The sequence below is a fragment of the Hyla sarda genome, chromosome 9, assembly GCF_029499605.1.
Source record: "Hyla sarda isolate aHylSar1 chromosome 9, aHylSar1.hap1, whole genome shotgun sequence".
NCBI classification, from domain to species: Eukaryota; Metazoa; Chordata; class Amphibia; order Anura; family Hylidae; genus Hyla; species Hyla sarda.
Window position 1 is genome coordinate 128,176,675 of NC_079197.1, and position 523,752 is coordinate 128,700,426.

Sequence of the window (523,752 nt, forward strand, 5' to 3'; positions counted from 1 at the left end):
CTTGGATGTGTTCAGCACTCCAGTATCTGTCTCATCTGTCTCATATCTCTCTCTCTCTCTCTCTCTCTCTCTCTCTCTCTCCTCTCTCTCTCTCTCTCTCTCTCTCTCTCTCTCTCTCTCTCCTCTCTCTCTCTCTTCTCTCTCTCTCTCTCTCTCTCTCTCTCTCTCTCTCTCTCTCTCTCTCTCTCTCTCTCTCTCTCTCTCTTCTCTCTCTCTCTCTCTCTCTCTCTCTCTCTCTCTCTCTCTCTCTCATCTGGTCCTTGCCTCTCTCGGGCTGAGCAGACAGTGGGCTGGGGCTCCATGTTGAGGGGGCAGTCTGCTGGTTGTGGGGAGGGTCTTGCCATAGAGGAGCAGTGAGGAGGAGGCAGTACATGGAGAGGTGTGAGGCAGAGGGCTGTGCACTTGGCTGCTTCTCTCCACTCCTCTTTATTACTGTAGAATAGACTGAACGCTTGGATTGCTGGGAAGAAAGGATAAAGGGATTGTGTCAGTGTGTATGGAGCCATGAAGCAGACCCCCCTCACCTCTTCACAGCCCCCCATGTACACCAAGCTTCTGGCGTAATGATCTTGGATCTTCCCCGGCACCGAGAACATGGATGACAAGTCCAACAAGCTGCTGGTGGCCCTGGTCATAGTCTTTCTGTTCGCTGTGATCGTCCTGCAGTATGTGTGCCCGGGCACTGAATGCCAACAGCTCAGGCTACAAGCCTTCAGCTCTTCATTGGTGGACCCCTACTGGGCTGAAGATGACAGCCCTGCCAAATTTATGCCCAAATTCAATTTCACCGTGGACGACCTGCTGAGGAAGGTGGACTTCAACATCAATGGGGACGATCTGATTGTGTTCCTCCACATCCAGAAGACTGGGGGCACCACGTTTGGTCGCCACCTGGTCAGGAACATCCGTCTGGAGCAGCCTTGTGAGTGTAAGGCTGGGCAGAAGAAGTGCACCTGCCATAGACCGGGCAAGAAGGAGACATGGTTGTTCTCAAGGTTCTCTACTGGATGGAGCTGTGGGCTGCATGCGGACTGGACAGAACTCACCAACTGTGTCCCTGCAGTGGTGGACAACAAGAAGGAGGTCAAGATGAGACCCCTGAGGTGAGTGACCTCCAACCTGGGAGGAATCCATCCCAAACCAGGAACACATCTGTAGGAAACTTTACTATACATCACTACTATATACCATGCTGCTGATGGAGGAATTTCTCACTTCACTTCCTCCAGAGCAAGCAGGTTAACCGTGTCATGTCCTGCCCAACTTCTAGTCACTGCTGGGTGTATGCAGGTATGCCAGGTTGTGCAATTGTGTTAAGCCAGTCTTTTTCCAACCAGGGTGCCTCCAGCTGTTGCGGAACTACAACTCCCAGCATGCCCGGACAGCCGTTGGCTGTCCGGGCCATGCTGGGAGTTGTAGTTCCGCAACAGCTGGAGGCACCCTGATTGGAAAAAGACTGGTTTAAGCAGTGCAGGACCTACAATGTAATGTGGATCTGTCTCATTCCTATTTTTTTTTTTGCTATTGTTACGTTGTGTTATTGTAACAGATCTTGTAGCTATTTACAAATAACAAAGTTGGTTGGAAACAACAGATTCAGGACAAGGACAGGAGCGACCAATCTCCAGAGACAATTCATACGAGTTTGGGGGAATTTTACTAGGTAGAAGAAAACTGATTTTTTTTTTTCAAAATATTTTTTTTCTCTATTAACATAATAACACATTGTGTGTACAACACTTATCTATTTATCTTTCAAACTCAAATCTATGTATCTATCTATCTATGTAATCTATTTCATATATATCCATTCAATATCTATCGATCTATTGAGCTATCTATCTATCTTATATCTATGCAATCTATTTCATATCTATCCATCCATCCCATATCTTTCCAATAGCGATCTTTCTATTAATCATGTATCTATCTATCTATCTATCATCTACCTATCTATCATCTATCCATCTATCATCTATCTATCTCATATTTATCTATCTCATATCTATCTACCCATCCAATATCTATCTTTCTATCTATCTATCTATCATTTATCTATCTATTATCTATCTATATCTATCTATCTATATATCTATCATCTACCTATCTATCATTTATCTATCTATTATCTATCTATCTATCATCCACCTATATATCTGTTATTTATCTATCTATCTATCTATCTATCTATCTATCATCCACCTATCTATCTATCTATCTATCTATCTATCTATCATCCACCTATCTATCTATCATTTATCTATCTATCTATTATCTATCTATCGATCTATCATCCACCTATCTATCTATCTATCTATCTATCTATCATCCACCTATCAATCTATCTCTCTATCATCTATCTATCTATCATCCACCTATCTATCTATCTATCTATTATCTATCTATATCTATCTATCTATCATCCACCTATCTATCTATCATTTATCTATCTATTATCTATCTATCTATAATCTATCTATCTATAATCTATCTATCTATCTATCATCCACCTATCTAGATATCTATCATTTACGTATCTATCTATTATCTATCTATCTATAATCTATCTATCTATGATCTATCTATCTATCTATCTATCTATCTATCATCCACCTATCTAGATATCTATAATTTATCTATCTATCTATCTATCTATCTATTATCTATCTATGTATCTATCTATAATCTATCTATCTATGTATCTTGCCATATCTCTCTGAATATCTGTCTGTCCTTCTATCTATCTATCCTCTATATGTAATGTATAATCTTCCAGCTCTTCATGCCTTTGCAGGACTCATAACCAGAGAATAGTGTAAAATGACAGTAAAATAAAAGGTGGTTGTGTTCACTATTGACTATAATGCTGTATACACCATCCATATGGTTCAGATATTTTAACAAGGCAGGTTTTCTATTCTTAAATCACTTTATTCCTCATCTGTCCGTCCATCTGTCTCAACGTCCTTTTTTTTTTTTTCTCCACTTGAAATATCTTTTCGGTCACAGATTTTTCCGGCATCCCTTTTGTCCGCTCCAGCAGGGCCTATAAGGGTTAAACTCAAGTTTCATTCCTTTTATTGATTTTTCTCGTCCGCACAAATCTACTTTCTTATTTTATTGAACATCCGCAGTCTTTATACACCGGGCTCCTCCAAATAATAATCCGGTCCCTTGGTGTGTAACACACAGGTGCAGAGATTCCATGCATGTAAATGAGAATGAATGTACATTGGTAAATCCGGGAAGTAACCTGTGTGGCGCTTTGTGTACCGCTATAGGATCTGGAGGGGAGCTAATTAACACCAATGATAATAAACATTTCATCTCCCGCCATAAATGGATTTGTCTGTGCGCGGAATATTAAATTTGGCTGGAACGTGCTTTGCAGATTAAGGACAAGTTGGTTGTCAGGAGTGTATGCAGACGTGCAGGTGAGCTACAAGTCTGCCTGCATTCTCACCCTGAGCCCTGGCTAGCTACAACTTATTATGGCTATCTAGGGTAGTGAGGGGCCCGTATAAGGAATATTCTTATTATACCTACAGGTATCATATGTATACCGTATTTGTCGCTGTAGAAGACGCACTTTTTGTTCCCCAAAACTGGAGGGGGAAAGTTGGTGCGTCTTATACGGCGAATACACATTAAAACCCTGTCCTATCGCGGCGGTCCCTGCCGCCATCAATGGCCAGGACCTGCGGCTAATACAGGACATCACCGATCGCGGTGATGCCCTGTATTAACCCTTCAGACGTGGCAATCAAAGCTGACCGCCGCGTCTGAAGCGAAAGTGACACTAACCCGGCTGCTCAGTCGGGCTGTTCTGGACCGCCGCGGTGAAATCACGGCGTCCCGAACAGCTTACAGGACACCGGGAGGGACCTTACCTGCCTCCTCGGTGTCTTCTCCGTGCTGGGATCCCCTGCATGGCTGGCGCTCTCCTTCGTCGTCATTACGATGTCGCACACACTCTGTCCCGTCATCCAATAGGAGCGGCGTGCATAGCGACGTGATGGCGGCGACAGAGAGCGAGGATACCGGACAGCAGAGATGTTCCGGAGCGAAGGGGACACCACGGGGACGCGGCGACAGCGATGGAGGGCGACATCCAGGGCAGCGGTGATGGGTCCGGAGCGGCGCGGACATATGAGTATTACCTCTTATACCAGTGTTCTTCAACCTGCAGACCTCCAGATGTTGCAAAACTACAACTCCCAGCATGCCCGGACAGCCAACGGCTGTCCGGGCATGCTAGGAGTTGTAGTTTTGCAACATCTGGAGGTCTGCAGGTTGAAGGTTCAGAATGGTTTTTTTTTCTAGATTTTCAGCTTTTAAAATTGGGTGCGTCTTATATGCCGAAAAATACGGTAATACGTGCAGTTATACGTATAGAAGACAGCAAGGCTGAGTATTCCAATTCGAATACTTATTCTACTATCGCAATCTATTGTCTTACGTAGGACTGCATGTGAAACCTGCTGCATTATCAAAGCACCGTCATGGACCTTCACAGCGTGATGAATAATTCTGATCCATTTGGAGATGTTCCTCGTGCACAAAGAACATCCGCAGCCTAAATGAAAGCATAGCCCTACGTCTCGGTATTGTGATATTCCATGGAACAGCGTAATGTGGACAATAGAATCCTGTGTGTTCTTTTCTGTTCACTTGCAGTCTGAATTGGGAATACAGAGTGAGAATGACCGTAGGTAGGTGGTCATTCTCATACGGCAAACCCCATAGGTGGGACTTTACTGAACCGAAATTTTTCATTTTCCCCAATTTTAAAAACGGTACAAAGGTGTTTCGTTTTGTTGCGAACCTTGAGGTTCGTAAATCAATTCCCTCGTGTCTAGTATTCTATAATATTACATCGTACAGTTTACTTGCTGTTTTCATGACAGTTCTGCTGCTTTCAGGTTATCCATTTTGACAGCACCGGGCTGGGGGCGTGGGTTACTCACAAACCACTTTCTATGGATATGTAGAGTAGAGTTTCTGCCGGTGCTACACGGAATAGCCAAAAAGTGTCTTTAAATAGATTTAATAGGATAATATGGCCACACTAATATATTTATATCATGTATATAGGTATGGGTACCCATTTGTGTTATTGAGTCATCTTTTTTTCCCCGATTCATAGAGTTTGTCTTTATGTTGTTTTTTTTAGTATAGTTTTAAAGGGGTATTCCAGGCAAAAACTTTTTTATATATATCAACTGGCTCCGGAAAGTTAAACAGATTTGTAAATTACTTCTAATAGGATAATATGGCCACACTAATATATTTATATCATGTATATAGGTATGGGTACCCATTTGCGTTATTGAGTCACTTTTTTTTCCGATTCATAGAGTTTGTCTTTATATTGTTTCTTTTAGTATACTTTTTTTTATATATCAACTGGCTCCGGAAAGTTAAACAGATTTGTAAATTACTTCTATTAAAAAATCTTAATCCTTCCAATAGTTATTAGCTTCTGAAGTCTTCTGTCTAACTGCTCAATGATGATGTCACGTCCCGGGAGCTGTGCATGATGGGAAAATATCCCCATAGGAACTGCACAGCTCCCGGGACGCGAGTCATCAGAAAGCAGTTAGACAGAAAACAGCAACTCAACTTCAGAAGCTAATAACTATTGGAAGGATTAAGATTTTTTTAATAGAAGTAATTTACAAATCTGTTTAACTTTCCGGAGCCAGTTAATGTATAAAAAAAAAAAAACGTTTTTGCCTGGAATACCCCTTTAACAAAAAAAAAAAAAAGACTACACCTGAGAAGAGTTTCTGCAGGTGCCACGTGGAATAGCCAAAAAGTGACTTAATATTATGGTATGATCCCTAACATGGCTATACTAGATTATTAATATTATGTATATACGTCTGGGTATTCATTTGCATTATTGGGCCACGTTTTTTTATTTATTTATTTATTTTGTTCCCGTCGTAGTGTTTGCCTTTTTATTGTTTTTAAAGTATGATCTTAACAAAAAATAAAAATAAAAAGACCCCTTGATGGATCCTATCACCCCCCCAAAAAAAATAAAAATAGATAAATATATATATATATATATATATATATATATATATATATATATAAGCAAAAAATGCCAGCAGCACACCCGTCAATAAAGTGCAAAAGTGGGATTTTATTGACCCATATCAAGTGCGACGTTTCGACGGCATGCTCGAAAAAGATGGCGGGATGCCGTCGAAACGTTGCACTTGATATGGGTCAGTAAAATCCCACTTTTGCACTTTATTGACGGGTGTGCTGCTGGCATTTTTTGCTTCTGGATTATCTACACAGTCTGCGATTGGGACTGTGTTTTACTGCCTGCACCCCAGGACTTATCATTACAGTGGAAGTGCTGCCTATCCTTGGATATATATATACATATAGTAAAAATTGGTTAACTCTTCAATGCAAAGATGCTCATTTAGCAATCAGTTTTTGATTCAGTATGAATACATTGACAATAAATAATGCCCCCCCCCCCCCCAAACACATGACAAAAAAGTTAACAATAACCCGTTTTTTGACCCCAGTAAAAGACCAAAACTGATTGATGGAATCAGGTATAATTCATTTGAGTAATTTCTTTAAAAATAATATATAATTATTATTCTAAATATATTATGTGATTTATAATGTAATTGTTTGAAGGACCCCACAAGGAAGGACACTACGCTGCTGATGATAGTTGCAATGAACTGCGACTCTATACATCAGTCGTCTTTAAACTGTTGACCTCCAGATGTTGCATATCTACAACTCTTGGCATGCTGGGAGTTGTGGTTTTGCTAGAACTGTAGGTCCACAGATTGAAGGCCACTGATATACATCATTCAAAACAACAGGACAGTATTTCAATGGAACTCCATTGCTTTTATGTCAATGAACTGCTTAGATGCCCATCCTCCTCTTTCTTCTATGGATGTGTTTTATAGGAGTCAATAAGTTTCCAGTGCCTTGTAGTAAACTTTTCAAAGCATAGTGTGTGTAAATATATATATATATATATATATATATATATATATATAGAAGTTGTAGGAAAACAGCACATCCAAACAAGATTATATTAAATGTATTATGGTGCTCGCAGGTCCAGACCCGGGTCAGGGATCCATTTTAAATAAAAAGAGAATATCCACAGCACACATCCAATGGGTGAAAAATCAAAGGTGGTTTATTCCATCAAACAGAGTGTCCAGAACAACGTTTCAACCAGCTCTCCTGGTCTTTTTCAGCTTAAAAAGACCAGGAGAGCTGGTTGAAACGTTGTTCTGGACACTCTGTTTGATGGAATAAACCACCTTTGATTTTTCACCCATTGGATGTGTGCTGTGGATATTCTCTTTTTATATATATATATATATATATATATATATATATATATATACCGGTATATATATATATATATACAGTGGTCCCTCAACATACGATGGTAATCCGTTCCAAATGAACCATCGTTTGTTGAAACCATCGTATGTTGAGGGATCCGTGCAATGTAAAGTATAGGACAGTGGTCTACAACCCGCGGACCTACAGATATTGCAAAACTACAACACCCAGCATGCCCGGACAGCCAACGGCTGTCCGGGCATGCTGGGAGTTGTAGTTTTGCAACCTCTGGAGGTCCGCAGGTTGAAGACCACTGGTATTGGAGGTTATACTCACGTGTCCCTGCCGCTCCTGACCGCTCGTCACCGCTGCCCGGGATGTCGCCCTCCATCGCTGTCGCTGCGTCCTCGGGGTGTCCTCTACGCTCCGGCAAGGCCTCTGCTTCCCCGGCATCCTCGCTCTCACGTCGCCGCCATCACATCGCTACGCACGCCGCTCCTATTAAATGACGGGACGGCGTGCGCAGCGACGTGATGACAACGATGGAGAGCGCTGGCCATGCAGGGGATCCCGAAGAGGACACGCCGGAGCCCCAAGGACAGGTAAGTGATCGTCACCGGACCGTAAACGGCTATCTGGTGGCAGCTGAAGCAGTCTGTACTGCCGGATAGCCGTTTATGCGATGGCCCCGACTAGAGATGAGCGAACTTACAGTAAATTCGATTCGTCACGAACTTTTCGGCTCGGCAGTTGATGACTTATCCTACTTAAATTAGTTCAGCTTTCAGGAGTTCCAGTGGGCTGGAAAAGATGGATACAGTCCTAGGAAAGAGTCTCCTAGGACTGTATCCACCTTTTCCAGCCCACGGGAGCACCTAAAAGCTGAACTAATTTATGCAGGATAAGGCATCAACTGCTGAGCCGAGAAGTTCGTGACGAATCGAATTTACTGTAAGTTCGCTCATCTCTAGCCCCGACATTGTAGGTCGGGAGGTCACTGTATATATATATATATATATATATATATATATATATATATATATATCTTTAAAACTTGAATATGTTATAATTTGTCTATCTATATATATATATATATATATATATATATATATATATTCATTCATTCCCTCTCGCTCTTAGCTATCTTTCCTTATATATATCTACCAGTAATCGCAGTATCACTGTGTATAACCCTGCACGACACGCTAAGCTCTGCTTCATCTGTGGTGTTATGACTTCTGTCTTCAGCGGAGCCATGCCAGCTATGACAGACTATTTTCTGAACAGATCTCGTCAAATCCTGAAGGACCCCATCGACTTATAATGGGTTCCTTCAGGTTTCCCTTAATGCTCCATTATTTTTCACAGTAAGTCTAGACCCACACAATACACTTTACTTAATATCAGAAATCATGGCACCTCTATGGGAACCTTGACGACAGCCCATAATGCCTGTGTGAACAGAGCCTAATATATACGAAATTTTAAAATATTAAACCTGTGTAGCATTTTGTTTGAGAGTTAAATTTCACTATGCCTGTTGCTTTATTATTTACTGTATTGTCTTAGTGATAAAGCGAGTAAAGTTTGTTTACTGTGTGTATTATAACTCCGTATATAGTTTCATTGCAGTGTACAGTGCCATAGTACCATATAGAAACAAAGCAATTTCAACCCATGTATATCGATTTTTTTTACAGACAGAATAATAGAATGTAAACCCAGGGTGGCAATGTGGTGCAGTAAAATGATAGTTGTGGGTAATAAAATTTACATTAGCTGGTTTATACTTAATTCTTTGTTGTTAAATATTCAATGGTTTTAGGCTGAGTTTATTTTGGAACATCTGATTTAAAGTAATGGTTCACTTACATATGTATTCTCAGACGTCATTCAGACAGGGTCACTCATAAGTTACTAGAATAATGGGGCCCACTGTGGTTCTTGAACTCTTTGGAACCAGCCAAGCCCTCTCTTTTGGCTTTAAGGTATAAAATACTCCAAAATTAATATATTTTAAATGCTCATTGTTACTGCATCTATTTTATTTTAAATGGGCACTGTCAAATCCAAAAACTTTTTATATGTTGTTACTGATGAAAATTAAAGACTTTTTGTAATATGGTTGTTTACATTTTTTTTAATATTTAATAAAGCCCCTGAAAAAATCCCACCACTAGGGGTCCCCATGCCTACTGGGATATTAACCAGTCGTGCAGCAGCATCAGCTTGTCTATGAGTCATGGACAAGAGATCACTGATGGACAAGGCTGCATGAGCAGACCCACCAATCACCTCCCTCCACCACAAGGGAGGGACACGCCCCCTTCCCCTGAGAGGATTTCTAACACTGATGAAAAGAGGTATTTTTTATAATAAATATAGGTGATAGGGGCATAAAAATTAGATGTACATGGTCAGGACTGTGGGATCTGACAGGTACACTTTAAAATTTAGCTTTCACCTTGCAAAAAAGTTAGAGTAAATCGGTTTGCATTGAAGAGTCTTATCTTAGCTGTGAAAGACGTATCTGTCCGCAACCTGTCAACAAGGTTTAAATAGAATTGTGAATACAGCTCTGGACTACAATAGTTACATAATTACATAGTTAGTACAAGTGATATCAACCAAGTTCAACCAAGGAGGTAAAAGGAAGGGGTATGGGTGGATAAAGGGGAGGGAGTGTGTTTCTATATTTCTGCATATACATGCTGTATTGCATTGATCTGTAGCACAACTGGGGGACATACCAAAATTGCTTGTCCATTCTTCTTAATGGGGCACTGTCAGATACAAAAACTTTTGATATGTTGTAAAGCATGTATAACCAATAGGCTTTGCAATTGCTTTCATTAGAAAATTTTCAGTATTTCATACTGAAAAAGCAAGTCAAAGAACTGCCCCCCTGCCTGCTTGGACACATACTAGTCCAGCTGTGTCCATGCGTCATCCCCTATGTCATGGACACACTGCCTTGATTGACAGATGTGAGTGCAGGGCTCAGAGCTGGAGGAAAAATCCTCCCACTGTCAGCTTGTGTCCCGCTACTGTCAGTAAGGAGTTTTGCTAATGCCAGGGGAGATGTGAGCAGACAGCATACTAAGGGAGGGGGCGGAGACCTGTACAGTGAGGCCACGCCCCCTCCCTTTGAGAGGAATTCAGACTAGTGAGCTAAATCAAAAGTGTAATAAAAAAATAAATAAAGGTGCTAGACACATAAAAATTAGATGTACATGGTCAGGATTAGGTACTGAGTGATATATTAAAAAAAAAATTTTTGTTGGATCTGACGGGTACACTTTAACAAATAATATCAGCGACCTGATTGGTTTGCAAAGGAAACTATTTTAGCTTTTCCTTAGTACCTTATTCTTTATACATCTCCCCCAATGTTTGCAGAGAGTTATTTTATTTTCTATATGGGTTATAGATAAGATTTACCCTTTTCCCAGACACAAGGTTGTGTAATATTCTCTTTATTCCAAGGTGTATTGTTTAGTAACAGCTCAGCAGAAGACATTTGTTATGCAGGATACCGGCCTATAGTCCTGTCATATACAACACCAAGCATCTGGGTCTTTAAAGATCACCTGCGAATTTGGCTCAAGCACGAACGATGACATTTTAACAAATGTGTTGCTTGTGTGGGCATGCTGTACCAGGCACATCGAGGAAGGCAGCGCTGAAAGAACTGTCCAGCTCCAATTCTATCAATTCTAGGGACAAATCAAATCAGAGTAAAAAAGATTTTTTATAAACAAAGAGCCCCTTAGTTTATAGTTATTTTATTATAGAAATGTATAGTCAGCAAAAGGACGGGTTTTATAAGGATAGGAAAAAAGGGACAGTTGAAGTTTTGCAACAGCTGGAGGCGTCCTGTATGGGAAACGCTATTGGTGAAAGTTTTCTTTGACAAATGTAATAGAATTCTGGTGCACATCCTTCGCACCACAATCATGATTTGTTTTACACACCTTGTGCGCCTATCTGAACAAGTGGGTGAGGCTTAGTGTTAAAGTGGGTATGATTTAAAGCGTACCTGTCATATCTCAGAAAAAGTGCTCAGGGAGGGGCGTGTCCTAGGCAAGCACTGAGCCCGCTCTCACTCACCATGCATTCACTTCCTCCCTGAGCCTGCTGTGCTTTACCCAATCACTGCAGGCTGCTCTGTAACCCCCTTCTCTCTATTTTCAGACAGGAGCCTGATAGACAAGACAGGAGTGAGCACAGAGGAGTGCTAGTCCCTCCCTCCTTTACTGGACTTTGTCCAGACTGTGCTTCAGCTGGGACAGAGATGATACTGCAGCTGAACAGGATTATGTTCTGGATGGTATGGGGACCCCTAGTGGTTATTTGTATGAAAAGGAAAAAAGAAATGTTATTAAGTATATTAGCTGCATATTTAATGCATACCTAAGTCTACGGGAGTAATAATAAACACCAATAGATTTTGCTAGCACTGAAGTAAGCATGCATCAAATATGCAGGGATACTCTATGTGTGATCCTACCCTTAAAGGGGTACTCCACTGGCCAGCGTTTGGAAATAAATGTTCCGCTGTTTTCGCTGCGGGGGTTGGCCACGCCCTTCGTGATGTCATGGCCATGCCCCCCTCAATGCAAGTCAATGGGAGGGGGCGTGACGGCAGTCTTCCGCATCGCAAAAAACAGCGTTCGGAACATTTACTTCCGATTGCTGGCCAGCGGCGTACCCCTTTAAGGGTAAGGTCTATGGCTTGACATTTAACACAATTTGTCAAAACTGCTCCAAAGATTTTGGTGCAAATTTAGGGGAGAGGGCCTGGTGTGGTACTGGGGTGAGCCTTCTCATCGTTATAAACATGTGATCACTTTTATTTTGCATTTGCAATTTCTGATTTGGCAATTGTAATCTTTTGGCTATTGCCTTTTTTGCACTTTATATACAATAACACTTTATTTCTGAGGGGGGGGGGGGGGGCTGGTTTATACTGGTTTATATTGCTTCCATACTTTCGTATATCTGTTCTCACTTTTATCTCATGTGTATGGCGGACATATGTTTATGCTGTCTATAGTTTACCATACACTTTAGTGTACAGTTAGCCAACCCATTAGGATTTCATTAGGACTGGCCAACTCTCTTAGAAGGGTCAGGCATGTTGGATTTCCAGGAAAAAAGTGACTAAACCAAATGTTCATGTAAACAGGATAAAAGGGAGAGAGAACCATCAGCTGAAGGAACGTTTGACCGACAACTGTTGAAGGTATATGGGCCCCCTTAGTAGAAGACAGGATTAGTGAATCTAATTCATAGTGTTGTAAATATTCCCTACTTTCCAAATGGGTCTATGACTAGATTAACTGTAGGTACCTTGTTGCCTTACACATCATGTATAGACCTACTTTCCCTGTGCAGAATTTTGTTCTGGTTCATTTAAGGTTGAGCAATTCTTCAGTGTGACTTATGAAATTGTCTTGGTTTTGTTAACATTGTGGATGTAATTTGTATGTTTTTATATGCAATTAAGTAGTTTGATTTTCTTGCACTTAGCAAAGACTTTCCAAGAGAATCAGTCCTGTGCAGTAAGTGCGGTACGTGCCTGGCATACTCCGGAAGGACGCGTAGAATGACACGGTGGCCTAATTACACAAACATCACTGGTGAAGAAAATGGGACTGTTGTAGAGAGGTGCCAGGTGATGCGTGGAGAACATACACAGCCATTCTATGGGGTGCTGTCTGTCTGTCATTAACCATATTCAGTGGGTTGTCTATTTAAGCTGAGTTTTCTAGTATCTCTATGCAGTGTACTCGGAAGCTCTGAAATATCAGCACTTTTAGCTACAGGAGTCCAGGACTTTTTCATTGTATAGATTGTTTTTTTTCTGCAAACTGGGGAATATAACTTCATTATAATTGCAATTTATACTACTGACATGTTCCACAGCTCTGTCCAATTAGAGAAGCTCATTCTGGTGTGTGCCCCAGAGGAGCTTACAATCTAATCTAATCGCACCGGCAGGTACACTAAGGCTGGTTTACAAGCTAATTAAGCCCACATGAGCTCCGAAGCCGGCAAACTCCTTCACTAGCTTTTATGAGAGTTGTCCTTGTAACTCCCATGATGCAATGCAGGCAGCAGATGGAGTGTAGCCTGTTGGCTTAAACCAACCCATGTGATGTTGGGTGGTTTAGATGGATAGATGGGAACACTTTAGAGGAGATGTTTATCTGTTATGATGCATGTATAGGTAACCTGGGAGAGCAGCATGGAGAGTTGTTATTTTCCAGACTTGTATCTCTTCTGCATGAAAACAGTGTTAAGTGCTAATATAAAAATCTCTTAAAGGGCATCTGCCATCTCTGTTGGAGAGGTGCACACCAAAACAGTTGGGGCTTAAAAAGATGGGAAAGATGGTACCATTACATACTGTGGCCACAGTTTGTAGGTCTTATATCACGGCTGTTTTCTAATCCAGCTGAACAGTCACAGAGGCAGGTCAAGTCTCAGCGGTATACCTCCTCCCTGACCAAACCCTCATGATTGACCTACAGGGCACCATTATAGGAGCAGATCAGAGCGGGAAGGAGGTGTGGTACTGCAACTCAACCGGCTTCTCTGACTGTTCGGTTGAATTAGAAAATAGCAGAGCAGGAGATAACCAGTTAATTTACAAAAAAAAAGTTGTCCATCAGAGTACCCCTTTAAGCATCATTTAGAGTGCCATGGATTATTATTAGTTTTTTTTATAGTGGTATCTCCTTATGTGGAAGAAGGGCCTTTGTGCCACCTCAAACAAAAAGAGTTTAGTTGTTACTGCTACCACTGTACCCCCTAGAGCTTCGGTACATCCCTGGTTTCTGATAAATGGCTGCCTATGTGAAACAGGGCCAACATGAGTCATACAGCAAGAGCGAAAGTATTTAACCCCTTAAGGACCCGGGGTTTTTCCGTTTTTGCATTTTCGTTTTTTCCTCCTTACCTTTAAAAAATCATAACTCTTTCAATCTTTCACCTAAAAATCCATATGATTTGCTCATTTTTTGTGCCACCAATTCTACTTTGTAATGATGTCAGTCCTTTTACCCAAAAATCTACGCGAAACGGAAAAAAAATCAATGAGAGACAAAATTGAAAAAAACAAAAAACACCATTTTGTAATTTTTGCGGGCTTCCGTTTCTGCACAGTAAATTTTTCGATAAAAATGACACCTTATCTTTATTCTGTAGGTCCATACGATTAAAATGATACCCTACTTATATAGGTTTGATTTTGTCGTACTTCTGGAAAAAATCATAACTACATGCAGGAAAATTAATACGTTTAAAATTGTCATCTTCTGACCCCTATAACTTTTTTATTTTTACGGGGCGGTATGAGGGCTCATTTTTTGCGCCATGATCTGAAGTTTTTAGTGGTACCATTACTCCATTGATAGGACTTATTAATCGCTTTTATTCATTTTTTCATAATATAAAAAGTGACCAAAATGGCACTATTTTGGACTTTGGAATTTGTTTGCGCGCACGCCATTGACTGTGCGGTTTAATTAAAGATATATTTTTATAATTCAGACATTTCCGCATGCGGCGATACCACATATGTATATTTTTATTTACAAAGTTTTTTTTTAATGGGAAAAGAGGGGTGATTCAAACTTTTAATAGGGGAGGGGTTAAATGATCTTTATTCACTTTTTTTTTGCAGTGTTATAGCTCCCATAGGGACCTATAACACTGCACACACTGATCTTCATCATTGATCACTGGTTTCTCATAGGAAACCAGTGATCGATTATTATGCCGCTTGACTGCTCATGCCTGGATCTCAGGCACTGAGCAGTCATTCGGCGATCGGACAGCGAGGAGGCAGGTAGGGGCCCTCCTGCTGTCCTGTAAGCTGTTCGGGATGCCGCGATTTCACCGCAGCTATCCCGAACAGCCCACTGAGCTAACCGGCATGCTTTCACTTTGAACACCGCGTCTAAAGGGTTAATAGCGTGCGGCAGCGCGATCAATGCCGCGCGTCATTAGCCACGGGTCCCGGCCGTTGTTAGAGGCCGGGCCCGACCTGCTATGAGACGGGGCCACGCCGTGGCCCCACGTTATAGATCGGGAGCAGACTCAGGACGTACAGGTACGCCCTGGGCCCTTAACAGGTTAAAAAAAGTATATATATATATATATATATATATATATATATATATATATATATATAGATATAGATATATATATGTTACATACATCTCAGTAAGTGACATGGATAACTAAAAAATAGGCCAAAACTTTTAAAAATTCCATTATAAAAATATAATTTAAATTCAAGAGAATCTTTTCAAAGGAGTTTTTTTTGTGTTTTATTTTAATGGACAAACTTGCTTTAGAAAAATAAACTTTACTCCTCCCCTTTCGATTCCCTACTGCTGCCATCTGATGAATTCCAAGTCCATGATCTCCCCTTGCTGATCCCCTCCCGTCACACAGGATGTGCCCTACAGCTGCAGGTATTTTCTGTATGTCGCGAGGGGACAAGGAATTTAAGATTTTCAAGGACATAGAGACCATCAGAATGAAAAATCATGGATTTTTTTGTAATTATTATGCCTTTTTTTTAACAGGACAGCAGGACAGCCCCTTTAAGTAGTGGCCACACGCTAAAGGTATAAAAGGTAGAATTAAACTCTTGTCGCTGTAAAATAGGCTTTTGTAGTTAACAGTGCAATAATGGAGATTGAATAAATTATAGTAACCTTGCTTTAAAGATTAAAATGTTTTATTTCAGGAAGAAACTTCTTCATATATGAGTGGGATTGGCACTTTATTCATTAAGCATATGATTTTATAAGCAAACGCTGTAGAGCAAACAGCAGTCTTGTGCCCGCCAGATGCCCTATTCAACAGTTATTGATTGGCACCGCCATGTAATCACTATCATTTTCAGATATTAGTCTGGACACTGTGGGCACTGCTGCACTGAAGTCTATTGAAATGCAAATAGATCAAGAAATACATTTCTCTGTATAGAGCAACGTATGTGTCTTAGATTTGTATAGAAAAATACCCAAACAATCTTCCTTCTACCATTAGGGAGTATTATGCTTTTAAAGACTTGTCAAGCTGTATGTGACATATTCTTTTAAAGGATAAATGGCTTCATTAAAACATTAATTTACCAAAATGAATGTTATAAACTAACTCCTGGCACCACACATTCAATTGCAATTTGACAAAAAATTTTTTAATTTATGCACAAATATAACTCTTACAAAAGACTGGGAGATAAAAAAAAATATGTTGTAGGTACACTCATGTGTCCTGACCAGGGGCACAGCTAACCCCCCCCCCCCCCCCCCATACACACATACACACCTTAAAGGAGTTGTCCACCATAAGGGTGATTTTAGTACTCATCTGCCAGACTGGAATTGATCATGCTTAATAAGGATCCATTCTTGTCTTGGTGTAATACTGTTGTGAGTCCACCATAATGCTGCCAATTTCTTTTTGTGAAATAGCAATTTCCTGTTGGAGTTCCCTCTCTCCAACTTCAAGTCCCAGGATCCCTTGTTTGTAAGTGTGAGGTCATTTTTCTCCCTCCCACACATCATCCCACCCATTGAAGCTCAACTGGGTCAATTTTCTGCTGCTCTGTGAAGAATTACCCCCCCCCCCCCACACACACACACACACGCACCCTGTGGTCACTCCACTCATTGAAGCAGACAGGCTCCCTTCCACACCTGAGACCTGAGGTGACACTCATTTTATATGCTGTTAAAAATAAGCATCGGGGCAAAGAATTGCGAGACCAGCCATCAAACATAGGTACAGACACTATATTATGTGCTATCCCTGTAGAATAGTCAAATAAAAAAAAAACATGGAATACCCCTTTAAAAAGTAAAAATATCCCTACATTTTTTTTTAAAGCCACGCTCCTTTAAAACTTTAAAATACCCAATCTCCACCCAAGCGCACAAGGCCTCCTTCTTAAAGGGGAACTCTGGAATAGAATATCCAGTGATCAGATCCCCGCGATCAGACACTTATCAGCTATCGTGTGGATAGGGGATAAAATGTTCTGTACTGAAGTTTCCATTTAACTGGTGTGGTCAATTTTCTGAATAAAATTAAGCACTGTGTATTTTTTCAAATTGACATGTATTTCAGAGCACCATATTGACCATATGTATTTTAACCCCTTAAGGACATGCACCGTAAATGCTGCTGTCAGCAGCCGCGGACCCGCCAGTAATGGCGGACATCAGCGATCGCGCTGATGTCTGCCATTAACCCCTCAGGTGCCGTGATCAATACAGATCACGGCATCTGCGGCAGTGTGGCACTTATTATAATGGCTGACCTGATCACCCGCGGCACTGCCACGGGGATCAGATCAGCCAAGATGGCGAACGGAGGTCCCCTCACCTGCCTCCGTCCATCTCCGGGGTCTTCTGCACTGATCTGCCTTCCAGCAGACCAGAGCAGAAGATCGCAGATAATACTGATCAGTTCTATGCCCAATGCATAGCACTGAACAGTATTAGCAATCTAATAATTGCTATAAATAGTCACATATGGGGACTAAAAAAGTGTAAAATACATGTAAAAAAAAAGTGATTTTTTTTAAAAAGCCCGTCCCCAGTAAAGTTTTAAATCACTTTTCCCCATATTAATACAAAAAAGCCTAAAAAAAAGGATAAATAATAAACATATTTGCTAGTTTTGCGTGTCTAAATGTCCGAACTATAAAAATATAATGTTAATGATCCCCTATGGCGAACGGCGTAAAAAAAAAAAAAAAATTCTGCTTTTTGTCACATGAAACTGCTAAAAAAAAAAAATTCAAAGCAGTACAGTAATAGAAATGTATGTAACCATGGGTATCATTTTAATCGTATTGACCCAGAGAATAAATAAAACATGTAATTTTTACCGTAAATTGTACAGCACGAAAATGAAACCCCCAAATTTGCTAAATAATTATTTTCGTTTAAATTTCCTTACACAAAAAAAATAATTTGGGGGGGCTTACCATACATTTTGGGTATGTCATTGCAAAGTACAACTGGTCACACAAAAAACAAGCCCTCATATGGGTCTGGGAATGGAAATATAAGAGTTATGAATTTTAGAAGGCGAGAAGGGAAAAACTAAAATGCAAAAATAAGATTGGCTGTGTCCTTAAGGTGAAAATGGACTGAGTCCTTAAGGGGATAAGCAGCAGAGCGAGGTGCTGTCCTCCTCTCCATGTATCACTATTCATATGAGACTGATCATCAAGCTGGGTCTCGCACTAGAGACATTTGATATGGGGAAGGAGCAAGATGCAGCAGAAAGAGGTGAGAATGTCACTTTTTTCTGGCGTTTAAGTACCAAATTTGAAATACATGTCTATTTGAAGAGTGACTATTTAACATCAAGGTAAATGGTTCTGTCTCCCAGCAGATATTGGCCCAGATTTATCAGACTTTGTAAGAGAAAAAGGGGCGAGATTTTCCCACAGCAACCAATTACTGCTTAGATTGAAAGCTGAGGGTATAGCATTGCATTGATCAGTATAAGAATATCTAATGATTGCTTATACAAATCCTTTAGAGGGATTTTAAAAGTGTAAAAAACAAAACAAAGTCTTACAAAGAAAAAATTTAAATCAACGCCCCTTTTATTGTTTTTCATATTGACCAGTCTGAACTCCAAAAATTTAAGCATATTCGGGATCACTGAATGCATAAATATTTGAACTATTAAAATACAAGTAATTGAGCCTGCACGGTAAATGGCGTAAATGGAAAAAGCAAAAACAAAACAAATGAAAGAATTACAAATTTTTGGCCACACTATATTAGTACAATAATGAAGAAGAAAAAACAATGAAATAGTCACATCTACCCTTAACTGATACCGATAAAAACTACAGATCATGACACAAAAATAAGCCATCATACATCTCTGTGGCCATAAGAAAAAAAAATATAGGGATTAGAATATGGCAATTTGAAACAAACTTATTTTATTTTTTTGTTTTCAATTTTTTAAATAAGTTAAACATAACAAATGTTATATAAATTGGGTATCGCTGTAATTGTGCTGACCTGCAGTCCGCAGTAAAATTTAATTGCAAAATACAGGCTGTCTGTAAAAAGTACAACTGGTCCAACAAAAAACAATCCCTCATGTGACTCTTTAACCCCTTAAGGACTCAGCCCATCTTGGCCTTAAGGACAATTAAATTTTTACGTTTTTGTTTTTTCCTCCTCGCCTTCTAAAAATCATAACTCTTTTATATTTTCATCGCCAGACTAGTATGAGGGCTTGTTTTTTGCGCGACCAGTTGTCCTTTGTAATGACATCACTCATTATATCATAAAATGTATGGCGCAACCAAAAAACACTATTTTTGTGGGGAAATTAAAAAGAAAAACGCAATTTTGCTAATTTTGGAAGGTTTCGTTTTCACGCCGTACAATTTACGGTAAAAATGACATGTGTTCTTTATTCTGAGGGTCAATACGATTAAAATGATACCCATTATTACATACTTTTATATTATTGTTGTGCTTAAAAAAAATCACAAACTTTTTAACCAAATTAGTACGTTTATAATCCCTTTATTTTGATGACCTATAACTTTTTCATTTTTCCGTATAAGCGGCGGTATGAGGGATAATTTTTTGCGCCATAATCTGTAATTTTTTTAACCACATTTGCATATAAAAAACGTTTAATACATTTTTTATAATTTTTTTTAATAAAATGTATTAAAAAAGTAGCAATTTTGGAATTTTTTTTTTCGTTCACGCCGTTCACCGTACGGGATCATTAACATTTTATTTTAATAGTTCGGAAATTTACGCACGCGGCGATACCAAATATGTCTATTAAATTAATTTTTTACGTTTTTTGGGGGTAAAATAGGAAAAAACGGACGTTTTACTTTTTTATCGGTGGAGGGGATTTTTAACTTTTTTTTACTTTTAATTTTACATTTTTTTACATTTTTTTTTTACAATCGAATAGTCCCCATAGGGGACTATTCATAGCAATACCATGATTGCTAATACTAATCTGTTCTATGTATGGGACATAAAACAGATCAGTGTTATCGGCGATCTTCTGCTCTGGTCTGCTCGATCTCAGACCAGAGCAGGAGACGCCGGGAGCTGGACAGAGGCAGGTGAGGGGACCTCCGTGCGGTGTTCTGAATGATCGGATCCCCGCAGCAGAGCTTCGGGCAATCAGATCATTCATTGAAATCGTGTACTGCCGCAGATCTGTATTGATCCCGGCATCTGAGAGGTTAATGGCGGACGCCCACGAGATCGCAGGCGTCGGCCATTGCCGGCGGGTCCCTGGCTCCGATCAGTAGCCGGGATCAGCCGCGCATGACACATGCATCGCTCAGATGCCCGCGGTTATGCACAGGACATAAATCTACGTCCTGGTGCGTTAAGTACCACCGCACCAGGACGTACATTTACGTCCTGCGTCCTTAAGGGGTTAAAGGCAAGGAGTTAAGAAAGTACCAAAAATTGCTCATGGGGATAGGGGTTAAGATCCAGAATACCTGCAGGAAAAGGAGTTCAATCATATACACTCTCTACATATGGATACGATATCTGTCTGTCTATTTATCCATCTATCTGTCTACGGTATTTTTTGCATCCAAGAATCTCAGTATCATTTTATAAAGGAGGTGAATGCTTAGGTATGTCTCTCTCTCTCTCTCTCTCTCTCTCTCTCTCTCTCTCTCTCTCTCTCTTTCTCTCTCTCTTTCATATCCATCTATCTGTCTATCTATCTAGGCAAAATAAAGAACGTAGTCGCAGCACTCCAAATAGGTGTAAAAATATAAGATGGCTTTATTCCATGCAAAGACAGGAGCAACGTTTCCTCTTCCTATGCAGCCTTTTTCAAGCATGTGAAGTGACCAAAGTAGATGGTTTAAATACAACATCCAAAATAATCAATCGTGTGTACAGTAAACAAATCAATAAATACAAAATACAGCATATTAACATGAAATAAAGTGCGAGTGCATTAAAGTGTATTAAATATGGGACGGGTATATCCGTCCGGATACATGTGCAAAGGTGTTACTGTGCAAGTGTACAGATCGCATGAAAAAGATAAATAAACAGCTCAATTACCAATATGAATAAAATTAATAGTTAAAAAGGGGGCTGGGATCACGACAGGACACTCTGCGGATATACATGGGGTAATGGAGTCAGCACGCCGTGCCGGCGTGTCTATGGTTGCGGTTATGCAAAGTGTACAAAAGGAAGTGAAGGGCTTCAGCCAATTGGCTAGCAAGACGCTCGGTCACATGATGCGCAGCGATGCGAAATTTGCGATGCATGCGCACCACCACCCGGGCGCCGACGGGAGCCACATGTAAAATGGGAACGTAGCCCAATAGATGTATATAGAGAGCATAGAGAGGGGAGAGAATCAAAGAGAAGTCATAGATTCAGAATATAGAAGGGGAATATATCCGAGAATAAGAAACAGAGAAAAATGGGGGAAAACCAGACATAAGAAAGAATAAAAAAGTTAAAATCAGGATAAAAAGATAAAAAATCTAAATAGAAATTAAAATTTGAAAAAATGAAAAATTACATAATTAATTTATGTAAAAATTACATAATAATTACAATAAAAAATAAAATAAAAAAGCTAAATAAATACTTGAAATAACATGGATAATATAAATACTGGTTATTATTAAATAATGTTGAACCTCCCATGTTGTAAAGACATATTATTAAGGTGTCCATGCAAGGAGTTAAGAATGTACCAAAATTGCTGATGGGGATAGGGGCTAAGATCCAGAATACCTGCAGGAAAAGGAGTTCAATCATATACACTCTCTACATATGGATACGATATCTATCTGTCTATTTATTCATCTATCTATCTGTCTATTTATCCATCTATCTATCTGTCTATTTTTTGCATCCAAGAATCAGTGTCATTTTATAAAGGAGGTGAATGCTTAGGTATGTCTATCTATCTATCTATCTATCTATCTCTCTCTTTCATACATATACATCTATCTATCTATCTCATATCTATCTACCTATCATCTATCTCTCCTTCTCTCTCTTTCATATCCATCTATCTATCTAAAAAAATGGGATAAATCCGCAGCACACAAGGCCATTGAAGGTGAAAGTAAGTGAAAATGTATTCCATAACCAGGTGAATGTTACAGCGACGTTTCAACCAGCTCTGGTTGAAATGTCGCTGTAACATTCACCTGGTTGAGGAAAACATTTTCACTTATTTTCACCTTCAATGGACTTGTGTGCTGCGGATTTATCCAAATTTTTTATCTACATTTGGACCCCTCACCAAGGTCTGGTTCTGCGTGCACCAACTTTACTGTGTTTCCTGCGTGCTGCTTCCCTCTTTTGATATCTATCTATATCTCTCATATCTATCTCGTATATATCTATCTATATCTCTCATATCTATCTTGTATCTATCTATCTATATCTCTCATATCTATCTCGTATATATCTATCTATATCTCTCATATCTATCTCGTATATATCTATCTATATCTCTCATATCTATCTTGTATCTATCTATCTATATCTCTCATATCTATCTCGTATATATCTATCTATATCTCTCATATCTATCTCGTATCTATCTATCTATATCTCTCATATCTATCTCGTATATATCTATCTATATCTCTCATATCTATCTCGTATATATCTATCTATCTAGCCATCTCCTATCAATCTGTGTATCTCATATCTATCTATTTATCTATCTGTGTATCTACTATCTTTCTATTTTTCTATCTTTGTATCTATCTATCTGTGTATCTGCTATCTATCTATTTTTCTATCTTTGTATCTACTATCTATCTATTTATCTATTTGTGTATCTACTATGTATCTATCTAAAATGGCAAGCAATTTCACAGACTTCAGAATGTATCTAAAATATTGTTCTCCTTTAAGAACTTGAATAGTTTTAGCACTCTCAGCACATAAGACAAATTCTATTCCTGCCATAATATTTGCTCTGAATAAAATCCATATTAGAATTTCTGAAAGTCACATTGTTCCAGATTTTATTCTGTGCCAGTGATTTAATATGTCTGAGTGAAACACCTTTACTCTTCGGAGGGTAGATCCTCATCAGATACTTACTAAGTGCTTCTCTAATAGGTCAGAGCAATGGCAGAGGTTTATCTCCCATCTCATGCATTACTTCTAGAGTATCTTACCCCAGAAGAATTTGACCCTCATTAATTTAATCGGAATTGTCAAGAATCATGTTCTGCGTTGATGTAAATGCCAGCAAAAAGGACTTATTAGTAGATGTGATTGCTGTTTAAATTTGTCTAGCGGAGATGCAGTGGTGCGCCTTGGAGAATTGGTCTATTTCTCGTGAGCAGTTCAGTGGCTAATGAATCACTTCAATATACTTTTCTGAAGGAAAGCAGAGCAATTTAAATGTGCAATGCATTGATTTACATCAAATGGATTAGACCTCGGTGTGCAATCCCTTGCATTAATTTACTTTCTGCTGCAACTGTAATAATGAAGATGGCACTTCTGCCCAAATTAACTCTTGTGGATCATTGCGGCATCTCTAAAATAATTGGATATTTTCTTTTTTCACAAGAAGGGAATCAGATCCAGCCTAAGCACCTAATGTTCTTGGAACAAGTAAGTGGAGATGTGGGAGGATGCGAGCAATGATTGGGGTGTCCTTTGTGCCTGTTATCCGCAGATGCATCTTCACTCAGCCACTTTGCTTATATTAAAAGCTCTGGTGTTGATGCTCTGCGGGACGACTACTAACTCCCTCTACTCTTGCTTCCTCACATCTCTTCTCGCTCCCTACAGGGTCTTCTGCTTACAGCCTATGACTTTGTGTTCATTATTACACCCGGGCTGTGTTCAGACAATGTTGCAGATTAATGTCGAGTTTACTGTTATCTAATTATCTTTTCAACAACAGCAAAAATAAATTAATTGAAAAAAGCACAACTTTTAGATTGCGCTCCCTGTGTACTCATTTTATACTATAGGACTTTATCAGAAATTGTAAATTACATCTAGCAAAGAACCAAACGGTCATGTGCACTCACCGTTCAGCTTCAGTATTCGTACTCCTCTATACTTCTGTGGTGCCTTGGAGGGGGGGGGTATGGCAGTTGGGGTGTTGCTGTGAGGTATATCACGGGTATAATTAACTCTTGTCAGTCTTGACGCTAGGGTGTGGGTTAATACTGTGATGCTTGGCCTATCGCCACCTTCCCAAAAGCGATAGGGAGATGTAGAATAAATGCAATGTCCACAACCAGAGCTTTGCTGAAAACTTTCGGAAACTTTACTGAAGATTTTCTGTAACATGGGATAACAGGAACAGTCCTTATAACAGAGTCTATGTACAGCATAGATCCGCTGGATTTAGGGTTATGTTTAGGTCCAGAGGTCTCACTAGCATAAGCGGGGAAGTTGTAAGAACTCACTGTTTCGTTTCAGGCTTAGGCTGGCAGGCTGTGGCCTAGTAGCAGTCGTTGTAAGTTGCGGAGATCCTACCTCATGAAGTGTCAGCAACCCAAGAGAGCGTCTTTTGGCTGAAGCTCCCTTATATGGGCAGGGGCTGGCCGGTTTAGGATTGGTCCAGACCATCTGTCAATAAGCTTTGCAAAGCATTATGGGTAGTCACATGACCCATGAACCTCCAAAGGTCCTTTTATCTACCATAGAGTACTAACCCGAATGACCTAAGGGGGTGACTAGGAGATGACTAAAGAAGTGGACCCCCACAGTTACTAGGAATTCTGACTTTGGGGACCCCTAACCAAGGTACGGTATGCAATACGGTACCGGGACACCACACCTCCATCAATGGACCCTGTTCCAGACTTCTTGCAGTGCGCCTCTGGGCAAGAAGTCTGGAACCGGGTCCATTGATGGAAGTATAGCAGAGTACTAAAACTGAAGCTGAATGGTGAGTGCATGTAACCGTTTGGTTCTTTGCTAGATGTGATTAGTGATTCTGATATTTCTGGTTCCTAGCACCTCCTGACTCACTGAATGAGGACTGGAGTCTCCCGCAGTGATATGTAGTCCTGTCCTTTATATAACAGTAGTGCCACTTGATCTGTTGGGAGTTCTAGAAATTGTAAATTGTCAACCTCCTTCTTTTCATAGACCAGCAGAATTATGTGCATACTGTGCTCATTACTCTCTCAGCCAAGCAGCAGATCACTGTTGCCTACAAGACTGCTAGAGAGCAGATATAGAGAGGCGCACATGGCTGCTGAAGCTTTAAAGCTCATCTGTCGCTTGAACACTCGCTACTAAACTGGCCACATATTCTACAGGCTGATAGCATCTTGATTCACGTCATACCATTCTTGTAGTATTTAGTGAAAGAACAGTCAGAGAGGCATGACCCGCTATGTCCTGGAACAAGCACCCGCCCCCTCCCATCTTGGAACAGTATACTTCTAAGATGACCAGGGAGAAGAAGTTAGGCACCCTGGGCAGAAGAACAGGTAGGACCTTTACTGCTCCCTGGACAGCCCCTTGACAAATTATCCTTAAATATTTCCACAAGACCATATATTACTCTGCTCAGCACATTCTGTTCTATAACATAATGGCTGTAGATTGGCCCATGTGTTCAACATCATGTTTAAAGGGGTTATCCACCATAAGGTGATTTTAGTACGTACCTGGCAGACAGTAATGGACATGCTTAGTAAGGATCTGTTTGTGAACTGGTATTTCCTGTTTGACTTTTCTTTTTTTTACTACAAATCCCACAATTCGATCTTCCCCCTCCCACACATCAGCCACCCCACCCATTGAAACATAAATAACTATATTATGAACTAGGGACCGACCGATATAAATTTTTTAGGGCCGATACCGATAATCTGCAACCTTTCAGGCCGATAGCGGATAACTTATACCGATATTCCGGTATAAGTTTTCAGCTATTTCACACACACCCCTCCCCCCCGGCCCCACAGATCAATGATTTAAAGCAGGTGCTTCAAATTCATGAACTGCAGCGGTTTTTGCGGGGCCAGAGACCACTGCCGCCGGCCGCTTCTCTCCCCCTGCCTGTCCTGGTGTCCTCCCTAGTCCAACCACCACCGCTGCCCCATTGCCTCCACCATCCCCGGTTTTATAATTACCTGTTCCCGGGGCCCAGGGTCCACGCTACTTCTGGCTCCTGCGGCGTCCTGAGCTGTCACTGTGTGCACTGACGTTGACGTCGCGTTGAGGATGTCACTCATCATTGCTCTGCGCAGTGCGCAGGACGCCGCAGGAGCCATAAGTAGCGCCGACCCCGGGCCCTGGGAACAGGTAATTATAAAACCAGGGATGGCGGAGGCAATGGGGCACCGGCGGCGGTAGTGGCGGCGGTGGTCTCGGCCGGGGAGGGGCATTATCGGCAAGGTAATTGCCGATACCGATAATGTCCAAAATTGTGAATATCGGCCTTTTTGTTTGGCCTTTTTTTTGTGAGAGAACCATTCCTCTAGAATGGCATTATTCACTGCACTTTTGGGTGGCTATTTTGGGAGGTTTCACTGTTTTAGAAATTGGATACAGAATGTTACATATAAGGTTCATAGGAGGTTTTTCTTTGACAGAACCTGACAGTAAGTGTTGAATGCTTCTGCAGCACCACCACAGGTGAAATGAAGAATTACACAATATTCTATTTTTCTGGGTAATATAAACAGAAATCCAAAGAAGTAGATGCTTTTTGTAGCCACACTCTTTGTGACAAACCCTACCCCTGTTCATTTATAATATTTTTATTGGGTAATTGATCCTGTATTAAATCCCCAATAGCTGACATACAACTATAGTGGCCAAATGATCAGGCATTGATATGACCCTTCTGCAGTCACCTGTATCATATCAGAGTTAAATCCTCTATATTGTCTATCATTTCTGCTTCTATTCTAACATTAAGAGACAGTCTTTGTTTCTATATGCATTGATCTATATTTCATTCTGTAGACAGCATCTGTTCACCAATACATTTCTTACTAACAAACACCTGATCTATTAATATCTTTGTAGGAGGTGGGAATAGTAATGACCTCCTACTGAGTACAGAAAGTCATAGAATCAGATGACATCTGCTACATCATAAGGGTTTAGGCTTATTATAAATGATGCATATATGTCAAGGGTTTTCTTTACTTCTGTCTGCACCCTTTCCGCTCATTCCTCATTCTCCCGTGCTATTGTTGCCGCCAGGTTGCTATGTTTTTTCCCAGTGCAGCAATAAAACCTTCCCACTGCTTCTGGAAGAGTGTGTGTCATGCAGATGTGGAAGTGTCAGTAGATCCCAGCTAGCAATTATTTATTCTCCTGAGATTTTCAGGCACATGTCTCATTTCCCTTTGGAAAGCCAGGATTACACTGTGAATGTCAGTCACCTAAGGGCTTAAAGGGAATGGATCTAGATTTTTTTTTTTACTGATTAGATCCAGAAACTAAAACATATTCTTTTTTTAAATATGTTTTTATTTTGGTTTCATTGATTGTAATTTCTTTATTTCGTTTTTTTGTACATTATTGTGGGGCTGCCATCTTGCCTGACCTGTTTGTAACATTTAGAGATATGGTGATAGAGAGCACTTGCCTCAGCTCTAGGGTTGTGTCTGAGGAACCCACCTGAGGACTGTTGACTGGGGGTGGCAAGTGTCACTTTTGATGAAGTGGATGACCATGTTCACCAATTGATGATGGCAGATGGGTTGCTGGTCGAGACACGACCACTAGCTGATACCGGGAGCTCAGGCCATTCGCCCCTAGTCTGCTACAACCTCTGCCTGATGAATTTAGGCCTCTGCCACTCCTCTGTGCATGTCCTGGCACTTCTCTGCCTGACATACTTAGTGCGTATATGAGGGGAGTACAATACGCTCCATTATGCTTAAAACAGTATTTGTCTACAACACCAGCAGGTGTGTACTTTTGGCTGGCCTTTCACAGTATCTAGGCCCTTAAAATTTTAACAGGAACAAAATGGTACACCACTTAGATGTAGGTATATGGTATGCATTTTTAAGGGGAGGACAATGCACTCCTGTACACTTAAAACAGTATCTGTCTACAACACCAGCAGGTGTGTACTTTTGCCTGGCCTTTCACAGTATCTAGGCCCTTAAAACTTTAACAGGAACAAAATGGTACACCACTTAGATGTACACACAGGTTACACTTAATAGAGGGCAATATGCTTTTAGTGCTCTGCTCCCCCTAACTGGCTGGCTACTATTAGCTTTTCAGTTGTTGTACACACTAGTGCTGCAGCACATAGTCACTGTGTACTACACCCAAATTGCATTTTCTCTCTCAATCTCACTCCCTTCCTTGGGCTTGAGGTGAATTGCTGCTGTAAAAAAGCTTTTCTGTGCAACATACTGCTCTCTGTCCCTCTCTGTAATAGAACGCTGATGTGACTGGGTGGTGAATCGCTGCTGTAAAAATGCTTTTCTGTGCAACACACACTACTGTCTGTCCCTCTTTCTCTCTCTCTGCAATAAAAGGCTGAAGTGACTGGACGCAAGATGTCTGCTGATTATATAGGGCTATGACATCACAGGGGTGGCTGACTGCTGATAGGCTGCATGCTGCATGTGATTAAGGGTCATCCCGCCTACCCGCCTTCCCAGGATTCCTTGCCCTCTGTCCTCACTAGTGTTGAGCGGCATAGGCCATATTCGAATTCGCGAATATTCGCGAATATATGGACGAATATTCGTCATATATTCGCGAATATTCGCATATTCGTTATATTCTCGTTTTATTTTCGCATATGCGATAATTCGCGTATGTGAAAATTTAGATATGTGAATATTAGCATATACAAAATTAGCATACGCAAAAATGCGCATATGCGAAAATGCGCATATGCTAATTTTCGCATATGCGAATTTTAGCACACCAGTCTCACACAGTAGTATTACAGCCTTCTTTACACCACACAAGCTGGAAGCAGAGAGGGGTGATCACTGTGATGTGTACTGTGAAAAAAAAAAAAAAAAAAAAACAACGAATATTCGTAATTACGAATATATAGCGCTATATTCGCGAAATTCGCGAATTCGCGAATATGCGATATTCGCGAATAATATTCGAATTGCGAATATTCGTGAGCAACACTAGTCCTCACATGTGGGTGTGCCATTTTAGATGCCATGGAGCCTGGACTGCACTAAATGGAGTTTAATTAAGCAATTCACGCGATCATATCGTGGTGATATTCGCATTCGTTGTGAATCAAATTTTTCTTGAAATTTGTAACGAATTTGGAATTATCAGGTTCGATTCGCTCATCCGTAAATGCCATCCTAATAATATTTTAAGAGAGGATTTAATGTGAGAAGCACATTGAAGAGAGTGATGGGTAACTTTAAAAGCTTGTATCCATTCCTTGTATCCATTCCAGTTCTTGTTCCCAAGTAAGCATCGGGTAACATTTAGTAAACAAATCGGTCTCTGTAAAGCTAAATAAATAGGTTCAAGGCCTTTTGTATTACTGTTTAGAAATTTAAAAACAAAGGAATCCATTTTTAGAGAAGAGGATTTAAGAGAATATAGAAAATGTTGAACTTTGAGGTATCTATAGAATTCTGTGTTAGGGAGAGAAAATTTCTCAATTTCTCTATTCATATTCTATGGGACTAATAAACAAAGCCATATATGACACAATAGAAAATGGAGGTTATGGTGGTTATGCATGAGTAGGGCTGCTTGTCTTAGTGGTTAGACCCCCACTGATTAGCCGTTATCCCTTATCCTACAGTAACTAACACTCAGTAACCACATGTTACACTTTTGTATATGTGATGGTGCTTTGTTTTTGTAGACAGGTTTAGAGGCAATTTTCACAATGTGGCAGCACTGTTCTCATGCGTGCTAACAGTGCCGACTCTTTACGCTGCATTATTTAACTCTAGTCAATTCAGAACAATTAAATACAATTAAGGATGTCTTTTTGTTTAGTAGAAATGTGCTGTATGTGTAGAAGGTTTACGAATTGGTATCTATAGTATATTAGGCTTTTTGAAGATTTATAAATTCTTTAACAAATTTTTTGTTGCCTAATGTTATTTGGCCTGATACATTTTATATAAAAAGTTTTGACATGTCCAAGCAGTGGTTTGTGTCACGATGCCGGCTGGCAGGTAGTGGACCCTCTGTGCCAGAGAGGGATTGGCGTGGACCGTGCTAGTGGACCGGTTCTAAGCCACTACTGGTTTTCACCAGAGCCCGCCGCAAAGCGGGATGGTCTTGCTGCGGCGGTAGTGACCAGGTCGTATCCACTAGCAACGGCTCACCTCTCTGGCTGCTGAAGATAGGCGCGGTACAAGGGAGTAGGCAGAAGCAAGGTCGGACGTAGCAGAAGGTCGGGGCAGGCAGCAAGGATCGTAGTCAGGGGCAACGGCAGAAGGTCTGGAAACACAGGCAAGGAACACACAAGGAACGCTTTCACTGGCACTAAGGCAACAAGATCCGGCAAGGGAGTGCAAGGGAAGTGAGGTAATATAGGGAAGTGCACAGGTGAAAACCCTAATTGGAACCACTGCGCCAATCAGCGGCGCAGTGGCCCTTTAAATCGCAGAGACCCGGCGCGCGCGCGCCCTAGGGAGCGGGGCCGCGCGCGCCGGGACAGAACAGACGGGGAGCGAGTCAGGTAGGGGAGCCGGGGTGCGCATCGCGAGCGGGCGCTACCCGCATCGCGAATCGCATCCCGGCTGGCAGCAGGATCGCAGCGCCCCGGGTCAGAGGACGTGACCGGAGCGCTGCAGCGGAGGGAGTGAAGCGAGCGCTCCGGGGAGGAGCGGGGACCCGGAGCGCTCGGCGTAACAGTACCCCCCCCCTTGGGTCTCCCCCTCTTCTTGGAGCCTGAGAACCTGAGGAGCAGACTTTTGTCAAGGATGTTGTCCTCAGGTTCCCAGGATCTCTCTTCAGGACCACAACCCTCCCAGTCTACTAAAAAAAAATTTTTCCCTCTGACCTTTTTGGCAGCCAAAATTTCCTTGACCGAGAAGACGTCCGAGGAGCCGGAAACAGGAGTGGGAGGAACAGATTTGGGAGAAAAACGGTTGAGGATGAGTGGTTTGAGAAGAGAGACGTGAAAGGCATTAGGGATACGAAGAGAAGGAGGAAGAAGAAGTTTATAAGAGACAGGATTAATTTGAGACAAAATTTTGAAAGGACCAAGATAGCGTGGTCCCAACTTGTAGCTAGGGACACGGAAGCGGACATATTTAGCGGAGAGCCATACCTTGTCTCCAGGGGAAAAAACGGGGGGAGCTCTTCTTTTCTTATCCGCGAACCTCTTCATGCGTGAAGAAGCCTGTAAGAGAGAATTTTGGGTCTCTCTCCATATAATGGAAAGGTCACGAGAAATTTCATCCACAGCGGGCAGACCAGAGGGCAAGGGGGTAGGGAGGGGGGGAAGAGGGTGACGGCCGTACACCACGAAAAATGGGGATTTGGAGGAAGATTCAGAGACCCTGAAGTTATACGAAAATTCGGCCCATGGAAGGAGATCTGCCCAGTCATCCTGGCGGGAGGAAACAAAATGTCGCAAATAATCACCCAGGATCTGGTTAATTCTTTCTACTTGTCCATTGGACTGGGGATGATATGCAGAGGAAAAATTTAATTTAATCTTGAGTTGTTTACAGAGAGCCCTCCAGAATTTAGACACGAATTGGACCCCTCTATCCGAGACAATCTGCGTAGGCAACCCGTGAAGACGAAAAATGTGTACAAAAAATTGTTTAGCCAACTGAGGCGCAGAAGGAAGACCAGGAAGAGGGATGAAATGTGCCATTTTGGAGAATCGATCAACGACCACCCAAATAACGGTGTTGCCACGGGAAGGGGGTAAATCAGTAATAAAATCCATACCAATCAGAGACCAAGGCTGTTCGGGGACAGGCAGAGGATGAAGAAAACCAGCGGGCTTCTGGCGAGGAGTCTTATCCCGGGCACAGATAGTGCAGGCTCGCACAAAGTCCCCAACATCCGTCTCCAGAGTCGGCCACCAATAGAAGCGGGAGATGAGTTGCACAGATTTCTTGATGCCCGCATGACCTGCGAGATGGGAGGAGTGACCCCATTTGAGGATTCCGAGGCGTTGGCGTGGAGAAACAAAGGTCTTTCCTGGAGGAGTCTGCCTGATGGAGGCAGGAGAAGTGGAGATCAGGCAGTCAGGTGGAATGATGTGTTGCGGAGGGAGATCAACTTCTGAGGCATCCGAGGAACGAGAGAGAGCATCGGCCCTAATGTTCTTATCGGCAGGACGAAAGTGAATCTCAAAATTAAATCGGGCAAAGAACAGAGACCACCGGGCCTGGCGAGGATTCAGCCGTTGGGCCGACTGGAGGTAGGAGAGGTTCTTGTGGTCGGTGTAGATAATAACAGGAAATCTTGATCCCTCCAGCAGATGCCTCCATTCCTCAAGTGCTAATTTAATGGCTAGAAGCTCTCGATCCCCGATGGAGTAGTTCCTCTCCGCTGGAGAGAAGGTCCTAGAGAAAAAACCACAAGTGACAGCATGCCCGGAAGGATTTTTTTGTAGAAGAACAGCTCCAGCTCCTACTGAGGAGGCATCAACCTCCAATAGGAAGGGTTTGGAAGGGTCAGGTCTGGAGAGCACGGGAGCCGAAGAAAAGGCAGACTTGAGTCGTTTAAAGGAGTCTTCTGCTTGAGGAGGCCAGGACTTGGGATCAGCATTTTTCTTGGTTAAAGCCACGATAGGAGCCACAATGGTAGAAAAATGTGGAATAAATTGCCTGTAATAATTGGCGAACCCCAAAAAGCGTTGGATAGCACGGAGTCCGGAGGGGCGTGGCCAATTTAAGACGGCAGAGAGTTTGTCTGGATCCATCTGTAGTCCCTGGCCAGAGACCAAATATCCTAGAAAAGGAAGAGATTGGCATTCAAACAGACATTTCTCAATTTTGGCATAGAGTTGGTTGTCACGAAGTCTCTGAAGAACCATACGGACATGCTGGCGGTGTTCTTCTAGATTGGCAGAAAAAATTAGGATATCGTCCAGATATACCACAACACAGGAGTATAACAGATCACGAAAAATTTCATTGACAAAGTCTTGGAAGACGGCAGGGGCATTGCACAGTCCAAAGGGCATGACCAGATACTCAAAGTGTCCATCTCTGGTGTTAAATGCCGTTTTCCACTCGTCCCCCTCTCTGATGCGGATGAGGTTATAGGCGCCTCTTAAGTCCAATTTAGTGAAGATGTGGGCACCTTGGAGGCGATCAAAGAGTTCAGAGATGAGGGGTAAGGGGTAGCGGTTCTTAACCGTGATTTTATTAAGACCGCGGTAGTCAATGCAAGGACGTAGGGAGCCATCTTTTTTGGACACAAAGAAAAATCCGGCTCCGGCAGGAGAGGAGGATTTACGGATAAAGCCCTTTTTTAGATTCTCCTGGACGTATTCGGACATGGCAAGAGTCTCTGGGGCAGAGAGAGGATAAATTCTGCCCCGGGGTGGAGTAGTACCCGGGAGGAGGTCGATAGGGCAATCATAAGGCCTGTGAGGAGGTAGAGTCTCAGCTTGTTTTTTGCAGAAAACATCCGCGAAGTCCATATAGGCCTTAGGGAGACCGGTTACTGGAGGAACCACAGAGTTACGGCAAGGGTTACTGGGAACCGGTTTTAGACAGTTCTTGGAACAAGAGGACCCCCAACTCTTGATCTCCCCAGTGGACCAATCCAGGGTTGGGGAATGAAGTTGAAGCCAGGGAAGTCCAAGGAGAATCTCCGAGGTGCAATTGGGGAGGACCAAAAGTTCAATCCTCTCATGATGAGATCCGATGCTCATAAGAAGGGGCTCCGTGCGGAAACGTATGGTACAGTCCAATCTTTCATTATTTACACAATTGATGTAGAGGGGTCTGGCGAGACTGGTCACTGGGATGTTGAACCTGTTGACGAGAGAGGCCAAAATAAAATTTCCTGCAGATCCAGAGTCCAAGAAGGCCACTGTAGAGAAGGAGAAGGCAGAGGCAGACATCCGCACAGGCACAGTAAGACGTGGAGAAGCAGAGTAGACATCAAGGACTGTCTCACCTTTGTGCGGAGTCAGCGTACGTCTTTCCAGGCGGGGAGGACGGATAGGACAATCCCTCAGGAAGTGTTCGGTACTAGCACAGTACAGGCAGAGGTTCTCCATACGGCGTCGTGTCCTCTCTTGAGGTGTCAGGCGAGACCGGTCGACCTGCATAGCCTCCACGGCGGGAGGCACAGGAACAGATTGCAGGGGACCAGAGGAGAGAGGAGCCGAGGAGACGAAACGCCTCGTGCGAACAGAGTCCATATCTTGGCGGAGTTCCTGACGCCTTTCAGAAAAACGCATGTCAATGCGAGTGGCTAGGTGAATAAGTTCATGTAGATTAGCAGGAATTTCTCGTGCGGCCAGAACATCTTTAATGTTGCTGGATAGGCCTTTTTTGAAGGTCGCGCAGAGGGCCTCATTATTCCAGGACAATTCTGAAGCAAGTGTACGGAATTGTACGGCATACTCGCCAACGGAAGAATTACCCTGGACCAGGTTCAACAGGGCAGTCTCAGCAGAAGAGGCTCGGGCAGGTTCCTCAAAGACACTTCGGATTTCCGAGAAGAAGGAGTGTACAGAGGCAGTGACGGGGTCATTGCGGTCCCAGAGCGGTGTGGCCCATGACAGGGCTTTTCCGGACAGAAGACTGACTACGAAAGCCACCTTAGACCTTTCAGTGGGAAACAGGTCCGACATCATCTCCAGATGCAGGGAACATTGGGAAAGAAAGCCACGGCAAAACTTAGAGTCCCCATCAAATTTATCCGGCAAGGATAAGCGTATCCCAGGAGCGGCCACTCGCTGCGGAGGAGGTGCAGGAGCTGGCGGAGGAGATGACTGCTGAAGCTGTGGTAGCAACTGTTGTAGCATAACGGTCAGTTGAGACAGCTGTTGGCCTTGTTGCGCTATCTGTTGTGACTGCTGGGCGACCACCGTGGTGAGGTCAGCGACAACTGGCAGAGGAACTTCAGCGGGATCCATGGCCGGATCTACTGTCACGATGCCGGCTGGCAGGTAGTGGACCCTCTGTGCCAGAGAGGGATTGGCGTGGACCGTGCTAGTGGACCGGTTCTAAGCCACTACTGGTTTTCACCAGAGCCCGCCGCAAAGCGGGATGGTCTTGCTGCGGCGGTAGTGACCAGGTCGTATCCACTAGCAACGGCTCACCTCTCTGGCTGCTGAAGATAGGCGCGGTACAAGGGAGTAGGCAGAAGCAAGGTCGGACGTAGCAGAAGGTCGGGGCAGGCAGCAAGGATCGTAGTCAGGGGCAACGGCAGAAGGTCTGGAAACACAGGCAAGGAACACACAAGGAACGCTTTCACTGGCACTAAGGCAACAAGATCCGGCAAGGGAGTGCAAGGGAAGTGAGGTAATATAGGGAAGTGCACAGGTGAAAACCCTAATTGGAACCACTGCGCCAATCAGCGGCGCAGTGGCCCTTTAAATCGCAGAGACCCGGCGCGCGCGCGCCCTAGGGAGCGGGGCCGCGCGCGCCGGGACAGAACAGACGGGGAGCGAGTCAGGTAGGGGAGCCGGGGTGCGCATCGCGAGCGGGCGCTACCCGCATCGCGAATCGCATCCCGGCTGGCAGCAGGATCGCAGCGCCCCGGGTCAGAGGACGTGACCGGAGCGCTGCAGCGGAGGGAGTGAAGCGAGCGCTCCGGGGAGGAGCGGGGACCCGGAGCGCTCGGCGTAACAGTTTGCTGTGGGAAATTTTTGGCATCATAAAGCACCATCAATGTTATTAAAGCAATGTAATTATTAAGCCAATTATACAGAGGTAGAATCCTCCTATTAAAAGGGGGGGGGGGGGGGGGTTTGACCACTGTGATCCCCATCAAGAATGGTGGTCCTGCGTCCCCCTTTATTAATCTGGTGGTGATAGAGCATGCACGCTGACACTCCATTAACTTTTTAAGATATGGTTCTGCGCTCAGCTATCTTTCACAGTTCCAGCACATGCTTGACCACCACACCATTCAAACATGGACTCTCATGGCCACTATTCTCATGATTATTGGGGGCCCCAGTGCTCAGACCCCCACCTATTATCGGGATAGATCCTTTTAAGGGGTACTCCACTACTTTAAAACATTTTCTATCCTGCGGATAGGAGATAAGTGTCTGACCTCCGAGACCCCTAAAGACCTGCTTGTGTACTAAGCGGCATGTCGACACACGTACCCTGCATTTAGAGAACTATATGAAAAGGCCAAAAAACTGAAAATGTCATCTGTAAAAAAAAAAAAATATATAGTCATGGTTGTAAATGTTGGCACCCCTTACATTTTTCGAGAAAATGAAGTATTTCTCACAGAAAAGGATTGCAGTAACACATGTTTACTCCCTTTGTGTGTATTGTAACTAAACCAAAAAAGGGAGGAAAAAAAGCAAATTGGACATAATGTCACCAAACTCCAAAAATGGGCTGGATATTTGGTTGCATACCCTTTGGTAAAAATAACTGAAATCAGTCGCTTCCTATAACCATCAATAAGCTTCTTACACCTCTCAGCCGGAATGTTGGACCACTCTTCCTTTGCAAACTGCTCCAAGTCTCACTTATTGAAAGGCGGCTTTTCCCAACAGCAATTTTAAGATCTCTCCACAGGTGTTCAATGGGATTTAGATCTGGACTCATTGCTGCCACTTCAGAACTCTCCAACGCTTTGTTGCCATCCATTTCTGCGTGCTTTTTGACCTATGTTTGGGGTCATTGTCCTGCTGGAAGACCCAAGATCTCGGACGCAAACCCAGCTTTCTGAGACTTGGGTGTACAGTGCAACCCAAAATCCATTGGTAATCCTCAGATTTCATGATGCCTTGCACACATTCAAGACACCCAGTGCCAGAGGCAGCTAAACAACCCCAAAACATCATTGAACCTCCACCATATTTCACTGTGGGTACTGTGTTCTTTTCTTTGTAGGCCTCATTCCATGTTCAGTAAACAGTATAATGATGTGCTTTACCAAAAAGCTCTATCTTGGTCTCATCTGTCCACAAGAGGTTTTCCCAGAAGGATTTTGGCTTATTCAAGTTCATTTAGGCAAAATGTAGTCTTTCTTTTTTATCTCTTTGTGTCAGCAGTGGGGTCCTCCTGGGTCTCCTGCCATAGCGTTTCATTTCATTTAAATGTCGATGGATAGTTCGCGCTGACCCTGATGCTCCCTGAGCCTGCAGGACGGCTTGAATATCTTTGGAACTTATTTGGGGCTGCTTATCCACCATCCAAACTATCCTGAGTTGACACCTTTCATCAATTTTTCTCTTCCGTCCATGCCCAGGGAGTTTAGCTACAGTGCCATGGGTTGCAAATTTCTTGATAATGTTGCACACTGTGGACAAAGGCAAATCTAGGTCTCTGGAGATGGACTTGTAACCTTGAGATTGTTGATATTTTCCACAATTATGGTTCTCAAGTCCTCAGACAGTTCTCTTCTCCTCCCTTCTGTTGTCCATGCTTAGTGTGGCACACACAGACACACAAAGCAAAGACTAAGTGAACTTCTCTCCTTTTTATCTGCTTTCAGGTGTGATTTTTATATTGCCCACACCTGTTACTTGCCCCAGGTGAGTTTACAGGAGCATCACATGCTTGAAACAATCTTATTTTTCCACAATTTTGAAAGGGTGCCAATTATATTGTCCAGCCCATTTTTGGAGTTTGGTGACATTATGTCCAATTAGCTTTTTTTCCTCCCTTTTTAGGTTTAGTTCCAATACACAGAAATGGAATAAACATGTGTTACTGCAATCCTTTTCTGTGAGAAATACTTCCTTTTCTAGAAAAAATTCAGAGGTACCAACATTTACGGCCATGACTGCATGTGTATATATATATATATATATATATATATATATATATATGCTGTATGTGAACCCTGTGAACAGCACTAGTCATTCCCTTGCAACAAAGCACTGCTCAGTAATGACTTTATATTAAACATCTTTGTAAATTACATGTAACAGACACTTTCTCCATATTAGATTAGAAAAGGTGCATTTGGATATATGGCCCTAGGCTTCAATGAGGATGTTGTATTATTTTACCTGTTCTTTTGATCAATGCCTAAATCAATATGGCTAACAGGTTTTACTTGGACAGTAACTTAATCCCCAGTTTTTCAGTAAAATTTATGATCTCCTAATTTATGATCTTGCGCGGAGTGTGGACGCCTGTTACATCAAAGAAATAAATTGTACTGTGCGTTGTCTTTTATCATCTCCAAATCAACGATATTTGGCATTCGGGGAAGATAATTGCAATTATTGAGCGACTGTAGTCTTCTTTGCTTGGAGATTTTTTTTTTATACCTGATTCATTAAGATTAAAAATGCTCATTGCTTAGATGCCGGGAGAAACATGATTTAAAAATAACATTTGGAAATGTAACAATTTATGTTGTAATATAACTTTATAGCCTGAGAATACTTAAGTAAATGGCTCCTGCTGAAAACAAAGACGTACAAAGAAGAAGATTATCTAATGTGAAAAAGACAGGGAGGGTATTATTAGATTTTTCCTTATTCTTTTATATATGTTATTTAATATAGTGTGCATATACAATGCACTTTTACTTCATGCTGTAATGTTGCGGCCTTTTGCTAAAAAAAATAAGTTTTTCCCGATCATTCTGTGCTCATTATCCCATACTGAGTATATGAAAACATAATACATTTTTAATACATAACATAAAGACCTTTTTGCTAAATTATTAGAAACATAAAATTATTAAAACATAAGAAATAAATTTCACATTGACATAAGTTTTCAGACCCTTTTCTGTGACAGTTGAAATTGGGGGCCTCCTATTTCTCTTTGAGATGTTTCTTCATCTTGATTGGAGTCACCTTTAGTAAATTCAGTTAAAGGGGTATTCCGGCCATAGACACCTTATCCCTTTGTAAAGGATAGAGGATAGATCGCGGAGGGCCTGCCACCCGGAACCCCACGCGATCTCTGTGCAGCACCCGCATTCTATGCGTTGCTGCTGCTCCTTCCTCGGAAACCTCTCTGTAAGGGCCATCACGCCCCCTCCTATAGACATGAATGGAGGGAGTGTCATGTGACATCATGAGGGGGCACGGAGTGACGTTACATCTCCAATCACGGAAACACAGATGTTTCCGAGGCTGGAGCAGCAGCCTCACATAGAATGTGGGTGCTGCACGGAGATTGCAGGGGGGGGGGTCCCAGCGGCACCCTCCCACCCCAGTGATCAGACATCTTATCCCCTATCCTTCGGCCAAGATGTCTATGGCCGGAATACCCCTTTAAATGGAGAAGATTAGGAAAGACACAGTCCTGTCTATACAAGGTCTCATAGCTGACAATGCATATCAAAGCAAAAACCAAGCCATGAGGGGGAAATAACTGTCTGTAGAGCTCATTGGCAGGATTCTGTTCGGGCACAGATCTGTAGAAGGTTAAAAGTGAAATTCTGCTGCACTGAAAATTCCAAAGAGCACAGCAGCTTACATAACTCTTACATAGAAGCTGGCTTTCCCAGAAAATTAGGGAAAAGGGCATTGGTAAGAGAGGTCATACATAATCCAATGGTCACTTTGGCTGAGCTCCAAAGATCCTGTGTGTAGAAGGGAATAACTTCTACTGCAGCACTCGACCAATCTAGACATTATGGCAGAGTGGCCAGAAAGTAGTCAAATGAAAACCCACCTGAAGTTTGCCAAAAACAAAAAAAAAGCATATACAGAACTCTCAAAACAGAATTCTCTGGCCAGACAAAACCAAAATTGATTTTTTGTGTCCTCAGTTATATGCGTCATGATTGGCAGAATACCATCCCTATAGTGAAGCGTGATACTGGCAGCATCATTTGGGGTTGTTTTTTAGCATTTGGGACAAGGAGGCTGGTCAGGGTTGAAGGAAAGCTGGATGCAAAGGTGTCATAGGTTGAAAACGTGATCCAGTGTGGTCATGACCTCAGACTTGACCAAAGGTTCACCTTCCAACAAGACAGTGACCCTAAGCACACAGCCAAGACAACACAGGAATGGCGTAGGAACAACTCTGTGAATGTCCTTGACTGGCCCAGCCAGAGTCCTGACTTGAATCCAATCGAATGTCTCTGGAGATATCTGAAAATGGCTTCCACTGATGGTGGAGGGGGTGGGATACATTAGGAAACAGCCAAAGTCAATTTTGGAAGTTTATGTGTTAGGGGCAGGGATAATAGAACAGCATTGTTATGACAAGACATTTCATAATTGATCTTGTGAGATGTTCTCAGTAAGCAGTGGTTAGTACCACTGATAAGCCTCAACCTGATTTTTATTTATATCAAGGGGTGCAAGTGTGTTGCTAACCTAGTGAAGAGATGGTTGCATAATGGGAAGAAGCCCCTGAGCAATACTGTTCATGTCACTCCAGTAGTTACATAAACAGGCTGAAGGGGTCTGCCGAGAAGCTGCAGATTCGACATTGAAATACCACTTTACTCAAAGTTCCCAAATAGGGTATATGGAAATGGGTTTATAAGCTGGATAACCCTTTTATAGTGATTGGTGCTGTCTTGATCTTGTTTTGGTTATCAAGAGATGAGAATGTAAAAAAGATTAATTCATCGATATTTGAATTATATATACTTTAAAGTACTGCTAGATAGAAACCTCCAATACAGTATTTTATAAATCCCAAACTGAAAATTCTTAGCGCCAAACACCACTTTGTTATAGTACACGAAAAGAAGGTTGCAGTAGCCCTCTTGGTCCAAAAAATTTGACTCTTAGCACACTTTTTGATCAAAACGTGTCCCCCATCTACCACACGGAGGTGGCCTCACTTTAAATGGGACCCTAACACGCTCACTCTACTTACCTCTGCTGGACATATGGCCACTGACTGGGTGATATACAGGATCCACTATCAGTTTCACCTTGTTATAGTAGATGACTTTCCAGCCCACCGCTGAATAAGCCGGATGTTTGATCATTTTGCTCTCACATTCTTACAACTTAACTTAAAAAAAGTGCGTCCTCCAGTTCCTGACTCCCTCTTTCTTGTCTCCAGTTACTAATCACAGCTCTGGAGAACATGATCTATGACTTAACGCTGATGAGCCGTAATTGGCACATGGGTGAAGTTCTGTCATCTTCCACAAGCAACAAGCACCAGCCTCACTTATTGAAACTGTCTCTGTTATTAAGTTGCTTGTACTTCTTGGTAGAAGAGGGTCAGAATACTTAAAGGTATTGTAACATCTCCTCTTATCAGTAATGCTGAGTCTGGGCTGACTGTGCCATAGGTTAGAAAGTAAAGTTGAATGACCTTGAGGAGCATAAGCAATATGTGGATGTAATATTGTAGCCTAGGCAAATTGAACTGATGGAATTGATTGTTTGCATCAGTGTCCTCATACAAAATACATGGATGAAAAGAAGAATAAATATTTATATCAATGAGAAAGGAGGGGGGGGGGGTCAAACTTCATCCCTGCTCACTGGATGGCCTTTTCTCCAGCTTTTTTGTCCTCCAGGAACATAATTCTGTCCGGCTGCAGAATTGTCTTTGTCCCAGCTGAAGCACAGGCAGGGACAAAGTCCAGTAAGAGAGGATGGGACTAGCACTCCTGTGCACACTCCTGTTTTTTCAGTCTGCAGCATGAAAACAGAGAAACAGAGAGGAAGAGGAGGTTTCAGGGCAGCCTGCAGAGATTGGATGAAGAGATCCAGCATAACCCAGTAGACTCTAAGAGGGAGAGGAGTCATGCAAAGTGAGGACACGCCCCTTCCAAAGCAGAGAATGACAAACCAAGTGAGCAAGAGAAATATGGTATTTGTGAGAGAAATATAGGTGCTAAACACATAAATATTATATATGCATGATCAGGATTAGGTACTGAGAAACATAGAACTTATATGACAGTTACTACTAAATGCTCCAAAGATATATATATATATATATATATATATGTATATAAAACTCTTTGCATAAAGGCCATGGCAGGGTCCCTGCCCTTTATGGTGGACACAGAGTGTCCACAGGTCATAGTAAAGGTCACTGAAGTATCATGCATACTGAGTCAAATTGATCTTTATCTGATTTCTTCTTGACTTGCAAATGTTAAGACCAGTGGTCTCCACACTGTGGACCTCCAGCTGTTGCAAAACTTCAACTTCAGAGATGTCTGGACAGCCATTGTAGCTTTGCAACAACTAAAGACCACTTGTCTAAAGTATATGATGGCCTCCTTATTCTCTTTTGAAAGATGATGTTGGTAAAGAGAAGAGTTGGGCATGTTGGATTTCTGCTGGCAGACCCTTTTTGTTTTTGGAGAGATAAACGTCTGTCAAAGTTGTCTGGAGATGGCGTATGCCTCTTCTCTTTATAGAGAGCACATGAATCTTCATGAAAGTTCATGAATATGGGGGGAATCGGGAGAGATTGCTGTCAGCCATTGAAAGTGTATGTTGATCTTGAGGGGGGTGTCAAAGATTAAACCCCACCCAATCATCCATCCATATATCCATCTATGTCCAGTCCAGTCAGTTATCCAGTCATCTATCTATGGTACTGTAAAAACAATATTTAAAAAAAAAATCAGCTATGGTTTTGTGCTTCGTATTTTAATATCAAAAAGTGAAATTCAAATGAATGTAACACATTTCTAATTTTCTCTCAGGTCATAAAAGATTACAGATCGGATATTACACCTTAAGCCGCAGTTACTGTTTCAGCAGACAGTGTTTGCCTAGGATGAATATTTCTGCTTTATTCACTTGTAATCCTGAGTATTATGAAACAGATTTATTGAAGCCGCAATTGTGGGTAAATATAAGTAAATAAGCCGGGTCTGACAATTACATGAAGATGTATTACTTTAAGAGAACAGCAGAAAAGATTTCGGAATCTTGCAGTAATTCTCAGAACTGACCCAGACGGCTCTACTCTTTTGCCCTTTTCATTTTAGGTAAGCTGTAAAAGTCGTTATAGCCTTTGGCACCAGAATGCTGTTACCTGCAGGTCACAGGGTACCGAGCAGATGCTGCACCAAACAACAAGAGCAAAGTGGTAACTTAATTGGTCGCCACATATTCCAGGAAAACCGGGGACCTGGTGTAGTATTGTGATTCATATGTTTAAATGGTTTTCACATTTCAGCCCTTAATAGTTACGTTTAAAGAAGAGTGAACTTTCCAAAAGTTCGGATGTGCCGGTTTACCCAAAAATTCTGGTTCTGACCGAACTAGTTCAGTCCGAACTTGCACCTTACCAATATCCCAAAAACAGATGTATAACACTGTCTAACTGCTCTAAATGCCTAGTTAAACAGTGTTGAGTCACCTAGGAGTGTATCTATGTACTTTTGAGCTGTTTTTCAGACTAAGTTAATTTAAAAGTTACAGCAACATGTATGGCTATGAGTAAATTGATGGTACCCAGTGGTAACTAACAGATTAAATAAGAGCACACTGCACTAGCGGATTAATGTCCAATATTATCCCTTTCTGGGAATAGCAGCAGGTTCTGTGTCTGGAAAGTAAAGAAGCATTGAGTTTTTATAAGCTATGAAATATTAATTCCCTTTTGGGCCATAGCAATTAGATTAGCATCATGCAACGTGCACAAAAGTGATACAACACCCTTTATGCGGCAATTAATGTAATAAAAGAAAACTGTCACACTTAACTTTCTATTAAAACCGATTTTACACTGACAGAACCTATGTAGAACGTTCTCTTCTGCTTTACTACAACTATTCTATATGTGTGGGCCTACTCCTATCTGTGTTGTTCACTAGTTAGTGTCCCTCACAGAGATCTTCACCTAACACTTGCTATCTCTAAAATCGCTGCTGAAGCTAGGTGCATAGGCTTTTATAGTGGCTTTGAAATCACTCCATATTGCCTCTTGATTGGCTGAGAGAGCAGTTTGAAAAGCATTATGAGATTCCCCGAGGTTATGTAATCCTTCCTTCTCCTCTTTTCTGCTGTGTGGCTCATGTTATTTTAGCAGGTTCTGCTGAACCACCCAAAGTTAGAATTCTAGATGGTCTGACATTTTTGCAAAAGTTTAACCAAATTCATGTTCTACGGCTTTGGTTCACTCTTCTCTACCTATGTTCATTCTAACTTATGGCCATTGCTATAGTATTTGAAGAGTCTGTTTATTTAATAAAAATCAAATACCCTATTAGTTATTTTATGTTGTTAGAGGAGTCTCTTATGCTTAAGAGCAGAAAGTTGCTATAGAGTGCATCTCTGGAGGACCAAACGTGCCTGTAGATTACATAGACAGCCCATTGACTTTAATGGTAACTGCGGAACGCTTCATTTCATCTCTTATGACACTGCAGGGGAATTGAACACTTGCTGTGGTGTTCCCCCTTTGATTGCTTCTGAAAACTGGAACTTCAATTGTCAGGGCACTCTATGATCAGGGGACACTCCAGCTATAAAACATAAAACTTCTTTTGGAAACAATTTTGTAACTTTGTTATAGTGTCACTCTTTGTCAGACTTCTGCTTTCTGCCGATGAATAGAAGCAGAGAAATCCAAAAGGCAAAACCTGTCCTAATAATGTCCATTTGACAGGTGTCCATGTCAAATTACAAAAAGGGATAAACTGAAGGGGATTTCGGGCATTTATGGCATTTTCACAAGGTGAAGCTGGTCTGTTTCTGTAATTCTCTTATACAGAACATTAAAAGAGGGTGTCAATCTCTACATTAAAGCAATTGTCCAAGTCTACAATAAACATGACTATTAAAAAAAAAACAGCACTTGGTTGTGCTTGGTATTGCAGTGCATTATGAACTTATATACTGATGGACGTATGTCTTTTTTCAACTATACTAACTATGCAACTATGTAACTATGCAACCTCATGAACTTTAATGGACCTGAGCTGCAATATGAAATGCAACCCATAGAAATTTGTATCTTATTTAGAAGAAAGCTAACATGTTTCTTTTCTATTCCTGAACAATACTTTCATTGCCATGGTTTGCAGAGCAATTGTCAGGGGATCCCCATTCTTTTATTTGATAGGAATACCAGAAGTGAGACCTCCTTGTATCTAACATTAATGGCATACATAATACAGATATGATTTGTAAAAGTCTCTATAACTAGTCATAGATGTGTGTCAGCTGAAAATGATCCGAATAGATTATAGAGATGTAAAAGGACATTGTACCAGGTACATTGCTTGATGACAAAGTCTCTTACCACAAGGCTAGGGCATTGGACCATGAGACATGTACATGGCCAAAAATTGCAGTACTAAGCTGATTGCATCACTGGGCTCCTCAGCCAAAGTAATAGGATGTGGTCCCATTGTGAAAAATTATCAAATTCAGCTCAAGTCGGATTGAGACTAAATTTCACAAAAAATTCACATTCTTACTTTTTTGTGATTCATTTCAGATTTGTTTCTTCCCCGCTCTATGCATCGCAGCTATCTCTCGCTATATGATCAGTACAGTACATGCTGAACTGGGTGCTCAGTGCATTGTTTAGGAGCAGTGACTCTTGTCCTTTGACAGGAGTCCCTGATTCTCTACATACTTTACGTAATCAATTTATACAGCACTTCCAAATTCAAATTTTGAGCTGAAAATGAAACAAATCCTACAGTCTGAGCCTCAAAGGGGTACTCCGCCCCTAGACATGCAAAGGATAGGGGATAAGATGTCTGATCGTGGGGGTCCTGCCACTGGGACGCCACTGGGACGCCCCCCCCCCCCCCCCCCCCCCCCCCCCCACAAGCTCTATGCAGCACTCGGCATTCTAAAAAGTATGTTTAGAATGCTGGGTTCCTGTGGATGGAGATGTGACATTCCGCCACATCCCCACCAGTCATGTCTACGGGAGGAGGTGTAACTGCTGTCATGCCCCCTCCCATAGACATGACATCACATCTCCAGCCCACATACTATTTAGAATGCCGGGTGCTGCACGGAGATAGGGGATAAGATGTCTAGGGACAGAGTACCCCTTTAAATGAATCTCAGAAGATTTGCCCATCTCTGCTGTGACATAAAAGTTGTTGTGCCCAACGGTCACCAGAAATCTAGCAGATTTGGATTTTTTTTTATGACTTATAAGTTATGATTACTGAAAAGTGTGTTGTGCAACCACGATTACTTTTATTACCTACAATGCAGGCAACGGAAACTGATATCTTTGGCTGTGTAAGGTTTATAGTCCAAGCCTTCACGAACATTTAGCATGTATTATGCTTATTTTCTGTTTGAGAATAGAAGGGAGGGACAATCAGCATGCTCTTCCCTAGCTCATGCATAGCTCAGCCAAACTGGTTTACAAAAAAATTTGAAATACCCCTCTGTGCTATTTGTTGCCATCATTATTGAAAGCCAACCCTTAAGCTGATTATAATTGAATAAACTCTCCAGTTTACATTGTGTACAGTTACTACAAAACTGGTCGTCTCTAGGAAAGGATTGAAAAAGAAAAACCCAGAATCATTATTTTTATGTTTCTTGCCTGCTATTGATACTGTGGCGCATAAAATGTAATTTAGCTTAATGATGCAATCCAATTACTGTTTACCCTTTAGAGAGGTATTGTATAATTCTTCAAAACTGGTTTACTGCAGGTACAGCCATTATAACGGAAGTTTACAAATGATTGTCGCAGATTAAAGCGATAACCATAACATTCAGATAAAAACACCCTCATACTATAGATTGGCATTTCATCAGGGATGGCAAATAAAGCTTTGTCTGAACAATCAAACTACATTTTCACGGATTCGGTGCCAGTGAAAATTGATTCACAGCCCAAGTTGCTTACATAAATTACGGCTGTAACATAACTTATTTACACCTTTTGTCTAACTTCATTGCAAGTTTAATTAGCAGTAAATGTTCAGAGGTTTTTTGTACATCAACATCTTGAAGTGTTTTGTACAGTGAATTGGCATCCACACAGTTATCCATAAAAGCTGAAGAACCCAGTAGCCTGGCAGTACATCTATTTCTTTAAAGCAGGACTGGAAAGACATAAATTGACTCGTCTCGTTTGACTTATGAAAATTGTTGTTTTACAGAATATTTAACTGCAGATTTTAAGAGAACTTGTTTCTAGATCATAAAGGGATTGTTTGGTTTAGATATTGTTATATCCTATAAGTGAATTTTGAATTAAAAAAGAGGGGAGTCCTTTAATCCATTATTTAGCCAGAGAAGAAAGCAGCTTCATGGAGCATCTCTTTCTCCGGAGGACTCAACTCATAAGTGCATTAGATCATTGGAATTAGTGGGCAGTATGTAATGCTTCCTTTCCCCTGAGGGGGCACTGCAGGAAAGATGAACACATTCTACCTTATTTCACTGCAGATTACAGCTGATTTCTGGGGGTCACAGCAGAAGGACATCCTGCACTCAGGGGACCCTTTTGATAAATAGGTATTTTCAGAAGCAGACCACCCAGTAAAGTACTCAAAAGTACTGTTCCCTTTTGAGCTCCTGACACAATTTAGTCAAAAATAATAAACCTTGAAATGTGGTAACTTAATCATATATAGCAAAATTTTTCCCCGTAATTTATTTATATCTTTAATTAATTAATTAATTAATTAATTTATTTTTTAGGAACATTATTGACAACCCCATTAATCTAATATGAATTTACATGTGATAGCATTTGGGCACTGGGCAAAAATGGTCATAGGCTCCTTACCAACTATCAGTAACCTTGAGTAAGGTTAATGCAATTTTTTCAGTATTTATCTTGTACAATTTGGCCATTTGCTCTTTAGTACTACCCTAATGCCCAATTGACCAGCCTATAATGGCCATATATTAGGGTTGAACGATAAATGATTGAATGACTGAATAAAATGAATGCTTTATCCTATTCAAGTATTTTTTATTTATGACTACATTTTGCTAAATTGTTCCAATTTTTTTCTCAAACAGTGTTAATTTGAGTACTACTTCATCTTTGTTTGTATTGATAGACCTGTTGTGACATAGACATCCAGCATTTGCCTGTTCTATAGTTTAGCTACCCACGTTGTAGATGGCTGCGTACATAAAAGACATTACCTATCTGCTAGGCGTCCAGCAGTTTCCATTTCACGTCGGGATAAATGGACAGTTTCCATCTCTACCTGCCCAGTATGTGACAGGCTCAGTACGTTATCCTTTGGATGACATTTCTAACAGATGCTCTCTTCTCCCTTGTAAAACTTAATGCTATTTTCAACATTTGATTTCCCTACGGTGGTGCGGAGGTTTGCACGTGTGCACTGCTAGCATTCATCCTGAGAACTTGGCTGTTCTCTGATATTACAACCTTATTCATTGATGTTCTTGAAGAACATGTTAATCTTTTATTGACTTGGTGCTGAGCAACAGGAGACTCCTGTTGTTGTTTATTGTTAGCAGACATCAGTGTGGTAAGTGGTAAGCTCTGCAAAGCCCTCTGCTCATCACTTCTGCTATTTGTTCAGAAAGTTACAGATGTCGGTAGGAACCACTGTACTGAGCCAGGGCCGTCCCCAGCTTCATTTTGAATTCCGTAGGATTTGGTTACATTCTGGTTTTCTCTTCCTTTTTAAATTAGTATTCCACATGTGATTGTCTAGTTGTAACAGAAGTTTTAATGCGTATAAGAAAAATCTAATATTTAAAAGGGTACTCCGGTGGAAAACAATTTTTTTTCAAATCAACTGGTGCCAGAAAGTTAAACAGATTTGGAAATCTCTTCTATTTAAAAATCTTAATGCTGACAGTACTTATCAGCTGCTGTGTGTTCCAAAGGAAGTTGTATTTCTTTCTGGAGTTCTTTTCTGTCTGACCACAGTGCTTTCTACTGGCACCTCGGTCAGTATCAGGAACTGTCTGGGGCAGGGGAGATTTGCTGTGGGGATTTGCTTGTACTCTGGACAGTTCCTGACATGGACAGAGGTGTCAGCAGAGAGCACTGGGGTCAGACAGAAAAGATCTCCAGAAAAAAATACAACTTCCTGTGGAGCATACAGTAGCTGATAAGTACTGGAAGAATTAAGATTTTTAAATAAAAGTAATTTATACATCTGTTTAGCTTTCTGGCACCAGTTGATTTGGAAAAAAATAGATTTTAACTGTAGTACCCCTTTAAATAAAAACCATGATGATCATGTCTTCCACTCTCTCTCTGTTTTCCTTCCTTTCTTTTTTCTTCCACCTTTTTATTGGTGCTTCTCTCTCTCTCCCTCTCTCTCTCTCTCCCTTTCTCTCTGCCCTCCTTCCTGCCTTTATACCTGTCCTTCTTTCTTCCAACCATTCTCCTGTTTTTCCTTTTATCCTTGCTTTCTTCATCCCCCCCCCCTTTTTTTTACCCTTGCATTCTTCAGCCTTTTCTTCTGTTCTTCTTCCTCTCTTCCTTTTTTCTTTCCTCCCTTTTCCCTTTTTACACCCTTCCTTCTGTTCTTTCTTTCTAACATTTCCTCCCTCCCTTTTCCTTCCTCCTCTCTACTGTGTTTCCTACAGTCCTTCCTTTCTTCTTTCCTTCCTTCCTTTCTTTTTTTCTCTCTTACTTCCTTACTCCCTTCTTTCTTACCTGTTTTTGACCCTGCTGAAAGCCATTTATGAATGCACCAATAACACATCATCAACATTGATATGAGGTGAACTGGGCAAAGGGTCAATCCTCAATTCATGATTTAGTATTGAGAAATAGAATAAACAAGCGAATATTTAAAGGGTACCTCTCATCAAATAAACTTTTGATATATTTTAGATTAATGAATGTTGAATAACTTTCCAATAGCATGTTAATGAAAAATATGCTGCTTTCTATTGTATTTTTCACGATCAGTCCTGTCAGCAAGCATTTCTGACTCATGCTGGAGTCCTAAACGCTCAGAGCTGCCAGCCTGCTTTGTTCACAGCCAAACAGGCTGTGAACAAAGCAGGCTGGCAGCTCTGAGTGTTCTCCTTTGTGAACAAAGCAGACTGGCAGCTCGTAGTGTTTAGGACTCCAGCATGAGTCTGAAATGCTTGCTGCCAGGACTGGTAGGGAGACCCCTAGTGGTCATTTTGGAAAATTAAATAGAAAGAAGCATATTTTGTAATAACATGCAATTGTAAAGTTATTCTGCATACATTAATCTATAATATATCAAAAGTTTTTTTGATGAGAGGTACCCTTTAATGTACATTGCTGTTCCCTGTAGTCCCCAGGGTCTCTGATCCTCTAGTTTTCTGTTCTTATGATACAGTAAGGTGTTTTTTTTTAGTTTACTTAGAGCAATATATAATGCCATGGTGACTGTGAAAGATTTCACAGTTTAGCATTATGAGCAGTTAAAGGGGTTAACTAGAATACTAGTATTGCATTTTTAGATCTAAACTATTTAAGCAAATTAGCAAAAAAAAAAGTTAGAGAATTATAGGTCATTTTTATGAAAGTCCCAGTGTTATATTTAATCACACATTGTAAATGTGGCAGGTTTCTTAAAGTTTTCTCAGCTTACAAAAATACAGAAACCTAATCCTTCCCCAATAGCAGAGCTGCAGGTTACGGTGTTTCGGTTAAACATGGTCGCTGATATGATCATAATTTAACTAATTTTCTATTTATTCATTTTTTAATACTAATTAGAAGAGGCACTTTGGCTGAACAAACAAGGGCTCATTTTCTGGGTTTTCAGCCTACATAGGTCAATAATTATTCTAGCGAAATTAACAGGGCTAATTCTGCAGCTGCTCTCAAGGTGCATTAGATACCAGACAATGACTGGAAATGTAATTCTGCAGCTGGATGTTGTCCATGTTTATTACTGAGGTAGATGTTCTGAGAAATAAAAGATGCACTTTGGAAATATATAGCCCCGATGTAGCTTCCATGTATTATACATGACATGACAGTCCTTATAAATGGAGCTGAATTCCTTGTGTGTGGAATTTTTTCCCCACATTATCAGGCATGGCATCCTTTTCACCATAGGAAATAAAGACTCTCTGAAAAAATATTTGGTTCCTTTATGAACAAATGCTCCAGGCCCCTTGAGTACCATTATTCCAGGACCTGTCTATAGTGCATTTGTTCCAGATTAAAAATTAAAGTCAGACTTTACCTATCTGTCCTTTGCATCTGTTAAAGTCTTCTAGCAGGCATAACTTGCATTCCCCTAATAAGTTTTACCTGTTTGGAGTAACCTTTAATACAAAAAGGGGCTTTTCCGGAATATACAACAGTGGCCTCTCTATATGATAATACATAATTGTGAACTTTAAATTTTAAGAGCCATTGGAACTATTATTTTGGACTTAGACTGTCAATAAATCCCTAGTTTGGGCTTCTTTATCATTACTTTTGAAATCTGAGCCAGTTTCTTATAGTACTGGAACACCTTGTTTGAGTAACATTTTTCTGAGACCTCCTAGGTTCAACATCAATATTCCTATTACTATGATCCTTAAATGGGCACTCTCATGAAAACAAATTTTTGCTATTGAACTCCTTAGTGTAAATAAATAAAAAAATCTTTCTAATATACTTTGTTTAAAAAAAATTTAGTTTTCTATGTTTTATTTGTGTTTAAAAAAGTTGCCACTAGGTGTCTTCCTACTTGTCCAGAGCACATTTCTCCTAGCGATTGCACAGACTTTGGACTCCTTCTGGCTTGGCAGAAGTCAAAACACCGTAAATGCAGTCTGGAGTGCTGGGGAGGGGGTGCAGCCTTAGCCAATCATGGCTCATCTCACACTTAACTGCCGTTTGCTGTTACAGAGTAAGGGAGGAAGTTCTCCCCTGTATGGCTTCAGATGATGTCACACGGTAACGCCCTTTCCCAGTCTGTGAACCTGCTCTTTTTTTTTTTTTTTTGTCTCTTCAAATGGTAATAACTTTAGAACACTTTTTGTTTTGTTTTTTTCGTGACATATTGTACTTTATATAAGTGGTGCATTTTTGTTGACACATGCAGCATTTTTTGTGAAAAACACAAAAATATTGTGAAAAACTGGCAAATTTCTGCCATATTTTTTTATGGTATTCACTGTGCGGTAAAAGTGATGCTATATTTATTCTGTGGCGATACCCATTTTATATAGCTTTTTATGTTCTTTTTCCTTTTCTGAACAGAATTCTTTTTTTTCCCCTTTTTTGTTTATCATTTTCCAAAAGCCGTAAAGCACCCTCCCCCTGTCAACTACATAGATGCCGTGATCAGGATTGTTCACCACATCTATGGGGTTAATGCTGCCCGGGACCATCGTGATCGCAGCCCCAGCAGCTGCAAGGGGACCCCGGCTGTGATTGACAGCCAGTCCCTGCCGCCAATCTCCTGAGCTGCGCGCGTCAGAGCAGGAGATCAGCAGGATGTATGCATATGTCCCAGCGCACGAGCATGTCAGGTGCTGGGACGTATGCATACGTCCTGTAGCGGGAAGTTAATTCCTCTGCCCATCATATTTATTTTCTTGATGCAGTGAAGCAGGAGACGACTTGAGTCGGATGCCGGACATAGGAAATGCTGATTAAGAATGCTAAGCATGTAATTCTGCTCTTATCATTCTGACTTATAATTACATTTGCCAGCCATTCAGGGGACATGTACGTATATTACAGCCTACTGCAAAGTCCAGCCTATTTATTAATGTAGAGTATATTATCAATTTACTGCATGGCCTGTGTTACCGATGTCAGCCGTAAATTAGAATGCAACACTGGCTTCATTTTCCAAGGTGTCGCTGCCTTACTGTGGTCATATAATTAAGTGCTCTAATTTTCCAAAATGGTCAATAAGTAATAAACAGGGTACTAAGGACAAGGTCATTGCTGGCAAAGGTGCGATGTCAATTGCTGACTTGCCATTAACTTAATTCACATCAGAAAGCTTAGGCTTGAGGGTGGATGAAACCTTTCAGCAAAGACAAGGTTAACTAGATTTGTGGCCTTAGGGCAAAGTAGTTTTAATTGCTGACTAGGTTTTAAATGGCATTAGGGAAAATGCAATACATGTAATCTGTGCATTAGTTTCATGGGTTTCATTGAGCTAAAACAATAGATTAGAAAAAAAATTGCAGATCAGTTTTGTTCGTAGCGTCAGACCAATTCATGACAAAGCAGTCTGAATATTGACATAAATAGGTAAGTGGTGTACCTTATGCCAATAACATTAAAATAAAACAAAAGTTTAAATTATGAGAGGTATATGACCTTAAGGTTTATATTCAAGACGGCAACAGAACTGAAGTGTAATTACAAATGGCTTCTTCATCTATCTATCTATCTATCTATCTATCTATCTATCAGCAAGGGCTTTGTAACATTGAGGTCTATAGGGGCTGTCTCAGGTTAATGTCATCCATCTTTTATATAGTAAGTGTGAATCAACACAAGTCTCCTCTCCTCAACAAAACTGTGCAAACAAGTTAGGAGGAACCAGCCTGAAGGTCACCTTCAGTAGATGGGGGGTGTAGGGGACGAGCATCAGCTTTATTTTCTTATGTACAATTTTACCTACCAGATGCCATTTTCTCTATTCACTTCCTTCACAAACCAACCTTCAAATGTATGTATAACCCACCATATCCATCATTTTTGTATTTATAAATAATACTGTACTAATTACATGTAGTCTATTTTATCCAGTGGGGAACAGTTCTACAGGTCTTCGACATATCATAGTAACGTCAAACTTTTTCATCTATGGGGGTCCATGTGCCAACTGTATGGCCTCCTCCCATGATCGCTAAAGTGAATAGGCATAAAGGGTTAGCTGAGTGCTGTGTCTGTTTATTTCTACTTGCCACTTTCTAGCTTTACAGTACGGATTTATATAAAAAATAAAAGGCCATAGAAAGTCTGAGCTCTTTGAAAAACTTGGTGGGGGTCCCAGTGCTGAGACCTCCACCAATTGTAAAAGTGAGCTGAGCTCAGCTGGGCACTGTTTCATTTGTTTATGTTCAACACTGTGAGCAGCACAAGTGAAATATTAGTTGGTGACTGATTCACCCTCCTGTACGTAAAAGCAATTAAAGTGAATGGCCACCCTTAGACACCATTATCATTTTTTTAGTTGAAAAAAATCCACAATTTTGTACAAATATATATTTATAGAGATTACTGACATAATTTATAGAGATTACTGCATTCATATTTCCATATCCCCTGCATAGGCTGTATATATTAAGCTCCTTAGCTCCCTCCAGTGGTATCTGTAGGCAGCAAGAATGTTATCATTAAAATCAAGTCCTTGATACTCTAAAGAAAATAAAGAAAAATATTATCACCGAATTCTGCTCCTAAAAACAACATTCACTTTATAGCCATTTCCAACATATTGTTTGTTTAGCTTTTTTTTGTTTTGTTTTTTACTTTAGCGTTAAAAAGTACTGTAAATAGTTTAAGATTACTAAATAGTTATGGCTGATTCTGAATGAACAAGTTTTAGGACGGTTAGGGCGGCTCCTTACGGATTTTATTGCTTATACCTTTATAATGTATCACATTTTAGTTAAGCATTCTATTGAAAAAAATTTAAATTACCTGGATTAAGGATTTGATCGCTATTTTAAATAAGTCTTAATAATAGACAAACAGACACTAATATCATAAAAGCAGTTGTACTCTTTATGTTTTTTAATAAGCGCATTGAGTAAACATCCATAGTGCAAGGGAGAAAAAGTAAGTAAACGACTTCTCTAAGAACTAATTAGCAAAAGGTGATTCATTTAAGGAGATGACATTGGAAGTATAGGGTTTCATAAATGTTCTTTCCCTAGGTGTGGGTATCATGCATAGACCATTCTACAAGAGCACAATGGTTAATGGTGAAAGGTCAACAGCAAAAGACATAATAGACATACAAATTACCCTGTAAACTGAAAGAACCTTGGTTCATGTTTTCACTGTCAGAAAACCACTGAACAAGAATGGTATTTGAAAGGACACCATGAAAGACAGTGTTTTCTAAGAAAAACATTGCGGACATCTAAAGTTTGCTCAAGACCACCAGAATGTTCCACAGTGTTTGTGGAAAACATTTTTATGGACAAATGAGACAAAAGTGAAAAATGTTAGCACGACATTTTATAGGAGAATGAACTGTAAGGGTGACAGTCTATGACCTCAAGCTGAAATTATTTTGAGTGATGCAACCGGACAGTGATCTAACACACAATCTAAAATCAACTAAAGAATAGGGGTGAGATTTATCAAAACCTGTCCAGAGGAAAAGTTGCTGGGTTGCCCATAGAAAACAATCAGATCGCTTTTTTCGTTTTTGAAAAGTCTTCTGAAAAATGAAAGAAGCAATCTGATTGGTTGTTATGGGCAACTCAGCAACTTTTCCTCTGGACAGGTTTTGATAAATCTCCCCCTAAGTGTTTTGGAGAAGCCAAGTGACGAAGTCCTAACTCTATAGAAATGCTGCAACATAACCTTAAAAAAGCTGTTTACAGTAGGCACCCAAAAGGAATGGTACTAAAATTTGGTGCAAATCCTATTTGTAGCTACTAATATAATTTGTTAAGGATTATTGTTGCTAATGTGAAATCTACTTTTTCTCCCTGCTCAGTGGTTGTTTATTCAATGTACTAAATACAAGATATTAACAGTATACCTTTTAGTGAATAATCAGTTTAAAGGGGTTTGCCATTGAATACAAATTATTTCCTATCCTCGGGATAAGGGATAAGTATCTGATCATGGGGGTGGTTGGGAGTCTGACTGCTGTAACTACCTTGGATTTCCAGAATGGTCCCCCCTGAGAATACAGCAGCAAAGATAAGAGTAACATCTCCGTTCTCAGAGGAAACTTGGTTTTCTATTCTTAAAGGGTACCTCTCATCAAAAAAACTTTTGATATATTATAGATTAATGTATGCAGAATAACTTTACAATTGCATGTTATTAAAAAATATGATTCTTTCTATTTAATTTTCCACTTTGAAGAAAGGACCACTAGGGGTCTCCCTACCAGTCCTGGCAGCAAGCATTTCAGACTCATGCTGGAGTCCTAAACACTACGAGCTGCCAGTCTGCTTTGTTCACAAAGGAGAACACTCAGAGCTGCCAGCCTGCTTTGTTCACAGCCTGTTTGGCTGTGAACAAAGCAGGCGGGCAGCTCTGAGTGTTTAGGACTCCAGCATGAGTCAGAAATGCTTGCTGATAGGACTGATCGGGAAAAATACAATAGAAAGAAGCATATTTTTCATTAACATGCTATTGGAAAATTATTCAACATTCATTAATCTAAAATATATCAAAAGTTTATTTGATGAGAGGTACCCTTTAAAGGAGACTCTTAAGCCCCCATCTCCCACTATCAGATAGTTATTCCCTATCCTGAAGAAAGAGGATAACTTGCACTCATGTGCAAACCCCTTTAATTAGATTATGTGTCTATCATTGTGACTGCATAACAATCGGGCCACATTTTTTTAGTAAGTTTTGCAGAAATCCAGACGATTTCAAAGGGTTCTCTTACTTTAATAATGCCAACCTTTCATATTCTACTTAGGTGTCATACTCATATACTTACAATACTTACAATAGGTCTAGCAGATGATATAGACAGGAACCAACATTTCACGATCAGAAGAATTCAGGAGGTACAAAGCGGTGGTTGTGTACAGTGGACCTGCCACTCGTGAGTACAAAGCGCACAAAAGACAAGATATACACAGCGCGGTTGGAAAATTGTCAGCGATTGAACCGTCTGGATATAAGAGCGGCCAGCAATTATTCTTTAGATGTTCTCCATTTGCCAGTATTGCTATCCAGACACTTGCAAATCATTGTAACTGTAGAAAAAATGCAACATAACATAAATTCATTCATGTTGCACTTGGATTCTCTCAGAGAAGAGCTTTTGTAGTAAAAATTCTTTGTTTTCTTTGTAAGCAGGATTTCTATAATGTCCTTTCATTGCTAATGCATTTAGAGAAGGACTGATACGCTTCTGTGCCTAAGGGAATGGAATTCAAATCTTTTTCCCCTTCTTTTTTTTTCTTTGCAATCATAAATCTTTATAAGAAATGTACTACACATTATGGGTTGAAAAGAATGTATGTAGAGGAGATTTCTCTGAGTTCCTTTTGTTTCCTCTTTTAATGTGACGCCTTGCTGTGTCTTAGCAGCAGGTTTTTAATGAAAAAGAAAGCGAAAAAATGAAAATGGAAAATAACTTATCACAATCAATTTGTTTTGCTGTTATCCAACCTTAATCTCATCTTAACTTTCTTATCAGGGTAAAAATTTTTTTAAAATACATACACTTTTCTCATAAAAAAGTATTCATTATATAAGTTCATGTCGATAGTTTTGGGGGTTTAGGATAAAATAGGAGCCAGAACAAAGTGAAAAAGTCCCAGAAGTTAAAGGGTTGTCCGGAAGTTAAAGGGTTGTCCGGGGCTACACTTTTAGCTCAGTCTTGTCTCATAAGTACCTTGTCTATTTTAGACCATTGTCAGTCATCAGCCGTAACTTCGTCCCACGTCAGGTGAAACAGCGCCCTGGCTCCTCCCTCGAACCAATCTCTGTCAGGCGTCAGCCGCAACTCCCTCCTCCGTCATCCTAAACTCCCTCAGCCGAAACTCTGTCATCCCTCAGACGAAAAAACTTCCTGCCGTGTAGCAGAGCCGAGTCAGTGTCGGCTCTCTGCTCTACGGGTTCTGCTGTACATGTTATTTAGTGTCGGCTCTGCTATACAGACTCTGTAGCACATGTAGTGTTTGTAGTACACGTGCAAGTTTCACGTGAGGGAGAAGGCAGGACACTGTTTCGCCTGACGGGGGACAGAGTTGCGGCTGATGACTGACAGCAGTTGGTCTGAGGGAGGAGGTGGGACGCAGTGACGACTAAAATGGACGCCATACATAAGGATGCCATCAGCAACACTGTGTGGCTTTTGGCCACTGTATGCAGGCATGTTTTTTTCATGTGCGTATACTTCTGAGACAAGACAGTTCTGAGACAGTCCGCCAATTACAGGATCCCGGTAGGTGCGCAAACCCGCAATGGCGGGGAGCTATGGGAAAAACCAGACAATTAGGGGTTCAGGCTAATTGATAAATATAAGCCAAATATCTTTATTGTGGTTGAAGCTCCAAATAGTCTGCATAGATGTAGAAAAATTAGGACATTTCTGAATACCAGCAGCCACCTCTAGAGGGAGTAGAGGAGCCTACTGTATGCTATGTAATTAGTGAGTTTTAAGGAGATATCTATCCTTTTGGAAAAGTCTTAAATCACAGGGGGTCAGACTGCTGGTACCCCCTGCGATCTTCTACATGGGACCCCGGCTCTCCCCGGGAACAAGCCGTGACGTTCGCCATTTGTTTGGCTGTCTTTGGCTCTCTCATAGAGCATACATGAAAGGGGCATGTCGGCTGCCGCTTCATGCAGGGGTCCACGGTTCCCGGGGTGGGGATCAGGGTCCCGTGCAGGAGATCATAGTAACATATTTCATAGGGTTGAAAAAAGACCATAGTCCATCGAGTTCAACCTATATCCTTAATAAGTTCCTACTGAGTTGATCCAGTGGAGGCAAAAAAAACTCTTATTAGAGGTAAAAATACCTTCCCAACTCCAAGTATGGTAGTCAGAATAAATCACTGGATCAACGTTCTGTCCCTATAAATCTAGTATACATAATGTAATGTTATTACGCGGTCAAAATTTTGGATAGGGGATACATATAGAAAATGAATGAGGGTTACCTATAGAGAGGGTCGGTGCTGGCCCTAACATGGGACCCGTTCGGACTATGGTCCCAGGTGGCACTTTTTCAGGGGAGGCACTTTGCTGCCCCTTTTTTTTTTTCTGTTCCACCGGGGTCCATGGCCCTGCCACTGCGCTGCCGCCACTCCCTATTCTAAGGTGGCCGCTGTGCTTAATAGCCAGCGGGCACTTGACTGGCCGGTCCGGGTCTGACAAGGGACGTCGCGCAGTCAGGCAGCCGCCGGAGAGGAGAAGCGCTGTGCAGGCCAGGTGAGTGTGTCTATGTGTCTGTGTGTGTGTCTGTATGCTACCTAATGTGGGAAAACTGCTACCTAATGTGGGGAAACTGCTACCTAAGGGTGGAAAACTGCTACCTAATGTGAGGAAACTGCTACCTAATGTGGGGAATCTATGCCACTTAATGTGGGAAATCTATGATACCTAATGTGGGTAATCGTTGCTACCTAATGTGGGGAAACTATGCTACCTAATGTGGGGAAACTATGCTACCTAATGTGGGGAAACTGCTACCTACCTAATGTGGGGGAACTGCTGCCTAACTAATGCTTTTTCTTTTCTTTTTTTTGGGGGGGTGGGGCAGCATTTCACTCTTGGACCCACAAAGCACAATGTCTTGGGCCGGCCCTGGAGGGGGGTTAGCCAACAGGAGTACACACATTTTTAAACATTTTGAACCACAACAATAGGTGCAATTCCATACCTGCTCGCACAAGGAATTGATTTTATTTTCTGACTTATAGTCAAAGATTATTGCAGAGAGCCCACTCTGAACCAGCATTTCTCCTGTTGTTGCAAAACTACAACTCCCAGCATGCCCGGACAGCCAAAGCTTGTCCAAGCATGCTGGGACTTGTAGTTTTGCAATAGTTAGAGGAACCCCGGTTGGGAAACACTAGTCTACCTTGAGGGCAGCAAAAACTGGCAATAGAGACCCTGATTCCAGTGATTTTTTATGTACAACTTTTCAGCAGCAGATGTCATAAAACCAGCATTTCCCTCGAGGACACTAAGCACAGCCGACTAGTCCTGCCAATGATGTGCACGCCTTCATAGTCATGAATATTTATGAGCAGCCATTCCTCCGCCCACCGTGCTGACTGGTAGCTTTCTGCCTATACTGCGTAGGCAGAAAGCTGTCAAAAACTGGTGGGTAGAAGGTAGGAGCAGCTCCCTGTAGAGAAATAATGAATTTATAAGCTTGGATACATGAAAAGATAAAAGTAGTTGAATACCATGCCTATCAGATAGAGCGGCATAAACCTAGTTACCGGCTCCTTTAAGAGGCATGTGCGTTTTATAAATTTGGTGTATTTTACTCCGATGTATGTTGGGTTAAGACTGGCCAATGAAACGAAAGTCTTTACACTTTTACCCAGTTTTAATACAGTTTTTATGGCTGGCATCAGACAGTTCTCCGATACAAGTCATTGATGGTGGGTGTCAGCTGCACCCAGCTCCTGAGCCAGTTACATTCTCCTGATGGCTTATACACTGAAATCTTCTAATCCCAACCAAATGATGTGACTGTATGTCAAGGGTCTGGAAGGGGTAATTTAATCTGCCCCTATTTGGAAGATAGATCAAAACCTGTGCAGAGGCAAAGTTGCTGAGTTGCCCATAGCAACCAATCAGATCGCTTCTTTTATTTTTCAGAGGCATTTTCAAAAATGAAAGAAGTGATCTGATTGGTTGTTATGGGCAACTCAGCAACATTTTCTCTGGACAGGTTTTGATAAATCTCCCCCTATATGTTTACAGAATTTATAAAGTTACATGACAGATAAACAAAGCTCTGTATAATATAAAGATATAGTAAAAAATGTATCAGCAAAAGAAACAAGGTATTAAAAGATGGTAAATGAATTCTGAAACCTGTGTATAAAACAGGCTAGATAGTAGTATGTTCTATAATTTGTTATGGATGTGAAAAATGGTCAGTAAAAAGGCAGGAAAAATATGAATAGCTTTCAAAGACGTGTTGCCAAAAAGATGGATGCTAAATATTGGTACAAATACCATATAATATTCATAGGCAACCAGCATATACGAGGGCAGCACAGTGGCTCAGTGGTTAGCACTGGTGTCTTGCACTGGGATCCCGGATCTTAATCCAACCAAAGACATTAGCATGGAGTCTGTATTTTTTCCTGATGGGTTTCATCTGGGCACTGTGGTTCTCTGGGACCTTTGGTTTTTAGATACATAATGAAACCTACAGAAGGAGGCCAGATCAGTAAGGCAATATATAAAGAAAAACATGAAGAATAGACCCTCATGGAAAGAAGTATTCAGCAACATCAGCTTCCATTAATTCTACATACAACCTCTTATAACAATGCCCGCTTCTCCGCAGGCTCCTCAAAACGTATACATTTAAACCATCTTTTATGTTTCGAGAGTTCTATTTGCTCGTGAACTTTAATCCTTCTCCATGTTATCTGCTGGCACCATCATATTATTCTAATTTATGATTGATGTTTTTGTATGATCTTCTGAAGACCCCCTTCCCCTTGTCCAGCTCCGTCACTCACTGTTCTATCTACTAGAGGACATATCGGCTTTTTGTCATGTTCTGTTGTTGAAGTAGAATTGAAGTAGAAAGAGTATTAAATGCATTGTTATAAGGAATACATGAAGGTGTCAGTTCTCTCACAGATTCCTGGAAAAAATTTCATCTGCAACCTTATAAATGTTCAGATAGCCCTGCTTTCCTTCTAGTGATTGGTGAAAGAGTATTTGAGATATGAATCTGGCTGGTTAGGAATGTCGACGTACAGAGCCATAGCTAGGCTTACTTTCACATGGGGTTAGGGTTCCATTTGCTGCCCTAGACCTGTAATAAATGGCAAAGCAAAAAGCTTGGCACCTGCCGAGGCACTGAGCATTGAGGGCACATGCCACAGTTGTCTCCATATAGCTACACCCCTGCCAAAGTGGCATCCAGCAATTGAAAGGCTTAAGGTGCCAGTCTGACAATAGTTGGATGGTACTAAGGAATATTTGTTAGAAAAACAGAGAATTCAGTAAAACATAGAGAATTAAACCATAAGATATATATATGGTATAAGTGCATATGGTATAAGCCCACGTTTTGCACTTCAACTGAGTGGCATGATAGTTTTTCAAGTTGCTTACATGCTTGAAGGGTGTTGGCAGTGAGGAGAGAATGAGTTTGTTGGTGTGTTATATTCTCTATAAGGTGTCAGTAAGTATCATGGGATATATGCCAGTAGTTGTCTGTCCGTATATCATGTGAAAATGTAAGTTCCAGGAAAATTTTCTTTTAACTAGCGGAGCAGCCAGTGTTGCTCAGTCCCCCTACCTAAACATTGTGGGAGAGGAAAAGCAGCAATGGCGCTCTTGTCCTCATATCCTGTCCTGTCCTCATATCCTGTCCTTATATCTCATCCTTATATCCTGTCCTCATATCTCTTCCTTATATCCTGTCCTTATATTATATTACATTTTGGGGGCTTCCGTTTCTACGCAGGGCACTTTTTGGTTAAAATGACACCTTATCTTTATTCTGTAGGTCCATATGATTAAAATGATCCCCTACTTATATATGTTTGATTTTGTTTTACTTCTGGTGAAAATATAACTGTTTGCCCAAAAATTAGTAAGTTTAAAAATGTCCTCTTCTGACCCCTATAACTTTTTACTTTTACACAAACAGGGCGGTATGAGGACACATTTTTTGTGCCATGATCTGAAGTTTTTATTGTTACCATTTTTGATTTGATGGGACTTTTTGAACGCTTTTTATACATTTTTTTTTATAGTATACAAAGTGACCAAAAATTTCAATTTTGGACTTTGGAATTTTTTTTTTTTTACGATGACGCCTTTGACCGTGCGGTTTAATTAACATTATATTTTTATGCAAAGCAACAGCCTTTGGAACAGCTCTCCCACTTGCCTCTCCTGCGTCTTGGACAAGACCGGACCCAGGTCTCTTGTAATATAGCAAACAAACAAAGATGTCCAGCGCAGTCTCGATGCAATACGAATATTTTATTCAGCAATCAGCAAACATGATGAACAGGTGACACGTTTCAGCCACAGTGTGTGGCCTTAGTCATACAAAATACAAATGCTTGTGAATCCTTTTTATAGAGGAAATCCCTCTATATGGGAATTAACCTCTTAGAGTTAACCTGTACCTCTAAGCTATATTGACAAAGATTAAAAGAGGCATGAACCATGTGAACATGCATTAAAATAACACCAAATTCAAACACATATTTTCATACTTTATTCTACCTCATGTCTGTATATACCAATATACCATAAATGCATGAGCCTCATATCCGATACATAATAATAAGCGACGGTAAAAGTATTTCTACCTGTAAATTGTTCTAGCCTAAACTATGGGAAGGACTATATAACGAACTGTATATGGTAATATACTAGGGACTGTATTGGGGGCTAGTATAATCATATTATTCTCTACATAGTAGTTCTATATAATATGAAAGGTATAAAGCTAAGCTTAATAATTGTAATGATAATTCCCCCTGTGAAAACTACTACGTCTGAGATAGATCACCCACTCTCCTTAAATTACAAAATATTAACATATCATGGAGGATTGTTTATAAAATTATGTTACACTATTTTAAAATGATTCAAAAATGATTCATTGTGGAATTAAGAAATTAATAGTGCAAGATTACATCCTGTCTTTGATTGAGTCCGTGAGGATACCGGGTTGTAATTTTATTATCTAATACACTTCCATGTCCAACAGTTTTTGCTTGGAACTTCCTCAGAGTAGAAAAGTCATCTCCATGGACTTCCACACAATGCTTTGTGGGCATGGATACGTGTCTTGAATGGAAATGGGGGATGTCTGACAAGTGCTTTCTAATCCTCACCTTCAAGGGGTTTGTGGTACATCCCACGTACCATAACGGGCACATTTCACAAGTCAAAAGGAAAATTACGTTGGCTGTATTACAGTTAATGTATTCTTTCATATTGTATTTTAGTTTTGTTGTAGAGGATGTAAATGTTTTCATGTTTTTCATAATTTTACAACATGTGCCTTTTAAAAGTCCACATTTCTAGTTGCCCTTAACTTCAGTTGTACTGTATTCATTGTATTCAGTAATCCCCCACAAGGAAGCATTAGTTGCCCTTAGATGGTTCCTTTCCACCTATGCTCCCTACTCTGGTGATTTGCAGGAATGTATTATTTTGGTGGTGGAATATTTCTTAAAACACAATTTTTTTTATGTTTGATTAAAAGTGTTTCCGGCAGATCACCGGAGCTTCAATGGGTACAAAGTTTTCACCGTCATTAGCGAATATCTTTATGAGTTGGTGGGAGAAGGATTTTTGTTTTCTAACAATAAAATGTACATGGAGGATATTGTTTGGTATGGTCGGTACATAGACAACCTCCTGTTTATCGGGGTGTCGTCTATGCCGACCATACAGCAATTTGGCGGGTATCTAAACCAGAAATCATTCAAGTTGAATTTTACATTACAGAGCCACCATTGTTAAATACATTTTTTGGGACCTAAAACTAGCACTAGAGATAGGAAAGAATTGATGTACGGGAATGCACGCAAAAGTAAAAAAAGAAAATGCCATGAAGCCATTAATTTTTTCCACTAACTACCGTCAAAACTTTAGGGACATTTCCAATAATTGAGAAATACATTCCAATGGTAGCTAAAGGCCATAAAGCATTTGAACATGGATACAAATGTATTTCTAAAAGGGCTAAAACTGTAGGACAATATATCTCTCCCAGCCTTTTCTGCTCTGAAACAGAAAAGAAGTCAACTTGGCTTAGCGTTAAAGGGTTACTACACTACCCAACGTCCAGAACATTAAGTTTCGAACGCTGTGTGTGGGCTTCCGTGTTCACGGCTGCCCCCTTGTGACATCACGCCCCGTCATGTGATGTCACGTCCCGCCCCCTCAATGCAAGTCTATGGGAGGGGGCGTGACGGCCATTGTGCCCCCTTCCCATAGACTTTCATTGAGGGGGCAGGCCGCGACGTCACGAGGGGGTGAGCATGAACACAGAAGCTCGCACACAGCGTTCGGAACTCAATGTTCTGGACGCTGGGGAGTGGAGTAACCCTTTAAGGGCAACTATAAATGTGGACATTTAAAATGCACACGTTGCAAAATTATGAAAAACATGAAAACATTTACATCCTCTAAAACAAAACAAAAATACAATATAAAAGAATACATTAACTGTAATACAGCCAATGTAATTTACCTTTTGACTTGTGAAATGTGCCCGTTACTGTACGTGGGATGTACCACAATCCCCTTGAAGGTGGGGGTTAGAAAGCACTTGTCAGACATCCCCCATTTCCATTCAAGACATGTATCCATTGTCACATAGCATTGTGTAGAAGTCCATGGAGGTGACTTTTCTACTCTGAGCCTTCAGGGGATTGAAAAAATGGTAGCTCCTATAAGAGGAGGAAGTTCCAAACAAAAATTGTTGGACAGGGAAGTCTATTGGATAATAAAATTACAACCCGGTGTCCTCACAGACTCAATCAAAGACAGGATGTAATCTTGCACTATTAATTCCACAATGAATCTCATTTAAAATAGCGTAACATAATTTTATAAACAATCCTCCATGATATGTTAATATTTAGTAATTTAAGGAGAGTGGGTGATCTATCTCAGACGTAGTAGTTTTCCGGGGGTGAATTATCATTACAATTATTAAGCTTAGTCTTATACCTTTCATATTATATAGAACTTCTATGTAGAGAATAATATGATTATACTAGCCCCCAATACAGTCACTCCCTAGTATATTACCATATACAGTTCGTTATATAGTCCTTCCCATAGTTTAGGCTAGAATGATTTACAGGTAGAAATACTTTTACCGCTGCTTATTACTATGTATCGGATATGAGGCTCATGCATTTATGGTATATTGGTATATACAGACATGAGGTAGAATTAAGTATGAAAATATGTTTTTAAATTTGGTGTTATGTTAGTGCATGTTCACATGGTTCATGCGTCTTTTACTCTTTGTCAATATAGTGGAGAGGAACGGGTTAACTCCCAGAGGTTAATTCTCAGGTAGAGGGATCCCGCCCTTTACTCTATAAGAAGGATTCACAAGCATTTGTATTTTCTATGAATAAGGCCACACACTATGGCCGAAACGCATCACCTGTTCATCATGTTTGCTGATTGCGGAATAAAATATTCGTATTGCATCGAGACTGCGCTGGACATCTTTGTTTGCTATTATATTTTTATAGTTCAGACATTTACGCATGTGGCGACACCACATATATTTATTTTTGTTTATACATTTTTTTTTTAAATGAGAAATGGGGGGTGATTCAAACTTTTATTAGGGAAGGGGTTAAATCACATTTATTAACTTTTGTTTCACTTTTTTTTCACTTGTATAGCACCCATAGGGGACTATACCATGCAATCTTCTGATTGCATATACTGATCAATGCTGTGCCATAACATAGCACTGGTCAGTATTATCGGCACTCTACTGCTCCAGCCTGGATCTCAGGCATGGAGCAGTAGATCACCGATCGGATGCTGAGGAGGAAGGTAGGGATCCTCCTTGCGTCTTCTCAGCTGATTGGGACACTGCAGTTTTACTGCGGTGGTCCCGTTCAGCTCCGCTGAGCTGCTGGGAAGCATTGTTTTACATTTTAGAGGCAGCGATCAACTTTAATCGCCGTGACTAAGGGGTTAATACTGGGCATCCCTGCGATCGGTGATGTACGGTATTAACCACGGGTCCCGGCTGTTGCTAGGTGCCAGGATCGACACGCTATGACGCGGAGGTCAGCGTGTGACCCCATGTTAGAGCACGGGAGCGGGCACAGGATGTACAGGTACGCCCTTCATCCTTAAAAGGTTGAAGGAGTTTTCTGGGACTTTTCTTACTGATGGACTCTCCTCAGTACAGACCATTCAACACCTGGCACCCCCTCTGATCAGCTATTTGTGGTGCCATGCCTGCATATAGAGAACAGTGCCAGAAGAAAACAGCTCTATACACCGTGTAGGGGTCATGCTGGGCTACAGAATCTCAGTTCCCATGGACGTAAGCGGAAGCTGTACCACAGTAAGGCTAGGTTCACACTACTTTTTGTAACTATGGTTCCCGTATACGGCTGGGAGGAGGGGGTGGGGCTTAATCGAGGCACCCGCAATCAGCCGTATAGGGGAACAGTATTTAATGCATGTCTATAAGCCGACCGGAGTGAACCTCAGGCTCCGATCGGCTGCTTTTTCGGCTGTATGCGGTTTCCCGACCGCAGGCAAAAACGTGGTCAACAGCGTTTTTGCCTATGGTCGGTAAACAGCATATGGCCGAAAAAGCAGCTGACCGGAGGCTGCGGTTCACTCCGGTCATCTCAAAGACATGCATTAAATACGGTGCCCCTATACGGCTGAGTGCGGGCGCCGTGATTAAGCCCCGCACCCTCCTCCCAGCCGTATACAGGAACCGTAGTTACAAAACGTAGTGTGAACCCAGCCTAACCCAGCATGGCCATTACACAATGCATGGCGCTGTCTGTTTCCAGCACCTATATTGTATATGCTGGCATTGTGGCTCTGGTGAATAGCTGATCGGCAGGAGTTCCAGGTATTGGCATCCCACCAATCAGATATTGGTGACCCATTCATCCTCTATATAAAAAATGTCATAGAAAACTCCTTTAGGGTTCACACATACAGTATCCTGCGCAGATTTGATGCTGTATTTTGTCATTTAGTTTATATTGAAATCTGCAGCAGAAAATCCTGCACATCTAATCCTGTGCAGGATACTGTACTCGTGAATACACCATTAAGAATAAATAAATAAATAGCACTGAATTTTGGACCTATTTATAAACGTAAAATAAGGTGAAGGGGTTGGACATTTATTATCGTCTAAGTATCAATAGAGATTCTGTTACACAACAGGGTTCACAGTGTTTTGTGGTAAAATGCATTATGCCCGTGTTGAACAGCATTCGGCTCCTGTTTTAAAGAAAAAAGAATAGTAGCTGCTTTACATTTCTAAGTATAGATTTTGCAGTTTGCATTGTTGAGTGCATGGAAATGTGATTAATCTACAAATTGTCAAACAACATTAATCACAGTAGGTTTCCTATTGATTTCTATGTGCCGAGAACCTACTGTTTACTTTGTAACTAAACCAAAACGTAAGGCAGGGTAAACTGAGAACAACATTTGCATGTGAAAAATCTTCTTAAATGACTTTACCGAAAGTAATAATTATTGTTATTCTTATCATTGATTTATAAAAAGCCAATATCTTCCACAACGTTGTCAATGACGGGCACAGAACATTGAAGCCAAAAGAATAAAGACAAAGGAGTGTTAAGAGCTTATATTCTGAATAAGAGCAAATTACAATATTGTGTAGGTAATGGGAGTTATTATGTGAGTCATGAAGACTCAATGAGCTCTTTTTTCCTTGAGCAATGAGTGAATAAAGTACCCAGCTTTTTGGGGTATTCCATGGTTAGAAAAACCTGGCTGTTTTCATCCATAAACCCTGTCACTGTGGGTTGTATATCTCCTTTTGCAACTCAACTCCATTGACCTTAATATGACTGATTCTAATACTACTCTCAACCTACATACAGGTGGGGCACTGAATATGGCAGAAGCCATGTTTTCCTAATCCTGGACAACCCTTTTAGGTAAGTCTGCTCAATAACCCTGGAGCAATGGTAACAGCACTACAAGATTATTGGTAGTCAGTGATTCTGACCACCAGTACTTCACACTACAGCACTAACCATGCCAACCTAGTGGTCAGTGTGTAACAGCGTCATGTGGCCAGTGCACATTCCCCTCCTTGCTTGGTTTGAGCTGGATGGAAGCGAAGGAGGGGTTCAGGTTGCAAGGAGAGAAAGGAGTGGTCTTCCTGTGATATAACTAGTCCTTCTCACTCCATTGGCCCCAGAACAGTGATCGGTGTTGACAGTGGAGGAACCACACCTCTGATTACCAGAGCAGCCATGCCAATGTTAGATACTTTAACATTATATTTATTTGAACAAATATATAATTAATATTTTTTTTTTTATGTGGGAAAATATAATAGGTCTCCTATCAATGAACAAATCGTGGAGGCTTCTGCTGCCAGAACCCAACACAATTGGCTGTTGACATCAGGGACAGCGGCTAGTAAGTTCTATGTGGTACCTATTGGGATCAATTTTCCATCAATCTTCATATCCTATGATTCTTAGATCTAGATAATCTGCACCCTAGGGCCTGACACTGTTTGCACTGGATAAACACATGATGTGAGCTGATATTGGATCTCTACATGGGTGGTGGCACTTAACTCTGGATTGAACACATCCTATAACCCTGATATGATTATAATGTGTAAAGTTAGTCCATGAAATCCTCTGATGAATCTAGGCTTTGACCCAGTGATGGACACCAAAGGTCCAGCAGGCCTATTTGGAGCTGTCTTGTAGGTCAACCACATGACCTTAGCATCTATTTTATATGTGGTTTGTTCACACAGCATATTAGATCTTATGAAGGATATGTCCTGTGTGTGATGGCAACTAGAAAGATTATAATACAGTTAAAAATAGATGTGCGTATGAATAGAGGGTGAACCTTACTAATAGTTTCTTCTGATGTGCTCAAGGAAACCCAGTCTGACACTTCTTTGCACTTTCAGGTCATATGAAAGACACAGCAGGTGTATCTTACTCAGAAACCCCTTCTATTAACCAGGGTGGAAAAGACGCAGCCCTGGCTTTGTTGGTGAGCTCATCCTGAGCAAGCTGTTATACCATACACAGCTAGCAACAAGGGAACATCCTGAGGTTCATTTTGGACCAAATTCAGATTAGTTTCAGATTCAGAACCCAATTCAGACATTGAAGTGCCCTAATTGCCTTGGGATTGCCCTTGCATAATATCTACACGAGAAGGGACTCCTGTTAAAGACAGGAGTCCCTACCCATTACACTGAGTGGCAGTACACATTGGCTAAATAACACATGCATGTTGTTTAGCTTCTTTTACTGATAAAAAGTTGAAGGTTTCACGTGGTCCAGCTGTAAGGCATGGCCATACTACTAGACTATCTTGAGTTGGCAGGGAGCCCTGTAGTGACAGACAGGTGGGAGGTGCTATAGGGCACAGTATACCTGTAGACCTTAAACTTAGACAACCCCTTTAACTGGTCTGCATTTTATTGGTTTAAAGCACTGGTTGCACGTCACTGATTCTTGGAACTATATAGCTATGTGTGCCGCTGCAATTTTTACATTTTTTTTTTACTTAGCACTTCTAGCCAACACGACCTATATATGTCCTGTATGATATCCACACTTTGTTTCTTTTAATAAAGAGCTCTGGTGTAAGTATGACATTGAGATAATACTTCCCAAACTCTTGACCCATAAACACTATGATTAAACAAGGGCTTTTTGTGCTATATGTTTTTAACCAGAGTGACCTTTGTAAGACACAAATTATAGGAGGTGAACAAACTGCTTATTAAAGCAAGACAAAGAAGGGCAAATTTTCTTCAACTATTTTTTTTAAAGGTTAAGCTGTAGTGGGAAAACTCGGTGCATCCTAAAAGATATTAACACCGCTCTGGATTTCACCAAGTGTGGTATTTTTAAAGGCCATAGTAACCTTTTCAAACCTTGAGAATGTTATAGTGAATGTATTACCGCTACAACCTGTAAAGAAAATAGATCAATACCTGTTTAAGTCCGCTTTAAATATTTAATTTATAATCTGGTATCCATGGTAATGGAACTGTCACGTTAACTGTTTGAAATCTGGTTCAAGGGTCAGAAAATATAAAACAAGGAGATATGAGGAGTTTTCTATTTGAAATAACTTCTTATTCGCCTGCCTATTTTTAGGCCTCATACACGTAAGTTTTCTATAGCTCTTTGTAACCTTTGGTTTGTATGGAGCTGTAACACGCAGCCCATAGACATAGACAAGGGGTCCTATTGTATGCTGATTAGATTATTTTACTTGTAAAAAGTGGAAGGTTTTGCATGGTGTAGCTGTAAGGCATGGCGGCGAGGACATTTGCCCTCATGTGCCATACTACAAGACTATCTTGGGTTGGCAGGGAGCCCTGTAGTGACAAGTGGGAGGTGCTATGGGGCGCTGCATGCATGTAGACTGGAGAAGACGTTGCAGTAGGGCCAGTGCTAAGCATAAGCAAAGGAGGGGGAGAGAGAGACAAAAGTGGCACATAAGATGATGAATGAGTGTCCATAAGTTTTCCTGACTGCATTAAAATTTATTGCGATTGTCATGCGGAGTGTAGACCAGGTTGTCACATGGAATTAGGCATATATAGCATACTATATATGACAGTGGAATATGACTCTTAAAGGGGGTTTCCTGCTATTAAAACTTGGTAAAATGAGAAACAGAATAAACATAATGTAAAAGAGTATGAAAGTGTGTATAACTTACATTACTGTACTGTTCTGTACTGTCAATTTTATCACTTTCGAGTTTCCATTCCTAAATGTTACAAGCTGCACAAGAAATGCAGTGCTATGTGCAAACAACTTAACCCTTTGCATGCTGTAGAACTCAGTGTATGCATGTTATGACAGAAAAATCTACAATTGACAACAATGCAAAATACACACTTTACTGCCCAGTAAACCTCTTAAAGTGGTACTCCACTGGCCAGCATGGAACTAAAGGTTCCAAATGCTGCTTTCGCGCTGCGGGGGTCAGCCATGCCCCATCGTGATGTCACGACCACGCCCCTCAATGCAAGTCTATGGGAGGGGGCATGACAGCCGGGACTTGCACGTGACCGTGACGTCATTAGGGGGCATGGCCGCCCCCAGCAGCACGGAAACATTTAGTTCCACCCTGGCCAGTGGAGTACCCCTTTAATCTCTGTGTCACCCAAAATAGTCTTGGTGTAGCAGCTGGCACAGCTTGTGCTGGGCCACCACACGTGCACTAACTGCCAATAACTCTAGGACCGAGACCAGGAGAAATCAGCAGAACTGAGGATGTGCGAACACTTTAGGTGATTCCATATGGTAGACACAATCTTAGGTAAAGTGTTGTCAAATCAGAGCAGGCACATGAGGGATTGGTAAGTATTTATCTTTACCTAAATGGTTTTGCATTTATTTCTCATTATCAATTGTCCATTTTCATGTCCGACCCTAAATGAGTCCTCTTCATAGAACGCACTGCAGCTGTAGAGTCTTTATGCGCTGACTAGAAAACACTATTTCATAGTAAAAATACAATATAAGATTTGATAAGTCTTTGCTAGCGCCACTTATAGCCTCCGATGATCCCAAAAGCTTCTTGTCTAAATAAATGAAAAGGTTACGCACACAGGACAATAGGTTGAGCTAAGACGGACTTTGTTAATTGAGATAATAAATCACAATTACAGGGCACGCGTAATAGGCACAACAGACGGCGAGGTGTCCAGTAGTTTGGCTAACATCGGCGCGGTTAATCCTTTTAATATGACAGCTCCAGCTTTGACTCTCTAATTGGACGTTTATGGGAAATAAGTGATTTTCTAATGCGGTGCTGTATCTGAGTTTGCATGGAAACAGTGATCTCACATAGGAGAGCAGTTTACTGTATTATTTGTAGTGTCCTCTTGTGGCCATTTCAGGCTGTATTTACTGTCAGCATAAAAAGTCGTACTCAAGTGCAGGTTTATCCCAAGCATTAAAATTTTCAGTATCTATTACAGGTGAGGGAATTCTGTTTTTCTGCAAGAAAAGGGCATTTTTATACTTTGTAGTAATATAAGATAATGGAGTATGTCGGTGATGATGCTTTACTATCTTATTATTTACACTTATATTCATACTTTTATACTTTGATTTTGTCAGTACAACAGAAAACTTTGAATACTTGGAACACCCCTTGTGGGATATTTTTGAATATTTTTGAAAATGTAATTCTCCATGTTTCCTCTGTGCCAGTTTTGATAAAACAACCTCTAATATTATAGCTTGTTACCATCCATAGTCTTGAAAAGCATTGTCATAAGTAATGTTATGGCAAAAAAAAACGGAAAATCCAAAGGTTGTCCCAGCAGTGTGGTAGCATCACCTTCTACCAATACTTCTATAGGGCTGTAAGTAGAGCTTGGAGGTATGACCAAATGTGTGTATCACGGTATTTTTGTAACTTTTGGCGCTCCCACGGTATATAATGGTATTTCCTCCTCCTCCCCCCCCCCTTCCCCCCCAAAATTAACTATTAGCCCAGTACTGCGCTGTCCCCATCCGAGTACTACTCACATGTCACCCGCAAACGCTGCCATCCTCATCCTCCTGTTTGTTGCGGCCGCCGGCGCTGACACTCTATACTGTGCGGTTTCCCTATGCCCGGGCTGCAAAAGGTAAGCAAAATAAATGCATGTTCCGACGTCGGCCTTACACTGGGGACGGGAATGTCAGACAGCCGTCAGCCTATCACCGGCCGCAGCGATGTTCCGCCTCGGCCGGTAATAGGCTGAGCCCACTGTCATGTAAGAAGCCGGCTTAATTCAGTTGATTTAATCATTAAATCATTAAATCAACTGGTGCCAGAAAGTTGAACAGATTTGTAAATTACTTCTATTACAAAATATCTTAATCCTTCCGGTACTTATCAGCTGCTGTATACTACAGAGGAAATTTTTGTCTGACCACAGTGCTCTCTGCTGACACCTCTGTCATGTCAGGAACTTTCTAGAGCAGGATATGCTTGCTATGGGGATTTGCTCCTGCTCTGGACAGTTCCTGACATGGACAGAGGTGTCAGCAGAGAGCACTGTGGTAATACTGAAAATAAATTCAAAAAGAAAAGAACTTCCTGTGGAGCATGCAGCAGCTGATAAGTACTGGAAGGATTAATATTTTTTAATAGAAGTAATTTACAAATCTGTTTAACTTTCTGGCACCAGTTGATTTAAAAAAAAAAGATCATTTCCAGTGGAGTACCTCTTTAACCATGGATCTAATCCAGTATTAAAACTTAGCACCATGTATTACAGCTTAAGTTGTACTTTTTAGTGGCACCCTTATTTTCAGGGGTCAAGTCCTGGGGAAAAAAAGTGCAGGAACTCAAGATTTCCAGATTTCCACTCAAGAGCTGGTCCTGCAGGACTCCTGCTAATGGGAACGGTGTTCCAGCTGTGGAAAAAGTGCAGAAACTCAGTTCCCACACATTCCTGCAGGACTTAAAGGGGTTATCCAGGAAAAAAAACTTTTTTTTATATATATATCAACTGGCTCCAGAAAGTTAAACAGATATGTAAATTACTTCTATAAAAAAAATCTTAATCCTTTCAGTACTTATGAGCTTCTGAAGTTGAGTTGTTCTTTTCTGTCTAAGTACTCTCTGATGACACCTTTCTCGGGAACCGCCCAGTTTAGAAACAAATCCCCATAGCAAACCTCTTCTAAACTTGGCGGTTCCCGAGACACGTATCATCAGAGAGCACTTAGACAGAAAAGAACAACTCAACTTCAGAATCTCATAAGTACTGAAAAGATTAAGATTTTTTAATAGAAGTAATTTACAAATCTGTTTAACTTTCTGGAGCCAGTTGATATATAGAAAAAAGTTTTTCCTGGATAACCCCTTTAAGCCCTGCTTATTTTTAATTTTTAAATGTATTCAAAAGCCAACAAATTGGGTTTTCTGTATGCAGTGTGAACTGAAGTTTATATTGATACCATTTTGATATGTGCAACTTCTTAATAACTTTTTTTTACAGTAGTGTGGAGTAGCCACATTAGTCTAGTGATGCAGATGCGTCGATTATTTATATTTTTTTATGTTTTTTCATATCTTTGGGTAGTGAGGCTGAAAAAAAAACAGCAACTCTGGCATTTGTTTTTTTTTTTGTTTTTTTTTTATTTTACAACATTTACATTGTGGGATAATTAATGTTATAGTTTAAAACTGTGGACATCTCTGGATCTTTTTAATACATTTATTTAATTTATTTTTTTTATTTGAAAAATTGGAAAAGGTGTGTTTTTGAAATTCTACATGTGTACTTTATGCTGGGTTTGCCCAACATAACATTTTCAGTGCATATTGTAATTTACATGCTGATTTGTATAGAAAATACAGCCGCAATTTACATACATAAGAAAGGAATAGCGCGGAACCGCAGAATCCTCTGTAATCAGTGATGTCAGGAGGAGAGCAAAACGAGGGTGGACCGTGGACACCCAAACAAAATGAGACCTGCGGCGGTGCTAGGAGATATCAATAGCTCAAATCAGGTACTCATAAACAATATAGATAGAGTAGCACTCCTGCACTCACCGCGATAATGCTGTCTCTAGGCTTCTATCAGAGACTTCCCATGGACGGGATGGCAGATACAGCTGGGGGCGCTGAGCGCCCCCAGCTGTATCTGCCTTCCCGTCCATGGGAAGTCTCTGACAGAAGCCTAGAGACAGCATTATCGCGGTGAGTGCAGGAGTGCTACTCTATCTATATTGTTTAACAGCCTCAATTTAGTTTGCGGCCACATTTCCAACAATTACAACCGCATTTTCTGGGATAATAATTTTTTTTTAACTTTTCGCCCTCCTAGGGGATTTAAAGGGGTTATCCAGGAAAAAAACTTTTTTTTTATATATCAACTGGCTCCAGAAAGTTAAACAGATTTGTAAATTACTTCTATTAAAACAAATCTTAATCCTTTCAATAATTATCAGCTGTTGAAGTTGAGTTGTTGTTTTCTGTCTGGCAGCAGTGCTCTCTGCTGACATCTCTGCTTGTCTCGGGAACTGCACAGAGTAGAAGAGGTTTGCTATGGGGATTTGCTTCTAAACTGGACAGTTCCCGAGACAGGTGTCATCAGAGAGCACTTAGACAGAAAAGAACAACTCAACGTGTCTCGGGAACCGCCCAGTTTAGAAGCAAATCCCCATAGCAAACCTTTTCTAAACTGGACAGTTCCCGAGACAGGTGTCATCAGAGAGCACTTAGACAGAAAAGAACAACTCAACGTGTCTCGGGAACCGCCCAGTTTAGAAGCAAATCCCCATAGCAAACCTTTTCTAAACTGGACAGTTCCCGAGACAGGTGTCATCAGAGAGCACTTAGAAAAGAACAACTCAACATGTCTCCGGAACCGTCCAGTTTAGAAGCAAATCCCCATAGCAAACCTCTTCTAAACTGGGCGGTTCCCGAAACACGTGTCATCAGATAGCACTTAGACAGAAAAGAACAACCTTAACTTCAGAAGCTCATAAGTATTGAAAGGATTAAGATTTTTTAATAGAAGTAATTTACAAATCTGTTTAACTTTCTGGAGCCAGTTGATATATAAAAAAAAGTTTTTTTCCTGGATAACCCATTTAAACTTGCAGTCACGTGTGTATTACACTGCAACACTAAGGTAATGCAGTGTACTGTAATTTTGCCGATCTGCTATAACTCCCTGCCCAACAACACTCTCCGATCACATCATAGGATGGGCATAAGTGACAGAGAGACCTTCCGTATGTCTAATCGTCTCAATGTTACGATCGTTACGATTTATCCAAGGAGGTAAATGGCCCAAATCAGATTTATCAGTGGATGTTGCTAAAGGGTTAAAGGGGTACTCCGGTGGAAAACTTTTTTTTTAATCAACTGGTGCCAGAAAGTTAAACAGGTTTGTAAATTACTTCTATTAAAAAATCTTAATCCTTCCAGTACTTATTAGCTGCTGAATACTACAGAGGAAATTCTTTTCTTTTTGGAACACAGAGCTCTCTGCTGAATCAATAGCACAGTGCTCTCTGCTTACATCTCTGTCCATTTTAAGAACTGTCCAGAGTAGGAGAAAATCCCCATAGCAAACATATGCTGCTCTGGCCAGTTCCTAAAATGGACAGAGATGGCAGCAGAGAGCACTGTGCTTGTGATGTCAACAGAGAGCACTGTGTTCCAAAAAGAAAATAATTTTCCTCTGTAGTATTCAGCAGCTAATAAGTACAGGAAGGATTAAGATTTTTTAATAGAAGTCATTTACAAATCTGTTTAACTTTCTGGCACCAGTTGATTTAAATAAATAAAAAAAGTTTTCCACCAGAGTACCCCTTTAAAGAATCATAATACTAAATACAAGAGTGACACTGGCTCTGGTAAAAACAGACCATATTCATCTCTAGCCAACCCCTTTAGGTGCCATATTTAGCTACATATTTTCCCACCCATTGAAGTCAATGGGTAGCTAAATCAACTGCATATTTTACTCCCTGTAGACTTCATGGGGTAGCAAAATAGGCAGCAAAATACGGCACGTGCGGCCCTACCCTGAGATGTCCACATATGTCAGATGTTAACAATTAGAATCCCTGGTTTAGGAATGATCTTTTTGGTATCTGCTGTTTGGAGTGTATGGGCCTATATCACAGCCATTTTTAATTAATACCGTACATAATAGATATACAAATAATAGCATTGTAAACCCCCATTAAACATTGACTATTTCAGGACAATTGTACAGTATTTAAAAAATCAATAGCAAGAAATGGTTGTATGGATCGATGTGTTTATGATCAAATCCTATGTTCTGATTTTGATGAGATTGGTTTATTTTCCATTGCAAATGAGTTTTGGATCAATGTATTTTTATGATTGCTTATATTGGAGGACTGTCAATGTAATGATGGCTGTACTATGAAATATATTAGAACGACCAGACTCAGCTAATGACAGACACATCCTTTATAAAGTCACATTCTATTTCTTTCTTAATATAAAGTCGACTGCCTATTCTTTAGTCCATTTGAATGTCTGTAAATGATGACATTTGTCATACCAAGTGGTAATAGGCTTTATTGGTTTATTCCTGTAGTAGAGTTCACCTGCTGTTTTAGCGTATATATTTGCAAGTATAACTATATTATATTAGGAAATTACATATATTATTTTGATCCTGTATTCTACAGGCTGCAAAGGTGAGACTTCCCAGTATTATTTTTTTCTGTATCACTACTTATTAGTGTTGGAGCTTATTATAAACTCTGTTGTGCCTCCTGCTGACCTAAGTAGTAATAATACTCCTACACCTGGCATACATGTATGTCATGAAGGTGTTAAAGGGGTGCTACTGTGCTGACAACTTATCCCCTATCTAAAGAATCACGCACGCAGCACCTCACTCTCATCAGGCCCCGGTGCGAACATCCACTCCGGGTCTGATGATGGGGCCGGTGATTGTGACGTCACAGCTTCGCCCCCGTGTGACGTCATGCTCCGCCCCTCAATGCAAGTTTATAAGACTTAAATTGAGGGGCGGAGCGTGAAGTCACATGGGGGCGGAGCCGTGACGTCACGATACTCTGGCCCCGGGATCGGCAGTCATCAGACCCGGAGCAATGTTCGCTCCGGGGCCTGATGAGAGCGGGGTGCTGCGTGCGAGATCGCGGGGGTCCCTTGCCACGGGACCCCGCGCAATCAGGCAACTTATCCCTTATCCTTGAGATAGGGGATAAGTTGTCATCACGGTAGTACCCCTTTAAGGAATTATGGAACGGATTCATGAGTGAAGCCCTTCCCATACTCAGCGAGTGCCAGCTATTAACTGCAGACAGTCAGTGGCCAGGATCGGTGGTAACTTAGATGCTGACTGTTAAACCACTAAGGTGCTGAGGTCAATAATGACTATGGCATCTAGGCAGTTAGATTACGAGTTCTGCTCCCCTCTGGCCTCCAAATAAAAAATGACAGCAAAATGACAGTAGACAGCAATACATTAGTAACAGGGGCTGTAAAGTTCATGTAGTTGATAATATAGTGTCTGTTCCTGTGTGTGACGGTTTTCTTCTGTGATTTTCACCCCCAATATTTATTTTTAACAGTATACAAAATGACTGTTGTCTCAGATTTTTCCCAGGTTGCAATGCAGCCGAGACCTGACTCACCAGTCAGCTGATGACAGAGAGCCTGTCTGCTTCAATGGGTGGAGCGATCGCTTGGTGGGAGAGAGATCAATCTGTAACTAATGCAACGACTGTATGCACCCTGATTGAAAACCACAGGTCTTTTGAATGAATGCAGCTCATTTATGTTTCAATGGGTGGGGTGACTGATGTGTGGGAGGGAGGAAAATGGAATTATGGGATTTGTAGGCAAAAAAGAAAACTCAAAAAGGAAATACCAGTTCACAAAAAGCTAGCCACAGTGTTATGGTAATCTCATGACATAGCCATTTAGCCCCAAGACAAACCACGGTTTTAGGTCTGGTTGTAAAAGCGCATGCGGGGCAAAAATGAGTCGACCGGACCGAACGTTTCACTGCGGTCGGCTCATTGAAATGAATTACATACGGGAGCGCATAGAAAGGCATACGGGAGCACGAGTTTTTAGCTCTCCCCTGCCGTATGCGCTCCCGAATGGGGGAAAACATCATGGGAACCCAGCCTCATATATGTTGCATATTAGGTAGGGGGCTTTTATAGATTTTGCATTGGTGTCCAGAAGCTTCATGTTACGCCTCTGACATTGTTTAATACCCACTTGCCCATAACTAATGGGATATATTAGCAAATCCGAATATGACTTGTGTATTACTCAGCCTGCTATGGCAACTCTATTAGCCTCTCCAGACCTGTGAACAAGCATAGCTTAATCTCTAATTTACATGGAGCACACACTGTGATACCTTTGCCCTCTTACAAACATTTACATACTAGTATACTTTTAATTACCGTATTTTTCGTCCTATAGGACGCACCGGCGTATAAGACGCATCCAATTTATAAGTGCAAAAACTAAAAAAGTTAAGATTTTGAACCCAATAGTGGTCTTCAATCTGCGGACCTCCAGATGTTGCAAAACTACAACTCCCAGCATGCCCGGACAGCCAACGGCTGTCCGGGCATGCTGGAAGTTGTAGTTTTGCAACATCTGGAGGTCCGCAGATTGAAGACCACTGCATAGGAGGTAATACTCACGTGTCCCCGCCGCACCAGACCCCTCACCGTTGCCCTGGATGTCGCTCCATCGCTGTCGCCGTGTCCCCGTCGCTCCGGAACGTCTCTGCTGCCGGCCGGGTATCCTCGCTCTCCATCGCCGCCATCACGTCGTTACGCACGCCGACGCACGTACGCGATGACGTGATGACAAGGAAGGAGAGCGCCGGCCATACAGGGGATCCCTGAACGGAGAAGACACCGAGGAGGCAGGTAAGGTCCCCCCCGGTGTCCTGTAAGCACTAACCCGGTGAAATCGCGGTCCCGAACAGCCCGACTGAACAGCCGGGTTAGTGTCACTTTCCCTTCAGACGCGGCGGTCAGCTTTGATCGCCACGTCTGAAGGGTTAATACAGGGCATCACCGCGATCGGTGATGTCCTGTATTAGCCGCGAGTCCCGGCCGTTGATGGCCACAGGGACCGCCGTGATAGGGGTGTATTCGCCGTATTAGACGCACCGACTTTTTCCCCCCAGTTTTGGGGAAGAAAAAGTGCGTCTTATACAGCGAAAAATACGGTATATAGTAATGTAAGTAAGTGTAATTCCAAGTGCTGTTCTTGGCTTCCTGTTTATATTTGGATGGTATTAAAACAAAAACACTTATAGGGTCGGCAGCATTTTCGCAAGTATATTATCGCCATTCTAAGTCTAATAAAAGGAGGTGCAAATTTGTAACTTGGTTTATTTCTGTACTGCAGACAAGGAACTGCAAAACTTTCCACCTTCTGTTAGGTAAAGGTTTTCAGCTGTTTTATTAGTGATACAAAACAAGCAGCATGTTGTGGCACCCGCTTTCTATATGTTGTACTCCTAATGTGTATTATATTATATAAAATCTTATCGCCAACCACAATGTTAACCCTTTAAGGACAAGGCCCATTTTGGCCTTAAGGACCAGACCAATTTTATTTTTGCATTTTTGTTTTTTCTTCCTCGCCTTCTAAAATCATAACTCTCTTATATTTCCATCCACAGACCCGTATGAGGGCTTGTTTTTTTGCATCACCAATTGTACTTTGTAATGACATCACTTTTTTTACCATAAAATGTACGGCGCAACCAAACAAATATTATTTATGTGGGAAAATTGAAAAGAAAACCGCAATTTAGCAAATTTTGGAAGGTTTTGTTTTCACGCTGTACATTTTCCCGTAAAAATGACATGTTTTCTTTATTCTGTGGGTCAATACGATTATGATACCCATGTTATATGCTTTTCTATAACTGTACCGCTTTAAAAAAATCTCAAACCAATTTAACAAAATTAGTATGTTTGAAATTGCCCTATTTTGACCACCTATAACTCTCTCATTTTTTCGTATATGGGGTGGTATGAGGGCTCATTTATTGCGCCATGATCTGTAGTTTTTATGAGTATCACTTTTGCTTAGGTTTAACTTTTTATAAATTTTTAATAAAGTATTTTTTGGAATAAAACAGGACAAAAAAGCAGCAATTTTGGACTTTTTAAATTTTTTTTACGTTTACGCCGTCCACCGTACGGGATAATTTACAAAATATTTTAATAGTTCAGACTTTTATGCATGTGGTAATACCAAATATGTGTATTAATTATTTTTTTTTTAACTCTTTTTGGGGGGTAAAATGGGAAAAACGGACGTTTTACCTTTTTATTGGGGGAGGGGATTTTTCAAATTTTTCAAATTTTTTATTTTTTTACTTTTTTTTTTTACACATTAATAGCCCCATAGGGGACTATTTATAGCAATCATTTAATTGCTAATACTGTCCAGTGCTATGCATAGGGCATAGCACTGATCAGTGTTATCTGTGATCTTCTGTTCTGGTCATCTCAGACCAGAGCAGAAGACCCCGGAAGACAGCCTGAGTCAGGTGAGAGGACCTCCGGCTGCCATGCTGGATGATCGGATCCCCACGGCAGCACTGCAGGCGATTCGATCATCCATTCAAAGTACCGCACTGCCGCAGATGCCGTGATCTGTACTGATCACGGCAACTGAGGGGTTAATGGCGGACATCCGCGTGATCACGGATGTCCGCCATTACCGTAGGGTCCCTGACTGCTGACAGCAGCCGGGGACCTGCCGCGCCTGATGTGAGCACCGGTGCCCGCGGTCATGACGGCGCGTAAATGTACGTCATGGTGTGTTAAGTACCACTGCACCGTGACGTACATTTAAGTCCATTGTCGTTAAGGGGTTAAAGATGGATTGATTGTCGAAATTGTTGGCAACACATTACTTATTTCCACTCCCAAAAGTAGTGACAGTAATTAGCAGAATAATAGAATATTATACTTAAAGTGTACATCCAACAATGATCCTGAGCCCAGGATTTGCTCAAGACTAACACGATCTGGAGACGGGTTTACTTTAAATCCCATAGACTTGCATAGGATTTCAGCAAATATGTCTATAGATCACAATATTCTCGGGCAAGTCTTGGATGTACACTTCCGTGACTTTTTCTTCTTGAAGTTGTATCACCATCTAGACATTTATGGCATATCTACAGGGCACCAATGGGGAAAAGCAGCTGCGACCACATTGTGATATGCGGATATGGGACTTCTGCCTTCAATAACTCTAGGTTAGTGGGATCGGGGTATATATTTAAATATATCTAATGATACTACACTTTGAGCGCCTTGCTGGTCTCCTCTCAAATAGTTTTCACAATGTTGAAATCTGTGACTTTTTGAAAGACATATTGTAAAAAATAAACTAAAAATAGTAGAACAAATTTTATATATATATTAGGGATCGACTGATATCGATTTTTTAGGGCCGATACCAATAATCTGTGGACTTTAAGGCCGATAGCCGATAACTTATACCGATATTCCGGTATAAGTTATCGACTATTTCAGCAATGAACTGCATCAGCTTTTGCTGGGCCAGAGATCTCTGCCACCACCCGCTTCTCTCTCCCTGCCTGTCCTGGGGTCCTTCTGAGTCCACCGCCACTGCCCCCCTGCCTATCCTCTGGCCAGAGACCGCCGCCCGCTTCTCTCCCCCTGCCGGTCCTTAGTCCAACCACCGCTGCTGCCCCATTGCCTCCCCCATCCCCGGTTTTATAATTACCTGTTCCCAAGGTCCGCACTACTTCTGGCTCTGGCTGCATCCTGAGCTTTCACTGTGCGCACTGACGGTGATGTCGCGTTGAGGACGTCACTCGTCATTGCGCAGCGCACAGCGTAACGCAGGACCCAGGAACAGGTAATTATAAAATGGCAGCGGCGGTCCCTAGCAGGGGCGGTGCGTGATGGTGCGGTGCAGGGGCATTATCGGATTATCGGCAAGGTAATTGCCGATACCGATAACGTCCAAAATCGTGAATATCAGCCGATATCAGCCAATCCCTAATATATATATATATATATATATATATATATATATATATATACACACATATTTCACAAAACACCCATATCTTTTATCCTAATCCCAACAATACATCTTATTCCAAAGAGCATGTAACCAGCTTTCATAGAAATAATGTATAACTGCATTACAGCACCATCATATAGACTTTTCAGTGTGAAATGGACACTTTCCACATGTCTGTGGTGTCTAAGCATTCATTTGATAGCATTTTATCTGAAATAATGTATTGTTTTTACGATTTGTAATTTTTTGTATTACAAAAAAAAAATCATCTCTATTATTCCACACTATGGGAATATAACATTAAATTAAACAGCAAGTAGAGATAGACTAATAATGTGGAGGAGAAGTAAATGTCAGAAAGGGTCTCTATACATATCGAATAGTATAGGGAACGGGTCGGCACTGTATTGCGTGGTGCTCACGGAGAGCAAAGTCCATAAAAGTTAGAAAAAGTTCCTGGCACTCACGTCTTTCTTGGAGAACATTTTCGTGTTTATTCACACCATGTGTTCACAATCGCGACTCACAATGCGAGTCGCGATTGTGAATACATGGTGTGAATAAACACGAAAATGTTCCCCAAGAAAGATGTGAGTGCCGGGAATTTTTCTACCCTCTATGCATATTAATACTTGGACTACCATAAATTCTTTATAATTCTGGTACCTTTGGGCCCCCTCAGGCTTTTGGGCTGGGTTACAATTGCTACCTCGGCAGCCCCTATGGCTACACCTCACTATATGTATAGAGAGAGAGAGAAAAATAAATACTGAGAAAATGTCTTTGTTCCTAGTTTTTTCACATAAATATGTATTTTTGCTGCCATTGTTTTATATCTTGAGTCTTCACGACATGATCATTATATCTAAATGTCAAAGGAAATTGCCGGAGGGGTTAAGATGAGAATTCTAGAAGAAAGAGAACAAGCCGCTTGGCATTACAAATAAATTTCTATCTCTTTTGGCTGAGGTTAGTCAGCGTCCAGTTACCGTCCTGTGTGGAGAAACAGAGGTTTAGTGTTTGATAGTAATCAGATGAGAGAAAGGCTAAGCACCCGGCATCCGACAGCACGTCAAAACTATCACTTTCCTGTATTCTTTTTCCTGTGACAAGGTTACCCGGTGACTGACAAGGATACCGGCAACAATGCAGGAACATTCAGGCTCAAGAGTTAAATCTGTTCTTTGTACAGAGCAGCCGCCCTCTCTCCTTCTCTCCAGAGAAACAGACAAGTCCGGGAACTATGGGGTCATTCTTTTTTAAATATCACAGATTGCATTTGATGACATTTGGCGTCTGGCATCTTGACTTTTTGTGGGTCACCTTTCAAGAGGGATTTTCTAGTATGTGGATTTTTTTTTTTTACATCTCTGGCCTTAAATGAGTTGTCACGGTTTATTTAAAGGTTGGTGGTGTCTCTTTGGCAGCAAGGACCATATAACCCATACACAAGCATACCTGTCAGCCTTATTGCAAGATGCTTTTCGTCGTTTTGTTCTTGGGTGTATAGAGCCTTACAAGATTTTTGAGTTCCAGTAGGTACTTGTCTTTGACAACTGATGTGTGGCAAAGTCATATTCTTGTCCTACTACTTGACAAACAAAGGGAATTTGGAAGTTAAGTTCACCGGAGAGGCCTATCTCAACGCAATAGAATATTTGACTCCCTGTATGAGTAACCAGCTTCTTTACTTTATCTCCAGTACCTGGTAAGTAGACATTTGACATAGGTGGCAGACTCTCTTTTTATTTAAAATTTCTACACAGATTGACTCAGGCAGGTTGACACACATTACCATGCAGTGGATGACGGTGGTAGAGTAGGTGCTGTCTGTCATAATTGTTTGAACTCATTTTATATGAGCATTAAAGTTTACCTGCCATCTCAAAAGATTCTTATAAACCTGCACGGTTCTACTAGATCAACGCTTTAGAGTGGTAACACTGCTTACTGTATAAGTCCCACATGAATCTAGCAACACCCAGCAAACCTCCAGATGTCTGCAAAACTGGATACCGGTGCTCTCAGCCAAATTTAGGACAGACTTCCATGAAGTGAGCGAAGATGAGAAAGCACTGGGCACACTGGATCCGATAAAGCAGTTTATTGCAGGTGGAAATGCTCAGCAACAATTGTTTCGCTACTCGCAGGTAGCTTTTTTTAAATTTAACACAGCCCTGACTTCAGTATCTGAGGAAAGGGATTTAGGAGTAATTATTTCAGAAGACTTAAAGGTAGGAAGACAATGTAATAGAGCAGCAGTAAACGCTAGCAGAATGCTTGGATGTATAGGGAGAGGTATAAGCAGTAGAAAGAGAGAAGTGCTCATGCCGCTGTACAGAACACTGGTGAAACTTCACTTGGAGTATTGTGCGCAGTACTGGAGGCTGTATCTCCAAAAGGATATAGATACTCTAGAGAGAGTTCAAAGAAGAGCTACTAAACTAGTATATGGATTGCAGGAGAAAACTTACCAGGAAAGAATTAAGGACCTTAACATGTATAGAAGAAAGAAGAGACAGAGGGGATATGATAGGGACTTTTCAATACATAAAGGGAATCAACCCGGTAAAGGAGGAGAGCATATTTAAAATAAGAAAAACTACCACAAGAGGACATAGTTTTACATTAGAGGGGCAAAGGTTTTATGCAGTAATATCAGGAAGTATTACTTTACTGAGAGAGTAGTGGATGCATGGAATAGCCTTCCTGCAGAAGTTATCGCTGCAAATACAGTGAAGGAGTTGAGTCATGCATGGGATAAGCATAAGGCTATCCTTCATATAAGATAGGGCCAGGGACTATTGATAGGATTCAGATTATTGGGCAGACTAGATGGGCCAAATGGTTCTTATCTGCCGACACATTCTATGTTTCTATGTTTTCACAGCTGTGAAAAAGCTACTTGCGAGTAGCGAAACGATTGTTGCTGAGCATTTCCACCTGCAATAAACTGCTTGACCGGATCCAGTGTGTCCAGTGCTTTTTCGTCTTTGCTCACTTCATGGAAAATTATTTTAATGCTTTCACAGCTGTTATTGAGCCCCTGAGAACCCTCTGAATGGTGCTTAGTTATTTCTCATTCTCTACATTTCAGGAAGTGGGACCAGAGCTGGACTGTTTGCCAGTTGCACCCATAGTTACATAGTTACATAGTTAGTATGGTTGAAAAAAGACATATGTCCATCAAGTTCAACCAGGGAATTGAAGGGAAGGGTGTAAGGGGATAAGGGGAAGGGATGTTATTTTATAATTCTGCATAAGCATTAATGTTATTTTGTTCCAGGAATGTATCTAACCCTGTTTTAATGCTATTCATTGTTCCTGCTGTGACCAGTTCCTGAGGTAGACCGTTCCATAAATTCACAGTTCTTATGGTAAAGAAGGTGTGTCGCCCCTTTAGACTAAACCTTTTCTTCTCCAGATGGAGGGAGTGCCCCCTCGTCCTTTGGGGGGGTTTAACCTGGAACAGTTTTTCTCCATATTTTTTGTATGGGCCATTTATATACTTATATACATTTATCATATCCCCCCTTAAACGTCTCTTCTCAAGACTAAACAATTGTAACTCCTTTAATCGTTCCTCGTAGCTAAAATGTTCCATGCCCCATATTAGTTTAGTCGCACGTCTCTGCAACCTTTCCAGCTCCGCAGTGTCCCTTTTATGGACTGGTGCCCAAAACTGAACAGCATATTCCAGGTGAGGCCGTACCAATGCTTTATAAAGGGGGAGTATTATGTCCCTGTCCCTCGAGTCCATGCCTCTTTTGATACATGACAATATCCTGCTGGCTTTGGAAGCAGCAGCCTGACATTGCATGCTATTCTGAAGTCTGTGATCTACAAGTACACCCTTCCTTCCCCTTACTTCCTTACCTTTACTTCTCTGGCCAATCAATGTCATTACATGGTGCTGGAGAAAAAGCACTGGGTTGAATAAGTGGGCACTCTGCTAGGCTGATGATTTACAAAGTACAGAAAAAAAACATATGGGGGAGAAGGGGTTACTGGTGCACTGGGTGTGATGTAAGCAAAAAGAAAAGAAACAGCATCAACAGGATCACAGCAAGGAATGGGTTACACTAAGCACTGAGCTGATAAAGTTGCTGCTGCTAAAAACTAAAGGCAGGGAAAGTTTACATTGTTGTACTGGGAACATACAGCAGTGGGCCCTTTATATCTATGTTGGCAGTTTATTAACCATGTAAAAAAATTGACAATGTACACTTAGTATGCTGCATATTTTTTTTCCTTCCATGTTCAGGAACTTGAAAAGTAATACAATTGCAGAAATCCACTTAAATATTGTAATATCTTATGCTTGTGCTGACATTTCTTATGCATGCCACCTACCCAAAGAGCTAAGTGACATGAACGATTATAAATGTAAGCTTATGAATTATACATTATCATGCTTGTATATTAATATATAATAAAAGGACATACATACAGTATGTATTTCTTCTGCATTTAAGGTACGTTCACACGTACGTAGATTTGATGCACAGGATTTTCTGCTGCAGATTTCAATGTAAACTAAATGACTGAGCGCAGCTTCTAATCTGCAGTTACAAATCCTGTGCCTCAAATCTGCACAGGACCCTGTATGTGTGAACGTACCCTTATAAAACCTTCTTCAGATGGTATACATTGTGACTTTTATATTATGCGAGCCTGAAGAATTATAGGCTTTTGCTACCATAGTATTGTCAGGTTAGGTCACTCATCTTTGCAGTTGGCAAGAAGTCAGGAATAATAAGTAAGGCTTGCATTAAGTTTTGGACCTTTTAGAGTTATGTTCTAGAACTATAACAGTGATTGAGTAAAGTGTAAGGAGGTTCCAGAACAAAAAAAAGGCCTTATTAGAGTTATCCATGAAAAATCTATTTTGTTTTTGAGCTTTTTATGTGAGATGTTTGCCGGCTCTTATAGATAATAGCAAGTTTCTTGCAATAAATTGGTGCACTCATACTGTTTGTCCTGCATAGAGGCTGAAAATTGCTCAAAACTTTGCACTAACCATTCACTAACAGTAGAAATCTTGGAAAGGGGGAGAAATAGAAATGGAAAAGTATATAGAAAAGTTAGAGATATACAGTTACAAAGCTTTGTACATGTAAGTACTGAAATGCCTTTAACCCTATATATTGCACTGAACTGTAATTTCGGTGAAGTAGCTGGCTAACATGATAGCTGGTTGGTTCCCTACATCGTAATTGCAAGGGGATCACCAGACCATGGATGTTACCAATACACAGCTTTTAACTGCCTAGATGCCACTATACCATTAACAGCGGCATCTAAGTGGAAAATAACCAGCATTAGAGCTAGCTCTGATGTATGTTACTGGAAGCAGGCACTGCTATTGTTTCCATGTGATTAGACATGAGGACTAGGCTCTGACCCTTTAGAGGAGGGTCACGAGTATATGATGCATATATGACGCTGAATATTTTTGTCCTACCAAAGTCTATGGGAGTAATAATAAACACCCATAGACTTTGCTACCACTGGAATAGCACATCAAATATCCTGTGTATATGCTACATGGGACCCTACACTTAAACACCACACTATAGATTGTAGTAACCAATGTAAGAGACTGAAGGGGGAACAGCATTGATCATGTCAAAGGACAGTCCTGCAACACAACCAGAACCCACTCATATGAAAAGACCGAACAGGCCCTTTGAAGTACTTAAGGCATATATGCTAGAAGATATTAATGATAAAATAAAAATCACATTAATAATAGCCTTATGGGGTTTAAAAAAAAGGCAAACTAATAAAAAAAGTCTTGTTAAAAACTGTCAAAAAAAACAGCACATGGTTATGTTTTAAGTCCACATATCCACATGTTTGGTATGATCATAATGTTAGTCAATTGTACCACAAATTTACAGAATTATTTGTAATGATCAGTGTAAATGGTATGGACGAAGTAAATAGAAACTACAGCAGAGTTTTGCAGCATTTTTGGCAGAAGAAAAAATATATCTTAAACACTGATGTAATCATGGTATAAAAATGCACTGATATAAAGTTTACCTTGTGCAAAAAGAAAAGAAAGAAAAAAACTATTGCATTGATATAAGCTGTAAGGCTGGGTTCACATATATATCAGTTGTCTGGCACAATTTCCCTCCAGCGTGCCTCAGAGGGAAACTGATGCTAGAACTGATCCCATTCATTTGAATGGGACAGTTCACAATCATCCAGTGTCCTAATTTTGACGCAGGATGGTTGGACACGCAACTGCGTTCCCCTGTCTGCCGTCCAGAAACAATGGACGCCGGATGCCATACAACTGATGACAACTTGTCATCAGTTGCGTCCAGCTCTGAGTTCACCTATACTGCCGTTAAACCATTAAACAGTCTTATTAATAATAATAATAATGAGCTCCTGAAAGCAAAGGGGAAAAGTTAAATAAACAAACAAATAAACAAATAAATAAATAAATAATGATCTATGGAAAGCAAAGTGGAAAAGTTAAATAAATTAAGTAAATAAACAATAAATAAATAAATGTATACTCTGGTCCTCAAGGCAAAATTGGTTGGTCTTTAAGGGGTTAAAAGACAATGAATTGGTTAAACTTTACAATCCCTGGAGCCAGACTTCAATGCTTTACACCACATCTTCAGTCCTTCTGTAAAAAACATGGAAGGAGAGCATGTGGAGGAGAGGTTTGTCAATCAGCATCTCTCCCCAGATTTGCATTACCTGAGAGTGCTCAATCTCCTACATAACAACTCCAGCACTACAAGCCTGACTCTCAGCACAGAATGATACATCATTTAAACCCCTCGTTCCCTCTTGTATATGTTAAACTTAAAGCTGCAAGTTTTTTTTTCTTTGCGTAATGAATGTGAGTTCTGAATCAAACCTGTATGGGATAGCAAGGTAGCCTAGTGTAAAGCAGATATACTTTTCTCCAATTCAGTATATATAACTACATCAAATACGCACACAGTGGGGCAAAAATGTATTTAGTCAGCCACCAATTGTGCAAGTTCTCCCACTTAAAAAGATGAGAGAGGCCTGTAATTTTCATCATAGGTATACCTCAACTATGAGAGACATAATGGGGGGGGGGGAAAACAAAGTCACATTGTCTAAATTTTTAAAGAATTTATTTGCAAATTATGGTGGATAAGTATTTGGTCACCTACAAACAAGCAAGATTTCTGGCTCTCACAGACCTGTAACTTCTTCTTTAAGAGTCTCCTCTGTCCTCCACTCGTTACCTGTATTAATGGCTCCTGTTTGAACTTGTTATCAGTATAAAAGACACCTGTCCACAACTCCAAACTCCACTATGGCCAAGACCAAGGAGCTGTCGAAGGACACCAGAAACAAAATTGTGGACCTGCACCAGTCGGGGAAGACTGAATCTGCAATAGGCAAGCAGCTTGGTGTGAAGAAATCAACTGTGGGAGCAATTATTAGAAAATGGAAGACATACAAGACCACTGATAATCTCCTTCGATCTGGGGCTCCACACAAGATCTCACCCTGTGGTGTCAAAATTATCACAAGAACGGTGAACAAAAATCCCAGAACCACACGGGGGGGCCTAGTGAATGACCTGTAGAGGGCTGCGACCAAATAACAAAGGCTACCATCAGTAACACACTACACCACCAGGGACTCAAATCATGCAGTGCCAGACGTGTCCCCCTGCTTAAGCCAGTACATGTCCAGGCCCCTCTGAAGTTTGCTAGAGAGCATTTGGATTATCCAGAGGTGGATTGGGAGAATGTCATGTGGTCAGATGAAACCAAAGTAGAACTTTTTGGTAAAAACTCAACTCATCGTGTTTGGAGGAGAAAGAATGCTGAGTTACATCCAAAGAACACCATACCTACTGTGAAGCATGGGGGTGGAAACATCATGTTTTGGTGCTGTTTTACTGCTAAGGGACCAGGACGACTGAACCATGTAAAGGAAAAAATTAATGGGGCTTTACGGGCATGCTGGGAGTTGTAGTTTTGCAACAGCTGGAAACACAGTTTGTGAAAACACTGTAATATGGGATAACTAGCTGATTGCTAGAGTTCCCCCCAAAATTACTATAATGGTGGTCAAATGTCCCCCATGTGAGAGAAGCAACAGAACACATTCTTGGCACTGCACCATTCACTGTCCATGGGACTAGGGCAGTGTTTCCCAACCAGTGTGCCTCCAGCTGTTGCAAAACTACAACTCCCACCATGCTCGGACAGCCAAAGTCTTAAGGATGAGTGTATATAGACACGCAGCAGGGATGATTATATCATACTGCTCCCTTATGTGTACCATAACATTATGATATAACTATCTGGCACACTGAGCTCTGCTACATCTGTCTGTATGTAAGTGCACATGATTTTTCTCAGCTATATTTTATTATGTCCCTTATTTGAATTCTCCATCTTCTTCAGAAGGGGCTACCATCCCATTAAGGACTTTACGATTATTCTCCTCCATTATGGTGTGATTGCGTTTTCAGGTATTTATTGTCCCACGGATCCTTCTCTGTAGGCGGCTCTAAGTCTGCCAGCAGCTGGCCTAGTTTTCTTTGGTGCCTGTTGTGGATGTTTCATATTCATTAGGTTTCTGTAGGCGCTGCATGGCAGGTGGGTTATCGCATTGTGAGGAGACACGTCCCTTTAAGTCTACCTCAGCTTAAGGCTTGCTTTTATGTCATTGACAGTTTAGCTTTCAGCAATAGACGCTGTATAATGTGTTATATTACATTGACAGGCGTTCATGACAAGAATCAATACAAATGGAGGAGACTGTTAAATACTCTGTTACCACGAAGACTTACGTATTTATGTACGCAAAAGAAAGAACTGTTATAAACAGCAAAGGAGAGGAAATCAATTAAATTGGAAGGTGACGGTTAAATATATATATATATATATATATATATATATATATATATATAGTAGATTTGAGTAGCCATATTAGTCCAGTGATGCAGATGCAAAATTATAAAATGTTGCAGTATCTTGTAATACCTTTTTTATTGGACTAACAGAATTTTGTAGAGAAGCTTTCAGGATTCCTCTCTATATCAAGTCCAAAGCGAATCTAAGCTCACAAGCAGAAACCTGCACCAAACCTCGCTGTAAACTCTGCCAACACATCTGCACCAAGATGGAAGCCACCCACAAGAACAAGACATATAACATTAGGGGACTATACTTCTGCACATCCCCAAAAGTGGTCTATATGATACAATGCACCAAGTGTGACATGTGATGCTACATTGGTGAAACCAGACGGAAACTCAACGAAAGGATGAATCTACAGACATTCCATCAACCGCCATAAAGAAAATGACTACTGCACCCCAGTTGGACATCATTTTACTCAAACAGGCCCCTCCATACATGACCTTACAATCAAGATACTGAGAGGGAACTTCAAAAACACACAATAGAGAAAGACATTTGAAGCCAAAATGATACTGTTTTTTTTATTCCAAAAACAAGGGACTCAATGTGGATTTGAGCTTCTTATCGCATTATCAAAATTTCTTATAAACTGTACTGTACTGTATTCTCTTATAACCTGTTCTGTACTGTATTCTCTTTTACATCTCACTTTGTCTTGCTTAATCACCAGTCTCTCCCCTGCTCCCCCTCCCTCCCTCCCCCTTTTTCTCATCCTTATCTATTTAGTCTGTGTTCCTATAGCTGGACAATTTATGGCCCATCTTAGTGTGAATCCTCATCATCTATTGTCTTAACCCCTGCATATTTGTGAGATGTAACCTGTGTCTTCTACTTGTGAGCTTAAATTTGCTTTGGACTTGATAAAGGGAGGAATCCCGAAAGCTTCTCTACAAAGTTCTGGTAGTCCAATAAAAAAGGTATTACAAGATACTGCAACATTTTTTTGATTTTGCATCTATCTTTATCTATATCTATATATATATATATATATATATATATATTTAGGGGAATATGCAAAGCAGCTCATTACATCACCTTTTCAGGTAATGTTCCCTGGTATCAGCTTAGCTCCTGTTATATATATATATATATATATATATATATATATATATATATATAAAAGCAAAGGGCAGGCAGCACAACCTCCAATAGATACTTTAAAGTTAGGGGTGCAGGCAAAAGAAAGCAGGGTCCCAGTCGCAGACCACGTCCATACATGCAATACGAATAAAGGCAGCAGCACACCCAGGCAGTATTCAGTGAAGTTCTTAGAGCTTTATTAGCCCATGTTCAGTGCAACGTTTCAACGGTATCACACCGTCTTTATCAAGCATGCTTGATAAAGACAGTGTGATACTTTTGAAACATTGCACTGAACATGGGCTAATAAAGCTCTAAGAATTTCACTGAATACTGCCTGGGTGTGCTGCTGCCTTTATTCATATTGTATATATATATATATATATATATATATATAAGTTGGCCAGCACATATTGGTACTGATAAACAACTATTGCGTGGACACGGCATTCTTCAGGTGCACGCTGCTGGGCTAAATATATACAAGCAGGAGAATACAGCAGCACACTGCTAGCACATAGATATATATGAAATATGAAATGCTATTTTGCTATAATGAAGAATGAAAATTGAGGTGCTTAGCTTACCATTTGGCCAAATAGTGTGTACCATCCCACCACGATAAGGTGACCTCATTGGGATGGACCATACACTGTGAATGTGCCCCTGAGCAGACAGTTACCAGGCTTGTAAGGTCTGGGACATCCAGCACCTTATAAAATGGGTGGGGTGCACGAATGCCCCCATATGTGCAATGAGATAGCCTCTCCCCTCATATGTGCAATACAAAAAAAGGATAAGTTGGCCAGCACATACTGATACACAAATATTGCATGGACCCCGCATACAGGTGCACGCTGCTAGGCTAAATATACACAAGCAGGAGAATCCTGCAGCACACACTGCTAGCACAAAGATATATATGAAATATGAAACACTATATTGCTATAATGAAGAATGAAAATTGAGGTGCTTAGCTTACCATTTGGCCAAATAGTGTGTTCCATCCCACCATGATAAGGTGACCTCATTGGGACGGACCCTGTGAATGTTCCCCTGAGCACTATATATATATTAGTTTGGAAAAGCCGTATTAGTCTAGTAATGCATACGCAAAATCATAGAATGTTGCAGAATCTTATAATACCTTTTTTATTGGACTAACAACACTCCCAAAAGCTTATCTCTAAAAATTTCTGGTAGTCCAATAAGTCCTATAGTTTGGCTGAGTAACTCACTATTTGTATTGGTCTCATGTTAAGCAGCTTTCTATTTCTCTCTTGGTACACAGCCATTCTGTTCTGCCTTGCGCTGTCCTATTTTACTGAGCACAACTTTCTTCTCTCTAGATAGCTAGCAGCAATAGTTCTCCAAAGGCAACAGATGGGAGGCGTGCCGGTGCACACACTGGACAAGCTATCCCTGAATCCTCATCCATGTAGAGACACTGCAGTGCCCTAAAAGGGTTTGTCAGTGGAATTTGTTTTACACTTAAATGCATAGGCTGGGGCACAAACAATGAAAAAAGTGTACTTAAACGCTCCAATCCCTTGTCGCTATTGTTTCTTTGGTGCTTCATCCCACTGGGCAACACGTTCAGCTATCTTCGGCTCTCCTGTAGAGATATATGGAGGGGTTGTGGCGACCCCCGCTTCAGGCAGGGGTTGTGACGCGCTACTCCACCGTAGAGCCAGGGCTCCATACAGGAGAGATCGTGGGGGGCCTTGCAATCTGCAAGTATCCCCAGGATAGGGGATAAGTTTTATTCCATGAAATACCTCCTTAAGTTATCTTTCTATCTATTTCAGATCTGTCTATTTTAATTTACCACATTATGGGAACATCTATGTGAACTCTGCATTGGTTTCTTTACTAACAAAACACTGTTGTTCTTTTACCCCAATTGTATTGTGAGAACTATGTTTGGACTGTAAAAACTTTTATGTGCAGTAGGTTGGAGAATGTTTGGATCCAACTGCCCATATATTCTACACTTCTTTACACTTCACTACATTGACTCTATTGCTTGTGTTGGTTGATTAGTTATTCCCTCTACAAGTAGAGAATGTCGCGTGCCTAGACAGTGAATTATTTACCAATCTATATTGCATTGTAAATAAAAGATCTCCTGAATTATGAATTAACCCGACTGCCAGAGAAGTAATTTTTAGTCAACAAAATTCTGCATTTGCTTATCGGATATAGGATTTTTCTGTCCTTATTTCGAGCAGAACAGTGAACTATTCACAAATTCATCAAAACTAATTTTTCTTGGCACCAATTAAAAATTGCAAATGACATGAATAAGAATTTAGAATTCCGAATGTTGATTAATAAATCATAATATAGGAGGAATCAGACGCAAATGTTATATCGCTCTCTCCTGCTGCACTATAGAGGCATTAAATATTTATCATTATTTGTGCAATGCAACTTTTATTATAAATTCTAATGTTTCCGGATGGCTGCTGTGAAATGTAAATATTCGCCAATTTTTGACAGCCAAATTATTATTTTTTCCCGTTTTAATAAAATACATAGTCATAATCGATGGATACAAATTATATGTGTGTTTTGCTATTTGTTGTAAGTGTCCTTTTTTGCACAATTTATCTTCATACACATCATAGAGGAGATCATATTGTCAGAAGATGTAACTGTTGAGAGACTAACCTAATGTCACCTAATGGCAAAAATAAAGGGGGAAGGGGGGCTGTTTGAAAAATAAGAAGGTCATGATATAAGCCATGTAGGATTGGACATTTGACACGTATGGCAACTGCTTTCCATGGCCTTGCCATATGTGTAGTATTTTGGTGACGTGTATTGTAAATGTGGAGTCTTCATATTCTCAGTCTCTTGCTGGTTTGAGTCAAATACATTTCTATTTGTAAATAGTTGTAAACTAGCAATCAATTCTTAGAAATTAAAAGTGTAACTACATTTTGGACATTTCTAGACCTTTATATGCTATGTTATTGACAGAGCAATAAAAGGTACATAGCAGTCTCATCCAGGCCTTGGGTCCTGAGTGGGCCCAGCGGCCTCTCTTTTGCATAAAACAGTATTACCATGAATAGGATGTGGTAGGTTAGGAACTATGTTACAGATTTTACTTTAAGTTATTCTGCACTGTATAAAGGTCATGACCATCAAGTGACCATAGAGTCAAATATTGTTTAGTTTTGGCCAAACTGTGAGAATAAATTCCTAAAGGGAACCTATCACCACTTTCTTGCCGCTCAGTCCACGTGTCATGAGTGTGTTCTCCAGTGGCTTCTCCCCACCTCACCAGCCTTGGTTCATCATCATCATCCAAGAAAATTAAACGAAAAAAGTGTCACTCACCAAATCTTTTCAGACTTTATTTAGTCAAACAAGTGGGTGTACAGCAGGTGCGATCCAGAAACAGGAGCGAAGGCCGTCTTGCGCCAAGCGATTTTCCGGCTGTACACCGGAGATTAAGGTAAGCTGTGTTGGCACAAAAAACAGTGGGGACCACCCAGATGACTCGTGGTTCATGCAACATAAGAATTATGACAAGTTCCCTTTAAAGAAATAGTGAAGTGTAAAAAATGTATCCCCTATCCAAAGAAAAAGTTATAGATCATGGGGGGGGGCAACCGCTGGGACCCTCCCCCACGACTTCTTGCATGGGGTCCCAGCAGTCCGCGGGAAGGGGGCGTACCGCTTCCTTCAGACTGCCAGGGCCCCGTGCTGGAGTTTGTGAGGGGTCCCTATGAAGTTTTTTTTTACTACACTACTCCTTTAAAGGGAACTTGTCATATTTCTCATGTTGAATGAACCACCCGAAACCCCCCCCCCCCCCCCCCCCTTTGATCTACAATATCCCCTTTGGATAGGGGATATGTTTTTTTCACTGCACAACCCCTTTAACTGTCCTTCTTAAGAATCTATTACCTGCCCAGCATATAGGTCTATAATGGAGAATCAAACAAACTACCCATATCAAACCTAGCAGGGACCATGAATTGCAGTTCTCTTTATTTCTAACGTTCCTCAGCTGATAGTAGTGTAACATTCCTAGGAAAGTTTGCAGCCAGGTATCTTCTACACAGTGTTTGTGTAGTAAAGAGGGGGTCTTCATAGTAAACCCTACATTAATCCAATTGATATATTATATTGCCCTGTTTGTCAACCAGGACAGAAGGATCTGGTTTTTGCTTCCTCAACACCCATATATTTATGAATCATTGACCATTCCAACATACCCGATGTTTACTAACAACTCCGTTTTACTGCAGAAGGTAATCCTTTATGGTTCTAACAAGCAAGTAGCCGAGGGTTTGTGGCTCCTTCTCTCTAAAGGCCCATAGCATCTGCATGATCTACTTGCATGGTACTGTATGTATGCCCTTACACTGCAGGTAAAGGTTACTGTCTTATTAAGGAAACAAAGGGCATTTCATTGTGCTCCATCCCAACAGTCAACAAAGTAGAGAGTTGTTATGACTTGGAGGTATGAAGATGCTGTAAAAATAATGAAAGACTTTATGAAAAAAATAAAAAAAAAACACTCTTAAGCGTTTCTTAAGCTCCAGTCAATAAATAATGCATTTTGCTTTTCTTTTAAGACTCTTCTTGACATTCTTATTCACAGAGTGTTGCAGGGCAGGGACTTTGAGTCGCAGCCTGCAAGTAAAAGGAGGAGTTACCCCCTGCTGATGCTTCCTTCTGTGGCCCGGGGTTGGAAGGCTCTTTCTAGCTTAATTACTTTTGGTGAGACGGCTTTGTCAGAGAGGGAGATGCATAATGGAGTTTTATAACTAAAAAAACCTTTCCCATTGGGGACGTAAATAAATAAAACAAAAAAGCTGTTGCTTAGGAACAAAATAAATGACAAAAATCCTCTGATCCAACGAAAGATTCTATGAAGGCATCATACATTAAGGCATTCTTCGGAAAACGACAAGAAGTGCTTGGTTCTGTGTCACGGAAAAATAGTTTCCCTGGAAAAGAAATGTTTCTGGAGGCTCTATGGAGCACAATCCTTCTGAAATATTTATATCTATGATTTATGGCTGCTAGGCCTCTTTCAGTTACCGTTAACACCTTGAGGATCAGGATAGGGAATTCTTTTTTCCTCCGCTCGAGCTAGAGCAGCCCAAGAACAAGTGATCCATTCTTCAAAGTCATATTTGTGGACGCGGATCATTTTTGGACATGCTTTGCTTGCAGTTATTGTTGCATGTACTAAGTCAGTTTGTTTTTACCCATATGGCATTAAAGAATCGTTCAGCGGCAGCCATGGCGTCAGCAGATTCATTGGAATTGTACTTGACAAAATTGCATAATTATGTGCTTTATCTTATCTGATTACCGAGCACTGAGACTCAGGGAAACACCTTATGGAGTATTTCTATGGGAAATAGCTTTATACATGAATGGCGCTAGTATCCCGGTAGAATACAACATTGGAGATGAGTTTAAAATCATGCCTAAATGCTTAAAATCAGTAAACTGTGTAATTCAAAGGTTCCTTATCCGATTTATAAGAGTTCTGCTTCCCCATAAATTAGTTTTTGCAGAAATCATTTTAGGATTACATAGCGCCTTTTCAAAAGGGATGGACAACAGTGTCGTACATGACCATGCCAAGTCCACCCATGAGGGAGTTGCTTTTAGCAGTGGCCTTCTACTCTACTCTATTTGGCCATTTGTTAAAATCATCTCCATCTGGGCACATTCAACAGGACCATAAAGTTTCATGTGATCATCCATTTTTATAAAAAAAAAAATTAAATAATTGCCCTGTAATACTATTTTATCCTTGGCTTCTTACAGTACAAGGAATGCCCAATACGGCAGAATTTTAAGATGGTAGCATTACATTTTTGGGGACTTTCTTTCTTTACTGTTTCCTTACATATGAAACACCCTGTATATTGGCTACTCGCCAAAGTGTTACTAGTGCTTCCAATTGTTGGAACCTGGGCACTGCTAGGAATCTGCATACCTATAGACTGAGCTGTCAACGTCAATAATTCTCACCTAATTCTCTTTGGGTACATATTGCCCATTGATATCATATGGATGTCTGGCATACATTGTTAAGCAGAAATTACCTTTTTCTTTAAAATGGTACTTCACTTGAAAGAAAACATTTTATAAATCAACAGGTGCCAGAAAGTTAAACAGATTTGTGAATTGCTTCTATTTAAAAATCTTAATCCTTCCAGTACTTATCAGCTGCTGTATGCTGCAGAGGAAGTTCTTTTCTTTTTGAATTTATTTTCTGTCTGACCACAGTGCTCTCTGCTGACACCTCTGTCCATGTCAGGAACTGTCCAGAGCAGGAGCAAATCCCCACAGCAAGCTCTCCTGCTCTGGACAGTTCCTGACATGAACAGAGGTGTCAGCAGAGAGTAGTGTTGCTCGCGAATATTCGCAATGCGAATTTTAGTCACGAATATCGCATATTCGCGAATATAGCACTATACGCAATTGCGAATATTCGTTTTTTTTTTTTCACAGTACACATCACAGTGATCATCCCTCTCTGCTTCCAGCTTGTGTGGTGTAAAGAAGGCTCTAATACTACTGTGTGAGACTGGCGTACGAATTTTCTGCTTATGCAAATTTTAGCATATGCGAAAATAAACGCGAATATTACGAATATGTGAATTTACCGAATATATGACGAATATTCGTCGATATATTCGCGAAATATTGCGAATTCAAATATGGCCTATGCCGCTCAACAACAGCAGAGAGCACTGTGGTCAGAGAGAAAAGAACTATACAACTTTCTCTAGTGTACAGCAGCAGATAAGTACTGGTAGGATTAAGATTTTTAAATAAGTAATTATAGGTACTAAGTAATTTGCAAATCGGTTTAACTTTCTGGCACCAGTTGATTTGAAAAAATATTTTTCCAACTGAGTACCCCTTTAAGCAAACCCCAAGATGAGTATGATAGGGCCTATGTCCATGAACAGTATATGGCCCCTTTTTTTATCCATCATAAATTTGTAATCATAAAACACCCCCTTATATTTCTCTAACAAGTGTGAACTATGAAATGTATTTTCTCAGACTCTTACATGAACTCTGACATGCAGTAGAAGATGTATGTTGCTTTAAAGATGGCAGCTGCCCCACTGGTTTGCCCGCCCCTGTAAGCACCCAGTTAACCACCATTTTATGCAGAAAATGAATATGTGAAGTTAAGGATCATCACTAAAGCCTGACTGCTCTGTGTCTCATACCTTATATTATATCATTTAAACATTAAACTTTATATTGTTTGGTCTACGTAAAGTCTAAGTGGCAAATTCATATTTTAGTTCTACCATATATACTCGAGTATAAGCCAAGTTTTTCAGCACGATTTTTCGTGCTGAAAACGTCCCCCCTCGGCTTATACTCGAGTGAACTCTCTGCTGGTCAATCCCATCATCAGTAGTCTTCAACCTGCGGACCTCTAGATGTTGCAAAACTACAACCCCCAGCATGCCCGGACAGCCATTGGCTGTCCGGGCATGCTGGGTGTTGTAGTTTTGAAACCTCTGGAGGTCCGCAGGTTGAAGAAGACCACTGCGGTTTTCGTCATCATCCAGCCCCCCCCCCCTCCTTTTGTTTTGTACTCACCTCCCCTTGGCGGGAAGTTAGGGTGAGCTGGTCCGGGCCATCTATGCTGCAGGGACCGTTCGGTGGGGAGGGTTAGTCGTTCCGCGCTGTCCATTTTCACTGGGGGGGGGGCCTCTTCTCCGCGCTTCGGGCTCGGCCCCGGACTAGTGACGTTGCCTTGACGACGACGCACAGGGACTTTCATGCGCAACGTCCCTGTGCGTCGTCGTCAAGGCAACGTCACTAGTCCGAGCCCGAAGCACGGAGAAGAGGCCCCCCCCCCCAGTGAAAATGGACAGCCCGCAACGACGGTCCCCGCCGAGGAATGGTTAGTACAAAACAAAAGGGGGGAGGGCTGGATGATGAAGGCCGCAGTGGTCTTCAATCTGCAGACCTCCAGAGGTTTCAAAACTACAATACCCAGCATGCCTGGACAGCCGATGGCTGTCCGGGCATGCTGGGAGTTGTAGTTTTGCATCATCTGGAGGTCCGCAGGTTGAAGACCACTGATGAAGGGATTGACAGGCGGTGATGATGCAGGGGGGGGGGGGATGATGACACGGTCCTGATGATGACATGGAGGTCCTGATGATGACATGGGGGGGATGATGTATTTTCCATCCTAGGCTTATAGTCGAGTCAATAACTTTTTTTCCTGGGTTTTTGGGGTAAAATTAGGGGCCTGCCTATATTCGGGTCGGCTAATACTCGAGTATATACGGTATGTATTAAATACGCCTCTATAGATCTGTGAGCTCCGATGATTTTTACCTGCCTGGTCCCACATCTGTAGTCATCTTATTCATGATCTATAAAAAAAAAACATACATTTCTGGGGCTGTGTAGATATGTTACTCGCTTGTTTCCTTTATCACATTGAGTCCAGCGTGCCGCCTTGAGTGCTTCAAATGTAGTTGTTCACAGTTGTCAGTTTCTGACAGCTGAATGATGGAAACACTCTGTAAAATGCTATGTTATAAATGCCATGTCTATTTTATATATTTTTAAAATGTCTCGGCCACCTGGGAGGAATTTTACTTTGAGATTCAATGAGAACAACTTTGAAATGAGAAAGAAAAAAAATTCCCGTTTCACATTTTCCTGTCAATCAAGATCCCTCCTCCTGGGCAGCGTGTATTAAATTAAGTGATTTATCAGTTCAGTGTTGTGTGCACAGTCGGGCTGTACTCCTACCGCCTGGTACTCAGGTGACTAGAAGGCACAAGCAAAACACATCTAGTTTAATCTGTACATATATACATTCGAAATCAAGCTTTGCCAAAACTTGTAAAAATGGGGCTTCTAACTTGCATACAGTGGGGCAAAAAAGTATTTAGTCAGCCACCAATTGTGCAAGTTCTCCCACTTAAAAAGATGAGTGAGGCCTGTAATTTTCCATCATAGATATACCTCAACTATGAGAGACATAATGAGAAAAAAAAATCCATAAAATCACATTGTCCAATTTTTTAAAAATTATGGTGGAAAATTAGTATTTGGTCAATAACAAAAGTTCACCTCAGTACTTTGTTATATACCCTTTGTTGGCAATGACAGAGGTCAAATGTTTTCTGTAAGTCTTCACAAGGTTTTCACACACTGTTGCTGGTATTTTGGCCCATTCCTCCATGTAGATCTCCTCTAGAGCAGTGATGTTTTTGGGCTGTAGCTGTGCAACACGGACTTTCAACTCCCTCCAAAGGTTTTCTATGGGGTTGAGATCTGGAGACTGGCTAGGCCACTCCAGAACCTTGAAATGCTTCTTACAAAGCCACTCCTTCATTGCCCAGGCGGTGTGTTTGGGATCATTGTCATGCTGAAAGACCCAGCCATATTTCATCTTCAATGCCCTTGCTGATGGAAGGAGGTTTTCACTCAAAATCTCACGATACATGGCCCCATTCATTATTTCCTTTACATGGATCAGTCGTTCTGGTCCCTTAGCAGAAAAACAGCCCCGACGCATGATGTTTCCACCCCCATGCTTCACAATAGGTATGGTGTTCTTTGGATGCAACTCAGCATTCTTTCTCCTCCAAACACGACGAGTTGAGGTTTTTAACAAAAAGTTCTACTTTGGTTCCATCTGACCATATGACATTCTCCCAATCCTCTTCTGGATCATCCAAATACTCTCTAGCAAACTTCAGAGGGGCATGTACTGGCTTAAGCAGGGGGACATGTCTGGCACTGCATGATTTGAGTCTCTGGCGGCGTAGTGTGTTACTGATGGTAGCCTTTGTTAATTTGGTCCCAGCTCTCTGCTGGTCATTCACTAGATCCCCCCGTGTGGTTCTGGGATTTCTGCTCACCGTTCTTGTGATCATTTTGACACCACGGGTTGAGATCTTGCGTGCAGCCCCAGATCGAGGGAGATTATCAGTGGTCTTATATGTCTTCCATTTTCTAATAATTGCTCCCACAGTTGATTTCTTCACACCAGGCTGCTTGCCTATTGTAGATTCAGTCTTCCCCGCCTGCTGCAGATCTACAATTTTGTTTCTGGTGTCCTTCGAAAGCTCTTTGTTCTTGGCCATAGTGGAGTTTGGAGTGTGACTGTTTGAGGTTGTGGACAGGTGTCTTTTATACTGATAACAAGTTCAAACAGGTGCCATTAATACAGGTAACGAGTGGAGGACAGAGGAGACTCTTAAAAAGAAGTTACAGGTCTGTGAGAGCCATAAATCTTGCTTGTTTATAGGACACCAAATACTTATTTTTCACCATAATTTGCAGATAAATTCTTTAAAAATCCGACAATGTGATTTTATGGATTTTTGCCAGAAAGTTAAACAGATTTTTTAATTATTTCTATTAAAAAATCGTGATCCTTCCAATACCTATTATCTGTTGTATGCTCCAGATGAAGCTGAGTTGTTCTTTTCTGTCTGACCACAGTGCTCTCTGCTGACACCTCTGTCCATGTTAGGAACTGCCTGAAGCGGGAGAGGTTTGCTATGCAAATTTGCTCCTTCTCTGGACAGTTCCTGACATGGACAGAGGTGTCAGCAGAGAGCACTGTGGACAGAAAAGAACAACTCAACTTCCTCTGGAGCATACAGCAGTTCATAAGTACTGGAAGGATTAAGATTTTTTAATAGAATTTATAAATCTGTTTAACTTTCTGGAGCCAATTTTTTTTCCCACCAGAGTACCCCTTTAAGGTCTGTGGAGACCGTCAGCCCACTGAAGCCCCTTCACTTTTGAGGTAGATTAGTTTGAAACATTAGCCAGATAACTGTGTTCAGCATCAGAGACTAATGTTAAGACCCATCTGTGAATCATTCTGAAGAGGGTAGTGGAGGTCCATCATGGTAGGGACTTCAGGTCATGTAGACCTTTTTTATCCTCCCTGTAATCCATGCAACTTTTGGAACATGGTGCACAATGTCTGGCTCTTGTTAGGCTGAGTTGACATAACCGTCATGCTCCAACCCATTAAAGGTCTGTTAGTAACCAAACAAAGGAGCTAAACAGATCCTTTGTACTAGGACACTTCTATGTCTTGACAGGTCCCATTGACATGAATGGGGAGTTAAGCTAAAAATAAAAAATATCAGACAGGAAGTGTTTTTTTCTCCACTCAACTCCTGTCCTTTCGCAACAGGGCTCCCTTTAGCAGAGCTCAACGGTAATGTGAACGTAGCCTTACTTGGTGCCGCATTTATGAAATTTTAGGTGTAAGACCTTTTATGTTTTAGGGTAGCTTTTGGTCCACACACAGTGTTGTACCCCACAAAAGTTACACTCATCTGCAACCCTTGACTGTCCTCAGTTGTACAACAGTTACTAATGCAAATTGTGTGCCTTTCCTGGATAACAGGGAATGGTCTAGCAAACAAAAATGTGGCCAACATTTTGGAACAGGAAGAGAACTGGCATAGAGTAAGGCAACAAAATGGTGGTTTAAAGTTAGACAAGAGACTCCAAATAGTTTACACTTAGGCTAGATTCACACTACAGAATCTCTGGGCAGAATTTCTGCCGGAGATTGAACCGGCGGCACTAGGACCGCACGGACTGCATTGCCGTACCCATAGATGGCAATGCATTTCTGGGTGGATCTTTTGGGAGATCTGCTCAGAAATACATTGACATCTATGGGGACGGCAATGTATTGCGTGCGGTCCTAGTGCCGCCGGCTCTATCTCCGGCAGAAATTGTGCCCAGAGATTCCACAGTGGGAACCCAACCTAAAAGTCTATTCACACGGCAGAATTTCCGCTCGCGTGATTCCGCTTCTATGGGATTCCGCACTCCCATTCACACTTCTGAATTTCCGCAAGCGGAAATTCAGAAGTGTGAATGGGAGTGCAGAATCCTATAGAAGTTTATGGGCCTTAATTTGAGACGGAATTATGCAAGTGGAAATTCTGCCGTGTGAATAGACCCTAAGTTTTAGTTAATGCTTTGTGCTACCCAATGCCTTCCAAGGGAATTGAGCACTTGCACTTTGACTTTTGTCGTGTATCATCATACCAGCTCACAACAGAAAAAACTATCTGGTTGCGCAGTTTTCACTAGCCTTATATGTCGAAAAGTAAGATTATACTTCAAAAACAGAATATATCCAAGTTGTGGAGAAGGGACCTGCTGTATTTTCCTCTTTGGGGCTTCACCATAGAATAATCCATTTGGTCAGCTCTTCTACATTTGAGCATCTTCTGATCCGTTTTCATCATGCCTATAATCATGTATCTACTATAGGAGAAGTTTTTTATTTATTCCTGCGTGCTTTCAATTAGCTCAAATAATAATCTGATATTGTTCATAGGAAGCGCATAACTTTACATGGATAGATGGGGAAGCAGCTGTTTTTTGTAATGTAGTGCAGACTCATCCGGAGATCACAAAGATGTGACCTTGGGCGAGACAGCTGGTCCCTTTGTGCCTCGGTTATTAAATATAAGATTGTGAGCTCACGTCCCAAAGACACGGCGTGTCTGCTTTGTACAGTGAACTGCAGCCCTGTGTCAGTTTCCGAGGACCTGAATTGGTGATAATTGCCAGTTACCAACCACAAAATAGCTTTGTAATGGAAAAGTACAGCTCTTAACAAGAGACGTTCAAAATTTGAGGTCTGCAAAAATCTGTGAGGGCTGACACTTTGTTTGTCTGTACCTGCTGTTAAGGGAGAGAGGACAGGATTGTGGGAATCTTTCCAGCAGGTGAAGGAGATAAAGGGCACAGTGGTTTGGCAGAGTAGGTGTAGAGTCATTTTTTGTTTTTATTCTTCAATAGGAAATTGTGGTACAGTTTATCCACTGCCCGCTGAATTGGGCATGGCTTATAGCAGAATGATGCTTTCTCTACACATGCAGTAGCTGATGTAGTGCTAATGATTTTTACACAAAGCTGACTATGTGCTAAATGTCAGAGGTGTCTGTGGTTAGTGGAGACCTCTGCTGGTCACAATACATAATGATCAAAAGAGGGTGGAGTCAGAATCATATCTGGGTTCCTCATGGGTGTTACCCTTTAAACCAGGAGCTGCACATATAGGGGGAGATTTATCAAAACCTGTCCAGAGGATCGGTTCTTTTATTTTTTAAAAGGCCTCTGAAAAATGAAAGAAGAGATCTGATTGGTTGCTATGGGCAGCTCATCAACTTTTCCTCCGCACAGGTTTTGATAAATCTCCCCCTTAGTGAATAACTGTAATGTTTACTAAACTACAGTAGGATGTTATAAAAATAAAATTGTAAAAAGTTTATGCACCCTTCCAGATTAAAGTGTTATAAGTATATAGAATTACTGGCTACGATGGTGTAATGACTTAGGATGCATTCACACCACGTCTTTGCAATACATTTCCCGTAACAGGTTTTTGATGAAAAATGGATTCCTCAAAACCTGACTAAACTGTATCAAAACGTGTGTACAAATTTCAACCCGTACACAGTTAAAAACCGTATACGGCTTGAAAAATGATGTCCGGTTGCATCCGTTTTATAAGAAAAAAACGTATACGATTTTAACTTTTCACTCCATTTTGAATAAAGTTTCACTTGTTTGATTGAAATTCCAAGAAAAAAAACTGTGCAAAGTCTAAAACCGTATGGTGAAAACTGGATGGAACCGTATGCACGTACGGTTTTGGACGGTTCCCATTGACTCCCATGTTAAAAGAAAACCGTATACGGTTTAATACAGTTTTTCACCCGGACCAAAAACCGTGGTAGGCTATGGTTTTGGGTATCGGAAAAAAAACAGACAAAACCGTACAGGATGCAAAACGGACACAACCTGATGCATCTTTTGATATACAGTTTTCAATGGAGAGTCAATGCATACGGTTTTCAATACGGTTCCGTACGGTTTTCACATTGAAAACGTATACGGGAACTGTATTGCAAAAACGTGGTGTGAATGCAGCCTTATTAATATTGCATTCAAAATATTAGTGTTGGATGTCTTACTTTCCTTCATGATAGAACCTGTATTGATGCTGTCACATTTTTTAATCTGGGGTTATGTTTCAGGTGCATCCCTGAACATTTTGACTCTTGCTTTCCCCTGTGACCCGGATATAGGGGGAGATTTATCAATGTCGGTGTGAGGTAGAAATCATTTAAACCATCTCAGTGCTTTCTATGTTTTGCTTGTCTGTGCAAAATTTACCAACCGTTCTTAAGCTTGTTGATAAACTTTTCTCAAACATAGACATTCCTTCATATTACCGTCTGACACATTGGTACGTGCACTCCTCGTGTTCTATATTTGCGCAAAATCTGTTGCCTTTGCTCAAAGTTTTAATATCTAAACAAAAAATGCGCAATAGTAAATTAGTGTGTAAAGCATTTTCCCTTCTACAGTACACGAGCACGTAGAGAACATCAGAAAATATTCTATGAAAAAAGACGCACAAAAAGACGCAAATAAAGCCACTGTGCAAATTTTTGCGCAAAAAAATACACAGGAAAAAGGGGTAAACTAAATGATAAATTTCCCCCATTGAGTTTTGTAAAGTGTGCTGCAAAGCTTTTCTTTTTTCAGTATTGTCGGATTTTGCACTCCCACGTACTGATCTCCTATTTCTTACAAACCTACTGAACGCATGTGAGAGGAAGAGCGCAAATAGAAGGGAACATATTTGCAGGAACAAACAACACAAAAGGGCGAATAAATAAAATATGTGATTCTTAGCTTGGAGTAGACGTTCTACAAATGTACGAGATTTTTAAAGTGGGGCAGGCTCTATAAAAATCCAATGTATCTCTAGAAAGTGTCATTTTTTCATTTGCATTGTCTTTAATTTGGCTTTGTTTGTGGAAAAATTTTGGTGCATTTAAGCGACACCCTTTTCATACAAAATCATGCCCACTCTTGAAAAGCTCTGTCGATGTGTCAGACAGAGGGCAAAACATTGTTCAAAATCCTGGTGCACACACTTTTATATGTTCTCCCCAGAATTTGTTTGTAGACTGTAACCAGGGGCGTAGCTATAGGGGGTGCATGGTGGCTAATGGGGCCCCAAAGCACATCTGTCCCATAAGTCCAGTATTATAAATGGCACATGGGGCCCTGTTGCAGATTTAGCTTCTGGACCCAGAATTTACAAGTTATGTCTCTGACTGTAACTATAAAGACACATAGGTCTGCTGAGGAGCTGTATGCAAAGACTTTGTTAAGATACTTTGAGTTTTTATTTGGTCATTGGCCATTCCTGTTGTAGCACTAATACCCCCATTTGTCTACAAGTGGCATAAAAGGCTCAAAGTGCTTGTTCCACAATTACAAGTTATCCTCTATGCTCAAGGTAGGGGATAATCTTATGATTGTGGGGAATCAGACTGCTGTGAGCCTCGTTCATGCACTTTCCGTCACTCCATTCAGATGGGGGACTTGGGTCCCCATTCTCAAGATGACAGAGGTCCCAGCAGTCGGATAGTTATCCTCTATCCTAAGAACCCCTTTAAGAGATGACTGTAAAAGTAACATGCTCAAAAGAGAGAGTCTCTGGGGGAGATTTTTTTTTTTTTGCCCATGGCAACCAATCAGATCGCTTCTTTCATTTTTTAAAAGGCCTTTGAGAAATGAAAGAAGTGATCTGATTGATTGCTATGGTCAACTGGTCAAAACTCTGCACCGGTTTTGATAAATCTCCCTCTCTGTGTATACTTATTTATTGGTTGTGTGAAAGACAGTGGGGGGGGGGGGGGGGGGGTATGTATGTAGCTTTTTACCCTGTTTTTTTGTCTGTGATTTGTCGCAATTTTTCCTTTATGTCATTTTGTGCGACAAATGTTTTAGAACAAAATCACTAATTTCACTTTATTAGTCGTGATTTCAGTTACAATCATGCCCTGGTATGAAATTCACCCTTTGCGACTTTTGTTTTGGCGCATTTTCGGGCGCAATCATGCCCGTTAGGTCGCAAACTTGCACCAAGAAAAAAGTGACACAGAAAGTAGCTAAACAACATTACAAGGTAGAACTCAGGCCAAACAAAGTGGCTTACCAATGTCTTAGTACGTGGCTGTTTTCAAGTTCACAAACAAAACAAAAACCTTAACCCATGTAAAGGGAAAAAAAAAGAGCTTGTTTAAAAGGACCACAAAGCAAAAAAAAAAATGATGTTTAGCTGAGGTAAAATGAAACATTTATCCCAGTCAAACATTTATCAACCCTAGGAACAGATTTTTAAGTTGGAAAAAGGAACTAACTGGGTTACATTTAAGTTTGTGAAGCAGGGCAAAATCCAAGTTTCAGCTGCTACAACACAGCCAGAAAATGTTGCCTGGAATTCTGGGGCAGGATTCTGCGCATTTTATAGCCGCATCAATTGCGCCAAATTTAACAGGTGGTTTACGACAAATGATAAATCTGGTGCAAAAACGCACCATTTGTCGCCAAAAAACATACATAAAATCACACATTGCTACACCATTATTGATGCATGCCCCTCAGTGGTCCTCAATAGCCTACAAAATGGCTGACAATGATTTTTCTGTTTCCAATAGAAGTGCAGCTTAGGAGCTCCTACAAGTAAACATTTGAGGAACATTTATGAGTAAATGCGTTGTACGATTTGAGCTTTAAATCAGTTTTATATTCTATTCACTACATTCATACATGATTGAGGTGTTTTTGGTTTTGTTAACTGTCGGAGTTGTAGTATGTTCTGCTCCCATTGTTTATTCTTGAAGCTCTAACGTGATTATTGAGGAATTATTTTAGATTTCATTCTCTTCTCTAATCACTAAAGTGAAGGTGTGCAGCACATGGTGGCTTTGCATTACTGAATTATATGATCAATTTGCACTGTAGCCTTGAAATCCATGTTTACCCAATTTATTTTTCACACCAGTCATATGAATATCTAATACTCTGGAGCTTTATTTGCGGGAGGTATTACGAGGTTGTTTACCTGGACTGTCTTAGTTTTGAAAGTCAATTGTTTTGTTGGCTGTAAGTAGAAGAGCAATCAGTTTAAAGGAAGAGTCACCTAAATATATTTTTCATTTCATTAATTAATTAGATTAGATTCGTTTATAGACGAGAAGTAATAACCTACATTCACTAAAACTTTCTATTCCTAAGGCTATGTTCACACATCATTCTTTGGGAGGTTTATTTAACCATAAAATGTCTCGTGAAAATACTGGCAAAAAACATTGTATTGTCTACTAATGAGTTCAACAGCTTGTTTGTGCAGATATCACATTTTACTTCATAATTTGTTTGGACGGAGCGCAGGCACTGCTGCCTCACTACACCTGGCAGGCTAGTGAAGACATTTGCATATTGTAATAATCAGCACTCCGGCCGGACATACCGGCTGTGAGTGCATCTCTCCCCGTATGTCGGCTCCTGGCGGGGCTGGGATTCGCATCGCGGCACGCGTCCCGCGATGCGAATCCCAGCCCCGCCGGGAGCCGACATACCCCCGTAGAGATGTGCTCACGGCCTGTATGTCCGGCCAGAGCGCTGATTATTACACATATTCATAACGGGGACCGAACCGAACAGGCAGGGGAGCTTGGCAAGCAGGCTCCCTGCCTCCATTGCACACAGCATCAGCAATAGAAATGGGGAAAAATAAATAGCCATAACTCTGCAACTACTACACCTAATAAAGTAAGGCACCAATGTTTTTAATGTTGTTCACCTGCACTATAACACAGTATAATGGGTTTGTATATTGGGTTAAGTGCGGCTACACAGATTGTCCCTTCAAATGAGATATATCACAAGAAACGTATCCTCTATTTGAAGGATAGGAAGGATAGGGGAAGAGTTTTAGATTGCTGGGGGTCCGTTCGGCTATCTCTGGCTCTCCCTTTAACATTATTTTTATTAATATTATATAGATAATGCTACATCACATCTAAGTAACAGGTTTTCAATTTTACATAACAATAAATATAAACAAAAAACAATAACAAAGGTAGAGGATCAATTATAGACGTTGAGTTGAGACAATTCTTCAGATTGAAGTTCCAGTCAATAGAGATACATAGAGAGGGCATGTTGGGGGATAGGGAGATAGGGGGATACGTTTTTCTGCATGATAATTCTTCTTTAAAGGGGTACTCCACCCCTAGACATCTTATCCCCTATCCAAAGGATAGGGGATAAGATGCCTGATCGCGGGGGTCCCCATAGACTTGCATTGAGGGGACAGGGCGTGACGTCACACGGGGGCGGAGTCGTGATGTCACGGACTTCCGTTCCGGTGGTCGGGACAGAAACAGGTGGGTGCCGCATGCTATATTGCGGGGGTCCCCAGCGGCGGATCAGACATCTTATCCCCTGTCCTTTGGATAGGGGATAATATGTCTAGGGGTGGAGAATCCCTTTAAGGAAAATCTTAATATGCTTCTCCTTTAGTGAAAATCGTATTGTGCACCAATCATACAATATTGCAATCTGCAAAAATTGTTCGGAAGCTTTTTTCTTTCCCCTTTATCTTGTGATGATTTACGTTTGGGCCTCTGCTGCTTTGCTGTCAGTTTTGTGTCAGTGACTTTGTGTTGCAGGTTTTATCAGACATGAAGCATTTACACAATTTGGCATCTCTGACATACAAAGCTATTCAATAAATGTTCCATCAAGTATGACAGGTGTATATTAATACTCCTGCCAGATATTCTTGTCAGAGCAAAATAAAGCAAATACTCCTTTTGGCATGTGATAAAATGTCATAAAATTGAAAAAAAAATAAACATTTTTAAATGATATAGTTTGTTGCAGCACAGGTAATTTGATATTCAGTGTATTCAGAAAGTCTTCAGACCCTTTTAGTTTTTTTTTTTCATTTTGTTACGTTGCGACCTTGTACTAAAATCAACTTAATTCAAGTTTTTTTCATCAATCTACACTCAGTACCCCATATTGAGAACATAAAAACAGTATTTTTAGAGTTTTTTATTTTTATTTCTTGCAAATATAAAACTAACATTTCCCATGGACATAAGTATTCAGGCCCTTTACTCAGTATTTAGTTGAAGCACCTTTGGCAGTGAATCCATGTCTCCAGTCTTCTTGAGGATAAGGCCACAAGGTTTTTTATACCTGGATTTGGGGATCTTCTGGTATTCTTGTCTGCAGAGGATAAGGCCACAAGGGGTACTCCGCCCCTAGACATCTTATCCCCTATCCAAAGGATAGGGGATAAGATGTCTGATCGCGGCACCCCAGACATTGGTTGCACAGATCAAGCGTTGCTCCGTGCTGGATGACTGGGGATGCGGGGCGAAGGCTCGTGACATCACAGTCACGCCCTGCTTGTGACATCATGACCACACACCCTCTATGTTAGGGGGCCATGCCCCCCTCCCATAGTCTTGCATTGAGGGGCGTGGCCGTGATGTCACAAGCCTCCGGCGCTGCACCTGACGCTCTAAACAAATGCCGGGTGCAGCCGGGAGATTGTGGGGGTCCCCAGTGGCGGGACCCCCAGGATAAGATGTCTAGGGGTGGAGTACCACTTTAAGGTCTGTCATCTTCCATTCTTCTCTGCAGATCCTCTCAAGCTCTGTGAGATTGGATAGGGACTGCAGTAAAAAGACATTTTCCAGTTTCTCAGAAATGGATTCTAGTCAGGGCCGTGGCTGGGCCACTCAAGGACATTCGCAGTGTTGTCCCTAAGCCTCCTGTGCTGTGTGCTTAGGGTCATTTGGGAAGATTTATCAAAACCTGTGCAGAGAAAATTTGTCCAGTTGCCCATAGCAACCAATCAGGTCACTTCTTTTATTTTTCAGAGGACTTTTTAAAAATGTAAATGTGATTGGTTCCTATGGGCAATTGCTCAGCTTTTCCTCTGCACAGGTTGTGATAAATCTTCGCTACTGTCTTGTTGGAAGGTGAACCTTCGGCCCAGTCTAAGGTCCAGAGCATTCCCAGTCAGGTTTTCAAGAATATTTCTGCACTTTGTTCCAGTTAGCTTTCTCTCCTGACCAGTCTACCTGTCCCAGCAGCTGAAAAACACCCCCACAACATGATGCTGCCACCACCATGCTTCCTGTAGGGATGGTATTGGGCAGGTGATGAGCAGTGCCTGGTATGACACTTAAAATTGAGTCCAGAAAGTTCAGTTTTGTTTTTGGCAAACCAGAGAATCTTGTTTTTCACAGTCTAAGTGTTCTTCAGGTGATTTTTATGTCTTTTATTGAGGATATAAACAGGAGCATGAACCAACTTCACAATAAATGCAGGAAGCCTTCAGCGCTGAACTGAACTAACACATCAAGAAAGTCTGAACTTAAATTTTTTGTCATACAACGCGTTTCACTGCGCATGGACAGCTTCCTGCATTTGTTGTTAAGTTTGTTTGTGCTCCTGTATCTGCCCTGGGCAGGAAAGCTGCATATAGGACCCAAACATACCTCCACATATAAGTACCATTGTTGTGTATGATTTTTACACATCCATCTTTGGTAAGTGGCTTTAATATATATTTGCTCACCTACTTGGAAGTTGTTCCAAACTACTTACATTTAAGAATTATGGAGCCCATTTGGCTTTTGAGAATTTTCAGTGAAGCAGAAATTTTTTTGTACCATTCTCCAGTTCTATGATTCCATACAATCGTGTCTCCGAGCTATACATGCAGTTCTACCCCCTCCCCCCCCCCCCCTCAATGGCTTGGTTTCTGCACTCATATGCATTGTCAGCTGTAAGACCTTATATAGGCAGGGCTGTGGCTTTCCAAATTCTGTCCAATCATCCGAATTTACCACAGGTGACTCCAGTCAAGGTGTAGCAACATTTTGGAGATGATCAAGAGAAATGGGAGGCTCCATAACTAAACGTAAAGTGTCATAGAAAAATGTTAGTTTTTCTTTTTTTTATTTATTTAGCCATAATGTCTGGAATTCTGTTTTTACTCTGTCTTTATTTGATGAGATGATGGGCGCAGTAGTCCCTCTGCTTCAGGGGCACCTTTATCTGCTTCAGGGGAAATTTATCAAAACCTGTCCAGAGGAAAAGTTGCCCAGTTGCCCATAGCAACCAATCAGATCGCTTCTTTAATTTTTAACAAGGCCTCTGCAAAATGAAAGATGCAATCTGATTGGTTGCTATAGGCAACTGGGCAACTTTTCCTTTTCACAGGTTTTGATAAATCTCCCCCATTGAGTTCAGAATGATGGGAAAACTATATATATACTATATTAGTACAAGGTCTTAACATTCTCAACTTTTAATATGACCACATCTAAAAATGTAAGAAAGTTTTGGGGATAACACTAGCATTTTGCGGCATATTTTATCCCATTTATTTCTAAGCCAAAGCCATAAGTGAGTTTAAAAGAAAGGAAGAACGTACACATTCTCTTCCTGCTGGATCAATTTCAGCCTCCAAAAAAGTGCCTCGGTTTTTTTTTGGTTGTTTTTTTTAATGCTGTACGTGAAACAGCGCCAACACTAGCAGCTCCATATAGAGTTCACCATTTTTTAATATATATATTTTTTTCTCATTTTTTTTTCTCCTTTCCTTTCTAAATCTAAATGAAGAGTTCTGCAAAGCACTGTGATAATAGCCCCTTTTTAGTATCTCTACATCCATCAATAACTTTTGAAGGATACATCTTGATGCATCAGTGATTCTTCCCCCATTTACTCGGCAATATGAGTCCTATCTATTGTTTTACATATCCCTTTTATTGTACCTCTTACTGTCTCCATGTGGTTAAGACAACGTCTCCTTTTTTTCCCCTTCCTTTCTCTCCTGACCGTCCGGATCGGTATTGAAACCAGAAAAATGAAACCTCTATTACTGAGGTTGATGGATCATTATAAAGATGTTTTACTTAGTTAATATAAGTTTTAAGTGCTTGCCTCTTTCCCCCACACTTTGGTAAGACGATAGTCCACTGATGGCGCAAGGTTAGCACGCTGATTTAGTATCTAGATTCCGGGTGGAATAGTTAATGTATAAAGTTTGAAGGAAGCTAAGAACATTTTATGACATCTGGCAACCTTGTCGGGGCTTGCTGAAGACACGTGAGTGAGTAATTGCCCTCCTCAAGATATAAATTTCTACCCCAAGACTACCGCTACCTATTTGAATTTTGTAATGAGATTTTCTTTTATTACTGTCTAACTTGTATTTTATCTAAATTGCTAATACGTATTATTATTCTTAAAAGGAGGACATATTATATGCTGGCTCTGGAGCTGTCTGTGGTGATATAGGTCCATCCGTGAGAGCTGGCTTAATCTCTCTCAATGAATCATTCCATGCCTTTCAATATTTATGCAGAGTGAAGGATGTCTTTCTACCACCTGCGCAGCCGAGCATTAGAGCCTGTATTTTAATAGAGCTGTTCCTTCATTTCCACACTCTGCGGTGCATGCACGGCCTGCTCACTGGTGTTTTAACAGTCAATTATACCTATTTCTCATTAATTGAACTTCTGTCGCTGCCCAGCAAAATACTTTATACGCTGCAGCAGGTAGTCATTTACACCTTGAACGCAATTGTTGGAATGGAAATCAAAGTCCGTGTAGCATTGCAATAAACAGAGTCAGGGGAAGCAAAGCAAGAGAAAGTATTTCTTCAAGAAGATTCTTAAAGAGTAGCTCCCACCATCTGTATTTTTTTTTCTGTCCCTACCTATTGCTAATTTTACCATAACCCCCTCCCTGCCTTTTAAAAAAAATGTTCTACCTTACAAATGGCTCATCTTCTGCTCATATATTTACCTCTGCCGGAAGCCGACTTCCCAAGCAGGTGCGACATCACTGACTCCTGCTGGGTGCCGACTTCTGCCCTCACCTCATCTATGCTGCGTTCCTGTCGGGAGTGCGCATAGATGAGCGGCCAATAGCACGACAGGCTGCTCTGGGGTCTCCTACTCCATGTTTAGCAGTGTAGTGTTATCCAGGGAGGAGGAGTATAGGAGCATCGCCCACCTGCCGTGCTCACCGCCGAGACCCGGGACCGAAACAAAGTACAGGTAAGCGAAATAAGACCTCACTTACCCGTACAGGACATACACAGTCCTGGAGCATCAGCGCATCACTGAGATTCAGTGCCTCGCTGCCTCCAGACTGTACTTGCCGGGGGCATACAGCCAATGAGCGCAGACCCGGTGTTCACAGCGCTTGCTCCCGCCTGTCTGATTGACAGGCAGGGAGCGAGCGCAGGCTGACTGAATTAGGACCAATTGCCCGGCTGGCATCGGCCCTAATTCAGTCGTGACGTCACGGCAGGCTGCAGCCGGCCACTAGGAGGGAGACCCCTAGTGGCCGTTTTTCAAATGTAAAGTACACTATTTTAATTTAAAAAAAAATAATGAAACTATATTAGAGATATGTTGTACTACAACATATTTAAAAAAAAAGGTTGGTGACAGTGCCCATTTAAAGAAGAGCTTCAGCAAAGAAAAATAAGTGGAGAATTTGAGTTAACCCTTTCATACAGTGAAGCCATCAGCTACAGGCAGAATGTTGCATGACACAAAGCCAGCACAAATACCTACTTTTGTTTAGTTTTGGAGCATCAGAGCAGTCCCAAGCAGGGATTTTACCATAAAGGTCCATATGACTTTGATTATAGAAGATCATAAAAAAGGGGTTGTCCAAATGGGGCAACCACGTTCGAGAGTATTTCAACTAACTATAAGATGTGATGAGTTTAATTTTAAGCTTCAAATTCACCAGTAACTAATAAATAATATCGGGCCTGACAAAAAATGTCGGCCCAAGGTAAGTGAGGTGACTACTTTAAGTCCATATCATGCCAAGAAGAAAAATAGTATTTATTTTACACATTGATTGACCAACTTAATAACTACACAGTGCTTAAAGGGGTACCCCAGCATTTAAACACTTATCCTCTATCCACAGTATAGGACATAAGTATCTGATTGCAGAATGTCCAAACTCTTGGACCTTCTCAGTCTCCAGAATGGTGCCCCACATCTTACCACTGTATGGAGTGCAGGTTAGCACTTACTCCATGCATTCTTTTTGGGAGACCTGGAGATACACAATTGCTGTGGTTTGGTATCTCCGATGCTTTGATAAATAATATATGGAGCACATGATGACCCTGAGCTCCATGCAGCGAGGATATTTGGAACCCAGGTCTGTAGAATGCTAAGGGTCCTAGTCACTTATTCCCTACACTTATCCAGGCACTTATCCCCTACACTGTGGATAGGGGATATGTTTTTATATGCTGCAGTACCCCTTTAATGTATACCTTCATACTAAGGCAATGTTCACAGCATTTTTTGAGCCATAAAATGGCCGTCCTATAGCCCAAAAATGTTTGAAGCAAAATGGATAAAAATAGGAGCATAGCCTGGTCCCATCCAAAAAAAAAATATATAACTGAAAATACTGTGTATGACTCCAGCGAGACTTCCACATTATGGAAAAGTGCCTGGAAATGCATGATAGCAATGTATAAGCCCTACCCCATTGGTGCCTCATTTCTGGTGACAGTCCCATGAAAAATATTAGTGTGTCAATGGTAATTTCCATTTCTACCCTTTCTCTTGCTTATGGTTGGATAGTAAATATGCCCATGTGAAATACCAGAATAGTTTTTTTTTTTTTTTGCCTTGCTCTGGATCAAGACATCAGGTTATAGGTTGGGCTTAAAGGGGTTATCCAGAAATCGAAAAACAGGGCTTTTTTTTTTTCCACAAACCGCTCCCTGCCTGTCTGTCTCCGGATTGGGTGTGGTTCTGCAGCTCAGTTCCATTGAAATGAATGGAGCCAAGTTGTAATACCACCTTCCTGGGACTAAATTCCCAAAACTTGGGAACCCTACAAAATAAAATTTTACTTTTATTTTCCTTATAAAAAATTATGAATTGGTGAGAAATCAAAAATTAGTGGATTAAAACCACAGACATTGGGTCAGGTTGGGGTTATTGTAAGTCATTCCCCTTTATGATTTTCAGTTAGTTTGATATATGTTTCGCATTAGCCACCTTTATTCTTATTGGATAGATTTCCTATTAGTCCCAACTCTGGTAATTATATTATATGCTCTGTCCCAAAGCTGCTGTTAAAATTATATACACAACATCGCCCAACCCCCCCCCCCCCCCCCGACGTTTCACCATAACCGGCTTTATCAAGGGTCGGGGTGCTAATGGATCTGTAAGTTGCAATACCACACCCAACCTGGAGACAGACAGGGAGCAATTTTTTTTTTATTAATTAGCTATGTTTTTTTTATTTCTGGATAACTCCTTTAAAGACTCGATAGTTGGTTTGATTAACAAATATATATAATAATATTAACTTCAGTTCCAAACCCTTCATCCCTCCCCCACCCTCGCCTTTCCCTCTTCATTGTGACACTGCTCGAGGCCGGTTAATTAACTACTCCTGTGATCCATTATTAAATCCATACCTTACTGTCTACTGCCACAGTCCATTAACTTCTATGGGTGCCTTCTTAATCTCACTTTGCAATTATGATCTCTGTGTTAACCCAGGAATATTCTAAATTATAGATTCTATTAAAACTCTTTTCATAGATAGAACATACATGGCGCTTTAATGTCAGCTAATTGTAATTCAGTGTGAAAACTTGTGTGTGAACGAGGGTGATTACGCCTCATTGTTAATCAGTCGCTTCTCATGAACCCTGCAAAAAGTCGTCATATAAAATAAATCCGAATAATTTATAAAATGAGTTGTGCTTCCAAAGACGTCTTTTAGATGTGGATTCTTCTTCTCGGATTTGACATGTATGAAATTGAAATGAATTTGTTTCATCGAATATTTTATGTCAAACATATCTCTGATGAAATGATGGCATAGCTGTAAGAAATTGAATAACATTTCAGTGTTTTAGCCTCATTAACTTTACATAGATAACTTTATATTTTAGTGAATATTATACTTGCATTGTCTTGTGGTAGGCGGTACTTATTTGCCCAATTTAACATCTTAGAGGAGGGCCTCTCACTCTTGGGGACTTGGCACCACCATGTATAACAAGGTTGCTCATTCATTTGAATTGGGCGCTATAACATGTCACATGACCTCTGCAGTGGCAGCAATTTCAAGTGATTACTGGGGGGGTTTTAGCTGCCAAACTTGTGGTCCCCTACTAATTGACAGTAGGTCCTCTATAGAGAAGGACCGAATGTGAATAGGGAAGAAGGGAATCATGATTATACACTGCTCAAAAAAATAAAGGGAACACTAAGATAACACATCCTAGTTCTAAACTTTTCATAGTTGAATATGCTGACAACAAAATCACACAAAAATTATCAATGGAAATCAAATTTATCAACCCATGGAGGTCTGGATATGGAGTCACACTGAAAATCAAAGTGGAAAACCACACTACAGAATGATCAGACTTTGATGTAATGTCCTCAAAACAAGTCAAAATGAGGCTCAGTCGTGTGTGTGGCCTCCACGTGCCCATATGATGGATGGTCTCCTGAGGGATGTCCTCCCAGACCTGGACTAAAGCATCCGACAACCCTGGAAAGTCTGTGGTGCAATGTGGTGTTGGTGGATGGAGCGAGACATGATGTCTCAGATGTGCTCAATTGGATTCAGGTCTGGGGAACTGGCGGGCCAGTCCATAGCATCAATGCCTTCCTCTTGCAGGAACTGCTGACACACTCCAGCCATATGAGGTCTAGCATTGTTTTGCATTAGGAGGAACCCACGGCCAACCGCACCAGCATATGGTCTCACAAGGGGTCTGAGGATCTCATCTCGGTGCCTAATGGCAGTCAGGCTACCTCTGGCAAGCACATGGAGGAGTGTGCTGTCCCCCCAAAAAATGCCACCCCACACCATTACTGACCCACCACCTAACTGTATATGTAAAAGAAAAGAAAAAAGAGGTGCGCTCCTAGTGTGGATTGTTTATACAGGTAAGCCCCCAAGGAAAAAATCTATGAGCTTACCAGAAGTAGTTGTGCTGAGGGCACAACACCTATACAGGCATGTAGTCTCGCTTGGTAGACGTGAGGTCAGCAGCTCCGGGGTCCTCTCTGGGTGAAATGGTCACTCAATGCTTGTAGTACGTTTCAATGTGTGTGGACCATGGCATGGAACACACAAAAATGAGGACTTGATCCAGGGCGCTTCCCCTCTTGATATAAATGGCACGTCCAGGCAGAAAGGTTATTAGGATGAAAGAGGTTTATTTCGCAACACTTAGTTTCGAGTCCTGTGCCGGACTCTTCTTCAGGCATATGAGAATCCTTACAAACACACATGGTTAAAAAGACCCGGGAATGAAATGGATCCGGGTAAAAGGTCATAAAATTACAATCCAATATAAAACAATAAAAATTGTAAAAACAAATAAAAATTACATACTTATCCTAATAAAACATAATACATAACTAACATAAAATCTGCGCGGTGATTCTATGCATGGTTCAAATTTCGGCAGCGCTGGAGGCTCATAAATCCGCTGCATCCATTGAAGGATCACAGCGGAGCTGACATTTCTAGGGCGCATGCGCTACTGTGTAGCAGCCCACACACACAGAAAGTGTGTATAGATCGCTACTGAGCAGCGGTGCGCTACGGTGTAACTGCCGACACACACAAAAGGTGAATGGGAAGTGGGTATAGATCGCTGGTATGCAGCGAATAAAGACTAAAGATTACTCCTCAGCGGACACGGCCGAAGGTACCTTCGGCTCATGCGCTGTTACGATGTGTAAACATGAAAGGGAGGTTGGTCTTCTGCACATGTACTGTTAGTAAACAAAGTAGCGTAGTGACGTGTGCCTGATTCATTTAGCTCATGAATGAAACCAAAGGACGAGTCGGGGATGTGATTATAGAGGGTAACAGAGACTTGAGATGGTAAATAAAGCTGACTGTATCAAGATGAATCCTCGTATCATAATCTTCATATTGTTCCTATTAGAATATTAGGTATAAACGCTTAGTTTTGTTCAGATACACTGATTTTGATCCTGTGCTGTGGTGAGTGTTTGATGTAGCATTCGTAATATATTATTATTAGTGCACATGAATGAAATGAAAATGAAAAATATGAAAAATGTAGAGGTGGACATTAGGATCAGGAAAAAAAGAAGAGGGGGGAGGGTAAAAGGGAGAAAAAAGTCAGGGTTCATAACACTGTTTCGACCATTTCATTGAGACCCTTCGGTGTCACTGTAGACAATTTATACATCCAGTATATTTCTTTTTTCTTTAGTGTATCAAACCGGTTGGAGGATTCGACTGGAATATGATCAATTAGGGTAACTGTATAGATATCCTGTTCATCTGGGTGGACCACCGCACAATATCTTGATACCCCATGAAGTAGGAACTTGTTCTTCACATTTTGCCTGTGTTTGTTTAAACGATTTCGGAGGGGTTGTATAGTCCGACCCACATATTGCATTTTACATTGGCACTCTGACATAAGAGGAACTACATGTTAATCGGTGCTTGATTGTAAATTTTTCACTAGTGGTGTTGGATATAAATTCAGTCTGTTTGTTCCGAATTTCTTTACAACACAAACAGCTTGATGTTACACCTGTATGATCCCATTGGTAGATGGGTTTTTTTGGACACAGATTTATGCTGCTTGAGAATGCTGGGTGCCAGAATATTTTTTAAAGTGGGTGCCCTCCGTTACGTTATTGGTGGTTTGTTGGGCAGAATGTTATTCAATATGGAATCATTCTGCAGAATATGCCAATGTTTATTTAAGGTTTTCTTGATGTCACTGGCAAAGTTACAGAATGTGGTGACAAAATTAAGTTTTTGCACCTCACCTGTGTTGGTCTTCTCTTTAGGCTTAAGACAATCTTTTTGAGTCTGGTCTTTCACTTTATTGTAGGCATCACGGACAATGGATATGGGATATTTATTTTCCTTGAACCCGTTAGATAGGATTTTGGCTTGTACAACAAAGGTGTCATTATCTGTACAGTTTTTCATGATTCTCTTATATTGCCCATATGGGAAATTTTTCAACCATTGATTGTAGTGGGCGCTGTCATACTCCAGATAACTGTTTACGTCCACTGTTTTAAAATATGTGGACGTTATGTAACTAGAACAGTTATGTGAAATGTTCAGGTCTAGAAAATGTATATTGTTTTCACTGTATTCAATTTTTGAACTTGATTCCCCAATCATTGGAGGTAAGATGTACCAGAGATGACTCTATAGATGTTGATGGTAAAGGTTGTCGATGTAAAGGGAAAAGTTGTATATGGGTAGAATATTGCGTAGCCCCCATGATGTATTTCTTCTCAAATACCCCCATAAATAAGTTGGCATACGAGGGGGCGACCTTTGACCCCATGGCCGTACCGTTGTTGTACACAAAGTAGTTATTATCCAATATGAATTTCAAGCCTTTTATAATGAAATTCTTATGTTCTTTCATAATATTTGGGTCAGTGGCTAGATATTCTTCAACACATTGTACGCCAATCCTATAGCCAATATTAGTGTACAGTGATATGACGTCGCAAGTTATCAAATATGTTCCTGGTTCCCATCTGATTGTAAGCAGTTGTTCTATGAGCTGGGTGGAGTCGCGGAGATAACTGGGTAATGATATGACATGTTCCTGTAAATATAAGTCAATATAATGTGATAAATTACTTGTCAGGCAGTTGGTGTTGGATATAATCGGGCGCCCTGGGGGTCTGGTGAGGGACTTGTGAATCTTTGGCAAAAAGTAAAAGTATGGCCTATTATTGTATTGTAGAAATTTGTATTCTTGTTTGTTCAAAGTGCCCTCAGACAGACCATCATTGATAAGTATGTTATACTCTGCAAGGACCCCTTTGTATGGATCCTTGGAGATGCTCTTATAGAATTTGTCATCCGATAGTATATGAAGGGATTCCTCATAATATTCCAGACTCATAACCACTACACCGCCTCCCTTGTCCGCTGGGCGGATTACCAGATTGTTGTTCTACTTTAAACTGGCCATTGCTTCTCTTTCTTTTCCAGTCAAGTTGTTGTTGTTTTTATTCTTAATCCTGTTCTTCCCCATTCTTTTAAATTCCTCAAATACCAAGTCTGAAAAGACTTGGATGTGAGACCCTTGGGCATGTATCGGGTAGAAAGTGGAGGGAGCTTTCACATCCTGATGTTTGACACCATCACTGGACATTGTGTCAGAGGGTTCTTTGGATTCTGTTTTAAGAGCAAAGAACCGTTGGAGTGTTAATTTTCTTATGAAGCGATTGAAATCCAGAAAAAGCTGGAAATCATCGCCACCTGATGATGGGCAGAATGACAGACCTTTTTGTAATAAAGTTATTTCATGTAAATTTAGTGTCTGATCCGATATATTAAATATTTTTGTAGTGGCGATTTTATTGGTCAGTTTGTCATCGGTGGCGCACCGCTGCTCAGTAGCGATCTATACACACTTTCTGTGTGTGTGGGCTGCTACACAGTAGCGCATGCACCCTAGAAATGTCAGCTCCGCTGTGATCCTTCAATGGATGCAGCGGATTTATGAGCCTCCAGCGCTGCCGAAATTTGAACCATGCATAGAATCACAGCGCAGATTTTATGTTAGTTATGTATTATGTTTTATTAGGATAAGTATGTAATTTTTATTTGTTTTTACAATTTTTATTGTTTTATATTGGATTTTATTTTCATGACCTTTCACCAGTATCCATTTCATTCCCGGCTCTTTTTAACGGCTCTCCATGGTGTCTCCAGACTCTGTCACTTCTGTCACATGTGCTCAGTATGAACCTGCTTTCATCTGTGAAGAGCACAGGGTGCCAGTGGCGAATTTGCCAATCTTGGTGTTCTCTGGCAAATGCCAAATGTCCTGTGGGGGCTGTAAGCACAACCCCCACCTGTGGATGTCGGGCTCTCATACCACCCTCTTGGAGTCTGTTTCTGACCGTTTGAGTGGACACATGCACATTTGTGGCCTGCTGGAGCTCATTTTTCAGGGCTCTGGCAGTGCTCCTCCTACTCCTCCTCGCACAAAGGCGGAGGTAGCGATCCTGCTGCTGGGTTGTTGCCCTTCTATGGCCTCCTTCACGTCTCCTGATGTACTGGCCTGTCTCCTGGTAGCGCCTCCATGCTCTGAACACTATGCTGACAGACACAGCAAACCTTCTTGCCACAGCTCGCATTGATGTGCCATCCTGGATAAGCTGCACTACCTGAGCCACTTGTGTGGGTTGTAGACTCCATCTAATGCTACCACTCGAGTGAAAGCACCACCAGCATTCAAAAGTGACCAAAACATCAGCCAGGTAGCAAAGGAACTGAGAAGTGGTCTGTGGTCACCACCTGCAGAACCACTCCTTTATTGGAGGTGTCTTACTAGTTGCCTATAATTTCCACCTGTTGTCTGTTCCATTTGCACAACAGCATGTGAAATTGATTGCCAATCAGTGTTGCTTCCTGAGTGGACAGTGTGATGTCACAGAAGTGTCATTGACTTGGAGTTACATTGTGTTGTTTAAGTGTTCCCCTTATTTTTTTGAGCAGTGTTTGTAGTATGTTATATGTCAGGGACTATGTTACCTGAATATCTATACAAATATTCATTTTTTTTCTTCTTGCTACCATGATCTGAAGTATAGTGGTCAATTGATAGATGAACAAACAGGTGACCCCACTCAATAAAAATGCACATAGTATCTTTTTTATGATCAATGTTCTAGGTTTATATACTTTAGCCCTTAGGTAATGACCTATTGATTTGGATATGTCCCGTACAATGGTCCCTATCTCAGACTATTTATTAATAAATAACACAAATGCAATAATATTTTACTACAAATGGGATTTACATCCCATGACGGTCCAGATCATTCCAATTTCAAATCTCTGTTTTTCATCAAAAATATGCTGGAGCCATTTGCTGGAATCAATTACCTTGCCATCATAAATCCCCTGATTGTGGCCCATTGTTGCCATTAAGATTGGGTGATTTATAGCCACAAGGTCACCTATGGCGTCATGAACTGTTGCCCTTTTGTATTTTGTAAAAGAAATGGAGGAAAAGTTATATATTGTAGTTCCTCACTGATCTCCCAGCATTTCCTTTTCATGCATTTAAAAAGATACCTGGGGACCCTATAGGCTTAATTTGATGTGAAGGCTTTGACCTGTTTGACAAATCCCTGATGGGAAATAAACATTTTATCATATAAATCTGTTTAGGTTTCATACCTTACAGGCATAAATAAAACAAAGAAAATCTATAAATTCACTAAAAGATATTGGAAGAAGCAAAGGCCTTTTTCCAACCAGTCCAAAAAAGACTCCTTTTTGCGAGTAGCAACAGGTTTTGTACCTGGAATGTGAAGAAGCAATAGCTTTTTAGAAGACGTTTAACCCCTTCCCTCTTTGGCGATTTTTCATTTTTGCACTTATGATTTTTAGAAGGTGAGGCGGAAAAAACAAAACACTTTAAATTTTCCACCTAAAAATCCATATGAGGGCTTATTGTTTGCGCCAACAATTTTACTTTGTAATACCATTAATAATTTCACCACAAAATCTAGTGCGAAACCAGAAAAAAAAAGATGACAGAAAGAGACAGAAAGATGGGGTGAATGGGCAGGAGAACCCAGTGAGCTCCCGAATGAGCTCAACAACCCTTCTACAAAAACAGGGTCTATATGACAACTCCACCAAATGTGGTGCATATTCCCTATTTGGGAGCATCCTCAAATATGCACTGCTTTTTACGACACTTGGTATACCTAAAAAAAAATGACACATTTAACATGCAGTGAAATATATTTTGCATTGACAGGACTGATACTGATCATTTTCTGCAGTGCTGCTTTAGCTAAACTATTATGTCTGTGTTGTTTACTGATAAGTGTCCCTCGCAGCGATCTTCCCCTAACACCTGCTATCTCTAAATCAGCCTCTGAAGCAAAGGCTTATATAGTAGCTCTAACATTAGCCTTTTACTGTCTACTGATTGGCTGGGAGATCTGTTTGCAAGGCATGGGCTACCCTGAGGTCATGTAATCCTTCCTCCTTCTTGCAAGGCATTATGGTCTAGCGTTAGGTCGGGTGAAACAAACTGCCTAAGGTTCAAGTTTGTACAGCGTTTGAACTAAACCCAAGTTTGGCAGGTTCTCTCTACCGTTCTCCTGTGTGTTGTATGAAGTTCCGCAGAACAGCATGACATAACTCCTTTCACTATTTGTTTTCTGTGCCTTCTCTAAATGGTCTTCACCAAATGTCACATTGATAAAAATCTACTGCCCCCACAGCATATCACATCTTAAGTCAGAACATAACACAACCAGGTTTATTGTGTCAATTACACCTACACATACCTAATTAAAGTGTTTGTATATATAGCACTGAGAAAATAGACTCATTTAATGGCATTTAATAGCAGGCTGATGAAAGGTAACAAGGCAACCATACAAATATATTTCAATCCTGCATGGAGCAGCCAGGCAGAAATTCTGCTTTTCTTTTGTGCCTACCTCCGGAGGGCGATCAATGTGAAAGCTAAACTAAAATAAGAATTAACAAAAGGAACACATGCTGTACTGCCAAGGAAAACAAATATGCAGATCTTGGCAAAAAAAAAAAAAAGATTTTCCCTCATAAAGTTAAAAAAGGAAGGAAAAATTTTGTACTTTTTAAAATCTTTTTTTTTTTTAGCTCTTTGACATCCCAGTAAAATGTGGTAATAACTATATTGGTATCTCTACATATAAGGTAAAAGCATGGATCTTGTCACTTCTTTGTCTCCAAACACAAAATGGTTTAAATGGGTACTCCGCCCCTAGCATCTTATCCCCTATCCAAAAGATAGGGGATAAGATGTCAGATCGCTGGGGTCCCGCCACTGGGGACCCCCGGGATCTTGGCTGCAGCACCCCGCTATCATTACTGCACAGAGCAAACTCGCTCTGTGCGTAATGACCGGCGTTACAAGTGCCGGAGCATTGTGACGTCACGGCTCCGCCAGCCTCGTGACGTCACGGCCCGTCCCCTCAATACATGTCTATGGGAGGGGGCGTGGTGGCTATCACCCCCCTCCCATAGACTTGCATTAAGGGGGCGGGCCGTGGCGTCACGAGGGGGCAGAGCCGTGACTTCACGAGGGGACAGAGCCGTGACGTCACAGTGCTCTGGCCCATGTATCGCCGGTTATTACGCACAGAGCAAGTTTGCTCTGTGCAGTAATGATAGCGGGGTGCTGCAGGCGAGATCCCGGGGGTCCCCAGTGGCGGGACCCCCGCAATCTGACACCTTGTCCCCTATCATTTGGATAGGGGATAAGATGCTAGGGGCGAAGTACCCCTTCAACTGAACAGCATTGTCAGTACTATTGTCAGTATGGAGAATAAATATAATCTCTAAAGGCATAAAGCATTTCCCCTTGAAGCAGATGGGCTACAACAGCAGAAAACGAAACAATGTGCCACTCCTGTCCGCTAAGAACAGGAAACTGAGGCTACAATTCACAGGCTCGCCAAAATGGGACAATGGAAGACTGGAAGAACATTGACTGGTCTGATGAGTCTCACTTCTACCTGTGACATTCAGAAACAACATGAAAGCATATATTAATCCTGCCTTGTAACCACAGCTCAGCCGATGGTGGTGTAATGTTGTGGGGCCATTTTCTTGGCAAACTTTGGGTCACTTAGTACCAAGTGAGCATCAATTAAATATAACAGCCCACCTGAGTATTGTTGCTGACCATGTCAATCCCTTTATGGCCACAGTGGACCCATCTTCTGATGGCTACTTCCAGCAGGATAATGCACCATATCACAAAGCTCACATCATCTCATACTGTCACTGTACTCTAATGGCCTCCACACTTACCAGATCTCAATCCAGTAGATCACTGCTGGGGTGTGGTGGAAAGGGAGATTCGTATCATGGATGTGCCGCCAACAAATCTGCAGCAGCTACATGATGCCATTATGTCTATATGGACCAAAATCCATATTTCCAGCAGGAAGAATGAAAGCAGAAGCCTAACCCAATTCTAAAAAGGTGTACCTAATAAAGTGGCCAGTGAGTGTACATCTAAGAAGTTAAAGGGGTTATCCAGGAAAAACTTTTTTTTATGTATATATAGACTGGCTCCAGAAAGTTAAACAGATTTGTAATTACTTCTATATTTTTTTTTAATCCTTTCAGTACTTATGAGCTGCTGAAGTTGAGTTGTTCAAACCTCTTCTACTCTGTGCAGTTCCCGAGACAAATAGAGGTGTCAGCAGAGAGCACTGTTGCGAGACAGAAAAGAACAACTCAACTTTAACCTCTGTTAATTTTTGGAAGGATTAAGATTTTTTTAATAGAAGTAATTTACAAATCTAGCCAAAAATGTGTATAGGTAGCTGCTACCTGACAATAGGGACAATAGTATTACTGCCAGATGAGTACTAATGTGAAAATGGTTGTGTATCCCATACAACCTGCCGACAATATATAAAGTGAGGGTACACTTTCCTCAAGTCTGGGCTTGATTGTCACCAATAAATGGGTGTATATAAAATATATGTAAAAAATGATGTAGATCCAGTGAATTAATTAAAAAAAATTATTATTACAATGATAGTGCTTGTGGTGTCCTTTGTAGGGCCCTTACATCGGACTCACCACGATAAACAAGGTAGTGAATGTATAAAATATTCATACAATGAAATAAAATAAAATAGACTTATAATATACAGGGTAAAAAAAAATGCTGATATCCCTGTGTGGCAAATAGTCTGTAGCGTTTATAGATGTATACACGGAGATCGGGCCTTGTATGGTTGATTACAAATAGTCTGTGTCGCTTATAGATGTATACACAGAGATCACACCTTGTATGGTTGATTACAAATAGTCTGTAGCGTTTATAGATGTATACACGGAGATCGGGCCTTGTATGGTTGATTATAAACAGTCTGTAGTGCTTATAGATGTATGCACGGAGATCGGGCCTTGTATGGTTGATTACAAATAGTCTGTAGCGCTTATAGATGTATACACGGAGATCGGGCCTTGTATGGTTGATTACAAATAGTCTGTAGCGTTTATAGATGTGTGCACGGAGATCGGGCCTTGTATGGTTGATTACAAATAGTCTGTAGCGTTTATAGATGTATACACGGAGATCGGGCCTTGTATGGTTGATTATAAATAGTCTGTAGTGCTTATAGATGTATGCACGGAGATCGGGCCTTGTATGGTTGATTACAAATAGTCTGTAGCGCTTATAGATGTATACACGGAGATCGGGCCTTGTATGGTTGATTACAAATAGTCTGTAGCGTTTATAGATGTATGCACGGAGATCGGGCCTTGTATGGTTGATTACAAATAGTCTGTAGCGTTTATAGATGTATGCACGGAGATCGGGCCTTGTATGGTTGATTACAAATAGTCTGTAGCGCTTATAGATGTATACACGGAGATCGGGCCTTGTATGGTTGATTACAAATAGTCTGTAGCGTTTATAGATGTATACACGGAGATCGGGCCTTGTATGGTTGATTACAAATAGTCTGTAGCGTTTATAGATGTATACACGGAGATCGGGCCTTGTATGGTTGATTACAAATAGTCTGTAGCGTTTATAGATGTATACACGGAGATCGGGCCTTGTATGGTTGATTACAAATAGTCTGTAGCGTTTATAGATGTATACACGGAGATCGGGCCTTGTATGGTTGATTACAAATAGTCTGTATCGCTTATAGATGTATGCACGGAGATCGGGCCTTGTATGGTTGATTACAAATAGTCTGTAGCGTTTATAGATGTATACACGGAGATCGGGCCTTGTATGGTTGATTACAAATAGTCTGTAGCGTTTATAGATGTATACACGGAGATCGGGCCTTGTATGGTTGATTATAAATAGTCTGTAGCGTTTATAGATGTATACACGGAGATCGGGCCTTGTATGGTTGATTACAAATAGTCTGTAGCGTTTATAGATGTATACACAGAGATCGGGCCTTGTATGGTTGATTACAAATAGTCTGTAGCGTTTATAGATGTATGCACGGAGATCGGGCCTTGTTTGGTTGATTACAAATAGTCTGTAGCGTTTATAGATGTGTGCACGGAGATCGGGCCTTGTATGGTTGATTACAAATAGTCTGTAGCGTTTATAAATGTATGCACGGAGATCGGGCCTTGTATGGTTGATTACAAATAGTCTGTAGCGCTTATAGATGTATGCACGGAGATCGGGCCTTGTATGGTTGATTACAAATAGTCTGTAGCGCTTATAGATGTATGCACAGAGATCGGGCCTTGTATGGTTGATTACAAATAGTCTGTAGCGTTTATAGGTGTATACACGGAGATCGGGCCTTGTATGGTTGATTATAAATAGTCTGTAGCGCTTATAGATGTATGCACGGAGATCGGGCCTTGTATGGTTGATTACAAATAGTCTGTAGCGCTTATAGATGTATGCACGGAGATCGGGCCTTGTATGGTTGATTATAAATAGTCTGTAGCGTTTATAGATGTGTGCACGGAGATCGGGCCTTGTATGGTTGATTACAAATAGTCTGTAGCGTTTATAGATGTATACACGGAGATCGGGCCTTGTATGGTTGATTACAAATAGTCTGTAGCGCTTATAGATGTATACACGGAGATCGGGCCTTGTATGGTTGATTATAAATAGTCTGTAGCGTTTATAGATGTATACACGGAGATCGGGCCTTGTATGGTTGATTACAAATAGTCTGTAGCGTTTATAGGTGTATGCACGGAAATCGGGCCTTGTATGGTTGATTACAAATAGTCTGTAGCGTTTATAGATGTGTGCACGAAGATCGGGCCTTGTATGGTTGATTACAAATAGTCTGTAGCGTTTATAGATGTATGCACAGAGATCGGGCCTTGTATGGTTGACTACAAATAGTCTGTATATCTTATAGATGTCTGCACAGAGATCGGGCCTTGTATGGTTGATTACAAATAGTCTGTAGCATTTATAGATGTATGCACGGAGATCAGGCCTTGTATGGTTGATTACAAATAGTCTGTAGCGTTTATAGATGTATACACAGAGATCGGGCCTTGTATCGTTGATTACAAATAGTCTGTAGCGTTTATAGATGTGTGCACGAAGATCGGGCCTTGTATGGTTGATTACAAATAGTCTGTAGCGTTTATAGATGTATGCACAGAGATCGGGCCTTGTATGGTTGACTACAAATAGTCTGTAGCATTTATAGATGTATACACGGAGATCGGGCCTTGTATGGCTGATTACAAATAGTCTGAGTAGCGATGTCTCTGTATAGTATGTATCTGGTCAGGATAGTGCATGCGGCAGCGAGTGAGTGGGATATAGTCTCTTAATTGTAATCCTGTGGGTGCATGAGGTAGATGAGTACCTCGAAACGCGTCTAGCCTCTATCACCTGTACCCCAGTATTGGCAAACCCGACGATCCTTACCATCATTCACCAGATCGCAAGAAATTTACCGGAGCACGCTACCGGGGTTATACACATCCCGCCTGCCAGTGGACATCTCCCCGGCAAAAACCTTTTCCTGGCAACCAGGCTCCAGGACATTGCTGGTAAGAGGCACAGTGTGCCAAATCCCCAAATCCACTCAAAACATTCCCTGTGCCGCTGGGGTAGAGTGGTCCACATTTGAGGGGCCTCCAGCGCTGCAGAACGCAGCCTCATGCACCCACAGGATTTCAATTAAGAGACTATCTATATCCCACTCACCAATCTCTATCCCTGTGCCGCCAGGGTAGAGTGAGATGCTCACAAGAAACCCCAGCGCCGCAGAGCGCATTGATTTTAACCCCTTACCAACACACTGCCGCGTGCAGTATCCTGACCAGATACGAGCTAAACAGACACATCGCTACTCAGACTATTTGTAATCAACCATACAAGGCACGATCTCCGTGTATACATCTATAAGCGCTACAGACTATTTGCCACACAGGGATACCAGCACTTTTTTTACCCTGTATATTATATGTCTATTTTATTTTTATTTCATTGTATGAATATTTTATACATTCACTACCTTGCTTATCGTGGTGAGTCCGATGTAAGGGCCCTACAAAGGACACCACAAGCACTATCATTGTAATAATACATTTTTTACATATATTTTATATACACCCATTTATTGGTGACAATCAAGCCCTGACTTGAGGAACGTGTACCCCACTTTATACAATTTACTAATCTGTTTAACTTTCTGGAGCCGGTTGATATAAAAAAAAAGTTTTTACCTGGAATACCCCTTTAAGATAAGTATAGTGTCATGAAGCTCTCCTGAAAAAGACTTGAGGCTAATTTTCACCATTTGTACTCATGTTAGCTTTGCCATTCCTCACCCTTATGCACATGGCTACATTACAGATGTGTGTTAGGGTGGGTTCACACCACGATTTTCTATACCGTTTTTGGATACGTTTTTTTTTTTTTTTAAACCGTAGGCAACCGTACAGCAAACCGTGGCCATAGACTTTCCATTCAAAACCGTATGCACCATATTGCATACGGTTGTCTCCGTTTTTCACACCACACTTTTTTTTCTGGACAGAAAACCATGGCCTACCACCTTATTGACCCGTATACGTTTTTTTTTTTTTTTTTTACATGGGAGTCAACGGGAACCGTACAGACCTGTATGTGCGTACGGTTCCGTACGGTTTTCACCATCCGGTTTTTTACTTTGCACAGTCACAGTTTTTTCTTGGAATTTCAGTCAAACAAGTGAAACTTTATTCATAATGGAATGAAAAGTTAAAAACGTATACGTTTTTTTCTTAAAAAACTGATGCAACCGGACATCATTTTTCAAACCGTATACAGATACAACTTTGTACACACGTTTTGATACAGTTTAGTCAGGTTTTGAGGAATCCGTTTTTTTTTATCAAAAACCTGATAAAAAACTGTACTGCAAAAATGTGGTGTGAACCCAGCCTTATACAGACCTGGAGTACAGCACCCATAGCCTGTTATAGGCCCATACTTTGTGATGTTGGTTTTATTTGTAGGGACACAGAGATTTGTTTCTGTAGTGTAACAGAATGAAAGCGTGTTCCATCGCATGCTTAATCCCATTGGTGTTGTATTCTAGAGGCATTGCTTCTACATAGAAATCCTGATCCTCTTGGCAGTGCTATATGGCAGCTATATAAGGAAATGCTCTAGGACAGTGGTCTTCAACCTGCGGACCTCCAGATGTTTCAAAACTACAACTCCCAGCATGCCCGGACAGCCATCGGCTGTCCGGGCATGCTGGGAGTTGTAGTTTTGAAACATCTGGAGGTCCGCAGGTTGAAGACCACTGCCCTAGGAGTTAATGCAGTGCTTCCCAACCAGGCTGCATCCAGCTATTACAAAACTACAGCTCATAGCCAACCAGGCATGCTGGGAGATGTCATTTTGTAACAGCTGGAGGCACACTGGTTGGGAAACACTGAGTTGGAGCTCGTGTTCCCCACTACTAGTTGAAAAGGGGCCACGCTCTCCACTGGAATCTCCACTGTGGAAAATTCCTCATTGAAGTCAATAGGGTCTGTGGCGGATTTTCAACAGCAGTAACCTGCTACCAAAAAATCTGCAGCGTACAGACCGTGGAGATCCTGCCTCCTTTCAAAGCTCTTAAAGGGGTACTCCGGTGAAAAACTTTTTTTTTTTTTTAATCAACTGGTGCCAGAAAGTTAAACAGATTTGTAAATTACTTCTATAAAAAAAAATCTTAAGCCTTCCTGTACTTATTAGCTGCTGAATACTACAGTGGAAATTATTTGCCGTTTGAAACACAGAGCTGTCTGCTGACATCACGAGCACAGTGCTCTCTGCTGACATCTCTGTCCATTTTAGGAAGTGTCAAGACTGGGAGAAAATCCCCATAGTAAACATATGCTGCTCTGGACAGTTCCTAAAATGGACAGAGATGTCAGCAGAGAGCACTGTGCTCATGATGTCAGCAGACAGCTCTGTGTTTCAAAAAGAAAAGAATTTCCACTGTAGTATTCAGCAGCTAATAAGTACAGGAAGGTTTAAGATTTTTTTAATAGAAGTAATTTACAAATCTGTTTAACTTTCTGGCACCAGTTGATTTAAAAAAAAAAAAAAGTTTTTCACCGGAGTAGCCCTTTAATGTAACAAATAGCAATACAAAAAATGCAACCAAATAATTGTTTACCGGCACTTTACGTCAAGCTTATAACGTACATTTTGCTATTCGATGTGCATGTCAGACTAATTGTACATGTTTGTACTTGATACATCATTTAGAAGTAAATATTTTCATGTTTTGCTCTATTATACTCTTAGGACATATTGTAACTAGTAGAGTTTTAATGCTATGATGAATATCATGGGATTCATGTCAGGGATCTGTAGATGTGTTAATGAAATTTACAGTATACACATTTACAGTATAAATAGGAAAGTCTGAGTTTAGATTAATAAGATGATTGCAAAACCAATAGACTTTAATATGACAGTATACCGCTTCAGGCTGCGTACTAGGAGCTTCTTAATTAGTTTCTCTTGACATAGCAATTAATTAAAAAGTCCTATTTTTTTCCTTATCGTCTTCAGCCTTTTGATATGTTTTTTTTTGTGTGTTTTTTTTTCATTAAACAAAATATAAATATTAACTAGATCTAAATTAATTACTCACAGCCTTGTTTTACGTGACTAAATATCTTCCGAGATGGTGTACTTTGTACGGCAGTAGTATGTGTTTGCCCTTCAGGTTAGTAGATAATAAAGTAGTAGCTAGTAGATAATAGTAGTAATATAAATGTTCTGATGCACTTGATTATAGTATAGAGTTCACTAATAGTGAGATAAATACTAGGTACAATAAACGTTGTATTCCTATATTTTCCTAAAGGCATTTATTTTCTCTCGCACTCATTCTCCCTTTTTTGAGTTTAGACTATTAGAACAGTAGTTGCCACCTTCTTCTGACACACTAGACAAAATGTAGACACTTTTCTGCTGATTCCGACAAAGGAGCATGGCATTCGTAAAAGGGTGTAGCTACGGTGTGAAGTTGAGTTTGCACCAAAATTTTGGCACACTATGCTGGTGGGAAATAAGTCAACTAACAGCTGGTTGAAACCTAGACTATACAGACTTCAGATTGTGAGAGCCTGGGGGATGTGGAAGATGTGTAGCTGTGCGGTTACTAAAGGGTGCTTGTTAACCCTTGCTATTCGTGATGCCAGGGTGAGGGCTCCTCTGTAATGCTAGTCCTACCGCCACCCTTCCTTAAGAGCGATAGGGAGGTATAGAATAACGAAATGTCCACAACCGGAGAGTTTGCTGAAAACAGTTGGAACTTTTATTGTAGATTTAATGCAACTTCACAACAGGAACAGTCTCTACATATACAACTTCTCCTGGAGATTGACAAAGGTTGGGACCTTAAGCAGTTTAGAGTCTTTAGAATTTTTATGCGCTGTTACTCTGGATTTAGGGGAATTAGTTGCGGTCCAGTAGTCACGCTAGCTTTAGCGGGGATTTAGTTGTTAACTTACGGCTTTGTTTCGGCTGAGGCCGGTAGGTTTTAGGCCTAGCTTGTCTTTGAAAGTTGTGCAGATCCGTCCTGCTAGTCCAGCATCCATGAGAGCAGCAACCCAAGAGAGCGATAATTGGCTACAGCTCCCTTAAATGGGCAGGGGCTGGACTAGTGCTAATTGGTCCAATACTGATGTCAATCACTTTCACATAGGATTATGGGTAACACGTGAACCAAGGATCTCATAAGGTCCTCTAACATACCATAGAGGATTTAACATGGTCACATGACCGAAGGTCATTAGAATTAGAGTAAAGGTGAGGCGACTAGGGGCTGTCCCACCTGGGGGACCCTACCTGAGCGTAGTTACTCTGACTTTTGGGACTTATACACAAGGTACGGTATGTAATACGGTACCAGGACACCACAGGATACAGCACATTTATCAATTAACTTGATACACTTAGATAAATCTGGCAGATTGGAAGACAGTCCAACTTTGTACTGAGAAATAGACACTTTAGGTAAATCTGGGTCTTTGACTTCTAAAATTACTCCATGACTGTTAGTTTCAGGAATAAAAAAAAAAGTCTCTGCAGTCTTTTATATAGAATAATAATTGTATTATGTGTATGATTATGATTGGTACTGTTGTTGTTGTTATGATTATTATGATTACTCCACTTATCAAGCTTACTTTTTTTTTCCATGCACCTAATTTGTCATATGATGTATGATAAATGATAATACCTTTTTATGCACTATTTAGCCTTCCATGCCACCCTTCAAGTAATGAGAGATTTCTTAAAACATTTTAATTTTTAAAAAGTCACAAAGAATAAATACATCTAAAACCTTACTTTATTTAAACTCCCCCCTTTTAATTAAATCTATGCCCCTTTATCAGACAAGATGGCTTAAGTTTCTAAAATACATTTACCTAATAAATGAGGTGTATGATAAGTAAAATAGTTTTTTTTGTGTGTTCAAATTGTACAGGAATTCTCACCCATTTACTACAGTAATTCTGCCGAAATTTATTTAATTCAGCAGCTATCCATCCTAAAATTTCAGTCGAAAATAAAGTCTAGAATCTGATGTGAAAAATGGTACTAAGAACCAATTGCTAAATAATGCCATAGCAGATTGTTATCTATAAATAGAGAATCAATGGAAACAAAATGGGCCAGGTTTTACCTTCCAAAAAGGTGTGGTGAGTGCCGTCCAGTTTTTAGTAATTATTCTGGTTGTTGTAATATTAAAGGGTATTCCGGGCAAAAATATTTTGGATAGGGGATAAGATGTCCTTTGGATAGGGGATAAGATGTCTGAATGCAGGGGGCCCGCTGCTGAGACCCCCTGCGATCTCCCTGCAGCACCTGCATTCTATGCAGGTGCTGAATCTCCAGTTTCGGAAACCTCCAGGTTTTCGGGACTGGGGACATGATGTCAAGCCACGCCTCCTCCATTCATGTCTATGGGAGGGGGCGTCACGCCCCCTCCCATAGACATGAATGGAGGGGGCGTGATGTCACGTCACGAGTCCCAAAAACCAGGAGATTTCCGAAACTAGAGAGGCAGTCCCTGCATAGATTGCGGGTGCTGCAGGGAGATCGCGGGGGGTCTCGGCAGCGGGCCCCCTGCAATCAGACATCTTATGCCCTATCCTTTATAAACCTATAAACCTTATAAAAGGTTTTTGCTCGGAATACCCCTTTAAGCCTGGTCATTTAGGATTGAGCACCACGATTAACACTCCACCTGCTGCTTCTCTGCACCATATCATTACCCATGCGGTAAACTGTAGTGCCGATAGAGCTTCTATTCTTCGTCTATGACCATAGTTGTAGTGGAGAGCATCAGATTGTCACCACGTAAAGCATCTATACATAAGCCATCACACAACATAGTGGTTATAGTAAGAGGATGCTTTCGTACTGATATGTGTAGATGGAGGTGTTATGCCTCTTGTATTCTCTATGATGTTCAGGATCATGGTTCCCATTCAAGGCTGTGCATGTCTTTAGAAGTGGTCAAGTATATTCTGTGTGTTTATGCATTTTTGATTATTCCTGCCTTGGATTACTCAGAACTATTCTGCTCCTCTGCTCCTGGCAGTGTGAGAATAGTTACCAATGCGTACATCAGTGTGCTTATTACCATGTGTGAGCGTCAGTGTCAGTATAACAAGAATAGGGGTGTACATCCCGGCTGTTAAATAGTGTAACGCGAGGTAACATTCCAAATACAATACTATCAGTTTTTGTCGGCATTTTATAGACCTGCTGTCAGTGTTTTTGAATAGATTCAATCTTGCAAAAAAGCAGATCTTCACTTTATCATGTCCAACCAATTTCATGCCTCACCGCCTCTTTCCAGTTTCATCATCTAAACACCAGAGGTCCAGTGAGGGCCCATAATAATAACTCGTGTTTATAAAACACCTCTCAGTCCCTTGGTGTGTTACAACTATACTTCAGAGGCATTTGCACGGCCAGAGCCTGTGACATTATTATTGTCTAGGAAGCTTCAGCCAAGATTTGAAATTGAAGCACAGAGGGAAATGTGGGGATTTCACATGGCGCTAAGACAGGAATATGAAGTACAATACAAATACATTACGTTCCCTTAGTTTGTATGTAAGGATGGTTCTGAGGAACATCCAGTGATATTTTCAATCTGTATATTTGTATGTATACTGTATGTTTTTACTCGTTATGTTTATTGTTTATAAAGAGTTAATCAAGATTCCAAAGATTTTGAGAGATATTGATCATACTTTGCTAGCTAAAGCCATATATTAACCTCTAAGGCAGTTTTCCTTTTTGCTTTTTATCCTCGATTTCCGAGAGCCATAATATTATATTTTTCCATCCATAGCAGTAAGCAGCATGAGGGCTTGTTGTCCCATAGAAGTTTTTTCTTTCCCCTTTTATTTCCAACATTTAATCTATCTTTTAACCACTTAGGTACCCAGGGCATACAGGTATGCCCTGACGCCCTGGTACTTAAGGACTTAGGGCGTACCTGTACACCCGTGGTGATTTCGGTCCCCGCTGCACACCCCGTGCAAACCCCTGGGGGGGGGGGTCCTGAGACCAATTCAGACCAGCGATTTGCGGCGATTCCGGGTCAATCGGGTCTCTGGTAACCCAGAAAAAAAGGGTGAACGGGGCTGTCAGCCCCATTCACCCTTACCCAGCAGGAGTGAGGTGGCCCGGGTGCCACCTCACAATCACGTGATTGACTGGTTGGAATGACTAATCACTGTCCTGCTGGGCGGTAATCGGGGTAGCGATCGGGGCCGGCGGGGTCTCTTACCTCTCCCTGGTCCGGCGGGGTCCCCTCAGGAGCGGCGGTCCCGGTGGCAGGAGCGGTGGAAGCAGTATTGGCGGTCCCGGTGGCAGGGTACAGCAGGAGGTGAGGCCTGTTCACCTCCTGCTGTTGCTTAGCAACAACTCTCAGCATGCTCAGCCAAAGGGCATGCTGGGAGTTGTAGTTTTGCAACAGATGGAGTTCCAACTACAACTCCCAGCATGCCCTTTGGTAGTCTGTGCATGCTGAGGGGTGTAGTTATGCAACAGCTGGAGGGACATTTTTATATGAAAAAGTGTGCATCCAGCTGTTGCATAACTACAACTGCCAGCATGCACAGACTACCAAATGGCATGCTGGGAGTTGTAGCAGTGTTGCAGTGTTGCAAAACTACAACTCTCAGCATGCCCTTTGACTGTGAGTGCATGCAACAGCTGGAGACACATTGGTTGTGAAACAGAGTTTGTGTCTTAACTCATTGTTTCGCAACCAGTGTGCCTCCAGCTGTGTCAAAAAATACAACTCCCAGCATGCACTGAGAGACTGCACATGCTGGGAGTTCTAGTTGTTCAACAGCTGGAGCCACACTGGTTGCGAAACACTGAGTTAAGTAACAAACTCTCAGTGTTGCGCAACCAATGTGCCACCAGCTGTTGCATAACTACAACTCCCAGCATGTATGATCTGTTAGTGCATGCTAGGAGTTGTAGTTTTGCAACAGCTGGAGGTTTGCCCCCCCCCCCCCCATGTGAATGTACAGGGTGCAAATTTTCCGCCGCAGCTCAAACTCCCAGCAAGAAACTCACTGTAAACCCCCACCTGTGTGAATGTACCCTAAAAACACTACACTACACTTCACCTACACAAAATAAAAAGTAAAACACTACATATGTATATTCCCCTATACAGCCCCCCCTAATAAAAAAAAAAAGTTTTGTACGGCACTGTTGTACGGAACGGTTCCTCCAGCTGTTGAAAAACAGCAACTCCCAGTATTGCCGGACAGCCACTGACTGTCGAGGCATGCTGGGAGTTTTGTAACAGCTGGAGATACCCTTTTTGGGAAAACATTTTAGTGGTGGATGCAAATCCCCAAAATAGGCCTCAAATGCGCATGGCGCTCTCTCTCTTTGGAGCCCTGTCGTATTTCAAGGAAATAGTTTAGGGCAACATATGGGGTATTTCCATACTCGGGAGAAATTATGTTACAAATTTTTTTTTCTCCTTTTACCCCTTATCAAAAGGTAAAGTTGGGGTCTACACCAGCATGTTATTGTAAATATTTTTACACTAATTATACTTTTAATTTTCACAAGCGGTAAAAGGATAAAAAGACCCCCAAAATTTGTAACGCAATTTCTGGAAATACCCCATATGTGGGTGTAAAGTCCTCTGCGGGCGCACAACGTGGCTCAGAAGTGAGAGGGCACCATGTAAATTTGAGGTCTAAATTGGTGATTTGCCCCCAAATCATTATTTTTTTTATTTATTTATATATTGTTGAGTAATGTGATTACAAAGGATCAATTGGTCCTGCATAAGACAAGCCATCATATGGCACTGTAGGTGACAAATTGAAAGAGTTATGGTTATATAAATTTTGAGGGGAAAAAAATTTAAAAAATGATATGAAAAATCGCTGTGTCATTTAAGCGGTATTCCAGGAAAAAAAAAAATGTATATGTCAACTGACTCCAAAGTGACGTTAAACAGATTTGCTAAACAGATTTGTAAATTACTTCTATTAAAAAAAAATCTTAATCCTTCCAGTACTTATCAGGTGCTGAAGTTGAGTTGTTCTTTTCTGTCTAATTGCTCTGTGATGACACCTGTCTCGGGAGCTGTCCAGAGTAGGAGCGAATCCCCATAGCAAACCTCTTATGCATCGGACAGTTCCTGAGACAGACAGAGGTGTCAGCAGAGAGCACTGTTGTAAGACAGAAAAGAACAACTCAACTTCAGCAACTGATAAGTATTGGAAGGTTTAAGATTTTTAAATAGAAGTCATTTACAGATCTGTTTAGCTTTCTGGAGCTATTTATATTATATTGAACCTGTTCTGTAAGGCTGTTTAGACAATTGCTCAGTCAAATTGATCCCTATGTCCAAAAATATTTTCTATTTAAAGGGGTACTCCGGTGGAAAACATTTTTTTTTTCTGGTTCCAGAAAGTTAAACAGATTTGTAAATTACTTCTATTAAAAAATCTTAATTCTTCCAGTACTTATCAGCTGGTGTATGCTCTAGAACAGTGGTCTCCAACCTGCGGACCTCCAGACCACTTCTCTAGAAGAAGTTGTATAGTTCTTTTCTGTCTGACCACAGTGCTCTCTGCTGATACCTCTGTCCATGGTAGGAACTGTCCAGAGCAGGAGAGGTTTGCTATGGGGATTTGTTCCTACTCTGCACAGTTCCTAAAATGGACAGAAGTGACAGCAGAGAGCACTGTGGTCAGACAGAAAGGAAATTCAAAAAGAAAAGAATTTCCTTTGGATCACAAAGCAGCTGAAAAGTACTGGAAGGATTAAGATTTTTTAGTAGAAGTAATTTACAAATCTGTTTAACTTCCTGGCACCAGTTGATTATTATTATTTTTTTCCAGTAAAGGACCCCTTTAATGAGAAAACCCCATTGAATTCATTCATAATCCCTAAAACTTTTTTAGGTAGTAAGAGTAGGATATTTACAAAATGTTCCCACTTTCTAATTCCAGATTCCCGATTTCTTAGCGTGCAAAGTATTAAGTTAATAAAGTTTTGAGTCATTCAAATCCCAAAGAGAGATTAGGGGCCTCATCTTGAGTTAGAGACTTAATGAGTGCTTATAATGGTGTATGACCAAGGTGTTACCCCAAAGGGTTATCACCACTACCAGCTGTTTTGGCCCATAGAATGTTTGTATCAAATTGCACATTTCAGTCTTTCAGTCCCTGGAGGTTTTGTCACTGCGGATGTTTACAGGATGTTTTCTGAGTCCGTATAGCTGTGTGCAGTATCCCTGTAGAAAACACACCATAAGTTCCACAGGGACCTAATTAGCCGGTAGCACAATACAATTGTTTTCAAAGTGAAGGTTATCACACCATGAGCATCAGACCATGTATATCGACTGGAGAGAGGCGTGTGATGCAATTTCCTTGTCTCCATGTAAAGTTATATTCTTACACAGTAGATTGATGGATGTATATTTTTTTATTAACTAGCAATGTATTGTTCATTTTAGATTAATTTGTGGATATGTTCCTAAAATGAATCACTAAAAATATACTTTAACCTCTTGGAGACGCGAACCTGTACGCCCTGCACCCGCTCCTGCGATAGAACACGGGGTCACACGGGGACCCCACGTCATTTCAAGTCTAATCCCGTGGCTAATACCGGACATCACCGATCGTGATGTCCGGTATTAACTCTTTAGACGCGGCAATCAAAGTTGATCGCCACATCTTAAGTAAAAAAAAGCATTCCCGGCAGCTCAGTTGGGCCGATCAGCTGAGGACACATGAGAAAGGTACTTACCTTCCTCCGCGGCGTACGATCAGCGATTGATTGCTTTAAGCCTGAGATACAGGCAGGAGCAATGGACCGCTGATAACCCTGATCAATGCAATGCTATGGCATAGCATTTATCAGTGCCTGCAATCAATGTACTGTATGTTATAGTCCCCTATGGGGGCTTTAACATTGCAAAAAAACAAACAAAAAAAAGTGGAAAAAAAAGTTAATAAAGATCCTTTAACCCCTTCCCTAATAAAAGTTTGAATTCCCCCTTTTCACGTAAAAAAAAAAAATGTAAATAAAAATAAATATAAACATATGTGGTATTGCCACAAGCGTAAATGTCTGAACTATAAAAAATATATTGTTAATTAGACCACATGGCGTACACGTAAAAAAATTCCAAAGTCCAAAATAGCGTATTTTTGGTCACTCGTTTTTTCCCCCTCGCCTTCTAAAAATCATAACTCTCTTATATTTCCATCCACAGACCCATATGAGGGCTTGTTTTTTGCGTCACCAATTGTACTTTGTAATTTCATCACTTATTCTACCATAAAATGTACGGCTCAACCCAAAAAATATTATTTATGTGGGAAAATTAAAAAGAAAACCGCAATTTAGCAAATTTTGGAATGTTTTGTTTTCCTGCTTTACACTTTCCGGTAAAAATGACATGTTTTCTTTATTCTGTGGGTCACTACGATTAAAATGATACCCATGTTATATGCTTTTCTATAAATGTACCGCTTAAAAAAAATCTCAAACCATTTTAACAAAATTAGTATGTTTGATATCGCCCTATTTTGACCACCTATAACTTTCTCATTTTTCCATATATAGGGCGGTTTGAGGGTTCATTTTTTGTGCCATGACCTGTAGTTTTTATCTGTACCACTTTTGCTTAGGTTTTACTTTTTATACATTTTTTATTAAAAAAAATTGGAATAAAATGGGACAAAAAAGCAGCAATTTAGACTTTTTAAAGTTTTTTTTACCTTTACGCCGTTCACCGTACGGGATAATTAACAATATATTTTAATAGTTCAGACTTTTACGCACGCGGCAATACCTAATATGTATTTATTTTTTTTACGCCTTTTTGGGGGTAAAATTTATTTTACATTTTTTACTTTTTTATTTAACACTTTAATAGTCCCCATAGGGGACTATTTATAGCAATCATTTGATTGCTAATACTGTTCAGTGCTATGCATAGAGCATAGCACTGATCAGTGTTATCGGTGATCTTCTGCTCTATTCTGCTCGATCTCAGACCAGAGCAGAAGACCCCGGGACACAGCCAGAGCCAGGTGAGGGGACCTCCGGCTGCCATGCTGGATGATCGGATCCCCGCGGCAGCGTTGCGGGCAATCCGATCATCCATTCAAAGTACCGCACTGCCACAGAAGCCGTGATCTGTATTGATCACGGCATCTGAGGGGTTAATGGCAGACATCCGGGCGATCGCCATTATCCGGGCGATCGCCATTACCAGCAGGTCCCTGGCTGCTAATAGCAGCTGGGACCTGCTGTGCATGCCTCAAGCACCGGTCCGGTGCTCGCGGTCATGGTGGCGCGTAAATGTACGTCATGGTGCATGACACCCTGACGTACATTTATGTCCATTGTTGTTTAGGGGTTAACAAAATGAATAAAAAGCAATCAAAAAGTCCAATCAAAACATAAATGGTACTGAAAAAAACTTCAGAACACGGCGCAAAAAATGAGCCTTCATACATGCAGAAACATTTTTTGGTTCCGCCGTAGATTTTTGGTTAAAATTACTGAAAAAAAGCTCTCATATGAGTCTGTAGGTGCAAAATTGAAAGGGTTATGATTTTTAAAAGGTGGGGAGGAAAAAACAAAAGTGCAAAAACGGAAAAACCCTGAGTCCCCAAAGGGTTAATGGCATTTTAATGTATGACATCTCATCATCTATGAATAAGATAGGCCTGTTGGTAGAAGTGTCTTTTTATTAGAGATACAACTGCTGTCATTCTTAAAGGAGAACTCCAGAATATAAAAATTGTCCCCCATACTGCCGACAGTAAAAAAATAAAGATGTTCATACCTTCCTTCGCTCCCCCGGGGCCTCCGGAAACCGTCTCCGGTCTCCACCGTGATCCTCTTCCTCGTTGCCGGTGGTTAGATGAACCATACTGCGCTCAGCCAATCACCAGCCGCAGTGAAGTCCCGACTCGGCCGGCGATAGGCTGAGCGGCAGTGTGAAAACGCTTCAGGACACAAAATCCTTCACTACATCGGCACCTGCTGCCGGGGCCAAAAACGTCACACTGCCGCTCAGCCTATCGCCGGCCGAGTCGGGACTTCACTGCGGCTGGTGATTGGCTGAGCGCAGTATGACTCTCCGACCACCGGCAACCAGGAAGAGGATAGCAGCGGAGACCGGAGCCGGTTACCGGAGGCCCTGGGGGAGCGGAGGAAGGTATTTATATCTTTATTTTTTACTGCCGACAGAATGTGGAAAATTTTTATATTCTGGAGTTCTCCTTTAACTTGCACAAGAACATGTGTCCCTCTGTTGGAACTGACAGCAATAGAGTATGAACATTGCTCTTCCAAAATTCTATGAGACTGCTGAAGATGGCTGAACTCTATACTATTACTGAATCTTCAACAGTCCCGAAAATTTTTCATTGAAGCATACGGTTCCATGCTCAACCGTCATTCCATTCAACCATGGTATAAATCTCCTATTCATGTGGTCAGTGAGGATCCCAGTGGCAAGACCCCAAAAATAGATATAAAGTAACTGTATCCCCTAGATTGTGTATTTACTGATTTGAAACAAATACTGAAACACGTTCTTTTTGGTATTCTGTTTCCATTTTCGTTTTTGTGAATTTTTATTTCGTTTTTGTGGATTGTTTACATGTTTACATGTTTGTACGTTTTTATCGGGGTAGCCTTCATGCTTAGTTGCTTTTAACAGCATTAAGAAATAAACTTTATAGCAGGTCTTGTGGACTTAGAAACAAAAGACCAGAAGGGACCCTATTGACTTCTATGTAAGAGTTTTTTGGCAAGCTCTGTGACCTATAAAGAGGCCATTGAACAGGGAGATGGAGGAGAGGAGCTATGACCATTGCCTGCTATGAATGCCTATTATTATTAGGCATAATGGCCAGAATAAAAACAGTGAGATTTCAGGATAATTTTATAATATAGATAGTAAAATGTAAAATTGAAAAAATAAAATAAGCTAAATTAATTAGTTTCTGAGTTGCAATATTGTGTTGTTACCCTCTTACAGCTCAATGGCCCACATTTACTATTGCAAACACGACATGTTTTGTCGGGTTGTGTGCCAGATTTGCATTGCGTCAGAAATTCTGTCTGTGTCAGAATTTGCTCCAGAATTGAAAAAAAAAAAAACAAAGTGGCGTGGCCAAAAGGGGAGTGGGGGTCACAAAAACCCAACATATTTACTAAGGTTTCCACAGAAAATGTGGTGGATTTCAGTTGAGGAAAACCCTACAGATCTGAACATGTGTAAAAAAAAGAAAAATGTTGGGAAAGTGGAAAATGTAGGGAAACCTTAGTAAATACCATAAGAAAATAAAAATCTAGGGAACTAAAACCCAGAAAGAAACCTTCACTCCACTCTTAGTAAATCAGGGCCACTATGTACTTGCACATGATTGTAGCCAGCACATTGTGCAATTCAACATTCCATGAGTACTGGACAGCAACTAGTGCGGAAGCTACAATTCCTCAAACAACCTTACAGACTCAAGGTTGTATGTTTGATGATATTTTAATTTAAGTTAATGTTCATTCTGGATGTACAATACAGTCTACTCTGTTTGTAAACTATTCCACTAATGCTTTGACTGTAAACCCTTTTTGTACATTGAAGAAAGAACCATCTTTGTCATGTCCTCAAGGACATCTTCCAGTACATTGTGTGCCCAAATACTTGTAGCCAGTAATTCCATTAAACAAGGGTCTACAGCAGTTTTTCACAATAAAGGTTCATCCCCTTATGTTTATTGAAGAGGAAACACTTGTTCTTTGTCTTTGTCCAATGACTCAAGGTCATCTCATTTGTTTCTATGTATCCACAAGTTAAGTGTCCACAGCTGGTTGGCTCTTATGATGGGGTTGCCAAAGATCAGCAAAAATGGTCTGCCCTTTTTCAGAAAAAGCACCGCTTGTGGATATAGAGTGTGATTGTGTAGGGATGAGCTGCCATACTACACAGAGCCCTTGGAAAAGAGTGGTACTGGAAAGACAGTGGTAGATTTACACATATTTGATGCACACAATTTGAATCTTTGTTCAGTCAATTAGCTATATATTTAAATCTGCAGCTTCAAATTCTACGCATCAACTATGTACAGAATAATGAAGTGTGAATACACCCTTATAGGGGTTGTCACTAAGTCTTCCAGACAATTTTTCAGTTTTGTGTTTACTCTATCCCGTGTAGGAAACAAATCTTCTGTGTCCATCATTAAGCTACCGTTAACAGATCTGTTACTCTATTTCAATTCTGTGTTTAGAGCAGTGGTTCTTACCCTTGTTGGAGGTACTGAACCCCACCAGTTTCATATGCGCATTCACCGAACCCCTCTTAATTGGAAAAATAAAATATGATTTTTTTTCAAATTCCAAATATAGGAGGTATATATTTAAGTATATATTTATACATAGATGCACAAAAAGAACAAAACCATGAAAACATGATTTTCACACAAAAACATAATGAATATTTACTGCAAATCAGTGACTTCTGCTGTTGTCTTTCAGAGACCAGTTCAGAAATGTGCGGCTTTACCTTGGCAATGTCATTTTCGCAACAATGGCAGTGTTCCCCCCACATTGGGCAGGCAGTGTTTGCCCACATTAGGCAGGCAGTGTTCCCCCCACATTAGGCAGGCAGTGTTCCCCCACATTAGGCAGGCAGTGTTCCCCCCACATTAGGCAGACAGTGTTCCCCCACATTAGGTAGACAGAGTTCTCCCACATTAGGCAGGCAGTGTTCCCCCACATTAGGCAGGCAGTGTTCCCCCACATTAGGCAGACAGTTCCCCCACATTAGGCAGGCAGTTCCCCCACATTAGGCAGACAGTGTTCCCCCACATTAGGCAGGCAGTGTTCCCCCACATTAGGCAGGCAGTGTTTCCCCACATTAGGCAGACAGAGTTCTACCACATTAGGCAGGCAGTGTTCCCCCACATTAGGCAGGCAGTGTTCCCCCACATTAGGCAGGCAGTGTTTCCCCACATTATGTAGGCCAGTTGTCTTCAACCTGCAGACCTCCAGATGTTGCAAAACTACAACTCCCAGCATGCCCGGACAGCTGTTGGCTGTCCGGGCATGCTGGGAGTTGTAGTTTTGCAACATCTGGAGGTCCGCAGGTTGAAGAGCACTGATGTAGGCAGTGTTTCCCCACAGACAAACAGCCTCCAGCCATATACAGTGTATGGCTGGAGTCTGGATGCCTGTGTACTGCCCACTTCAGTGCTCCAACCACTGCTCCGGCTATAGCACTAGTTCTCGGGACCGGTGGTCAGAGCACCGAAGATGACGTGCCGCTGGTCACTTACCAAGCTGGCCAGGACGCGTCTTCCTCCTTCTCTATCCTCCGGTCGTCGGCGCCTTCGTTTCCTGGGCGCATGCACGGGATGTCAGTGACGTCCCGGCATGCGCTATGTCCCAGCGGCCCTGCGTTTTTAAACTTAACGCGGGGCCTCAGGGAGTTAATAGTGATGGGGGGAATTGCCCCGTCACTACAGGACGGACAAACACCGGCTCTGCTCAGGGCCCCAAGCAATTGCTTGGTTTGCCTGTCCTGTTGCGACCTCCCCCGCCGAACCCCGGGACTGACTCACCGAACCCCTGGGGATCGATCGAACCCAGGTTAAGAACCACTGGTTTAGTATTTTCAAAATAGTCATGTTGATGGGTTCCATGTAGCAACTGATAAAATGTATTCAATCTATATTAGATTTAACATTAAATAAGAACATAATGAATGTTTGTCAAAGGATGAATTTCACTTTAATGCACTGCTGTAAAATACTCAGGATACAGTTTCGTATTTGTCCAAGCTGGGACAGGAGAGAGAAGATCAGGCTCCTATCTGACAAGGACAATATTTGCCGAGTTTCAGTGTGCAAAATAATATCTTCTTTGCTCGAAAAGCAAGACCTTTGTTGAATGAGTTTATGCTTTTGTCTGTGAACATCATATATGGCAAACAACTAAAGTTCATGAGGTTTTTGTTTGGTTGAAGTGGTGGTATACCTCTGCCGGATGATAGACCGATTCTGTTCATCGTACCCTTACCTGCTCACATAAATGGTTGATGCAGATCTGGAGCATTTATAAGATGTGGACCTTTTATAGCTATTACACCTGCATTGTATGTCAACATTGATGCATCTGGATTTCATACTCCCAGGTCGAATAAAATTTTATGAGAACAACAGAGCTTGGGATTTATCTGTGGTGATTTATATGGTTGTGAAACAAGATAAAAGAGAGACAAGGGTAGCTCACATTTTTGCCGATGAGTTTTTTAATTGTAGCTCCAGTCCAGTAATTTTGGATGTTTTATAGCTAGCCTTAGACCAGTATAAAGTGTGAAAAACAAAGGCGAAGAAAATGAAACATAATAATGGACACACAGTAGGGCTCCATAAAGACCTATAGCCCACATGTTGTTGTTTCATTTTTTTTGTGTGCAACTGCATAAATCATCCACTACCTCAATGCTTGAGGTCCTGAACATGCTTTACTTCTATTACTTCTAGACATGGGACTGTTAAAAAATGAACCGCGTCTTTAACAGAACAAGTGCACATAGTGGCGGCAGCACACAGAGATTTCCAACTTGGTGCAAAATGTCCATATGTTATGGAATGTCTACTTTTTGTGTATTCACTAAACCACATGATGAGCAATCATTTTGAATAAACACTTATGGGTCGGCAGCCATATTGAGTCTACACCGACCACATGGATTTCTGTTGACCATCTTGGTGACCTACACATGGTCTACAGACATTGACTAAGCAGTTACTGTATAATCTTTTGCACCAAATCTAATTCTGCCCCAAAACATGAACCACAGCACAATATAAATGTACGATGTAACCTCACCCTCCTCCATTTACAGGTCAGTTCTTTTATAGAATTACATTTTAATAGAATATATCTATGATGTGACATGGAACCAGTCTTTACACTTTCTCCTTGAAGCCAGCTTACTTGCTGTGTAGACCCTTCAGGGTTAGTATGTCAGGCTGATAAACTGCCTATGTGACATAGCTCTAATGAGTCCAGAGCTCAGACCATTGAGAGACTTATTAGGGGAGATTTATCAAAACCTGACCAGAGGAAAAGTTGCTGAGTTGCCCATAGCAACCAATCAGATCACTTCTTTCATTTTTGAAAGAAGCGATCTGATTGGTTGTTATGGGCAACTCAGCAACTTTTCCTCTTGACAGGTTTTGATAAAACTCCCCCATTGTTACAATTAAGCATATATCTACTACATTACTTTACGCCAGTGTTTTCCAAACAATGTGCCTCTAGTTGTTGCAAAGCTACAACTACCAGCATGCCTGGACCGCCTTTGGCTATCTGGGCACGCTGTTAGTTGTAGCTTTGCAACAGCTGGATACACAGTGTTTAGAAAACAGCTTTACGCTTTCTATTTATCATTATAAGTTTGCTTAACATGATGAATTCCTAATCTAGATAGGTTCCTTTTCTATGTTTGACTCCAAAGATGAAGAGCCAGATATATGCTTCCCCTCCAAGGGTTTTCATTGACCTAGGTCAACCTAGGTCAACTCCCGCACCCTAGGTCAATTTCTGCAGTTCTTCTGAAGTCCTGTTTAGGGACCAATCTTAGCTGAGCCCCAATCCATAAATTACAGTTGCACAGGCTGCCTATTTTAAAGGGGTTATCCACCATAAGGTAACTTTAGTACTTACCTGCCAGACAGTAATGGACATGCTTAGGAAGGATCCATGTTTGTCTTGGGGCTAAATGCATGTGTCCTGTGTCCACCATAACGCTGCTTCTTTCTTTTTGTGAAATGGCTATTTCCTGTGGGAGTTCCTTCCCTCCAACTAGAAGTGCCAGGATTCCTTGTTTGTAAGTGTGAGGCCACTTTTCCGCCTCCCACACATCAGTCACCCCACCCATTTCAGCACAGCTAGGCTACCCTCCATATGTACTGTGCTTGAAACTTCAATGAGATAGCACTCATTTCGTATGTTTATTTTTTGCACCATGAACTGTACTTTTTAACGGTACCACTTTTGCGTATATATGATTTTTTGATCCCCTTTTTTTGTTTTTTTCTGGCATTTTTTAAATTAAACTCTCTATGTTCTTAAGTAATTTCTGAAGGAGTCATGCATGAAGTATCTGTCAGCTAGTATTTTTGTATATCAATAATAACTTTATTGCATGATACAACATGGAAGCTATTAGCCTTGTATTGTGTTCCTTGAAGACGTTAACATTGATTTTATAAGTTTTGGACTCTTGAATAATAGAACTAGAACAAACACAGCACTAGTATGTGTTCCCCAACATCAGAAAACTATCAGAAAGAAAGATTACCCCCTCAGTTCCACAACAATGTCCTCTCTTCTATATATATCCAGCACCCTGTTCTGTAATGATAAGGGGCAAGAACCTCAAAACAGCTACAGATTGGTAACTTTTTTTTAAGGAGGATTCTGGCTTTGATAATAATCCCTGATCATGTTTCAAGGCTTTCCAATTGACCAAGCATGATGAGAGAGCAAGTTATCTTCCTTTTAGACAAGAGCTACTTTGCATAAATATAGAATTGATAAATAAATATAGAATTCATGTTGATTTTCAATGTATAACTTTAGTAAAGATTAGTAAAAACCTCTTAAAAGCACCACTATAGTAGATGACCAGATTTTTCTGATACATTTAATATTTTTTTATACCTTTTTTGTATTGAGTCTCTTCAATAAAAGAAACACATCTAGAAAACTAACTTTAAATGTTTGTTCCATAAAAGGTTTCAATCTATACGAAGAAATAAAATAAAACATACAGTATTAGATTTATTATTTCATTGATTAAACAACCTTACTTCATAGCAGGGGCATACTGCCATAAGCAAAAGCATGACTAGTACTACAGTATATAAAGATCACACAAACAGATCTTTCGAAGAATGAAAAAATCCCATTGGGCTTAGTATGAAGCAGTAATAGATCAAAAGAAATGTATAGGGCAGGCCTTCATTTTCTTATTAGACATAAAAGTTCTTTTAGGTTCACTACTGCTGTTGGCGTTTATGTTCCTGAAGCAATTAAATAAGTAATATTCCAATGGGGGGGGGGGGTGTCGATATTAAGATGTAAATCTAAACCTTTGTTACAGTAGTGCTTCTTGATTTCATTTTCTGTTTATTCACCTCTTAATCCCTGAGTTACGTGCCGGTGACGTGCATAAGGTCTTAAGGGGATCGGATGGAGTTTCAGGTGCACCTGTTCATGTCTTCTGTGTAAATGATTCCCATTTATTAACTCAGTCAATACCACATGCTCCCTCTGAAGCGAAATGTCAGCTAATAAATTCTTAATCTGAATCGTACCCATTGTCAATTTACCAAATTGGTAAATATATCTATTATCTTAAATTTATTTTTTACAGATTCATCTTGTAAAATGTTGTAAAATAAAAGCACAAATTATAATACATTAAGTACATTGTCTGTACCTGTCACCTTCATCAGCTTGTTATTACCTGTGGACCTAAGAGACTGCCATGGGGAGTGTACAGTTCTGTGGTGTTTCCCAGATTTCTGCAGCAGCAACATAGTAGCTCTTCTATTTTATGTTTATTAATGGGGTTTTTTTTTAAACAAAATATTTTTATTTCATTTTAAATAAAACTTTTTCTAATTTTTTTGTGATTCATAAAAATTTAGGATTAACCCCTTAAGGACCAAGTGATCTTCTGTTTTTGCACTTTCCTTTTTTCCTTCTTAAATTAAAAAAATCCTAACCCTTTCAATTTTGCACCTAAAAATCCATATGATGGCTTATTTTTTGTGCCACCAATTCTACTTTGTAATGACATCAGTAATTTTACCCAAAAACCTACAGTGAAACGGGGAAAAAAATCATTGTGCGACAAAATTGAAGAAAAAACTAAATGTTGTAATTTTTGGGGCTTCTGTTTCTACGCAGTAAATTTTTCGGTAAAAATGACACTTTATCTTTATTATGTAGGACTATACGATTAAAATGATACCCTACTTATATAGGTTTGATTTTGTCGGACTTTTGGAAAAAATCCCAACTACTTGCATGAAAATTAATACATTTAAAATTGTCATCTTCTGACCCCTATAACTTTTTTATTTTTCTGCGCATGGGGCTATATCAGGGCTCATATTTTGTGCCATGATCTGAAGTTTTAATCAGTACCATTTTTGTTTTGGTATAAAAAGTGACCAAAAAACCCTATTTTGGACTTTGGATTTTTTTTGCGCCTACGCCATTAATTGTGCGGTTTAATTAACAATATATTTTTATAGTTTGGACATTTACACACACAGCAATACCACATATGTTTATTTTTATAATGTTTTTATATTTTTTATATGGCATTTGGGAAAGGGGGTTGTTTTAAACTTTTAATAAGAAAGGGTTTAATGTGTTTTTTTTTTACTTTTATTAAGCTTTTTTTTTACACTTTATTAATCCCCTTAGGGGACTTTTCGTGGGATTCATTAGATTCCTCATACAGATCAATGTGGTTCCATAGAACCACATTGATCTGTGTGATCTGCACTCGATTGATAAAGCCTGGTCCTGCCAGGCTTTATCAATGCGAGAGCCGGGACCTGCACAGAAGGAGAGGTAAGCCCTCCAGCTACCTCCACAGTGCATGGCACCCCGTGATCATGCTGCGGGGGGGTGATCCACTCCACTGGACAACCAGGGAGCATTTACAGGGTTCTTTAGATGCTGCCGTCAACTTTGACAGCGGCAATCTAAAGGGTTAATAGCCGGCCGTGGCGATCGCCACATGTCGGCTAATAACGCCAGCCCTCAGCTACAAGAGTTAGCTAAAGGCCGGCCGGTATGGCGCGGGCCCGAGTCGGGAGCCCGCGTCATACCTGGTTAACGGCACATGGACGAGTATACACACCCATGGTCGTTAACCAGTTAAACACCAAATAATAATTGCAATAATTATTTTTTTATTGTTATAATTTATAATGTATAATAATAATATAATATGTATGTGTGTATATATATATATATATATATATATATATATATATATATAAATTCATTAAAACAATTATTTCTAGAAAAACAATTAATTTATATGACCCTAGTAAGGATTCAGTATTCAGAATATAAAATATTTTTCTTTAGTACATATCTTTAACAATTCCTGAATAAGCTACTTACCACTTTTTTTTTAATGAGACAGGTGACCTTTTCTTGCTCTTATGAGTGTCAATTAAATATATATATATTTTTTATTTGTATGTAAAGTTAATAGGAATAAAACCTTGAAGGTGTTTAACAGGTTTATGCCACATTATTATACCACTGCTGAGTTGCTAATTTTTTTTTTACTCATTTGGCTAATAGCAAATGTAATGTAATATAATGTAATTAGTATTAAATGGTGATCAATTGAATGTGCATTATTAATTTAGAAGGTACTGTACAGAAATCTATTGTTAATATTAATATACTTTTTTTTCTTGTACATTTTTATAAATTATTTTTATTAAATGTGTAGGATTTCACTTTTACTGTACTAAAGATCCAAAATACTAATGTTCTTAAAATGGTATAGCAGATGAATTTAATTAAAATAAGTCTGTACTGAAACAAAATAAATGACTTTATTCTAAATTGAAATACATATTCCCATTGTTATGTAAATGATGATGTCTTTATAGATTAACAAAAGTTATATCTAAAATTTCATCTGAAGTAGCTTGACTTTAAAATTATTATATGCTTGGAAAAAAAGTTATACTTTTTTTAATTGGAATTATAAAAAAAAAAAAAAAAATTCTATTAAATACCCCAAAAAATTTTTAGATTTTTTTTCTCATGGTGCTGGGGATTGGGACCATTCTTTACTTGGGTGGAATGAAGCTCAAAGACCACATGGCTTGTGTTACCTTAAACGTCACCTTCCTGCTTTCTGGTGCTTTACCCATGCTTATTAAATATTATAGCAAAACGTGAAAGTAATTTAATTTTGTGTACAATATAGATGGCTTTAATAGGTTTTTATCTGTGGATTTAATTTTTTCTCTGCAAAATCCAATTTGACGTTTGAGATAACACAAGGCCTCTCTTAAGATTCGCGTTGCATATAAACACAATACTGCAGTGTACATCCTGATTAAGACCTGTTTGGGAGAAAATGTATCTGCTGCTATTAAAGTGAATAGATATTGATTTGAATCCTTTGGGTGAGCTCTCTTTCTTGTTTCTGATGGATGACAATTTGCAGTGTAACATAATCTCCCATTTCTGTGGAAATTACACTCAGGTGCTGCAGCTTTCTCTACCAAGCCCACTCTCCTCTCCTCTCCTCTTTTCTTCCTAGCAATTAGCAGTAACAGGCGGATAGTTATCCTTTCAGCTAGTTTGGTGTAAAACAGCGTGCGATGCATCACTGATATCTCCATCAACGACTCAACGAAAAGAACCCAGAAGAACATGCACATAGGACCTGTGTGACGACCAGCTGGATTAGTCAGTCAATGAATATTTAGCTTTTTGATATGGAAACCTAGGAACTCTGTATGTCATAATTTACCGTATTTTTCGCTGTATAGGTCGCACCGGCATATAAGACACACCCTATTTTAAAGGTCCAAAATCTAGAAAAAAAAGATTCTGAACCCAACAGTGATCATCAACCTGCGGACCTCCAGATGTTGCAAAACTACAACTCCCAGCATGCTGGGAGTTGTAGTTTTGCAACATCTGGAGGTCCGCAGGTTGAAGACCACTGGTATAGGAGGTAATACTCCCGTGTCCCCGCCACTCCGGACCCGTCACCGCTGCCCTGGATGTCGCTCCATCGCTGTCACCGCATCCCCATGGTGTCCCCGATGCTACGGACGTCTTCTTCCCCGGTATCCTTGCTCTCCGTTGCCGTCAACATGTCGTTACGCACGCCGCTCCTATTGGATGATGGGACTGCGTGCGCGACGACGTGATGACGTCGAAGGAGAGCGCCGGCCATGCAGGGGATCCCGGCATGGAGCAGACACCGAGGAGGCAGGTAAGGTCCCTCCCGGTGTCCTGTAAGCTGTTCGGGACGCCGCGATTTCACCGCGGCGGTCCCGAACAGCCCGACTGAGCAGCCGGGTTAGTGATATTTTTGCTTCAGACGCGGCGGTCAGCTTTGATCGCCGCGTCTGAAGGGTTAATACAGGGCATCACCGCGATCGGTGATGTCCTGTATTAGCCGCGGGTCTCGGACGTTGATGGCCGCAGCTATTCGCCGTATAAGACGAAACAACTTTTTGGGGGAAAAAAAGTGCGTCTTATACGGCGAAAAATACGGTAGACTCTGCGGGGATCATTGTCTTCAAAGCATACTTTATGCTTCTAATCAGTGCATGAAATGTTGTGTGTGTGCCAAAGCACATTTTTTTGCGACTCCACAGCCAGAGAGGTCAGCACGCAAAAAGCTACAAATTGCAGTGATAACAGATTTATCAAGTGCAGATTTATCAATGTGGCACAAAAAGTTGCAAACCCCTCAAAAACACCAGCCCAGACCTGGCTTACAAAACTACCTTTGGAGAGATTTTTTAATAAGCCGACACATTTTTGACACAACAGGGTTTGCAGAAAATTTTGTTTATTGTTAAGTTATTGTTTTTTGCTTACATGTGCCAAATTTATCAACCTCCCTTCCATAGCATGATAAATATGTTGCATGTAAGCAAAAAAAAAAGACTTCAAAACACACTTTCTAAAAACACACAATGATAAATGTCCTTTTATGTATTTGGCTTTGAGTCGCACATTTTAGTCATATGATATGACCCAGGAATAGTCTTTAAAACAACACAACATGCAATAAAATAAATTAATGAAATAGAAAAAAAAATGTTGTTTATCGTTATCTGGATAAACTTTTAAATAATACAATTTATTTTGAATTGTCATTTAATTGTCATTTATTTTATTTCTATTTTTTTTTTCTTTTTTCTTTGTGGTGTTATCACCCGTCTGTATTACATGCTATAAAGCAACACAAAAGCTAAACAGCAATAAAGAAGCTAAACAGTCAGTGCCATATTTATCTTTCATCAAGTGAATTCTATGGACTCTTTTCTAACTACTAAGAACCACTCTGTTTGCGAATGTGTGGTTTCCAATCCTTTCCTGGTGTAGTGACAATCAATACTTCTTCTGAACTGTTTGCACTTAAATGAACTAAGGCAATTGTAAAATTTGCTCTTAGATTTTTAATACATAAATTTGTATCAAAGAACAAGCAAAATTGCTATTCCTTTTCTGTGCCATGACTAAGGACTAGACAGTCCGAAACGCGTCGGCGTGGGGGTTTTTAACCACACAGGGTGTTTTTTCTTTTTGATTTTAATATGGACTGAATAAATTTTGGACTTTTAGAATTTACAATTTTTTTCGGGAGCTGGAACCCTTTCTTCTATGATAGTCCCCTAACAGCAGATCTGCAAGTAATAATTCCTGAAACCAGTAACATTTGTTTAAAAATAAGATATATTTGCCTAGAAATCCTTCAACACCTAATTTTGCTTTAGTTTTTACTTTTCCAATTTACTATTGTTTTTCCTTCTTAAGTTTTAACATTAAAGCTCATTTTAATATTTAAATAATTTTAAATATTCAAAGTCAATTTAAATGTTGATTCATTGATAAATAATGAATTTACAATTGCAAGTGTAGACCCAATGTAATGCAAGATAAAGGGAAAAGTTTAAAGCTACTAAAAATTCCATGTTCATGTATGGAAGAGTGAACCTGGATATCCTGTTACGCTGTTCTCGGATTCACTCCCGGTTCCCAGCAGTGCCGCCACCCCTTAGTTACACAGCATTGTAACCTTTTGTTATACACTTCTTATCTAAAGAGGACATTGATTAATAGTATCATGTATTTCAGAGGACAGCGTGCTCCACTGTATTGTGTAAAAGCGTGAACTCAACTTGACGCAGGGCTATATATTTTTTGTCCTTCTTGGTTTTGAACAAATTGTCGTTGGATATAATTGGGGTGGTCATATTTTTTCATATCTTACCTCACACCTGGTTGAGCCAGGATTATTCTTTTAGAGCATCACAAGCTTCTCCAGCCATGAATACGAAAAGAAGGCTATGTGTTATACAGGTGAACTCCTGCCAATAGGTATCATTCTGTGCTTGCTATTATACCTGAGATAACCTTGTTTAAAAGGTAGTGTCTTGGCATCAAACCAGTTCGAGTCTTGCCGTCCCTGAGCTGCATTCTTAGTGCTTTAGAAAACAGAGCTGTTAGACCGAGGACCTGGGCGAAGCACCAAGCCAGTTTTCCACCTCTTGCTGTTCTGGGTTTTATAGCACATTTTGATGTTATGTAGAGGGAGACAGGTGGTGTCCAATTATAGTTATTAACACTAGGTCAGGTTAACTAGCTTATGTAAATGATGTTTTCCAGTGAGTGATTGTGATTTCATGTGTGATTTTTTTCCAGTATGGATTCCTTCCATCCATTGGAACCATTAATGTTCCAGTTTTGTGTTCTTTAATGCCTGTCATTGCTGCATTCCCTGGCAAAGACCTTGATGAGATCAAGTAATTAATAAGATTGAGGTTTAGGTCGTCTCCAACAAAAACAAATATTTTCCTTATTACATTCTGTTATCCCAGAATTATCTCTACAGTCATTTTACATTTGGATGTACCTTCCTTGATCTCCACCATTCTTTTTAATAATATATACTCTTGTTTTATTTTGTTGACATGATTATGGGGCAACTTGCTTTGAATTTTAAAGAGAAGCTCCAGATATTTGCTTTACAGCAGGCGCCTTGACAGAGAACACTAAGTCAGAAAATGCCTTTTCAACTTACATGAGATTGGGATGTGAGTATAGATGAAAGATTCATTTAAAGGGGCACTCTGTTGCTTGACACCTTATGTCTGATCACGGGGGTCCGACTGCTGGGACCTCCCGGATCTCTGGCCCGGCACCCCAGCATTCTGGACATTTGTGTTCAGAGCGGTCGTGGTCGTCATGCCTCCTTTTTTCAAGTCTATGGGAGAGATGGAGATACAGCGTTCGCATATCTCTGTATCTCCCATAGAGATATACAGCTTCGGGCTGTGGTTGTTAGTAATCCATCAAGGAGTGGAGATCGTTCCTTGAATGCGGATTACTGGGCTGCTGTGCAGGAGATTGCGGAGGTCCCAGCGGCCAAACCCCCTGCGATCAGACACTTATCACCTATCCTGATCCTCTTTAAGGATTAATTCTGTTATTCTGTCATAGTTCAGTTCCAGAAGAACCCTGATTGCCTTGCAGTTGTCATCAAAAAGTTTGTGTAGAAGCAGGGACTTCTATCAACAGCAGCAGTCTGTGCAGTACACTGTACACAGCCCAACAAATGTAGTGAATAGAACCTAAGATGCATGCATCATCACCACCTACCTCTGGGGCACTCAGTGTACTAAAGAATGGATGACATTAATCTGTAATAAATCACAAAAAGTTCCTATGTAAATGATTTTATTTATCGCGAAAATTGGACCAATTCCGATTTGTGCCAAATCAAATCATTCATATCATTGCCTTGTTAGTGCATTTATAGTGCCTATTACTTGTGAATATAGAAGAGTTTCACAGACTCTGACTTCAAAATTGTATGGGTGTTTTTTTTATAACTTTTTAAATGGATGTGAATTTATCCTCTGTTGTGAACTTTAAAGAGGATGTGTCAGGAACCCCTAACATTTAGATAGAATAGCTCAGGGTGCCCTGATCACACACCTTTTTACAGTATTTTGATACGCCCTTCCGTTTCTGAGATATGAGGGCTCATAGTTTGTCTGTTAATTCAGGGAATCAGTCAGATCGACATGAACTTAATTTAAATAATGGGAGTGACTATCAGGTGATGAGCGGGATTATACAGTCAGGTGGTGTAAATGTTGTACATTGAGGGCTGTGTAAACCTAAAATACCCCCCTTACTGTATAATCCCCCATCACCTAAAAGTCACCCCATTATAATTAAGTTCACACCCATCTGACTGTAAATTGTCAGACAACCTCTAAACCCTGATATATCAGTGTCAGTACTGGAAGGGCGTTAATAGAAACCGTAAAAAAGGTGCATGATCAGGCACCCTAAGCTATTCAATGCAATCTTTTTTTTTTTTTTTTTTGGGGGGGGGGGGGGGGGGGTGTCTACAGGTCCCCTTTAATACCAACCTGCTGATACTCCTCTTGTTCTTCCATATCCATAGCCCTGATCCATGTTTTGTGGCATATTGCTGTGCTGTAAATGTCACTTTTTAGCCTAAAGACCACTAGCCATGAGTAAGGGTCTTTTTAGGGTCATAAACGCGTATCCTTTATTTCACTATTTTTTAACGCATTTAATAAAAATGAATTGTTCATATTCTTCACCATTTTAAGAAAAAGTTTGGTGCTGGAATGCCACCTTTCCCAGATCATACTACAAATGATAAACAACATAGTCTAAGTCTTTGTTGAGCTGAAAAGTTTTCCATACTACAGTGATCCCTCAACTTACAATGGTCTCAACATACAATGGTTTCAACATACAATGGTCTTTTCTGGACCATTGTAAGTTGAAACCAGACTCAACATACAATGTACAGACAGTCCAGATCTGTTATACCTGTCAATGGCCAGAAGAACTGACCAATCAGAATGGGCATTCACTGGTAAAACCCCTGTATTACTGAAGCGTATGCACTGACTGGTGTCTGGTAGCGCCCCCTACAGTACAGGGAGGTACAACATGTTCTGTACACTTTACCTTTACCAGGGTTAGCTGCTCCTTTGGACACCAGGTGAGGGCGACTCCATTACTTTTTAGGACACTGTGTACTGTACAGGACCCTGAAGAAGCTCCTTTCCTCTACATAGACCAGTGTTTCCCAAGCAGGGTGGCCTCAGCTGTTGCAAAACTACAACAGCTGGGGGCTCCGTGCTTGGGAAACACTAACATAGACAATGATTTACAGCTCCCAGCAGATCTTTCTTACTTTTATATATAAGGATTTGCTTTATCTATATTAGTTATCTACTTATTTTTCTTTAATCCTCACTTTTTCCTATTTTTGGATGACATTTTGGTGGCTTCAGAACCAATTACCAGGTTTCCATAGAGTTCTTGGTCCTGGAACCAATTAATATTGTAACTTGAGGGACCACTGTTTTTGAAGTCCATTTTTGCTTTTTAGGTATAACCCGGCTAGTGAAGTTATTGTAGGATAAGAATTTTCTATTCATAGATTGTGGCCATGGATATAATTTATCATTATGTAGTGCAGGTAATGCTGAGAAAGATTAAAGAAGCCCTTTCCTTTAACTAGCATTGCTATTATCACTGGTAGTGTATAAATGAGAATGTCAATGTGAAGGTCAATAATTATCTAATTACAACATTTAACCACAAAAAGCTTCCTGATTGCTCTATTCTTCAAAGTTCACTTTCTTCTCCTTTTTTTTTTTTTTTTAAATCTCAAAAACTGTCCAGTTAGAACAAATGGCTGAGGGAAGGTTCTAGAAATAAATGAACATCAATAATAGACTTGAGGACATGAAAGGCTTGCTGATGAGAGACAAGAGTGATAATGGCTCTGTGGGTTCCTCAGGTGTCAAAAGGGCTTGTGCCGGAGAGTTCCTCTCATATCTGTCGGAACAGACAATTTGATCTCTGCAGTAGATTTTCTTTAGTCTTTAATGGTATATGAAATCCAGCCAGGAATCCATCTTAATATTCTCCTATGAATATCGGCAGAGGCAACATGGATTTCTCGATTTATCTCAACATTAAGAGTTGACAGGTGTTTTGTTGTGTTATTTATTTATTTTGCACCATATGCTGCGAGTGGGAAAAATGATAAATGGTGCATTTGTGCTGGTAATTTTACATTATCTTTTACTTCATTTTGCACATGTTTAGCTAGAATTATATCTTTGAAGTAGGACACATTGAGAATAGTCATGTTTGTTAGTTTCTTCTATTTAAAGCTTCTATCCTGGAACTTTTTTTGTGTTTTTTGATTTGGCTTAAAGCAGGTATAGGCAACCTTAGGCACTGCAGATGTTTTGGACTACATCTCCCATGATGTTGTTCTTACAGCCAAAATTCTGACAAAGTCTCATGGTAGATGTAGTCCAAAACATCTGCAGTGCCTAAGGTTGCCTATGCCTGGCTTAAAGGACATGTCCGGTGCTCACTTTTCTTATTATATCCGTTCCGGGCTGCAAAAAAAATAAAATAAGCTTTCTCTTGCCTGCCTAGGCTCCCCCGGTGCACCGGTACAGGTGTTCGGTCCCCAGGCTGTATTCTTCTTACTTCCTGTTAGACCGGCACGTCACACGGAGCTTCAGCCTATCACTGGCCGAGGCGGGACATCACTGCGGCCGGTGATAGGTTGAAGCTCTGTGTGACGTGCCGGGCTAACAGGAAATAAGAAGAATACAGCCCGGGGACCGAACACCTGTACCGGAGCACCGGGGGAGCCTAGGCAGGTAAGAGAAAACATTTTTCTTTTATTTTTCAGCCCGGAACGGATAAAATAAGAAAAGTGAGCACCAGATATCTCCTTTAAAGTAGACACCTGTTGTTTTTAGGTCTAAACTTCTTATTTCTTAATTCATCCAAATGGAAATTTGAGCTCTATTTTTTGCTCCAAATGCAAATTACCAGTTGTTTAAAACAAGGTTTTGTATTGAACTTATTATTGCAAATTTTGGTGATGTTTTCATGCTTTAATATAGATTTAAATATAATTGGGAAATATTGTAGTTTTCTCTCTGGCCACTGACCTCCGCAATAGGCTAACACTTCTTGTTCTGTCGAAATCACTTCTCAGCAGTCATCTCAATATCATCACAAGGCAGAATTACTAAACAAAGGTAACACCTTTAAAGTTGGATTTAGATAACACAGGATCCACCAGTGATAATAGGTGATAGACATAGTTAATCTCTTCCCCTCTCTGCACAATGACTCTGTGAAGGTCAAAGTAAAAACATAATCTCCATATTCCAGTTTTCTATGGTTTATTTGGCTGCTCTAAGGCTGTTTTTCCATTTGGCATCTTTTTGGAAAAATGTAACCGCAGAAGTGAAATCAAAGACAACATATTAAAGGGGTACTCCGCCCCAGGGTGCTGCAGCCGAGATCATGGGGGTCCCCAGTAGTGGGACCCCCACGATCACACATCTTATCCCCTATCCTTTGGGGATAGAGTACCCCTTTAAGGGTGCGTTCACACTGAGTAATTCAAGAGGAATTTACTAGAGTAATTCCTCTTGAATTCTCCTCTCCAAATGAATGCACATCTCCTCTTCCCATTGACTTTAATGTTTTTTCTGCTGTCCTGTTCACACTGCGGAAATTCTGCTAGAAGAATTCTGACGCTGAATTCCTTTCCACTTGAAGAAAGAGCATGTTCATTCCTCAAGCGGAATCCTCGAGCAGAATCCAATAGAAGTCAATGGAAAAAAAAAATTCTGCCCGCCTTCTATTACAAGCGGAATTTGAGCGGAATTCAAGCGGAATTCAGAAAAGTAGATTAAATAGCCTCCTCCTTCATTCCTCTTAATTTCCGCATGGAAATTCAGCTTGAATTCCGCTCGAATTCCCCTTGATGGATAAAATGACAGAAGACAACAATTTCCTGAACAAAATTATTCCTTGTGAATTCCTCTTGAATTCCTCAGTGTGAACGCACACTAAGGAGGAATTCTACTTCTTCCCAGTTGATCCACTTCTGGCATTGGCTCAAAAACTGCAGTGACAGTTTCCAAAAGACTGACAAGTAGAATCCTAGCCTTGAAACATATGTGTGAACTAATGTTACAACTGATATTTTCTAAATCATCCTAAAATCTTTCCATTTTTACAATGACCACTAAGGTTCATAAGGCTTCAAAGGAACCCGGCTCAATCGGCGCTGAACGACCACAACAGGAGAACAGTTAAAAGGAATTTATTTGACTAGAATGCAACGCGTTTCGCTGCGCATGCGCAGCGAAACGCGTTGCATTCTGGTCAAATAAATTCCTTTTAACCGTTCACCTGTTGTGGTCATTCAGCGCCGATTGAGCCGGGTTCCTTTGAATCCTTATCCTACACTGCAAATATCTACCGGAGGGAAGCAGTCGACCTACTATTATCCTACGCTTACATCATTGTTGTGTATGAATTTGCACAACCACCCAGGGTGAGCAAGTAATTTGTATAACAATTATTTCACCACTGGTTCTTACGTAACTACTCTATGGAGCGCCTGTTTTTCTCATCACTAAGGTTCATGACAGACTGATACTGTACTGTAGAGGTCACTTCCCATTAGTCATTTCCATATCATCACAGGCAGGATTACAAGGAAAGGTAACACCTCATTACAAAGTTGAGTGCAGATAACACAGGATCAACCATGGGCAATAGGTGATGGCCACAACTTACTCCTCCCCTTCAATGCACAATGACCTCTACATTGGTCACAGAGCATGCTACACAAAACTCTCCCCTAGGAGTCAAAAGTTATGACCAAAAAAAGCCTACGTATAAATGTATAAATATACAAATTATAATTGGATTGATGAGTTCTACGAGGCAATAGCTATGAATTGAATATCCTATACAGTCTTTAAATGGCAGATCCTCTGTTTAAACTACATTTGACATCAAACTAAAAACTGCTGAAACCCAAAGACTGCGGTGCTTGAATTTTAATGTTAGCCAAAAAAGAGAGAGAGCGGGTCATCAATTTTTACGTTTCTGCATGTGAGACAAGATAACAATTGCCTTCATAAAAACCTGAACCTCTTCCACTTATGCGAGTTTTCCAAGATGCACTGGAGAAGAAGGACAGATCTCTCCTGGAGATATTATTGAAAGCAGTATGTGTGCTACTTTTCCCCCTACATGTGAGTGTTTAAATTTAATGTGGAGAAGCTTAACAATTTAATAACGTGCTTTACTCAAAGAAGTATTCACCGCCTGAACAAAGCGCCTCACTTTAAGAACTAAAAATCATTTCAGTTCCAGATGCTGTAAAAGTGCTTACAATTGACTTTAGAAAGCAATCAACTTGTCGAAAAAAAATAAAAAATCAAAGAACACTTTAACCACAATGAGGTATATGTATGTAAGTATAGGTTTTCCACTTGATTTCTTTTTGCTGATTGGAATCCCTTAACCCTCCTGGAAGTGCGGTAAAAGAAATCCAGACTAACACGTTGGCTACAGTATTAGTTTCATGGTGCAAAGGGTTAAAGGTGTTACGGCACTGGAAAAAGAAACGGGTCAAATTTAATCATTGCAATTACCATGCAATTACATTGAGTACTTAGGGGAAGAAGCAAGTAATGAAGAAAGTGGTGCAAGCATGATACCCAATACATTAATGTATATATATATATATATATATATATATATATAGGACTTTGTGTGTATGGGTTAACTAGAGGCCAACGTCAGCCAAAGTCGATAAGACTTGTGCCCTAAAAGCACCGGTTTAGATTGGAGAAGCATTTATCATGCTGAAAAAGGGATATTACCAGTTAGTAAGTGCAGCTAAACCAAGTTCTCATAGTGAAATGAAACTAGGAAAGCTAAAGCTGGACCCCATAACACATTTTTGGATAGGCCCCTTCTGCATGTTATACTGCTCACACGCAGTCATAGACTGCTGAACTATTACACCTTGTGACGTCTTCTCAGAATATAGATGTTCTCTTTACTATGCTAAGACATCCTTGGTCCCTCACTTCTGCAGCCATCCCTATCAATTTACAGCAACACAACCCCCATCCTTTACACTGCCATCTTGTTGCCACTACCAATACTGTGCCTCCTGCTGTCCCTTGTGCCCTCAACATTACACATATGGTACTGCCCAATAACCTTAAATACTCTGGATATAATAGTGCCTAAGGATGGGGATAAAGGTCATAGCAGGGGAATAACTACAAAAGAATTTCTCCCCAACCAGGCCTCAAAATAATTCAGAGCCCAGATTACACAAAAGACAACCTCACACATAGATTGTCACTCATGGCCCCCATTTCACATGACTGTTGCTCATGCCCCCCTTCTGTCACTTATACTGTTGTTCATGGCCCCTCTCTTACAATGACTGCCACTCATGGCCTCATTTCTTTAAGAGTACCTGTCATCAAACCATATTTTCGAAACTAACTCAGATTATATTCCCTAACTACTCCTAACACCCCTCCTGCCCTGATTGACTTGCGCAGGGAACAGAACAAAGCCACCTAGTGGCCGTTTTTTTAATCACATTAAAAACATATAAAGGTTGAGAATTTTTACAGCAAGAAAAAATAACTTTAATCCGCCCCCAATCTGCTATTAATTGGTTGCTTCTGACCGACCAATAGCAGGGATAGGAGGGGTAGCACCCCTTCCACCTCACTCCTATCCCTTCAGGGGGATCGGGCATGTCTTGGACATCCCCGATCCCCCTTATTTTCCGGGTCATCGAAGTCTCGTATGACCCAGAATTGCCGCAGATCACCGGTCTGAATTGCCGACATGGGGGTGTCTCAGGACCCCCCCAGGGGCTTGCACAGGGTGCCTGCTGAATGATTTCAGCAGGCATCCCGGTCCGATCCCGCCCAGCGAGCGAATTCCCACGGGCGTACAGGTATGCCCTGGGTCCTTAAGTGGTTAAAGAGCTTCATGTTCATGGCTTCCCTCATACATTTCCTTTTGCTCATGGCCCCTCTCTCTGTGACATGTCAAAAGTTTTTTTTAATAACAGGTACACTGGAACATATTGTTGTGTTACAGTGATTTTTCCTAATCACCGTGACCTTGTGTGCAGTGCTGGTGAGTGGGACTGTATGAAGTTACCATTCACAGGTCTCCACTTTCCGAGTATAATTAATTTTTTCCATTTTATTGGTCTGGGTGTGAATATTTATTGGAAAAATTGTAACATAAAAAGATCCATTAACAGCAGCTGCAGTGAATGAGAGTTAATGGCCAGAGAACATTTATAGAATTATATATGGGAAGATTTATCAAAACCTGTGTGGAGGAAGAGCGGTGCAGGAAAAGTTAACCAGTTGCCCACAGCAACCAATCAGATCGCTTCTTTCAGTTTTAAAACAGCCTTGGAGAAATGAAAGAAGCGATCTGATTGGTTGCTGTGGGCAACTGGTTAACTTTTCCTCCACACAGGTTTTGTTGAATTCCCCTCATAGGGGAAGATTTATCAACATCTGTGCAAAGGAAAAGTTGCCCGGTTGCCTATAGCAACCAATCAGATTGCTTCTTTCATTTTGCAGAGACCTTGTTAAAAATGAAAGAAGTGCACTGATTGGTTGCTAGGGGCAACTAGGCAACTTTTCCTCTGGACGGGTTTTGATAAATCTCCCCCATAGTATCTAGGAGGAGATGGAGTGTGGTCCCCTCCCTCAGGTGACAGGGGAGCTGCATACAAATCCTTACCTGTATGTGTATTGTAAGGGCCCTTTTAGATTGCCCGATTTGATCACTGATTTACTAGAATTTAAAGGGGTACTCCACTGGCCAGTGTTCGGAAGTAAATGTTCCAAGCACTGTTTTTGGGCTGCGGGGGTCGGCCACACCCCTCGTGACATCACGGCCATGCCCCCTCAATGCAAGTCTATAGGAAGGGGTGTGACTGCCGTCACGCCCCTTCCCATAGACTTGCATTGAGGGGGCATGGCCGTGATGTCACAAGGGGCGTGGCCAACCCCAGCAGCGTGAAAACAGGCTGTCACGCCCCTACCCATAGACTTATATTGAGGGGGCATGGCCGTGATGTCACGAGGGGCGAGGCCGACCCCCCGCAGCGTGAAAACAGCGTTCGGAACATTTAATTCCGAACACTGGCCAGTGAAGTACCCCTTTAAGGAGTCTAAGGAGGCTTTTCTAAGGATGTGTGAATGATCGCTTCCTTCATTTCATCCACTTTCCTCATTGCCAGCTGGAGCGGTGCTGTGCGGCACGGTTCTTATGGTTTACATAGTGTACAATGAACATACTGTACCGGCCTCTGTTGTTAGGCTTGTTCTGTTATACTATCAGTAGTGATAAGTATGCCGGTATAAACCAGGTCTATAGACCTCGGTGTAAATGGACTTATTTATGACAGTGAGGAGAGGCTGTCGAGATATGCATTGTGATGTTCTGCTAAGCCGCTATTAAAGCAAGGAGAACATGAATCAAACATTATGGTCAATCTGAAATCCACAGCAGCTTTCTTTAGGGACGCCGTAATCTCAGGCCATTTCTGAGTGTATGTTTTATACTGCTCAGGAAAGGCTCAAAGCTTCCTGTTCTCAGTGCTGTTTATTGAGCCCGGTGAATTACTGCAACCTCGGTCGTCATTTTTATTGGACATGTGTATTTGACAAATCAGGATCACATTGTGGAACATGCTGAATCAAGCCTCAGTGCCGAGTTTTATATGTACAAGATGTACAGTGGTGAAAATTGCTTCAAAAAAAATCAACCTCCGCATGAAAGAACAGAAAAAAATGGGATTTCATATTGTCAGCCACTTTGGCTACTACTCTGTGGCTCTGCTCACACAGGCATCATGACTTCCAATTAGCCATGACAGCTAAGCCATATCCATGTGTGGATCCCATTGACTTTAATGAGGAGCATTCATCGGGTTTCCGTCAGGGTTCTGGAATTTTGACAGCAAGGAGAGCACTACATACACTGCTATCCTCGCCACCAAAAATATCCAACACCTTGAAAGACACCAATATTACTGATATTTACAGAACCTGCTATTTTCAGCATTTCAAATATATCTGTATGTCTTATTATAAAGGACAGCTCTTCTGCTCTCTGGCATGCACCAAAGTAATATATTTATTAATAAATGTTTTTTAGACACTTTTTGCACAATAGCTTTGTAAATAGTGAAAAAATGGTGTAGGGGCTATTAAAAATGTGTGATTTTTACAGTCGTTGACATGTGAAACATATTTATATCAGATGTCTAAAACAATATATTGGCCCTCATTTACTATTGCAAATCTGACATGTTTTGTCGGGTTGTGCGCCATAAATTCTCTGTGCCAGAATTTGCGCCAGAAATTGCACCAGAATTGAAAAAAACCCAACTAACTCTCCATTTTACTAAGAAAACCCGAAAAAGGGGCATGGCCATCGGGAAAAGGGGGTATGGCCACCGAAACAGGGCGTGTCACCGACATTTTCACAGTAACCCAACATATTTACTAAGGTTTCCACATAAAATGGGGTGGATTTGAGCTGAGGAAAACCAGACAGATCAGAGCAGGTGTAAAAAAAGCAAAGTGTAGGGAAAGTGGAAAATGTAGGGAAACCTTAGTAAATACCGTGGAAAATAAATTGTAGGGAATTAAAAGGCTTAAGGCTGTCTGGGCATACTGGGAGTTGTAGTTTTGCAACATCTGGAGGGCCACAGTTTGGAGACCACTGTGTAGTGGTCACCAAACTGTGGCCCTCCAGATTTTGCAAAACTACTACTTTCAGCATGCACTTACTGTCTGGGATGCTGGGCAGTGTAGTTCTGCAATATCTAGCCCTTCAGATGTTGCAGAACTACAACTCCTAGCATGTCTGAACAGTCTGGGCATGCTTGGAGTTGTAGTTTTGCAACATCTGGAGGGCTACAGTTTGGAGACCACTACTTAGCGGTCTCCAAACTGTTCTTCCCCAGTTGTTGCATAACTACAACTCCTAGCATGCCTTTCGGCTGTCAGTGCATGCTGGCAGTTGTAGTTTTGCAACAGCTGTAGGCACACTGGTTGGTTTCCTAACTCAGTGATTCCAACTCATGCGCCATCAGCTGTTGCAAAACTACAACTCCCAAAATGCACTGACAGACCGTACATGCTGGAAGTTGTAGTTTTGCAGCTGCTGGAGGCACACGGGTTGGAATCAGTGAGCTAGAGTCTGTTTCCTAACTCAGTGGCTCCCCACCAGTGTGCCTACAGCTCTTGCAAAACAACAACTCCCAGTATTGCCGGACAGCCATTGACTGTCATGGCAGGCTGTGAGTTTTGCAACAGCTGTAGGCACCATAGGGTTTTGGTGGAGACAAGCACCATCCTAGTATCCAGATCTGCCCCTAATGCAAATTCCAAATTGAGGCCTCAAATGCGCATGGCGCTCTCTCACTTCAGAGCCCTGTCGTATTTCAAGGCAACAGTTTAGTGCCACATATGGGATATTTCCGTACTCGGAAGAAATTGCGTTACATATTTTGGGGGGCTTTTTCTCCTTTTACCCCTTATTAAAAGGTAAAGTTAGGGGCTACACCAGCATATTAGTGTAGAAAAAAAAAACATTTACACTAACATGCTGCTGAGAAAAAGACCCCCAAAATTTGTAACGCAATTTCTTCCAAGTACGAAAATACCCCACATGTGGATGTAAAATGCTCTGCGGACGCACAACAAGGCTCAGAAGTGAGAGCGCCATGTACATTTGAGGCCTAAATTGGTCATTTGAACAATGGTTGATAGTTCTGACATGAACGCAAAAAAAAAAATACCCACATGTGACCCCATTTTGGAAACTACACCCCTCATGGAACATAACAAGGGGTATAGTGAAAATTAACACCCCACAGGTCTTTGTCGAATTTCCGTTAAAGTTGGACATAAAAATTTAAAATTAGTTTTTTTCCCCCTGAAATGCTGGTGTTACCCCAAATTTTTCAATAGGTAAAAAGCCTCCCAAAATTTGTAACCCCTTTCCTTCTGAGTAAGGAAATACCCCATATGTGGATGTAAAGTGCTCTGTGGGAGAACTACAATGCTCAGAAGAGAAGGAGCGCCATTGGGCTTTTGGAGAGAGTATGTGTCCGAAATTGAAGGCCATGTGTGTTTACAAAGCCCCCATGGTGCCAAAACAGTAGACCCCCCACATGTGACCCCATTTTGGAAACTACACCCCTCACAGAATGTAACAAGGGGTACAGTGAGCATTTACACCCCACAGGTGTCTGACAGATTTTTTTAACAGTCATCCTTAAAAATGAAAAATTTTCATTTGCATAGCCCACTGTTCCAAAGATCTGTCAAACGCCAGTGGGGTGTAAATGCTCACTGCACCCCTTATTACATTCCGTGAGAGGTGTAGTTTCCAAAATGGGGTCACATGTGGGGGGGGGGGGGGGGTCCACTGTTTTGGCACCATGGGGACTTTGTTAATGCACATGGCCCCCGACTTCCATTCCAACCAATTTCTCTATCCAAAAGCCCAATGGCGCTCCTTCTCTTCTGAGCATTGTAGTTTGCCAACAGAGCCCTTTACATCCACATATGGGGTATTTCCTTACTCATGAGAAATGGTGTTTCAAATTTTGGGGGGCTTTTTCTCCTATTACCCCTTTTGAAAATGAAAAATTTGGGGTAACACAGCATTTTATTGAAAAAAATAAAAAGATTAATTTTTACGTCCCACTTTAACAAAAGTTCGTCAATCACCTGTGGGGTGTTAAGGCTTACCTTACCCCTTGTTACGTTCCTTGAGGGGTGGAGTTTACAAAATAGCGTGCCATGTGTTTTTTCTTTTTTAATGTTCTGGCATCATGGGGCTTCCTAAATGAGACATGCCCCCCAAAAACCATTTCAGCAAAATTCGCTCTCCAAAAGCCCAATGTCGCTCCTTTCCTTCTGAGCCCTCTACTGCACCCACAGAGCACTTTACATCCACACATGAGGTATTTCATTACTCAAGAGAAAAGGGGTTATACATTTTAGGGGGCATTTTCTCCTATTACTCCTTGTTAAAATGAAAAGTTTGGGTTAACACCAGCATTTTAGTGTTAAAAATCTAATTTTTAATTTTCATGTCCCGCTTTAATGAAAGTTCGTCAATCAACTGGGCGGTATAAAGACTCAATTTACCCCTTGTTACGTTCCTGGAGGGGTGTATTTTCCAAAAAAGTGTGCCAGCTAATGCGCTTAGCGCCGACCTCTCTGAGGTCGACGGTACGCCCCCTCTACGCCCCCTCCTCATACAGATCTATGGGAGAAGTGGAAAGGCACGAATGCTGCCTCTCTGCCTCTCCCATAGAGCTATATCGGGAGGGGCCATACCGTCGACCTCAGAGAGGTTGACGCTATGCGCATTAGCCGGCGTACAGCATGGCAATGCGGAGGCCCCGTTTGGGGGATCGCGGGGGTCCCAGTGGTTGGACCCCCGCAATCAAACTCTTATCCCCTATCCTGTGGACAGGGGATAGGTTTTTTCACTGCAGATGTCCTTTCAGGGCGATTTGATCACAATGTACAACCACTTGAATGGACAATACAGAGATCTTTCTAGTGATCTTTTTACACCTATCTTGTAACTATGACGAGGGGACATCCTCTACGTCTAGAGGAAAGAAGGTTTCACTATTATCATAGATGAGAATTCTTTACTGTAAGAGCAGTGAGACTATGAAATTCTTCTGCCACATAATGTTGTGATGGCTAATCTAGAGTCTGGATGCCTTTGTTGGAAAAGATACTATTAAAAGTTATGGTTACTAGATTACTGGAGATAGGAAACTGATCCAGGGATATTTTTTCTGCCATATTTGGAATCAGGAAGGAATTTTTCCCCTGGTATGGGGCAATCGACATCCGCCCTAAAGGGTTTTTAGGACTCCCTATCAACACAGAAGAGTTAAAGGTTGGACTTAATGGATCCTTTTATTTTTTACAACAAAATAAAGGCATACAGAGGTACAGTATTACACACTGGAATTTTATGGGCACTGTATTTGTGATCTGTATTATACAAGCCAGGAACATAGTCACTGGGGCCTTAGGTTATGTTCACACTGCATAAAAAATATGGTCCTATTTGTAACACTTTTTCACGGTCGATTGTTTTTTTTCACGGCAGTGTGAATATAGCCTTAGGACAATTTCCAAGCAGCAGCAAATGGGTCACAGCTTTTTTAAGCATGCTTGGAAATTCCTTAGATAGGGCAAATAGGAAAGAGACCAACAGGAGCAAATATACATTAAAGGGGTTGCATGTTTAAAAAACACTTTCATATACTCTTTTTGGGAATTCTGAGTTAATAGTGACAGATGTCCTGTCTAAGATCCCTGTCTATTGACCAGAAAGAAGTGCAGTGGAAGTACCCATTCTGTACTATATTACGTGGGCAACCCATGTATTTGAAAGAGAACTATGCAATGCTTAAGTTTACCTGTAGAGGCGCTGCAGAGAAATGAGACAATTACTGGCAGTATTTAAAGGTAACACCTTATTAGCAGGGAACACCTTAAAAATAGTAAAAAGTGAATTCAATTGACTTGTATTTTTGTTAGCTCAGTAATTACATTTCTTTTAGGCCTGTGCTATAACTAGCACTCTCAATAATGTGTTAAAGTGGAAGCAGTGTCAAAACATACATTCTAATTATGTTATGTAAGTCTCTAATGTGATTTTAATGTATTTTATAAGGAAAACATCACTTAGATTCATTGCTTTGTAACATTTCCATTCAAATTCGGTATTTTCTCTATTTAGGTTGAGCATAGCTTCCGTAAAAAAATAAATTCTACGAACTAGAAACCCCAGAGCACCAACTAGAGGATTTTAGAACAAAATGAATTACTTCTTTGTATCTCTGTCGCTCTGTGGGGTTTTAACCATCAATGCATCCAGCTAAAATATAGCATAGCCAAAGTCATATATTCCCAGTTGCCCTCCAGTCTATTAAAATAAGGTTAATAACTGCTGTCTTCTTACCAAGAGGGGGCATACTATTTGCTGGGCATGAATAAACATAAATTTGTGGCCCCTTGGTAGGTTTCACAGTTAAGGTGTTAATGATTATTTTGAATTAGTATTTTAGCCAGTTGTTCTATATACAGTTCGGCTTATTCCCTAGAGATCTGAACATCAAGCTGATTAAAGCACATATTCATTATTTACCAATGCTCTCTATTGCAAATATTAGGTTATAATTACACCAGAAATCCAACTTCTGTCATCAAAATAAAGTTGAATGTGTTTGCACATATCGCTTATAAATTTTGCACTACATAAATTAATTTTTTTCGCCTGAATTGTATCAATGTTATTAAAAATGGCTTTCATATGACTATTTGTTAGGGCCCCACCTCTGCTCAGCTTCTGCTCACCTTCTCTCACCTGCTGATCGCTGATGACATAGCTCAGCTATAGCTCGGCTATCCACAGCGGCTCCATAGACGTTAAACAGAGTGGGTGCACACATGCTGACCTGACGCTGATTTCAAAACATAAGGAGTCAGGCACCATTTAGGAGATTAAAGGGGGGCCCAGCAATATCCCTTCCCCCCTATCTTTTTTTGATCCCTTGTCCTGTGGATAGGGAATAAGATAAATCGGCCCTTGTCACACTATGGAATTTTTGCACAGAATTTTCACAAGGAAATTTTGTGCCAATTCTGTATGCAGCAGACTCCCATTGGACATGTTCAATCTTTCATTGGAATGGGCTAGTGCTTACTGTCTGAGGCAGATTTTGTGGACAGAAAGCTCCGGTGCCAGAGAAGGCTGATGTAAGCAAAAACTGTTACAGAAACTGAAATACTGTATTGTGAACAGGACCTAAGTAACATAGTAATATAGTTCATAAGGTTGAAAAAAGACCAGAGTCCATCAAGTTCAACCTATATCCCTAATGAGTCCCTACTGAGTTGATCTAGAGGAAGGCAAAAAAAAAACTCATACTAGAGGTGAAAATTCCTTCCCGACTCCAAATATGGCATCAGAATAAATCCCTGGATCAACGTTCTGTCCTTATAAATCTAGAATACATAACCAGCGATGTTATTATTCTCCAAAAATGTACCCAGACCCCTTTTGAATTCTTTTACAGAGTCTACCATGACCACCTCCTCTGGGAGAGAATTCCACAGTCTCACTGCTCTTACTGTAAAGAACCCCAGTCTGTGGTGGTGTAGAAACCTTCTTTCCTCAAGATGTAGAGGATGTCCCCTTGTTATAGATACAGTCCTGGGTATAAATAGATCATGGGAGAGATCTCTGTAATGTACTGTCCCCTGATATATTTATACATAGTTATTATGTCTCCCCTAAGCCTTCTTTTTTCTAAACTAAATAACCCCAACTCTGATAATCTTTCTGGTTACTGTAGTCCTCCCATTCCCCGTATTACCCTGGTTCCCCGTCTTTGAACCCTCTCCAGCTCCACTATATCTTTCTTGTACACTGGTGCCCAGTACGTAACACAGTATTCTATGTGTGGTCTGACTAGTGATTTGTACAGCGGTAGAATTATTTCCTTGTCGTGGGAATCTATGCCCCTATTGATGCACCCCATTATTTTATTTGCTTTGGCAGCAGCTGCTGACACTGGTCACTACAGCTAAATTTACTGTTAACTAAGACTCCTAAGTCCTTTTCCATGTCAGTCATCCCAAGTGTTCTCCCATTTAATACATAATCCCCGCCCAGATTTTTCTTCCCCATGTGACTTACCTTACATTTATCAGTGTTGAACCTCATCGGCCACTTCTCAGCCCAAAGCTCCAACCTATCCAGATCCATTTGTAACAGTGCACAGTCCTCTATTGTGTTTACCGCTTTACAGAATTTAGTTCCTGCAAAGATTGCTACTTTACTATTCAACCCCTCTACAAGGTCATTAATGAATATATTAAATAGAACAGGACCAAAGACCGACCCCTGTGTTCCCCCCTAGTAACAGTCACCCAATCAGAATAAGTACCATTAATAACCACCCTCTGTTTCCTATCACTGAGCCAGTTACTTATTCCAATAGACGCCATATTATGAGCTTCATACAATTCAGAGGATGCATGTAAATCATAACATGCTTGTGAATGAGGTCTTAATTATTAGGCTGCCTAAAATAGATATCAGAACCACTTAATCCAGCATGTATCTTGCTCTGCAGGTGCCTGAGTAATGCGTTTGTACCATCATGCATTCATTATATATGAAAAACCAGGTTGAATATAAATAAAAGTGAATGTGAAATCTCTCAGCATCACGACCATTTAGTATACAGTCTGAACAGCCAGTGCCACTAGATCCCTGGGCTGCAGATACACGGATAACACAACACTATCTTGATTTTGCCATGGCACGTGTATTTAATTTAATTTACTTTAATGCACTTTTAATTGAATTACAGCTGCTGTATCTGAGATGACCTGGAGGTGCTTTGTGCAAAAATAAAGATAAATAGCACTTCAAGAGGACAGCTAAGAAATTAAACTGATTAGATAACTAAAGTAGAACATATTGACATCAATGAAAGAGAGAATGTCTCCCATTGGCCGGCTGGGAGAGGACAATAATCTACCAGGAGTGATAGAGGAACAGGATTTTGCTCTTGCTGCAAAATTTCATCTCACATCTGTCATAAATATCAACGTGTACAGTAAAAACATGTCACTTATTTTTATGGACACAAAAAACATGGCCTTTTTTATATATACTGTGTGCACAGACAACAATGTCCCCATAGACTTACATAGAGGACATTCATTTTGCAAATATGGATGCAAATTTTCCTAATTTTTACCAATGCATTTTTCAAAATAAAATATGCCTGGAAATATGCTGTGTCAAGAAAGCCTTATGTTGGTATAGGTTTTGTATTAATATTTCAATAATGCATTAATTTGGTTTCATACATTTTTTGTATATCCTTGTTTTTTTTACTTTTCCTTTTTGCTCCCTTTATTTTTCAATGCCCCTTCTGACCTAAATTCTTCTCTTTTCTATTGCCTGTATATGTGGAGCATTACTTCCATTACTTCTTCAGCATTACTTCCATTAAAGGGATATTGCAGCTGAAATTAACTTATCCCCTATCCTTAACTTGAAAAAAAAAAAAAAAAAAAAAAAACCTGCCCTGGCTGCCAGCATTAAAACAAATAAAAACTGAATTTACCTCCTGACTCTCCCCCCATTTCCTCCGGTATCGCTGTCCAGTCCTCTGTTCCCGGGGGTCATTTCGTAAGACTGCTGCTCAGCTAATCGCTATATATATGTGATGTTGTGGTTCATCTCAATTGCAATATTTATAGCCTTTGCATTTTAAAGGGGTATTCAAGGAATTTTTTTTATGTGACTATGCTACTGGGACTGTAAAGTTAGTGTAGTTCATAATATAGTGTCTGTACCTGTGTGTGACGGTTTTCTCACAATTCTTCTGTGATTTTCACCCCACTATTTTTAACAGCATACAAAATGACTGTTGTCTCAGATTTTTCCCAGGTTGCAATGCAGCCGAGCTCTGACTCACTAGTCAGCTGATGACAGGGAGCCTGTCTGCTTCAATGGGTGGAGCGTTCGCTTGGTGGGAGAGAGATCAATCTGCAACTAATGCAACAGCTGTAGGCACCCTGATTGAAAACCACATGTTTCAATGGGTGGGGTGGCAGATGTGAGGGAGGGAGGAACATGGAATTATGGGATTTGTAGGCAAATTAAGAAAACTCAGACAGGAAATACCAGTTCACAAAAAGCTATTCACAGTGTTATGGTAATCTCACAACATAGCCATTTAGCCCCAAGACAAGTGCAGATCCTTCCTAAGCATGTCCATTACTGTCTGCCAGGTACGTACTAAAATCGCCTTAAGGTGGAGAACCCCTTTAAGATATTTCCATTGAACCCCAATTTTACATGTGAATGAAACAGGGGAGGGATTCCACATGGAAGAAAGTTATACTGGCCCATGATATGTATTGGATATAGTAAACCAGCAACATTTTTGAAACTACAAGTATACTGTCGTTTATCACATTCTACAATATGATTATGACGTATGCGAGTGAAGTGCCTGCCATATATAAATATAGCTACATTTAGAAAATTGATAGACCAGAATGCAAACTATGTGACAATAGCAAAAGTCTGTGATACGTTTTACCGCAGAGACATATTCAAATTAAAAGATAAATGTTATACCTAGAAAATGGAGCATTTTAATATCTAGGATATTTACATTTTGATTGTCTTTGTGTCAGTATAATGTGGTGACAATTTATCGAAGAGAAGCTTAATTTCCCCTATCTTATGTTTCTTTTTTCTCCATACTTCATCTTTTCCAGCACTAATCATATTATGTCCCTCAGAGACCAGGGTAAATTTGCAGAAGCTGGCTAGTATTCCCACCAAATAAGGCACATCTTCCATTAAAAAGCCCATTAATCTTCTTAAATTGTGCTTGTCACTATTAAAGGCATAGTGCCAAACAGGCACAAACTGGACTAGCTGCAATAACCTAATGAAGCCATTTAAGCTCAGGTGATTGATGCCTTTAAAGAAGACTTTGACATCACTTTGTCCTCAGATTCTTTGTTATATTGTGCATTGTGGGAATTCCTGACATAAAGGATTCGTACTGTCTATGACAACATATACCAAAGTTATTTATAATAAGTAGAATGGATTGGCAGTACAAAACTGCTGACAATTTATAAGGATGGTTCTCCGGTGCTGCGATCCCCTGGTGATCTTCTCCTCTGCTATCTGTAAATGGCAATGTGCTGGTTTAGAAGACAAGTTGTATAAATCTTTTTCTTGGTTAAGATAAATGAAATTGTCTGTAGTTAACCAATCATATTCCTAACCAACCAGGGCAGGAAGACTTTGTGCCACATGTCCTTTTGAGGATCCTCGGGTTAATTCCCCCCTACCCTTATTGGTCTATAGAGAGAGGATCCCTGTAGAGCTTCTCACAAACCTTCATAATCAGGCATATAGTCAACCTGGTCTGGTCCCTCTCTTCAAGCCTTTAGTATCCTCATGGGCTGTTCTTATGGTATGTGCATCCTTGTCTGAATTTAAAGATTGAAGTAAATAATTTCATGTAAGTTACATTAATGGTGGCAGCAATAAAATCAGTCCTTTTCCTCTTTCCTCTTTAAAGACAGCACATATTTAGTTTAAAATTACTAAAGGGAATTTCCAGTTACACATATGGATGGTATATCCTCAGGATAGGCCATAAATATCTGATCGGGGGTGCCAGCACCTTGCACCCTGCCAATCAGCGGTTTGGTAGAGCTGCGGCTGGTAGATCTACACAGTGAATGGAGCGGAAGCAGATGACTCTGTTTACTGTTTAGTGGATGTGCTGGTTTATTGCCGATCAGGTTCCATAGATGTAAACAGTGTTGATTCCGTCACCCTGGTGACTGGATCTACACTGTGATTGTGATTGGGTGGGGGTCTCCATTTAATTAGCTGCATGCAGATCCTGCTAAATATTCGGACACCAGACCAAAATCAGACAGATCCCATTTAAGTCTATGGGATCGGTCATTATCCGTCTCTATGGAGTTTGTGACAGAGGCCCCAAACAAAGATGGGAATGAGGCCATTTGCTCCTACACAAGACAAGATATGTAAGTGATTTCTTTATGGGGTATAACTTTAGGGAAAACGACCTGATAGAATAAAGTCAAGTCAAAAGTCAATATCAGAATAATATAGAATATATTCAAAGGAGGAACATTAAACCCTAAAACTAACGAGAGAGAGAGAGAGAAAAAAAAACATAAAAGCAAATACTTGACTTTATCTGCATGTCTTCCCTTAAAGGGGTACTCCGACGCTAAGACATCTCATCCCCTATCCAAAGGATAGGAGATAAAATGCCTGATCACGGGGGTCCCGCCGCTGGTGACCCCCGTGATATTCCACGCCGCACCCCGTTAGAATCAGCCCCGGGAGCGTGCTCGCTCCAGGTCTGATTACTGGTGATCACGGGGACGGAGCATAGTGACATCACGGCCCCGCCCCCTGTGTGATGTCATGCTCCGCCCCCTCAATGCAAGCCTATGGAAGGGGGCGTGACAGCTGCCGCGCCGCCTCCATAGGCTTGCATTGAGGCTCTGAATTTCTAAGGCCCCACAAAATACATGACAGGTATCCAACAGTGTATAGATCTCTGAGATCTCCTGATTTTCTTAATTATAGGCCCTGTACAGATATTACCACTATATGCTCTGTCATTTGTATAAATAAATACACAAATTCAGCAAATTGTCATTTTTTCATTTATTGTTTGGGATGGATGGTGAAACCAATCTATGTAGAACTTCTGGTGGCCTCCTGTTTCAAGTCCCCAAAATTGGACTGGGAGATCTCCTGACCTGAAAGGTCAGGAGATCTCCCAATCCAATTTTGGGGGCTTGAAACAGGAAGCCACCTTGGTGTTACTCTTTATGGATCGAATGCAGAAGGTTTTTAGGCTTACGTTATATATTATAACTATGCACAAGCAATTAAGTCGAAGAAGCCAAATCAGAGACTTTGCCTTAAAGGGGTACTCCAGCCCTAATACATCTTATCCCCTATCCAAAGGATAGGGGTTGAGATTTCTGGTCGCTGGGGACCCCTCAATATGTCAATGCACACCCACTTTTGTGAGCTCTCCGGGGGCGGGGTGTGATGCCACACGGGGGGGGGGGGGGAGTCGTGACATCACAATACTCTGGCCCCGTGGTCTTCACGCTACACATTTGGAGCCTCCAGCGCTGTGGAGAGATCACAAAGGTGGGTGCGCAATGACAGATTGTGGGGGTGCCCAGCGGCGGGACCCCCGCGATCAGACATCTTATTCCCTATCCTTTGGAAAGGGGGATACGATGTATTATGGCCGGAGTACCCCTTTAAACACAATGTCATTTTCATAAATAACCCACCAAGTGCTTTCCTATCTACTGTGATGTGACAGATGTTTGCACCTGCCTGAAATGCTAATTCTCTTCCTCTACAATTTATACCAGATTGCATCCTCGAAAACTGTTCTCCTCCCTTTCTCTCTCCTTTTCTGCCTTGTATATAAACTATTAGCCTACACTTAGTCTCCTCAAGCCTTAGATTTACGCTTAAGGTATCTGTTACTTACAGCATCATTTATTAATGCTGATATATGTTGCTCTGCCTTATGCCTTGTTGTAATATTAGTAGCTTGCAATTATAGTAATTCTTTCCCAAAGCAATGCATAGAGACAAGCGTGCAATAAACATATCCGTACGCAGGGTTTTAATAGGCCTATAAGAAGCGTGCACAAATTATGCAGTTATCCAAGACATAGCGCAATCCTCTGAGCATATTTAAGGCTTGCAGGGCTTCGCAATGACAAAACCGTGGCTTGTGTTTTGTCTTCGTAATTATACAAGAGACAGATTCCTGTGCTGAGTGTTAGCAGAGGGAGCCATAGAAAGTGTGCCCGTATTATGGATGAGGGGGTGTGTGCACGCTTTAATTGCTGTGCTTGCAAAGAAAATATGCGCTATATAGCATTATTTGTCTATTAGAGAATATTCTGAGAGCAAAGCATTGTTAAATATTCCATTATTTTTCCCAAAATACGCTGTTTTAGCCCGGAGCTAGTATGGTATCATTGTACAGTGCTCATTACAAGTAATAGCTTGCGACATTTGTTCATAGCCAAACGTCTTCAGCATCTGTCATACTCACAAGGAAGTTAAATACAGGAATGTGCACATGTGCATGTATATATACACATACAGAATATATTTTTATTTATATATATATATATATATATATATTATATCTTTACAAAGGTCTAAGAACCCATTTTTAGAATCAAATATTATGTATTTCATAATGGGCTGATGAATTATAGAAAATTCAAAAAAAATGTTTTCAAAGTTTGCCCATCTAGTTAGTCAATAATACTTAATAATACTTAGCTACACATATTTGGCAAAACTGTTTGCCATACTTTTGCAGTCACAGCATATTTGGGATCTACTAACAGCTTTTTAACAATATTCAAAGCCACTCTAAAACCTTTCCTGGTATAAAACACTCACCGAAAGCGGGATACAAGACAAGTAGCCCCAGTGGCAGACCCTGCAATCCTGAGGGGCCTGTCTCTCTTCCTATACACACATGGGAAGAGATTAGTCCCTCAGGGCTGGTGTTGTGGAGAGCGACCTTTGAGAAATTCCCCAATGACTAATTGCCCCATTACCAGTGTTTGTTTTTTTTGAGTGATGATTTCTTGAAAGGCCATAGTGTTTCATGCTGCCTGAATGAAACCGCTGACATGTTTCCTTTAAGGGTGGCTTCACACATGGAAGAATGCCAGAAAAGAAAACCCACAATTAAAACATATTTAAAATGTGCCGCTCCGTGCCAGATGAGGGGGCAACTACAGCTGTCACGCCCAATTCATTCATGTCTATGGGAGGAGTCATGATAGCTGTGTACTAGCCGTCACGCCCCCCTCCCGTAGACATGAATGGAGGGGACATGGCGTCACAAACATGAAAGCTCCAAGCTTCTGTCTTCTGAATGCCACCCATCTTAATAGATGACAAGTTGTCCTTTCCTTAAAAACTTCTTTTTGAAAACCAATGTTTCATCAGACCAAGGCATGCTTAAAGGGGTACTCCGCTGGAATTTTTAAAAATTTTTAAATCATCTGGTGCCAGAAAGTTAAAAAGATTTGTAAATTACTTCTATTTAAAAATTAACTTAATCCTTCCAGTAGTTATCAGCAGCTGTATGATCCACAGGAAGTTATTTTCTTTTTGAATTTCTTTTCTGTCTGACCACAGTGCTCTCTGCTGACACCTCTGTCCATTTTAGGAACTGTCCAGAGTAGGAGAAAATACCCATAGCAAACCTATCCTGGTCTGAACAGTTCCTAAAATAGACAGAGGTGTCAGCAGAGAGCACTGTGGTCAGACAGAAAATAAATTCAAAAAGAAAAGAACTTCATCTGCAGCATACAGCAGCTGATAAGTACTGGAAGGATTAAGATTTTTAAATAGAAATAATTTACAAATCTGTTTAACTTTCTGGCACCAATTTATTTAAAGAAAAATGTACCCCTTTAAGATTGTGAGCTATAGCTACCGTATATACTCGAGTATAAGCCGACCCGAGTATAAGCCGAGACCCCTAATTTCAACCCAAAATCCCAGGAAAAGTTATTGACTCGAGTATAAGCCTAGGGTGGGAAATACATCATCCCCCCTGTCATCATCCAGACCCCCGTCATTAACATCCTCATCATCATCACCGCCTGTCATCATCCAGACCCTCATCATCATCACCTGTCATCAACCCACACCCCCCTTCATCATCCCCTTGTCATCATCCCCACCCCCCTTCATCATCATCCCACACACCCCCCTTCATCATCCCCACCCCCCTTCATCATCCCCTTGTCATCATCCCCACCCCCTTCATCATCCCCTTGTAATCATCCCACACCCCCCCCTTCATCATCCCCTTGTCATCATCCCACACACCCCCCTTCATCATCCCACACACCCCCCTTCATCATCCCATACCCCCCCCTTCATCATCCTCTTGTCATCATCTGCCCGCAGTGGTCTTCAACCTGCGGACCTCTTGAGGTTTCAAAACTACAACTCCCAGCAAGCCCGGGCAGCCATCGGCTGTCCGGGCTTGCTGGGAGTTGTAGTTTTGAAACCTCCGGAGGTCCGCAGGTTGAAGACCACTGCGGCCTTCGACATCATCCAGCCCCCTCTCGCCCCCCTTTAGTTCTGTACAGTACTCACCTCCGCTCGGCGCTGGTCCGGTCCTGCAGGACTGTCCGGTGAGGAGGTGGTCCGGTGGGATAGTGGTTCCGGGCTGCTATCTTCACTGGGGGCGCCTCTTCTCCGCGCTTCCGGCCCGGAATAGAGGCGTTGCCTTGACAATGACGCAGAAGTACGTTGGCAATGAACGTACCTCTGCGTCGTTGTCAAGGCAACGTGACTATTCTGGGGCCGGGCCCGAAGCGCTTAGCAGAGGCCTCCCCGGTGAAGATAGCAGCCCGGAACCACTATCCCACCGGACCACCTCCTCTCCGGACAGTCCTGCGGCACCGGACCAGCGCCGAGCGGAGGTGAGTACTGTACAGAACTAAAGGGGGGTGAGAGGGGGCTGGATGATGTCGAAGGCCGCAGTGGTCTTCAACCTGCGGACCTCCGGAGGTTTCAAAACTACAACTCCCAGCAAGCCCGGACAGCCGATGGCTGCCCGGGCTTGCTGGGAGTTGTAGTTTTGAAACCTCTGGAGGTCCGCAGGTTGAAGACCACTGCGGGTGGAGAGTTCACTCGAGTATAAGCCGAGGGGGGTGTTTTCAGCACGAAAAATCGTGCTGAAAAACTCGGCTTATACTCGAGTATATATGGTAGTTTCTTTTATCTCAGAGGGTTATCTTTGGCTTTACACTGTGCTAAATAAAGCCTACTGGGGGACTTCATAGGCTTACAGTGTTTACTCTAAACCTGCCTCACTCTATTAGATGGTTTGGTTTAAGCTAAAAAAATTGGGCGCATGTTTAGACACATTCAAGCCACACCCTCTTTTTTCCAAAGCTACATTTAAAAAAAATGGCGAGCATGGCATGAAGGGAAATTTGTGCATAATTCATTGACAATCTGGCGCAAATGGCATGCACCACTTTTAATAAAATGGGTCCATAATATACAAAAAAGAGCCAAAAATTATTTGGAACATACGGCTTATACACACCATTGTCTTATTTTCTTTTAGGGTACGTTCACACATACAGGATCCAGCGCAGATTTGATGCGCAGGATTTGTAACTGCCGATTAGAAGTTGTGCTCATTCATTTAGTTTAACGTATTTTTCGCCGTATAAGACGCACTTTTTCTTCCCCAAAACTGGGGGGGAAAGTTTGTGCGTCTTATAAGGCGAATACACACCATCGCGGTGGTCCCTGTGACCATCAACGGCCGGGACCCGCGGCTAATACAGGACATCACCGATCGCGGTGATGCCCTGTATTAACCCTTCAGACGCGGCGATCAAAGCTGACCGCCGCGTCTGAAGGGAAAGTGACACTAACCCGGCTGCTCAGTCGGGCTGTTCGGGACCGCCGCGGTGAAATCGCCGCATCCCGAACAGGTTACAGGACACCGGGAGGGACCTTATCTGCCTCCTCGGTGTCTGCTCTGTGCCGGGATCCCCTTCATGGCTGGCGCTCTCCTTCGATGTCATCACGTCGTCGCGCACGCCGTCCCGTCATCCAATAGGAGCGACGTGCATAGCGACGTGATGGCGGCGACGGAGAGCGTGGATCCCGGGGAAGAAGACGTACGGAGCGTCGAGGACACCACGAGGACGCGGCGACAGCGATGGAGCGACTTCCAGAGCAGCGGTCACGAGCGGTGAAGGGTCCGGAGCGGCGGGGACACGTGAATATTACCTCCTATCCAGTGGTCTTCAACCTGCGGACCTCCAGATGTTGCAAAACTACAACTCCCAGCATGCCCGGACAGCCAACGGCTGTCCGGGCATGCTGGGAGTTGTAGTTTTGAAACATCTGGAGGTCCACAGGTTCAAGATCACTGTTGGGTTCAGAATCTTTTTTTCTAGATTTTGCACCTTTAAAATTGGGTGCGTCTTATATGACGGTGCGTCCTATAGGGCGGAAAATACGGTACATTGAAATCTGCAGCAGAAAATCCTGTGCATCAATCCTACACATCAAATCTGGGTATGTACCCTTAGGTTCACACGGGCAGATTTTTTTGCGGGTTTTCCGCTGCGCATTTGAAAGTGGGCAGGCTCTTCTCGGCTGTCCGCAGCAGATTTTCCGCAATGGAATTTATGCTGCGGAAAATCTGCTGCAAACCTCATTGAAGTTAGTAGGGACTGCGGCGGATTTTCTGCTGCGCAAATTCCGCTGCGGAAAATCTGCTGCGGTCAAATACGCAGCGGAAAACCCGCAAAAAAATCCGCCCGTTACTCAGAATTCTGGTGATCACACAATGCAGCCCAAACAAGTGAAATGATACATTCAGCTCAGCTTCTGTAAACTGGTGTATACCCCCTGAATTTAATCTAATGACAGATTGGAGTTGTTTAATCTCTACAGGTTTGTTTTAACAAACTTTCATGGAAATATTTGATATGAACAGGAGGATAACGCAGTCTATTTATTTCTCGTTTTATTAGAACAAGTAGAACAATTCCAGCTTTTAACTAATATAACTGCAGGATGTTATTCGTGTCAGGAGAGTGTGAAAGTATCACTGAGGGATAAAAAAGTAAACATAAGCAAAATACCAAAACATGCAAATCAATACAGTATATGAAATATTAGGCACCAATGCTTCCTTTTTTGCAATGTATTTTCAAAAAAGTTGTCTTTTGCCTAGCTGGAAGGTAGCTTGCTGCAACAGAAAGCACTCCCATTAATTTAATGGTTTTAAGAGTCCAATAATACTATATAACAAAAATAATAACAATAATAATAATAATATGTTATTAATACCTAATCCTGATCATGTACATCTAATTTTTATGCCTCTACCACCTATATTTATTGTAAAAAATCCCTCTTTTCATTAGCTCACAGTGTTAGAAATCCTCTCAGGGGAAGGGGCGTGTCCCTCCTTGTGGTGGTGGGAGGTGATTGGTGTGTCTGCTCATGCAGCCTTGTCCATGAGTCATCTATTGCCCATGACTCATAGACAAGCTGATGCTGCTGCAGGACTGGTTAGTATCCTAGTAGGTATGGGGACAGACCGTCTTTAATTTTGATTGGACCCTGGGCAACCAATCTTTTTTCACCTTAAGGACTCAGCCCTTTTTTGCAATTCTGTCACTTTATGCATTAATAACTCTGGAATGCTTTTACGTTTTATTCTGATTCCGAGATTGTTTCTTCGTGACATATTCTACTTTAACATAGTGCTAAACTTTGTCGTTACTTGCATCCTTTCTTGGTGAAAAATCCCAAAATTCCATGAAAATGTAAAAAAAAAAAAATTGCATTCTTCTAACTTGTAAGGAAAATGGACATTTCAAATAAATTATATATTGATTCACAAATACAATGGGCCTGATTTACTAAGCTGAAACCGAGCAGTTATTTTGGCGCAGAGTGTCTGAGACATGTCTGCGCCAGTCTGCACCAGTTTGCGACAATGTGCGCCTGAAAAATTCAACAAACCCAACATTGCACTGTGAAAAGCTGAAAAGGGGGCATGGCTGCCGCAAAGGGGGCATGGCTGCCCCGAAAAGGGGCATGGTTTAACAACCCGACCGATTTACTATTGAATTCACAGAAAATCCTGTGGATAAATGGCTAGAGATATCCACCTAGAAAAAGCTGGTCAGAAAATGTTCCAGACTTTTCCCAATAGTAAATAGAGAGGAATCCTGCAAGTCTGAGACAACATTTCCCACTAGTAAAAACCCAACACTCTTAATAAATGAGGTCCAATATGTCTACTTTATGTTGGCATCATAAAGTTGACATGTTTTTACTTTTTGAAGACATTAGAAGCTTCAAAGTTTAGCAGCAATTTTCCAATTTTTCAAGTATATTTCAAAATCTGAATTTTTCATGGACCAGCTAAATTTGAGGGGCCTTTCTGTGAGAAATACCCCATAAATGACCCCATTATAGAAACTGCACCCCTTAAAGTATTCAAAATGACATTCAGAAAGCCTGTTAACCCTTTAGGTGTTTCAGAGGAATAACAGCAAAGTGAAGGTGAAATTTCAAAATCTTAATTTTTAGAGCCATTTTTTGAATTTTTACAAGGGGTAAAAGGAGAGAAATCCACCCAAAATTGTAACCCAATTTCTCTTGAGTAAGGAAATACCTCATATGTGGATGTAAAGTGTTTTGCGGACGCAGTAGAGGGCTCAGAAGGGAAGGAGTGACAATGGGATTTTGGAGAGTAAATTTTGCTGAAATGTTTTTTGGGGGGCATGTCACATTTAGGAAGCCCCTATGGTGCCAGAACAGCAAAAAAATAAAATAAATACATGGATACTATTCTTGAAACTACATCCCTCAAGGAATGTAACAAGGGGTACAGTGAGCCTTAACACCCCACAAGTGTTTGACTACTTTTCATTAAAGTCGGATGAGTAAATAAAATTTTTTTTAATTCACTAAAATGCTGGTTTTTCCCCAAATTTTACATTTTTACAAGGGGTAATAGGAGAAAATGCCCCCCAAAATTTGTAACCCCATTTCTTCTGAGTATGGAAATACCACATGTGTGGACGTCAAGTGCTCTGCAGGTGCACTGCAATGCTCAGAAGAGAGGGAGTCACATTTGGCTTTTGGAAAGCAAATATTGCTGAATATTGGGGGGCATGTCGCATTTAGGAAGCCCCTATGATGCCAGAACAGCAAAAAGAAAAAAAAAACACATAGCATACTATTTTGGAAACTACACCATTCAAGGAACGTAACAAGGGGTACAGTGACCCTTAACACCGCACAGGTGTTTGATGACTTTTCATTAAAGTCGGATGTGTAAATGGGAAAAAAAAAATTACTAAAATGCTGGGTTTTCCCCAAATTTAACATTTTTACAAGGAGTAATAGGAGAAAATGCCCCCCCACCCCAAAATTGTAACACCATTTCTTCTGAGTATGGAAATACCCCATGTGTGGATGTAAAGTGCTCTGCTGGCGCACTACAATGCTCAGAAGGAGTACCATTGAGCTTTTGGAGAGGGAATTTGTTTGGAATGGAAGTCAGGGGCCATGTGCATTTCCAAAGCCCCCATGGTGCCAGAACAGTGAACCCCCCCCCCCCCCCCACCACACGTGACCCCATTTTGGAAACTACACCCCTCACATAATTTAATAAGGGGTGCAGTAAGCATTTACACCCCACTGGTGTTTGACAAATCTTTGGAACAGTGGGCTGCGCAAATGAATTTTTTTTTTTTTTTTACCACTGTTTCAAAAATCTGTCAGACACCTGTTGGGCTTAAATGCTCACTGTACCCCTATTACAATACATGAGGGGTGTAGTTTCCAAAATGGGGTCACATGTGGGGGGGTCCATTGTTCTGGCACTATGGGGGCTTTGTAAACACACGTGGTCTTCAATTCTTTCTCTTCTGAGCATTGTAGTGTGCCTGCAGAGCACTTTACATCCACATATGGGGTATGTTCTTACTCAGAAGAAATGGGGTTACACATTTTGGGGGCTTATTTCCTATTTTCCCTTGTGAAAATAAAAAATTTCGGGTAACACCAGCATTTTAGTGAAAAATAAATCATTTTTCATTTTCCCATCCAAAAATTTGTCAAACACCTGTGGGGTGTTAAGGCTCACTACACCTTGTTATGTTCCGTGAGGGGTGTAGTTTCCAAAATGGGGTCACATGTGGTATTTATTTTTTTGCGTTTATGTCAGAACCACTGTAAAATCAGCCACCCCTGTGTAAATCACCAATTTAGGCCTCAAATGTGCATAGTGCGCTTTCACTTCTGAGCCCTATTGTGTGCCCGCAGAGCATTTTACGCCCATATAATGGGCATTTTTGTACCCATTTGGAGGTATGGGGCAACACCAGCATGTTAGTGTAAAAAAATTTTTACAATAACATGCTGGTGTAGACCCCAACTTTACCTTTTCATAAGGGGTAAAACGAGAAAAAGCCCACCAAAATTTGTTAGGCAATTTCTCGCCATATGTGGCACTAAACTGTTGCCTCGAAATTCGACAGGGCTCCGAAGTGAGAGAGCACCATGCACATTTGAGGCCTAAATTAGGGATTTGCATAGGGACGGACCCGGATGCAAGAATTACACTTGCATCCAATACCAAATTACCCTACGGCAATGTTTCCCAAACAGGGTGCCTCCAGCTGTTGCAAAACTCCCAGCATGCCTGGACAGTCAATGGCTGTTTGGCAATACTGTGAGTTGTTTTGCAGCAGCCGTAGGCTCCGCTTTGGAAACAGTGCCGTACCAGAAGTTTTTCTGTGTTTTTCTGTTTTTTTTGTGTAGTGTAGCCTTTTTAGGGTACATTCACATGGCGGGGGTTTACAGTGAGTTTACCGCTGGGAGTTCGAGCTGCAGCAGAAAATTTGCTGTATCTGAAACTTGCAGCGAGAAACTCACTGTAAACCCGCCCGTGTGAATGTACCCTGTACCCTGTGATAGGTCTCAGGATCCCCCCGGGGCATTGTCACGGGATGCCTGCTGAATGATTTCAGCAGACATCCCAGTCCGGTCCCTGCCCGGCTAGCGGTGGGGACCTGAATTCCCACGGGCGACCAGGTACACCCTGGTACCTTAAGGATCTAGGATGCAGGGTGTATACTTACACTCTGCATCCCCAAGAGGTTAATTATGTAAACACAAGCAGCTGGTTGACAAACAGTTCTTTAGCTTAAAGAGGTTTTTTTTTTTTTTTTTTTTTTAAATCAACTGGTGCAAGAAAGTTAAACAGATTTGTAAATTACTTCTATTAAAAAATCTTAATCCTTCCTGTACTTATTAGCTGCTGAAAACTACAGCTTAAATTATTTTCTTTTTGGAACACAGAGCTCTCTGCTGACATCACGAGCACAGTGCTCTCTGCTGACATCTCTGTCAATTTTAGGAACTGTCCAGAGCAGCATATGTTTGCTATGGGAATTTTCTCCTACTCTGGACAGTTCCTAAAATGGACAGAGATGTCAGCAGAGAGCACTGTGCTCATGATGTCAGCAGAGAGCTCTGTGTTTCAAATGGAAAAGAATTTCCACTGTAGTATTCAGCAGCTAATAAGTACTGGAAAGATTAAGATTTTTAAATGTAAGTAATTTACAAATCTGTTTAACTTTCTGGCACCAGTTGATTTAAAAAAAAAAAAAAAAAGTTTTTTACCGGAGTACCCCTTTAACCTGTAATAGTACCTAGTGGTGGGATTTTCAGAAGCCATTTTCTTTATTAAATATTCAAAAAATGTAAACAACCATATCACAAAAGGTCTTTCATTTTCATCAATAACAACATATAAAAAGTTTTTGGATCAGACGCTGCCCATTTAATATTTCTCAGTAAGTGTACTTAAAAACTGTGGATAACCAAAGCAAACATAGGTAACTTTTAGGTTATTATCCCTTTCTGTTATCTGGGTAGTCATCTTATATGTGACCAGTTCATTATATTGGGATTACCCATGAAGGTATAAACGGAATTCTATATTTGATGGACTTGCGTATTATAACCTAAGGCACAAAACTGCAGTATCCAGGGCAAATATAGATTTTCTGCTGGGATTATTTGTCTTCTTTCCTCTAAACAACCAGGATTTCGGAGTCATATTCACAAACGGAATTAATAATCAAAACACCTGTTTATCGCGAGTGTTCCTCATCTTCCTAATGCAATGAATAGTAATGAAATTAATTTCCAGGAATGGATCCCAAATAGAACATAAATGACTCTTTCTCTAGCGGTGAAATAACACGGCAGATAATGTAGCACAGCTAATTATTAAAGATTTCCACTTTCATGCTCTTCGCGGCTTGTTTTGTGCTCGCACGCACCACGTTCATCGCTGTGTATGAGGTGTGAAATGGATGAGATATCTCTGCATCTCAGTGTTCCGTCCTTACATTTGCTAATTATCTATGTCCAAAGGTTTTTACTCGTATCAGAAGGGATATTTGGTTCTTCATTTAGTACGTTTTATCAGATTGTCCATACTGTTAGATTTACAGGTGAAGTCACCTAATAGAAATAATAACACTGGACGGCCATTTTTTAGACCAGCCCTAACATTATCTACTAAATGTTAACCCTGCTGCAAACATATTGATTCTGAAGACCCATTTGTGAGATGTGCCTCACAGATTATTGCACTAGTTTATCTATAACAATCACTATGTGCTTGAATATATGTTCTGATTTTGTTCACACTCCATTTATGTAACAGTACAGTGTGAACAAAGGATAATTTAATCTCTGGATCTTAAATACATATGCAGCACCTTTACGTGGCCGTTCACTTTCAATTGCTGTCAGCGAAACGTCTATTTCTCCTGACCTCCTCATACTGATAATTATCCTGTATGGCCAAATGTTCACGTTTCTGCTTTGAGGATGGTAGGGGTAAGCCACATCCACACAGATTTGGGGGCAGTTTATCTTTTCAAGAGAAATAAGGTCAGAAAGGCAATCACTTGTTGGGACAGAGTTGCGAGGCCACCATGCGCCTTAGACAGTTGGCCAAACCCACTGAAGTACACTTTAGTCTAAGGTAAATGGGCACCTTTAGTTTCTCAAAATGTTCACTGTATTAGTGCAGCAATCATTCAACAAGATGACTGCTTGGTAGAAAATAATAGAATTCTCTTTTAGAGCTATTCTCCTTACCCCTACCCAAACCCAAAGGGACCTGCTGTTACACCTTGCGCTCTGGCCACTTCCCCTGGCCGTGAGTGCAATGTCCCCCTCTCCCCTGCTGTCGCTGGGATTTGCATCGCGGGACGCGCCAGATGGGAATCCCAGCCCGTCACTTACCACGCTCCTCTGCTGCTTCTTTTTCTGGCTCTCAGCTCCGGCGCGCACGTCCCCGTTTCCTAGGGCGTGCGCGCGTTGGAGCTCTGAAATTTAAAGGGCCAGTATGCCCATAATCATGTGAAACACCTCACACTATTCTATAAGTCCCTACACCTCCCACTCTTCCCTGCCGGATCTTCAGTGTCATTTTCCTGAGATTAAACGTTCTATACTGTCTGTTTGCTTTGCCCTGACCCTTCCGCTACGTTATTTGACTATGCACCTTTGCCGCCTGCCTTGACCTTCTGGTAAGTCCGACTATGCCTCTGCCTCATCCTACTGTACTTCGCCTCGCCCAGCTACCTGTGTGGTCGAGTCGTATCGGGGGTAGCGACCTGGGTGTCGCCTGCCGCAGTAAATCCATCCTGCCTTTCGGCGGGCTCTGGTGAAGACCAGTGGCACCTTAGACTCCGCTCCCCATTACGGCCTGTGTCATCTGCCACTCAGGTCAGTGGATCCACATCCAGCATCGTTACACCTGCTGCACAAGAGTGGGCAAGCTGTCTTCCTGCCCAAGTCCATGGGCTTTAGAAAAGCTTCCACCACTCTTAGTCCCATAAGTTCCCCAAGTAACCACTATCTGATGGACTTTTGCTGCATCTCCTTGTCAATATATACATTTTTATTTTTTTACAAGACATACTCCCCATTTCCCTTGAAGCTATTTTCTGCACATGCCATCTTAAATGCACCCTACTACTTATTATTTACATTAAGCATGGCAGCTCTTTTTCTGGCTCAATCTTTTGCATACAGTATATATACTTTATATACAGTATGGTACATCTAATATGTGATCCTCTCTTCAGCTAGGCTTTGACTCATGGGCATACATACCATATTGGCAGACCATGTGGCTGCTATGGGCCCATGGAGAGAGGGCCCCACCATGATTGGCCCCATTTCTTTCTCTATTGGTAAGAAACTGTGCATTTTCAGCACATTAATGATGGGGGATATTGGCCAATGTGTGCAAAATGATATACCATAATCGGAGGCCAATTTCTGTATTTGTTCTATGTATGCCATCTTTCATCTATGTATGCCACTACTTTGAATGGTTATAGTGGGTGCCTATCACACAGTGGAAGTCTATTCCCAAATCTGTTTCTGTACCAGTGTACTTCATAGAAGCGCACATTATCATTGCTTGGTAAAGGACTTAGACGTGTAATGGTTTGTACAATAAACATCTATAAATTTCCACCTACCACTGTCACCTTTCATCACAGTTTTGCTCTTATAGATGTTCCTGGATTTCTGCTAAACTATTATTTTTTTTTTTTTTACTGTAAGAATCCTTCTCCGAACAGGACTAAATTTAGCTTCTTATAGAGCGAAATCCATTTCCATAGATAGATAAATAACCCCAAAGTATGAAATCAATTACAATTTTGAACAGTATCCATTGTGCTCGGACGAAACCCTCTCTGCTGCTCAGTTTTCGTACATTACCATAAACGTGCCAGGTGATATATTACAGACAACTTCTTGAGAAAAATCACAGCGTAGTAATTCTGTCACTTTTCTCAACATTGTGCTTACAATATATCACCTCATCTAGCTATGTCACTGTGTCAAGCTTGAGAAATATATATAGCTGCATATGTGGAATGATGTAGTCACTCACGGAGGGTAATTGAATGTTTTGTATATGTGTGTACATGAATGTAAATGTAGCAATTGGAGTTGTCGCTGTAATTCGAAGGGGTGATATAGAAGAACTGCAAAAATTGTTCATTTTAATATGAGTAGAGTGAAGCTTTATATCACAGTATAGTTATACTATCGTCTATACAGGCCATTCCACACATGGCTAAATCTATAGTCATATACTCTATCTATAAGCAATTTCATAGAGGTGATGAAAGATCACGTTTTACTGAAAATATATTCAAAAGTTTTTTGTTTAAAATCTCTTTGGGTATGTTGACATGTTACACATATTTTGTTGACATTTCTGTGACTGTCCCAGTTGTCTAAACCATGCACAAAATAAAAATAAAAAATAAAACACATTTTGACATATAGAACAGAGTTTTAGTCTCAAAAATGTCTGCCACGTGCTATGTACCCTAGACTAGGTACATTCTATATAGTATTTTAGCATACAGGTGTATAGGATTGCTTAGTCAATTACATAACGGATGCCTTTTTTTTTTTTTACCTTAAAATGAGTGTGTTATCAAAAAAATGACCTACTGTTTAAATATCCCATAATACAGTGGGACAAGAAAGTATTTAATCAGCCATCAATTGTGCAAGTTCTCCCACTTAAAAAGATGAGAGAGACTTGTAATTTTCATCATAGGTATACCTCAACTATGAGAGACATAATGAGAAAAAAATCCATAAAATCACATTGTCTGATTTTTAAAGATTCTGCAAATTATGGTGGAAAATAAATATTTGGTCAATAACAAAAGTTCATCTCAATACTTTGTTATATACCCTTTGTTGGCAATGACAGAGGTCAAACCTTTTCTGTAAGTCTTCACAAGGTTTTCACACACTGTTACTGGTATATTGGCCCATTCCTCCATGCAGATCTCCTCTAGAGCAGTGATGTTTTGGGGCTGTCGCTGGACAACACTGACTTTCTACTCCCTCCAAAGGTTTTCTATGGGGTTGAGATCTGGAGACTGGCTAGGCCACTCCAGGACCTTGAAATGCTACTTACAAAGCCACTCCTTCTTTTCCCGGGCGGTGTGTTTGGGATTATTGTCATGCTGATGATTCATCTTTTATGCCCTTGCTGATGGAAGGAGGTTTGCACTCAAAATCTCACGATACATGGCCCCATTCATTCTTTTCTTCACACAGATCAATCGTCCTGGTCCCTTAGCAGAAAAACAGCCCCAAAGCATGATGTTTCCACCCCCATGCTTCACAGTAGGTATGGTGTTCTTTTGATGCAACTCAGCATTCTTTCTCCTCCAAACATGACAAGTTGAGTTTTTACCAAAAAGTTCTACTTTGGTTTATTCTGACCACATGACATTCTCCCAATACTCTTCTGGATCATCCAAATGCTCTCTAGCAAACTTCAGATGGGCCCGGATATGTACTGGATTAAGCAGGGGGACACATCTGGTACTACATTATTTGAGTCCCTGGCGGCGCAGTGTGTTACTGATGGTAGCCTTTGTTACTTTGGTCCCAGCTCTCTGCAGGTCATTCACTAGGTCCCCCCATGTGGTTCTAGGATTTTTGCTCACTTTTCTTGTGATCATTTTGACACCATGGGGTGAGATCTTGCGTGGATCCCCAGGTGGAGGGAGATTATCAGTGGTCTTGTTTGTCTTCCATTTTCTAATAATTTCTCCCACAGTTGATTTCTTCTCACCAAGCTGCTTGCCTATTGCAGATTGAGTCTTCCCTGCTTGGTGCAGCTCTACAATTTTGTTTCTGGTGTCCTTTGACAGCTCTTTGGTCTTGGCCATAGTGGAGTTTGGAGTATGACTGTTTGAGGATGTGGACAGGTGTCTTTTATACTGATAAGTTCAAACAGGTGCCATTAATACAGGTAATGAGTGGAGGACAGAGGAGACTCTTAAAGAAGAAGTTACAGGTCTGTAAGAGCCAGAAATCCTGCTTGTTTGTAGGTGAACAAATACTTATCTTCCACCACAATTTGCAAATAAATTCTTTAAAAATCAGAAAATGTGAAATTATGGATTTTTTTTTCTCATTATGTCTCTCATAGTTGAGGTATACCTATGATGGAAATTACAGACCTCTCTCATCTTTTTAAGTGGGAGAACTTGCACAATTGGTGGCTGACTAAATTCTTTTTGCCCCACTGTAAGTGTGTATCAATATGTATTTTTAGTGCTGGGCAACAATGTACGAGCAGCTCATAATGTAAAATGCATAGTTCAAATATTTCTAATTTGGTGACTAATGTTTTGTTTTCTTTATTCTTTTTTGGTCCTTATCCTGGTGGTTGTCAACTAACCTTATCCTTCCTTCTTCTACTGAAAACAACTTTGACTATAAAGGTAAGTGATTTACACTGATTAATTTTTTTAGGTATATATTGTTATTATGTGACAGCTAAAGGGGATGTGGTCCTCTACAGCAGTCTAGCCCCCTGGGATTCTCTGCTGCAGTTTTATTATAATAAAAAAAAGTATGCAAATGACGTCTTCCTGTGTAAATGCCATAATGATTACAAACTCTGCAGTTTGCACTAGTAAATAACACTTGACTATGCAATATCAATACAGAGTCTACCCAAACAGAAGTTGTATCCTTTTAAGTTTTCTTTAAAGGGGTACTCCAATGCCCCAGCATTCGGAACATCTTGGCTGCTGGGGTTATGACGACATGGCCACGCCTCTCGTGGCATCACGTCACGCCCCCCCAATGCAAGTCTATGGGAGGGGGCATGGTATTTGCCACGCCCCCTCCCATAGACTTGCATTGAGGGGCTGTGACGTGACATCACACGACGCGTGGCTGTGACGTCCTGACCCCCGCAGCCAACACCCAGCATTCGAAGCAAAATATTCCAAACACTGGGGCAGTGGAGTACCCCTTTAAGTCACTCTTTAGCTATTTCATAAAAGAGAAACAAAAAGAATAAAAACAATTTTTTGGGTTAGACTGTTGGGGCTCATTCTGATATGTAGGGTGCTGGCAAAACAAGTCGGTGCTAGGGTCTCTCGGAAATGCACCATATCTATAGGAGCCAATGCATTTCCAAGCACTTTCCGCCAAAAAAAGAATAAACATGTTAATTCTTTCGGCTGAGTCTGGGGTACAAAAGTTCCTTAGTGTAAATGGTGCAGCAGAATCCTTTCGAAAACAATGAAAGGCTGCTGCACCATATTTTCTGCAGCAAAACTCCAGAGCAGAGTTCCTTGTGGACAACACATAGTGTGAATGGGCCATTTCCGAGATGTCAAGACACCAGGAAGTGGAGATAAATGTTGACCTTTTGAGTATCAGAAAAGCAGCTGTGGGAGATTGAAGAGGTGAGTAATTATTATTTTTTTTTCTTGTAACATAGTCAGACCCCTATAAAAGATAAATAAAAAATGCCAGACAACCATTTAAATAATCCTTGGAGACCACGAAGGCTGTAAATATTCAAGTATACGTTACTTTTCTTGTACTGATCCTGAGGTGAGATGGCCATACACCTTCCTTAGCTGTCGGCCAAATGTTCATCTTTTCAGTTCACCCCATATACGTCAATGTTCAGCTCAAGTGATCATTCATGTGTTATAAATGAGAGGATGACATTATTAAAATTGTCAGTTAGTGGAATTTTTATTAAGCTGTATAGGGACCTGTACATTCTGTATTACATTCACAATTCTTTAGATTGCTGCTGGAAACAGTAGAAAACTTATAGGCTACACTACCCACAAAGCAAGCAAAATGCAAACAATCAAGATACCTTCAGAACTGGGAATGCAGCTCTGGAGAATAATACATATATAGTGATCCCTCAACTTACAATGGCCTCAACATACAATAGTTTAAACATACAATGGTATTTTCTGGACCATTGTAACTTGAAACCAGACTCAACATACAATGTACAGACAGTCCAGATCTGCAAAACGTGTAGATAGCTGGAGAACTGACCAATCAGAATGGACATTTACTGGTAAAACACCTGTATTACTGAAGCGTATGATCTGAATTCCTGTCTGGTGGCGCCCCCTACAGTACAGGGAGGTATTATATATTATGTACTCTTTACCTGTGCCACAGATAGCTGCTCCTTTGGACACCAGGTAAGGGCGGCTCCATTTAACTTTTTTGGGACAGTGTGTACAATACAGGACCCTGAAGAAGCTCCTGTCCTCTACATAGACAGTGATTACAGCTCCCAGCAGATCTTTATTATTTTTATATATAAGGACTTGCTTTATCCGTATTAGTTATCTACTTATTTTTGTTCAGTCATCACTTTTTTCTAATTTTGGATGACATTTTTGGGGCTTCAGAGCCAATTACCAGGTTTCCATAGAGTTATGGTCCCAACATACAATGGTTTCAATTAATATTGTAACTTCAGGGACCACTGTACACAGTAAATAATACATATACAAAGAGGCTCCTGGGTCCCTACCTTCCATGTGCCATTCATAAGACAAGAGTCATCTTATGTGGTAGAGGGGTCTTTGTCGCCCCACAGGCATCTGGGCCTAGATGTGATTGCTACCTCTGCACCCCCTCTAGTTATGCCTCTGCATATATCAAATTTTAGAGCTCATTCACACTATGGAATCTCTGCCCTGATATATTCCTGACGGAGACTCCATTTGAAGCTGGAGGAGACTGCTCTGAGTTGTGACGACTCTATAGATGGCAATGCATTTCTGAAAGCATTCTGCTGAAAGAATGAACATGTTCAATCTTTCACTATAGTCTGAGTTTTGCAATTTCTGCAGCGGAATGTCTGCTGTGGAAATTCTGTAATGTGAATAGTAATGCAGAATCCCATTAAAACAATGCATGGAATTTCTGTCAGAAAATACGTAGTGTGAATGGGCCCTTACTACTGTTCTACCAGTGCATAATACTGCAGAAAACATGGAAGGCTGGCTCCTGAAATTTATACTCTTTTCTTCGACCTATATACATAAAAAGTAACATTTACAATGTTGCAAAATAGAGGGGTATCTCAGCCATTAAAGAGTACCTGTCATGAAACTATATTTTCTAAACTAACTCAGATTATATTCCCTAACTACTCCTAACACCCCTCCTGCCCCTAAATTTTTTTCCAAGTTTTAAAATGCTCTGTATCATACCTTTCCCCTTGCTCACATTGTATGAGCTCCCGGCAGGAGAAAGTGGGTGTTTCCCAGCAGGCACGATGTCACTGAAGCCTGTGAGAGCTGTGCCTCGCCATGCCCTGCACTCACTTCCTGAGTTTGGTCTCCTGCCAGGCCGGGAGGAGACTAAACTAACTATTTGACTTGTGCAGGGAACAGAACAGAGCCACCTAGTGCCCGTTTTTTCAATCACATTAAAAACATATAAAGGTTGAGAAATTTAGCAGCAAGTAAAAGCAAAGAGTCCTATAATTACATAAGGAACAATATATTAAAAGTTTAGTTTGGAGACAGGTACTTTTTAATATATATTCTCCTAATTGCTTCTCCTAAATGCTCCTAAATAATCGATATATATATATATATATATATATATAACTCAACGTGTGTGTGTGTGTATGTGTGTTCGTGTGTTTGTATGTTCCAGGATCACTTCCAAACCGCTAAAGATATTAACATGAAAATTAGCACACATGTTACTTATATGTTAACAATAAAAATAGGATAGGTGATTTAACCCTTACTCACCCCCATTTGCCAAGGGCGGGGTTTTTGTTTAAAGTCCCATACAAGTCTATGGAAAATATATGTTACTGCATAACTTCCAAACAGATATTTCGATAATACTTGGTCACATGTTACTTATATGTCAAATAAAAATATATACTAGTTAAATTAACCCCTAACCTGCCCCCATATGTAAAGAATGGTGTTTTTGCTTCAAGTTCCATGCAAGTATATAGGACTTCTGGTGCCTTAATCCACAAGCTCCGCTCTGCTTCTCCTGGTGAATGCGTCAGTCCGGCTGGTAAGTCACACCCTCCCTGCATGCCATGTTCTATCTCATAAAGACATGCCCACCCTTTAAGCCACACCCTCCCTGCTTCCCATGCCCCATCTTGCAAAGACACGCCCACCCTTAAGCCACACCCCCTTTATTTTCAGCTTACAATATCTTTACCACAATGCAGCCCCACTTGAGGACGGGATATGAGGATTAGCTATGGGGACGGGATATGAGGTAGAGATATGAGAACAAAATCTGAGGACAGGATATGAGGTCAGAATATAAGGAGGGGATTTGGGGTCGGGATATGAGGAGGGAATATGGGGTCAGGATTTAGGGACGGGATATGAGGACAAAAGCTTCCTCCTTTGTTGCTTTTCCTCCCCCACAAGGATAAGGTAGGAAAATCCGGGCAGCGCCGGGTACTCAGCTAGTTGAATATAAAATATTTTTTTTTCCTGAGTAGCAATCTATATACCATATAGCTATTGAAGGACAACTATAAGCATATGGTTCCCCGTGCCATAACCTAGACTGTATATTTACATTATCATAATACCGCAAGAGCAATAATCGCTCTTGGCATCACCTTGCCATTATTAGAAGTAGCTGCTTCTGCATAGTTCTTTCACCCCAGTTCTGCAGACATTTCTATGCATCCCTCTTTCTTCTTTCAATCAGCTTTTTACTATTTCCATGATCCAGCATTTTTTACCCTGAACACAGATTGTCATCCCTCTTGTGAAAGGAGATTTAATTACAGTTGGAGTGAGCAGCATCCATCATTTCCAGTCCGTGGCCCATCTAGAACCCTTCCCATTACTTAGAAGACAGTGTCACATTACATTTGAAGTCCTCTCGTATTGGACTTTCTTCACAGGCTGTAACAGTATTTAGAGATAAGAAGAATATTGCAGTGAATATGGTTGTTTTGTTTTTTTAGAGCCATGGCAGAGGTTATATTAGGAAACTGCATTTATAGCAATTTCCTAATGTGCTATTATTATGTGGAATGCTTGCATTAGCTGAGGGAACATTGCCATAATAACCAATAAATTCTGTATGATTTACACTGCAGACCCCTCAGCAGACACAGGCTATTTTACAACTGCAGTTACTTTTCAACATAATGCAGAATGTTTTTTTTTTACCTAAAAAGTCATAAAAACAGAAAAAATCACATTATCAAGACAACCAATTGGAGAGGGAGACATTTCAGAGACCTTATGACCTATCACCTACCTTTATTTGCCTCCTTCATGACACATCTTCCTAAGCATACAGAAGTATGGACTTGGGAGGTGTTGATCAGAATATTCCCGGTACCACTTTGTGATCTTTCTTGCAGTCAGTGAGAGACCCAGTAATCATACTGGACTGTTTATGAGACTGTTAAAGGGAATCTGTCAGGTCTATTTGCTCCTACGAGCTATATTCACCTTCGGATAACTGTTAGGGTGTAAAAGCAAATTATACTACTCCTGGAGCAGATGGTGGGCGCCAAACTTATAAAATAGCCTTTTTATTTTCAGAGACAAGTGTCAAGGAGGTGGTGCCAAACTGTCTCCTCATTAACCCTCACCTCTCAGCCCCTTCTTAAATTAATGTACAGGACTTGATTTACAATCAAGGTGGGGCTGGGAGGGAAGGTGAGCCAGGAGGCATGCCAGGCAGTGGCACTTAACAGTTTGGCTCTGCCTCCTTGGCACTGGACTGAGGGGAAAAAAATGAGATTTTACAAGCTTGGCAGACACTATAAGCTCCAGCAAAGTTCTGTTTGCTTTTATACTCTAATAGCTCTTAGCAGCAAATAGAACGGAAAAATTCACTTTAAGTGCAAAATTTCATCTGATTTCAAAACTTTAGAAGTCTGTTTTTCCATCATGGTTGTGTAATATAAACTGCATCTCACTGACAACTACCTTCATTTAAGACCTTTTTACACTGCCCGATCTGCTCCTGTGAATGAGTACTGATCTAGCAAGGCAATGTCCACCTGTAACATAACAGGAAATGGAAATAGAAATGTCCACCTAGCAGTAGATGATAAAAATATCCGCCTATGTGAAAGGGGTAAGTCCACCTATGGAGTAAATTCCACCTGAATGGATAACAAGGTGGACAGTCCTGTATATATCACAAGATGCAGTGCCAACCGAACAAACAAGCAATCTCCACAGTAGCTGTTATATGTTGCAATGTCCGCAATTTCACTTGCCAGTGGTTGACATAATACAAGTCTGAAAAAGAACTGACCGGCAATAAGTGCCACTCACCGCTCTATGCCGGGGCTGCGGTCCTCCTCCGGAGCTCTAGCCAGCGGCAGATGGTAGTCACGAGCAGCCGCGCGCCTGCCGGCATCTGAGTTGTTGCTCGTGGCTGCACGCTAGCGAGCTTCCGGTCTCGGCTGTCAGCTGATTGCAGGTCAGCTGACCAGGACTTGCCGTTTCAGCAGATGGTCAGATGGTTCGTGACCTCAACCTCAACCACCTGTACCACCAGTGCCACCTGGGTCAACACAAGCACTCCCCGCAACCAAAATACATCAGACAACTACTACCATCCACGAACGTGACCATCTGCTGAAACGGCAAGTCCCGATCAGCTGACCTGCAATCAGCTGACCGCCGAGACTGGAATCTCGCTAGCGTGCCGCCGTGAGCAACGACACAGATGCCGGCAGGTGCGCGGCTGCTCGTGACTACCATCTGCCGCTGGCTAGAGCTCCGGAGGAGGACCGCAGCCCCGGCATAGAGCGGTGAGTGGCACTTAGTGCCGGTCAGTTCTTTTTCAGACTTGTATTATGTCAACCACTGGCAAGTGAAATTGCGGACATTGCAACATATAACAGCTACTGTGGAGATTGCTTGTTTGTTTGGTTGGCACTGCATCTTGTGATATATACAGGACTGTCCACCTTGTTATCCATTCAGGTGGAATTTACTCCATAGGTGGACTTACCCCTTTCACATAGGCGGATATTTTTATCATCTACATTTCTATTTCCATTTCCTGTTATGTTACAGGTGGACTTTGTTTTTGTTACAGGTGGACACCATTTTTTTCCCATTCATCCTAATTCATGCAATACTATTGATGCTTACTGGGGTTCCTTTTTATTATCCTATTTTTAGATTGGTCATTTTTTATCACCGCAAGGGCCCTGCGGACAGTTTTTTATGTGCAATTGTATGTGTTATTATTTTAGGTTAATAAATACAACTTTCACCACCATTTAGGCTGGTATCAATTCCATCATACACCTCTTGTAGGTGTTACACTGAGGACTGTGATTATTTCATATTTGATCAACTACCTAGTGCTGTCAACTGTTGACATAGTCCCTTTAATAGAATGGTTAAAGAATACCTAATGTTTTTGGATTTGGAGATGACTAGTCACTGGGTGGAGGAGCAATAGAGGACATTGTCACAAGTGAAAGGACATCTTAATGAATTTGTGACACTTACACAATAAGATACTGACACATTTGGACACTGAACAGCCGTCCTTATTAGGATTCCCCACTGCTGCAGCCTACAGTAACCACAACATCTCTTAATACTCCAGCTCTTCAACTAGTCCCCGGGGCACCATTAATCGGTAAGTTAATTTGATGCAGTCACTCTGATTGACTCTCCTGTGTTACAGAGAGAGATTTCTGTAAGTCCTACCCATGATTGGTTTCAAAGGCAATGTTCTCACCAACTTCTATTAGTTTTCTTCAACTACAGCGGCATTCGGTATCAACAAGCAGCTTTTCCTTTCCCTTCTGGCGCTGTGTTCAGAAGACACTTCAGAGAATGATCATTTAAGCTGCTCTGTAAGATGGCTGCTAGCCAAGATAACACAAGGAAAAAGTATTACCGCCACCGATTCTTCTGAAAAATATTAAATAACAGGTCAACAGTTTAGGTTCACGTCAAGACCTTTCCAGAGCAGGTTCAAGCTAGGATTGATCCATCGACTTGCAATGAAAGTGTTTAATGAACCATGAGTGCCTGCAATGTTTTATTCCGCTCACTACTTTGACAACACAATGATCTTTAAATGACCCACTTTCATATTCTCATTTCAACACCGCAAAAGGTTACTGGACAATTTGCTGCTTTTGTCGAGCAAGTGAGAAAATTTTGCCCGGAGGCGGCTAAAAATAGTTTGATCATCTTAAGGTCTGACAGTAAAAAGAAAAAAGTGCAGTGAGTGACATGACTCTACACAAATAGCAGTGTTTTTTGTTTGCGCATTACAGCGTGTTTGGCCATGTTGTACTAGTTATTATCGAACACTAGATATGAAAGACGTCGGAGCTTTTATCTTTTTTGCAGAGTTCTTATCTGATTAGAGTCGCCGAAGTCTCAATAGAAAGAAGGGCAACTTTAGAAAAGCAGAGAATGTCAGCGCAACAAACTCGGCACCTGTTGCTGTAACCTTGCCAACAAGGACAGTAATTCAGTAATGGTGCTGGATGTGCCGACTTCAAGCAGTGTGCGTTTTTTTGTGTCAGGTGATGATGTAAAGGGTTATTGTGAATGTTTGCTTTCCAGATATAAATGGATAATCTATTATGTGATATGTTAAAGGCCTTTCATTGTAGCATTCGCTCCTCATTGTTGGCTGTCACTTCATCACTTCTTAGCAACACCAATTAATTTTTGGTTCTGGAGGAAATTCATCATTTTAATCTACTACCAGAAATGTGGTTACTTTGTCATGGAAAACGTTCTTAGCTAAGCTGTTCTTTATATCAGTATATGCCATTGCTGGAGAACACATTCCTTCAGACCTGACCTGCTTTGCTATATATATTTAATGAGAAAAAAACAAAACAATAAGCAAATAATGGTGCAGGGGGAGGTGACTAAAACGTAACTTTTATTTATCTATCACAATAAAATGAACATCACCTAATCCAGTAAAGTAATCAATCAGTTCAAAAGCTTCCCCCTCACCTTAAAGCGTACCTTTCAGATCCCACAATTTTTTAAAAATATTTTACTTAGTACCTAATTCTGACCATGTGCATCTCATTTTTAATGCCTCTATCATCAATATTTATTATTAAAATACCTCTTTTCATTAGCTCACAGTGTTAGAAATCCTCTCAGGGGAAGGGAGCGTGTCCGTCCCTTGTGCTGGTGGGAGGTGATTGGTGTGTCTGCTCATGCAGCCTTGACCATGGGTGGTCTCTTGTCCGTGAGTCATGGACAAGCCTGATGCTGCTGTCAGACTGGTCAGTGTCCCAGTGGATATGGGGCCTCCTCATGGTAGAATTTGCAGGAGCTGTTCTCTTAAACAACCATATTACATAACATATACATATACAACATATAAAAAGTTTTTGGATCTGACAGTGCCCATTTAAGGACCAGTGTGTTCGGCAGCATCTTCAGCGTACTTCCGCAAGAATCCACATAAAGGAAATTGGATGCAGTAAAAGGAGTGCTTTTATTACATAAAAATTCTAGCATATGGTGCACAAATGTCGTCGTGTTTTGGATCCATTGCACTTAAACATGGCAAAATTTACATGATTAAGGGTCCAACAAATCCAAAACACATCAGTTTGTGTGTCATATTCTGGATTTTTTACATAATAAAGTACTAATTTTTATTGCATCCAACATGCTGGACACCCTTCTTTTTTGTGTAATCCCCAAAAAATGGTTTGTAAATTGTGACCAATGAAATGAGACCATTTATATGCATATTTATAAGTCCATTAGAAAAAGATGTGTGAAGTTAGGTGTTGGTCGCTTAAAAAATTCTGCTATAGCTTTTGACAATATTCCAATCTCTAACACTTATCCCCTATCTACAGGGTAGGGAATACATGTCCGATTGTGGTGGGGGAGGAGAATCGACCTTGGTAATCTGAGTCTCCCTAGTAGGAATGGATTGGCAGGTCGTGCATGTGTTAGGCCACCTCATTCACCTCATTTCTAAGAGCGCACCAGAGGTAGCAAAGTACACCACTCAGCTTACTCTGACACTCCAAAAGACAATGAAGGGAGCAGCCTCTAACCGCTTCTCAATACCAATGAGAGATTTAGGTCCCTGTTCTCGAAATTGCCGGGTGGGGGTCTCAGCAATCGAACCCCCGCGATCATCCACAGGATAGGGGACAAGTTGTAGAGGCTGAAAATCCCTTTAATAGTAAGTGTCGTGGGCCACAGAAAGTCCCCACTTATTCAGACTCATTTTTTTAAAAAGTGGCATAGAAATGCTGAAAAGTCGCACATTTTTGCACTCGAGACTCGTGAGACATTTCTGACTCTTATGTGCCAGAAAACTGACACTGAAGAGTTGAAGTTTCTCCTTTAGGTGCATGCCAATGTGTGTCTTACAGGTCATGCATTGGCCCATTTAGGAATAACTAGACAAACGAACCCTCCATCAAAAGAAAGGGCACTTGCTTCATGTTGTCACCTTTTGAAGGTAGCGTCCTTGAAAGTCATTGCCCGGCCCTACTCTGTACTAATGAAGGACAAGTACCTAGAAACAGCTGTCTACACATAGAGTAACTCTTTCTGTTGAGAAAAATCCTGGCTTGTTGGGAAGCCTTTCCAATAGGTGGCACTAGAGAGCAAGCTCCTATCCCTCTGGAGAAAGATAACTTCGCAAAAAACTGATGTACATGGATTAATAGATTCCCTCATGGTGTGCTACAATTGTTCTATCATTTTCCAGAAAAAGTACAGTGACCCCCCGACTTATGATGGCCCCGACATACGATCATTTCAGTGTACGATGACCTCTCAGAGGCCATCGCATGTTGAAGGCAGCATCAACATGCGATGCTTTTGTATGTCGGGGCCATCGCATAAACGGCTATCCGGCAGCGCAGACTGCTTCAGCTGACACCGGATAGCCGTTTACGGTGCCCCGTGTGGTCCGCTGACGATCACTTACCTGTCCTCTGGGCTCCGGTTCGTCCTCTTCGGGATCCCCTGCATCGTCGGCGCTCTCCATCATCGTCATCACATCGCTGCGCACGCTGTCCCATCATCCAATAGGAGCGGCGTGCGTATCGACCTGATGGTGGCGACGGAGAGCGAGGATGCCGGGGAAGCAGAGGCCTTGCCGGAGCTTCGGGGACACCCCGGGGACGTGGCGATAGCAATGGAGGGCGACATCCAGGGCAGCGGTGACAAGCGGTGACGGTCCGGAGCGGCGGGGACACGTGAGTATAACCTCCAATACCAGTGGTCTTCAACCTGCGGACCTCCAGATGTTGCAAAACTACAACTCCCAGCATGCCCGGACAGCCGTTGGCTGTCCGGGCATGCTGGGTGTTGTAGTTTTGCAACATCTGGAGGTCCGCAGGTTGTAGACCACTGTCCTATACTTTACATTGCACGGATCCCTCAACATACGATGATTTCAACAAACGATGGTCCATTTGGAACGGATTACCATCGTATGTTGAGGGACCACTGTATTTAAAGGAGCACTCCAAGCTAACTGTATACATATAATGCAGGGCTTCAAGAGGTTGTGCATGATGTCTATGTTTGGTGTTTTTGAGTCTTGGTGTCATACACAACATTTTTATTATTATTTTCATTGTATTAACCAATACCAAACCACATGGCTTCTATACGTACCCCTCATATATATTTTTTTTTTAAATAACTTTAAAAAGAAACATTATAAAATCCATATATATGTGTACTGGATTTAAAAAAATTAAAAAATTATTTTGTATATGGATGCTTTAAGAGATGGCCAGCCATTTTTTATTTTTAACGTTTCCTAAGTTTTAGTTATGGATTCCGGGAATGTTTTTCTAGGTAATACAGGGAAATTTCCATATAATCTTTCATGTGACGACTAGTCCTCATCCTTCAAAGTGGTAAATTTAATAAACACCCAATCTTCTTCAAATATCATTTGATCCTATAGGATTGCCAGCATATTGATGTCACGTCTGAATAATTTCACTCTATCCTAGTATATTGATAGATCATGTTCGCCTGAGTGTTTGTTCGTCCCACAAAATATCTGCTTCCTCTGTGGTTAGATGATAAGTGCATTTTGATACCTTCAAGTAAGTAAACTGATATATTGAGTACCTTTTGGTCTCGTACCTGCAGATATCCTAATAAAGTAACAGTACGTCATTGACCTATTGAAAAGTTGGAATGCTATCGGCTGAAGTGAATAATTACAGTGGCTAAGCCTAATTGACTTCTTCAAATGGCCATTAACACAGTCAAACAGCGGGAGAGAAATAAGAGCGATTCCTTGAGGTTAATATTGATCGCACCTAATACAGACAGCCCTGCATTCCTTGCTCCCTGCACCAGGGCTGCCATTATTTTCCTAGTAGATTGACGCTTACTCAAAATACAGCTGCCCATACCTAAAGAGTAGCATATTTGGTAAGTTTGGAATGCACAGTAATTACCGTATTTTTCGCCATAAAAGACACACTTGCGTCTTATACGGCAAATACACATTAAAACCATGTCATATCGCGGCGGTCCCTGCGGCCATCAACGGCCGGGACTTGCGGCTAATACAGGACATCACCGATCGCGGTGATGCCCTGTATTAACCCTTCAGACGCGGCGATCAAAGCTGACCGCCGCGTCTGAAGCAAAAGTGACACTAACCCGGCTGCTCAGTCGGGCTGTTCGGGACCGCAGCTGTGGAATCGCGGCGTCCCGAGCAGTTTACAGGACACCGGGAGGGACCTTACCTGCCTCCTCGGTGTCCGAACGGCGAATGACTGCTCCGTGCCTGGATCCCCTGCATGGCCGGCGCTCTCCATCGTCGCCATCGCGCACGCCCTCCCGTCATCCAATAGAAGCGGCGTGCGTAGCGACGTGATGGCAGCGACGGAGAGCGAGGATACCGGGCAGCAGAGACGTTCCGGAGTGACGGGGACACCCCAGGGACGCGGCGACAGCAATGGAGGGCGACATCCAAGGCAGCGGTGACGAGCGGTCACGGTCTGGAGTGGCGGGGACACGTGAGTATTACCTCCTATACCAGTGGTCTTCAACCTGTGGACCTCCAGATGTTGCAAAACTACAACTCCTGGCATGCTGGGAGTTGTAGTTTTGCAACATATGAAGGTCCGCAGGTTGAAGATCATTGCCCTATACTTTACATTGTATTTGGTTCAGAATCTGTTTTTCTAGATTTTAATCCTTTAAAATTGGGTGCGTCTTATATGCCGGAGCGTCTTATATGGCGAAAAATACGGTAATAGCTAGTCAACCCGGACAACCCTATGTTCTAGATAAGCTTTATGCACCGTTGTATGACTTACGTTTTTCCCTTTTTAATAATTGAATGCACTTTTTTGCTATTAGATGAGATCATTCTCCTTTAACAGCATTTAAAGTAAGGACATTCATATCCATTCTTACAGATTGGCAGATTTAAATGGTTTTCTGTCTTATTCAGATACGTTAAATTAAATATTTATGGAGAAAAAAAGGAACATAAAATTATTTGATTTCAGTGGGATATCTGGTAATATGAGATCATTTTAAAAAATATGGAAAACATTTATTATGTTTTACCTTTTACATTTTTCAGTTAGGATAAAAAAAAAAGAGGTTAAAGGTATTTTATAAAATAAAAAAACAAAAAAGGTCCATCTGTTTTGCCCACAATGGCACCAACCTTGTCCATGTGTGGTATTGCTGCTTATTTACTAGAATGAGATGAAACCATCAATCCAGGCTCAGCCAGTAGACATGTATGGTGCTGTTTATGACTCTTGGCAAACATGAATCTAGTATCTCTAGTGAACCTCAGTTTTTATAGTGCCATGTTCATAATGACAGTGTCCATCCATAATATTGTTCATGGTTGCCCTTTTTTGCTCCTTGAATGTTAATTTACTTTCCTAACAAAATAACATGGTGAATTAGGTGTTAAATGGAACAGTAGACTTGTAATGGTAAAGGATTCACTTGTTTGTGGATGCTGAGCCACAGTCACCCATACTTGTTCTAGAACACCCTCTTAATACTCAAGGCGGTAGGACACTCTTTCAATACTCAGGGCTGTACGACATTCTTCTGATGCTCTGGGAAACTATTTTGATGCTCTCGGCTCTGGGATACTCTACTGATGTTCTATTCTTGGGGATGCTTTTCTGACACTCTAGGATGCTCTCCTGGTGTTCTAGGCTCTAGAACATTCTAGCCTATATTATAGGAAACTCTCTAAAGTTTAGGAGAATCTTCTGATGCTCTATGATGCTCTTCTAAAACTCAAGTTTTAAGGACACTCTTCTGATGTTATAGGCTCTAGGACACTTCTGATACTATAGGCTGATGCTCTAGGTTCTTGGGCAGTATTATGATTTCCCATGCTTTAGTACACTTTCCGGATGCTCTAGACTCTAGAAATCTATTTGGATGCATTAGCATCTAGGGCACTTTTCTGATGTTTTAGGCTCTAGGAAACTCTTCTTATGTTACAGGCTCTAGAACACTGTTTTAATATTGTAGTCTGTAGCACACTCTTCTGATGTTTTTCTCATACTGGACTATATATGTGCAAACAGTAAAATCTTCTTTGAACAATAGCTCTCCATGCTCCCAGCCCATATTATGACCCTGTAGGCCTCCAATTACACCTGTGATATGTCCCATTGGATACCATATCATGGAGGTATTCCCCTCCGAAAGTAATGAGAATACTGTGTAGGGAACCATTTGTTTTATGACATGTAAAATTTAGTGCATGGAGCCAACGGTTAAACATAATTTTACTGACTTTTATCAAGTTCTTACATGAATTTGAAGAGCTTAGGTCCAATAGGGTCACATTTTAAATGTTATTAGTTATGGATGAGTGAATCGAATCTGACAAATCCAAATTCGTTACGAATTTCAGTAAAAATTTGATTCGTACCGAATTTGAATATCGCGCAAATCGCTTAATTGAACTCCATTTAGTGCGGTCCAGGCTCCAAGGGCCTGGCATCTAAAATGGTGGATCCACATGTGAGGACATGGGGCAAGGAATCCTAGGAAGGCAGGAACAAGGGTTGGTGAGATTACCCTAAATCACATGTAACCTATCAGCAGCCAGCCACCCCTGTGATGTCACAGCCCTATATAATCGGCAGCCATCTTACGGCCAATCACGTCAGCATTTCATTACATAGAGAGGGACAGACAACAGTGTGTGTTGCACAGAAAAGCATTTTTACAGCAGCAATTCACCTCCCAGTCACATCAGCTTTCTATTACACAGAGAGAGGGACAGGCAGCAGTGTGTGTTGCACAGAAAAGCATTTTTACAGCAGCGATTCACCTTCCAGTCACATCAGTATTTTATTGCAGAGAGGGACAGAGAGCAGTGTGTTGCACAAAAAAGCTTTTTTACAGCAGTGATTCACCTCACCAAATCCAGCCTAGAAGCATTGATAGGGAAGGGAGTGAGATTGAGAGAGAGAGTGCAATTTTGGGTGTAGTACACAGCAACTGTCTGCTGCAGCACTGGTGTGTACAACAACTGAAAAGCTAATAGTAACCAGCCAGTTAGGGTGATCAGAGCACTAACAGCATATTGTCCTCTATTAAGTGTAACCTGTACGTACATCTAAGTGGTGTACCATTTTGTTCCTGTTAAAGTCTTAAGGGCCTAGATACTGTGAAAGGCAAGCCAAAAGTACACACCTACTGGTGTTGTAGACAAATACTGTTTTAAGTGTACTGGAGCGCATTGTTCTCCCCTCATAAGTGCATACCACATATGAACATCTAAGAGGTGTACCATTTTGTTCCTGTTAAAGTCTTAAAGGCCTAGATACTGTGAAAGGCCAGGCAAAAGTACAGGCCTGCTGGTGTTGTAGACAAATATTGTTTTAAGCATAGTGGAGCGTATTGTACTCTCCTCATATACGCACTAGGCAAATAAGTGCCAGGACATGCACAAAGGAATGGAAGAGGCCGAAATTCATCATGCAGAGGTAGCAGCAGACTAGGGGCAAGTGGCAGCAGGAGTCGCAGTGAGAGGCCTGACCTCCTGGTATCAGCTAGCGGTTGTGTCTCAACCAGCAACCCATCTGCCATCATCGATTGGTTAACACGGTCATCTACTTCATCAGAAGTGACATCTGACAACCCCAGTTAACAGTCAGTGGGTTCCTCGGACAAAACCCTCAGTTGGCATGGCCCAGGAGCAGTTCCTGTCCTCCCATTGCCTCTGTTCTATGCTGTTCCCTCCCACTATTTAGTAAGGCCAATCTAGAGGACAGTCAGCAGCTACTGCCCAGCCAAGAAATGGAGGAGACATCCGCCACTTCCTCCGCTAGGCGGCCAAGTAGTGATGAGGAGAGTGGCGTGGGAGGTGGTGTTGCAAGCGTTCAGGCTCCTGAAGCAGACACTGTTGAGGAACCTAAGGAGGACATCAGTGATGTGCAGACACAACTCGATGATGATGAAGCCGATCGCACTTGGGAGCCTTGTGCAGAAGGGGCTTTACCATCATTAGGAGAAGAGAGTTGCAGGTTGCCCGTGAGGCAGCAGCTGAGCCAGCAAGGGGGTAGCATGGTTGGCAGTCATGGAAAGTCTGGAGCCAAACGTGCCATGGGTAGACCACCTGCTTCGCGGCAGCCTACCTTCCTGGGAGGTAGTGGAACAGGAATCGTCAGTGTGCCAGTTTTTCATCAAGCATCTGGAGGATGTTAACCTGGCCACATGCAAGATGTGTCGGCAGAAGGTGAAGCGTGGCCAGGGTCCCAATGTTGGCACCACGGCCCTGCGTCATGGGGCACCATGGTTCACAAATATGGAGAGTGCAAAACATATTTAAGGTGCTGCTCCCCAGTTACAGACATTCTTCGGCATCAGACCACAAGTAAGTATTGAGGATATGCATTAGCTAAAACTTAACTTTTCTTAGGATAAAATATATGTACCCAAAATGTTTTTTGAAATCAAACAAAAGGTGTGCAAAAAACACCATGTGCCACCTACACCACCAAATATTGATGTGATGCAAAGACTTCTAAAAGGTGGAAGGGGACAATGTATGGTCCATTGCAAAAAGGGGGGGGGGTAAAAACTTCCCCTGTAAGGACCTACTCTCGCAATATTAATTCCCTTCTTGGCAAGTGTTACTCGCCCTAAAAAGGGCAGCCCCATACAGGAACCTCTCCCTATTTCCACCTACAAACACTGCCATTTCACAGGGTTTTTAGGTGGAAATAGGGAATTAATAGAGTGAGAGTAGTGCCTTACAGGTAATTTTTTACCTCACCTGCTACAATGGACAATAAGTTGTCCACCTTTTCGAGGAAAGTGTTACTCGTCTTAAAAAGGGCGGCCCCAGACAAGAACCTTTCCCTATTTCCACCTAAAAACCCTGGGAAATGGCAGTGTTTGTAGGTGGAAATAGAGAGAGGTTCCTGTGTGGGGCTGCCCTTTTTGGGCAAGTATCACTTGCCAAGAAGGGAATTAATAATGCGAGAGTAGGGCCTTACAGGGGAAGTTTTTACCCCCACCGGTTGCAATGGACCTTATGTTGTTCCCTTTCCTTTTGTTTGATTTAAAAAAAAATTTGAGTAAATAAGTTTTATCCTAAGAATATTATTAAAAGTTAAGTTTTACGTAATGCATATACTCAATACTTACTTGTGCACACTAACACACTAACACAGCTACTATTCTGATCCTGCCACCCGCCTGATGCCAGATTCTTCCTTTTTTTCTCCCACCTTCATCACTGAGTACTGGTATTGCCACCCACTGCCCCACTATGTCACCGGGTCACTTTCAGGACTCCTGAAGCTGCTGATGCTACCTCCAGACTGTCTCATACTGCCACCATATGTTCTCCTCATGCTGATGCCAGCTCCAGGCTGTCTCATTCTGCCACCATATGTTCTCCTCATGCTTATGCCACCTCCAGACTGTCTCATTCTGCAACTATATGGTCTCCTCATGCTTCTGCCACCTCCAGGCTGTGTAATTCAGCCACTATATGGGCTCCTCATGCTGCCGCCAACTCAAGGCTATCATTCAGCCACTATATGTTCTCCTCTTGCTGCCGCCAACTCCAGGCTGTGTCATTCAGCCACTATATGGTCTCCTCATGCTTCCGCCACCTCCAAGCTTATTCACTGTACCGCCATTTGTTCTCCTTATGCTGCTGGCACATTAAATAAAACTTTTTAGGTTCATCTATTTGAAATCTTAAATTTAAATGTTAAAAAATATATTTAATCTTTTCAATTGTGAGGCCCTATGGTCTCGTCAGGCTGTTGCCACCTCCAGGCTGAGTCATTCAGCCACAATATTGCCTCCTCATACTGATGCCACCTCTAGGCTCTGTCATTGTGCCACTCTGCAACACTGATTCTAATAACGATGCCTCTAATCTGCATGTTATTCTGAATAACAGCATTATTTCACTAACCCATCACACACCCTATGCATGTAACACCAAGGCAAAGTGTTCTACACCCCTATTGAGGCTCTCTGTAGGTCAGAAATGGCTCTTTTTAATACAGATTCGTTGCGAATAAATTCAGACCAAACCCATTTTTTTTCGAAAATTCGGTGAATCGGCCAAATCGAATTTAAAAAAAAATTGCTCATCTCTATTATTAGTATTCGTTGTAATCTATTTGTAGAAATAAAGTCTTTGTATTTCACATTTACTTGTATTTTTACAGCAACTTGTAGAACAATCCATAAATCAGTGAAGGCCGATCGCTGTATATAAATGGCAGATGCCATTTAGAACTGGATATATAGGGCCTAAACAAGAAGCATGTGTCTGCAGACAGGAGAGCTCCGGGGGCTACAAAGACTTGCAACAGCTGGTGTTCTAATATATAAAAATGTGCACTATTTACTATTTACAGAAAAATATACTTAGTTATCATGGTTGTCTCCCAAGATCCATCCTACTTTGTGGGTTCCATTAAAAATTACAAATCATTTATTGTCAAGAAATATCCGGATTGCTATTATAAAATTAATATTTGTTTTAACATTATGCATTCTAAGTGCAAGAATAATCAATTTTTACATGTATAATGCTATACAGTATGGGATGTGCATGAGGCCTTCTCAGTCTTGTAGGGTACATTCTTACAAGGAATGGTCACTGTCTGAATGTGATCTGAAGAATTTCTCTGACAAATCTTCTATGTGTGAATGTACACGTAGTGGGAGGAGTAAGAGAAATGTGTAAGAGGTTTCCTGTAGTGTCTACATGTTACCTGAAAAGTGTGAAGGAAAGGTATTTGCAGAAGTTTTCAGACCCTTTTCATATGTTTTCATGTTACAGCCTTGTGCTAAAATGAAAAAGATAAGTTTCCTTGATCATTCTGCACACAATAACCCCAAAATGAGAATGTGGAAATAGAATGTTAGAAATCTTCATTTATTTATTGAAAAGGAAAATCTAACATTAGGGCTCAAGTCCTGCAGGAATGCATGGGAATGGAATTCCTGCACTTTTTCCACAGCAGGAACACTGCTCCCATTAGCAGAAGTCCTGCAGGACCAGCCCTTGAATGGAAATCTTGGGTGAGTTCTCACCCATTCTTCCGAGGACTTGCTCCTAGCTAAAATATTTGATATAAGTATTCATAGAAGACATAAGTGTTAAGGCTCTTTACTCTGTACTTGGTTGAAGCCCCTTTTGGCAGTCATTACAGCCCCCAGTCTTCTTGGGGATGATGCGACAAGGTTTGCACACCTAAATTTGACTGGTGTCACTTGAGGATATTCACAGACTTGTCGCTAAGCCACACCTGTGTTCCCCTGTGTTAGGGTCATTGTCCTGTTGGAGGGCGAACCTCTATATCAGTCTAAAATCCAGAGCACTCTGGATCAGGTTTTTATTAAGAATATATCTAACTCTCCACCTTGCTCCATTAAAGGGGTTATCTAGGAAAAAAACTTTTTTTATATATCAACTGGCTCCAGCAAGTTAAAAAGATTTGTAAAGGACTTCTATTAAAAAATCTTAACCCTTTCAGTACTTATGAGCTGCTGAAGTTGAGCTGTTCTTTTCTGTCTAAGTGCTCTCTGATGACACTTGTCTCGGGAACTGTCCAGAGTCGAAGCAAATCCCCATAGCAAACCTCTTCTACTCTGTGCAGTTCCCGAGACAAGCAGAGATGTCAGCAGAGAGCACTGTTGCCAGACAGAAAAGAACAACTCAACTTCAGCAGCTCATAATTATTTAAATTTTTTAATACAAGTAATTTTACACATCTGTTTAACTTTCTGGAGCCAGTTGATATATAAAAGAAAGCTTGTTTCTGGAATACCCCTTTACCCTAACCCTGACCTGTCTCCCTGTCCCAGCTTGTAAAAATGATGCCTAAAATTGAGGTCAAGAGGTTCAATTTTGGTTTCATCAGACCAGAGAAACTTGTGTAGTCTGAGAGTCCATTAGATGCTTTTTTCAGATTCCAGGTGGCCTTCATGTGTCTTTTACTGGGGAGAGGCTACTTGCTGGCTACCCTACTATAAAGCCAAGATTGATGGAGGGCTGCAGTGATTGTTGAGTGATGGAAGTGTCTCCTATCTGCACACAGGATCTTTGGAGCTCAGCTAGTGGTCATTGGGTTTTTGGTCACCTCTTACCAAGGCCCTCTCCCCTGTTTACTTAGTTTGGTGGGGTGTCCAGCTATAATAGGTGTCTTGGTTGTTTCAGACTTATTTCATTTAAAAATTATGGAGGCCACCGTGCTCTTAGGAAGTTTTTGTGTAGAAAAAATACTTTGTACCCTTTTCCAGATCTGTGCACTCACACAATCCGGTCTCTAAGGTCTACAGGCAGTTCTTTCCATCTCATAGCTTGGTTTTGGCTCTGATATACAGCTGTAAGACCTTACATAGACGGGGCTGTGTCTTTCCAAATTCTGTCCAATCATCTGAATTTACCACAGGTGACTCTGATCAAGGTGTAGAAACATCTCAGAGATGATCATAGAGAAATGGGGAGGAACAAGAACTAAATTTCAAATGTTGTAACAAAGGGTCTGGATACTTATGTCCGTGCAAAATTTAAGTTTTTTGCTTTCTAATGAATTAGCAAAATTCTGGTTGGGTATTAAGTGCAGAATGATGGCTGCGATATAACAAAATGTGATAACATTGGTCTTGAGACTTTCTAAAGGCCTTGTACACCCAATTTTGCATCCAAAATTGTTACAGATTAGTGGCCATTTTTCTACAAGGTGCTTTTCAATAGAATCTGCCTGCAGCAGTAAAGGAAAAATATATGATTTTTTTTTTTATAGCAGAAGGATTTTCTGTGAGTGCACATTTTACAAGCCTTCCCTGCAATGACTTACACCCAGCATCCCATCGACTAGGACAATTTATCGTTTGCACTCAACTTGTAATAAATGGGAATTGGATTTTAAAAAAGCCTTAATAGTTCATGTTTTATAAGGACTGTAGCAATGTCTTTTTAATGCTCCCATAAAATACGTAAATTATGTTTATGCAGCTCTGGTTTCTGACCATTAAAACTAAGATTTTGTGTTTGCTAAAATTTAAAATGTTCTTATCCATTTGGGCTAGATTTTTTTATTTTAAAGTATGCTTGACTAATAGGAAAAATCTGATGTCTTGGACTGTAATGTGGCTCCAACAGGTGCTTTTATGCAGTAAATGTATATATGTTACTGGCATTGTGTAAAATGAAAGGTGTTCTAAAGAATTCATAGCAATATTTGGGTTTACCTAGAATGCTTAGTTGTTCTATGGAATGTTTAGCTTTTTGTTTAGCTTTTTGACATGTCATGCAGAGACCTCAAAAGCTTTGATCAGTTGGGGTCCCAGTGCTGAGCCCTACACAGATCTCTGGATATAGTCGAGTAAAGCGTAATACGCCAAGCAATGCATCAATTTATTAAAGGGGTCTTCCTACAAAGCAAAGTTAGTAACATAATATGAGTAGCACAAACATACAATGTGTTCATAAAGTCTTCAGGCGCTTTTACTATTTTTTAACATTTTATGTTGCAGCCTTGTGCTAAAATAAATTAAACAAAGATCATTATTTTTCTATCATAATAAGAATGTGAAAATAGAGTTTTAGAAATGTTTGCAAATTTAAAAATAAAAAATAAAAAATAAAATTTCCAATGGACACAAGTTTTCAGCCTTTGCTATGACACTTGAAATTGTGCTCTGGCTCCTCTTATTCTCTTAATCCCCTTATGAGATGTTTCTACACCTTGATTAGAGTCACCTGTGGTAAATTCTTCTGATTGGACAGGGTTGAGAAAGACACACCCCTGTCTATATAAGATCTCAAAGCAGATCTCAAATGCATATCAGAGCAAAAACCAAGCCATGAGGTGGAAAGAACTGCCTGTAGAGCTCAGAGATAAGATTGTGTGGAGGCACAGATGGCATTGACGTTCCACTTCCAACCTGACAGTGCTTGAGAGGATCTGCAAAGAAGAAATTGCAGAAAATCCCAAATTCCAGGTCTGTAAACCTTGTGGCATCATACCCAAGAAGACTGGAGGCTGTAATCGCTGCTAAAGGGGCTTCAAATATATATTGGATAAAGGGTCTGAATACTTATATTGATGCAATATTTTTGTTTCTTCAGCTCAGGTTTGTATTCTCTTTTCCGTTTCCATTGTCATTGTGGGGTATTAATGCTGTACTCCGGTGCTCCAGGGTTCTGAACATTTTGTTCAGAATGCTGGAAGCCAGGGGGTGTGATTGTGACATCACGACCATTCCCATTGTGATGTCATGCCACACCCCCTCCATTCATGTCTATGGGAGGGGGGTGGCATCTGACACGCCCCCTCCCATAGACATGAATGGAGGGGGTGTGACCGTGACATCACAACCACTGCCACAGGAACCCCGCGCTTGTTTAGAATGCCGGGTGCTATCTTGTGGATAGGGGATAACATGTCTAGCAGTGGAGTACCTCTTTAAGTGCAGAATGGTAAAGGAGAACCATATTCAGCACAAGGCCGCAACATAACAGGAATAAAAGTGAAAGGGTCTGAAGATTTTCTGAATGCATTGTACATCAAAGTGTTTGTGTCTGATAAGCTCTGTTGCCGCAGTCCCCATTCAGGAGGAATAAGCTGGTGCATTATTTAGTGCCTCTCTTTCTTCCCTTTCCTTCTCACTCAGGTTGGTTGTAGCCACAGGAGGTGCGTGTTGTTGAGATTCTTCTCTCCTGCCTCTCTTGTTTAGCGGCTTTAATTAGCAATGAATAAACATTTCATTGTGAAAACATAATTATTTTTCCGTTGAAAAAATAATGTACTGAAAGTATCCAGAATGTTTTAAATAGGTTTCAGTACGAGGATCCTGGGTGTGAAAGAAGAAGAATGTTAATTGAAATTATAAAAAAAAATCTCATGGTGTAACAACATCAAGGGTCCATTGTTATTAATGAACTCCATTAGTGGGGAAAGTAGGAGTAGTGGAGCTGTTTATAGAAAAAATTCTGTTTACTTTGTTGCGCTACCGATAATTTTTTTTTATTTTTTTTTTATATTGAGCTACAGTGGCACTGCAGACTGCATTGAGCTGTGTAGAATATTGGGGTCTGCTGTTGTTATTCAATAGTTAAGGTAAATGTTTGGCTTGTTTGGTTCTTAACCTGGGTTCAATCGAACACCAGGGGTTCGGTGTCAGTCTCGCGGGTTCGGCAGAGTTCAAGACACACACCCGACTCATATGATTCCTGATGACACGCCCCTATCATATTTTATTTTTCCAATTGAGAAGGGTTCGGTGAATGCGCATATGAAACTGGTGGGGTTCAGGACCTCCAACAAGGTTAAGAACCACTGCTCTAGAAGGTGCATATCTCCCCAAAAACTAAGTTTAAATGCAACGTGCCCGACCTTTCTTTTCCGCAACATCATCTGTTAAGGAAAGTCAGGAGGCCACCATACACATCTTTAGTCCCTCAAAAAGTCTCTGGGTAGCCAAGTCCTTTCTGAGATGTAAGAATGTCATACAGAATGCTAACGGGCTGACACATTTTATATAGTCATCAAACAAATAATTAAAGGAGATATGCACCGCACAACAATTGCTTTTCCCATACAGCAGAAACTAAAGTTATATAACTTTCCAATATACTTACGTTTTCTGTCTTTCACCATTCATCTGTAGATCTTTTATTTAAAAATATAAAACATCACAACAATTATAAACGACAACATAAAAATAATACAAGCAACATACAATATATACAAGTAATGAGTCCATATAAGTCCTTAAATGTCCATCAAAGTATTTCCTGGTCCAGCCACATACTCACCAAACACACCACTATAATAAAAACCCCACAAATGTAAACTACTTAAGACTACATAATAATAATAATTATAATCTTAATACTAATAATTAAACCATTCACCGTTCATCTGTAATTCCTTCCTGAGCTTTGTACAGGAAGCTCAGTAGTTCTCCCAGCTGGTGGGACTTTCGAGTCCATAGAGCTGTATTAGGCAGCCATATTAGGCTCGGAAGGTATCTACTCCCACAATGCACCAGGAGGGTTTTTTCTCCTTCCCATCCCTCTCCTGCTCCAGCCCCTTATGAATATTCATTAGCCCATCCCTGATAGGCTGAGCTCTGCAGCCTCCTGTATGCAGATTGTAACCACCCCCCAGACAATGGAGAAACATGATCCTTACCGGCATTCTATGTGATATTATAGCAAGTACAGTGGGCTGCTATCCATGTGTCTCCAGAAGTGGCCAAACTACTAATCCCAGCATGCCTGGACAACCAAATGCTGGGATTAGTAGTATGGCCACCGCTGGAGACACATGGATAGCAGCCCACTCATAAAGAATGCCAGCAGGGATCGGGATATTCATAGCAAATCCCGATCCCCTCCGCCGGCATTCTTTATAGCAGTATAGCAAGTGATTGGTGCCAGTATGATCAGCACCACATCCCCCGCCTGATCCCCGTCCCCGCCGGCATTATATATGAAATTGTCTGCTATCTATGTGTCTCCAGCGGTAGCCAAACTCATGAGAGGGAACTCATTAGGATGGGAGGGGATATGCATATGGGAGGGAGTGGGGCAATACTTTATTATAATTTCCTCAGTGTGGAGAGAAGAGGGCAGGGAAGCAGTTTACAGGAAGTAGGAGAGGAGGATTGTGGGAAATGTAGTCTTTTATGAGTCTGCTTCTCCCTCCATGCTACAAACAGAGGTATCTTTGAAAGGCTATATCCGGAGATCTGCTGAGCCGATTTTGACAAAACATGTCTTGCTGGATAGTTCTTTACAAGAGCTATAAGATAAAATATTTTTTTAAATATCACTGCTATATATCTCCTTTAAATAGTTTCCTTGATATCAAGCAGCCTTATCTTATAGCCCAAGATATGCCCTGAGATGGCACGCTTAGGAGACGTATGTCCGGAATTGACATGCAAGTCTATGGGAATTTTTGGACGCAAAAAAACTTGAACTTAGGGCGGTTTGGTAGAGCCTGCTAAAATACCATCAGCCACATGTCAGAAAGGATAAGGAAGAAGAACGACATGAACTCAGGGAAGCCCATTATGCATTTCAAACTGCTCTCCCAGCCAATCAGGAGGCAGTATAGAGGTGATGTCAAAGCCATTAGAAAATCCTCTGCACATAACTTCAGCAGCCATTTTATAGATAGCAGGTGTTAGGTGAAGATCTCTGTGAGGAACTTTAAGGAATAAACACCACAGATAGGAGTAGGAGCACACACATATATAATACATGCAGTAAAGTAGCAGAGAACGTTCTGCTTCTGTTCTGTCAGTGCAAAGTCTTTAATTGGAAGTTAAATGTGACAGTTTTTTTTTTGTTTTACACTAATTGTGGAAAAAGCCATGAATAGAGGGTTTGTGTCACTTTTGTGAACTTTTCAGGACACCTATCCTGTTGCTACGGCCCAACAATCATTTTTTCACATCTAGGAAAAAGCCATTGCTTCTTCACTTTCCAGGAAAAAAAACCTGTTACTTCTCCCAAAAATTTAGAATTTTTGGATCACTTGGAAAAAGTAATTCCTTCTTTGATATGTCTGTGTGTATATGAACACCACAAAGATCATTTTTGGACAGTAATTTTAAAAAGCATAAAAAAATCCACTAGTGCAGTGTGTTCAACCTGTTAGTTGCCGCCTGGTGCCATCTGTTTACTCATAGCCATAAATGTTGCCGTAACTTTGAAATTGTATTTGCCTGAAGAAAAGCTCAGGGCTCTTAGACTGTGTTATACATACATTTTTTGGTCTATTGGTAAAGTACAGGTTTGGCAAACCGGCAGAACCGAACTTTTGAAAAGTTCTCTCATTTTCTGCTTTCTGTATCCAGACCCATAAAGTCTAGTAGGGCTGCATCAAAATCAATGGGTACCACATTTTGGCTCAATACAAGTGATTATTTAATATGAATGAATGTTGATCAGATTCAGTGTATTATGTGTTTTTTTTTCTTTGCTATAATGGTTATTTTTGCTTTATTATTATTATATATTTTTTTGATATAATGGTCCATTAGACAACATAACACACCCCTGTAAGATAGTGAGGAATTATGGAGAAATATCTATGCAGACTTTGGTCCATTTCATATTTCAGGGTGATCTATCACTAAGATTGTGTTTTTTATGAAAGGATTTAAATCCATTTTAAGGACAGTTAAAGGGATACTCCACTGGAAACCATATTTTTATTTATCTACTGGTGCCAGAAAGTTAAACAGATTTGTAAGTTACTTCTATTTAAAAAATCTTAATCCTTCTAGTACTTATCAGCTGCTGTATGTCCCAGAGGAAATTCTTTTCTTTTTGAATTTCTTTTCTGTCTGACCACAGTGCTCTCTACTGACACCTCTGTTCATTTTAGAAACTGTCCAGAGTAGGAGCAAATCCCCATAACAAACCTATCCTGCTCCAGACAGTTCCTAAAATGGACTGAGGTGTCAGCAGAGAGCACTGTGGTCAGACAAAAAAGAAATTCAAAAAGAAAAGAAATTCTTCTGTAGTATACAGCAGCTTATAAGTACTGAAAGGATTAAGACTCTTAAGTTATTTACAAATCTGGGAGTACCCCTTTAAAGAAAGATAAACCATTATCACACCATTGGCATAGAGTCCAATAGTTTTACAACTGTCTCAGTAAAAATCTCATTGCTGTGCTGGTGGAGCAACATTAATTTCTCCATAGGTAATGGATACCTCCTTGTTATATTTAAAGTCATAGCTATAAAAAGATTGTTAAAGCAGATGTATGTAATTTGGTCTATTACATGTATATATATTGTGATGACTCGCTGTTGCATACAGGTGCGGTTGCAGTATAGAGGCACGGAAACAGGGCTTTCAAATCAAAGTTCAGTGTTTTATTCACATTTGGCAAACAGCAAACAGTCTTGAATGCCGAACAAAGGAAAAAGTAACAGAAATTCCACCTGCGTTCCTTAGGTGTTTGTCCACACCTGAGTTCATGTCATGTGACATCAAGCAAGTCTTTTCCAGGCCTCCAGGCAGTCTGCTCACCGGCTTCCAAACTCTCAGGGACGAACTCCTCTCTCGGCTCTCTCTGGCAGTGTGTGCTGCAACTAGCAGATCCCCCTCAGCTGGTGAGGCAGCCTATCTTTAAGGCCAACAAAAGACGGCCTGGATTGTGGGGAATGGCCCCTACCCTACATTTGACCATTTCCAGTAAGAGCCGTGCCGGATTGGCCTTCCAGCCATACTACGGCCACAGTGTCAGTCTGCATCGCAGCACAGACACTGAATAAATACCGGCTCTTACTTCACCAAGGCCAGGAACCTTGGTGACACATATCGCCCATCAACCACCATACCTTTCACCTTCTCACAATACAGTGACCCCTCGACCTACGATGGCCCCGAAATACGATAATTTCAACATGCGATGGCCTCTCAGAGGCCATCGCATGTTGAAGGCAGCATCAACATACGATGCTTTTGTATGTCGGGGCCATCACATAAACGGCTATCCGGCAGCGCAGACTGCTTCAGCTGCCACCGGATAGCCGTTTACGGTGCCCCGTGTGGTCCGCTGATGATCACTTACCTGTCCTCGGGGCTCCGGCGCGTCCTCTTCGGGATTCCCTGCATCGTCGGCGCTCTCCATCGACGTCATCACGTCACTGCGCACGCCGTCCCTTCATCCAATAGGAGCGGCGTGCGTAGCGACGTGATGGCAGCGATGGAGAGCGCGGATGCCGGGGAAGCAGAGGCCTTGCCGGAGCGTCAGGGACACCTTGGGGACGCGGCAACAGTGATGGACGGCGACATCCAGGGCAGCAGTGACGAGCAGTGACGGTCCGGAGCGGCAGGGACACGTGAGTACAACTTCCTCTAACAGTGGTCTACAACCTGCGGACCTCCAGATGTTTCAAAATTACAACACCCAGCCGTTGGCTGTCCGGGCATGCTGGGTGTTGTAGTTTTGCAACATCTGGAGGTCCGCAGGTTGTAGACCACTGTCCTATACTTTACATTGCACGGATCCCTCAACATGCGATGGTTTCAACAAACGATGGCCGTTTGGAACGGATTACCATCGTATGTTGAGGGACCACTGTGTGTATATATATATATATATATATATATATATATATAATCATACTCATGGAGGTGCTAAGTAAAAAAAATGCATACACTTACCTTACTCACTCGCTCACCATTGCCACTATCCTGGAGCTATCCTGCTTTGCAATGCTTTCTGGTTCATGGACATGATGGCTGAGGCCTGTAATATCACTGCTTTGAACCTGGACGTTCTGCGCACCAGGGACCTCGGCTCCAGGATACCAGTGGTGCTTTGTTTTTTTATTTACCACTTCTGTGAGTATGATTGAAAAAAAAAAAAAAAGGATATCCAGACAACCCCTTTAAGACAAGTGTACAGATTAATCATACAGAATGAGCGGCTGGGGAAAGATGTGGAGCATTCTTACCCCTGGTAGTCTAAGGTTACACTACGTATTGCATTAGATTAGTTAATCTGCCCCTGCGTTATTGTCATATGCACCTATTTCCCTTGAGGTAACTCATGATATTGGCAGCAGCTGCCAGACAGTAGAGAATCAATCTAATTGTAAGATAATGACTACATTAACAGTATTATAGGATTGACTGGTTTACGAAATCTTCATCTACCAGCTAAAGTGGAGGGAGGCTGTAAAGCACATTTGTCATTTGTAGGATCTCACCGGTCTCTGCATTGCAAGAATGCCAAAGAATACCACTTAGAGTAGAAACTGTGAAGCTTAAAGGGGTTTTCTGGGATTCAAACTTTTTTTTTAATGTCATTGGGGGCTGTTAAACAAGAAAAATAAATACTTGCAGGAATAGCGACTTCTGGTCCCCAGCTGGTTTCTGCTTATTCCTACTTCCAAGGCAAGCAGTGTCATCAGGACCTGCCCACTGGGATACTGCTGTGGTCAATAAGTGGCTGAGCAGGCATGTCCTGCTGACAATGCTCATTTTGGAAATAAGAACAAGCAGTAACCAGCGGGGAAACGGAAGTCACCAGGCCGGGTGCTCCAAGGAATCTCTCTTAGCAGCATTTAAAGGGGTACTCCGGTAGAAAACTTTTTCTTTTTAAATCAACTAGTGCCAGAAAGTTAAACAGATTTGTAAATTACTTCTATAAAAAAAATCTTAATCCTTCCAGTACTTATTAGCTGTTGAATACTACAGAGGAAATGGTTTTCTTTTTGGAACACAGTGCTCTCTGCTGACATCATGACCACAGTGCTCTCTGCTGACATCTCTGTCCATTTTAGGAACTGTCCAGAGCAGCATATGTTTGCTAGGGGGATTTTCTCCTACTCTGGACAGTTCTTAAAATGGACAGAGATGTCAGCAGAGAGCACTGTGGTCATGATGTTAGCAGAGAGCTCTGTGTTCATAAAAGAAAATAATTTCCTCTGTAGCATTCAGCAGCTAATAAGTACTGGAAGGATTAAGATTTTTTTTATTAAAAGTAATTTACAAATCTGTTTAACTTTCTTGCACCAGTTGATTTAAAAAAAATAAAAAAAGTTTTCCACCGGAGTACCCCTTTAAATTTAGAATTTCAGAATACCCCTTTAATTTCTCCTGTGGTAGCACTGTGGATAAACTGAGCATGAACTTATGCACAGATTACAGTGGATCACTAGGGGTCTCAGCAGCGGGACACCATGTGATCATTCATCAGGAGGTCAAAGACGTTGTCTAAAAACAGACCACCCATTTAACATAGATATATACAGTATGAGTAGACTTCAGCCAAAAACGGTAGAACTCGTTAGAATGCAGGAATTTTGCCGAAGATTCTCAGGATAACAGCTCTTTGTTTTCCATTCATCCATTCATGTGAGATGTGGGCCTAGGTAATAGAGCTCTTTGTTAGTGCTTGCTAATGTAGCGATTATATTTACGATTACTTAAAAAAAAAGGTTAGAATTATCTTTTGTGACTTTTCTTTCTTTTCATTTTTACACAGTAATTGCCATAATTTCCGACCTTTTACATTTATGGTGATATTAGGCTGTGTATACCTCAGGGATGCGGCCATCTGTTGATAAACAGATTGTGGTGTTTTTTATCTCGTCCGTTTTTTTTTTTTTAACTAACACAAATTATTTAAATCAAGCGCTTACATTTCTTGTTTTCCGTGTCTTTAGATTAATAATATGTCTTGGCTGCTGTGTCAGATGGTGAACTGTAGACGAGGAAGCTAATGTGCTGACCCATTTAATGTGTGAGCACTAGAATTCGCCTATAAGTTAAAATGCCAAGAGCTATGTTTTTGCAGATACCTGTGAAAGCTCAGCTATGTTCCCCAGCTCTTAAAAGAAAATATTATATTAGAATAATGCAATGCAAACAGACTGTACAACAAAATTCAACCTTACTGAGCCTTGACGTAAATACCATAGAGTGAGACCATATGGTTACTATGGGGCATTTAGCAAGCCCCAAGCAAACTCCCTTCTTTGCTATTTAGAAATGGAACCAACCAGGAACTGGGTTGATAAATTGTCCCATGTGTTTTAAAGAGGTACTCCACCCCTAGACATCTTATCCCCTATCCAAAGGATAGGGGATAAGATGTCTGATCGCTGGGGTCCCGCCGCTGGGGACCTCCGCAATATAGCATGCTGCACCCACCTGTTTCTGCTCCGGAAGCGCTGGCGGGTCTGGGTCCCGACCACCGGAACGGAAGTCTGTGATGTCACGACTCCGCCCCCGTGTGACGTCACGCCCCGTCCCCTCAATGCAAGTCTATGGAAGGGGGCGTGACGGCCGTCACGCCCCCTCCCATAGACTTGCATTGAGGCGACGGGGCGTGACGTCACACGGGGCGGAGTCGTGACGTCACGGAAACATAAAGCAATTCTGTCCTAGATGACAAATCAGTATACAATAGTAGATTTGGAAGACCATACAAACAAGCTATTGGAAGGGTCATCGATATAGCTCATGGGGACTAGTGATTTACATTGGTGTTGTATGGCCTATACTTATACAATTTGTCCCTTTGATATGAAATCAGGAAACACTTTCAATACCTAACAATTCTAAAGTATGAAATGCATGTTATGTCATGATGGTATAGTCTTTTGCATGATAAAGAACATGCAAAGACTATTCATGATCGTATGAACCTAAAGAGGTTCCTTTGTTTAAAAAGTGAATACTTAAAGTGTACCTGTCAGATCCCCCCCCCCCAAAAAAAAAACTGTTATATGTTGATCAGCATCTCATCCTGATCATATACAGTACGTCTAATTTTTATGTGTCTATGACCTATATTTCTATCAGAATTACCTTTATTTACGTGCCATCATTGCTCAGTGAGGTTTCTGTCTATGCAAAGACATGGGGCGTGCCCCTCTCTTCTCCTCACTGTGATGACTCCTCCCCCTTCCTCACTCTGTTCTGACTCTCAGGGGGCCCTGGACCTGCCTGCCGCCCAGTCAATTACTTATGGTGTCCATGACATGTCAATGACCACTGGACACTGCAGGACTGGTATGAGTCCCAGGAGGCAGGGGGACCCCTAGTGGGCAGTTTTTTTACTGGCTTTTTCAGTATGAAATACTGAAAAATTTCTGATGAAAGCAATTGCAAAACATTTTGTTTTTGCATCCTTTATAACATATAAAAAGTTATTGTATCTGACAATGCCCATTTAACAGAGATATTAGGGAATAGAGATTTGTGAACCTCCTGAAATTAGTCGTATTCCAGGGACTGGTATGAGCCCCAGGAGGCAGGGGGACCCCTAGTGGGCAGTTTTTTGACTGGCTTTTTCAGTATGAAATACTGAAAAATTTCTGATGAAAGCAATTGCAAAACATTTTGTTTTTGCATCCTTTATAACATATAAAAAGTTATTGTATCTGACAATGCCCATTTAACAGAGATATTAGGGAATAGAGATTTGTGAACCTCCTGAAATTAGTCGTATTCCATTTGGACTAAAAATATATAAGCAATGACTTCTATCTAAAGGAAAGAGTGCCTGCTCTTGTATACTCAAAGGGAAGGTATACAGTGTTTGTGGGTGACTATGCATACAGCATTTGCCAGGCCAGCCACTCTGCGCCCTACACAGAGAATGTGAACTGAGTGGCTGCTCAATGTGCAGAAGCAGGGACTCCTGCCTTTGAGACCAAATTCGATTGAGACCAAGTCGATTCCAAACTGTCTTTTAGGGAATTCTAAGTTAATAGATGAAGACCCTGTCGTTGCTCCTGTCGTTACTATTGATTGCTAGGAATCCTAGAAACAAGACACACCAAGATCAGCCCATTGTTGAAGGACATTTCTGACAAAAAAAAAGGATTGTCCAAAGTGGACAATACCTTTAAATTTAAATATATGGTATAATTTCCTTTTATCATGTACCGCTCGCTTCCTTCCTAACTTTACTCCTTTCATAAGTAGGATCTATTAATTGTGTCTTTTTGGGGATTTGACATGCTGGTAAACTGATCTGAGGAATGTTTTTGCTGTAAGAGGTTTATTCACATCATTAGATCAAGCAACCCATCTCTTTGCCCTATATGTCGTCCGCCGGCTTTCGGGGCTGTTTGTAGTTGATACTCTTAGTTCTCACTAATGAGACATTACAAGCCTATAGTCTGAGCTTCCAGCTACTTCTTTAGTCTTGGTCTGTAAGCTTCCAAACTGGGGAAAAGTTGCAGATAAGATTGGCCTTCCCCTGAGTTGTTTCATTACACCGTTGACGGGAGCTGTAAATCCTGCATTTCTTTTACAGCACGCTGAAGGTCACTACTGCAGTCTGATCATAATGAGCCTCATAAGCTAGTGTCTCATCTCAGCATGACGTTCAACAGATTGCCAAAAAAATACCATTCATTTCTTAACCTTATTAGTTTACAAGAGCTGAATGCTTCTTTGGGGCTTAGAAGCTGTTATCTAAAAGGGACTACTGGGCTACTTTTCCAAACATAATAAGCAGACAGACAAAATTTCTAATAGACTTTGGGAAAACCGGACACCTTAGGAGATGAGATGCTGAGATAATTGGTAGGACTCTTATTAGCAAAATCAAATGGGAAGCCAATATTATCATATACGTCTTTATGTGTCCGTATGGTATTGCTTGAGGTCACCAGTGACCCTTTTTAATTCTCATGCACTTCTTCCATGGGAGAACATCTTCATGAGATGGTGTCTGGACTTTTATGTGTGTCCATTAAAAAGAAATACATTTTTTATTATACATATACATGTTATTGGACTTAAATTAGCTGCTTAAGGGGTGACGTGAAGCTCTTATGACAAACTGATATTTCTAATATTGAAACATTTTACATACTCTGTATATTCTCCAAAAAACAACCAAACCAACACAATAATACGTGTGGTGCCTATTAACGGACAAGTAACCCCAATTAGGGATACCACAAAGAATGGCAGGAAATACAACAATGTCAGCCTTACCCAGGTATGAGCGGACTCAAACGTACGTTTCACTCAACTGAGCTTCGTCAGGGGGCGGACGCCCCCCTGACGAAGCTCAGTTGAGCGAAACATACATTTGGGTCCACTCATATCTTGGTAAGGCTGACATCCATGACATATGTTGTTGTATTTTTCTGCCATTCTTGTCCCACTTACTTTGCCTTTTGACTGTAAGTGTCTTTTTCTAAATAGTGATTCTCTTTTTACTTTTTGATGACTATTTTACAACTGTCTCTTGTATACAGTTTGGTGCCATCAATTTATTTATTTGTAGTTTAATATGGATACTCTATGTATTAATAATCATTCATTTTGTCACACCCCAACAGGTGTAAATAACTGTGTTACCTTACCAGGTTTGACTTAGGGCCAAATACAGGAGAAATTATAGATTTGGACTTGCAGGAAGAGTGAACATCTACCCACTTAGGATTGCACAATGGTACTAACAAACAGATTCAGACAAGAACAATATATGATGCCACTACAAACATACAGAAAAACAAAGGGGGGAATGTATAATTGCTTTTTGTAGGCTTTGGTGAAAGATTGTCGCAAATCATTTATTTACACACACACAAATAGTGAATTTTCTAGAGTTTTGCATAAAAATTTTGAGTGTTGCACAAAAAAGAAATTAAGAAATTCCCCCTTTAAGCTGAAAAGACAGAGACAAGAGCAAGCTAGCTCCCGGCCAAGGGTAACAAACTACATGATGGCTACACCAACCAAACAGGAGGGCACAGATACACTAAATGGCAAAACCAGTAGCACCAGCACCTACACAAAAATGGTACAGGAAAATGGTTTCTTAAATAACGTTGGGGAGGCCCAAGCCACACCAACAGCCAGATACAACTAAAATCTGGCATGCATCTGTTTCTCTTGCCAGAAACTACTGAAATAAAAAACAGGAGACAATTAAATTGCAGGTGTTGATTCACCATGCATGAAATAAATATGGATTTGTCACCCAAAAAAGAAATGTCATGCTACAGCTGGGAAAAGATTATTGGTAATCAATTATAGTATAAAGGAAATATAACACTAAAGCCTTGCAGACCTACCCAGTATGGCAACATTCTACTCGTATGTATGTAGATTTTTCTCAATGTTATATTTTAGGGTCTAAATGATGTGTGCGGCAGTAAATGTGTAAACATATTTTAATGCATTCATTATTAGAAGTAATTTAAGTATGTCTTTTACAGAATGAGATTCTAATAAAGGCAAGGTCATTGGAACCTATAAAACCAAGAAGAAGAAAAAAGATGATTATTTAAAGTAATTGTGGGTTATCTTTCAAGGACTTTCTGAGAACAGCGAGGCAAACAACAGCCTACAAATCCTTTTTCACCCATTTGTTTGTGCATGAACTCCTGTACATTCACAACCCATTAAAATAATAATTTCAAGCTTGAGCGGCTATGCTCATGTGTTGCATTTCTGCCCTGATGTCATGGGAATCCCAGACAATATGCTTGTTTGATGTCTGTCTAAAAGTGATTTGACATCTAGGAGAAGCTGTATCGCAAACATTCATTATCTTGTAATTTAAGCACATGCTGTATAATTAATTAACACAACCAAGAAATTACAAAATAGGAAGAATCCTACGTCTTCATTGCAGAGTATAACATTGGTTAGTAGGACAGTGGAGATAGGAAGATGATAGAATCGAAGGTTATAGCTAGTTGTGACATATTTCTGCTTTTTACAGTTACAATTAAGATATCATTGTTATAGAGGCAGCGTAGGGCCTACAGAAGGGCAATTACGAGTAGTTCTTATTCTCCAAAGAGAGGGTTAGGAAAAAGAAAGGAGAAACATCCTAAAAGGTACACCACACTTTCCGCCTATGCTATGGGCCAACAAGCATTTCTTTTTTTGTTCTACAACGATTTGCACCATAAGTGATATGGGTCCTCTCTGCTATCTTAAAGGACAACTATAGTGGAACACTTTTATATATGCCCGTGCCTCAAAAATAGACAAAATAAACTCATACATACCTTCCTACGAGCCCCCGTATGTCCGGCACAGGACTCACGGTTCGGCAGTGCTGACCTCATTCCATTTCCTGAAAAATTCCAAAGTCCAAAATAGCGCATTTTGGATCACTTTTTATACCACAAAAAAGTGAATAAAAAGTGATCAAAAAGTCTGATCAGAACAAAAATAGCACCCTGAAAACAGAAAAATAAAAAAGTTATAGGGGTCAGATGACCATTTTAAACTTATACATTTTCCTGCATGTATTCATGATTTTTTTCTGAAGTGATACAATATCAAACCTATACAAATAGGGTATCATTTTAACCGTATGGACCTACAGAATAAAGATAAGGTATCATTTTTGCCGAAAAATTACTGCGTGAAAACGGAAGCCCCCAAAACTTACAAGATAGTGTTTTTTCATCAATTTTGTCGCACATTGTTTTTTTTCCTGTTTCACCGTAGATTTTTGGGTAAAATGACTAATGTCATTACAAAGTAGAATTAGTGACGCAAAAAATAAGCCATCATATAGAATTTTAGGTGAAAATTTTAAAGAGTCATGATTTTTTAAAGTTAGGGAGGAAAAATAGAAAATGAAAAAACGGAAAAAGCCCGGGTCCTTAAAGGGTACCTCTAATCAAAAAAACATTTGATATATTATAGATTAATGTATGCAGAATAACTTTACAATTGCATGTTATTAAAAAATATGCTTCTTTCTATTTAATTTTCAACTTTGAAGAAATGACCACTAGAGGTCTCCCTACCAGTTCTGGCAGCAAGCATTTCAGACTCATGCTGGAGTCCTAAACACTATGAGCTGCCAGTCAGCTTTGTTCACAAAGGAGAACACTCAGAGCTGCCAGCCTGCTTTGTTCACAGCCTGTTTGGCTGTGAACAAAGCAGGCTGGCAGCTCTGAGTGTTTAGGACTCCAGCATGAGTCAGAAATGCTTGCTGACAGGACTGATCGGGAAAAATACAATAGAAAGAAGCATATTTTTCATTAACATGCTATTGGAAAGTTATTCAATATTCATTAATCTAAAATATATCAAAAGTTTATTTGATGAGAGGTACCCTTTAAGGGGTTAATAGTGCAGGTAGATCATGACCATTGACTTGAATTGATTTTCCGTTTTATTATAGACTCCTTTGGAGACCGAAGAGTAGACATCCAAAGTACCTGCTCAGATGTCCAGCACAAAAGGTTGAATTAATGCATAGGAGTCTTTAATCCATAGGAGTCTTTAATCCATCGGAGGACAGTCTACACTGTTCTTATTTATTAATTTTTTTTGTGTATAAATAAAGGGTTTATTTTGTCCATTATTAGAAAGGCTTATGCTTTAGATCTCTTGGTTTCACCGCCTTTGCAAATTTCTTTCTCATTCCTGATGTCCAAGTTGCTTTTTTTTTTTGGCCTTCATGACTTTTTAGCAAAGTTTTTCATTTTTGCTTTCCTCTGTTTGGCATCAATTCTATGGCCCAGTTAGTTTTAACAACATTTTCTCATTAACTTTTGCCTTCTCCTAAGGAGCATGGATGGATTTTTGTCGAGTGTTGTACGGAAACTTGAGGACAAAGTCTGTACGTTGCATGTATTTGAAGGGCATGGCTTTACTCCTCACACCAGTGCACGGTCCATCAAAAAGAGCCATGTTTCGATCAATGACATCTACAATTGCCACTAGTTTGACAGCATGGGGACCAAAGGAGATCTAGGCAACATGGCCAATCTGAATGTGTTGCTTGAACACCATGATGGTGTCAATGAGCAGAAAGGCTACTGGTCATGGGTTTTGTAGTCCTCCCTTGTAAATGTAATGGAGCAGCTCCGCTTTTTGATCTCCATAGGCGCTTAGAAATGATTAAAAGAAGTATTCACTGGTCAGATTTTATGTTGCGTAGTCCACCCATGAATATGCAATAGCTATTACTAGACATATATATATATATATATATGTAATCAACCTAAATCCCTTATACATGAGTTCACCCTAACCACACATATTGTAAAAATACCATTAAAAAAGTCCAGTAATGTAAACTTAAATGCTACTCTGGCTCATAACCATCTTCTAGTTTTCTGGACTATTGGTATACAATTTCAAAACTTAGTGTTTGCCTCTCAAGTCGCATTCACATTATGGTGATATGTGTAAATAGTTTTGTGTTGTATTTTTTTTCGCAATGGATGGACTAAAAAACACACTGCCTATAGACTTCAAACAGTCATTAGAAAACTATTTTTTACTTGCCAGTAAAAAATTGCATCGATCTGAAGCTAGACTGATTTTCTCCCTAGAGACATTTGGTTTCTAAGTTTGTTTAATGTTGTTGAACATTCAATAAATCAGGTTTTACGGGGACAACATGAAAAAAAAATCTCCAAGCAGTAAAGAGTAGCATAAAACTTCATTTTTAACACATTTATAACTCTGGGTGACTGCTGCAACACTGCAGCAGAATTAAGATGATTAATACAAATGAATTAAAGGTATGAGCTCATTCTTTATGGCAGACTCAAGTCAAAAACTGACAGTAACATTATCTATTTTAATACTTCACTCAGTGAATAATTGTTGGCAATTATAATGTCTCAATGCTATGAGCCATTTATAAACCAATCTCCATTTATATGAATATAGAGGCATTTATCCGAGGTGTAGCTATGTTTCCTGCACTTGGGGCAAAGATTTGATTTTACACCCCATCACATCTAAAGCTTAATGTCGTTTGCAGCACTCCCCCACCAATTGTTTTTTTTCATACTTAAACGTGAAGTACAAAATTGTAGATGATCATCCCAAAGTTACTGTATGATATAGACATATCCTTGAAAAAAATTTGCAACGCTTTACAGTTGACTTATATTTCCTTAACAAATTTCAGCCATACATAGTAACATAGTTCATAAGGTTGAAAAAAGACCAGAGTCCATCAAGTTCAACCTCTAACCCTAATGAGTCCCTACTGAGTTGATCCAGAGGAAGGCAAAAAACACTCATCTTGGAGGTAAAAATTCCTTCCCGACTCCAAATATGGCATCAGAATAAATCCCTGGATCAATGTTCTGTCCCTATAAATCTAGTATACATAACCAGCGATGTTATTATTCTCCAAAAATGCATCCAGGCCCCTTTTGAACTCTTTTACAGAGTTCATCATGACCACCTAATCTGGCAGAGTTCCATAGTCTCACTGCTCTTACAGTAAAGAATCCCTGTCTGTGCTGGTGTAGAAACCTTCTTTCCTCTAGACATAGAGGATGTCCCCTTGTTATAGATACAGTCCTGGGTATAAATAGATAATGGGAGAGATCTCTGTACTGTCCCCTGATATATTTATACATAGTTATCAGGTCGTTCGTAAGCCTCCTTTTTTCTGAACTAAATAACCCTAATTCTGATAATCTTTCTGGGTACTGTAGTCCTCCCAACTAAGACTCCTAAGTCCTTTTCCACGTCAGTCCTCCCAAGTGTTCTCCCATTTAATACATAATCCCAGCCCTGATTTTTCCTCCCCATGTGCATTACCTTACATTAAACCTCATCTGCCACTTCCCAGCCCAAACCTCCAACCTATCCATATCCATTTGTAACAGTGCACTGTCCTCTATTGTGTTAACCCCTTTACAGAGTTTAGTATCATCTGCAAAGAATGCTACATTACTATTCAACCCCTCTACAAGGTCATTAATAAATATATTAAATAGAAGAGGACCCAAGACTGACCCCTGTGGTACCCCACTATTAACAGTCACCCAATCAGAATAAGTACCATTAATAACCACTCTCTGTTTCCTATCATTGAGCCAGTTACTTACCCACTTACACACATTCTCCCCCAGCCCAATCCCTCTCATTTTATGTACCAATCTTTTATGCGGCACCATATCAAATGCTTTGGAAAAATTCAGATATACAACATCCAGCGATTGCCCCTGGTCCAGTCTGGAGCTCACCTCATCATAAAAGCTGATCAGGTTAGTTTGATAGGACCGATCCCTCATAAAGCCATGCTGATATGGAGGTTACATACAACGGAGGTTAAACTAACAGGCCTATAATTCCCGGGGTCACCTTTTGACCCCTTTTTTTAAATATTGGCACCACATTTGCTATGCACCAGTCCTGGGGAACAGTCCCTGTTACTATAGAGTCCCTGAATAATAAAAATACATTACTCGGGGGGTGAATGCCATCTGGACCTGATGATTTGTCTATTTAAATTTTTTGTAGGCAGCACGTTAGGGTAATTTCTTAGCCTTAAAATGTATTTTATAAAAAGCCCTAATATGGTGCTGGAACATTGCTGTGGAAATATGATCAATAAAATCAAATCTTTTGCACGCTGGCTAGCCATAAATGATGGCAAATTCGGCATGCACGTAGTCAGGCCCCCTTTACATGGAACCCGACCTAAATGGCGAGTGCTGTGCAGATAGGTAAACATTTGCAACTATCCGCAGGTTTGCATAAAAATTTGCTTCTTCTGATCAATCCATGCCAGGCACAGACCTTAAAAGGAAAGTGACATACGGTTTACCCACACTAAACCAAATACATCAGGTAAAAGTGTGGGTGAACCTGAGTAAAATAATGTATTACTCATTCTGATCCATAGTCCTCTTTTAGACTTAGAGCCTCCATTGGTAATATACAAATTCATTTTAAGAAGTCTTCAATAAAACTGGATATGTTTTAATATTATCTTTGAGTGCTGGAGTTCCCTTCTCTCAATGACTACCACAGAGCGGCTGTGTGCTTTCCGTGCACCTCGGATAAGACTCCAAGCAAGCTTAAAGGGGTTATCCACCATAAGGTGATTTTAGTACGTACCTGGCATACAGTAATGGACATGATTAGGAAGGATCTGTGCTTGTCTTGGGGCTAAACAGCTATGTTGTGAGATTAACATAATACTGTGGCTAGCTTTTTGTGAACTGGTATTTCCTGTTTTAGTTTTCTTTTTTTGACTACAAATCCCATAATTCCATTTTCCTCCCTCCCACACATCAGCCACCCCACCCATTGAAACATAAATGAGCAAAGGAAACAGAGGAAGGGAAGCTCAGTGAGCCGGCTTCCACCTCCACTGCACAAAGAAGCGTATTTGCATATTAACAACTAAGGCTCTAAGTCTACATAGGGACCATGGATCGTAGTTAGTAATACATCATTGTACTCAGGTTTCCCGGCATTATAAACTTATGTATTGGGTTTAGTGCAAGTGACCCTGCTGTCAGTTTCCCTTTAAAAATTAGTGGGACAACTAGGCAGGACAGTATGTCCAGTAAAACAGATCCAGGGAGAAGAGGAGGCAACAGCTGCTAAACCAGCCTCAGCCATACAAGGTGACCTCTACCTCCATCATCATGTCTCAGAGGTTGTTAGGGGCAGATATGGGATCTGGATTGGACCTTAAAGGGGTACTTCAATGAAAAGCTTTTTTTTTATTTTTTATCAACTGGTGCCAGAAAATTAAACAGATTTGTAAATTATGAATACAAAAAGAGAGGGATGTGCAGCTCACAATTAACTAGTTGAGGTAAGGAGGTTGAACACCTACACCTGGTGTTGGGTAATTTAGTAAGAAGTAAACAAAAAACAAAATGCCTACTGAAAGGGACGTTTTGAGTTGACAAACAAGTGCCCTGAAACGCGTCTAGGTATTTAAAAAAAAAAGTATATTTTATCACCGATATCTATTGAGCACGAATTTACCTGAGGATTTTCAGACCAGTCCTGAATGCAGCCAAAGATCTTCATCCAGCCAGCTGTATTATCCTGATCTAGTATCCAGGCAATCTTGCCGATTGCCTGTGACGTCACACGCCATAGGACAATACGAGGTCTGCATCCAGAAGCCGCTTGTTACCATCCATCAGCGAGCACCTTGGGAGCGGCACAACTCCAATTTCATCCTGGTCTGTGGCAGGCAGACCGCCGCGGTAACGCATGCCAGCGTTGTATACCACCCAAGTATTGCGGACCTCACCATTTGTCCTAAGGAGATCACGGCTGAGTAATCTACCAGGCTGGTAATTATATTTATAATCTGTCATCTCTTATTATCTCAGGACTTGACTCAAAATACGGGACATTCCATTATTGTCTGGATTTCCATCATTGTCTGGACTATCAGATACCGGATTATCGGAAAATTTCATCTTTTCTATAAAAATAGTGCTAGATATCTGTGTATATTAACTAATGTTACATTATATGGTAATACAATCTTTATAACCTCTGCACAAGGGCCCTGTGCTATGAGGTTCATTTTGCATATATTATTTTCATAAAATTTTATGTCATTTTGTATCATATAATTGAAGCACGGTCTTAATTTATATTTAACCAGATTTAATCTATGTATCAGTTTTTCTGATACTAGTTTTGAGGGGTTGGTTTTTGTTTACTTCTTACTAGATTTGTAAATTACTTCTGCTAAAAAATCTTAATCCTGCCAGTACTTTTTAGGGGCTGTATACTACAGAGGAAATGCTTTTCTTTTTGCATTTCTCTTCTTACACGACCACAGTGCTCTCTGCTGACCTCTGCTGTCCATTTTTGGAACTGTCCAGAGCAGGAGAAAATCCCCATAGCAAACATATGCTGCTCTGGACAGTTCCTAAAATGAACAGCAGAGATCACTGTGGTCATGACAGAAGAGAAATCCAAAAAGAAAAGCATTTCCTCTGTAGTATACAGCCCCTAAAATGTACTGGATTAAGGATTAAGATTTTTTTAATAGAAATAATTTACAAATCTGTTTAACTTTCTGGCACCAGTTGATTGAATTTTTTTTTTCCACACGGGAGTACCCTTTTAAACATCTTCATCTTATTTCAAGTATGCCAGTGAAGTGTGACCACCAGACCAATTCCCAGTTTCCTCAGCTAATGCAGCACACTAAAGAATCACTGAATATTTAGTGTGCCGGTTGGGCTAGAATGACTATAAATCATTGAACTCTGCTGGGAGGCTGTTGCAGGTTTCTTAGCTACCTGTGATACTGTGAGTGATCTGCCACACCGCTACAATGACCTGCTGGACAGGCCACGGTAAAAAACTGTGAAAAGTCCAAACTCAAACTAATAAGGAACAGTAAAGTTACCCCATTACAACCTGACAGAAGTGCTATGGTGCCACTGCCAGTTGAATAAAATCGCTGGTTGTTGCAGTAGCATCTGTTTTAATCAACAGATGCAAAGAAGATTTCTTTAAAGGGGTAATCTTGCGCTAGACAGTTTATCATTTATCCAAAGCATAGGGGACAAGATGTCTGATCGCGGGGGTCCTGCCATTGGGACCCCCCGCAATCTCTCCCGCAGCACCCCCTGTCATCAGCCTCATGGAGCAAAGATTTGGGGATCCCCAGCGGCGGAACCCCGCGATCAGGCATCTTATCCCCTATCCTTTAAGTGAAGACGGTGGAGCCATGGTTGATTATGCTTATGCTCTTCCAGCTCTTCTGTATGCCAGGCAGGTGCTCTGTGTACAATGCACTGGGCTGGCTGAACACCATTGTTCCTTTTCCTTCCCACCTACCATCCCAACTAGGGCACATACCATGCCTGCTCTCATTTATGTAACTATGCACCTGCATTTATGTCACCCATTTTTTTAGCAATTTTTTTTAGGAATGTATGCATCGTAACCACTGTCATGGCATTGGTCTCCCCTGCGCTGCACTTCTTTTTGTCAGTACCGGCACAATGACCTGCCCACTCAGCCAATCAGTGGCTGTAGCGATGTCCCATCTTAATTTTGATATATCTTAAACTAGAGCAATAAAATGATATCCTTGTTAACTAGAGGCAAATATAAACTAAAGGATGTGTGGGCCCCTTGTTACTCAAAAGCACAATTTCTTATTCACGTGGCTCCGTAGTTTTATAGAACAGTGCCAAAACTTGCCCAAGCTTTTGACCCTATAAATAATAAAATTCTTGGTGACTGCAGTCGCGGTTGGCGCTGACAGCATACAGATATATAAAAGCCATTTTAATTCAGTGAGATCAATAGAAGCATGTAGGAAGGAACAGGGCAGATACTGACCTATATAAAATATATTATGTATATTTTTTATTACCTGTTCATATTTGATAATATTTTTTATTTTACTCTATTTTTATTCTACTTTCTGTACATGCTTGCGGGGCAGCCACAATCTGCTCTGCCTCAAGACAAGATGAAGACATCATTTAGACTTCTTACTTTACCTTCTCTTGTCTTGAGGCCGAACTGACTGTAGATCCTCAAATTACCTTCTGTGAAAATAACTTAGTTACACGTTGATGCGATAGGCAATAGAAGCAGGGGTTTAAAGGGGTACTCTGCTGCCCCATTGTTCGGAACATTTTGTTCCGAATGATTGGAGCAGGCGGCGGGGGTCGTTACATCACGGCCATGCCCCTCGTGACTTCACACCATGCCCCCTCAATGCAAGTATATGGGAGGGGGCAAGGAGATGGGGTAGCGGAGTACCCTTTTAAACCCCTCCATAGACTTTCATTGAGGGAGCGTGGTGTGACATCATGAGAGGTGTGGTTGTGATGTCATGACCCCCGCCGGTTGCTGCACAGAGATTGCAGGGGTCCCAGCTGCGCGACCCCACGATCAGACTTTGGATAGGGGATAAGATGTCTAAGGACAGAGTACCCCTTTAACTACATCAGATTGTGCTGAGATTGTAGTTGAGTCTAGGCACCTGAGGGGGCTGACAACCCCTTTGCTACATAGGAGGATATATATACCGTAGTTATATTAAAGGAATGGGACATTATTAGTGGGCTCAGGTACAGATCTGCATAGGGGACCTCGCATTTCAAGTTTTACCTCTGAATAGGAATTTTAAAGATCTTTAAATGTGGGACCATGATTTTGTAGTGACAAGGCAAAGACCAGCTCAGCCTACGGCATCTCCATTTCCCTTTGCTGTTTCTATTGGGTACGAAACAGACAAAGACAAGCATCAGTAATACAGAGCTCTATAGAGAGATGCTCCGGAGATGTGGTGGGCCTTTATAGTGTCTGTAAGGTTTTGTGGTCCTTTATAGTGAAACACTCTGAAGAACTTGCCTTGAGTTTTATCCTTACTCGGTGAAGTTAGGCTTTTTTCATCTCGGATCCTTTTTTTCGTTCTGCTTTTTTGCCTCTCTGCTGTAGAGCCTGCTGGGAAAGAGATCGGTACAAAAATGAGTCAGAACTCACCTGCACCAAGACACATATCTGCTGTCTCAGCTCTCATAGCGCAGTCGAGCATGCAAAGAAGCAGCAGGATTATAAATCTTCCTCTGATAGCCATCACTGAAAGCTTTAAATAAATGATTCTTACAGAACAGCCCATGTTAGCATTCTAATGTAATGCAATCCTTTACCGAGAAGCACGGCTGAAGAACTTCATTATCATTGCATAGCGAGAATACAGATCCTTATGTAAGCCATGTTCACGGCTGCTCTTGTTACAGAGAGCTACACATACTGTACATTTTCATTATGTGATCTGGCTGATGATTTATAGGATAATGCAGCACTTAGGAAAAAGAGGTGCCAGGGTGTAAATAAGGTGTTTGCAAAAGGCAGATTGTGAGTTTAGAATAGGTGGATAGTAAAGCGATATTGCTCATTATTAATCTATACTTTATCTCTAAGGGTAAACAATTATTAATATATATCAAAGGGTAAACAATTACTTATTTACATATGTATATATATAGTATATATATATATATATATATATATATATATATATATATCAGAGGCTGAAAGATTATTGATATAAATTACCAGGGCTGGTCTAACTTTGGATTAAGCCCCGTGCAGTACCTTTTGTTTGTGCCCCCTCCATGCTGTGCTGTAATACAGTGTACACATCCTAATTATAAATGCCATACGGTATAATGTCCAAATAGTAGAATAGTAGTGCCATCAAATGGCCATATAACACTTCTAAACAGTTATCTAAATAACAATGCAATCCACTAGTGTATATTGCAAAAATAATACACTGTACCATGCCAAGGTAACAGTGCCACACAATCCAAACACTACTGTACAGTGCTTTAAAGGAAAACTGTCATATGTTTTCTGCCGCACTATCCACAGGTACCGATGGATAGTGCGGGAGACGCTGAACATTTTGAGTCCGACCTTGCCCCGATGAATATTCATATAATGTCTTACACTCTCCTTCTCATCCCGGCCGATACTGCACATGTGCGGGATTTTCTACTATACCCGGAAGCGGTCTTCCATCTATTAGAAATATAATGAAGCAGCGCTGAAGACCGCTTCCGGGTATAGTAGGAAATCCCGCACATGCGCAGTATCGGCCGGGATGAGAAGGAGAGTGTAAGACATTATATGAATATTCATTAGCCTGGTGATGCTGCGGGCCGGGTGGCGCAGTGCATCGGGGCAAGGTAGGACTCAAAATGTTCAGCGTCTCCCGCACTATCCATCGGTACCTGTGGATAGTGCGGGAGAAAACATATAACAGTTTTCCTTTAATAATACTAACAAACTGTGACCGGAAACAACTTTATATGTGCCTGAGGTGCCAAGAAATGTGCCAGGAAATGCCTGCTCAACCAAACACTGGCTGCAGCTGTGACCTGCATTTTTATGTGTTGAGATGGGGACCAGTGGGAACCTATTAAATTTCAATATGGCAAGTATTGAGAGTTAGCGGCAATAGTTTATTTATTTTTTTTTGTTTTTTAATCGCCTGCCCCATAAATAAAAAAAAAAGAAAGAAACAAAAATTTTTTACAAAACGACTCCGCATATAGAACATATAATACATCTCTACACATAATATCCACTTTCATTTACAAAATCATTGTGAGTCTCACTTGTGGTAATGGATTGTAAAACCAGGATAATCCTGCGGGTTCGCAATGGTGTGTAGCATTCACCATGCATTATCTCGGTATGAGGCAGTCATCAGCCAGTCTTATTTTCAGATATAACACTATAGATTGAAATGTAATTAGGTGCAAGATTCAATTATGTGCCCTTTGGTGTGACCTGGAGTACACCCAGGCTCCAGTAAGGGAACAAGCAATTTTCGCTTTGCATGCTGTTTAATAACCCAGTTGGTATTGATTTGCTGAAGGCAAAGTCTTTATGAATTAGTTAGCATTCTAGTAAAAAAAAAAAAATATGTTCAACATATTAACAAATTAAGTTTCCAGGCTGGTCAAAAGTTCACATCGTAATTACTGATAAATAATCCGTTTTCAATTGGATTTCTATGTAATAATGATCTTACTGATGGAAATATGATCTGTATGACTTAACACAATAGGTAGATTACTTTATGGGTAACATAAAACACAGACAGGTGACGAATTAAAAAATATACAAAAAGAACTAGAGCTATGAAGTCACTTCCTTTATTTTAAATATTTCAGTATCAAGATAGGTGTATTGTAATATCATAAGACATATCCGATCTGTTCTCAGTATTGGCCTCACTTAACTGATAACAGGCAGGCATCCTAAAGCAGAGCATCTTCAGATGGGTCTGCCACTGTGCGTCTTCTTCTTGCCATGGTGGAGGAAGCAGGTCTGTCCTCCGTACTCAGATGGTGAAGCCTTACAACCTCCGAAGATCTTGGCTGCCTAGCTAGATTCCTGCCAGGCTTGGGACCTGAGGCCCAAAGATTGACTGGAGGCCTTGTAAGTGTGTTGCTGAGGAAGAAAAGAGATAGGTGCTGATAGAGCTGCTCCACCTTATATCCTCTCCTGCCATTCCTGTAGCCATTCAAGACCATGGGAGCTGGCAGTAGAATTAAGTTGTTCCAGGAGGGAGTCAACAGAAGTCATCCTAAATTGGATCAGAGCTGAAATGCCGGAGCAGAAAAGAGGCAGGTGGCACAGTAAACTTTCCTCTCTTCAATCCTTACACTTCACTAAACCCACCTACCACTATCCCCTCTATAAGCCCCAGTCATGTGGTCATTCACCCATGGCCTTCAGCCAGAGTTCCAGCCTTTCTCACTGTGCAATACAACTAAGTGAATTACTTTTGCTAAATGCTTTAGCTGTGGCTTCACCTAGATACTCAGTGGGGTCATTCAAAGATTGTCTCAGTCTGTGGACAAAAGGCTACATCAGAGGCCTGGCTAAAAGATAAGATTCTGCAATAGAACATGACTTTTTAGAGATCAGCACTGGTGTATTTTCAGACATCTATATGTATCGATATGTATTTTTAAAGGAGTATTCCAGGAATTTCTTTTTTATTTGACTGTGCTACAGATGCTGTAAAAATTAGTGTAGTACATAATATAGTGTCTGTACCTGTGTTTGATGGCTGGTCTCGCAATTCTTATGTGATCTTTGCCCCGATGTTAATTTTTAACAGAATACAAAATGAGTGTTGTCTCAGGTTTTCCCAGGTTGCAGTGCGGCCTGACATATTATATCAATAGTCAGGTGTTGAAAGGAAGCCTGTCTGCTTCGATGGGTGGAGCAACTGCTGGGTGGGAGGGTGATTATTCTCCACAGGGCTGCAGGGAATTGCAGCTCAGGTGTGCTGCAAAAGTCAGGGTAATGACGTGTGGGAGGGAGAAAAGTAACCTCACACTTACAAACAAGGGATCCTGGGACTTTTAGTTAGAGGGGGGAACTCCAACAGAAAATAGTTGTTTCAAAAAAAGAAAGCAGCAATGTTATGGTGGACTCACAATGCATCCATTTAGCCCCAAGTAATTACTAAAGTCACCTTATGGTCGATAACCCCTTTTAGTTACTTTTTCAACCTTTGAATGAATGGGACTTGTGCAGTAGCACCAAAGCAGCTGTTATGTTAGACTTTTATAACCCTTTGTTTACTGCACTATAAGGTGAAGAGCTGTCCTTCATAAAATGTAACTTTTTTTTAACAATTTCCTATGAAGAATGCAAGCAGACGCCCACACTCCGATATTTTTAGTCTTAATTATTTTCCACCGGAGTTGATACAAGTTCTTGATTAAGCCTGTCTTTTACCGTATAATTGCACACTAGGAAAAAACAGATTTATGAACTGTGCTTGAGAAAAGCTTTTGTTAGGAGAACTCTCTACATCATGATTGAAGGGACATTCACAGTAACCGGAAAAATGATCAGATGCCGCATTCTTGATTGTAATTTTAATGGTGCGGCGGCTTTTGTAATTATAGCGGCCTTGTAGTATCTGAAAGTTTTCAGGATATGCAATTACACTTTTTATCTTTACAATGTATGTGTGTATAGAGGTGGGTGCTACATATCACGTAGAGTGCAGATTTGTACAATAACAAGATAACAAATTATGTAAAAACCTTGCATACGCTATAGTCCGCACAGTAACATTTACATAATGTATACTGAGTTTTTACATAGCATTTAAGCTTATCAGTATAAACATATATACATATAATTGACATGAGGTTTCATGGATATGTGGACCCTCTGAGTTGCTGCAGATCTCGCTTTCGACTAAACTAGGGAAAATAGTCTGAGGGATTATTAGTTCTTCATCCTTAAAGGAGAACTCCAGAATAGAAAAATTGTCCTCCATACTGCCAGGATAAAAAAAAATAAAGAGGTACATACCTTCCTTCGCTCCCCCGGTACAACAGGTTCCGGGACCAAAAATGTCACACTGCCCCTCAGCCTATCGCCGGCCGGTGATTGGCTGAGCGCAGTATGACTCGCTGACCGGAGACCGGAGTGGGTTACTGGAGGCACCAGGGGAGTAAAGGAAGGTATGTACCTGTTTATTCTTTTACTGCCGGCAGTATGGAGGACAATTTTTCTATTCTGGAGTCTCCTTTAAACCCCAGAGAGATGTGGACTTTCAAACAGGGAATCTCCAGGCCACTACCCATAGAGTAGTTTCCATTAGCATCAGCCGATGTGTAGATGGACAGGCTAAGGTAAGGGAAGGCAGAGGTTTTGTGACATGGTAGGCACCAAGTCAGGGGAGGTGAGGTTCTTTTAGTGTGGTATACAGGCAGATGGTCAGGGAGGATGGCAGACAAAAGGTGGTGGTGAGAAAACAAGAAGAGTAAACACAAAATAATAGTGAGATAAGCACCTCTGCACCATACAGAACCCTGTACTTATCTATTAGAATATAGACGATGGGGTGGATGGTCCTTAAGTAGCCTGAGTGGACTGCTGCTTAAGAATTATGGCGCCAGCATATGCATGAGATAAGCATTAGCATAGGGCCCAGCACTGCAGATATTTAGATCTGGAATGTAAGTACAGTTACAAGGATGATAATGGCCCTGAAGGACCAAGCACGGAGAGTGGTATGCAGGGCAGAGGTAGAATTGGGGCAGCAAGAGTATACATATTCCTGTATATAGGGCATGCCTGCATCAAGGCAGCTGATGTGGTTGCTGTGGGGTCCCTGGGGAGAGAGTAATGAGAACCTGTGCAGTGATTTATCTCCCTAGGCCCTTCAGCATTAGTGAACAGATGTGTGGTCAGAGGCATACATATAAGAAAGAAAGTCCCATAGCAAATCAAAATGGCCTCCCATTATAGTGTTGGGATAGAAGGTCCTTCTTTCTTTTTTTCTCTTTCTGACCTTTAGGTCAATTTCCCATTGCTTACGAACAATATGCAGTTCATCCAGAGAGGGGACTGCTGCGCATTTCCCACTCTTAAAGTCGTGCATACTATACTGTAAAGCCAAACCATGCAGCTTCCAAGGGTGTCCTTGGTGAAGGGAGGCCCATCCTTCCTCTTTCTAATTCTTCTGTGTGGGGGTAACGTGTGGTGGTAACGTGGGGGTAATTTGCTTTGGACTTGATAAAGGGAGGAATCCCGAAAGCGTGTCTCTACAAAATGCTGTTAGTCCAATAAAAAAGGTATTACAAGATACTGCAACATTTTATGATTTGCATCTTTTTCATGTGGTCAAAGTTATAGTAGTGCAAAGCAACACTACAAGTAGGCCTCATTGTATCCTTTGCATCACCTCAGCACTGTCATGCTTAAAGGGCGTTTACACCTAATATAATAAAATCAGTACTGAATGTAACTCCTTGATCTTGACACTACACACAAATAAAATTAACAAATGCATGAATATTGCCCTAAATGATCCTAAATATCTCTCTGTTGTTTCCCTTTGTTTTTCAAAAATCCTGTCATTTTCTACCATCTGGGGCTAATATTCAGATCTTTCGTATTTGTAAACTAGGTATGCCGGATACACACAAAAGGCAAAATGAGAAGTATGTGATGTTAGAGATCTGATGTGGAATCTTGGGGGGGGGGGGGGGGGGGGCAGGAAAGCTTTGCCTATTAATTATGCTAATTATTAATTGGAATTTTATCAAGTAGAGGCATATGAACACAATTACACTATTTTGAGGGAAAAAATTGTTTTGGAAGAGAAACAGATTCGCTAATGCTTAGATAAAAAAAAAAAATCTGCATTGCATCCTAGAGATAACAATCATCAAAAATAGGAATGATTAAAGAGATGCGAGTCCTATCTGTATGGCCCAGGCTGTACAAGCTCTTTATTAAGTCAGGGGTGCACTGCCGTGATAACGATTCCTACAGATTAAGATTGCAGAAGCTGCATATTTAAATCATGAAGCTTCGCCAACGTCATGGGCGCTAACATGGGAAATAGTTAGACCCCTGCTGTATATATTCTAGATAACCGGCTGGATTATGCCACAAGGTGATCCTGGAGATTATCTTGTCTACATGGTCATGTTGGCCTTCTTTGTGTTATAGTGAATAGATGCATCAGAATGTCAATATACATCTATTTCAGTTTATGTGGGGGGGGTTACAATGTCAACCTTGGTTAACATTGAGAAATAAGAAAAAGAGCAGGTGCATGCTCATGTAGTATGTAAAGATATCAGGTAAATAGACAGCCTAAAGAGTGCGCGTAGTATCCAAATCGTGATCATCAGCGGTCTGGTCTACCCGTGTATCCAATGAAGTCGGGTATATAAACTAGAATAGTTGAGCACATAAAAAATGTTCCTGAGAGGACCAGTCTGCAGCGCCTTCTCCCGTGGATACAAGTAATGTCCAAAATCGTGTCAGACTATTTATGCCAATGTTTCAACAGACAAACTCTGCTTTTCTGATGTGAACAAAAGAGCAGCCCCAACTTTTGGTTTGTACATTCATAGGTCCTGTGCACACTATGGAGGAGAGTTATCAAAATCTGTCCAGAGGAAAAGTTGCCCAGTTGCCCATAGCAACCAATCAGATCGCTTCTTTCAGTTTTGAAAAGGCCTCTGAAAAATGAATGAAGCGATCTGATTGGTTGCTATGGGCAACTCAGCAACTTTTCCTCTAGACAGGTTTTGATAAATCTCCCCTATATAGATTTTTCTGTTGGAAATATCTGTTGCTTATCATACCCTTGGATTTTGATGTGGGTTCTCTTTCTGAATGCTGTGAACCTTGCCATGGGTTTTAGATGTGCATTATTCCCATAAAACACTTCAAGTGACATGTCACTTATTACATTTTTCACACACCAAATTAAAAGGGGTACTCAGGGTAAATAAAACATATCCCCTATCCACAGAATGGTGGATAAGTGTCTGATTGTGCAGGACCCGAACAATGGGGGACCTGTGATCAGACACATCCCTTATCCTGTAAATAGGGGATACCTTTTTGGTTACCCGGAGCGCCCCTTTAAAGGGGTACTCCACCCCTAGACATCTTATCCCCTATCCATAGGATAGGGGAGAAGATGTCTGATCACTGGGGTCCCGCAGCTGGGACCCCCACAATCTCTGTGCAGCACCCAGCGTTCATTTAGAATGCTGGGTGCAGGCAGCGGTTGACGTGATGTCACAGCCACGCCCCTCCTGACTTCACGCCATACCCCCTTATCCTGTAAATAGGGGATACGTTTTGGTAACCCGGAGTGCCACTTTAAAGGGGTACTCTGCCCCCAGACATCTAATCCCCTAACCAAAGGATGGGGAGAAGATGTCTGATCGCTGGGGTCCCGCAGCTGGGACCCCCACAATCTCTGTGCAGCACCCAGCGTTCATTTAGAATGCTGGGTGCAGGCGGCGGTTGTCGTGACGTCACACCCCCTCAATGCAAGTTTATGGGAGGCCACCACACCCTCTCCCATAGACTTGCATTGAGGGGGCGTGGCAAGACATCACGAGGGGCATGGTTATGACATCACGACCCCAGCTGCCCGCATCTGGCGTTCGGAACAAAATGTTCCCGAATGCTGGGGCAGCGGAGTACCTCTTTAAACTACAGTGCCAAATGCTATAGAAGATAATGGGAAGTGATCTGTGAGTTGATTTTGATGCTCAATAGATGAGGATTTTGTACCATATCCCCCCTGTAATATTCCAGAGTGTGAACATGTCCATTTTCCAATAGGGGAAATGTGTGACCGGCCACATGTGAAGAATTTCTGGAACTGGGTTATCTGACCAATGATTTTTTTTACAAAATGACCAAGATGTATATGATGTCTTTTATAAACACAAGACCATTTTCTGATCTAATCTGTATAAATCCTCCATTTGAATTGTCAAATCAAAACAATATAAAAAAAATGAATGAAAGACAAAAATATTTATCAAACATTGCAAATATGTATAACAAATATCACTGCATATTCACACTCAGTAATATCCACACGTTGCGTATACACTACAATTTTTCTGCAGATGTAAATGAGGCCTAAGAACACAATGATCAGCAACACAACAGGTCATTGTTGAACGTATTAAACAAAAATAAGTACTGATAGGATATTGATTTTATTGTTCCATCTTGATGACTTTGTGGCACAGAATACCTATAGAATATATTTCTCGAAGACATTAGTTATAATAAGACATTTGTTGCCTTTTTCAAAAATGTCAAGATATCTGCATTGTGTTGGGAAGGTCAAGAAATAACAATGGTTGGGAATAGTAAGCGTATGATTATTATCTTTCTCTAGCGGTATGGCATATTGTCCAATAAGACATTGTCATTCAAGCTTTGGAACAGTGCACGGATGGAAATATCCTAACTAGCACACTGGGGGACCATTACTTGGTGGTGTGTGACTTCAGTGAAGACGAGTGTGAGGGGCAGGCTCTTTGAGGGTTAATGTCATCACTATGATCTCCACCTAACAAAGCTATAGAGTTGCTAATGAGAACATTTCTTTCCCTCCTCACACTGGGCTCCCCTTACATTACAGCAAATGTAGATGTCCAACCAGAATCAGATGAAAAGGTTTAAAAATAGATATTTCCAAGAAATAAAAGTGGATACAACCTTCCTTATTTTTCTAAGAAACATTGGTGAAGTGCCATAATTATTTGCTCTTCTGTAGCTAAGAAATTGAGCTTTTAGAAACACTGCTGTCAGTGCTTGATATTTTAGTTGAAAGGATTACAGATCCTCATTCATTTCCATACCCAGTTTTCTTTCAGTAGAGTGACTATCCCTGCCATCACTGGCACTAATGAAATTATACACGAATATCAATAGACCAAAGTTTTTTTTTTTCATATGACCTCTGCAAAAACTATACACAGATCCTATAATTCCTGTCGAAGATTATGGCCCAGATTTATCAAAGAATGTCTACGGTGGAGCTATTTTCCCACGTTTATTTGGGTGGTGGGTTTGACTAGCGTGCATCTTATTTATCAAGTAGCTGCAGCAGGATGATGAATTTTGCGCAGCTCTGCTGTGGTGGGAAAAGCTCTACCACATACACTTTTTCTAGACCCTTGTGAGGGAGGGAAGTAGACACTTTCCCGGGTCCTGAATTTGGAAGGTTTGATGTGTTAACTTATTTTCACAGAGCTGCCGGGACATTTTTACTTGCATTTTAGCTGCTACAATCAAATTTGATTGCGGTGTCTAAGGGGTTAAAGCTGGGCATCACCGTTATCGGTGATGTCTGGCATTAAAGATGGGTCCTGGGGCAGATAGCCGCCAGGACCACCCAGCTATGACCCGTGTTCAGCTTCTGAGCACGTATCATGGAAGGGGAGTGGGATGCTGTCGTCCACACGAGGTTAAAGGTTGAATTGTGGAAGGTAGAAGTGATTCTCACGCCTACTGGTAGGTGGTGTAGCTTTGCGCCTAAAAAAGTACCTTTGCGGACAAAATAGCGACTTTTGACAAAAGTCGTAAATGATAAATACGTGATCACTGCATGGTGAAAAAGAAGAAGTTCTACGGAAAGGCAAAAAGAGAACGCTTAAAAGTTGCTAAATAGACAAAAAAAATGCTCTAAAAGTAATGATAAATCTCCCTCTATGTACTTGGACTGATGCCTACAAATACATACTATTCTTTTGAAATGTATGTTCAGATTTGAATTCTCCTAAAGCTGACAGCAAAACACTGGAGTTAAAACATTCTTCAGGGGTCAGCTTCAGGGTTTTCTCATCTTTAAGGGTACGGTTCCACGTGCCGCTTATGTACCGCTTACGTAGCGTGTTTCACGCTGCGCAATATCTGCTGCTGCAGTGAGAAATACGCTGCATAATCCCAGATCACCATACATACAGGGCTATCCGGCTGCAGCCCTATGCATGCGGTGAATTTTGGAGGCGGGGCCGCGTGTCACAGTCACACTGGTGCGTGGCCCCACCTATAAAACTCACTGCACACACAGGGCTGCCACCAGAAAGCCCTGCGTGTATGATGATCGGGGATTATGCAGCATATTTCTCACTGCATTAGCAGATATTGCGCAGCGGGAAATACGCTACATAAGCGGTACATAAGCGGCACGTGGAACCGTACCCTTAAAGATGAGAAAACCCTGACGCTGACCCCTGAAGAATGTTTTAACTCCAGTGTTTAGCTGTCAGCTTTAGGAGAATTCAAATCTGAACATACATTTCAAAAGAATAGTATGTATTTGTAGGCATCAGTCCAAGTACATAGAGGGAGATTTATCATTGCTTTTAGAGTCAAGTACGTGGGACTGTGTCCTTAAAGTGATGGTATATCACTAGAATGTGCCATCACGTGATGATCGTAGTAGTCTGACCTCATCATGAGAATAAAAGGCTCCACCAGTGCCATACCCAGTGGTGTAGGGAACTGCAACTGGCCCATTCACTTAAATGCAGTGTTGAAGACATACTATAAAAGCATTGTGTCCCTTTTTGTAACATACGTATCTTGCCCAGCTCCAGCCCAGCATCCATCTTCTTCCTAGCGCGCATACAGCTTCCTTGATCATACTGTCAACAGCCTTGCATATCACAGTGCTATTCATCAGTGAGTAAAGCACGGCCGGTAAATTAGAAGTTGTGAGCATCGGACTGATCAGCTGCGGTTCTGGCGCTAACACCTCCCAGTGATGCAACATTTGAACTTACTCTTTGTATTCACCTGTGCCCATGATAGAGGTTCTTTTCATCACTTATATTCCTTATTCCCTGTGCCTGCATATCTTTGCTGACCTCCTGTTATTTGACCTTTGCCTGTTGATATTGTACTGCCCCACTGTCTAGATTGGACCCATTGCCTATTTCCTAATGTTGCATTTGCCTTCTGATTTTGTACCACACTGCTCTCTAGGTTTGACCCATAGCTTGTGCTGACTCTGCCTTTGTCTTTGTTATTTTGTACCCTATCTACCCATGTGTTACCAAACTGATATGGTTTGACTATTCTGACTATTGTTACGCAGTCCAGCGTAGGGACCATCGACCTTTTGGGGGCAGCCATTTAGGGTGGATCGACCATATAGGAAGGGTGTCACATTTGGGCAGGGAAGGAGTGCACACTATTCTCGCCCACTCCCCTATCCCTGCCTACTTACGTAACCGCCCTAGCTAGCGGGTCTGTAACCACGGTGATGGTCCCTACTTACAATAAGTGAGGGCAGTCCAGTCAAAATAATAAACTTTAAAGGGGTACTCCGGTGAAAAACTTCTTTTTTTAAATCAACTGGTGCCAGAAAGTTAAACAGATTTGTAAATTACTTCTATTAAAAAATCTTAATCCTTCCTGTACTTATTAGCTGCTGAATACTACAGTGGAAATTATTTTCCATTTGAAACACAGAGCTGTCTGCTGACATCACAAGCTCAGTGCTCTCTGCTGACATCTCTGTCCATTTTTAGGAACTGTCCAGAGTAAAAGGAAATCCCCATAGCAAACATATGCTGTTCTAGACAGTTCCTAAAATGGACAGATATGTCAGCAGAGAGCACTGTGCTCGTGATGTCAGCAGAGAGCTCTGTGTTTCAAAAAGAAAAGATTTTCCGCTGTAGTATTCAGCAGCTAATAAGTACAGGAATGATTAAGATTTTTTAATAGAAGTCATTTACAAATCTGTTTAACTTTCTGGTTGATTTAAAAAAAAAAAAAATAGTTTTTCACCGGAGTACCCCTTTAATGCAGACGGAGGTCGGGACACAGAATGAAATCTCTCAGACTAACAGAAAAATAGCTAAACATACACACAATAAGTGGCTGTCCACAGTCCGAGTTGATACCAAGAGGTCACAGATAAGCCAATGCACAAAGCCAGAAGAAGAGTCAGAGAGCAGAGCCAAAGGGTCAAAATGCCAGATATCACAGGTACAATATAAATGCTAGCTAAGAGTACACAGAGCTTTTTTTTAGCAGGCAAGGACTTGGAGTAGACTGCCAGCATACATAGGACTTGGATTAGACTGCCAGCTTACATAGGCCCAGACCAGGTGCTCACATCAAGGTCAGCTGACCAGTCCAGACTGCTGGGTGTAGCCCAAAAGAAAACAGAGAGAGCTGTCAGAACAGTTTAACCCCACAGGTTCTCGCAAACCTCTATCCTAACGCACAGCTGAAGTAATGGCTTGGTCAAGGGCGTCAGGAGAGGGTTAAGTAACAAGCATGTCCTTTAAGGGGTCAGATAACCCTAGTCTGAACTTACATATCAAGGCTGGAGTATTCCACACACCACTTTCTAAAATCCACACAGTACTCATCTACTGGTCTGTGACCTTGCTTTAATGTACCCAGTTTACTCTCAGCGTACGCAGGACGGTCCGGTTCAGTGTACAAGAGACCCAATCCCGCAAATAAGGCATCCACTGAGGACAACTCCGGAGCATCAGAACCAAGTGAAAATACCCATTCCTGGGGACCCCCTTGTAAAAGAGACACAATGATACCCACTCTATGGGCCTCAGTACCAGATGGACTTAACCTGAAGTACAATTTGCAGCTCTCACAAAAGGTTTTGAACATTTTGTGGTTACCAGAAAATCAGTCAGGGAGACTAACTTGTGGCTCCACAGGAGCTGGAGCAAAAACAGATGACATCCGAGTTGGGGCCGACTCCAGCTCCTGAATTCTGGCTAGCAAGCTCTGAACTAACTGCTCCTGATCTTGCAACCTCTGAGTCAAGGTCTGGACTAATACTGACTGAGACTGAGAAGACTCATATTGCTGAAGTCTTTCTGCTAAATCATGGACGGGCTGAGTCAAGCTCTGCATTTGCTCCACCAAAGCAGACATAGCTTCCATGATGCAGGAATAAGGCAAATGCAGGTATGTGGGCCTGCTATAATGTCACGCCTGGGCATGGAAGGAGTGCACACTATTCTCGCCCACTCACCCTATCCCTGCCTACTTACATACCCGCCCTAGGTAGCAGGTCCGTAACTACGGTGATAGTCCCTACTTTCAATAAGTGAGGTCAGTCTAGTCAAAATAATAAACTATAATGCAGATGGAGGTCAGGACACAGAATGGAATCGCTCAGACTAACAGAAAAATAGCTAAACATACACACAATAAGTTTCTGTCCATAGTCTGAGTCGATACCATGAGGTTACAGATGAGCTAATACACAAAGCAAGAAGAAGAGTCAGAGAGCGGAGCCAAAGGGTCAAAATGCCAGATATCACAGCTACAATATAAATGCTACCTAGGAGTACACAGAGCTCTTTAGCAGGCAAGTACTGGGAGTAGACTGCCAGCATACATAGACTCAGACCAGGTGCTCACATCAAGGTCAGCTGACCAGTCCAAACTGCTGGACGTAGCCCAAAACAAAACAGGAAGAGCTGTCAGAACTGTTTAACCCCAAGGATTCTGACAAAGGGAAAGCGGTTTGGGGCAAGTGGTAGATTTCATTCTATCCTACCCTGGATGTGACACTTTTATTCTCATGATGGTGGGGGTCCCAGCAATTTGTTACCCCTTAATGAGATGGGATATTTCTTTTAAATATGGAGGGGCAGTCCACCTAATCATCATATGAGGTTTATGTCCTATCATTATGTCATTATGTGAATTTTAATTTAATTTTTTTCTGCACAAAATGATACAACTGGAATCTTTCCCTGTATCAGCTCCCAGTACTAAAAGTCTAACTGTAGATATATATATATATATATATATATATATATATATATATATATATATATACTGCTAGATTGTTAATACTGGGAGATAGCCAGCTAAAAATTATTATGTACTTGATCAATTTGGAAGTTGTATTTACAAAACAAAAGGAAAATCATATGCAATAAAACATTTACCATTTGATTTTTGAATCTAAATTGGCCCAGAAGTCATTGCTGATAAAAGGGAGTTTTTCAGCTCATTTCATTTTAGCAAGTTAAACTACAGGCAGTATGGGATAGGTGCAGAAAAATATATTTGCAATATACCCCTGTCACTTTAGATGGGCATTGGATGACTTATCCAGTCATATTTAATTTAAAGCCTGAAGAGTCCTGGAGGTGTGGCAGAACCACTCTAGTGTTGCAGCATCACCTGTTTAGGCTTGATTCTGGTGGCAAACTCAGTCTGAGCTGGATGCGAGAAGACAAGACCAGGACATCAATCAAGCTGGATAGGGGAGGATGGGGGAGCAAGGAGGAAAGCAATGCTGCTGAACTTTAGTTATGCCTCCTTGCAGGTGTAGTTTATAATGCTAGAAAGAGCTGATAGATTCTCTTTAATTTATAGATATTTTTCCTGATACAGACCTCCAAAGGTCCTGTACTGTATAGACAGAATGTTACGTTATACAACCTACGCATTGAGCTCAATAATTATATAGTATACAGTAAGCTCCTTAGCTTCTCCTAGTCCTGGTTACAGACATCCCAACATACATTATCTAACTTTATGCCTATACTGGGAATTTGAAGTACTGCATAAGATATGATTTCAATAAAGATCTGCTCATAATGATAAATCCTTTGTATCATATGATGTTAAAAGAAAAACATTCACTTAAAAATATAACTACTGTAACAAATGAGCATGTAAATGTTTTCTTTAAAGGGAAACTCATCAGTATCACCCGCACTTACCTGTTGGTACAGGCTTGATGATTACGATAATAACCTACCACTGATCCATGGTCCCTTTCTTCTGTTATGCTACTTATTCAGGCATCAGGCTTGGGGAATGGGTGGCGCTGCAGGAGCAGGGTTTAGTGTGGAGAGTTGGGAGGGCATACAAGGATGGTAGCTCACACATGCTGTCGATCAGGAGGAGGTTAAGTATACGCAGTTTGCAGGAGACAATTAAATGGTCTATGTACAAGTGAAGAGAAAATGCAGAGCTCCCATATCAAATTCTTAACTCATGAACTCACAGACTTCATCTCTTTAGCATCCATCACTAATTTTCAGTTGCCCCTGAGCTAGCAGGTGGAGACTAGCTGCTATGATGTCTCCTATAAGCTGAATACACAGAAGAGGAGATCCTGCTTCCTTATATTTCTATAGCACACCCACTGAAGCAGCAGCAGCATGTGTGTAAACTGTGCGCCTAGGAAACCACGTCAAAACTATGTCCACTGCATTTGCCAGAGCCTAAATCCATATATGCCAGCAAAAGTCGCATTATAAATGCGGCCCACACTGTACTTTGTGACTTCACATTATAGAGCAATAGTAAGAAGTGTTCACTATGAATCAAGCCCTGGGGTGAGAGCTAACATTCACTATAAACTCCTGGTCTGTGTGTGTATGTGTGTGTCTCCCTCTTCCCCCTTCCCTTTCTCTAGACTTGGATAGGTAGCTGTAACCTGATCTCTCAGTGAGCTGATTTGTCTCAAGGTGGACTGTTTTGGCACAGGTGGAGCAGGATATATAATTGATAAGTGAAAAACATTTTTCTCAGGCAAGATAAATTATGAAGTTTCTTATCAAATTGTCAAATTGCATTATGCAAAGTTTGATTTAGATTATACTTCTGTGTAAGGTGATTATATTTATAAAATGCTGGTATAAACTGTGATAGAAAGTGCTTATCTGTTTTACGCAACAAGTGCCATATGCATCATCTCTACCTATTTACAAGTCCTTGTTTTGGTGTTCCACCTGACTGTGCAGCAGATGTGTGTCTACCACTGGGTATCCGTTCCGCATGTATCTTGCCATCCATCATCTACCATACAGAAAATAAGTATGAGACCCCTATTGCTGCATGCAGCCAGCTACAATGACTGGTCACCTTTCTTGTCCCTTGTGTTGATGTGAGAGTTAAGCTTGGATCTCCTGTTGGTTTGAAGTTTGGCAGGCAATTTTACCTTCATATTTCATCTTTAGAACTCATTAGCTGTTATCCCTGGTGTTGTTATTCGCAAAGCTTTTATCCTGTGCCTCTGATAAATCGTTAATTAACACAAAAAAGTCTAGGAAAATGTTGGGAGATAGCCAGCTGAAGAGTTATTATGTACTTGATCAATTTGGAAGTTCTACTCACGGCACGAAAGGGAAATTCTTTGCATCTGATAACTGGAGTGATTCATTTTTTGCATATGTACACACTTGTACAGCAATAAAGATGTTGCTTTTTGCTAATTTTAGGCTATTAACCCTGGAGAACGATGCGCAAGTTTCCCCTTATTTTCACAATTACCGAGGACACTGCTGCTTTTCTTCAGCGCCTGTATTGTTTGTATTAGTTATTACTGAATATATACATGTGGTGAAGAGGTTAACATTGCAAAACAAGTGTTTGTGCTGATGTGTTTGCAGCTATTCATTGCCGGCTGCGTATAGATTAAATTATTATTTGCAACTGAATAAATAACCTCATCTGTGAGTGCAAAGGGGTTACGAACACTCACGGAGGAAAAACGGTTAAGAGCATGACTGATTCAGCTTTCATACAATTTTCTAGATTCAGGGATTTATCTAAGCCAATAAAGTTATGGAAAATATTTAGATTTTTTTTTTTGGTGTAATTGACACCATTAGCGTGTAGTCACTAAAATGGGTTAGAATGCTGAAGCAAATAACACTTTTGGGATTATTTATCAAGACCCAAATTGGCCTATATTTTTGTGAAGTCACAAAGTACAGTGTGGGCCGCATTTATAATGCGACTTTTGCTGGCATATATGGATTTAGGCTCTGGCAAATCCAGTGGACGTAGTTTTGACATGGTTTCCTAGGCGCACAGTTTACACACAGATTGACGACATGCAACTTTTTTGTGCGAAGATCACTTCAGCCGGGACCATGCGCAAGCAGTCATGCTGGGCTGACTGACAGGTGCGCTCCACATTAGCTCCAAATCGCTCGTAAACATCAGCTGACATTTATCAAAAGGTGTAGACATCTTGTCCTTCTTTCTTTTGTTTTTTGTTTTTTTTCTATAACAAAAGCTAACAAGACAATAGAGCTTTTGTATTTGTTATAGTGCTATAAAATTGTGTGTACAATGTATGCTGCACAGGCACAAAAACACCCAAAAGTTGGACATGTTAATAAAATGATCACTGAGAAAGGTAAAGTGCTCGGCACAGCTTCTGCCAACCCAAAACATTAATGCTCATAGACACCTACCGTGGGGGAGTGGTCTGAAGAAGTGCACCTGGTGAACGAAATAGCTATAACGCTTCTGGCATCCCTCCTCCCTATGCTGTAATCTGCCGGTCACTGAATAAAGTACAGCCATTACCTCCCATGTGGTGAGTGCCATCTTCATTCTTTTTTCGTTGATTGTGCACTGAATTCTGGATTGAGCACCCCGCTAGAGGGTACACAGACTAGGTGTCTAAGAGCATTAACGTTTTGGGTTAGCAGAAGCTGTGCCGATCGCTTTACCTTTCTCAGTGATCATTTTATTAACATGTCCAACTTTTGGGTGTTTTTGTGCCTGTGCAGCATACATTGTACACCACTATTTTATAGCACTATAACAAATACAAAAGCTCTATTGTCTTGTTAGTTTTTGTTATAGAAAAAAAAAAAAAAAAAAAAGAAAGAAGGACAAGATGTAGTGACGGTAGTGGGTGAGTGGTCTGAAGAAGTGCACCTGGTCTACGAAATAGATATAACGCTCCATGCGTCCCTCCTCCCTATGCTGTAATCTGCTGGTCACCGAATAAAGTACAGCCGTTACCTCCCATGTGGTGAGTGCCATCTTCATTCTTTCTTCGTTAATAAAATGATCTCCTTTGTTGGTAAAGGACCTCCTAAGGCACACTTGGCCACTTTTTTGCATATGGTGCTTAAGTTATTAAAACTTTCTTCTGTCTCTCTCTGATGGGTGTTATTCTTTGTTTTCCCAGAATTGTAAAAATAGGAGCAACAACCAAGGTACAGAATACAAAGAGATAGTGATAAAAGAAACCAAATCCCTTCTCAGAAATCTGCCCCCAGCAGAGCCAAGTGTCTTGGAACAAGTTCTATGATTATGTTAAGTCATCTGGGCCCAGATCTATAAAAGCTTAAGAGTAGAACGCTTGAATGCCTGCACTGCAGAGTATGGTTCCTGTGAACAGACTTAGAAGCATTTCACTGCATGTCTGTAGCATCAACACTAGACCGCAGAATGTGTCGCTTGCGGCATTTATCTATGAAACCACATCTTAGTTGTTCTAAGTGCCTCACTTGTCTCATCCGCACATATCGAGTGCATTGATTCAATGGGCAGACCAGAATCAGACCAGAATCTTATCTTTCCTCCTCAAAGTCTGTGTTGTATGTGAACTGGAACATGGCAGACCGCTCAATGTCGATGGTGCATTAAATCGCCAGAACGCTAACTCGGCAGAGCTGCAGAGCAGAGCATCATCCTTCAGATGAGAATTATAGCTCCGACACGCATGAAAACAACTCGGCCCAGTAAATCTGCCACTATGCAAAAGCTGAATCTTTCCAATATAGAAACAGCACAAAGCTTCCTGAACAGATCAAAGACAGAATTCCAATTTCTTTTTAACCTTTTGTTTCCAGTGCACATACGAATATTTACCTTCACATTTTTATCCTTCTAAACTTAGCTTGTCTGGCAGATGTTATAGTTGTACACCTTATTTCATGTATATGTACAGTATTGCACTAGGCATTATCGTTATCATTTAAACTAGTCCTATCCTCCCACCTATTTTATAATGTACACTGCTCAAAAAAATAAAGGGAACACTTAAACAACACAATGTAACTCTAAGTCAATCACACTTGTGTGAAATCACACTGTCCACTCAGGATGCAACACTGATTGACAATCAATTTCATTTTCCACAGGTGGAAACTATAGGCAATTAGCAAGACATCCCCAATAAATGGGTGAATCTGCAGGTGATGACCACAGACCACTTCTCAGTTCCTATGCTTCCTGGCTGATGTTTTGGTCACTATTGAATACTGGCAGTGCTTTCACTCTAGTGGTAGCATGATACAGAGTCTACAACCCACACAAGTGGCTCAGGTAGTGCAGATCATCCAGGATGGCACATCAATGCGAGCTGTGGCAAGAAGGTTTGCTGTGACTGTCAGCGTAGTGGCCAGAGCATGGAGGCGCTACCAGGAGACGTAGAGGAGGCCGTAGGAGGGCAACAATCCAGCAGCAGGACCGCTAACTCCACCTTTGTGCAAGGAGGAGCACTGCCAGAGCCCTGCAAAATGACCTCCAACAGGCCACAAATGTGCTTGTGTCCACTCAAATGGTCAGAAATAGACTCCATGAGGGGGTATGAGGGCCAGACGTCCACAGGTGGGGGTTGTGCTTACAGCCCAACACTGTGTAGGACATTTGGCATTTGCCAGAGAACACCAAGATTGGCAAATTCGCCACTGGCGCCCTCTGTCTCCACAGATGAAAGCAGGTTCACACTGAGCACATGTGACAGATGTGACAGAGTCTGGAGACGCCGTGGAGAATGTTCTGCTGCCTGCAACATCCTCCAGCATGACCGGTCTCGCGGTGGGTCAGTAATGGTGTGGGGCGGCATTTCTTTGGGGGGCCGCACAGCCCTCCATGTGCTTGCCAGAGGTAGCCTGACTGCCATTAGGTACCAAGATGAAATCCTCAGACCCCTTGTGAGACCATATGCTGGTGCTGTTGGCCTTGGGTTACTCCTAATGCAAGACAATATTAGACCTCATTTGGCTGGAGTGTGTCAGCAGTTCCTTCAAGAGGAAGGCATTAATGCTATGGACTGGCCCGCCCGTTCCCCAGACCTGAATCCGATTGAGCACATCTGGGACATCGTGTCTCGCTCCATCCTCCTACGCCATTTTGCACCACAGACTCTCCAGGAGCTGGCGGATGCTTTAGTCCAGGTCTGGGAGGACATCCCTCAGGAGTCCATCCGCCACCTCATCAGGAGCATGCCCAGGCGTTGTAGGGAGGTCATACGGGCACATGGAGGCCACACACACTACTGAGCCTCATTTTGTCTTGTTTTAAGGACATTACATAAAAGTCTGATCAGCCTGTGGTGTGGTTTTCCACTTTGATTTTGAGTGTGACTCCATATCCAGACCTCCATGGGTTGATAAATTTGATTTCCATTGATCATTTTTGTGTGATTTTGTTGTTAAAACATTCAACTACAGTATGTAAAAACCAAAGTATTTCAATTTCATATGATTAGTTCATTCATTCAGATCTAGGATGTGTTATTTTAGTGTTCCCTTTATTTTTTTGAGCAGTGTATAATCTTCATACTTATAGAGAAGATTGCTCAATGTCATTCAAGGTTTTCATGAAATATTGCTTGGAGTTATTGAAGTTTTAAGCAAGAACAGGATTGATGCTGGGTCGGTTGAGTACGACTAGAGTACTAGAGGATCATTTACTTAGCCCAGGTTCAATACTGGATTTCAGAGGTCCTGCCAAAGACAACCTGTTTAGAGCTGTATGGGTCTATTTTTTACAGGCCATAAATTTAGTTGTAAATATAAGTTCTTCAGAGACAAAGAATATTGTACACCTAAAGGTATTTGTCCATAGCTGGAGGTGGTGGCCCTTAGATTAATTCCTTCCCTTGATCCCAAGAAACTTCTGTGTAGTCTTAAGTTCAGGAAAGCTCTTGGTCCCTTTCATGGTGGACATTGAGGGATCATTAATCTGACCTAATCAAATACCCCTTTAAGACATTGTAAGAATCCTTTAAATGTGGACATCATTCTTACCTAAAAAGAGTCACCAAACACAGGCAAGGGTTTGACATTAAAATTTAGGACCATATTGGTATCATATAGTGATTTTATATAAACTCTTTTTCCCCTACATAAAAATTTTACCCCAGATTCCCATCTTCAACCTTCCTGCCTTACACAATTTGATTTTGTCCTTCATTTTCAAGGTCATAGAAGATCAGTAAGTTAATTAGGTTTGTAGAGGTAACCCCATGGTGCCAGTATTAGTCAACTAGCTGCCATGTACCGGTTTCTTCCTTGTTCCGTTAGGGTAGGGTAAAAAATGCCATATTTTGCTATCTATTCCCTGCTGTGTATGTTGAAGTAAATGGGTAGCAAATGCAGCTGCAGAAAATATGCAGCAAAGTACGACACATGGGACCCTACCCTTTAAAATATATCCTCACATACTATTTTGCTTAGTATTTGGTAGTATAGCCAAAAGCAGGAAAGATTTGCACCTTTATCTGTGTTTTGGACATATGCCTGGATTTGTCTAAAAATACAGAACAAACAGTAGCCAAAATACTATTTGAGAACAAAACCCAATTGCAATTTAGCTACACAAAGGTTCACTCCAAAGTATCAAAAATGGACCACCTTAGATTGAAATGCTGTGTGTCATGGGCTAAACTACTACGGGTCACCTTACATCTATTTGAAGGACAAAAGGTCTAATTGTTGTAGACACTGCGTGTTTTAAAATAGAATAGACGTATTTAGTTATTGAAATGGCGTAAAAGTCAATACGAGCTGGAGAAGAGCTTCTCAGCCTGGATGACTAAAAGAGGAGTCAGGCTGTCATTCAAGAGCGAGATGTTTTGTCTGCAAGCCTGGAATTCAGAAAGTCTCTTGCCGGAGTATTTCAGGGAACCCATAACGTATAGTGTTCACCACAACTAGTCCCCAGTTGTGAATTTTTAATTATGCCAGATCATTTTCAGTAAATGGGACTCTGGGCTCAATTAGTGCTGTCAGATCCAATTTTTCACTCACCTGCTATTGAGCTCCATCCTGTGTTGTTTGCAGTAATTGCCAAATCCACAGGATGATGAGTCTTGCGAAAGATGAATGGCTGCCACATTTCCCATTCTCCTGGCCTGTCTCTTGCAGAGTAATAGGGATACTTAATCCTTCTGAAATTAGAGGGGAAAAAAAGAAACATTCTACTGTCCAAAAATATTTTTACAAATTAATTGTACGGCTGAATGTCTGCGGGGATCGAGAGGAGCTGAAGACATTTCAGGCATTCGCCAAATTGTTTATTGGTTGTTCGGTAGTTTCTAATTCTACAAATTTTATTTAAATTCATCATTGTGGTCAACCAAGTAAATCACATTTTCCCACAAAAAAGTTTTTCCAAAAGAAAAAAAAAATATTATAAACTTTGTGACCACAAACATTACATTTTACATTTTAGTGTTGTGCACCATCATCATTATAATAATAATCTTTATTGTTATTATCAAATATGTGCTGTGTCCAATCCTCTCATCGTTGTTATTTATTATTATTTTGGTAACAATCACATATGTACTTTTGTGCCCCACTAGGCATCATCATTACATGATTACATGTCTTTTAACTCCTTGTTAGTTTTGTTCATAATGATGCAGAGATTTTGTTGGTTCCTTTTTCTTTACATCATTACCTTCTGAGAACAATTCTTTTAATTTTTTGTCAATTTTTTTTAACCTTTTCATTTTTGCACTGTTCAACATGTGACATTAAAGAGGTACTCCACTGGGCAGCATTCAACATTTAGTTCCGAACGCCCCTCCCATAGGCTTGCATTGAGGGGCGTGGCCTGATGCCAAGGGGGCGCACAGGCTGCGTTCGGAACTAAATGTTCTGAACGCAGCCGGAATGCTGGCCAGTGGATTACCCTTTTAGGTATTAACATATTTTGTGAGTCTATAACTGGAACTGTTCAATGGCTTGGATTTTTTTCCAGGCAAGCGGACATTATCCAATTTATACAGTTTTATTATTATGTTTTTCCAGTAAGTGTCATTAAATCATGTAGTTGTGAAAAACTAAATCTTATGCCATACATTTCAGGATATATTGATTTTACAGATTAGTTTAAAAAGAGGACATATCTGTAGGTGCAGTGCATCCACAACATGATTGAGACAATCAGAAAAGTCATTTAAACTGTTGGGATCTCATACATTTCAGGGTACATGAACTCTCTTTTTTGTCCATCAGTCTTTTTTTTTTGCCCTTTCATGTGCATTTTTCTCAGGCCACATCACCCACTGTTTTTGAAAGGCAGGGGAACAATATTATCTATGTACAGCCTCTTAATCTCATACTATATTTTGGAGTGATGGAGCTCATTGGAGTGAGGGAGCTCAACACTAATAAGGTCCTTTACATTTATGTAAAGCGAAGGGCACCTTGTTGGGAACCAGATTTGCCCATTATTACCTATAAGTAGGACTCCTTTATTCTACAGTGTTGGATTGGTGGCTGTCCAACTGTAGTACCCTCTTGGTTGCCCTGGATGCAGACTGGAAACTTTTTACCTTGCTGTAATATTGAGGCTGAGGCAAGATTAATCTTCTGTTCTAGATAAGTTTTTTTATTTCAATAACTAAGAGATTTTTTTAAACATCTATAAACTCAATATAGGCATAAGTATATAAAGCCATTTATGTGTTTTGAGAACATGGTGTGGCGTTTTGTTGAATTGGTTTCATGAAAAAAAGAGTCCTTAACTTAAATGGGCACTTTGAAATACAAAAACTTTTGATATGTTGTAAAGCATGCAAAACCAATAGGTTTTGCAATTGCTTTCATTAGAAAATGTTCAGTATTTCATACTGAAAAAGCCAGTCAAACAACTGCCCCCCCCCCGCCTGCTTGGACATATACTAGTCCTGCTGTGTCCATGCGTCATCACCTATGTCATGGACACACTTCCTTGATTGACAGCTGTGAGTGCAGGGCTCATAGCTGGAGGAAAAATCCTCCCACTGTCAGCTTGTGTCCCGCTACTGTCAGTGAGGACAAGCTGGGAGTTGCTAGGGGAGATGTGAGCAGACAGCATACTGAGGGAGGGGGCGGAGACTTGTACAGTGAGGCCACGCCCCCTCCATTTGAGAGGAATTCAGACTAGTGAAATAAATTAAAAGTGTAATAAAAAAAAAATAAAAGTGCTAGACACATCAAAATTACATGTACATGGTCAGGATTAGCTACTAAGTGATATATTTTAAAAACCTTTTTTTTGTTGGATCTGACATGTACGCTTTAACTAGTGGATGAAAAGGGAAGGTTTGACACACCTGGATCCTGTTTTGTTTAGTTTTTTTAGATTATTTTGCAGTTATTGCTGGTAACAACTGTTAAATTATCAGAATTGCTGGATTGGTTTCTTCTGTACATTAGCACTCCTGTTGATGTGGTGTTTTACCATACCATCTTAGGAATTATAACCGAAAATTCAGGATCCTAGCATTGACCTATCACTTGACAGTGCAAAACTGTGTACTTCAGAAGGCTTTATAGAACTAGAGAACCCTTCTGATAGCTAAGGATTGTATCAATATTACCGATAAACTGTGGATTAAGGTCACAATTTTAGTGTAAAAAATAAAAAAGTTTAAAAAAAAAAAATCTCCGGCCAGGTATATATTTGACCAAAAGAGCAGCACAAGCATTATACTTTAATTGCAATTCCTGTCGGTGCTGCACATCTGAAAGGACATCTGCAAGATCAAATGGAACAGTCTCCCATACCTGCCTTGTCCTTCTAGTGATATCATTCACCTACTGTAAATAGCACAGGGCTCAGGCTTATTTTCCAATTCTTTGTGGATCTCCTATAACAAATGCTTAAAAAAAAAAGTCTTAAGCCTCTGAGATCCAGTTCCCTATAGTGTTTGCCAGGACTGCAAGGAGTTAAAAATGAAAGCAATTTCGGAGCTTGAAATGAATTCATTGGCTATTGGCACTGAATTCCGCACTCGGTACCCGTGTCCCCATATTCTCTTGTTTACAGAGCTTGAACAGGAATTCATGCAAGTTGAAAGGTTGTAAATGGCTCGCCAATTTGTAGCCATCCTGAGGGAACACCCATGCTCCTAACTGATCAAATAGCCACCTTCACAGAGGCTTTGATAAGTGACCTTGAAATGGGAATATAAAGGTAGAAAAAGGCAGCTTTAAAAGGAATGAGAATTTCACAGTAGGGTTTTCCTTCATCGCAAACCAGGACCAGGAATGAAAAGAAAGTGTCTATTCGGTTCACAGTGAAGGCAAACACTGCATGACCTGTATAATACTTTACAGAATACTTGCATAGCTTTAGAAACCCACTCCTGTGTTTGATGGGGGCATTGCCTTTTTGGAATGATTATAATAAAGTCTCATTTATAGAGGGAAAAATTCACAGGCTCTGCATAGTATTAAAATGTACATAAGCCTAGATGTTCCTTATTTTTTAGTCTGCATAGTAATTAATGGGGTACTCCAAAGGATAGGGGATAAGATGCCTGATCTCGGGGGGTCGCCAGCGGCGGGACCCCCGTGATCGTGCACGCAGCACCCCCGTTAAAATCAGTCCCCGGAGCATGTTCGCTCAGGGTCAGATTACCGGCGACCACAGGGCCGGCGGCGTGTGACGTCACGCCTCCGCCCCCGTGTGACGTCACGCTCCGCCCCTCAATGCAAGCCTATCGGAGGGGGCTTGCATTGAGATTTAAATTCCGGCCTCCGCAAAAAGAATTGGCATGTCAATTCTTTCTGCGGAATCCATTCGTAAATACATTGCCATCTATGGAGAAGGCGGGCTTCCGAAAGGTCCTAGTGCCGGACCAAAATTCCTCTTGAAATACGCTGTGAGAACATACCCTAAAAAAGATTAGAATAATTCACAGAAGCACCACTTACTGGCATAGCAGTGTAAAATGGTTCTATACTACATGCCTATATTGCACTTCATTCACCGCCATTTCCCTCTAAACACATGGATTTGCTGCGTCTATGAGGCAAGTAGACAAGTTTTAGTAGTTGTTGGTCAAACACTATAATTATAGAGATTCTAAACCATTATAAGAAACAATAAATTTGCATATTTTCCACAATCAGAATCATTTCTTCCCATTTTGTAAAATTACAATTATTTACAAAATTAGGATCTCTCATTTACAGCTACAAATATATTTCTGCAGCCGGCTAGAAAATATATCATAGTTTTCTGCACAGTCGCTGACAGCTGAAAGATGAACAATTGTTATGCTTTGCGGTAATTGCAATTAATGAATCAAAAGCTCCATCTGTCAAAGTTACTGACAGGAATCAGACATTCCGAACCTGGTGGGAAGTAGGATTTTCATTTATGAGGTACATGATTTAGGGTGCGTTCCCACATGGTGTATACGCAGCGTATTTGACGCTGCGCAAAATTTACGGCAGCAGCGGGAAATATGCTGCGTATTCCTTGTTCACTATACACACAGGGTTTTCTGGCAGCAGCCCTATGTGTGCAGTGAGTTTTGGAGGCGGAGCTGCGTGTCACAGTCACGCCGGCACACGGCCCCGCCTCCAAACCTCACTACACATGTAGGGCTGCCGCCGGAAAACCCTGTGTGTATAGTGAGCAAGTATTACGCAGCGAATTTCCTGCTGCTGCCATAAATTTTGCGCAGCTTTAAATACGCTGCGTATATGCCCTGTGGGAATGCACCCATACTATTTTCAAAGATACAGATGTGGAAGTTGGGAATCCCGGCAGGGGTTCCCTGGTTCTTCCAGCAGGCAAACAATTTTGGCACTCTGAGCGCTACACCGGTGGCCGGATGGCACGGGAGTCGGGTGAATCTTGGTGTGTAACTTTGTATTAAAAACTATGCAAAGGTAGAAAAAGGTTTTTGCACTCACCATAGATGCTTCTGTTCAAATATCACCGGCTCCCAGCATAGCAGAGAAAAATAAACCGCACAGCAAAAGCTGAGCTGAGTGACGGCAACAAGCCCTGTTTCGCGGTCTTCTCGCTTCCTCTGGCCGCGAAACAGGGCTTGTTGCCGTCACTCCGCTCAGCTTTTGCTGCGCGGTTCATTTTTCTCTTCTATGCCGGGAGCCGGTGATATCTGAACAAACGCATCTATGGTGAGTGCAAAAACCTTTTTCTACCTTTGCATAGTTTTGGATATAGTTTTTTTTATAGTTATAGGTTAAAGGGGTACTCCGGTGGAAAACCTTTTTTTTTTTTTGCCAGAAAGTTAAACAGATTTGTAAATGACTTCTATAAAAAAAAATCTTTATCCTTCCAGTACTTATTAGCTGCTGAATACTACAGAGGAAATTATTTTCTTTTTGGAACACAGAGCTCAATGCTGACATCACGAAAATCCCCATAGCAAACATATGCTGTTCTGGACAGTTCCTAAAATGGACAGAGATGTCAGCAGAGAGCACTGTGCTTGTGATGTCAGCAGAAAACACTGAGTTCCAAAAAGAAAATAATTTCTTCTGTAGTATTCAGCAGGAAAAAATATATGTTGTCCCTACCAGGGACTGAGGTGCCTTCTAAAATGTAACTTTTAATAATGTAGTTTAAAAATACCGATCCACAAACAAAAAATAATAATAAATCTTCAAGAAGTGATATTATCACACTGTTGCGACTATTGAGACCAATGACGCGGTAGGTATAGCACCAGTGGTTAGGTACACACCATGCTATAATTATATAATCCTAGATGTGATGTTGACACTATCATGTATAGTAATCAAACAATATTTATCAATATATTTTCCCTTCTCCCAACGCGTTTCCATGTAGGGGTTAGAGTATATAGTTATCCCCCACACTTCTTCAGGGGATTAGGTCTATGGTTAAGGCAAACTCTGGAGTCAAGTATCACGCTAATATGTCACTGTATATGTCTCTTTAAATGGGCAGATTTATCAACCAATGACACCCAGAGGATAACCACCATGAAGCAAGCTGCGTCAATAGAGCTCCGGCTCTATGATTAGCTATCGCGTCCAGAGACCAGGCAGGGCGTTTCTCACCATCCCGGTTAGTGCTGTCTACTGGATCAAATAAAATGAGAGAGCCGGGCAATACAGCTGTTCAAGACAAAGTGCGCATGAATCGCTGCTGTGGCAGCGAGTACCGGAGCGGTGTCCGGGCTGTCTGCGTGTCAGGTGAACACGCCCGGACACCGCTCTCTCATTTTATTTGATCCAGTAGACAGCACTAACCGGGATGGTGAGAAACGCCCTGCCTGGTCTCTGGACACGATAACTAATCATAGAGCCGGAGCTCTATTGACGCAGTTTGCTTCATGGTGGTTATCCTCTGGGTGTCATTGGTTGATAAATCTGCCCATTTAAAGAGACATATACAGTGACAGATTAGCGTGATACTTGACTCCAGAGTTTGCCTTAACCATAGACCTAATCCCCTGAAGAAGTGTGGGGGATAACTATATACTCTAACCCCTACATGGAAACGCGTTGGGAGAAGGGAAAATATATTGATAAATATTGTTTGATTACTATACATGATAGTGTCAACATCACATCTAGGATTATATAATTATAGCATGGTGTGTACCTAACCACTGGTGCTATACCTACCGCGTCATTGGTCTCAATAGTCGCAACAGTGTGATAATATCACTTCTTGAAGATTTATTATTATTTTTTGTTTGTGGATCGGTATTTTTAAACTACATTATTAAAAGTTACTTTAAAGTTATTTTAGAAGGCACCTCAGTCCCTGGTAGGGACAACATATATTTTTTCTTAATCTATTGCCGAGAGGTATTATGTATTAAACCTGGGTATATGTATGGCCAAACTTTTCATACACTAATATTTCCATTTGTAGTATTCAGCAGCTAATAAATACTGGAAGGATTAAGATTTTTTAATAGAAGTAATTTACAAATCTGTTTAAGTTTATGACACCAGTTAATTTAAAAAAAAAAAAAAGTTTTCCACCGGAGTACCCCTTTAAAGGAGATCTAAAGGATAAAAAAAAATGTTTCCCATATCCCCTATCGGTCGGATCCCCCACGATCTGACACTTATCTTGGTATAAGTGTCAGATCACAGGAGGTCCGAGCGATAGGGGATATGGGATAAGTTGTTTTCTTTATACCGGAGAAGATCTCCGTTAAAGGGGTACTCAAGTTGAAAAGAAGGGAAAAAGAAAATGTTTTCAAATCAACTGGTGCCAGGAAGTTATCATTTGTATGGTGTATAAGTTGTGGGAGTTGTGCTACTCTTTTTGACTAGAATTCTAGCAATATGCCAATAACTAGTATAGGGCAAAGTAATATATGCAGGGTGGAACTTTTTATGTTAACCCCTTATTGCAGGTAGCTTTCCCTTCAAGCCAGTTGTTTGTGCTGCTTTAAAGGGGTAGTCCAGTGGTGAAAAACGTATCCCCCATCCTAAGGATAGGGGATAAGTTTGAGATCGCAGGGGGTCCGACCGCTTGGGCCCCCTGCGATCTCTCTGTACGGGGGTCAGGCTCTCCGGCCAGATAGCGGGTGTCGACCTCCGCACTAAGCGGCGGCCGACACGCCCCCTTCCCGCGGGCTGTCGGGGCTCCGTACAGGAGATCGCAGGAGGCCCCAGCGGTCGGACCCCCCGCGATCTCAAACGTATCCCCTATCCTTAGGATAGGGGATAAGTTGTTCACCACTGGACTACTCCTTTAAGAAGCCTGAGTACTTGACTGGGGATTTATTAGACTAAGTCTGAAAACTTCCCCAGAAGGATAAGTGACCCATCTGTGAACAGCAGTTTTAGGGTTATCCTTTTTCCTGAAAGTAAATTTGTCATATTAAATATACTGTATAGCTTCTAGTTAGCATGTGACATGACGTTATGATGTTGCACTGCTTGGTCATGTTATGTTATCCTTGTGAGATATTTTGAAACACCCCTAAGTAATTTCCTATCATTGTAATGTCCCACAGCGGGTATGGGGTTTAGTGTTGGTTGATTTCTGCCACTGAAAGTGAAAAAAAAAATAGTTTTATGTGCATTACACTCAGGGCCGGTGTGAGGTGGTTTTTTGCGCCCCCGTAGATCCATGCGTCTGCTCCTCCCCCAGCTCTCCGAACATTTCCGAAGCTAGAACTGAGGGAGAGCAGAGCAAGGGGAGAGAGGAGGTTCACGCCCCCTCCCTCATCTCCCCTCCCTGAGCTCGGCTGCTCGGCTGGACGCAGATCTCTACGGCACGCCCCCTCACTGAGGACATAGATTTCTACGGCAGGTCCCTCCCTCATCTCCCCTCCCTGAGGACGTAAATCTCTACGGCAGGACCCCTCCCTCATCTCCCCTCCCTGAGGACATAGATCTCTACGGCAGGTCCCCTCCCTCATCTCCCCTCCCTGAGAACGTAAATCTCCACGGCAGGTCCCCTCCCTCATCTCCCCTCCCTGAGGACATAGATCTCCACGGCAGGTCCCCTCCCTCATCTCCCCGAGCTGAGGACGTAAATCTCCACGGCAGGTCCCCTCCCTCATCTCCCCGAGCTGAGGACGTAGAGCAGTGCTCCCAATGAGCTCTATGTGTAAAGGGGGGACATACTGCAGGAGCTAAAGGGGGACATACTGCACGGGCTAAGGGGGACATACTGTACGGGCTAAAGGGGGACATACTGCACGGGCTAAAGGGGGACATACTGCACGGGCTAAAGGGGGACATACTGTACGGGCTAAAGGGGGACATACTGCACGGGCTAAAGGGGGACATACTGCGCGAGCTAAAGGGGGACATACTGCACGGGCTAAAGGGGGACATACTGTACGAGCTAAAGGGGGACATACTGCACGGGCTAAAGGGGGACAACAATTATTTACCCTGGAATGGGTTAGGGTCAATTAAACGTAACACCATTGACCAAGGGACAAAACCCTGGGTCACTAATACCCTTCTTAATCCCACCCCCTAAAACTTAACTTTTATTAAAGTCACAATAATAATAGTGATATGGTGATCAACTGAATTAAAATAAACCTCCTTGTATGTATATAACTGTATAGTTGGTGAACTATGAGCTGGTTGCTTCCTAGTAATTGGTCATAGCCAGTGGTCTGCAGTCTCACTGGTTAATAAGACACAAGGGAGGTTTTATTAAAAACTGAATATGCCCCCTCTACATATTTTGTTGCAGCAGCAACGTCTTCAGGAGGGAAATGGATGCCCATTTCCCTCCTGAAGACGTTGCTGCTGCAACGAAATATGTAGAGAGGGCATATTCAGTTTTTAATAAAACCTCCCTTGTGTCTTATTAACCAGTGAGACTGCAGACCACTGGCTATGACCAATTACTAGGAAGCAACCAGCTCATAGTTCACCAACTATACAGTTATATACACACAAGGAGGTTTATTTTAATTCAGTTGATCACCATATCACTATTATTATTGTGACTTTAATAAAAGTTAAGTTTTAGGGGGTGGGATTAAGAAGGGTATTAGTGACCCAGGGTTTTGTCCCTTGGTCAATGGTGTTACGGCTAAAGGGGGACATACTGTACGGGCTAAAGGGGAACATTTAGCCCCTGCAGTATGTCCCCCTTTAGCTCCTGCAGTATGTCCCCCTTTACACATAGAGCTCATTGGGAGCACTGCTCTATGTCCTCAGCTCGGGGAGATGAGGGAGGGGACCTGCCGTGGAGATCTATGTCCTCAGGGAGGGGGCGTGCCGTAGAGATCTGCGTCCAGCCGAGATGAGGGAGGGGGCGTGAACCTCCTCCCTCCCCTTGCTCTGCCCTCCCCGAGCTCTAGCTTCAGAAATGTTCGCAGAGCTGGGGGAGGAGCGGACGCATTGGATCTACGGGGGCGCAAAAAACCACCTCACACCGGGCTGTCGACACATCTCTCTCCCCTGCTGTGGCTTATTTTGACATGCAAACTTATGTCCTCCCAAGACAGAGAAGGGGGATGTGAAGGAGCTGTGCACCTACGTCCCCTCCCCCCGCTCTGTGTTTTCCTTTCCCCGTGCAAATGTGCAAACTTGAAACCTCCCGTGGTAGATGATGTCCTCTGGAGACACAGGAGGGGGGAGGGGAGGGAGCTGTGTCTGCTTGTGTAATGCAGAGCTGCGTCCTCCATGGTGTGATGTGATATTTCCTCCCCCGTGCAATGACAGGAGTAGATGCAGCCTCACGCCGCTGCACCGCTCGCCGGCAGGGTAAGTGAACTTGCAGGGGGGGTTGTGGAGGTGATAAGAGGTGCAGGGGGGGTGTTATGGGGGTGATGAGAGGTGCAGGGGGGTGTTATGGGGGTGATGAGAGGTGCAGGGAGGTGTTATGGAGGTGATAAGAGGTGCAGGGGGGTGTTATGGGGGCGATGAGAGGTGCAGGGGGTGTTATGGGGGTGATAAGAGATGCAGGGGGGGTGTTATGGAGGTGATGAGAGGTGCAGGGGGGTGTTATGGGGGTGATGAGATGTGCAGGGGGGTGTTATGGGGGTGTTGAGAGGTGCAGGGGGCGTGTTATGGGGGTGATGAGAGGTGCAGGGGGGGTATTATGGGGGTGATGAGAGGTGCAGGGGGGTGTTATGGGGGTGATTAGAGGTGCAGGGTGGTGTTATGGGGGTGTTGAGAGGTGCAGGGGGGTGTTATGGGGGTGATGAGAGGTGCAGGGGGGTGTTATGGGGGTGATGAGAGGTGCAGGGGGTGTTATGGGGTGATGAGAGGTGCAGGAGGGGTGTTATGGGGGTGATGAGAGGTGCAGGGGGGGTGTTATGGGGTGATGAGAGGTGCAGGGGGGGTGTTATGGGGGTGATGAGAGGTGCAGGGGGGGTGTTATGGGGGTGATGAGAGGTGCAGGGGGGTGTTATGGGGGTGATGAGAGGTGCAGGGGGGTGTTATGGGGGTGATGAGAGGTGCAGGGGGAGTGTTATGGGGGTGATGAGAGGTGCAGGGGGGGTTGTGGAGGTGATAAGAGGTGCAGGGGGGTGTTATGGGGGTGATGAGAGGTGCAGGGGGTGTTATGGGGGTGATGAGAGGTGCAAGGGGGTTATGGGGGTGATGATAGGTGCAGGGGGGTTATGGGGGTGATGAGGTGCAGGGGGGGTGATGAGGTGCAGGGGGGTAATGAAAGGTTCAGGGGGGGTTATGGGGGTGAGAAGAGGTGCAGGGGGGTTCTGGGGGTGATGAGAGGTGCCGGGGTGTTATGGGGGTGATGAAGAGAGGGGGGTTATAGTAGTAATGAGGAGGGGTTTGGTGGGGGTTTTGGGGGTGATGAGGACACAGAGGATAAGAGGGGGTGTATATGTATATATGATGTGTATGCATGTATGTCAGAATTATATTCAGGGTACAGTGTGTGGCAGTATTATATTCAGGGGGAACAAGGTGTGGCAGGATTATATTCAGGGTACAGCGTGGGGCAGTATTATATTCAGGGTACAGTGTGTGGCAGTATTATATTCAGGGGTACAGTGTGTGGCAGTATTATATTCAGGGTACAGTGTGTGGCAGTATTATATTCAGGGTACAGTGTGTGGCAGTATTATATTCAGGGTACAGTGTGTGGCAGTATTATATTCAGGGTACAGTGTGTGGTAGTATTATATTCAGGGTACAGTGTGTGGCAGTATTATATTCAGGGTACAGTGTGTGGCAGGATTATATTCAGGGTACAGTGTGTGGCAGGATTATATTCTGGGTACAGTGTGTGGCAGGATTATATTCAGGGGTACAGTGCGTGGTAGTTTGCTTGCACAGGGGACCTGAACACCTAAGGCCGGCCCTGATTACACTGATTGGCACACACAAGTTAGCAACACTGCCATCTAGGGGGCATTTTCCAAACCTATGCTCTTCTTAGAGAGCAATGATAGAAGGAGATCAAAAGGCCTAGAAAGTTCCAGGCATATGTTGTGCCATATGAGCCAGAGTCCCTCAGCTAAATATAAGTTCAAGAGACCAAGACAGAGACAAAGCTGCATTTTTTTGCCTAAGCCAAGACCCGCTGTTAGAATACAAGAAGGTAGTAGCATTACAGGAAAATTCTTATGGACTCTATTGCAAAAAAAAGACTAGACATGTGAACTACAGTCATGGTTCAATCATCTACCTGTGAAAGGGACTTCTTACCTGGAGGCACCAAGCAGATGTGTCACAGTTGGGCCAAGTAAGTTGGTGTGGGACCCCTATGCGGTTTACCCTGGAACACGCCTGGAAAGATCCTACAACAGGCCTTGAGCTAGAGAACCTCAATAGGCCTTGAGCTAGAGAACCTCAATGGGCCTTGAGCTAGAGAACCTCAATAGGCCTTTAGCTAGAGAACCTCAATAGGCCTTGAGCTAGAGAACCTCAATAGGCCTTGAGCAAGAGAACCTCAACAAGCCTTGAGCTAGAGAACCTCAATATCTACAATGTAGTCAGCAGTACAAGGAACAAGCCAAGTTATTCCCAAAATGGACCATATAATGCCCACAGATAGACCCAACCTCTGCGTCTGCAGTACTAGGAAACAAGAAACCATATTCCCGAGCAAAGTACTTATAGTGACACACAGAAATAGCACCGCTTCTCTGCAAGCCTTGGGGATATCTCCTTCCGAACTGTCAGTGGCAGCATTTACGAACTGTTTGATAGTATGAGGATTTGCTATACCTTCAGTTAAAAGGGTACTCCACTGGTCAGCGTTCGAACTAAATGTTCTGAATGCTGTGTTCACTCTGTGGGGGTTGGCCATGCCCCTCGGGACGTACTGACCATGCCCCCTCCATGCAAGTCCATGGGAGGGGGCGTGACGGCCGTCACGCCCCCTCCCATAGACTTGCATGGAGGGGGCTTGGTCATGACATCACGAGAGGTGTGCTCAACCCCCGCAGCACGAACATGGCGTTTAGAACATTTAGCTCCGTACGCTGACCAGTGGAGTACCCCTTTAAGACTCCTTGCACCTCCCTCTCATCACCCTGTGTCTGGTATCCTGTACCTACATCACCAAGGACACCCCATTTTCCAGTACACAGTATAGGGGCAATCCCCCGAGGGTCCTGCTTTAAAAATACTTACTGCCCCAATCTCCTGGCACTGCCTTACATATATTATATAAATATCCCACACTAGCTATTGCCCACGGCTTCGCTCACGTTAAATTTGGGGTAACATAGATGTACTTTTTACGATCCTATAGTAATGAGGCCGCTCTGCGTGGAGTCTACGGGCATCCACACAACCCGAATTCTTTCAACTTTGATCACTGCGTCTAAAAAGTTAATGCTGGACATCTGCCGGAACGGCGATGTCCAGCATTAGCCACGGGTCCTGGCTGCTGAAAGCAGCCGGCACCATGCGGGTGTGATGCGAGCTCAGCTCCTTAGCTCGCTTCATAACCCTCCCGTGCCGCAGCGTCGGGTATACCCGGCGTTCTGCGGCAAGGGGTTAATTCATACAAATTTTGAACCCCCGTTTCACCCTTTCAGGGGTGGAATTTTAGAAATCGTTGAAACATGTTGTTAGGCCGAGCGCTCCGGGTCCCTGCTCCTCCCCGGAGCGCTCGCGGTGTTCCTCTCTCTGCAGCGCCCCGGTCAGACCCGCTGACCGGGAGCGCTGCACTGACTCTGCCGGCGGGGATACGATTCGCATAGCGGGACGCGCCCGCTCGCGAATCGCATTCCAAGTCACTCACCTGTCCCGGTCCCCGGCTGTGATGTTCTGGCGCGCGTGGCTCCGCTCTCTAGGGCGCGCACGCGCCAGCTCTCTGAGATTTAAAGGGCCAGTGCACCAATGATTGGTGCCTGGCCCAATCAGCCTAATTAGCTTCCACCTGCTCCCTGGCTATATTACCTCACTTCCCCTGCACTTCCTTGCCGGATCTTGTTGCCCTTGTGCCAGTGAAAGCCTTTCCTTGTGTGTTCCTAGCTTGTGTTCCAGACCTCCTGCCGTTGCCCCTGACTACGATCCTTGCTGCCTGCCCTGACCTTCTGCTACGTCTGACCTTGCTCTTGCCTTATCCTTTGTACCATGCCTATCTCAGCAGTCAGAGAGGTTGAGCCGTTGCCGGTGGATACGACCTGGTTTCTACCGCCGCTGCAAGACCATCCCGCTTTGCGGCAGCTCTGGTGAATACCAGTAGCAACTTAGAACCGGTCCACCGACATGGTCCACGCCAATCCCTCTCTGACACAGAGGATCCACCTCCAGCCTGCCGAATCCTAACACATGTGTTTCCTTATCTCTAATTGTTAGCCTAAAAACAAAGTTTCATGCTTCTAGCTTAAAAAATGACGGACTTCCATACAAACTTTCAACCCCTTTTTCACCCTCTGAAGGGATGAATTTAGAAAAATCCTTTCTTATTCCTCGTCTACGTCTATAAAACAACACCTGTGAAAAAAAATTCAGCTTTCTAGGTCCAAGGGTTTAGGCTGGGCGCTGATGAGTCGGTGAGTCAGGCCTTCTATGTATATAAAACTCAACGGGGGAGATTTATCAAAACCTGTCTAGAGGAAAAGTTGCCCATAGTAACCAATCAGATCACTTCTTTCATTTTTAACAAGGCCTCTGCAAAATGAAAGATCTGATTGGTTGCTATGGGCAACTCAGCAACTTTTCCTCTGCACAGGTTTTGATAAATCTCCTCCAACGGTGTGTGTGTGTGTGTGTGTGTATGTATGTGTGTATGTATATATGTGTGTATGTATGTGTGTAGTATGTGTGTATGTATGTGTGTGTATATATGTATGTATGTGTGTGTATGTATGTGTGTATGTGTTTATGTTCCAGCATCACGTCCAAACGGCTAAAGATATTAACATGAAACTTATATGTCAACTTATATGTCAACAACAAACATAGGATAGGTGATTTAACCCTTTCTCACCCCCATTTGCCAGGGGCGGGGTTTATGTTTAAAGTCCCATACAAGTCTATGGGAAATATATGTTACTGCATAACTTCCAAACAGCTGGAGATATTTTGATAATACTTGGTCACATGTTACTTATATGTCCACTTAAAATATAGGATAGTTAATTTAACCCTTAACTACCCCCCATTTGTGAGTGTCTGGGTTTTTGTTTAAAGTCCCATGCAAATCAATGGGAAATGTTTGTTCCCACTTAACTTCCGTACGGCTGGAGATATTTCAATACATGGTACACATATTACAGGTCGGGATAGGAGGTCAGGATAGGAGGTCGAGATAGGAGGTCTGGATAGGAGGACGGGATAGGAGGTCGGGATAGGAGGACAGGATAGGAGGTCGGGATAGGAGGACAGGATAGGAGATCAGGATAGGAGGTCGGGATAGGAGGACCAGGATAGGAGGATGGGATAAGAGGTCGGGATAGGAGTTTGAGATAGGAGGACGGGATATGTGGACGGATAGGAGGACAGGATAGGAGGTCGAGATAGGAGGTTGGGATAGATGGACTGGATAGGAGGACGAGATAGGAGGTCAAGATAGGAGGACGAGATAGGAGGACGAGATAGGAGCTTGGGATAGGAGGGCAGGATAGGAGGTCGGGATAGGAGGTCGGGATAGGAAGACGGGGTATGAGGACAGGATAGGAGGACGGGGTATGAGGATGGGATATGGGGTTGGGATATAACAGCAATATATGGGGATGGGATATGACATCAAAAGCTTCCTCCTTTGTTGATTTTCATCCCCAACAAGGGTTAGGAAGGGGAAAAATGGGCAACGCCAGGTACTCAGCTAGTATATATATATATAGATGTATTCTCATTCAGATAGATATTTATATTGAGCTGAAAAGTTGTAAATGAGGCGCAGACATGATCTGTAAGAAAATAAAATGCAAAATGTTAACCAGAAGGAAGGGAAATATATTGACATTTGATGTTTAGGAGTCTGTGATGATATATTGCCTTACACTCATCACTAAGGGACAATATTCCGGGTAGAAAGAAAACCTTACATGAAATACAGCCCGAAGATTGTCTCTTATGTCTCTTGCTTTTCAAAACAGTCTGAAGTTTGATCATCAAACCTGCATTCATCTGTCCATGTTTTCTCTGGTATTCTATTGAGGTTCTACTGCTATACGGTAGCACGGGGCAGAGAAGAGGTATGCTTCTGGGGTCCAAAACTGTATTTAGAACCTCTGGGAGATCACAACCAGCCTCGGGAGGACTAACAACAAGGTTTATGGAACCTGAAGGTCAGCCGCAACATTTACTATTAACCAATAACTGGGAATTCTAAGATGCCCTAAAGGAGCAGGGACCTGTGGGTCTACACTTAAACACTACTAAGCAGACGCTGGGGTTGGGTGGGAATGATCCCTCAATGAAATTGCATCAAATTTAGAATTCACAATACTCCCTAGCTCAGTGGTCTCCAACCTGCGTACCTCCAGATGTTGCAAAACTACAATTCCCAGCATGCCCGAACAGCCAACGGACAGCCATCTGGAGGTCCACAGGTTGGAGACCACTGCCCTGGCTCATACATTTATGGGAGATAACATGTCAAATACGAAAAACGACACTATTTTACTATTTTTACAAGCTACTGCTAATCTAGATTGGGCTGGCGTAAGCGTATGATACGCTCCAGATGTTGCAAAACTTCAACTCCCAATCGCTTCTCGGCCTTTTGGCTAAGATCAAGTGTAGTATCTGTTCTTATCAGTTTTCATGCCGGTGGCAAAGTACGCCGGTATGGGGCTGGTGGGGATGGGTGCTGCATGGAGGATGCAGGTGTACCAGGGCTTTCCGGGGCTGGTTCTGAGGAATCAGCTCGACGGCTGCCCTGATGTGATCTGTTCCCTCCGGGTCTCGCCATGAGGCTGAGAGGGTCTAGAGCCGAGGTACTTTTGTGCCTCGGGGAGTGGTGACCCTGAGGTGCCGAAACTCACTGGGAGGATTGGCTCACTGAGTTGAAGCACGGGCACCATAATCTCTTCACCTTGTGGCACTCACCTCTTGATTCCCGGCCTTCTGGCTAGGATCAGAGAAATTTTTATAGATCCGTCCAGGCAGTATATCTGCACACATTCACTTATTTATTTATTTTTGTCTCACTGTGTCACTTTTTCGTGTTGTGTGTTCACAGGATTTGTCAGGATGCGGTAGCCCTTCTGGGTGTCCCTCCTGGCGGTCTAGGGGAGGTGTGTGTGGCCATTAGGTTCTGCACCTCCCTGCAAACACCCCGGGTACTCCTGCTTTGGCAGTGTACCTACCGTTATCGGCTCTGCGGGCAGATACCTTGGCTAACGCCAAGGGGGATGCCGGGAGCATTTGTGGTCCCCTAGTAGCTTCGGCGAAAAGGGACATCGAACCTGGAACCTCGCAGGTACCTTTTGGTCCGGAGGTGAAGGGTAAGGTTTGTTCGGGGGCCTCTCTCCTATCGGAGAAGGGCTTGCGATAGACCGCATCCTTTGCACACGTTTTTTTTGTGTAACACGTTTGCACTTTTTCTTGCACTTTGGGTGAATCGAGAACACGTTCCTCGGCTTTAAAAAAAATAATAAAAAAATGTGTGATGTCACCGCAGCTTACATAAGTGATACATACATTACAGACCAAAAGTTTGGACACACCTTCTCATTCTGAGTTTTCTTTATTTTCATGACTATGAAAATTGTAGATTCACACTTAAGGCATCAAAACTATGAATTAACACATGTGGAATTATATACATAACAAAAAAGTGTGAAAATATGTCATATTCCAGGTTTTCAAAGTAGCCACCATTTGCTTTGATTACTGCTTTGCACACTCATTCTCTTGATGAGCTTCAAGAGGTAGTCACCTGAAATGGTCTTCCAACAGTCTTGAAGGAGTTCCCAGAGATGCTTAGCACTTGTTGGCCCTTTTGCCTTCATTGGGTTCAGGTCTGGTGACTGTGGAGGCCAGGTCATCTGGCGCAGCACCCCATCACTCTCCTTCTTGGTCAAATAGCCCTTACACAGCCTGGAGGTGTGTTTGGGGTCATTTTCCTGTTGAAAATAAATGTTGGTCCAACTAAACGCAAACCGAATGGAATAGCATGCCGCTGCAAGATGCTGTGGTAGCCATGCTGGTTCAGTATGCCTTCAATTTTGAATAAATCCCCAACAGTGTCACCAGCAAAGCACCCCCACACCATCACACCTCCTCCTCCACACCAGCACACCTGTGAAGTGAAAACCATTTCAGGTGACTACCTCTTGAAGCTCAACAAGAGAATGGCAAGAGTGTGCAAAGCAGTAATCAAAGCAAAAGGTGGCTACTTTGAAGAACCTAGAATATGACATATTTTCACACTTTTTTGTTATGTCTATAATTCCACATGTGTTAATTCATAGTTCTGATGCCTTCAGTGTGAATCTACAATTTTCATAGTCATGAAAATAAAGAAAACTCTGAATGAGAAGGTGTGTCCAGACTTTTGGTCTGTACTGTATGTGATGTCACAGGAGCTGATGTGTCAACCTGATTGAAACAGTTGTGTCACAGAAATTACCTAAGTAATTCCCCCTCCTAATGCCATAGCATCCACGTTATTTCCGATGTCATAGCAGATTACCTGAGTAAAACTCATCTGTGATGTCACCTGAGGGAAACACATTTGCAATGTCACAGCTACGTACCTAGGTGCCACCATCTACAACAGAGTACCAAAACCTTATAGGGATGACAGTGGGGAGTTAACCAGAAATTCTGCCGTGCAAACATTCCCTTACATAGAACATACTGAGTGGCTGCCAATCTGCAGGTAAATTTTGCAGCAGTTTTGCCCCATGATATTTTGTTTGCTCCAGGTCACAGCATGGCAGCAGCTACATCAAAAGTATTTATCCTTTTTTTAAATACTGAAGTGCTGCCCCCCCTAGGCTCAGGCCGACTGGTGCCTAATACAAATACAGCCCGGACCATCATCATTGTAGCTAGCTATCACATCTATTTAATGAAATGTTGGCGATGACCATTGGAGTGACATGCCAGGTATATCTAAGTGCTGGAATAGTCTTCTCCAGTTAAAGGCGGTGGAGATGACATTCTAGCAGACAGCACTTGCCGGGCATTGTGAATGGAGATGTCGCTGGCTCGCTGACTTTCACAGAGATGACATTAAATTACATAAGGAGCTTTTGTGCTGTCACAGAAGTCTCTTCTGAAAGCGTGGCCTTCCCGTGCTAATCGTATGCGTACAAAACAATAATAATGCTGATGATATCTCCCAAAGGCTTTTAAAGGTCACTTGGCATTGTCACTATTCAGGAAAAGTCAGCTGTCGCTGTAATTGAAAGGGGCAGATAGATGGAGGACAGTGGATTTCAGGAGAAATGCCAGTGACCTGGAGATAGGGGAGCCGCATCTCCAATACTATAAATTAGCATTATTTTCTAGTAAAAAAACAATGACATTGTGCACCATGTACTTTAAGACAATGTTTATACCCAAGGGTCCTTTTTGTCCATTTATGACAAAGAACACCCTGATGTATTCAGCTAGGAAGCCAAACAAGACAAAATAAATGAAGATATATTTACCTATCAGCTATAATGACAGGAGAATAACATTGGATATCTTGTTACCATGGTGCCTGTCAAGATGGGGATATCTTAGGCAGCAAGTAAACAGGTCCCGAAGTCTATGTGATACATGCAGGAAAAATGGGCAACTGCACGGATGGGACGTGACAAGAGCCAAAGTGTGATGGCTAGATGACTGGGTTGGAGCATTTGCAAAACTGCAGGTTTTATGGGGGATTCCCTATATGAGGTGGTCTGTATCTACCAACAGGTTCATGGGCACCATTAATGGGGTACTCTGCTGCCCCATCGTTCGAAACATTTTTTTCTGAACACTTGGAGCGGACGGGGGTCGTGACGTCATGACCACGCCCCTTGTGACATCACACCACACCCCCTCAATGCAAGTCTATGGGAGGGGCTTGGCGGCCACAACGATCCCTTTCATAGACTTGCATTGTGGGGCGTGGTCGTGATGTCACAACCCCCACCGCCGGCACCCAGCGTTCTAAATGAATGCTGGGTGCTGCACAGAGATTGCGGGGGTTCCAGCTGCGGGACCCCCACGATCAGACATCTTATCTACTATCCTTTGGATAGGGGATAAGATGTCTAGGGATGGAGTACCCCTTTAAGGGGTTATCTAGCTATTAAAATTGTATCCCTATCAGGGTCCGACTTCCCCTGCTGAACCTTCTGGCCCCCACCTGTCCTGTGGACAGGTGATGAGTTTTTAATAGCTGAAGAACCCTTTTAAACTCATTGGTGCTAGATCATCTGGTCCAATCCCACAGGAGACCTACTGTAGCACAAGTGGCTAAAATAGTTAAGTGCATGAAAAGATTAGCTGCTCATGGCTTTTTGTAGGTGGTGAGGGCTTGAGGGGTGCAGTTGTTGATCAGCTGATCAATGACTTGACTCCAATATTAAAACAGATTTCTGCAGATAGGCATCCCCTTTTAAAAAGTGTCCCTGTCATTATAAAACACTTTTGAAAAGTCATGTCAAAAATTTTGATTGGTCAGGGTCTGAGTGTTCAGACCCCCATTGATCTCTAACTATAGCCAGGAGTCTTTGAAGCTTGTTTCGTGTAGTGAGATGAAGATCGCAGGGCGCCAGGGAGAGTAGCACAAAGCCGTATGCTATATTTAGGGATCTGTGGGTGTCTTAACACTAAGACCCTTGCTGATCAAAACTTTTGACATGTATTTTTTTAAAGTGACAGAACACTTTAAATATGAGTCATTCTGTCAAGTTAAAATTTCTATTTTGCTGTTTCTATAGAAGTTGAACTTACCATTGATCAGAATAACCTGGTCCAGATAATAGGGACATCCGGTCCGGCTTTAGAGTCAACCAGAGCGTTCAGCGTCACCGTGATTGTCAGCTTTATGTGAAGTGACCTGATGCTTTTCATGTCAGAGACTCTCAGCGAGACCCACATGTGTCTCCTAGTGAGCACCAAGCACTTTGTCCATCTAGCACAGTATTTTCTTCCTCTATTGGATAAAGCTCTAATACGTCTCTATTGTTCTTCTCATAGACCGACTCATTACAGCTTGACAGGATTTTTAGTTCATATTTTCCACATCAATGAACTGTCCGCACCATAGTGCTGTAGAAATGAGCAGTAGTGTTCAATTCTGACTTCACATCCATGGGTCTGCAGGAATGATATTGTTTTAGCTGATACTGTGTTGTTGTTTTTGGTTTTTTTTACAATACAAAAATATCTACATCCTATTCTACCAACATCTTATTATGTGAGTATATTACACTACGCTGCATTAAAGGGGTATTCCAGGAAAAAAACTTTATATATATATATATATATATATATATATATATATATATATATATATATCAACTGGCTCCAGAAAGCTAAACAGATTTGTAAATTACTTCTATTAAAAAATCTTAATCCTTTCAGTACTTATGAGCTTCTGAAGTTAAGGTTGTTCTTTTCTGTCTAAGTGCTCTCTGATGACACGTGTCTTGGGAACCGCCCAGTTTAGAAGAGGTTTGCTATGAGGATTTGCTTCTAAACTGGGCTTTTCCCGAGACAGGTGTCATCAGAGAGGATTTAGACAGAAAAGAACAACCTTAAAGGGGTATTCCAGGCCAAAAATGTTTTTCATATATCAACTGGCTCCGAAAAGTTAAACAGATTTGTAAATTACTTCTATTAGAAAATCTTAATCCTTCCAATAGTTATTAGCTTCTGAAGTTTTCTGTCTAACTGCTCAATGATGTCACGTCCCAGGAGCTGTGCATGATGGGAGAATATCTCCATAGGAACTGCACAGCTCCCGAGACGTGAGTCATCAGACAGCAGTTAGACAGAAAACAACAACTCAACTTCAGAAGCTAATAACTATTGGAAGGATTAAGATTTTTTAATAGAAGTAATTTACAAATCTGTTTAACTTTCCGGAGCCAGTTGATATATAAAAAAAAGTTTTGGCCTGGAATACCCCTTTAAGGTTGTTCTTTTCTGTCTAAATCCTCTCTGATGACACCGCCCAGTTTAGAAGCAAATCCCCATAGCAAACCTCTTCTAAACTGGCCGTTTCCCGAGACAGGTGAACTAATTTACAAATCTGTTTAACTTTCTGGAGCCAGTTGATATATATAAAAAAGTTTTTTCCTGGATAACCCCTTTAATTGGAAGCGGAATTCCGTAAGCGGAAATTCTGCCGTGTGAATAGACCCTTATACTGGTACTATTCACTTTTCTATGAGAAAACCCTGTATTTTTAAGCGACATTCTGCTCGAGATGAATAAGTCAAATATCTTCAGCATTATCTTTAATATTCCAGGGTGTGCTGTGAACTGTAGCGCGGCTTGTTGGCTTGTAATATAAATTCATGTGAACATTATCGACTTGCTTTCAGCACCATATAGATTACGTCTTCAGTTCCGTATCTTCCCGAGCCTTCAATAGTTTCAAGTACAATTCCACAATGTTACCAGTGAATGTAAAATTTTACCCGGCAACTGCAATGATCAGTAAGAGAACGACGTGCCCATCTCGGAGGTCACTTACAAGGCCGGTTCCTTGTTTACCATTGATAACATATTTGATATTCTGTTCGTTTTGACTCCATGGCACATGACAAGTGAATCCAATTTGTTCAGATTTAGATGACATACCTGCTATTATGTAATTCCATTAGGAGGTGTTGGCAGCAGTGACCATGTAGCCAATCTCCGAAGACAAAACCGTAATAGAACATGTGGCAGTATTACTGTGCGGTTGCACAATGCTGATAGAGAGCATGACCTGTCTCGAAACTGTGTTTCTGCAAGCCGCAACGGAATGGAATTGGTTGGTTTCATCTCCTGCGGAGGCCACATCGGGTTTCATACACACCCGTAGAATGGCATAGTAGGGATTTCTCTTTTTTTATTACAATACAAATGATAGCTATTGTCTGAATATGTTACTGAACAACTGGCATGAAGAAGAGGTTTTACAATATACCCGATTTTTCGTCATATAAGACGTACCCAATTTTAAAGGATAAAAATCCAGAAAATAAAGATTCTGAACCAAATACAATGTAAGGTATAGGACAGTGATCTTCAACCTGCGGACCTTCAGATGTTGCAAAACTACAACTCCCAGCATGCCCGGACAGCCGTTGGCTGTCCGGGCATGCTAGGAGTTGTAGTTTTGCAACATCTGGAGGTCTGCAGGTTGAAGACTACTGGTATAGGCACCGCTCGTCACTGCTGCCCTGGATGTCGATCTCCATCGCTGTTGCCGCGTCCCCGGGGGGTCCCCGTCGCTCCGGAATGTCTCTGCTACCCGGTATCCTCGCTCTCCGTCGCCGCCATCACGTCACTAAGCACGCTGCTCCTATTGGATGATGGGACGGCGTGCGCGACGACGTGATGACGACGAAGGAGAGCGCCGGCCATGCAGGGGATCCCGGCACGGAGCAGACACCAAGGAGGCAGGTAAGGTCCCTCCCGGTGTCCTGTAAGCTGTTCGGGATGCTGCAATTTCACCGCGGCGGTCCCAAACAGCCTGACTGAGAAGCTGGGTTAGTGTCACTTTCGCTTCAGACGCAGTGGTCTGCTTTGATCGCCGCGTCTGAAGGGTTAATACAGGGAATCACCGCGATCGGTGATGTCCTGTATTAGCCGCGGGTCCCGGCCGTTGATGGCCGCAGGGACCACCGCGATAGGACAGGGTTTTAAAGGGGTTCTCCCTTGTTTATACTGTTTTTTGTTATCATGTTTGTGTGTTATGTGTGTATAAGTATGTGTTTTTTTATGTGTGTTGTGATTATGTATATATGTATTTTCTTACCTTTTGTGAAGATCCGGAAGCTGGCCCCTTTTTCTTCCAGCGGCTTGCTGTGTACCTTGGCCTCCGCCATGTTGTGTTCGGTAAGTGGGATGTCGGGGGGTGTGTTCTTGCTTCTGTCCTTCCTATCTTCTGACGTCCGAGGCAAATCTTTTCTTCCTGTTTCTTCCGTGGCTCAGCGATGAATCTGCGGCCTCTTCCGGCGCATGCGCAGGTAGTTTTTTTTTTTTTACCAATAAAGTTTTTTTTATCTAATTGACAAACTGTCTGCGCTTGCGCAAAGCTACGCTATTAGCGTAGACTTAACGTACGCTACGCTGTTAGCGTAGCACTTGCGTACTCGCGCATGCGCAGACAGTTTGTCAATTAGACAAAAAAAACTTTATTGGTAAAAAAAAAAAAACTACCTGCGCATGCGCTGGAAGAGGCCGCAGATTCGTCGATGAGCCATGGAAGAAACAGGAAGAAAAGATTCGCCTCGGACGTCAGAAGATAGGAAGGACAGAAGCAAGAACACACCCCCCGACATCCCACTTACCGAACACAACATGGCGGAGGCCGAGGTACACAGCAAGCCGCTGGAAGAAAAAGGGGACAGCTTCCGGATCTTCACAAAAGGTAAGAAAATACATATATACATAATCACAACACACATAAAAAAACACATACTTATACACACATAACACACAAACATAATAACAAAAAACAGTATAAACAAGGGAGAACCCCTTTAATGTATATTTGCCGTATAAGACGCACCAACTTCCCCCCCCCCACACACAGTTTTGGGGAAGAAAAAGTGCGTCTTATATGGCGAAAAATACGGTATTGCCTGAATTTGTTTTACTAATAGAAAACACCAAGGGGGTTGTACATCAGGATATTTCAGTCTTTGCAGCCTTTTAGGCATATTACATGATATATTCCACTTAGTCCTTGAGGTGAAGAAGAGTTTTGCATCTTGACATGTTGTCATATATGGCAGATTAGTCCTTTTCACAAAAGCATTATGACTTCTTTTTGTTCTATTTTCATATGGAATCCAATGAATCATAACAGATAACACTAAGTTATAATGGGACCAGGATCCTATTTGCCTCTAGGCCTCCAAGGGCCTGTGCCTGAGGCAGCAGTATTGAGCAGGCGGCATTTAAGTGAGTTAAAAAATATAAATACTTTTGATTTTGCTGCTGCCATGTTATGGCCTGGAGAAAGAAGAAATACATTTTTGACTTTTTGGTAAATTCATCTGCAGAATCACAGCCGCAGCATGCTTTTGTTTAGACATGAACGAACTTTTCAAAAGTTCACTACTGCCGTTTCGCCAAACTCATTCTGTCCAAATCAGTCTTCACCAATAGCCCAAAAGCGTGTGTCTAAGAGCCTTAAAAGTCTTGTATAACACTGATGAGTTAGCTAGTAGTGTATCTATGTACTTCTAAGGCTTCTTTCTGTCATTGGGACCCAGCAGTCAGCGTTACTCCCGCTAAAAAAACAACGGTGCCCAATGGACCCTTTTACAGTAAGTGGGATCCATTGGGACTAGTTGTTGCCCATTGTGCCCCGTCCCAATAACATCCGTTTAAGTAAAAAAAAAGCCTTACAGCCGTTTTCGTTTGGGACACAATGGCAGTGTGCAAGAAGCCTAAGCAGTTTTTAAAGGGATACTCCGGTACCACAGTTTTATGGTTATCTAGCGTGTTTGTAGTGAGTTTAGCACTTTTGTAATTCACATGTTGTATATATGTTTTCTACAGACCTCTTTTCTGTGAAGGAAGTTCAGTAGTTTTTCTGGTTGCTTTTGTCCACACCTGCGGCCATGTTTGGTCACTGTTGTGGACAAGACGTCAGTGCTGCAGGCATTGCTGTTTTTTCTTCTCTTGCAATGGTTTTGCCCCCTTTCCACACCCCTGTAATGAATATTCATTGAATTGTTGAGGGAGGATGGATGTCTTCTCCCACTGTCAGACAGCCCTGCGCCCAGCTTGAATACCCTGTATCAGCGCTGCGGCTGACATGTAACCCCTTCCCCGCCATGGGGACCGTGCGCCCATGGGAGGAATCGGCTATCATGATTCCCCCCGCGGGGGCACGATCCCCATGGCAGGGGAATTAGTAACATGTCAGCTGTAGCGCTATCATGTTTCCCCCGCAGCAGCCCCCACATCAGGGAATGAATTGTCAGCCGCAGCGTTGTCCCCACATCAAGGAGCTAGTCATATGTGACCCGAGGGCGCTGCTCTGCTTTCTGATAACCCCCCTCCCCAAGATATGTCCCCGCAAGGGTTAACTGTGTGAGCTGCAGCAGCGCTGTACATTCTCGCCAAGTCGGGGAATGAATGAATGAATTGTGAGCGCAGGCGCAGGACTTCTGATCAGCTTCTGTTCTCTGTCACAGTTAAGGGACATCTGTAATAATGAATGTGACATATTCCTGTACCCGGGGCTGCAAAAATAAACAAAATAAACGTTGACTTACCTTCCTACGTTCCCCCGTTGCAACAGGTAATGGCTTTGCGGTCCTCTGCTGCGATCCTCATGCTGTCACCGGCCTCAGCGATGTCCCGCCTCCGCTGGTGATAGGCTGAGCGCATTGTCATGTAACCCTTGTGGGGACTTCGTTTGGGGGGGGGGGGCAGGAAGCAGAGCAGTGCACACGTGTCACATTGTGGGGACAGCACAGAAATTCATTAATTCCCTGATGTGGGGACTGTGGGGTAAGAAGCTGACAGTGAGGGTGGGAGGACTATACTAATGAGCAGGGCGGGGAAAGGGAGCGCTAAAGGGGAAAGAAAAAAAAACGCCCGCAAACAGGGCTGGGCAGCAACGCAAAAGAAGTTGGGCAGGCTACAAGGTATGCTGGGAGCTGTAGTTTCTGAATCAAAGGCAAAACGGAAATAGATGCTACACTACATGGACACACTTGTGCAAAGAAAGGAAAAGAAAGACAAACAAAGAGCAAGCACGAGACCAGAGATAACAAGAAAACTCCTGCAAGGGTAAGTAGAAACTGAAAAAACACATTGGCCACCGGAGTACCCCTTTAAGGCAAAGTTAAAGGGGTTGTCAGGTTATGCAATACATATCTATTATCCTCCGGAAAGAAGCAATTTCTTTTTTCACAGTTGTCCAAAAATGATCCCTTTTTGGAAGTAGCAACAGGTTGTGTGCCTGGAAAGTGTAGAAGCAATGGCTTTTTGCAAGCTGTAAAGGCACAGCAACAGGATTGCTATCCTAGAAATTGCACAACAGTGATACAAACCCCTCTATGTGGCTTTTCCCCAATTAGTGTATAGCTGTCACACTTAACTTTCAATTGTAACAGATTTTACACTGACAGAACATATGCAAAACACTATTTGTGTTGTTCCCTGTATGGTGTCCTCACAGAGATCTTTACCTAACACCTACTATCTCTAAAATGGTTGCTGAAGGTATGTACATATATGTGTATATAATGGCTTTGACATCACCCCTTTACTACATCCTAATTGGCTTAGAAAGCTGTTTAAAAGGCATTATGGGATACCCTGAGGTCATGTGATCTTTCCTCCTTCTCCTTTTTGCCATGTGGCTGGTGTTATATTAGCAGCTTCTAGCTGCAAAGTTCTGAACAAACTCAGATTCTACAGGTTCTGTTCAATCATCTTTACTCTTGTGGTGGATTTTGCCACTTTTTGTGTATAGGGATGAGATCCTCTACAACTTCAGCAACAAAATGCAAATGTAACACATGCTGTTTTTGCTCTGTATTTGTGACAGATGTGCATGAATAATGTCTGGGGTGTTTTCAGTCCAAATGCCTAGGGCATTAAAAGCTGCAAAACGGTCCTGAATGGTACCTGACAAGTTTCCATCAGTTTTCCCAGTATTTTTTATCACAAGGATAGTACTCAACACAATCCTTCTTCTCAAAAATGCCCCTTTGGAAAGTAAACAATGTGAGTGTGAACAAAGATTTAAAAGGGCTTTTCCAGGATTTTGTAGCTGATGGCCGGTCCTCAGGATAGGCCATCAATACTTGATTGGTGGGGTCCGATTCCTGGCACTGCTGCCGATCAGCTGTACGGCAGAGCCACTTTGTCCTAATGTACACAGTCAACAGAGACACACCGAAGAGAATAGGAACTAAGTTACAGTACCCCAGAACAGCCATTACACTACACAAAGGGACTGTCTGCTTCAGGCTCCATTCACTATTTACATCCAGGTGCAGCAACTCTGCCGAATGTTGGCACCTTACTGACCAGATATTGATGGCTTATTCTAAAAACTAGGCCATCAATCACTAACTCCTGGAAAACCCCTTCAAATGTGCCAAGATACAGTCAATAGAAGTCTAATCATGAGATGATGAGCCAAGAGCAAAAAGATTTCTTGCCTCTTAAACTTGTGGAACTCCCATTGTGCCCTGACAACCTATGGCCTGTAAGGTAGGGGTCTCCACAAGTTGGAGAACACTGATTAAAGTCATCATTGGTGGTCATCAATGGAAAATGTTCTCTGAGGTGATAAGAAGTGTTGGCTATTCTGGCAGTCATATGACTAAAGCTTCACACAATGGAGACCAAGTACCCTGAGTTTGCCTCAGGATATAGCAGAGATTTGTAGAACGCCTATCATTTGCTGTGGATGAACTCCCATACTAGGATTTTCTGCAGCATTCAGCAACCGCAATAAGCTGAATGGAAGCCAAGTTGGACACTGACTTTGCAGTCTGGCATTCTAACTCAACCAACTATGCATGTTTATAGTCAATCGCTTGCTTTCCATTTACCCCCAGATTGCTTATAAAGCTTATTGCTATAGTATATCCTTTCTAAAGCTCAGGGATAATTTACATCATGGCTTTCATAATGCCCATTTGAGTTCATCAACTCCTGCTAAGATTTCTTAAGTATATCTATCCATGGCATCTACTCACTTCTCATCTGTTATTATATTTCAGTCCTTTTATGTTATGTTTCTTTTGCTGAATCCTTTTCCATTGTTAAAGTTCCATCACTCTTTCTAAGGTGAGATTAGATGGTAAGCTCAAGAGGAGCTGTTCTGCATAAGCTCCGTGTGTATGGATTGTCTGGGCACTTTAGAAATAATGGGAAAATAAAAGAAAATCATCTTGCAGTTTTTCCATTATTTTAAAACCTGTTCTGAGACAAGACAATAGCTAGCAGCATCTTAATGGTGACCATGTCATGCTGAAAACCTGCAGATGCTGAAAACCTGGGCGTGTTGTGATCTGGGCTGCCTTGCTAGATTTAGTTGCTGGTGGTGCAGCTGGAGGACAGTTTTGTCTCTTATTGGGAGCCTTTTTGTCAGCATATCCATAAGCATTTTCCTTATGATATGCCTAAGACTGCTCCCAGGCTATAAGCCTTAGGTGGGTGTAGTATCCAAGGAAAATGAAAGTGTCATGAGAAGTTTACTGAGGAGAAAGAATGATACTTGCCCTCACATCTCATGTGAGAACTTCCTACCTATCTCCTTAGAGCTGGCAAGTGGCTGCTCTGTGCACTGAGGCTCTTTGATTCCCCTCCCCTACTCACACAGCAGGCTGATTGACAAGCCTAAAGCCCGCACAGAGCCCTGCTTGTTCCGCCCACACTTCCTGTATTTTGCCTCTGCACAGAGACACATACGCAGTATTTGCAGGAACAAGACCATATTCTGGACAGTGGAGCGACAGTGGTGGTGAGAAGTATAGAAAAAAAATGTTTTAACCATTTTATATTACAAATATACATATAATGTGGTGACAGTGCCCATTTAACACTATAGGCTGAAATTTTTCTCAACCACATATTAAACAGAGCATAGATTTCTCCTGCAATGGAAGTACAACATGGAAACCGTGCAAGGGAATGGGCAACCATGAAGCGTATGGCTAGGCTGGATTGGCCAAATAGGGTAAATAAATAGGGATTGTAATTGTGAGACTGCAACTTTATGCCCAGAGTGGAGGCACCCTAGCCCTTAATTCTGACTTAAGAGATCTTTACCATAGGATCCATTGGTGTCTTCAGGCAAACTTCTGACTCACTACGAGCCATTCCTTATAGAGGTTCTCGTGCAAGTGTTCAGGCAAGCTATTAGAAGACACCCCTGGATCATTCAATATTATGAAGGGAAGAATTTGGGAGTGAAGTGGGCAACTCCATACAATGCATAGGATAAGTTATCAAATTTTGCCCAAAGTGTCACTTTAACCTCTTTAGGACTGAGCCCTTTTTCACCTTAAGGACTCAGCCATTTTTTGCAATTCTGACCACTGTCACTTTAAACATTAATAACTCTGGAATGCTTTTAGTTATCAATCTGATTCCGATATTGTTTTTTTCGTGACATATTCTACTTTAACATAGTGGTAAAATTTTGTGGTAACTTGCATCCTTTCTTGGTGAAAAATCCCCAAATTTGATGAAAAATTTGAAAATTTAGCATTTTTTTTAATTCACATATACAATATGTCTACTTTATGTTTGCATCATAAAATTGACGAGTTTTTACTTTTGGAAGACACCAGAGGGCTTCAAAGTTCAGCAGTAATTTTCCAATTTTTCACAAAATTTTGAAACTCGCTTTTTTTCAGGGACCAGTTCAGGTTTGAAGTGGATTTGAAGGCTCTTCATATTAGAAATACCCCAGAAAAGACCCCATTATAAAAACTGCACCCCCTAAAGTATTCAAAATGACATTCAGTCAGCGTTTTAACCCTTTAGGTGTTTCACAGGAATAGCAGCAAAGTGAAGGAGAAAATTCACAATCTTCATTTTTTACACTCGCATGTTTTTGTAGATCCAATTTTTGCATTTTTGCAAGGGGTAAAAAGGAGAAAATTTTTACTTGTATTTGAAACCCAATTTTTCTCGAGTAAGGACATACCTCATATGTCTATGTTAATTGTTCGGCGGGCGCAGTAGAGGGCTCAGAAGGGAAGGAGCGACAAATGGTTTTTGGGGGGCATGTCACATTTAGGAAGCCCCTATGGTGCCAGAACAGCAAAAAAAAAAAAAACACATGGCATATCATTTTGGAAACTAGACCCCTCGGGGAACATAACAAGTGGTAAAGTAAACCTTAATACCCCACAGGTGATTCACGACTTTTGCATATGTAAAAAAAAAAAAAAAAATGCTTGGTTTCCCCAAAAATTTACATTTTTACAAAGGGTTAAAGCAGAAAATACCCCCCAAAATTTGAAACCCAATTTCTCCCGATTCAGAAAACACCCCATATGGGGGTGAAAAGTGCTCTGCTGGCGCACTACAGGTCTCAGAAGAGAAGGAGTCACATTTGGCTTTTTTGAAGGAAACTTTGCTCTGGGGGCATGCCGCATTTAGGAAGCCCCTATGGTGCCAGGATAGCAAAAAAAAAAAAACACATGGAATACCATTTTGGAAACTAGACTCCTTGTGGAACGTAACAAGGGGTAAAGTGAACCTTAATACCCCACAGGGGTTTCACAACTTTTGCATATGTAAAAAAAAAAATTACCTAAAATGCTTGGTTTCCCCAAAAATTTACATTTTTACAAAGGGTTAAAGCAGAAAATACCCCCCAAAATTTGAAGCCCAATTTCTCCCGATTCAGAAAACACCCCATTTGGGGGTGAAAAGTGCTCTGCTGGCGCACTACAGGTCTCAGAAGAGAAGGAGTCACATTTGGCTTTTTGAAAGCAAATTTTGCTCTGGGGGCATGCCGCATTTAGGAAGCCCCTATGGTGCCAGAACAGCAAAAAAAAACACATGGCATACCATTTTGGAAACTAGACCCCTCGGAACGTAACAAGGGGTTAAGTGAACCTTAATACCCCACAGGTGTTTCACGACTTTTGCATTTGTAAAAAAAAAAATTTTTTTTACCTAAAATGCCTCTTTTCCCAAAAATTTTTCATTTTTATAAAGGGTAAGAGCAGAAAATACCCCCCAAAATTTGTAACACAATTTCTCCCGAGTACGACGATACCCCATATGTGGCCCTAAACTGTTGCCTTGAAATACGACAGGGCTCCAAAGTGAGAGCGCCATGCGCATTTGAGGCCTAAATTAGGGACTTGCATAGGGGTGGACATAGGGGTATTCTACGCCAGTGATTCCCAAACAGGGTGCCTCCAGCTGTTGTAAAACTCCCAGCATGCCTAGACAGTCAGTGGCTATCTGGCAATACTGGGAGTAGTTGTTTTGCAACAGCTGGAGGCTCCGTTTTGGAAACAGTGGCGTACCAGACGTTTTTCATTTTTATTGGGGAGGGGGGCTGTGTAGGGGTATGTGTATATGTAGTGTTTTTTACTTTTTATTTTATTGTGTGTTAGTGTAGTGTTTTTAGGGTACAGTCACACGGGCGGGGGTTCACAGTAGTTTCTCGCTGGCAGTTTGAGCTGCGGCAGAAAATTTGCCGCAGCTCAAACCTGCAGCCGGATACTTACTGTAATCCTCCGCCCATGTGAGTGTACCCTGTACGTTCACATTGGGGGGGGGGGGGGGGCATCCAGCTGTTGCAAAACTACAACTCCCAGCATGTACGGTCTATCAGTGCATGCTGGGAGTTGTAGTTTTGCAACCGCTGGAGGCTCCGTTTGGAAAAAGTGGCGTACCAGACGTTTTTCATTTTTATTGGGGAGGGGAGGGGGGTTGTATAGGGGTATGTGTAATTAAACACTGAGATAAGAATATTAAGGTTAGGTCTCCCAATATTACAAAAAAACTGAATTGACTAAAAGGGATCCTCTAAAACATAGCTTTTAATATGCACATCTAAAAATGTACAAAAGTAGTATCAAAAAGTAGAAAATTAGACGCATAGGGGTATGTGTATACGTAGTGTTTTTTACTTTTTATTGTGTGTTAGTGTAGTGTTTTTAGGGTACAGTCGCACGGGCGGGGGGTTCACAGTAGTTTGAGCTGGCAGTTTGAGCTGCGGCAGAAAATTTGCCGCAGCTCAAACTTGCAGCCGGATACTTACTGTAATCCTCCGCCCATCTGAGTGTACCCTGTACGTTCACATTGGGGGGGGGGGGGGGAACATCCAGCTGTTGCAAAACTACAACTCCCAGCATGTATGGTCTATCAGTTGTAGTTTTGTGTAGCTCAAACTTGCAGCCGGATACTTACTGTAATCCTCCGCCCATGTGAGTGTACCCAGCTGTTGCAAAACTACAACTCCCAGCATGTACGGTCTATCAGTGCATGCTGGGAGTTGTAGTTTTGCAACAGCTGGAGGCACACTGGTTGTGATACACCGAGTTTGGTAACAAACTCAGTGTTTTGCAACCAGTGTGCCTTCAGCTGTTGCAAAAGCTACAACCCCCAGCATGTACGGACAGCGGAAGGGCATGCTGGGTCTTGTAGTTATGCAACAGCTGGAGGCATACTACTTTGGCTGGGGATGCTGGGGACTGTAGTTATGCAACAGCTGGAGACACACTGGTTTGCTACATAACTCAGTGTGCCTTCAGCTGTTGCAAAACTACAACTCCCAGCATGCACTTTAGCTGTTTGTGCAAGCTGGGAGTTGTAGTTACACAACAGCTGAAGGTACACTTTTCCATAGAAAAAATGTGCCTCCAGCTGTTGCAAAACTACAGCTCCCAGCATGCCCTTTTTGCATGCTGGGAGCTGTTGCTAAGCAACAGCAGGAGGCTGTCACTCACCTCCAACGATCCAGCCGCATCACATCAGTCCCTCGTCGTCGTCGCCGCGGTCGTCGCTCCTGGGGCCCCGATCCTAACATTGACGCCGGGGATCGGGGTCCCCAGCACCTGGGGTGCACGTCCCGCACCCGCTCACGTCCTCCGGAAGAGGGGCGGAGCGGGTTGCGGGAGTGACACCCGCAGCAGGCGCCCTGATTGGTCGGCCGGGAAACCGGCCGACCAATCAGGGCGATCGTGAGGTGGCACCAGTGCCACCTCACCCCTGCAGGCTCTGGCTGTTCGGGGCAGTCTCCGACGGCCCCGAACAGCCTGTAATTCCGGGTCACCGGAGACCCGATTGACCCGGAATCTGCCGCAGATCGCTGGACTGAATTGTCCAGCGATCTGCGGCCATCGCCGACATGGGGGGGCATAATGTCCCCCCTGGGCGATATGCCCCGATGCCTGCTGAACGATTTCAGCAGGCATCGGGCACCGGCTCCCCTCCAGCTAGCGGCGGGGGTCCGGGATTTGACAGGACGTACTCAAACGTCCTGAGTCCTTAAGGACTCGGAAAAGGGGCCGTTTGAGTACGTCCTGCGTCCTTAAGGGATTAAGGAATTGCCATTGATATTCTTCTTTAACTTACTGTAGCACCATCGGTAAAGTTTTACTTCACTGGCCCTCATTTACTATTGCAAACCCGACTTGTTTTATCGGGTTGTGCGCCAGATTCTGTCTGAGCCAGAATTTGCGCCAGAATTAAAGAAATCCTGAATAACTCTCCATTTTGCTAAGAAAACCCGAAAAAGGGGCATGGCCACCGGGAAAAGGGGGCGTGATCTCGGTAAAGGGGCGTGTTCCCGACATTTTTGCAAAAAAAACAACATATTTACTAAGGTTTACACATAAGGGCCCTCATTTACTAAGAGTGTTGTGTAGTTTTCTTTGTCGGTTTTAATTCGCTACAATTTATTCTCCGTGGTATTTACTAAGGTTTCCCTACATTTTCCACTTTCCCTACACTTTGCTTTTTTTACACATGCTCTTATCTGTCTGGTTTTCCTCAGCTCAAATCCACCACATTTTATGTAGAAACCTCAGTAAATATGTTGGATTTTTGTGAAAATGTCGGGAACACGCCCCCTTTTCCCGATGACCACGACCCGTTTTTGGGTTTTCTTAGCAAAATGGAGAGTTAGTCGTTTTTTTTTTTTCATTTCTGGCGCAAAATATGGCGCAGACAGAATTTCTGGCGCAATGCGACAGATTCTGGCGCACAACCCGACAAAACATGGGTTTGCAATAGTAAATGAGGGCCAAAATGTGGTGGATTTGAGCTGAGGAAAACCCTACAGATCAGAGCATGTGTGAAAAAAGCAAAGTGTAGGGAAAGTGGAAAATGTAGGGAAACCTTAGTAAATACCGTGGAAAATAAATTGTAGGGAATTAAAACCCACAAAGAAACCTACACAGCACTCTTAGTAAATGAGGTCCAATATCTTCTTTTATTCGCTACATATATTATATTACCACTCGAACACGTGCAAACCTAACAATGAAACGTACAGTATATGCAACATTACTCCATAGTGTTATTTGCCTGTATTTTTTCATCCTTTTTTATGTGCTTGGAATATGGCTGGAAATGTAGCCATTAAAGTATGTTCCTTTATATATTTCCATAAATGACATGTATATGCTTTTCTCAAGCACTGTTATCAGCCTTCATTTAGTGCGTGGTTGCAGATATTTATGGCAATATAAAACTGTGATGAACACTGCAGATTGTGGCTTATCGCTGATTGTAACTGGTTTAGATGGTTAAACTTTTACATCCACTCTAATAATTCACATTCTAGTGGTAGGGGGAGGGGATGTGGTGGATTTGCAAAATACTGAAATGCAAAACTAAGATACATATAGAGAAAAAAAAAGACAAGATTCTAATGATGCTCACTGTTTTAGTATTGTTAAACAATTTGTGTAAGGTGGGATGTACAACACATTGTGATAATTATATTGGATGTTCTACACCACATATGCCATCTTAATTCTCTTATCTTAATGTAATTCAATTACATTTGTATACCATACATTTATTTGTCATATAGGTGGGAATGGGTCCACAAGGACTACAGAAAGCCCTAGAGTGCAGAACCAAATACACATTCAGACCATAAAGACCATGCAAAGACCCCAACTGTGGCATGCAATAACCTTCTGAAAAGCAGGGTTTTGAGGCTGTCTTTGTCTACCTTAGTAGTAGTAGTACTATTTAGAACACTTTGGGCAAAATTGATACAGTAAGTTTTAGCCTGAGGATTCAGAGAATGGCACAAGAATTCTTTATTTGTATGTTATGTTTTAATGCTATTTGCTCTCTAAGAAGCTGGTGCAACGTTTCATGCTAATTTAGGTAGCTCACTGCCGGCTCACCAAACTAGGTAAAAGTTGTTGTAACGCTGAGCTCTCCGGTACCTGCTCCTGGACCGGAGCGCTCGCAGCGTCTGTCCCAGCGGGGTGCCCGGTCGGACTCTCTGACCGGGGACGCGGTCCGCGCTGCGGGATGTCCCTGCGCGCGTCCCCCGTCCGAGCGCCACTTACCCGTGCCCGCTCCGGCCCTCTCCTCTGCTCCCCGCTCACGTGACTCCCGTTGCACGCGTCCCTGCTTTATAGGGTGCGCGCGCCGGCAGTTTAAGATTTAAAGGGCCACTGCACCATTGATTGGTGCCTGGCCCAATCTGTTTATTGTCACTCCTATAAAGGTGTCCTGCCCCTTCCTGCCCTTGCCGGATCTTTGTTGCCTCAGTGCCCTAGAGAAAGTGTTTTTGTGTATATCCTTGCCTGCTGCCGATCCCGTTGCTAACGACTACCGCCTGAGAACCCATGCTGCCTGCCCTGACCTTTTCTACGTCTGACTACGCCTCTGCCTGCCCCTTCTGTACTTCGCCTGTCTCAGCTGCCAGTGAGGTTGAACTGCTATCGGAGGATACGACCTGGTAGTTACCGCCGCAGTAAGTCCATCCCGCTTTGCGGCGGGCTCTGGTGAAAACCAGTAACTGCTTAGAACCGATCCTCCGGTACGGTCCACGCCAATACCTCTCTGGCATAGAGGATCCACCACCTGTACCGCTTCCCGCTACTAGTCCGGATCCTGACAGTTGTGACCCTACACCGCTGTTGCCAGCAGAGAAGTTTCAGTGTTTCCCCACTACTCACCCCCAATGCTGCTTAATCGCTGCTAATTTTACAAGGAGAGGTGACAATATAGTGATGTCACTCACTGTCTTTTCCTTTTCATAGTTACTACTGTGGCCATTGGCCCCTGTCAGCAGACCAGGGAATTGGTTGCCGAAAAATGGGACTTCCACTTCCTGGTTAAAGGGAAGCTGTCATCTCTTTCAGGCTGCCCAATCATGAGTGATTGGGGAGATCCCACCGAGCTTCTCCGCGATCCACCAGCCTGGATTGTAAAATCTCCCACTGGTTAAGTATTGGTAGAGATCTATCTATCAAGGTCGGCAGGGTGGGTAAAAGCCACAGGAGACCACCCCAACGACTCATAATACAGGCAGCAACAAAAGTGATGACAGATTCCCTTTAAAGAAGTTGGGTTAAGTTTTGTTTATACACCCTATTAGGACATTTGGATGTGATAGAGAAGTGTCTTTTTTAGGGTCCCTAAGTTCCATGACCCATGTGTGACTGCTGACTGTGACACCCCATACCTCTACTTCCTGGGCTTTGGCAGACCTCACCTGCTCATGTAGTCAATGGTACATCGCCCATTTGAATGGCTTCTAGTTAAGTGAAAATTGTATGGCCAGGCAAGACCTACATTGAGCATCTGGTTGCGGGTTGCAGTTCTAAGGTGGAGTTTGAGCTAGATTGCCAATTAAAGCTTAGAATGCATAGATTTTATATGTTTTTAATACAAGCTGGAGTATTGTAACATAGAATGGGAAAAGAAGGAATAATTATTCCTATGTAGATATAATATCTAAAGGGTTTTTCCACCCTAATTTAATGCCGTAAATCTTTCTGCTATCCTTGACAGTCAGTCACTGTAAATCTATGCCTGATGAATGTGACTTATTCTTCATGAGTGACCAAATCCTGAATCTATAAGTCATAATAAATGGGTTATTCTATAGCTTGACCAAACATGGTAATAAGCTTGGCTTACATCTGGTAAAGAAAAGGTTAACAGCTTCATTAGGTTTTGTTTCACTGTAAATCAACCTCTTGCAATCAGGAAGTCTTTTATTTTCATGCACAATACCTTTTGAAGGCCATTCGTATCCCTGCGAAATCTTTCCAAGAGAGTGAAGGACAGGTTTTCATATAGTTCAATGTTCTCCGCATTTTTTCCGGTGTGCCATGCATCTGTACACATGTTTTCCCACCCACATTACACAGTGCCCATTATCACTTATAATGCCATCCTTGAAACATTGGTGCTGCATAATTAAATAAAAGCCACATCCCTGACCTACATAGATGGTTTTATAGACACACATGTAATGAATCAAGCCGATCAATATGAGATATTGTAATGTCACAACATGACAATACTGCCTTAACTACTACACTTACTCGACGCTTAATTGTTGCACTGAAATTTGCATAAGCATCTATTTAGCGGAGACGCTTTGCAGCAGTATTAGCAGTATAATTGGTACAGATGTACTGAGAGAGTTAACTGAATTTCCTGCTATGTTCTGTAATTTAGCACTACCTGCCTATTACTTTTTTATTAGCTCTTCCATGTCTGCGCCGCTGCATTGCAGTTATCCCAGTTGTATTGCATTAAAACAAGCTGCACAGAAAATGTACATTTGTTAGACGTGATTTTGAGCTTACATTGCTTTCTTCATGCATGTAAACCAATAATAGGGAACTTATAGCCAGTTTAACAAGAGTTATGACAAGACCCTGTGTGACAAGGCAATGCTTGTGAATTGTGATACAATTGTAATGATTGGACAAGATTTATACTGTGGTTTATGAGACTGGTCACAAAACTCCAGCAACTTTATTGTAGGTTATAGGTGAGAACTTGTGCCCTTTTCTACAGTTGGTCTGGTTGATTTAAAGGGTAAGTTTGTAAAGCTGGAAATTAATTGTTGGCACCTTAGACTTAGTATCATTCACATGAGAGCCTACGATTGCATTGTTAAGGCTGTATTGGATGAGTGATGTATTGGTCACTTGACATGCTCCGCAGCCTGCTTCTATGCAGAAGTTTCCAGAAGGAGTGTGGAAAGGCCCTAGTCCTCTCCCCAGAGGGCTGGACCCAATCCAGTCTGATCAGTCTAGTCTGGCCAGTAAGTCCAGTAAAAGTCAGGCCTATCCTGTCCTGTATCCTTTTCAAGTCAAAGCTTGGTACAATCAACTCACTTGCTCTGTACCAGTAACAAGTACCATCCTACCTAAGGGTGGTTTCACACCACGTTTTGTACTTACGGTTGCCGTATACGGCTGGGAGGAGGGGGCGGGGCTTAATCGCGGTGCCCGCACTCAGCCGTATAGGGGAACCGTATTTAATGCATGTCTATGAGCCAACCGGAGTGAACCGCAGCCTCTGGTCGGCTGCGTTTTCGGCCGTATGCGGTTTCCCGACCGCAGGCAAAAACGTGGTCGACCGCGTTTTTGCCTACGGTCGGGAAACCGCATATGGCCGAAAAACGCAGCCGACCAGAGGCTGCGGTTCACTCCGGTCGGCTCATAGACATGCATTAAATACGGTTCCCCTATACGGCTGAGTGCGGGCGCCGCGATTAAGCCCCGCCCCCCTCCTCCCAGCCGTATACGGGAACCGTAAGTACAAAACGTGGTGTGAAACCACCCTTAGACAGACAACGTGGGTCATGTGTGAAGTGATCACTGCACTGTACAGAGTATGAAGGTTTTACCCGAAAAGTAGTCTTCAGTCCATACTGTGCAGAAATCATTTTCTTACATCCTCTTTTCAGCTCCAAGAAGGAGAATCTACTAGCCAGAGGAGGAGAAAACTGAACAAGGACCTCTGTGCATAAACTAATCTCTTCAGTGACCTATGGTTGGAGTTGGTGCCATGTGGCACAGAGGTTTAGGCTTAGTGGTCAGACTAACCTAAAAACTGCCAGATTTCAGGATTATTTCAGAATTTAGATAGTAAATAGGAAAATTGGATAAAACATTACCAAAACATAAAAACTTGATTTAAACAAGAAGTTGTTCTCAGATGACACGTTCCCTTTAAAGAAAAAAGACTAAGACTTGCACCAAGACTAAGGAAACCAAGTATACAGAAGAACTCTTGAAGAAGTAATTACAATGGGAAGCTGTGGGTGGTCTACATGCTACAAATATGTACCAGAATGTTGATGCAAGATTCTGGTTTGAAGTAAGCCAGCTAATAGGCTAATAGTTGGTCTAAACTTAGATTAGACAGTCTATAGATATGTCATATATATTAGACATCCCAATACACTTTGATAAATCTGCCACATTGGAAGATGGTCCATTTGTGTTGTCTAAGAATTGGGAAGTTTTAGTTATTCTGGGACATAGTTTTTTCCCTATTAGATTACAGTGTCTGGTGTAGAGACTGTTCTTCACAGAACGCAATCTGCCAGACCGAGCTTTGGCCATGAGCCAGCAAGGAACGCTTGGGGGATTTCAGTTCTAAAGACGCAGAACTGTGAAAGCAGCACTGAACTATGATATAGTCTGTAACTCCAGATAACACAAACGTAATGCGTCTATAAACTCAATCCACTTTCTAGGCAACTTAATTCTATATGTAAAAGGACAACTTATATCTGGCAACGTATTTTCACTGGGCTGAAAAACAAAAATGCTGATCACTACCTTCTGCTTCCTATCTTGACCTTAAAGGGGTTGTCCAGGCTCAGAAAAATGCTGCTTCTTTCTTGCAAAAAACAGCAGCCCCCCTGTCCACAGGTTGTGTCTGGTATTGCAGCTTGGCTCCATTGAAGTTAATTCGACAGGTGACGACTTCCATAGGGCGTTAGGGGATGTCGGCGCTGACCAAGATCGGACACGTCAGTAAGTATAACGTTTTATTCAAACTTTTTACTTACCAAACGTGTCCGATCTTGGTCAGCGCTGACATCCCTTACCGCCCTGTGGAAGTCTTCACCTGTCGACTTTCTGTCCAGGTCGGGGAGGCTGCAGACCAGGCTTATATACTCATCCGCGCAGACCGTTGTTGTGTGTGAGTTCACACAACCCCCTTCGGTAAGGGTTTCATACTACTTTAACCTGAACCCTGCAGTGGCGGTTTTACGCTATGGAGCGCTCTTCTATTTTGTTTTAGCTATTGAAGTTAATGGGACTGAGCTGCAGTACTACACCTGACCTGTGGACAAGAGTGGTGCTGTTTTTGAAAAAAAAAGAAGCAGTGTTTTTGTAATCCTGGACAACACCTTTAAGAAGTATAGAAAGTGCCTACTCAAGAAATCATTGGCTGCAGAGATATCTCTGATCACTTTCTGGTCTCAAACTTGAGACCAGGAAGTGTTGAGATGAACGATCAGGCACTGTTGGAATGGCATACCGGTAGGTGAGTAAACTTTTTTTTTGTCTACAGCCTAGCCTGGCCACTTGTGGAAAAAAAATAGGAAGAAAACCCTTTAAAGGTGTACTCCACTGGCCAGCGTTCGGAAGTAAATGTTACAAACGCTGTTTTTGCACTGCATGTGTCGGCCACGCCCCTCATGACATTACAGCCATGCCCCCTCAATGCAAGTCTATGGGAGGGGGCGTGCATGCGTGCACGCCCCCTCCCATAGACTTGCATTGAGGGGGCATGGCCGTGATTTGATGAGGGGCGTGGCCGACCCACGCAGCCCAAAAACAACGTTCAAAACATTTTTCTTCCGAACGCTGGCCACAACACTCCCTTTCATGCCTCTGTTTCTTGCTAAATACAGGTTAGAATGTAGAAAATTTTTACCGACTGTCTGTATCTTTACAATTTCATTAAATATGTCACTTGCTAGATATGCAACCTAGAGAACGTTATCGTGGCGAGGTTTAGATTGAGCAGCCATGTAGCAAAAACTCCATTCCCAGTGATATGAGCCATGGTGCAGATGACTTAAATCTTAACGCTGTCACATTTTATATCATGTCATTTAGCGCATCAAGATGTATACTTCACGCTTCCTGCTGAATCAAATGCTTTCCGGCAGAACATAAGTAATAGACTTTAATAGATCTGGTCTTATATCAGAGGTGAATATCTGTATATGTGCCGGCTACAATCAGTCTTGTGGTGGGGGGGGGGGGGGGGGGGGAGAGGAATTAAAAAGTGAGACCTGAAAGCTTACTGATGAGTAAACCGTAAATTTAGCCTGGGAAATGCTGGCAAGGCTATAAAATTCAGGACACCATCTGTCTCGGCGCTTGCAGCAAGACTTCTATGTGATAATTAAAATGTCATGCACATTTTTAACCGGAATAATCCTTACTAGTAAAGATTGGATCAGAGTTGTTTACATTCTAAAGATAATCAGACATGAGCATATTATGTCGCTTCCTTTATTGCCCTCATGTACTGGAGATGCACTTATTAGTTTTTATGCCGGGACCTCAGTGTCTGTGAGATATTGCTTATATCCCCATAGAGCTTACAGTCAGCATTGTATTATATTGTGAAAATCCCATTCAAGGTCACAGGAGAGGGCGAGAGATTTTTTAATTTAGCTTAACGGCAAAGGCCAGTGGTAAATCTGTTTCCCAGTGCAGAATTAGAAAGTGCGTGGACTACACGTCCCAGGCTGTCCACCCAATTGCAACTGCTTGTGTTTCTACAATATATTAGGTTTACAAGTAGTCCAAAATCACAGCACCAAACAGGTCATGGATCTTTAAAAAGCTGGGTTGTCTTTATTGTTCCCCAAAACAAGAGCAACGTTTCGGCAGTAGTAGCCTTTATCAAGGCTACTACTGCCGAAACGTTGCTCTTGTTTTGGGGACAATAAAGACAACCCAGCTTTTTAAAGATCGATGAAGACAGGGAGAAGAAAGGAAACGGAAACTGGATTGCGTTTTCACAGACGAAGGTAGGATAAATCCAAATTATTAATACAAGCTGGTTTATTTAGATACAAAGTGCACGCAACGCGTTTCAAAACCTATCTGTTTTTTTCATCAGGCCTACGCCTGATGAAAAAACCAGATAGGTTTTGAAACGTGTTGCGTGCACTTTACATCTAAATAAACCAGCTTGTATTAATAATTTGGATTTATCCTACCTTCCTCTGTGACAGCGCGATCCAGCTTCCGTTTCCTTTCTTCTCTCTGTCTTCATTGTTTGCACGCTCGGTGCGAGTGTGGGAAGCCGCTGAAGTCTCCTGGATACATATATCTTTTTTGAGTGTTGTGCCTCTCCAGCACAACGGAATCAGGTGAGCGAGTTGTCTAACCGATCACCCCCACGTTGAATCCACCATTGATTCCACACAGGGAGCCCTCCGTGTTCTTTTGATTTTTGTTTTAAAGATCCATGACCTGTTTGGTGCTGTGACTACTTGTACAATTATCCTGGACTGGCTGCCTGGGCAACCACGGGCACAAAGGATGAACCCCGGTGCTGTCTCACACATTCTATATATTAGGTTTACATAGCACTAACATATTATACAGTGATGTCACTTTTGCCCCCAATGGGGTCTGTAATGTAATTCCCCTATCTCAGACACATGCAAACGAAAGATACTTCTATGGAAAGACAGTTCATCTATCCAGGGACCTAATGATGATGATATCAGGTAATGTGACCATGTCTGGAGGATTAGGACAAAAAAAAAAGACAGACAGCGCTCCGTAGTGTGATACCATTTTCAACAGGAATAGATGTAGTAAAAGTGATGCTTACCACATCAAGTTACACTCCACCAAGTGTAACTATGGAAAAGAGCAAAGGTTTTAGGTGCCTGCAGCCACTCCATGTCCAACTTCAATGTAAAAGCAAAGGTTTCCTCCAACATATAGACGGGATTCAGAGGCGCTGGACACACAAACTGAAGGGATCTGAAGTTCATTCACCCATGATGCAACGCGTTTCACAGTAAGACTGCTTCATCAGGCATACTCAGGTGAGTACAAACGTGCAATATATTAAGCTTGCTTGAAGGATTAATCCATGGCCCCTATATATTGCACGTTTGTACTCACCTGAGTATGCCTGATGAAGCAGTCTTACTGTGAAACGCGTAGCATCATGGGTGAATAAACTTCCGATCCCTTCAGTTTGTGTGTCCAGCGCCTCTGAATCCCGTCGATACGTTGGAGGGAACCTTTGGTTTTACATGGAGGATTAGGAGGCTCACAGTGAACACCTTATAATTAACCAAGCCCAGCACAATGTTATCCATTTTGACCTCTGACACATCTTCAAGCATCAAGCATCCATATGCTGAAAACACTTTTACTAGATTTCTGCTTTTCAGGTTTGTCTCTAATTTTCCGTTGTCCCTAAGGTAGTAGGTGGATCCTAGCCATTATGAATGAGTTCCATATATTTGTCCTGTTCTCCTACACACCCTAAGAAACAGCGGCAGCATTAATGGCATTATAAAACAGACGTGAACAATCTAATACAAACAAGGAGAGCGCTCCTAGTGTGATAACGTATTGTAAAGAGGAGATGGAAAACAAGCAGAAATGCTCACCGAGTATAGTTGTACTGCGACCAAGTACAACTATGGTGAAAGCGTGGAATAACCCTTCAACGGGCGAAGAACGGCAGCCGCTCCTGGCAACACAGGTGAAGCACTCAGACGGATCCCTCCAAGGAACAGCCCAGGATAAAAGCAGCGCACAAGACTTCAAAGGTAAAATGATTTATTTACCCAGCATGCAACGCGTTTCGCTGGACGCGTTTCGCATGCCTGATGAAGCTGGTCGTCCAGCAAAACGTGTTGCATGCTGGGTAAATAAATCATTTTACCTTTGGAGTCTTGTGCGCTGCTTTTATCCTGGGCTGTTCCTTGGAGGGATCCGTCTGAGTGAACAATCTAAGGCCTTATTCAAGTCAGCATTGGAGTTCTGTTCAATTCATCTGTCAAAATAACGAGACTTGAGAAAAGAAAAAATGTGGCAGATCAGTTTTGTTCAACCCATTTAAGTCAAAGGGATCTGTAATGATCCGTCAGTGTCCATTGTTCAACCAATTATCCAGTTCAGTTTCTTCGGCCAGGAATGGCACTTTCTTCTGCCAGAGCTCCTGCACAGAGCTCCAAAGCCTAAATAGGGAATCAAGTCCTGGGGTAAGATTTAACAGTAGTCTCTGGGCAGTCTCTGTGTCTCTCTCTATCTCTCTGCTCTCTTAAAGGGGTACTCTTGTGCTTAGACATCTTATCCCCTATCCAAAGGAGGGCGTGATAGACATCACACGGGGGCGGGGGCGTAGTCGCCGGTAATCAGTCCCGGAGCGAACACGCTCCGGGGACTGATTACAAACGGGGTGCCACGTGTATGATCCCGGGGGTCCCCAGTGGCAGGACTCCCGCGATCAGGCATCTTATCCCCTATCCTTTGGATAGGGGATAAGATGTCTAAGCACAGGAGTACCCCTTTAACTCACTTTGCCACCCACCTTCCCCTTACCCTCCCTTCTTCATAGACTTGTATTGGCAGCATGTAATCTCACTGATCTGCTTGTCAGTCTTGTAAACACAGGACTGAATTTAGATGTTTTTTTTTTATTATTTTTTTATAAAATGTTAGCAGGAGGAGGAAAAAAGCTTATTAAGAGGAGAAAGAAGCATTATCCTCTTAAAAAGACATAATATAATTTTTCTTATATTAAGCTGTACTATTGATGTCTGCAAAGTTTGTTCAAATTAAATTTTATCCTTCAGGATTTGCAGCTGAAGTGTGTGGCCTCTGTGACTGCAAGATGGCCATTGGCTCTGTGCTTCGATTTCAAGGTATTATTGTGGTTGTTTATGCTAGAGGGAACAGTCATGTTTTTGTCTCAAAAATGATTTAGGTACGAATAGTATTGTACTGTAGTGGAGAGTCATACAACAGTCTGTCATGTAGAGCTGAAACTTGACTTATTTATGCCTAGGGCAAAGGTCCAATTCATCGCCCTAGTCCTTATATCTACATATCCTTGCCAAAGCAGAGTGGCTTGTAGAGGCCTGTTCTACCACCCAGAACCAGATTAACATGCCCTGTTACCTTTCTGTCTGAAACATAAGAATAACCCTTTAAAGGGGTTATCCTGAAATAGAAAAACAGAGCAAATTTTTTGCAAAAAATGCTCCCCGTCTGTCTCCAGATTGGATGTGGTTCTGCAGCTCAGTTCCATTGAAGTGAAGGAGGTAAGCTGTAATACCATACCCAACCTGGAGACAGATGGGGAGGGGTTTCTGAAAGAAATTAGCTCTGTTTTTCTTATCCTGAATAACCCCCTTTAAGACTGTTCACATGATAATATTTTTATAGCTTAGTGGCACAGTACAGTAACAATCCAAGACTAAACTCGAAAAACAGACTCTATAAAGCAATGGAAAGGTTGAATAGGATCATGGGAGGTGACACGGTGTGAATAAAACCTGTAAAATATCAACACTACTTTGTTATTTAAATCAAAAGAATATTCAGAGACTCAGAAAGTGGGAACGGAGAACATATCACTCAGAACTTGGTTAGTCATTGTATTTTTGACACAATCATGAATAGGCCACAAATCGTTTTATTGAGAAGATACAATGATGGTTGGCTGGTGATGTTTTTTTATTGCATTGACTGTTCTTTGAATAAATGAGCACATTTGCAGTGTTTTTGTTCGACTTCAGTTCCAAAAGAATAATGTATAATGTATGGCTGTGGAGGAATAAATGCTACATATTGGTACAGAACTGAATTTCTTTGGAGGCCAGTTAAAATATTAAAGAGCACTTACCTAGGTATTATCCAGATAGCTAACTATTGCAGTGAATGGAATTGTGGGAAGACACAGAAGAAGATTTAAATAGTCACTAACCTTTCAACCACGTTTGCATAAATCAATACAAGAAACTTTGCAATATATCATATAAATGAAAAATGAAATTTTCTGCTTATTAGGCTCCTTTGCTCCTTTCCCTTCTAAACTCATCTTTCACTCTGAAAAACTGTGAAAAATGTATCCCCAGAGGAAAGAGTTTACTGACAGATCAGATTACATGCTGCCCCTAATGATCTATAAAACTCACTAGTAATTGTTATATCTCCCCTAAAACGTGCTTAGCCTGCTCAATACTGCTCTATAATGTGCTTCATAGTGCTGTTGCTTTGCAGAGTATACTATAGAGATGTAGGGGAGCAGGATTTCTTTTTTTGTTGTTGTATGTACAGTAAATGGGAGACATCATAGAAGAGAGTCTCTACTCACTAGCTCAAAGACAACAAAAAATTTAAGATGGGGCCTGCAGGGAAAAAGTAATGAAAAATATCAGATACAAGTGATATAATGTTGAGAAATAGTGCTACTCCTCATGCACACATACATGACAGCTTACACTTTAAAGGGATTTTCTCACCTGGCTGATTACCTCTCTCTCTCTCTCTCTCTGCTTCTCCTGTCAACTCAAACTCCCTCCCTGGAGGGGGCTGGGGTTAGAGGCAGGTCATCTGCTTCTGTGTCTGACAGTATCTAAGCCCACACTTAAGCTCTGGCCAGGGAGTGACATCCCCACTGCTTTTTTAAGCAAAGCTGGTGGATGGGAACCATGGCTACCAGCTGCCCACATGAGGGAAGATAAGAAGGCATATCTACAGAACCAAGCAAGTTTGCTAAATGAAGCCAACTTCAACTTCTTGTTATGGTGCCATGCTCTACACATATAAATATGATTAAGTAGATAGGAATACCGCTAGTAAAAAAAAATAAAAAATAAAAAAAGGAATATTTTTGTAAATATAGCATGTTATTATTATTAGGTTATGGGGCCTTCCAAAAAAGTTATTCAGAGCCAGCAGTATATTCTAGCAATCAGATCCCCAGCTATCAGACCATAGGGAAAAATCTCCTCAATATGTCACAAGTGTCTGTGCTGAGACGTCTCCATTACCTTGCACTGAACCTAGTTATGCTCACCATCAAAATACTGTATCTAATTCTTTATTCACATTATTATTTATGAGTATATAAAAGCAGTGGATGACATCACCTTATTCAAAGTCTCTCTGGGCCCTATTTTTATGACTCAAAATGTATTTGTACATAAAATGTGTTTATACAGGGACGCAATCAATACACCATTAAAGTCCCCCTCAAAAAACGGCTCATCCTAGACAATCTGCTTGTCCATAAACCTCTATATTGTTGAAACATTAAAGGTATGTACTATTTTGTGGCATTTACGCACTGTAGAGAGTACAGACATTGTGATGGCTTCAGGAGTAACGGAGTAACTAGGGTGAAATCCTTCTGTAATGAATATGTTAATAAACCTTGAATTACATATGATGATACCTGACTAGACTAGACCTATTTTCATATCATGCTTTTTCACCATTAGCTACTTTTAGTTTGGTAACAGTGCTTCTATTATTAACCCCTTAACGACATAGGATGTCTTAATGTACCAGGATGTACAATTACGTCCTGTTCATGACTGCGAGCACCAAAGTGTTTTTCGTGTCATGCACGGAAGGTCCTGGCTGCTATCAGCAGCCAGGGACCCACCGGTAATGGCGCACATCAGCGATCGCACTGTATGCCATTAACCCCTCAGATGCCGGGATCAATACAGATCACGGAATCTGCGGTAGTGCGGTCACTAAAATAGATGATCGGATCGACCACAGCGGACGGAGGTCCCCTCACCTGCCTCTGTCCATCTCCTCGGTTCTTCTGCTCTGGTCTGAGATCAAACAGACCAGAGCAGAAGATAGTCGATAATACTGATCAGTACTATGCCCTATGCATAGCACTGAACAGTATTAGCAATCAAGGGATTGCTATAAATAGTCCCCTATGGGGACATTAAAGTGTAAAACAAAACAAAAATTTGAAAAATCCCCATCCCCAATAAAAATGTAAATCATCACTTTTTCCCATTTTATCCCCAGAAAGTGTAAAAAAATAATAAATTAATAAACATATTTGGCATCGCCACGTGCGTAAATTTCCAAACTATCAAAATATAATGTTAATGATCCCGTACGGTGAAAGGCGTACACGTTAAAAAAAAAGTCCACAATTGCTGCCTTTTTGTCACATAATATTAAAAAAATAAAAAATGTATTTATTAAAAGTTTCATATATGCAAATGGGGTATAAAAAAAAGGGCTGATCACGGTGCAAAAAATGAGCCCTCATACCGCCACTTATACAGAAAAATGGAAAAGTTATAGGTCGTCAAAATAGAGGGATTTTAAACACTTTAATTTGGTTAAAAGGTTTGAGGTTTTTTAAAGCGGTACAATAAAAGTATGCAATCATGGGTATCCTTTTAATCATACTGACCCAAAGAATAAAGAAAACAAGTCATTTTCACCATAAATTGTACAACCGGTTTTCTTTTCAATTGATAAGATGTCAGATCATGGGGGTCCGGCTGCTGAGACCCTTCCGCGATCTCTAGGCGGGCACTGTGGCGTTCTGAACATGGAAGCCTGGGGCTTCCGTGTTCGCGACGTCACACCACACCCCCTCCATTCATGTCTATGGGTGTGGGGGTGACGGCTGTCATAGCTTTGGACGCCAGTGGTGGCTGTGGACGCCAGTCATCTGGCACAGACCTGAGTTCACTCCATGCATCGGAAGACTGGGGTGTCGTACCAGATATTGCAGGAGGTCTCAGCAGCCGGACCGCCCGCGATCTCACATCTTATCCCCTATTGTCTAGGGCTGGAGTACCCCTTTAACTACAAACGGTAAATAGGTGAAGCACCCTTCTACCATGGGTTGCATATCAGAAAAGTGCCCTGCTATGATAAGTATAGGTTTTCTTCTGCTGATTGTAAAGTGAACCCAATCTAATCTAATGGAATTTTCGTTGTCCTGTATGGGTTCTTTTTCGAGCGATCTGCCAGACTACCTAAATTATGCAGAGACAAATAAAACAGTAATTTAAAAGTTTTGCCTGCAACGACCACTAGGGAGAGCTTAGGAGCTCACTTCACTGTGTATTATTATTCAGTGCATTGTATAAATGCTCAAGAATTTCATCATTTTCCTCTATAGCTATGAAGGGAATTTAAAGCTCTCGGATGCGGAGAACAGAGCACTTCTATATAAACATATTTAGCAAATTATTCAGCGAAGAACGTTGGACCTATTTAGATTTCCAAATGGTGTACAAGCTGGGATTTTTAAGTCAAGTTGCTTCATTTGGGGACCCCTAAACCACCACCATGGTGTTATAGTACTGGAGATAAGCTTCTTACAAATGTAGCCATTTGTCTTAATGTACCAGGATGTACAATTACGTCCTGTTCATGACTGCGAGCACCAAAGTGTTTTTCGTGTCATGCACGGAAGGTCCTGGCTGCTATCAGCAGCCAGGGACCCACCGGTAATGGCGCACATCAGCGATCGCACTGTATGCCATTAACCCCTCAGATGCCGGGATCAATACAGATCACGGAATCTGCGGTAGTGCGGTCACTAAAATAGATGATCGGATCGACCACAGCGGACGGAGGTCCCCTCACCTGCCTCTGTCCATCTCCTCGGTTCTTCTGCTCTGGTCTGAGATCAAACAGACCAGAGCAGAAGATAGTCGATAATACTGATCAGTACTATGCCCTATGCATAGCACTGAACAGTATTAGCAATCAAGGGATTGCTATAAATAGTCCCCTATGGGGACATTAAAGTGTAAAACAAAACAAAAATTTGAAAAATCCCCATCCCCAATAAAAATGTAAATCATCACTTTTTCCCATTTTATCCCCAGAAAGTGTAAAAAAATAATAAATTAATAAACATATTTGGCATCGCCACGTGCGTAAATTTCCAAACTATCAAAATATAATGTTAATGATCCCGTACGGTGAAAGGCGTACACGTTAAAAAAAAAGTCCACAATTGCTGCCTTTTTGTCACATAATATTAAAAAAATAAAAAATGTATTTATTAAAAGTTTCATATATGCAAATGGGGTATAAAAAAAAGGGCTGATCACGGTGCAAAAAATGAGCCCTCATACCGCCACTTATACAGAAAAATGGAAAAGTTATAGGTCGTCAAAATAGAGGGATTTTAAACACTTTAATTTGGTTAAAAGGTTTGAGGTTTTTTAAAGCGGTACAATAAAAGTATGCAATCATGGGTATCCTTTTAATCATACTGACCCAAAGAATAAAGAAAACAAGTCATTTTCACCATAAATTGTACAACCGGTTTTCTTTTCAATTGATAAGATGTCAGATCATGGGGGTCCGGCTGCTGAGACCCTTCCGCGATCTCTAGGCGGGCACTGTGGCGTTCTGAACATGGAAGCCTGGGGCTTCCGTGTTCGCGACGTCACACCACACCCCCTCCATTCATGTCTATGGGTGTGGGGGTGACGGCTGTCATAGCTTTGGACGCCAGTGGTGGCTGTGGACGCCAGTCATCTGGCACAGACCTGAGTTCACTCCATGCATCGGAAGACTGGGGTGTCGTACCAGATATTGCAGGAGGTCTCAGCAGCCGGACCGCCCGCGATCTCACATCTTATCCCCTATTGTCTAGGGCTGGAGTACCCCTTTAACTACAAACGGTAAATAGGTGAAGCACCCTTCTACCATGGGTTGCATATCAGAAAAGTGCCCTGCTATGATAAGTATAGGTTTTCTTCTGCTGATTGTAAAGTGAACCCAATCTAATCTAATGGAATTTTCGTTGTCCTGTATGGGTTCTTTTTCGAGCGATCTGCCAGACTACCTAAATTATGCAGAGACAAATAAAACAGTAATTTAAAAGTTTTGCCTGCAACGACCACTAGGGAGAGCTTAGGAGCTCACTTCACTGTGTATTATTATTCAGTGCATTGTATAAATGCTCAAGAATTTCATCATTTTCCTCTATAGCTATGAAGGGAATTTAAAGCTCTCGGATGCGGAGAACAGAGCACTTCTATATAAACATATTTAGCAAATTATTCAGCGAAGAACGTTGGACCTATTTAGATTTCCAAATGGTGTACAAGCTGGGATTTTTAAGTCAAGTTGCTTCATTTGGGGACCCCTAAACCACCACCATGGTGTTATAGTACTGGAGATAAGCTTCTTACAAATGTAGCCAGTGCCAACACAATTGGCAGGACATCACTCTTGCTATATGTGAAGCATGGCATAGAGGGTACATACAGAAGCAAAGGGTGGACTCCCTGCCGCTCTATACTGAGTGGCAATACATACAGTACTGTTTGAATTGCCAATAACTAATTTTGCTGGGCTGCTTGCAAGAGCACCAACCCCAGCAAATTTATGCTCCACCTAGTGAGCAGCAATATATACACCATTACCACCACCTCCTAAATGCCATTCACATTTACTGAGCTGGTGTGAGAGCACCCGGCTTACCAAAGTAATGAGCGGAAATACACGCAGTACTGTGTGCATTACTGCTTTCTGAATGATACATATGTCTGGATCATGTGTCTAACATACATGTGTCTGGATCATCCAGTGGTACCATGATGTCGAGCCATGAGTCATGTTGACAGTGGCTACATCTGTATTAACTCTCCATTCCTATACATTATGTATAAAATGAGTTCATACTAGAGCCTTGTGCATGACTGTTTTCTTAATCTCGCCATTACTGTGCGCTCCCGCAAGGTATGTGTTCTACTCCCATCTGCTCCCGCAAAATGTGTATGTTATCCCGCCTGCTCCCACAGACATTTTGTCCCAGCTTTTAGAGATAGTACCCTTTGTGCCATTTCATTAGCCACTTATGTTATGTCATCAGCCCCCTGCGGAATTTCAGAGGTTTGCAGGAAAGCTCAGGAGTTTGCCCAACCCGCTGTATGTTCTGTGACCACCCACCCGCAACAACCTCTATACCACCCACACCTACAAGTTTCTTATTAGGTCCTGCCGGACCTGCAGGATCCCAATTGAGAAGCAGGGTGTTACCCTCTGTGCTCCGGCTGCAAGCTCTGGCCGTGAGGGCAGTGTCCCCGTCTGCCGGCGGGACTGGGATGCGCATCGTGGTCCCATGCGGATCCCAGCCCGTCACTCACCTCGCTCCAACCCTTATAGTCTGTTAGCCTTACCTATGTTTCCAGACCTTCCGCTACTTACTAGACTCCGCACCTTTGCCGCCTGCCTTGACCTTCTGCTACATTTGACTATGGTACTGCCTTATCCTTCAGTACCTCGCCTTGCCCAGCTACCTGTGTGGTCGAGCCGTGTCGGGGGTAGCGACCTGGGTGTCACCTGCCGCAGCAAGCCCTTCCTGCCTTGCAGCGGGCTCTGGTGAAGAGCAGCGGCACCTTAGACTCTGCTCCCAGATACAGTCCGAGTCATCAGCCACACAGGTTAGAGGATCCACATCCAGCTCCGTTACACAGGGCTCTAGTTTATACTGTAACACATCTTCTACTACATCTAGGCATCATTTTCTGGGCATGCGCAGTTGAGCATCGATAAAGCATGGCAGAGTACACATTATTGCACTGCTCGTGTCTGTGGAGTACAAGGCAACAGCACAAAGGTTAGTAGTGACATAGAGCACCGGGGGGAAATGTCAATCAAGCCTGGAGATGCAGATTTGCAGACAGACACTCTTTAGCATAGCGGCACCTCTTCATGACTCTTCAATGGTAGTTTTATACTACGTGCACCACATTATAAGTTCTTTTTATACATGATGCTGAAATGGACAATTTGTCCATGAACATCTTCATAAAGTGAATCCCCAGTGGTATAACTGCATGGCGGTGGTTTTAGAGGCCTCAAATCAAATGACAGGTTCTCTCTACAAAGCCGCATATATCTATTTGTCTACGATGGCTTGTGCGCGTTATGGATCCCATGGGTATATGATCTCTTAATGACTTGTACTTTAGTCATCGCACATTGGTTCTACCCATAAAGTGGCAGCTAACTGTACGCCTAGGTGAGAGGTGCACTTGAAGTAAGCCTCTAAATCTTCTGACAATTATTAAATACTTTCATGTGTCTAAATTAATTTGATATGTCAAAGTGCTCCATTTCAATTTTATTGTCCTGATTAACTTTCTTTTGCTAATATATGTTGCATATCCAGTTCAATTAAATTGGAATCCCCTTTTCATTATTTAGTTAGGATCTGTGTGCTCCACTGAGCAAGACGTGCAGTACAATGTTCATTGGAGACCGCTTCTGTGATTATATTATCCTACCAAATTAAATACAATAAGCCTGAGCCGAAATTATTATTCTGCCTAAGGTAAGAGAATGTGATTTCCATACTCTCTATTCCTAATGAATCACAAGCATGTTTTCAATGGCTAAAAGTACACAGAGGCCCAAATAACAAGAAGAGAATGATGCTATTACTGAATACTACAACTCCAACATGTGCAAACTCCATCAATATTTAAAACCACAGACCTTGAATTTTCCAGAGATACTTAAAGGGATAGTCTGCCCCCAGACATCTTATCCCCTATCCAAAGGAAAGGGCATAAGATGTCTGATTGCAGGGGTCCCGCCACTAGGTACCCCCACAATCTCCCTGCTGCACCTGTCATTTGTTTAGAGTGTCGGGTGCAGCACCGGAGACTCGTGACGTCACGGCCATGCCCCCTCAATGCAAGTCTATGGATAGGGGATAAGATGTCTAGAGGAGGAGTACCCCTTTAACATGGAAAAAAAATATCTCCCAGTCCTTCGCTATATGTACCCCTTTACTTTTATTGTATGTTTTCTCATTTTACAGTGAAAACTACATATTATATAAAGAAATCTATTTGTTTCTATTTGTGTCCCAAAAGGGCAGCCATGGCTTCTCTCCTCATTGTCCTATGTCTGTATGACAACTGTCTGCAGCAGGAGCCTCCTCCCTCTGTCTGCAGTGGTACAAAATATTGCTCAACACACCCCCTTGTTCAGGCTCCACCCTCACAGCTATTCCAGCCAAACATATCTCATTGTGTGATGCAGCTGGCAGGATTTTTATGATTATTCCTGTTTATTTCAGGAAAAGGCAGTACATCCTACTCACTTAGATGGGTTCACACCTGCTCTGTTTAATCCATTGTTCTGCTCCATCATTGGGACAAGAAAATATAAGAAAGGTACCAGCAGATCCAGTGTATGTCTAACACCAATTGGTTTGTTGGCATGCTAAGCTATTTTGTCCAGTATTTTTAACAGAACCTGTGATGCGTGAACCTAGCCTAGCAAATAGTGGGAACAAGATTATGATCTGTTAACTAGTGTCACTCATTTCTATGTTTATTGCTGCCTCATCATATGGTCAACTACTTCAGTGTTCCTGTGGACAAGTTGTGATCATGATTACTCCATTGTAACCTGTCAAGGAAATGATCATTGATGATGTAGAGTATTTTTGGAAGTCTTTGATGGTAACTCATTTTTTAACTCGTTTTTTGAACTCGTTCTTTGATGGTAACTCGTTTTTTGAATCCAAAGTACATTCAACCGGAGATCATGGTATACATGGCCCCTTTACAAAAATGTCAGGGAAATCATGAAAAAGAGGGAATGACCCCTTTAAGAATAGGCTTTTCTTCAGCATGACCCTGAATTTATTTATGATTCACTGATATCAGCAGGGGTTGCATTTGTCCTTCCTGTATGCACAGAATAGTGTTTGCACACACAATGCATTTACATAAGGGTGGAACCACATGATCAAGTTGCATTGTGGTCCCTTTGTGTTTTGTTTTTTCTTCATACAATAACTACATTGGAAACACTGCTGCTAGTGTTACCTAGTGTTTAATTATTTTTTATATACCCTCTTACTAATTTGGGGAAAGTGCATTTATTTATTTATGTTAAAACAATGGTTGACACCTCCCAAACAAGGAGTCAAGACCCACGTGTTAGCCAATAACCAAGTACTTGCGGCTGATCAAAGAAATAATAGTGACGCACCACTATGATGGCTCATACAATTTCCCATTGAAGAGCATGGAAACTAGAAATAGTGCAAAAAATGTAACAGAGTCCTCCATGCAGAATGGCACTTATAGATACTGGTGTCTTCATGTGTTGCTGAAGGTCCTTTTGGCCTCAGGTATCAGGGCCCAGATGGGATTTCTTTCTCTACACCTTTTATAACTATATGTGGTTATCTTAATTCAAAACCTCAATATTATTTGCTGGATAAAATAACAAAGAAAAAAAAAATTAGTATGCGAATACCTATTTACAACTACATAAACACTTGGACAGCACCAGGGATGCCAACTCATCTAGCTCATAAAAAATGAAGACATTATAGGCTTGTGTACAGTTTCCACAGAAGGTATCCTAATGACTTCATTTTTCATAGCCCACCCATGATACGATGGATGGGACAACAACACCTGGGTGAAAAATTAGTATACGAACAACCAGTTGGAGAACATATTGTAGCTTTTAGGGGCCTCCTGTTATTACAAGCTTATACATAAGAAGTTTAGCTGCTGTAATGTGGTGAAGTCATAGCATTCATTATTAGACCAGATGCCCATCTTCTGTGTAATAAACAATGAATGTAAAGTCAGCTGCCTAGGCTGGCTAATTTTTCAACTACCTCTGCTGTTAATGGGCCTCTAATAGTCTCCTCTTTATTGCCTCCATTTTAGGAGGATCGGAAAAGAACTGAGCTGTTTGCCAGTAGTACACATCCAGTTACTTCCTTTCCCTTGCTGGTGAAAATACACTGGACCGAACAGCTCTGTTCAAAATGGGATTATTTATTATACACATACTGATACACTATTTATTATACACATACTGATACACTATTTATTATACACATACTGATACACTATTTATTATACACATACTGATACACTATTATACACATACTGATACACTATTTATTATACACATACTGATACACTATTTATTATACACATACTGATACACTATTTATTATACACATACTGATACACTATTATACACATACTGATACACTATTTATTATACACATACTGATACACTATTTATTATACACATACTGATACACTATTTATTATACACATACTGATACACTATTTATTATACACATACTGATACACTAGCTTAGCTAGGTGCTGTGTAAGCAAAAATGAATTAAACAGTAGCAGCACAACAAGGATGGGGTTATAATAAGCACTGATCTGTAGCTGTTGCTGATGAGATGAGAGAGAAACCTTAATTTAACTTTCCAAAGCCAATGTAGATTCTATAGAGGATGGAGACAGAAACTGCAGGTACACAGCCCAGGATCTCTCTAGCTATGACCCCCCCCCCCCCCCCACTTCCTGTGTTCAGTCTTGGTCTTTCTGTTTCTAGAGACAGAATGAGCCTAACAACAGGCAGCGAATAGGAAATTGCAGAGACGTGTGATACCTTTTGGCTACAAGCTTAAAGCTTTTTCTCTTGGAGCATTTTTAATAAATTAAGTGATTTACAGATATGTTACAGATCACATGGGGGGACATTGTTTGAAATGTCAGTGACTATTTAAAAAATTAAATGTATCTTTCTATTTATCATTTTATCCATACCATATTGATCTCTCTATCTAAACGTATTGTCTAACCATACCTCCTGAAAACTAAGATTTTGACTTTGGGGGATGGAGTAGTGATATATGATATTTTGTAATAAATTCAGGTCCGAAAGTCAAAACATTCATTCTTAGAACAGATGTTCATCTTGTATACATTATTCCTAATGAATAAGCAGGAATGTAAATAAGACAAGTCAACCGCCTAGGCCTGAACATACGCAGAACATATATTTTCCTGTAACAGGCCTTTCAAATAGATCTGATTTCTGCTGCACATTGTTATGGAAATTTCTTCATTAAATAACATTTGTTTTCACAAAAATAATTATTTCTAGTTGTTACGGAGATGAGAGCTACCACAGCAACCTGAGTGACGATTTAGTTTTGGCAGGAAAGCGGGGAATGAGACGAATATTTCTCTTTTTTTTTCCCCGCTTCTCCATTTACATGAGGTGCAGGTCTCTGTTATTCCGCATAGATGATTATCTTTTTTTTTTCCTTTCACTGAGTCAATTGAGAGTAGAAAGTCAACATTTTAGAATTTCTATTACTAAACTTTATTGCCATTCATTAAATTGTACATTGTGCTTCCAGTAACTGTGTTTGCTCGAGAGAAGTGTACATTTGTCATGGGTACACATGAAAAGAGATGTGAGATTAGGAAGGCTATGTACTGCACATTATTATTTCCTCTACAGAAAACCCAAAAGGCAAATATCCAATTTTATAATAGTGATCTCCAGTATGATAAAGGTAGATAGATATGAGATGATAGATAGACAGACAGACAGATAGATAGTTGAACCATCTCTCTATGGACCCCTGGAGGGAAAATAAATTCTAAAAATGTATCTTATCTATCTTATCTATCTATTCTCCAAACTCCTAGATTTTTATTGATATACGATTGCAAGTGATAGTCTCGATATTCTAGGCTAAAACGTGCAAAAAGAAGAATTTTTCGATTTTACAAGGTTAGGATAAAATAACGAAAATTATTTTTACATAGTCAAGTAGAACTTTTGTGAGACACCGGAAAACACTGGTAGCGCTCCATTTTTTGTCACTATAGATAAGCTTAATTACTTTTGCTGTCCTTAAATATGTTTGTTTTTAGGGGTGTGATATGTCAGACATGCAGAGTTCCAAAGTTCCTGGTAGGGCCATCTACAAGTTGCTGTGTTGATGTCTGTGTCGGGCAGTGGGCAAAGACCTGCAGACAGAAGTAGCTTGGGTCGAAAGTCAAAGCTTGACACAAGAGACAGAAGAGCACTTTGTTGAAATGTAGCCAGAAAACACATTATTGTAAAGTGCACTCATCATGGTTTTCAGATACTGGTGCCCTTAAACTTACTTTCAACCCAACAGTCATTTGAGGGGCTGTAGTTTTGTGTTTTTAGCTACAATTGTACAAATAACTCCTGTTCCTCCCATAAAGTTTTGACTTTTGACCTCGGTTCTGTCTGCGGAGGTTTTGCCGGTCTTAGTAAACTGAGATGTAATCAGCTTGACTATGTAAAAATAGTGTTCTAGAGTGTTCTAGTTATTATGTCCTACCCTTGTATAAAAGGTGATATTCTAGTCCAAGAAGTGCACAAAGGAAGAGGAATTATGGGATTTTACTTTACTATTAGACTCTTTCTTCACTATATAAGTGTGTTGAATACTTTCTCTATTATAATATTTATTCTCCTCATTTTGCAATGTGTAAAAAAAAAAAAATTGGTCAAAAGGTTGCGTTCATGAGTGATCCGTCTGGCTTTTTCCTGTATTTTTTTAAAGAAAAGTCATCAAACCAAGTTGTTTCTCTTTTTAAGTGGCGCTAAAGTGTCTGCTTTCATTTATTATTAAAATCTAATTGACTAACCGCTAGTTTAGGAACAAGTGGTCTTTCTTGATAAATTATTTTCCAAACCATTATCATAGACTTCTCTGGAGCCGGTCCCGTGGAGCACCAATATATCGCCTTGTGATAGATTAATTCCGCACAGGACATGTCTGACTAATGTTAATCATTACAGACTGGGACACGGACCTGAGGGAGGGGAAAGATCAATGGAGTATTGTGCGAGCAGAACAAGAAATATTCTGAGGTCATCAAGAGATGTCTGGAATATATACCATATATTATGATAGGAGAGACAGACAGAAGACAATGAGAAGGTTTATTAGGAGAACATCGGATGGAAACGTATTTCATTCATGTTCCAGTTTTATGAGATATGAAAGAGAAAAAATTCATTAAAAGGAAATGAAAATTTTGGAGTTGTCAGAATTTGGCTGTGGCTTGTTCAGTATTGAGAACCATGGCCCAGAAACACGTCTGTTTTATTTTGATGCATCTAAGGGTTTGAGGTTTGAAACCTCTAAACAAAGGCCAGAACCCGCAAATATGAATAGTTATAGCTTTTATACAGCATCATTCGGAATTACACTCTAGACACATACATCATCGTACCCATTCACACTCCATTTAACTTACCTTATTTTTCGCCGTATAAGACGCACTTTTTCTTCCCCAAAACTGGGGGGGGGGGGGCAAGTTGGTGCGTCTTATAAGGCGAATACACGCCTATCGCGGCGGTCCCTGCGGCCATCAACGGCCGGGACCCGAGGCTAATACAGGACATCACCGATCGCGGTGATGCCCTGTATTAACCCTTCAGACGCGGCGATCAAAGCTGACCGCCACGTCTGAATGAAAATAACACTAACCTGGCTGTTCAGTCGGGCTGTTCGGGACCGCTGCGGTGAAATCGCGGCGTCCCGAACAGCTTACAGGACACCGGGAGGGACCTTACCTGCCTCCTCGGTGTCTGCTCCATGCTGGGATCCCATGCATGGTCGGCGCTCTCCTTCGTCGTCATCACGTCGTCGCGCACGCCATCCCGTCATCACGTGCATAGCGGCGTGCGTAGCGACGCCATGGCGGCGACGGAGAGCAAGGATACCGGGTAGCAGAGACATTCCGGAGCGACGGGGACACCACAGGGACGCGGTGACAGCGATGGTGGGCGACATCCAGGGCAGCGGGGACGAGCGGTGACGGGTCCGGTGCGGCGGGGACACGTGAGTACTACCTCCTATACCAGTGGTCTTCAACCTGCGGACCTCCAGATGTTGCAAAACTACAACTCACAGCATGCCCGGACAGCCAACGGCTGTCCGGGCATGCTGGGAGTTGTAGTTTTGCAACATTTGGCGGTCCGCAGGTTGAAGATGACTGTCCTATACTTTACATTGTATTTGGTTCAGAATCTTTATTTTCTAGATTTTTATCCTATAAAATTAGGTGAGTGAGTCCTGTTCTTGATTACCATAAAAATTACCCAATAGTCCTACACAGTCCTCTGTTTCCTTTTCTATGTGGGATGTAGGACTGATCTTACTAATGCCAGGACAGATGCATTGTATAATTATATAATAAAATAGTTCAAATTGGGGCCTGGATGCATTTTGGTAGGGTGATAATATTACAAGTTATGGATACTAGATTTCTTGAGACAGGGCATTGATCCAGGGATTTATTCGGATTGTCATATTGGAGCCAGGAAGGAATTATTTCCCTAGTATGGGACAATAGGCATAGTCTCATAAGAGTCCTTTGCCTTCCTCTGGATCAACTCAGTAGGGTCAGAGATATAGGTATGAACTATGTTGCCATATTATCAACTTAATTTTTATTGGACATCAAAATGTATAAGTGATGCAGCAATCATGACAAGGTATCTATTCCTAAGTGCTGGAGTTGATTTAAAGGGGTACTCCGCCCCTAGACATCTTATCCCCTATCCAAAGGATAGGGGATAAGATGTCAGATCGCTGGGGTCCCGCTGCTGGGAACCCCCAGGATCTCGGCTGCGGCACCCCGCTATCATTACTACACAGAGCAGACTCGCTCCGTGCGTAATGACCAGCGATACAGAGGCCGGAGCATCGTGACATCACGGCTCCGCCCCTCGTGACATCATGGTCCGCCCCCTTAATGGAAGTCTATGGGAGGGGGTGTGATGCACATGCCCCCTCCCATAGACTTGTATTGAGGGGGCAGGCCGTTACATCACAAGGGGGCGGAGCCGTGACGATGCTCCGGCCCCTGCATTGCCCATCATTACGCATGGAGCGAGTCTGCTCTGTGCAGTAATGATAGTGGGGTGCCGCAGCTGAGATCACGGGGGTCCCCAGCAGCGGGGCCCCGCAATCTGACATCTTATCCCCTATGCTTTGGATAGGGGATAAGATGTCTAGGGGCAGAGTACCCCTTTAACATTCTTACCTGACTTTGGAGAATTTTAGAGCCCTGGCATGAATATATTGGCTCTGGCCCTGGATAAAACATGCAGAAATTAGGCTTTGGAAAACACTGGGCGTTACCCTTGCCCACTGTAGCCCAGAAAAATTTGGCCTCTTCATAATTTTTTCTTCACCTAATTTGCATATCTTTTAAAACTCTAATATCCTGGCGCTGAATGAGTCAATTAACTAATGAGCGGTATGTATGGATTCAGGGTCAAAAGCCCTAAAACGCCATGTCCTTGCTTTATATCCTTAAAGGGGTACTCCGCTGTTCAGCGCTTGGAACAAACTGTTCCGAACGTAGGAGCCGGGAGCTCGTGACGTCATAGCCTCGTCCCCTCAATGCAAGTCTATGGGAGGGGGCGTGACTGCGTCACGCCCCCTCCCATAGACTTGCATTGAGGGGGTGGGGCTATGACGTCCCAACCTCCTGGCGCCGGCGTTCAGAACAGTTTGTTCCAAACGCTGAGCAGCGGAGTACCCCTTTAAATCATGCTGACGTCTCCACTTTAAATTTAAGAAAAACTAAAGCTATATTGATGCCCTGAGCAGGTGTTGAGGGGGTCATGTACGGTCGTAGGGGAACCTTCAAAGTCTCCAAGACTGCAGGCTGGACCCCACCTTCCTATGGTTTGGGGGAGAAGGGTCTACAAATATTTGTAACTAAATGTACTGTATCTTGTGTTATATACATTTCCAAGATTGTTTGCATTTTTCTTATATTTAGCAGCACAAATATACAAGCAGGAATCGGTCAGTATCTTATGTTTTTCATACACCGTTCATCTGCCAAATCCTGCTCAGAGAATTTATTTAAAAGAAACATATATATTGCTGTAGCCTGCGCTAGTAAGAAAACTGTGCTCTTTCTTGGGAAACACTTGTTCCTTGGACATAAACCTGGAGCTATAACGTAAAAATGTTTGTCTTGGCGTATTCCATACTCCGTACAGATGGCTATAATTCTCCAAATGTCAGAACGACGAGACTTTTATTTATTTATTTTGCCTGGCAAACTTTTTTTTTTTTTTTTCCTTCTTTCGGTGACAAAATGCATTGTCCGCATAATCTATCACTGTGTGCGGAAAAATGAAATCTCATATACTGTATTATGAGTCAATGAGGCATTAAGATTTCTGGAACAGGGTGAGTGGACTTTAGAAAATGAAAAACTGCCACAGTTCCACCTCTGTAGACCCTTATAGAGGACGCTCCGTGAACGCTCGGCTTGTTTGTGACATGGAGGCGCCAAGCTGGCTCTTACATGCTGCAGTGATAGAAGTATCTACATAAATCAGCCGGGGACGTCACTGCTGTTCACCGTCTTGATCATAGTAACTGAAAGATGTTTATTGAAATGAATAATGCAGATGTTTCTTACTGCATTACACTAGAAGCTGAAATACAGTTATTTAGAGAATTGGTTTAGTGGCTGTGACAATGATGAGAGAGAGTGCCTGCATTTTGCATTCATTTACATCTCGTCCCGTTTCTTTAATCACTGCCTACGCTGTCCTTGCCAACATACTGCCGAAATTTTACATGCTTTTCAAGGAGCAATAAACTTATAGCAGAAGCTTATAAAAAGGACATGTAATACAAAGGAATCAGGAGGTGCGCCTCCCGAAACGCGTCATCCCCCCTTTTTTTTAATTTTATGTTCTTGATTTAATAAAAGTGGATCCACTGCGGACCTTTTATAAATATACATCCAGTCCATCTCCTTTATTTCTAAGGAAGCCGCAGCGCCATCTCCTAAGGTTTTTTTTTCACAAGCTTCTCCTCTATGTAATACAAAGAGTCTTCATTACCATTGCATGTATATTAGGGATCGACCGATATAGATTTTTTAGAGCCGATACCGATAACCTGTGAACTTTCAGGCCGATAGCCGATAACTTATACCGATATTCCGTGCATTTTAATTAATTACCCCCCCCCCCCTCCCAAATATCCTTGGTAAAATGAGGGTGCATGTGTGTGTGTGTGCGGGTATACCCTGATAAACTGTTTCTGGCCCGCAGAAGCCACTGCAGATCAATGATTTAAAGCAGGCGCTTTAAATCAATGAACTGCAGCAGCTTTTGTGGGGCTAGAGACCGCCGCTGCCGCCCGCTTCTCTCCCCCTGCCTGTCCTGGGGTCCTGAGTCTAGCCACCGACGCTGCCTGATTGCCTCCTCCTGCCTATCCTCTGGCCAGAGCCCGCGGCCGCCGCTGCCCCATTGCCTCCCCCATCCCCGGTTTCATAATTACCTGTTCCCGGGGTCCGCGCTAAATCTGTCTCCGGCGGCGTCCTGTGCTGTCACTGTGCGCCGGGCCACTGACGGTGATATCGCGTTGAGGACGTCACTCGTCATTGCAAAGCAACAGCCCAGGACGCCGCAGGAGATAGAAGTATCGCGGACCCCAAGAACAGGTAATTATAAAACCAGGATGGGGGAGGCAATGAGGTGGCGGCGGTCTCTGGCCAGAGGATAGGCAGGGGGAGACAATTGGGCAGCGGCGGTGGTTGGACTCAGGACCCCAGGACATGCAGGGGGAGAGAAGCGTGCGGCAGCGGTCTCTGGCCCTGCAAAAGCCGATACCGATAACTTACAAAATTGTGAATATTGGCCGATAATATCAGCCAAACCGATAATCGGTTGATCCCTAATGTATATATATTCAGACACTTCATAGTGCTGGAGATACTAGAGGTAGAGTAGTCATCGTGATGGCACATTTTTATCATATAATACTGTGTATTAGACTAAACGGGAGACTTATCTTTTTTAGCCTTCCAAACTATCCTGTATATTGGTAATCCTATTAAAAGGCAGGGCATAGTTATAGAGGTTGAGCTCTGATGCCTGAGGGCACATTAAAAACCCCATGCATGGTGGGACCCTTGCGGTAAGCCCAAGTTCTTCAAGCTGCGAGTCTGGTAAAGGACACTACAGCAACTCTGTGGCCTAAACTGGCTGCACACAGTGAACAATAGACTATACATAATGGCCCTGATTTACTATGAGTGTTGTGTAGTTTTCTTTGTGGGTTTTATTTCCCTACAATTTTTTTCCACGGTATTTACTAAGGTTTCCCTACATTTAGCTTTTTTTTTTACACATGCTATGATCTGTAGGGTTTTCCTCAGCTCAAATCCACCCCATTTTATGTGGAAACCTTAGTAAATGGGCCTCATTTACTAAGCTGAAACCGACCAGTTTTTGTCTGGTTATTTTGGCGCAGAATTTCTGAGATATGTCTGCGCCAGTGTGCGCCAGGAAAATCCGACAAGCCCGACATTGCACTGTGAAAAGCCGAAAAGGGGCGCTCTGTCGCAGAGGGGCGTGGTCGGTCCGAAAAGGGGCGTGGTTTCACAACCCCACCGATTTACTATTGAATTCACAGAAAATTCTGTGGATAAATAGCTGGAAATTTCCACCTAGACAAAGCTGGTCAGAAAATGTTCCCGACTTTTCCCTATAGTAAATAGAGAGGAATCCTGCAAGTCTGTAACAACTTTTCCCACTAGTAAAAACCCAACACTCTTAGTAAATGAGGCCCAATGTGTTGGATTATTGTGAAAATGTCAGGGACACGCCCTTTTCAGCGGCCACGCCCATATTTCCCGGCGACCACACCCTTTTTTCAGTTTTTTTCCAGGAAAATGGAGAGTTAGTCAGGTTTTTTTCAATTCTGGCACAAATTCTGGCACAAGACAGAATCTGGCACACAATCCGACAAAATATGTCAGGTTTACAATAGTAAATCAGGGCCATAAAATCAGGGCCGTACTATGAAATCTAAGGTTAGGATTACATATGTCCGGTGTCCGCCCCAGCTTACATTCATCCGGCATCTCAGTTTGGACACACTGATGATGATTGGACTCACTGGACCGGCACAGGAAGGGGAAACGTATCTTGTTGTATTTCCCTGGCCGGCATTTAGAAACAATGAACGCCAGATGATACACAACTGATGACAACTGATGCATGTTGTCAGTGTGGCATCTTTTGCGTCGAGATTTAGGCTGGGTTCATTCTAGAATTATACTTTACTATAAGGTAGCTCTAGAGGAGGATTGTTTTTCCTTGTGGAGAGCACCAGTTGGTGGAGGGAGTCTTATAGGACAGTCAATGCTTTCTCAGAAAAGGGTATGTAAACTATCCCAACTCTAGAAGGTCTCTCTTTGTCTCTCTTGTGCCATCTATTGAAGGTAGCAATAATGCTAACCAATCCTAGTAATGAGTCAGACATTGACTAACCAGGATGCTCCCCCAATAGGTGGCACTACAGACACAGATTTCCTATATACAGTATCAGGGAATGGTTGGATCTTAATTGTAAATACTGTACAACTTACTTACTGAACTATTACGGTGCTGTAGTTCACCCATAACTATTTGTTAAATCTCCTAAAAACAGACTCTACTCCCTGCGTGGCCTCATATGTCTCTGAGTTGGGTAGGTACTCTGAAGGAATGTATAAATAGCCTGGCAAATGCAGTTTAGTCATTTTTGTGCACATCTCGTGCCTGCAATAATGGCTGCTTGACCTTGCAACAACAGTCGTGGAGTGATGAAGATCATCCTGACACTGAAAATTTCCTCTGGGCATATTAACAAATGGCATTATTAGGCAGGACTGTATTAATTATGAGATACTGGAGCTCAGAAGAGAACCGCCTTAGCTGATGTTTCCGGATCTGTTTCTTCATGTATTCTCTGTAGATTCACATTAAGCTCCAAACTGTTTAAGCTGGACAGAGTCATTTTACTAAGCTGAAAATTAATGCAACAGTAAAATTATTCCTTTGTAAAATGATGGCTGCGGCCTTCCGCTCACCGCGTGAAGATGTGCGCCGTGCAGGATCGGGATGAAAGAGAAAAATGGAAAGGTAAGGAGTTTCTGTGTAGAGATCTCTGGGCACACAACAAGATCATCGCAAGTTTAATGTCTCGAGGTGCACATCTTAGAATCTTGATTTATAACCTTACATAAAATATGTTCTCTGCAGGGAGGCTGAAGGGTTTAATTGAGATAGGTCAAGTTTCCAAGGCAATATTTTATTTAAGGTTGAACTTGGAAAAACAACGCATGGGAACAAAACAAGAGCTTTCCATTTGTCTTCGTCAAGCTTGTACAATGGAGAACTTATAATATAATGTGGTTATAAAAATGTTGACCTTTATTATAGAGGTTGCACAGCTTCGTTGACCTTTACCAGAATATTGTGGTCTTCAAGGTTGATATGTATACAGCTTTATTGAGCGTACTAAATCAACTTGATAAGAAGAAGCACAAAGGAAATGATGCCCTGGTATCTGAAAATGGAACAATTTGGGCAAATATATGTAATAAGTTCTCTTAACCTTTTCCGTGTGCCAGTCAAGTGATAGATACCGCATGAGCTTCTCCTGGAATTCCAAAACATACGGACAAGTTATAAACATAAGACAAGTAGAAAGGTTTTTCTGATTTCCTGCATTGCTATATTATAGTCAAAACACTCTTGTTGCTTCTTTCATATATTTCAATTACTAGTTCTATCAAATCATAAAATGACTTAGGTTTCTAAGGAATACCAGAGAGTATGATTCTGAGGGCCCACCCTCCATGTATACAAATGTTTAATTCTATTGTAAGTTTTTATATCATGGTATACACAGGGATACACTAGGTGTACATCATCAGTTTGGTTTAATTGGTTATTTGAGAATAAATGCATAAAAAATAGGCCCTAATGGTAAGCGGTTGGCCCTAATGTCAACTCAAAGGGTTGTCTTCTTCTGTTTCCTTAGAACTTATTTTGGCATCAAAGCCTGGTCTCTCGGGAAGGTTGTCTGGTACTCTGATAGGACAGTCTTATACAAGCCTTATATGTGGCTGAACTAGCACATGCTGTAGGGCAGCTATATATTCTTTTCATCCACTTTTACCGTTCCATCTCAAGTGCCCATTTGAGGCATTTATTCTAAACTTTCATCCATGGGTAGTAGGGGAGCTGAGGTACCGTTAGGCTTTGTTGATAATATACATTACATATGTAGAAAATCTCCACAGTGCCCAATGACCAACATATTGTTAAATTCTTATAGATAGTCCTTATTTAACTGTTTCTTGATTCTAGAAAAAGGAATGGAGAGCAGATGAAAGGAAAATAGAGAAGAGAAACAATGGTATAACTTGTAGCTGATGGGTTCCTGTATAGAATTTGTAAAAGAAGGGCTTCCAATTATTCAATGCCATTTATAATACTGGTGCCCATTGGGCCCCCTTAGACACAAGGGCCACATATGTGACTTGCTTTGCTTTAGTTAAGCCCCTGGGGGTATGTTTAAATAAACTGGAGAGTAAAAAGGAGATCACTTTTTACTATTTGTCAAACATCAATTTCCATGACAGTTGGCTATGACCACCAGTTGGTAGAAACAGCCTCAATAGATGATGTTGGGGAGAGAAGAATCATGTATGTTAGATTAGTTTTTGGAGGAATAAGCTGTCACTAGAGGAGTCTGGCAGAGGCTTACCCCTCTTATCTCTATTCAGAACACATGAACATTTGACCGAGTATGGCGGGATTGGGGGAGATAGCTGTTAGTCATCCAAGTGAACGCTTGTACATGGCTATCTTTAGACATCATTTTGGTTTAATGTACTCTTTTTACTCCTTCTCTTATATGTTTGAACCATTCATTTTAAACCTGGACATATGGCCAGTGGTATTTGAATCGGCCCTAAATGATATTTAACTATATCTCATCCCAAACCATTATAGTATGAGAGGATTATAAGAATAAATATAGATTAACTGGAGTACTCTCTCAGGAGATAAGGGGATTAGAGGAGAAGAACAAAATGGATGTTCTAAACAGAGAGACCTGCTAGCAGACCTGTACCATGACGAAAACTAGGTGAAGTCCTAAGACAACTCTTCCTGATATTTACATTTGGCATAGGAAATTCAGGCTGTAGTTGTAGGGTCCCCTGAAAAACATCCATGAGCCAAACAGCAATTACAATGTAATTCCAATGAAGCCGCTAACTAAAGATCTCGTTCTTGTTTGTTGGACTTGATTTGCATCAGGACCAAACTTTTAGAATGTGGTGATAGATCGTCTGTATCCACTGCAATTTTCTTAGGGATTTCTAGCCAAAATCCTCCATTTTTTGTTTAAACTGACAGATGGTGACCCAGCTCTCTTATTCTGTCCCCGCAGCATCATCACTTATTTTAGCTACACATTGCACACTGAAATCCCATGGCTGCAATCTCCGATCATCTGCTTGATTGAGATGAAGAGGTTAAAATGTTTTCTTTCCCCTCTTTACTTCCACAAGTCAGTGATGGGGAACACCACAAAATAATTAATTTGCTCTTTAATGAAACAGCTGTCCATCTTGAAAGGTCCATTGGCCTCGCACTACCATTGCCTCTGCTATCCCCTTCATCTGCTGCCAGCAGTTTGCTGCCAAGACTTTCACTCATACAAACATTTAAAGACGTGTCGCCTGCTTCCCATACGGATCCAAACAGCCCTTTGCGAAAAATCTTTGAATGGGTGGCATGGTGGGATGGAATTGTTTATGGAGTGAAATGGCTACAAAACCTTCTAGAGACAATAAAATATACCCTACATTGCTGGTCTTATAACACAATATCCCTGTTGCTGATACATATTGGTCTGTGAAAAGCTAGATTCTATGTAAAGCAATCCAGTAATGCTTCGCAAACCCATTCTGATTCACATGAAATCCATTTATAACTCTGTATTTTTATTGTTATGGCTGAATTATATAGAATCAGTGTCTGTCATACAGAAGGAGTTGTTTTATTCTCTAACAGGAACTTTTCTTGCATCCGATGCACAATACAGTGACCCCCCGACCTACGATGGCCCCGACATACGATCATTTCAACATGCGATGGCCTCTCAGAGGCAGCATCAACACACGATGCTTTTGTATGTCGGGGCCATCGCATAAACGGCTATCCGGCAGTGCAGACTGCTTCAGCTGCCACCGGATAGCCGTTTACGGTGCCCCGTGTGGTCCGCTGACGATCACTTACCTGTCCTCGGTGCTCCGGCGCGTCCTCTTCGGGATCCCCTGCATCGTCGGCGCTCTCCATCGTCGTCATCACGTCACGACGTCACGTCATCCAATAGGAGCGGCGTGCGTAGCGACGTGATGGCGGCGACGGAGAGCGAGGATGCCGGGGAAGCCGAGGCCTTGTTGGAGCGTCGGGGACACCTCTGGAACGTGGCAACAGAGATGGACGGCGACATCCCCGGCAGCGGTGACGGTCCGGAGCGGCGGGGACAGGTGAGTACAACTTCCTCTAACAGTGGTCTACAACCTGCGGACCTCCAGATGTTGCAAAACTACAACACCCAGCATGCCCGGACAGCCGTTGGCTGTCCGGGCATGCTGGGTGTTGTAGTTTTGCAACATCTGGAGGTCCGCAGGTTGTAGACCACTGTCCTATACTTTACATTGCACGGATCCCTCAACATACGATGGTTTCAACAAACGATGGTCCGTTTGGAATGGATTACCATCGTATGTTGAGGGACCACTGTATCTGGACAATTCCTAATGAATGCCATTGCAATTAATTGAACTACTTGGGTAAATTGGTCACATTGCTTGTCAAAAGTACATGAATGCTGAATGAGTGGGAAGTATTTGCAAGGGTTGAGGGTGCAGAAGGGACAAGCAAATCTTAACCCTGGAGTCGGAGAGGGCCCAAAGTCCCTTTGCCACATAGGAAGACACAAGTATTACACATGGTGCATAGTAGATGGCAGTCCAGGTTACAGATTTTGCATTAGCGTCCATGAGCATTAAGCTATACCTCATGGTTTAGGTAGGGCCGGTTCTGCCTATAGGCAAAATAGGCAGCTGCCAAGAGTGCCCACTTGATGGGGCGCCGCTCTGCACGCTGCAAGAAAGTCAGTAGCCAGCTGGCATCTGAAGCACCCACCCAGCCAGCACCACCCCAATAGTAAGGTCATTACATAATGAGGAGGTTTGTTACAATGTGTCACCCCAGTAGTAAGGTGATAATATGAGGAGGGGGTTTGTTACAATGTGTCACCCTAGTAGTAAGGTGATAATATGAGGAGGAGGTTTGTTACAGTGTGTCACCCCAGTAGTAAGGTGATAATATGAGGAGGAGGTTTGTTACAGTGTGTCACCCCAGTAGTAAGGTGATAATATGAGGAGGGGGTTTGTTACAATGTGTCACCCTAGTAGTAAGGTGATAATATGAGGAGGAGGTTTGTTACAGTGTGTCACCCCAGTAGTAAGTTGATAATATGAGGAGGAGGTTTGTTACAATGTGTCACCCTAGTAGTAAGGTGATAATATGAGGAGGAGGTTTGTTACAGTGTGTCACCCCAGTAGTAAGTTGATAATATGAGGAGGAGGTTTGTTACAGTGTGTCACCCTAGTAGTAAGGTGATAATATGAGGAGGGGGTTTGTTACAGTGTGTCACCCCAGTAGTAAGGTGATAATATGAGGAGGAGATTTGTTACAGCGTGTCACCCCAGTAGTAAGGTGATTATATGAGGAGGAGGTTTGTTAAAGTGTCACCCCAGTAGTAAGGTGATAATATGAGGAGGAGGTTTGTTACAATGTGTCACCCTAGTAGTAAGGTGATAATATGAGGAGGGGGTTTGTTACAGTGTGTCACCCTAGTAGTAAGGTGATAATATGAGGAGGAGGTTTGTTACAGTGTGTCACCCTAGTAGTAAGGTGATAATATGAGGAGGGGGTTTGTTACAGTGTGTCACCCCAGTAGTAAGGTGATTATATGAGGAGGAGGTTTGTTAAAGTGTCACCCCAGTAGTAAGGTGATTATATGAGGAGGAGGTTTGTTAAAGTGTCACCCCAGTAGTAAGGTGATTATATGAGGAGGAGGTTTGTTAAAGTGTCACCCCAGTAGTAAGGTAAGGTGTGTCAAAGAGTGCACCCAATGGGCAGGTCAAGGAACGGTAAAATTAGCTTTCACGTAGGGTGGTAAAAATCCTTGCACCAGCCCTGGGTTTAGGGATCTCATGAGAAATTACCTGGTATGTAGATCTCTGGGGGTTGCAACAAATCACTTTCCCTTGGCCAGAGAATTTCGATAATGGGCTAGCAAACTGAAGCTTCCCCCATTTTAAGTTAGATCTAGCTATAACATGGTTGTTGTTAACATCAAGACTTTACACGCTTACTACATCTGACTGTGACACTAAATATACCGTTTCTTACCGTATTTTTCGACGTATAAAACGCACTTTTTCTTCCCCTAAACTGGGGGAGGGAAAGTTGGTGCGTCTTATACTTTGAATACGCACCTATCGCGGCGGTCCCTGCGGCCATCAACGGCCGGGACCCGCGGCTAATACAGGACATCACCGATCGCGGTGATGCCCTGTATTAACCCTTCAGATGCGGCGATCAAAGCTGACCGCCGTGTCTGAAGCGAAAATAACACTAATCCGGCTGTTCAGTCGGGCTGTTCCGGAACTCCGCGGTGAAATCGCGGCATCCCGAACAGCTTACAGGACACCGGGAGGGACCTTACCTGCCTCCTCGGTGTCTGCTCTGTGCCGGGATCCCCTGCATGGCCAGCGCTCTCCTTCGTCGTCATCACGTTGTCGCGCACGTGCATCGGCGTGCGTAACGACGTGATGTCGGCGACGGAGAGCGAGGGTACCGGCAGCCAACGGCTGTCCGGGCATGCTGGGAGTTGTAGTTTTGCAACATCTGAAGGTCCGCAGGTTGAAGATCACTGTCATATACTTTACATTGTATTTGGTTCAGAATCTTTATTTTCTAGATTTTTATCCTATAAAATTAGGTGCGTCTTATATGACGAAAAATACGGTACTTCTTAAAGGGGTACTCCGGTGAAAACCTTTTTTCTTTTAAATCAACTGGTGGCATAAAGTTAAACATATTTGTAAATTACTTCTATTAAAAAATCTTAATCCTTCCTGTACTTATTAGCTGCTGAATACTACAGAGGAAATTCTTTTCTTTTTGGAATGCTCTCTGATGACATCACGACCACAGTTCTCTCTACTGACGTTATTATAATAATAATAACACTTTATATATTGTTGTCCTTAGTGGGACTTGAACCCAAGTCCCCAGCACTGCAAGGCAGCAGTGCTAACCACTGAGCCACCGTGCTGCCCTTAGCATACATCTGCTATGCATGGTTGCTAAAATGGACAGAGATGTCAGCAGAGAGCACTGTGCTCGTGATGTCATCAGTGTTCCAAAAAGAAAGGAATTTCCTCTGTAGCATTCAGCAGCTAATAAGTACTGGAAGGACTAAGATTTTTTAATAGAAGTAATTTACAAATATGTTTAACTTTCTGCCACCAGAAGTTTTCACCGGAGTACCCCTTTAAGGAGGTTTTTTTTTTTTTTGCATACTTTAAAGCAATGGTCTCCAAACTGCAAGTCTTCAGTTGTTTTACAACCACAAGAGAGCCAAAAGTTGAAGATAATTGGCTAAAACTATCCTTACCTTTTAGGGGAATCATGAACCTAGTCCTGCTGTTTAAATATCCTTCACTGAGTCCATCAGAACTTTCCATGGTATTTATGAGGACCAACAGCTACAAAATAGTCTGGTTTGTGTGACAATCTAAACCAATCCTCATGGTTCCTTACTTAGGTATTGCAGTGTGCTATGTCAGTATGTATATTATCTGCGCCTGTACTGGGGTGTACACGCAATGCAGACGTTTGGGCCTTCATCAGATCCCTGTCTGCCATAGAAACACATTTTCCCCCAGTGATTGCCTCAGAGAGGGGCCATAGGTTAATAGATGGAGCCCCCTGCTTTTGTTTACTCACTTATATGCTGTGGTAAACATTGAGTACCCATCTAAAGGGTTAAATTGCTGTTAGACTTAAAAGGGATACTCTGGTGGAAAATATATATTTTTTAAATAAACTGGTGCCAGAAAGTTAAACTAATTTGTAAATTACTTCTATTTAAAAATCTTAATCCTTCCAGCTGCTGCATATGACAGAGGAAGTTTGTTTCTTTTTAAATTTCTTTTCTGTCTGACCACAGTGCTCTCTGGTGACACCTCTGTCCAGAGCAGGAGAGGTTTGCTATGGTGATTAGCTCCTGCTCTGGACAGTTCCTGACAGGGACAGAGATGTCAGCAGAGAGAACTGTGGTCAGACAGAAAATAAATTCAAAAAGAAAAGAACTTCCTGTGGTGCATACAGCAGCTGATAAGTACTGGAAGGATGAAGATTTTTAAATAGAAGTAATTTAAAAATCTGTTTAACTTTCTGGCACCAGTTGATTTTTTAAAAATAGTTAGTTTTCCACCGGAGTACCCCTTTAAGTGACTGCCATAAAGGAGAGCAGACACCTGTAAGTGAAGGTACAGCCTCTTTACTCACTTTATCACTGTACATTTATATCAGTCTGTGGGATCGACCCGTCAACTATGATTTAAATCTACAGAGACTGTTTTCTTCCTTCTGGAGGAGAGCTATTTTGTATTATTTTTCCATTAAGCACTGCTGTAAAAAATTATTTTGCTAGATCTTCGCAAGAAGGATCAGTACCTTTAGGGTACAAATGTAGCTGACACCACACACAGCAACATCATTGTACATAGTACTCAGGGGCGCTGCAGTCCTGGCAGCTAATCGGTGCATCCTGATACTCTGGCAAATGTATGTGATCAATGATTTTGAGTCACCACTCATTACATTCATATCCAGCCTAGCGAATGTTTAGTAAGAAGTAATGCACCCAGTACTGGTATTATGTAGATGTGTAGGGCCAACATTACTCACCTTTGGGTCCCCACCACCCGAAAACTGGCTGTATGTAATCCTATCCAACTGAGATGAGATAGAGATCCATGCATATGGATATCCCTTTTAAAGTCTAAGGAGTCACCAGCTATGAGGTCTCCATAACTCTCATAGATTTCAGTATATATGGCCTTACATGGATATCCGAAATGTGATTGTGATGGAGAGTTTGGTCCGGACTAGGAGCCTTTATTTGGCCACAGCAGCAAATGGTAGGCACTGTCAGATACAAAAACTTTTTAAATGGTGTACATCTTGGCAAAACTTTTCTAATATGCTATATAAGAATTTTTATTTTTATTTTTTAGAAATCATGGCTTATAAAATGATGGCTGATAGGACAGGAGAGAGCACAGAGGAGTCCTATCAGACAGGAGGAGAGAGCACAGAGGAGTGTTATCAGACAGGAGAGAGCACAGAGGAGTCCTATTAGACAGGAGGAGAGAGCACAGAGGAGTGCTATCAGACAGGAGAGATCACAGGGGAGTCCTATCAGACAGGAGAGAGCACAGAGGAGTCCTATCAGACAGGAGGAGAGAGCACAGAGGAGTGCTATCAGACAGGAGAGATCACAGGGGAGTCCTATCAGACAGGAGAGAGCACAGATGAGTCCTATCAGACAGGAGGAGAGAGCACAGAGGAGTGCTATCAGACAGGAGAGATCACAGGGGAGTCCTATCAGACAGGAGAGAGCACAGAGGAGTCCTATCAGACAGGAGGAGAGAGCACAGAGGAGTGTTATCAGACAGGAGAGAGCACAGAGGAGTCCTATCAGATAGGAGAGAGCACAGAGGAGTCCTATCAGATAGGAGAGAGCACATAGGAGTCCTATCAGACAGGAGGGAGCACAGATGAGTCCTGTCAGACAGGAGGGCATAGAGGAGTCCTATCAGACAGGAGAGAGCACAGATGAGTGCTATCAGACAGAAGAGAGAACAGATGAGTGCTATCAGACAGAAGAGAGAACAGAGGAGTACTATCAGACAGGAGAGAGCACAGAGGAGTCCTATCAGACAGGAGGAGAGAGCACAGAGGAGTCCTATCAGACAGGAGGAGAGAGCACAGAGGAGTGTTATCAGACAGGAGAGAGCACAGAAGAGTCCTATCAGACAGGAGAGAGCACAGAGGAGTTCTATCAGATAGGATAGAGCACAGATGAGTCCTGTCAGACAGGAGAGCATAGAGGAGTCCTATCAGACAGGAGAGAGCACAGAGGAGTACTATCAGACAGAAGAGAGAACAGAGGAGTACTATCACAGGAGATAGTACAGAGGAGTACTAACAGACAGGAGAGAGCACAGAGGAGTCCTATCAGATAGGAGAGAGCACAGAGGAGTACTATCAGACAGGAGAGAGCACAGAGGAGTACTAACAGACAGGAAAGAGCGGAGAGGAGTTCTATCAGAAAGGAGCGATCACAGAGGAGTACTATCAGACAGGAGAGAGCACAGAGGAGTGCTGTCAGACAGGAGAGAGCACATAGGAGTCAAATCAGACAGGAGAGAGCACAGATGAGTACTCTAAGACAGGAGAGAGCAAAGATGAGTCCTATGAGACAGGAGAGAGCACAGAGGAGTACTATCAGACAGGAGAGAGCACAGAGAAATAATATCAGATAGGAGAGAGCACAGAAGAGTAATATCAGACAGGAGAGAGCACAGAGAAATAATATCAGATAGGAGAGAGCACAGAAGAGTAATATCAGACAGGAGAGAGCACAGAGGAGTACTATCAGACAGGAGACAGCACAGAGGAGTGCTATCAGACAGGAGAGAGCACAGAGGAGTCCTATCAGACAGGAGAGAGCACAGAGGAGTCCTATCAGACAGGAGAGAGCACAGAGAAGTCCTATCAGATAGGAGAGAGCACAGAGGAGTCCTATCAGACAGGAGAGAGCACAGAGGAGTGCTATCAGACAGGAGAGATCACAGGGGAGTCCTATCAGACAGGAGGGAGCACAGAGGAGTCCTATCAGACAGGAGAGAGCACAGAGGAGTACCATCAGACAGGAGAGAGCACAGAGGAGTCCTATCAGACAGGAGAGAGCACAGAGGAGTCCTATCAGACAGGAGAGAGCACAGAGGAGTGCTATCAGACAGGAGAGAGCACAGAGGAGTCCTATCAGACAGGAGAGAGCACAGAGGAGTCCTATCAGACAGGAGAGAGCACAGAGGAGTCCTATCAGACAGGAGAGAGCACAGAAAAGTGCTATCAGACAGGAGAGAGTACAGAGGAGTCCTATCAGACAGGAGAGATCACAGAGGAGTCCTATCAGACAGGAGAGAGTACAGAGTAGTCCTATCAGACAGGAGAGAGCACAGAGGAGTACTATCAGACAGGAGAGAGCACAGAGGAGTGCTATCAGACAGGAGAGAGCACAGAGGAGTGCTATCAGACAGGAGAGAGCACAGAGGAGTCCTATCAGACAGGAGAGACCACAGAAGAGTCCTATCAGACAGGAGAGAGCACAGAGGAGTCCTATCAGACAGGAGAGACCACAGAAGAGTACTATCAGACAGGAGAGACCACAGAGGAGTACTATCAGACAGGAGGGAGCACAGAGGAGTCCTATCAGACAGGAGAGAGCACAGAGGAGTGCTAGCCCACCTTCACTTACTGGGCTTTGTCCATGCCTGTGCTTCAGCTTGGACAAAGCCATGATTTTATAAGCCATGATTTCTATAAACAGTAAACAAAATGTTCTTATGAAGTATATTAGAAAAGTTTATCTTTTGCCAAGATGTATAACATATAAAAAGTTGTTGACTCTGACAGTGCCCATTTAAGCATTTATCTAAAAGACAAAGAAGGGCCTGACAGTTTTTAGCCTTTGCAATAAAAATTTTACAGCTAATCCTTTGCATATATTCTTTGTCAGTGCTTTTTTGAACTTACGATAGAACACAATTATACTCTCAGCATGAATGGACATGGATGGAACTACAAACACTGGGGTACTGTCACACTAGAGCGGCTGCGTTGGAATAATATTGCAAGTACTCAAAAGAGTGTATATGACAGCAACCTTTAGCTATTGCTATGAAAACAGAAATGCTTTATAGAAATAGAGTTTGTCTAATTTTACAGACAGCGTCTTCTCCCCTTCCATGTTGGCAAAGGTCATCACATATAGGTCATAGCTGTAATTGATACTGATGGGAGAAATAACTGCTCTAACTGCACTGTAGACTCGCCTAAGCGCATGTCAAGCACGTCTACCCATGGCGCATTCACTGCAGGTATTCTGCTTCAGAGCTGCCTGGAAGGTGCAGCTGTCATAGAACCACAGCTGTGGATTAGGTGCTGTCAAAATAGCGCAAAACTACCGCCTTTTGAAAACAAAAAACACACTGTTATTGCCGCATGACAAGTTGTGAATAAATAACCCTTCATAACAACATGTGTAGCCCCAGAAAACATCACTACAGCGCACACTGTCAAATAGCAGCGGCGGCGTGTTTTTCAAATTTCAGCAGGCAATTTCGGCAAGATGTTCTTTCCAGTTTAAATACTGTATGTTTTACAAACATTGATATTTGAAAGGATTGTGGAGTGTAGATTGCTTATAGTTTCTTGCCCCTCATGGGGGCTCCATCAAAATCGTTTAAGACTATGTTTGCATGGCACATTTATTATTGCCTTCAAAAGTAAATATAGAATAGCGTTGGTTCAGTGTTGGATATAGGGGGGGTATTTATCAAAGGATTTATGTGGTTTTTTTTCAAGTAACTTTGGCGCAATACTTTGGGGCAGTGTCTTTTTGCGCCAAAGTTTGGCACATCTTTTCCACTGTCATTTTTGCAACGTTCTCAAAATCACACGGTCCTCTGTGTGATTTTAACTTTAGTCAGTAATTCATAATTTGCGCCAATCGATCTTTGGCGCAAATCCCCGCCAAGAAATTTTGCACATGGAAAACACACTTAGCAATGTCAGAAAATGTAAAGGCGTCAAAATACATTAAAAAATTTTTTTGGGTGAAAGCAGCGACGCCTCCGGGGCTGCTCAATACTATCCTGCGACATAGTTGTCTCTGAGGAACCTTCACCCTCCGTTGAGTCAGCATTGGACATGGCCGCACAGGTTCAGGAAAGGTAAGCACTAAAGCAGTGGTCTCCAACCTGCGGACCTCCAGATGTTGCAAAACTACAACTCCCAGCATGCCCGGACAGCCAACGGCTGTCCGGGCATGCTGGGAATTGTAGTTTTGCAACATCTGGAGGTCCGCAGGTTGAAGACCACTGCACTAAAGTAAAAAAAAAAAAAACTACCCAAATTGAAAATAAAATCCATTTCACATGGTGGCTATAAACCTCACAAAAGAAAAGAACTCATGTCGCTTCCTGATATACTGCAGGGGGGACTCCGAAATGGCTGCACAAGGGGTAAAATACGCGTCCTCTGTGGTGGTAAGTTCTGTGTAAAAGGCGCTGAGAACAGCTGATTTCAACATTTGAGCCAAAATTACTAACCACTTGCACCAAATGATAAATTTGGTGCATGTCCACGAAAACCAAAGTGAAAAAAAAAGGGTAAAAAGAAACTGTCAACAGGCAAAATTGATAAATACCCCCCATACTGTATAGAGGATTACACATGCTAAATCTTGTCTAGGCGCTGTTCGCAGATCCAGGTTAATGAAACACGAATATGTATGGAAAGTAAAGTGCCCGGAGGCACTGTGTTTATTAATAAAGCTTCCAATGACGCGTTTCGGAGGGTATTTCCTCCTTCCTCAGATTGGGAACTGCCTATCTGAGGAAGGAGGAAATACCCTCCGAAACGCGTCATTGGAAGCTCTATTAATAAACATAGTGCCTCCGGGCACTTTACTTTCCATTCCATACATATTCGTGTTTCATTAATCTGGATCTGCGAACAGCGCCTAGACAAGGTGCCGTTATTTTTTCTCTTCATTTCTTCTTGATCGTACAGGAGAAGATTTCATCCTCTCCCGTTGGACCCTGGGCCGTGCAGTTCGCTTCCACATGCTGAGTAACCCTAAGGGCTGATATGCCTATTTCTACATATATCTGGTGAGCAGCCATTTTATAGATTTGCGGCTCCCCTAGTCCCTGATTGGGACAGATACCCTGGGTAATACACGAGGCGCAGCCCTCTCCCATTTTTCTTTTTCCACAGGACATGCTAAATCTGTCCTGCTCTCTTTCACCTTCAATGATTTATATCGGCTTAAGGCTCTTTTTTTTTAACCTTTGTCCATGTCAGCTATGTTGTGTAGACCAGGACGCAATCATCAAAGTCATCTCATTAGCGAATAGGATATTTAATTATACATGACAGGGCTATTGTGTTGCTGGATGTATATACAATAGTGAAACACTATAAACAGAGAGAATTCTGTGTATCAACTTTCTCTGCTACTCCCTGGTCTCTTTTGGAGAAGACTGTACTCCGTCTCTTCATGGAGATCATATTAGCCTATGGAAACTTTACATTCCGTTAACTTGTAGCTGCTATAACTCTATAACTATACAGTCGGATATACTGTATGTACAATGCGGGACAGAAGTGGATATCTCCAATATGGCTGCCCTCAGGGAAGTTGTAAAATTCTAAAGAAAATAAAAATAACGACTATATGTAAAATCAAATAAACAAATAAGTTTTTTTGCCTATAGTCGTAAATAAAATAAATATTACATTGACCTCTTAAAGGGAACCAGTCATCAGATGTTACCCTATATAATTCTTGGCAAAGCGTTATATAGGGTAAAATCTTTATCCTTACCATCCCCGGGGTATGTTCCTGTAAGTAGTCCACTGGGCGGGGAGCTCCTCACACCTAGTCCCGTGTCTCTGGCCGGCAGCGACGACAACCCCCCCCCCTCCCCTCTCCCTTCCCGCTTGATTGACAGGAGAGCGATGACGCGGCCCGTTAAGCCAAGGGGGCGTCGCTGCCGGCCGAAGACACGGGTCTAGGTGAGAGGAGCTCTCCGCCCAGGGGAGGGGACTAGAAAAGAAAATTCTTAGCTTTTTTTATATTGGCATTTTTTGACCCCTATAACATTTTTATCTTTTCTATATGGGACAGTTTCTGATGGGGTCATAGAGGCTCACAGATCCCTTACATGTTGTGGCATGTAAGGGGTTAAACTGTTAGAAAGTTGAAAGTTTCTCCGGTCCTGACTGTTAGGGCAGGGCGATCCCCAAAGCTCATCAGTGAACGTCGGAAAAAACATATGGGCGGTCATTAAAGGGGTTATCCAGGAAAAAACTTTTTTTTTTAATCAACTGGCTCCAGAAAGTTAAACTGATTGGTAAATTACTTCTATTAAAAAATCTTAATCCTTTCAGTACTTATGAGCTCCTGAAGTTGAGTTGTTCTTTTCTGTCTAAGTGCTCCCTGATGGCACCTGTCTCAGGAACTGCCCAGCGTAGAAGCAAATCCCCATAGCAAACCTCTTCTACTCTGTGCAGTTCCCGAGACAAGCAGAGATGTCAGCAGAGAGCACCGTTGCCAGACAGAAAAGAACAACTCAACTTCAGCAGCTGATAATTATTGGAAGGATTAAGATTTTTTAATAGAAGTAATTTACAAATCTGTTTAACTTTCTGGAGCCAGTTGATATATATATATATATATATATAAAAAGTTTTTTCCAGGATAACCCCTTTAACTTTCTGGAGCCAGTTGATATATAAAAAAAAGTTTTTTTTCCTGGAATACCGCTTTAAGTAGCAGACCTAGATAAAGTCATATGTGTTCTTAATAAACAATACAAAGAACATAATTTAAAAGGGCTTTTTATTGCGGCCACATATGCACTGCTTTAAACACTGGCTAGGCCAGTGTTTTCCCACCAGGGTGCCTCCAGCTGTTGCAAAACTACAACTCCCAGCCTGCCGGGACAGCCTTTGGCTGTCCCGGCAGGCTGGGAGTTGTAGTTTTGCAATAGCTGGAAGCGCCTTGGTTGGAAAACACTTGCGTAGACTGTGAACTGAGCTCTATAGGGGTGGAATTGAGGATCTCCTGCTGTTCACCACATACAAAAAAATGAAATTATAAAATTCTAACTCCCTAAAGGCACCACTAGGAGGAGCTGTCCCATAGATAGTGAATGGAGCAGCAGCAAACATGCTTGACCACTGCTCTATTCAAAGTGCAATGAGGAGGAATGGGAGTCTGGGGACTCCATTTGTAGTGCACGGATGGGGGTCACAGCGGTGGGCTTCCACTGATCAGACCTATCCCGTTAATAGGTGATAGATGGAATGAGTGGAAAAGCCCTTTCTTCTAACACCTTATGGTTGGATGAGCCCAGAACATCACAATTAAATTACAATGTTAACGCTTTTGAAAATGTGATATTTTTTTTATATAACTTGTTATCGAGCGGCAAAGCATTTTTACATTGCCTTAGCATAACTCCAGGGTTTATTTTATAACAAGTTAGAAGAAACTATACAATATCCACTCAGCACTTTCTGGCTGAATTACTGTGTAAGGTTTGCAGAATGACACAAGTGTTTGCAGCAGAAATAATGAAGGGTGATATCACCTAGAACCAAGGACAGCTCGTACCATCCAAGGCGGCTCACATGCTTGGAGATAAGTATGGGATTTATTAAGACCAGTCCTGATTATATGGGACCGGGGCCATCCCTGAGCTGGGTTTTTAGTGTATAGTTTTAAGCTCTAGTTTTGTGGTGTCATTTATGTACTGTTTTTTTTATGGTTAAATTAAACTTGCTATACTGTCTATTTAATGATGTTGGCAAGGCTGTGTAACATTTGTGCAAATCCGGAGTCCGGAGTTATTTCTATGTGTTTAATGTACTGTGCGCTACGGCATAGCAGCAGAGGTAAGACTGGAGTAGAACTGTAATGCAAAGAATAGACGGAAATGATTGTCAAGTATAGCAGTAATAGGATGGCGTCAACATTACTGCTGTGTCTGGGATTTTCATTTAGCTTCATTCAGTTAAAAGCCAATAAGTTGCAATACCAGACACTGTCAGTGGACGACAGTGGAGCTGTTTCTACGATGGAACCATGCAGCTTCCTTATCCCATAGGACTGCAGTGAAGTTGGGAAATTAGAAAAGTGGATCTTTAGTATTCTCTAAAAAAAAAAATGTAGATAAAGCTTAAAGGGGTACTACGCTAACTGCGGGGTCGTGACGTCATGGCCATGCTCCTTATAACGTCAGACCACACCCTCTCAATGCAAGTCTATGGGAATGGGAATGACGTCTGCCACGCTCTCTCATACTTGCATTGAGGGGTGTGGCCGTGTTGTCAATCATGACCCCCGGCGCCCAGCATTCTATACGAACGCCAGTTGTGCACAGAGATTGTTGGGGTCTCAGCTCCGGGACCCCCACGATCAGACATCTTATTCCGAATGTCTAGGGAGAGAGTACCTCTTTAAAGAATACCTGTTATAGCACAGAAAATATAATGCTTCTAGATGTTACTCACTAGGTCATGCAGATGCTTTACATGTATTTAATATGTGTCTAGCTTTTGTATTTGGCTTACACATCCCTCAGTTCAGCTGCTCACTCGTTTTGACATCCACTGCTCGAGAAGGGGCCTGTCCTAGACAAGCACTGAGCCCGCTTTCACCATACATTTACTTGCTCCCTGAGTCTGCTGTGCTGGGTCTTTTTATCCAATCACTGCAGGCTGCTCTGTAACCCCCTCCTGTGTGCTTTCATGCTGCAGTCTGATAGGACAGGAGTGAGCACAGAGGAGTGCTAGCCCCGCCCTCACTTCCTGAATTTTGTCCCAACCTGTGCTTTAGCTTGGACAAAGATGATGCTGCAGCGGTACAGGATTATATTTTGAATGGTATGGGGAGGGTATAAGAAAGGTCATTGTTTTGCCAAGATGTACAACATTTAACACGTTTTTGATTCTGACAGTGACCATTTAATTCTCAGTCTCCTGATAAAAACAAGATAACTATGAAGAGTTCATAGATGTTAACTGCAACATATAGGGGGGGATTTACTAAGAGCAGCACTTCTTACACTGGTTTAAAGTTAACCACAAAAATAGGGTATTATTGGATTTATAAAGAGGCGCACAGCGCACACCTCTTAATAAATCCCTTCTAAAGCTGCTCCGTGCCGACTCCTCTGAAATGTGCACCAGCTTAGAGCTCGTGTAGATATTCACTACAATTTACGCCTGATAGCAAGTGTTAATTGCAGTAAAATTAGCAAAGGGGAATAAGCAATCCCCATTGAAGAAAAATCACACCCCCTCTGCGCCAAACTCACTCAGTTTGCGAGTGCAGCCCAGATTGGGCAAAATGTCAAACATTTTTTGCGCATATGAAGTGTTGAGAGCCAGGCTCAGATCTGTCTTTTACCAGATTGGAGCCTGGCTCCCAAAGTATTATTACTAAATATTAGAAAGTGGCAGAATTTTGAATTATTTGGGGAATAAGCTTCGTGTCAATACAGCAAGAAAAAAACAAAACACAACAACCTAAAAACTGAGTCTGAGAATAAATACAAGGGCTGACATTTATCATTGCCTTTAGACTGTTTTTTTGTGTCTAGAAAAGGCGCAAAAAAGGCGCAAGCAGGGTTTATTTGCACCTTTTTGCACCTTTTGGTTTACACATTTCTGCTGATTTTGAGTTGCAATCCACTGATTTTGGCAATACACGTGATATGGAAGGGATTTATGAACTGTGCCTTTTTTTGAAAAAGCGCAAAAAAGGCGCAAAGTCACTGAAAAGTCTCTAAAACTACACCAGCCCAGACTTAGCTTAGCTTTTTGTGTATGTGAAGGGAGAAATTTCCGAAAATGTGACCTGCACAAAATTTATCAAATGCTCTGTGACCATTAATAAATTTGGTTCTCCTACACATTATCAGCACACACAAAAAAGGTGTAAAGAAATGCTTCACTTACACCTACAATGATAAATGCTTCACTTACACCTACAATGATAAATGCTTCACTTACACCTACAATGATAAATGCTTCACTTACACCTACAATGATAAATGCGTCACTTACACCTACAATGATAAATGCTTCACTTACACCTACAATGATAAATGCTTCACTTACACCTACAATGATAAATGCTTCACTTACACCTACAATGATAAATGCTTCACTTACACCTACAATGATAAATGCTTCACTTACACCTACAATGATAAATGCCGGCCTATATCTCTGAGTATTTGCAATGAACCTGAGTGGAATCCATTAGCTCAATGAGCTGGCTGTAGGCAAAATAGTTTGGGAAGGATTAATGAATACATCTATATAATCAACACCTATTGAAAGCTGGAATAAACACCATTAGAACATTTCTTTGTGTCAGAGAATAAATTGACACATTTTTTCGCCTCTAGGTTTCCATTTGCTTTTATACTGGATGAACAGAGGAATCTTAGTAAGATGGGTTTAATGGGTTCAAAGATATAAAAATGACAAAGGCCACACTGTTTTCCTTCATAACATTTATTAAAAGGGAGAAATAAATTTTAATCTTTTGTATCAGAGAAATTGTATTGAGACCTTTAGTGTTTTTATGCAGAAAGGGAAAACACAGAGCTTAGTGCCATAAGGGACTTTATGTCTGATAGAAAGATTCATATCTATATATATATATATATATATATATATATATATATATATATAGTTTGCACCAAAGTGGGTCAAAGAGGACTATAGATCTCCAGGTATCATAAAGTGTTTTGGCACTTAAAGGGGTACTGCAACAAAAAGTAACTAAGTGTCAGATCGCAGGGCATTGGCAACCGCAGGGACCTCACCCCCGCCCCCTTCTTGATCTCTTGAACAGGCACCGGCTCTTTGAGTGGAGCGCATGCTGGGGTTGGCATGCACTCCATACATTTCTATGGAAGTACCAGAGGTACCGAATACAGAACTCAGGTCTTTTCAGCTCTCCCGTAGAGAATGAATGGACCTGGGCCATTCAGGAGATCCCAGTAGTTGCAGCATCATCTTTGTCCAAGCTGAAGAACAGGCTGGGACAAAGTCCAGGCAGTGAAGGAGGGACTAGCACTTCTCTGTGCTCACTCCTGTCCTGTCTATCAGACTGCAGCATGAATAATTGGATGAGGAGACATCTGAGTAACATAAAGAATCATTATGTTTTCTGTGATGTGACAGGTACACTTTAAGTTACTATAATTAAAAAGCTATCGAGAAGCAGGATGAACTTAACATTAAATAGGCAGGTCAGCTGATCTTGCACTGGTAATAGAAAAGTTATGATATTCAGTATTGACCTTGTGCCCAAAATCGAACATTTAAGAAAGGATATGTCCGGCACTCAATGTGTAAGGATAAGTGAAGCTTGCTTTATTGAAGTCTTAGTATAGGAATCACATAACAGATGAGATTGTCTGACATGTTTTGCACCAGCCGGTGCTTATTCGTAGACTGAGTCTACGATTAAGCACCGTCTGGTGCGAAACGCGTCAGTAAATCTTTTCTGTTATGTGAATTCCTATGCTAAGATTTCAATAAAGCAAGCTTCACTAATCCTTACACCTTGAGTGCCGGACATATCCTTTCTTACATTCCTGCTGAGAAGCCGATGGCCGGACCGGCAGGTCTGTAGCACAGGTGTGTTCGAGGAAAAAAGCAAGGGTTAGCAGACACACTACTTACTATTAAAATAGAACATTTGATTGTATCCTAAAACAGTGGTTTCCAAACTGTGGCCTTCCAGATGTTGCGATACTACAACTCCCAGCATATCCAAACAGGCTTTCCGAGCATGCTGGGAGTTGTAGCTTTGCAACATGTAGTGTTTTTTATGTACTAATTTAGCATCAACAATGTTTACAGAGGGTGAAGAGTCAAAGATGGATAAACTTGTAGACCAGTGTGCCTACAGCTGTTGCAAAACTCCAACTCCCAGCATGCCCGGACAGCCGAAGGCTGTCCGGGCATGCTGGGAGTTGGAGTTTTGCAACAGCTGGAGGCACCCTGGTTGGGAAACACTGCTGTAGAGGGGTTATATATTCGACCCTATATATTATAAGGCATACCTAGACCACATGAATGTATTTTGCATTCCGTCCCAGACCTTCGGAGTGGATGAATCTCAATAAAGGAAATTGGCGCAGATAATTCTCATCTGTGAGTTCTTTGACTGACTCCGAGTGGGAAAAGCAGCTCTGAACTGTATTTATCCGATTTCCTTTATCGTCAGCAGAGAAAAAGTTTAAATACTCCGGCAGCCTGTGATAAAATATATGCAGTATTGATCTTGGCAAAGGGTTTGTTTCCCTTTTTACATTAACTCCCTATTGATTGGTGTTTTGACCTTAGAATGTAAGGTTTCATTGGCCTTGACCATGCGGCAGGGTTTTGGCGTGCCTCCCTATATAGTAGCCTTTCTGTGGCATTTAATGAACTACTGGGAACTCTGCAAAACAGATTATAGGTAATGGGCTTGAGGAGGTGAAGTATATTTTTTCCTAATGGATGTGCTTTTCTGTATCCAGCAGATGTGTCATAGGCTTTTAGAGTCTAATTTCATACATTTCCTGCTCAGTGTCTGTCCATAGTAGCCTAATACAGTAGAGCCTAGGTTCCCAACTAGTGTTATCTGAACTCCAGGAGGTACTTGCCTCATCTCTAGGGGATGCTCTTCTACTAGGCGAGAAGGCAGCTCAATCATGCCACCTTTTCAAGTAGCTTTCACTTAAAGGGGTTCTCCACCATAAGGTGATTTTAGTACGTACCTGGCAGACAGTAATGGACATGCTTAGGAAGGATCTGCACTTGTCTTGGGGCTAAATGGCTATGTTGTGAGATTACCATAACACTGTGGCTAGCTGTTTGTGAACTGGTATTTCCTGTTTGAGTTTTCTTCTTCTGCCTACAAATCCCATAATTCAATTTTCCTCCCTCCCACACATCAGCCACACCTCCCATTGAAACATAAATGAGCTGCATCCATTCAAAAGACCTGTGGTTTTCAATCAGGGTGCATACAGCTGTTGCATTAGTTGCAGATTGATCTCTCTCCCACCAAGCGATCCCTCCACCCATTGAAGCAGACAGGCTCCCTGTCATCAGCTGACTAGTGAGTCAGGTCTCGGCCACATTGCAACCTGGGAAAAATCTAAGACAACAGTCATTTTGTATACTGTTAAAAATAAATATTGGAGTGAAAATCAGATAAGAATTGTGAAAAAACCGTCACACACAGGTACAGACACTATATTATGAACTACACTAACTTTACAGCCCCTGTAGCATAGTCAAATAAAAAAAAATCCTGGAATACCCCTTTAATGTCAGTGTTTCACTTCAACTCAGAAGTCTTAGAAACCGACTGGAAATGTATGCCAAGCCAAAAAATCTTTCCAGAAGGAAAGAATACTCATTTGCTGTTTCAGGGTGACTGCTCCACATCAGTGCAAAGCAGGATATGCTGGCTTGGCTGGTGAGAGGCCGGTAGATGTGAGTCAAAGGGTTAAGGTTTATCCTTGAGGAGAGATCACCATAATGGTGTGTAGAGATTTATAGGCCATTCATGCTCCACTGGTAATTCTGGAAAGAAAGGATATGCAGAACAACTCAATGATGCCACCTTTTTAGGTAGCTTTCCCTTAACATCAGTGTTTCACTTTGGAAGCATTAGACGCTGACTGGGAATGTATAGCAAGCCAAAAATCTTTCCAGGAGGAAGGAATAACAATTTGCTGTTTTGGGTGACTGCCCCTCATCAGTACAGAGCAGGGTATGCTGGCTTGACTGGTGTGAGGCTTGTCGGGTGTGGGTCAAAGGGTAAGGTTTCTCCTTGAGGAGAGAGCACCATAACGGTGTGTGGAGATTTATAGGCCATTCGTGCTCCACTGGAAATTCTGGAAAAAAAGGATATGCAAAGCAGCTTAATCATGCCACCTTTTCAGGTAGCTTTCCCTTAGCGTCAGTGTTCCAACTCAACTCGGGAGTCTTAGAAACTGACTGGGAATGTATGCCTAGCCAGAAATTTATTCAGAAGAGAATACTCATCTGCAGACAGTTGTTTCGCAGAAAGGTTGAGAAATATTGTTCTAGAGTATCAAGAGCATTAAGGAAGTATCTCTGGTTTGAAGGTACTTTTGAGAGTTGTGTACATGAGAGAACCCTTTTTTAAAAAGCTAAAGTTAATACTTTGTGGACCAGGTTGACCCAACCAAAAAGTACTTGATATCAATAAATCTTCACTGTGGGGTAGGGGTATCTCAGCTTGTAACATGTTAATGGCATATTAGTACAGTTGTTGAGAATTTAACTCTCTAATATGTTATTATGAGTCCCTTTAAATTCAAGGTAGTCTCTAGGATCACTGGATATATGGGACACCCCTCTAAACCAATTTATCTATTTTTTGGCACATTTGCTATAGTAAATCTGCCCCTATGGCTAGAGCTGCAAACAGAATTTTTACTGGGCAAGAGACTATTCAGATGAGCTGGTTTGGCTACCTGGTGGGATTTATATCCAACTGGGTGGACCTTGGCGCAGAGGGGGTGTGGTTTTGCTTTAATCGGGAGTGGTTATTCCCCTTTGCTAATTTTATTGCATTTAACACCTGCTATCAGGCTTAAATTGTAGTGAATATCTACCCCAGCTTTAAGCACATTTCCGAGGCTTTGATCACTGGGTCTAAAAGGTTAATGCCAAACCCTTATAATTGTGTGTTGAACCCAGCTTAAAGGGGTACTCCACCCCTAGACATCTTATCCCCTATCCAAAGGATAGGGGATAAGATGTCTGATTGCGGGGCACCTACCTGTGCCTGGGGCACCCACCTGTTTCTGCTCCAGAAGCGCTGGAGGGTCTGGGTCCCGACCACCAGAACTGAAGTCCATGACATCACGACTCCGCCCCCGTGTGATGTCACGCCCCGTCCCCTCAATGCAAGTCTATGGGAGGGGGCGTGACGCCCGTCACGCCCCCTCCCATAGACTTGCATTGAGGGGACGATGTCTAGAGGTGGAGTACCCCTTTAAATGTAAACAGCTTTTAATATACTTTGGGAGATCATTTATCAAGGCTTGTATGCAAGTTTTCTGCCATAAGAAAAAGTCCCCAAAAAATTGTCCACACCTTATTTTGCTAAAAAAAAAAAAAAATGTGTGACTTGTGTTTTAGTCACTTTTGCACCTCCCCAGCCAAAGGGGCATGGCTTCTGTATAAAAGTGGTGCCTTTTTTAGGGACATTTTTTATATGCAACTTTTTAAAAACTTCACTTCACTCCATAGGTGGCATATAAACCCCATGCCAAAAATGTGTGCATTGAAAACACTGCGCAAATTCATCATACACTGCGAGATAAGGTAACTAAATCTTACACAAGATGAATTAGAATGAAGGAGAAAGTGCAAGCTTAAAAAAATAGGTATGAAAATGTTGTAAATAAATAATTCCCCTCATTGTATATACATTTTTTTCCATTTTCAAGATTTGTTGCCACCGAATAAGAACGCTTGATACAATGGATATAAAGCAGAATGTCGTCTAGTTCTCCATGATTATTGACAAGGCCTAATAAGGAAAATTATTTCTTATCTCTGCACCACAAGTCTCCATGCAATTGCTCTAAAAGCCACCTGCTCTTTTGCATAGCATTCTGTCTCTGGCTTTGAGATCATTTTTATTGAGAGCGCCATAAATTTTGGCTAAAAGTGAAGTCGCCTGGTTGACATTCAGTAATGGGCAGAAGGGGAAAAAGGGCATGTCCTGGCCAGCTCATGTTTCTGCTGAGATGACTCCTGTGAGCATCCATCTATAAATATAACATTTGATCTACTTATCTGTATTGTTACCAAAAAATATTAGCATTTACTTCTATGTAGTCATGTGGATTACAATAATAATATTATTATCATTATTATTATTATTATTATTATTATTATTATTACTGGATTATTCTGTCATATATTATGTACCTCCTACCATCCATGGGCATGATGGCATCTTATGATGGGGACCTCATTTGGGGATTCGTGCCTTATTTAATGTAGAGTATTTACAGTATACAAGGTATCAAACACAGATAGTCGTCTATAGACAAGGATTACTTTATCCTGTTCTTGTTTTCATTATTTCTTATATACTAATATTCCCTGATGAACCATGACCTACTTGATTATGGCAAAACGCGTTGGATAAACTTTTACTTAATACTACATGTCATACAGATGCTCAGTATTTAGCACCTGGAAATGATTATTGATATGTATATGCCTATATGTAACACATTGTCTGACTCTGGATATATATATCTTGGCAGAGGTGATTCCGCTAGTATATCTCCACAGTAGGCAGGTTTTTCCCACATAGGTAGGTATGTTCCACAGTAGTTAGATAGTTCCTTTATTAAAAAATGCAGGATAGGCAGCACAACCTCAACAGGTCACGGAGAGTAGATAGGGGTGCAAGCGATGACTGTGGTCCCAGTCACAGACCGTGTCCATCAAGCTTTATTGGCCCATGTAGTGCAACGTTTCGATGGTATCAAAACATCTTTATCATGCTTGATAAAGATCGTGTGATACCATCGAAACGTTGCACTACATGGGCCACTTGAATCCAGAAGAACAAAAAACGTGAATACAGATCAATTACATTATTGAGGTATAATCAGTTAAAAACTACAACAGTGAAGGCCAAAGGGCCTATGCAACAACATATACATCCAATGACACAGAATTAAAACTGGACGCACAAAGATAAGAGACTGCACAAAAAGGGCACTACCTCAAAGAAGGAACCCAAAAAAATAGGGAACAAATGACCGGTATAGGGATCACTCAAATGAGTTAAAGCCAACCATAGATAAGGCATAAATTAAGCATGTTCATATTATCTAGTGGTATGAAAGTGCAAATGAAGAGCGCCACTGCCCAACGTTTCACCACCAGTAGGCTTCTTCCGGGGCATGTGGTCTACATGGGCCAATAAAGCTCAGTTTTTTGCACCTTATGCTGTTTGGGTGTGCTGCAACTTTTTTGGAGTAGTTCCTTTATTAGATACCCCCCATAGGTAGGTATGGCCTAAGGTAGGTAGTCCCCCAATAGCTAAATACATCCTTAGGTATATCGACCCCACCTTCCAGTAGGTTAATATGTACCCAGGTAGCTAGGTAGGTAAGTATGTTGGTAGGCAAGTAGCCAGGTAGGTAAGTAGGGGTAGTTGGCTATGTAGGTAGTTAAGAGCATTGTAGATAAGTAGGTACATATGTTGGTAGGTAAGTAGCAAGGTAGGAAGCTTACTAGGTAGGTAACTAGGTAGGAAGCTTGCTAGGTAGGTAGCCAGGTAGCAAGATAGATAGGTAGCTAAGTAGGTATATTGCCGGGTACGTATTCAGCGCATCCTCCCTCACTTACTCACTCAAGATGCCAGGAGAAAAAAATAGTATGTTTACTTCATGTCCCACGTGGTAATCCCGCCACAGCACAGCCTGTCCAAATTCTTCTTCCAACACAGTGCAGACGCCAATGAGTGACGTCATCACACCTGCACTGCAACAGGGCAGAGGCCAGGGTTTCCTCTCAGTGTAGGCCGCAGGTCCTGCATTCACTAGGGATCCAGGGCGAGTGTCCTGGATTTCCCAATAGCAAGCTGCTGTAGGCAGTGGCGTACCTATACTATGGCGGTCTGCACCCCCCAGCTTGTGCGGCACTGTTGGGGGATCCAGGTTTACCCTACTAAAGCTTATGTTTTAGGGTTTTATTTTTCTGTTCTATTTTTCTCTTTATGATTTAAATCCTTCAGTACTGTCTATTTCACCCCAGTGACAGTGTCCTGGTCACCACGGTTGTATAGATTGCCATCATCCATGTCAGGGAAGACGGAAGGTATTGTCGACAAGAGTAGCAACTCCTGATCTCATAGGAGGTCAATGTCAGGACCTTATAGGGTTATAAGTTTTGATATGTAATTGTCCTGCCATCAAACGCTCCTCCATATTAGTCTTCAACATCGGTATCTGATTGATTTAAGTGGCATCCACCGGAATAAATGGCATCAAGTAAGTCATTATTAACCCAGAAGCCATTAGTTCTTCTCAGTCGAATGACTCTAATCCTCACCAGAAAAGCATCAGCAGTTTACAAGTGGGTGACGGCGGGTAATTAACACGTTCTGCAACCCAAAAATGAACCATAAAACATGTACCTGTAGGAAGAAGCGCCAGGAAAGCAAAATCCCCTATCTTTTCCCTTGACGGTGGAAGAAGGGGGCACAAATTGATTTCAGCAAATCTATAATAATAGCAAACGGATTGCTTAATAAATGTGTTAATCAGGCAATACAAACAAGCAAAGGAAAATCAATTAAAAGAGTGGGGAAAGTCTACTTCAAGGACGGAGAGGATTATTCGTGCGATAAACATAGAAAGGCGTTGTGTTAGGCGCCATTGACATGTTTTTGTTCCTTTTCTGACCCATTACATGTCCTCGAGCAAAAACTATGACAATGTCATTAATTTCACAGACATAAGAAATATACTTGTTGTGGACGAGATGGCTATAGCAATGGTTGAGGTTGTTACCACCATATACTGGTATGATGTTTATTACTTAGGTGTATAAAGCAGTGTTTCCCAACCAGGGTGCCTCCAGCTGTTGCAAAACTACAACTCCCAGTATGCCCGGACAGCCAAAGGCTGTCCGGGCATGCTGGGAGTTGTAGTTTTGCAACAGCTGGAGGCACCCTGGTTGGGAAACACTGGTTTAAAGGGGTTATCCAGGAAAAAACTTTTTTATATATATATATATATATATATATCAACTGGCTCCAGAAAGTTAAACAGATTTGTAAATTACTTCTATTAAAAAAATCTTAATCCTTTCAGTACTTATGAGCTTCTGAAGTTAAGGTTGTTCTTTTCTGTCTAAGTCCTCTCTGATGACACCTGTCTTGGCAAGCGCCCAGTTTAGAAGCAAATCCCCATAGCAAACCTCTTCTAAACTGGGCGTTTCCCGAGACACGTGTCATCAGAGAGGATTTAGACAGAAAAGAACAACCTTAACTTCAGAAGCTCATAAGTACTGAAAGGATTAAGATTTTTTTAATAGAAGTAATTTACTAATCTGTTTAACTTTCTGGAGCCAGTTGATAAGTATAAAAAAGTTTTTTCCTTTTAAAGACTTTCTCAATTTTTATCTATGTCATATTAAAACATGTAACATAAAAAGAACCAAGGGCAAAGACTGTAATTCAAATGACCTCTGTACATTCTTTGGAATAATTTATAAGCATACTTATTATGGGGAAAACGTATCCCCTATCCTAAGAATAGGGTATAAGCTTTAGATCGCGGGGGGGTCCAACCACTGGAACCTCCCCCCCCCCCCCTTGATCTCCTGAGTGGGAGCAGCATATCACAATCCCTGCATGAACCGGGGGCTTTCACGCCCCTTCTATACATCTCTATGGCTTTATCCGGCACTCCCATTGATATATGGAGGGGTCATGATGCCCCCCCCCCCCATCCCCCATCTTCATGCAGGGCATCATGTCGTGCAGCTCCCAGAGAGCTGGAGCCCCTGTGCAAGAGATCGTGTGGGGGTCCCAGCGGTCACACCCCCCCTTGATCAACAACATATCCTCTATCCTTTGGATAGGGGATACGTTATTCCCCATGGTACTTCTCCCTTAAGGGTATCTGTCAATGTTCACAAACCTCCTCAGTTACTCAAAAAAATCCATCTAGTGTAAAACAGTAAATCGAGGACAGAAAGAAAGGGAGGAGGGAGATGAAGCTGCAGTTTTTCCACTTTTTATGTATAGTCCAACCATCACTCTGCTAAAGGGGTGCCATAATGTACAGATTAGTAAATTCTATTTGAAAATCTTAACCCTTCCAGTACTTCTCAGCTGCTGTATGCTCCAGCGAAAGTTGTGTAGTTCTTTCCAGTCTGACCACAGTGCTCTCTGCTGACCTCTGTCTGTGTTCGGAATTGTCTAGAGCAGGTGCAGATCCCCATAGCAAACCTTTTCTGTTCTGGACAGTTCCTGACAAGGACAGAGGTGGCAGCAGAGAGCACTGAAGTCAGACTAGAAAGATCTACACAACTTTCTTTGTAGTATACAGCAGCTGATAAGTACTGGAAGGATTGAGATTTTTAAATAGAAGTAATTTACAAATCTGTAAAATTTTCTGGCACCAGTTGATTTGAAAATATTTTTTTCTCCTCTGGAATACCCCTTTAACAAAAGTGCCACCAACACCCCCTTAGAGAAAACAACCAGACATTAAGTGTATTATCCTTCGGATTGAATAAAAAAAGTAACCGGGGAATTGGATCACACAAGCTTATAAGCCAAAGTGTAATGTGACCTCTATCGGCAGCTGTTCCCCCTAATGCACAAGGTTTGGGTGTTGACACAATCCACTATAGGTGCTGAAAAATGTATTAAAAAAGTATGACGTGTTTCCCGGCCTTTCTGGAACCTTCCTCACCAAGAAGGAGTTTGCTATTAGGAGGTTGCTATTATGCACAAGGTTTGGGTGTTGACACAATCCACTATAGGTGCTGAAAAATGTATTAAAAAAGTATGACGTGTTTCCCAGCCTTTCTGGTCCCTTCCTCACCAAGAAGGAGTTTGCTATTAGGAGGTTGCTATTATACCAACACCACTTTAGCTCACATTAGTCACCTTCTGAATATAACCTGTCATGTTGCAAAACTACAACACCCAGCATGCCCGGACAGCCAACGGCTGTCCGGGCATGCTGGGAGTTGTAGTTTTGCAACATCTGGAGGTCTGCAGGTTGTAGACCACTGGTAGAGGAAGTTGTACTCAACTTTTTCCCGCTGATCCGGACCGTCACCGCTTGTCACCGCTGCCCTGGATGTCACCTTCCATCGCTTTCGCCGCGTCCCCGAGGTGTCCCCGACGCTCCGGTAAGGCCTCTGCTTCCCCGGCATCCTCGCTCTCCGTCGCCGCCATCACGTCGCTACCCACGCCGCTCCTATTGGATGACGGGACGGCATGTGTAGCGACGTGATGACAACGATGGAGAGCGCCGACGATGCAGGGGATCCCGAAGAGGAGGTGCCAGAGCCCCGAGGACAGGTAAGTGATCGTCAGTGGACGACCCGGGGCACCGTAAATGGCTATCCGGTGGCAGCTGAAGCAGTCTGCGCTGCCGGATAGCCGTTTATGCGATGGCCCCGACATGATCGTAGGTCGGGGGGGTCACTGTATTCTACAATGCAATAAAGCAAGAAGATGAACATGGTGAGTGGCCAGTTGTTTCCTTTCTTCATGTGAATCCTTCTATGTTAAGGTCTCATACTAATCTCCGGCCTTTATCAATGTGAATGTGAGAGATTTGTCCCAGCAGGCATAGCAAGAGAGAGTAATACCTGTAAAATATGAGACATCGCTGTTTATCTCTGCTGGTCATGGAGAATTGTGGGGTTAGCGGGATATTTCATTTATTGGACTACAGTAAATAATGCTTCCTTCTACCCAGAAACACCCCCTATTGATTCCTGAAATGTAACCACTAGTTATATTCTATGAGGCTGTAAGTAAATATTCTGCAGGGCTTCAGTTTCTCCTCACTGAGTGAATTTGTAACCCACATTGCTATTTCAGGTTAAAATATCCATATTCCAAGGCACTCAATGTTGTTTTACAGAAGATCGATTGGTAAAGGGATCATGTCGCCATGTTCCTATATTGGCAATGTGACTCATTCTCCTTTTAGGAAACAGATATATACTTTCCAGTCTTTTTCAATAAACATCTTCTTGTGTTCATGAATATCAGTGACTGAAGTAATAGAAGCAGAGACGGGATTGACGGACTGCAGAAAGCTCAGATGGAAAAGTCATGGATGTCAGGGGTGGCCCTAAGACGTACACACCACTTATGGTGACAGCAGGCAGAACCGATTAACAGGGTGATCACTAGGATTCACTTGGGACTTGATTCCTGCCCATTCCCTGGACCATACTATTCAATGTGTGCCACCTAGAGGTAGGTGGCGGTACTCAAGTGTTTTGCACCCGGGCCAGTGAATGTTCATTGAGCAGTGAAGCCTCCAGTTTATTTACTTAGTTTCCATAGCACCACACAAGCTACATTAAGGAGGAGTCAAAGACAGGAGTCCCTGCTTATTGACAGTCAGCAGCAATTTGCTATGTATTGCAATGCTGTGCATCTTATCGTAAATGACTTAAATTCACTGAGCAGGGTGCTCTGCACCTGATCCAGCTAGTGTATCGCCAAATTGGCCATTGAATTTGTATCAAATAAATGGCAGATTCACAGCGAATCCTTACAAAATGATTTTCTGGAGGTTCACTCATCTCTAGTCTCAGTAACAGGGCACCATCTTATCAGCTTATCATAAGTAACTCCATGGAACAAAAAGAGCATGTCCAAAATTGAGGAGGATATTAAAGACGGATCTTTTAAAGTGTACCGGTCAGATCCAACAAATTTTTTTTTTAGTAATATATCACTCAGTACCTAATCCTGACCATGTACATCTAATTTTTATGTGTCTAGCACCTTTATTATTTTTTCATTACACTTTTAATTTAGCTCACTAGTCTGAATTCCTCTCAAAGGGGGGGAGGGGGGTAGCCTCACTGTGCAGGTCTCCGCCCCCTCCCTCAGTATGCTGTCTGCTCACATCTCCCCTAGCATTAGCAAAACTACAACTCCCAGCTTGTCCTCACTGACAGTAGCGGGACACAAGCTGACAGTGGGAGGATATTTCCTCCAGCTCTGAGCCCTGCGCTCACAGCTGTCAATCAAGGCAGTGTGTCCATGACATAGGTGATGACGCATGGACACAGCCGGACTAGTATGTGCCCAAGCAGGCGGGGGGCAGTTGTTTGACTGGCTTTTTCTGTATGAAATACAGAAAATTTTCTAATGAATGCAATTGCAAAACCTATTGGTTATACATGCTTTACAACATATCAAAAGTTGGTGTATTTGACAGTGCCCATTTAAAGCCTGTGGCATCTTCCAAAAGCTTCAGCTGTCATCATTCATTTTTAGTACTCCAGTATTTCTGCTCTATCTTTTTTTACATCCTGACCATTGACTTTCTTGTGGGGGCATGCGTTTTGGCATTGAATATGCTTATATGGGATTAAACTGTGAACTAGATTGGCACCACCAATCAGTCCACAATGGGGAGAGTGCTCAGGTTCATAGCCCATTGACAACTGAACAGTGGTGACCCCCTCCACAACAGTCTTTAGACTACAACAATGTCCAGATACTTTCAAGGGGGCGGTCTGCTCAATTCTAATGGGTTGAGAACCTAAGCACTCTCCCCATTGAGAACTGAGCTGTGGTGACCCCCATTCAACAGTCTTGGCCCTCGAAATTAATGGCACTAATAGTTGGTAAAAAGGGGGTGCTCGAAAACAAATGCAGGAGTTAAAGATGGATGGTGACAGCTGATGTTTCTTGTAGATGCCACAGGACCTTTTTAAGTCGAGGTACTTAATGGGGTTTTTCAAGTGAGGGTTGTAGCTTTTGGGTCCCCACTAACCACAGTCAGTGGGGACCCAAAAGCTACGACCCTCACTTATCACTACAACTGGGGTCTTAAAAGGGTACTCCGCCCCTAGACATCTTAACCCCTATCTGTGCCGGATGACTGGCTATGCAGGGCGGATGACTGGCTATGCAGGTGGAAGGAGGTGTGATGGCTGCCACACCCCTTCCCATAGACTTGCATTGAGGTGGTGTGGCCATGACCTCACGAGCACCGGCGCTCTAAACAAATGCCAAGTGCAGCAGGGAGATCCCGGGGTCCCGCCGCTGGGATAGGGGATAAGATGTCTAGGGGCGGAGCACCCCTTTAAGTCCCACATTCCTCCTTATCAAATAACCGAAATGAAGAGGCGTTTGCATGGCGCTGCCGTTGAGGATACACAATGCATCTTTGTCCTGCACTTGTTCTGCATAAGTGTTGGAAAGGGATGCCCCCCTTCTTCCCAAGATTACATTTTATAGGTAATGAAAGGAGGATGTAAGTCCATTTGAGGCATCAAGTGTTATCTTTTTCTTCTTCTTAAGAAATCACAATGAAGACATTCCCAGATACAATAGATGGATTGAAATAATAATATTCATACAGTACTGTAGAATACAATGCAACAACTAGACCCATTGTGTGGAACATTCTGTCAAGGTTTTCTTACTTATGACCAATTGCCTCTTAGATTTAGTTCTGTTACTTGCCACAGACTTGAATTGTCTACTTGACTATAGCCCTCCATGGAAAAATACATTTTCTACTTTTCTATTGCACATTCTTTTACTGTATATGCAATTCATATGATTTGTTCCATGCAATATACATGTGCACAAATAAAAGTATTATGTCATCCGGCCATAATGAAGAACTCCATCCTCTCAGTGCCCCCGCCATAATGCGTTTGTGCTGTAGGTTTATGGATCATACACTGTGCGAGGAAACGCTGGGAAGGCTCCCGAGCTTACATTATATTGCAAAAAATTAATATAATGGGTTCATTTGTACTTGATTCACAGCAGTGATGTGACATCTAGTGGGGATTATAGGAAGACGGATGGGATTTGAGCGCTAACAAATCATTATTATTGCAAAATGCAGCCATTTTCTATGCTTTCAGACACAATAGGTTAAGAATTATTAGCATTATTTTCCGCTATTACAGCAGGGATAATAAGGTTTAGATTACATGAGGTAAAATAGTTGTTGTTTTTTTCCCATGGAGAAATCTAGTTAACATCCAATAGTGTATAATGTTATAAGGACCTGCAGGCTTTACAGAACATATAAACTTCTGCTTGGGTGAAAATTCGGCTTGTGTAGCTACATTGTGTGCTCCTGTATGAAGGGGGTTAGACTTATCCTTAAAAATAGTGTTGCCCCTTCAGTGAGGTGTTCAATATCAGATAGAATATGTTTTTTATAACAATAGTTGAAACATACTTGGCTTTTTTTTTTTTAAGGGGCACTCCAGGGAACTAAAACCATAGCCCATGTTTTCCCTCTCACCAACCTATGTATTTGTCTAAATATCATTCATTAGCTATATAGAGCAGTTTCCCTCTTTCAGCTGTCACTTGTAGGGAGTGAGAGATAAAAGTCATAATCAGATCTGCCTTGTCTTTGTGCAAAGCCCTCACTGAGACCTAGCCCCCACCATCCTGGAAGACAAACCCCATGTGATTTCTGTCTTGTTTGGCTTCACAGCCACACCTCCCCTTCCCGTGTGAGCATCTTGCCGAGAGAGAAACAGCCCAGTGTCTCCTTAGCACATAATGCTGCTCTTTTCCTGCTGCCATTTAGAGCATAGCATGATTTATTGCTGGGGGAGAAGGAGAGACTGAAAGAAAAGACATGTACAGTGACCCCCCGACCTACGATGGGCCCGACATATGATCAAATCGATATACGATGGCCTCTCAGAGGCCATTGCATGTCGATGTCAGCATCGACATACAATGCTTTTATGTCGGGGCCATCGCATTAAGTGCTATCCGGCAGCGCAAAATGCTTAAGCTGCTGCCGGATAGTAGCTTAATGTTCCCCGTGTGGTCCGGTAAGTATTACTTACCCCTCCACGATGCTCCGGGGTGCCCTCCGGGTCCAGCGCTGGTCCTCCGGTGTCTTCTTGGCCCTCTCCGATGACGTCAATACGCTGCTGCGCACGTCATCCAATAGGAATGGCGTGCGCAGCGGCGTAATGACGTTGCTACGCAGGCCCAGTAAGGCCTTGCGGAAGACAGTGGAGGACCAGAGAAGACAGCAGAGGACCGGAGAAGACAGCGGAGGACCGGAGATGACCAGGAGAGCCCAGCGGAGGCCCAGGGTCACCATCGGGAGCGGCGGGGACACCATCGCGAGCGGCGGGGACAGGTGAGTACAGCTTCCTATACTTTACATTGCACGAATCCCTCAACATACGATGGATTCAACAAACGATGGCTCGTTTGGAACGAATTACCATCGTATGTTGAGGGACCACTGTAGATTGTACACTGTACAAAGGGGCTTCAGAAAGCCAACTTCATCCAATAGGTTACTGCACCATGGAAGTTATCATCCGTCCCACACGAAAAGAGCTATTCCTTATAGCCAGTTTTTGAGATTTAGGCGAATTAACAGTGGAGATGATACTTTCATGGTGCAGGCGCTAGAGCTAGTGGAACGATTAAAACTTAGAGGCTATCCCGAAGATCTTTTGTTCTGGTCCTGTCGAGAGCAAAAAAACACAATCGTTCTCATCTCCTATTTCAAAACAAAAAAAAGCAATATCCCACAATAACTCATAATTCCGTTGGTCCTCCTCCGGTATTGCCTTATGGGGAGGAACGGAATTATCCTCAAATTGTCCCCAAGGAGGAGAATGAGTGTTTTTGCTTTTCCTTCAAAAATTTTTGGGCAGATACCGTCAGAAAAGTATTTATGAAAAACTGGCCCTTGATTGAAAAAGACCCTAGCTTAGGTCCGGTTCATCTGAAAAGACCGCTTATTACTTTTCGAAAAAGTAAAAGCCTTGAGAATGAGCTAATTCGGAGTAGATTTAAAAGTACTATGTCTGATAACTGGTTGACCAGATCCAGACCCAGCGGTAACCATAAGTGCGGTTCTTGTAATTGGTGTTCCCATTTTCTACCGTGTAAAAACTTTACATTAGGAGGAGTCGATTTTAAAATCTCTGATTTCATTTGTTGCAGATCTAAATTTATAGTCTATAGCATTCAATGTAGCTGTGGGTTTTTCTACATAGGGAGGCCCCTCTTTACCAGGTTAAGGGAACATATATGGTCCGTTGGGTCTGGAAAAGGTTCACCTAGGGTCATCAATCATGTTAAATCCCAACACAATAGCGATACTTCTAATTTGCCTTTTTTGGTATTGGAATGTGTTACCAGTAGCAACTGCGAAGATAGGCATAAGAAGTTGCTACAACGAGAAGCCTACATTATTTTAAAGGGGTATTCCAGGCAAAAACTTTTTTATATATATCAACTGGCTCCAGAAAGTTAAACAGATTTGTAAATTACTTGTATTAAAAAATCTTAATCCTTCCAATAGTTATTAGCTTCTGAAGTTTTCTGTCTAACTGCTCAATGATGATGTCACGTCCCGGGAGCTGTGCATGATGGGAGAATATCCCCAGAGGAGCTGCACAGCTCCCGGGACGTGAGTCATCATTGAGCAGTTAGACAAAAAACAACAACTCAACTTCAGAAGCTAATAACTATTGAAAGGATTAAGATTTTTTAATAGAAGTAATCTACAAATCTGTTTAACTTTCCGGAGCCAGTTGATATATATAAAAAAAGTTTTTGCCTGGAATACCCCTTCGAAGACAAGAGCCCAAGATCTGCTAGGATTGAATGACAAAGTCGATTTTAGTGTTTTTTTGTGATCTTTTTTGTTGAAGTCTTAATGTAACTCACCTGTCCTGCTGACGTCACTGGGGGCATGTACTTCAGTGCCGTCTTGCTGGAGGTGGGCAGGTCTATAGAAGCACACGAATTGTGCGAAACGGCGTTACCTGTATTCACTGCATGAGGAAATACAGCACCTGTTTTTCACCCTATTTTAAAGAAATGTCTGTTCCTGTTTGATGTTTCAAGAATAAAGAAATGTCTGCTTGCACCTACTGGAGAGCTGTCGCTTTTTCCGTCTTCAGTATGTTACAGCGTGCACACAGATAGTAAGAGCAATTGGCTGGCAGCCATTACACAGATATGCACTGACTGCTGAGAGTTGTTGTCTGGGCTACAAGAAATGATAAAGAATGTTCAGGAGACAATAGGGGCCACAGGAGCTGGCAAAATCACACGAATAACTACAGGGGACACAGAACAGGTATTGTGGTGGCTTTGGGGCATTTTTCTTTTTCTTTATGTTCTTGGGAATGTCCTGTGCTTACCTGTTTTAGTTATGGGCATGGGCTTTCAGATATTTCTGATTGCAATTTTACACTTACTTGGTTAGGCTGCCTACACAAACCCTCTGGCTTTGAGTGGTGTTTGATCACTGCAGCTGGTCATCTTACCAGGCTATTGGTGCATGAAGAATTGAAATGTCTAGGTTGTGTGGCATTTTTTTGTTGCGATTCTCACATTGCGATGTGATTGTGTCAATCGGTTCTAATTTGGGAAAATCACGACAAACGCTGAAAAAAAAAAATTAAGAGGTGAATATCTACTATGGAGGGGAGGGTCTGCAACCTAGCAGAAGGTGGTCTTGTAGTTCAGAGGAAGTCAGCTGACCAAGAGCTTGACTTCCATTTGACTCATTAAGCCATGTAACTTTCTGTAGATTCTGTAGCTAGTGATCACATGACAAACTTAGAGTAATGAAACACATAGAGGCAATTGTGCTGGAATGATACCAATAACGTTGTATGACTAGTGATGGATATGGGGAAAAATACAAACCTAGAGTGCTTTTTTAAGTGAATGTGAATGTCACGATGCCGGCTGGCAGGTAGTGGATCCTCTGTGCCAGAGAGGGATAGCGAGGACCGTGCTAGTGGACCGGTTCTAAGACACTACTGGTTTTCACCAGAGCCCGCCGCAAAGCGGGATGGTCTTGCTGCGGCGGTAGTGACCAGGTCGTATCCACTAGCAACGGCTCACCTCTCTGGCTGCTGAAGATACTGAAGATAGGCGAGGTACAAGGGAGTAGGCAGAAGCAAAGTCGGACGAAGCAGAAGGTCGGGGGCAGGCGGCAAGGTTCGTAGTCAGGGGAGATAGCAAAGTTCTGGTACACAGGGTATAAACACACAAAAACGCTTTCACTAGGCTCTAGGGCAACAAGATCCGGCAAGGGAGTGCAAGGGAGGAGACTAGATATAAGGAGGGAACAGGTGGGAACCAATTAAGCTAATTGGGCCAGGCACCAATCATTGGTGCACTGGCCCTTTAAGTCTCAGGGAGCTGGCGCGCGCGCGCCCTAGAGAGCGGAGCCGCGCGCGCCAGCACATGACCGCAGGAGACGGGAACGGGTAAGTGACCTGGGATGCGACTCGCGAGCGGGCGCGTCCCGCTGTGCGAATCGCATCCCCAACGGCCATGAGAGAGCAGCGCTCCCGGTCAGCGGGACTGACCGGGGAGCTGCAGGGAAAGAGACGCCGTGAGCGCTCCGGGGAGGAGCGGGGACCCGGAGCGCTAGGCGTAACAGTACCCCCCCCCTTAGGTCTCCCCTTCTCTTTATCGGGTAACTGCCTCCCCTGGGATGAGGACACCGGGAAAGGATGGAGGGATTCCTCAAAGGCAGGCAGAACCGCAGGAGTAGGAATGGGGAGAGAGAGCAGAGGGCGGGACCTGGCACGGGGCAGTGTGACACCAGGAGGAGGGCCATGAGGGGACACAGAAGCTTGCCTGATGGAACTGGGAGGGGGGGAGGGGCATTTCCTGTGGCAGGCAGAGTCCTTAATGACCTTAGGGGGACCAGATACAGGAGGAACCACAGAGTTACGGCAAGGGTTACTGGGAACCGGTTTTAGACAGTTCTTGGAACAAGAGGACCCCCAACTCTTGATCTCCCCAGTGGACCAATCCAGGGTTGGGGAATGAAGTTGAAGCCAGGGAAGTCCAAGGAGAATTTCCGAGGTGCAATTGGGGAGGACCAAAAGTTCAATCCTCTCGTGGTGAGATCCGATGCTCATAAGAAGGGGCTCCGTGCGGAAACGTATGGTACAGTCCAACCTGGCTCCGTTGACCGCGGAGATGCGGAGTGGCTTGACAAGACGGGTCACCGGAATATGGAATTTATTCACAAAGGACTCCCGAATAAAATTTCCAGAAGCTCCAGAGTCCAGACAGGCCACGGCTGAGAGGGGAGAGCTGGCAGAAGTGGAAATCCGAACAGGTACCGTGAGACGTGGAGAAGCCGACTTGGCATCAAGAGACGCCACACCCACGAGAGCTGAGTGTGAGCGTGCGTTTCCCAGACGTGGAGGACGGATTGGGCAATCCACCAGAAAATGTTCAGTACTGGCACAGTACAAACAAAGATTCTCTTCCTTACGGCGATTCCTCTCTTCCAGGGTCAGGCGAGACCGATCCACTTGCATGGCCTCCTCGGCGGGAGGCCTAGGCGCAGATTGCAGTGGAGACTGTGGGAGAGGTGGCCAGAGATCTAAGTCTTTTTCCTGGCGGAGCTCTTGATGCCTCTCAGAAAAACGCATGTCAATGCGAGTGGCTAGATGAATGAGTTCATGCAGGCTAGCAGGGGTCTCTCGTGCGGCCAGAACATCTTTAATGTTGCTGGATAGGCCTTTTTTAAAGGTCGCGCAGAGAGCCTCATTATTCCAGGAAAGTTCAGAAGCAAGAGTACGGAATTGTATGGCGTACTCGCCAACGGAGGAATTACCCTGGACCAGGTTCAGCAGGGCAGTCTCAGCAGAAGAGGCTCGGGCAGGTTCCTCAAAGACACTTCGAATTTCCGAGAAGAAGGAGTGTACAGAGGCAGTGACGGGGTCATCACGGTCCCAGAGCGGTGTGGCCCATGACAGGGCTTTTCCAGACAGAAGGCTGACTACGAAAGCCACCTTAGACCTTTCAGTAGGAAACTGATCCGACATCATCTCCAGATGCAGGGAACATTGGGAAAGAAAGCCACGGCAAAACTTAGAGTCCCCATTAAATTTGTCCGGCAAAGACAGGCGGAGGCTAGGAGTGGCCACTCGCTGCGGAAGAGGTGCAGGAGCTGGCGGAGGAGATGGTTGCTGCTGCTGTAGCTGAGACTGAATCTGCTGTAGCTGCGACTGGAGTTGCTGAGTCATGGTGGTCAAGTACGACAGCTGGTGATCTTGTTGGGCAATCTGTCGGGCTTGCTGGGCGACCAGTGTGGGGAGGTCGGCGACAACAGGCAGAGGAACTTCAGCGGGATCCATGGCCGGATCTACTGTCACGATGCCGGCTGGCAGGTAGTGGATCCTCTGTGCCAGAGAGGGATAGCGAGGACCGTGCTAGTGGACCGGTTCTAAGACACTACTGGTTTTCACCAGAGCCCGCCGCAAAGCGGGATGGTCTTGCTGCGGCGGTAGTGACCAGGTCGTATCCACTAGCAACGGCTCACCTCTCTGGCTGCTGAAGATACTGAAGATAGGCGAGGTACAAGGGAGTAGGCAGAAGCAAAGTCGGACGAAGCAGAAGGTCGGGGGCAGGCGGCAAGGTTCGTAGTCAGGGGAGATAGCAAAGTTCTGGTACACAGGGTATAAACACACAAAAACGCTTTCACTAGGCTCTAGGGCAACAAGATCCGGCAAGGGAGTGCAAGGGAGGAGACTAGATATAAGGAGGGAACAGGTGGGAACCAATTAAGCTAATTGGGCCAGGCACCAATCATTGGTGCACTGGCCCTTTAAGTCTCAGGGAGCTGGCGCGCGCGCGCCCTAGAGAGCGGAGCCGCGCGCGCCAGCACATGACCGCAGGAGACGGGAACGGGTAAGTGACCTGGGATGCGACTCGCGAGCGGGCGCGTCCCGCTGTGCGAATCGCATCCCCAACGGCCATGAGAGAGCAGCGCTCCCGGTCAGCGGGACTGACCGGGGAGCTGCAGGGAAAGAGACGCCGTGAGCGCTCCGGGGAGGAGCGGGGACCCGGAGCGCTAGGCGTAACAGTGAAGTTAGCAAATGCCTTTACATATTCCCCACCATTTTATAGGGTATGTACTCACAAGACACAAGATGCTTATACAACCAACACCCCAACATAAATAAAGACCCCAGACCAGATCCCCTAAAAAAATACAGACCCTAAACAATATTGACAGCAGCTCTACTAAATACAGAATCAGATCAGATCCTCTAAGCATTTAAAAACCCCAGGCCCCTATATCCATAGAAATCCCAGACTCTCTAAACAAATACAGACCCTCCAGACCATCTAAACAGGTTGAAAGCCCAATACTGACTCTGCAGATACTCACCTCTTCTTGTTCCCTACCATTGAATAGAATATACCCCCAACTGAGGTAATTGAATTACGAGTAGCACATACAGCCCCTTCACCAAACCTCAAAAACCCTTCATCTCTAAACAAATACAGAACCAGACCCCCTAAAGAAATAGGAACCTTGGCCTACTTAAACAAACAGAGACCCCAAAACAGAGTCTGCATAAACTCACTGCTCCTCATACCTAATCCACACTCAGATGCTACCACAGATAATGTACATATGTATGGCCTATGGTCAGGAGTGGACATTGTGGTGGCCCTTGGGGTTGAGAGGATATGAGTCTGGACATGGTGCCCAAGAGAGTCTTCTCTGTTATCCAGTCCAGGAGTCATGTGGATATTTTAATTGGGTAGACACATTTGCTAATGTCATTTATCATCCTTAATCTATTAGTCACCCATTTGTCCATAGTTTTAAACAGTGATGATTCACAGTAACACATATTAAGGACTCATTGACAATGGTCCTACTCCCCAGACACGGACCCCTAACTAACCACTATTGCCAAGATACATAAGATTTGGTTTATACAGTGCATTTCAGGAGGATTACCTATCACTTGCAGACCCTTCTTTTGTAAATGGTAAGTGACTATTGTAAAAACTGTTGACTTGTTGTCCAGACATAACACCATTACACCAGGTCTTAGTCCTGACACCCTCTGTGATAGTCAGTAACAGTCAGCTGAAGTGTGCGGCAGCACGCACTTCACTCCCCGGCTGGCTACCCAATCCAACTCTTTTACTTCATAGACTAATGCAGTTAAAGAGTGACAGTTTTAATTGGGAGCCAGGGAGTGACACCAGTGCTGTTGCACACTTCACCCAGCTATTACTTATGATCTCAGCTGTTCTTAAAGGGGTACTCCGCCCCTATACATATTATCCCCTAACCAAAGGATAGGGAATAAGATGTCTGATCGCAGGGGTCCCGCCGCTGGGGACCCCTTCCGGTGCACGGAGCGAATCTCACTCCATGCCAGATGACTGGCGATGCGGGGCGGAGGCTCGTGATGTCACGGCCATGCCCCCTCAATGCAAGTCTATGGGAGGGAGCGTGATGGCCCACCCCCTCCCATAGACTTGCATTGAGGGGGCATGGCCGAGGAATCAAAAGTGAGGTGTTGCCGTGACGTCACAAGCCTCTGTTGTTGCACCCGATGCTCTAAACGAACGCCGGGTGCAGCAGGGAGATCCCCAGCAGCCGGACCCCTGTTATCAGACATATTATCCCCTATCCTTTGAATAGGGTATAAGATGGCTTGGGGCGGAGCACCCCTGTAAGAGTGAGACTCAGTGTGATCCAAAATGTTGTCATTTCTGGACATGTTGATGGTGTTTACAAATGTCACTAACACTTTAAAGGTTAAGGAGAGCTTCAACAAACCAGTGGATTGTGGGACCCCTGGCATTGCCTTTGTTCCTAAAGCGAACCCTTATTATATGGTACTACAGTAAGTGTCCTAATCTTTGTGTTTGTAGCAGAGGAATTGGTTATTGCAGTTCAGGCATCTACGCCTGCTCTTGTGAAATCCCTTATTATGACCTCTTTCACATGGTAGGATTTAGGTCAGTATGATGCATCATTATTTGTAAGCCTATACCAGGAATGGGTCCAAACACAGAAGACGAACAAGACCTTTGTATTAGAGACTTTCTCTGTGTTTGCTTCACTCCTGGTTTTAGTTACAAATACTGTTACAAAATACTGACCCAAATAAACTAACCCTATTATGTAACTGGCACCCTGTGTATGCCTTATCTGTGTCCAAAAAACCAAGTGTAAGGCCTTGTTCACGCGGAAGAATTTCCGAGCAAAATCCAGCTGAAAAATTCCGCTTAGAAATTACATGGCAGCAGAGTCCAATTGTTTTCAATGTGATCCTGCTGCACCGCGCACATGGCAGAAACATCTGGTGCGGGAATTTAAATTCTGACCTCCGCTGAAAGAATTGGCATGTCAATTTTTTCTGTGGAATCTGCTCAGAAATACATTGCCGTCTATGGAGATAGCACATTACCAAGCGGTCTTAGCAGCGGCATGTTCTGCCGTGCCTGCTGTCTGTAGAATGTCAGGCGGAAATTTCCCGGCTGGACAGTCCACAAAAATTACATTGTGTGTACATGGCCTAAGGAGTTGCAATTCTGCCCTGGTTGTTTATTAGATGATGAAATACAGGAATTTTACTGCATTTGGAAATGATAGACTATCTAAAGCTCTGTTGTAATGACTCCTCCGTGTTTGACCCGGAGTGTTAAACTTCCCTGAGTTTTGGCTTGGCCTGCACCTTTGGGCTTAGCTACTTAAGTCCAGCTCACTCTGTTTGCAGTTGCCAGTGAAAAAAAAAAACGTAGTTTGAGTAACCAGCATTGTTTGTTCTCTGTATTCTGGATATTGATCTTCGCTCAGGTTTTGACCTTTCTTCTTGTAACACTCACGTTTCAGAAAACAGGAACCCCGGTGGATGTGGATCCGCTGGACCTGTGTGGCAGATGACTCTGACCGTACCAGGGAGCGGAGTCTAAGGTGCCGCTGGTTTTCACCAGAGCCCGCTGCAAAGCGGGATGGACTTGCTGCGGCAGGCGGCACCCAGGTCGCTATCCCTGGCACAGCTCTACCAGACAGGTGGCTGAGGAGATGTGAGGCACAGGAGGGATAAGACAGCTTGTAGTTAGGATAGCAGAAGGTCAGGGCAGGCGGCACAGTAGCGTAGTCAGGAACATAGCAAATGGTTAGTAGGCAGGAGGCAAGGAGCAAGGTCAGGTCAAAGAGCAAAGGATCAGATACACAGCAAGGCAATAACAGGAATGTTTTCTCTCATGCTCAAGGCAACAAAGATCTGATTGGGAATTGAGGAGGGTGGAGGAATTTATCAATGAATCACAGGTGAATTACACTAATGAGCACACTGGCCCTTTAAATCTTAAAGCTCCAGAGGAGAGAGGCCGAGTCGGGGGCAGGAGAAGCACCAGGTGAGTGACAGACTTGGCACCATGCGGGCATGTCCCACGATGCGAGTCCCAGCCCCGCCGGCAGGAGCAGGTAACGGGACCATGCGCTCACAACCAGCGTGTGCAGCCGTAGCGCATAACGTAACACTTCTGCTCTTGTGTTTTGGTACTTCGCTATCTCTAGTTGCTAACCTGGCTAGTCTGCCCCAGATTTATGTGTATGTGTGTTTGGATTTACTTTTATTTGTTTTGTGTGCCTCCAGTTGTTTCCCAACTGAGACTGTTTTGTATTTTATTGTTTTGAGAACACTGCCCCAGCACTTAGCAGGGAAGGTTTGTCATTGTGGTTGTCGATCCTTCACTAGGGTGGATACGTAATAGGAAGGGACAGTGGCTGTGGGTGAGTTAGAGCTTCACTGTTCCCTGCCCATATGTGACATCTGTATATAGAAAAAGGGACAGCATTTCTGTAAGAACTGGGGGGTTAGTAAAGCCCACATTTTGGGGTTAGTTTTATTATTGCAACACTTTGACACCAATATTTTTACTAACCCTAGAACCCTGGCCTGTGGCCCCTCCAAAGAATAGGGTGCCAATATACAGCTATATAAACATCATTATATAAATCATTATATATAGTAAGTGACACTGGTTTATAATGACGTTTAAAACAAACATCGTCCATGCCTTACAATAAAGACTGCTGTATTTCTATTTTAACTATTTGTTTGCCAGTCGGACCAACAAAGGGATAAATGACAATGAATAAATCATAGTGACAGTCTCTTGAATGTGCCATGCTCATTCATTGCATTGTTAGCGATTGTATTTCATTTAATATATACACATTACGGAAGAATCGGTTCAGGGAGGGGGTAAAGGGTAAGGGTGTAAATGTCATGTTGGATGGTGCCGTTAAATGTCCCTTAATAGTAATAAAAGCATCAGATAACCATTTGGCTTGGAACCTCTCTTGGTTTGATTATACTGCAATTAAGATGGTGGGAGGATTGTCTCTGTCGTAGTAAGAGATTTATACCTCCTCGGTAGCCCTTCCAATAGATAATGCCTTTTTATGTTACGTGTAGGTTGGATGCTTTGGGGTAGGGTTGCATTGTTAAAAATTAATGATGCAAGGAATCTCACTAATGCTGTTAGACATTGCATGGCGCGGCGTTCCAGTTATATCTTGCTAAACCTATCTAGCATTTCTAATAAAAACCGAATGTGCTTATTGTGCACAAAGAACTCACTCAATATTGTGCTGCATAGGTGAACGGATTGTAAATTAAAAATGGATTCAGATGGAACCGGGGACATCTAGTGGTCAGAAGTGCAAAATGCGTGCTTCAATTTTTATTTTTATTTTTTTTGTACATTTTTTTGCTTTACAATCTTTAAAACCCAATTACCTCCCTTTGTTAGATTAAATTCACATCAGACAAAACACGCCGCAATATACAGAACATTAATGTAATTAAACTTCAGATGCTTTATGGCAATTTTTTTTTGTCCTTAAAAAATTTTTAAAAAATGATTTTCGGCATGTTCTGCAGATATAGCTATATTATACCGATTATTAAAAGCCATTGCTACCTGAATCTATAATAAGCCCGGAAAAATCAGGCCATGAATTTTAATTTGCTTTTAAAATCACGTCAGTCTGGCAGTCTATAAAAATAGATGATGAGACATGAATACGGGGCCGTTTAGCCACCTTGTCTATTTGCGCTGTCACTTTTAATTATTCATGGCTCCGGCGGTGGTATAGGGCCGAGATGTATGCCGGATTATGCTAAAAAATATTTTGGCAGCGTAGACATAAATTCTAATAAAGCTAATTATTGTTATGGGCAATGTATAAACACTCTGATTATAAGTAAGTGCTTCCAGGATAGGGACAGGAAAATGCGGTCTGTAATGGAGATACCACAATAGGATCATTATGAAACACCAGACTTTTCTATTTGTCGAGCTTCCTAGAGTGAATGATAAGATTTTCAGGCTTTCAAGATGTAGCTGGTGGTGAAAAAATTGTTTTAAAGGGGTACTCCAGTGGAAAACCATTTTTTTTTAATCAACTGGTTACAGAAAGTTATGGAGATTTGTAAATTACTTCTATTTAAAAATCTTAATCCTTCCCGTACTTATCAGCTGCTGTATGTGCCACAGGAAGTTATTTTCCACAGACCACAGTGCTCTCTGCTGACACCTCTGTCCATTTCAGGAACTCTCCATGGCAGGAGAGGTTTACTCTGGGGATTTGCTCCTGCTCAGGACAGTTCCTGACATGGACAGAGGTGTCAGCAGAGAGCACTGTGGTCAGACTGGAAAGAAATTAGAAAAGAAAATAACTTTTTCTGTAGCATATAGCAGCTGATAAGTACTGGAAGGATTAAGATTTTTAAATATAAGTAATTTACAAATCTGTTTAACTTTCTGGCACCAGTTGATTTAAGAAAAAATGTTTTCCACTGGAGTACCACTTTAAGGTTTTGTTCACACCTTATGGTGCTTTTTTGCTGCAGAAAAAAATGTGTCTAATGTGTTATTCTTGTTAACAAGAAAAATAGACCCCTAAAATTACTAAGATCTGTCAGAGTCCATTTGGATATGTTGGAACTTGATCAGTCATAAGGTCATGGCCTCTAGCTGTTACAAAACTACAACTCCCAGCATGCCCAGACAGCCAAAGGCTGTCCGGGCATGCTGGGAGTTGTAGTTTTGCAACAGCTGGAGGCCTCCTGTTTGGGAAGCTCTGGCTTACATAATAAACTAAGCACTGATACTAGTGTGAACAGACGATATTAAAGAAATGTGTCACCCAAATTTATTTGACCGATTAGATCCTGATCATATGATCCATTTTTAGAATCAGTTTCTTTTTTATAATTTGAATTATGTTTTTTGGATATTATTGTAGGAAAAGCCGCCTTTTCTGAGCTTTACACACAGCATTTAGAGATATGCTTTACAGCAAGCCTCATTGACATAGGAACAATGGACTGGAGGGGACCCTATTGACTTCTATGGGAGAGTTTTCTAGGCATGTTCTGTGAACGGTGCAGAGGTCACTGTGCAGGGAGGGGAAGAAGAGGAGCTGTGAGCGTGCTGCCTGATCCCATCCTATCTAAATACTGGTGGCACCTTTCACCGTAATTCCACCTGTGATGATAAGGAGGAGGCTGCTGAGAAGTTTTCTTTACAGAACAGGAAGTGTCAGCTGATTTATAGGCTAGATGTCTGGATTATTTTAAAATGCAGATAGTAAAACGGAAAATGTCATCATGAAAAATATGTCAAACATATAAACCTGAATTAAATCGTAGGTTGTTTTCTAATGACATATTCACTTTATCCCCTTAGTACACAATGATGTAACTGTATGTAATTCCTAGACCAGAATGAGTGCCTCTCTTGCCAGTTTAACCCTATAGAAGCTGAGGTCAGTACTGATCCCTGCATCAATAGGGTTGACAGGGGTATTAGATGCATTAGAGATGAGCAAAGTTACAGTGATTCGATTCGTCACAAACTTCTCGGCTCGGCAGTTGATGACTTTTCCTGCATAAATGAGTTCAGCTTTCAGGTCCTCCGGTGGGCTGGAAAAGGTGGATACAGTCCTAGGAGAGAGTCTCCAGCCCCCCGGAGCACCTGAAAGCTGAACTCATTTATGCAGGATAAAGTCATCAACCGCCAAGCTGAGAAGTTCGTGACGAATCGAATCACTGTACGTTCGCTTATCTCAAATATGCATCATAGTCAAGATATCCGGGCACTGTACGTTACTTATCTTATCTACTTTTTTAAGCAATCCCATAAGTTTGAACATAGTAGAAGTGCACATGCATGACCACCACTCCGCTCAAACAGGGGCACTCAGGTTCATTCTTGTGACTGGTGGGGTTCCAGTAATGAGACCACCACCAATCACTTATAAGTTGTAGTCTTGGAATAACCAAAATATGTAGTGGAATCCAAATATTTATTATTTCGCGCCAGGTTTGCCCAAGCATAATCAACAGAGAACTGCATTCCCATAAATGGGTCCCTAGTACATACAGTGACCCCTCGACCTACGATGGCCCCGACATACGATAATTTCAACATGCGATGGTCTCTCAGAGGCCATCGCATGTTGAAGGCAGCATCAACATACGATGCTTTTGTATGTCGGGGCCATCGCATAAACGACTATCCGGCAGCGCAGACTACTTCAGCTGCCACCGGATAGCCGTTTACGGTGCCCCATGTGGTCCACTGACGATCACTTACTTGTCCTCGGGGCTCCGGCGCGTCCTCTTCAGGATCCTCTGCATCGTCGTCGCTCTCCATCGAAGTCATCACGTCGCGGCGCACGCCGTCCCGTCATCCAATAGGAGCGGCGCGCGTAGCAACGTGATGGCGGCGACGGAGAGCGAGGATGCCGGGGAAACAGAGGCCTTGCCGGAGCGTCGGGGACACCTCGGGGACGCAGCGACAGCGATGGAAGGCGACATCCCGTGCAGCGGTGACGGTTCGGAGCGGCGGGGACAGGTGAGTACAACTTCCTCTAACAGTGGTCTACAACCTGCGGACCTCCAGATGTTGCAAAACTTCAACACCCAGCATGCCCGGACAGCCGTTGGCTGGGTGTTGTCGTTTTGCAACATCTGGAGGTCCGCAGGTTGTAGACCACTGTCCTATACTTTACATTGCACGGATCCCTCAACATACGATGGTTTCAACAAACAATGGAACGTTTGGAACGGATTACCATCGTATGTTGAGGGACCAATGTATTTAGAAGAGGCTTACATTTATGGGGTGTGCGTGTCACAAGCAGGGGGGCAACATATGATGCTCTGAAATACTGACATATCTGTGTAAAATGTTCTGTTTTTACTTTGCATCTAATGCACATTAAGTTCCGGAAAACATGTGGCATCAAAATGCTCACTAGACTAATAAATAAATTCCTTATAGGATGTATTTTACTAAAGGGGGGTCACTCATCAGGGGTTCTCACTGTACTGGTAGCTTAGGCACTGTGCACATGTGACGTGGGGTCCTAAACCCATCCAGCACAATCTGTGGTAAGAATGGTGCTCCCTCCCTTCTGACCCCTGCTGTGTGCTCAAACAGTTCACGGTTACTTTTGGATACTACTTAACACAATTTGTGGTACATATACCCCTCAAAGCACATGTATGGCGGGATCAGGAAAGATAGCCTTCAGCTGAGCACGTGTTTGGCTGACAGCTATCATATGTGTGGCCCGCATAAGGAGTTTCTACCCCTGACATGTGGACCTCTAAAGTCAAGGTATCTTAAAGGGATGTTGAAAGACTTCTCACGTCTGCAGCGCTGGGGGACAGATACAATTGACTGTTGTGATGTAGTTGCACCACCTGATAGGACTTATATATTTATTTGATTACCAGATTTTATTGATGGTTATTGATAGCCATACAATTTTTTATGAACTTTAGTCTATTCTTTTGTTTTTCAGGAACTTTTACTATATAACAATCCTACGTGATCCTGTTTCCCGATACCTTAGTGAATGGAGACATGTCCAGAGAGGAGCTACTTGGAAGGCCTCCCTCCATGTATGTGACGGAAGATCCCCAACATCTGATGAGCTGCCCAGCTGTTATACTGGTGACGACTGGTCCGGCTGCTCTTTGAAAGAGTTCATGGATTGCCCTTACAACTTAGCCAATAATAGACAAGTGCGCATGTTGGCCGATCTGAGTTTGGTTGGATGTTATAACCTATCTGTTATGCCCGAGGATCAACGGAACAAGGTTCTCCTTGACAGTGCAAAGGAAAACCTTAAACGCATGGCTTTCTTCGGCCTTACAGAGTTCCAGAGGAAGACTCAGTATCTCTTTGAAAAGACTTTCAACATGAACTTCATTTCTCCTTTCACTCAGTTCAACAGCACGAGAGCTTCAAGTGTCGAAATAGACGATCAGACACAAAAGCGAATAGAGATCTTAAATTTTCTAGATATGGAATTATATGAATATGCAAAAGACCTTTTCTTACAAAGATACCAATTTATGAGACAGAAAGAACACCAGGAAGCGCGGCGGAAGCGCCAGGAGCAACGTAAAATTTTACGGGCCAAACATGCTAATCATAAAATGGAGATGGACAACTCATCCTCTGATTACATAGGAAATGTGGAAAAATGGCGGTAGTGGGTCTTACAGTCTTAGATAACTAGATGAACTGTACTGTATAATAATATTTAAAAAAAAATGTAAAAAAAAAAATTAAAAATTAGGGGAAGATTTATTCCAAAAGATTTCAAGCTTCGTATACACTTGAAGTCAACAATGTTTATCAGTTGCCTTTGCAGATGCCTTTGCATTCATTGTAATTATTGTACATGGGGATAGATTAATCTCGATGTGACCTGTGACGACTGGTTATAAAGCCGATGTGCAGCCACTTTTTTCTAGACCCTTTATTGAAGAAATATCCAATTGGCATTCGGAATGCCTGTGACTGTCTTGGTGTGCAAAATCAATACCTATTTCCAGCAATGTACAGTATGTACTGTATGTCTACAAAAATCTTGCATCTGTCTAGTCTCAGAAGGGAATTGAGTTTTTACTATTTGTTGCAAACCTTTTGGGAAATCTATGTACAAAATAATGTAATTTACGTTTCCATGCAACATTATGATGTATAGAAGGACCTACAACCCAACCACAATTACCTAAAATCCCTTAAAGGCTTGAAGTAAGATAAAATCCTTTTTCTTCTTGGTTGATTATAGGAAATTCATCTGTAAGTGACTCAGTAGGATAACCAACAGGACTTGTAAGGTCCTACAAAATAAGTGCTATGGCTACTTTGTGACAAGGAAGATATTAAGTCCTTGTTGGCTGGCAGTGCTGTGTCCAGACAAGCAGCAGGTCCAAGATACCTGATTATGTTGTATCGGATGATAGGCACAGGTTTATAGATGGCTAAATATGTTGCGGCCAGATAGGTAGTAATTTCTTTAAGATTGTATAATGAATTTTAATTGGTCAAATGGCTCATCCAGAGAGGAGATTGGTGTTGATGTGGTAGTAGTAAACTTAAAGACAGGAACTTAAGGCATTAAAACTTCCCAGCGTTAGGAATAATCTTCGGGACATCCTGCATATATACACTTTGGGAGGAAACCCTTATATCTTATATGTGACTCATGAGGAAGGAGGGTATCTCCCCAGTCTCCCCAATGAGTGATCAGTGGCTTTAATGAGACACATCACCATTAAAGGGGTACTCTGCCTCTAGACATCTTATTCGCTCATCTTATCCCCGCTGGGGACCCCCGCTATCTTGGCTGCGGCACCCCAGACATCCAGTGCCGGATGACTAGTGATGCAGGGCGGAGGCTCGTGATGTCATGATGGCCATGCCCCCTCAATGCAAGTCCATGGGAGGGGGTGTTACGGCCATCATGCCCCCTCCCATAGACTTGCATTGAGGAGGCATGGCTGTGACCATGACGTCACAAGCCTCCAGTACTGCACCCGAAGCCCCAAAAGAACACCGGGTGCAGGGGATAAGATGGATAGGGGATAAGATGTCTAGGGGCAGAGTACTCCTTAAATCCTTTCAACATACAATCTGGGCTCATAGCGTTTAATTCTTGATTAGATAAGAAGAAAGTCAAGACGAGTAGATATTAAATTACCTCAAGGGCCTGCTTTTAGCCTGTTACTACAATTTTTGAAATGTGGATGTTGGACAGATCTGGTGAGCTTCTGTACAGGTTCTCTGTGTATATACATGGATTCAGTGTTGGCGAGGTCTATCCACTCTTTCGGCTTGAATGTTCTAGATGGCTCGATGGTGACCTCTAGTTGGCCAAATACGATGCTGTGATGATTCCTGGATGTGAACTTATATTAATAACTAGACAATGGATTCTAGAGGACTGACCAGATTGTGTCCAGCTAGTTCACTAGATGTATATGTTTTTTTTCCCCCAAAGGTGGATTATAGTTTTCCAGATGAGTAATGGGTTCTAGATATGTAATGAGTTAAAAAACATTCTGGAGAACCTTTGGGTACCTTTTAAGAACTTCAATATGTAATGTACAATGTAAAAAAAAAAAAAAAGATGGACATCCGTTTATAATATATATTTGTCCTTCTCAAAAGAAGGTAATAGAGTAGTAATAAATAGCTAATGTTCAGGTAGAACTGATCAAACACAATGTACAGAGACTGATTTTTTACAGGGAACTTCCGCACAATGTTGTCGTTAGGTTCACAATTATGTGCTGATTTAGCAACATGTGAGGGGGGGGGGGGATTCATCAAGCTGTCTAAGGGCTCATTCACACTATAGAATTTCTGAGAGGAGAAATTCCACTCGGCAATTCCGGCACAGCAGCTTCCCGATTGTTTTCAATGGATTCTGCTGAATCTTGCACACCATGCACACTGCTGAATTTCCATGGCAGAAAATTCTGCCGCAAAAATTCAAATTCCCAACTCTGCTGAAAGAGTGATGTCCGAGCAGTCCTAAAGCCAAATGATTCAGTGAGCGTCCGCAGTACCAGGCAGAGATTCCGTTATGTGAACCTATCCTTATAGTAAGATTCTCTTTGTTGCATATAGCAACCAATCATAGCTCAGTATAACCTGAGTTCTGATTGGTTGCTATGGACAACAAAGAGCATCTTACTATAAGACAGCTTAATACATCTCCACTATAGTGTTTTGACACTTGGTAATCTCGTGATCACTGGGTCCAACAAAGACTGTCGCTATTCACAACATAGCACTCGTTGAATTTCATAAAAACTGCAACACGTAAGAGAATATCATTCACTTCTATCTTTTCTTTGGGACAGCCCAATTTGCTTTTCCTAGATTTCAGGTGCAAGAGCTTTAATGCCATGACATACATCTACTACAGCATGGGTTTGAAGCCCAGAACCATGTGGTGTACATGTATGGCACATGGTCATAAATGGGGAAACATAGCTTCATCAAACCCACTGCTCAGACACCTAGAACATAGCATTCTAGCTGCCTGCAGTCACCACAAGGGGAGCTTAGGAGTATGTCACATACTGTTTTATTATTGAGTTCAATGAAAAATTGTCTGTAATATGCTCCTCAGCTCCTCCTAGTGGCATCTGTAGCCAGCCCGAAAGTTACCTTTTGAACCTATGAAGATTTTGTGCTCTGTATCAGAAACAATAAAGCTCAGATTGCTATAAAATATGTGAAAATATCTGAAAATAAATCAGCACAGAATTATGAACCTACTGTGACAATAAAAAATGGTGTTCAAAATTTGTGTTACCTTCAGGATACACATAATACAAGTAAACAACAGCATAATGGAAATTGAAAGAATAATCATTTCATATCGCATCCCAATATATTTTGTATTTATAATTTAGTCTCCCAATAGTCAAAAAATAAAGAACAAAAAATGATGACTACTGATGACTTGAGGACAGCCATTTTTATGGATTTAATATCTTTACCAGAGAATGCAACAAAAGAATGAAACTTCTGAGGTGTAAGACACAACGTGCCTCATGTCTCAGGAATCTTGACGGTTTCAGAATTCTTGTGAAGACTTGCTCGATCTATTTCTGCCTACACTGTTGAGGATAACTTGTAGGCTTTACCGTGTGAGATTTAGTTTAAGTAATCGCTACAGAAGAATGTGTACATTGTAAATTTCTTATCAAAAGGGCCATAATGTATATATATGAATTCACGGTGCGCAGTTAAGGCATCTAACTGACGGCTGTGTCGAAGAAGCTAAGTGTCTGAGCGAGACACAGAGGAGCAAGTGAACAGCAACAACACAACGGAACTTCATGCAATTATGTTCTTTACCGCTGAACTGGAATTGTCAATAATGTGCATTGAAATAAAAAAAACTTAATTTGTTTCTTAAGATGCATTTTTGACATTGAGGGATTTATTTTTTTATAATGTTTATAAAGGTTTTGTTACGGTGACAGACGTACTGATGTAGTATAATGCTGTTGGTGTACTAAGCAGAAAATTATGTCATGCATAAAGAAATATGGATGTGGATATCTTAAAGGGGTACTCCGCCCCTAGACATCTTATCCCCTATCCAAATGATAGGGGATAAGATGTCTTATCACGGGGGTCCTGCCGCTGGGTACCCCCGCGATCTCCCTGCTGCACCCGGCGTTAGTTTAGATCGTTGGGTGCAGCGGCGGAGGCTCATGACGTCATGGCCACGCCCCCTCAATGTAAGTCTATGGGAGGGGGCATGACGGACATCATGCCCCCTCCCATAGACTTGCATTGAGGGAGTGTGGCTGTGACGTCACGAGCAGGGCTTGCCAGTAACGTCACAAGCCTCCTCCCCGCATCGCCAGTCATCCAGCAGGGAGTGAAGTTCGCTCCGTGCACCGGATGTGTGGGGTGCCGCATCCAAGGTCGCAGGGGTCCCAAGCGGCGGGACTCCCGCAATCAGACATCCTATCCCCTATTCTTTGGATAGGGGATAAGATGTCTAGGGGCGGAGCACCCCATTAAACACATACAGACAAAAACAATATTATACACAGAAGATGTAGGGCCCTTACCAAAGATAAAACTGACCCATTTTGCAGGTTCTGCTTGACACACTATACCTGCAGAGACTACATTTATTATAAGCTAGAATTGATCCCTTTTCTTCATAGTCATCCAGTGGCTCCTGCTCCGTCCGCACTCGGCTGGACAACTGGCAAGGGAATAGCGTATACAGAACAAGAGGTGCAATACAAGAAGTGCTACATGACATCCAGTAAAAATGTATTCTTTCATATGCTTATGATCTCTTCTGTGATCTCTTCTTAAGATCTATATTTTACATGGTGGGAAAAACAGAGGTCAAATGACATTACATAATGGCATAATAATCCATATAAATTGTAATAACGCAGACAACACCATCCTATAGAACAAAACTATGTTACAAAAGTAAAATATATATTATTTCATAGATATTTAGAATCTCATAAGGAACAGATGTTGAGAACAATGGTTAGCTGCCATATGAGAGGCAAGAGTGTCAAACATGTTTCATTCACAAAGGAGAATATATTGTATTCATTCATCTTCCTTTAATTATACTTATAACTGCTGAGAGAAAGGTTAATATTAATAAAAATATCTTTTTAAAATTCACTAAAAATACATATAATGCATTACAAGTAATATGAATGCTGAGAACAACATATGGGAGATCGGAGTATTGGACATATTTTGAGGTTTTATAGATTATAATCATCCATCCTCCATTGGTTACATTAGTTACTACTGGGAGAAAGGTAAATATTAATACAAAAAATAATTAAAAACACATCTAAAGCAAAACGAGTTAGTCGGATGCTAGGTAGTGTCACTTAGGTTAAGTTGAGGATGGGAGACTGGGTCATTGATTAAACTACATTTGTATATTACAGGACTAAGTCCCTCAAGCAACAAATGCTGAAGGACAGACCAAAATTATAAATGACAGAGTTATATATATATATATATATATATATATATATATATATCAGATACTGAAGAATGCAAATGATATCTGCACATATACATCTTGTGGACCCAAATACCAGATGCCGAGGGATGTGAACAAAAGTCCCTACTGTTACGCCGAGCGCTCCGGGTCCCTGCTCCTCCCCGGAGCGCTCGCGGCGTTCTCCTCTATGCAGCGCCCCGGTCGGGCCCGCTGACCGGGAGCGCTGCACTGACATTCATGATGGGGATGCGATTCGCATAGCGGGAAGCGCCAGCTTGCGAATCGCATCCCAAGCCACTTACCCGTCCCGGTCCCCGGCTATCATGTTCTGGCGCGCGTGGCTCCGCTCTCTAGGGCGCGCGCGCGCCAGCTCTCTGAGATTTAAAGGGCCAGTGCACCAATGATTGGTGCCTGGCCCAATCAGCCTAATTAGCTTCCACCTGCTCCCTGGCTATATTACCTCACTTCCCCTGCACTTCCTTGCCGGATCTCGTTGCCTTAGTGCCTTGAGAAAGCTTCTACTGTGTTTACCATTACTGTGTTCCTGAACTCCTGCTATTACTATTGACTACGAACCTTGCCGCCTGCCCCGACCTTCTGCTACGTCTGACCTTGCTTCTGCCTAGTCCTTCTGTCCCACGCCTTCTCAGCAGTCAGCGAGGTTGAGCCGTTGCCGGTGGATACGACCAGGTTGCTACCGCCGCAGCAAGACCATCCCGCTTTGCGGCGGGCTCTGGTGAAAACCAGTAGCAACCCTAGATCCGGTCCACCGACACGGTCCACGCCAATCCCTCACTGACACAGAGGATCCACACCCAGCTAGCCGAATCATAACACCTACATGGATAAGGGACATGAATGAACAATCAAAATAAAAAAAGAACTCAAGCATAAATATATTATATAAAAAAGAAAAAAGTGACCTGCAGTTTCAAAAGGTTCAGTATACCTACAATCTAAATGGTTAAAATCAAGTTTGGTTTCCTGGGCAACAGAGAGACGTAAATAGCTATGGAAGCAGAACAAGGTCACAACTTGCTAAAAGGTGCAACCTCTAGTGTATATCAAAACTAAAACAGAATATTATATAGTATTATTATATAATACTACAAATATGACATTAAGCAGAAAATGGTACATGAGTAGCCCAACTGTATAAATATGTAGGAAATAAAGTCTGGGGATGGTCTATGAATGACACGTGAGGAGATGAAACTATGGAGGCTGATAGGTGTCAACCCTACCTTACAAGAGCATGCCATCACCGATATTAGCTCAACGTGAAATGGTAAGTATATACGGACAAAAAGATTAGACATGAGCAAGTTGAGCCCAGCGAATCCTGATTGTTTTAGAACTTTGGGGGGAAAGCGGCTCGCAGAACATTAGAACTTTGCCTGGCTCAGCCCACGCAAGCCTGGCAATGGTGCTATTATAGGAGAAGGGAGGAGTAACACATGGCATTTTCATTTTGAGACCTGAATACATAATAGGATGAGGAAGTAACACCAAAATTACATCAATCATACTTTGCAGATGCCAGCATGATCACTTGACTGTAGGTTAGCTAACCATTGCATGCATTATTTTACAAAAAGCTCAGGCCAATAAGGAGACAGCATAGGAGACATCATAAAACCCCATGCACTGCATTGTGGTCACTATCTTGGAGAGAAAGCTTACCAGTGAGCAGTGCACAGAAGAATGCTTGGTGGAACTAAGAAAGCTCTCACAAATGCAGTACAAAGCAAGTTGAGCAAAGCACTGTGCAGTGGGCTGACCTTAGTGACCTGCATTACTGTGTCCAGTTGCTGCAGTGCAAATCCCAGTAGTGTGACTGCAGAACAAACTCATAGAAAGCTATCACACCACAATTAAGGGCAAGTTGACCAAAGCATTGTGGAGTGGGCTGACATGTATTTTAACATAAATGCATATTTCTAATGTTGAGAGGGAACATAGAATTGCCATTTTATGCCAAGTTACCTATATTTCCTGGGTTTAATAAAAAACAACAACAACAAAAAAACATGGCAATTGTAGATGGGTTTAACAAATGCACATTTCTGGCATTGAGAGTAAAAGTGTACTGGCAGTTTTTCCACCACTTGACTAGTTGGTGAGTGGCAAATCCCCCCAAAAATATAAACATAACCTCCAAAGGAATGGTTGAACAAGGATGGGTTGGAGGAAAGAGCACCCCTTTCTTTGCCAGTAAGCATGTGAATGGCAGTACCAGCACTTTGGGTAGCACTCATTGCCTCAGGCCCATTACAGGTAGCAGCAGCAACCTGGTGCCTGGTGGTAGTAGTAGCAGTAGCATTAGCAAGTACATTTTTTACTGTTTTCCAGAAGTTGTGTGGTTTTGGAGGATAATACGGCCATTGTGGACTAGTTGGCTTGGTTGACTGGTCACTGGTTTACAGTCATCTAAGGAGAAGGAAGAGTCTAACAATATGATGGCCATGAAGAGGAGTTTTGTGAGGACAATCAGACTATGATCCCATGATCATAAGTTAACACTGAGAGAAGCAGTTGGGAAGATAAGGAGGAGTTTGATGATGATGATGTCAACAATAAAAAGCGGAGCTGAGGTAGGGCCAGAACATCTTTCAAGCATACCAGACGTAGGCCTGCTGGTATGATCAGGTCCAGAGCAGATGACAGCAACACTGCTGCATCTGTAGGCTTGAGAAGAAAGCCTTACAAGACAAAGAAAACCAGGCACAGTGCCATCTCTGCAAAATGATAGTAAGGTACAACCAGTATCCGAGTTTAGTAATTACAGCTCTACGAAAGCACATGGAATGGCATCACACGCTACGGCTACTAGTATCACTAGACCACCACTGCCTGCTGTCCACTGGCTTGTACAACTACCACTAGTCCACTAATGCCTGCTGTCCGCTGGCTACTACAGCTATCACTAGTCTACCATTACCTGCTGTCCACTGGCTAATACAACTGCCACCAGTTAATGACAGTTTTCTGGCTATATTAACTATCACTAGTCCACCCCCACTGCCTGCTGTCCTGGCAATGACTGCCTCATGTCCGCTGGCTACTTCTCCCACCAGTCCACCACCCTTGCTGCTGCTGCTACTTTATATGTATAATCACTTCAGCACTTCATAGACACAAATAAACCTTTTTTTCGACTTTTAGGGGAACAATAAAAGTTTTATTTTAGGCACCTTCTTCACACTGGTTGGGTCTGCTACTGTATTTTGCAAGAAGGCTAAAGATCACAGTCGTATATGTGCATATTCTATATTGCTGCTACTGCTACTATCAGTCAGGCCTTGACATACACAGCCCATGATCCAAAAAAAAGGGATAATTTTTTGGCTTTTTTAGCTATTTCTTCCTCACTATTTTGGGCAACTAATCCTGTTGCAACTACCAGAAGGGATAATTCTTGGAACGCTAGGAAAAAGTAATTGCTTCTTCACTTTGCCAGCCTCAAAACCTTTCGCAACTCCCAAAAGGGAGAATTTTATATTTAAATACCATTTTGATGTCCGCATCTCCCATTCAGCTGCTGACCATTGTTGTTTTCAGCATTTGGTTTTCTTCTTTGCATTGTATGTGTTTTTAATGATTTAAAAATATATATTTTTATTAATATTCATCTTTCTCCCAGCAGTTATGATTATGATGTATTATACTTCTTTAATGGAACACATATCATGCTCTGGTCTCCCATGCAGCAGCTGACCATTATTGATGTTCTTAGCATCTGAAAATACATTTATTTTACTTTTGTATAACATAGAGTAGTTGTGTCCTCGAGGATGCTGTATCTAAATAATGGATCTCTGTTTTCCTGTCATGTCATATATGTAAAAAATATTTGTATAGACCTGAAGAAAAATTCTAAAACATCTCAAAATGAATTTATTTTACTGGATATCGCGCAGAGCTTCCTATATTGCCCCTCTTGTCCTGTATATGCACATTACAGTAGCTATAAGGGGACTTAGAATACCAATAATATAGTCCAACAATACTTGTAGGGGTTACAATAACAATTCTTCTTCAAACTTATCCTTTAAGTCAAATTATTACCACAATAAAACATCTACAGGCGGATTAGAAAAATTGCAGTTTCTCTATTACTTTGCATGTTTATCTTGAGGAGGTCTTGAGATGTTGCTTAAATCCACTGCTTTCATACATCACTTCTAATGTCTATAAATAAAATAAGCACCCTTTAATTGTGACATTTTCTCTCTAATTTGTAACAATGACTAGAAGGTTTGGAGAGAGTTCTAGCAGTGTCACAGTTACACATTTTGGGACTTTCATTATGCTCTTTGGCTGGGTTACAATCATATCCTAGTTAAAGGATACCTGTTGTTAACAAGAACTTTTAAATAATGTAGATAATACCATTATATGTATTTTTGTAATATACATTGGTTAAACAAACTGTATATTTTTGTTCCTAGAGCTATTGTCTGTGTGTCTCTCTGAGGAGACCAAATACAGGAAGTGTGGGAGAAGCAGGGTTCTGTACAGTAAGGACAAGCAGAGCTCTGTGCACTGAGGATAAGCAGGGCTCTGTACACTGAGGACAAGCAGGGCTATGTGCAATGAGGACAAGCAGGGCTCTGTGCACTGAGAATAAGCAGGGCTCTGTACACTGAGGACAAGCAGGGCTCTGTGCACTTAGTACAAGCAGGGCTCTGTGCTCTGAGGACAAGCAGGGCTCTGTGCACTAAGGACAAGCAGGGCTCTGTACACTAAGGACAAGCAGGGCTCTGTACACTGAGGACAAGCATGGCTGTGCACTGAGGACAAGCAGGGATCTGTACACTGAAGACAAGCAGTGCTCTGTGCACTGAGGACAAGCAGGGCTCTGTGCACCGAAGACAAGCAGAACTCTGCAGTTAGGACAAGCAGGGCTCTGTACACTGAGGACAAGCAGGGCTCTGTGCATTGAGGACAAGCAGTGCTCTGTGTACCGAGGACAAGCAGGGCTCTGTGCACTAAGGACAAGCAGGGCTCTGTACACTGAGGACAAGCAGGGCTCTGTACACTGAGGACAAGCATGGCTGTGCACTGAGGACAAGCAGGGATCTGTACACTGAGGACAAGCAGGGCTCTGTGCACCGAAGACAAGCAGAACTCTGCAGTTAGGACAAGCAGGGCTCTGTACACTGAGGACAAGCAGGGCTCTGTGCACTGATGAAAAGCAGGGCTCTGTGCATTGAGGACAAGCAGTGCTCTGTACACTAAGGACAAGCAGGGCTCTGTACACTGAGGACAAGCAGGGCTCTGTACACTGAGGGCAAGCGGGGCTCTGGACACTGAGGACAAGCGGGGCTCTGTGCACTGAGGACAAGCAGGGCTCTGTACACTGAGGACAAGCAGGGATCTATACACTGAGGACAAGCAGGGATCTGTGAACAGAGGACAAGCAGGGCTCTGTACACTAAGGACAAGCAGGGCTCTGTACACTGAGGGCAAGCAGGGCTCTGTACTCTGAGGACAAGCAGGACTCTGTACACTGAGGGCAAGCAGGGTTCTGTGCACTGAGGACAAGCAGGGCTCTGTGCACTGAGGACAAGCAGGGCTCTGTACACTGAGGACAAGCAGGTCTCTGTGCACTGAGGACAAGCAGGGCTCTGTACACTGAGGACAAGCAGGGCTCTGTACACTGAGGACAACCAGGGCTCTATGCACTGAGGACAAGCAGGGCTCTGTACACTGAGGACAAGCAGGGCTCTGTACACTGATGAAAAGCAGGGCTCTGTGCATTGAGGACAAGCAGGGCTCTGTACACTAAGGACAAGCAGGGCTCTGTACACTGAGGACAACCAGGGCTCTGCTGAGGGCAAGCGGGGATCTGGACACTGAGGACAAGCAGGGCTCTGTGCACTGAGGACAAGCAGGGCTCTGTAGACTGAGGACCATCAGGGCTCTGTGCATTGAGGACAAGCAGGGCTCTGTACACTAAGGACAAGCAGGGCTCTGTACACTGAGGACAACCAGGGCTCTGCTGAGGGCAAGCGGGGATCTGGACACTTAGGACAAGCAGGGCTCTGTACACTGAGGACAAGCAAGGCTATGTACACTGAAGACAAGCAGTGCTCTGTACACTGAGGACCATCATGGCTCTGTGCACTGAGGACAAGCAGGGCTCTGTGCACTGAGGACAAGCAGGGCTCTGTACAATGAGGACAAACAGGGCTCTGTACACTGAGGACCATCAGGGCTCTGTGCACTGAGGAAAAGCAGGGCTCTGTGCACTGAGGACAAGCAGGGTTCTGTACAATGAGGACAAACAGGGCTCTGTACACTGAGGACAAGCAGTGCTCTGTGTACCGAGGACAAGCAGGGCTCTGTGCACTGAGGACAAGCAAGGCTATGTACACTGAGGACAAGCAGTGCTCTGTACACTGAGGACCATCAGGGCTCTGTGCACTGTGGAAGAGCAGGGCTCTGTGCACTGAGGACAAGCAGGGCTCTGTACAATGAGGACAAACAGGGCTCTGTGCACTGAGGACAAGCAGGGTTCTGTGCACTGAGGACAAGCAGGGCTCTGTACACTGAGGACAAGCAGTGCTCTGTGTACCGAGGACAAGCAGGGCTCTGTGCACTAAGGACAAGCAGGGCTCTGTACACTGAGGACAAGCAGGGCTCTGTACACTGAGGACAAGCATGGCTGTGCACTGAGGACAAGCAGGGATCTGTACACTGAGGACAAGCAGGGCTCTGTGCACCGAAGACAAGCAGAACTCTGCAGTTAGGACAAGCAGGGCTCTGTACACTGAGGACAAGCAGGGCTCTGTGCACTGATGAAAAGCAGGGCTCTGTGCATTGAGGACAAGCAGTGCTCTGTACACTAAGCACAAGCAGGGCTCTGTACACTGAGGACAAGCAGGGCTCTGTACACTGAGGGCAAGCGGGGCTCTGGACACTGAGGACAAGCGGGGCTCTGTGCACTGAGGACAAGCAGGGCTCTGTACACTGAGGACAAGCAGGGATCTATACACTGAGGACAAGCAGGGATCTGTGCACAGAGGACAAGCAGGGCTCTGTACTCTGAGGACAAGCAGGACTCTGTACACTGAGGGCAAGCAGGGTTCTGTGCACTGAGGACAAGCAGGGCTCTGTGCACTGAGGACAAGCAGGGCTCTGTACACTGAGGACAACCCGGGCTCTGTGCACTGAGGACAAGCAGGGCTCTGTACACTGAGGACAAGCAGGGCTATGTGCACTGAGGACAAGCAGGGCTCTGTACACTGAGGACAAGCAGGGCTATGTACACTGAGGACAAGCAGGGCTCTGTGCACTGATGACCATCAGGGCTCTGTGCACTGAGGACAAGCAGGGCTCTGTGCACTGAGGACAAGCAGGGCTCTGTACACTGAGGACAAGCAGGGCTCTGTACAATGAGGACAAGCAGGGCTCTGTGCACTGAGGACAAGTAGGGCTCTGTACACTGAGGACAAGCAGGGCTCTGTACACTGATGAAAAGCAGGGCTCTGTGCATTTAGGACAAGCAGGGCTCTGTACACTAAGGACAAGCAGGGCTCTGTACACTGAGGACAACCAGGGCTCTGCTGAGGGCAAGCGGGGATCTGGACACTGAGGACAAGCAGGGCTCTGTACACTGAGGACAAGCAAGGCTATGCACACTGAGGACAAGCAGTGCTCTGTACACTGAGGACCATCAGGGCTCTGTGCACTGAGGACAAGCAGGGCTCTGTGCACTGAGGACAAGCAGGGCTCTGTACAATGAGGACAAACAGGGCTCTGTGCACTGAGGACAAGCAGGGTTCTGTGCACTGAGGACAAGCAGGGCTCTGTACACTGAGGACAAGCAGGGCTTTGTACACTGAGGACAAGCAGGGCTCTGTGCACTGATGAAAAGCAGGGCTCTGTGCATTGAGGACAAGCAGGCAGGGCTCTGTACACTAAGGAAAAGCAGGGCTCTGTACACTGAGGACAACCAGGGCTCTGCTAAGGGCAAGCAGGGCTCTGTACAGTCAGGACAAGCAGGGCTCTGTACACTGAGGACTAGCAGGGCTATGTACACTGAGGACAAGCAGGGCTCTGTACACTGAGGACCATCAAGGCTCTGTGCACTGAGGACAAGCAGTGCTCTTTACACTGAGGACAGGCAGGGCTCTGTATAATGAGGACAAGCAGGGCTATGTGCACTGAGGACAAGCAGGGCTCTATACACTGAGGACAAGCAGGGCTTTGTACACTGAGGACAAGCAGTGCTCTGTGCACTGATGAAAAGCATGGCTCTGTGCATTGAGGACAAGCAGGGCTCTGTACACTAAGGACAAGCAAGGCTCTGTACACTGAGGACAACCAGGGCTCTGCTGAGGGCAAGCGGGGATCTGGACACTGAGGACAAGCAGGGCTCTGTGCACTGAGGACAAGCAGGGCTCTGTACACTGAGGACAAGCAGGGCTCTGTACAGTGAGGACAAGCAGAGATCTGTGCACTGAGGACAAGCAGGGCTCTGTACACTGAGGACAACCAGGGCTCTGCTGAGGGCAAGCGGGGATCTGGACACTGAGGACAAGTGGGGCTCTGTGCACTGAGGACAAGCAGGGCTCTGTACACTGAGGACAAGCAGGGCCCTGTACAGTGAGGACAAGCAGAGATCTGTGCACTGAGGACAAGCAGGGCTCTGTACACTAAGGACAAGCAGGGCTCTGTACACTGAGGACAAGCAGGGCTCTGTACACTGAGGACAAGCATGACACTGTACACTGAGGACAAGCAGAATGCTGTACACTAAGGGCCAGCAGGGCTCTGTACACTGAGGACAAGCAGGACTCTGTACACTGAGTACAAGCAGGGTTCTGTACACTGAGGGCAAGCAGGGCTCTGTGCACTGAGGACAAACAGGGCTCTGTGCACTGAGGATAAGCAGGGCTCTGTACACTGAGGACAAGCAGGGCTCTGTACACTGAGGACAAGCAGGGCTCTGTACACTGAGGACAAACAGGGCTCTGTAAACTGAGGACAAGCAGGGCTTTGTACACTGAGGACAAGCAGGGCTCTGTGCACTGATGAAAAGCAGGGCTCTGTGCATTGAGGACAAGCAGGGCTCTGTACACTAAGGACAAGCAGGGCTATGTACACTGAGGACAAGCAGGGCTCTGCTGAGGGCAAGCAGGGCTCTGCACTCTGAGGACAAGCAGGGCTCTGTACACTGAGGACAAGCAGGGCTCTGTGCACTGAGGACAAACAGGGCTCTGTGCACTGAGGATAAGCAGGGCTCTGTACACTGAGGACAAACAGGGCTCTGTACACTGAGGACAAGCAGGGCTCTGTACACTGAGGACAAACAGGGCTCTGTAAACTGAGAACAAGCAGGGCTTTGTACACTGAGGACAAGCAGGGCTCTGTGCACTGATGAAAAGCAGGGCTCTGTGCATTGAGGACAAGCAGGGCTCTGTACACTAAGGACAAGCAGGGCTATGTACACTGAGGACAAGCAGGGCTCTGCTGAGGGCAAGCAGGGCTCTGCACTCTGAGGACAAGCAGGGCTCTGTACACTGAGGACAAGCAGGGCTCTGTGCACTGAGGACCATCAGGGCTCTGTGCACTGAGGACAAGCAGGGCTCTGTACACTGAGGACAGGCAGGGCTCTGTGCACTGATGAAAAGCAGGGCTCTGTGCATTGAGGACAAGCAGGGCTCTGTACACTAAGGAAAAGCAAGGCTCTGTACACTAAGGACAACCAGGGCTCTGCTGAGGGCAAGCGGGGATCTGGACACTGAGGACAAGCAGGGCTCTGTGCACTGAGGACAAGCAGGGCTCTGTACACTGAGGACAAGCAGGGCTCTGTACAGTGAGGACAAGCAGAGATCTGTGCACTGAGGACAAGCAGGGCTCTGTACACTGAGGACAACCAGGGCTCTGCTGAGGGCAAGCGGGGATCTGGACACTGAGGACAAGCAGGGCTCTGTACACTAAGGACAAGCAGGGCTCTGTACACTGAGGACAAGCAGGGCTCTGTACACTGAGGACAAGCATGACACTGTACACTGAGGACAAGCAGAATGCTGTACACTAAGGGCCAGCAGGGCTCTGTACACTGAGGACAAGCAGGACTCTGTACACTGAGTACAAGCAGGGTTCTGTACACTGAGGGCAAGCAGGGCTCTGTGCACTGAGGACAAACAGGGCTCTGTGCACTGAGGATAAGCAGGGCTCTGTACACTGAGGACAAGCAGGGCTCTGTACACTGAGGACAAGCAGGGCTCTGTACACTGAGGACAAACAGGGCTCTGTAAACTGAGGACAAGCAGGGCTTTGTACACTGAGGACAAGCAGGGCTCTGTGCACTGATGAAAAGCAGGGCTCTGTGCATTGAGGACAAGCAGGGCTCTGTACACTAAGGACAAGCAGGGCTATGTACACTGAGGACAAGCAGGGCTCTGCTGAGGGCAAGCAGGGCTCTGCACTCTGAGGACAAGCAGGGCTCTGTACACTGAGGACAAGCAGGGCTCTGTGCACTGAGGACCATCAGGGCTCTGTGCACTGAGGACAAGCAGGGCTCTGTACACTGAGGACAGGCAGGGCTCTGTGCACTGATGAAAAGCAGGGCTCTGTGCATTGAGGACAAGCAGGGCTCTGTACACTAAGGACAAGCAAGGCTCTGTACACTGAGGACAACCAGGGCTCTGCTGAGGGCAAGCGGGGATCTGGACACTGAGGACAAGCAGGGCTCTGTGCACTGAGGACAAGCAGGGCTCTGTACACTGAGGACAAGCAGGGCTCTGTACAGTGAGGACAAGCAGAGATCTGTGCACTGAGGACAAGCAGGGCTCTGTACACTGAGGACAACCAGGGCTCTGCTGAGGGCAAGCGGGGATCTGGACACTGAGGACAAGTGGGGCTCTGTGCACTGAGGACAAGCAGGGCTCTGTACACTGAGGACAAGCAGGGCTCTGTACAGTGAGGACAAGCAGAGATCTGTGCACTGAGGACAAGCAGGGCTCTGTACACTAAGGACAAGCAGGGCTCTGTACACTGAGGACAAGCAGGGCTCTGTACACTGAGGACAAGCATGACACTGTACACTGAGGACAAGCAGAATGCTGTACACTAAGGGCCAGCAGGGCTCTGTACACTGAGGACAAGCAGGACTCTGTACACTGAGTACAAGCAGGGTTCTGTACACTGAGGGCAAGCAGGGCTCTGTGCACTGAGGACAAACAGGGCTCTGTGCACTGAGGATAAGCAGGGCTCTGTACACTGAGGGCAAGCAGGGCTCTGTGCACTGAGGACAAACAGGGCTCTGTGCACTGAGGATAAGCAGGGCTCTGTACACTGAGGACAAGCAGGGCTCTGTACACTGAGGACAAGCAGGGCTCTGTACACTGAGGACAAACAGGGCTCTGTAAACTGAGGACAAGCAGGGCTTTGTACACTGAGGACAAGCAGGGCTCTGTGCACTGATGAAAAGCAGGGCTCTGTGCATTGAGGACAAGCAGGGCTCTGTACACTAAGAACAAGCAGGGCTATGTACACTGAGGACAAGCAGGGCTCTGCTGAGGGCAAGCAGGGCTCTGCACTCTGAGGACAAGCAGGGCTCTGTACACTGAGGACAAGCAGGGCTCTGTGCACTGAGGACCATCAGGGCTCTGTGCACTGAGGACAAGCAGGGCTCTGTACACTGAGGACAGGCAGGGCTCTGTGCACTGATGAAAAGCAGGGCTCTGTGCATTGAGGACAAGCAGGGCTCTGTACACTAAGGACAAGCAAGGCTCTGTACACTGAGGACAACCAGGGCTCTGCTGAGGGCAAGCGGGGATCTGAACACTGAGGACAAGCAGGGCTCTGTGCACTGAGGACAAGCAGGGCTCTGTACACTGAGGACAAGCAGGGCTCTGTACAGTGAGGACAAGCAGAGATCTGTGCACTGAGGACAAGCAGGGCTCTGTACACTGAGGACAACCAGGGCTCTGCTGAGGGCAAGCGGGGATCTGGACACTGAGGACAAGTGGGGCTCTGTGCACTGAGGACAAGCAGGGCTCTGTACACTGAGGACAAGCAGGGCCCTGTACAGTGAGGACAAGCAGAGATCTGTGCACTGAGGACAAGCAGGGCTCTGTACACTAAGGACAAGCAGGGCTCTGTACACTGAGGACAAGCAGGGCTCTGTACACTGAGGACAAGCATGACACTGTACACTGAGGACAAGCAGAATGCTGTACACTAAGGGCCAGCAGGGCTCTGTACACTGAGGACAAGCAGGACTCTGTACACTGAGTACAAGCAGGGTTCTGTACACTGAGGGCAAGCAGGGCTCTGTGCACTGAGGACAAACAGGGCTCTGTGCACTGAGGATAAGCAGGGCTCTGTACACTGAGGACAAGCAGGGCTCTGTACACTGAGGACAAGCAGGGCTCTGTACACTGAGGACAAACAGGGCTCTGTAAACTGAGGACAAGCAGGGCTTTGTACACTGAGGACAAGCAGGGCTCTGTGCACTGATGAAAAGCAGGGCTCTGTGCATTGAGGACAAGCAGGGCTCTGTACACTAAGGACAAGCAGGGCTATGTACACTGAGGACAAGCAGGGCTCTGCTGAGGGCAAGCAGGGCTCTGCACTCTGAGGACAAGCAGGGCTCTGTACACTGAGGACAAGCAGGGCTCTGTGCACTGAGGACAAACAGGGCTCTGTGCACTGAGGATAAGCAGGGCTCTGTACACTGAGGACAAACAGGGCTCTGTACACTGAGGACAAGCAGGGCTCTGTACACTGAGGACAAACAGGGCTCTGTAAACTGAGAACAAGCAGGGCTTTGTACACTGAGGACAAGCAGGGCTCTGTGCACTGATGAAAAGCAGGGCTCTGTGCATTGAGGACAAGCAGGGCTCTGTACACTAAGGACAAGCAGGGCTATGTACACTGAGGACAAGCAGGGCTCTGCTGAGGGCAAGCAGGGCTCTGCACTCTGAGGACAAGCAGGGCTCTGTACACTGAGGACAAGCAGGGCTCTGTGCACTGAGGACCATCAGGGCTCTGTGCACTGAGGACAAGCAGGGCTCTGTACACTGAGGACAGGCAGGGCTCTGTGCACTGATGAAAAGCAGGGCTCTGTGCATTGAGGACAAGCAGGGCTCTGTACACTAAGGACAAGCAAGGCTCTGTACACTGAGGACAACCAGGGCTCTGCTGAGGGCAAGCGGGGATCTGGACACTGAGGACAAGCAGGGCTCTGTGCACTGAGGACAAGCAGGGCTCTGTACACTGAGGACAAGCAGGGCTCTGTACAGTGAGGACAAGCAGAGATCTGTGCACTGAGGACAAGCAGGGCTCTGTACACTGAGGACAACCAGGGCTCTGCTGAGGGCAAGCGGGGATCTGGACACTGAGGACAAGTGGGGCTCTGTGCACTGAGGACAAGCAGGGCTCTGTACACTGAGGACAAGCAGGGCTCTGTACAGTGAGGACAAGCAGAGATCTGTGCACTGAGGACAAGCAGGGCTCTGTACACTAAGGACAAGCAGGGCTCTGTACACTGAGGACAAGCAGGGCTCTGTACACTGAGGACAAGCATGACACTGTACACTGAGGACAAGCAGAATGCTGTACACTAAGGGCCAGCAGGGCTCTGTACACTGAGGACAAGCAGGACTCTGTACACTGAGTACAAGCAGGGTTCTGTACACTGAGGGCAAGCAGGGCTCTGTGCACTGAGGACAAACAGGGCTCTGTGCACTGAGGATAAGCAGGGCTCTGTACACTGAGGGCAAGCAGGGCTCTGTGCACTGAGGACAAACAGGGCTCTGTGCACTGAGGATAAGCAGGGCTCTGTACACTGAGGACAAGCAGGGCTCTGTACACTGAGGACAAGCAGGGCTCTGTACACTGAGGACAAACAGGGCTCTGTAAACTGAGGACAAGCAGGGCTTTGTACACTGAGGACAAGCAGGGCTCTGTGCACTGATGAAAAGCAGGGCTCTGTGCATTGAGGACAAGCAGGGCTCTGTACACTAAGAACAAGCAGGGCTATGTACACTGAGGACAAGCAGGGCTCTGCTGAGGGCAAGCAGGGCTCTGCACTCTGAGGACAAGCAGGGCTCTGTACACTGAGGACAAGCAGGGCTATGTGCACTGAGGACCATCAGGGCTCTGTGCACTGAGGACAAGCAGGGCTCTGTACACTGAGGACAGGCAGGGCTCTGTGCACTGATGAAAAGCAGGGCTCTGTGCATTGAGGACAAGCAGGGCTCTGTACACTAAGGACAAGCAAGGCTCTGTACACTGAGGACAACCAGGGCTCTGCTGAGGGCAAGCGGGGATCTGAACACTGAGGACAAGCAGGGCTCTGTGCACTGAGGACAAGCAGGGCTCTGTACACTGAGGACAAGCAGGGCTCTGTACAGTGAGGACAAGCAGAGATCTGTGCACTGAGGACAAGCAGGGCTCTGTACACTGAGGACAACCAGGGCTCTGCTGAGGGCAAGCGGGGATCTGGACACTGAGGACAAGTGGGGCTCTGTGCACTGAGGACAAGCAGGGCTCTGTACACTGAGGACAAGCAGGGCTCTGTACAGTGAGGACAAGCAGAGATCTGTGCACTGAGGACAAGCAGGGCTCTGTACACTAAGGACAAGCAGGGCTCTGTACACTGAGGACAAGCAGGGCTCTGTACACTGAGGACAAGCATGACACTGTACACTGAGGACAAGCAGAATGCTGTACACTAAGGGCCAGCAGGGCTCTGTACACTGAGGACAAGCAGGACTCTGTACACTGAGTACAAGCAGGGTTCTGTACACTGAGGGCAAGCAGGGCTCTGTGCACTGAGGACAAACAGGGCTCTGTGCACTGAGGATAAGCAGGGCTCTGTACACTGAGGACAAGCAGGGCTCTGTACACTGAGGACAAGCAGGGCTCTGTACACTGAGGACAAACAGGGCTCTGTAAACTGAGGACAAGCAGGGCCTTGTACACTGAGGACAAGCAGGGCTCTGTGCACTGATGAAAAGCAGGGCTCTGTGCATTGAGGACAAGCAGGGCTCTGTACACTAAGGACAAGCAGGGCTATGTACACTGAGGACAAGCAGGGCTCTGTACACTAAGGACAAGCAGGGCTCTGTGCACTGAGGACAAGCAGGGCTCTGTACACTGAGTACAAGCAGGGCTCTGTACAGTGAGGACAAGCAGAGATATGTGCACTGAGGACAAGCAGGGCTCTGTACACTAAGGACAAGCAGGGCTCTGTACACTGAGGGCCAGCAGGGCTCTGTACACTGAGGACAAGCAGGACACTGTACACTGAGGACAAGCAGGATGCTGTACACTGAGGGCCAGCAGGGCTCTGTACACTGAGGACAAGCAGGACTCTGTACACTGAGGACAAGCAGGGCTCTGTACACTGAGGGCAAGCAGGGCTCTGTGCACTGAGGACAAGCAAGGCTCTGTGCACTGAGGACAAGCAGGGCTCTGTGCACTGAGGACAAGCAGGGCTCTGTACACTGAGGACAAGCAGGGCACTGTACACTGAGGACAAGCAGGGCTCTGTACACTGAGGACAAACAGGGCTCTGTAAACTGAGGACAAGCAGGGCTCTGTACACTGAGGACAAGCAGGGCTCTGTACACTGAGGACAAGCAGGGCTCTGTGCACTGAGGACAAGCAGGGCTCTGTTCACTGAGGACAAGCAGGGCTCTGTTCACTGAGGACAAGCAGGGCTCTGTACACTGAGGACAAGCAGGGCTTTGTACACTGAGGACAAGCAGTGCTCTGTGCACTGATGAAAAGCAGGGCTCTGTGCATTGAGGACAAGCAGGGCTCTGTACACTAAGGATAAGCAAGGCTCTGTACACTGAGGACAAACAGGGCTCTGCTGAGGGCAAGCGGGGATCTGGACATTGAGGACAAGTGGGGCTCTGTGCACTGATGACAAGCAGGGCTCTGTACACTGAGGACAAGCAGGGCTCTGTAAAGTGAGGACAAGCAGATATCTGTGCACTGAGGACAAGCAGGGCTCTGTACACTGAGGACAACCAGGGCTCTGCTGAGGGCAAGCGGGGATCTGGACACTGAGGACAAGTGGGGCTCTGTGCACTGAGGACAAGCAGGGCTCTGTACACTGAGGACAAGCAGGGCTCTGTACAGTGAGGACAAGCAGAGATCTGTGCACTGAGGACAAGCAGGGCTCTGTACACTAAGGACAAGCAGGACTCTGTACACTGAGGGCCAGCAGGGCTCTGTACACTGAGGACAAGCAGAACACTGTACACTGAGGACAAGCAGGATGCTGTTCACTGAGGGCCAGTAGGGCTCTGTACACTGAGGACAAGCAGGACTCTGTACACTGAGGACAAGCAGGGCTCTGTACACTGAGGACAAGCAGGGCTCTGTACACTGAGGACAAGCAGGGCTCTGTGCACTGAGGACAAGCAGGGCTCTGTTCACTGAGGACAAGCAGGGCGTTGTACACTGAGGACAAGCAGGGCTCTGTACACTGAGGACAAGCAGGGCTCTGTGCACTGAGGACAAGCAGGGCTCTGTTCACTGAGGACAAGCAGAGTGTTGTACACTGAAGACAAGCAGGGCTCTGTGCACTGAGGACAAGCAGGGCTCTGTACACTGAGGACAAGCATGGCTCTGTACACTGAAGACAAGCAGGGCTCTGTACAGTGAGGACAAGCAGGACTCTGTGCACTGAGGACAAGCAGGGCTCTGGGCCCTGAGGACAAGCAGGACTCTGTACAATGAGGACAAGCAGGGCTCTGTGCAATGAGGACAAAGAGGACTCTGTACACTGAGGCTCTATGACACGTCCTCGGCTTACACATCAGAATGATTGACAAGCCAGGAGACAACACAGAGCCCTGCTTGACCTGCCCTCACTTCCTATATTTGGACTTTACACATAGACACACAGGCAATAGCTGTAGGGACAAAAATATGCAAATTTTTTAACCAATGTAATTAATTACAAATATACATATAATGGTAGTATCTAACTAGTACAGAATAGTACTGTAGGGATAGAAGGATGCTGTAGTGGGAAAAAGAGATGATACTTCAGGGGAGAGGAAAGGAGATATGGTAAAGGGGGGGGGGGTGTAATACTGCAATGATGATATGACACTGGGAAAGAAAGGATACTAGATGGGAGATGATAATGGAGGAAGATTATACCAGGGAGTATAAAAGTGTATTGGGGTGATCTAATACTGGAGGAGGGAGATATTTGATATTAAAACTCCATTAGGAACATGTATGGATGAATAAGATCTATAGTCCCAATTGTAATGACTTCTCTGCTCTTTAGTCTCAGTATAGAAGTTTTTCTTTTATACATCTGGACCATCTTTTCCCGGAACATTGTCCAGTGTATAATTCAAAAAGCTTTGGAAATTGCAGCGATTTCAGGCATTTATTGGTTATCCCAGTCTACCACCCTAATGGTACTTCATGTTGATTGATCGCTAAACTAACCTGCTCATTATGTTAACAGCGCAAAATATTCCATCTACACCCCATGTGAATAGACTGTGCCTATTACTAAACTCTCTATAATATTTCATTTTCCACATTAATACAAAAATGGCAGCACTGAAGAATAACATTAAGGTTCCTGAAGCTAAGCCCCTGGCACATGTATCATTATTAATCCTGTTTAATGAAACACCTCATTTAGGAAGGACTTGCACTATAATTGTACATTAAGAAGCAATCTATAGGTAATAGTCTCAATAAGCATCTTCATGTATTCTTATAATGATCGAAATATTGTCTCCGTTTACTCAAATATGTGGGTTGGCTTGACATCCTTTACAACAAAAAAGTAATCTGCCATGTGGGCTATAATTTGTTATAAGGAACCTTGACATCGTACCATGCATAGGTGGAAAATGATAGATAACTGAGGGCAGAACCATAGGGACCCCCAGGATTACTAATAAATGATATTAGAGATGAGCGAATGTTTTAAAAAATTTGGTTCGGACGATTCGCTGAATTTTCCGGAAAAATTTAGTTCGGTCCGAATTTATTCGTGGTGAATCTGTATTAACCCCTTAAGGATCAAGCATTTTTCTGTTTTTGCACTTTCGTTTTTTCCTCCTCACTTAAAAATCATAACCCTTTCAATTTTGCACCTAAAAATCCATATGAGGGCTTAGTTTTTGTGCCACCAATTCTACTTTGTAATGACATCAGTCATTTTACCCAAAAATCTACGGCAAAATGGAAAAAAAAACATTGTGCAACAAAATTGAAGAAAAAACACAATTTTGTAAATTTTGGGGACTACCGTTTCTACGCAGTACATTTTTCAGTAAAAATTAAACTTTATCTTTATTCTGTAGGTCCATACGATTAAAATGATAGCCTACTCATATAGATTTGATTTTGTCCTACTTTTGGAAAAAATCATAACTACATGCACGAAAATGAATACATTTAAATTGTTTAACCCCTATAACTTTTTTATTTTTCCACGTAAAGGTTAGTACGAGGGCTAATTTTATGTGCCATGATCTGAAGTTTTAATCGGTAGCATTTTTGTTTTGATCTGACTTTTTAATTGCTTTTTATTCCTTTTTTTATGGTATAAAAAGTAACCCAAAATACGCTATTTTTGACTCCGGAATTTTTTTGCACGTGCGCCATTGACTATGTGGTTTAATTAACAATATATATTGTTTATTTTTTTTATTATGTATATATATTTTTTATATGGAATTTGGGAAAAGGGGGGGATTTAAACTTTTATTAAGGAAGGGGTTAATGTGTGTGTTTTTAAACTTTTTTTAAACTTTTTTTTTACACTTTTAGTCCCCTTAGGAGACTTATAGGAGGAATCATTTGATTCCTCATACAGATCAATGTGGTTGTATAAAACCACATTGATCTGTGTGCTCTGCGCTTGACTGATAAAGCCTGGCCCTCCCAGGCTTCATCATTCTTTTTATTTTATTTTTTAACTGTAATTTTTATTAAAGAATTTCAAGAAGTACAATCCAAACAGAAAATAAACGTAGCATAGACAGTTCAAGGGCAAGGCCCATGAATAATCAGTGCAAAAGAAAGCAAAAGGTGAACAAAGAACTGGGCCAGGGCAGGCTAATACAGCAACTGAAAGCGCTTCAACTGCCCCCGGTACTAAAATGGAGGACCGTGACTACAACTGAAATCAGCATATGGATATGATACAAACCAGTAATCAAGAAAACGCCAATACACCAGCAGGGTATGCATCGGGCCTGGGCCCAAAATCAAGGGGAGAATAGGGGAGGGAAGATAAACAGGGGGAAGCACAAAGACCCACGATAAATGACAAAATCACACATAAGGAAGCAGGCATGAAAAACAGGGAAAAGAAAGATAAGGAAGAGTAAAAGAAAGGAAAAAGTTAACGCGGTTGTCTATCAGAGAAATGATCCCAGAGTTTCCAGACAGAAAGGAAGGAAGCAATATAATTATTCAAGGAAGCCGTTAAAGATTCCAAAGAACGAATCTCACGTATACGAGATAACAGGTCAGACTCTGAGGGGTGCTTAGCACTTAGCAATAAGGGTTTTTGCAGCTAGAACTATGTGCATAAAGAGCTGAAACATCTTCCTAGACAGAGCAGGGTGAGAAAGTTGAAGAAAATAAACAAGAGGGTCAAGGGGTACCAAGACTCCCAGTACTTCAAAGATCAGCACCTACACTTTAAGCCAATAGCCCACAATGATAGGGCAGGACCAAAATATATGAAACACCGTGCCCAAACCAACTCCACAGCACCAGCACTGAGGAGGGATGATTGGGTTCAATCGATTCAACAACTCAGGCGTATGATACCAACCCATAAACAATTTGTATTGGGTTTCCTTATAGGCCATACAGATGGACACCTCCGAAGCCTGTTCCCATATGACCCTCCACTAAAGAACAGTAATAGTAGTATTGAGTGCATCCTCCCAACGACCCATGTAACGGTGCAATACTGGGGCATCTGCGGGAGGCTGAATGAGCAGAGAGTAGATGTCGGAGAGGAGACCCCTCGACTGAAGCCCACCACGGCATAACCTTTCAAAACCAGTGGGCTTAGAGACCACCAAGGAGCCGATGGTAGTGGACATAAAATGCTGCAACTGTAAGTAGTGAAAGCGCTCAGACGAGGGGAGATCCCAACGGGTTTGCAATTGAGCAAAGGAAAGAAGTGAGCGAGATAGAGGATCCACAACATCTGCCCAACAGAAGAGACCCCTAGACCCCCACTCCCGCACCATGATTGTGGACCGGCCGGAGGGAAAGTCAGGATGATAGAGGAAAGAACGTAGAGGGGAGGAAGGAGAGAACAGCTTGAATTTCACAGAACAGTATCCCCAGACACATTTAGAAAACGCCATAGGGCTTAATAGAGGAGACAAAGTAACAGTAGACACAGGAGGGGACCAGAGAAACGTATTGGGGTGCAGACCAATGCTTCTCCAGCTCCATCCAGTGGCTATATGCATGGTAGGATGACCACGCAGCGAGATGGCGCAGATGGGAGGCCCAATAGTACCTAACTACATCAGGGACAGCAAGACCCCCAAACGCTCTATCGGTCATCATTACTGACATATAAAATATATATTCTGCAAGCGCCATTTCTCCAAAAGAGCACGGAGTTCCCAAAAAAGGGGAAGATAGTTGGTAGAATAAAGCGAGGAGTAAGTAGAAGTAAGATAGACCCCCAAATATTTAATAGCGGATGGAGACCACTTAAAAGAGTAATTGGAGCGAAGGAGAGTGGAAAGATATAGTGGGAGGTTCAGAGGGAGCGCCTCAGTTTTATAGAGATTCACTTTATAGCCAGAAACTTCACCGTAAGTATGAAGAGCTCTATAAAGACTAGGAAGAGAAAGTAAAGGACGAGTGAGAGTAAGAAGGATATCATCAACAAATAGGCAGATCTTGAATTCCCTGTCATGGAGAGGAATACCAGTGATTTACGGTTCCTCATGGCAGCTAAAGGCTCAATACACAGGGCAAAAATCAGGGGGGACAATGGACAGCCCTGACGAGTCCCATTAAACAAAGGAAAGGTCAGAGAAGGAGCGTGAGGGAGTTTCAGAGAAGCAGTGAGCGAGGAGTAGAGACCCTGCAGAGCAGTTAAAAAATTACCGTAATACCAAACTTCTGAAGGGTGGCAAAGAGAAATGGCCATCCCAGTCTATCAAAAGCCTTTTCGGCATCAAAGCTAAGAATGAGCGCCTGATCAGACCTCGGATTAATCAGGTCAACAAGGTCCACTACCCTCCTGGTGTTATCACCGCCCTGGCGACCGGGGATGAACCCCACCTGGCCTTTATGGATCAGGGACGGGAGGAAGGAGCAAAGCCGGACTAGGGGGAAAGACAAACAGCGTAAGAAAAAGCATACTCACAGTAACAGCCAAAACGGGCTTCACAGAGCTACAAGGGAGCATCTGGGGCACCTGGATCATGAGGAGAGGTATCAGAAGAGAGCAACCTAAGGTAGGGAAAGGACAAAAGAAGAAGGGAGACAAGGAGAAACAAAGGGGACCGTTTAGAAGTCCCCCCCATCAGAAGGCAGGGTCACCAGAGGGATTTTCAGGCTATTTTCAGGCCAGTGGAGCGGGAGCTCTCTCAGCACACGGCCATCTTAGTCGGCGCCAACCCCCCCCCCCCCCCCAAGGCTTTATCACTCTGAGCACCGGAGTCAACACAGGACATGAGGTAAGCCCTCAGGCTATCTCAGCAGTGGATGGCCCCCTCACAATCACGCTGCGCAGGGGCGATCCACACCATTTGACCATCAGGGATGGAATAAAGGCACCTTTAAACACCACTGTCAGCTTTGACAGCGGCAATCTAAAGGGTTAATAGCTGGCCAAGGCGATCGCCGCATGTCGGCTATTAATGCCGGCCCACAGCTACAAAAATCAGCTGGGGGCCGGCCGGTATTATGTGGGCTCGAGTCAGGAGCCCGCGCCATACCACCTTAAGGGGTTAAAAATGGCTATTTCTGGCCCACAGAGAGCATCATTAGGGGTGTAGAACACTTTGCCTTGCTGTAACATGCATAGGGTGTGTGCTGGATTAGTGAAATTATACTGTTATTCAGTATGACATGCAAATTAGAGGCATCGCTATTAGCATCACTGTCGCAAAGGGGGGCATCAGGATGAGAAGACCATATAGTGGCTGAATGACACAGCGTGGAGGTGGCGGCAACATGAGGAGACCATATAATGGCTGAATGACATAGCTTGGAGGTGGCGGCAACATGAGGAGACCATATAATAGCTGAATGACACAATGTGGAGGCGTTGTCAGCATGAGAAGACCATATAGTGACTGAATGGTACAGCTTGGAGGTGGCAGCAGCATGAGGAGACCATATAGTGGCTGAATGACCCAGCGTGTAGGTGGCAACAGCCTGACGAGACCATAGGGCCTCACAATTGAAAAGATTAAAGATATTTTTTAACATTTAAATTGAAGATTTCAAATAGCTGAACCTAAAAAGTTTTATTTAACCCCTTAAGGACCCAGCCCATTTTCACCTTAAGGACCAGAGCCTTTTTTGCACATCTAACCACTGTCAGTTTAAGCATTAATAACTCGGGGATGCTTTTACTTATGAATTTGATTCCGAGATAGTTTTTTCGTGACATATTCTACTTTAACACAGTGGTAAATTTTCCTAACTTTGAAGCTCTCTGCTTATAAGGAAAATAGACATACCAAATAAATTATATATTGATTCACATATACAACATGTCTACTTTATATTTGCATCATAAAGTTAACATGTTTTTACTTTTGGAAGACATTTTTTCACAAAATTTTCAAAATTGGAATTTTTCAGGGACCAGTTCAGTTTTGAAGTGGATTTGAAGGGCCTTCATATTAGAAATACCCCACAAATTACCCCATTATAAAAACTGCCCTCCTCAAAGTATTCAAAATTACATTCAGTAAGTGTGTTAACTCTTTAGGTGTTTCACAGGAATAGCAGCAAAGTGAAGGAGAGAATTCAAAATCTTTATTTTCTACACTCGCATGTTCTTGTAGACCCAGTTTTTTTATTTTTACAAGGGGTAAAAGGAAAGAAATCCCCCGAAATTTGTAACCCAATTTCTCTTGAGTAACGAAATACCTCATATGTGTATGTAAAGGGTTCGGTGGGCACAGTAGAGGGCTCAGAAGGGAAGGAGCGAGAATGGGATTTTTGAGAGGGAGTTTTTCTGAAATGGTTTTTAGGGGGCATGTCACATTTAGGAAGCCCCTATGGTGCCAGAAAAGCAAAAAAAAACACATTCCATACTATTTTGGAAACTACACCCCTTAACCCCTTAAGGACTCAGACCATTTTGGCCTTAAGGACTCAGACAATTTAATTTTTACGTTTTCATTTTTTCCTCCTCGCCTTCTAAAAATCATAACTCTTTTATATTTTCATCCACAGACTAGTATGAGGGCTTGTTTTTTGCGTGACCAGTTGTACTTTGTAATGACATAACTCATTATATCATAAAATGTATGGCGCAACCACAAAACACTATTTTTGTGGGGAAATTAAAACGAAAAACGCAATTTTGCTAATTTTGGAAGGTTTCGTTTTCACGCCGTACAATTTATGGTAAAAATGATGTGTGTTCTTTATTCTGAGGGTCAATACGATTAAAATGATACCCATTATTACATACTTTTATATTATTGTTGCGCTTAAAAAAAATCACAAACTTTTTAACCAAATTAGTACGTTTATAATCCCTTTATTTTGATGACCTATAACTTTTTTATTTTTCCGTATAAGCGGCGGTATGGGGGCTCATTTTTTGCGCCATGATCTGTACTTTTTTTTTATACCACATTTGCATATAAAAAATTTTTAATACATTTTTTATAATTTTTTTTAAATAAAATGTATTAAAAAAGTAGGAATTTGGGACTTTTTTTTTTTCGTTCACGCCGTTAACCGTATGGGATCATTAACATTTTATTTTAATAGTTCGGACATTTACGCACGCGGCGATACCAAATATGTCTATAAAAAAAAATTACGCTTTTTGGGGGTAAAATAGGAAAAAACGGACGTTTTACTTTTTTATTGGGGGAGGGGATTTTTCACTTTTTTTTTACTTTTACATTTTTTTACATTTTTTTTTTACACTTGAATAGTCCCCATAGGGGACTATTCATAGCAATACCATGATTGCTAATACTGATCTGTTCTATGTATAGGACATAGAACAGATCAGTGTTATCGGTCATCTTCTGCTCTGGTCTGCTCGATCTCAGACCAGAGCAGGAGACGCCGGGAGCCGCACGGAGGAAGGAGAGGGGACCTCGGTGCGGCGTTATGAATGATCGGATCCCCGCAGCAGCGCTGCGGGCGATCCGATCATTCATTCAAATCGCGCACTGCCGCAGATGCCGGGATCTGTATTGATCCCGGCACCTGAGGGGTTAATGGCGGACGCCCGCGAGATCCCGGGCGTCGGCCATTGCCGGCGGGTCCCTGGCTGCAATCAGCAGCCAGGATCAGCCGCGCATGACACGGGCATCGCTCTGATGCCCGCGGTTATGCTTAGGACGCAAATGTACGTCCTGGTGCGTTAAGTACCACCGCACCAGGACGTACATTTACATCCTGCGTCCTTAAGGGGTTAAAGAACGTAACAAGGGGTACAGCGAGCCTTAATACCCCACAGGTGTTTGACAACTTTTCTTCAAAGTTGGATGTTTAAATGATTTTTTTTATCACTAAAATGCTGGTTTTCCCCCAAATTTTACATTTTTACAAGGGATAATAGGAGGAAATGACTCCCAAAATTTGTAACCCCACCTCTTCTGAGTATGGAAAAACCCCATGTGTGAACGTCAAGTGCACTGCGGGCGCACTACAATGCTCAGAAGAGAAGGAGTCACATTTGACTTTTGGAAAGCAAATTTTGCTGAAATGGTTTTTGGGGGGCATCACCCATTTAGGAAGCCCCTATGGTGTCAGAACAGCAAAAAAGAAAAAAAAAACACATGGCATACTATTTTGGAAATTTTACCCCTCAAGGAATGTAACAAGGGGTACAGTGAGCCTTAACAAGGTGCTTGACGATATGGATGTGTAAAGGAATTTATTTATTTATTTTTTTCTAAAATGCAGTTTTTTACAAAAATTTTACATTTTTACGAGGGATAATAGGAGAAAATGCCCCCCAAAATTTGTAACCCCATCCCTTCTGAGTAGGAAAATACCCCATGCAGAGGAAGTGACGGCGGCATGAGCTAGTGCCGCGCACTCTGGGGCTCTGGCCCCGCCCCCTGAGCCCTCGGGACGTAGGTGGAGTGAATACCGACCTCGCGATGCCGGGGCACTCACAGCCTGATGCCGACAGTGGGGCTCTCCTACCCGGACGCCCTGTGGAGAGTCGGGGCGCTGGATTCTGCGGTCGGAGGAGGGAGGAGCGAGAAGGTGGCGGTATAGCCCGTCGTCGGCTAGGACGGGAGGTGCTGTGGAAGGGGATGCCGGAGAGGAGGTGAGAGAGCGGGGGTGTGGTTTTGCCTCGGCCAGCTACTGAGAGGAGCTTTGGACTTGTGCCGGAGGCCTATATATGTGGCACCTGCCTCACGTAGGCCACAGGGACGCGGAGGTGCTGAGGGGCAAGTGTGGATCTCCATTACTCCTCGCTGGGATTTGGATAGACTGGCCCAGACCCTCTCTTGTGGATAGAGAGTGGAGCTGTCAGATGCTACATGTGATGATTATTTAACAGTGCAGGAGCCTGTGAGTTATTGCTCCCTTTTGGGAGGCAGATTTTCTTATTCAGCAGTCTCTTTGCATGGATGTGTTTTACATGAGGACAAACTGCCATGAAACCTACTCACGGATTCCCTCCAACTAGGTGAAACCATTGATTAATACCCCGGCAGTTTTCCGAACAGCAGCAGCCCCTTGCACTGGCCCCATGTGGAATGGACAATATTGGATGCCTGAATCTCTGCCTGGTCACTCCTCCTAGCGATTTGGTGAGTGGCAGCTGCAGCAATGCATCTGTCCGGGTCTCCCCCCTCTCCCCCCTGTGATGGTTGAAAACTGTGGAGTGCCCATTGAAGTTTATTTAATGTCCTTATGAGGCAGACATGTATATGATTAGCTTGGGGTGCTGTTTGTCTGCCGCATATGAGGAAGGAGCTACAGTGTGCCTAATTACAGCGATAGAGATGCTCCTGCTCTACCTGTCTGGGCTGAGCCCTAATGGACAATTGACACCTCGGGGAACTGAGCTAACTGAGCAATGTGGGACTGACGCCCCCCCTCCCTTCTCCCTTTAGGCATCTTTTACTTTTAGTCATGGAGACTCTCTGCCCGTGATGAAAGCTGTGTGGACTCTGAGGAGTATGGATGGCATAATTATGGGCACGTAGAGGTACCTATGGCTTGCCATGCTGTAAAAATCGATGTTTTTGGAGGACTTACCCCCCCCCCCTCTCTCTCTTATACAGGAGAAACCGGGACTTTTGGACTAAATTGAACAACTTGGTCTTAGCAGACTTCCTCTCTCATGAAATTGGACCCCTCCTTGGATCCGATAAGATCAGTGACTCTGGGGGGTGATTGCAGGTCTACCAGGGGGAGCGTGAATACACTAATCACTCTGTAGTTGCATATTAGTAGGCTATACCTGGTGGTGGATATTTCTGGATCAGGGTGTGATACCCTAGGTTCTTAGCGCTCCTCAGAGCCATATGGGACTGTGAATTCTTACTTTGGTATGCTGTAAAGGACGGGATTTAAATTCTCGAGTGGGAGGGGCCTACGGTGTATAAAGTTACTAAGTTGGTTCGTGATATCCCCGTAGTGCTATATACATCCCACAAATATAAAGAGAAGAGAAATAGTGGGTGAAATGGCCCCTAAGGTGAATCCCAGAAGGTCAGGGGGTAGCTCGCCACAAAAAGACAAGGGGGCTATGGGTAAAGTGGATAAAATGTGGAAGTCTCCAGCTGTGGGTATAAAAACTAGAACCCAGAAGGATCTCTCCCCTAGTAAAACAGGCTCTAGGTACTACTACTCGGTCTTGGAGGTGGAGGAAACTGAGGAAGGGCAGTCTGTGCCCCCTATGGGAACACAGATGTTAGAGGAGATCTTGGGAGGGGTGAAAAAATGTAATTGTGCAATTGAGGAGATAAATAAACAACTGGGTGTGGTATCTACCGAGGTATCTCTGATAAGACACAATATGACTAAAATGAGAGATAGGATTTCCAGACTGGAGGAAGAAGCCCCTAAAACAGATAATAGGATCAAGGTTTTGGAGGAGAAAGGAGAGGACAGCTGCTAAGGATAAGCTCACAGACCTTGAGGATAGATCTAGACGATCTAATATAAGGATGGTGGGGTTTCCTGAGGGGGTGGAGGGGGGGGACTCTGTCATACAGTTTCTTAATAGGTGGTTGAAGGAGGGGATAGGGGAAGGGCATCTTACCCCAATGTTTGGGATTGAACGAGCTCATCGGGTGCCAAGGCATATCCCCCCCCCCCCCCCCTAGGACAATCCTAATTAAATTATATACCTCCCAGGACAGGGATACTATCCTTAGGAGGGCAAGAGAGATGAGGGACCTACAGTATAATGGGCAGAATATTTTTCTATATCCGGATTTCTCTTGGGAGACCCAGAAGAGAAGGGCATCCTTTCGGGAGATAAAAAGGCGGCTAAAGAACGCAGGGGTGCCCTTTTCTCTGCTGTTTCCAACGAGACTCCGGGTTGAGCATAAGGGAAAGGTAACAATATTTGGAACCCCACAAGAAGTCTCAGATTTGATGGATAAAGAAGGAATCTAATATAAGGCACTACTGTGGCATTAGGGGTTGGAAGTATTAGTTGAGTAATAATGTTACGTCTCGGGGGGGGAGGGGTCGGGGGGTTCTCTGGGGTGTCACTAGGATAGGAATGCATAGTAGAAGTACGGTGCATTATGGGGAGAGGGGGGGTGGGGGGGGGAAGGGTAAGGGAAAGGAGGGAGGGATGGCACGGGATGATCAAAAGAGGGTCTGTTTTTTCTTTTTTTTTCTTTTTTTTCTCTTCTTCTCTCTCTCTCTTTCCTTCTTCTCTCTTTTCTCTTAGGCAAATATATCTATGCTTAAACTATTAGCCTGGAACGTACGAGGTATGTCGGATAGAATTAAAAAGTGTGCAATTTTCGATTACATTCGGAGGTGCCTTCCTGCGATCATATGTTTAGTTGAGACCCATAGGTCAAGAGATGAGCAGATACTTCCAAGGAAGGGGGCCAAAGAAGAATACCACTCCAGATTCTCTTCCTACTCCGTGGGAGTGTCAGTATATGTTCACAGGAGGGCACCATTTGAGACTAAGAATGCAAAAGTAGATAAGTATGGTCGATATGTATTTCTCTATGGAATATGGGAGGATAGGGCAGTCATCTTGGCTTTTATTTATATTCCTCCACCTTTTAGGGTGGATGTTCTGAGGGACCTTGTGAGCTATAGCGAAAGCAAGACACATTCGGCATTATGGATAGTTGGAGATTTGAACAATGTAATGGACCCTAGTATGGACAGATACAAATTAGGTAGGAATGTAGGGGGGAACGAAACAGCATTAGCGAGGTACTGTGGAGAGATGAAATGGGTTGATGGGTGGCGGAAACTAAACCCAGGAGTAAGACAGTACTCATGTTTTAGTACCTCATATAACACTGCTTCTCGAATTGATTTATGCCTGTGTGATAAGAATGCAATGACCTGGACCAGCAGGGTGCAGTATAAAGCTAAAACCCTATCGGACCATTGCCCAGTGGTGGTGGAAATTGGAGGCAAGGTAATGGGTGGGAAAAGGTTGGTCTTTCGGCTCAACCCCCACTGGATTGAATTAGTGGGCGATCAGGACTGGTTTAGACAGGAAATAGAGGCATTCTGGGAGATTAATCATAAGTCCGCAAATCCTCAGGTGGTATGGGATACTATGAAGGCATATTTGAGGGGCCTATATATAGGGCGAATCAATAAAAAAAAAGGAATTCTCACAGGAAGAAACAGTACTGAATAGTAAAGTGGCAACATTAGAAGCAGGGATAGAAGAGGATAGTGGGGGGAAACAGCTGTTAGAACTGAAGGCAGCTCAAGAGGAATATAAAGAATATCTACTTAAAAAGGCACAAAATAAACTATTCTTCAGTGGGCAATTTAACTTCTTTGAGAAAGGGAAACCAAATAAGACACTGTCACGATTACTTAAAAATCAAGGCGACGAATGTGGTATTATGGCTCTGAGGAGGGAGGATGGTAGCATAACCACAGATAGAGAAGAAATAGCCCAAATGGTTAGCTCTTTTTTTTTCCAATCTCTATATGGGCAGCGATATTAATAGGGCGGAGGTAGCGGAATTCCTGAGGGGAATAAATATTCCAAGTTTGACAGAGGATGTCAGGGATTCCCTGGACGACCCAATTTCCCTCCAGGAATTGGAGGAGGCATTGGCATCAATCCAAGGGAATACATCCCCCGGGTCTGACGGCATTCCCTTTCAGATATATAGGATATATTCAACTCTGCTACTTCCAAAACTGCTGGGTATCATTAATGAATCCTGGAGGGGGGGGGGGGTTCTCCCTAAATCTATGTGTGAGGCTAATATTAGACTCATTAGGAAAAAAGATAAGGATCCCTTGGACTTGGGCTCATATCGTCCTATTTCCTTGCTTAATACAGATATAAAGATAATAGCGAAAGTACTGGCAAAGAGATTGGAAAAAGTAGTGGAGTTAGTGGTGGGCGGTGACCAGGGAGGGTTTAGGTCAGGAAGAACGGTTCATGACAATATTCATCAGGTATATGAAGCAATCCAGAGTGGATCCCGGGGCCCCCGCTCCATTCTGTCATTGGATGCTACTAAAGCTTTTGACAGGGTGGAGTGGGGATACCTCTGGGAAGTTTTGAAGAGGGTTGGGGTGGGCCCGAGGTTTTTGAGTTATATTCAGCTACTATACACTAACCCTGAGGCGAGTGTGGTGGTACATGGAACTCCCTCCTACCCATTCAAACTAAGCAGAGGAACAAGGCAGGGCTGCCCCCTCTCACCCTTCTTATTTTTAATTTATATTGAACCCTTAGCGGCTTGGATAAGAGATAATGATGTTTATGAGGGATTTGGTGTAAACGGAGAGAAGAGTAAGATCCTGTTATTTGCAGATGATATACTCCTCTTTGTAACTAACCCACAAGAAAAAATACATTGTATCATTAAGATGTTCGAGGCATTTGCCCCTCTATCTGGGTTGGAGATAAATTGGAGTAAATCTACTATGCTCCCCCTGGATGAAGATATGGGGGAGACAGTGGGAAGACTATCTGTGTTAAAAAAAAATGAATGTTTCTTGTATCTGGGAGTAAAAATAGCAGCCACGAATGATAGGTTTGTGAGCAACAATATACGGCCCCTTTTGGATAGTTTAGCGAAGAGAGTAGAAGTATGGATTAAAATGCCCTTCTCTATGTCAGAAAGGATGGCGATAATAAAAATGGTGGTCCTCCCACAGATCCTTTTTTTTCTTGCTGCTTCGCCAGTGTGGATCGGCAAATGCTGGTTCCGGAAGATAGAAGTGATACTGGGTAGATTGCTATGGGGAAGAAAAAGGATTCGTCTGAAGTACAGATATTTTATGGCCCCTGGAGATAGGGGGGGATTGGATATGCCCAACTTCTTTGTTTATTACATGCCCGCACAGTTGGTACAAATCGTGAATTGGAGAAATTCTAGATATCTGGAGAAGACTGTAGTAGATAAGGAGAAAGTGAACATATATGAGGTGTTGGAATTAGATGATTATGAGGAGAGTGGGTCAAACAACACGATGTTTTGGTATAAATATAGGAAAGTATGGGAAAGATTAAAGGGAGAATTACACGTAGGAAATAGTTTTGGGTTCACACCCCTATGGGGTAACAATAAATTTAAAGAATTGGTGAATTGTGAGTCAACTTTTTGGGATAGTAAGGGTATTAAACGATTAGAACAATTATTTGATAAAGGACAACTCTTTTCATTTGAACACATAAAAAGGGGGTGAATTCGGGTAGAAAAACAGACATGGTGCACATCTACAATCTTGTATAATGATCTGATTGCTTCTCAGCATAATATCAAAAACTAACAGGTTGTTAGTATACATTTTTGATCAAAAAGTAAAAGCCCACTCGCCACGTCAAGGCCACCTATTTAGAGTGGGTCCCTAACGTCCCTAGCATAAAATGGCGCAGCACCGAGCGGCGACCACCACCGCCGCGACACCAATGCCCACAGGGGGGGAACGACCCACCGGCAGAGCGGCCCCAATGCCACTCAAACCAGTCTATGGGCCGCACCCCCCCGCAGACACGGCGCCACGGCAGCAACGGACACCGCACAGCACCACATCAGTGTGAACAAGGTGTAATGGCTCACTTACCATGCTCTCCCAGTCAGACTGGGAGGCTGCTAGGAAAGAAATGACCCATGTGTAGCTAACTACTACTTATATAGGGTTGGGCTGAGGGGGTGGGGAAGAGTGCAGACAACATGTTCAAACAAAAAAAAAAAAGAGGGGATAGAAATCACAGTGTGAATTCGGGTAGAAAAACAGACATGGTGCACATCTACAATCTTGTATAATGATCTGATTGCTTCTCAGCATAATATCAAAAACTAACAGGTTGTTAGTATACATTTTTGATCAAAAAGTACAAGCCCACTCGCCACGTCACGTAAAAAGGGGGTATGATATTAGTGATAATGATTGGCTGGACTATTGGCAAGTTAGTCATGCAGTCCATAACACGATAGATAAGGAGATATATGTAGCACAGAAACACAATTTCATAGAAGCACTAACTCAAATAGAGCACTTTAAAAAAAAAGGAATTTCAATTTTGTATAAGAAATTAAATCAGATTATTGGAGTAAGGGGGATCGACAGAATTAAAGACAAATGGTCCGGAATAGTGGGTACTGTGTCTGAGGAAGATTGGGATATTATGGCCCAAAATATAAGTAAGGTTTCTCGTAATATGGAACATAAAATTACACAATTTAAGATACTACACAGGACCCACTATTCCGCGCTTCATTTACATAGGATAGGGGTGAGAATCACTTCACAGTGTGTCAAATGTGGTTTGGAAGAGGCGGACTATTTACATAGTTTTTGGTCGTGTGAGAAGATATCTGTTTTTTGGGAATCTGTAATAAAAGAGGTAGAAAGTAAAATCTCTGTGAAGGTACCTCGTAAGATAGAGTTTATACTGTTGGGAGCTATGGGTAATATGGGCAAATTTGAGTGCCTATTACATCGGATTTTGTTCTTCGCCAGACTGCTTATATTAAGGAATTCGATATCCCCTAAAGAACTGCAAATAGAGGAATGGAAGGAAGGTCTGAAAACCATGAAAAACAAGGAGTTTAGATGGATGAGGAGTAGGGCTGGGCAAAGAGAATGTCGAAAAATGTGGAATTTATGGTAGATTTAAAAAACTCTTGCCCCTTTTATTTAATTTTTTTTAATTTTTTTTTTTTATTTTTACTCTTCTCGGTGCCAGTGGGTTGGGGGGGGGGGGGTGGGGGGGATGTTGATTAGACATACTATGTAAACAAGTATTAATTTGGCTTCTATGGCTTCTGCTTTTCTTCCGATTGATGTTGTTTTATCGGATTTGTACAATGGTGATGTTGTTTTATCGGATTTCTACAATGTATTTTTGTAATTATTAAAATAAAAATATTTATAAAAAAAAAAAAAAGGAAAATACCCCATGTGTGGACGTCAAAAGCACTGCGGGCGCACTACAATGCTCAGAAGAGAAGGAGTCACATTTGGCTTTTGGTAAGCAAATTTTGCTGAAATGTCCCATTTAGGAAGCCCCTATGGTGCCAGAACAGCAAAAAAAAAAAAAAAAAACACATGGAATACTATTTTAGAAACTACAACCCCCAAGGAACGTAACAAGGGGTACAGTGAGCCTTAACACCCCACAGGTGTTTGATAAATGTTCATTAAAGTGGGATGTGAAAAGGAAAAAATTGATTTTTAACACTAAAATGCTGGGGTTGTCCCTAATTTTTCATTTTCACAAGTGGTAACAGGAGAAAATGTCCCCATAAATTTGTAAATACAATTCTTTGGAGTAAGGACATACCTCATATCTGGATGTAAAAAGCTCTGCGGGTGCACACCAGGTCTCAGAAGAGCAGGAGCGCAGTCAGGAGCCTGAAACATTTACATAGCTGTCTATGGAGCCAGAACAGCGGGACCCCCTCCCCCCCCCCCCCCCCCCCGCCCCTCAAGGAACATTACATGGGGTAAATTACTAAAATGGGGTACAATGGGCCGAAAAATTATAAAACAGGTTATGTTCCCAGAATGATGACCCAGAGCATAGCAAAAACTAATAAAACATGCCCACCCCAAACCCTATACTCTGAATCATCATTCTGGGAATGTGATGTGTGTGGCTGTCCCTAACCTGTTGCGTTGAATGCGCATCCCGCTCAGGTGGAGAGAGAGCCGGCGCATTTGAGGCAACATAAAAAAGTCCCTGATGATAGTGACTCAGTGACCCATGACCCATTTTTAAAAAAAAATTACCCTAGAGGTCTTTCACGGTTTTTTATTTTTATTTTTTTTATAAAATAGCTTTTTGGGCAATTTAGTGGTTTTATGTGGTTAAAATTTGGAATGTACTCTGGACTTGGTACATTGGGGTCAAATTATGGGAAATGAAAATGAATAGGGAAAATGTTGTACTCCATTGAAGCATGATACTCCCTGAAGCAGTTTTAATGCAGAGGCCCGAATGATCGGGGCAAGTGTCACATTGAGTTCTGGTGTCTGTCCATATCCACCTCTTGTGACACACACTGCAATTTTATCGGTTCATTCCTTCTTTCCAGTGTGGGGGACTTCACCTGGAAAGTGTTGGCCTGGGACGATCCTGGCATCTATAACTTCAGTTCCTTGGGAACTCCGGCCTGCTCTTTCCCGGTCGACAAAGATCAGGGCCTTTAGGACTTCTTCTTGGAACTGGAGGAATGTCCCTTTGTTGCCAGCGTACTGGGACAGTACAGAAAAGTTGTACATGGCAACCTGTACCAAGTAGACCGTAACTTTTTTGTACCATACCCAGGTTTTCCACATGGCCATGTATGGCTTGAGGACTTGATCAGAGAGATCAACTGCCCCCATATACTGATTGTAGTCCAGAATACAATCAGGCTTGAGGATCGTTGTTGTAGTATCTCGCACAGGGACAGGTGAGCTGCCGTTACCATGAATTGTGGTCAGCATAAGGACATCCCTCTTATCCTTATAAATGACCAGCAACAGGTTTTCATGGGTAAGGGCAGGGGACTCACCCTTGGATATAGGTGTCTGAACAAAATGTAGAGGGAGGCCTCTCTGGTTCTTCCGCACAGTCCCACAAGGGGACATGGATCTGGCGGCAAGGGATGTGAACAGAGGGATGCTGGTATAAAAGTTGTCCACGTGCACGTGGTAACCCTTATCCAGCAATGGATCCACAAGGTCCCAAACAAGTTTCCCGCTAACAACCAGAGTGGGGAATCCCGTCCCTTACATACTCTAAACTTGCAAGTGTACCCAGAGGTACTCTCGCAAAGTTTGTAGAGTTTCACGCCATACCGCACCGGAAGATGAGTCTTCCTTTAAAACTGATAAGAGACTCCTTTACCGAGAGCTCCCTGAGTGATCTATGACCGGCCTCACTTTGTAAAGCCGGTCATAGGCGGGATCACCTCGGGGGGACATGCCGCATTATCAGAATAACTGCCTGACACTTGTTTTTCTTTTTTTTTTAGTTTGTAGTGTGTATGTGTTTGGTGTTAACTTTAAACAATGTATGTGCTTGGTGCTTGGTGCTATGTTCGGTGTTAACTTTATATAACGGTGTGTGATTAGAAATCACACACCTTTATAATGAAAAAAAAAACGCTGTGGTCCTAAAAAAAAGAGGTGGCAAATGAATCCCTAATAAGGTCCAGGTTGCGCTGCAAAATCTGTGGCGGACCCTTGAGGACCTATTAGGGGGTCGGCGGAATTTTTTTTTTTTTTACACACCTACCTTTCCCTTTACTGTGAACTCTGACTACAGGTGGCTGGTGGCTGGAGGAGTGACGTCACTGCAAAATTCTGACTGATTCCGGCAGGGCATCAGTCGAAATTTTGCGCAGGCGCAGTAACATCCAGGGCTGTGCATTGGGCTGCTGCAAGGTGCGGGGGGGGCTGCTGCAAGGTACGGGGGGCGCGGGGGGTCTGCTGCAAGGTGCGGGGGGTCTGCTGCAAGGTGCGCGGGGCTGCTGCAGGGGGGGGGCTGCTGCAAGGTACGGGGGGCGCGGGTGTTTGGGTGTTACTCACCGAGCGGCAGGAAGAGGCTCCCCCGCACTCGTCCCTCCCGCATCGGCTCCCGGCTCAGTCCTTCCCCCATGAAGCTCCTGTCCTGGTGCCTCCAGTTGTTTTACCACTACAACTCCCAGCATGCCCTGACAGCCAATAGATGTCATGGCATGCTGGGAGTTGTAGTGGTGAAACAGCTGGAGGCACCCTGTTAGGAGAACTAAGAGCGGAAGTTGGCCCCCCCAGCAGGCATCAGTGACGTGGTGCCAACTGGGGAAGTCTGCCTGGTAGTGAGCACACTACCAGGCAGACTAAATGCCATTTTTAAAATAGTAAAAAATAAATAAATAAAGGCAGAGAGGGTGTTAGGGATAGAAGGGCAATAGGCAGGGACAGAAAAAAAAAATGATGGTGGGAGCTACCCTTTAAGGACATTACATCAAAGTTGGATCAGCCTGTAGTGTGGTTTTCCACTTTGATTTTGAGTGTGACTCCATATCCAGACCTCCATGGGTTGATAAATTTGATTTCCATTGATAATTTTTGTGTGATTTTGTTGTCAGCACATTCAGCTATGTAAAGACGAAAGTATTTCATACGATTAGTTCACTCATTCAGATCTAGGATGTGTTATCTTAGTGTTCCCTTTATTTTTTTGAGCAGTGCATATTTTACACTATCCATATTTGTGAAGTGTTGGTGTGGCACCATGGTTAATCTACTCAAATGCATCAGGCATTGGTGGGTGGAAATTGTGGCTGATCCATGCCTAATTCATCTTCACAAAGATCAGTCTCTCCACATTTTTTGTGGACAGACGAGTTCGCGTTGGGGTGACTATGGCCCCCACAGCACTAAACACCTACTCTGATGGGACACTACTGGCCGGGCAGGACAGCTTTTCCAGGGCAAACTCTGCTAGTTGCGGCCACAAATCAAGTTTGGCTGCCAAGAAGTCCAGCAGATCTTCAAAGTGTGCTGGCATGGTCATGTCAAGGTATGCCACCACCTGCTGGTTCAGGTCCTGCTCCATGTCTACCTGCTGCTGATGAGTTGCTTCACTATGCGGGTGAAAAAAGCTACTCATCAGCGACTGTAGACTCAGGCAGCTGCTGCTGGAGCTGGTACTGCTGCTGACAACCCACCCCTCATCAGCAGCCATCGCAGTGGAAGGTGAGTGCAGAGGGCCCCCCGAGTCAGACCTGCGAGAGGATGGATGATGGCACAGATAGGCATCGGCCAACTGACTACGTAGGATGTCTCTGTAATAGGTCAGTTTGTCCTCCCTCTCAGTGGGTGTAAAAAAGGCCTCCATTTTGTGCTGGTAGCGAGGGTCCAATAAGGTGGAGAGCCAGAAGTCATCCCGCTGCCGAACGGTGACAATTTGGCGGTCACTACGCAAACAAGTGAGCATGCGTGCCATTTGTGCAAGTGAATCGGAGGGACTCCCCGCCTCCATCTCCACTGCATACTGCCACGGAATGTCTGGCTCCTCCGTCTCGACTTCCTCATAACCCTCTAGCTCCTCTGGCTGCTCCTGCTCCTCCTCTCCTGTCAGATGACTAGAAAAACCACACTTCTCGCGAAACCTAAACTGTGCTCCACTGTGCCCTTCCTCCTCCTCCAGTTCAGCCCCCACAGGGCTCATGTAGCCGTGAGATGTAGGCGCCACGTCTCCAGTGTCCTGACCATCCATTGTTTCCAACACGTGTTGGAATGACATTGTTCATTCCATAATCCTGGTGACTGACTAATAAGGTGGCTTCCTCAAAGGGCCTGAGCAAACGACAGGCGTCACGTATGAGGCGTCACGTAGTACACATAAGAGGATGAGGAGCCAGAGTCGCACACTGTCACAGGACCAACGGCCTGAGAGCATGGAGGCGGAAGCGGCGTTACCTATCCAAGTTGCTGTTGTGGCTGTACAGGAACCACATTCACCCAGTGGGCCGTAAAGGATATGTATGCCGTGCACTTTGGTACACACCGACAGGCTCAAGGACAGGCCCACCTTCTCTTCCGCAAAATTGTGCAAGGCTGGTACTGCCTTCTTCGCAAAGAAATGACGGCTTGGGACTCTCCACCTCGGCTCGGCACAAGGCATCAGTTCTCTGAAAGGTGTAGAGTCCACCACTTGAAAAGGGAGGCACTGCAGCATCAGCAACTTAGACAGGAGCACATTCAGCTTCTGCACTGTTGGATGAGTGGGTGCATACTGTTGTCTGTTGGACATGGCTTCGCTGATAGATTGCTGGCGGAATGACTGACTCAAAGTAGGAGGAGCATGAGCATCTGGACCGACAGAAGATGGGTATGATACACAGCTCTCTTCAGCTGAGGTGGTGGAGCCTGGCTGAAACAAGGAGCGGTGTGACACCACATCGGAGCCAAGGTTCTCCCAGGATGCTTTATGGTGACACTGCATATGTTGACGCAGGGCCGTGGTGCCAACATTGGGACCCTGGCCACGCTTCACCTTCTGCCGACACATCTTGTGTGTGGCCATATTAACCTCCTCCAGATGCTTTATGAAAAACTGCCACACTGCCGAGTAGCTGATTTTCCCACCAACAGTCCGCACTGATTGACTGCTACTGCCGCCGACTCCAGGAACCCCTGTTCCACTACCTCGCTGGAAGGTAGGCTGCTGCGAAGCAGGTGGTCTGCCCTGGGCACATCTGACTTTCCACTTCTTCCACCATGCTGACTGTCAACCATGCTACCACCTTGCTGGCTCAGCTGCTGCCTCACGGGCAACCTGCAACCCTCTTCTCCTATTGATGATGAAGCCCCTTCTGCACCCGGCTCCCAAATGCAATTGGCTTCATCATCATCGAGTTGTGTCTGCACATCACTGATGTCCTCCTCAAATTCCTCAACAATGTCTGTTTCAGGAGCCTGAACACTCGCAACACCACCTCCCACACCACTCTCCTCATCACTACTTGCCCGCCTAGCAGAGGAAGCCGCAGATGTCTCCTCGACTTCTTGGCTGAGCAGTAGCTGCTGACTGTCCTCTAATAGATCGTCCTCACTAAATAGTGAAGCTGAACCCACAGCATAAGATACTTCTGTGGGGGAGGGAACAGCATAGGACAGAGGCAATGGGAGGACAAGGACTGCTCCCGGGCCATGCCAACTGTGTCTGAGGAACCCACCGACTGTTGACTGGGGGTGTCAGATGTCACTTGTGATAAATTGGATGACCGTGTCAACCAATCAATGACTACGGATGGGTTGCTGGTCAAGACACGACCGCTAGCTGATACCGGGAGCTCAGGCCACTCAACCCGTGTCCGCTGCGTCCTCTGCCTGATGAATTTATGCCTCTGCCACTCCTTTGTGCACAATCGATGACTGGAGATGGGTTGCTGGTCGAGTCATGACCGCTAGCTGATACCGGGAGCTCAGACCTCTTGCAGCGACTCCTGCTGCCACTCATCCTCATTCTGCTGCGACCTCTGTCTGATGAATTTAGGTATCTGCCATTCCTCTGTGCACTTCCTGGCACTTCTCTGCCTGACATACTTAGGGCATATGTGAGGGGAGTACAGTACGCTCCACTGCGCTTAAAACAGTATTTGTCTACAACACCAGCAGGTGTGTACTTTTGGCTGGCCTTTCACAGTATCTAGGCCCTTAAGACTTTAACAGGAACAAAGTGGTACACCACGTAGATGTACGTATGTGGTATGCACTTATGAGGGGAGGACAATGCTCTCCAATAGGCTTAAAACAGTATTTGTCTACAACACCAGCACATGTGTAGTTTTGGCTTGCCTTTCACAGTATCTAGGCCCTTAAGACTTTAACAGTAACAAAACATTACACCACTTAGATGTACACACAGGTTACACTTAATAGAGCACAATATGCTTTTAGTACTCTGCTCACCATAACTGGCTGACTACTATTAGCTTTTCACTTGTTGTACACACCAGTGCTGCAGCACACAGTTGCTGTGTACTACACCCAAAATTGCACTTCTTGGCTGGGTTTGAGCTTGAGGTGAATTTCTGCTGCAAAAAAGCTTTTTTGTGCAACACACTGCTCTCTGTCCCTCTCTGCAATAGAACGCTGATGTGACTGGGAGGTGAATAGCTGCTGTCAAAATGTTTTACTGTTAACACACACTGCTCTCTGTCTCTGTAATAGAACGCTGTGACTGGCCGCAAGATGGCTGCCGATTATATAAGGCTGTGGCATCACAGGGGTGGCTGGCTGCTGATAGTTTTCATCCACATGTCCTCACATGTGGATCCGCCATTTTAGATGCTCCCTGGAGCCTGGACCGCACTAAATGGAGTTTAATTAAGTGAATCACGCAATGGAATCGTGGCGATATTCGCATTCATTGCAAATCAGATTTTTCCTGAAATTGTCTACAATACATTCGTCAATTCGATTCACTCATCCCTAACTGATATGTTAAAGGGTACCTCTCATCAAATAAACTTTTGATATATTTTAGATTAATGATGTTGAATAACTTTCCAATAGCATGTTAATGAAAAATATGCTTCTTTCTATTGTATTTTTCCCGATCAGTCCTGTCAGCAAGCATTTCTGACTCATGCAGGAGTCCTAAACACTCAGAGCTACCAGCCTGCTTTGTTCACAGCCAAACAGGCTGTGAACAAAGCAGGCTGGCAGCTCTGAGTGTTCTCCTTTGTGAACAAAGCAGACTGGCAGCTCGTAGTGTTCAGGACTCCAGCATGAGTCTGAAATGCTTGCTGCTTAAACTGGTAGGGAGACCCCTAGTGGTCATTTCTTCAAAGTGGAAAATTAAATAGAAAGAAGCATATTTTTTAATAACATGCAATTGTAAAGTTATTCTGCATACATTAATCTATAATATATCAAAGGTTTTTTTGATGAGAGGTACCCTTTAACCTCTTCAGGACATAGGGCGTATGGATACGCCCTGAATCCCGAGTCCTTAAGGACCGAGGGCGTATCCATACACCCGTGGGAATTCCGGCCCCCACCGCTAGCCGGTTGGGGACCGGAGCCGGATGCCTGCTGAAATCGTTCAGCAGGCATCCCGGCATATCGCCCAGGGGGGTCATTATGCCCCCCCATGTCGGTGATCGCCGCAGATCGCTGGACAATTCAGTCCAGCGATCTGCGGCGATTCCGGGTCAATCGGGTCTCCAGTGACCCGGTGACCCGGAATTACTGGCTGTTCGGGGCCGTCTCTGACGGCCCCGAACAGCCAGAGCCTGCAGGGGTGAGGTGGCACTGGTGCCACCTCACGATCGCCCTGATTCGTCGGCCGGATTACCGGCCGACCAATCAGGGCGCCTGCTGCGGGTGTCACTCCCGCACCCGCTCCGCCCCTCTTCTGGAGGACGTGAGCGGGTGCGGGGAAAACGACCCCCGGTGCTGGGGACCCTGATCCCCGGCGCCCCTGTTGAGATCGGGGCCCCAGGAGCAGCTGCGGCGGCGGAGACGACGAGGGACTGACCTGTGCTGCTGGATCGTTGGAGGTGAGTGACAGCCTCCTGCTGTTGCTTAGCAACAGCTCCCAGCATGCAAAAAGGGCATGCTGGGAGCTGTAGTTATGCAACAGCAGGAGGCAGACCACCACAACTCCCAGCATTCCCTTATGGGCATGCTGGGACTTATGGTTTTGCAACAGCTGGAGGCACATTCTTTCTATGGAAAAGTGTACCTTCAGCTGTTGTCTAACTACAACTCCCAGCTTGCACAAACAGCTAAAGTGCATGCTGGGAGTTGTAGTGGTGCATCTGCTGGTTGCATAACTACAACTCCCAGCATGCCCGTTGGCTGTCGGTGACTGCTGAGAGTTGTAGTTTTGCAACAGCTGAAGGCACACTGGTTGTGAAACTCAGAGTTTTTTTTTTACCTAACTCAGTGTTTCACGACCGGTGTGCCTCCAGCTGTTGCAAACTACAACTCTCAGCAGTCACCGTACACCATGCACCGTACATGCTGGGAGTTGTAGTTTTGCAACAGCTGGAGGCACACTGGTTGTGAAACACTGAGTTAGGTCACAAACTCAGTGATACATAACCAGTGTGCCTACAGTTGTTGCAAAACTGCAACTCTCAGCAGTCACCGACAGCCAACGGGCATGCTGGGAGTTGTAGTTATGCAACAGCTGGATGTCCCCCCCAATGTGAACGTACAGGGTACACTCACATGGGCGGAGGATTACAGTAAGTATCTGGCTGCAAATTTGAGCTGCCGCAAACTTTCTGCTGCAGCTCAAATTGCCAGCGAGAAACTACTGTGAACCCCCCGCCCGTGCGACTGTACCCTAAAAACACTACACTACACTAACACAAAATAAAATAAAAAGTAAAAAACACTACATATACACATACCCCTACACAGCCCCCCTCCCCTCCCCAATAAAAATGAAAAACGTCTGGTACGCCACTGTTTCCAGAACGGAGCCTCCAGCTGTTGCAAAACAACTCCCAGTATTGTCGGACAGCCGTTGACTGTCCAGGCATGCTGGGAGTTTTGCAACAGCTGGAGGCACCCTGTTTGGGAATCACTGGCGTAGAATACCCCTATGTCCACCCCTATGCAATCCCTAATTTAGGCCTCAAATGCGCATGGCGCTCTCACTTTGGAGCCCTGTCATATTTCAAGGCAACAGTTTAGGGCCACATATGGGGTATCGCCGTACTCGGGAGAAATTGTGTTACAAATTTTGGGGGGTATTTTCTGCTTTTACCCTTTTTAAAAATGTAAAATTTTTGGGAAAACAAGCATTTTAGGTAAAAAAAAAAAAATTTTTTACATATGCAAAAGTCGTGAAACACCTGTGGGGTATAAAGGTTCACTTAACCCCTTGTTACGTTCCACGAGGGGTCTAGTTTCCAAAATGGTATGCCATGTGTTTTTTTTTGCTATCCTGGCACCATAGGGGCTTCCTAAATGCGGCATGCCCCCAGAGCAAAATTTGCGTTCAAAAAGCCAAATGTGACTCCTTCTCTTCTGAGACCTGTAGTGCGCCAGCAGAGCACTTTTCACCCCCATATGGGGTGTTTTCTGAATCGGGAGAAATTGGGCTTCAAATTTTTAGGGGTATTTTCTGCTATTACCCTTTTTAAAAATAAAAACATTTTGGGAAAACAAGCATTTTAGGTAAAATTTTTTTTTTTTTTACATTTGCAAAAGTCGTGAAACACCTGTGGGGTATTAAGGTTCACTTTATCCCATGTTACATTCCCCGAGGGGTCTAGTTTCCAAAATGGTATGCCATGTGGTTTTTTTTTGCTGTTCTGGCACCATAAGGGCTTCCTAAAGGTAACATGCCCCCCAAAAACCATTTCAGAAAAACGTACTCTCCAAAATCCCCTTGTCGCTCCTTTGCTTCTGAGCCCTCTACTGCGCCCGCCGAACACTTTACATAGACATATGAGGTATGTGCTTACTCGAGAGAAATTGGGCTACAAATACAAGTAAAAATTTTGTCCTTTTACCCCTTCAAAAAATTCTAAAATTGGGTCTACAAGAACATGTGAGTGTAAAAAATGAAGATTGTGAATTTTCTCCTTCACTTTGCTGCTATTCGTGTGAAACACCTAAAGGGTTAAAATGCTGACTGAATGTCATTTTGAATACTTTGGGGGGTGTAGTTTTTATAATGGGGTCATTTATGGGGTATTTCTAATATGAAGACCCTTCAAATCCACTTCAAACCTGAACTGGTCCCTGAAAAATACTGAGTTTGAAAATTTTGTGAAAAATCGGAAAATTGCTGCTGACCGTTGAAGCCCTCTGATGTCTTCCAAAAGTAAAAACACGTCAATTTTATGATGCAAACATAAAGTAGACATATTGTATATGTGAACCAAAAAAAATGTATTCGTAATATCCATTTTCCTTACAAGCAGAGAGCTTCAAAGTTAGAAAAATGCTAAATTTTCAAATTTTTCATCAAATTTACGGATTTTTCACCAAGAAAGGATGCAAGTATCGACAAAAATTTACCACTATGTTAAAGTAGAATATGTCACGAAAAAACAATCTCTGAATCAGAATGATAACTAAAAGCATTCCAGAGTTATTAATGTTTAAAGTGACAGTGGTCAGATGTGCAAAAAACGCTCCGGTCCTTAAGGCCAAAATGGGCTCCGTCCTGAAGGGGTTATGGGTGAAGAGAAGGAGAAAATAGGGTCTAAATCGAGTGCTACTTCCTGATTCCCACAAAATTCTTTGGTTGCAACAGTTGCACAGGACATATAGGTCTATTCAGGAAGTACAGAAATGGACAACTGTCACGATGCCGGCTGGCAGGTAGTGGATCCTCTGTGCCAGAGAGGGATTGGCGTGGACCGTGCTAGTGGATCGGTTCTAAGTCACTACTGGTTTTCACCAGAGCCCGCCGCAAAGCGGGATGGTCTTGCTGCGGCGGTAGTGACCAGGTCGTATCCACTAGCAACGGCTCAACCTCTCTGGCTGCTGAAGATAGGCGCGGTACAAGGGAGTAGACAGAAGCAAGGTCGGACGTAGCAGAAGGTCGGGGCAGGCAGCAAGGATCGTAGTCAGGGGCAACGGCAGGAGGTCTGGAACACAGGCTAGGAACATACAAGGAACGCTTTCACTGGCACAATGGCAACAAGATCCGGCAGGGAAGTGCAGGGGAAGTGAGGTGATATAGGGAAGTGCACAGGTGAAGACACTAATTGGAATCACTGCGCCAATCAGCGGCGCAGTGGCCCTTTAAATCGCAAAGACCCGGCGCGCGCGCGCCCTAGGGAGCGGGGCCGCGCGCGCCGGGACAGGACCGAGGGAGAGCGAGTCAGGTACGGGAGCCGGGGTGCGCATCGCGAGCGGGCGCTACCCGCATCGCGAATCGCATCCCGGCTGGCAGCAGAATCACAGCGCCCCGGGTCAGTGGATCTGACCGGAGCGCTGCAGCGGAGAGAGTGTAGCGAGCGCTCCGGGGAGGAGCGGGGACCCGGAGCGCTCGGCGTAACAGTACCCCCCCCCTTGGGTCTCCCCCTCTTTTTAGGGCCTGAGAACCTGAGGAGCAGACTTTTATCTAGGATGTTGTCCTCAGGTTCCCAGGATCTCTCTTCAGGACCACAACCCTCCCAGTCCACTAAAAAAAAAGTTTTCCCTCTGACCTTTTTAGAGGCTAAGATCTCTTTGACAGAGAAGATGTCCGAGGAGCCGGAAACAGGAGTGGGAGGAACAGATTTGGGAGAAAAACGGTTGAGGATGAGTGGTTTAAGAAGAGAGACGTGAAAGGCATTAGGGATACGAAGAGAAGGAGGAAGAAGAAGTTTGTAAGAGACAGGATTAATTTGACACAAAATTTTGAAAGGACCAAGATAGCGTGGTCCCAACTTGTAGCTAGGGACACGGAAGCGGACATATTTAGCGGAGAGCCATACCTTGTCTCCAGGGGAAAAAACGGGAGGAGCTCTTCTTTTCTTATCCGCGAACCTCTTCATGCGTGAAGAAGCCTGTAAGAGAGAATTTTGGGTCTCTCTCCATATAATGGAAAGGTCACGAGAAATTTCATCCACAGCGGGCAGACCAGAGGGCAAGGGGGTAGGGAGGGGGGGAAGAGGGTGACGGCCGTACACCACGAAAAATGGGGATTTGGAGGAAGATTCAGAGACTCTGAAGTTATACGAGAATTCGGCCCATGGAAGGAGATCTGCCCAGTCATCCTGGCGGGAGGAAACAAAATGTCGCAAATAATCACCCAAGACTTGGTTAATTCTTTCTACTTGTCCATTGGACTGGGGATGATATGCAGAAGAAAAATTTAATTTAATCTTGAGTTGTTTACAGAGAGCCCTCCAGAATTTAGACACGAATTGGACGCCTCTATCCGAGACGATCTGCGTAGGCAACCCGTGAAGACGAAAAATGTGTACAAAAAATTGTTTAGCCAACTGAGGCGCTGAAGGAAGACCAGGAAGAGGGATGAAATGTGCCATTTTGGAGAATCGATCAACGACCACCCAAATAACAGTGTTGCCACGGGAAGGGGGTAAATCAGTAATAAAATCCATACCAATCAGAGACCAAGGCTGTTCGGGGACAGGCAGGGGATGAAGAAAACCAGCGGGCTTCTGGCGAGGAGTCTTATCCCGGGCACAGATAGTGCAGGCTCGCACAAAGTCCACAACATCCGTCTCCAGAGTCGGCCACCAATAGAAGCGGGAGATGAGTTGCACAGATTTCTTGATGCCCCCATGACCAGCGAGATGGGAGGAGTGACCCCATTTGAGGATTCCGAGGCGTTGGCGTGGAGAAACAAAGGTCTTTCCTGGAGGAGTTTGCCTGATGGAGGCTGGAGAAGTGGAGATCAGGCAGTCAGGTGGAATGATGTGTTGCGGAGAGAGTTCAACTTCTGAGGCATCCGAGGAACGAGAGAGAGCATCGGCCCTAATGTTCTTATCGGCAGGACGAAAGTGAATCTCAAAATTAAATCGGGCAAAGAACAGAGACCACCGGGCCTGGCGAGGATTCAGCCGTTGGGCAGACTGGAGGTAGGAGAGGTTCTTGTGGTCGGTGTAAATAATAACTGGAAATCTTGATCCCTCCAGCAGATGCCTCCATTCCTCAAGTGCTAATTTAATGGCTAGAAGCTCTCGATCCCCGATGGAGTAGTTCCTCTCCGCCGGAGAGAAGGTCCTAGAAAAAAAACCACAAGTGACAGCATGCCCGGAAGAATTTTTTTGTAAAAGAACAGCTCCAGCTCCCACTGAGGAGGCATCAACCTCCAATAGGAAGGGTTTGGAAGGGTCAGGTCTGGAGAGCACGGGAGCCGAAGAAAAGGCAGACTTGAGTCGTTTAAAGGCGTCTTCCGCTTGAGGAGGCCACGACTTGGGATCGGCATTTTTTTTGGTTAAAGCCACGATAGGAGCCACAACGGTAGAAAAATGTGGAATAAATTGCCTGTAATAATTGGCGAACCCCAAAAAGCGTTGGATAGCACGGAGTCCGGAGGGGCGTGGCCAATCTAAGACGGCAGAGAGTTTGTCTGGATCCATTTGTAGTCCCTGGCCAGAGACCAAATATCCTAGAAAAGGAAGAGATTGGCATTCAAACAGACATTTCTCAATTTTGGCATAGAGTTGATTGTCACGAAGTCTCTGAAGAACCATACGGACATGCTGGCGGTGTTCTTCTAGATTGGCAGAAAAAATTAGGATATCGTCCAGATATACAACAACACAGGAGTATAACAGATCACGAAAAATTTCATTGACAAAGTCTTGGAAGACAGCAGGGGCGTTGCACAGGCCAAAGGGCATGACCAGATACTCAAAGTGTCCATCTCTGGTGTTAAACGCCGTTTTCCACTCATCCCCCTCTCTGATGCGGATGAGGTTATAGGCGCCTCTTAAGTCCAATTTAGTAAAGATGTGGGCACCTTGGAGGCGATCAAAGAGTTCAGAGATGAGGGGTAGGGGGTAGCGGTTCTTAACCGTGATTTTATTAAGACCGCGGTAGTCAATGCAAGGACGTAGGGAGCCATCTTTTTTGGACACAAAGAAAAATCCAGCTCCGGCAGGAGAGGAGGATTTACGGATAAAGCCCTTTTTTAAATTTTCCTGGACATACTCAGACATGGCAAGAGTCTCTGGGGCAGAGAGAGGATAAATTCTGCCCCGGGGTGGAGTAGTACCCGGGAGGAGGTCGATAGGGCAATCATAAGGCCTGTGAGGAGGTAGAGTCTCAGCTTGTTTTTTGCAGAAAACATCCGCGAAGTTCATATAGGCCTTAGGGAGACCGGTTACTGAGGGAACCACAGAGTCACGGCAAGGGTTACTGGGAACCGGTCTTAGACAGTCCTTGGAACAAGAGGGCCCCCAACTCTTGATCTCCCCAGTGGACCAATCCAGGGTTGGGGAATGAAGTTGAAGCCAGGGAAGTCCAAGGAGAATTTCCGAGGTGCAATTGGGGAGGACCAAAAGTTCAATCCTCTCGTGATGAGATCCGATGCTCATTAGAAGGGGCTCCGTGCGGAAGCGTATGGTACAGTCCAATCTTTCATTGTTTACACAATTGATGTAAAGGGGTCTGGCGAGACTGGTCACTGGGATGTTGAACCTGTTGACGAGAGAGGCCAAAATAAAATTTCCTGCAGATCCAGAGTCCAAGAAGGCCACGGTAGAGAAGGAGAAGGCAGAGGCAGACATCCGCACAGGCACAGTAAGACGTGGAGAAGCAGAGTAGACATCAAGGACTGTCTCTCCTTTGTGCGGAGTCAGCGGACGTCTTTCCAGGCGGGGAGGACGGATAGGACAATCCCTCAGGAAGTGTTCGGTACTAGCACAGTACAGGCAGAGGTTCTCCATGCGGCGTCGTGTCCTCTCTTGAGGTGTCAGGCGAGACCGGTCGACCTGCATAGCCTCCACGGCGGGAGGCACAGGAACAGATTGCAGGGGACCAGAGGAGAGAGGAGCCGAGGAGAAGAAACGCCTCGTGCGAACAGAGTCCATATCTTGGCGGAGCTCCTGACGCCTTTCGGAAAAACGCATGTCAATGCGAGTGGCTAGGTGAATAAGTTCATGTAGATTAGCAGGAATTTCTCGTGCGGCCAGAACATCTTTAATGTTGCTGGATAGGCCTTTTTTAAAGGTCGCGCAGAGGGCCTCATTATTCCAGGACAATTCTGAAGCAAGAGTACGGAATTGTACGGCATACTCGCCAACGGAAGAATTACCCTGGACCAGGTTCAACAGGGCAGTCTCAGCAGAAGAGGCTCGGGCAGGTTCCTCAAAGACACTTCGGACTTCCGAGAAGAAGGAGTGTACAGAGGCAGTGACAGGATCATTGCGGTCCCAGAGCGGTGTGGCCCATGACAGGGCTTTTCCGGACAGAAGGCTGACTACGAAAGCCACCTTAGACCTTTCAGTGGGAAACAGGTCCGACATCATCTCCAGATGCAGGGAACATTGGGAAAGAAAGCCACGGCAAAACTTAGAGTCCCCATCAAATTTATCCGGCAAGGATAGGCGTAGCCCAGGAGCGGCCACTCGCTGCGGAGGAGGTGCAGGAGCTGGCGGAGGAGATGACTGCTGAAGCTGTGGTAGTAACTGTTGTAGCATAACGGTCAGTTGAGACAGCTGTTGGCCTTGTTGCGCTATCTGTTGTGACTGCTGGGCGACCACCGTGGTGAGGTCAGCGACAACTGGCAGAGGAACTTCAGCGGGATCCATGGCCGGATCTACTGTCACGATGCCGGCTGGCAGGTAGTGGATCCTCTGTGCCAGAGAGGGATTGGCGTGGACCGTGCTAGTGGATCGGTTCTAAGTCACTACTGGTTTTCACCAGAGCCCGCCGCAAAGCGGGATGGTCTTGCTGCGGCGGTAGTGACCAGGTCGTATCCACTAGCAACGGCTCAACCTCTCTGGCTGCTGAAGATAGGCGCGGTACAAGGGAGTAGACAGAAGCAAGGTCGGACGTAGCAGAAGGTCGGGGCAGGCAGCAAGGATCGTAGTCAGGGGCAACGGCAGGAGGTCTGGAACACAGGCTAGGAACATACAAGGAACGCTTTCACTGGCACAATGGCAACAAGATCCGGCAGGGAAGTGCAGGGGAAGTGAGGTGATATAGGGAAGTGCACAGGTGAAGACACTAATTGGAATCACTGCGCCAATCAGCGGCGCAGTGGCCCTTTAAATCGCAAAGACCCGGCGCGCGCGCGCCCTAGGGAGCGGGGCCGCGCGCGCCGGGACAGGACCGAGGGAGAGCGAGTCAGGTACGGGAGCCGGGGTGCGCATCGCGAGCGGGCGCTACCCGCATCGCGAATCGCATCCCGGCTGGCAGCAGAATCGCAGCGCCCCGGGTCAGTGGATCTGACCGGAGCGCTGCAGCGGAGAGAGTGTAGCGAGCGCTCCGGGGAGGAGCGGGGACCCGGAGCGCTCGGCGTAACAACAACGTGCTTCGACACTTCCTCAGATCTAATAACAATCAATGTCTGGCATTCTGATTTAGCTCCACATGCTGGTGTAGCGTAATCTGTAAAGGTGCAAACCCTACTAGAGAAAAAGTATTTTTTTCCCCACTGTAGATACAATTATCTGAAACTTTATTAGACACATTGACATTATGCATCCAGCATACCTTTATTTATTCAGCCACCCGACCGTTTAAATTAAAATAGTTCCCTGGCAGGTTTTTCTTTGTGCATATAGATTGATGATTGTATCAGTTACTCATTCCTGTCCTGACATAGCGGTCAGTTTAGCTTTAAAATGGGTGGCCCACATTAAAGGATTTTCTTCATTTATATATTTAAAGTGTAGACCACTTCCATTATCAGTAATCTTGGTGGTTTCCATTGGCCTTTACATTTCTACTACACTCTGTATATGCAGGTGCTGCAGCTCTGGCAAACAGCTGATCGGCAGGAGTGCCAACTGTCTGACCCCAACCGATCAAATATTGATGGTCTAGCCTGAGGACGACCCATCAATCAAAAACTCCTGGAAAATGCCTTTAAATAAAGATATTCTAGTTATTATTTTGAGCTCAGTCCTGCAATAAGTCAATATTTTTTTTGTTTGCACACATATTCTGAAGGTTAAATGGCATAAAAGGTTAAATATCCACATATATGAATATTTATCAAGAAATAAATCCATTGTTTGCCATCTTTATGGGACAAACCATTTGGCCCCACAGTGTTCTGCCAATCTAATTTATAAGCATTAATCTAATATTAGCGTTGATTTTGAATTTATTAGCATTTGAGATAACATGTCTTTCCTTCGTTCATTATATTTCTAGACAGTTGTGTTTAGAGGATCTACAAGCGGTATATACAGTAATTTAGATGCAGGTCTTTCACCAGTGTGCCCATCATTCCTCTAGGGTGCCCCATCAGCTATGCCTATGGGGACATCCACTGTAGAGCATCGCAGATGAAAATACCTATCAATATTTTATGACGAGATGGGTTTTGATATCTTGGAATAATGAGAGTGGTTATCACCCGTCAATATGATCATCTCCGTCTTATGACAGTAGGGGGTTACATATTGTGAAGGAGAATATTTGAATTTACATTTCATTTACATTCATGGATACAATACCTGGAGGGTTGTCCTAGGAAATTGCATTCGCTCTTTCCCGCTGATTGACTGTAATGCAGGGATAGGATGCGTTCATTAATATTCAATGCATTCCCTAAGTGCCAGTATTTTATTTAGAATGTACCTATTTCTGTTATTTCAGGCCGAGTATCACCTTTGACTTCTTAGAATTTCTTCATTAATTATGTAGGTTTTAGAGGCATCAGGTGAGAAGAAATGCGTTCTTTTATATTCCAATGGTGTTTTTTTCCTTCCTGTAAAGATCTGCTTTGCTCCATCATGTACTGTATGATTATCACAGGGGTACAGAATACACAGCAATTATTTTTTCGTAGCTTTGTAAACTTCTAAGTAATAAATCTACATGCTTACCAGATGGGGAAGTAGATAAATATTTACCGAGTGTGGGCCCAGATTATGAATAAATGTGGCAGTAGATAGAATATTACGTTCATCCACCAGTCTCTAGATTTCACCCCTTCCCCTGCCCAGCAACCTGTCTACCTATTACAATCTTACCAACATATTGTGAATTCATTTAACTTACCATTTATGAAACATCCACTACTCTAAAAATGTGAACATATAGAACATGCTGCTTTAACCCTTAATGACTATGACTCTATGTGTCTTTCGAGTACAGTAAATAGGGCCAAGTAAATAAAGAAATATAGAGCTGCCATATATCAGCAGTATCAGTCATCTCCTTTCATGATTTATACTATGGCCATACTCGCTGCCACTATTCCAAGTGCTGAGATTTTCTGTGCGGACAGTCCCCCGTGCAAATATAGCCTGATAGCGCCCCTCCCAAGATTAGACTTTGGATCCGCCACTGTCCTCAGCCAGGAATCCCTGAATTCTACATGTCCCAGTCCTGTCATCAAATCCTAGGAGCGGGATCAGTTTACTTCCAGGACCAGGGTGTCACTACTCTAGAAGCCAGGAAGAGGTGTTTAATATCTTCCAGGGGCCCATGAGAATAGAAAACAAGGCAATCTGAGGAGAAGGTGTCTCGACACAAACAGAGGTTTTGGAATCAACTGGTCCCAGAAAGTTATATGCAGTTTGTAAATTACTTATATTTAAAAACCTTAACCGTTCCAGTATTTTTCAGCTGCTGTATGCTCCAGAGGAAGTTGTATAGTTCTTTCCACTCTGACCACACTGCTCTCTGCTGACACCTCTGTTTGTATCAGGAACTATCCACACACAGCAAGAGCAAATCTCCATAGCAAACCTCTCCAGCTCCAGACAGTTCCTGACATGGAAAGAGGTGTCACCATAGAGCACTGTGGTCAGAATGGAAAGAACTACACAACTTCCTCTGGATAAGTACTGGAAGGATTAAGATTTTAGAAGTAATTTTGGCACCAGTTCATTTGAAAACATTTCATTTTTTTCCTCTGGAGTGCCACTTTAAATCTAGACAGCTTTCCCCTTTATAGGGGATAAGATGTCTGATCCTTTGGAAAGGGGATAAGATGTCTAGGGGTGGAGTACCTCTTTAACAAGTTTACTGGATTAGGAAAAGATTAAATTCATAAAGAAGAAGGCGTCAAACAGGACATAAATATCACAAAGTATACTTTATTAACATGAATCCAAAATGACAAGACATTTAAAATAATTTAAAAGAATACATATATAGTAGTAAACATGAATCCAAAGAGTGCTGAGAGAGAAACGGGGGCTATGCTTGTCTGCCAGGGGAAGGGTTAAATAATTAGTGCACAGTAAGTATTGACTCCCGTGGATTAATGAAGGAGGCTACTGCTCATAGGTTGTAGATTAAATATTAGAGTCGGATCCAGCAAATATGCTCGGATCACAAGTAAGTACAAAAAATCAAAGAGCAGACAAGGAAGCCTCAGGGGATCAATAACACATTATGGGTAGGGCAAAACCTGAACTGGACAGAAATAACAAAATACTTTACCAAGTGGAGCAAGGAGTACAGCGCTACAGCCACCCGCCACCCAACGTTTCACCAATGAAGGCTTCTTCCGGGGTGTCAGAATGGAAAGAACTACACAACTTCCTCTGGAAAATACAGCAGCTGATAAGTACTGGAAGGATAAGATTTTAGAAGTAATTTTGGCACCAGTTCATTTGAAAACATTTCATTTTTTTCCTCTGGAGTGCCACTTTAAATCTAGACAGCTTTCCCCTTTATAGGGGATAAGATGTCTGATCCTTTGGAAAGGGGATAAGATGTCTAGGGGTGAAGTACCTCTTTAACAAGTTTACTGGATTAGGAAAACAAAACTGCTTCCTTACAGAAACAGTGTCACTTCTGTCCTCAGTTTATGCGTGATATTGTAGCTTAGATCCACTGAAGTGAAAGGAGTGGTGGTGTAATATCCTACACAGCCTGAAGACAGGTGTGGTGCTGTTTTTGGAAGGAAGTAGATATCATATGTTTATCTATTCCTGACAATCCCTTCATAAGGAGTTTTTTTTTAGGTATTATGAGCCCTCAAAACTATATAGTTAAACCACTATATAGAAACAAGGGGTATTAAAAACATACCTTGCATCTAGAGCATTTATTGAGGTTAAGAGAGCACTGAAGTGACTGGGGAAGCACTCTGGGCACCTAATCTCTCAGCTGCAATTTACTGTAATGTCTGTTTCTGTGGTTTTGCATTTTTCTGTTTTAGGTCCTGTTCAGACTTTGTTTTTATGTCTGAACAGTTTCTGTGCTAATTCTTCCTTGGTTTGGAAGAGTTAATGTGCTCAGCCTATTGCAGCTCGGGTGTGGTTTTAAAACTCGAGCTCTGCTGGAACTCTGGGCTGGTATTTAAGCTTTACTCTGACCATGTCTGGGTCATTATGCACCTTAGCTATGTTTCATCTGTTTTAGTGTATTTCCTGAGTTTTTACCATGGTCACCTGTCCTGTTTGAGATATAGATTTTGTCCTGCTTGGTTTTAGTACATTTGTCTGGTTTTAGTATTTTGTTTGTTCGTTCTGCATTCATCTAGATGTATCCTAGTCTGTGTTCACACTGTGTTATCAGTCCTGTACCCGTGTTTACTTGTATTTAGTATTTCTGTTTCCTCCTAGGTGAGTACCCTGATCACTCGGTGGAGAGTGCCTGCTGGCTAGGAGTCTATTTGGCTTTGGTATTGATGTCCCTCCATGTTTGGAGTGGGGAGTCTAGTGTGTTCATGATTACTGATCTTTAGTGTTTTTAGTACATGATCACTGATCATAGTGTACAAGATTACTGATCTATAGCTGTCCTCTGTACATTACAATTGGTCTATAGTGTCCCCTGTACATTAACACTGATCTGTGTCCTCTGAACTTGTATCTGTTTGTAGTCTAGTGTATTCTTTGCTCTGCGTCCAGTGTGAACAGTGTTCTATACTTCCTGACCTGTTTAGTGTTCTAACATCCGGTATACCTGTTCAACCCCTGCATCTCCTGGTTTTGTCTGCTGTATATTTATCCATCAAAAAAGATGTGGTTTCAAATGGCTGGAGGTGCTCAACCCCAAATGCAGTTGTGCATATATACTGGGGGAGCAGATCCTGCCCTTGTAGTCCGTTGCTAGGGGCAATCCCCAGCATAAAAATGCATTCAATGGAGGATGCCTGGAGCAGACTACAAGTGCCACAATAGAATCCTACACCAGATAGACGGTGTGGATGTGTAACAATTAGAATAATACAATACAGGAATTTAGGTGCACTACTGTGGTAGATGTAAACAATGACATTGGCTAACCCTCAACACTGATGTTAAAATTGAGACATTAGCCAGTATATCCTTGTATGAAGGACATACCTGAGCCCGCACACCAACGCCAAGGTTTCTCAAGTGGCACGGGACCTAACACTAAACCTACCTGTGCGTGATAAGCAAAACCAGGGGCCAGTGGGCAATTACAGCAGCATTAGGCCAACGCACAGCCTCCTCTTGGGTACCCTCCAGTGTGGCTACAAGCACACACATACAATGGGAGGAGGGAGGCAGACTACAAGCCCCATTTAGGTAGGCTAATATAGTTCCCGGCCTCACAGTGCTCCTTAATGCTGCCTGGCAGATGTTCAATGGGTGTGCACTGTATGCAGCTTACTTTCTCTTGAATAGATATGGAAGATGTTCAAGGTGCATTACATATGGAGTTTACACACCTCCAAGTATAAAGTTTAAACAACAACAAAGTCGTGGTCTCAAATGGCTGGAGGTGCTCAACCCCAAATGAAGTTGTGCATTTATACTGGGGGAGAAGATCCTGCCCTTGTGGTCTGTTGCTAGGGGCGATCCCCAGCATAAAAATGCATGTGTGGATGTGTAATCTGCCTTGAAAATCTTCCAGGCAGCATTAAGGAGCACCTGTGAGGCCAGAAACTATATTAGCCAACTTAGGTGGGGCTTGTAGTCTGCCTTCCTCCTCCCATTGTATGTGTGCTCAGCCACACTGGAGGGTACCTGGGAGGAGGATGTGAGTCGGCCTAATGCTGCCGTAATTGCCCACTGGCCCCTGGTTTTGCTTATCATGCACAGGTAGGTAAGTGTTAGGTCCCTTGCCACTTGAGAAACCTTGGCGTTGGTGTGCGGGCTCAGGTATGTCCGTCATAAAAGGGTATACTGGCTAATGTCACAATTTTAACATCAGTGTTGAGGGTTAGCCAATGTCATTGTTCACATCTACCACAGTAGTGCACCTAAACTATTGTATTATTCTGTATATTTATCCCCATATCTAGTCTTGTTTATTTATTCATATCAGCCGTTGATATTGATTCCGGCTTCTAAACTGTCTAAACTGTATGTTAGTATGCTATACCTTTTATATACAATGTATTCGAAAAGTCTGCAGACCCTTTCACTTTTTGCACATTTTGTTATGTTGCAGTCTTGTGGTAAAATAAAAAATAAAAATCTATTTTACACTCAATACCAAATAAATCAGCTGATTGGAAATTATTTGGAAAAACAAACTTCTGTCTATATAAAAGTGTCATAAAATGTCACGAAGGGCAGGAAAGAGTGGGCCCTGAACTTACCCAGAACCCCTTTCCCAAGCCTACCCTAAGTAGCAGCTCTACAATTTGGAGGCTGTCCCTCCGCTGACTCAAGTGCAGGGGCAACAAAACAATAAACAGGAACTGTATGAGGTCGGAGACACAGGTCAGGTACAAAAGGTTACAAGTTAACAAAGATAGGGAACCAGGATCCTAAATAATGGCAGGAATGCAAAGTAGTAAATAGATATCAGGGAAATATAGTGGCAGGTATATAGCAAAAAGACAACAGTCTAATGACCAAAGCAAGATATAGCAGGAATGATAATATGAACGAGCCAGGATAACTAGAAGTTAAACAGCAAGACTTAACCAGGAATTCAGGGTATGGAGGTTATGTGAAGTCACAAGTCAAGATGCATTAGAACCAATTTACACTAGACTAAAAACTTAAACTTAAAATACAAACTCCAACAATGGAAGAATACAAAATACAAAAACCAAAAAGACTGCCATTTAGAGACAAAGTGACGCTAAGTAACAGACCTAACAATAGGATATATACGCAAAATACAAACATGTCTCAACACGATAAAAGATTCTGGATACACAGGAACAGGAGTGAACACAAGTCAAAATACAAAGAACTAGTTACTAATACAGATACCAAACGAGACAGGATAACCGACCAAGGCACAGACAGATAACATACAAACAAAATAAACTACTAAGACCATGGCTAAAACAAAGATACATGTGTGCACAGACAAAGTGCGAATTTTATAGACACAAAAAAACAGTCTAAAGACAAGGATAAATGTCAGCTTATATATATATTGGGGTTAAAGGGGTACTCCGTCCAGAGAAATCTTACACCCTATCCGCCGCTGGGACCACCTCACCCCCCACCCTCGAAGTCTCTGTGCAGCACCCGTCATTCTAAACAGTAGGTTCAGAACGATGGGTTTCCGTGGTTGGAGACGTGATGTTACCCCACGCCCCCTTGTGATGTAATGCCACACCCCCTCCATTCATGTCTATGACAGGGGGCATGACTGCCTTCACACCCCCTCCCATAGACATGAATGGAGGGGGTGTGGCATGACGTCACGTCCCCAGTCCCGGAAACCTGGAGGTTTCCGAAACTGGAGACGCAGCTCCCGCAACGTCACGTCTACAGCCGCGGGAACCCAGCATTCTAAACATACTGCTTAGAATGCCGGGTGCTGCATGGAGATCATGCGGGGTCCCAGCTGCTGGACCCCCGCGATCAGACATCTTATCCCTTATCCTTTGGAGGATACCTGCATTATAAATGTATAACCCTACAATCCACTACTTCCAGCGTATTTGCTAAATGACCAAATCTGTGCCCTAAGAAGGTCTTCAAGTCCCATTACTGCTTCATGAACCATAGAATGATTTTCAATGGTGTTCCAGTCTCTAAAATAAGAAGGAACAAGGGAAGGCCAGACATCACACAAGCTTTTATTTTGAGGATGACAGGATTCTTTTTGTGCTATTTAATAATGACATTTACAGAAATCAATACAACAAACATATTAATCATTTTTTGGTATAAACACGACCTTTAGCTCAATGCTTTGTATCTCTAAACCAAACATTTATTAGGCAGTCAATACGTCTTCTGACTGCAAATGTAGCTTTTTTAGCGAATCATCACACCTACGCTGTGTTATTCATCCATCTATATTGTTGCTATCTATCACAGGCTAGCAGATTCACACTCATCTCTTCTGTATTTAGTTCATTATCAGGTTGTACTTCTAATTAATTAGAGATGTGTGAATCTCTCTATGGAGATGAGGAATATACATTAGTTTGTAAATTTGTGGAAAAATACAGTAAATTGGAATTGACCTTTATATATTATTTCCCTAGGAAGAATAGTGTTACAGTCATTACAAATACTGGTGTAGAGTCGTCAGTAGCATTAAGATTTATAGTGATGCTGTGAGGGGTAGGTAGGGTAGACCACCACCTTAAAAGGGAACTCTGTTAAAAACCTCTTATCCCCCATATAAAGTATAGGTAAGATGTTAGATCGCTGGGGACCCCCAGGATCTCCAGGCTGGCAGCAGTGGTGTCACACCCCCCCTATTCATGTATATGGGAGGAGGCATGATGGCTGGCATCACCAGGCACGGAGGGGAGTTCGCCCTGTGCACCGAATGACAGGCGTGCTGCAGCAGAGATCACAGGGGTCCCCATCTAACATATTATCCCCTTTCCTTTGGATAGGGGATAAGAGGTTTTCAATGGAGTACCCCTTTAAGCGTCCTATCAATGACATCCCTCCTCTAGACTAATGTACACACAAACACACACACACTAATGAGAAGTTGCATTGAGACGTGGGAAATGTATTCCCATTAGGTAAATGACCCAGTAGGTAGGTAGGGAATCCCCCAGTAGGTAGGTAAGGATTCCCCCCCCCCCCCGGTAGGGAGGTAGATAGAACACACTCAACAATCCAGTCCACAGTTTAATTAAGATACAAATTTATGGACTATATAATACCAGAATTTAGGTGCGGTACTTATTATATCGCTACTGAAGAAGGGGTCACCCCGAAACACGTTTAGCCCAAATATATGCACCCCAAGAATATAGACCACCCCACACTAGAACTGTGTCCGATTTGCAACAGCTGGAATCCCCTACCTTGAGTACCATTGTACATACGCGCGCCTTTTAACGCTGGAATACACGAGGACGCCGCCTGCATCCACTCACCGCTGGTTTTGCTACAACCTCTGCCCGTAACCATCTGTCGGTCGGACGCAAGCCTGTGACACTCCGGACACCCAGTGTGACCACCACGTAGAAAACACCATCAGGCCGACTGCCCAGCCATGCCAGTCTGCAGGCAATACTAGATTATTTTTAATATTTATTTTAATATGTATATATATATATATATATATATATATATATTTGCACTTCATTTACGGTATAGTCCATAGCAAGGGCCCGGCTTGGACATATATTTGTATATACTTGTCTGAATAAATGTCATTTGTGGTCTTATATACAACTAGTCTATTATAATATCTAGAGGTCTGTAACATTTTCTTTCTCAACTTGCATATTTTGGCACCTAATGGCACCTAATGTCCCCTAATGTTTGTTTTAATTGCTAACACATAAAGTTACAAAATTTTATAAAAGTATACAGTGGGGCAAATAAAAAGCATTTAGTCAGCCACCAATTGTGCAAGTTTTCCCACTTAAAAAGATGAGAGAGGCTTGTAATTTACATCATAGTTATACTTCAACTATGAGAGACATAATGAGAAAGAAAATCCATAAACTCACATTGTCTGATTTTTAAAGAATATTTTTGCAAATTATGATGGATAAGTATTTGGTCACCTACAAACAAGCAAGATTTCTGGCTCTCACAGACCTGTAACTTCTTTAAAGGGGTACTCCGGCCCTAATACATTTGACCCCTTATCCAAAGGATAGGGGATAAGATGTCTGATCGCGGAGGTCCTGCCGCTGGGGACCCCCGCAATCTGTCATTGCACACCCACCTTTGTGAGTTCTCTGCAGCGCTGGAGGCTCCTAGTATGCAGCATGACAACCACGGACCTTTGGATAGGGGATAAGATGTATTACGGTCAGAGTACCCCTTTAAGAGTCTCCTCTGTCCTCCACTCATTACCTGTATTAATGGCATCTGTTGGAACTTGTTATCAGTATAAAAGAAACCTGTCCACAACCTCAAACAGTCGCACTCCAAACTCCACTATGGCCAAGACCAAAGAGCTGTCGAAGGACACCAGAAACAAAATTGTAGACCTGCACCAGGCTGGGAAGACTGAATCTGCACTAGGCAAGCCGCTTGGTGTGAAGAAATCAACTGTGGGAGCAATTATTAGAAAATGGAAGACATACAAGACCACTGATAATCTCCCTCGATCTTGGATTCCACGCAAGATCTCACCCCGTGGGGTCAAAATGATCACAAAATCGGTGAGTAAAAATCCAAGGAACCATACGTGGGACTTAGTGAATGACCTGCAAAGAGCTGGGATCAAAGTGACAAAGGCTACCATCAGTAACACACTACACCGCCAGGGACTCAAATCATGCAGTGCCAGATGTGTCCCCCTGGCTGAGTCTTTCAGCATGACAATGATCCCAAACACACTGCCCGGGCAACAAAGGAGTGGCTTTGTAAGGAGCATTTCAAGGTCGTGGAGTGGCCTAGCCAGTCTCCAGATCTCAACCCCATAGAAAACCTTTGGAGGGAGTTGAAAGTCCATGTTGCCCAAAACATCACTGCTCTAGAGGAGATCTGCATGGAGGAATGGGCCAAAATACCAGCAACAGTGTGTGAAAACCTTGTGAAGAAAATGTTTGACCTCTGTCATTGCCAACAAAGGGTATAAAGCAAAGTATTGAGATGAACTTTTGTTATTGGCCAAACACTTATTTTCCACCATCATTTGCAAATAAATTCTTTAAAAATCAGACAATGTGATATTATGGATTTTTTTTTCTCAATTCACTCTCTCATAGTTGAGGTATACCTATGATGAAAATTACAGGCCTCTCTCATCAGTGGGAGAACTTGCACAATTGGTGGCTGACTAAATACATTTTTGCCCCACTGTATATATCTATAACATATTAATTTTTATTACTAATTACAGGTATTATTTAGATTTATAGGCGATCAACCCTGCTCCAGGGTGCAGCCACTGTGCCAGCTGCAGGTACCCCCATTACCCACATGCTTCCACCTGTGACGCCCCCCCCCCCCCCTTGAGAGGCCAAAAAGGGGACACATCAGGAAATGTTACTGATATTGCTAATGACATCACAACCTTTGAAGTCACCCCCTCAAATGCTCTACTACCCATCTAGGACCCGATAATTTTCTTTCTATCAGTCGAAGTAGAGCAGCACATCAAAATATCTCTAAAGGTTATGTTATCACTTTTTTAAATCTAGTGATGTTAGAAATTTGGGCGCAATACACCAAAATTACCATTACACCAAAAATTCTGGTAACGTGAAATGCAATAATTAGTGAGACAGCTTTCACTCAGGCAGAAATCAAACAATGTAAAAAAAAAATATAGATACTATATTCCCTCCAGTCTCTTTGGCACAGAGAAGCAAAGTTTCAGGTTTTAGGCAGATGAGTAAAGAGTGGGTCACTGATGAAAATCGAAAAGTCCAGCACAAACCAGGTTACTCTTAAAACTTCTTTATTTCATATAGTGCAGGATACAAACCTTAGGATAGCAGGGAAACAGTATAAAAATAAAATGTAAATGTTTAACCCTTACACTTTCACAATACCTTAGTGTATGCTAAAATGGCAGTGTGTCATACAAAACAACAGTTGTACTCATGATGTCCCCAAATACAGATTTAGGCACTAAGCAAGAGATTCCCCGCAACAACTTTTCATATTTGTAGCTGGGATAAGCATACAGTACCAAGACACTGCAGCAGCACTCTAAAATGTACAATAGTAAAAAAAATACTATCATCACCATTTTATTTATTTATCGTCTATTTAACTAATAACATACAATAGTAAGGCTAAAAAAAGACCCAGGTCTATCCATTAAAGCATACCTGTCATTTCAAAAGATTTTAAGAAATCTGAATGGTAACCCTGGTGGTAACAAGGTGATTTTAGTGCTCTCCCTGCTGGTATTGAGTCCCTGAGAGCCACGTCCATGGTGCATAGCTGCTGTTTGCAAGAAGTACTCACACAGGTCCTTCCCTTACTACAATAATCAATCACAGCACTGCACATACTCCTCTCTGCTATACATGACATAAAGTGCTCTGGACTGAACAGGCTGTACAGTGCTGTGCTGATGAAGGGGTCTGTAAACTACTTTAGAGGGAGAAGTAGTTACTGATGCAGTGGGTTTGCAAGGTGCTATCAGGGTGCAATGATTTTTGCCACCCTAGGCGAAAGCTAATTTTGCTGCCCCTTGACTCCACCCATTGATACACCCCTTACTACTGGGGTATATATAAAACCAACGACCCCCAGACCAGTGGATGATAGAGCGCTGAGGGACCAGGCAACAGTTGAAGCAATTAGGTTTTATTCCCAACATGCAACGCGTTTCGCGCTAGTGCGCTTCATCAGGCATATGGACAAGGGGAACAGGAAGCAGTATATATACACACTCCAAGTTAATTACTTAACCCCTTGGTGTCAGAAAAAATCATTCACCAAGGGAGTCACATGATGCACAACACACAAGGGGTGTTAACCCTTAAATTGCCAAAAAAGGAAATACATCAACACAATAGCAACACAGACCAAGGTATGTTCATATGCAAAATACGCGTAGATAATATTGCACTCATATAAAATGCAAACTGCATGATAATAAATACATGTAGACGTATAGAGTATATATATAAAAAAATAAAATAAAAGATGGCAAATAAGACAATGATACAAAAAATACAAAAATGCAAAAATACAAAAAATACAAAATTTTTAAAAATCTGCGAGTATTTTCAATGGTTTCATTAAGTCCGTTTGGAAATAAGGTACATAATTTAAATATCCAATAGGACCCACGGTTAATAAGCCTCTGTAATCTATTCTGAACCGTATCAGAGATAGTTTCCAATATCATCAGTTTCAGGCAGGCTACATTCTTATCATGAAACATAGAAAAATGGTGGGACACACTGTGCAGCATGAATCCGTTTTTTATATTGGATCGATGCTTGTTCATACGAGCCCACACTGGCTACACAGTGCGCCCCAAATACTGAAGATGACAATCACAGGTCAATAAATAGATTACAAAAGAACTCTCACAAGAAAAAGAACCATTAATAAAAAAACTCTCATTAGTAATGGCTGATTTGAAAAAGCAGTCAGCGCACACCATCTCACAACACAGGCAACGCGATTTTTTGTACCTTTGCATGCCACAGGTGGTAGCAGGTATGGGGGTGGTGGGCTTATGTCTTAATCTACTGGGGGCTAGGAGATTACGAAGGTTAGGTGACCTTCTAAATGTAACCCCAGGATGTTCAGGGACAATTTTACTCAGGATCTGGTCATCACGAATGATAGACCAGTGCCTCCTTAAAATATCTTTAATATTACTAGAAGCACAATTAAAATTAGTAATGAAATTGAATTTAAAATCATGTTTAGATTTCATGTCTGAGCGTCATGCTCACAACCAGTTTCAAAATAAAGAATGTCCAGCACCAGGATTGCAGTAAAAACTTGGAATTTTTTTATTAGCAAATGACCACAAGGAACAGGATATGCCGACATGTTTCGGACCGTGACTTAGGACCCTATGTGAACAGAAAGGAAAGAAACAGCAGCAGGATTACAGCAAGGAAGGGGTTGCACTAAGCAATGAACTGCTGCTGCTGAGACACTAAAGGAGGGGAAGATTACACTATAGCACTGTGGACACACAAGTAAATACACTGGTATTTGCAGAAACAACAGTTTCTATTTTGTTGCAAATGAGAGGCAAGTGAATTTCAGGCAGAATTCACTGTTTTTAAGACTAATTCTGCCTCAAAATAAGTCTTGAGTGCAATGGGATTTCCAAAACTCTGTTCACATAGAGTAATCGGAATTGATATGCCAGTTCTTGAGCCAAACTCCACAAGTAAAATTCTGCTTAATTTCTGTAAGGGGCAGAAGGAGGATTTCTGCTAAATAATTTCTACAAGGAAATTTTCCTTGTCATTTTTCCCAGTGTGCACTAGCCCTGAAAGAACAGTGTTGATTATCTTCAGCAGGCAGACTGGCTAAGCTTGCAGGTACACTTTCTACACTTTCTACGACTCTTTCTCTGCCTCTCTCTTCCTGTATTTTGTCCTGATCTAGTTTTCACTAAAGACAGATTTCCCCAGCAACAGGCAGTGGACAGCAGATTGCAGGAAAGGTGTTTTATTTTTTTTTTAAAGTGATTTACAAATATGTAAGAATGACACTGGTATCTCATGAAGGGGAGATATTTGAAATGACAGTGTCCAGTTAAGCCTGTTATCCTACACTTTTGACCCAAAGGAAGGCATAAACATAAACCCCATAAGGCAAATCTTCCTCATCTTAGGGAAAACATTTCTTTACAAGAAATCTGGCAATCAAAATAAATCCCTGGAAAGACAAAATAATGACACTTCTTTAGACTCTAGTAACTATATCTGGTATTACTACTACGCTTCAGAAATACATCTGGGCCCCTTTTAATTTGAAGTGAGTTCACCAAGATAACTTCCTCTGGCAAAGAGTTCCATAGTTTTACTGCTCTGACAGTAAAGAACCCCTTCTTATTTCTATTTTCAAAATTGGTGATACTGTACTGGGGGGGGCACTGAAAAGATCAAGGCGGTAGTAAATTGAGTGCAATTGAGGGGGGCATTGTATAAAAATAAGGGGGGTGTTAAAATAAGTGAAGAAAGTTGTGGTATACCAAGTCACTATGTGGTGATATTTTGTGCCATTAAATAATTGTGCATAAGAATAAACTCGAGTAATAAAAGAACAAAAGAGCTAATATTCTCAATCTCATTGGTAATCATGTTCACAATCATGTCAGTATTGGAAAATTGGGAAAATAGGAATTTCATATGTGATTAACATTCAAAGTCAATGTAAGGGGCTTCAAAGGAGATGTCATGACCTTCATTCTTCTATAATAGTTAATGGAGATTAACACTAGCTGCTCCTTCTGTTGTAGCAGTGTTCGGGTGTCACTGTCTTGTTGGATATGCCATTTCTGTAAGGATAGCTTACATGCAAATAGCTTTATGTTTTTAATCTGAACAAAGTTATCGACTTTAGGGACTGAGGTGAAGGAGAGACCTGTGCTAAACAATGACACCTCTGCCATATTCAACTGATAGAAGGATAAATAAATAATACGCAAAAGGTCACGCTCCATTGGACCTACACTGGTCCCACACATCTGGGCCGTAACTCCATTTGTGGCAGAAATGGTGTTTGATGATGTCCTAAAAGAAGACTGATACACGGTAGGGTAATTTGAAACATAGAAGGAGCCATTGATGATTCTGCTGTGGCATGGTGTAGAATGACCGGCATAGTGCCTTGCACACTGGTAGAAGTTTGTTGTGCATTCTGTTGTAAAGAAGTAGGCATCGATGTGCCCGCTAATGAGGACATAAATATCCAGCTGGTCCATCAAAGGATCCCGCTGTGGACCACTGGAATATCTTTAACATGTTTGATTTGGGTAGTTGGTATTGGGTTTTGAAAAATTTGGTTGTCTCTTGGCCTGTAAATGTTTGAACCTATAGAACTTGGTTTTCCTTTTATTACCAAATTGCTGTGTGGAGTTATTCAGACAGGAAGCTGTCAGTACCTGAGGTCTCAGGTTCTGAGATATCCGTATATATAACTGGATGTTGTACTTGCGTGTTAGGTTTATTCTGGGCACAATAAGTATATACCTGACCTATAGAAAAGTCTCTGTATTACATGACTTACTTCCTGTGCTATTTAATCTTATGTTTCTAAGTCCCCAGATGTAACTTAGTTTTTATCATTTAGATTCCAAGCCACTACTTCAGGTTTATTGACAAACCACTGTATACCCTCAATATGACCCGCCAATGTCAAGTTGACGTCTGTCATTTTTTCTCGTACCCCAACAGATAGTTAATCATGTATAGTGAATTCTCAGTGAGGAGTGTCTCCAAGCATTATCCTCCTTATGCGAGTTAGGTGTAATTGGTATTTTGTAGGCCCTAAGAAACAATTCCTTGTCGTAAGACAGTTTCAAGATTTGTCACCTCCCACCATGATCTAATCCATAATCTAATACATTATGTATTTGTTTTTAAAAGCCTGCTGAATGTTCACTTGATCTAGTGGGAGGTCAGTAGTAGAAAAAACTTGCGTTGTCTCAGCTACCAAGCTGTCATGGATGAGTTTTTGAGACAAAAAACTGCCATATTGTGGTGTCATGTAATTGTAACGATTGTATACATTGAGTATTAAATCTCCTATTACAAACACTGTAACAAGGATGGGTAAGGGAACAATACACAATTTTACCAAAAACTCCTGGGCCAAAGCCCGAAGTCACAAACCCCTATTTGTTTCCCACCCCTAAAAAGTAACTTTTGTTAGGTACCAAGAAAAGTTTTGTGTTTATTCTTTATCAATATGGTGATATTTCCCAGTCACTATGGGGAGATTTATAAAAATCTGTGCAAAATTTCAGGGGTGCCAACATTTACGGCCATGACTGTAGAGGAAGATTTATCAAAATTTGTGCAGAGGAAAAGTTGACCAGTTGCCCATAGTTGCCCAATCAGATTGCTTCTTTCATTTTCAAATAGGCCTCTGGAAAATAGAAGAAGTGATCTGATTGGTTGCTGTGGGCAATTGGTCAACTTTTCCTCTGCACAGATTTTGATAAATCTCCCCCTACAGTCATGGCCGTAAATGTTGGCACCCCCTGAAATTTTTCAAGAAAATTAAGTATTTCTCACAGAAAATGATTGCAGTAACACATGTTTTGCTATACACATGTTTATTCCCTTGTGTGTATTGGAACTAGACCAAATAAGGGAGGAAAGAAAGCAAATTGGCCATAATATCACCAAACTCCAAAAATGGTCCGGACAGAATTATTGGCACCCTTTCAAAAAAAATTTTAAAATAGGTTGTTTCAAGCATGTGATGCTCCTTTAAACTCACCTGGGGCAAGTAACAGGTGAGGGAAATATAAAAATAACACCTGAAAGCATATAAAAAGGAGAGAAAATCACTTAGTCTTTGCATTGTGTGTCTGTGTGTGCCACACTAAGCATGGACAACAGAAAGAGGAGAAGAGAACTGTCTGAGGACTTGAGAACCAAAATTGTGGAAAAATATCAACAATTTCAACAATTACAAGTCCATCTCCAGAGATCTAGATTTGCCTTTGTCTACAGTGCGCAACACTATCAAGAAGTTTCCAACCCATGGGACTGTAGCTAATCTCCATGGGCATGGACAGAAGAGAAAAATTTATGAAAGGTGTCAAAGCAGGATAGTCCGGATGGTGGATAAGTTCCAAAGATATTCAAGCTGTCCTGCAGGCTCAGGGAGCATCAATATCAGTGCGAACTATCAGTTGACATTTAAATGAAATGAAACGTAATTGCAAGAGACCCAGGAGGACCCCACTGCTGACAGAGACATAAAAAAGCAAGACTACATTTTGCCAAAATGAACTTGAGTAAGCCAAAATCCTTCTGGGAAAACATCTTGTTGACAGATGAGACCAAGATAGAGCTTTTTGGTAAAGAGCATCATTCTACTGTTTACCGAAAATGGAATGAGGCCTACAAAGAAAAGAACACAGTACCTACAGTGAAATATGGTGGAGGTTCAATGATGTTTGGGGTTGTTTTGTTGCCTCTGGCAATGGGTGCCTTGAATGTGTGCAAGGCATCATGAAATCTGAGGATTACCAATGGATTTTGGGTCGCACTATACAGCCCAGTATCAGAAAGCTGGGTTTGCGTCTGAGATCTTGGGTCTTCCAGCAGAACAATGACCTCAAACATACGTCAAAAAGCCCCCAGAAATGGATGGCAACAAAGCGCTGGAGAATTCTGAAGTGGCAGCAATGAGTCCAGATCTAAATCCCATTGATCACCTGTGGAGAGATCTTAAAGTTGCTGTTGGGAAAATGCGCCTTCCAATAAGAGAGACCTGGAGCAGTTTGCAATGGAAGAGTGGTCCAACATTCCGGCTGAGAGGAGTAAGAAGCTTATTGATGGTTATAGGAAGTAACTAATTTTGGTTATTTTTTCCAAAGGGTGTGCAACCAAATATTAAGTTAAGGGTGCCAATAATTTTGTCCAGACAATTTTTGGAGTCTGGTGTGACATTATGTCCAATTATCTTTTTTGTGGTTTATACACACAAAGGGAATAAACATGTGTATAGCAAAATATGTGTTACTGTAATCCTATTCTGTGAGAAATACTTCATTTTCTTGAAAATTTTAGGGGTGCCAACATTTACAGCCATGACTGTATGTGTTGGTCATGGTGTAGCAGAATTATTTGTCCCTTGTATAATGGTGTTTTTAGTGATGGTCTTTAATTCACAATAGTTTGATGGTATTATTCAGTCACTGCAGTAGTATTATGTTGTCCTGGTGTGGAGATATTTAATGTTTTTAAACCCTAACCCTTAAAGGGGTACTCTGGTGGGAAAAATAAAATTCTAATCAACTGGTGCCAGAAAGTTAAACAGATTGGTAAATTACCAGTCTGACCACAGTGCTCTCTGCTGACACCTCTGTCCATGTCAGGAACTGTCTAGAGCAGGATAGGTTTGCTATGGTGATTTGTTCCTGCTCTGGATAGTTCCTGACATGGACAGAGGTGGCAGCATGGACAACTGTGGTCAGACTGGAAAGAACTATACAACTTAATCTAGAACATACAGAAGCTGATAAGTACTGGAAGGCTTAAGATTTTTATATAGAAGTAATTTACAAATCTGTTTAACTTTCTGGCACCAGTTGATTTAAAAGAAAATGTTTTCCACTGGAGTACCCCTTTAAGAAAATCCTGCACTCAATTGCATTCAGGGGGCACAATACAGTGTCTTGCTTCGGGTGCTACCAACACACGCCACGCTATTGCCCTCAGATATCATTTTTTTTCTAAACTACATAACCCAAATTTATAGATTTTTTTCTGTACTGTACTGAGAACTGTATTCCACCCATTTTATTTATTATATTTTTGTTTTGTGAACTGGAGCACAAAACTGTATAAATAATTAAATGTGGAGTCTGACCAGTTATTTGTACAGCGGTGAAACTATTTTCATGTGCATCTATGCCCCTTTTGATCTTATGCCCGTCACTGGATGCTATTGTTACGTTTACTAGCAATGAACATCCCAAAGTCCTTTACCACGTCTGCTTTACCCAGTGTTTTTTTATTTATTGAGGTTGTATTCACATAAATAGAATCCTATGTACATTTGATGCTGCAGATTTGATGCAGCGTTCCATCAATAAGTTTACACTGGAATCTGCAACTTCGAATCCTGCACATCAAATATGCAGCAAAAGTTAGGATGTGTGAACTGACCCTTAGTAAGTAATCTTTGCATGGGTTCTCCCTTTGCATAAACTTACATTAATTAGTATTAACCCTCATTCACCATTTTATTGCGCAAGCCACCAAATTATTTAGATCAGTTTGTGACAGAACACTGTTAGGGGAGATTCTCAAAAACTACTGCAATTTCTGTTCCAGCGATATTATTCACACCTTTTTTTTTTTCTCCTCACATTTTCAAAGGTCTTTTGTGCTGCTTTGAAAATATGAAAATATGTGTAAATTCAATTTTGCAACACTTTCGTTTTTTTTTTTTTCGTGCCAATTTTTTGCAGCCAAACTGGATTTTTTTACGCCAAAATTGCTGTGTTTGGTGCCAAATTTTATATCCAAGAAAATTCTGGTGGAAACATCTCACAAAATATTCTATGGTTACTAGTGCCCAGACAAGTGTTAACGGTATAAATAAATGTGAGCGCAGGTGCAGTGACCAAGAAAAAAAATGAAAAAAAAATATATATATATAACCAAAGAATAAGTTGGCCAGCACTATTGATTCCAAACTATTATATGGACCTGGCTTATAGGTGCAGGCTGCTGGACCAAATATACAGCAGCAGGAAAATACAGCAGCACACTGCTAGCATAAAGATATAGATAAAACATGAGTATATAGATGAAACATGAGTATATAGATAAAACATGAAAAGCTATACAGCTGTAGTGCAACAAATGAAAATATGAAATTATGAAATTATGAAACAGTGAGGTACTTAGCTTGCAAATTTGTTGGCCAAATAGCTTGGACCGTCCCACCACGGTAAGGTGACCTCATTTTGGGACAGACCCTACACTATGAATATGCCTCTGTGTGAACAGTACAGCAGGCATTGCAGGATCTGAAACATCCAAGGCACCTTATATACACCTAATAGAGGTGGGTGGGGTGCAAGAGCCAACATGGAGGTAGCCACTCCCCCCGTATGTGTAATACAACCAAAAAATAAGTTGGCCAGCACTATTGATTCCAAACAATTATATGGACCTGGCTTATAGGTGCAGGCTGCTGGGCTAAATATACAGCAACAGGTAAAAACAGTAGCACACTGCTAGCACAAAGATATAGATAAAACATGAGTATATAGATGAAACATGAGTATATAGATAAAACATGAAAAGCTATACAGCTGTAATGCAACAAATGAAAATATGAAATTATGAAACAGTGAGGTACTTAGCTTGCAAATTTGGCAGCCAAATAGCTTGGACCGTCCCACCACGGTAAGGTGGCCTCATTTTGGGATGGACCGTACACTATGAATATACCTCTGTGTGAACCAAACTTGCAAGCTAAGTACCTCACTGTTCCATAATTTCATATTTTCATTTGTTGCACTACAGCTGTATAGCTTTTCATGTTTTATCTAGGTTGGCAGTATAGTTCTCCACATTAGGTGCAGTATAGTTTCCCCACATTAGGTGCAATATAGTTCCCCCACATTAGGTGCAGAATAGTTCTCAACATTAGGTGCAGTATAGCTCCCCACATTAGGTGCAGTATAGTCCCCCCACATTAGGTGCAGTATAGTTCCCCCACATTAGGTGCAGTATAGTTCCCCCACATTAGGTGCAGTATAGCTTCCCCACATTAGGTGCCGTATAGTTCCCCATATTAGGTGCAGTATAGCTCCCCACATTAGGTGCAGTATAGCCCCACATTAGGAAGAAGCAGGTTCCCCACATTAGATAGTAGCAGGTTCCCCACATTAGGTAGTAGCAGGTTCCCCACATTAGGTAGTAACAGGTTCCCCACATTAGGTAGTAACAGGTTCCCCACATTAGGTAGTAGAATGTTCCCCACATTAGGTAGAAGCAGGTTCCCCACATTAGGTAGTAGCAGGTTCCCCAAATTCGATAGCATTGTCGTTCCCCCATCTCCCCCCCCCCCCCCCCGACTCACACACAGACAGGCAACCACACATGCACACACAGACACAGACAGACAACCACACATGCACACACACACACAGACAGGCAGATAACCACACATGCACACCACACATTACCTGTCCTGCGCTGTGCTTCTCTTCTCTCCGGCGGCGGCCTGACGAGTGACGTCACTGACGTCCTGTGCGGGTCTGCGGAGGGACGTCACATGCGCGACGTCCCTCTTCAGACTGGGGCCGGCCAACCAACTGGAGATTGCGGAGGAGGGCGGGGTAAGTGAAGCCTTCCGGTGTAATGAAGAAAGCTGTGACCTGAAGCGGAATGTGACCCTCTGCCTAGGGACACAGTTGAGGGAGGGTAGTGGGAATGGAATGAGAGGGAGCGGCCTGCAAAGCAGAAAACTGTGTCCCTGTGCGGAGGGTCCCATTCTGCTACAGGGCACAGTTTTCTTCATTACACCGGCATTTAGCGCTGCTTTTCCGAAGCAGGGATAAATGTCTGAAGAATTTAACTGCCTGGTGCCCGGAACTGCATGTCCCGGGCGTGGGGCAATACGAATTATATATACCTGGTGCGAGCTGTGTCGGCCGCCCGGAGCCCCTGTTGCTATGGCGCCCTGTGCAGCCGCACAGCTCGCACACCCCTAAGGCCGGCCCTGAATGTACCCAAGATTAAAGGGGTACTCCGCTGCTCAGCATTTGAACTCTGGGGGAGATTTATCAAAATCTGTCCCGAGGAAAATTTGCTGAGTTGCCCATAGCAACCAATCAGATCACTTCTTTCTTTTTTAAAAAGCCTGTGAAAAATGAAAGAAGCGATCTGATTGGCTGCTATGGGCAACTCAGCAACTTTTCCTCTGAACAGGTTTTGATAAATCTCCCTCTATGTTACCCCAGCAGTCTCTTAAGTGCAAAACGGCCTTTTAAAGCGACAGGCAACTACTTCATAAAGGGATATAGTCTGACAAAGGAGAGTTGTTTGTTCACCCCGTATTGCAAGTGACATTTAATGGAGAGTTAATTCTATCTCTCTGGATTTCACTTGACATTTCAGTTTCCTCAGTAAATACAGTGGATAATTACATTTTTTTAATAAATTATCTTTTTCCTCAAAACCCTCTATAATTTCTCCCTCATTACTTTTCAAAAGTTTTATCTTTATCTTTTGTTACTATTTATATGACAAAATTTTTTTTTTCGTTTAGTTACTATCTCTGTCTACTGCTTTCTACCATTATCTTTTTTTTTTACATAATGTATATTCTTTTAGCTTTTTAGTCCTATTCACTGCCTTCTTTGTTTTAGTAGCTTACATGTTGTTGTTGCTGTTGTTTCCGCCTCCTATATATTTTACTTATCCACATTGGTTTTCTTCAATTTCTTACTATTTTATTTCCGTAAGTTATGTACCTTTCAAAGAGAAAATAATAGATGCATTTAAAAAATATCACATTTAGCATCTGAATTCTTATTTTTGAGACCATTATCCCAGTCAGTATAGTTAAAGGGGTACTTCAGGATTTTAACACTTTTTCCCAGGATTCACAGGAGAGTTGTACACGTGAATCTCCGGCACTCCCATAGAGATACATGGAGGGGGAGTGTAGACCACTGCTCCATGCACAAGGTGAACTGGGCTGCTATTCAGGAGATCATGGGGGGGGGTCCCAGCAGATTGAACCCCTGCAATCAGACACTGATCCCCGAAATTGTTAACATGCTGGAGTACCTTTTGAAACTTTTCTTCCTTGAAGTTCAGCATTTTATGGAAAACATTTTATATTGTGGTCACTTTTTCTGGGTCACTATTAGTTTTTGTGGCAGATCCATATACCAAGTTGATTTTAGGACCAAAAAGGCTTGCCGTGTAAACAAGTCTTATACTAGATAGGAAAGGTTCTTATTTATAGGCAAAAACAGAGGCATAATCATGTCACATTGGTGCCCAAAGGGGTAGGAGGCCCACTGGGGGGTATATATATTATGGATTCCCAGACAAGGACAGCTTTTAACTGAATGTGTGTCTTTAAGTGGCACATCCAGTAGGAAAGCCCGACAGGACAGAACAGAAAGTCAGAAAGTGTGTTTATACAAACAGAGTTATTAAATAAGCAATAGCTTTTACTAAGTTGTCTAAAAAGTATCCCTTTTTGGGAATAGTAACAGTTTTGTACCTGTAAAGTGAAGGAGCAATGGCTTATTACAAGCTGTTAAAAAATATTCCTACTTTGGAGTATAGCAACAGCATTGGCATCCTGGAAAGTGCACAAAAATAACAAAAAAAACTTTCTATGCAGCTTTTGCAGAATACCTGTAAAACTTCCAATTAAAACAGATTTTTCACTGACAGAACAGATGCTGAATGTTCTTTGCTGCTTTACTACAATTATTCTATTTGTGTGAATAATTTTCCTATCTGTTTTCTTCATTGCTTAGTGTCCCTCACAGAGATCTTCACCTAACACCTGCTATCTCTATAATGGCTGCAGAAGCTTTGTGCATGGCCTTTTATTGTGGCTTTGACATCACCTCTTTACTGCTTCCTGATTGTCTGAGAGAAATACTAAAATCATGGGATTCTCTGAGGTCATGTGATTCTTCATTCTCCATTCTGTCACGTGGCTGATGTTATTTCAACAGGTTCTGCCAAACTATACCGCCCAAAGTTCCAGATATAGCCGAACCAAAATTTTAGCAAATTTCAGACCAAACTCAGGTTCTACAGGTTTGTTCACTCATATCAGTGTTTCCCAACCAGGGTGCCTCCAGTTGTTGCAAAACTACAACTCCCAGCATGCTTGGAAAGTCAAAGGCTGCCAAAAGTTGTCCAGGCATGCTGGGAGTTGTAGTTTTGCAACATCTGGAGACACCCTGGTTAGGAAACACATAGGTGGCATGGTGGCATAGAGGGGGTCTAACGACTATATGAGGCACAGTTTAGGGGTCAAATTTAGCATCCTTACTACTATATAGGGAAACGTATGATAGCTTAATATATAGAAGAAGAAGGGGGTCTAACAGCTATATCGCGGGGGGGGGGGGGGGTGAGTGGCAAAATACTCTTAGGAGCTACAGGGGGATCTATTTTATGGGGCACATAGGGGGCACTATTGCTGTGTAAGGCAATACAGATGGGGCATTTGTAGATGGTTGAAGAGGGTGCTGGAGTTAGGAGCCTTAAATTACAATTCATGGCTGTATGGTTTCCTTCTATGGTCAGTACACAAATCCATCCATCAGTATAACATGCTGCTTAAAAATAGGACATATTTCTTACTTGATGCACACTCTAATATTTTAGCTATTAAATCCATGATGTTACATAACCTCATTTCTAGTCAATCTTTTCAAGCAATAGTTACAGCTATAAAGGAAACATTACTGACATGAATGGAAAAATACAGATTGTCAAGGTGAAACACGTATACAGCGATTGTCATAACTACCACACAAATTTCTGCTACAATTATCTTTACATGGTGCTGAGGTTATTGTCGTGTAGGTCCTATCATTGCCCTGTAGATGGCACCAAGAGCAAACATCTGATGAGACCCTCGAATAATCTTCATGTACATAACCACTTAAGCTATTATCAACATTTCTAGTTACATTTTTGCTTCAAATTTGGGAATGTAGTATGTACTGTTACTTTTTAAAACATATTACTTTATAATATTATATATACCATTATTTATATATCTTTAACATATTATTTATATATCTTTAACATAGAAGTGTTATCTATTAAAGGTATATAATACTACAGAAAGCTTCCCAGACCCTGGTTCTGTTATCAAACTCACATGGAATTAAGAAAAATATTTCTATGTTTATACACTGATCAATGCAGAACAACCACTGATGTTAATATAGAGCATTTCCAGTATTTGTGCAGCACGTGCATTATACCATCTCATCCACCAGAGGGCCTCTGCAAATAATATATAACTTTCCATAGTTACTGTAAGGGCTGCACAGTACATTGTATGATAAAAGCTACATTGAGGGGTTAAAAGTTACATGATGGTGTAATTTTGCCTGTGAAATGTTAAAGGGGTACTCCGGTGCTTAGACATCTTATCCCCTAGGGGATAAGATGCCTGATGGCGGGAGTCCTGCCCCTGGGGACCCCCATGATCTTGCACGCGGCACCCCGTTTGTAATCAGTCCCCGGAGCGTGTTTGCTCCGGGACTGATTACCGGCGACCACAGGGCGAGGGCGGCGTGTGACGTCACGCCTCCGCCCCCGTGTGACGTCACGCTCTGCCCCTCAATGCAAGCCTACGGGAGGGGGCGTGATAGCTGTCACGCCCCCTCCTGTAGGCTTGCATTGAGGGGTGGAGTGACATCATACGGGGGCATGACGTCACACGCCGCTCGCCCTGTGGAAGCCGGTAATCAGTCCCGGAGCGAACACGCTCCGGGGACTGATTACAAACAGGGTGCCGCGTGCAAGATCACGGGGGTCCCCAGCGGCAGGACTCCCGCAATCAGGCATCTTATCCCCTATCCTTTGGATAGGGGATAAGATATCTAAGCACCAGAGAACCCCTCTAAGGCAGTGTTTACCAACCAGGGAGCCTCCAGCTGTTGCAAAACTAAAACTCCCAGCATGCATGGACAGCCAAAAGCTTAAGCAGTGAGCAGGGGAGTGAAGAACACAGATGTGCGCATGTTAAAACTTTAGTTACAGTAGGGGTTAATCATATGCAGCCACGCTCTGACTGCTCCACTCTGCATGTTACAGTAGGGGTTAATTGTGTACCGGCACGCTCTCCTGCCGCTCCACTCTGCATATTACAGTAGGGGTTAATTATATGCCAGCAGGCTCTCTGACTGCTCCGCTCCGCATATTACAGTAGGGGTTAATTATATGCCAGCACGCTCTCTGCCTGCTCCGCTCTTCGTATTACAGTAGGGGTTAGGCATATGCCAGCACGCTCTCTGACCGTTTCACTCGCCACATGACAAGTAGGGGTTAATCATGCCGGCACGCCTCTGGCTGCTCCGCTCTGCACATTAAACTAAGGGGTTAATCATATGCCAGCACGTTTTCTGTTTTTTCCGCTCTGCACATTACAAGTAAGGGTTAATTACATGCAGGCACGCTTCCTGGCTGCAGGGGCTTTGTTACATACATGCAGTGCATGCATGGCTACGTCATGAAAGTTTGTGATATGTGTTCTCTTTACAGGTATAAAATAAAGCAAAGGGGGGGTTTTCTTCGAGGTATCAGATGATCGAGCACATCATACACGTACTTAACTATTCGTGTCAGGGTGTTTAGGTAGGTTCGGCTTTAGCGGTCTTTACGTATTGGGTGTGTGTTATGCTTAGCATCCTCCTGCCACCCGTGTACATATATAATTATGCGGAGCATATAAATAAAAAATGGTGTTTATGTGAAATTTAGATTGTTTTCCTTAGGTGCTACGGTCCACATTTAGGCTCTAACTGATCGTCTGTGACAAACACTTCGTCAGCACGGTTGGTCCATGGTAGTTGAAGGGTTACTCAAGGGTACGTGTATATTGTCCTCACGCTCACAGGATAAATACTGTACACACGTTCATAGGGTTTATACTGTATTCACGCTCGTGGGATTTGTACTGTACTCACACATGCAGGATTCATACTGTACTCACGCATGCAGGATATATACTGTACTCAGGCTTGCAGGATTTATACTGTTCACACGTTCATAGGTTTACAGTATACACGCTCATAGGGTTTACATTGTATGTATGCTCAGAGGGTTTATACTGTACTCTCGCTGGTAGTATTTATACTGTACACATGCTCGTAGGATTTATATTGCACATACGCTCAGGGTTCATACGGTACACTCACTGGTAGTATTCATACTTTACACATGCTCATAGGGGTTATACAGTATACTCGCTCGCAGGATTGATGCGGTATACACGCCTGCAGGTTTATACTGTACATTCGCTCAGAGGGTTTATACTGTACACTCACTGGTAGTATTTATACTGTACACATGCTCGTAGGATTTATATTGCACATACGCTCAGGGTTCATACGGTACACTCGCTGGTAGTATTCATACTTTACACATGCTCATAGTGGTTATACAGTATACTCGCTCGTAGGATTGATGCGGTATACAGGCCCGCAGGTTTATACTGTACATTCGCTCAGAGGGTTTATGCTGTACACTCGCTGGTAGTGCTCATACTGCACACACGCTTGTAGGTTTCATGTCATTCATACGCTCGTAGGAAGCATACTGTACATAACACTCTCATATACATACGCTCACAGATCCGCTGGTGCTGTTACATGTTATATCCGCTTGTTACTTTGATACTATGGATAAGTGTTTATTGCCATGGTAGCTTTTACAGTGGGCATTTGTTCATATAGTTCGTTTGTATATACGCACACACAGTTCATTCGGTCTATACGCTCAGGGTTTCATGCTAATGATCAGTTCATGTAGTTCTCACGTTATAGTGGTTATCGATGCACTCTTGTAGGTGCATTGTAGTGTCTGCAGTGCATATAGTTGCATAGCATTGGGGCACATGCGTTTACTTTAGTGTTTATACAGCTGTGGCGGTCGGGGCCTCATATCTACCATGTCAGCAGGGGATGGGTCTCAGTAGTTATTACTGACATGTTTCCTCAGCAACAGCCTCACGACACACAGGCGGTGTATACCCATTATACCTGCCACGTCTGCAGGAGAGGGGGTACATTGCGTAATTGTTGTTACTGACACGTCTTCGGAACAAGGTTAACACGACACATAGGCGGTGTATACCCATTATACCTGCCACGTCTGCAGGAGAGGGGGTACATTGCGTAATTGTTGTTACTGACACGTCTTCAGAACAACATTAACACGACACATAGGCGGTGTATACCCATTATACCTGCCATGTCTGCAGGGGGATATATTGCATAATTGTTGTTACTGACACATTTTCAGAACAATAATAACACAACTCATAGGTGTAGTCTTTGTACAGTGTGATAGACATCAGATATTTAAATTCATGTGTTGTATTATATATTAGTGCTTAATGCAATTATTTTATTCGTATGGGCCATAGGTGTGTACAAGTTGGTCAGTGTATCTGTATATATAGTTGGTTCAGTGCATATGCGCTCATGCAGTTCATTCTAGCCCTACCTTCATAAGTTGTTCAGTGCACGCGCTCAGTTTTGAATTGTTGAGCATGCGGTAGTGGTGTTAGTAAGGTGCATATGGCCATGTTGGTCATGCTGGACCTACGTTCATATGGTCATGGTCTGCATAGGGGGCATGCTAGGCCTACATTTATGGTATTCATACTCGGTATACATTCATAGGTTCATTAGGTACATATGTTTTCATGATGTTTTGCTATGTTATGGTGTTTAGTCCATACATCCATGTCTTTGACTCTGCGCAGGTTTCATGGTATTGGGTGAACCTGTGCATGGATAATTCAGTGGGTCATCCTTTTAGCTGCGCATAGGTATATATATCGCATATGTATTTATATCTCTGGGGTTCAGGTGGTTATTTGCCTAGTCGACAGGCTAAGTATGGTTACATCTTATCTTGGCATCAGGTTAGTCAAATATTTTGGTACAGGCTTTAAATTCGGCTGGACCAGTCACGTCTACAGGTCAGTCCAGATACAACCTGACACGACTTCAGGTTGGCGACAGTGTCGTTATATACGTCATGTTATTCACCCGTTGGGTTATGCACAGGGATATAGCTTTATTTTTCGTTGTTGATTGCCATTTACTTTCGGCCTGTCACGTCTACAGGTCGGTCCAGTTGCAACCTGACACGACTTCAGGTTGGCGGAAACGTCGTTATGGCTCCATAGGCTTACTTAGCATTTGGGTTGGGCATACAGGGACTTGGCTCTGTGTGGTTGGTTTTGTCGTCTCGGCTTCAGGTTGACGTTAGTGATCACGTGTTGGTTGAGTTTCATCGTTATGTTTGCTGCGTTAGTTGTTTCGTTGCCGGTCACATCCACAGGTTGGCCACAGTGGTAACCTGACACAGGTTTAGGTCAGTGACTTGGTGGTCGTTTGCATATGCACATTGGTAGCACTTGGGGTTGTGCATACGTGCATAGGGTTGTTCCCTGTTGAGACTTATTCCACGTCCACAGCGACAGAGATCTTCTAACACACAGTCTTGAATACCTACACTATGTTTATGACAGACACTCAGAAGATGTCTCAAGTGCATTTTGTTCTTACTTGCATTTATTGAGTTTTGCCACTCTTCTTTAATCCAGCCCCTCTAGTCGTCAGCCCTGGCAGCTGGCTTAGTTAGTTGGCTAGCTGACGTCCAGGTAATTCCCCATTGGGATACCAGGACGGCTTAACGCGCTGTCCTTCAGTTGTCGTGGTTTCCTAAGGTTAGAGGAATTAGAAGGTGCATGGTCGTAGTTACATAACTTTACAGGGATGTAAATAATCACTTATTGAAATTGTATAGCAGATGAATGTTATTGTCAGGTTACTATCATACGGCATTTTCGCAAGTCCCACGAGTGATGCTCAGCTGAGTATTGCAATCTTCGCTTCCGCATGTCAAGGGTCCAATGGGGTCAGCAGATGCCATTGTTTACGGGGCGGCACTCACTGCAAGTTGTTCGTCAAGCATGTTCGTATTCTTGTTAATTCTTTACAGCAATCCGTCCATTATATCCAGTCATTCCCTTAGCATTAAGCCTGCTGCACCGGCGTCACATCATGGTGTGCCAGCATACATGGTTAGGTAATAGAGGTGTCGGGGAGCCAGTACCTACATGCGCTATACCCCCATTCCATAGTAAGTATTGCACGATGCATTTCAGTCATTGGTCATGGGGTTGTTGCACGAGTTAATAGCGCTTTGTTCTCATTATGAGTTTTGCCCTCTATTTTTCAGGTGTACTCCTACGCGGCAGTATATGGCACAACTCAGACTGCCTAGATAGGTTACAGGATAGTAGGGAACAGGAGTTAGTAAGAGGTTCAGTTAGGTAGGCTCGCTATACGATTGAGCACCGACTACAAGTGTTAAGGATAATTTATTAAGCCTGTATTTGTGGGAGGGGCGGGGATTCCCTATAAGAACCCGCGGCAGTACCTGTGCTTGACGCCGCGGGTTCGTCACGTCCCACCCAACCCTCCCTCAACTTCATTTTTTCACGCCATGACTATCATTATACATCAGGGTATGCCCTCTACTTTTCAGGTGTACTCCTACGCGGCAGTATGTGGCACAACTCAGACTGCTTAGATAGGTCACAGGATAGTAGGGAACAGGAGTTAGTAAGAGGTTAAGTTAGGTAGGCTCGCTATACGATTGAGCACCGACTACAACTGCTGATACATATTAAACACCAAGTAAAATTGTCTGATTGAGAACAGTGTATTCTTTTTTATTACTACTGAAATAAATAATCAAATTCCAAGTTTTGTTATTGCTGGTGAACAACAGAAAAATCTTTATGGATTAATAACAATATGACCTAGGTTGCGCTGTTCTCCTGGTTTTGAAGGTGACTGACTTGAATAGTATGGAGAAATGTGACACATTTTTATTTCATTTCCAAAGGTATATATTTGCTGTATCAGGCAGTAAAGAGGTTTTTTTTTTCACAATCACAGTCCAAGGATATGGGTGCTATGACAAAAGAACATATTTGGGGGCTATCACAAGAGGACATAGTTTTGAATTAGATGGACAAGGGTTTCTGCAGTAATATCAGGAAGTATTACTTTACTGAGAGAGTAGTGGATGCATGGAATAGCCTTCCTGCAGAGATGGCCGCTGCAAATACAGTGAAGGAGATTAAGCATGAACAGGATAGGTATAAGGCTATCCTTCATATAAGATAGGGAAAGACATAAGGTTATCCTTCATATAATATAGGGATAGGTATAAGGCTATCCTTTATATAAGATTGAGATAGGCATAAGGCTATCCTTCATATAAGCTAGGGATAGGTATATGGCTATCCTTTATATAATATAGGGATAGGTTTAAGGATATCCTTCATATAAGATAGGGAAAGACATAAGGTTATCCTTCATATAATATAGGGATAGGTATAAGGCTATCCTTTATATAAGATTGAGATAGGCATAAGGCTATCCTTCATATAAGCTAGGGATAGGTATATGGCTATCCTTTATATAATATAGGGATAGGTATAAGGCTATCCTTTATATAAGATAGGGAAAGACATAAGGTTATCCTTCATATAATATAGGGATAGGTATAAGGCTATCCTTCATATAAGATAGGGAAAGACATAAGGTTATCCTTCATATAATATAGGGATAGGTATAAGGCTATCCTTTATATACGATTGAGATAGGCATATGGCTATCCTTCATATAAGCTAGGGATAGGTATAAGGCTATCCTTCATATAAGGTAGAGATAGGTATAAGGCTATCCTTCATATAAGATAGGGAAAGACATAAGGTTATCCTTCATATAATATAGGGATAGGTATAAGGCTATCCTTCATATAATATAGGCATAGGTATAAGGCTATCCTTCATATAAGATAGCGATAGGCATAAGGTTATCCTTCATATAATATAGGGATAAGCATAAGGCTATCCTTCATAGAAGATAGAGATAGGCATAAGGCTATCCTTCATATAAGATAGAGATAGGCATAAGGCTATCCTTCATATAAGATAGAGATAGGTATAAGGCTATCCTTCATATAAGATAGGGATAGGAGTAAGGTTATCCTTCATATAAGGTAGGGACAAGGACTATTCGTAAATACTCAGAATATTGGGCAGACTAGATGGGCCAAATGGTTCTATCTGCCGAAATATTCTAAGTTTCTATTGTGTTCTAAAAGCAATTGCTTACATTTTTCTGTTTCTGAAGTTAAAGGGGTACTCCGCTGCTCAAAGTTTGGAACAAACTGTTCTCAACACTGGAGCCAATGCCAGGAGCTAGTGATGTCATAGCCCCACCCCCTCATTATGTCACGCCCCACCCCCTCAATGCAAGTCTATGGGAGGGGGCGTGACGGCTGTTATGCCTCCTCCCATGGACTTGCATTGAGTGGGCGGAGCTTGACATCATGAGGAGGAGAGGCTATGACATCACAAGCTCCCGGCCCCAACTCCAGCATTCAGAACAGTTTGTTCCAAACGCTGAGCAGCAGAGTACCCCTTTAAGCTATTTGCCTGCAATGATTAATTTTCCTGTTAACAAATTCAGCACAGCCAGTGCTGTTCTGCTCCCCCCCCCAATCATGTGACCCGCCAGCGCTGTTCTGCAAAAAAAATCATGTTTCACTCGGGTCGGCTCATTGAAATGAATGACACACGGGAGCGCATACGGTCACATACGGGAGCGCGAGCTTTTAGCTCCCCCCTGCCGTATGCGCTCCCGTATGGGACAAAACGTAGTGTGAACCCAGCCTTACCTACGTCAGCCTTACGCTGGGGACTGGAATGTCGGACAGCCATCAGCCTATCACCAGCTGGAGTGATGTCCCGCCCCGGCCAGTGATAGGCTGAGCCCACTGTCATGTAAAAGTTTATTTTCTTTATCTTTTGCAGCCCGGGCATAGGGATACAGCGTACAGCAGTGGTCTCAAACCTGCGGACCTCCAGCTGTTGCAAAACTACAACTCCCAGCATGCCCGGACATCCGTTGGCTGTCTGGGCATGCTGGAAGTTCTAGTTGTGCAACATCTGTAGGTCAGCAGGTTGGAGACCACTGCAGTACAGTGAGTTCTAGCGCCGGCGGCCCCCAACAAAGAGGAGGAGGGCAGTGTTTTACGGGTGACATATGTGAGTAGTACCCCGCTGAGCTGATCATTAATTGGGGGGGAGCAGAACAGCGCTGGCGGGTCACATGATTTGGTGGGGGGGGAGCAGAACAGCGCTGGCGGGTCACATGATTTGGTGGGGGGAGTAGAACAGCGCTGGCGGGCAACATGATTTGGTGGGGGGAGTAGAACAGCGCTGGCGGGTAACATGATTTGGGGGGGGGAGTAGAACAGCACTGGCGGGTCACATGATTTGGTGGGGGGAGTAGAACAGCACTGGCGGGTAACATGATTTGGGGGGGGGAGTAGAACAGCACTGGCGGGTCACGTATGATTATTTCCCTGATGTGGGGACAGCGCAGTGCTGGGCTGATAATTCATTCATTCCCAAGGGGGAGGGACCAAACCGGTATTGCGGAATGGGGAAAAATTCATATCGTGCAGCCCAAAAATTTCGGTATTCGGTATGAACCGGTATACCGCCCAGCCCTAATGAGCAGGACCATGAAACAGCTTTCAACACTGGTTTGGATTGTATGAGTTTTCTTGTATACTTATTTCCCACAGAGTAATGCATGAAAATAAATCTCCATACACCACCATGTCTCCTCAATAAGCACAGGTACATCTCCACCCAACTCTTCTCCATCCACCCGGTACCCTGCTCTGTACTGGGGGGAAAGAACTTTGGCACAGCTGGCTGCAGATAGGTGACTCTTCTTTTTGGAGGAGACTTAGTTTTTGAATAGTATAAAATAGTTTTCTTCCCTTTAGAGTACAGATAATTCCCAAAGTGAATGCAGGAATAACCTTTAAGGGGTACTCCGGTGGAAAACAAAAGTTTTCACATCAACTGGTGTCAGAAAGTTAAACAGATTTGTAAATTACTTCGATATAAAAATCCTTCCAGTACTTATCAGATGCTGTGTGCTCTACAGGAAGTTGTATAGTTCTTTCCAGTCTGACCACAGGGCTCTCTGCTGCCACCTCTGTCAGGAACATTCCAGAGTAGAAGCAAATCCCCATAGCAGACCTCTCCTGCTCTGGACAGTTCCTGACACAGACAGAGGTGTCAGCAGAGAGCACTGTTGTCAGACTGGAAATAACTACACAACTTCCTCTGTAGTATACAGCAGCTGACAAGAACTGGAAAGTCTAAGATTTTTTAATAGAAGTAATTTAAAAATCTGTATAACTTTCTGGCACCAGTTGATTTGAAAAAAAAAAATGTTCCCACTGGAGTACCCCTTTAATGGACTAGAATAGACCAATAGATATCTTCTAGCCTACAAGAGACAAAGAAGCATAGTAGCATAGTAGCTGAAATCTGCCAGGGGGCTCAGCCCATATATCTCTCCTTCCATGTGCCATTGATATTAGTGTCTCCTTAGGTGCCAGAAGAGACCTTTCACCCCTTCAAGCACCAGATCCTGGGTGCAAATGCCAACACCGCTACTAGACATAATATGTATCAGTGTTTCCAGGAATGTTCCTTTAAAAAAAAAAAAACATATATATACCTTCTGAGGTGTAGATCCTTCATTAAATTGCAACTTCTGGATGGGGAATGGAAATCAGATAAACTAACTAGTAACTTTTGGCAGATCTACTGCATTCAGACAATGAGTTACTTGTAGGATTGTGCCAACAACCAGCTTTGTTCCTAAGCAAACATCCATTGTATAACAGTCCATTATTACATTGTTCAGGTTTTGTTATTTAAGACTTAGTTGGAATTCTAAAGTTGACAATACCCAATAGTGACATAGAATGAAGAACAATATACCGTATTTTTCGTCATATAAGACGCACCTAATTTTATAGGATAAAAATCTAGAAAATAAAGATTCAGAACCAAATACAATGTAAAGTATAGGACAGTGATCTTCAACCTGCGGACCTTCAGATGTTGCAAAACTACAACTCCCAGCATGCCCGGACAGCCGTTGGCTGTCCGGGCATGCTGGGAGTTGTAGTTTTGCAACATTTGGAGGTCCGCAGGTTGAAGACCACTGGTATAGGAGGTAATACTCACATGTCCCCGCCGCTCCGGACCCGTCACCGCTCGTCGGCGCTGCCCTGGGTGTCGCCCTCCATCGCTTTCGCCGCGTCCCCAGGGTGTCACTCCGGAACGTCTCTGCTGCCCGGTATCCTCGCTCTCCTTCGCCGCCATGATGTCACTATGCACGGCGCTCCTATTGGATGACGGGACGGCGTGCGCGACGACATGATGACGACGAAGGAGAGCGCTGGCCATGCAGGGGATCCCAGGACGGAGCAGACACCGAGGAGGCAAGTAAGGTCCTACCCCGGTGTCCTGTAAACTGTTCAGGACGACGTGATTTCACCGCAGCGGTCCCGAACAGCTCGACTGAGCAGCCGGATGAGTGTTATTTTCGCTTCAGATTCGGCGGTCAGCTTTGATCGCCGCATCTGAAGGGTTAATACAGTGCATCACCGCGATCAGTGATGTCCTGTATTAGCCGCGGGTCCCGGCTGTTGAAGGCTGCAGGGACCGCCGCGATAGGGGTGTATTCGCCGTATAAGACGCACCAACTTCCCCCCCCCCCAGTTTTGAGGAAGAAAAAGTGCGTCTTATACGGCGAAAAATACGGTAAATATAAAGTTGACAATACCCAATAGTGACTTAGAATGATGAACGATAGTCTACTACATTCTAAGCAACTGAAGGTTCTGTTGCTAAAGAGGATTCTTGGATGAGCGTGAGTAGGTACAAATACAGAAAAATGCGTCTATTTGCCATAAATCCACAGTAAATGTCTGAATGAGGCAAATAAACAAGGCAGCAAATCAGAATGAGGTGATAATAATGGGGAACTTTATCTATCCTGATATAAACTGGGAGACTGAGACCTGTGAATCTCATAAAGGAAACAGGTTTCTGACTATAGCTAAAGACAATTATCTGTCCCAAATGGTGCAGGGCCCTACCAGAGGGGGCGCCCTACTAGACTTAATATTATCCAACAGACCTGACAGAGTAACTAATGTGCAAGTAGAAGGACACCTAGGAAATAGTGATCATAATATAATACATTATAACTAGTTCTTCAATAAGGGAATCTCTCGAGGGGCCACAAAAACAATGAACTTTTGGAAGGCAAAGTTTGATCAAATCAGAGAAGCCCTTAACAATATAAACTGGGATAATGTCCTCAAGAACAAGAATACTGACACTAAATGGGAGACTTTTAAAAATATCTTAAAGGGGTATTGCAGGAATTTTTTTTATTTGACTGTGCTACAGGGGCTGTAAAGTTAGTGTAGTTCATAATATAGTGTCTTTACCTGTGTGTGACGGTTTTCTCACAATTCTTCTGTGATTTTCACCCCAATATTAATTTTTACCAGCACCAGATTTTTCCCAGCTTGCAATGCGGCCGAGACCTGACCTCACTAGTCAGCTGATGACAGGGAGCCTGTCTGCTTCAATGGGTGGAGCGATCGCTTGTTGGGAAAGAGATCAATCTGTAACTAATGCAACAGCTGTAGGCACCCTGATTGAAAACCATAGGTCTATTGTTTCAATGGGTGGGGTGGCTGATGTGTGGGAGGGAGGAAAATGGAATTGTGGGATTTGTAGTCAAAAAAAGAAAAGTCAAACAGGAAATACAAGTTCACAAAAAGCTAGCCACAGTGTTATGGTAATTTCATGACATAGCCATTGAGCCCCAAGACAAGTGCAGATCCTTCCTCAGCATGTCCATTACTGTCTGCCAGGTACGTACTAAAATCATCTTATGGTGGATAACCCCTTTAAATTCTCACTGTAAGATGTATATACCTTATGGGAATAAAAGGGTCAAAAATAAAAGAAAAACAATATGGATGAATAGAAATGTTAAGGGGCAATAAATGACAAAAATAAAGCATTTAAATTACTAAAACAGGACGGCAGTGAAGAATTAAAAAAGTTATAGAGAAAAATTTTAAATATGTAAAAAACTGATAAAAGCCACAAAAATAGAGACAGAAAGACTCATTGCCAATTAGAGTAAACCTAACCCCAAAATGTTATTTGACTATATAAATAGAAAAAAGGTTAAAAAGCAAATATATTAAACAAATTCTTCTCCACTGTATTCACCGAGGAAAATGAAATGCCAGGTGAAATACAGTGAGATAAGGTAAATTCCCCAGTACAGGTCACCTGTCTAACCCAGGAAGAAGTACAGTGCTGCATACAAAAAATCAAAATAGACAAATCACCAGGTCCAGATGGCATTCACCCCCATGTTCTAAAGGAATTAAGTAATGTGATAGACAGACCCCTATTTTTCCCCACGACATGGCAAATGTGGTGCCAATATTTTAAAAGGGAACAAAAGGTGACCCCAGAAATTATAGGCCTGTTAGTTTAACCTCCGTTGTATGTAAATTTTTTGAGGGTTTTCTAAGAGATGCTATTTTGAAGTATCTTGATAAAAATAAATGTATGACACCATATCAGCATGGCTTTATGAGGGATCGGTCCTGTCAAACTAACCTGATCAGCTTTTATGAGGAGGTAAGCTCCAGACTGGACCAGGGGTAATCGCTGGATGTCATATATCTGGATTTTTCCAAAGCATTTGATACGGTTCCACATAAAAGGTTGGTGCATAAAATGAGAAGGGTTGGGCTGTGGGAGAATGTGTGCAAGTGGGTAAGTAACTGGCTCAGTGATAGGAAACAGAGGGAAGTTATTAAAGGAGTACTCCGGTGCACACTTTTCTCATGTTATCCCGTCCGGGCTGCAAAATAAAAGAAAACGCACTTTATCTTACCTGCCAACGAGCCCCCGGTGCTCCGGTACAGGTGTTCGGTCCCCGGGCTGTATTCTTCTTACTTCCTGTTAGCCCGGCAGGTCACACGGAGCTTCAGCCTATCACCGGCCGAGGCGGGACATCGCTGCGGCCAGTGATAGGCTGAAGCTCCGTGTGACGTGCCGGGCTAACAGGAAGTAGGAAGAATACAGCCCGGGGACCGAACACCTTTACCGGAGCTCCGGGGACTCGTTGACAGGTAAGATAAAGTGCATTTTCTTTTATTTTGCAGCCCGGACGGGATAACATGAAAAAAGTGTGCACCGGAGTACTCCTTTAATGGTACTTATTCTTATTGGGTGACTGTTACTAGTGGGGTACCACAGGACTCTGTCTTGGGTCGCATTCTATTTAACATATTCATTAATGACCTTGTAGAGGGGTTGATTAGTAAAGTAGCAATCTTTGCAGATGATACTAAACTCTGTAAAGTGGTAAACACAATAGAGGACAGTGCACTGTTACAAATGGATCTGGATAGGTTGGAGGTTTGGGCTGGGAAGTGGCAGATGAGGTTCAACACTGATAAATGTAAGGTAATGCACATGGGGAAGAAAAATCCGGGCTGGAATTATGTATTAAATGGGAGCACACTTGGGACGACTGACGTAGAAAAGGACTTGGGAGTCTTAGTTAATAGTTGGCTGTCTGGGCATGCTGGGAGTTGTAGTTTTGCAACATCTGGAGGTCCGCAGGTTGAAGATCACTGATCTAGGGCTTAGTTTCCCCCCAACTGTAGCCAGCCCCTCCCACTGTAGTCAGGTGCCAACCCACTGTAGCCAGGTCCGCTCCACTGCGCCCCCCCCCCCACCCCCATAGACAGGTTCCCCCCAACTGTAGACAGCCCTTCCCATTGTAGATAGGTTGTCACAGTGTAGCCAGGTGTCCCCAGTGTAGCCAGGCCCCTCCCCTGTAATCAGGTCCACCCAGTGTAGCCAGGTTCCCTACCGCCATAACAAGGTCTCAGTGTATCCAGATCAATCCAATAAAGACAGGTCCCCCACTGTTGCCAGGTGCCTCACTACTGTAACCTGGTCCCCTCAGTGTAGCCTAGTACCCTCTCTTTGTAGTAGTCTCTTGTAGTTTCTGGGTACTGTAGTCCTCCCATTTCCCGTATTACTCTGGTTGCCCGTCTTTGAACCCTCTCCAGCTCCACTATATCTTTCTTGTACACTGGTACCCAGTACTGTACACAGTATTCCATGTGTGGTCTGACTAGTGATTTGTACAGCGGTAGAATTATTTCCTTGTCGTGGGCATCTATGCCCCTATTGATGCACCCCATGATTTTATTTGCCTTGGCAGCAGCTGCCTGACACTGGTCACTACAGCTAAATTTACTGTTAACTAAGACCCCTAAGTCCTTTTCCACATCAGTCGTCCCAAGTGTTCTCCCATTTAATATATAACCCCATCCTGGATTTTTCCTCCCCATGTGCATTACCTTACATTTATAAAAATGAAATGAACTTCCTCTGTATTATACAGCAGCTGATAAGTACTGGAAGGATTAAAAAACATTTTTAGAAATAATTTACAAATCTGTTTAACCTGTTTAAGCAACAGGTCTCTTGTGCATGTGCCTGAGCTGTGAGAAACGACTTCTGGACTTCGGTAGGCCACAGGCCTAAGGTTACCTGCAGCCTAAAGAGCAAGTGACAGGAGAAGAAGCCAGCATTTTCTTTGCTTTTTCAGCTTTCACCTGCGCACACTATTGATCTTGGCGGGAAACTTCCCTGCATTCCCAGTGCTGGCAACAGCCAGCATTTGTACCCCCCTGTGTCAGGTAGGCAGTGGCGCCCTTGTCCCCACCCTGGCTATGGGTAACTAAGACAGTTCTTTATTTAAACAATATTGATAAATGAGGCCCAGTGTGTTTCAGTGTGTGTACGTTTTTTGTTTGCTTTTTGATAAGTGGTGTTATACTCATGTGCGTCTTTATCTGATTAAAGGATTTTTATTAAGGAATGGGATAAAAGTAAAAAAAAAACACACACACACAACAAACATTGAAACACATAGTCACATTTCTTTTAACAGGGAAAAAAACCTTTTGGAGGTCTACAAGAGAAAAATGCAGGGTAAGAGCCAGAGTATCCAATGGTTGGCCAGTGATTCCACTAAAAAAAGCACAATGCATTTTGAATTACATTTTTACTACAAAACACCATGCGAGAACCCACCCTAAGGTAAACTCTAGTTGGTATTAAAAAAAAAAAGACAAGTGTAAGGGCCCTTTTAGATGAGCTGCGGCCAATCTTGTAGACAAAGGCTGGACAATCATGTGGGAAAGGCTGCAGGAACGATCACCATTCTTCAGCCGCACATCCCCTATTACACAGAGCAATGTGTGACCGATGAGGAATGGTTTTTTGACAGGTCAGAATAAAGCAATAATTCAGTGAATTTGTTTGTTCATTCCCTGATCGCTGACCCTATTGCATAGGGCGATATGGCCCCTTGAGATGTGACAATTTTATCATACAGCATGAATCACTGTGAAAAATTAAGAGCATCCTTAGGCTATGTTCACACAGTGTTAAAGGGGTTATCCAGGAAAAAACTTTTTTTATATATATCAACTGGCTCCAGAAAGTTAAACAGATTTGTAAATTACTTCTATTAAAAAATCTTAATCCTTTCAGTAATTATGAGCTTCTGAAGTTAAGGTTGTTCTTTTCTGTCTAAGTGCTCTCTGATGACACGTGTCTCGGGAAACGCCCAGTTTAGAAGCAAATCCCCATAGCAAACATCTTCTAAACTGGGCGTTTCCCGAGACGCGTGTCATCAGAGAGCACTTAGACAGAAAAGAACAACCTTAACTTCAGCAGCTCATAAGTCATGAAAGGATTAAGATTTTTTAATAGAAGTAATTTACAAATCTGTTTAACTTTCTGTAGCCAGTCGATATATAAAAAAAAAAGTTTTTTTTCTGGAATATCCCTTTAAATTCAGTAGAGTTTTTATTTTAGGTGCCCATTTTCAGCCATAATCCACAAAAATGCAGATTAAAATACACCTCTAACTTTTACACCATGTGTACCTAGCCTTGTACTGTCGGTTTACATGTTCTTGGTTTTGTATATGGTTGATAAATTTGCACACCAATAAATGTGTGAAGTGCAGGCTAACATTGTATTCACTACTTGAAAAGTAAAAGCTGATTTCAATGAATAATTTGAATAGCCTTCTCTTTCAGCCAAATAATATCATTGCTAATAAATTGTCCTCAATGACTACATCATATGCAGCAATAACAAGTGGCAGAAATAATTGCACTGTGTAACTCATAGAACATTGGACGGAAGCAGAAAATTCTCATTATTTCCAGGAGGGATCTGAATTACACAGATCCGAAATGTAATTGTAGCAGAAGAAAAGTTACATGTTATTGCTGATATAAGGGCAAAAATGTAGAGGACAGAACCCTTCAACATTCATCTGTTCAGGATTTCAGGAAGGTTCAAGTTAAAGGAGTACTCCTGTGGAAAAAAAAATATTCTGAAAGTTAAACCGATTTGTAAATTACTTCTAATAAAAAATCTTCATCCTTCCAGTACTTATCAGCTGCTATATGCTCCACATGAAGTTCTTTTCTTTTTTAATTTCTTTTCTGTCTGACCACAGTGCTCTCTGCTGACCCCTCTGTCCATGTCAGGAACTGGGGATTTCCTCTGGACAGTTCCCGACGCGTATAGAGGTGTCAGCAGAGAGCACTGTGGTCAGACTGAAAAGAACTACTCAACTTCCTTTGGAGCATACAGCAGCTGGTAAGTACTGGAAGGATTAAGATTTTTTTAAATAGAAGTAATTTACAAATCTGTTTCACCTTCTAGCACCTGTAGATCTGGAAAAAAAAATAGTTTTCCACCGGAGTACCCCTTTAAGTAGACCTTTAAGCCCTTAACGATGCAGGACGTATATTTACGTCCTGCGCCGGTTCCCGCGATATGAAGCGGGATCGCGCCGCGATCCTGCATCATATCGCGTCGGTCCCGGCGCTCATCAACGGCCGGGACCCGCGGCTAATACCACACATTGCCGATCGCGGCGATGTGTGATATTAACCCTTTAGAAGCGGCGGTCAAAGCGGCGGTCCGAACTATAAAAATATATAATTAATTAAACCGCACGATCAATGGCGTACGCGCAAAAAAATTCCAAAGTCCAAAAAAGCGTATTTTGGTCACTTTTTACACCATTAAAAAAATGAATAAAAAGTCATCAAAAAGTCCGATCAAAACAAAAATCATACTGATAAAAACTTCAGATCACGGCGCAAAAAATGAGTCCTCATACCGCCCTGTACGTGGAAAAATAAAAAAAGTTATAGGGGTCAGAAGAGGACATTTTTTAACATATAAATTTTCCTGCATGTAGTTATGATTTTTTCCAGAAGTGCGACAAAATCAAACCTATATAAGTAGGGTATCATTTTAACTGTATGGACCTACAGAATAATGATAAGGTGTAATTTTTACCGAAATATGCACTGCGTAGAAACGGAAGCCCCCAAAAGTTACAAAATGGCGTTTTTTTTCCGATTTTGTCGCACAATGATTTTTTTTCCGTTTCGCAGTGCATTTTTGGGTAAAATTACTAATGTCACTGCAAAGTAGAATTGGCGACGCATAAAATAAGCCATAATATGGATTTTTAGGTGGAAAATTGAAAGGGTTATGATTTTTAAAAGGTAAAGAGGAAAAAACGAAAGTGCAAAAACGGAAAAACCCTGAGTCCTTAAGGGGTTAAGTAGACTTGACTATGTGTGGCAGCTTCCTTCATGGATAGTGTTTTATATGGTGTTCTTTATAGCTTGTAAAATATGGTAAGATTTTCAAGTATTTTTGAGGTGGTTTTCCCAAAACCCATAAAAAATGCATTATTTTGCATGTCCAAATTCCAAAGCTGTACCAACCGTACCGGTGTCAATCATACCATGATCAGTGAAGCCCCATGCACAGTCACTTTTCTCAAGAATTGGCAATTTACCGACCAGTGTAGCCTGCATCTTGCCGCGCTGGAACTGAAGATTGCATGGACCAACAACTTTGGACTTACACTTTAAGTTTACAAATGCTGCGGGATAGGTGAAAGTCAAATGGTAAATATTATTACATGGTTTATAAGGTTGACAGAGATAAAAGTCCATCAAGTTCAACCTATAACCCTACTGTGTTGATCCAGAGGAAGGCATAAGCCTGATCGCGGGAGTCCCGCTGCTGGGGACCCCCAGGATCATGCACGCGGCACCCCATTTGTAATCAGTCTGATTACCGACGACTACAGGGCGGGCGGCGTGTGACGTCACGCCTCCGCCCCCGTGTGATGTCAAGCTCCGCCCCTCAATGCAAGCCTACGGGAGGGGGCGTAATAGCTGTCACGCCCCCTCCCATAGACTTGCATTGAGGGGCGGTGCGTGAGGTCACACGGGGGCGGAGGCGTGACGTCACACGCCACCCGCCCTGTAGTCGACGGTAATCAGACCCGGAGCGAACATGCTCCGGGGACTGATTACAAACGGGGTGCCGCATGCATGATCACGGGCGTCCCCAGCGGCGGGACTCCCACGATCAGGCATCTTATCCCCTATCCTTTGGATAGGGGATAAGATGTCTAAGCACCGGAGTACCCCTTTAAAGCTAGATTGACTTGACTCGAAGCCTGTGTAAGGGTAAGCTTGAAACCCTTCTTCCCTATTCCATAACAGGGCACCCTGAACTCACATACCGATAAAAAGATCTTGATATCGGTTTGTGGACACTTTGAGAGTTTCAGCCTACTCCAAGTAACACTGTGGAGCAGGACTTTGTATAGGCCCATCTATTTAATGTGCACCAACTTAAGGTACCCAATGGACACTAGGGCTAGGATTAGACTGGGCTGCAGGTGTTCTTGTGGGTGACACCAATATACACATTGCATTTGTTAGATTTTTTATTATACTATACTTTACTGTTTCTTATGATCTGCATAGTTATTTTTGTTTATGCTATGCAAAGTTAGTATCAAGTTAGCTTTGTGTCAGTCTTATTATTTCTCAAAGATGTTCTCAATGAGACCCCACATCTATACCCCGGATGATCCATTGGGTGGAGACACTGCCGCATATATATACCCCAGCCCCCAGTAACAGAAGCTCAGGATCGGCCTGCCGAGGTAACCAGGCTAAGGGACCACAAGGATACAGGTGGACACTCACCAAACCCTGTTACCGATGTATCAACTTTTTAGCAATATCAATCATCTTGAATATGTCCAGACAACGTTAATATGAGAATGTTTCACAAAACCAAAAATGCGTTTATTTTCCATTGTCAAATTTCGAAATTGTATGTAATAACGCGTCTATTCTCTCAGCCTATCACATTCCTTAGAATCTCTATAAATAGGCAACGACCCTTTAAAAGCCTATTGACATCACAGACCGCCTAAGCTGAGAGATCTATTCTATAGGATACTTATAAATCTGTACATTCCTATACTTACTTGGCCCTGACTATAAAGGAAAACAGGATATGTAAAGAGTCTGACATCTGCTGTGAGATAAATAAAAAGGCAAAGGCTTAAAGGATAGAATAGAATAAATCAGCCCAAGAGGTCCAGGGTCCCTATTAACTATTTTATTACTAGAAAGGATGTATTTTCCATTTTGGTTCTATCAGGTTACCATAAAGTGACATTTATCGTAATGCATTGCATTTCTAAGCCTCATCAACCCCTTTGTCTCATCTTGAGCAATTGATGCCCTTCATGTGCCCCTAAACCAGTGTTTCTTAACCATTGTGCATCCAGCTGTTGCAAAACGACTACTCCCAGCATGCCCGGACAGCCTTTGGCTGTCCGGGCATGCTGGGAGTAGTCGTTTTGCAACAGCTGGAGGCACACCGGTTAGAAAACCCTGGCCTAGATTGTCAAATGGGTACTCATTACTATAGGAGTTTAAAGGGGTACTCCGATGAAAAACTTTCTTTTTTTTTTTAAATCAACTGGTGCCAGAAAGTTAAACAGATTTGTAAATTACTTATATTAAAAAATCTTAATCCTTCCTGTACTTATTAGCTGCTGAATACTACAGCGGAAATTCTTTTCTTTTTGAAACACAGAGCTCTCTGCTGACAACATGAGCACAGTGCTCTCTGCTGACATCTCTGTCCATTTTATGAACTGTCCAGAACAGCATATGTTTGCTATGGGGATTTCGTTTTACTCTGGACAGTTCCTAAAATGGACAGAGATGTCAGCAGAGAGCACTGTGCTCATGATGTCAGCAGAGAGCTCAAACAGAAAAGAATTTCCACTGTAATATTCAGCAGCTAATAAGTACAGGAAGGATTAAGATTTTTTAATAGAAGTAATTTACAAATCTGTTTAACTTTCTGGCACCAGTTTTTCACTGAAGTACCCCTTTAATTGGACGTCTCCTGCTGCTCTTTACACAACCCAAAAATGGAATAATAAAATTCTGACTCCCTACAGGCACCACTAGGTGGAGCTAGAACTAACCTATTTAAGTCAATATAAAATGTAAATACATAAGCAACAACAGAGTCTGTGAAGATTTGCAATTTCTACAGTATCCAGAATATCTCATTTATTTCAGGAAGGAGACTTTTGGAAAAATTGGAATGATAAGCAAGTATACAAGCAACAGAGGCATCAACTGTTGCCTGCAGTCTTCTTAACATAGCATGATATTTTTAAATACATTACAATGATATGAAGAGCAAAGGGAGAACAAGTTGTTCTCTATGCAAAAATGAAGAAATGCACCCATGATTCTGCTGCTGAAATGGGAACAAAGGACAATGACTCAAATCATGTCTATGTAACAAATAGAGGATAGAAAACACATTTTCTTCATTGAGCGTTACTCCCTCCAGTGGCTCATAAGCAGCACTGCACCTCCACCAGAGCCAGCAGGCTTTCACATGACTTCAATACTGCAGTAATATTTTTATTGATTTATATATTTATTTTAGCTGGGTTTTTTTTCGATGGACTTTAACATAGGTCTGCTGAATGTTTATCCAATAGTTTAGACCCTGCCTTTTATATATCAAGATGTACAACTTAGTCCTAATGTATTCATCCTACATTAAACCAACCAAAAATGAGAGAGCTGCTTTGCATATCCATTCAGTCCAGACTTCCCAGTGGGGCATGAATGGCCTATAGGTCTCCAACCGTCTTTTTTATCACCTTAAAGGGGTACTCCGCCCCTAGACATCTTATCCCCTATTCAAAGCATAGGGGATAAGATGTCAGATCACCGGGGTCCCGCTGCTGGGGACCCCCGGGATCTCCGCTGCGGCACCCCGCTATCATTACTGCACAGAGCGAGTTCCCTCTGTGCGTAATGACGGGCGATACAGGGGCCGGAGCAGCGTGATGTCATGGCTCCGCCCCTTGTGACATCACGGCTCGCCCCCTTAATGCAAGTCTATGGCAGGGGGCATGACGACCGCCATACCCCCTCCCATAGACTTGTAGTGAGGGGGCGGGCTGTGACGTCACGAGGGGTGGAGCCGTGACATCATGATGCTGCGGGCCCTTTATTGCCCGTCATTACGTGCAAAGCGAACTCGCTCTGTGCAGTAATGATAGCGGGGTGCCGCAGCGGATGTCTAGGGGCGGAGTACCCCTTTAAGAAGCTGAGTGCGTGTCATAGTGGGATGGTCCCGGCAGCTATCAGCGCTGTGACCTGTGGCTAATGCCAGACATAACCTATCCATGTGATGTCCGGCATTAACTCTTTATAGGTCCTTTTCAAAGCTGAATGCGGTGTCTAAAATGTAAAAGATCCAATACTGGCAGATCAGTAAGGCTGATCGGATCCTGCGGTGAAATCGAGGGGTCCCGATCAGCTGAGAGGACGGCAGGAGGGCCCTTACCTGCATCTTCGCCGTCCATTCGGTGCTCCAATGCTCCAGGAAGCCAAAGCAGTCTGGAGCAATGTAGCGCCAATAACACTGATCAGTGCTGTGCAATAGCATAGCATTGAACAGTGTATGCAATCGGAAGACTGCATGTAATAGTCCCCTGTAGGGACAAAAAAATTGTAAAATGTTTAAAATAAGTTAATAAATGCCAATTAACCCCTTCCTTAATAAAAGTTTGAATCCCCCCCCCACTTTTCCTATTTTTTTAATAAAATAATTGCATGCGTAAATGTCCAAAATATTAAAATATAACATTAATTAAACCAGGCGCACAATTTGGCCGGTCTATTGTGCGCCTAATTTATCAAAAGGCGCAAGGCCCTTGATAAATTCTGTGCACAGACTTTGAGATCTATGCTTTAGACTGTATTGAAACCTGCTCCAACATGGTCTGACATTTCGGCGTACTTTCAGCTGATGCGACTTGTCGCTGAAAAGTTGCTTTTGATAAATTCAGCACTAATGCATTTTCCATCTAAAATAGACTAGAATTCATCATATTCTAAATATCCTCTAAAGCAAAAGTCGCAGAAAAGTCGCACATATTTAGACTGCAACTTTCTGTGCGACAAATTTAGACAGGAAAAAACTGTCTAAATCCTTTGATAAATCTCCCCCATTGTGTCATTTTTACCTAAAAGTGCACTGCGTAGAAACTGAAGTCCCCAAAAGTTACAAAATTGCATTTCTTTTTCTCCATTTTGCCCCACAAATATTTTTTTTTTTGTTTTGCTGTACATTTTGTTATGAATTGAATGCAGTCATTACAAAGATGGTGGCAAAAAAAACAAGCCCTTATATGGGTCTGTAGGAAGAAAATGTAAAGCGTTATGATTATTAGAAGGGGAGGAGGAAAAAACTAAGGTGCAAAAATGAAAAAAAAAAACTGTGTCCTTAAGGGGTTAACAAAAAGAAACATTACCCCTTTGATCTTACAACAGTAGGTCTCTCTACAGCCAGCACCCTGCTTTGTTGAAATCCTAAAACAGCTGTCTACAGTTAAAAAATCTATAATTTTGGAGAGATTTCTGAGCATACATCACCAGTCATGTTATAAGACTTCTTTTGAGGTAAAACACTGACTCTTGAAGTGAAACTGTTATGTCGGGCAGGAAAGAACACTACCTTAATATCACCCAGAACCTCTGTCCCTGCCTGCTTGACAAACCTCCCTAGGTAGTGGATTCTAAACTGGGTGACGGTCCCTGCACTAGACTGAGTGCGGGGGAGTCAGACGTGTCAAAAAAAAATTAACAAACACAGTACAGAGGTCAGGAATCAGGTAAGGACACAATGAGTTACCAAAGCACAAATTAGGGGCACAATACAGCAAACAGAGAAAAACAGACAGAAAGACAAACAAAGTGGAGTCAAAAAGGCCAAAGTCAAAACTAAAAAGTCATGCAGTACCAAAACAATAAGCAAAGGGAGAGTCAATGGCAAGCAAGGGTCTAACCAGATGGATTACAAGGCACAGAAGTCCAGTGCCCCCCCCCCCCAATAATATTAGCATGGGGATTCAATGGGTTATCAGGGCAGGTTAAGGCTTTAGTTAGCTCTCTGTGTCTGCTGTGACTAGGCAATTAATATGGCCTGTGTTAAAAAAGTAAATAAATGTTTTGTTTTTTTACATGCGCAATGGTTAAAAAAAATTTACATATTTGATAATGCCACGTGCAGAATTGTTCAAACTATTACACCAAAATTTCAAACTTTAAATTTGTTGATTTTTTTTGTCACATCACATCCCAGAAAAAAACTCAATAAGAAGTGAAATCTGCAAAAAGTCAATACTATGTAAATATGATACTGGTAAAAACTATTGCTTACGGCGCAAGAAATGAGCCCATACAAACATACAGCTCCATAGATGGAAAAATAAAAAAAAGTTCTAGTGGTCAGAACATGGCGATGCACACATTTCTATTAACATAAAGAGGTACTCCGGTGGAAAACTTTTTTTTTTTTAATCAACTGGTGCCAGAAGGTTAAACAGATTTGTAAATCACTTCTATTAAAAAATCTTAATCCTTCCAGTACTTACTAGCTGCTGAATACTGCAGAGGAAATTATTTTCTTTTTGGAACACAGAGCTCTCTGCTGACATCACGAGCACAGTGCTCTCTGCTGACATCTCTTTCCATTTTAAGAACTGTCCAGAGTAAGAGAAAATCCCCATAGCAAACATATGCTGCTCTGGACAGTTTATAAAATGGACAGAGATGTCAGCAGAGAGCAATGTGCTCATAATGTCAGCAGAAAGCTCTGTGTTTCAAAAAGAAAATAAATTCCTCTATAGTATTAAGCAGCTAACAAGTACTGGAAGGATTAAGATTTTTTAATAGAAGTAATTTACAAATCTGTATAACTTTCTGGCACCAGTTGATTTAAAAAAATAAATAAATAAATAAAGTTTTCTACCGGGGTACCCCTTTAAATTTTTAGAATTAGAATCATACCAACTCCTAGAATACGGTTAGCTTGTTAGTTTTACTGTATGGTGTCGGAAGGGTTTGAACAATTTTAGTACATATCATCTGATATAATTATAAAAATGGTAAATAAAACAATATAGGTTTGATGTGCCTGTAACAAGTCATTTTCTGGTTATTGTAAAATTTGCAGAAATCCAACAAAGACGGAGCTGTAGTTGCATTTATATTGAAATAGGATATGAGATTAACAAGATACACATGCCTGTTATACGCTAAGGGACTTTGTGAGCTTCTCCTTTAAGAGTGCAGATCATGCACAGACCATGTGCTGTGCAGCCGGAGGAAAGAGCTGGCGCTAATCCCAAAGTCCTGGAGGTGAGATCTGCTGCCAACTTCGCCTTTACCCTGCACATTCTCCACTAACACAAAATATTCAGGTCCCAAAAACTCCCAGTACTACAGCGAATGAGAAAAACTATTTTATAGCAAATAAATGTATGTACTTCTGTAGTGTGCCTGGCCTGTTCCATCCTGCAGGGTGAATATTGTGGTCATAAAACCAGTTGAGGGTGACATAATTAGCAATTTGGTAAGGAACTAATAGAACAGGCAACTGGTAGATGCCCTCACACCCCTTTGTCAACCATGTACACTCCTCTACACCCCCCAACACCCCTTGTTCCATGTACACCCCTCTGTCACCCCCTATGCCCCCCTGTCACCCATGTACACTCCTCTACACCCATGTACACCCCTCGGTCACCCCTCAACATCCCTCTGTCACCCATGTACACTCTTCTACACCCATCTGTCACCCATGTACACCCCTCTGTCAGCCCCTATGCCCCCTTGTCACCCATGTACACCCCTCTGTCACCCCCTACACGCCCCTGTCAGCCATGTTCACTCTTCTACAACCATCTTTCACCCATGTACACCCCTCTGTCACCCATGTACACTCCTCTACACACCTGTCACCCATGTACACTATTCTACACCCCTCTATTACCCCTTTACACCTATACGCCCCTGTATTCCTCTTCAATAAGGTGAATCTGGAGGCTGATGCAGGAAAAGTGCGGAGCCTAATAGGTTTGTTTTGCATGTTTAACAGTGAAGAATTGTGGCTGGAAGAAATTGTTATGATGACCCGGAGAAAAGAAGGGAACACAATGCTGATTTTAGAAAATATCACTTGTGAGTTGCTGTATGAAGCAGCACTGTAATCTACATAGCCAACAGATAAATTGATGTTGTGCATTCCGACTGTTAATCTACCCCCCACCCCCCCCCTTTTCTTTTTTTTTCTTGTCAAATTCGGAAAAAGGTTGGGAAACACTGGTTTAGGTTAACAGTGCCCTGGCGTCATGAACAAATCTATACACCCTGCACACAGTAGTCGCTACAACTGTTGTGTGCCTTTCCCAGGCTCCTATTTGGCTCCAGACAACAGCTCATCACAGGGGGGTTAAGATTTTTCATGTCTTCACTGACAAGCCAGCCTCCTTTGACGTGTGCGGTCCTGCTGTACATGACACCACCCTTGTGCCGAACAGGAACCTGGGAAAGATTTGAGACAACAGTGGAAAACTTTTCAAGATGGGTGGCAACCATGGCGGCCATTTTGAATCCAACTTTTGTGTTTTCAATAGGAAGAAGGTCATGTGACACATCAAACTTATTGGGAATTTCACAAGAAAAACAATGATGTGCTTGGTTTTAATGTAACTTTATTCTTTCATGAGTTATTTATGAGTTTCTGACCACTTATAAAATGTGTTCAATGTGCTGCCCATTGTGTTGGATTGTCAATGCAACCCTCTCCTCCCTCTCTTCACACACTGATAGCAACACCACAGGAGAAATGCTAGCACAGGCTTCCAGTATCCGTATACACTGCTATATACTACTATATACACCGCAGGAGAAATGCCAGCACAGGCTTCCAGTATCCGTATACACTGCTATATACTACTATATACACCGCAGGAGAAATGCCAGCACAGGCTTCTCGTATCCGTAGTTTCAGGTGCTGCACATCTCGTATCTTCACAGCATAGACAATTGCCTTCAAATGGCCCCAAAGATAAAAGTCTAAGGGGGTCAGATCGGGAGACCTTGGGGGCCATTCAACTGGCCCACGACGACCAATCCACTTTCCAGGAAACTGTTCATCTAGGAATGCTTGGACCCGACACCCATAATGTGGTGGTCACCATCTTGCTGGAAAAACTCAGGGAACGTGCCAGCTTCAGTGCATAAAGAGGGAAACACATCATCATGTAGCAATTTCACATATCCAGTGGCCTTGAGGTTTCCATTGATGAAGAATGGCCCCACTATCTTTGTACCCCATATACCATACCATCAATTTTTGTGTTCCAACAGTCTTGGAGGGATCTATCCAACGTGGGTTAGTGTCAGACCAATAGAGGTGGTTTTGTTTGTTAACTTTCCCATTCACATAAAATAAAAAGGTGTTGCTATCAGTGTGTGAAGAGTGGGAGAAGAGGGTTGCATTGACAATCCAACAGAAAAACAAAAGTTGGATTCAAATTGGTTCCATGGTCACCACCCATCTTGAAAAGTTCCCCCCTCACATATACCGTACTAATGTGCCACAAACAGGAAGTTACTATCACCAACCATTCCCATTTTATTTAGGTGTATCCATATAAATGGCCCACCCTGTATATATATATATATATATATATATATATGTGTGTGTGTGTGTGGGGGGGGGGGTGTATTATTCAAATGACAGTTTAAAGTGCACTGCAGAGGTTTATATGGACATTGGGACATATGCAACCAATAGTAAAAAAAAGTATATAGTACATAGTATACTGCTAATAGTTACATAGTTAGTATGGTTGAAAAAAGACATACGTCCATCAAGTCCAACCAGGGGATTGAAGGGAAGGATGTAAGGGGATAAGGGAAAGGGATGTAGTTTTATAATTCTGCATAAGCATTAATGTTATTTTGTACCTGTCATTTGTACCCCTGTAGCCAGACTAAATCCATATATATATATATATATATATATATATATATATATATATTATTCCAATTACATACTTTAGTTTTTATAAATAGTATGTATTATTATTTTTGATATATATTCTTACGCACGCCTAAAGTTGTATTTTATATTAAATGACCTCACAGAAATAAAAATCTGCTGTTATTTAATATATATGAGAAGTCTTAAGGGCCAGTAATTTACATTATAAAAACAAAAGGTAATGCACAAAGCCTGGCAAGATTGTCAAAATGAAATATAAGAAATTCTGAGTTATGAAGGCATCATCTGGTGAAAGTTTAGACACATTTAGCTTTTTTTTCTGTATTCATTTATTTATTTTTTTTACAAGCACAGAAGACTCCTTAAAGAGGTACTCCGGCACTTAGACATCTTATCCCTTATACAAAGGATAGGAGATAAGATACCTGATCGCGGGGGTCCCGCCGCTGGGGACCCCCGTGATCTTGCATGCCACGCCCCGTTAAAATCAGTGCGGCGTGCAAGATCACGGGGGTCTCCAGTGGCGGGACCCCCGCAATCAGGCATCTTATCCCCTATCCTTTGTATAAGGGATAAGATGTCTAAGCGCCGGAGTACCCCTTTAAGGGTAGGGTCACACGTAGCGCATCAGCAGTGTATTTGATGCTGCGGATGCGCTACTGACTATCCCTAGAGCAGTGTTTCCCAACCAGGGTGCCTCCAGCTGTTGCAAAACTACAACTCGGAGGTGTAGTTTTTCAACAGCTGGAGGGACCCTGGTTGGAAAACACTGCCTTAGAGTGTGCTTCCTTTTGTGCCTGTGCGTCCTACTTTAGTCTGCTTGTAGCATCAATCCGATGCTACGAGCAGACACACAGTGATCCGCGAGTCTATGCGCAGCGTACTCACAGACTTTGAGGCAGCTCTCGGCCTAGCTCAGGGAGCAGAGGGAGTGACCGTGATGTCTGTGAGCACAATGAGCATGCGGTGCGACTAGCAGATTACTGTGTGTCTGGTCATAGTGGCAGATTGCTGCTAAGAGCAGACAAAAGCAGGACATACAGGTACAAAAGGAGGCTCACTCAGGGGCAGTCAATAGTGCATCCACGCATCAAATATGCTTGGGATTCACTAGGTGTGACCCTACCCTTAGGCTGTATTCACACGTACACTATCCCGCACATTTTTGATACGCAGGATTTGAAGCTGCAGATTTTATACTGTAAAGTTAATGATTGAACACAGCATCAAATCTTCTGCTTCAAATCCTGCACATCAAATATGCAAATATGCTCAGGGCAATCAAATAAATAGTAAAATCATGTTAGAAATGGTCAATGGTCAAAAAAGATGACCCATAGGGCCATTGTACCTTCTGTAACAATGCACTGGCTTTCTTTTTATGCAAGGATTCTATTCACATAGCCATGGATGATAGATAGATAGATAGATAGATAGATAGATAGATAGAAATATGTGGTGTCCCAGCACCAATAGCTGTCCCGTGGCTTTGGACTGTCTCGGGCAGCTTGGCAGCACAAGGTGTTGGGCCCACTAATGTTCTACCATTAGATTATATTATAATCTGATGGTAGAAGGAAGGAGAAAGAGAAAAGAGAGAGAGAGAAAGAAAAGAAAATAATAAAAAAAGAAAAGAGAAAAGCTCACTCTTCCCACTCCATCCAAATTAGTCTGAAATTATTTAGTCTTCTCCTAGACTTACCAGCCCCCCATTCTTCATACTTCCGAATTTTTAGGACTAGCCTCTCCCATTCACTTACATTAGGACCACTATCACCAAAGAGCCCTCTCAAGATCACCACCTTTGCAAGCATAAGGACACGGGTCAGTAGCTCTCGAGCCTTCCTAACCTTACTAACGTCTCCAAGAATGACCTCTATTGCCGACCAGTCTTTCTTCAGATTCAATTTATTTTCTACTGTCTGAAATACCTTTGACCAAAATTCTTTAACCCTGGGACATAACCACAACAAAACGTCACTGAGGAAGAGCGTTCGCGCTTGAAACATGTCTGACTAGTGTGCTTTTAATGCTTGCTCCTCACATAATAAAGCTGCCTTCACTGCAGTGCTGGACTCCTTCTTCATTTCTAATAACCACAACAAGTGTATTAAATCTGCGTCAACTGTACCACACTTGGGACAATCTGCCTCCCTCCAGCTCCCTATCTTTTTTAACTGTAACGATGAATAATATAGATGATAATTTATTCTTATTTGCATAATTTGATACCTTTTATTAATTACAGTTTTTAGCATTCATCAGGATATTTTCCCATCCTTCCTCAGAGATCGGACCAAGTACTTCCTCCCACCTTCTCTTTTTATTTTCCTGGAAACTAAGAGGGACGGTTTTGAGGAGTAACCTATATATATTTAACCTTCACACCTCCTTCTATGTTCATATAATCTATCACCGTATGTGTACACATCTTAAATTTCTCCTTGTTTTCAGTGCATCCATATGCTTCACACAATTGTATATACCAAAGTTTATGCTCATTCTGCAACCCAAACTCAGTCTTTTAGTTTTTCAAAATTTTTGATCTCCCCATTTTGAAAAATCTGTGCTACATATTTAATCCCTTTACTTTTCCAAAAATCACTCCCTACCGCCTTAAACTGGGCCAAATCTATATTGTCCCATAAAACCGTATTACTTATACTTCCTTCAATATTACACCTTATTTTAACTTCTTGCCAAGTTTTACTAAGTAATCTTATCAATGAAATGTGCCCCAATTCCTCCCCCACAGGAACACCTGCTTCAATAAATTCAAAGAAACTCTCGTAGTGCCCTCTATAGTCCTTAAATAATTCCCCCCAAAGTGCTTCACTCCACCCACATCTAATATTTTGAAGGGTTTTAGCAAAAAAATATAACCTAAATTCAGGTAATCCCCCTTCTCCTTCCAGGTGAACCCACCTTATATATTTCATACGTACCCTACCTCTCCCCCATATCAGTCTGCCCATTTGAGCCTCCAAACCCTGAACCACTTCCCGGGGATCCAACAAGGGGCTGCCCCCAAAACATATAATACCTGAGGGAGTACTACCATTTTAATTAATCCGATCCTATCTGCAATTGAAAGAGGCAATTTCCCCCAGGCATCCACTTTTTTTTAAGCTTGTTTAATAATGAATTAAGATTAAGCTGAATAAAGGAATTTTTTGAGGATGAAAGTTTAATTCCTAAATAATCCAAACACTCATCTTCTTTTAACACCTTCACTCCCATTATTCCATTAATATTACCTGGTCCCACAGGCATTAGAGACGATTTGCCCCAGTTAATTTTAAGTCCAGATATCTTCTCGAATTCCTCAAAGACCTTAATTGCTTCTGGAATTCCTGTAAACGCATTTTCTAAGAACAGGAGAATATCGTCGGCATACATTAAAAATTTCTCTTCAACTCCCTTGATCCCAAATCCCCTTAAGTCTTCCGCTTTTTTTTTATTTCATCGCCAATGGCTCTAAGAAAAGGGCAAATAACATAGGTGAAAGTGGGCATCCCTGCCTAGTGCCTCGCCCGATATAGAATTGGGGAGATAGACCATTTACCACCACCCTAGCTCTAGGGTTTTTATATAACAACTTAAACCATTCCACCATCTCCCCCTCTATACCAAATTTTTTGAGGACTCTCCATAGAAACTTCCCCTCCACCCTGTCAAACGCCTTCATAGTGTCGAGTGACAGGGTGGAGCGGAAAGGAGCAGTTCCCATCTGAATATTAACCAATGATCGAAGAAGATTCCTATGTATTGAGCGCCCCGGAATAAATTCAGTTTGCTCAACACCAACCATTTCAGAAAGGAGAGGAGACAATCTTCTGGCCAAAAGTTTTGCCAGAATCTTGGAGTTTGAATTTATCAAAGATATGGGGCGATAAGATTCAATTCTCGTACAGTCTTTCTCTTTCTTAAGTATTAAAACTATTTTGGTTTCAAGCATCGAGGGAGGCAGTTCTCCTCCCCTCAAAGCCTCCTCCAAAACAGTACAGAGTATAGGTAATAAGACTTCCTTATATTCTTTATATATAGAGTACGGAAGACCATCCAACCCTGGGGCGGATGAGTCTGAACATCCCTCCAGGGTTTTCTCCAGTTCTTCCACTGTGATCTGTTTATTAAGGCTTCCGAGACTTGAGTTATCCATTACTGGTAACTCAATCTCATCTAAATATTCCTCTATCTCACTATCGTCTGCTAACTCCTCTGAGGTATATAGTTGTTGGAAATACTGTCGGGCGATCTTCTGTAACTCTTCCTGCAATGTTTGAATAACCCCATTCACATCATATAGTGCTAAAATATCACTTCTTTCCCTTTAACTAAATTCGCTAACAGTTTCCCTGGACGTGTCCCTTCTACAAAATCCCTTTGTCCCGAGAAAAAGATTTTATGCTGTGCTTTTTCTAGATAATAACCTGACAGCCTCCCCTGCTCTAGTTCTAACTGCCTAAAATTTTCTTCAGAACACTCTGCCTCATATCTCTCCTCTCCCTCTCTAACCTTATCCCTCAGATCCTGTTCCCTCTTTTTGAATTCCTTCTTTTTCCTTTGTATCGCCCTATATAAAAGCCCCCTCAGTACTGCTTTAATGGTGTCCCAGACAATTGGGTAAGGAGCCGAGTTCTTATTCAATTCCCAACATTCCCATAGCTCCTTCACAATATCCTCCTTACCTCCTATCAGATCCAGCCAATGTGAATTAAGACTAAAAATCCTCTCCCTCTGATTTTCACAGTCCCCAATTCTAAGCACTTTCGTACCTAATACCTTCAATAATTCGCAGTCCTTTTTCATTGGATAGAGCAACATCTATTCGTGATGCCACTTTGTGGGAGGCCGAGAAGCAATAAAAAACCCTCCTATCAGGATTCATTAAACGCCACGGGTCTCTCCAACCCATCGCTACACATAGTTTAAGGAGGGGGTCTCAAACTCTCGTCCCGCCCTAGTTGAGGATCTATCCTGGGTAGCATTCAACACACAAATATAATCTCCCAGCAGAAACTGAGGGAAGTGTTCCCTTTGGAGAATGTAATAAAATATATAAAGGTTGGGGAGAGAATGGCGGAGGGACATAAAAAAAAGGCCAACAAACCTTCCCACTCAAAAAAGTTAGCATGTAAAAAAACATATTGTCCCCTTTGATCAACCTTCTTGGAGAAAATCTTAACCCTTGCCCTTGCAGGGAGGTAGTTTTGTACCCTATCAAAAATAGCCACTCTCTTACGCCACTCCGCCAGTGAAGAAGAAGAGGGGGAAAAAACACCATTTTTTTGACCCCTTCCCCCCTTCTGACAATCCACATCCCCCTCCCCACGCCCACATCGCGACCTGCTAACATTAGTTGGCCTCTTTCCTACGTCTCCTACCCCCCCCCCCCCCCACTCACCATCCCCAAAGTTATACCTCGCTAATGACATCCAGATAGAAGTATCCTCTTATTTTAAAAAAATTCATCAACCCGGGTGCCATAATAAAAAAGAAAACAATTCCCACTACATAGTAATCATTTTTTCCTCTCCTGGTCCAACCAATTCCCCGCTTCATTGCTTTCTGTAAAAAAGTTAACCTTTTCCTTATACACAACACGCAGCTTGGCAGGGAATATTAATGAAAATTGCACTTTTGCTGCGGCCAGCCGCCTCTTTATATCCCTGAAGGAGGCCCTTTTCACTTGGGTGGCCCTATCATAATCTGGATATTTTCCAACTTTAACTCCATTACAAGAGCTGACCCTTTTCCGGTGCTTTATGGATAATAATGTCCCGGTCATTGGAACTTAACAACTTGGCTATGATGGTCCTTGAGGGAAAGCCGGGCAGCGGTCTCCTAGTTGGGACATGATGAACCTGCTCTAAACCAAATAATGAAGACAAGTCCTGCTGTCCAACCAATTCTTGTAGCCAGGTGGAACAGAAAGATCTAATATCGCCATTTTCAACTTCCTCTGGAAATCCCACCATCCTGACATTAGATCTTCTAGATCTGTCCTCCAGATCAATAACTTTCGTCTTCAACTCCCCCACTTCCTTCATCAACAGTTTAGTCTCCTCTGTGAGAGCCGAGACATCTTTCTCCACCACTGGAAGTACCTTCTCCATAGCTTTAGTACGGTCTCAGATTTTATTAGTCTCTTCCCTTATAATGGAGAGGTCGGATACAAGAGAGCCGACTTGTGTATGAAGGTCTGCCAATGATTGATTACATCTCTGAACCTCTTCCAGGATTCTCTCTATTTTTTTTTTTGCTCCTGCTGCCTCCTCCTCCCCCTCATCAGATACATCTTGTAAAACTGCATAGCGAGAGCCCGTATTCTCCGATCCGCTTTTAGGGGGTGGAGATTTATTACTTCTATTTTTAGTCCAACCTGGAGAGGCTTTCATAAACGTATCAATTTTGCCTACTCCAGTACCCCCTTTAGGAGAGACAGATCTTCTTACGTTAGGCTTAGGTGGCATGTTATTTCCTAACGTGTCCTTCTCTCTTGTAAAGAATATCAAATATCTCCAAAAAGCCCAACCGCACTTGCACAAGATTTTGCCAGCAGGTCCACTTCAGTGCGCATCACATACAGCTCCCCAGTTCTCGAAGAGCATGGACTCTGCCAATAGGAGGGCAACTCCATCGACCGGCCACTTTACCCCGTCCGGATCCATTTTCACGACCCCACCGGGTCGCCGGAGACGTCCGCACCGGGCCAGCAGCCCCTCGGGGAAACCCTCAGACAATCACCGGATGTCCAGGTCCAGGTTCAGTGAGTTCGTGGGAGGAGGAGGGAACGGGGAGGAGGAGGTTTTGCGCAGCCGCACTACGCCATAACGTTACCTACTGAATAATATATACTGAAAATATATTTTTCTAAATTAATTTTGTTATTATTGTATGCATATATCTGTTTTCCATGTTACTTTGCCTTTAAGGGTGCTACCCATGAGACCCTGCAGTGAACCCCATGTGACCCTGCCTGAAAATGAGAACCCCAAAAGTCTCCCCTGTATAATGAGGTGCAGGGGAGGAGTTAGTCAGTCTAGTTCCAACAACAGCTTAGCTCAGGTGAGCTGTATGTCATGTGCTCTGAGGAGAGGCCTACTGCAAATCTAATCCCAACTAGTCATCCTGCAAGCATTACTCGCAATGAGGAAAGTCATGCCTCTGCGGAACAGTCTTCAGTACCTTGGCAGGACCCTAGCAACCAGGATTCAATCTTCCGTCTCACAAGTCAGTATTAATCTGTTTGGTGTATGCACCACAAGTCTCAGCAAGGCAACAGGGCTCCCAAGGGGTTACGCTGCACTCTCACACCAAAGCCATCTGTTTGTGTATTACCATCAGCACCTGCCCCATAAAGACAGTTATCCGTAACCTGACGTTGTGTGTTTTTTTTGTCCCCGTGTCTGCCCCTAGAGAAGCTGTCCCCAAGCCTTGGACCATGTATAGGATAACGGTGCCCTAGCGTTATGAAGTGATCAGGTATTTCCACCAACACCACCCTGTGTTACCACAGATAGATAGATATGGGATAGATAGATAGATATATCCAAATAGGCAGCAGCACATACGAGGTAGGTGAAAAAACGTGGCAAAATTTATTGCATCATACCAGTGTAAAGAACAACGTTTCTGCTGCCTCTCGCCGCCATTTTCAAGAAAATGGCGGCGAGAGGCCGCATAAACGTTGTTCTCTACACTGGTATGATGCAATAAATTTTGCCACGTTCTTTCACCTACCTTGTGTGTGCTGCTGCCTATTTGGATATATCTATGCTGGGATCCCCTTGCCAAGGCTCCGACACAGCTTGCACCATTTACGTATAGCCTCAGTTTTGGTTGTGCTGCTCTTCAGTGAAGTTTAGATAGATAGATAGATAAATATGAGATTTTGAGAACCTCTGATCTAGGTGACACACTTGACCATTCCTTTAGATAATGGGCAGCTCATAGCGATCTCTGTGAAGCTTCTTTCTTTGCACATAGCTCTGTTTTGTTGGATTCGGGTAAGCCTGCATTTCATTTGTCTTTATGATCCTATTACTGGGCCCAGATAGTTTCCTGTTAGTAATAAACCTCATTTTATCATCTACGGAGTCCATGAGGGCAGTTGCTTTAGGATCAAAGAAAAATACTGGCTGATTCTAATTTATTAAACACTGAAGCAAAAAATACAAAAAATGAGATACCTTAGGAAAAAACTCTAGGGGGGGAGATTTATCAAAACCTGTGCTTAGTTATAATAATTATATTTGATTGGTCCTGGAGCAACGGTTATATGGGTTGGACCTTTAGTACTGTCCATTGTGACCTTATTAGAATGTTCTATAGTGAAGACTGACACACAGGCAGTGCAATAGGAGAAGGGAGTTTGGGGAAGGTATAATTCATAATGTGTGTTACAGGTAAATAAATGTGTACTGCATAATTACTAAGTGTATAATAAAAGTCATCTATTTGTTGTGGGTTGGATTATGTTGGAAGGTGTTTATTTTGTTCAAGAGTATGAGAGTTACCAATGTTTGCTTTTATATTGGGAAATGGCTAGGAAAGGCCCTGCCAGGATCTTCCCTTTTACCATCAGGTGTTAGTATTCCTTTTTTAAAGGAGGCCATGGCCATTTTTACACAGTGTGGCCACTGCTTGTTTCACACTCTTTAAAGATATACATACAATGGCCCTGATTTGCTATTGTAAACCCGACCTGTTTTGCTGGGTTGTGCGCCAAAATGTGTTGCATTGCGCCACAAATTGTGTCTGCGCCAGAAAACCAAAAAAATGAAAACCTGACAAACTCTCCATTTTACTTAGAAAACCCTAAAAATGGTTGTGGCTGCCGGGGAAAAGGGGCATGGTCGCAGAAAAGGGGGGCGTGTTTCCGACATTTTCAAAAATTCCCAACATATTTACTAATGTTTTTGCAGAAAATGTGGTGGATTTTAGCTCTGGAAAAAAAAAACACAGCTCTGAGCAGGTGTGAAAAAAGCAAAAATGTGCAAAATGTAGGGAAACATTAGTAAATATCGTGGAAAAATACTTGTCGGGAAACAAAACCCACAAAGAAAACTCCACTTCACTCTTCAAATCAGGGCCACAATATGTCATTACAAAAACTAATTTAAAGCAGATGGGGCATAACAATGGGAGGGTACCCACCACCCCATGTGTCTCAATATGCCTCTGCAGTCACTCTTTCTCCTTTTCTTCTTCCCCTCTCCATAAACTTCTATGGGCAGCTGTAACCTGATACTTCAGGGAGCTGATCAGCCATGAGCAGCATTTAAAGAGAAAATGAAGAGTTGGAGATGTAGGGAAGGAAATGACTAAGTAGCCTTTTAAAGGGACTATGTCATCAAAAAATGACCTATTGTTTAAATGAGTCACATGCAAGGGATGTCACATGACACAAATTTAAAATGGCTTACAAAACCTGGCAATTCCACGTCACTTACATGTGACTTAAGTGAGTACTACACTGTGGGATCACACTGACCCGAAACACGTTGGAGTTTAAGTCATGTATGCTGGTCGTTTGATTCAATACAGTGTTCCTTTTACTGCTTACCGGCCAATCAGTGCTCAAGTGCAACGAGTAGAGGTGGGAGCTGTTAATCTTGCAGATCTTTGTATTATTGGTTTTCGCCTGATCACAAGGTGACCAATAGAGATGTTGCGAATTGTTCGCCGGTGAACCGTTCCCGGCGAACCGTTCCCGGCGAACTTAGCATGTTCGCGTTCGCATCGCCAGACGAACATATGTGAAGTTCGATTCGCCCCCTATACTTTAACATTGCGGTAAACTTTGACCCTGTGAGCCAGAGTCAGCAGACACATTACAGCCAATCAGCAGCAGTCCCTCACTTCCAGACCCTCCTACCTCCGGCACGGACGCCATTTCACCTTCATTCGGCATGCTGCAGGCTTAGGAAGTGGAGGGTCAGAGAAGCTGCTCCTGCTGTAATAGGGAAAGCGATAGCTAGGTTGCTGCTAGGTGGTGTATTCAGGGTCCAGTTTACTCCTAAAGCACTAGTCTAACATCTGCTTTAAGGACAGCACCCAAAATAGCCCTTTTTAGGGCTCAAATATCAGTCCGTGTGTCTTGCAACAGCTGGAGGCATCCTGGTTGGGAGGGAACCACTGGTTAAAAAGGGTACTCCGATGTAAAACTTAATTTCCTTAAAGCAACTAACTACAGTATTAAAAGGGCTATAAGTTCAGTCCGTGTGTCTTGCAACAGCTGGAGGCACCCTGGTTGGGAGGGAACCGCTGGTTAAAAAGGGTACTCCGGTGTAAAACTTAATTTCATTCAAGCAACTAACTACAGTATTAAAAGGGCTATAAGTTCAGTCCTTGTGTCTTGCAACTGCTGGAGGCACCCTGCTTGGGGACCTCTGCTTAAAAGGGGAACTCCGCAGGTAACCTTTTTTGCTCATTGGCACACTAGTGCAAATCACATTGGTGTGACAGTTGTTCAAATAAAGAAAAAATACCTTTTTTGGCTGTGAAATAAAACCAGTGCTGCCTAAAGGGGGGCTCTAACTATGTGCTGCCTAATATGGGGGAATCTATGTGCTGCCTAAAGGAGGGATCTAAATATGTGCTGCCTAAAGGGGGCTCTATGTGCTGCCTAAAGGGAGGCTCTAACTATGTGCTGCCTAATATGGGGGAATCTGTGTGCTGCCTAATATTGGGGAATCTATGTGCTGCCTAAAGGGAGATCTAAATATGTGCTGCCTAAAGGGAGCTCTATGTGCTGCCTAAAGGGAGGCTCTAACTATGTGCTGCCTAATATGGGGGAATCTGTGTGCTGCCTAATATTGGGGAATCTATGTGCTGCCTAAAGGGGGGATCTAAATATGTGCTGCCTAAAGGGGGATCTAACTATATGCTGCCTAACATGGGGGAATCTATGTGCTGCCTAAAGGGGGGATCTAACTATGTGCTGCCTAATATGGGGGAATCTATGTGCTGCCTAAAGGGGGGATCTAACTATGTGCTGCCTAAAGGGGGGATCTAACTATGTGCTGCCTAAAGGGGGCTCTATGTGCTGTCTAAAGGGAGCTAAAGCATGTTATTCCAAAGAATTTAGGAATAATAGGTGATTTATGCCCTTTATGGTTTAAAACCAGACTCTGCATCAACTATGTAATTTTCCATGGGAGTTTTGCCATGGATCCCACTCCGGCACGCCACAGTCCAGGTGTTAGTCCCCTTGAAACAACTTTTAAATCACTATTGTGGTCAGAAAGAGTCCCTGTGGGTTTTAAAATTCGCCTGTCCATTGAAGTCAACGGCGGTTCGCCCGGTTCGCGAACATTTGCGGAAGATCGCGTTCGCCGTTCGCGAACCGAAAATTTGAGGTTCGCAACATCACTAGTGACCAACTGATCAGGAGAAAAAAAGGTGGATCTGGTACTGCATTTCAATACTCATAACATAATATTACAGAGGGATCTGATGGAGCTAGAGGCTTGGGCACAGACATGGCAAATAAAGTTTAATGTGGAAAAATATAAGGTGTTTTGGGTCCTCAAAACATAATGCACAATAATGTGCTAAATAATAAGAGACTGGGTCCCTCCTAACATTCTCCCAGCCCCCTGGCAGGGAGCACATGGTAGGTTTCAAACTGATGTGGTTCTTTATGGCGGCCATTGTTTCTGTGATGCTTTGTCTATGGGGTGGTGCGGCACAGAACCAGGGGCTTGATCAGGCAGCAGTGGTCGCCGATTGGCGCTACGCCAGTGTTAGGTTAGGGACCCACTCTGAGTGGCCTTGACGTGGCGAGTGGGCTTGTACTTTTTGATCAAAATGTATACTAACAACTTGTTAGTTTTTTAAATTATGCTGAGAAGCAAGTAGATCAGAATACAAATGGTGGATGTGCAGCTGTGTTTCTCTATTTGTGTTGCTAAATAATAAGATATTAGGTAAAACTACCAAAAAGGACTTGGGATACTGGTATACAGTAGACTCAACTTTAGTGCCCAGTGCCAAACAAAGGCTGCCAAGGCTAATAAAGTCATGGGATGTATCACGGGAGGCACATAGGCTTGTGACAGGGACATAGTTTTGCCTCCGTATAAATCATTAGTCAGACCACATACGGAGTATGGCTGAACTGGAGAGGGTGCAGAGGAGGGCGAGTATTAGGAGTATTACAGGACCAAGACAGGTCATCAAGCTTGGGGTTATGTTGTTTGGAGAAAAGACATCTTAGAGGCGATCTGATCACAATGTTCATATATATGAACGGACAGTATAGAGATCTTTCTAGTGATCTTTTTATTCCTAGGCCAGTAACCATGACAAGGGGGCATCATCTCCATCTAGAGGAAATAAGGTTTCACCATCATAACAGACAGAGATTCTTTACTGTAAGAGCAGTGAGACTATGGAACTCTCTGCCACGTGATGTTGTGATGTCTGACTCAATAAACAAGTTGTTATTATGGAAAAATATAGTATTAAAGGTTATGGTTATTAGATTTATGGATATAGTAGGTTGATCCAGGAATTTATTTTGATATTGAAGTCAGGAAGAATGATTTTTTTCCTCTGTTATGGGGCAATGGACATCAGTCTCATAGGAGGTTTTTGCCTTCGTCTGGATCAACACAGTAGGGCTTTAGGTTGGACTTGATGGACTTACAACAATATTTTCCTCCAATCCTTTATACAAACACAACTGAGTAGGGTTTAGATTAGGTTAGCTAAGTGTAGCATGATGATTTTAATGGATTGACCAGTTTGGATTTTTTGTTGTTTGTTCCCAGTGACCTTGGCCACGTCATCTTTTCGCCATGTGCGTGCTGGGCTATAAATAGATGGTAATGGATTCAATGTACCTGTATTGTTCTAGAAGGCAGAGCTCAGTGTGCCAGCCTGACACCATCTGAAAGAAATGAAAAGTAAAACCAAAGCAAGTATATCTGTGAGACAGAGATGATTCTGCTGGTTAGCCTGGATTGAATACAGATACAGAGGCAGGATTTGTTCTGTCCTGTGCAGATTCTGCTTGTCTAGCAAGTGTATTCATTGAGCATGTGCCTAGGACAAGGTGACTGGCGAACAATATTTATTCAAGCTTCAGATAAATTCAATTACTGCTCACTCTGCAGCCAATTCATTTACTTTATTCTTATAACAGCTTTAACCTTTTGTTTTTCTATTATTTTCAAGAAAAACTCCACCCACAATTGTTGGGAAGATCAACAATAATGATTACTTATGTTAGTATTTTTTCTTCCATTAAAGGGACAATGAGGAAAAATATGACTGCAAATAATACAACAGGGCCACAGTATATCTATTTATTATATATTTTACAAGCTAACAGAGAAACTAATCCCCCTATACACATGAACACTTGGCTCGGAGGCACAATCATGTGCTCTAAATCGAGAGGGGGAGGGGTAAGCTGTTGCCAGACTCCTCCAGCAGCAGCTTATCTCTCCGGAAAATAAATCTTTAAAGCGTTAACTTTTGACATGTTATACAGACATGATGAAACTGTTGAGCCATCGGGGTCTCAGTGCTATCTGGATAAAATCTATAATTATATCAGCGCTTCCAGTAGGATCTAAATATTAAGCTGCCGGGTATTTTTTATGGATCCCTGTAGACCATAAAGAGGAAGTATAAAACTGTGATTATTTACCCATACAGGTTTGCACTACTTCACTTTTCCCTGCACACAGCCACTTCAGTAGGGGCACCATTTGAATAATAACAATCAGTCCTCCAAATAGGTATGTAAATACAGATCCTTTTTATCTACAGACTCTCGCCCTAATTTAGGTAGATTCTCATGCTTTTTTACATTGTTTTTATTGTAGTACCTCGCCCTTACACCTTGAGAAACACCATTGAAGGCGCAAATTTCCTCTACTACATCGGTCAATGAGACAAATCTCATTTTATTCCTTTTTATCTAACTCTCAATAAATACAAAAGTACTATCCCCATAGCGCTGGTATTTATTTTGCTATCTACAAAGTGATGGATGGTGTACCGAGCTAGGGAGTAAAGCATGCTGCCATGTACTTCACCCGGCTATATCTAGAGATCGGTGGGGGCCTCAGCACTGAGACTACGACCAATCAAAACGTTAGGAATGTTTTCATGACATTTTAAAATGTTTTAAAACCTTTTGTTAATGACAGTAATGCTTTAAGTTTAGGAAAGCTATTATGTCCCTATGTCACTGGTTCCCATAATGTACATGCAGCTGACAACTATGAAGCTACATGCATGGGAGATAGATGTTGGTTGGGACACACTAGGGAGAGTCATAACCTTTAAATCATTGTCAGGATCCGGACTGGTATGCAGACACTGGAGGTGGATCCTCTGTGTCAGTGAGGTGATGGCGTGGGCCGTACCAGGGGAACGGAATCTAAGGGGTTACTGGTTTTCACCAGAGCCCGTCGCAAAGCGGGATGGACTTGCAGCGGCAGGTAACCCCCAGGTCGTTCCACCCGATGGCGACTCAACCTCACTGACAGCTGAGACAGGCACGGTACACAGGGACAAGGCAAGAGCAAGGTCGGACGTAGCAGAAGGTCAGGGCAGGCAGCGAGGTTCGTAGTCAGAGGCAACAGCAAAAGGTCTGGGTACACAGGCTTGGGAACACAATATAACGCTTTCTCAGGGCAAAAGGCAACAAGATCCGGCAGGGACAGGAAGGGGAAGTGGGTTTTTATGGAGTGGAAGTGCTAGGAACTAATTGGGCCAGGCACCAATTAATGGTGCACTGGCCCTTTAAATCTGAGAGACCCGGCACGCGCGCGCCCTAGAGAGCGGAGCCGCACGCCGGGACTGAGCAGAAGGACGGGGCCGGTAAGAGACATGGGATGCGACCCACGGGCGGCACGTCCCGCCGCGGGGGTCGCATCCCCGCCGAGGGACAAGAGCAGCGCTCCCGGTCAGACTCGCAGACCGGAGCGCTGCAAGCAGAGGAGTAACGCCGCGAGCGCTCCGGAGGGGAAGCAGGGCCCGGAGCGCTCAGCCTTACAATCATCTTGGCATTGAAGTGGTGAGCTGACACTGGACTCCTCAAGGGCAAGTCCAGCTTCTATTTTAACAGTTCTCTAAAACTTTACATACTACTGACAGCCAGCTGAGTTATGGAAAGACCACAAAAATGTGCCGTCTACAGCATGTGCACTGTTTGAGAGCTAGGGCCCCATTCTGGAGATTTTAGCTGTTTTAAGGAAAAAAATGGGGGAAACAAATATCGAACGGGTTCTCTTTCTCTTATTTTTTTATTGTAAATTTGATTACATTTTTTCATTTTTTGTGCATTATTACGAGGAGCAGCCATATTGCCTGAGCTTTGTGCACAGCATTTAGAGATTTGCTTTCCAGCAGCCTCATTGGCAACAGAAAAAAGTAGAATGGAGAGGACTCTATTGACTTTGGGATATTTTTCTAGGCATGTTCTATGACCTGTGCAGATGTAATTACACAGGAAGGGGGAAAGGCTAAGCTTTGATGGTCACCTATTGTGAAGGACCTGATCCCATCTTATATCTATAATGGTGTCACCCTAGAAGGAGACTGCTGAAAAGTGATTTGTACCAAACAGCAAGTGTCAGTTTCTTATTAGACTTAATGATCAGAATGCAAACTGCAAGATTTCAGGCTTATTTTACCATGTAGTTAGTAACATGATAAAATCGAAAAAAATATTATTCAAAATTGTTATATAGTTATGTTTAATAAAAAATAAAAAAAATTATTTCAGGTGTGAAACAACTAATAAATAAAATTGATAATAATTGATTATTACTATAGATTAATTGGTCTGCTCTGTAATTGCAGCATGGAGTATGGAGAGGGTTTGTGACTCAACTCTATACCCAGCAGCACTATGCCAGGACTCTGCTATTGATAGAGTCTGCCTACTGGTTAGTTGGTTAGATTTTGGGCATTATCGGTATCGGCAATTACCTTGCCGATAAGCCGATAATGCCCCGCCCCCCGCATCGCCCCCACAGCACCGCGACCACCCCCACCCCCCCACCCCCGACCCACCACACCGCGTCGCACCCCCCACCGTAGTGCTGGGCGGTATACCGGTATGAACCGGATACCGTTTTTTTCTTCTCCCACGGTATGGATCTTTGCCCATACCGCTATACCGGTCAGGCCCCTCCCCCACCCTCCGAGTCAATAAATAAAAATTAAACTTACCTGTAATGGGGTGGTCTGGGCCATCCATCCTTCCTGTAGTGTCCAGCGGCATTCCGGGTGGAGGGTGAACTGGTCCGGGCTGTCCTTCTCCGGGGGTCCTCTTCTCCACTCCGGGCAGGTTCCGGCCTAGTAACGCTGCATAGACGCCGCTACGCCATGACGTCAGGTGCGTCGCTGCGCAGCGGCGTCTATGCAGCGTTACTAGGCCGGAGCCTACCCGGAGTAGAGAAGAGGACCCCTGGAGAAGAGGGACAGTCTGGACCGGTTCACCCTCCACCCGGAATGCCGCCGGACACTACAGGAAGGATGGCCCGGACCACCCTCCCCGGACGGTCCCTGCAGCAACTGGGAAGGTGAGTCAGGGTTCTGGGATGGACAGGGGTCTGTATAATATACTATACCTACAGTAGGCCCTCCAGCTGTTGAGGCCCTCCAGCGGCTGTCCGGGCATGCTGGGAGTAGTAGTTTTGCAACAGCTGGAGGCACCTCTAGGCGCGGTGCGGCGCGGAGGGGGGAGCGGTGGCGGTGATAGGTCTCATGACCCCCGGACAGGTAGGGGGAGAGAAGCGGGTGGCGGCGGCGGCCTATGGCACCGCAAAAGCCACTGCAGTGCATTGATTTAAAGCGCCCGCTTTAAATCAATGATCTGCAGCGGTGTCGCAGAGGAATAAATAGCCGATAACTTATACCGGAATATCGGTATAAGTTATCGGCTATCGGCCCTAACCTCCCCGATATCGGTCGATCCCTAGTACATACACACCCTATTGACAAAGATAATACTAATATCTAGTTGTCAATTTATCTGCACATTTCCATAAGGAATAAAAGAGGAATTTCTTCTAAGAATAGATTGTACAGAATTGTTATTTTTGCATGTAATATGAATGTCAGGAGAGCAGACAGATCCTCTTTAATTTGCTGTTCATTTCCTGGGAGATTTGCTTACCTACTATTTGACTATAAGATTGCTTGCTACTATTCATCTTTACTGCACATTTCAGCCCCTCTTTTATGGAACTGATCCTGTACTGTAAAGAGTTAATCTGGTATTGCTCCCCCTGCTTCATATAGATTTGATTATACAAGTCAACATAAGTTTCTCATCTAAACAATACTTGAAATGCTGAAATAACATAAATATTATTGGATGCGATTGCAAAACGCAGCATGCAACAGATGGCAGATAGAATTGATTATGTTGCAGTTTATATTTCATTTATAGTTAACGGTTATATACGAGCTGTACACAAACATCGAACCAGATACAACAGACTGTAAAACTGCTGAAAAATCTCAGGTTGGATGATTTTAGTTGTTTTTATTAGCTATGAATTTGTGATGTTCAGTAAAGTTATTACATTTAGTATTGAACCCGTGGTTTTCTAAAATAATATATTCTAGCATTTCCTATTTTCATGCTGGGTGCATGCTACCTGTTTAACGGCAGATGGTGTCACTAAGGCTCTGTAACATAGATACTTAGGCAATGAGTGTTACGCCGAGCGCTCCGGGTCCCTGCTCCTCCCCGGAGCGCTTGCGGCGTTCTCCTCTCTGCAGCGCCCCGGTCAGACCCGCTGACCGGGAGCGCTGCACTGACACTGCCGGCGGGGATGCGATTCGCATAGCGGGACGCGCCCACTCGCGGATCGCATCCCAATCTACTTACCTGTCCCGGTCCCCGGCTGTCACATCCTGGCGCGCGCGGCTCCGCTCTCTAGGGTGCGCGCGTGCCAGCTCTCTAAGATTTAAGGGGCCAGTGCACCGCTAATTGGTGCCTGGCCCAATCAGTGTAATTAGCTCACCTGCTCCAAGCCTATATTACCTCCCTTCCCTGCATTGCCGGATCTTGTTGCCTTGTGCCTAGTGAAAGCGTTTCTGTGATTGCCTTACCAGTGTTACCGGACCTTCTGCCGTTTCCCTTGACTACGAACCTTGCCGCCTGCCTTGACCTTCTGCTACGTCTGACCTCGCCTTTGTCTAGTCCTCCTGTCCCACGCCACTCTCAGCAACTTAGAACCGGTCCACCGGTACGGTCCACGCCAATCCCTTGCTGACACAGAGGATCTACCTCCAGCCTGCCGAATCATAACAATCAGTATGGCAACGTACAGTGTTTTGGTATGCCACAGTATTATGATAATTTCCCCCATCATTCTGCACTCAATACTACATAATGAGAATGTGACATTTTTTTTAGACATTTCTTGTCTAACTAACACCTTAGTTGGTGTTACCTGTAGTAAATTCAGTGACTGGAGATGATTTGGAAAGACACAGCTCTGTCTACTGTATATAAAGTCTCACAGCCGAGCTGAAAATAAATTTCAGAGTAAAAACCAAGCCATAAGGTAGAAAGAACTGCCTGTAGAGCTTGGAGACAGGATTGTGTGGAGCCACAAATCTAGAGAAAGGTACAAAACATCTCTGTTGCACTGAAAGTTCCTAATTACACAGTGATCTCCATGTGACCTTGGTTTGAACAACCAAGACTCTTCCTAGAGTTGGCCACTCCCACCAAACTAAGTAACTGGGGGAAAAGGGCCTTGGTACGAGCAGTGACAAAGAAGCCAATGGCAATTCTGGTTGAGCTCCAAACATCCTGAGTGCAAAGTGGAGAAACTTGCGGAAGGTCAACCTTCACTGTAGTACGCCACAATCTGGGCATATGAAAGCCGCCTGCTATTTGCAAGAAAGCACCTAAAGGACTCTCATACTGTGAGAAACAAGATTCTCTGGTCTCATGAAACCAAAATGAAACTGTTTGGCCTAATTTCTAGGCGTCATGTCTGGGGAAAGCCAGGCACTGATCATCACCTGACCAATAACATCACTACAGTGAAGCATGGTTAAAGCAGCATCATGATGTGGGGGGTGTTTCTCATTGGCTGGGACATGGAGATTGAAGAGGTAAAGGAAAAGCAATATAGTACAAGGACGTTCTTGTTGAAAGTGTGCTCTGGACCTCATACTGGGCCAAAAGTTCACTTTTCAAAAAGACAATGACCCTAAGCACACAGTCAAGACAACACAGGAGTGGTTAAGGAACAACTCTGCGAATGTCCCTAAGTGGCTGAGCCAGAGCCCTGACTTGAACTCTGGTGAGACCTGAAAATTACCGTACTTCCACCAACGACCCCCATCCATCTTGACAGAGCTAAAGAAAGAAAAACAGCAGAAAGTCTCCAAATTCAGTTGTGCAAACCATGTGGCATCATACCCAAGAAGACTGGAGGCTGTAATCACTGCCAAAGGGGCTTCCAATTAGTAAAGGCCCTGAATACTTAAATTAGTACAATATTTTAGTTCTACCTTTTCAATAAATAATCAAAGAATTCTAATATTTTGTTTTTACTCTGTTATTGTGGGGTATTGAGTGCAGAATGCTGTTGTCTTGCAACATGACACACACTTACCCACAATCCCCCTTGCTTACATACACAGTAGAGACTAACACATAATATCTTAAAGAGTACATTATCAGAAAAGCTTGTACACTTAAAATATTTTTAATTTCACATAATGTATTCATTTAGACCTGTTTCATGGTAAAACTTTCAGGGTAAAACAAGGCAATAGAGATACAAAACAGACTACTATTAAAACTGTATTATGATGTTAGACAACTTGCAGCTTGTTTGAACTGTATCTATTACAAGGGGGTATCTTCCACGTTTAGAGGAAAGAAGGTTTCTACACCAGCACAGACGGAGGTTCTTTACTGTAAGAGCAGTGAGACTGTGGAATTCTCTCCCAGAGGAGGTGGTCATGGTGGTATTAGATTTATAGGGACAGAATGTTGAACCAGGGATTTATTCTGATTCATAGGGAAGGAATTTTTACCTCTAGTATGATATGAGGGTTTTTGCCTTACTCTGGATCAACTCAGTAGGGACTCAATAGGGTTATAGGTTGAACTTGATGGACTCTGGTCTTTTTTCAACCTTATAAACTATGTAACTATGTAACTTTGTAACTATGGCCATGCTCAACTTGAAAATCTAGTGATCACCAGGCAGGAGGAGTCACAGGTGACGCTCTTGACGTCACGCCCCGAGGAGTGGTGTAGAAGGACATTAGGGGACCTTAGGATGGTCAGTAGAGCATGCACCAAGCCTAGCCCCTGATATGGTCCATGGATCCTGGAGAAAGCACAGGCCTGAGAAGGTAACTAATTTACCACCCATGTAAGTCTTTAATGTTTCACTGCTTCTCTTCTATATCTTTATATAAAATTGGTTACTATAAAATATGTCAAAGCAGCACAGAAATGACCAGCACTATCTGCACTACAATTTTCCATAAGCAACCCCAGGAACCCCAAGTCCATATCAGGATCTCAGCAAGAGTAAAAGAAAAGTAGGTTTCCAAATGGAAACAAAGTAGAGAAAACTAGCAGCACTCACCACGACAATATGAATTCTAGAGTTTATTGGGTATACATATTCTAGGATGCAGCTAGCAGGATGATGGCCAGAGAAAGTGCACGAAACATCCATTGTCTGGTTATTGCGTCCAAGGCTATGCGCACATAATTAATGCTGAATTTCATATTGCCATGGTGAGTGCCGTAAGTTTTTACTTTATAATATGCGACTACACTTCATGTCTGTGTCATTCTCTAACCTGTGACAATAAGGGTTCACCCGCAGGACTTTGCCATGTATTTAAAGGGGTACTGCACTGGCCAACGTTCGGAAGTAAATGTTCCGAACACTGTTTTTGTGCTGCGGGGGTCGGCCACTCCCCTCGTGACATCACGCCCCTTCCCATAGACTTGCATTGAGGGGGCATGTCTGTGATGTCACGATGGCCGTGGCCAACTCCCACAGCTCGTAAACAGTGTTCAGAACATTTACTTTTGAATTCTGGCCAGTGGAGTACCCCTTTAAACCTTTAATGCCAGCACATGGAAAACTATTGTTTGTCGCCATATGGTGCCTCACAGTGAAGCACAGAGACACTGTATTCTTCTTTAATTATTTCATTTTATTATTTTGTTATGATTGTATAAGTTTTCTTAGATTTACATTAAGACAAAACATAAAGTAAATAGTGATAACATACAGTAGCCAGTATAAATGTAGGGTTATCAAATTATTAAATAGGTCATGAAAAATACAACACTAAAGTAAACCTCAACAAGACATATTTTTAAAAGAAAAACTGTATAATCATTTTAAGGGGTTGTCTCGTTTAGAATATCATTTAGAAAATCATTATTTAACACTTATTCCCTATTCACAGCATAAGGGATAAATGTCTGATGATAAGGGTTCCGATTGCTGGGACCCCTCAGGATCTCCTGGATGTTGCCCTGGCTTTTCTTGAACACAAAGCAGGGGTCAACATGCTCCCTCCATGCATTCTCTATGGGATCGCCAGAGACAGCAAAATACTGTAAAAAGGTGTGCTGTTTAATAATGACTATAAAATCTAAATGTTGTGGGGTTGGCCAAAGGTCCTCTTTAAAAGACCCTCCTAAAAAGTACAGATTGTCCAAACCTGATAACTTTTAATGCAGCCATAAACAGTAAAAAAAAAAAAAAAATGTTTATAACAAATCTAAGTAAATCCTTAAATGTTCCATAGTTAATTGTTTGGATCAGATTTTACGGATGCTTTTAAAAGTAGCATGTATTTGGCAAGTTGCAAAAAAAAAAATTTGTACTTTGAACACCGTATGGATAAGAAGAGTACATCATTAAAGCAAATTGTATTAAGTACAAAGAACTAAGGGCTTCTACTTCTCAACAGATACATTGTATATGGCTAAATATCATTGCCCCTCGAAAGATAAAAGGCTCTCTCACTTAAGAGTAGCCATGACATTGAAATTAAGGGAAGGAAAGTAGATAGCATGACTAAGAGAGAATTAAGAAAGCACAAACGGTGTGACCTCTCAACCATATTGTCACGGTAGAACAAAGAGAATTCTACCCATGTAGGTAAATTTATTGATGGTATTTCCTTTTTATTGTTGCTTACACTGCATGCAGTTGACTGAGGAGGAGGGGGCATTCCCTTTCTTGCCCTCACATCTCATGTGGGATCTACTGACAATTGGCTGCTCTTTGCACTTAGGCTCTGTGACATGCCCTCGACTCACACAGCAGGCTGATTGACAAGCTGGAAGCCTGCACAGAGGCCTCCTTGTCCCGCCCAGACTTCCTATATTTTGTCACAGCACAGAGATACACAGACAATAACTGAAGGCACAAGGCATTGTTCTGGACAGTGGGGGGCCTTCTTGTGGTAAGTATGGAGAACTTTTTTTTACCCCCAAAAATATACACTTTTTTTAACCAATGTATATTACAAATAGACATATAATGCGATTATCTACACTATATAAAAGGTTTTTGCAAATTACAGTGCCCATTAAAATAATCTAAAGCAGCAGGAATGGTCAGTATTTAAAAAATCTATATTAACGGCAACTAGATCATATATATATGATAAATTAGCAAAAGTAAAAGGAAGAAACCACTATGGTTTATACCAGAGGTAGGAGCTATAGTAAAAGCAAAAAAAAAAATTTAAATCTGTCTAAAAGAGATATAAAGAGACTGTAATTGTATAACATTAGATAATGTCTCAAAAGATAAAGAAATGGGTAAATCTGTTAAGTGTAATAAAACCTTCCTCAGGTACGTTAGCAACAGGAAGAAGAAATGTGGCATTACAAAAATTAGTAATAGGAAAAATACTTGTATGAATGATAATGATAATGATAAGGTGGTCAGTGACCATTTGAATAACTACTTCTGCTCTGTTTCTTTTTAAAATCTGCTTTCCAGATCATTATAGAGTTGGACATAGCATTGGTTCCAGTTGTAAGGGTTCAGCTCCAGTGTTTTCAAAGGCCTATATTTTATAGGAACTTGCCCATTTAACGTTAAAGGAGCCAGAGTCCAAATGGCTACAATCTGTAATTTCTCAACCTCTGACTGATCTTCCTGATGATTGGAGAATGGCCATTGTTGTAAGAATCAACATAAAGGGAAGTAGAGAAGAAGCTGGTAACTACAGACCAGTTAGTTTGACATATGTAGTAGTAAAAATGATGGAAACTTGTAAAAAAAGAGAATAATTAACCACCTTAAAACAATACCTTGATAGATCCAAACCAGCATGGCTGTACTGAGGGCTCAACATGTCAGATTAATCTCTTTCATTTCTTTGCCATAAAAATTATGAATGAAGGTGGTGCTGAAGATATCTTGACTTCAGTGAAGCCTTTAAAACAGTTCACCATAAAGAACTAACAGATAGTGAAAATTGGACTTAAAAGGGGTTATCCCCCATAAGGTGATTTTAGTACGTACCTGGCAGACAGAGTAAACATGACTACAAGGGTGTGGCTTAAGATGACAGGCAGGAAGTGCTCAAAACCAAAATGCGGATTTGCATTTATACTAAGGGAGAACAAGTCCTACACTTGTGGTCTGTTGCTATGGGCAATCCCCAGCAAAAATGCATACAATGGAGGATGCCTGACACCGACCGCAAGTACCACAATGGCATCCTGGCAGACAGTAATGGACATGCTTAGGAAGAATCTGCACTTGTCTTGGGGCTAAATGGCTATGTTGTGAGATTACCATAACACTGTGGCTAGCTGTTTGTGAACTGTTTGACTTTTCTTTTTTTGACTACAAATCCCACAATTCCATCTTCCTCCTTCCCACACATCAGCCACCCCACCCAGTGAAACATAAATGAGCTGCATACATTCAAATCAATGTGGTTTTCAATCAGGGTGCCTACAGCTGTTGCAGACTGATCTCTCTCCTTCCAAGCGATCCCTCCACCCATTGAAGCAGACAAGCTCCCTGTCATCAGCTGACTAGTGAGTCAGGTCTCGGCCGCATTGCAAGCTGGGAAAAATCTGAGACAACAGTCATTTTGTATGCTGTTAAAAATAAATATTGGAGTGAAAATCACTGAAGAATTGTGCGAAAACCATCACACACAGGTACAGACACTATATTATGAACTACACTAACTTTACAGCCCCTATAGCATAGTCAAATAAAAAAAAATCCTGGAATACCCCTTTAACCCCTTGATAGTTCAGTGGGTTTGAAGTTGGCTGAAGCATAGATATCAGAGGATTTCTGTTAATGGTTTTTATTCTGAGCAGAGACTGGTTACAAAAGGTGACTTCAAGGGTCATTTCTGGGTCCTATTCTTTTAATATGTTTGTAAGCAATATAAGAGAAGATGGCACAAAAGTGAACAGTGGGATTGATGTTCCTGGAGGTGTCTGTAATATGAAAAATTATTAAACTTGTTAAAATAATGGAAACTGCTGCTCAATGTTTCCAAATGTAAAATAATGAATTTGGTGCATTTTTGCATCATGCTTTGGGGCTGTTTTTCTGCTAAGGGACCAGGACAACTGATCCGTGTAAAGGAAAGAATGAGTGGGGCCGTGTGTTGAGAGATTTTGAGTGAAAACCTCCTTCCACCAGCAAGGGCATTGAAGATGAAACCTGGCTGGGTCTTTCAGCATGACAATGATCCCAAAGAGACATCCTGGGCAACAGAGTGGCTTCATAAGAAGCATTTCAAGGTCCTGGAATGGCCTAGCCAATCTCCAGATCTCAACTCCATAGAAAACCTTTGGAGGGAGTTGAAAGTCTGTGTTGCCCAGCAACAGCCCCAAAACATCACTGCTCTAGAGGAGATCTGCATGGAGGAATGGGCCAAAATGCCAGCAACATTGTGTGAAAACCTTGTGAAGACTTACAGAAAATGTTTTACCTCTGTCACTGCCAACAAAGGGTACATAACAAAGTATTGAGATGAACTTGTTATTGACCAAATACTTATTTTCCACCATAATTTGCAAATAAATTCTTTACAAATCAGACAATGTGATTTTATGGATTTTTTTTTCTCATTATATCACTCATAGTTGAGGTATACCTATGATGAATATTACAGGCCTCTCTCATCTCTTTAAGTGGGAGAACTTGCACAATTGGTGGCTGACTAAATACTTTTTTGCCCCACTGTAGATCCACAGATAATATTGGTTATTACGACCAAGCTGATGTGTTCATTGTTTAGGGTTTGCCAGGAGAATCATTGAGTTTGTAAAAGAATGTAACCTATATTAACTTGGCCTTCTCTTCCACATCAAGCATATAATTTTACCCTTGCGGTTTTATAAGACCATTGGTTTCAGCCACACCATGCAGAAGGGGTAAATTGAAAGAAAGAGAAAATGCCTCAAATTGTGCCCTGAAGACCTGCCTCAATCGAAAATATCTAAATAGGGATAGGTCTGAATGATTTAGTTGAAATTGTTAAAAGGTACAGAAAGAGACCCCATCAATTACATCTGAAAGAGTAGTGATTTTACGCTGTCTCTAGAAAGGCAGTGGTTAACCCATACAGGTTGTTGTGTTGTGACCACCTGGCATCTTCCGTAGGAATTAGCTGAAGAGTGGCATACCATACTATTAGTGTATCCAACACTGGGACTGGGGGGTTAGTGTGTCTCCTTGGCATATGAAGTATTATAAATTATATGATGCTCCATGATAAGAATTATGCAAAGTAGATCTATAACATATTTAAAAAAAATCTTGCTCCTCACTGCCAGGTAGGTGGAATCCCTTTAAATCAATATTCGACTCATAAGGGCTTGAAACATGACTGGGGATTATATGCCAAGACAGAAGCTCTCCCAAAAGGTAAAGTTACCCATGTGTAGTCAGCTGTCTTGGAGATCATAATAAGAGGGATAAACCTTCCACTGAGCACAAACCAGATGGCCAACTATTCTGTGTGCCCAGTTATCAGGTGAGTTGTATTTGTGAGGATTCATTTTAGTATTGAACAACTTTTGGAGAATATTGATGTGTGCACAAATATTTGGCAACTATTAGTGTGCAGAATTATTATGCAACTAAATGAAAAACAAACATTTTCCCATCTCATGTGTGTATTTTGATCTGCTAAAGTGAGAATAATAAACAACTCAAAACTTACAAATAAACATCTGTGACATTTCAAAATAAAAATAAATAAATATGTGACCAATATAGCCACCTTTCTTTTCAGAACAGTCATAAGATTTCCATTCATAAGGTCTGCAAGTTTCTTCATCTGCTGTTGCAGCAGTAGCTACAGCCACTGTTCAGAGAGAAGTACTGTTTTTCTTAAATCTCCATAAATCTCCTCTTTAATGTGGTACTCCGCACCCCTAGACATCTTAACCCCTAGCCTCCAGCGTTGCCGGTGTGAGGTGAAAGCCGTACAGTTGGGTGCTGCTGCCGAGATCCCGGGGGTCCCAGCTGCGATCTGACATCTTATCCCCTATCCTTTGGATAGGGGATAAGATGTCTAGGGGTGTGGAGTACCCCTTTAAGAAGGGTTCACAAGTTCTCAATGGGGTTTAGGTTAGTTGAGGAAGTGGGCCATGTTATTATTTTTTCATCACTTTAAAGGGGTATTCCGGACAAAAACATTTATCCCCAAAGGATAGGGGTTAAGATGTCCACGCCTCCTCCATTCATGTCTATGGGAGGGGGCGTGATGGCCATCACGCCCCCTCCCATAGACATGAATGGAGGGGGCGTGGCGTGATGTCATGTTCCCAGTCCCGGAAACCCAGAGGTTTCTGAAACTGGAGATTCAGCACCCGCATGGTGCCGCAGGGAGATTGCGGGGGGTCTCAGCAGTGGGCCCCCCGCGTTCGGACATTTTATCCCCTATCCTCTGGATAGGGGATAAAATGTTTTTTCCCGGAATACAAATCACGGTCTTTGTGAAAGATGTAGACTTTTTCTGTAACACTTCCTATAAAAAATGTCTTCTAAAAACAGGAAATGGGATTGGGAGTTGAAATGGAGCTCTGTGTCCCTTACTCATCCAGCCACAAACCCATCTATCTGGACCATCAAGAGTCACTAATATCTTATCTGTCTAGAAAACCTTTGAAAAATCTCTCTTGTGATATTTTGTGGCCCAGTTATGATATTGCAACTTATGTATCTTGTAGTGGTGGTTGGTTTCAGCCTTCTATATTTTGGCCATGTCTCTGAGCACTGTTGTACTTCTGCAACTCCAGCTAGGTTCTAGTTTGGAAATATGATGCCATAGGGGGATAATGGGTTCCTGGTAGCTTTCTGTTTGATTTTTCAAGGCTTCTTACGACCCTGTTGAGTATTTGAAGCAGAATGTTCTGTGACCACGCCCCAATATCTTAGCCATTTCCAGAATGCTGACTCTCTGAAGGACTTTATGCAATTTTTTCAGAGCCAGTTTTTCGTCATATTTTGCCAAAGTATAAGATGCTGCCTAATAATTATGCAAACCTTGATATCGGGTGTTCACCTCCTTAGGTCATACCCTCCATCATTACACATTACTTATATGCTTTAAAGGGGTACTACCGTGGAAAACTTTTTTTTTTTTTAAATCAACTGGTGCCAGAAAGTTAAACAGATTTGTAAATTACTTAATCCTTCCAGTACTTTTTAGGGGCTATATACTACAGAGGAAATGCTTATCTTTTTAGATTTCTCTGATGTCCTGACCACAGTGCTATCTACTGACCTCTGCTGTCCATTTTAAGAACTGTCCAGAACAGGAGAAAATCCTCATAGCAAACATATGCTGCTCCAGACAGTACCTAAAATAGACAGCAGAGGTCAGCAGAGAGCACTGTGGTCATGATATCAGAGAAATCTAAAAAGATAAGCATTTCCTCTGTAGTATACAGCCCCTAAAAAGTGCTGGAAGGATTAAGATTTTTAAATAGAAGTAATTTACAGTCTGTTTAACTTTCTGGCACAAGTTGATTAAAAAAAAAAGTTTTCCACGGTAGTACCCCTTTAACCCAATAAGTATTTAAGTTCATACAGCTTAAAGTTGTTAAATATGCATACAAATGATTCAGATTTAGCAGATGTTGAATGTTGCAAGTGGAAAAATAGTGAACAATATATTTGTTTGTTCCTTGTTTAAGGGATGGAAATTATTTCCTTCCTTCTTGAACAGTGTTCAATACTGTAAGCAGCTAAAACTTGTAAGAATGGTTATACATTTCCAAAGTCAATATTCCTTTAGTTTTACTATTAATACTAACAGTAATGAATCCTCCTACTCCTATAAAGAGGCCACAATCAGTACAGAGTAAAACTGTCTAATATACATGCTGTCTAGATCAGTGTTTCCCAACTAGTGTTTGGAAAACTACAGCTCCCAGCAAGCCCAGATAGCCAAAGGCTGGATGCACACTATTTGAGGAACACTGGTATAGATTATACATCTGCACAACTTTCATGGGACTTATGGTTTGGTGGGGGGGGGGGGGGGGGGGATAGCTAATGTCTCCGTCTGATGGACTGCACAGGGGAGAATCTTTTCTTCTTACTTGATAAATGATATAATAGGAACTAACTGCATATTGTTTTATACAACGTGTATTCATCTTCATAAAAGCTGCATTAATCTGTATGGAGTGATCTGCTAGATTCCAGAAGGTTAACAATTCATTCTATGGCCCCTTCTTACAGGGGCTCCACATAGGTCACCCAATACAGTATTTCTATTATTATTATTATTATAAGTATTATTATTATTATAGCACCCTTGGTACCATGGCATTGTACGTATGATAAGGGTCAAAATATATAACAGTAATACAGTAATTACAAATGTAATACAGAGTAAATTGCAGACTGATACCGAGGGGGAGAGGGCCCTTCCTGCAAGGACTTACAATCCTTAAAGGGGTTCTCTGCTGCTCAGCGTTTGGAACAAACTGTTTCGAAAGCTGGAGTCGGCGCTGGGAGCTCATGATGTCATAGCCCGCCCCTCAATGCAAGTCTATTGGAGGGGGGGTGACAACCGTCACGCCCCCCTCCTATAGACTTGCATTGAGGGTGCTGGGTGGGAGGCCATGAGGGGGCGAGGATATGATGTCATGAGCTCCCGCCTCCAGCTTTTCCAAACACTGAGCAGCAGGGTACCCCTTTAAGGAGAGGGGAGGGAAACAGTAAGGGAAGGAGACAATCAGAAATTAGGGAAGCAGCTGTTCACAGTGCGGTGGCAGCAGGGTTATTGTATGTCATAGGCTTTCTTGACGAGATGGGTCTTCAGATTGCTTTTAAAGGTCTTGATGGTGAGTGAGAGCTTGATGTATCGGGGTCGCCAGTTCTAGTGCATGGGGGAAGCATGGGAGAAGTTTTGTTGACAGGGTCAGAGATATATGGATGTGACAGGTTCTGGATGGCGTTGTATGGTGTGGTGAACAGTATAAGCTGAACTCATTGGGCAAGTGATGCGATTGGCCGAGGGGAGAGAAGAGAATGAGGTGAATTAGTAAGGGAGCAGAGTTGAGTATGGACTAGAGTGATACAATAGTGTTTGATGGAAGGCCACAGAGGAGGATGTTGGGGTAATCCAAGCAAGAGATGATGACAGCGTGTACCAGTCATTTAGTTAGGTCAAAGTTAAGGAATGGGCAACAGGAGGTGGTAGGGGTCTGAATGTGTTGTTTGGAAGACAGGCAGGTGACATATGGGACTGGGTACAGCGATTCATTGCAATTGATAAATTGGGGGGGGGGGGGGGACTGGGGAAAGATAGTGATTTAAGTTTATGTCTATGTGTTGGCATTTCAGCACACAGTAGAGAACTTCCTAGGTGGGTTCTCAGTACTAAGCTCTCCTACTCTTAGGGTGTTACAAATCCATCTTCTTGAGTGCTTTAAAATGACTGACCAACATAGACAGTTGTTTGTGCTCCCAATGTCCATATGAGACCACATCCCAAAGAGCCATCATCCATAGAATGACAGGTTACGCTCTATGGCTACCTGCAGAGCGTCCTTCACAAAGTAATATCCATTCTGTTCTGTTCCCTCACCCCGCTTGGCACTCTCATTTCTGTCTTGGAGAAATAAAACAAAAGGCTTCCTGTCAGACAGCAGGTGCAGCGCCTGGTACTCCGAGCAAAGTCTTAGATTACTGGCAGGAAGACCTAGGTGTTTCCTTTGCTATTTACTACCATGATGTTGGCAGCTTAGAAAGTCATATTGTCTTTGCTTACCAAACAGATAGCCTGGAGTACTGCCATGTCTGTCATACTTAGGGTATGTTCACACGGCATCATTTCTCTGTGGAATTCCACTAAAGAATGACGAATTAGAGTTAAAGGGGTACTAGGTGGAAAACATTTTTTTTTAAATCAACTGGTGCCAGAAAGTAAAACAGATTTGTAAATTACTTCTATATAAAAATCTTAACCCTTCCAGTACTTATCAGCTGCTGCATACTACACAGGAAGTTCTTTTCTTTTTGAATTTCTTTTCTGTCTATCCACGGTGCTCTCTACTGACACCTCTGTCTATGTCAGGAACTGTCCAGAGCAGGAGAGGTTTGCTATGAGGATTTGTTCTTGCTCTGGACAGTTCCTGACATGAACATAGGTGTCAGCAGAGAGCACTGTGGTAGTGACAGAAAATAAATTCAAAAATAAAAGCACTTCCTCTGTATTATACAGCAGCTAATAAATACTGGAAGGATTAAGATTTTTAAATAGAAGTAATTTACAAATCTGTTTAACTTTCTGGCACCAGTTGATTTTAAAATATATATATTTCCACCGGAGTACCCCTTTAAGAATTTACTGCCTACTGTTTTCATTGGGATTTCACAGTCCTATTCAGACAGCGGTTTTTCTGTGGCATTCTGGGTTTAGAGAACTTTGCTGAATAGAATCTGTGCGGAATTGCCGTGTGAACATAGCCTTAGAGTTCCAGATGATCTATGTGGCCACTATTGTCAGTTAATTGTATTAGGGCAGTATAGAAGTGGCCTTATGGTTGGCTTCTATACTATTATGGAGTCATCTGCTATAAGATGAAGATGTTATAACATAAATATTAACAATCTACCCTTAAGATAGGCCATCAATATTTATTCAGTAGATGTCTGATCTGTTTAGTATACCGTATTTTTCGCCGTATAAGATGCACTTTTTCTTCCCCAAAACGGGGGGGGGGGGGGGAAAGTTGGTGCGTCTTATACGGCGAATACCTGCGGCCATCAATGGCCGGGACCCGCCGCTAATACAGGACATCACCGATCGCGGTGATGCCCTGTATTAACCCTTCAGACGTGGCGATCAAAGCTGATCACCGCGTCTGAAGCAAAAATAACACTAACTCGGCTGCTCAGTCGGGCTGTTCGGGACTGCCGCGGCGTCCCGAACAGTTTACAGGACACCGGGAGGGACCTTACCTGCCTCCTCGGTGTCTTCTCCGTGCTGGGATCCCCTGCGCTCTCCTTCGACGTCATCACGTCGTCGCTCACACCGTCATCCAATAGGAGCGGCGTGATGACGGTGACGCGATGACGGTGACAGAGAGCGTGGATCCCGGGGGAGAAGACGTCCGGAGCGCCGGGGACACTACGGGGACGTGGCGACAGCGATGGAGCGACATTCAGGGCAGCCGTGACGGTCCGGAGCGGCGGGGACACGTGAGTATTACCTCCTATACCAGTGGTCTTCAACCTGTGGACCTCCAGATGTTGCAAAACTACAACTCCCAGCATGCCCGGACAGCCAACGGCTGTCCGGGCATGCTGGGAGTTGAAGTTTTGCAACATCTGGAGGTCCGCAGGTTGAAGACCACTGTTGGGTTCAGAATCTTTATTTTTTTAAATTTTCCACCTATAAATTGGGTGCGTCTTATACGCCGGTGCGTCCTATAGGGCGAAAAATACGGTAATCGAGGGGTACATACAGCAGCTTAACTCTGATACTGCAGCTTGTCCCAATAAGTCCTAATCAACTAAATCATACAAGCTGCATTTTTGGGCATGGCTGTCCATTTCGAGAATAAGTCCCTTTATATTGTTTTCTATTTTAATATCTTATTCACAAGTTTCTACAGTTTCATTTAATGAAGCACGCCAGATGCACACTTACTATCACTAGCCCTATCTATAAGTTTCATTACTGTAACTTAGTCATGTGATCACCAATCTGACTCTCCAAATCTTCCAGTGCTTAGTTTATCAGAACAGGATGTCAGTTCTGGGTTCTGACTTCCTGTCAACTACAGGATGACATCATCACCTACCAGATCCCCTCCTACCAGCTCTCAGATCCCTGCCCTCTCAGCATCATCTGCTGAAGCTGTGATCACACATTGCATTTAATGTTTTTGCCATGATTTTCCCAAAATTGTGGCAAAAAAGTGCTATATTACTGCAGTTGCGCAAATTGCGATAAAAAAAATGTGTAATTTTTACCTCAATTCTTGAAAATCCCAGCAGAATCTGCCATAATGTGAACGCGACCTAATGACTTCAAATCTCCATAAAACATCTCAATTGGGGTTATAGGTCTTATTTTATAAATTTTTTTGCATAACCATACATTTTGTGGTAAAATGAAACATGTCATCACAAAGTACAATTGTCTATGTCCTTTAGAGGTAAAATCAAGTTTTTAATTTAAAGGGGTATTGTGGGATTTTTTTTTTATTTGACTATGCTACAGGGTCTGTAAAGTTAGTGTAGTTCATAATACAGTTGTTTCACAATTCTTCTCTGATTTTTACCCCAATATTTATTTTTAACAACATACAAAATCAGATACAAAAAGTCGTCTCAGGTTTTCCCAGGTTGCAGTGTAGCCCGAGACATTACATCACTAGTCAGGTGTTCAGAGGGAGCCTGTATTTGCTTCAATGGGTGGAGCGACAGCTAGGTGGGAAGGAGATCATTCTGCAAGAATTGTAGTTTTGCCACAGCTGGAGGCACCCTGGTCAGAAAACACTGGTCTATTGCATGGAAAGGATCACAGGTGAGTTTCAATGGGTGGGGTGGGTGATGTGTAGGAGGGAGAAAAGTGACGTCACAATTACAAACAAGGAATCATGGGACTTGAGGGAACAAACTCCAACAGGAAATGGCCAGTTCACAAAAAGAGCATTATGGTAATCTCACAATACAGCCATTTAGCCCCAAGACAAGTGCAGATCCTTCCTAAGCATGTCCATTACTGTCTGCCAGGTACGTACTAAAATCCCCCTATGGTAGATAACCCCTTTAACATAAACTACGTGGCCGAATGTTATGCTGTGTTACGAGTTACGCCACCACTCATTTCAATGGGTCCACCAAAAGTTTGCAATGGTGGCAGATTTGAAGATTGCTGGCGGACCTTTCGAAGTCAATGGTAGCGTAACTCTCTGAGGATTTCCCGTAGCGGAAAAACCACTGCAAGTTATGCTACCATTAAAATTACAATAGTGTGAACTTACCCTTAGTCTGGAATCCTGTTGCATTGAACATAGAGATGTCTGCATATGTACGGCATATAAATGCTATAAGATGCTTAGCTTATATACCTGAAAAACATGGAGATGAGAAAATATGTTAGACAAGGATTTATTTACCCAGCTTGCTCCCAGCTTATGTTCTGCCCATTTCTCTGTAATAAAGGCAGGCTGAGGCTGAAAATAGGGAATAGATTGATGAATGTTGTCAGGAAGCCATTAAATATGCATTATGTAATTTTTCACGCTTCTCACGGTGAACGTATCTGATAAGTTATGCATATGTAATTAATAGAATACATATATCTGTCTCTGTCTTATATTATGCTATTCATAGCATTCGCCAATGTAGAACAAAGTTCTTACACAGCAACAAAGCTTAAAAGGGTTATCCACTATAAGGTGACTTTAGTACTTACCTGCCAGACACTGCTGCTCTCTTTTTGTGAAATGGCTATTTCCTGTTGGAGTTCCCTCCCTCCAACTACAAGTCCCAGGATCCCTTGTTTGTAAATGTGAGGTCACTTTTCTCCCTCCCACACATCAGCCACCCCACCTATCTCAGTACACCGAGCTACCATTTCCTGCAGAGCTGTGGAGAATGATCTCCCCCCTGCCCACCCAGCGGTCGCCCCACCCATTGAAGCAGACAGGCTCCCTCTGAACACCTCCAGAGGGAGTAAAGCATTTTCTGTGGAGGTTAGATTTGAAATTCTGCAGCGTGCACAGTCCAAAAGAGTCTTATTTAAAGTGTTACTTTCATTAGTAAGAAAATAAAAAAAATTGCTTAAATCAGTGTAGTAATGTGTCCTAAGACCTGTATACATAATAATATGCATGTGTTAATATGTAAAATACCTTTTGATCTATGTATAACTGTAATGAGTCTTTCTGAATTCCTCTGAGAGGCTGGGGGTGTTTCCCCTGGAACATGATGAGCTCCCCCCCCCCCCCCAGTCTCCTGTCATGAGGTCTGCGCAATCATCTTTACATGTGCAAAGGTTTCTACCTAAATGCATGCTCTATACAACTCGAATGCAGCCTTGTGAAACTATACGGTGCAAGGACAGAAGAAAAACCTGCATTTTGTGCCAAAAAAAATAATATTTTTACATTTTCACGGCAGCCATGTGAAATCTATATGGTGCAAATACACAAAAAATAAGTTCATAAAATGTCCAAAGAAAAACCATTCTGCATATAAATAATAGTTTAGCACCTTGTATTGCTTGTCACTGTGCATGGAAATGCTCTTCTTAAACACTGCAAGCTGTCTGCATCTTGTCTGTGCTCTGAGGCACAGAATGGAGATGATCACGCCTCCTTCCCCTCAGATATTTTTTTAATTCTTGGACCTTTTTAGGCTGGATTTTCAGGGTTCATCTGCAAAATTTAAACAACAACAAAGTCGTGGTCTCAAATGTCTGGAGGTTTTCAACCCCAAATGCAGTTTGTGCATCTATGCTGGGGGAGCAGATCCTGCCCTTGTAGTCTGTTGCTAGGGGCGATCCCCAGCATAAAAATGCATACAATGGAGGATGCCTGCAGCGGACTACAAGTGCCACAATAGAATCCTACATCAGATAGACGGTGTGGATGTGTAACAATTAGAATAATACAGGAATATGGGTGCACTACTGTGGTAGATGTAACAGTGACATTGGCTATCCCTCAACACTGATGTTAAAATTGAGACATTAGTCATTATTTCCTTATATGAAGGACATACCTGAGCCCGCACACCAACGCCAAGGTTTCTAAAATGGCAAAATTAAAAAGAAAGGGACCCCTAGTGGCCATTTTTTAAACCCCCCTTTTGTTTTGTTTTTTAACATCTTTAGCAATCAAATGTTTTAATGAAGTATATTATTAGGAAAATATCACAGCAAAAGAAGAAGGAAACAGAGCACACACCACAGTCCGGGTGCACGCTCCTGTCATCCATCTCTGCTCACGACTCAGGGTGATGTCCTGTCTATGTTTCAGATGAACTTGAAATAAATCGATGCAGCAGGATTACCAGGTGTGTGCTCCGTTTCCATCTTCTTTTGCTGTGATATTACGTACATCTACTCTGGTGCAGCGCCCCTATTTGTTCCTGGTCTGCTAAGGATCTTCACCCTTTTCTGTTGCCTGCTATTAGTTTGTATGGGAATCCACGCAGGCAGTGCCCAGTCTCTCTCTCTCTCTCTCTCTCCCTCTCTCTCTCTCCCTCTCCTCTCTCTCCTCTCTCTCCTCTCTCTCTCTCTTTTCTATTATATTAGGAAAATGCTTAATTTTTAAGTAAGTATTAAATGAAAAAAAAAGTAACACTTTAAAGAGTTATTTTAATTAACTTTTTTCTCTTTTATTTATTTTTCTTCCACTTCTACCTTTTGCTGCCATACCCACAGAGCAGGGCTTTTTTTTTGCCATTATTTGCCCCTAATACATCACCAGCACCATCTGTTACCTGTCCTCATCATGTTCTGTAGGTAAAATGTATTTGGCATTGCAGTAGCCAAAGCATTTCATTTATGTTTGCTTTAGGCACACAAAGGCTTGACAAAACTTGATGCAATTGTAACAAACTCTCAGCGGTGTGCAGTGTAAGGTCTGTATGGCTTTTCAGCCTCTCAAAGTCATAGCTAGGCTTTCATTTACCTAGGGCAAACATTTAGTTCATTGTTCTAAAACACTGTATCTCAATGTCCTGCCCTAGAGTGGTGTGTTGGCATCCTCTGTCACCCAAAAACCTCTGAGATCTGACAAAAGTGAGGAAGATAAGTTACATTACATTCATTATACACTGGTTTATGTGAATCTCACATCATGTTTTTGGACATTCACGAAAGTATCAGTTTGGATCAGCCATAAAATATGCAGAATCAGTTAGTACCTACATCTGCATATTTTATGGCTGATCCAAACTCATACTTTCCTGAATGTCCAAAAACATGATGTGAGATTCACATAAACCAGTGTATAATGAAGAGGCAAGTAACTTACCTTCTAAGCTAGCACAGTAAAACACATGTTGGGGTCGACATCCATGGTCTGTATAGATTAGCTTAGCTATTGCTAATATTTTGTTCCTTCTTTTTCTCTTTTTATTGGATCTCTATGTGTACCAATCTAATTTGCTTTTATGAAGAGGTGAGTAGAAGCCTTGACAGAGGAATGGCTGTGGATATAGTGTTTCTGGATTTTGCTAAATCATTTGATACTGTCCCTCATAAACGTCTGACAGGTAAGTTAAAGGAGTAGTCCAGTGGTGATTCAGTGGTGAGCAACTTATCCCCTATCCTAAGGATAGGGGATAAGTTGCAGATCGCAGGGGGTCCGACCCCTGGGGCCCCCCGCGATCTCCTGTACGGAGCCCCGACAGCTCGCTGGAAGGGGGCGTGTCGACCTCCGCACGAGGCGGCGGCCGACACGCCCCCTCAATACAACTCTATGGCAGAGCCGAAGCGCTGCCTTCGGCAATCTCCGGCTCTGCCCTAGAGATGTATTGAGGGGGCGTGTCGGCCGCCGCCTCGTGCGGGGGTCGACACCCGCTATCTCGGCGGAGAGCCGGGGCCCCGTACAGAGAGATCGCAGGGGGCCCCAGCGGTCGGACCCCCCGCGATCTCAAACTTATCCCCTATCCTTAGGATAGGGGATAAGTTTTTCACCACTGGACTACCCCTTTAAGGTCTTTGGGTTTGGAAACTTTAGTTTGTAACTGGATTGAACACTGGCTCATGGATCGTACCCAGAGAGTGGTGGTCAATGATTCGTACTCTGATTGGTCCCCGGTTATTAGTGGTGTACCCCAAGGTTCTGTACTGGGACCACTGTTGTTTAATTTATTTATCAATGATATAGAGGATGGTATTAACAGCTCTGTTTCTATCTTTGCAGATGACACCAAGCTTTGTAGCACAGTACAGTCTATAGAGGATGTGCATAAGTTACAAGATGACTTGGATAGACTAAGTGTCTGGGCAACCACTTGGCAAATGAGGTTCAATGTGGATAAATGTAAAGTTATGCATCTGGGTACTAATAACCTGCATGCATCGTATGTCTTAGGGGGGATTAAACTGGCAGAGTCACTGGTAGAGAAGGATCTGGGTGTACTTGTAGATCACAGACTACAGAATAGCATGCAATGTCAGGCTGCTGCTTCCAAAGTCGGCAGGATATTGTCATGTATAAAAAGAGGCAAGGACTCAAGGGACAGGGACATAATACTCCCCCTTTATAAATCATTGGTACGGCCTTACCTGGAATATGCTGTTCAGTTTTGGTCGCCTGTACATAAAAGGGACACTGTGGAGCTGGAAAGGGTGCAGAGACGCGCGACTAAACTAATATGGGGCATGGATCATCTTAGCTATGAGGAGCGATTAAAGGAGTTACAATTGTTTAGTCTTGAGAAGAGACGTTTAAGGGGGGATATGATAAACGTATATAAGTATATAAATGGCCCATACAAAAAATATGGAGAAAAACTGTTCCAGGTTAAACCCCCCCAAAGGACGAGGGGGCACTCCCTCCGTCTGGAGAAGAAAAGGTTTAGTTTAAAGGGGCGACACGCCTTCTTTACCGTGAGGACTGTGAATTTATGGAACGGTCTACCTCAGGAACTGGTCACAGCAGGAACAATTTACAGCTTTAAAACAGGATTAGATACATTCCTGGAACAAAATAAGATTAATGCTTATGAAGAAATATAAAATCTCATCCCTTCCCCAATATCGCGCCACACCCCTACCCCTTAATTCCCTGGTTGAACTTGATGGACATATGTCTTTTTTCGACCGTACTAACTATGTAACTATCTCTTTCTAACTACCTCCCTCCAATCCACTTACCTACTTACTTCACAGTGCAGGACATCCCAGGGGGCATTATATCCATTTGGGGCATTATAGGTGGGGAAAAAGTGAAGAGCCTAAGGT

General features: G+C 42.5%; 2 protein-coding genes and 1 pseudogene across 2 annotated transcripts; 2 read left to right on the plus strand and 1 right to left on the minus strand.

The window, feature by feature from the left end:
- Nucleotides 1-359: 359 nt before the first annotated feature.
- HS6ST2 (heparan sulfate 6-O-sulfotransferase 2) lies at nucleotides 360-382,289 on the plus strand. The gene is made up of 2 exons (XM_056539031.1): nucleotides 360-1,103; nucleotides 377,858-382,289. The coding sequence occupies exons 1-2, from the start codon at nucleotides 595-597 to the stop codon at nucleotides 378,552-378,554; spliced, it is 1,206 nt and encodes a 401-aa protein (XP_056395006.1). The 5' UTR covers nucleotides 360-594; the 3' UTR covers nucleotides 378,555-382,289.
- On the minus strand, nucleotides 233,281-233,701 carry RPL14 (ribosomal protein L14). The gene is given in 2 exon segments (XM_056538455.1): nucleotides 233,281-233,430; nucleotides 233,432-233,701. Coding segments are annotated over 2 exon segments (420 nt in total).
- LOC130292107 (U2 spliceosomal RNA) lies at nucleotides 279,856-279,992 on the plus strand (annotated as a pseudogene).
- Nucleotides 382,290-523,752: the final 141,463 nt, after the last annotated feature.

Coding starts and splice junctions, on each gene's coding strand:
- HS6ST2 (XM_056539031.1), top strand. CDS start 595: ATGGATGACAAGTCCAACAAGCTGCTGGTGGCCCTGGTCATAGTCTTT. Junction 1,104..377,857: donor GTCAAGATGAGACCCCTGAG/GTGAGTGACCTC, acceptor TTTGTTTTTCAG/GAACTTTTACTATATAACAA.